The sequence below is a fragment of the Miniopterus natalensis genome, chromosome 12 (genome assembly GCF_054644295.1).
Source record: "Miniopterus natalensis isolate mMinNat1 chromosome 12, mMinNat1.hap1, whole genome shotgun sequence".
Taxonomy (NCBI): domain Eukaryota; kingdom Metazoa; phylum Chordata; class Mammalia; order Chiroptera; family Miniopteridae; genus Miniopterus; species Miniopterus natalensis.
This window is the reverse complement of record NC_142092.1, coordinates 24,844,214-25,420,929: the sequence shown is the minus strand read 5'-3', so window position 1 is coordinate 25,420,929 and position 576,716 is coordinate 24,844,214. Positions and strand designations below refer to the sequence as shown.

The 576,716-nt window shown below is 36.0% G+C and overlaps 1 protein-coding gene, 1 long non-coding RNA gene, 1 other non-coding gene and 1 pseudogene across 5 annotated transcripts; 2 read left to right on the top strand and 2 right to left on the bottom strand.

Annotated features, from left to right (window-relative positions):
• The first annotated feature begins 58,597 nt into the window (after positions 1-58,597).
• Positions 58,598-58,704, top strand: LOC148091801 (U6 spliceosomal RNA). Its single transcript, XR_015715472.1, has one exon. It is a non-coding gene; the product is annotated as a U6 spliceosomal RNA (small nuclear RNA).
• Positions 58,705-96,012: 37,308 nt separating this feature from the next.
• On the bottom strand, positions 96,013-100,958 carry LOC107545523 (spermatogenesis-associated protein 31D1-like). The gene is made up of 5 exons (XM_087823162.1): positions 100,749-100,958; positions 100,479-100,525; positions 99,862-99,942; positions 98,578-99,607; positions 96,013-98,511 (listed from the first exon to the last, which is right to left on the bottom strand). The coding sequence occupies exons 1-5, from the start codon at positions 100,956-100,958 to the stop codon at positions 96,013-96,015; spliced, it is 3,867 nt and encodes a 1,288-aa protein (XP_087679288.1).
• A 97,275-nt stretch (positions 100,959-198,233) lies between these two features.
• On the bottom strand, positions 198,234-482,755 carry LOC107545436 (uncharacterized). 3 transcript variants are annotated; one of them, XR_001604023.2, is made up of 5 exons: positions 482,678-482,755; positions 425,214-425,290; positions 302,084-302,191; positions 251,447-251,519; positions 198,234-198,515 (listed from the first exon to the last, which is right to left on the bottom strand). It is a non-coding gene; the product is annotated as an uncharacterized LOC107545436 (long non-coding RNA). The 3 variants fall into 3 exon arrangements; XR_001604024.2 differs by having other exon boundaries at positions 482,659-482,750; XR_015715437.1 differs by lacking the exon at positions 482,678-482,755 and adding an exon at positions 473,269-473,392.
• On the top strand, positions 311,995-312,240 carry LOC148091800 (cytochrome c oxidase subunit 6C pseudogene; annotated as a pseudogene).
• Positions 482,756-576,716: the final 93,961 nt, after the last annotated feature.

Sequence of the window (576,716 nt, the reverse complement as noted above, 5' to 3'; positions counted from 1 at the left end):
ATTATAAAATAGCCCACATATTTAGTAAAGTACACAGATTAAAATAATGTACTTATTATTAATATGCACAGATGCACTATAATATACTCATGTAACCAGTATGCAAAGTTATAAAATGTTGACATATTTGCCTTGTTTCAGAACCTGCTCTACCCTCACCCTGAGAAGAAAAAAAATATAAGTGGAACATCTTGTATTCCTTGTCCTTCTTAGATTCTTGATTTCTTAGGGATAACTACTGATAGATAGTTTTTACACAGCTGGATTATAAAATATGTGCATTACACCATTTTTATATATTTTAAAACTCTTCTCCGAGACACGTATGTCATTTCTCACTGCTGCCTTCCAGGAATATTGCTGTTGTGGTGGATCCTTGCTTACTCTTGGAACGGTAAATTCGATTATTGGTCTGTTCTGGCTGCTCCCCACACTGTGACAGATTACATTCCATGTCTCTTGTTGTGTAGCTTGACCCGCAGAATATTAGCACGCAGAATGAAAACAGAAGCTCTACCTATGCGTGCCCAGTTTTCTGTGCCTTACCTATGCTTGACTGGCCTGCTGTGGGGAAAGCTTTTCCTACATAGCTGCTGTGTTTTCTGCCCAGTGGTGGCTATGGTGGGAGCTATGCTCCAGCTACTGCCTCTTTTAATATATTCCATGACAGCCACGGGATGTCCTCATCACAGTCACAGTGATTGTCTCAAACAAGTTGTGCTTGAGGGTGGATTATCTCACTATATCACGGGAAACTTTGCAGCAGAACTCCTCAGCTCTAGATATAATCATTGACTCTTTGCATGGGCAATGACCCAATTACTTAACCTGTCAATGTCTTCCGTAACTCTTGCATTTCCTATAAAAGGGAGCCAAATCTTATTATTCCATTGATAATTGACCCAGACATGCTTCTGTCACCCAATTTCTTTAATCTTTTTGTGCCAGAAAGTATTTCTGTTTCTTTCATTTTCCCCCTCCTCGAATATGGACATTAACTACACTTAGCGACCCTAAAATTTATTATAACATTAATGTTGTCCTTTAGAAATCTGTGGAATATGTCTGGTGAGTCTTGACAATGCTGGGGCAGAGCTGTTTGTGTTCACTATCCACCATCCTCTGAGGATGGTATTGGATACATACAGGTCCACTTCAGTAATTATGACCCAAAAAATGATACCTAAGACTTTATGGATCTTTGCTCAAATTCCCATTTTGTTACTGTCGCTGGGATGACGGCTGAGATAGGAGTCACTGAGGTTGAAACCTTACTTAGGCTCTGTTGTAAGATTCCAAGCTTCATTTAGTTTATGAAAGTGGGGCTGGAGCATCAGTGGCTAACAAGAGGATATACTAATGTCCTTGGAAATTTTGCAGTGGTCTGTCCACATTTGTTACTGTGTCTGAAGATGTAAGACATTGTTTATAATTTTGTGGAAGACCTCCCGGCAGCTCCAGGGAGTCTGTCCATAGTCTAAGTATCTTGAATCAAGAATCTATAGTTATATATTTACCCATAATTTATTGAGGCTTCAGAGAAGCCTATACATGTACACACAAGCCAAGAGTGTTATCTGGCCTCAGTTCATTGCTAGTCTTGTCATTCAGTGGGCCAGATTCATAATTACACTTATTTGATCACTTCTTTACACATTTTGGATTAAAAAGGCCTTTACAAATCTGGTCAATGCCTTGTTTCCAGGAACTGAATTTCTCTTGATGGCTCCCTGTAAATTCTCAACCTCCCAAGCATGCCTCCTTAGGAAACTGCATACAACCAAGCTAAATGGAGACCAAATATCAATAATCAACTATAATACACCCTCATTTTGAATTATCCTCTGTCGTACCGGAAGCTACCTTAAATGTAGCAAATTTCCAGAACCAAGAGATTTGGGCTTTTTTTTTTTTTTGTCTTGCGAACACTAACTCTTTAGAGTAATAATTACCTTGTTCCTTTAATCAGATTTTCTACTGTAGTAGAGTCTAAGGCTTAACGAATTTCACATGCTTTACTTTTCCCTAAGCAGACAGTTGTCCTTCATGTTAAGAAATGGGGCTAAAAAATTATATATTTATAATTCGTGCATATTTGCTTTCCAGATGAAGCTATGATTTCATCATCTTGTCATGACTATTTTCTGAAAGTTTTGAAATTTCTATTAAAAGCATGAAATCATTTCTTACATCTTGATTGTTGTGTTTGCACACATCTTTGGGATCTTCCTGGACTATACATTTGTTCAGTCAAAACCTTGGCCATACATATATCTTTAATTTCTCTCTTATTACAAGACTATAAATCTGTAATTCTAACACATTTCTCCAACTTTTATCTAGAGAGATAATCTATATTAGGAGATATGAAATGCATCAGTTCTGGATGTGGCAGACACATCAGTTATGCAACCAGGTCCTCTGCCTTCTTCATCTTTAGTTATATAATTGCATATAGGAGAGTGTTTTTTAAATTTTTAAAAAATATGTTTTTATTGATTTCAGAGAAGAGAACAGAGAGGGAGAGAGACACACACACCAATGATGAGGGAGCCATTGACCGGCTGCTTTCTGCCCGCCCCCTACTGGGGACTGATCCTCAACCTGGGCATGTGCCCTGACTGGAAATCAGAACATCACCTCCTGGTTCATAGATTGACGATTGACGCTCAGCCACTGAGCAACGCTGGCCAGGCTAGGAGAGTGTTTTTTAAGTTTTTTTCATGTCGATGACCTATTTGGCAGTTTGCTGAAGCCAATTCTATGAAAGTTTTCTCAAAATATTGCTAAAGTTACAAAATAAACACATAATATTGAAATAGAAATATTAAAAATATTTGAGATTATGATAATATGTTTCTTTAACCTACTACATATTAATATCTAGCTCTGTGTCTAAAAACTGTCAACATTTTTAAATACTACATCTCAATTAGAGCTTAGTAAAAATTAAAATGTAAAAATTTTCCATTCAAGTTCATGAATCCCTAAACTCTATTCAAGTATAATTTGGAGTTTACATACTCTTGGTTAAGAAAATATGACCCAGGGCTTAACCTTCCTCAGACCCAACTTCTTCTAGCCCAAGCAGTAATTCTACCTGTGATATCTCTGCTTATATTTTCACTTGCTTTGTCTGTCATTCTTGCTGCCACTTCCTTTAGCATCCTCTATTCAGATGGACCTTTTCCTGACCTCTCTGAAAAAAAAAATAGATCTGGGTATTTCTTAGATTTTTTAAACATTTCCCGTAAGTCTAACTAAGTAAGGCAAGTTTCCTTAATCACAGCACTATTGACATTTTAGGACAGAGAATTATCTTTTATGAGGAGCTCTGTTAAGCATTGTAGTATCCCTGGTCTCTACCCACCACGGAATAGTATGTTCCCAATTGTGACAATCAGAAATATCTCTGGATAGTGCTAAATATCCACAGGGGGACAATCTCATGCCCAGTTGGGAACTGGTCGGAGGTGACCTGTGCAAACTTGAGTCTCCATTGAAACATCCCTCTGTAATATAATTGTCAGTATATCTTTAGTTTGTCCTCTGATGTTTTAAGAGAGAAAATAGTATTAAATCACCATTTTCTTTTCATTTAAAGCATTGCAAAATCTATGTGCTTACTGAATTCATTGCATGATTTCTTGGATATTGTAATTCTTAAAATAAAGGCATCTGGTGTGCAAGCTTTCTTTGGCTTTTTGGCTTTGAATTTATTATTATTTAATTTAGCTTTTCCCTTACCTCTATTTCTGAGGTTTGTATCAGTGTGGTAGGGGCCCCAAAAATCCTTTTATTTATTCCAGAATAAATTCTGTGACATTTGTGAGGATAAAGTCATAAACTATATCTCTAAGGTTCACAAGTATAAATATTATTTTGTAGAAAATAATGCTATAGACAGAATACAAAAAGAAAAGAAAAAAGAAAAACCCTACGTAGCCACTTCATTTCCCGATGTTTCCTTTGCTGCGGATAAAGGTCAGGATTTACAACTCCAATGTCAAAAATCCTCTAATGGCCAACAGATCTGCCTGAGAAACACAACAGAAATAGTAGAATTATTTTACTCACCAAAAGTTATAAAGCCTGTAGAGAGAAGCTGTTCTAAAAGGAACTAAAGAAAAATGTCAGTATCAAAGATGCACTTGGTTGACTTGCTGAAGACCACAGCCCAGACAATGGGCCCTGGACCAATAATATATATATATATATTATATATATATATATATATAATATATACACACAGTAATATATATACAGTATATATATTATTTATATATATATAATTTTGGTCTCCAAATTCCACTCAAAAGTTCAAGATTTTCAAAGTTCCCAGCCATTATGCCAGACATTGTGGTTTTAGAATTCCAGTCAATAGCACTTCTATGGTAGGCAACCTCTAAGATGGTCCCCAATGCTTCCCATCTCCTGGTATCGAATGCCCCGTGTGATCCCCTCTTCTTCACTGTGGGCTGGATTTAGTGAATCATTCCTAATGAGTAGAGTAGTTGAAAAGTGATAGGATGTCACTTCTGAGAATAGGTTGCAAAAAGACTGTGGTCTCTCTCCGGGATACTTTCACTCTCTCACCTGCTTTCTCAGAGCCCTTGTTCTGGGGGGAGGAAACTGCCGTTTTGTGAGTAGCCTTATGAAGAAATCCACCTGCTAAGAAACTGCTATCTCCAACCAATTGAGAGTGAGGACCTGAGGCCTATCATGAGCTTGCACATGAATCCTCTCCCCATAGAGCTGTGAGATGATGGCTGCCCTGCTTTGACAGCAGCCTTTTTGAGGCCAGAGTCACCCAGCTAAGTCGCCCAAATTCCTGACCCACAAAGAGTGTTAGATCATTAGTGTTGGTTGTTTGAAACTGCTATTTGGGGGAGCTATTTTTATATGGAAATATAAAGAGGTTGTATTATTCTGCACTTAATTTTTCAGTTTTCACTTAAAAATATATTCCCCACTTAAGTTTTGAAACAATGCAGAAAAAAGAAAACAAAAATTAAAACATAATTTGTATATTTTATACTGATAGAGCTGTGGGGTATAAAGGTTAGTGTGAGAGGTCATTGGGCCTAAAGTTTTCTGTCTAGAAACTGGGACAACCTGCCTCATGGAAACTATGAAGCCGTAGAGCAGATGCAATTATCCAAGTCTCTGCCTCATTTTCTTTTAAATGAAAAGTTACAGAACTCCCACATTTAGCACTTTTGATATATTAAATGCATTTAATAACATTCGGTTATAAAATATAAACCAATAGGTGTCCCATCTATGAAAAAATACATTTCATCTTGGAGAGAAAAGCAGGGGATAGGGCAGTAAGACACAAAATATTTGGAAAATTTATTATTGAGAGAACCACAGCAGTAGAGGAACAGTGAAGAAGAGTAATTCATGAAAAAAATCACCAGGTAGATTTAATTTATTTGCTTTTAGAATGTCTCATAGAATTAAAAAAAATATTTGGCAGGGCATTTCACAAATTCACTCAAGTGATTGCATGACTGTTATATACATGATTGATTGTAGGGAACAATGAACTCATGTTCATATTTGGAAGATATGGATACATATGGAAAAGTTTACTACTCACTGGTTGTATTTCCTAAGTAGGGATATTATTGGGTATCCAGAGTTTGTAGTAATTACTCTGTCTGGTTTCATCCCCATTCTAGCATCACTGTCTGGCTGTTTCAGAGAAAGCTTTGGTATTCTGTTCCTTCCTATGACATCACTTTATTTAAGTCATTTGTAACCAGACTTTCCAGGAAAAAAACCAAAAACTTTATCTTGAGAAAGTTCTATCTAGTTTTCTTTTGCTACCACTTTCATAAACTCTCTCTTCCATTTTTGTCTTCATAATGTCATCTATCAGTTATCTCTCCTTAATGTTTTCATATGATTTAAATATATGCTTTTTCAAAGTTATTTGTGAACAGGGCCTCACAGGGTATATGTTCTTACTCCCAGTTTTCATAATCCATTTGATAGAGTTTGACAAATTTTACCAGGGTCACATATTCATGAACAATAGAGTCCAGAGAGGATTATGGCTCCTATCCCATACTCATTATAAATGATTTCATGCTATTAGCTCAAGGGTTAAATATGGCCATCAGTGTTTTTCTTATTACAGGTATTACATCACTGGTAACGTATCAACTGTATTCCACAGGGACCTACATGATTGAAATTTTCATCTTCATATTTTTATTTAAAATGTCAACCTTACACTGCAATCAAATCAGCTTATTCCTGACAATGTCACATGTTCTCCTATAATGTGATTGCAAATTAAAATGCTTTCAGTTATCAGCCTATGTGAACACTCTTTTCAAATCCCTGCTCATATCCCACCTTACTAAGGGAGATGACCTCACAGTTGCTTTTACCCTTCTTTGGCCCTAATGTAATGTAAAGCATGTCATAGTGTTCACTACTTATTTCAGTTATTTTTCATGTGTTAGCTGAGTTTTTCCATCTATGTCTTACATTCTTTTATATCATCAATAGTCCCTGGAAAAGTTATATTTACTCATTTTTATCCCACAGACATTTCTTGAAAACCTACTATACACTAGGCTAAGGGTTTATAAATGTGAAAGAAAATAAAAAAGGCATGGTCATTGTCTTCACGGAGCTTCAATGCCAGCACTAGATATGCTGACGACACACAACATACATACTTGTGAATAAATGCTTTGCTTTACACTACAGAGCCTCCCAGAGACATCAGATAATTGACATTAGAACCTATATTGCTGTTACAAGATATTAAAGACCCTCAGGTACTTCAGGACATAAATAATGAACAGGGAGATTCAGCATCCCTTTAGATACAGAGCTAGGTCTTTGATGTTTAGTACATCTCCAGACATTTCTCATCCCCCCTGCTCCTTTCAATTCTCCTTACATTTCTCATTCTCATTCATTATTTTTTTGGTCTTTTATTTTACTTTATTTATTCTATGTTTTAACAGATTGTAAGAGTGAGCACAATAACTTTAACAAATTCTGGACTTAAGCTCATAAGGTATCATTTTGATAATGGTTCATCCTTCTTGGAATTGATTCATTTAAACTCTTTTAAATAGTTTTACTTGTTTGAAACAATGATAGGATAGATTCTGCCCTTAAACAGAAAATACTATTGTAAGTCATCTATACAGTAGACTTTCTGTGCTCTGTGTTAAGATATGATTTATAAATTCAGTCTTTCATTTCAATGTGACCTTCTTTATTGACCACTGTGCCTGCTGTTTGACACAAGGAATGTTATTTTCCTACATTGTAACTAAATGGATCCATCATTAAAGATTATGGTGTTTGTGAGGAGCACAGGCCTGATGTCTTTAATACATAAGGTATTTTTATCTTAACAAGAAGCCTCATGTTGAGTGATTACTGGAACTATTTCAACAGCTAAGGAAAGGAGAGCCAAGGTTTTTGAAATTCTGTTTACTTTTTCCCCATGTCCTTGGTGGGATGCTGTAGCTCTACGCATCACGTCTAGACTCTAGTAGGAAGAAGGGTTGGCTAAATTAGAAAGGACATGTTTTAATATTATTTTTTAAATAGGGAAAAATCAATACAATGGTTATATATAACAATGAATCAAATCTGTGTATATTTGTCTGTATACAATCACAGACGTAAACCCATGATTAATTAATTTGTTAATTAATTAATGAAAGGAGATCCACAAAGTCAAAAAATATCTAGGGTCCATAAAAGTCGCGGTGAGGCCCTATAGGTTTGCCTACGATTGAAGGGTTTCCCAGATAGGACATTTTCAGTGTTAAAAATGGGATAGTTTCAGGCAAACTGGAATGTTTGGTCACTCTCATAAGCTTCAGGCACTGTAAGGACATTAGTGAAAGTAACTTTTTAGTTGCTAGCCTCTAAAATTGAGGAATGCCATAGAGTAGAGGATAGGAATCAATGCTGAGTAGGAAAACGTACTTGACATAATTCATGCCTCAGTATTTACACACCCATCTTCTCATATGACATTTTTCTGTTATTTCATCTTCATGCAAGAGAAACAGTACCTAAATTTTATCAATTATTGCCTGCAGGTCTATATTAGTTTCTAATTGCTGTTGTCACAAATCACTACAAACTGAGTTATTTGAAAAACAGATTTATTGTCTGTGTTCTTCAGGTCAGAGTAGAAACTGGGTTTATAGGGCTACATTCCTCCTGGAGGCTCTAGGGAGAATCTGTTTTCGTGTCTTTTCCAGCTTCTAGATGCTGCCTACATTCCTTGGCTTATGCCCCTTGATCCATCTTAAAAGCAAGTAATGTAGCATCTCCCCCTTCTATGACCTCCTCTCTCTCTCTCATAGGGGTCATTGTGATTAGACTGGACCCACCTGAAAATTCTGGGGCCACCCCCATCACAGAATTGTTAACTTAATCATATCTCCCAGGATTAGGATATGGATATCTTTGGGGAGACATTATTCAGCCTACCACAAGGGCCAATCATGTACCGATTAATACTGCCCAACAAAGCCAAAATCAAAGAAGCAACTCTAAGAAAGCAAAGCCAGCCCGGCCGGGCGTGGCTCAGCGGTTGAGCGTTGACCTAGGATCCAGGAGATTGGGGTTCGATTCCCGGTCAGGGCACATGCCTGGGTTGCAGGCTGCAGCCGATCAATGACTCTCATCATTGATGTTTCTATCTCCTTCTCTCCCTCTCCTTTCCTCTCTCTGAAATCAATAAAGATATATTTAAAAAAAAAAAAGAAAAAAAAAAAGAAAGCAAAGCCAGGGGCTATCAGATTGATTAACCAAGGGCCTTACTCCAACGTCAAGGCATGGGGTCCCCACTACTCTCACCTAGCATGATGTTATATTGAGTTATGACTGCTGTATATGTTTCTCATGATCTTGTCTTCATTTTTACTTCGAACATCTCTGTCTTTCAGCCTGTGTATTTTCTTCTATCTTAAAGTTTATGAATTATATTTTAGTCTAATCTGCTGAAGTTATTACTTTCTGATTATTGTTTACAGCTTTCTATACTCTTATAAAAAGCTCTTTATAGTACATTATTTACCATAGTAATTACACTTGTTTATATGCCGTATCCCATAAGACTATTATCTTGCTATCTGGCAACTTTATTTCCATTGTTTCTGTTTTACTTCCTTGTTTGCCAACTTTTTTTCTAACTTGCCTTGTTACTTTTTATTATCAGACATTGTATAAAATATTATAGAGGCTAATTTAGGATCTGATGATAATATTTCTCTAGATCTATTCACTCCCTTTACTGATGAAGGCAGGCGACCTGGACCTAGTCTAATATCCCTGTTGACTAGAATTGTGTAAATAGACTAATTATATACCAATATATTGTTCTGTCCAGAACTCTCCACTCTCCAATGGGAATTTAATTTATATTTGTCAGGGCTCTCAATTTACACATTAAATCCAGTGGTGAGTGTGTGTGACTGTGTATGTGTGTATAAAATTTAATAAAAATAAATGTTTAGCTAAGCAAGATAGAGCCTATTGGCCTATTGTTAATGTTAAGCACTATTATGTAAATTTTAAAAATGTCTATTCCTTCTAGGATTTTTTCTATATATATGTATTTTGCTTATGTAAATACCAGATGTCAAGTTGAATATATTGTTTCAGATATTCTGGGTACAGAAAAGTATTACAGGAAATGAGATACCATTAAAATATTACTTGGACTCTTCCAAAAGGGCAAGAGTGTTACCTATAAATCTTCAAAGGGTATATCAAGTCATAACTTTTAGAAAGTCCTTTTGTGTTACTAAGCTATTTCTTTCAGCCTTTTCTTTTATAAACTTGGCAGGAATCCCATTATCATAGCCTAGGGCAATCAAAATCATCCTCACGTTCTCCACAATTCTTCAGTTTTATCATGTTCTACCTAAATCTGCAGAATTTTTATATAATATCCTATACTTGTTTCTAGGAAACCAAATACTTCAGTCATATATCTCATAATTTGAACACATTTACTGAATACTTTGAAATAATATCTCTCAAAAGGTTAGATTTACCAAAGTATTTTTCCCTCTGCTCAGCTTTCATTAATAAAAAAAATTAACCGGTAAACAAACTTTTATCTACTGGAGGTATTTATTCAAACTTGCTCTTTCCCCCTTCATATATAATACTTGATATCTTTATACTTTTACATTAATTATAGTTTATTTGATATATTTATAAGTATTTCCTATCTAAATTAAATAATGGTTTTGCATTTACCCCCATCCTTCCAGCCAAAGTATTATCAGTTCCTACTAGGGAAAAACAAGCATACAAACAAAGATTTCATAACCAACTACAGCTAATTTGTCTTTCCCAGCAGCTTGAAGTCTCTAAACATGGCCAACAGGCAAGAAGTAAAAGCACTCTTAACAAGCAAAATAAGACATGAGAAAATATGTGAATTAGCATGTATCAACAAGGCACTCAAGATCTCAAAGTGAATTACAATAGGAGAAAGCTGCACAACTTAACTGGACTGCAGCAACTTGGCTGTCTAGTTCATACACATTGGCTGCTATAAACAGCAAATCTTTCAAAAGCATACATGAAAATAAACTAGCATGCAGCTAGATAATTTATTATAGGAAATGTCCATGCTATTTCTCTCAAGTAGTTAAGCTATTTGAATTATGCATGCTTCTTTTCCTGTGTGGAACGTCTGTCCCCTTTTTGTCAATGGGTATAAATTTTAATAATCTCCCAAAACTTAGTATATATATACCACAGGATTACACAAGCCTCCCTGATTTAATTAATCCTACCGAATACAGCGTATTTTCTTCCTACTACTCCTATTGTATTATTAGAAAATTTGGACCATTTTAAAACTACTGATTTATGTATCATTTTTATTCCTCTCTAAACCCTGAGGTTGTTATATTTTGTTTTAAATATCCATTGTTTAGTGAGTTAATCTAAAGTACCACATATATTTTATAAAAATTATAATAGATTTTCAAATATTTTTATTAATGGTTTCTATTGAAAATATATCTTTCTATTTTTTTTTTAAATGTTTTTATTGATTTCAGAGAGAGAGGAAGGGGGAGGGAGAGAGAGAGAAACATCAATGATGAGAGTCATTGATTGGTTGCCTCCTACACGCCCCCCACTGGGGATCGAGCCCACAGCTGGCAACATGGGCATGTGCCCTGACTGGGAATTGAACCCTGACTTCCTGATTCATAGGTCTGCACTCAACCACTGAGCAACACCGGCTGGGCTATCTTTTTTTAAAAAAATTTTTTTAAAAACAGCATTATACATTTTACTGTTAACTCTCACATCAGGAAGAAGTTTAGTTAAAGGAACTTGATGTTGCTGTTCTTTTGATTTCCATCTATAGGTTTTAGCACACAGCAATTACAAAATATATGCCTTCTGAACTTCCCATATTGCTTAGAAAATTAGAAGTAGAAGAAACATTCAATTAATAGAACATTGATAGAATAATAGGTAGACAGAACTTCAAAATTTCTCTGAAATTACTTTGTAGATATTTAGCCTGATATTATAATCTAAGGGGAAAAAATCAGGAACTTAATCTATGTTTTCTCCTCCTGTCCCCCAACCATCAAGATGATAAAATTGATACAGAGAAAACCTATTCTCAGGACTACCTGCTTGCTTGGTAGTTCCTTCATAATACTCTGTAGAGCTACTGAGAATATCGTTGCATAAATGCAGTTACATTTGTTAAACCACAATATACCTTGATGTGAACAATAATAAACTACCTTTCTTGAGCGAAACTTCAGAATGTCATTACCATACCCTCAAAAATTGTTAAAAATACAGGCTTGGGCCCCAATCTCCGATCATAATTCCCCCAAAGGATATTAATTCTATATTTTAACCAAAGTTCCCTAATTTTTTGGAGGTAAAAGCTGATTTGGAAAACACTGGAACTTTGTGAAGGGCATACTTTTTGGTTCTGAAGCAAAGAAAATTCACTTTCTGTGTCTAATCTCTTGAGCCAATATAAATATTCCCTGTATCATTTACTGTTAATGATCTATTAATAACTTCCATTTCACACAGTAATTCCATAGAAAATAAGAAGGAATACCAGATAATCAGATATGGCCTAAAGAAAATATTATATAGGACCCTGTAATGAAAAAGATAATTGTCTCTGGGTTCATGGGAGTAAAAAACTTATAAAGAATCTTAATAGTGAGAAAGCAGCAGTGTTACATTTTTTTGATAATTAAGTTTTCTTGGTTTACGAAATTCAGTCATTCATTTAAAAAATGCTGGTGCTGAATCCCCTTATTTCTTTATAGTATTTTAAAGTATTTTTAAAAGAATTAATATATGTTGAGGTATTATGTTTGTCATGAAGTTTGCATGATTTTCATGTATTTATTGGAAACTAGAGTTTATTTCATTATAAAAATTAAAAAATATATATTTGTGTAGAAAATTATGTAATTCCGTGTCTATGTTTTATGTCCTCCAGGTCTATTTTTATTGCCAATTATTACATTCAATTATACTTAGTTAAACATTCTATTTAACTTGGAATATAAGAGAAACAATGTGGGGGTCATTACAAATACACATACAAAATAAACTTGATTAGGTTTTATTGAAAACATTTATATTTCCTTTTATTTTTAATATATCTGTGTTTAATCTATATAATAACAATGGATAGAGTTATTTCATCACATTCCAGCTCAGTGAACTGTGCTTCAGTTTTCTCATGTATAAAGTGGTAATTAGAGTTTAAAGGATTAAAAAGTAATATTTTAATGATACAACCTTGTATTTATTGATATTTAACTTTTATTTGTATGAATAAAGCCTGTGCTATTTGAAATTAACAAGTTAATAATATATATAATTTCTTTTTATTTATTTTTTATTAATTGATTTGAGGTTGGAGATATCTCTCTCTCCCTCTCTCCTATATATATATATATAGGAGAGAGAGAGAGAGAAACATCCATTTGTTGTTTCACTTATTTATGCATTCATCGGTTGATTCTTATATGTGCCCTGACCAGGGATCAACCTTGCAACCTTGGTGTAACAGGATGACTCTCTAACCAACTGAGCTACCTGACCAGGGCTATGTACTCTTCTTAAAAGAGCAGTCAGATGACTTGACCAGAGTACCAGAGTAACCAGTCACACATTTTACAATAAGCTCAGAAGCAGAAGGCTGAAGAACACTGCTCTAGAAATTATCTGTCCCATCAAATTGTCTTCATGTTTTGAAGTGCACTGAACAAATATTCAAAGCACACAACAACTTTAGTGTCTTATGATTATAAATTGTAACACTAAACCAAAGTTTGTGATAACCATAGTTGTGAGACTCCCTATGGTCTTCATAGGAGTTCTCGAAGAGCTAAGTATTAGTGGTTCTCATTAAAGTTTTTGTTCTGGAACCTAACCATTGAGGTTAAAGGGGCTCAAGAGAACTGAAGTAAATATTCTAAAACATGTGATGCTTTATGGTTGAAAATTGATAATAAACATCATAAATATATTATAATATGTTCTAGCTATTTTTATAAGAGGAAAAAGTATAATAATAAAATTTTCTATAAGCCAAAATTATATTTTTTTTATATATCAGAAATTATGTATTATAGAAACATTAAAATCCTCTTGGATTACATATGATCAAATCACACAATATATAATTTCATTTATTTAAGAATTTAAAATAATTTTTCTAGTGGACTATATTTTTTTGGCTTCCAAAGGAATATTTTTAAAAAGAACCTAAAAAAAAAAAGTAGCCAAGACATCCTTCTTGTATACTAGCCTTTTGTTTCAGACTAATAGGCAAGTTCTTTAGAATGGCAGACAGAACCCTTCAGAATCATATCCTGGCCTATCTCTACAGATTTATCTCTTGATGTTCTCTTTCAAAATATTGTACTTCAGCCCTATCAAATCACTGCTATTCTTAACACCTCATACAGTTGGCTGCCTCCTGTCAAATACTTGTTCCCTGAGAATACCACCAAAGACAACCTGATGGCAAGGTGAAGCTGTATTTATTCTTACCCAGAAAAGGGAGCTAACCAACTTGACAGATTCTTAGCAGATTCTCAGCAGATTCTCAAAGAGAAAGACGAAGTTATGGGGTTTTAGAGTCTGGTTTAAGACAAGTCTTTCAATATGAGGGCTTAATAAGTATTAGTAAATATTATAAGAGTTTAGGACCTAGTGAGTCAAGAAATTTGAGATGAGGGTTTAAAAGACTCTTGGGAATAAACAATTATTTGATTCTATCTATTGAAAAGTTGAACAGTTTGACATTTATTTAGATGAGTTTTATTTTCAACAGGTTCTTGAAAAATAGGAAAAAATTGTTTGAAACTTTTATCATCGTAGGCAAAACTTCCCAGGAATATTATCATGTTTTCATCTTGAAAACACAGGACTAGTAAAGTCAGGTTAGCGAAGGCAGCCAAATAAAAAGGCGGGCGAAGGCAGTCGGTCAGCTGTGGGGGGCTGCAGGTGGGCCCGGCAGTCACTCTGTCTTTGCACGTGCCTGTCCCTCTTCTGAGATGGTTCTCCATTTAGAAGTTTTGGGCAACTTCTTCCAATTTTTCTCCAATAATTTTCCTGCAGTCATTCCTCCTGAGACATCAATGATCTTGTTTTTGTCACTATTGTCTTTACTGCTATTATTGATCTTTTAAAATAATTTTAAGATTATATGGTATTTAAGAAAATGCAGTTTACATTAAAAATGATATATTTACTTACATTTATTATTACAGTGGTACCTCGGTTTTCGAATGCACTCTGTTCCGGAAGCAAGTTCTGAAACGTTGGAAAACCGAGGGATCCGCAGCTGACAGCGAGGCCTCAGGACCTTGCCCTCGGTGGAGGCCGCGGGGCATGTTCGACTTCGGAGGCGGGTTCGAAAACCGAAGCATTGACTCCCTAGTTTACAGCGCTCGTAACCCGAAATGTTCACCAACGGAGACGTTCGAAAACCGAGGTACCACTGTATTTTAATAGTTGTAGTCCTGTTGGGTTTTTTCTTTTTATTGAACTTATTGAGGTGACATTGGTCAATACGATTATATAGGTTTCTAGGTACGTTTATGGTACATGATCAACGTCAAATCATCTTCTTCAAGCCCCGTGAAGGGACACCATAGATAGTGGCAATATTCTAAAAGTCACTTTGTCTTCCTTCCTTAACACAGTACCACTTTTAACAAAAAACATCCAGAGCGTTTCACGTGCTGGTGGTGCGGCCCTGGCATTCTCCTCTGTCCCCTGGCCAGCCCTGCTCCCCACCCGACCTCAGCGTCTCCTCCTCACTCGTGGTTTCAGGGTTGTGAAGGCGACTCCGGCCCGGTAGACTTCTGTGTGCGCGCGCTTGGAGAGCTGTGGGAAGGGGGCTGTTGGGTGATAAGCGTGCGGGAGCGGACTCCCCTTTCGCGGGCAAGGGCGGGGCGAAGCCTGGCCATGTGTCCTCTGCAGCCGCACACGAATCCCCGCGTTGCCAGCCCCGGGTTGCCCGCTGTCTCTGCCTACAGCCAATGCAGTGCTTGAAAGGAAGAGCAGATCTTATTCATACTGGAATTCTGAACAAACGTGTCACAGCTTGTGTATCTTCTGAGGTTTACATAAATGGCAAAAGGTTCTGAAATTTCACTTTTTTACTTCTTGTACTATAATCATCTATTCACCTTCTATATAATGAGTGGATTTATGTATTTGGATCGTAGAAAGTAGTATAACCCAAGATAATACCATACATTTAACAACGATTTTTCTGTTAGGCAAAACATGAGTTTTGTGGGGGTTTTGTGTTTTTTTTTCAAATTTAAAACATGTTGAAATGCTTATCCCTTTGTATGTTTCCCTGAGCGTGTGAGCTTGAGGGCTCTGCTAATGAAATGATAGGTCTTTCAATAGGTGCATTTTTAATTTATAACAAATATTGCCAAATTGATCTCAAAGGTGAGTGTACTAATATAAGAGGTTGCTTCCTATGGTAATATGGCATCTACTGGGATTTGGGACTATCCTTATAAAATATGTTAATATTTGTCACTGCTAAGACCGTAGAGTTTTCCCGGTTCTGAGCTCATTTCAGTGTAATTCTCAATTTATGTTCCTGTGTCCCGCATTAGTGGTATTAATCATGACCTTATACCCAAGCACTGTGAAATATTCCTTTTATAAATACTCATGGGAGTCTGTTGTTCTATTTAAGGCCCTACATGGGCCATAGGCTTTCTTACATTTCCACTTGAAACTCAGCAGCTCTTTTCACTGTGGACCAGTTCTTTGTGACTTTCATCTTTCTAGAGCAGCAATTTTCAACCCGTGTGCCACAAGACTTTTTAAAACATGCAATACCTGACTATTTAGTCAGGGGCACTGACCTCTTTCCCCTTAGATTGTCAAATGAAAAAATGACAACAGTCAAACACAATAGCCATCCAATATGAGTGAATGAAAACTACACCCTTTTTTTTTTTTTTTTTGGTCAAATGGGCAAAAAATATATTTTTTGGTGTGTCGCAGAATTTTAGTAATTAGTTTATGTGTGCCATCAAATGAAAAGGGTTGAACATTGCTGATCTGGAGTTATCTCAGTTGTTACCCTTTTTATAGGCATTAGAATCCAGACTTTACTCATCACCACCTACTTTTTGGGCATACATTCTCAAAGCGTAGTCTGGAATTCCCTGGGATTCTAAGGCCCTTTTACAGGGTCTGTAAGATCAAAAGGCTATTCATTTATTCTCTCATTATTGTCAAATAAGTTACCGTATGATGTGATATAAAAAAAAATTGAATAAAAATGTTGATAAGGGAACATGACTATAATATATTGATCTAGACATGAAAGAAAAGTATAAAACCTATAAAGCAACACAATTATTCTTACAATATTTGTATATTGTTTGGAAAAATATCTCTATTATTAATAAAATTTTTATTTATATTAATTTATGAACTAATTACTGCTGTTGAAATAAATTTATAAACAGCTTATATTCTCATATTTAATTTCTAATAGAGTAAACACCAATCTAATACAATAAATGAACAAACAATAGCTCTTTGAGATATTAATGAATTTTTAAGAATATAAGTGGTTTTTAAGACTAAAGAGTAGGAGAACCACTGATCTGGGTCATCATACCATAGTCGTTAAGGATCATATCTGGTTCTAATTATGGTGTAAGCACCTAGATTTTAGTTCCCTCCCAGTTCTGACTTTGAATTTATTTTTTATGCCTTCCATTAAGTATTTATCTTTCTTGATTTTGAGCTCCAGAATTTATTAATTGTTTTTATTCCAAGCATATTATATGTGAGAAACAGGAGAGAGAAATTAATTTATCAGTTGAATCTGCCAAATTAGCTGAAAGTGGCCACAGTCATTTATCTTAATTTCCCCCATTCAATCCAGTTCCATCATCATTTCATCATTTTCTCCAAAGTTGGCAGTTTTCTGCATAAATGCCATCTGACCGAACACTAAGCAAATCTTAATGTAAACAGAGTGACAGTTGTAAAGATGCTTTTATTAAATAAAGTTTTTTTCAGGATATCAGGAAAATAGTTTTATAACTTTTCCATCATATGAATGTGCTGACTTAGTTACGTTTATGACTGGATTAAGAAGACCAAAATTGAATTCAAAGATGAAAGGAATAATACATACAGGCACTACCAGCATTCTTTTCTCATTCCTTTGGGAAAACAGTAGGCATTGTCACCGTGCTTGATAGTACGTAAGGTTCAAGTGATTGGTATGTGTGAGTTTCACGTACATGGCTCTCAGACATGGTAGAAGATAAAATCCCTTATGCACTTGCACCTTGCACTATTTGGGACATCAAAAGTGAGATATAGATGATAAACATGAGATATAGTTGCTCCCCCAAATCCCTCTTCTGTTTCCAATGGGCCTTAGGTGATGGTGATGGTCAGTACTTCTGTGAAGTAGGGTATCAGGAGTAAGGTGATAAACCATCCTGCTTTGCCCAAGTCAGTCGCATTTTTACCACTGGGAGTTTTAAGTTCTGGGAAATTCCATAGGCCAACCATACCATCCTGGTTGGTTACCCTAATCAGACCATCACAAATGAGGCTTACCATGTAAGGCAACAATTATGCAATGTAACAAGCTATGATGTTCAAGGGTCATGATTTGAGCCCCGTGGGGCAGGCTGACTTCTAAGATGTTCCCTGAGATTTCTGCCCCCAGAGTACACAGCCTAGGTAATCCCCTATGTTTGACAACATAGCACATGATAATAAAAAGCTTTAAACTCAAAAGATAAGGTGTTTAAAATTTAAGAGGAATGAGATGAATTTTATGTATATTTTGGAAGAGAAATTCCATTGGGTTGTTGAGGAATAGGCAAAACTTAAACATATAGATGTGTTGAGTTTTGTTTGTTTGTTTTTGTTTTTAAAGCAGAGGACATTAATTTGGGGTAACAGAGACTCAGGTTCTATGAATTATCATGTAATCCTTTTAGTTACTATTTCATATCTGTTAAAATTTATAATACTATAGATTTTTACATAAAGTCAAAAGAAAAAGAAATATATGTTTTGTTCTGAGTAAATGTTCATTTTTATTATTAAATGTTATTTTAAAGTATCAATGTTAAAATTATTATAATAAGCATAATTCAGATAGGCGTATTAGCTATTGAATTTTTAAAAGATTATTTGAATATCAATGTTGAATGAGAGAGATATTTTAGAGGGAACAATTGTAAATAAATTTAAAATTGTGGGAAATTAAGGGAGAATGCCCTTTGAGGCCACAAGGGCTAAAAACTATTTTAAAAGCTTGTATCTAAAATCTGAAGAACAAATTTATAACTTCAACATTATCTCTGTGACTACCTCGGTGATTGCCTTAGATGTGCATGAGGCTTGTGATCATAGACTACAGTATGCGTAGGAATCAATACTTGGGCACCAGAGATGAAACGGTGTCACACAAGAAAACAAAGGAGAACCAAAGAGATTAGACTACACTTTGAATCGTGCAGCAGAGTAGAACAATAACAATAAAACGACCGCTCTTATCATGGCCTAAAAGCAATGTTCTCAAGCTATGTAAGTCATAAGACGCACATGTGAAAAATAATTTTGAAAAAATAATTGACTTCTCATTCTCCTAAAAATTATTAAATAACCACATGAAATGTTAACCTTCTGCGTGACAATGGAGATGCACCTCGCCTAAGGAAGACCCAGAGCACAGGGACTCACTGATGGAGGCTACATTCGGCACCTGGGAAGACACAGAGTACAGGCTGTGGGCATTAGAGCACAGGGTGCGAATGGCTGGCTGGCACCAGAGGATTTAGGAGAAATAAAGACATGATCATTTTCAGTACAGGATTCTAGTTGTACCTTTTAAAATCTTGATATTTCTTGGTTAGCAAAGTTGAAGGATTTAGGATGGTGTTTTGATGAAGCTACTATTATTTTTGAGCCCTTATAAATAATACAACTGAGGTACATAACTCTTTGTTAACATGATCTAAGTCACACATTTTGTGCATTAAATGGGGTTCAGATCCAGGCAGTCTAGCTAGAAAAATTGTGTTTTTCTCAAGCAATCTATGAAAAGGAGAAAAAACACAAACTTTGAATGACAGGAGTATGACTTCCTCCTACAGTAATCCTAGAAGGAGAGAAAAGAGAGAATAAAGGAGAGGCAGCAATTTAAAAAAAAAGGAAGAATAGAAATTTTTCCAGAATTAGGAGAACACATAATATATCTGATCAAAAGAGTCTACAGACTTATAAGCACATAGACACAAGGTAGTAACATTTAAGTATCTCTAAAAGCAGGAGAAAATTTCAAAACTTCCCTAAAAGAGAAACATGTGTCACAAATAAATAACTGAGAATCAGGTTTCTACTAGATTTCTCAAAAGCAACACTAGTTGCAATAAAAATATGAAGTAGTGTTTTAAAGTTTGGAGAGTAAAACCTTTTGATTTAGAATTTTATATACTGCTGAACTATTATCTTTTAAGATTGACTAGCTTCTGCCAGACTAACTGGTTCTTTGACTTGCAAGATGCTAGAATTACCAGCCCCTCCTACTGTGACCAATAAAATACAAATTATTTCAGTTAGGTATAATCCTTCCATGCTCATTTAGAACAAGCCAAAATTTCACATCAAAACAGTTCTATCAAGATATCTATTAAATTTCCAAATCGGACTATATTATATTTTATTTTGAATATAAAAAAGCTAAAATGACACCCTAATTTTTAGGATAATTATGTAACTATAATTGATTAGAATTTATATAAATTATTTAATTTGTCAATAGTGTCATTACAATTAGAGTTTTGCATCTCTTACCCATATTATGAATTAATAAGAATGTATTTTCTCCTTTAGATTGAATAGAACTGACTTTATAGCTGCCATGCTGAACTTAAGTTCAAAATAATATATTTTGTAACAGATCGACCTTTATGGGCTTAATCAAAGTTAAGCAGAATTAGCATAAGATACAGCTACTCAAATCTTCCAACAATTCTTATCTGGCACTTAAAGATAGCTCTTAAAGCATGTAATTCACTATATTGTTTTATTTTCCATACATAATTCTAAGAATGAAAATACTTAGTTTCATGACATTTTTGTTTTTGAGATTTCTAATTTGTTAAGTACTTTGAAAAATATGTCTAATTTAGATTATATCTTTTGATGTATGATTAAAACAAGTTATAAGAGGTCCTTGTAGATTCTCACTTCAAAACCATAAAATTCTAAGTAACATTGTTTAAATATACAAGTATAATATCATCTAGGCTAATATAATTGTTATCTGGTAATGTAAGTTATATATTTGATTTTTTGAGAATACTTAAATTAAACTTTATGTGCTATGTCTTTATTCCTTACACATTTTCCAAAAAAAAACACCCTTGAAAAAAGAAAAATAATAATTGAAGGGGATGTGGAAAAACTATATATTTTTTTACTAACAGATAATTTGCTTTTCATAATTTATTAAACAAAACCTAATGAAATATTTTCCCTTTTCTCTTTTTTAATTCTTACATATAACTGCAGCAAATGACGGAAAACCAAACCACACAGTGAAATTCTAATGTTCATGTGTAGAATAGGTTTTGAACAAAAATAAATCATTATGTATAATTATCAACGTCCAAAAGAGTTCTCCCTCATAATCTATTATCAAGTCTCATTAATTGTAAACTCTTCCTTCAGACTACAAAGAAGACACGCACAGTATCTTACCTCGTATTCTATCCAAACACTTGGTGTGACGCGTTGAGTCACTCAGTGAGTATTCAATAAACTGAATTATCTTTCTTTCCCTCGCTCCCCTCCAACAAAAGGATACAGAAAGGTCTCCTACAATACTGTTCCCTAATTGGCCAGGTTATCATTAATACTTAGAAAATGAAAGGGAAAAAAAGACAGTGGGGAGTGAGAATTGAAGCTAAATGGAATATATATTTGCAAATCTGAGAGAGAAATAACAGCTTTATTACAATTAGCATGAAGTTATCACAGGCTGCATAACGTATTAGGAAAAGTCTTCACCCCTTTGTTATGTTGAATTAATTATGAAATGTATCTAAAGCTTTTCATTTCTTAGGCATTCAGATTATTTTATGTCTCTAAAGACAGCATAACCAGGAGGTTCCATTTAACCTTCTGATTAAGTAGTCTCATTTATCTACACATATATTTAGTAAATGTACCAAATACTTTATATGGGACACTATGCTGGGCAACAGCATATAAAGATGAAAGTCTTTATGCTCAAAAACCTCTTAATTTAATCTCTCAGAAGTGAAATTTTGAAAAAAATTAATATTGTTTAAAATGGCAGTAATAAGTCATGTGTGATGATAGGAGACTTTTATGGCCACCAATAAATATCCTTGTTTTGGTTTCTTGAATATATTTCCTTCTCACTGTAAAAAAGATATTTAAACAAAGAATAGAGGATATGAAGGGGTTCTTCAGGTAACAGTACTCCGGTATTATCTTTAGGGATTTGCATCCTGAGAAATGCCACTAGTACGAAAGTTCAAAAATGGCTTATTTCTCAAATGTTCAGACTTTGTCTCAGTACATTTATACATATGCACATTTTCTTAGCCTTGGGTCTGAACTTAAAACATGTCTGCAAAATTCCTGTTAAAAATATTGTTGGCCTGGCTGAGCGGCTCAGTTGGTTTGAGCACTGACCCGTACACCAGAAGACTGTGGGTTCGATTCCCGGTTGTGGCACGTGTGGGAGGCAATCAATGGATCTCTCTCTCTCTCTCTCAAAAAAAAAATTAATACAAAAAAGTTATTCTGATAATGCTAAGATAAGAATGACAGGAAATTATTTTGTATAATTTTTAGAAATTAATGTAGGGAATGTTAATGATGGGGTAAATTCGCCCTGTAATTTTCTGTGAATATATTTCAGTAAGTGAATAATTTTCTGTTCCATGAGTGAGAGCTAAATTCTGTGTTCATAAAATTTAAATTATTAATTGAACTGACAAACACAACTACGTAAAAGATTTCTGAACACTATGTTATGTTTAAACTGTGCTACTTAGATACCTTTAATTTTGGAAATTCTTTTGGCTTAACTACATGTCTTTTCATTTACACTTCTCTATGATTACCAAGAGAGGCAGTCATAAGGGAAGAGAAATTTAAAAAATATTAATATACCAAAGAAAGGGCACATTGCTCCTGCTTCTTCCATAGAGATTCACTCTAAATCCTAATTTATTTATTTATTTTTGTTTAAAATATTACAAATGTGCCTTTTTCTCCCCAGTGACCCATTGCTAGATCCTAGTTTAAAACCGAGCTGTTATTAGTATGATTAATATTTCTGAGAGGTTTGTAAGCCTACCTCAAGGAAAATTATCTTACAATCATTTTTAAACTGACTTATACAGTCTTTGATGCATGAATGAGCATGTACATAAATTATAAAATAAATGATAAGGATTTCCATTGCATAAGTGTCTGTCTCGGGTTTCTTTCATTTGACCTAGTTTTCATTATGCTCTCAGAAATGTAACTATTGCTTCCTTTCAGTTCTCAGTAGTCATGGCATTTAACCATTCATAACATCTTCAAGTTCATCCAATGATATTTTATGTTTAAGTTGAAATAAACTATGGTTTCCACATCATTTATTTTTGGAAACCATGAGGCCATTTTCTAATATGGTTATTTCAGCTTATTTAGCTTAATATCCTTTATAATTTTGAGCATTTTACCCAAATTTGTGTGTGTGCTTGTGTGTGTGTGTGCTTGTGTGTAATATACATTCACTATTATGGACATTTCTACTTCAACACAGGACTTTTTATATTGTATATATTTGGGGGTGGGGAACTATTCTTTGTGGTAGCCTTGTTTTACTCCAATAATCTTCTTAGCAATTCTAATCATATTATTCAGAATTTGGGGTATTATTTGGGAAGATAGATGGACATCTTATCAGTCAATATGCACAGCAGGTTTCATTGAGCTCAACTGGTTTCAGTTCAGAGCCTCATGTCTACTCTCAGTTCTACTTTGTTTGTGTAAGTGAAGAACATTTGACATTCATTCTTTGCAGACATTATCTTTCAAGTCTCCTGCAGAAGGAACACTCACCTGAGCTGGTACTGTCATTCTGACCCTGTTGCTATGAACTGACACTCACATCTAGGTCTTGGTGTTCTCTTGCTGAACAGAAACAATTTCCTAAAACATCAGCATCAGATAAGGCCACTCTGTGACCATGATGTTTTAAGACAATAGTAGGAATACTCATAATGATATGGAAATATAGACAAAACTGGAACATCTTCCACACTGTTGTGATATCTCAAATAATACTGACCTGCCTTGCATGAAAGTGACTATATTGCATGTCTCATTCCCTCAGCATTCATGACAACCCTCTACTCATTCTGATGTGTACAAATCTATCTGCATGTCTCTCATTATGTTCCCAAAGCTCTCAGCGCTTTTTTCCTTAGAAAATAAGTTTTCAAGTATGTTGTCTCATTCTAAAGGTATGGGGAATAATGCCATTTATCATTTCTGTAGAGTTTTTATGTAAGCATAGGACAGAAAGTGAATTTACATTCATTGTGTACTGGTGGTCTTACAGCATCATTGCTGCACTCAAATATTTTACACTGTGCTATGGATTTCAAAGTATTTTTACATATACAGGGAACAGTCAGAGAAGGACAAGTACCAAATGATCTCACTTATATATGGAATATAATAAACAAAATAAACTGATGAACAAAGTGGATCCAGTAACATAGAAGCTTGGAACAAATTGAGGGATCTCAGAGGGAAGGCGGAGAGGGGGGTGTGGGTGCAGAGAGATTAATCAGGGAACTTGTATGTTTATGGGCATGGCCTGTGGACAGGGACATTGGTGTAGGGAGGGCCCTGGGGGTGGGATGGATGTGGGTTGGAGGGGATCAGTAGGGTTAAAAGGGGACATCTGTAATGGTCTCAACAATAAAGATAAAGAAACATTAAAAAAAAAGTTATTACTGAAAACATTTTACTTTCTTAGCTTAAAAATTTAATGAAATTTTCACACACCATTATTTATTTTTATTTAAATTTTCTTCTCAATCTAATATGATAATTAAAAATGATTAGGTATGTTCTCTAATCCTTTAAAGTAGGTTTAGCTTAATCTAATCTAAATTTCAAAACCTACAACAATTTTTTGGTTATGTGATTACAGTTTAGGTACTAATGAACTCTTCAGATGACCAAAATTTTCCAAAACCTTTTTTTTTACATTTCAGCTGATGATCACCGCACTAGATTTAACTAGTTATTTCTACTCTCTCACAGTGTTCGTGTTATTTCATTTCTCATAAATATGCTAGAGGAATTGTCCAGGAAGAGTCTTCAGTTTGGGGAATTATGAATCAAAAGGTGCATAGTGTCATTATCTGAATCAAGGAACACTGAGAAAGGACCATATAGCAAAGATTGTGATTTAATTTCTTTAGCCTGAATTTCTTTTGCGAGTTCCATATAGATAGATAAAATAGTTATAAACACTAGACAGGAGTTTGAAGAGAGGGCTAGGTGGGTGATGAATTTTAAAATTGTCATAATGAGCAACAACATAAATGGGATACGCTAGGTATAGAATATACCCTACGTATAGAACATAGAATGAATAGAGAAGAAGGCCTAGGCCCCAGCACTAAGGAATTCTAGCTTCAAAAGGCCAGATAGAGGAAGAATAGTCTTCACAAAGACTAAAGAGGAATTATTAATGTAGAAAGCAAACCAGAAGAAAATGGAGCTCTAGAAAAAGTATGAGAAAAATATTTCATGAGACATGGTTTAGTAAGAGTTCCTTTACATATTATTGAGTAATGTTAATGTGAGTGAATAATATTAGTAGACTAATTTATATTGAATAATTTTTAATTTTGTGCATGAATCACATTTGGTCGTGTATATTCTTTTCAATATTGTGTTTAATTATATTCTAGTAAAGCACAGTTAATTTTGAATCATAATGCATAAATGGATATCAATAAATATTAACATAAAATATATTTATATAAAAGTATAATTTTGATAAGTAAGAAAAAGCATACTTATTTCCTTTCATTTTTCTTAATTATGTCATTATATAATTTTTAAGTAATAAAATATGCATATTCAAATTTCCCAGTAACAATATTTACTCAAGACCAATGATAAAATAATATACAGATGATATGTTGTAGAATTATATACCTGAAACCTGTATAGTTTATCAACCAATGTCAACCCAATAAATTCAATTAAAAATATTAATAATATAAAGTAGGACACTAGATTAAATGAAATCTAGTAACCCTTTTGTGTTTGTGAAGAAATTTAAAAGCACTCTAAAGCCCCTTACTTAGAATTATGGAAACTGAAAAGACAACCATGAAACTAATTTTCAGTAAGCATCAGAACCATTATAATAAAATACGATCTTATATATGCATTAAATGTCTGTATCAAAATATAAAAATTATTTATGTGAATTTAGATATCTCTACAAAAATAAATAAATGTGTTAGTATGATGGTTCTCTTATGTCTTTGAAAGGTTAATTTCACTTCCAACTTTGATATGAATCTTGTATTTTAAGAATGTCACCACTGGAGATATAAAAAGCCAGATTTAGGGTCGTTTGTTTTGTTGTTTGTGTGTTTGGTTGTGGTTTGTAGGATGCTTAGCTTCATAGTCATGAGCCAATTGAATGATAGATAATGGCTTCTCTTCATTAAGCCTGAGCAGAGTGTTGGCTAACAACAGTCATTGAGCTTTTTAAATCTGATCCATATGCTACTTGTCAGCCTTGATATTCATTATAAACTCCAGGTAATGATCTTGAATTTTATGGCAAAGTCCAAAACCAAGGGATCTTCCTAATGGCTACTGGTAAGCCATACCTCCACTGGATGCTCCTCTCTTCTGAGATTCCAGAGCTCCCTGTGTCAAAGCCTCTCAATGGCATTTCCATGGATGATGAGCCTCCCGTGTTTTTCTGTGTCTTTGAGGTGGCACCATTCACCACAGCTTTGTTGTCCTTCCAGTCTTTTGAAGCGGCTTTGATTAGTGGAAGAGTATATGCTTCCTCTTTACTTTTACCTCCATCTGTTTAAAAAGGCAATGTAATAATTTTAGTACCATAAATGGGTAACGGTTATTTATCTTTACAAGTGGTCCTGAATCTGAGGGGTGAGAGAAACCTTTTCACCAGCGAGTCTACTAATAATGGTTGCCTTTAGACCATGTTTTGCTCACCACATTTTCCAAGGTTCATATATTTCACATCAAAGTGCTACAGAAAAGTGAGAATCTCAGTAAGAAACTTATAAAATATAGAGTTTCTAGTAGATAATATTTTATCTTTTTATTAAAATATATATGTAATTTATTTCACAGCTTTATATCTATATATTATGAGGTTAACTTTAAAAAGTTTTTTATGCATTGGGTTTTAAATGTAAATATTATCAATAATCACTTTAAATGTCAAAGGTGTAAATAAAACATTTTAAAAACAGAGATTGTTAGGGTGGATCAAAAAACTAGACCAATTATATGTTATATGTAAGAAACATTTTAAATATAAAGATGCTTATCAATTAAGGGTAAAAGGATGGAGAAAGATAAAGCACACTAATGCAATCAACAGAAAGCTGGAGTAGCCTTATTAATTTCAGCTCCAGCAGAATTCAGTGCAAGGAAAATAATCAGAGGTAAAAAGGAGTATTACATAATACTAATGTGGCCAATTCTCTAAGAAGACATAACAATCTTTAATGTATATACACCCAACAAAATGTGTAAGATAAAAAAATAATTGAAACCACAATAAGATATAGATGAATCCACTGTTATAGTTGCTGATATCAACACTGCTCTACCAGTAATGGACAGATCTTGCAGGCAGAAAATCAGTAAGGAGATAGTTGAGCTCAACAGCACCATCAATCAACTAGATCTAATTAACATTTATAGACTACTTTATACAACAACATCAGAATACACATTCTTCTCAAGCTCACATGGAATCTTTATCAAGATAGATCACTTTCTGGGCCATAAAACACACCTTAATAAATTTAAACAAATAGAAGTCATACACTGTATCCTCACAGACCACAGTGGAGTTAAACTAGAAATTAAGAACAAACAAAAAAATGTGCAAAGTCCCCAAATTAATGGAGATTAAATAACACACTTAAATATAGCACATCCATCAAAGAATACATTTGGATACAGAAAAATTTTAGAATATTTAAACTGCATGATAATGAAAACAAAACATCATTTGTAGGATGCAGCAAGACCATTACTTAGGGGGACATTAATAGAAGTAAATACATAAATGTAAGATCTAAAATCAATAAATCTAAGTTCCACCTCAGAAAACTAGATAACTAGAAAAAGATGACCAAATAAATCTAAAGTAAACATAAAAATATAAAACACTCAACAGAAATCAGTAAAATTACAAACAAAATTATAGAGAGAAAATCAACAAAAACAAAGCTGGTTATTTAAAAAGCTTCTCCCACACAACTAAGGAAAAAAAGAAATATGACACAAATTGCTAATATCAGAAATAAAAAAGGAAACATAACTACAAATTGCAAGGACATTTAGGGCAAAATACTGGGAAATTATGTAAAACTCTAGGTCCACAAATTTGTAAAACTAGATTAAATGGACCAATTCCTTGAAAGACGCAGCCTACAGCAGTTCACAAGAAGAAACAATCTTGATAGGCCTCAATCTAAATTCAGAGAAACTGAATCAATAATTAACCTTTTCAAACAGAAAGCACCAGTTCCAGATGGGTTCACTGGTAAATTTTACCATACATTTGAGAAAGAAACTATACAGATATACTATAACCTTTTCCAGCAGATAAGAGGGACTACGTCCTAACTCATTCTTTGAAGCCAGCATTATTATAATATCAAAATCAGACAAAGATGCAAGAGGAGAAAACTACAGGCCAATACCTCCCATGAACACAGATGTAAAAATCCTCAAGAAAATATTAGGAAATTAGCTCTGGTCAGGTGGCTCAGTTGGTTGGATTGTTGTCCCATACCCCAAAAGACTGAGGGTTTGATTTCCTATCAGGGCACATACCAAGGTTATGGGTTCGATCCCCAGTCAGGGTGCGTGCAGGAGGCAACCCATTGATGTTTTTCTCTCATATTAATGTTTCTCTCTTTCCCTCTCCCCCTTCCTCTCTCTAAAATCAATGAAAACATATCCTCTGGCGATGATTAAAAAATATATATATTAGCAAATTAAATCCAACAATGTATATAAAGAATTAGATATCACAACCAAGTGGGGTTTATTTTAGGTATGCAAGGTTGGTTCACGTTTAAAATCAATCAATGTAATCCATCACATTAACAGACTAAAGAAAAAAAGTACATAATCACATCATGTATATAAAAAAAAAAAGTACATAATCACATCAGTGATTATGATGCTGAAAAAGCATTTTATAAAATTCAAAACCAATTCATAATAAAAACTTTCAGCAAACTAGAAATAGATGGGAACTTTCTCAACTTGATTAGGAATATTTACTAAAAAACCTACTGCTAACATCACACATAATGGTGAAAAACCAAAACCTTTCCCACTAGGTTAAGAAACAAGGCAAGGAAGTTCCCACTCACCCATCCTTTTAAACATAGTACTGGAAGTCCCAGCTATGCAATAAGACAAAAAAAGAAAATAACAGGTATACAGACTAAGAAGAAAGAATTAAACATTTTTGTTCACAGATGATATGATTGTGTAGAAAATCTCAATCAACAAAGAAGAACTTCTGGAACTAATAAGCAATTATAGCAAGGTTGCAGAATAGGAGGTTAATCTACAAAGGTTAATACCTTCCTATATACCACTTTTCCAGTTGAACAGTGGAACTTGAAATTAAAAACACATTACCATTTACATTAGCACCCAAATTAAAAGTGAACATTTAAGTACAAATCTAATAAAATATATACAAGATCTATATTAGGAAAACTACAAAACTCTGATGAAAGAAATGAAAAGCTAACTGAATGGAAGGATATGCTATTTTCATGGATAGGAAGATTCAGTGCTGCCAATATGTCAGTTCTTCCCAACTTGAACTGTGGATTCATTGCAATCTCAGTAGCAGCAAGCTATTCTGTGAATATAGAAAATCTGATTCTAAGTTTATGTGGAAATACAAGACACAGAAGAGCCAAGACAATATTGAGGAAAATCAAAGTTGGAAACTGACACTATTCATCTATCAGACTTACTTTAAAGCTACAATGGCTGGTCATTTTGGTTTTCTTATTTTAGTGTATTGGTACGATGACTAATATCTATTTGTAAATTGCTACTTTGTATTTTATGCATGCTCTGTAACTTGCCTTTTTTTTTTTAGTTACTGAATTGGAATATATTCACATTCTAATAAAGTTATGGGGGACTAAAAAAAAAGCTACAGTAATCAAAACAGTGTGGTATTGGTGAAAGCATAGAAAAATAGTTCAATTAAACAGAAAGAGAGTCTAGAAATAGTTTCACACAAATATAGTCAACTGATCTTTGACGATGGAGGAAAGGCAATACAATAAAGAAAGGATAATTGTTTAATCAATGGTGGTAGAACAACTGGATAGTCACATGCCAAAAAAAAAAAAAGACTTTACATCCTTTAGAAAAAATAACTCAAAATGGATTATAAACTAACTGTAAAATGAAAAATTATGAACTCTCAGAAGGTAACAATGAGAAACCCTAGATAAGTTTGATGATGTCTTTGATGAGCACCAAAGACACAATCCATGAAATAAAAATGTAGATTAGCTCTACTTCATTAAAATTAAACCTACTGCTCTGCAAAAAACAATTTCAAGAGAATAAGTGATTTCATAAATTGGTAGAAAATTTTTGCAAAGATCTATCTGATAAAGGACTGTTATCCAAAATATACAAAGAAATCTTAAAACTCAATGAAGAGAAAATGAACAATCTGATTTAAAAATGGGCAAAGATCTGAATAAACACCTCACAAAGATCATCCAAAGATGGTAAATGAGCATATCTAAAAAAGATCAACATCACATATTATTAGGGAATTTCAAATTGAAAAAACAATTGGATACCACTACACACCTATTAAAATGGTGAAAATACAAAAGACGGATATGGAGCAATAAGAACTCCTGTTCATTGCTGATAGGAATAGAAAATAATTCAGATACTTTGGACAAAGGTTTGGCAGTTACTTACAGAACTAAAAGAACTCTTACCATACCATCCAGCACTCTCTCTCCATGGCTTTTACCCAATAGTTAAAAACTTATGTTACGAAAAACTGCACACAGATGTTTACAGCAGCTTTATTCATTACTGTAGAAACCGGGAAGCAACCAACATGTCTTTCAGTTAGTGAATGGATAATTGTAAACATCCCTACAGTGGATATTATTTATCACTATAAATAAATGAGTTATCAAGCTATGCAAAGAGCTGGAGAAATCTTAAATGCGTATTACTAAAGTGAAATAAGTCAATCTGGAAAGACTCTATACTGTAGGATTGCAACTATATGAAATTCTGGAAAGCCAAACCTATAGTCACAGTAAAGTGATCAATGATTGCCAGTGATGAGCAAAGAGGAAAGAATGAATAGATGGCGCAGACACTCTTTTTAGAGCAGTGAAAATACTCTGAATGATGCTGTGATGGTGGATGCATGTCATTATACAGATGTCACAACCCAGAAAATAAATCGTATCAAGGGTGAATCCCAATGTAAACTAGACTTTGGGTGATAACCATGTGTCAAGGTGGGCTCATCAATTATAGCAAGTGTACACCTGTGATACAGGGTGTTAATGTGAGGGATGTTGTGCCTACATCCCTCACTAGGGCTTATGGACTATAGTGAACACTCTGTACTTTCTACTCATTTGCTGTGGACCTAAAACTGTTCTAAAAATTCAAGTCTATCTAAAAAGCAAAGTATTATGAAAATATAATTAAAATATGTAAATATTTATGTGTATATAATACAATTAATGGCACATTCATTTAATGGTAGTAATGGCAAAAAATTAATAGCAGTAATGCTGAGTGAAACCCAATTATTATACCAAATAAGCATATAGTAAATGCCTTTGATATAGTTTCTCATATTTTATGCTTACATTTCTGAACAAAACGAAAGGTTAAATGGCTCTGATATAGTTTCTTTTTAAAAATTCTACATAATAACTGCTCCTCTCACCTTTTTCAGATAAAGTAAGTCAAACCTGAGAGTTGCCTAATATCCAAGTAAATTAGATATTGATCTGTATGGAAAGTTCCTTTCTGTCCTTACCCTAGAGACCACATTGTTCCCACAGTGGTGATCAAGTTCTCTTTTCAAGGAAGTAATCTCAGAATATTTAATTGCTCCACATTGTAAACATGCCACTTGAAACCAGATGACTTTGTAGATCACCTTTCTTTGAGTAAATGAATATTGTCTAGATTGCAAGTTCAACAAGCTGAAGAGATATAAATGAAATTAAATTACTCTAGGTGTATTTTCACAATTGTATTTTTCCTCTCTCAAAACCAAGCAAAAGGTAAGGTAATGTGTTGAATGGCAATGATTTTTAAAATATTACCCATTTGTTGCTGCTAAATATAGAGTTTTTATTTTCAGAATTAGAACATTGTTCCTTTTAATGTTTTGTGTTTAACAAGTAGAAACTTCACACAGTTGGGGAATGTGTTATGTTAGCACTTATTATAGTATTTTCTGAAATTAATGTAAATTTTTTACCCTTTTAATCAAGATGTTAATACAGTAAAAATCTATAATTGGAGAAAGGCCAAAAGTATATAACTCTTCATCCCTAAATATTTACTGGTATTGCTGCCCATATGCTTGGTCAGAAAATATGATGATCTTTTCACCTACCAACTTGCTATAAAAATCAACCTAAACATGAGTGTGTGGTGATAATGGATGCTTCCCAGAAAGGCATAAAATGCACAAATTATATGAATGCATAAATCAGTTTAGGTACAAATATCGGCCTTTGGTTTACTTATAAAGTAGAGACTATGTGCTTGGCTTGTTGTCTAAACTTATTCCAGAGCTCCATTTAGTCTGAACAGACTACTTTGGTATAGGGCCTCTGATTTATACTGAAAAACACACAACAGCAGCATGAACAATAAAATTAACTAATCAACCTTATACCGTCCATGTGGAATGTAGATAGATTTCCCCAGAATATTTCATAGTAGCTTCTCAGAGACAAACAGAGTGATTTGTGAGATGTATGAGATAAATATTGACTAATCATATGTATACAAGATCCTGGGACAGGTAAAAGCTCTAAGGCGGGCAATTATCTTGAGGCCAATTTGATCTTGGCATTGACAAAGTGCCTGAAATACCTTCATTTTACTTATAAATGTCATGTGTTGTGCTAAATTCTATAGTAGTTAAGAAAACAGGAACCAAGCTAATGTAAAACAAAACAAAAAAAGCATGATTTGAATCCTGGCTCCACCTTTACAAGCCATGGGAAAGTAATTTAATTTGAGTCTCCTAGGAATTGTTTCTGAGTCTAATTTTCTTCATTTATAAAAATGGATATATTACCTAAGAATCTCTTAAGGGCATCTCATAAGCACATTATTCCCTGTGACCTATCTAGCACAGTGACTGACAAGTAGTAAGTGCATAAAAGTATTTATTTATTTGGAATACAATTCCTCACTTAAAATGTATTGCAGCCTGGCCGGGCGTGGCTCAGCAGTTGAGAGTCGACCTGGGATCCAGGCGATCGGTGTTCGATTCCCGGTCAGGGCACATGCCCGGGTTGTGGGCTCTATCAATGACTCTCTCATCATTGATGTTTCTATCTCTCTCTCTTCCTCTCCTTTCCTTTCTCTGAAATCAATAAAGATATATTTTTAAATAAATGTATTGCAATAAGTTGTTTAGAAGAGGTATATATAAAGCAAAATAGGATCAGATGTCTGAGACTTAAGGGATCATGAGGCAACAGAAACCAATTAATTTTACTATTAATTTCCTACTTCCTTGAGGTTCCTAGTGTGAGATAAACACTAGACTCAAAAGGAATTTCAAACAGGGCTTCCAGCAAGACTAGACCTACCAGTCTTATGCCACTTTCAGTCCATTATGTTAGATATAAAAAAATAGAATGTTGTCCTGGCCCATGTGGTTCAGTGGTTAGAATGTCAGCTCACCCACCAAAGACTTGTGAGTTCAATTCCCTGTCAAGGGCAAGTACCTGGGTTGTAGGCTCGCTCCCCATCCCCAGTCAGGGTGAGTTGGGGAAGCAATCAGTCCCATATGTGTCTCTCACATTAATCTCCCCCCCCCCCCCCCACTCTCTTTGAAAAGCAATGGAAAGAAATATCCTCAGGCGAGATTGACAAAAGAAAAAAAAAAAGAATGTTAAGTACTCCAGGTTCTAAACATTACATATTTACTAGACAATTTAATTCTAACTTCCTTTCATCATTTACAATAGAAAATTAATATGCTAAATCATAGATATAGATATTAAATGTTAGCTACCTGTATCAGTGACAAGAATGCTACAAAGATTTTATTTATTTATTCTCAACTCTATTGGACTATGCTGATTCACCTTTTATAGTCTCTTATTTTCTTCAGGTGGCATTTAAAACTACATTTCCCTCTAAATATTTTTCGTATACCACTGTACAGTTTTCCCTAAAGTAGTTTGCCTCATTTGTTATAATAAGTAAAGCCCTTTAACTGGCCCATAACTAAATCAGGAGCTCCTCTCAGCTCTGAAGCTTCATTTTCTAAAGTGATATGGACCAGATCAGCACTTTGGTTGTTAAATTTCAAGGCATCAAGTCTTATTGTAAAGCATCTTCAATCTTTTTACTTTAAGTACTTAATTATCTAACACAATATTTTGCCAAGAAATTACTTGTTGGCTTTCTTTTATGAATTGCCTTTTAATTCAAAAGTTATGAAGCTTTTGGGTTCAGTTCATTTCCACACAGATGCTGCGTATCATGTTGAGAGGTAGTGAGACATTAAAGACCGGATCTTTTAATCTCTTTATTCATCAAAGCTTTTCCAAAAATGACATGGAACATTAAAGGTTGTTTTAAAGGTAAAATCATGACTGTCATGCAAATATAAAGTGAACACAAAGATTTTATTTAACTCATTAAGAGGTGAACCAGCAAAATATTGAGAAGCATTTTATATGAGAATCTTAAGAGTAGACATATATATAAGAAATACAAAATATTGAGATGAATTGATTAGAAAATAGCTTCTTATGTGTGAGATGGTTTGCATCTCCATCTGATAAAATTTATTTGCATCACTATAGACCACCATTTCATTTGTATAACCAGATGTTTTCTACAATGTGAAGAGTTAGAAAATAGCTCAAAGACAAAGTGTAGAGCTCTGAAAATCAGGTAATAAGGAAGTATGCAGTAGGCAACACCTAGAATTCAATTCCAATGTCTTTCATAATTTACCATAACATGATTTGGAAGCAGGGTAATATGGAAAAGTTAAAGGAGATTGAAGTTTTACGATTATTCACATGATACACAGAGGCAAAAAGGGAAAGAGCAATTAACATTGAGTGCCCTCAATGTATAGGTCCTTGCTAATCTGTTTGAGTGTAACATTGTATTGAAATTTCCTAAAATACTTTTTGATTTAGGTATTTTTTGAAAGTTGACTATGCCACTACCCACCTCCCCAAAAAATCCCCCAAAACAAAATTTATGTTGAAGGTCTTAATTCTTATAGCTGTGAATGTGATCTTACTTAGAAATAAGGTCTTTGCTGATATAATTAAGATGTATATTAATATGAGGTCATAAGGGATAGGGTGAACCCTTAACCCAATATGACCAAAAAGAGACAGAGACACACACAATATATGATGACAGAAGTGGAGATAGGAATAATGTTTGTACAAACCAAGGAACTCTGAGGATTACAAATAACATGAGAAGCAAAGAAGAAGGCATGGGTCAAATTATCCTCTAAAGGAGTGATTTTCAAAGTTTTTCATCTCATGGCACGCAAAAACTAATTACTAAAATTCTGCAGCACACCCAAAAATATACTATTTAAGTACTATAGATCTATGCAATTGAAGGCTTTTGGTCGACATGCTGTGTAGCTACAGAGTATATATGTTGTGTATACAAGTGGTTCACAATATCCAACACGTACACTCACAGCTGTGTTCCGCAGGGCATATCTGCAAAGCTAAGATATTAGGGTCAAGTTACTACATGAACCCAGAGCCAGCCATTATCCATTATATCTATGATTGAGCCCTCAAAAGGAAAGAAAGCCATCCACCTCTAAATACCAGTGCCATTTAGAAATAGTAGGATACTGGCCTTTTTTTATAGGATATATCCCTATCTTGTTACACCCAATGTCCCCTTCTTTATTCTAAAATCGTAGAATTGTCAACCTCTTTTTAGTCAAGAAAAAGTATTGGTTAAACGATAACCCTCATGTTAAAACTACAACTCATCAATACTCTGAAAGGACTTGACATCTTTTCTTCAATTAGTGATTATAGACCAGGTTCCCAGACCACATCAGGCCCCTCCCCAAAACAAAACAAAACAAAATCCCGGTACTGCAATAGTAATCTAAGATAGTTTCATTGTAGTGGCTCAGGTCCCCATCTGCCTGTGTGGTAATCTGTAATCTCTTCCCTTTTTTTGGAGTTCTTTCAAAAGCAGATCCAGAAGTTTCTATGCCATCCCTCATCTATTGCAAAGCCATCCTTTCCACTGTAACATGGCATGTTACGTTGTCTGTATCTGGATTCCTATATGATGTCTGCTGTAAGGCTGGGGTACCTCCTCTAGGGCCCTGAATCCTGGGTCCTAGATTCAGTTACCTCTGAAAAGCCTATGTAAAGCTTATTAAAGAGGTAAAATCCTAGGACTGTCCTACCACTTCCAAAGTCATTATTGGTTTACTGCCAATGCACCTCTGTCAATTCCACCTTAATTTTTAAAAAGCTCATTCATTGTTCTTTGGAACAGATGTCAATAGCCTATTTTATTCCTGGTGCTATACTCTGCTTATCTCACATCTGATCTTGTTTACCAATTTGACTTTGTTTGTAGTCACATGTCAATGTCATCTTTTCTCCCTGTATCTCAAAGTATATGTCTACATGTCTGAGTCAGAGGACAATCTGAGAGCAAGGTTATAAAATATAGTCGTAAAAACACTTTTTTCCACAACTGAAGCCTTGTCCTAAGCCAACATTTGAATACCTTAAAGCTTCCATTGGGATAAATCTTTTCCATAAGTTTCCACTGTCCTAATAATAAAAGACATCTGATGGTGGTGTCCTGTCTGCCCTATAGACATGCTCATGTATATTTTATTTCTCAGACAAATATAGCTCATATTGCCAAACCAAGAGCTATACTAATCTATAGCTGTTACATAAATTTTGATTTGTAATCCATACAGAGTTTGAAAATGAGATAGATAATAGAAAGGTCCTGAACTTTCAGGGGATTGTAAGATTGGCTGAAACCACCAATTCATGTCAAAGTCCTGCAATTCCAAAATGCCTTTTCATTCCTGTCAAGCTTATAAGCACACAGTTTCATTTCTTAAACTACTAATTCCTAATATATGACTTTTAAATGTAACACATTACCCAAGTAAAAAACTCAGACTTTTTATTATTTTTCATAAACATAGCAACTCTTGACCCAAGACAAAACAAGTCTTATGAATGCTTAGTTAATGTACATACTTTGACTGAAGAGTGAGTGGTGAGACCTGACAATTAATGCAGTCAAATACATTATGAAAGTGTTCTACAATATATTATAGAAGCATTTTAGTTCCTTCTATTCTTAAATAATTCTCTCAGTATACCTCATTGAAGTGACATCATCTTCTGGCTACAGCTTATGTGCAATCACACGCTCTATCTTTCACTCTCTCACATTTCACTCTCTTCTTATATTTTAAACTTTACCTCCTTTCACCTGAGTGCCTAGGGAGGTCCAATTTCTTAACTATTATGAAAATAAATGTAATTTTTATTTGTGATGATTTGGTGTCAACCATCATCTTGGCCCTCAATGTCCTACATTTTTCTCAAGTGCCATCAAGTTTTTTAATCCAAGCAAAAAGTTTCATCACCCATTCAATTTCTAATAGTAACTCTTTTAGAGATATTTACCTCATTTAGTGTTTGCTAAAATTGTCTAATATTATATATCACAGCTATATAACAAGAGAGCTATAGATACTAGAATGAGAGGATTAGTTGAATTCATTAATCCCTGGATATTAAGAACTCACACAGACAAACACGCACAGACATATACGTGTTCTTCTCACTGAAATTTTACTTTTGTAAATGTTTTAAGGTATAAAACAACATATTATATAATATCCTTTTTCTCTGACTATTAAAAATATTTCAGGGAACTGGTTACAGGGTATCTGGGTATATTGAACAGTGAGAAAGGAGAAATAATCATATGGCCAAAAATATAAGAAACCAGTTAAAGTATCTTTTTATATCCATTAAAAATCCATTGCCATGGTGTCCTTTTCTCCCCAGGGGGAAAAAAAGCCAATAAAACAAAAGATATCAGAGTATTTAAAAGGGCTACTCTTTTGAATTATACACACACACTTTTTCCTTTGTTTATTGCTCAGTGAAATAAGCCAGTCATAGAAAGACAAATACCACACCATCTCACTTATATGTGGAATCTAATAAACAAAATAAACTGAGAAACAAAATAGAAACAGAAGCATGGATACACAGAGCAGACTGACAGCTGACAGAGGGGAGGAGGCTTGGGGGACTGGATGAAAGAAAGTGAAGGGATTAACCCAAAAACATACATACATAACACATAGACACAGACAGCCGTGTGGCGACAGCCAGAGGGAGAGAGGGCTGGGGAAGGAAGAGGGGGGCAAAGGGGAATAAATGGGGACGGAAAGAGACTTTGCTTGGGGCGATGGGTGCACAATGCAGTGTGCAGATGATGTTTTATTGAGTTGTATACTTGAAACCTGTACAGTTTTGCAAACCAGTGTCACCCCAATAAATTCAAATTTTTAAAAAAAGAATATTTTTAAAGGACTTCTAGTACTTGCAAGTAATATTTCTAATTTTTAATGACAAGTAGTTAATACTTGAACTTTTCTTTGTAAGAAGATGGACCCAACATTATTTACATAAGACTCTTTTCAAAGATGTTTTGGCCCAGCCCACTGTGGCTCAGTGGTTGAGCATCCACCTAGGATCCAGGCGATCACGGTTCAATTCCCCATCAAGGTACATGCCCAGGTTGCAGGCTTGATCCCCAGTCAGGGGCTTGCAGGGGGTGGCCAATCAATAATGACTCTCTAATCATTGATGTTCATATCTCTCTCTCCTTCTCCCTTTTCCTCTCTCAAATCAATAAATATATACATATAAAAAAATGTTTTGCCTTTGCCTTGCTGGGCTATTTGGTAATAGGATTTCATACACATTTTTCTAAAGAAAAAATGTTTTATGTCAAACATTCTAAAATAGGTTAGAATATGAATCTTTTGTTGGACTTACCTGTACTGCTAACTGGGGAAATAAAAAAAAAAAAGAAAAGAAAACTTCCTGGTGACAGAACCGTAAGTAAGAGAAGATGAAATAATAGGCCCGTAATTCCATGATTTCATGAGGGTGGATATATCTAAAAATCCAGGCCCATGTGGACAATAGCATTATTAGGGTTTTATACAACACATCTTATAAATCCTATATGCACAGAATTAGAAATTTTTTAAAATCAATAATTATGAGAAAATATCATTTGGATTCAAATGCATTTTTATAGGATAAATCTTCCAGAAAAATTATAAAGCACAAGTGAAATTGATTTTATATAAAGGCCAAAATGGAGCAAAATTTAAAAGCAGTTTCTTCCCTTCTGACTACAATTCCTGAGGTTACACTGGGGCCCATGGTGCATCTCTGACTTCACAGTCCACACTCGTAGTAAAACAAAACTGTAATGAAATAAAGAAACAGAACCTGTGTGATTGGAGAAGGCCTGTTTACACTCTGAATATGCAGAATCCAAAACTTTACTTTTGCTAAGTAGACATTTGTCTCCCCAGGTGTTGTTCAGCTAATATTTGACCGCAAGAAAGAGAACCCATTCGAGCTAAGGTAAGCAAAATAAGATGATATGTTTGAAAACCAAAAGAGGGCCGTCATACAGAAGCCAGGTAAGTACATTAGTTCCTCCAGCATAGAGAATATTGGCAATAATACTGTAATAACTATGAATGTTGTCAAATGGATACTAGAATTATTGGGGTGATCACTATGTTGTACACTGAAACAATATTGTATGTCAACTGTAATTGAAAAATTAAAAACAAAACATATTTACAAGTTTCTTAAGATGAACTGGAGCCAACTGCAGCTCACTTGGCTGGACTGGTAAAAGACCATGGTCATTTTAGCCTCAGATTTACAGTAATTCTCAGATTTTATTAGCTAGAAACAAACTTTTCTAGATCTCAAATCCAAATTTCTGAGAGGTCTCAGGATGCACCAGAGGTCTATTCTTGGTCCAATCAGCTGTGGATTGAGCTGTGATTAAGAGGCAACAAGAAGAGGCATCCAAGAGGGAAGGAGGCAGAGCTGGCTGGGACCAGCACGTCTCAGGGAAGTTCGGATAGAACATCAGAAGCCCCTGCCAGGGTGTCCAAGAAAATCTCTTCTGGTTGCTAAGAGCTGCTGAGGTGGGAGATAGGGGGACTGAGATGGGATAAAAATTCCAACACAGAGGAACTGTCTTTTCATCTATGAGCACAGGGGTCCCTTTAAGAACCGGGCCCCAGGGGATGTGTTGGTGCCTGTTTCCGAGGGGAAGACAGGCACCCCATTCTACCCCAGTTCTCAGAACTTATCATCTTTCACATATTTTCATTTAACAAAACCTCGTGTCTATACTTGCCTGCAAAAATACAGAAAACTAACTTGCTGCTCCCGCAGCTTTTAAAATACCAGCCACTTCCCCTGCAGCACTGCCAGCTCTGGCCGCCCCGGAGAACCGAGCTAGGGATTCAGGCTTCCTTGCATTGCGACGGCACTTGACCTTGATCTCATCACCTGGAGATTGCTTAAAGGAATTCCCCAACCATTTGTCTTACAGGCACAATAGTGTTGCTAGCACGGTATTCATGGGCTTTGAAGATGATAACTAAATCTAGGTTCCATATGCCAAATATAACCTGGCACCAGCTGGTTATAAATCTGTTCTCATCTCTCTGAGGGAGTTCTTTTTAAAATTCATGACTTAAAATAATTTCTTGTACACTCTGCAAGTATGCGTATTCATACATAGTTGTACTTAAAAAACCCCACCACCTACAGTATTTATTTCTCTAATTCGAATTATATTCTTTTAAGAAAAAATTAAAACTAGTATGGCAATATATATGCTACAGAGGATATCTCTATTTTTCATTCCTGAGCTGTCATTGTACTGCTTGAACTCAGACCCAGCTCTAGGAAGGATGAGACAGGTGGTTTATAAAATAAAATGTGTCATGCTTTTTCCAGAATTCTTCATCTGCTCTGAGTCCAAGATAACTGGCCCAAGCTTGTTTGAGCAATATTTTTTTTAGCTGAGTTTTCTCCTAGGAGATTTATGGCGTTATGAACAAAATATGAAAGAAGCATAATACTAAAATAAAATCTCTGTTGGATATTGAGACATAAGCAATGCTGCTTTGAAAACTCCCTCAAAGAATGTAACTCACCAGGAGGTAGACATTCTTGTGTCCCTAGTATCAGGACACCCGGAGGCTGTCTTCCTATTTTTTTTCTAGGAAAAAAAGCAATGACAGTGATTGCAGAGCACAGGTGATGATGAACACATGACCTGAGGATGAGGGAGCGTCCACTTATAGCAGCCACAATGCCTATTGTGGTGGCACATTTATTAAAGGCAACAGAGATGCTAAGAATAAAGAACAATTGTGCCTAGAAAAGGGGTGCCAAACCTGGAAAAGATGAACACAAACCAAAGGCCCCCAATACACTGTAGCTGACATCTTTGTGAGATTGAAGACGCTAACTGGAGAAAGCACCTTGCAGTCCCCTTGGTCCTGATTTAATAGATGCAAGAATAGATAACAACACTTACAGAAGAATAAATGATTTCCAAAAGTTATTAAAAAGCCTACATAATATGAAAGAAAAAGAAAATAATGTGCAATTGATAGAAAGCTTTAATTAAGAATTTGGTCTGGTTTAGAGTAATCTTGTGTAAAAGCAGTAAATATATATGTTCCTACAACATTTTTATTATTTTGAAAGTATTAGAATTAGTAATTTAAATTCTGTAAAATTCTAATAAAATAAGTCTTCTGTTAATTTAGTAAAAGTTCAAAATTTGGCCAATTCTGAAATATAAGATGGCTAACACTTTCTTATTCTAACTATGCCTCTTCTATATTATGTAACCTGGAACAAATTCATATTTGTAGGATTGAATTTCCTTGTCTATGAAATTAGTGGGAGAGGTAGAATATCTCTAAGGTTTCCTCTAGCTCTAGACTTTAAAAACTATCCATAAGATCTTATTCTCAGCCACTGAGTGAATCATTTGAAATTCAATCTATATGATATTCCAGTCAATCATTTGAGTAAATTGGCACTCATAAAGACAGTAGAACTTTTAATAAATTATAATAATATATTTAAAAGTTTGGAGGTGGATTTTCTAGGCCAAGAGACAAACTATTAGATTTAAATATTTTAGTAGGCTTATAAGATGAGATAATAATATATTATGTTATTTTTATTACTTAATATCTGTTTGAAAATACCAGTCAACACAAATTAATAAATTAATTCCAATCATAGTGGCTATATTTATACTGATTTTAAAATGGATTTTAATCTATAACCATTAGGAACATCGCCATCCCCCAGACCCAGGTAAGGGAGGTGGTTTTAGAAATACAGAAGAATAACAGCATCTCAAAAAGTACATAGTACATGAAAGATTTTTAATCAAATAAAAGATGCTTATGCTTAAAAGTAGGCAGATTTCCAAGGATAATTTGGTTCTTTCTCTTCTTCTCCATGCTAAAGATTGCCAGGGACTCTCTCATTTATTCTTCAGAGGATCAATGAGAGAAATATGTGTGTTTTTTTCAAACATGGCTTTTTAATGAGGGGTTATCTTTTTAGGATTGGTCTGCACACAGTCTTTAAGCTTGCAAGATAATGTGTGATTTTCTTAATTTATAGGAGATGGTAATCAAGGGATTCAAATAGTTTAATACAACACATAACTAATATAACTCAGTAAAGAGCAGCAGAATTAAGCTTCAAAACAAGTTATGTTGTCTCTATTTCATGATAAACACAATGTGACAACTCTTCATGAAATTTTTTTTTCTTTCTGGAAAAATAAAACATTGATTTGGTCACAAAAGGTTAATTTAAGTTTAAGCTCTAATATCTACTTGTAAGTACCTTAGGTCTCTAAGCTGTGTGGAACTTTTCTGGTTTTCCAGCTTATTTACCAACAGCTATGAAAATAATGTAACATTGATGTATTTCATACATATTAAAAACTACAGTAATGTTAAGTTGTTAATATAAGTAGTAATGGATGAAATCCAGACACAGGATGTTAAAATAGGAAGGAAGAGTGGACACCGAGATAGTATATGGTGGCCTCTAGTGTGGGGACTTATTAGTCATGCATTTGACTTCCCACTATATGTTCTTTGATTCTGAGGACATTGGACTCACACAGACAATTCAGAGGCTGCATATGATGCTGTGTTGCAGAATTGTAGTCATTAAACATCTCTAATCCAAATATATTTCTTATATCTTCAGGAAAGGAGAAAAGTCATAGTTCAAACCCTAGCTGCACTTCTTAATGACAACATGACTTTTGATCAATTAATTTAATCAGCATAGTTTATGTGTGAATTGGAGATAACTACTGTAACAATTAGATTAGCTCTAATATAATTAATTCAGTTGGCACGGTGCTTGGTTATTGTGTAGCAAAGACTCAATAAGTGGTAGTAAAAGTACCTTCGTCATTACTATTTTTGTTTTGAATTTCCAACAAAAAATAAGATTTAAGTGTATTTATAAGCAAAAGCATTGGTAACTGAAAGAAAATAAATATCCATCAGCCTTTATCAAGGCTTTTTCTAAAGGCATTTACAAACTCAAGACCCAGCTCAAGAAAAGGGGAGAAAAGACAGAAAAAAGGGGTGGGGGCATAGAAAAAGCTGAAAGCATTCTTCTTCAAAGATCTTAAGTTACCAACAACACTACATAAAATGTCTACTTCTCTTTTGGAACAAATGTCATAATAAATGTTAACATCGGGCACATAATCAAATGCCATGGGAAAATGCTTACAGTATCTTCAAAGTATATTGATGAGCACAGTGAGTTCGATTATAAATGGTTATTGTTTTGCTTAGTTCTTAGATTGTCTACTTACTAGCTGAGTTTATTTGCTTTGTGAAGGAAAATGCCTTATATCAAGACAGCTTGTTTGCTTAAAGCGACACACTTTATTTCCTACAATTCTGTGACCTGTACGTATTTCTTATTCCTAAACTTGTGTGATGTTGATGATTCAGGACGGCCTCTCTCACATAAACAGCTGGAGGCAGGCTGCCTGGTCTACAGGGGTTCGTATAGGAGAGCTTATGTCTGTTCTACGAGGCCCCTTAGCTGTCCTAGAGTTTTCTTTACCTGAGCAACCTCAGGACTCCACATGGCACTGAGAAAGAAAGCCCCAAAGTCAATCACTTGTCACATCTCGGCTTAGGTCACATTTGCTAATGCTCCTTTGAATGAAGCCACAGGAATGGCAAAGCCCCGATTGGAAAGGCGGAGAATTAGACTTTACTTCTTGATAAGAGGAGTGGCAATGTGGCATTAGAGTTGTACATACAGGGATGGGAGGATTTTGGGGTAATTTTTGTACTCTGCAACACTAACTGAGCTTGCTCAAATTATTTAACTGAATTGTGCTGCATATAGTATCAATTTTATGGTTTTGATATGAGTTAAGGGGAAATAGACTTATACAATTTGTACACAGACTAAAAGGCATGTCTTAAGCAATGGTAAATTAAGTAGGATCTAGGAACAGAGAAAAATGAATTATATACTGATTATATTGATGGATGGTAAGTATTATGAAAGGCACAAGTTATTAAATATGTGGTTGCTTGCTCACTTTATCTTTATTATTTTATCTTACATGTAACCTAACCCCATATATGCCATCTTGTTTCACATCTTTTGCATAGGTCACATGTTTTTAAATAAAGAATTCTGGATATATCTAGTATATTATGGTAAATATTACACTTATTTTGTAAAAATTAATTATGCATTAAACCATTCTTTTAAATGATCTTTGTGGAGTGTAACCTTGGTACTGTAAATAACAGGTAAAACATGGCTCCTACACTCAAGGAGCTCAGAGTTGTGGGAAAAATAGATATGGAAACAAGTAATTGTAGTAAAGCTAGCCATTCTTATTCATCCAAATGGAGGGAATGCTTGGCCACAGGAGCTCAGTCCATGTTTGTATAATTACTGAGTGTAGTGTGGACAGAGAGGGGCATTCACTTCAAAGAACATGAGTAGACTACTGCACATCCACACCTGAGAAAGTGGAAAGGTTTGGAGATATGGAAGAGCATTCAGGGCCATATCAGGTGAGTTCCTGAGAAAAGTCATTTTTTGAGGTCATGATTTCACTAAAGAATGACCTCACTACCAACAACAATAATTCTTACACCTCCAGGAAAAAGAAAATAAACTGATTGCAAAGGAAAAATTGCAAAAATAAATATGAACCTGGAAAGGAGTGGTATCAAGGAAAACATTTAAAACATATAGATAGATGGATTAACAAACCTGGGGAGAAAACAGCAACATAGAAAAGAATCAGAATTCCATGAATAAAGTTGTAGAAATGGTCATGGATTGAGAAAAAGAAATAGGACAAAAAGGAATTATGAAAAAGCACTCGTTAACATTTTAATATTTTCTGTAGTTATTTAGTTAGAACCTTAATTTTTTAAAATTGCAGTTAAAATGTGTTATCCAACTAAACTTAGTGCATATTCAAAGTACATGAATTAGGGTTCAAGGGCTGTCTTGAAGCAGAAGGAGCAGCCATTGCCCTGAGAATTTATTATAAAAGTGGGTGATGAAAGAGAAAATCCAGAAGGCTGTGTGGTACCTCTTTTGGTACTCCCCCCCCCCCCCCAATTTCCCTTGCCCTTGGAGACATATAGGAAAAAACATTACTCTGAGATTTTACTGCCTATGTTTTCTTCTAAGATTTTTATGGTTTTGTGACTTACATTTAAGTCTTTTATCCATTTTGAGTTTATTCTTGTGTCTTGTGTCAGTTGGTGGCCTAGTTTCATTTTTTTTGCATGTGCCTCCGATTTTCCCAACACTGTCTATTGAAGAATCTCTCTTTACCCCACTGTATGTTCTTGCCACCTTCATCAAATATTAATTGATCATATAGGCATGGGTTGATTTCGGGGTTTTCTGTTCTGTTGCATTAATCTACTTGCCTGTTTTTATGCCAGTACCAGGATGCTTTGATTATAATGGCCTTGTAGCGTAGTTTGATATCAGGTATTATGACACATCCAACTTTTTTCTTTTTTCTCAAGATTGCTGAGGCTATTCGGGGATTTTTTTTGGTTCCTTGAAACAATGTGGAGAGATTTTTTGGTATCATAGGCTAAAATAGATTGTAATACACTGTAAATGGCATGAACTCTTGGTTAAAAGATTAAAATATGTATATCTCCACTTAAACCAAAAAATGTTGTTTCTAATAATTTTGAATATGTTTGGCATTCTTAGATAGCTTCTAATATGACATCTAATACTTTTATTTCCCCCCTACAAAATATTTTACAAGGTAGCGAATCTCTGAGATGCACACTTTGGTTCTTAGATATATTTGCTCCATAACTTAGTAAAGGACCCTGATATTTGTGTTCTGTTTACTGCTTTAGAGCCACTGGCAGAACTGTTTCCTTTGGAACAGTTCTATTGTATTGGAGTATTAAAAATGTGGTGCAGGCTAATGTGGAGAATTTCGCCTGTCACATTAAATCAATAGTGATCTACAGAACTATGTGAGGTCAAGCACTGTTCAGGCTACCTTTACACAATTAATAATGCCACATTAAGTACTTACAGGGTGTTATTAACCAGAGAAAACCTCATGGGTAAAGAGGGTAAAGAGAGATTTGTCGAAGACAGCAGAAGGAAAGCTCTGTGGGCAGGTATTTAAAAATATTGCATCAGAATTCAGACCTAATGCAGCAGGAGGTGGAAAACGGTGATCATAATACCAGGTTGTTTCACAATAACATTCACATTTCTTTAGAAAGGCTTTTAGTTTTACAAAGAAAGAAGGAAAAATCAACTCTTTCACCAGGGACATTTGCTAATCGAAATAAGTAAATGTGTCATATGTTCCTTAGCCAGCTCTCAGAAATACCTGTATCGTTTCAAATTTCTAAAAAGGAAAACCAGAACATGAGGGGGCTGACATGTGTGTGGTGTGTAGGGGGTGTGTGTGGGTGGAGTGGGGGTGTGGGGGTGTGTGGGAGTGGGGGTGGGGGAGGGGTGGGAGGAGTGGATGTGTGTGGGGAGGTGTAGTACAATATGAAATTGGATTAATTTGTAATCTATCAAAACACTTTTGAAGTAAATGTAATTTGCTGTGTCAGTTATATTTTTAGTGTCATTCATTTATTCATTATCATGTATTTCAACAAATATTTAGAGTCTATACCGTGAGCCACATAATGTGACACAAGCTATGTGTACAGTGGGGGGGGGGGGGGGGGGGGAGCCTGGCACAGCCTCGCTCTCTCCGTGAGGGAACATAGTGAAGTTCTGCATTCTGGTGAGGGGCTGCTAAGGGGACATACTAGATGTGAGGGAGCAAAGGAATCCCTTTAGAGGGGAGGGAGAGGCCAGGTGAGTCATGGAACAAGGGGCGACTCCCTGGATAAGAGGACACAGAGCAGCTGTGGTGGGCTACACAGGGTCCAGTTGTCTTGTCAGTACATCAGGAATCGGAATCCTTTACTCTTTTTTCTAGTGGACCTGTTTCTGTTTTGCTCCACCAGTTCTCCAGCTTTGCTTCTGAATCTGATGACTTCTGTCTCTAGATCATATTTTTAATTCTATAAGAGAGAAATTTGGTTTACTTATGTACCAACTGTATCAATCAGGATTTTTATTTATTAGCAACAGTATCCACTCTAAATATTTTAAAAATAAATAATATAATTTTTAAAGTGCTATTTTAATTAAGTTACAATGAACTATATACCGCCATTTTTGAGGTAGGTAGCAAAGTCTTGAAATTTATTTTTTAAAAGTTTTTATGGTATTGAAACCCAGAAGTCCTGTGATTGTTGGGGCAAAATAGTGGAATAATCTAAATTGAAAAAACACATTTTGTAAGAGTTTATTTTTTATAAAAGTATATACGGTTTTTGCATTGTTCAGTAATAAATAGACTTATAATTTAATATATATATATATATTAGGCAGGCCCTGGCTGAGTTGCTCAGTTGGTTGGAGTGTTGTCTGGATACACCAAGTTTGGGGGTTCAGTCACCCATCAGGACACATAGAAGAACCAACCAATGAATGCTCGAATAGTTGGAACATCTCTCTCTCTCTCAATCAATAAAATAAATGATTAGGCAAATCACAGAATATACAGGAGGGAGCAGAAAATCAGACATAGAGTACACAAGACAGAAACAATGTCCAACACACCCATGCAGGACTAATTTAGCAGCAGCATCTCAGGAGTCTGTGCAATCTGAAGACTGGGTGATCCTCTGACACGGCTACCTTTGGAGGCAGGTGAATCTAATAGTCCCTTCAGCAAAATGGATTCTCTGCCACAAATACTTCTGCATGACATTCCCTAAGCATAAAAAGGATTTATATTAAAATATGGCCAGAGACCAAAAATCCACTATAGCATCCACTGAAATTTTCCAAACAAAAGAATGCTAATGGACATAGTTTTGGTGTCAGACAAATTACAGGTTTCTGGACTCCACAAAACCTATTGATTTCTTTGTTGTTGTTTTGGCACTATTACTTCGTCCAATTATTAGAGATATAGGAAGCAGAGTCTAGTGAAACAAAAAAGTATGCAGAAATTTAGCTGATTGTTTATATGGGAAAAAATAGTTGTGGATAGTTAGAGCTTCTTGGATTTAGCTACAATGCAATGGGTTTAATAATGTCTCATCTTGCACAAAATTTGTGAAACAATAAGCATAATGATTTTTAAAAGCATATTATATTGCAAAAAAGCTGTATAGTAAATTATAAAAAATACATGCAATGCAATGATAGAAAGAAGAAAAAAAGATGATAGAAAAACAAGTTGTAAAAATAAAATAAGAACCAAAGTGAAATTAAGTGAGAAAACAATTGCCTTGATATCTTGTATACATGCTATGTATGATCCTAAAATTCTCAAAATTATATTCTGAACATGATAGAATACAATGTAAAGTAAGATGCCTGACAAGTTATAGTATCTATACTATTTGTAAACTAAAACAAAACAGTGTGGATTACTCAATATAATTACAATGCTTTTAAAACACAAAGAAAGAGTGTCAGTGATATTTAAAAGAAATATTTATTGTAAAATAAGCAATACTGGCAATAAAAACTCATATAACTAGGGTAAAGGTTTCCTACAGGCATTTTTATATTATCTCTTACTGTAAATTTTAGAACTTGCCAAAGCACAATTCCATTTAAGAAATATGCCAGGGATTAATGCACACAGTCTCTCCGTGCAGTTAACTGACCTTCTGCCCTAACGTAAGGAGAGATTTTAAATATTATATAGCTATGATATTCCTGAAAAAGGAATGCCCCTCAAGACTATTCATCACAATCTCCAGGAGGCATAGTCTGTTTTGAAAACATATTCAATTCCCATATTATTGTAAAACTAAAAACTACTCAAAGGAAATACCGACAGATCTTATTGTCTTGTAGAGCCGTATAGATCTGAGTTTGCATTTGCATTTGCATTTGCATTAGCATTGTAGAGAGTGCAAAAACACTGCTATGAGGGGCCCCAAACCCTCCAGATCTGAGTCTATAACTATGGACCTTCTCATGGCAGATATTAATCAGATGTGATTTTGAATTATACTCATAGGCAATTATTTGAAACACATGTTTTCTTAGTTGCTAAATGCTCTTTCAACCTGACATTGATATGTTTCCCAGCCTAAGTAAGATAAGAAATCTGAAAGTGATTTTTACCTTTAATATGCCATCATATACAAAGCTATTACTACTCACCCTCTATTTCTAATCCTTACCCCATCTAACTCTATGTTAAGAGGCAGTTTTCCTATTATAGCTAGAAGCTGATTAGTAAAGATAATAGATGTTATATTCCCAAGTTTCACCATGAAGACATTTTCAAAATAGGTGACTAAAAATAAGTTAGTTGATTCTTAAGTCAGCCCTGTGCAAGGTATAAAATGGTCAAGTGAGTGATTATTTTAAAGGATAAATTGCAGATAGCTACCAAGGAAGTCGAGATAGTTACCTGTCCTTACCTCAGCCTTGAGGTGGAACTGGGAATGGAGTTATGGGAGGAAAGAGTGAATTTGTGCACCCACCTAAAAATTCAAATACTGTGATATAGAGAAGCCCACTGCAGGTAGATCCGCCAGGGGCTGTTCTTGGGGCAAAGGATATAGCTGTGGTTATTATGAGGCATAGGTGGTCAAAAATGAGGATAGCTCACTGAATTGGCTGTCTTTTGCCCTACAGAACAGGGCCCCCTAGATGAATAACAGAGGCTTCCTGCATTCAGGAAAGGAGTAAAGTTCAACTGGGAGGAGCAAAATATTACTGACAAAAATCCCTAGTTAACAGGGCTGTCATTCAAAACCAGAGTAAACAGGCAAGAACAGAAGAAACCTCAGAAGTCCTGAGAGAATGAACCCATTTTCAGGTATGTGCCAGGCCAGAGATCATGAAACCAGCGAAGTCAGCATGATTTTGATCAGATTAAAACCTGGCCCACCCCCTCCACGGTGGGGGCGACGGAAGCCCTGTGGGGTCACAGAAGGAAGAGCCAGTGAAGCCCTGTGCTTGCTTCCCGACCACAGGAGATCTTGGAAAGTATAGGGGAGAACAGGTTTGTATTTGAATAAAAAATGAAGCATTCCTTAGTATTTGTATCTGAACATTTCTAAAAATGTTTAATGCTGGACTGCATTCTCTCACTTAAAGAATTATAGGGCTTTTAAATTACCTAACAGTGAGCATAAAAATCATGAGAACTGTGAATTTTCATCTACGGCCGGGGAAGTAATAACCCACTGAAAACACTGTTACGGGTCAGCTAGAATTAAAAATATAGTTTCATTTTTACTGCACCCGACAAGTAATGTTTGTTCACATATCTGGGGTGTGTGTGTGTGTGCAGAGAATTTAAAAAAAAAACAACATCTTGGAATTAAAAACTTATCTACACATCAAGATTATTTAAATGTTGACATTATCTCTCCAGTTTCATTCATTTTAAAAATAAATTAGCAAATTAATAAAGAACCTGAATCCTGGCAGAGGGTTCACATTACGGCCCGACGGACATTTGGCATCCGTGGTACTTAGGGAGAAGGGAGAAACGAGGCTGTGCTTGTCCTTGCTTGGGGCATTATGACACAGCGACAGTTTGTGCCCGGGACACCTGCACATCTGCACCCGTTTCGGATGCCACCCCTTTTTAAAGAGCGTCATGAAACTACCTGCATCACGAGTGAGGCCAGGGAGAGTGCTTGACAGATGAAATTTAGAATGACTGGTAACAGGTAGAAGGCTGAAACCATGCTCTGCCCCTAATTCGTGTCCCCACACAGCTGGCTTCCTAGACAGCACGCCTGACCCCACAAAGCCTTCGGAAATACCTGCCTCCGCCAGGCTGGGCGCAGTCCACCAGCACGCGGAATTCGGGCTTTTCATTCTGTGTCTACATTACGAACTCCCCTTGTTACTTCCAGGGCCCATAGCACCAGTGAAACAACCTCAGGAGCAAAGCTCCTTTTAAAAGTGGACTTTAGGGTGCATTAAAAAATGATTGTGTGTAGACAATAGCACATGAAAATGGGTTTTCTTTAGGAACAGATGCCAGCTGGCAGGGAATAACACACTTTATTGAGTTTTGTAACCAAGACAGTTTATGTGTGTTCTACAAATACAATATTCCATATAGGACACTTTCTTGCCAGCACTGTGATGAAAACAATTGAAAACTGCTTGTGTAAACTCCTTCTCTTTGCATTTCTATTCTGTGCATGGGAAAGAGAGTCTGTTTCAGGGCTTCCATAGCGAAACAGCAATCATTAGTAGAACGGAAATTAGATTGTTTATATTGAAGGCAAAAAACAAAGTCAACACCTTCAGTCAAAAGGGTTGTATAATATACTTAGAGGTGAATGACTCTTATCGGTAAAAGCTGATTTTTAGCGATGTTATCAAATGTAATACACCCTCACCTTCTGTGTGCTTTAGGAGATTTATGTGCAGTCACATGTTATAAAAAATGTTGTATTTTGGAAATCATGATGCCATTAGTGGTCCCAAAGGCAGGGCATTTAGAAATGACGAGAAAACACAGAAGCAGGGCAAAAACCTATTTCTTACATCACTCTAAAACGTTTAAAATTGGCCATCACATCTCCTTTGAGCCTGCCCTCCACATTGCTAACTGTCCCTAATTCCCTGAAGAATGCCTACCTTACATGTAATTGGAGCACCAAACAATTTGGCAAACGCTAGAACAGAGTTTGATCAGTGGGCCCCTCCCGCTCTTTTTGATCTATACAACTACTAAGATAGTATTAGCAGACATTAATTCTCTCAATAGGGTGAACTAAATATCCTGAAAAACTTTTCCAGTTAAAAGAAAGGAAACCAAAAGAAAAGAACATCTGCCACTTGAAAACATTGAATACAATATTTTGAAAGGTCTTTTAAAAAGTATATATAGATTTGCAGGAAAGTTAGGTAACTTATGCCCACAGGGGCCAAATTAAGCAGAAGCTGGACTGCGCAGTGAAAAACTGTTGTTAAATTATCGGTGCCCTGAGGCACCAGCCAGTCTTTGCAACTTTTGATCTTGGGTGGAGGGGGTATGGTGAAAGGGACAAGGTTTTTCCAACTCAGTGTCCTTGGAAAGACATGCCCTGGTATCCCCATGGTTCCCTTTCAGACACCATGCACCCTGTAGCTACCCATGATACTTCAACACTGGCCACTTTCCAGGAATTGGAGTCCTACTTGCCTCAAGGATTAAAAATCATAGATAGGTGCTTAATCTATTATAAATTAATTTCACAAACATGCATTATGTGTCTGTTTTATAAGATTTAAAGGTTCTTTTGATGGGGGGATACAACAACAGCACTCGAATAGATGAAAGGCAGAAACTTCCAATACAGCTCCAAAGGAGAGGTGACTGCCAGGCAGGTCCACACAGGGGACTGCACCTGGGGACAGGGTAACAGCAAGTTGGAGCTGTAGGGGGCAGCTTATATACGACAAGAGACAAGCAGGAGGGGTCTTCCTGCAGATTGACTAATTTGAATCATTTCTGGAGAGAACAGGGCTGCCTCTGGTCTGGTGCCTATCTCAGGGGTGATTAGGGCTGATGCAAACCAGCCTCGACTGTGAGAGCCCCCAAAGGAAAAGTGGTTGGAGTGTGGATTTAATCAAATACTCAAGACGAACAAATCAGCCTTTAGCCAGGGTCTCAATACTGGGTCAAGACGGTATTTTTTAAAAACTTTGTCACAATGCTTACCATATACTAAATACTCACAGATGCAAAGGGAGAAAATTTAGAGCACATTATAATAAAGTATGAAATAAAGAATATAATTATTTGTAATGTTATAAATAAATTTGTAAAAGCAGAATGTCGGTATATTTTTAAATATATCAGAAACTCCGTACTATGATGACACAATGCTTTTGCCTCTACTCCTTTAAGAGCAATGGAAGCTACAGGACTCAAGAATAGACCTTTAAAGTATGTAAAACATTCTGCAATAACACAACTGAACTTGCAGTTTTGTGTACCGGTCACCCTGCCAGCCCCGATCTTAAATTTTCCATTTGACTTTATTATTTTTCATGATCAGTTCCAGCAGCTTGGCCTTAGTTCTGCTCTATGCTGACCAGTCTCACCATTGCCCCCTGGAAATTATTCCAGAACTTAGTTTCAACATTTATATTCTAAAATCTGTGTAGAAGTTTTGAAGAGGTCCCTTTGTGTACCCTGTAAAAGTTTTAGCACATAGTGTTAAATCATGACAGTGGTCATCGCTTGAAATATGACCTCTTGCGCATTATTTTATGGATACCAAAAATTAGTAGCCATTATTTAATTATTGTCTCTATAATAAATAATTTTGCTTTTTTCTGTGTTCAGACAATGTCTTTATTTAGTGCACACTACATGAAAGTAAGATTTTAAAATGAAATGCAATTTTCTTTCTATAACAGTATGATGACAAATATGAAAGAGTATGGGGAGGTAAGTGTATGTATAAGTACTAGTTTTTTCAAGAAAACTAAATGTACTGTAAAGCTTTAAGGAGGCACATAGCAATTTCAAGCAGTGTTGAACCACATGATAATCTATGTTATGCCTGCAATAAACACATAATTGGATGTAGGTATTAAACATTGGTTCAGCGTTATGTTACCAAATGTCATATTAAGGTTTAGAGTGAAATCTGCCTGATTTGCCCAAGGGATTGATGGATATCACACACCACTAGCTTTTCCTGGAACACACCAAATTCAGGTTCAGGGAAAGACAGTGTTACCTGGTGATGCAGATCTTTTAATAACTATATCATTATGCCTGGTTCTGCCTTGCTCCTTGCCTGCACGCATTTATTTAATTCTGTTTAACTCATATAAACGTCTTTCTCTATGGAATATGAAGCTAGCCTCATTTCTTACAACCTTATTAATGTCTTTTGAGCTTTAATAATCCCCTTCAAGGACAATTGAGTTCATCATGTAATTTGGTCCTGAGTTTCACTAGTGTCTACTCCAGTCAAACTTGCTAGCCTCTTCTTTTGTCTTGGTATATATTCTTACTCTCATACTGATACAGGATATTAAAACATACCACACATATAATGTTTGGTTGAAAAGAAGGTCATGGTCAGGAATGACGTGTGGCATAATATAAAGAAAACGAGTAAAGAAGGCTTTTGAAATTTGCATTTGCGATTCCTCTGAGGGTATTCAGTAATCCCATCAGGATATGTTATAGAAATCATTTTCTCCACCTGTGATGTAGAGTGCTCAGTAAGCCCCTTAATTACTGATCCATTTTCAAGGACAAATCTACAATCCCTTCCTAAACTGAATTCAACACTAAAAAGGAATGAGCTATCACACCATGAAAAGACATGGAGGAAGCTTAGAGGAACCTCAAATGCTTATTATTATTATTATTATTATTATTATTTTTAATCCTCACCTGAGGATATTTTTTCCATTGCTTTTCAGAGAGTGGAAGGGGGAGAGAGAGAGAGAGAAATTGATTGGTTGCCCTCCACACGCACCCTGACTGGGGCTGGGTTTCGAGCTTGCAACCGAGCTATGTGCGGTTGACCAGAATCAAACCCGTGACCTTTCAGTCCAAGGGCTGACACTGTAACCACTGAGCCAAACCAGCTAGGGCTTAAATGCTTATTATTTACTGAAAGAAGCTACATCATCTGTAAAGGTTATATACCACACTTTGTGTGATTCTACCTGTATGATAACAGAAAATGGGCAAAATTATGGAGATAGTGAAAGAACAGGTGGAACACAGAATATATCTAGGGCAGTGAAACTATTCTGTATGACACTATAAGGATGGATACCTGTCATTATACATTTGTCCAAACCACCAAGAGTGGACAGTAATGTAAACCACGGGCACTGAGTGATTAAGATGTGTCAATATTTCTGTGGCAAATGTACCAACCTGATGGGGATGTTGGCAATGCGGTAGGCCTTTCATGTACTGGAGCAGGGAGTGCTTTCTTCTCAATTTTATCATGAACATAAAACTGCTCTAGAAAAATTCTTTTAGAAAAAAAAGAATTGATGACATGCATTTTTCTCAGAGAAACTATTGTTCTACTCTCTTTTCACCCTTCCCAATCTTTCTTGTGTGGACTGGTTGCAATTTCTTTGCTAAGAATCCTTTATTTTTTCACTCTGCGTGGCCCTTTTAGATCGGGTATGTCTTCTGAACTATCTCTTGGTCCGTGTGTTTAACCATGCCCTGGAGGCCTCTTACCATTCCTGCTTTCACCCAGTGCCTGCTGAAAACAAGGGTGAACCTAAACCATTTCCAAGCCTAATTCTGGCTCCCAAAATCCAAACCATTGCTTAGACTCCTTCTTCCCATTACCACATTTATATCAAAAAGCAGTTTGTATTATTAAACTCTACTTGGCTTTTAGTGCCGGTTTTCTCCTTAAAGGCCATTGAACAACATACTTTAATGGTTTTCTCTAATCATTTGCACATATATTCCAGCCATTATGTTAGGCAGTGGAGAGGTTGTAGTAGACAAGATAAACAAAGTTCCTGAGCTCACATTTTAGAGAGAAATGCCACCCTAATAATTTTTTTAATTGTGATAAATCAAAGGAAATAAACATGATGGTTTAATAAAGATGAACTGAGGCAGGAAGTAACCCTTGAGAAGATAAAATGTTATATGATTGCTGGAGAATAAGAAGGGGCCATCAGTATCAATGGCCTAGGAATGGGCCCTCTTTGGTGAAAGATATTGGTCTATTTGATTAAATAAGGAGAGTGAAAGTCGTATAAAATGATTTTAGTTATGTGATGTGATTCTGGTAACATGAAATGTTTTAAAGCTAGAGTCTGGCATATTATCATTTATGATTTTTATTATTTGTTGCTGAACAGAGAATGGGTTATAAAGATGAAAGAATGGACAAGAAGAGAATGCAAGGTATTGCAGTTGATGTAAGAAGTGATGCAGATTTTGAACTGGATAGTGGTAAATGAGAATTAAATAAGCAAAGGGATTCACTAAGTATTTTTGGAGAACTTACAGATGAAACAAGGTAGTGCATAAGTAAAGCAATTGTTTTCATAGGTCGTTGAAAACTGAGGGCACCTACTAAGTTGGAAAGACCTGGGAAGAACAGGTTTCTAGACTGCGAGGTGGTGTGTGGTGATTAGGACCAACATTTTCATTTTATATTTATTCAGATTGTAATGTTTATGAATAATTTTTGAAGCAATATCAGAGAAACAGTTTAATATATGTTTGAAATTCATGAGCAAATATTTAATTTGGCGATAAACAATTAAAGGAATAATATGAGGTATTTAAAGTCATCAGATAGTGTTATCATCTCTGGTGATGATATAAATGACACCAGGGAGGCAAACCCACAAACAAGCCCTGAAATAATCTAATGTTAAGTACAAGGGGGAAATTCAACAATGAAGCCTAAGAACATGCAGCTACAGAAGTAGAAAGAACACTGTGATGCCATGGAAGCCACAAAAAGAAGACTGTTTCAAGAAGTGAGGGAACTACTACTACCAACTCTCGTTAAGCCCTTGAAATTTTAGACATTTCGGATCAATAAGGGGCTACTGGATTTGGCAACACTGAAGTTCTTAGTGGCCATGAGAGTGATAACAGAGTTAAGAGGGGATGAAAGTCCAACTGTATATGATTAAGAGAGTATAGAGAGACTCAGGGAAGTAGTGGCCAACTCACCTCCACTTGTAACACCAGCTGCAACTCCATCACTCAGCCACCCATTTCTACCAAGACCTCAGGTGCACTAAAACAAGTGGAAACAGAAGAGGGACTCAGAGCAGTGACAAGAAATCAGTGGATCCTATAAAAGGTTTCATCCTGATACATTGTTTGTGAAAATATAATATTATGGAATAAAAATGGTGTCTTGAAAGAGAATATACATTCTGAAAGCAAAATTGTTAAACTATCAAGAAAACACAGACGTTTGTTCATGGGGGAGAGATTAAAAAAAAAAAATGGAAAGGAAAAAAAACCTCAACTCTTCCCAAAATGTAATAGTTAAGAGCACAAACTCTAACACCAAAGTGTATGGATTTCAATCTAGATTCTACCAATTAATGGTGGTAAAATTAAAATAAATTAGGTAACTTCTCTGTTCTACCATTCTTTCTATTTGTAAAATTGTGAATAGATTTATTAAACAAGCATTTCTGGAACCCTTACTATATGCCAGTCACTGTTTTAGCACTTGGGGTATATTTGTGAACAAAACAGAAATACATTGCTTTCATGGAGTTTTCATTTTAGTGTGGATAATGACAGAGTCCATCTCACAGGGTTATAGAGATGATTAAATGTGTTAATATATGTAAAGTACAGAGAGCAGTGCTTGTCCTACACTAAATGGTCTGTAATGTTAGCTATTATTATTGCCTGGGGCTAGAGTGGAAGGTATTGGAATCATACGACTATTCAAAAGCCTTAATATACTTCGTGATTTCAAACTTTAAGGGTTTAATAGTTGTGTTCTTAGGTAAGGGTAGATAAATCTGTTTTATTTGTTTATATGTTCCAGGAAAATGAACCATTAATGTTAACCACTGATGAAATAAAAAAGTAAAAAAAAAAAAAATCCTATGGAAGGGAAAAAAAAGTAATACATACCAACTTAAGTCAGCACAAATATTATAACAAAAAAGTAAAATAAATAATAAACAAAATAATAGCAGAATAAGTGCTTGCTTCGACAGCACATATACTAAAATCAGAATGATATAGATAAAATTAGCATAACCCCTGCACAAGGATGGCATGCAAATTCATGAAGCATTCCATATTTTTTAGCATCTGGCAGTGAAAATCAGCGGGGACTATCTGCCTGGAAAAAGAGAGATTCTGCTAGAAACCCAGGTGCGCTCCCTCTCTTTTTTTAAATTTTAATTTGTTTTTAATCCTCACTTAAGGATATGTTTTTTTATTGATTTTAGCAAGAGGAGGGGAGAGAGAACTAGAAACCGATATGAGAAACATTGATCGGTTGCCTACCATACATGCCCCTACTGGGGACTGAAACCACAATCTGGATATGTGCCCTGATCGCGAAAAGAACACGCCACCTTTTAGTGTACTGGAAGATGTTCCAACCAACTGAGCCACACCAGCCAGGGCTTAAATTTTTATTTATTGATTTTAAGATAGAGAGAAAGGGAGAGAGGGTGGATGGGCACATTGATTTGTTGTTCCACTCATTTATGCATTCCTTGGTTGAGTCTTGCATGTGCCCTAACCTGGGATCGAACCTGCAGCCTTGGCCTGTCCAGATGACTCTCTAACTTACTGAGCTACCTGGCCAGGGCACCAGGTGCTCTCTAAAAGGGTCAACACACAGGAGCTTGCACTAGGGCACTCATACTGGGCTCTGATAGAGGTAAGGCAATTCAGGGCATATGGGAGTCATAAAGAGAAGATCTGGGTAGCGTGGGGCTGAAGAGAGATCTGGAGGGTCAGCTGCTGAGGTCAATATCCTGAGTCAGTATCCCACACTGCCCTCAGGTGCCATCTTCCCAGGATCGGCCACTCCTGTTCTTACAGCACCAGCCTGGGGAGTGCACCAACACAGTGCTCCGACTACTTGCGACACCACCTGCCAAGCTCAAGTTAGGCAGAAAGGTCTGTTGGGTGTAACCAACAGAGACCTTTGGTGAGCTCTTTTTCTGGAGAGTTTATAGGCCGACACTCAGGAAGCCATTGAGCTGTATGGTTTGGAAATGGGGGCCAGTCCTGGCCCCAATCTGCAGGCTCAGCTGTCACTACTCCCAAAGAGATTGTTTAGTTCTGTCTTCCCAAGTCCGGGAATATACTTAATATGGAAAATACTTAAAAGAAGGAAGAAAAGTTGATAATAATGGGTTAAAGAGTTCAAGACAAATGCAAATATCACATAAATAGAAGAAGCAATATTTGTATGAAACAAAGTGCTATTTAGGGTTAAAAATCCTCAAACAAATGAAAAGATGCTTTGTAAACTAGAAGATACTCTTTAAAGTGTATGCAATTGCCATAAGTATATATACATGGATAACATGCTAATAAAACATATATTTCAAAACTTATCAGAAGTTAATAAAAACTAGGTTGAATGCAATTATATTCTGAATTGTCCACATACATTATTCAAAGTCAAATACATTTCGTAACCACAAAAGTACAAGTATAAAGTAATCCAATCATGTAATCATTATATTTAGTTAAACATATAAATATATAAACTTGTTTTCCTCATTGACAGAATATATACATATCAATATATATTAAAAAGGGGATATCTGTAATACTTTCAACAATAAAGATAAATTAAAAATATGTGTATATACATATATATATATATGCTTATTTCTCTATGTTTAGTTACTACACCCCAAAAATCTGAAAATATATTTTATTTTTAGTATATTTGTATTGATTTCAGACAGAGGAAGGGAGATGGAGAGAGAGAGACAGAAACATCAATAATGAGAGAATCATTGATCGGCTGCCTCCTGCACGCCCCCTACTGGGGATCGGGCCCTCAACCCAGGCATGTGCCCTGATGGAATGGAACCCGGATCTCCTGGAATGTAGGCTGATGCTCAACCACTGAGCCACTCCTCTTAGGCCTGAAAATATATTTTAAATAAAATAAGTTTTGGAAAGCATATTCTCTAAATCTAATGCAGTACTAATAATAGATAGATAGATAGATAGATAGATAGATAGATAGATAGATAGATAGATATAGATATAGATGATATAGATATAGATATAGATATAGATATGTTTTACAACCACAGACAATTCAAAACTATATACCTAGATAAGTGTTATATCAAAAAGGAAACAAGAAATAAAATAATAAGTTAGCTAGGAAAACATATATCACAGCCTAGGAAATGCAGTAAATACTAAAAAGGATTTTTTTTCCCAGTCTGCAAAGCTTTATATTGCTTTCTTATTTAATTTTTGTTGCAGAAGAGAAACTATTAAAAAATTCTCCAGTTCTCATATTTATATAATAGACAACATTAAAATAAATAAAAAGACACGAGGAAATAGAAATTAATGAAAATAAAGATGCAAGTTAATGCTATAAACAAACACATTATCTAATACCTGATTCATTTTAAGGAAAGAATTCAAACAAGAAAGATAAAGCTACATTAATAAGGCTGAGTAACAAAAAGAGCAGAAATAGGTAAAATTGGGAATGAGGAAAGAACTATAAACACTGTTAGGAAAGAGGTAAAATAATCGTAGGAAAACACCACGTGCAATTTCACTGGGAAATACTTGACATCTGAGAGGGAACAGATGATTTCTTGATAAAATATAAAATAATGAAACTAATCCAGGAAGAAGAAAACTTGATAAGACCTATTATCATTAAAAACATTAGAAAAGTTAGGAAAAGTCTATCCAAAGTACATAAAAATCTGTACTTTTAATATTCTTTAACCTATTCATGATCAATGAAGGTAGATAGCTGTACTTTTATGAAGCGCTGATAAGGATAACATGAAAACAGACAAGTTATATAAATATATTTTAAAAATTTAATATAAGTTAAAACATTCTAAATTTTTTTTCTAATGAAATCTAACAAAATGAGAATGTGATATTATAATCTGATCAGTTACAACTCATTCAAGAAATGTATGGATAATTCAGTATTAGGAGCTCTTCATAAAATTAACTAAATCAACAAATTAAATAGAAAAAAAATGTAGTTTATGTGTTCACCAATAAGAGTAAAAAAGTGGGCCCTACTCTTTACTTGGATCATTCATGTTCCAAACTGGAGGCCTCCACCAGCAGAAGTCAAAAGACAGACCTAAATACTGCATGATATGTCCAGATACCTACCCTTCCATTGCCTCACGAACATGATCTGCCTCCAGCCCTTAGGAACAATTTCTATATCTTTTCTGCCCCCTTATAAGGCACCACAGAGAATCCCAGGTCTTCCTGGTTATATCTCATCCACACTCCATTCCTCAAACCCTACTATGTGACCATGAACTCCATATATTAGTCTCCTATTCCACATTTGGCTCTATACACATTTTATTCTGACACCTTTCCCCAACATTTCCATATCAGGAACTCCCTGATATCTTCAAACTTTTTTCTGATTTTTATTTCCCATTCATGTACTAACAGAACTACCACTTTTCTAAGAACACTGCTTTCTCTATAGCTTACCTTTCCCGAGTGGTGGCTTTGTGCTTTATACCCCTTGGACCAGAGGCTTGATGTTGAGCTTGACACCTTTTTTCTCACTGTGACTCTCAGACTAAAGACCCTCCCACCTTGCTCTTAGATATTTTAACTCATGGCTCAGTTTAACCCTGTAGCATTGCTTTGCTGTAGTTATGATCATTTCAATTTCCACATAGATGAACTTTCAACAAGTTGGTGTGGCAAAGAGTGGCTATTTCTCTTTCCCTTGACAGATAACCAAACAACATTTACAAGTCTCTTCCAAGTGGCTGTGTGGCTGAATTATGACTAATAGAATATTTGGTAGGACAAGAGCCTTTAATGTTATGTTTCAAATATATATATAATTTTACAACTTGAAAAACATAAAATACCTTTTTTAAGCGACAAATGTGAGGGAACTTTTGACACAGTGCTGGTAACTTGTTTCAGGAGATATAAAGCAATAGGGTACATGGGAGCAGATGTGAGGTCAAAGTAGAGTTGCTTTGTTAGTGTTTTTTGTTTCCTTTTATGATTTTATTTATTTTACTTTCTTTTTGATTTATACAGTAGGTTTTAGAACAGGTTTTTATATGAATAAAGTGGTCCTGTATAGACGGAGAAATTGAAAGTCAAATGACAGAAAATAGATCAAAGCTGGGGATAGACATACTGATACAAGACTACTGATACAAGTTGGTTTGCAGATTTGGTGATGGGAAAGGAGTAAATTCCCTTAGATGGATTCCACATTATTAGTGAGTTGTAAAGCTTGGCCATCAGTTGAGAATGTGTTAGAAGACAAGTATGGATAAGTTGAGGAGAAAAGAGAATTAATATAATAGACATCTCAGAGAGTGGGAATGTGAACTTATGAGGAAAATGGTACTTAACTACTGGGCAGTGTTCAATATTCATTTGAGGCTTTTGATTATGAAGTTAAAGTGTGACAGTTCAATCAGTTTTTATCACTTTCTTTAGCAACACTTACCTCTTCAGGGGTAAGGCCAATGGAATGAGTAGTTGTGAGTTTTATTCAAGTCAGGAATACAGACAGAGAGAGGGATGACAGGATTGAGGATGCCTTCGAGACCACTGAATTCAAGGTAGGCGATAAAGAAAGGTAAGAGGTGATACAAAAGGAACACCACACAGGAGATATTCCCCATGATTCTAAAAATTATGCCCAGGTGTGTCTAAAGCAAGTGAATTAGAAAGAGAGGTGATAATTGGAGAGAGTGGGCTATTTAAAGCAGATTTTGTAGGTGGTATATTTACAGGTAAGGACAAGGTGCATGATATAAACATGGGAATTGCTAGGGAAGTATAATCAAGGGGAAGTTTCTAAAAGTAGAACTGGAGAGACAGATTTAGCACAGTCTGTTCAAATGAGTTAAAAATGCCCCAGAAGCCCAGCTGGCATAGTTCAGCAGTTGAGCACTGACCTATGATCCAGGAGATCGCAGTTCAACTCCTGGTCAGGGCACATGCCCGGGTTGCAGGGTTGTTCCCTAGTGGGGGGCATGCAGGAGGCAGCCAACCAATATCTCTCTCTCCCTCTCCCTTCCTCTCTGAAATCAATAAAAATGTATTAAAAAAAAAAGTCAAAACTTCATGGAGTAAATAAGTTTAATCTCAGGGGCTATGGAATGTGGTCTAAGTTGTTTCAGAAAAAAAAAAAATCAGATGCCTGAAATTCAAAAGAAATTTAAATCACTTTACTATGCTAAGTGAAATAAGTCACACAGGAAAAGTTAAGAACCATATGACTTCACTCATATGTGGCCTATAAAGTTGAAAGCAACAAATAAACAAACAAGAAAAACAACCAAAAACTCACAGACACAGACAATGGTATTGTGGTTACTAGAGGGAAGGGCCATGGGAGGAGCAGGGGATGGTAAAGGGTAAAGAGGTCAAATATATGGTGATGGAAGAAGATTTGACTTTGGATGGTGGGGCACAATGCAGTATACAGATGATGTATCATTGAATTTTATACTTGAAAAACTATATAATCTTATTAACCAATGTGCCTGCAATAAATGTCATTAAAAATAAATAAAATAAATAAATAAATTACTTTATCAGAGCTAGCTAAATTTTTGTGAGCACTGGCCATATATCAGACAGTTCTAAACATCACATATTTTGTGCTGACTACAATGAAGTAAGGTATTTATTGTTTATATCATTATCATTTTAAAAGTCAGAAAAATAGGACAAAATGGTTAAACAGTTTTTCCAAGGTCCTATATCTAGTCAGAGGCAGAGGTGGGGTTTGATTCTAGACAGTGTCATTGGCAAGTGTACCTCCAATGCCCAGACACAGAGCCTCCCATTTTACATATTATCTCATGTATCACATTTTATCAAGTTATAGGATGTTCTATTTTTGCCAAATAAATTACTATGCAATGCATTTTCCCATATTGATTGTAAAAGACATCTTGAGTTCAGAATGTTAAAATATGAAAGAATTAAACTGTGTGACTTAGAATTAATAAAACATGGTAACTAGAACTAAATATTGCGAGTTAAGTAATGTCAATTTTATGGATTAGGGGACCAAGTACAAGAGAGATGTAATCGCCTTACTTTGGTGATGTAGTTGATGAGATGCAGTTAAATGTATATCTTTTCACCTGGCCGGGCGTGGCTCAGCAGTTGAGCATCAACCTAGGATCCAGGAGATTGCGGTTCGATTCCTGGTCGTGGCACATGCCCTAGTTGCGTGCTTGATTCCAGTTGGGGAGTGCAGGAGGCAGCCGATCAATGACTCTCTCATTGTTGATGTTTCTCTCTCTCTCTCTCCCTCTCCCTTCCTCTCTCTGAAATCAATAAAGATATATTTAAAAGGAAAAAAAAAAGTATATCTTTTCAACACCAGAACTTATTCACTGAAACACTAAGCTATTCCTTAACTCAGCAAGGGTACACTTGAAACTATTATTTCTATATTTGCAATTTTGTTTTCCATTTTGGAATAGTTCCATTTTTAAAAACCTTAATGTGCCCATTGTTTATTGTTGCACTCTGTTTGAAATGGGGAAAGTGGAGTTTTTCAAAGGTCTTAGAACTTACTGAACTGCTTTATTTCCCAGGTATCACAATGAAATAAATGATCCAATCAGTATATTTTATAAAGTAGCTTGCATTGTTCCTGAAATTTTCGTATATTTTTCAAAAAGACATCATTTAAAAATCACATCTCGCTGATTTTTATTGGTTTATATACTAATCTGAAATAGTCACAAGTCCAAGCTTGCACTATTGATAATAATACTTATGAGGGTGATGATCGTGATGCTGATGTGACAGTGATGATGATGACAATAGCTAATATTTATGTCAGGTATTCTCTACCCCACACCTATTGCATAGATGATAGAATTTCCTCACTTCTCAAAAGAAGAATGGAGGCTGAGATAAAGTAAATCAATTGCCCAAAGTTACACTCAAAGTTGTTGACCAGAGCTGGAATGTGTACCTCTGTCTAACAACTCTGAAACCTGTGTGCTTCCTTAAAACCAATTATAATTTTTGAAATATTAGTTATATACTTCTGTTCTCCAGTGATCCATATAAATATTACTTTTCTGGTCTGGTTTTCAATAATTTTACGAGTCTGGATTTAACGCATCTGATAGCATGTGAATGTTACGAAAGCAAGGTAAACACTAAGTTTCATATCAAACAAAAAAGTAATGCTGACCACACATAAAGCTTATAATTTTGTTTTCAAATTAACTGATTATGAACTAGTTGGCTTTTGAATTAAATTTGTTTTGATATAAATATCAGTTAAATGTTTACTTTCTAATCTCACTATTAAATTTTAGCTCATTACTAATTTGACATAAGTGATGCTCTCATTACTACTAATAGCGGTTGTTTACTACTTGTGCGTATGACCTGGCATTGTGTTAGATGGTCTGAAACATTACCACTAAAACTAACCAACATTGTTTTATAGAAGAGGAAATAGAGGTCTGAGGGTTTTTTTATGTTTTGTTTTTAAATGATGACTCAGGATCCTAGAGCTGGAGAATGGCAGAAATAGGATTCAAAGTCACACATTTGACTACAAAACCTATGCTCTTTAACTGGTGCTCTATTGTCTTCCTATAATTACATATTAAAGATCTTGAAAGCCAACATAATGTTTAATATAACACAAAACATATTTTATATCATTGAGATTTAAGTACTACCATAAGGAGAAGAAAACAAAGAAACAGGTGAGGAGCATAAAAGTGCAGAGAGGACACCAAAGCTTGGAATGGGTACTGAGTCCAGCAAAAAACAGAAATAGATTAACCTACTCTTACCCATTGAAATCAGGATTAAGATAAGCATGAAATCAAAGAAATATGAGAGAACAGATTATATTTCTGTGGAGCTACAGAGGACCCTTTAAAGGAGGAATCTCTTAAAATACAATCTGAGTTGTATGACATTAAATTTTGTTGTATGACCTTAGAGTTGCAGACCTTTAAGGGATGGTGTTTTCTCGCCTAAAATGATATGGATGTTGTTTTCTGATGCTCTCTTAATGTGGCACATGATAATGACATAGTTTTTATGATAAATTCATACAGTTGATAAGGGTCACTGAATGTCTTCTTGTTCAATTCCACATGTGTTAGTTGATTCCTTTTGATACCTCCCTGTCATGTGTTAGAGTGAGTCGACTTTAGTACATAAATGCCCAAGTCTCCAACCTCAACACTGTCCTAAATAGTTGTATGATTCTGGGCAAAGTTCTTAATATTTTCAAGTTTTATTTTTTTTCTAATTTAAAAATAGAGAAAGCAGTGACTCTCACCACATTGTATACACTTGAAAACTTAGCACTCTCCTGACCCACAGTGAGCACTCAAAAATTGTGCCAATTTTGATATGATGATGATAATACTGATAATGATTGATGATCATGATTGTGAATTATCTATGCATTATTTATTTGACTTAGCAGTATATTACTGACAGATATCTTTTCACTGTGCTATAAATTTATTTGGTCAGGTTAGGTTAGACAGTGTAACATTTTTTTTTCTTACATCCTACTCTCCTCTAGCTAGTTCCTTTTTTCAAAACATATATAATTGTTTCCCTTGTCCACTCATTCTATTCATGAATTATCATCCTCAAATCACTGATACACTTCATGAATTCTACCACTTACAGGAAGCCTTCCACAACTATTGAAATAAAATGATAATTTCCCAACATTTAATTACAAGGAAGCCTTTCTTCTCTCTTGCTGTGCTCATACCATGTACATAATTTTATTCTTTACTGAATGTACAATGTATAGGGTGTCCCAAAAATGTATACACACACTTTGGATAATTATAAAGGCAGTGTTTATTAAAATGCATTTCATTTTCAAAATTGAGCTATTAGCTGTTAAAGTGTATATTTCCTTTTTGGGGGGACGCCCTGTATATTCTGTCTCTCCTAGGGTATCAGCTTTGATATTCTAATAATGCCGTGCTAAACAAGCATTCACTGAATAATGCCTCATTTAAGTTGCTTTTAATACATGATAATAGAATAAACTAAACACGAAAAAAAGTAGTTGGCTTTCTTAGTGAGAAGTTGAGACAGAGAAAGCATGTAAAAGTTGTAGGAGTTCTGGGAAAATTGCAGGAAAACTTCACTGCAGAAAAGAATCCCTCTTACCTTACTTCAGGAAAAACACAGCGCTTGTTTATACCTCAGAAGATATATGAGAAAATCAGCTTGATATAAATTCTATTCACTTAAGAACAGACATCATAAAAGCATCTTTAATTATATGAAAGTAATTAAAAATAGTTAAAGTACTAAAACTCACAATATTACTGTTTTAAAGTGGTTTTAAAAAAATTATCTTTATTGTTGAAAGTATTACAGATGTCCCTTTTTCCCCCCATTGGCCCCCTCCACCATGCATCCACCCCATACCCAGGCCTTCCTCAGACCAGTGTCTGTGTCCATAGGTTATGTATATAAGCATATAAGTTATTTGATTAGATTCTTCTTCAAAACATAACTTATTTTAGTTTTACCTTTTATTATAACTTTACCTGAACTGATTGGAAGCAAACTCATCAATAGTATTTTCAAAACCATCTTTTTCTTATACTTTCTTGTTCTTGGAAAAAACTTCCACAGAGCCATAACATTAAACATTTATAGGAGTCTGCAGTTTTTCTTTTTTGCCTTAGGCTCTGCATTATGGCTCTGTGTGTCACTGTTGGGTCCAGTCTACTGGAAATTTTTATATTATTCACTGTGGATTTTTTACATTCTGTTTGAATTGTTTTAAATAGTGTATATTTAAACTGTTATTTACCTTGATGACTGAGTTTCAGGGGTCCTTTAAAATTTTATGCTTGAGGCAATAAATCATTTGTCTCAATCAAATTCTAGCCCTGGTTTAGGTCCTTAACTTATGAAAGTCCCAGGCAGAAAGTCAGGTCTTGCTAACTGACAATATGTCAGAGGGATAACTCTCTAGGTACAGGGAAAAGGGTGTTCTATTTGGGGACAGCATTCAATAGTGAGCTCCCAAATCTCATAAAAATCCAGTGTGCAGGTAGCTTGTCTAACAGCCTGTATATTTTTATCTTCATTTTTGCCTCACCAGCACAGTGATTAAAGAATTGTAAGTCATAAATAATCACCTCAGAATGACTGAGTCAATTCAATTATTATAGCAATTATTGAATAAACTGATTGATTTGTAAACTTAGCTCTTCCAAGCAAAGTAAAGTTGGAACAGTCAGAGTGATAATACGGAGTGATAATATTTTCATTTTATATTCAAAGCACTGTCAAAATGAGCAAGAAATAATATCATCTTCAAACTTAAACACTCAATTACTGTCTTTAGTATTTAGTTTAAATGGTGAAAAAAGTAGTCCAACCTGTAGAGATGAAATAATTGCCATCTCAAACAACTCCCGTAACTCTAAGTTTAGTAGTTGATCTCAGTTCTTTTTCTATGATGAAGTGCCTCTATTGTTATTACATAAATTTGGACACAAAATTTTAAATGTTACATATGGCTTAATGCAATAACAAATAAACAATAGTCAATAGAAATTTATAAAATTATAGAATTAAATAAATCATAACTGGTTCCCAAAAAGAAATGATTATCAAAAAACAATGTAATATGGAGTTAAATTATTATTATTATTATTTTAAAATATATCTTTATTGATTTCAGAGAGAGAAAAGGAGAGGGAGAGAGAGAGATAGAAACATCAATGATGAGAGAGTCATTGATCAAGCCTACAACCCAGGCATGTGCCCTGACCGGGAATCGAACCCCTATCGCCTGGATCCCAGGTCGATGCTCAACCACTGAGCCATGCCTGTCCAGGCTGGAGTTAAATTATTAAATAAATGACAAAAAAACTGTATTTTTATTCCAATAACTTGATGAAAAACTATTTCCAAAACTTGTAAATTTCAAACTTCAATATTTCTTAGTATAATATATATATTCTGAGATATATGTGCATAACTATATATCATTATATATAGTGTACATAAATTATATATGTATATATGTAATTATGTCACTTTTGATACATGTGATTTTACTATGAAAGTCCTTAGTCATTTATTAAGTGAGTGTCTAGTTTAAGGACCTCCATTTTCGATAGTTGCATGGAGGAAATGTGATGGGTCAAAAACAGACATGAAATTGTGGGAGGTAGCAGGGTATAAGTAATGTCCTTCCTTAATTATGTTTGCATCTATGTGAAACTGTATTTGAGATGAGATTAAATAGATGAAATTTCTAAGCATCTGTTTTGTGTCCAGTGCTAGTCTAGAATCTTTAAATGTATGAATATATTAAATTCCCACAACAACCCTGTTCAATAGATTTTACTTATTTACTATAATTTAAATTGTGGAAAATAAGAGACAGAAGATTCCATAACTTCCCTAAGGTCACAGATATATTAATTGTCAAGATACACAACTGTTTGGATCTATTGCACAGGATCGCATTTACTAATCTATATGCTTCCCTAGATCTTGGTGCTGGGTGATTAAAAGCCAGACTAGGAACTACATGGTGGTTCTAGAGATAACAATAAATTACTGGCTGAAATTCCCAAAACACTACATAGTCATGGAAATATGATATCCTGATAAATACCGTAGAAATCTAGTTTTAAATTTTTCTAATAAGCATAACCAGAAAAGAAGCAGAAATGTCTATAAATCTTAGGTTTGAAAATGCAAACTCTTGTGTTTATTGGCCAAATTTCTGAATATGATTGACATGCTAGTATGTGTTGATAGTATACAAGAAAATAAAGTGTTTTTCAAACTTGGAATTCTTTTTGTTCACATTCCTTGTGGGAGTAACTTTTAAGAAAGTGTGGTTTTGGGGACTTTTTAATATCCCTATGTAGCTTATGTCATTTGGAGCTTATCTATACACTCGGATGACAGGTATAATTAATGGTCATTAGGACACAGCCAACACAGATCTGTAGAACTGAACTGACTGAAATACATTTATAAGGAAAGAAAAATGATGGAAAGTAAACAGATTAAATTCAAAACATGGAAAAGAACAAAAAGAGCAAGCCAAAAGAAATACAAAGTATGTGGCAGAAAAAATTGAAGCTATCTATTAAATTAAGACAAAATACAAAAGAAAATTTATGATATTAAAATATACTTTTAAAAAATGTGAAAATACAGATCTTTGGCGGTAATAATTAGAGAAGAAGGAAGAGATAGGCTGTGCATAGAAAATGTAGAATAAAAGAGAAATTTTTACATATATAACATTTTGAAACAATAAAGTTTATGAATTTCAGATTATAGGTAGAATGTAGGAAGATCTAGTAGCCGTATGATCCCACTCTAAGAAGTAAGGATAAATTAGATTATATATTTAAAGCCATTAGAGATTTATGGAAACAACGAGAATGAGAGAGAATTCCAGAAAGGAAAAAGATGTTCTGAGATGGGCAAATAATCACTGGCCATTTTCTGCATGGAGGAATTTGTTGATTCGGGGTGCAGACCAAGGATTTGGATTTCTCTTTCAGAGAAACTGTTAGTGGAAATCAGTATCAACAAGAGTATTATGGTTGGACGGCATTTACCTACCAATTTGAAAATTAAAGGGGCCACAGTTACACGTGTTTCCTTCCCCTAATGAATATTCACTGAATTTAAGGGCTATACCTGGGAGTGTGGGGAATTAGGCCAAAGGCTTTCAAAAGTTAAACTAAAAGCTGCGGAAACCCTTTAAGTGCTTTGGAGATAATCTACTGCTGGAAAGAGAGGTCTTCCTTAAACATGCAATTCAAGGCAAGAATTTAAAGAGCTAAGGTTAAATTTTTCCACAGAGAGAACTGACTGTCTCACAGCCCTTCAGGATTAGGGTAAAGACATTCACAAGAATCTCAATTAAGCAACCAGAAAAGACCATACATAAGCCAGAAATAGATACATTAAAACTTCAACCATGCCCAACTCAGGTCAATCCTTAAGAGCATCAGTTCTTCACTATTTCTGCATAATAGACCAAAAATAATAATAATAATAATTTCTGGTAGATTATATCATCTGAAGCTTTTGCAGTTATTTTATAAAAGAAAAATGTCCAGTTTAAAATTAAACATTATGGAACATATGAAAGGAGAGAAAAATATAATAAAAAATTAAGAAAAATATTAGAAAATTATATAAACCATATATTTTATTTGTTGTAAAAGGTCTTTAAATAATCATTAATGTTAAAGAAGATAAAGAAAATATCAATGAAATAACTTAATCATGAAAAATTTCAGCAGAATTCAGAATCTAAAAGAGAACAGATTAGTGGTTGCCAGAGGGGAGTGGGGTGGGAGTAGAAGAAATGGGTGTAGGGGATCAAAAGGTACAAATTTTCAGCTATAAACTTTCAGGGATATAATATACAGCATGGTGACTATAGTTAATAATATATTGCATACTAGAGAGCTAAGAGAATAAATTTTAAAAATCCTTATCACAAGGAAAAAAATTAAAATTAATTATTTACCTAATAAGCTAATTACTGGACATGGATGTATCAACAAATTGATACAAAAATCACTTTTATTTATTTGTATTAGCAAAAATGTAAGTAGATTAACATTAAATATAATAATATATAATAGGATAGGTAACAATCAAATACTATAAATAAATCTACAGAAAAATCTAAAACACTATTGAGGGCAATTCTAAAAGAATTAAATAAATGAATGAACATACCATGTTTATAGACTGTAATACTCATTTACATAGGCACATTATATATATTGGAAAACCTCAAACATGCTTTTATGTGACCTACATAGAGAACCCCGGGTCATTATTCCCAGTTTAACCTGTTTTTTCTAACTACTTCATAGTACTAGGTATTGTTATTCAGACTCAATTTGTAAGTTGTTTCTTTAGAATTCAGAATATACCTTTTTTCTCTGTTCTTTTAATATGACCACAATTTTACAAATGTGGCTAAAATTTTTGGCCAGTTCATATAAACTGAAATATAACAGTCTTCCCTCCACATTTGCCCTCGGACTGTTATTTGTAAGGGCTCTTTGATGAGGTCAAGTGTCAATAGAGAAACTTATTGACATTTATTCACTAGGACTGCTAAGAGGAGGTTCTGTTTCTATACACAGAAGTCACTTGTTGCTTAGAATGAGAACATTTTTCTCAATGCAGTAAAAGGCTTGATAACCTGCCATATCTTTAGCTCATTTGTTAGGCTGCTGTTGATATATTAGGAACTAGTTATAATGTTATTATGGAAAAAAACACACAGATAAGTGTACTTACAATTAAGCATAGTGTGCTTTTCTTTGTGATTATACTCTTTTAATTGTCCTAAATAAGTCTGTTTATATATAGTATGGATTTTGTATATAAATTGTCTGTATATTACCCAGCCGGTGTTGCTCAGTGGTTGTGCATCGATCCATAAACCAAGAGGTCACCAGTTCAATTCCCTATTCCCGGTCAGGGCACATGCCTGGGTAGCAGACTGGATCCCCAGTAGGAGGCAGCCGATCGAAGTTTCTCTCTCATCCATTTTTCTATCTCTCTATCCCTCTCCATTCCTCTCTCTCTCAAATCAATGAAAACATACTTTTAAAAATTGTCTGGATATTGAATGACAATAGTAATTTACTAAAATCTGGGCTACAATAAATCATTAAAGTGCATAATTAAATTTTATACTAGATGCATGGAAACTTAGCTTATATTTTTTAACAGAGAGAATAACCTGACCTGTTATTAAAAAAATCAGGGAGCTCTGTACATGCGTTTGGACTTGGATTCTTAGAGTGTGATTATTATTTATATGTATGTGTAGAGGGGATATTCTTTCATTTATTTACTCATTCAACAAATCGGCTTAAGCTAATTGGTTACATTGATGTCATTAGGAATCAGAGAGAACATAATACAACATTAAGAAAACCATGAATGAGTTGTGATTTATAAAGGAATTATAGGATTCAGAATTGCCCTCCAGACTTTTATGTGTTACTAAAGCTTTATGTAGCATAAATATATTAGTTGGCTCTTTGAAAGATTATAAGAATCTGATTGATATTCCAACTGGAGGGCCTCTGATATAGTAATAGGAAAACAATGCATCATGTATTAAGAGGATGATCTACTCTTTCGGCACTGTTATTCATCAAGAATGCTCTTGAACAAAGGGCAAAGAAAGGATCATCTCTGGATTTGAATTTAGACCCAACACATAAATGGCAACCAAAAAAAAAAAAAAATCCCCAAATGTTTCAGTTAAGTTCCTTAGAGGTTAAATTTTTGTTCTTCCAGACACAATATATTTGGTTAGAGTTCTACTTCAAGAAATTACATGAAATAAAAACGCTAGTGGGAAGCATAATAAATGTATTCTAACTTTAAGGCTCCTTAGGGCCTGTTACGCTTGCCATTGTATTGCTAAAGCATAGCACAGGCCAAGACTGGTAATAATTCAATAAAAGTCAGCTGAATAAATGCATAAATAAGTATATTTTGGTAAATAACCAGATTCCAGGGGCAGAAAGATTTAGAGTTAATCGATAATTTTTCTACTTAGTCTTATTTGACTATTGGAGCCTTATTTAATTTCCCTGAATCTTAATATCTAAGTCTAAAAATGGACATATTAATGGAGAGCTCCCAAGATTGTTCCAAAGATGGACAGAAAAAGTGGTATAGTGTAGTTGGGCTATTAATTAATTGCAATAGTCATTAATGTTATCCATTTTGCACCATTAACAGGAACATTATTATCAACAGGCTGAGTGACTGTGTAACAGAGGAAACCTGTGCGGTAAAGAGACAGGAAGGGATATAACCAAAACAAAACTAGCCTGTTGTTATGAATTCCTAAGTTGTGAAAAACGAGGTAATATTTAGGAATGTCCTCAAATTCAAAAATTGTTTTCCCCTTTTTATTGAATCTATTGAGGTGATGCTGGTTATCAAAATTATACAAGTTTCAGGTGCACCATTCTACAGCACATCATCTGTACACTGTATTTTGTGTTCATCACCCCAAGTCAAGTCTCTGTCCTTCACCATTTACCCCCCATACCCTCCACCTCCCCGCCCCCCACCCCTAGTCACCACACTGTTGCCTGTGTCCGTGAGTTTTTTCTCTTTTTTTTGCTCAGTCCCTCCACCTCTCCAGCCCCCACCACCACGCCCCAGCCTGTCAGCCTGCCCTCTCTCTATAAATCTGTTTCTGTTTTGTTTGCTATTTAATTTTGTTCATTTGATTCCACATATGAGTGAGATCGTATGGCACTTGTCTTTCTCCGACTGGCTTATTTCACTTAGCAAAATACTCTCCAGGCCCATCCAAAGGGTAAGTAAGATTTCTTTCCTTTTTATGACCGAGTAGTATTCCACTGTGTAAATGTCCCACGGCTTTTTTCCCCACTCATCTACTGATGGGCACTTGGACTGTTTCCAGATCTTGGCTATTGTAAATAATGCTGCTATGAACATAGTGTAAATATTCTTTTGAGTTGGTGTTTTGGGTTTCTTAGGATATATTTCCAGAAGTGGGATCACTGGGTCAAAAGGCAGTTCCATTTTTAATTTTTTGAGAACACTCCATACTGCTTTCCACTGTAGCTGTTGATGCAACTTTTATATTACAAGAACAAAAAGAGTTTGTTCAGGGGAAAAAGGCAAAGTTTTCCTGCTAGAGAAAGTTAAGTATTAAATAAGAAACAACAAAGGAGTCTTTTACGTTCTAAATAAGACCTAGAATCTCACAATGCTTTAACTCAGCAGGAAGCTATTAGACTAGAACAATTACTCTAAATATCTTGGCTCTTGTACAGGAACCACTTGTCTCTAGCATCTTCCTGCCCACATGTCACTATTTTTTCTTCACTACCATTATAATTTTAGGATTTTGAGACAATTGTTAAGTTAATCACATCAAGACTTGTTAATATTGAAAATATCCTTCTATTGCAAGAAGTGCACAGAACTTTGAAGTTTGTTTCTGTCAAGGAAAGAAGGCATTTCATAAGAAGAAGATATTTACATCTCAAATAGACATTTGCCATGTTTGTACTTTCTTCAGTCATTTATAATTCAATCAGTTGGGTATGAAGTGCTGACATTAAAATGCAGAAGCAGAAAGCTCCTATTTTCTCAACCTTAAAAGTATCTAAATTAAATCTGGCCCTGGTCAGTAATGGACATGCCAACACTCTGAATGCTGCCCAGACTTAAAAGGAAGTTATTTTAAAATGGCTTGAAGCTTGTAACAAAACCTGTTTCAACCAACACAAGAGGAAACAACCTCACTTCTAATATTTCATGTAGTAGGGATACAACCCACTTTTTATTTTAAAAAGTCATTGAGCGAAATGGAGAGAGTGTAAATGATTTGGCTGCCATAGTATGTGCACTCACATGAGTGTGTGGGAGGAAGAGAAGCAGTCCCTATTTTGTGAGCCAGAATTAAGTATTAAATAATTCATTAACAAGTGAATCCATTTTATATAATGTGTGTATATATTTAATATTATAATAAATAGAAGTGTGGTATCGTATATTATAATGTATCAGGGAGAAAAACAGCTACTGGATTGAATCTCTCTCTTTTGGGCAGTGTAGAAGTATTTTTATTCATTCCCTTCAACTCCCACAATCCATTTGTCTAACACAAGGTAGGGATTCAATAAATATTTATTGAGTGAATGCTTGGTGCCCTTTTAAGCGATTCCTGAGTGGCAGGGCATTTATCCTTGCCCATAGGTGACTTACTGTTCATATTCACTAATGTGAATAAATTGGAATCGATGGCCAAAGAAACAGAAATAAAATGTTGCATATAGTAAAAAAAAAAATAATTTGGCTAAATTAAAATATAAAGGAAAAAATAATACCCCTAAGATGAGCAAGCACTCAAGGACTTATTTCCTTCTGGAAACTATCAGAAAAATTGGTGCTGTAGCTGGAAGAAATGATTTAGTACAGGTTCTGTGTGAAATGTCATCAGGTCTGCAGAATAAAGTGAGCCAATAAAACTAATCTACAAGGGGCTTTTAGATTTTGATTAGATTGTAGATTGCAAGCATTTTGTGAAGTTTTTGTAAAAATAGCAATTGATTTCCCCTCTAACCAAGCAATTTAATCTATGGTACAAGTTGCAAAGCCAGCTGTGGGATAGTGGGTTTCCCTGCAGGATCAGTGAGCTAGAAGCAATACACCTGCCACTAGGCTTCTAAAATAATCATTTGGCAAAGATAATTTTAATAGGCAGGAATAAAGGTTAACAGCCTTTGCTAAGGCTCTTTAGAGCCAGACTCACTCCGCGCCACATTCATCTCCCCGTTTCCTCCCCTTTCGTTCTTATTCCATTCGGAGGCCAGCAGGTTTTAGTTATGCATTTCTTCATGCTGGTTGCAATATGCATGTATTCATGCAGAATATATTAAATGTGTGGCACACCCTGGGCCCTGGGCCAGAAATCGGGAGGCGAATATGAGAAAAGAGAAGGATCTTATACGGGTGGTTATACAAGCATGGGGAAAAAAGAAAAAGAAAAGCTCAATCTGGATTAATTGGCCAGACTGAGTGGAGAAGTATCCACTTACAGATGCTACTTCTTCCCTGGAAAAGTGGAAGTGGCGGGTGCTCAGGAATCATGCTGGCTTAGAGCCTTGAGATGTAACTTCTAATGACCAACTTGTTCCCATCGCCCTGAAGAAGCCCCTGGCCTGGGGACGGGGTCTTTTTATCAGGAAAACATTTAGCCGTAGGTTCCAGAGGCCGTGCAGAGGAAGAAAATAGACTGGAAAAGGGCTCCTGGGTGACGGTGAGGGAGAGGGAGAGGCAGGAGGAGCGTGGCGCGTGGACAGTGAGTGGGCCGCCACAGCCCGTGGGAGCCCAACGCGTGGCCGCGTCCGCTGCTGCCTCTTGGGAAGATAGGACATCCACTCGGGTGGCTTCTTGCTGGGAGCCAGCACCACGTTGTAATAGGAAGGCTCCACGCGAGTTAGCAATCCACGGCTGCGGGATGCTAGGGACAGGCTTGCAGTGACTCTCATATATTTCTGATATTAACCTGAGCGGTGCTTTGAGCAACACGTAACTATATGAGCTCGTCTCTTTATTTGGGAACATGAAAAAAAATGACTGCTGCCTACAATGTTTTCTAGAGATATTGTGAGGATTCACAGATTACTATATAATTCTTTTTAATATCATCATATTAATTTATCACTTATTGAACACCTAAAATGTTTCAGACAGTTTTTCCAATATTTTACTTTTATTATCTTAACATATCATAACAAAATATCTGAGGTAGGAGTTATTAATAAGCCCATCCATGAACAAAATAAGTTATATAAAAATACCATTTTATTCTATTAAACCACCACACATCCTTTTTGGAGGATGATGAGCTGTTTGTTCATGTATATGTGTAAGTATAAATGAACATCTTTATAAATTAATTTGCAAAAAATAAAAAAAAGATTACTTGTCATGCAAGTATTCATTGTCAAAGCTATTCAAATCCAGGTGGTATGACTCTAAATCCCCTGTTCTCAATCATTTTGCTAGATGAATATAAAATATTTTGATATATGCTAAACAAAAACAAGTAATATGTAGAATTATTTCAATTACCAAGAAGAGCAGTACAGAGCCATCTAAGTTTTCATATACTTTTCATCTCCTTCAGAGAGTCATATGTTCTGCTGTTAGGGATCAAGAGTCGGATAATATTACAGAACCGTGTGTGGAGCAAATGCTGGCCTACATGCCCACAGCTCTTGGTGGAACTTCATGTTCTCGGAGGCATAGACTCTCATTACCATCCTATGAGTAGTGACTCAGTTCAGGGATAATTCCCAAGTAGAGTGGAAACCAGAAAGGTAGGCTTCTCTCAAGTTCCTAGTTTATTTTCTGAGGGATATGATAGAGGGCTTTTCTTTCTCTCCCTTGTTTTGACAACAGAGGAACTCAGAGCAAATGCTATTGCTACCTTCCTCTAGAAATTGTACCCAATTAAATGAACTGCTTCCTTGGGAAGTAATTTTACCTTTGGTTTCAAATTAATTTTACATTCTATCTTTCCTTTGCCCATATGTATTAATTTATGTAGTTACTAAATTAAATACATAATTTATTTTTGTGGTTGTTTTTCATTGTTCAATTACAATATTGATTTTTCTCTATGTTCCAAAGATGGAGTAGCTCAGAATTGAATATATATTGCTCATGAATTCTTTCTTAATGCTGGCTTGCCAATTTTAAGTAGAAAGTGTTTCTTATTTGAAATGATGTTTGTTTTGTTTTGCTTTTGGCTATCATTTCTCATAAAGGACATAAATGAGGAAATGTATTTAATTGGCATTCATTCTTATCAACAGGAAATGTGTTTTTCAGCTGTATGTTTTCTAAATGGAGCATCTCAGCATTCTGTCATTCATGCTGCTTTTAGCTCTCTACCAGAATCAATGGCCTGGAAACTGTACAGGACCTTCCTGTGACTTTTTAGATGAAAGGACCTATCATACTCTGGCATAGCACATAAGGATTTTCAGAACCCCTGTCAGATTCAGTGCCTTTTAGCATAATGGTTCTAAGCTCTATTGTGTAGCCCACCTGCACCTTACAGCCCAATGGAGTGTGGAGCAAAAACAGGTTTGCAGTCATGGGTACACAAAACACAGAGTTTATTTTATTTTATTTTTAAAAGATATATCTTTATTGATTTCAGAAAGAGGAAGGGAGAGGGAGAGAGATAGAAACATCAATAATGAGAGAGGCATTGATCGGCTGCCTCCTGCCCTCCCTACTGAGGATCGAGCCCACCACCCAAGCATGTGCCCTGACTGGGAATCAAACCATGATCTCCTGGATCATAGGTCAGTGCTCAGCTGCTGAGCCATGCCAGCCAGGCCACAGAGTTTATTTATTAATTACTATATTATTTCCATACAAACAACTATAACCCTACTTTTGCCCCACCCTGTATACTGATCCTTATACAAAATTATGAAGAGTTTAACCTGGGGTAGACACAGGTAAAGTACAAACATAACAGATTTAGATACTGTCGAGAGATAGGAGAACAGATGTCACAGGGTGCAAAGGGACTTGAAGCACACTGAATTATGTTGTCAAGAAATCTAGTCTATTATTAAATTCCCTCTCTCAACTTCATTTTTTCACCAATAAGCAAAATAAATAGTCATTATAAATGTTGATGAATATAAAAAGAAGAAAAAAGTAGCCCATATTTCCACCATCCAAAGATAATTCTTAATATTTACATACACAAGTATGTCCTACTATCCAACTCTATTGTATATTGAGTTCAAGTAATGCAAATTTGGATGGCAAGTTCAAATACTTGCACAGCATTATATAAATATTAAGTTTCAGATACCAAGTAGTGAGATAGTAAAAGATTCATACAAAATGTTGCCTGAATGTTTCCTAAGTTCAATTATTTAAGTTCAACTGAAGAGTATACTGTATTTTTAAATATCTCAAGTATGTGCATGTAAACATATAAAGAAATAAGAAACCAGAATATAACATATGAATATACATATATAATTTTATTATAAAATACATAGTGCTTTCTTACATTTTAAACTTAGATAATTATATGCCCAGTTGAACCACTGCAGAACATTCCATAGAATGTAACTTTTATAGTTTGCTTAATCATTTCTCTATTCTTGAATTGTTTTCTGCCAAAAATTAATCTATTCTAATTATGCCACAATATATTTATTGTGTGTGTCTTTTGCGTACTTTCCTGAAGAGAGTTCCAAAACTAGACTGACAAGATCAAGAAATACCACCTTTTTATGACTCCCTTTACAAATTGCTTAAAAGGATTTTTGATATTCAGTAATAGTCTTTTATCGGTTTAACCGGGCCTCTCATATTTCAGAGTGTCCTGTATAAGGCATATATGATGGCTTAAGTTTGAGTTCTCTATATTTTGATTACTAGTCAGGTAGGTTTTCACCCTCCCCCATACATAGTTCTGCCATTTTTTTTTTTTTAATAAGAATTGTCTTGTGTGATTTTTTTAATTGATTTCAGAGAGAGGAAAGGAAAGGGAGAGAGAAATATCAGTGATGAGAATCATCAATCGACTGCCTCCTGCACACCCTCCACTGGGGATAGAGGCCAAAACTCGGGCATGTGCCTTGACTGGGAATTGAACCATGACCTCCAGGTTCATGGGTCAATGCTCAACAACTGAGCACACTGGCCAGGCTGTCATTTATCTTTTTAAATGAAAAGTCAGATGATTATTACTATACAAACTTCTATATTCGTTATTGTAATGATTAGTACTCCATAGTATGGAATATTAAAATATAAAGATAGGAGTAATGAGCAATTTTTTTGTTTTGTTATTGGCCTTTAATAAAGCTCAGATATTTGCCATTGGGAAGTGTGGGTGATATATTTCTTATTTATGTATTTCACAAAGTTTAGTTTATCTGCGTTAAGTATAGTAAAGTATATATCAGAATTTGCTTTACATAAATTATGTATAAGACAGACAGACAATTGGTACAGGAAGCAAGTGAGCAAACCTCTCAAAACATGTTTCCTGCTCTAAACACCTCAATTATGCGCTAAATCATTTTAGAGGACATAAGAGTCAGTAGCTCACAACTCTTGGGGGAGAATTCATTTTACAAAACATATACATGAATTTTGAATATTCTGAATTATACAATAACTTTTTAAATTATAAATGAGTGACCAAAAGTAACTCCAGAAAATATACTTATTATGATTGACATAAGATAAATTCACTTGAGTCGTCTTTTTATCACTTAAAAACATTCTTTATGCAGAGAGTTATAATTTTTTGAAATAAATTATTTTATTAACCCTGACACCTCAAAAGTTTGATGATTGACAAAATACTCTAAGCTATCTGATGTCACTTTTGAAAGTAAACCTTCCTCTTCCTGTCCTGGTTAGTCAGACCTGATTTACTTCAATAAAGACAGTGTTAGTATAATTATACCTCAAATTATTGCTTGACCATACATGTTTCAAACCATCTTTCTTCTATGCTGATTGATGAAAAATATTGGATTCATAAGCCATTAACAATTCATTCTATTGCATGCCCTGCAATTAATTAGAAGCCAAGTAATAATAAAATATGATTAACTCAATAACTACATTTTTAAAAAAATCATCTCATGAAAAAGAAAATAAAAACAGCATAAGCTCAGATGGAGAAATAATTTTCACTTCAGTGTGGAATGTAAGAAAAAGCAATCCTCTGCTCCTCAGTCCATCAGTTCTTATCTTCTTCAGCCCTTTTAATTAACATGTTAATATATACCCTGATAGATTTAATAGCAAGTGGCAGTTGCAAAGTGCAAGCTGAAATAAAATCTAACACAGCAAATTTGTTTCTTGTAAAAGATATCATTATTGCCTAGTCAAGCATAACTTGCGCTCTCTCGCTCTCTCTCTGTGTCTCTCCGGAAAGGTTGCTATTTAGAAGAAGATTTAAGGTTTAGACCCCACATATTAAGCAGAATTAATGACCTATTTGCTTAGAAGCCATGTATTAGCTCCAGCCTCTCCGCCCGCCGGGTGAACGGCAGGCAGCCCTTGGTCACCGTGACGGATCTGAGCGCGGGCAGAGCATCGGTCAGCGGCGCGGCGGGTCGTGGTCGGTGCCCCCGACAGGCTCTTGCGTCCCCCTGAATGAGCGCCGCTGGCTGCACCCACCGCCTCGGAGCCCCGGGCTGCCTGGCTGACGCTGGGGGTGGAGGATCCTGCGAGCCACAGGGCGTCTCCCTTGTTTATCATGACATCACTGCCCTCCCGCTTCCAGCTACAGAGCGAGGCTGGCCACAGTGTGTGGAGTGTACGCCTTCATGAAACAAGAGGTGGTAATGGGCGAAAGCAGTTGTGTTTTAATAACAACATCTATTCTCCTTAAGGCAGAAAAATGACGTGAAGTCTACTTCCTTAGATGACATGATAAAAATTAGATGTGTAGAGATGAAAAGGCTTGGTAGCTGAAGAATAAAATACTGTAATGAGAGGAAAACATTACCCTTGAGATGAATTCAGGTTCTGAAAGTACAATAGTAATTAGACAAAAATGATCATTAAATTTATATTCATTTCCTGCTAAAGTCTGCTCAGGCCAGTCTTTTATTACTAGGATATGTATTTAAACTCCATTATGAACACTGTAGCTTATCTGTGAGCCTGAAGAACAGATGGATTGAATTTATTTGCAGAAATAATTGAGCAAGTGGAAAAAATATGAATTTTGACTTTCTTGACACCCAGAATTATTTAGCATATGTTCAAATCTTGTCACTAAACACAAAGTCAGGAGAAATGAATCATCTGTAATCAGTACAAAGAATTAATCAATTTTAACCTTTATTGGTTTACATAAGTCAGGGTGATAGCATCAAGTACTAAAAACCGTTTAGATATAATTCAATTGATGTTACATAGATTTAATAGTAATATAAATTCAAGTTCTTCCTGTTTTCTTCTTTTTTTTACAAAATGTTTTTATTGATATCAGAGACAGGAAGGAAGAGGGAGAGATAGAAACATGAATGATGAGAGAGGGTCATAAAGTAATGAGTAACTAATTTCTATGTTTTAAGTAACCTTGTAAAGAAAAAACAAATATTTATGACTGGCAATCTTATTTAGTACAATTTATTTATTTTAAATACTGTCGTCAGAGGAGAGAGAGAGTAGTTTATTTTAAAATAAAAGTCTACTTCAAAATGAGTGTTAGAAAATGTGTTAGGATGATGCAATTTTAGAAGAATGGGAAAATGTAAACACTTTCTGCACATCACAAACTGTTAGCATAACGCCAATGATCAAAGCTGGGGAGGTTCACAGTGGATCCGGACAGTGCGAAGGAAAACTGGGAAGCCGAAGGAGGAGGCTTATTTCAGCTGCCTGAACGTACATGAGAGACAAGCCGACTATCCCGGTGGCGGTCAACTGGGCGCACATGGTGCACAGACCGCACCCTGGGGACACACTGCACCCCAGAAATTCCCGGGCCAGCCTTACAGGAGCCAGAACAGTGGTGGCTCTCAGCCAGGGAGAGGTGAGCTGACATGACATCTGTTACGACTGTGCTGTATCGTGTTTACATAATTGGGGCCTTGGCTGGGAGAAGGTGGCGAGAAAGCCTAAGTGTTTCACTCTCCCCCCAGTTATCAGAAGGATGGCTAGGTGAGTAATGTCCAAGGTCAAGTAATGTCTGGGATAGGTTTCCCCAGGATTCAGCCAGTTCAATAAAATACTCTCCAATAAAACCCATGTTAATAAAAAAGTCTTACCCCAAAATTTAATCCAGTCGTTTAATGATACATAAGGTGGTTAGTCAGAGTCATAATCGGCAAACACTGGCTAAAGAAAAAGAATTCATCTTAGAAACATTGTTCCAATGAAGAAATTCCTTGGCCCATGGCTTAATGCCCCTAGCTGCCCCTCTGTAGGCAGAGTGCCTGACTACAATAGATTAAAATTTTTGAAACCAGATGTGAACACACTAAGTAAGATCATGTCAACCCTCAATCTCAGGATTTTTTAACCCCAAACCAGTGATTAATTAATGTACTTACCCACGCTTAACTAAGAGCCAAGAACCTGCTTCCTGTTTTAAACTAAAGATATTTTCAAAATAGGGATGAAGGCATTAGCACAATTTGTTTCTTATACTATTGCCTAGAGCAGAAACATTTGGAAATAACCTGAATAGCAAATAGCAGAGGAATTGTTAGTTACACAGTGTCATCTCCACTCACTGCAGTGTCATTCCAGGAGTGATGCCAGACACCCAGACTTGCACCTGCAGGAGAACTCTCCTTAGATGTAATCCTCAACATTACCTTGTCCCGCACTAAACACTCATGTGGGTGTCAGGGTCGTTTAGTTAGAGATATTTGCCGTTTTGGAAAAGCAGTGCTGCACAGTCTCCATGGCAGTCAGGAAGGATTGGGAGCCAAGACACAACCCCCCTTAGAACACCAAAGAGAACATCTCATGCCTGGCAGAATCTTCACTTTAGCATCATACACAGTTTATTACTTCATGGGGTGCCCTGGGTGAACTTGGAAGACATTGTGCTTCCTGGGGATATGCTGTTTCAGCTCCTGCATATATAGCCAAATACTCAAGTTCACTATCTTTTGTTATTATAGAATCTTTTCTATGTCTGTAGTCTGTCAACCTCCTTACAATCCCTTTTGACTTAGCACAATTATGATGTCATTAAGATTTGTACTTATAAAGACAAAGTAACATTATATTAAATACTTATTCCGTAATGCTAAGCTGAAAATGGTAGAATGCAAACATGAATGCTCACTATTTAAAAAGAAACAATTAATCTTTAAAAAAATAAATAAGATGGAAACCCCTGAAAGGTAGCTCAGTTGGTTAGAGCGTCTTCCCAATATGCCAAGGTTGAGGGTTTGAACTCCAATCAGGGTACATACAAGCAGCAACCAATAAATGCATAAGTAAGTGGAACAATAAATCTCTTTCTCTCTTCCTTTCCTCTTTCTCTGAAATCAATTTAAAAAATAAATAAAATAAAATCAATTTAAAAGACAGTGATTGAAAAATACTTCCATATGCTAGCAGCCAGTGTAAAAATAAGGGCATTTTTTTCTTCCTCTGATTTGACATCTTTGGTGAACATAAACAACTTTAAATAGAAACATAAAATTTATTTATTTTTAGTTAACTTGCCTCAATTCTCTCCCCCTTTAAAAAAAGATTCTGTAAAATTTAAAAAATGCATTCTGGTTGATCCCTGCAAATAATTAGGACTCTTTTAAACACTGATGTATTTAAGTCAGAGATTGAGGGTGAAAGTAAGACCATAGCTAGTTCCCCCCTTTTTTATTACCTATAGCCTCTTAAAGATATCTTTGCCCTATCTACAGGCTCAAGATCTTTATTTCTGATTCAGTCATTCCAAGAGCAGAACTTATAGGAGTCTTATGAATGACAATGTCCAATAAGGCTTGAGCTTTAATTGTGGATCATTGCTCATGGATCATGAATCATCAGGTGGGTCAAGAATGAATTCTAGGTTCTGCATGGTCTCAAATAGGTTATCTGCCTGAGCGTGTAAAAGAGAGCTGGGATCTATAAGAATAATATAAAGGATGGATTTTTCCAATGGGGAAAAAAGATACATCCTAAAGATGTATATCAAATAAAAATAAGGGATATGTATTTGTACTTTTGACAAAATCAAATTTGAAAAATTCTTTGTAACTGTAAAATTCAAACAATAGAGAATAAGTATGTAAATAATGATGTAATACAGTATCATTATCCAGAATGTTATAAGAAATCTGAAAAAAGAAAACGGACAAACAACTATATAAATATTATACAGAGACAACGAATAATTTCCTGAAGAAAAATCACATAAATTTACAGAAAAATAGTCATTGGCAATTATTTAAAGGTAAATTAAAAATTAAAACTAAAATTTTTAAATTAAAAGTTAAAAATAAAAGTAAATTTAAAAGTACCTTTATAAATTCCTGGCAATAACACAGGTGTATATTCAAATTTTTACAAGGAGAACTGAGAATGATTTTGTATTTCTGGATTGTTAGAGAGAAAAAGGAGTAATGTTATGCAACTATATAAAAGGATAACACATATGTTTATATACTGATATAAAATAAGTCAAGTACATATAATGTGCTACTACTGCTTTTAAAATATTACATATGCACACACACACTATTTCTAAAACAGAGGAACTCACTTCTGCAGGAAGTGCTGGGACAGAGGTTCCAGCAGCCAGCTGGCTGCAGGACAGTAGCAGCTTCATTTTGTCCTGTCATCTGGCTGGGTGTTGCCTCAACTGCTTTTTCTGGTCATGTTTCACTCAAGCCCACTCTTTGACCCTTCTAGAGATACTGCAAATTAATTAATATTTTAATAAACCATTTTATACCTTAAACTATCAAGAGTTTACCTGCAACTGAGTACCATAAGCAATACAGAGACTAACACATCATGTAATTATAATACTCATTGTTTTTACAAACTAAAATTATTTTCAGTGCACTGTGCTACCCAATCTAGAGAGACCAAGTAAGTCAAAATTGTTGTCCTTCTTCTACTAAAGTTTCCTATCTAAAATAATAGACATACTATAAATTTAAAAGACAAACATTGGGATATATAGCAGAGGACCAGCCAGACATAAACAAGCCAAGAACAAAATCAGTCCTGAATGACCAAGGATGCAACACTATTCAGAAGTCCCCTAAAAGAAATGGGTAGATTTTTTTATTACTACTCATGTGAAATTATTACTTAATGTACAAGTGCATATATACTAAGCTTTATTAAACACTTAATAGGAAAGTAATTATAACTTAAGTAATAATTGGTCATCTTTAGGAAACTGTAAGTTACAAAATTTTTCAAAGTATATGCTACTTTAATATTACTGACTGATGCAGAGTAAACTTGTTGGAATAATGGAGCAGAGGCCAAATTACACTGTGTTGAGATTTAGTAGATCATTAGGTAATTTTATTTTTCTGGAAAGATGGGTGATGTGGAAATGAGATAAGGATAATTAATAGAGAGGATATTTGTTCAAAAGTAAGATTTTATTCATTTAACAAATGTTCTAGAAATATTGGATGCCCATATGTTAAAAAAAGAAACCTAGATAGAGACTTTAGACAATTCACAAAAATTAATTCAATGTGTATCTTAAGTCTAAATATAGTACTAAAATATAAACTCTCTAGAAGAAAACATCAGAAAAAAATTGGGTTTAATGACAAGATTTTAGATGATTCATTGAAAGCATGACCCATGCGGGGAAATTGATATGTTGATCTATATTAAAATAAAAAAAATTATACTCTGCAAAAGTCATTAGAGAGAAGATGAATAGGCAGGTCATAAACTGGAAGAAAGTACTTGCGAAACATATCTAATAAAGAGCTAACATTCAAAATATGTAAAAACACCTAAAACACAATCATTAAAATACACAACCAATATAATAATTGGCAGAAGATCTAAAACAAACACCTCATCAAATGATGTCTGATGTGTAAACTTGTGGAAAGATGTTCAACATCATTTGTCATTTAGAATTTCTAATAAAAATGATATACCCCTACACATCTGTTAAATTGGTTAAAGTCCAGACCTGACAGTACTGATGGCTTACAAGGATGTAAAACAGCAGGAGCTCTCATTAATTACTCGTGGAAATACAAAATGATAGCGAAACAGTGGAAGACAGTTTGCCAGTTTCTTACAAAGGTAAATAAAATCTTACTATGTATTTCAGCAATTGTACTATTAGATATTTACTCAAATAATTTGAAAACTTATGTTCACACAAAATGTTTATAGTAGCTTTTTAATCACCAATAACTGAAAGCAAATAAGATGGTTTTGATAGATGAATGAGACACCCATTCAATGGAATATTATTTTACAGTAAAAAGAAAGCCAGACATAGATAGATACTTCTTAAATATATATTGATAAGTGAAAGAAACCAGTTTGAAAGGCTATATACTATAAGGTTTAATTTGTATGCCCTCTGGAAAAAGCAAAACTATAGATATAATGAACAGATCAGTGATTGCTGGAGATTTGTGAGGCTGTTATTATATAGGGGGTCTTTAGAGGTGGAGAAACTATTCTGTATGATACTGTAATGATCTGCATATGATGCCATGCACTTGTCAAAAATCCATAGACTTTGACGGCGCTAAGAGTGGACTTTAACTTTTGCCAATTAAAAAAAAATTATTTAATTGGTCAAGTTATCCCACGATGGGATGCAGACATGCTAAAAACATCCAACTGTATTACAAATATACTAAACAACTTCAATGAAGGAAGTGAGCAGAAAAGGTGCTATTCTAAGTAAGTTCAGAAATTAGTGAAGACTATAAAACTAAAGGTAAAAATAGCATAGAACCTAAGTTGATAAAATTGTTTCTCAGGGGCATATAGGTTAAGAATTCTGAAACTACTAAATATCTGTATAATAAAATGGAGCAATGAGTAAGTAAGGGCATCTTTAATGTAGGAGCTAGGTTTCTCACTATTGGAGTGGGCAGTTATAGATAAACATGGGGACAAGGTCAGACAGATCCATGTGCTAATGAATTTGACTTGGAGACATCAGTATGAACTCATTTAAACTTAACACAGATACAGACAGTTATGTATAGAGACATGTACATACACAGTGTAGCATACATACATATATTTCCCTGCTCTTTCAGCTAAGAGTATTTAGAAACAAACCAGTAGCAATGAGCAAACCTAATGCCCAAATACTAGTTTTTTGTACCATTTACCAATAAAAGGAACTATGGCTCCTTGGCTGATTTTAGGACTGGGCAGTAAATATATAGGATAAACTTTTAGCATATCATGAGGAAATGCAAGGAAGTGCTTTACAAAAAAAAAAGAAAACACACATACACAAGTATGGAGGTAATGTCAAATGCACAAGAAGTGTCATAAGCACTCTGGCTGTGGGAATCGTCTTTCCTCTAAGCCATTCATGTCCTGACCCCCCAGGTAATATCAGGGGCACCTGACTGAGACCAGGACCCTAGGTGGTCACTTGGCCCCTCTAGGTTCCCGACACCAAGTAATAACAGTGAACCAACACAGATGACTATGCTGTCAACTTAGCTTTTATTACTTGAAGGTTTAATCCAAATCGCAAATACATCAGAACACATACACACAAGTATTGGAGGTTAACAAACCAAAAGTCCAAAGGTCTCAAATGTCGTCCTGTCTGGGCTATTGGCAGAGCAGTGATTACCAGTCACTCGGAGTCGCAGAAGCCTCCGTGTCCAGGGGGTCCACATCTTGTAAGGAAGACTGCTGAATCAGCTGGAGACAGCAAGGCCCCAGAATAACCAATGGCCACCAAGCCAGACACTCGAGCTGTCAGTACGGCTCGTTCACAGGAGAATGAATAGCAAGTGTCACTGCTTTTAGTTTCACTTTTGTCCTTGTGGAGGTGTCTCCCTTCATCTGCACTTCTTACATTGGCTTGTGGTGTCTGAGATTAGCCTTCGAGTCTAAATCAAAATATTTGGCAATGTCCACGAAGATGCTTGGTCACTGTTACCACTTGTATACTTGGGTTGCCTCCCTTTTGCTGGCAACCCAGGACTTGCCTGTTGGCCCAGGCTTATATGTGTTCAGATAAGGTTCAAACACAAGTTGGAGTTGGTTATACTAACTCTGCTTTCCATAAGAAGCCAGTGAAAAAACCCCTTCACCCGTACAGTGTCTAGCACTGCTGCTCCCCCTTTCTTCTGCAAAGTTCCTTCTCTTTAAAAGAATTTTTAATTCTTTATTTTACAGAGCAATTGTGATAGTCCACAACACACAGGACCAAACTCATCTTGATTAGGGAGTGGGCTTCTCTTTAGCATAACTTCTAATGAGCATGATTGTGATTATATTTAGCAATACATTTTGGGGTGTTATCACACCCATGAAATGTTAATGGTTGTTTTCCCCACCTACTTTCAAACTTTTCACCAAAATTCTTATTGGCATCTCTATACCTTTTGAAATAATGCAGTTTTTGTTGACATTGTATATGTGTTTACTTCCTCTCCCCATGCCAGCTAATCCTTTAATAGTTATAACCACTACAGCTTCATTATTTAGATTATAAACTGCTGAGATGAAGCCCTGTGTCATTTCCTTACTTTTCTTGCCTGTGTTCCCTCTGAGGCTGATGAAACAGTCTTGGCCCCAGGCCCCCATCCTCTCCCTCCCATATGAGGATGTTTTACCAGTAATGACAGCTCCGTGCTGTGTGTGTCTTCTCCTGCATGCACAGCTTCCCCATTGTCTCCATCCAAAAGCGAGGTACAGTGTTAGCCTCCCCCTCTTAGCCTCCCTTGACTGCCAGAGGTGTCTCTGTTTAGAAAAACCCCTCCACTTACCTTTGTACTTCTGGTATCGTTTACTTCTAGCAAGACTGGTCCCGTCTGTCCCTAAGGTCCCTAGGACTACAGATGGAAAATCATCCTTTAAGATCTGAATAAGATAACCTACACCAAAAATTTTCCAGGTGAGAAGGCATTATAAAAATGGCACACTGAATACGTTCTTCAAAAAATGGCCTTGTCGCCCTGGCCTGGGTGGCTTGGTTGAGTGTCGTCCCATGCACCAGAGGTTGCTGGTTTGATTCCGGGTCAGGGCATGTGCTCGGGTTTCCGACTTGCTCCCCATTAGGGGGCGTGCAGGGAGCAGCCAATTGATGTTTCTCTCTCCCCTTCTCCCTTCCTCTCTGTCTCTAAAATCAATTAAAAAATATTTTTTAAAAAATGGCATTGTCATAAAAAGGGAAGGCTGAGAACCTGATACAGATCCAAGGAGACTAAAGGCCATGACAACTCAGTGCAGCGTGTGCTCCTAGACTGAACCCCATAACGGATGTTTTTTAAAAAAGCCACAAAGGACATTACTTGATAAATTGACAAAAATTGACTCTCAATGGGAAATTGATTAAAATTTTTATGTCAAATGTTAGATTACTGAAGGGAACAACCGTACTGTATATAAGAGAATCTTTTAAAGAAATATACAATGAAATATTGATGGAGAAAGTACGTGATGCATGAACTAAAGTCTGCAGGAATGCATGCATAGTTTTCATATATGTGTGTGTTCATATGTAGGAGAAAGGGAAGGGAGGTAAGGAGACAGAAACAGAGACAGAAGCAGAGAGGAGAGAAACTGCAAATGAGTCAAAATGTTAGTAGGTAAACCCGGTTAAGGGGGTTCTGGCTTTACCGTGCATGCAACTCTTCTACAAGTTTATTTTCAAATAAATACATTTTTAAATGGACCGTTGGTGGTTTTCCTGAATTGTGCGTGGCCTTTGAGATTTCTAGCTTTGATTTCCGCGGCTGCCACCCCCGCCGTGCCCAGGCCCAGAAGCCGATGCCAGCCTGACGGCACCGGCGGCCCGTCCCGGGCACGAAGCCGGCGCCCCCTGCACGTCGGAAGCGCAGAACTTTTCAGAAGGATTTTACAAATTACTGGAGGTCATGACCCCGCCAAGAATAAAACATGTTTTAAAATTATACATAATATGAAACAAAAGCAATGAAAGAACGAGAAGTTCAAGATGCTTACCGCAGGGAGCCCCTCGGTCCTTGCCCGGCGCCAGTCCCGTGCCCTGGGGTTGGCGCTGCGCGCGGTTGGCCAGCGCCCCCCGCCAGCCGCTCCCCCGGCCCAGCTCCAGAAACGTGCTGACACCGTTCATCTTCCCTCTCCCCTACTGTCCTTCTCAAGTACTTATTCTTTTTACATCCTTTACTTGTTTTACCTTATTTAAATATAGTTCACATACCGTATAATTCACATTCAAACTGTATAACTTTATAATTTTAGTATATTCCCAGATATGTCTATCCCCAGCCAATTTTAAAACATTTTCATGGCTTCAGAAAGAAACCTGGTAGCATTTTGTTAACATCCGTCTCTTCCCCAACCCCACTCCCTGCCCTAAGCAACCACTAATATATTTTCTGTTTCCCTAATTTTCTCTGTTTTGTGCACTTCATATGAATGGGGTCACATGTGATCATTTGTGACTGGCTTCATTCACTTAGCTCAGTGCTTTCGAGGTTCCTCCGTGCTGCGGCAGGTATTAATATTTTATTGCCGAAACATATTACATGGCACGGATATACCATATTTTATTTTCTGTTCATCAGTGGATGGACGTTAGGGTTGTTCCCAACTTTTGACTGTGATGAATACTGGATTCTGCTGCTGTGAACATTTGCTTACGGGTTTTGGTGCGGGCGTTTTCAGTTCTCATGGGTGTTCACTCAGAGGTGGACTTGCTGGGTCACATGGTAACTCTGTGTTTGACATTTTGAGGAAGGGCCAGACTTTTTCAAAGTGGCTGCACCATTTTTCATTCCCACCAGCTATGTATGAAGGTCCCACTTTCCCCACATTCTCAGTGACACTTATCTGACTTTGATTCTAGCCATTTTTGGTGTCTGTTGCTCTCATAGTATTTTGATTTGCATTTTTTTCTAATGACTAATGACATTGAGCATATTTTCATCAATCTTTTACTTTTAGTGGCATTTTGGGAAGAAAAACAAGTGTGTCAGATCTACTGCGTTTAAGTCATTTTCATGGGTAATAGGAAAAAAACATTTCTTCTAAATACTTGAAAACATTTACCAATGCCAGTTCTGTAGTGTTCTACTCCTGTGCATTCAGCATGTTAGCATAGTTACTGTGTGATTAGTAGCAGCGCTGCTGTGCACTGGGTTTACTCTGTAAGATTCCCTCTTCTATGGAGTTGAGAGAAGAAATCATCAAATGACTCCTCGGGGTTGTCTAAAAGGCAGAGCAGAACTGATTGTAAAAACCTTTAAAGCTCAATGCTCTTTACATCTGTGGTGCATGAGTGTGTTCCACAAGTGACGAGTATCAAAGAAAAATGAGAGCTCGGACATGGGCACACAGCGTATGCCTGAGAGATGGATGACAAGATGTTTCGGGGGCTGGTCCACTTCCCTGTGAACCTGGGCTGTATTACACATGCCAAAGGGTAATTGTGAAAGCGGGGTGAGGGTACATGGGAAGATATGTTGTTCTATCTGCTCTTATGCACGTTTAAACATTTCTGTGTTAACACCTTTAAAAAAACAAAAGATGTTGGGTTCCTCATAAGGAGAGGGAGGGGGCGAAGGGATGCCTGGCAAGGGTGCATCAGTCCATCAAGTCGGGAATTTAGCTCTCTCTCAATAAGGTGATTTCAGGGAGTGTCATTCCTTTGAGGTTGGGAAGGAAACCTCTTTCATTTTAACAGAAAGAAAAAAGGAAAGGAAGAATGAAGAATGTGAAAGTGTTTTTTGATTTTTTTAAGTGTTTTGTTGAAAAGTTCCCATATCGTGACTTCCAGTGCCTCTGTGAACAGTGGTCCAGCACATCTGTTGAGCAAGTGGATATGGCCTCACTTTGAGGAAAGTGAGATTTGAAATAGAGTTGAGTAGCTTTGGGGAGAGAACAGACTCAGGAAACAGGGACCTAAGCTCCATTTGTTTTGTTCACCTGTTAGTAAGCAGGGGGTTTTTATTGGTGGGATGAATGAGTGATTTCCAGGTAGTTCCAGGGCACCAGGAGAATTGTTGGATTTAATCCCATAATGATCTGTTACTTATAGGAAGACATTTCTGGAAAAAGACAAAATTGAAATTTTGCCAGAAAGATTAAAGGGGACTGGAAAGGGCCCATTGTAGTGGAGATTTTTAAATGTCAACTTGCCTGATGGACCATCAAGTCTACCTTAGTAAGGGAGGAAGACAAGAGCTTGGTGGATTGACAGGGAGTGAGTGGAAAAATGAATGACCTGGAGCTGGAAAATTAGTGGGCATCTGTGCTGGCAGGATAGGGGACAGGGCCAAAGGGCAGGTGGTCACACTGTATTATTCCCGATGGCAGAGGCGTTCCTGGTAGTAAGCTCTACGCTGTGGCAGTAACTGCACTGGAGTGGAAGTAAGGGACCCTGAGGGAGATGATGTAGGAACTGGCTGGCTGGGTTCTTGGCTGCTTGTCCATGTGGGTGTTAGAGCCCCCCACTGCCTGCTCACCCCTTCAAGTTCCCTGCCTTGGGCCCCATTCCACTTTTTTGTCCCTACTAGGACTTTCACAAAGTCTGCATTTTTCCTCTCATCCCAAGTTTCAGACATTGTAAGGCCAATGGCATAACTCTGGACAAGATGATACAAGTGTGGCAGTGAGAGGGGGCTGTGGTAGACATCTGTGCTTTTTTCTCTTTACACTCAGGATTCATAAGGCTTACTAGAAAAGCTACCTGAAGTGCTCACAAGGACACATTCCATTTTTGTGTTTCAGTCTGTACAAGTGGATTTGCCTTCCCTCCAGAGTACAGTAAGTGTGGGCATGTGTGCAGGTTTGGCCAAAAAGAAAAAAAGAAAAGAAAAAGCATTCCATGGAGGTCCTTGGTGAGCCCTCAAGTGTCTCTAACCCTGGTGCATAGTCTAGAACTCACCTGTGCTTCATGAGCTGCAGGTGTTCTGGGAGATTTGTTACAGCTCCACCAAAACCGTATCAAAGGTGGTTTTGATATCTCCATCCTGGTAGGTGAACTGTACACACTAAGGGCAAGATCCTACGTATTTCCATCAAGCATGGATGGAAGGAAGGCACCAATATCACCTTTCCCAAAGACAGGGATGCCGTGCTTGATGACATTCCTGCCAATATTTAGTGCTCAAGGAACAGCCCCATGCCTTTTTGGTGTAAGGCGTCAGCATGCTGTGCAGTGCCCTGATCCTCAGCAGGTGGAGCTTAGGTCAGTTTGAGAAGCTGGAAGCAAGACAGTGTCCCAGTGTGGGGCTGCTGAGGCATAAACCTCTGTTCCACCAGCACAGTCACTCTCCTCTTTTGTTCTTATTTTTTTTTGCTCACTCTAAGGCATCTTTTCCTTACTTTCAGCTTTATTTTATCTGGGCTGTCTGGTTAACATTCCTACCACTGGTAGCTGAGTGATGCTTTTGCTCACCAAAAAATATATATCATTAGTCTCTCACCCTGAAGAAATACCCAGAGACAGGAACGACTCCCCCAAGGTGACTTTCCAGTAGGCATACTTCAGTGCCAAGGTTAAGGATGCTTCCCCAACACATTAATGTGACCCACAAGAGATATTTTTGAGCAACGTCTATGCCATTCCTAGACCTTATCCCAACCAGCCCAAGATCCACTGCAGCAATATCCCCCCAAACACTCCCACTCAGGGTTCACCCACCTGTGGGGCCCTCTGATCACTGACTTCTAATAATGACTAAGCCACTGTCTTGTCTTCACTGATATTTTCTCAAAAATATACCCACCCTGGTCTTCAGATGTAGAAGGTCTGTCTTCCCTATGCCCTAAAGGGTATGAGGCATCCCTGAGGGGGAAGGTGTGGGCTGCTATCCGTGTTCATCAAGGCTAAGCTATGCAGTAGGAGGCAGAGCCCATCTCCTCAAACTTTGTCAGAGAGGAAGTGGGCTTTGGGGGAGGGCACAGGATATCTATTTCTCAACAAGAGCTCCAGGGGGCTGCTCACTTTTGGAAGCCAAAGGAAGCAATCAGGAGCTGAACAAACCCCTTTCTTTCCCTAAGCACAAGCCCTGAGATTCCCCAGACCCATGCCCCCAACACTGGACACTGAAAAGACATCACTATTATTAGAGAAACATTTATTAGGCAAGTCAATATTCTTCACAAGGAAGACATTTGCGGGGGGGGTTGCCCCTAGAACTTCTGGAGAAGCATCGCATGTCTAAATCGTGCAGACTGACCTCTCAACACAGTGCCTTCAGCAGTGGTGAGAATGGCAGGAGGCCCCTGGGCAGCTTGAGGCCTGCAGATGGGGTTTGGATGAGGCATAGTCCCCTTGCAGGGCACAAATCGGGGATGCTTCTGACATAATTGCTGGCCCTTTAATACCGCAACTTTCTGGGGGTGTCTGCATTCAATTCTGGTAGAGCCCTGGGCAGCAAAGACAGCTGCTTGGTGGCTGAACTTGGTATTTGTCACTTTGCAGGAGGGAGTCCTGGAGCCGAAAGGATGCCCCTGGACAAGCTCTGCTTGGGCCTGCACTGGTGCCTTCTGCAGAGCTTTCCCAAACTTCTCTGCAAAGGGAAGGGGCTCTTTAGGGCAGGTGGAATCTGTTGCAGGCCAGCGTCCCAGTTTCTCTTCTGGGAACTTCCCAGTGTCTGACATGACTGTATGAACGTGCATCCTTGCAGGAAAGACAACTCTGCTTTTAACTGGGCCTCTGCTCTGCACAGAGGATATGGGGCTGCCCTTTTCCTGAGGGTTTTCTTGCTTTTCGCATTTTATTTCAGGATGAAGCCATTGAAAAAAGCTCTTCATTTTACTTAGGAAAAGACTATCAGGAGGAGACTGTCCCTTCTCTGAAGCTGTGTCCTGAGAAGGAAATCTCTTCCTTCTAGGCTGGAAAATTCTCAACCCCGCATCTCCTGCACCATGCTCTTCTGATTTGGAGCCTTTGGGACTCATTTTCTTTTCAGATGATGGGAAAATCTTATACCGGCACGACCTTAACAAGTTCTTAGGAAGCCAAGGTTCCTGCCGCGGGTCCACACTGACTCCTCTGTCCTCCAAGTGGACATGCAGCACCTGGGGAGCTGCCTCGTCCACACTGGAGACACCCTGAGCATGGGTCAGGGAGGCTTTGTAAGTCAAGCTGTCTGAGTCATGGGACATGTCAGCGGGTTGGCCTTGAGCCTGGCTAGGTGTCCTCTCCTCCAACTTCAGCTTTAACTCAGCAATTACTTGCTTTTTAAGGTTTGATAAGTTAGGATCTTGGAGAACTGATATTTCTGATGGTGGTTTTTCAGTGGTCACAGCAGTGTCCCCATCACTCTCATTCACATTTATCCTTTGGGAGATTCCCAGCTTGCTGGTTGTCAATTCATCACCAGTTTCGGGTTGAAGAGCATCGAGCTCCTCAGCCTTGACTATTGCCCCGGACACATTGGACATGGAAGCAGGTTCTGATTTCTCTCTATTTGTGCCCTCTTGTATTTCTGCTCTGCTGCTAGAATTCACACTCTTATCCTCTGGCTCATGTCCAGTCCCTGCTTGCCTTACAGGCAGCTTTGGGAGGTGAATGTTGGCTGTCAGAGAATGTCTCTGACTTGTTTCGCCACTGATGCTGTTTGTGACAGGCAGAAGAGTCGGTTTGGAATTCAAATTTCTCTGAATTGCCTCGGAAAGTCCGTGTTCGATATCAGAGGGTGATTGTCTCAGGGTCCCCTGTCCTTCCTTGCTCACAAGTGAGGCGGCAGGGAGAGGAAGATTCAGGACGGTGGCTGAATTTTCTGTTCCCACCTCATCCCTGTGAAGGGATTTAGAGCTTCCTCTAAGGGGTGTGAATTCCCCAGATTTGGTGTTCTCTTCAGAAGTCAGTTTGGTTGAGGAGGAAGAGTTAGGATTGATCAAGGAATGGGATGAAGCATCTTTCATTTTGAAGACTTCTATGGATTCAAGGACTTTGGTGGGAAGACCCCTCAACATCCTTGTACGAAACTTGGTGATGTGGGCTTCCAGCATCTGCTGTGTACCAGACTCCAGGAAAGGAAGCTCCTCGGATGTGTCCAGACAGTAGTCCCCACCCACTGATGGTGGCAAGCTTCTCTGTTTTATTTCGGTGTTGGATTTTACAGGAAGTGTCTGCTTGATACTATGCCATGAACTATGCACAGTCCCAGGGAGCTGACCCTCATTGATTTCCTCAAACTTCTTGCTCAGATGTGCTTTCAGGCCTTTTTCCAATTGCTTCTGGCTTACACTCTGCACTGACAGAGTCCTCATGTAAGAATCATTTCTCACACACTTATCTGAACACCTCTCTGAGTCACTCAACAGATGAGCTTTTGGATCATTCTCTTGGCTGTGTCCCGCACCCTTCCCCTCATTCTGGTCTAGCTGAAACATTTCTGAGCCCCTCTCGTAGAAGCTTCCTGGTTGGCTCAATCCAACATATAGATTTTTGCTACTCTGGCCCTTATACAAAGAGATCCATGAGAGGCCATAACTGCTCTTTGACTCAGGTATGTCTGAGTAATAGTTCTGAGGCCTCATTAGTGACAGAGACTCATTGATCCTGCGGGGCAGGCCCCACCGGTGTTGGATGAGCCTCTTTCTAAGGTGATGCTCAAATTTCCTTCGAAGTTCACTGCTGAGAGGAAACTCAAAAGGATTGATGGAGATTGAAGCATGGGCCTTAGAGGGCCGACGGTAAGTATAAGTGGGAGCTGAAGGACAGGAGTATTCCTTAGAACTTTGAACCACAGAGGGTAAACCCCACAAACTTTCCTGTTTCTTCTGCAACACATTATATTCCAGGTGTTCAATTTCAGATGAGGTGAGAAGTTCTGATTCATTCTGGGGTGTGTGGAAATATACTCCACAGGCCCTAATCTGGGCAATGGGACTGGATGGAAGGATTGGGTGTGGGGATTGAAGGTGGGCCTGGGGTTGGATCCGAGTGAGAGGTAGGGGCTGGGATTGGGGCAGGGTTTGAGGCAAGGGCTGAGGGTAGACCTCAGGCAAAGATAGAGACAGATGATAAGGAAGTACTGGGGGTTCTTGGCCTGTGAAGGCATTTGACATGCTATTGAAAATAAAGATTGAGGAATAGTCACTTGAGACATGGACAGCAGAGGGCAAGGACTCGCTGTGCAGAGATGGAAGACCCCAGAAAAGCTGGATAAGTTTTTGCTTTAAAAGGTCGTCCCAGGTCTTAGGGTATGAGTACTGCTGTACTGAGTCATGCTCATCAGGGCTGAGAAATAAGAGGTGTCGAGGATCTATAAGTTTGGCTGCAGGGTCTCCTCCAAAAGAGGTCTTTGTAGAATGGAGGGCAGGCAACTCTTGATGGAAATCACATTGTGTCAAGGTTGATGAGAACAAGTCTTTGGGTTGAGGTGAGGAATGGCTCACTGGGAATTTGGATTCCGAGGGAGGAGAAGGCTCTGGAGGCAGAGTTTGACCTGGCTGTGAGGGTGACAGAAAATTACCCAAGGGGGTCATTGGGTTAGGGGAGAGAATGGAGGGGGGAGGTGGGCAAGGCTCAGGCAGAGGAGGTGGTATTAGGTCTCCTGGAGTGACTGCTGCGAAGGCAGAGGACTGAGTGGATGGTGGCTCAGTCACAGGAGCTGTGGAAGCCACAGGGGACACAGAGAGAGCAGAACCTTCGAGGGCCTCTGAGGACAGCAGCTGATTGATCTCAGCAGTTGCATTATTACACACCTCACAGGAGGGGTCTGGACATAAAAGTTGACGAAAGCGGATGGTATCATGATGCTGGCCCAGGGAGCTGCAGGAGACAGGAGGTACACAACTGCAGCAAAGACCAGAACAAGGAAAGGACCTACTGGCCTGCTGCCCCTTCACATTGCTCCCCATCCATGACTTCACAATGCCCTCAGTGGCACTCACCCCAAGGCATTCACTCACATTCTCGTTCCTATGGCAACCCCCGCCCATGACTGTGGAAGGCTCCACGGAATCCCTGGAATTGCATAGAGCATGCTAGAGAGAGATCAGGAAAAAGGGGGGAAGACCAGTCACCTTTTCAGGACAGAAATCAGCCTCCTTTTCTCCTGCTCTTCCCTGTGGTAATATCTCAAACCTGGGAAACCAGGAGAGTGTTACATGTAATGAAGGCAGACACAGGCATTACCCAGGAGTCCCCATGTGGGAGACCCTTGGGGTGATAGACTCTGAAAGCCCCAGGAATTGGTGGATGAGGTCAAGTGATCAATGATAATATTAATAAGGTCCCCATGTGTGTGGCTTCATTAGTAAAGTGCTTTTATACACATTACCCCCTTTGATGCTCAGAACCACTCTGTGCAGCAGAGACATCAGTGTTTACAACAAAGAGGAATCAGGTCACCTACAGCCAGAGAACTTCCCCAAAGTCAAGAGACAGAAGTCTGGACTCTGGACATCTACTGGGCAATGCCCACGGCCCAAGTCCATCATTGCTTCATTCGCAGGGACAGCAGAGCAGAGAATCTGAGAAGTGTCTCAGGTTCTCACTGTCTCCATGAGCCTCTCCTCTGAGGACTCTGTTTCCTGAGAGGGGCTTATCTACCAACTGACAGAGATCATGGACCTGGTTCCTCATGGAAGGAGAGAGAGGGTCACCCTTGGGGAGCTCGGGTGGTACAGGCAGAACCTTACCTTCCTGTGTCCCGCCTTTCCTTCTCCTCTTGTCTCTGTCCGGACGCTGAGAACAAAAAGATTGAGGGATTGGGGCTCATTTCTCTCCTCTCCCTGGGAAACTCACATTCAGTATCTAAGAATGTCTCTCTGAGCCAACCAAACTCATTTCAATTAGTAGAACTTTGTGTTCCTTCCTTTTGCCAAATTTTAAACCTTTGAAATGTTTTTAATTTTTCCTTTTTGAAATGCTCAAGGAGGGTTTTGTCTGGGAGGTCCACAGTTGGCACTCTCAGAGGCCCTCTGCTCGGCGAGGGCGCAGAGTCAGACCTGCAGCCACATCTCGGGTCCCTCTGATGGCCCTGTAACCTGGCGCGGTGCCCAGGCTTCAGCCTCTGCTCAGAGGCGCTCGGAGGCTCCCCGAGGCTCAGCACTGCTCTCCTGACCAGCCCGACACAGAGGCTTGGTCCAGTGATGCCCGACAGGGGAGTATGCCCCATGATGAAGTGCTGGTTAACGCCGATGTCCTACAGAGGCCCCAAAGTCTCTAAATGACTCGATCCAGAACTAGGGAATCACTGTGTGTGGAGCCAGAAGCCTGCCACCACGCCCAGATGGTCTGTGAGCTTCACATGGAAACCGGGTGCTCCCTGAACCCCTAGCCCTGCCGGTCTCTTCCCCCAGGAGAGTGATGTTCCTTTCTCTCCTCAGACGTCCCATCTTCCGTGTCTCTCCGACTCAACCAAACTCATGTAGGAATGCGGGGATGGAAGCGGGAAGGACAGTGAAGAACTCTGGTGGGGCTCGCTCGGGGCTCCTTACCCTGTGCGTGTGCTCATGGCGCCGGAAGGTTGGGGTGGAGGGAATCCCCAGGAGGAAGATGAAGAAGAGAAGCAGCAACCACAGCAGACAGAGGTAAATGAGGCTGAGGTTGCTGTGTAAAGATTCTGAGCCAAAGCTCAGATGAAGCTCTGGGAGGCTATTCACAAGTAGGCCTAGTCCCATTTTCCGAATAGCAAAGCTGCTCAAGGCAACTGGGCTCTGAGGGTGCAGACACTTGTCTTTATTGCCAGGCCTGCATCACAGGGCACTGTGCAGTCACAAAGGGTTCCTGAGGGTGGGGGAGGGTGCCCCTCCAAGAGGGTGTGTCCACAGCCCGTCCCCCCAAACCAGCCCACAGGTTCCCTCCACCCCTCTTGGGCCTCTAGGTCCTTCTGCCCTACTGTGCTATCCTATTTTCCAATCTGCCTTTTAGCATATCATATATTCACCTTAATGAATGCTCTGCTTGTTTCATCTGTAACCCGGATCTTACCTGGGTCCCCTTTTAATGTTTAGAGACCTTGACTTCGGTCTCACCATGCCCACTACCTTGCAAGTCTGAAATACTGCCTGGGGATTTTGCTTGTACCCAGACACTTACACTGAGGATCATGTGTGTCCTCAAATCCAACTTCCACAAACCCAGGTACAGAACTTAAAGTTCTTTTAGACTTCCTTAGTTTTGTGAATGTTAAATAGCAAACTTTAGTTTTTTCAGTAAGTTATAAATGAATAATAAAAGTTTAAAACATCGTCTCTCCCAGGAATAAATCTCACATATTTTACATCTAACCAACCCCTAAGTTTAGTAATAAAGTTCTCCCAGGACATTTCAGGCAGCCCTGGAGGTGGCCGAGGTGGTGTTTGGTAGAGTGAGAGCCCTGTACTTCCCCATGATATCTTCCCAGTTGAGGTATATCACCACACAGAAGTCCGGTCCCAGATTTCAGACTGCACTTGGTTTTATTGTCTCCAAGGAGGAGTGTTTTCCAAAAGCTCTACTGGAATAATGTGCTGCTATTTGAGGAGGCTCATTGGAGATAAGTCATTACTTTAGGACTCTACAGGTTTTCAGTTTTCTAGGGACAGTCCTCAGTGCTCTCTCTCTCACTCCCTTCCTGATCCCTGTCCCTGGGCTGAGCCACATGGGTGCAGCTGTTTTCAGGATCCCCAAAAGGCACCTGGCTGAAATGGGTGGTCGTCAGCACGCCCATTTACTTAGTCGTAGGCATAACATGCTTACCTTGTACTCATGCTGAGTCTCACTGAACGCTCACCACCATGGCCCACTGAAATCCTGTGCCAAATGCTGCATGTGAAGGAAAAGGCAGGTACTCACATTGCGCGCATCCCCCCTGCTCATGAGCATGCTCCTTTGTCTCCTCAGACATCACTTACAAACCCAAGTTCTAAGATAAAATGATTAAGAACCTCAAAATGGTGATGGTGGAGCATTAAACCCAGCTGAGTGCTCCTGAGTGTGTCCCCTGAGTGACAGCACAGGGTGCATTCCTGAGACCTGCTCTGCAGCTTTGTTCCTCGCCTAGGTTCACATCCTGGACTTTCCACATTTGACTGTGAACTTGAGGGTGTTAGTCAACCTCTTGGAACCTCAGTTTTCTCACTGGTAAAATAGGAATGTGCATAGTGCTTCTTTTCAGCATTGGTGCGAAGCATTCATTCAGTGTCTCTCATAGTGCAGGACAATAGAAATATGTGAGTCAAGAATGCCAGGCCCATATGTACTTTTCAGTTTTCTACTAGTCACCTTTATAGAGCTCAGTCTGATTTTTTTTCCAGGCCTTTGCTCAAAAGTAATCAACATGGAAGGTCCTTCCCTGACCATCCTGTCCCTCGTAGGGAAAATCCTAAGTGGCTCCCATAATCTCCCCCCCCCCCAAGTGTACTGTCCTTGTGCAGGTGGAACCTGTGACCCAATGGGATCCAACTCTCATGATTAGGTTACTAATCCTTGACTCTGAGTGGAGATTACCCTGGGTGGGCCTGACCTAATCAGAGTAGCCCTTAGAAGAGGGAGAAGCAGTTACAGTCGTTGTCCTTCTGCCCCCACGAGTTCTATAGCTGCAGGGACTGGGTTCTGCTGACAGACATGAGTTTCAAAGAGGACCCCAAGCCTTGGGTTCCACCCAGCCCTGGCTGACTCTTTTACTACAACCTCGTGAGATAAGCAGAGAACCCAGCGAACCGTAGGCCTTGATTCTGGACCTTGGATAACGTGAGATGATACATTTGTGCTGCTTTAAGCCACTAAGTTTGTGGTGGCTTGTTATGCAGCAATAGCAAACTAATAAATGTCTAAAATACACTCTCTACCAGCATTCTCCGTTCCTCTTTCCTGTATTATTTTCCTTCAGAGCATTTCTGCTACTTGAATTTATATTATGCAATTATTTACTTGTTTAATCTGACTGTCCCATTGGATTATAATCTCCACAAGGGAAGGTACTCTGGCTTATTTACTACTGAATCCCCAGCTCCTTAGAGCAGTGCTTGGCACACCACAGGTACTCAGTAAATATTTGTTGAATGAACTCATAAATACATGTGTGTTCAATGTTTATGTAATTTTGAAAACAATTATTATAGGTGTACTTCAATTCAAGCAAACTTAGCATGAGGAGTCTCAATTTATGTATAAAAAAGAGTTTGGAGTCGGTTTTTATTTTTTACAAGAATATAAAATATGAAACAATTTACCAAAAATGCTACTTTGGCGCAACTTTTTAGGAGTAGATGTATTACATGAAGCAAGGTAAACCTGGAGGGTTAGCAGCCTCATTACAGTTTCTTTTAACAAATGTACTGTATCTTAACATCAAAGGTACAGGAGCAGGACAGAAGAGATAACCTTGACGAGGTGCACTTGTTGAAGGACACCTCCGTCAGGAAAGCGTACTGAGAGGATGGGATGATCAAAGTGCTACCAATGCGATTTAATGACTCTCGCTAATAAAATCACTAAAAAATATTTCAGTGATGGCAGTGCCCAGAATGACTTAATGGATTACTTAAAATTGTTATAATGGTGAATAGCTTTATGAATTAAAAATTCATATCCAAATGAAAATGGACAAAATAAACTTGCTAATACCCAATGCGCTCCCCTATTTGTTCATTTGTGATGCTCGATGATATACTGGGACACTCATTTTCACTTATTTTTTTGAGAAGCAATATAACAGTTAAAACTACAAACAAGACAAAGAAGAGACATTTGCTGCTCTAAGAAGGTTTCCCATTGCGGTGGAGCCTGAGTGCTGTCTGCTGGGGAGGAGTCTCTTGGCACCATGGCCATAGGTCTGGGGTGCAGGGGTTATTGGTGGGCGCCTTCTACTGGCCACCCAGCTATGTCCCCTTTGCCTCCTGCAGCATGCCAGCAGCAATGCTGTGACAGCAAGGATTTGTCTTGAAATCCTGAGACATTTCTCACACCAGAGGTACAGTTTTCAAAAGCATGGATTTTGAGATGTTGGCTTCAGATCTTACCTCCTGGGCGACCTTGTTTATCCTGGAGCCAGGAGGCGTTTGCCGCACCGCCAGTAGGGGGAGCACGGGGTCTGGCGGGGTGAGGCGGCCTGGGGTGGAGAGGAGCATGGGTGGGGGCCTGACAATGAACACTCATTCCTGTTTCCATATGTGAAATGACTTCAACGTTTTTTACTATTTTCTTTTTTAAATTGTATTTTATTTTTATTGTTGCCATTATTACAAATGTCTCTCATAACCCCTATCCAATCGTGAGAAAAACAGGCAAGTCCCAACTGAGGGATATTCTACAAAATACCTCACCAAAAGATATATACACACACATATAAACACATATACACCATATAAAAATAGACATTTTTGTATCTAATTGTATATGTATGTATGGTACGAGTGGATCTCAAGTATGATAAACCATAGGATTTTATTTTTGCTAAAATATAGGTAGTTGAATTAATTTAAGGAATAATAAAAAAGGAACACATTTTAGAGTCAGGATGATTTTGTATTAAAGAATGATTGGTAAATAAGTGATTTTTAAACAATTGGAATTTCTGAAGTTTGTTACCTCCTTGTGACAAGGTGATTATAATCCTCTTGATAATAACTTTCTATAAAGCACCTATAATTTCTTTTCTGGTAAAGTGAGGTGTACATTTTTTACATTACTAATTCTTTGTACTTAAAAATTATGGCTGATTTTCACATCATTAAGGACACATAAGTTGCAAATAGTTATAAGCATGCTCCGTTCTATAATATTTACAGTGAAAAATCTAACAGAATAAAATTCATCTCCCTCAATAAAATAATGAGTGGTATATATCCCCTAGTCAAACTACTTTTGTATTCAATCAGAATCTTGCCAAAACTTGAAAAATACATCACAAACATATTGTCAACCTTATATGTAAAATGCTCACAAGTGTGCATGATTCCCCGACACACACACACACACACACACACACACACACACACACAGAAAGAAAATAAAAGAAAAACTAATTTTTCCTAGTTGTCTCTCCATGTTTCAAAGAGGTAGTAAAATGGCACTATTTGTATTTTTAACTTTCCTTTTCTATTTGGAAACTGGTCGCATAGGCAGGCAATTTCCTATGTGGCATATTCTAAAGATATTAATAGCATTTCCACATTTTGTGCCATAACATAATGCACTATACATAATGCTGAAATTAATGATTTATAAACGTAGACAACACTTGACCTCAATAAAAATAATTCTGTCTGATACCAAATTTTAATTCAGTAAATATGGCTACAATATACATTCTTTTAGAACAATTACTTCATTGTTTGGGGAAGCAAACATATTTGAAATACAAATATTTTAAAGAACACTTATATGTTGCAAAATGAGTCTGCAGAAATTATTAAAGAAGCAAAACAAATGTTTAAAATTACCTAAATTAGCCAACAGTTAATGGAGTCAGATTAATTTTGCGTTTAAAACTTAAATATCAATATAAGTTCATGAACTTTATCAACTTTTGCAAAAGTTTGCTACCATGAGAAATTTATATAATAAAAAATGAAAATAGACTACAGTCTTCTGTTGTAACAGTCATCAGATGATTGCGTGGTAACTTGCAGGCTGGCGGTTTCCTCTGAGCCTGTCTTTTTCCATACAAACAACTGTAAACCATCATTTGCTCACCCCTGTGTCCGTATGTTCTTGGCCATTTCTTTCTTGCTCAGAGGCTTCAGAGAATCAAACAATCCTCTATGTTTAAATAGAGGGGCTCTGAGAAAATAAAAGTGTCTCAATTTCTTTAACGCTAATGAATAAATGCTATAGTCCTTTAAGTGATTCCTCTCATGTCCAACTTGATAAAAAGTGGTTGCATCCTTCGTTTTATGTAAACATGAGGGCACATTTAGGCATTGCTTATCCACGCCTTCACCCACATCCCCAGTTCTTTCACTTAAGAAATAAAAATAGAACATGTCATTATGGAAGTCCTTAATATAGAGAGGTGACATTCTTAATTTATATAGTTAAAACTTGTTTACTTTTTCCCCTGCACAGCAAAGGCAATGGGTTTAAATTCTATTACCCATATTCATGTGTCCCAGGGATCTCTGAGCATGTGTTCATTGGGACTTTCAGACAATATTCTCTGGTACATCTAAAGAATAAACTAATGCTAAATGGCTTATTTAAAGGTTACCTATGGCCTAGCCTCAATGTCATCTTTTTCTAAATATTTGAACTTCATAGTTAAAAAAAATTTTAAAACCACTATAAAGCAAAACCAAACACAGAGCATGTGACAGGTAATACATTTTACAATTGCCAAATAACTATTTCTTAGAACTCCATTTAATCCAATAAATTAGATGTCTTTTGTTTTATACTACAGTTTTGCAGAAAGGTTACTCTAGCCAGGCTTGAAAAAAAATAAAAAGCTTAAAAAATAAGTTCTAGAAAGATCAAGATTATCTGCAAGTAATTTAACTGCCTGCTCGAGACAGTGCCATGGCTCTGTAAAAGAGAGTAACAAAATCAAGATACTAAAAAATACACGATTCTAATGCCCATCATCCAATCAAAGATAACTGGATATGTAAATACTAGTTATGTCCCATGACCAGGAGAAATACTGGTCCACAGAAACAGAAACAGAAGTGGCAGAATTAATAGCACTGCACATAAGAATTTAAAACTGCTATTAAAATTATGTGCGAGGATTTAAAGAAAGCATGGACGTAATGAAAATATATATTTTTAAAGTAAAATAATATCAACAGAACCAAAAATAAAACCCTGTAGGGGGAAAAAAAACCATAAATAGAATTTTTTAGGAAGTTTCAAGGTGGCTAAAATTCAAAAGGAATGACATCACCAAATGTTGATGAGAGTGTGGGACAACTAGAAATCTCACTGTCTATTGTTGAGACTATAAACTGGTTCAAGAACTTTGGAGAGAGTTTAGTCCAGTTCTTGTAAAACCAAGTATAAACTACTCTGTTACCCAGAATTCCTTTCCTTAGCCTTTATTCAAGCAAAATAAACACATAGGTTTACAAAAAGACTCGTATGAGAATGCTCACAGCAGCTTTATGTATATTTTTTAGAAACTGTAAATATACCAGGTACCCATTACAAGAAGAATATATGAATAAGGTGATATATTCAGACACTCATGTACCCAACACCTGGGGTTTCCCTCTAAAATATTATGCTGCATGTAAGAAGACTTATACTAAAGAATAGATATCACACGTTTCCATTTATATTAAGTAGAGAACAAACAAAATTAAACCTTTGTGAAATAAAAATCATACCAGCAATTGCTTCTCTTGGGTGCAGGAGGAAACCGTTGTGAAGGGCTAAAGGGAGATTTCTTGTGGATAATCATGTTTGGGATTTTAGTAGGGATTTGGTTTACCAGCCCCACCCTTATACCGGACAAGCAGGCCCCTGCCTCAGGCTCCGCGCCTCCGCAGGCCCACGCTTCGGAGGCCTTCTTAAAATCCTCTGCGCCCCATTTGTTGCCTAGGTTCCCGGGTCCAGCAGGACCACCTGGGTAAGGTGAACCAAATCCAAATTTGCACCCGTGAGGACCCTGGTCTCTATTTCTTCTTTATTGTATTGGTGTCAGGAGACAGAAATAAAAGAGGTCATGTGGTATATGACCTCTTTTACTGCAAAAAAAGGGAAAATACATCAATAGTGGCAGAACACAGCTTAGGAGCTGCCTGCGCTGGCGGGAGAGGGGGTGAGTGCACTGTGGCACAAAGGAAACTTCTGGGTTCATGGACTTGTTCTATAAAATGATGGTGGCGGCTCCATGAATGTTGTGTACACTTGCCAAACCCCATCAACATGCACAAGAAAACTGGTGTATCTTATTTATGTAATTTATATAATAATAAAATATATAATAGTTAAAAAATAAGTGCTACATAAGATATAGACTATAAATCAAAACAGTCATCAAAGCTTACATATTAAAAATCTGCGGCTCTTGTTTTGTTTTGTCTGTTTCTTGGCAAGTGACTGAAAGGCTGTCTCAAGTTTCACTTTGCCACCGTGAATTCCCTGCTGGAAGCGCAGTATTCATCATCATTCGTAGACCCCATTCTGCGGCTTAATCTTACTCATCAGATGTGATCATCTTTCTGTCACTTGACATTAGTGCAAAGCTACAGAGTAAACCTTTGTGGAAAGTGGAGAGATTTCCCTGTTAATACAATGATGCACCTGACACGCATGGAAAATTTGATAATGAAAGCAGATTACTTTCTTTTTTTTTCATTAGGACTTTGCTGCATTCTCACAATCTGGTCAGGGCTCCTGCTGGTAATGAAAAACTTGGCAACAAAATTTACAGTAGGAGTATTTACATTTCCAGAGAGCTAGCCTAAGAGCATTTAGATGAAATTAATTTCCATCAGTGCGCATGCTGGCACATTTATCCCCCTTCAATGAGAGTGAAAATGTGTCAAGGTCTGCTGAAAATTTGCCTTTTAGGGTTAGAAAAGCCAACAAAGAAAAAATAATGAATAATATTAGAATTAAAAAATGCATAGCAAAAAATTTGCTTGATCTCATGCAGAGAGAGACAAAAAGAGAGAGAGGCAGTGGTATTCATTAGGGCTTTTATTATTTTATACAACATCTCATTCAAAGCCTATAAAATTATGTACAAACGGTAAAATTGATATTATTGCATTTTTGGCATATTTATTTTATTATTGCGTTTTAGTTTAACAACAATCAAGTCAGTTTCAACGTTATGACCAGCTGTGGGTCTCTTTAAAAGTTATTCTATAATAATTCTTTTTTATATAGCAACTGATACTTGTATTATTGTTCTTCTTTCCATGCCCTCAAAGCAATTTCTCTTAATTTCCTACTCCCCCCCCAAAGGATGATTCGGTCCTGGCGGCCGAAAGGGAGAGAGCTACAGGCTGCCCCACAGCCAGCGGTGCCTCCGGCCGCCTGGCCGAGCAGCCGAGACGGGAGCTGTAAGCGGCTGGCTCCTGTTTGCCGCTTTGTAGGCTGCCCGTAGCTGCCACTTACGGGGGGCAGTCACTGCTTTCCGGTCCCCTCACACATCTGCCTTGATCTAGACACTGCAAACCATGTGTCTGACGGCATAACAAAGACAGAAATAGTAAGACTTAGTTCCAAATACCAACCAGATATTGAGATCAGAAGGATGCAAAACACAAGGAGAAAAAAACAGCCAACGGTCACTCCTGTCAATCAGGAAAATGAAGTTTTATTTCCTGTCTCGCAAATTCAGTTCCTAGACAGATGGCGGTCACTCGCCACCTTGAGTGTTGTCTGCCCCTGGGTGGGGAGAAAGATGGTGGAAGAGGGAAAGGAGTCAGAACAAATAACATGGCACAATTACTAAAGGAAAAATAATTTTAAATGCCTGATTTCATGTATTTGGAAGATGTTTTTAATAGCATGGCATTCTGAAAATAATAGATATAGCTGCACAATCACTTTATAGGAGGAAAAACCAATTTGTCTTATAGGCTGCACATCAAAAGGGCCTAGTTTGGAGTAATCATGTATTTAATTTGCAAGAATGTACACGCAATCTGTGTGACACGGATATAAAGTGACCTTGGAGAAAACTCCTGGGAGAACATCTGGATGTCAATACAGGAAGCTTTGCTCTGTGGTTTCTTCCAAGTAGGAAAATCCATTTTAAACTTAGACCTAAAAAATATGGGGAAAACTTTTTTCCCCAAAGCATACCAAGAAGGATGCAAAGTGAGCAAAATGAAGATCATAAAGTGCACAAAACACCTAATTTAGAGACATTAGTTGTGGTATCTGTCAAGCAGAAAGTAATTAAAAGAAACAAGAAAATGTCACCAGGCAACAAATTAATGTAAGAAATTCTACAGCACAAAACAGAGAAGATCAACTTATAAATTTAGCTTAAATCCTTCTACTTAAATACAAACACAGAGGTTATGTTTTGTGTTGCAAACAATCATTATAGAAGAGACCTTGCGAAGGTATAGTAGAACCTCAATAGAACTAAAATTAAAGAAATCCGTACTAAACAGGGACCATGAACACTCTCTTACTCCAAATACCTAGACATTTCTATTGTTTTTTTTATGAATATAAACTGGAAGCCTACTGCAGAAAGTATTATTAAATATATTCCACTCATCTGTCTAATAGTGGGGTTTGTTTTTGTTTGTTTTTGTTGAGCCAAATACTGTGCTATGTATACTGGATGAAATCTTGTACAATACAAATAACATTTTCTTGTTCCAAATTGCTAACCTGTTTTGTTGGAGGTTATACTACTAATAATACAAAACAAGTGACCAAGACAGCCTTAAAGTTTCTCTCAGCTTGATTAAACTTTAGACACGTTACTTACTATATGAAGGCCAAAATATCCATTTCTTTAAAGCATTTATTTAGAAAACTTATAATTGTATATTACTGTCTGCCCTTTTGAGATATAAATCTTTTTAAAGCTTCTTTCCAGTTTAACAACCAGGACTGTCTTTCTAAAGGACCTTGGCCATCGCTTTGAAATGTAATCATCAAGGAAAATAGCACCCCAATTTCCTAGTTTTGGGAATGGTAGGAACTAAATTTCTGTGGACAGCTCTTCTCCCTACTATAAAACTCCCTCCTGTCATTAAGATACTAGTTTACTTTTTCTTTGTGTAAAACAAATTAGCAAACACAGATAGCTTAAGATCTCTTCATTACTCCAGCAAACCATCAGAAGCTAGTGGTGAACATAAGCAGAATATATGAATCCCTAAGTTCACTGCAGTACTGTTCACAATAGCCAAGATTTAGAAACAGCCGAGGTGCCTGTCAATAGATGAGTGGATAAAAAAGCTGTGGGACATTTACACACTGGAATACTATGCAGCTATAAAAAGAAGGAAATCTTATCTTTTGACACATCATGAATGGACCTGGAGATTATTATGCTAAGTGAAATAAGCCAATCAGAGAAGACAAATACCATATGATCTCACTTATATGTGGAATGTAATGAAAAAAATAAACTGATGAACAAAATAGAAACAAAGGCATAGATACATGGAACAGACTGACACTGTCGGAGGGGAGAGGGGAGGGGACCTGGATGAAAGAAGGTGAAGGGATTAGCCAAAAACATAGGTACATAACACAAAGACACAGACAATAATGTGGTGACAGCCAGAGGGAAAGGAGGGTAAAGGAAGGTGGAGTTGGGCAAAGGTAGGGAAAATGGGGATGGAAAGAGATTTTGCTTGGGGTGATGGGCACACAATGCAGTGTGCAGATGATGTTGTATTGAGTTGGACACTTGAAATCTGTATAGTTTTGTGAACCAGTGTCACCCCCAAAATTCAATTAATTAATTAATTAAGACCTAAGTGAGACATGTTACCTTATTACTCAATTATGAATTCCCCACAGATTCTCTATTTTTAGTATAATTTGTTTCTCTGATTTTGATAATTTTAGCTGTGTGTTAAAAAATAATGAGCTCAGCTATCTATTTAAATGTCTTAAACTATTTAGTTTGAAAGAGGACATGTTAACATAGAAGAATGAATTTCTTAGGGTGGAAATGAAAGTGTTCTGACTGTACAGAGCCAAAGATATTTATCACAGTGTTTTCTTATGATCTTCAAGTTGCATTATTACATTCAGGATGTTTTCTATTTCCATGCATATAATAAGACATAAAAAAACAACTGTAGAAGTAAATGAGTTCTTGGTTACTGAGATATGTTATGGATAATTTTTTTTTTAAAGTGTTTTTATTGATTTCAGAGAGAGTAAGGCAGAAGGAGGGAGAGATAGAACATCAATGATGAGAGAGAGTCATTGATCGGCTACCTCTTGCACTTCCCTACTGGGGATTGACCCTGCAACTCAGGCATGTGCCCTGACTGGGAATTGAACTGTGACCTCCTGGTTCATAGGTTGGGCTGGATAATCTTTAAGTAGTATTTAAGAAGAATGTCAAAAAATTAAAAAAGTGATCTTAAAAATGAAAATGCATATATACAAGAAAATATAAGAAAAAAAGAATGAAAATAAGAATAGGGAATGCACAGATTTAGTTATTTTTTGGAATAAAATATGATAGCCTCAGCTAGAAGAAATTTTGAAGAAATATTTTGACCTCTTTGGAAAAATAATTTATTAGTCAAATCTCATCAGTCAATGGCCCTTAGGACTCTTACCTCTTACACTATAGCTCTTAGCTGATGACAATGATCACAAAGTAATTAAAACCAATCTGACCTTTTGGCTTCAGAAAAAAAGGAAACAGTAGATAGAGAAAAGCTTTCATATAATTATGCTAATTTCAATTAAGCAAACTTTCACTGAACAACCCATTAGAATATGTATAGTGGAATAGTGGTTCTCAATACACACCTGATGAAGTTAAATAAAAGCATAATTAAATTTTCTTTTGAAAATGGAGAGAAATTTGCACATTGTTTATTACAAAGGATGCATTACTGTCAAATTTTCTTTGTCACATTTTGTTCTTTGCAAAATCATGTTCAGGAAAAGTATATTAAAGTTGAATAGAGTGCACAAAAACTTACTTGCAATTTAAATGCAAACAATATAGGGATTTATTCTCTATGTCCAGTGAAAACAATGGACATTGCAATGTACAAATTCACAAACCTCATGGATAGAAAAAATAAATTCATGATACTTCAAAAATTTAGGGCCTTGGTACACTCCTGGAAGTAAATTCAAGATCAATATTAAGATGTCCATTCACATTGCAAAATAAACAACAGACTTCTCCATTTCCTCTGTAAAACAATTTAAAGCCTGAATGTCCCATAGTGATGTATCACACATTTTATAGGAATTTATATAACTTGGACAATTTGAAAGATAGATTTTATTTATGTTTACAAGTAAAGATAGCATATAAAAGTAGTTATATGACACCAATGTTCTATAGACTGAATTGGAACATTAAGGTTTGCACACTAATTGATGTAAGGTTTAATGTAATACTTCACAAGTTATCAATCATGTGTATTAATTCTCAGTCAGTGTCAAATTCCAATATGAGAGTACTTTGTTAGGTATTAATTAATCTCTCTTTAAGATGTGAAAACAATAAAAATTAGAGTTCAGCTCCATGCAAAGTAAGATAAAGTGATAAATTACTTTTTACGTGCTATTGAGTGGGTGCCAACTCCTGGCAACCCTATGAATGAGTAATGTCCACAATGTCCTGTCCAAAACAGAACTGGTCAACTGTTCCTATTCAGAACAAAAGGAACTTGGTATGTTTTAAATAATATGCAGTGGTATGATTCCTGTAAATAATATATATTATCTATTTCATTATTATTAGCAAATTATCTTTACCAAAGGCTAAATATCACCCAGGTCAGGGCAAGACATCATTGAAAGGCACATGCCTATTTCTCAAACTGAAGGCAGCTTTTTTAGCACAAGGCAGTTGCCCACTGAATGCTGGAGGAAGGTTAGAGAGATAAAAGAAATATCACCGCCAATAATTACAGGGTGTCCTCTAATTAAAAGGCAACAGCAGCCAAAAGATGGGGTCAGAGCAAGAATGCTGGAAGAAATCCCTCCAAATCTCTACAGGTCCGCAATGAGTGGCTTGTGGCAGCTCCCTGAAGGAAGAGTGTGTGCCAGCAAAGCTGAGTGTGATGGCTTAAATTGTGCCTCCCACCAAGCTCATATGTTGAAGCACTAACCCGCAGAACTTCAGCATGTACATATAGTTTGGAATAGAGTCATTGCAGATGTAATTAGTTAAGATGTATGAGGCCCTATTTCAACATCAACAGCATCTTCATTGAAAGGGTGCAAATTAGATGCAGACATCTGCACACAACCACACACACGGAATGCCATTGGAACACGAGGAAGAGATGGAAGGTTATATAGCATTTACTATCACAAGGCTTTTACTTTTTGTGAAGTAATATACTATCATTTGGGTGTAAATCATGGTAAATACTAGGTCCATAGTGTATTCTCTTCAGCAATTACTAAAAGTCACAGAAAGAACAAAAGGAAGAAAAAGTCATGCATAAAATGAGATCGGAAATTTTAAAAAGAGTTGTTTCATTAGGTACCAAAAATAAATTTGACAACATTTAACCTTTATTTAAGAAAAAAAAAGTCAGCAAATTTAGAATAGAATGGCATTTTATTCATTTTATAAAGGGTATTTATTAAACAAGAACACAGAGAACATCATATACGATAGCAAAGTACTGAGGATTTTCTCTAAGATTGCAGACAGGGCAAGGATGACCACTGTCACCCATTCTATTCAACATTGTACTGAGGCTCTAGACAGTGCATTAGAACAAATAAAATGAAATGACAAGCACATCATTTGAGAAGAAAGAAGTGAAAGTATCACCATTAGATTATATGTCAGGCAGTGTCTTATTGTTGCCTCTCGGGATCAACACCCCACCGAGAATTTTGTTTGGATGTTGAGACTGATGATGCCACTCATGCAGCATATCTCAACTGTAGTATTTATTAATCACATAACGCATCTTCCTAGGGAAAATATAGAAGGCCCCCAACCAGGTCCTCAAATATCTTGAGAGAGCAAGGAGAAGAGACTCACAAAAAGGGTGAAAATTAGATGCGGCCATCCATACACAACCACACTGTGGTTAAGGAGGGGTGTCAGATTAAAAATTCCAGGCTGTGGCAAGGGCTGCAAGCTTCAACTTTCAGTAGCATTGAGGGAGGAGCCCTGAACTTCCTTGTCAGCCTGTCCAGAAGTGGGAAAGGAGGGAAGGGGGGGAGGGTTGAAAGCTGTCAGAACAACCTGCGTTAATTCCAACATCTATTTCTTTCCTAAAGAATATTGTCCATATTGTCCTTTGTCCAAAGGGAACTTTCTACGATAAATTCAAAACAATTTCAAGATTCCCTATTTTATTCCTATTTTTAAGGGAATTCTCTCTGTGATTCTGGCATTTAAAGTGAAGGAATATGACCTTCTAAAAAACACTTAACAAAGAAAACTTAATCTCTAGTGGGCCATCCTCATGGTAAGGCGCTCAACTGCAATGATAACACTTTCTAAAATACATAAGAAGTAAACTTCGATATTGATAGTTGCCATTATTTTTAAAGTGTCTCTTAGAAAGATACATAATATGACATCATTTAAGTCTTAGTCATAACACAATAAATTGATTACAAATTGGGATTAGAGGGCAGTAAAAACTGAATCGTAAAACAAAATAACCTAGACTGGTTCAAGGAAGCATTGACTCCCTCTGCCTTCATTTATTCTCTTCTCCATTGAATTCAGGCTCCAGTGATATAACAGAGGTAATATTTTTAGTTGGGAAATTATATGCATTTCTCATAGTATAAAAATCAACATAGCATATGAAAGTAATATAATACTTATAATTATTTAATAGTCCTGATATGTAATCAGACAAATTTAAATGTTAAGCTTTTGGCTCTCAAAATTCAAAAACAAAAATATGGAATTACATTCAGAAAGCAAAGCATCTCGGAAATCATTCTTTTCTTTTCTTTTTTTAAAAAATCTAAGTCTGAATATTAGTTTTCTTATTGGCCAGTGACCGAAACAGACTATAGTGTGGCAAACTCCACTTGAAGCCGGTGGATAAAATTGATTAGGTAAAAATGTATTGCAAATTCCACACTGGAAACCCTCTTTAAAATTTTCACAGTGATAAAAGCTTAAGCACCTTCAGAATTTTCCTTGGAGCTCAGCAACTTACTAAAAATTCTGAGAATTAGATGAGCGAAACAAATGTTTTTTATCTGTCATAAATTCTACATTCTCTCAGAAATTGTTCCTTGTTAATGGTCTTTTCTTTTTGCTTGTCAGTCTGTCTGTGCATCCAAGCTTTCCTTTAATGTGAACTTAATCTTTCATCTGTCATAATATATGGGCTATTCCTCTTGAACTGTTTCAATTTACTTCCATAAGGAGTTTTCTACTAGATCTTCTGTATCTTCTCACACTCAACAACAGCAACAAAAAACAACAACAAATAAAACAAAACAAACCAAAGCAAAATTTTCACAGTTCTTTCTGTTTATTATATGTCATCAATAGAATATTTATTATCTAATTATTATCTTCACTAAGGAGTGTTATTATCAATATTTAAATACACAGTTTTTAATAGTGTTTTGCAATTTTGATTAGTTTTGTCATATCAATTACATAATTTAAAAGCACTACTACAGAATGTTGTAATGTTTTCTCAGGATTACCGATCAAGCAACCAAGTGCTAAGAATTTGACATGGGCAAATTGCTAGATGGTTTACTTTAAATAATTGCCTTGAGGTACTTTAGCTAAATATAAAAAATATGTAGGCCTTGGGACAAGGTGATCTGTGGACTCAGAATTTTCATGAGATTGGAGTTTCTAACTAAACAGGAAACAATGAAAGGGCAGTAACAACAGGAGCAGGGACACATGTTTCACCCATTTCTTCTCTGGGAAACTATACTATCGACTCATGAAATATAAGGAATGATTAAGAAATAAGTACAATTTCATACGCACTTGGATTTGTCAATGGTATTTTGCCATCTAAAAGTATATAGTATAATAGCCACCCTTTTATAGAATTTTTATCTCAGGGAGGGAAAAAAAAGAGAAAACCTAGGTGCTTCAAAGTCTTTCAAAAACCTTGGTTCAAATAAGTATCTTAAAGTTGTTTGTGGATTTGGGTTCTTAAGAATAGATAACTTCCAGAAAGTTGTGAATGTGCTATTTTACATGGCAAAGAGACTTGGCAGATGTAATTTGGGTGAAGCATCTCAAAATAGGAAGAATGTCCTGGGTTATACAGTGGCCCCAGTCTAATCACATAAGCCCTTTATGGCTACTATCAAAAAAGACAAAATTAGCAAGTGTTAGCAAGGATGTGGAGGAAAGGATGTGGGACACTTGTACACTGTTGGTGGGGATATAAAATGGTGCCGCCACTATGGAAAACACTACGGAGTTTCAAGACATTAAAAATAGAACACTCTTACAATCAAGCGACTCCACTTCAAAGTATTTATCCAAAGAAAATGAAAACAACCCTATTTTGAAGAGATAAGTGCACTTCTATGTGCATTGCAGCATTATTTACAGTAGTCAAGACATGGAAACAGCCTCAATGTCCTTTGACAGATCATTGAATAAATAAGAGGTGATATATATATATATATATATACATATATATATATATGTGTGTGTGTGTGTGTGTGTCTATACACCTGTGTATATGTATATATATGTACACATATACACACATATATATGTCACCTCTTATTTATTCAATTACACACATATATATATATATATATATTTATATATATATATCACCTCTTATTTATTCAATGATCTGTCAAAGGACATTGAGGCTGTTTCCATGTCTTGGCTATATATATATATATATATATATATATATATATATATATACACACATATATACATACACACACAAGGGAATATTACTCATCCATAAAGAAAAAAGAAAATCTGCCATTTGTGACAACATGGATGGGCCTAGCGGGTATTATGTTAAGTGAAATAAGTCAAACAGACACACACAAATACTACGTGATTTCACTTCTATGTGGAATATAAAGGAAAGAAAAAGAAACAGGCTCATAGATACAGGAAACAAAGTAGTGGTTACCAGAGAGGCGAGAGGTTGGGGGGCAGGCAAAATAAGTGAAGGTGACTAAGAGAAACAAACTTCTAGTTGTAAAACAAATTAGTCATGAGGATGCACTGTACAACACAGGGAACAGAGTCAATAATGTTGTAATACTTTGTATGGTGGCAGATGGTAACTAGACTTACCATGGCGATCATTTTGTTATGTATATAAATATCAAATCACTGTGATACACACCTGAAACTAATAGCGTTTTGTATGTCAGTTTTTATACAAGCAGCTGGGAACGGAGGAAATCAGTAAAATGCAGCAGCAGAGGAGTCTGGCGAAGCGCAGCAGGTCGGGGAGGCCCAGGATCCACACATGAGACGGGCTCCAGGCGTCCTTGCTGGTGTGAGGAGAGGGCCCTCTTCAAGGGCTGGGGGTCCTCTAATAGTTAAAGTCGGCCCCTGGCTAAGAGCCAGAAGGAAAACGGGGATCTCTGTCATTCCCCTTCAAGGAGCTGAATTCGGTCAAAAACCTGAGCAATCTTGGCAGCAGGTTTTATCCGCCCAAATAAAGGAAGAAACGCAGCCTCGCCGGCACTTTGAGCTCAGTCTTGTGGGAACTGGAGCAAACAAACAGGCCGAGTCCTGTTGTGCTAAGAATCTTAACCCATGTAAATGATGAGATGATAAATGGCGATTCTTTTAATCCTCTACGTTTGTGGCAACTTTTATGGCAGCAATAGAAAACTAAGATCGGCATAGAGCTATTTTCATGACTTGATGTAATACCATAAACACTCACTATACAAGGAGCCACGCTCTAAATATAGCAAATGAAGCATTGGATGTTCTTATCCGTGCACTGAAAAAAAAGTTGAAAATAACTCCCCAAAGTGAAAAACAAAACAATGCAGTAGAAGTTATTTTAGCTATGTTCCCTGGTGTGTACATAATTTGAAGAATGTGTATAAAATATTTGCTACACATTGTTTTTATAACTATTTGAACCAGGCGGTCACAGAGGGCAAAAGGGATGTGAACAGGAGTAGAAACTTCACTGTAACCTCCGGGGGAGGGAGAAATTTCTCCACCCTGCGAGGTTCTATTGGCTGGTCTGATAAATATACATGAGAGATTAACAAGAGAAATAACCAAATTTAATTACTGATGCTTATTTTATATTGACATGTTTGGATTATTTCTATCATTCTCTTTTTCTGTTGTCCTTGCCCCACTTTTGCTATACTTTTTAAAATCCATCGTATCTTTTGTATTGATTAAAGTGTTTTTTTTTCTTTTCATGCCATATCCTGTTACTGATTGGAAAGTTAACTATGCTCTGAGCTGTTATCCACAATAATTTAACCTGTATACTTAACTTTAATTAAAATGAATTAATATATATTTAAATAACTTCACTACAAAATACACAGATGTTCGAAATAGCTGTGATCATCTGCATTTCATAGGGAAAGAAGATGAGACTGAAAGACAGAGGCTCAGTGACCTGCACAGTTTATGGATGGCAGAGTTAGAGTTTGAGGCCAAATTTGTTCCAATTCCTAAGCATAGTTTTTCCCCAGTGTATGTGTGTGTGCGTGTGTGCGAGCGTGTGTATGTTTTGTTGGTATGTTTTACTTCCCAGGCTTTAGGCTTCAGCAATACTTTCAAAACAACTGCTAAAAATAATAGCTGCCCTATCTACTTCACACTTTGGTATAGAAATAAATCAAGGTATAATAACAAAGCCATGTAAAATTTAAGATGAATCTTCATCATATATTGTTATTCTGATTACCAGCGTTGCGTTTTTCATGAAGATTATTGAAAAAAATTCTAAATTAAGTAATTCTGTACTTGAGTTTCATTGGGAAGATACCTTGAATATACACCCACAGGGATGTCCATGGATGGAGGGTCTAACTGCGATTTAAAGCACTCATTCAGCTATCACAGGATAGTGTTTTCTAATATTGCGTAGAAACCAATGGGGTACTCACTGCAGAGTAGCCACTGAAAGCACAAGCTCAAGACTGACTTTCATGCCTTTATTCTTTGTTAGACAAAGCCACTCCTCATAAGAGACCAGGCTTATTTGTAATTCATTTGCTTGACCCAGATGGTGAAGTCTAAATGTAATTGCAATATCAGCCTAAATTACCCCATGCTGCTGTGGTGACTCACATGTGCTGTACTCTACCCAGTTAACAAGAATAGAGCAATACTTAGTTCAAACATTTCTCAAAGAAGTGAGCACATGGGGCACAATTTGGATCTGGATTCACAGAGGATGCTCATTAAAACCACTGAACATTTTGCACGAGTAAGGATTTTGGTACTGGGCCTGTGGAGTCCATGTTACTATGGCAATGACTATTATCACTAGAGCTAATGTATTTCTGACCTACAGTGTTACAGTGTTTAGTCACACTCACCCATCTCAAAGAGATGTAATTAAATTGATTAATTTTTGGAAAACATTGTCAATTTTAAAATGCAATGTAAAAACTAAATGTAATTTTTTCTTCAACGACCTTAAAAAAAAAATCTGTGACAAAATTCCTTATACCCCACAGCTTCATTCATAGCATCTTTGATACTAGGGCTTTTTTGGTCTCCTTTTTTAACAAGCATCTTCAAAAGAAGAGCTCTGCAATTTCTAGTCCTTTACTTATTTCAACTTTGCAGCAAGGGGACTTTTTTGTCCCCTTCATTTCTTTATTAGAAGAAAAAAATAAGAATACTTTTTTGAGAAATATAGAGGCTTTTTCCACTTTCAAAGAGCAAGATAGAAAATTTAACACACTTGTCATTAAACATTACAGTCTTGATGTAACATATAAGTGCAGTTCTTTATCCCAGATAAAGCAAATTTTCTCTATAAATTACTGGTGGCACTGGCAAGTCATATAATAAAAAACAATGTGTTTGGAACATAAATGAAATGCCACTTTTACTGACTAATGGGAATGAATGTAAAGTAAATTAAACTGGGACAGAATCTAGCATTTGGTTAAGCTCTATGGGGTTTAATATTCTTATATTTATATTTGAAAGCTGGTACAGATGACGTTTGAGCATGGTTTATGGATCAGATACATTAGCAACGATCTTAAAAGTTTTCCTATTGTTTTGCTAGATATCAAAGATATCAATACTAGTTTCCAAATTTATGGCCAGAAAGCCAGAATAAATGTCATGGGCAGTCTATAGCAGTGAGAAATATTAGGGAATCCTAAAAGACTGACAGAATGTGAATAACAATATCCCAATTATTAGCATTAGTTCAATGTCTAACCAACATAATGCCTTTGAGGAAGTCGCTTTGAATCAGTTTCCACAACTATATGATGGCGTTCATCTTAGAGGGTACCCAGTTGTACTATCTACCTCTAAATTCAAGAATTCCTACTCATTGTATCAAGGAGAACAGTGGGAAAACCCAGAGATTGAAAGACAGAGGATTGGAAAAAGAAGTCTAAGTACAGAGTAAGATTCATTCATGCTTGACTGTGTAGCCTAGTCACCAGATATTTGCAAGTGCTGCTGGCAATAAATTTCCTTTTGTGCAAAAGACTAAGACTGCTACTGCTGTAGACCTCAGGGGACATAAGAGCCAGGAGTAAGACTCATTTTAGCAGCATAATAAAAACCAACTGGAAGGTTGGAGGTGATCAACCTCCTTGGAAAAAAGTAAACTGGGTGATCTGACCATTCTCCAACTGTGGCTTTGCAAATTATAATTTTATATTTGGAAATAAATTGTTAACAATTCATAACTTTTTGTTTGTTTTAACAAGTTTGGTCCACTCATCTTAAAAAAAAGAATTTAACTATATGATGAGTTTATGGAATAAAGTACTTTATGCTTTATCATATATATGTATATAAGTGTATCTGTGTATATATGCAGGGGTGGGCAAAAATAAGTTTACAGTTGTAATACAAACACGTAATACAATAGTTAATAAATAACAATACAAGAATAAACTCATGTACTCACAATTGTAAACCTACTTGTGCCGACCCCTGTATATAACTGGCCACAGTATGGTTATGTAACACTCACAAAATCTCTGCAATATACAAGCTGCTAATATTCAATCACGTGCTTGCCGATGAGTGCAGAGTTGGCTCAGTTTACAAACTGGCTGGTCTGTGCTTGGCCTTCTCCCTCTTCTGTGCAAGGCTGGATGTTATCAGACCTGGCTGGGCTCAGCTAAGAGTAAATGGCTGTTCCACTGACTCTCATCCCTGTTCCTTAAACCAGGTGGTTAATCTGAGCACCTGGAACTGAAAGACTATGTGGTAGTTAATAGGTAGAATAGGTCTTCAAAGTTTTTCATTTTTCAAGGTTGGCTTTGCTATTCTTAACCTTGTGTTTTACAGTAAAAACTTAGGACTGAGCTTGTTAATGTCCAAAAAAAAACACACAAAAAAATCCAAAATCTCCTGCTTGGGTTTATTTGGACTACATTAAATCTATGTATCAGTACTGAGATATCCAGTGCATGAACAGAGTATGTGTTTCCTCTTATGTATGTCTTCATTAATTTATCTAATTAACACTTAGTAGTTGTAAAATAGTGTATGATTATATTATGTAATATTTCTAATATTTTGTCAAAAGTATATAAAGTGATTACTATATTTTGGAACTAATTCCTGAGTATATACATTCTTTTTGACCTTTCTGCAAACAACTATATTGCCTTCTAATAATTACCTTTTGATCTATTTCTTCCCATTTATTTCATCTGTTTTCCTTCTTGCAGTTGTACATTGGCTAGGATCTTTGCTGTAATGATGAATAGAAGTAAAAATAGCAGGTTCCATTCTCTGGCTTCAAGACTTTAGTGGAAAATATTCAATTAGTCAAAGTTAAGTATAATGTTTGTGGTATATATTTTAGGAAATGTTTTTTATAGCTGTATGTAAGTATAAAATATATATGGTAGAATATACAAATATTAGGTATACATTATTATAAATATTTAAAAAGCTAACACATGTGTATAATAACCTAATAATTCAAGATATAGAAAATTTCTAGATCCCCAAGAGGCCCCCTTCATTCTCTAACTGAAACAAACTTTCTGAGTTTTATCACAAAATATTTATTTTGACTATTACTGACATGTATTTATATACATAGAATAATCCACTATATATATTCCTTTATTTTTGACTTTTTTTCTCAATATTATGTCTGTCTGAGTCACCCATGTTGTTGCATAATTCATATCTCATTCTTTTCCATTTAATCTAGTTTTCTCTAATATCAATATAAATATATCATACTTTATGTATTCCGCTGTTCATTATAACAGCCATTTAACTTGTTTTCAGTGTGAGATTACAGAAACAAAATTAAATGCTGCTATAGGACTTCCAATTCTGGCAAGATGGAGAAGACATACTTTTTCCTATGCCTCCTATGAAGTACAAATAAAATCCCTAAACATTCTTTACAAAGCAAACAAAAGAAGATTCTGAAGCGGAAAGGAGAAAGACAGATTAATGACCTCAGGATCCAAGGAACAATAATACAGTGGTAAATTCCCTGGGATTTCTTTCGCCTCGTATATCCCAAAGTTGGAGATGAAGAAGCTGGGAACCCAGAAACACTGCAGATAAAAAGCCCCCCAAAAGTGTGTTCCCTCCAGCTAAAGGATGAAGAAGGAGGACCTAACAGGACAAACACTCTTAGTAAAATATTGCTCACCTTCTGCATAACATAAAGCATATAAAACAATGACCCACTTACTGAACAAACAATAAACTCATTAGTGACCATGTTTGCTTTAGTACACAATGATATTGTACATTATCAAATACAAATTGTGATTTCCATTTAGACATCAATGATCATGTATTATATAAAAATAAAAATAAATTAATGATACTAAAAATTCTGTCTTTACTGGGTATAGACGGATGATCCACCCCAGTGCCTAACAGAAGTACACTCTGGGATATGTGAAAGGCTAAGCCTCAGGGAAATGATGGGAAAGATGATAATAACAATGCATAATACATTAAAATGACATAAACAGCAAATAGAAACCTACTGGGAGGAAAGCTGAGGTGTAATTGCTGTCATTCTACGTGTTTCCTTTGGGGACTTAAGCAAAATATGTTTGCCTCATGGCATGCAGGCATGTTGATCAGAGCAGAGTTTTTATTCAGACACTGACTTTTAGAAAAAAAATTTATAGAAACTATTTTGATAGGGATAGTATTTGATACTTTGATAGTCTTTGATAGCAAGAAGTAGATGTATTTTGGGAGATAGATTTTGTGATTATAATTTATTTCATCCTTTTACCCAGAAGTATTAGCCATCCTTACATCCTAATTATGACTAAGTGAAAAATATTTACTTGAACAGTTAATATAATCAAATGCATTTGCATTTATGGCTCCTTAATACTTGCCTTGGATTCCACAAAATAATGTTTGACCAGGTAACTCAAACTATTCATTTATCAGGGGATGCCCTAAAGAGTGCAGTATGCTTACGGTGTAATGAAGAATTCTGAATCTACAGTCAGAAAGAATGGCATCCATTTTGTGACATAAGATTTCCAAATCTGGGAAAGACTTTTAACTTCTTGGAGGTTTTGTTTTCTTTAATGCTGGCAAAGTCAGTTCTGGAACTTTCAGAATTTTCACGATGACACAATGAAATGAATTAGAAGTGTATTTTATACAAGAAAAAATGCTATCATTTTAATTAGAATAAAGATGATGTACTTCCAGTTATACATGAGGTGTGAATTTAATGTTTTTCTATTCAGACACTTTTGTCTTAAGCAGTATTGCACAGTAGAGATGGAGAAGGGATTTTCACTAATCTAGAAAAAAAGTGTATATACCTACCACGTATCTGGTTGGACAACATAAAAAGTATTGCATTTATTTTGCATGTTTTTATAAATTTGAACTCCAAGAGTCTAATACGGTGGTACCTCGGTTTTCGAAGGTCTCCATTGATGAACATTTCGAGTTACAAACACCATAAACCCAAAAGTAAATGCTTCAGTTTTCGAACACGCCTCGGAAGTCGAACATGCCCCACGGCCTCCGCTGAGGGCAAGATCCTGAGGCCTCGCTGTCGGCTGTGGATCCCTCGGTTTTCCAACATTTCAGAACTTGAGCAATCCTCCGGAACAGATCACATTTGAAAACTGAGGTATCAGTGTATTAGAAAGTTAACATGTCTTAGCACTATATTAAGAAGAGTTGCATACCAGAAAGTGTAATTTGGTAAATCAGAAGACTTTCCTATTTTTATTTTTCATATTAACTCAAAATCTTTTCAATATTTTCAATTCATTTCTGACTAAATGAATACTAACATTGTTTAAAATAAAACCTAATCACATAACCACATACATATAAAATTTTTCTTAGATGAAAAAACATTCTACATAGTAATTTAATCATGCTTCAGTTATTCAGATTATTTTTATGTTTTTCTTTAAAAATTGAACTTACACTTGTATTCTCATATACATGCTCAAAAAATGAAAATTCTGGAAATTCCAGTCAGCTACAACAGATATGACTTGCCATAGCCCTGAAATTCCTCATAAAATGTATCCTGAGCTGGCGAGATGGAGATGGTGTGTCAGTACATGCCTCTGATTTTAGAAGCCTGTCCTCCTGGCTTTGAGCATGATGACAGATATATAGAATCACATTTTTCATATATGGCTTTAAGAATGGAAGCAGACTAAAGACTTGTAAAACCATCTTCCTAACAGGCTCATTCTTAATTGGAAATACCTCTACATTGGAATTCAGAAGTTTCTTTATTACTCCTGGTTTAACAGCAGCACTATGGACTGTACTAAAATCTCCTCTATTTCTTTCATCCAAAACAACTCATTATACATTATGGTCCAGCACCATGTCCTGTAGTAATTTAAAGCAGAACAAAAATTTTTACATGGGAAGCTAATACATAAGTATTTCAATGACTACCGTCTATGGCAATGGCTATTTTCTTATATAGATTATAAAAGATCAGGGTATAAGAGCCATAATTTCCATTTCAAGTAATACTGATTTGAGCATTAGTAAAAGTTGCCTAGTTTATTTTTTTAATATTGGGTGAAAATTCTATCTTTATAAAGAAGCATTTATTATATCTTATTCATTTGGGGAGAGGGAGTGGCAAGAGACAAGCCAAAATAAAGTTATGTTGGTAATCACAAATATCGTTTCCCAGGTGTTATTATTATTCCCCCTTCCAGGTATAGTGTAGAATTGCTTTATCAGTCCCCTTTTATTTTGATGTAGTCATAAGGTTTGTTCTGGGCATGGTTTTTGAGTACAGTGGTCCATGTCATCTTCAGGTTGGATACTATGATTTTCAGTGTGAGACAATCCAGAACTCTCTTTCCTTTTGCCACTATACTTGTTCCAGGGAAGAAGATGTGTATATGAGTCCCCAACAAACCCAAATAACCTGTAGTGTAACCAGGAAGGCCAACTCTGTTTAATACAATAAGCTTTTTGATCGTTTGTATCTCAACGCAACCTAGCCTATTATGGAACTGACATAATAAAAACACACTACAATATGTAGCCTTGGCCGGGAGGTTAACAGTGAGCAATAAAGAATATTTTTGTCGGAAAACAGAGGAATAGTTATTTATGTTATGCAGTTATTAAAAATATTTGATCAAAATGCCATCTGCTATAACATGGAGGGCATTTAACAGAGTTAATAAATTTCTACCTCTAAGAGAAGAGAGCGAATTGTATTGAATGTTGTTGACTGAACCTAAAAAGGAATTGCAAATTTTAGATGAGTTCTCCAGAGTTTAATGAAGAAAAAACACCCAATTTAAGAAATGTAAAGATAATAGAAGGATCTGGAAATCATTGCACATTTCTAGTTGGGAAGAGAGAGTAGAATCCAACTTGTAAAATCTTTGAGAAGCATCAAATCAAGGATGTGATAGTCACGTATATTGAAAGCTCAGAATATACTGAGGATTAATTACATGGGGACAAATATGACCAAGACAGCCTTCATGTTCTCTTCAGCTTGATTACACTTTAGACTGGTTTCTTCCTCACTGTAGGCCTTTTAAGAGCATTTACTTTAGAAGGATTGCAATAATAATTTATTTTCTCTGCCTCTTTGAGATGTGTATCTTCTTGCAACATCTTGCCAGTTTTAGAACCCAGGAATTTCTTGCACAAAGACGTGAGAGTTATCCCTCTGAAATGTAACATTCATCTTAAATAAATACAATTTTTGTTTAATATACCTCAAAGGTGAGGAAAAAAGAAATATAGGGCCCCTATATCCCAGTATCTGTGTAGTAATAGAAGCCTGACTCCAGTAAGCACCAATTAGAGCACAGATGACCTAATCACATTGCCAAGCCTCCATCCCAAGCCCTCCGGTACTTTTCCAACAATTCAGCCCAGTGCTTTAAAACTCTCCTGCCTCCTGTTTCAACAGAGTCGGTTGAGTTCAATTTCTCCCCCAGAGCAGTAGTCTTGAATGAAGTCTTGTTTGCCTGTTTAGCGTGTCCAGTGCATTTTTGCTTTGACACCTAGAAAAAAATCACTAAAGCAAGGAATCTGTGAAATTTAAGTGGGAAGGTAAGATTTGAATAATAAAAAGGGGTCAAAGAACACTTCAGAACTTACACTGAAGAATAGGCACTGAATTTTTGTAAATTAACTTGTAGTGTCAATCTTAAGAGAACCATGATGATACAGACATATTTAAAAATAGCCAATCAGTTATTTGGATGGCTCTCATTCAACCAAAATCATGGGTGCTGCATAGTCAAGCATGCCAATAACAATCAAATGCATTTGCACCATGAGGAATATCTTTCTTTTAGAAACAGTCTTCTCTCTTCTATAGTCCCATAAAAAATTTACAAATTTAAACATCAGAAAGGTAAACCCCATTTTGCAAGTTCTTCATCTATTCTAAAACAGAATTTTTCAAGGAGAGTTCTATCGAATACTAAGATTCTAGGAGATGTCCTTAGGTATTATATGTGATCCTGATGTGAAAAAAAAATCATATTTGAACTTCATGTCTTACATGATGTTAGTATTCATGCTAATGAATAACAACTGAGCAGCCCTGCTTGAAATTTTATTAGAGGTTTTTCACCCTCAAATAATAATGCATAGTAAAACCATATTTTTCTATTTGCGTCTCTCTTTTTGTTAGATTTTTTAAAATTTTATTTTTATTGTTGACACTATTACAGATGCCCCCGTTTTACCCCCCTTTACCCACCTCCACTCAGCCCCCTCCAGCCCTCCCTCTGGCCATCACCACACTGTTGTCCGTATCTGTGAGTTATGCATACATGTTCTTTGGCAAATCCTCTCACCTTTTTTCATCTAGTTCTCCCTTCCCCCTCCCCTCTGACAGCTGTCAGTCTGTTCAGGTATTCATGCCTCTGTTTCTATTTTGTTCATCAGTTTACTTTGTTCATTAGATTCCACATATTTGCGAAATCATATGGTATTTGTCTTTCTCTGTCTGGCTTATTTCACTTAGCATAGTAATCTCCAGATCCAAACATGCTGTTGCAAAAAGTAAGTTTTCCTTTTTTATGGCCACATAGTATTCCATGGTGTAAATGTACCACAGCTTTTTTTATCCACTCATCTGCTGATGGGCACTTGGGCTGTTTCCAGATCTTGGCTATTGTAAATAACGCAACTATGAATATAGGGTTGCACACATTCTTTGGGATTTTTGACCTGAAAAAGGGAAGGCCACTAATAATTAATGAGTGCTGAATTACACAGAGGGGAAAATATTAAACTAGTGACAGAGCCTCTTCCTCCTAAACTGACTCCTTCAATAACCCTGCTGTGTGACATTCTGCAGCAAGCAAGCTCTACTAGTATAATACAAGACTGGAGGGACTTTTATTATAAAGAAGGGGTATGGATGCATTATACCTCAATTCCTTTCCTGTAATAGTGCTTTTTGCATATACAGAAAATCATGGATTGAGTAGGTTAGAAATTGTATTATAAGATTTTTATACATTTCGTCATTTATTTTATTTCTATTATATTTTACATGATATTAGAGTTTGTATTTAAAGTATCCAACTATTCATTGTGGAAATTTCTGAAGCAAAGTTGTGAATTGGAAGAAGAGACTTCTAATCCTAGGACACGGACAATTCTGGTAAGGTGAGTGATAGGTAAATAATGTAGAATTAAAACTTACTTGCTGGCATGTAAAATTATGAAGAGTGAAATCCTAGAAAAAGCACAGTATGAGAAATTGAAAGCTTTTTTTTCATACAGTAAAATAAATCAGTTTGTGAATAACATGTCACATGTGAGAGACTGACACAGAATTGCAGAAGCTGACAAAAGGCACCCGGCTTGCGTAGCTCAGGTGGATTTTAATTCTCCGACCGACGGTCTGTCTGCAAGTCCCGCGGTTCCTCTCCGCCCTCGACCTCGGCGCAGCGAGCCCCGGGAAGGAAGCTGAGGGGGGACTCTGACTGCCCTTCATTTCAGCTGGCGCACAAGGAAGATTAGGCAGCTTATTTTCCTCTGGATTCAGGCGAGATTCTCCAATCTAGCTTTAAATGTAACTTATAACTTGGCTGATTCTTGGCAGTATATTCTTCTTTTGGATTGGAAATGGTGAGGAACAATTTATGATTACTTATCCTCAAACTCCCCCCAAATTTTATAAGTACAAACCCAGGGCTTTAAATAATAAATATAAAAGGGGATGGACTTTCTACTTTCATCTAATTCTAAAGCCTTCTGCTATTTCTGAAGGATGTACAGTTAATTGTATAATACATTTCTTGTTGCCTAACACCCTACATTTATGAACTTCAAAATTTGTATGGAGAAAAAGTTTTGTTTTTTTTAATGCTAAGCTGAGAAAATTGGACATGGACTATTAGACTGAGAGAGCAATGTGGCTGAATTATAATTCTGGTTCTTGCAGGCAAAGTTTCTCTCCCTCTCATGGTAATAGAATCTCCAATAAAAACTATTATTTCCAGTATTTTGTTATACTATATCTACTGTGCTAATTCTAATCCCCAACAACTTTGTTTTATCATAGAGCAAAGTTAAATGCATATGGAAGTGAAGAGTAAATATATTTTAAAATAATTAGTATGACAGGCTTTGCTCAGGAAAGAAAATAGATGTTTTTCCCTTTTTGCCTTGGAGACAACCACAGCCCCAAACCCCCAGAAGTTAAAGCATCAAAATTATGTCTTTCATCTCATCTATCACATAGAATGAAAAATTTGGCCAGCTACTCCTCATCTCTGTTCAATTTTTGATTTTTCCATCTAAGAATTGGAACAATATCTAGAGTGTGAATTAAAATAAAATTGAAAAAGAAACAAGTGCTTTCTTTTATATATAGAAGTCCTGGATTTTATATAGAACATAACTTTATGTGATTTGCCCTAAACCCAAAGTCAATATTAAAATTCAAGATTTATTGAGATACCTTACCAGTTATGATGATTAGCTAACAAGTAAGTGAGAGATACAATTTATTGATATTAGCTATTGACTTGTCTGAAGAGCATTCTGAGAAAATTACAACCTTGGGGTGAATCATATTGTCAGAAGTTGATCTGAGAGTATAATGATGAAATTATTTGATGCCATTAGCTAATAAAAAATTTCATATACTCAGTTTTTATTCTAAATAACTTCTTCAACATGAGATGTTTGCAAACATTCCAAAATTGCTTGTATTCCTATACTCTGTAATATGCTAGGACATATATAGTTATATATTATAGTCAATAAAATATTACTTTTGTTAAATATATGTCTGTTAAAAGTTATACTGTGCCTCACTCTAATTGTTCTCACTTATTATAACAATTACCAAAACACATATTGGAATAACTAAAATTTTCTATTGGCTATAGTCTAACATAAATTTTTAAAGAAATTTATCTATCTCTATCCATATCTCTATCTCTATATCTCTATCTCTATCTCTATCTCTATCTATCTATATCATTTATATCTATATCTATATCTATATCTATATAATTATGATATGCCACATCACAAAAAGAATTAGCTAAATGAATCATGATATATTAAATGGCATTTGAAATATATTTGGAGAGAATTTAATACTATTTGTTATCCCACCTAAGTGCAGTCTCATTTTAAAAAATAAACATTAAAAAGTTTTATATCAACATCAAAGAGAAAATAGCACCAGCATAGTGAAATGTTCAATAAAGTACAAAAGTTAATTTAAAAAGAAAAAAATGAAAGTACCCTTTATTATTTAGCTATGATAACACTGCTAATGTAGAAGGAAGCTGCTAGATACAGAGTTGAGCACAATATTTGTTAGAAATGTATAATTTGCAAAATGAAAAAGTTTAAAGCCACTTGGTATTTTAAATATGATCTTTCATATAAAAGAGCTACAACCAGTATTTTAGAGGAAGGTTAAGATTTTGGATTATGTCCAGGATTTGGAATCAGACAAACCTGAGTTTAAATTCTGGCTGTGCCACGTCACTCAGTTCCCATTAATTCAACAAATACATTCCAAGCATCACTATGTATCCCAAACCTGTAATAGATGTCAATGAAATAATTGTGAGGAAACCCAAGCAGCTTTCTTGTTATTTATGCTATCTAAATGTATTTTCCTCATAAATATATTAATTATATAATTGAAATAAAATACTGTAATACGTTAGTGTAAAAAATAATAAAAATAGCTGTAGCTTTTCTGCATACTACTCTATTAACATATACAATGTTTTCAAGTAAGAATGATGCTACAGAAGAGGATTTCACACATCCTGGACATCAAACACAGAGAGTCAAAGTTAGATAAGTAAACTGTGACAGCTTCAGTTAACACTGTTAAAAATGAGCAGTTAAAAGTGAATAGTAAAAAAAATTGACCTGACTCCTCAAGTCTCACAGTAATTTGACAGAGAACAGGAAAAATACTAGCTTGATATGTGTATGAATGTATTCCTGTGTATATGTGTGTATATGTCATATATGTAGAGGTACACAAATATATAACACTTTTACTGCATTTCTGTTGTTTGGCATGTAAACCTTTGCTATGCTTGGAAGATCAGTAGGTAATATCTTCCTAAATCTGAGAAGCTAAGAAGTTTAACAAGACTGCACAATACCTACCTAGTAAACTGCAGAGCCAGTAGTTGAACATAATTCTAATGTGATTTAAAAGTCCTGGAGTTTTTCTACTATGCCATTCAAACACTAATGACAATTTTGGCACTAGCTGCCTCTTAAATACCTGCTATCGCATGGATCCCACATTATGGGATGGTCTCAAGTGGCTATAAATAAAGTAAGCTACTGAAAATACAGGATGATATAGGCAAATATTTTTAAAAAATACAAAAACAGTATTAGAAAGAAGGTGTTCTAAAAAGTTCTGTAAGCCTTTAGTTAACACTTTTCTTCTGAAGCCAAACTTTCCTATCACCGAGGAATTGGCGCCACTAATAGGCTGCCAACATTTTCCCCATCAGCGTAAGCCTCTGAGATACTGGTTACATTGTTTCCCTTCTCAAGATAAGCTTTCAAAATCATGTTAATCAGATATTAAATTCGATTTTTTGGTTTTTTATTTTATTTATTTTTATTGTTGAGAGTGTTACAGATATCTCCCACCCCTGCACCCCCCCGCACACACCTGGCCTCTCTCCACCTGGCTCCTGCCCCACCCGGCCTTCAGGGCACTGATGTCTGTGTCCCTGGGCTATGCATATGCGCATAGAAGGTCTTTGGTTACAATCTCTTCCTTCAGATACACCCCTTCCCTTTGAGATCTGTGTTTGTTCCGAGCTTCCATGCCTCTGGATCTATTTCGTTCGTCAATTTAAAGACATTTTACTTCATTCAACAAATAAGAATCTGGTATGTGTGAAGCACTGCAATACAACAGAGAACCGTAGTCCGGAGTTTATAGTGTGTGGGATGTTAGATACTACAGGTAATTGAAAATAAAGTGCAATGATCATTACAAGAGGAAGAAACGTAATAAAATGAACAGAGAGATTTAACCTAGACTAAGTAAAGGCTTCCCAGAATAAAGACAAAAGGTCATTAACAACGAGGAGGTGCCAGGTAAGGGAAGGAAATCTCCAGACAAAATGATATTCATGTTCAAAGCCCCTGGACAAGGAGGAAGATTGACAGAATTCGGGGTTTGAGCCTCTGAGCCAGACCACTGAGAATAAGTTTGTGTTTGTGCAGAGAACTAAATGAGCCTGATTGTTAGGGACCTTGAAGTCTGCTAAAGATTTTGCTCTTAAAAGCAAAGAAAAGTGATTTAATCGTTCTAGAAGTGTATTAATATATTTTTGTTTTTAAAACACTATGCAGGCAAATAGTTTGGAAGAAATAATGGTTGATATAATGAAACCAGTTCAAAGATTATTGCTTCTTAACTGTTTGGGGAAGAAATGGTTTGCATGGTTTCAATTAAGACAAGTAACCTGGAGAAGGCTATGTGCATTTGAAATGCATTTAGACAGTAAAACTGATAGGACGCACTCATTGTTTATACAGGGAACTTCAACAAGGAGCAACCTTGAGGGTGAGTCGTAGATTTTTGCCAAAAATAATAGGATAAGTGATAAGGCCATGGTCTGAATTTGAAAGTATGTTTAGTTTTTTAAGTATCATGTGTTTGTATTTAGCCATATTTGAGACACCTGAGACAGAATTGCAACTTTAGTTCCAGGGAGCAAACAATACAATAGAGATTAGTATGCAGGTTGATATCTGGAACACTCTCGGAATGATAACCTTTGGAAGGGAAGGGAGCAGGGTTAGGCAGAGGAAAAAGTGGCCTGTGGCAAAGCAACCTCAGCGAAGGCCACAGAGCACACTACAGGGGACAGGCCTTGCGCGTTTTCCTGTGTTGGGGGGAGTGGGAAGGTATTTATTTCATTTCCACAATAGTCCATGGAAATCCTGTCATTTTATCTCACTTAGAGTTGGCATTGCGTCCAGGATTAGTTGGAACTTCAACTTTCTTTGAATGTTTTTGGATTTTTGGTTATGATACAAGCCCCAAACCTTGTATTTAGCTTTCTTTGCCTTCAGCTTCCAGGAGATGATAGCCTCTTCACTCACCGTGCTGGGGCCTTCCAGCTTTCATATTTAGCTTTCTATTGCTGTTTCATCACTCTCACCCTTTAATTATCTTTTTTTCCCAAAGCCTCAGCTGTCAGTCAAGCTTAGTAACTACCACCAGATTCTCTGTCTCTTAAGCATTATTTCCCTGATATTTCTTAAACCCTTTGAACATCACAGCAGGTAGCGGCTTCTCCTCCATCGGAATATCCCAGTTCATCACTAGGTAGTGTTTTAGCAATTGCCCTGCCATCTGTGCTAGAGACTTTCTGAGCTCGTCCTACTGCCAGTGAAGGTTTCTTAACTGCAGCTGGGTAAGGTGGGATCCAGCTCAGAATCGGACCTTAGGATCTGTTTCTTGGACCACACCGGGTTCCAGTTGCCACAGATTGTACTCCACGAGAAGCAAGCTCTGATGTCAAGGAGCACCTGCAGAAGGTAAAAAAAAGTAGGATTGGGCAGAGAGAAAAGTTGTCCTGTGATGCAGGCTCAGCAGAAGGACTCCGCCAACCCCCTGATGCTGGGACAGGATTTTACAGTGGTCCATGCAGGCATACCTTGGAGATATTTCAGGTTTTGATTCCAGACCACCGCAATAATCTTTCTGTTGGTGTCATAATCTTGCCTTATTTGTCAATACGAAACATCTGCGAAGCACATTGGAGCCACGTGCGGTAAAGTGAGGTATGCCTGCATAGGGTTAAAGCACTGGGCCCTACGCTCCCGACAGCAAGTGATTCCATGGGAGCTACACTGGGGGCATGGAATGGTCTTGGGAGTGATGACTTTCTCCTGCTGAATCAATTCTCAAAAAGAGTGGCAGCTGAGAGTTATTTGCTGGAAGGTTCTTAGGAGCTGAAAAATAAACTTCTCATTCCTGAAGGGGAACTGGAAGGACATCTGAGTGCTCGTTTTAACAACTCAGCCAAGTTGGATAAGACAGATGCTCTGTGGATTTGGGCTATCCGGAGGGGAGCCTGTGCTGGAGATCAATGTAAGTTATCTGTGTACATGTGCCCAGTGAAACTATGACCTTGATAAAGCCACCTAGGGAAGGCGTATACTCTTAGGAATAAAGGGCCTCAGACTAGGACTTGGGGAAATCTACAAATCAAGTGTAAATTTGCAAAGGAGAGCAAGAAGGAGCTTCCAAAAGAGAAGATTAAAAGTATTGTATGTGAATTCAGAGATTTTTCTTAATAGTAGATCTCCATTTCCTTGATGCTATTATTGTTCAACTTTTTTGAATTATGTGGGTGAGCACTGAATAATTTGGGACTCACAGAACGTTAGAAATAGAAAAACAAAAGAAAGAAATGTTACATTTACCTGGGTGGGGAGGAAGTAACGCTTTGTTTCAAAAGAACAAAATGCATTTAAAAGGTAGAAGGATCATATGATTAGAGAATTCGTGTAGTGTATGTCAGTGAGCTGTGACCAAAGTTAGTTCAGAAGATCTTTATCGGACTGGGTGAGAAAGACAGAAAAAGTGGGTTCAAAATAGCATGACATAGAGTCTGTTGTTGCTTGCAATAGTCATTAAAATTATATGTGGCCCGGCCGGACGTGGCTCAGCGGTTGAGCGTCGACCTAGGATCCAGGCGATTGGGGTTCGATTCCCAGTCAGGGAACATGCCCGGGTTGCGGGCTCGATCAATGATTCTCTCATCATTGATGTTTCTATCTCTCTCTCTCTTTCTCCCTCTCCTTTCCTCTCTCTGAAATCAATAAAGATATATTTAAAAAAAAAAATTATATGTGAATTCAAGCTCACCAAACTCATTTTGAATCTTCTAGTATCTTTAGAATAAGTGAATTCAGGTCTTAGCTCAGAATGAACTAGAATCATTATTGGTGCTGCTTCAGATAGATTTGAATAAAAATACAAATGAATAATTCCAGTTTAAAGCGTATCAAAGCATTCTTATGTAGCTAGTTTTAGAACTGAGGAAGTGATATGCTTACCAGGTGAATGGAATAAAGGTTTGATGGACAATGTAAAGGGTTGTTTTTGGGTTTGGGTTTTTTTTGTTTTTTTTCCCAATATCTGTTATATATCTTGCATATAGAATCCTTTAACTTTTAGTTTTAATGTATATTATCCTCTGTCATAGATATGGCTTTATATTTTGAGATAATTAGAGACTTGCATGCTTTTCTATGGAATAATACAAAGAGATCTGATTGCTGGTACACATTTCACCCAATAACCTGATATCTATCTTTTACCCAATTTTTCTCAATGTTAAGATCTTGCATAACTTTATAATAATATCAAGATTAGGAAATTGATGTTGATATAATACACTCACCTTATTTGGATTTAACTAGTATCGCCCACACTGATGCACTGATTTGTGTGTGTATGCATTATTTTAGTTCTATGCAGTTTTATAACATTTTATACATTGATGCTATATTTTTAAAGTATATGTAAATGGGATTTCTATAATGACCTTTGATAAAGCATAGTGGAAAATATTTAGTTTTGAAGAAGAGATATAAACAAAAATAAACTCCATGTAAATTTGATATAATCAAATGATTTAAAAAGGTAATTTATGGAGGACATAGGTAGGAAAAAAGGAAAATGCCAATTTATAATATGCAGAGATATTATCCCAGGATGAGTCCCTGGGATAATATCTTTTATCAAAATATTATTTTGATAAAGTACTTTTAAAAGACTATATTTATAATAAATACCCATATTTTAATATTGTTTTAGTTATTATTATTTTAGTAAATGCTAGTAGGTAAATGTACCTTGATATTTTAGCTATCCAAGTTTTATATCACTGTTTAGATGAGAACATATGAATCCATATTCAATGGTCACATACAAGTCTTATTTAGTTTTGGTTTTCTTAGATAGAAAAAATGAAAATAATGTAAACTTTATTTTTTCCTGACACAATTCTCACTAAAAATTTTGAAGGACAGAGATACTTCCACTTATGTGTGTAGATGTATATGTGTATGTATACAGGTATGTGTGTGTGTTTATACATGCACATACATACATATATTCACCCAAATTTTCATAAGTTATTTCTTCTATTTCAAGAAGAAGCCACTCTATACACATAAGTACAATGCATGATTTTCAGCTCAGCGTGCAAAAAAGTTATGTGAGGACATATATCTTACCAAGAATTAACATTCTAATGTAGCAACACTAGGACACATGCCGAGGTTCATCATGTAGAGTCTGATTAACCATCCCTCAGGGAACTAAAATATTTTGCATGTAACTCACAGTATATTATCCTTTCCCTTCTTCATATACAATCAATACTTCTTAATTCCTTGGACAAACATATTTTTGAAGACAAAAATGTTTGTAGATTTTATGTCAACATAACTATAGGATCTTGATTATTGAGAGCTTAGTTTGTACTACAAGATTTATATAAAAATGTTTCACCATCTTTCTGATTTTTAAAAACCAAACACACTTTTTATCTTACCTACCACCTAAAATGATAAGGCCAGAAGTAGAGAGTAACAATACTGTTTCTAGTGAAGTTTTCCAGGACTTAAAAATTAAATGAACTAACGAATGGGCATAGATCAATAACACCAATCTATAGTCTCCTTCATAAGTAAAGTTAAATTTTTTTAAAAAAATATATCTTTATTGATTTCAGAGAGAGGAAAGGAGAGGGAGGGAGAGAGATAGAAACATCAATGTGAGAGAGTCATTGATCGAGCCCGCAACCCGGGCATGTGCCCTGACTGGGAACTGAACTCCGATCGCCTGGATCCTAGGTAGACGCTCAACCGCTGAGCCACACCCGGCCAGGCAAAGTTAAATTTTTAAAAATGAAATTCTTAACTACATTTGACTTAATATTCTCTTTATTTGATACATTTGGACAATATTTATAGTATTTCATGTTCAGTATTTTTAATGGCAAATATTGCGTTCAGTATTTGACATGGTAAAGAGTTTACTGTAACTGTGAGATGACAAGGGAAGGAAAACATCCTGGAGCTAATTACTTCACTGTCTCTTTTGAAAAGGCCTTGATCAGCATTATTGCCATTGAAAATCCAAGAGCATTTCATGTGCTGAGAATTTTCATACAATATCAGGATATCAGCATAAGGAGATGTGAATAACTTCAAATTATCTCCCACCCTATAAAAATTTGCATGTTACTTTAAATATTTGACAGGATATTTGTTAATGTAGTGCATAAAATTTTTTAATATGTAGATTAATAATCAGATTGATGATGCATATTTGGAGAGAATTTTGACTACCACTCTTGCTCACATAACCTCCTTTCACATATTTGAGCTCTGTTAGCTGTTGATGACGTAAAACATTTTGTGGGACTATGACCTTATAGCAACTAACTATATCAAATATGTGTTTTTCTGCATTACTGACCTTATATTTGTTTATACATTGTTAGTAATTATTCGTTATTCACATAGGAGTTTATAGGGATGTAAATATACATTTCTGTTCAAAACAGATGGAAAAAAGCCATATGACTCACAAGGAAAAGCAATATAAACATTACTGAGTCATTGCAGGTTTATAAATAAGATTTAAATAAACACAAAAATATAATGTAAATCAGAAAAAACATTACTCACTCCTACTTAAATTGTTATTTTGCACACTGCTGATAAAATGTTTGCTAAGTTTTAATTATCTTACAGAAAAAAATATTTTCTTTAAGTAAAAGCATTCAATAGGACTGAGTCTGTCATTGTACTGACTTTTGCAAAGAAATAGATTCTTTCTGGTGGGCTGAGGCTAAAAGTAGACCTAAAAATGGTACAAAATGCAACTGTTCATTTGAATGAAATCTGAGTTTTGGTGTTAACTTCAAGTTGAGAAAAAGGCAGAGAGTATTATATAAATCATAATATTTTTAAAATTTATTTTCTCTTACCATTTGTGATCAAGAGTTATAAGCTGCTAGAAAAAAAAAAAAAAAAAGTAGTCCAAATTAAATGTGTGTAACTATTTGAAATCTGGTGAACTTATAGATTTTTTTTTTTTTATCTTGGCAGATAAATAAATGCTTCAATAAATAGTATATCTTTGATTATAATTTAGTTATTATAACTCCTGCATGAACCTAAATTACTGTACCATGAAGATAAAAACCAGACTTAAACTTCATGTAGGTCAAAGAAGAGAGGTAGAGAGAATGTAAATCTGGGCCTGGAATGTAACTTGCATGAGGTACACACAGACTTAACATGTCTTGTGCGCCTCTTTTCTTGTATAGGCCTAGATCAAGGATTCATCTAGTGTCATGGTCTTTATACCTAAAGGAATTCCTTTAATATATCTTATACTGAAGTTTTCTTGGTGATAAATTATTTTAGCCTATGTATGTCTAAAAACATCTTTATTTAGACTTTTTTCCCCTTTTTTGGTGGGTTGTGCTCTTTTATTTAACAAAAATTTTTATTTTGAGAAAACTGTAGATTCACACATAATTGTAAGAAATAATACAAAGAGACCCTTTGTCCATCTTGCAGAAATATAATACTTCATCACCAGGTTAGACCTCTGAGGTTCATGGCGTCAACAACTTTCTGGTCCTAGGCAAGCGCTGCAGGGAGCCTGCAGAGGCTGCAAGGACTAGGAGGGTCCTCAGCAAGGCCTCCAGGTCCAGCAGCGAGGGACCAGGACAGTATGCAGCAGTGATCAGAATGGATGGTGTGTAGACACTTGGCTGCAGGGGCCCGTGTAGTGGCTGGTTGTGAACACACGCACGGTGGGGGCCAAGGCAAGTGGCAAAGGCTGGGACTGACTGTGCACACACGGGCAGCTGGGGGAGCTATGGTTGGCTGCATGTATGATCGTGGCCGCTGGTTCTCACCAGAGGTGCACAGCAGTGGGCCAGTGATGGGTCCGTGCTGGGAGTGCCCAGGCATACCTGGGGTGGCCAGCTGCATGCAGTAGTCAGCCACAGGAGTCTAGGCTGGCATCTTACACAGCTCCAGAGGCCTGGCATGACTGCCTGTGTGGGTTCTGGCCTATACCAGAGGAGAGGAGGAGGGAGCTGGAAGGAATTCAGGTGGCTTGCAAGAGCAAACACAAATACCTGTGGGGCAAAGACTGGTTAAATCTGCAGAATGCCTGGCATGCTTCTGCTACCTGTTGATGTCTTCAGTGACAAAAGCTGCTTGAGTGGTCTGCAGAGCAGGCCCCTGGGAGCTGTGTTATTCCTGCTGCTTGGCTGATACTGGTAGCCTCTGCTTTTCTTCCTTATACCTATCTACAGCTATAAGGTTTTGCTGGTCTCTGATGGGTGAAAGTGAAGCTGGGAGAGGGGGACCCTCTCTAGCTGGGAAGTTCCCTCTTGGCTCTGAGCAATGCCGGCTTGGGTAATGGAATTATGCAAGCAAAATACAGCTGTTCTTCCTTCCCTTTTTATGCTGTTCTCAGGTTTTTTTGTTCCATGGAATTGCTGAGATTTCTTAAGTGGCCTCCAGAGCTCCCTGAGAGCTGTTTTTGTTCATAGAGGCTGGGCGCTCCTATTCCACCATCTTCGTGATTTCATTCCTCCCCTTTCCTTTTTACAATACTCCTGCCTCCTTCCCATCCCCAATCCTTTATTAACCCTGACACCACTAATTGTTTTCAATTTCTATAATGTTGTTATTTCAAGAGTTATATAAATGGAATCATATAGTATGCACTATTTTGAATTTTTTTCATTCAGCACAGTTCCTTTAAGATTTATCCAAATCCTTGAGTACATCCACAGTTTGTTCCTTTCTGTTGTTGAGTGATGTGGATGTACCACAGATTTTTATTTAGCCCTTCACACGTTTAATAATGCCCAGGGAGCTTGCAGTGTTTGACTGTTACGAATAAATTTCTATGAACATTTGTGTACAGATTTTTGTGTGAACATAAGTTTTCATTTCTCTGGGATATACGCCCAAGATTGAAATTGTTGGGCTGTGTATTAATTGTGTGCTTAGTTTTATAAGAAGCTGCCAGACTTGTTTCCAGAGCATCTGTGCCACTTTGCATTCCCATCAGCAGAGTGTATAGATGATCCAGTTTCTCTTTATTCTTGCCAGCATTTGGTATTGTCACGGTAGTTCATTTTAGTCATTCTGATAGGTGTCTCATTGTGCTCTTATTTTGCATGTCTCTAATGACTAATGATGTTAAAGATCTTTTCGTGTGTTTATTTGCCATGTCTATACACTGTTGGGTAAAACTTCAGTTTATGGACTTTGCTCATTTTTTTTCATTATTTTATTATTCACTTTCTATTTGTTTCCTGTGTTTCCAAATTCAGTTTTTTTCTTGCTTTTTTTCTTGCTTTCCTCTGTATTACATGAGTGTGTTTTAGGATTCCATGATGACTGAATTGCAGTATTTTTAAAAAATTACTATACTGCTCTGTATAGTTTTCCTAGTGGATAGATATACATAATGTGCATGTATATTACACCCCCTGCTGGGGATCGAGCCCGCAACCCAGGCATGTGCCCTGACCGGGATCAAACTGTGGCCTCCTGGATCATAGGGCAATGCCGCTGAGCCATGCTGGCTGGGCTGTCGTTCTTTCTTCCTGAACCTCTAAGAGTTTATCTTTTATCGTTTTGCTTTAGTTTGAAGAACTTTTTTAGCCATTCTTTAACAGGAGGTCTGCTGAAGACAATTTTTTTTTACATTTTCTTCATCTGAGAGTATCTCTCCTTTGAGAGACTGGATATCCAAACACACAGCAGTCACACCATATTTTAAAACAGAACTCTAACCCACAACCTGCAGGAACCAGTATGAGAAGCCAAACCACAACCTCTATAGTAGTCAGCCCCAAAGCCAGGACTTGATCCATAACTGACAGTTTAATTGTTTTGTCCCTACTTCCAACGTAGGACCGGGCACTGAAAGCCAAATACATCCGCCTGACTAGCCCCTGTGGATGCCTGCTAATAGTTAGGTCGCTTTCAGCTTTCCCAGTTCAACAGCCTCCAGTCAGGGCACACCTGCAGCTTTTCTTATTTCCATTATGAAGTTTTCCATTTCCTCTGCTTGCCGGGGAGTCTCTGCTAAACGTAAGCGATGGTGTCTGCCTCCCTTGCTATAGCAAGCTCGGAACGAATAGCCTTTGCTTGTTCTCAATTGGGTAATCTTCAATTATTTAAACACCTTCATTCCTGAAGAAGAATCTTGAAAAACAGAATTAGCAGTTAGCAGTTTTTTGCCTTCAGCAATTAAAAAATATTGTGCCCCCTCCTCCATGGCTCCAGATGAGATATTGGATGTAGTTTAAATGCATGTTCTCCTAAGATAATGTTATTTGTCTTTGGATTCTTTCAAGATTATTTTTCTTTAGTTTTCAGATGTTTGATTTTGCCACATCTTAGTATGGATTTTTCTAGATTTATCCTATTTGTGTTTTTCTCAGATTTTTTTCTTTGTAGATTTAAATATTTCACCAAATTTGGAAAGTTCAGCCATTATTTCAGCCACTCTATATTTCCTCTCCTCTAGGTCTCTGATGATATAAATGTTGATATTTGTTATTGTACTACAAGACCTAGAGGCTTTATTTAAAATATGTGTGTATATATATATATGTTTTTATTGATTTATATTTATGTTTTTATTGATTTTAGAGAGAGAGGAAGGGGAAGGGAAAGAGAAAGAAACATAATGTGAGAGAAACATCAATTGGCCGCCTGCTGTACACCCCTCCTTGGAACTGAGCCCTCAACCTGGGCATGTGCCCTGCCCTGGAATTGAACCAGCAACATTTTGGTGCATGAGATGATACTCAACCAACTGAGCCACACTGGCCAGGGCTAGAGGCTCTATTTTTTTTTTTTTTTTTAATTCTATATTTTCCTATCTTCTAGTTGGGTGAATTCTATCAGACACTTGTTTTGGTCTGATTCTCCTTGACAGTGGCCCTCTCCCCCACTACTGGTATTTTAAAGTGAAGGAAGGGATTCTCGGGCCCAGAGGAGAAACCGAGATCTTTCTTTGACCACTTAGGTTAATAGGACTCCCAATGGACTCCCCTGGCCAGTACTGCTGGACTCGCCTGGTATTGTTGCCAGCAATCTTGTTTGATCCTGGGAGGAATAAGCCGACCCGGGCCACCTTCTTTTGTTCAGTGCATGCATTTTCTGAAGAAGCCAACCTGGGCTAGCTGCTGCTATTGGATGGGGTCTTGTAAAACTCTGCTGTTATGTAGTTTATCTAGCCTGGGATCCATAAGCGATGGCTCCCCTTTCCACCTTTCAGAGAATGCCTTGTTCACCTTTGTATTTCCAGGTCTATAGTTGCACTTAGTGGGGAGGAGCAAAGAGAGAGTTTATTCAATCTTCTCCATCATTTTCACTTTAGGAAGCTGTCTTTGGTGAATCATAGGCTAATTTTTTTTTTCTTTCAGATCTTTAATGATTTTGCTCACTCTACTGTCTTTATTTGCTTTATTTCTGATGATAAATCTGCTATTAAAACCTAACCTTTGTGTATGTGTGTGCATAATACATCCTTTATTATCTTGCAGCTCTTAACATTTATCTCTGTTATTTAAGCAAATTGTTCATGGTGTGGTTTTGTTATAGTTTTCTTCATGGTTCTTGTGCTTAAGTTTGTTAATATTCTTGAATTTAATAGTTTTCATCATATTTGAAAAATGCCCACCTATTATTTCTATTATTTCTGTTATTGTTATTTCTATTCCTTCCTCTTCTTCAGATAAGCCATTTATAATAATCATAGGCTCTATGAAGTTGTCTCACAGTTCCCTGATGCATTTTTGTTAATTTTCCCCCTATATGTTTAATTTTCAATACTTTCTTTTGTTATGTCTTTGAATTTATGATTCTTTTCTTCTGGGCTATCTAATCATTTGTTGATCCAATCCCCTGTAATTTTCTCTCAGATAATTTGGGTTTATTTTGTTGATGGTGTTGTTATTGTTTGTTTTCTTCTACACCAGGTCTCTTAACCTCAGCATTATTCACTTTTGGGGTCAGTTAATTTCTTTGTTGTGAGACATATTCCTGTACATTATATTTGGCAACACTCTTGGCCTCTATTCATTAGATACTAAGAGCATTTTTCTAGGTTATAATAACCAAAAATATCCCTGAAATTGCCAAATACTGATGGGGAGTTGGAGCAAAATCATTCCCAGTTGAAACCACTGTTCTAGGCATTAGAGTTGGACGGCTTTAGATCTGCCATATCTCCGCTTAACGTGCCAGTCTCTCCTCTCCTCTGGATTAGTTCCATTCTGGCTTAACAGAACTTCATTCTCTTCCAAGTATCGCATGTCTAAGGAAACTTTACTTCATCTGTCTTTTCCCCAGTGATTTATACTTCCTGGAGTCATGCCCTGTAAGCACACAACTGATAATTCTGGCAGATAAATCCATAAACCCTCAAAATCATAGCTGTTTCAGAAGCAGCAGCCTTGAATGCCAATCACCATTTTCTACGTGCAATTTTGCTACCATTCTATGCTTATGATCCATTTGCCTGTGCCGTAGTTTATAAATCGCCCCCAGGCATGAAGTGAGGTGAATCTGGAGTTTACTTAATGTACTTTTCTTCTCCCAAGGATAAAAGCTCTTCTTTCTTTCACAAATATCTGAAATGAATTACTTCATATATTATTCCACTTCTATATATTTTCTTAATCACAGGAGAGTAGGTTTGATACTAGATACTCTTTTTTTCAATCCTCACCTGAGGCTTTTTTCCCATTGCTTTTCAGAGAAAGTGGAAGGGAGAGAGAGAGAGAAACAACAACACAGATGTGAGAGAGACACATCCATTGGTTGCCTCTCGCACACACCCTGACTAGGACCAGAGATCGAGCCTGCATCCGAGGTATGTGCCTTTGTCCAGAATCAAACCCGTGACCCTTCAGCCAACGTACCGACTCTAACCGCTGAGCCAAACTGGATAGGGGTAGATACTCTTATTATGACTGGAAATGGAAATCACTCCAAAGGGACACATTTAAGTGTATATAAATAATTCAGTTAGTTTAGCTAAATCAAAACATGTTAATTTTAAAAGGTTAATTTTTAAAAAATATCTTAATTACATACAGAACAAAATCAGATGCAAAAATACCCAATTGTTTTTAAACTTAAAATTTTTTTATTGACAATAGCTATATTTTTCTTTCAAATATGTAATTTGATAACAGTCTTTTAAAATCCTATGCAAAACCAAAAGTGAAATTTGGTATTTGAAATCTCTAAATTTACTATATTCTTTAAGTTTTTCTTCTGGTCATTTAGAAAGTATTTTATATGTGTGTGTGTGTTTTTTTTTAATTCTTCCATATTTGGTCAACGTTAATAGATTGTTGGTTTTCACCTAAACTACTGATTTTATGTCATCATGTGCATGTATGAAGTCTATCTACATAGTGTTTCCACACATGCTGAGCCTCCCCCATTATCAACATCACTTAGCAGAATGGTACTTTTTTTTTTTTTTTTTACCAAAGTTGATCCTACCTTGACATATTAAAATCACCCAAAGTCAAAGATTTGTTTTAGGGTTTACTTTGGTGTTGCATATTCTACTAATTTAGACAAATGTATAATAAAATATATCCATAATTATACTATCTTGCAGGGTATTTTCACTGCCCTAAAAATACTCCTTGCTATAGTCATCTCTCTCCACCTCCACCCTGGCAAACACTGATCTTTTCATTGCCTTCACAGTTTTATCTTTTACAGAATGTCATATAGTTGGAATCATGCACTGTGTAGTCTTTTCAGATTGGTTTCTTTTACTGACCAATATGCTTTTAGGGTCCCCCTGTCTTTTCATGGCTTGATAACTCTTCAGCACTAACCGTTCGTTTTATGGATTTACTGCAGAGTACTGATCAATTCACCTCCTGAAGAGCTCCTTGGCTGCTTCACAGTTGGGGCAATTATAAATAAAGTTGTTATAAACATCCCTGTGCAGATGTTTGTGTGGACACAAGTTTTCAACTTCTTTGGGTAAATACCGAGAGGCATGATGGCTGAGTCATATAGTAAGAACATGTTTAGCTTTGTAAGAAACTGCCAGACTATCTTACAAAGGAGCTGTACCTTTTCACATTTCTACCTACAGTGAGTAAGAGTTCCTGTGGTATCACATGCTCACCAGCATTTGGTATTGTCCCTGTTTTGGATTTTAGCTATTCTCATAGTTGTACAGTTGTGTCTTATTCTTGTGTTAATTTGCATAACCTGATAATATATGATGTGGAGCATGTTGTCATATGTGTATTTGCCTTTTTCGATGAGGTGTCTCTTAAAGTCTTTAACCTTTTTTAAAAAAAATTTATCTTTACCGTTGAAAGTATTACAGATGTCCCCTTTTCTCCCCCATTGATCCCCTCTACCCTGCATCCACCCACCCTCAGGCCTTCCCCATACCAGTGTCTGTGTCCATGGGTTATGCTCATAAACATATAAGTTCTTTGATTAATCTCTGCCCGCCCACTCCCCCATCCCCACCTTCCCTCTGAAATTTGTCCAACAGCTCCATTGTTCTATGTCACTGGATCTACTTTGTTCATCAGTTTCTTTTGTTCATTAGATTCCACATATGAGTGAGATCATGTGATATTTATCTTTCTCTGCCTGGCTTATTTCACTTAGCATAATACTCTCCAGGTGCATCCATGTTGTCCCAAAAGGTAAGAGGTCCTTCTTTACAGCTGCATATTCCATGGTGTGAATGTCCCACAGCTTTTTTATCCACTCATCTACTGATGGGCACTTGGGCTACTTCCAGATCTTAGCTATTGTAAATTGTGCTGTTATGAACATAGGGGTGCATAGATTCTTTCTAGTTGGTGTTTAGGTCTCTTAGGATATATTCCTAGAAGAGGGATCACTGGGTCAAAAGGCAGCTCTATTTTTAATTTTTTCAGGAAACTCCACATCGTTTTCCACAGTGGAGAACTACCCTGCACTCCCACCAGCAGTGCACTAGGGTTCCCTGTTTGTTCATTTATTGATGGTAGCTAATCTGACAGGCGTGAGGTGATGTCTCATTGTCATTTTAATTTGCATGTCTCTGATGATTAGTGCCTTGGAGCATTTTCTCATATGTCTCTTGGCCATCTGTATGCCCTCTTTGGAGAAGTGTCTATTTAGGTCCTTTTCCCATTTTTTTAATTGGATTGCTTTCTTTTTCTTAAGTTGTATGAGTGTCTTATATATTTTGAAAATTAACCCTTTATCAGATGTACCATTGGCAAATATGTTCTCCCATACAGTGGACTCCCTTTACGTTTTGTTGATGGTTTCTTTCACTGTTCAGAGCTTTTTATTTTGATGTAGTCCCACTTGTTTATTTTCTCCTTTGTTTCCCCTGCCCTAGGAGGTGTATCAGCAAACATACTGCTACGAGAGATGGCTTTGACCCATTTTTTAAATCAGGTTGTTTCTTTAGTTACTGTTGAGTTTTAAGGAGTCTTTGTATAATTTGGATAAAAATCCTTTATCAGATGTCTTTTGCAAATATTTTCTCCCAGCCTATGGCTTGTCTTCTCATTGTATTGTCTTTTGTAGAGCACAAGCGTTTATTTTTAAGTCCAGTTACCATTATTTCTTTCACAGATTGTGTCTTTAGTGTTTTATGTAAAAAGGCATCATCATACCCAAGAATATCTATATTTTCTCCTATGTTTTTGTCTAGGAGTTTATATTATAGTTTTGCATTTTATGTGTAAGACTTTGATCCATTTTAAGTTTTGTGGAAGGTGTAAGGTCTATGTATAGTTCCATTTTGTTCTTTTCATGTGGATGCCCAGTTGTTTTAGCATCTTTTGTTAAAAGTGCTATTTTGCCTTCATTGTATTGCTTTTTCTCTTTTGTCAAAGAAATCAGTTGACTTTTTTATGTGGGTCTGTTTCTGGAATCTCTGTTCCGTTCCGTTGATCTAGTTGCCTGTTCTTTCACCATCATCACACTGTTGTGATTACTATAATAGCTTTATATTAAGCCTTGAGTCATGTAGTATCAGTCCTCCAGCTTTGTTGTTCTTTAATATTGTGCAGGCTATGCTGGGACTTCTGCTTTGCCAAATAAAGTTTAGAATCAGTTTGTCAATATTCATAAAATAATTTTCTGGGATTTTGATTGGGATTACATTGAATCTATAGACAAAGTGGAGAAGAAGTGACATTTCAGAAAATACTGAGCCTTCCTATCATGAAAGTGAAAAATTATTTAGTTCTTTGTTTTAGTTCATGAGAGTTCTGTAGCTTTCATTAAGTAGATCTTGTATATATTTTGTTAGATTTAAACCTAATAATTTTCTCTTTTTCAATTCTAATGTAAACAGTATTGTTTTTAATTTCAAATTCCACTTGTATATTGCTGGTATATAGAAAAACAATTGAGTTGTATATTAACATTGCATTCTGCAGCCTTGCTATAATCACTTATTGGTTCCAGGTTTTTGTTTTGTTTTGTTGGTAATTGTATTTTCTGCATAAACAGTTATGTCATCTGCAAACAAAGGCAGTTTTCTTTTTCCTTCCTGTCTATATACACGCCCCCTGCCCCTTTTTTGCTTTATTGTATTAGCAAGTAAGTTAGCTGTGGGTCTTTTGTAGATACTCTATAAAGTTGAGAGAATTTCTCTCTATTCCTAGCCTCCTGAAAGTTTTTATCATGAATGGGGTTTGGATATCTATTGATATGATTATGTGGTTTTTCTTTTTTAGTCTGTTAATGTGATGAATTACATTAATTAGTTTTCAAATGTTGCACGAGCCTTCCATACTTGGGACAAGTCTAACTTGGTCACATTGTATAATTCTTATTTTACATTTTGGGATTTGATTTGCTAATATTTTGTTGAGCTGAATTTTATTTTAATAGACAAATACAATTTATTTTTCTTGTTGGGTGGTCTGCATAATTAACAATATTTATAAATAATATTTTAATTTCTATTACATCATTGCTTAACAAAGATGATTAGTATTAATATTGTACTCTCAATGAGGTTAAATTTGCTGATCCTCAGAGAAAGACAGAATAGGTATTCAGAGATTTTACAAAAATCCTTAAGCCCTGTAGAGTTAGGTAAAAAAAAACAAGTTAAATCATATGTTTAAACTTCTCATATTAGCAACATTTTTGAAATAAACTTTGATCATATAAATATGATTCTGAGAAAAAAATTTATTGTAACATGCTCATGGATAAATATTTTCATTTTCCCCTTTAGGATTATTTAGAGAACAACACCCCTGGTGGATACAAAACCATTTAATTTGTGGGCTGTGCAAGCCATAAGTAAACCATAAATAAATTAGTGTAAATTTTGAATTAACACTAATAATACAGCATTGTGGATTTACTCCACTTTTATATAATCTAGGTTCTACTAGTACTGTGGTTTTATGTGCAAACCTTTTGCTTAGGTTCTTACAAATTAGAGCATTAGCAGAGTACCTTAAATGCCTTTCCCAGCTTCATTCATTCAACATCTCTCTGTCTCTGTCTCTCTCTCTCCCTCTCTTGTTCTTCCCTGCCCCAACATAGAATGTAATTAATATTTCCACTTACAATTGGTTATACTTGACCACAGTTCACTTGGGAACCTTGGAATCAGTGAATTACATGTAAAAGACCTATGGTACTTGTTCCCTCCTCCATAGACAACATATATCACTCATATAATAGTATTGTTCCAATCTCAGATCACACTATCCCATTTCCTACTAAATTCAATTCTACCCTGAATATAAAATATTCAGTAGAGTTTTCTGGAACTTTCCAGCCAAAGTTTATCACCCAATAAAATCTCTAAAAGCCAATATTAAAGCCTATACAACTGTATCCGGCAATAACACTGGAGGAAGAAAATACAAACAAATAGCACTCTGGGAAATTAAACCTTGAGCTTGCTATCTGTGCCTTTGTTTCTAATTAAATAAACCCTATTTAAATAACACCATTCCTCTACCCACATATTAATCTTTAAATGATGAATTCCCATTAAGAGCCGTCAGTACCGCATATTTGGGAAGTTGTCACACTCTATTTAAAGCCATGCTTTCAGTAGCCTCAGGGAAACATCATTTCCCAACACTCTAATTGACAAGGTTTGCTGAGAGTTTGTTTATGTGTTGAGCTGAACGGTGCATTACACAATTTAAATGCGCTGTTAAAAGATGCATGTCCTTAATAAATGAATACTATCCACGGAGGGTGTGGTAAAGAAGGAAATATAAAAATTATGATACAAATCGTGCTGCTTCCATGTTTTTAAACATGTTTTTAAACATGTTTTTAGTGGAAATATTACTATAATATACAATTATCCCGCCTTTTAGTTGTGAGAGTGACAAAAAGAAGGGAGAGACAGTGGAAGAAACACTTTCCTAGGACTGATGTAATGATAACAAAAATATAAAGGATGTTTTCATTTAAAGGCTTGCGGATAGGCCCCGCTCATCAAGCTAATGTCAGGGTGTTAGATTTGAGATGTAACTGTCTAAAATGCAAAAGGTAAGTATGATCTATGTTGCTGTTTTTTTTGAAAACTTGGGGGAATTAGAGAAAATATATGATTTTGGGATTTTGGAATTATTTAAAAATATTTACTGATACTTCAATAGAAAGTGTCATATTGTGATGGAGGAAAGTAAAACAAATTAAAAATGTGATCCACTTTAATGCCATTTTCTATAGGAATGTATCGTTCACGCCTAAAAATAAACGGCTGTTTCTGACACACTGCCCGCTGCCATTCGCGCTGCCAGAGCCGGAGTTCCTGTTAGCGAGATGCCGGTGCTGAGGTTCTTCAGTGTTAATGAGATGTAGTCTGTGCTTTACTCCCTTTTAAGTTTTCTTTTTATTATATCTAAATACTTTACAAAACATGAAAGCAGCAAGGTTCATTTCTTAAAGGGGACCACTCAAGAATCTAAAACAAGTGGGGATGGTGGTGTGTAAAGTAAGACATTTCTGCCTCATGAATTCACCAGACCCATCTCCTTCTTGAATCCGCTTACTGATTCTGCCTAAGCTAGTGAATTACAAAGCCTCTGGAGGTTTCGCAGGTTTCCATGTTCCTGTTGCTAAGTTTATAATTCTTTGAAATTTGAAAGAAGATGGAATAGTTTCAAAATCTAGAATAGCAAAATAATGGTTAGTAAATTTAAAAAGAATTTTCTTTGTGTTTCATGTCTGAAGCATTTATGTTAAAATTAATTGGAGTACATGTGGGAACAAATACTTTATGCATCTGTATCTTAGATGATCTTGCATAGTTTATTTCCTGAGGAAACGTATAATCTAATGAACCAGAAACATAACAATGTTGTTTATCCCTCTTTAACCTTTGCTACTGCAATTTTGCATCAAGCCTCTACCAAACCATAAAATGAATTGTCATGTATCTCAATCCTGACAAAAAGTTGGTTTCTGTTTGTCTTGAGTTTCTTCCCCCTTACTTCCCAATAAACTCCTTTTTTTTCTTTTTTCTTTTTAGAGCAAGTTATGTTTATAAATTATTTCTTCTTTATTAGCTTACATTTTGGTAGGTAACAGAAATGAAGTAGTGCAACCATTGATGACAATCAATTGGATAATAAATAAATTTCTTTGAAATGTAGGCTGAATTTGATCACATTTTCAGTAGACATTGTATGAAAAAATTAAAATGTCACTTTCTTCTAGCCCTGTATTGTGACTGCATGCCATTTTCCACACAGGAAGCAAGGAAAAACAATGCACAACCAGTTCAGTTTTATATTAGGTTGAAATATATAAATTTGCTGTTTGTCTGCTTTTGACAAATAGTTTATCCATCTTCAAACAAGGTGAAAAATATATCAATAGGTGAACACTTCATCTCTTATACTGATTTTATGTAAATCCTAAGGAAATAAAAAAGTTGAAAATAGTATTTATTCATAATTAAATGTATATGTACCCAACATCAGATCACCTAAATATAGAAAGCAAATATTAACACATCTGAAGGGAGAAACTGGCAGCAATACAACAATAGTACGAGACTAAATCCCTTCTTTCAATAACGAATAGAACATCCAGACAGAAAATCCATAGAGGAACGACAGACTTGAACAGCACTATAGACCAAATGGACCTAACAAACATGCAGAACTTTTCCCCAACAACAGTAATACGCATTCTTCCCAGTCATGCATGGGACATTCTCCAGGCTAGATCATGTCTTAGGTCTCAAAACAAGTCTTAAGAAATGTATCAGTACATAAACTTTGATTGACATTTACCTACTTTACCACTCCAAGCCTAAAATTTATTTGTCCCAATTATCAACTTATTTTTGGAATTATCTCTTTAAAAATTCCAAAATTCAATGGAAAGGGATAGAGAGAGAAAACATAATTTGAATAATTAAGTGATTTTTAAATAAATATTTCATAGAATTTGATATACATTTTATTTTATATTAATGATTATTAGTGTTATCCATCATCTGAAAATGCTGTACAGTTGTGCAACATTTTTCTGATTTCAGTCATTATTTTCTACTTCTATTTCATTGCAGGAAATAGGTTGTGCTCAATAAATGTCAAATTGATTATTGGATGTTATACCAAAAGATTGAATGCATTCTATCCCTGCACATCTATATTTGGGAGTTCTATTATTTCCTGTCTGTACAACTAAGCACTGCCACTGTTACCATTGCAGATCCCTCTACAGCCATCGAGAAGCTCTATGAGGCTACATAGCTAGAGCCAGGGCTAAGTCTTTCTTCTAGGGCCTTTGTTCCAAATCCACAGGGAGATTGGTGATGTAATTCAGAATGTAATCAACAAAGCTGCAAATATCATACATGAGAATTAAAAGGAGAGCTGGAAAGGGAATGCATGTATTTCAAGTACTGCAGTCTAACCAGTTCAACTGGCAGCTTTTCCTGTAATAAACTGGATGGATCGCTCCTAAGGGAGGAAAAATGCTAGATGAGAGCCAGTGTAGGCGATATTTTACCTATCAGTTTGGTAATAGTAACCAGTTCTTTGAGACTATAATCCTTCAAAAGAAGGAAACATATGGAGTTGTCATAAAACTAGAAAATCAAAATTATTTTATGTAGTTATAAAAAAACAGTGATTTTTATTGTTTTCAATATCTGAAACAGATTCTAAAATTAACTGGGATGCATGTAAAAACAAATACATTATGCATCCGTGCCCTTAGGTGATCTTGTGTCTGTTATTTAGGTTTCCTAAGGAAACTTAGCATGATGTAATGAGCCAGAACGAATTCCATAAGCAAGATAAATTCTCTCATTTGCCCTGTAATACATATAACCACCAAAATTAGCTTAAGAGCTCATGCACTTTACCAATTTTTCTTTAAAAGATTTTTACAATATTTAAGCAGACAGTGCAATATGTCCAATATGTTTTTAAAATATGTGTTTTAATGTGAGCAGTCAATGGATAATAAATATTATATTCTTGTAGATACTTTGCTTAACTTCATTACCTTTCATGTATATATAACAACCTGAATTCCTAATAGAGTCTACAAATGTACACATACTTGAATCATGACAGATTCTTAAGGTGGGCTATTAGCTAGACAGTTGAATTCCAGTGCTGGAACACAGGTTTCTTGATGGATAGACCTGGTCCCTTTTAATTATATAACTCACAAACAGAATTGCATGAAAGATATTTATTGAATAAAGTCCATATTATATGTATTTTAAAGTGGCATTTCTTTATATTTAGTAAGCTTTATTAAATAATACTGGTAGATGGATTATAAGAAAAATCCCTTTTTATTAATGGAGAAATCATGCTTGTTCAAGATTCTAGGTAAAATAAAACCATTGTCTTCTATTCTTGCAAACCAAATTTTCAACTTTTTGATATTTATGGACCATTTATAGTGTTTTGGGGGGCTAATTATTAAACATCTTTGATGAAGTTTCCTATAATGTTATGATAGCTTGAAGATTACATTTTGCTTTGACTAAAGTTTTTAAATTTTCTTTTATAATTTTTATTTACATTTGTTCCTCCTAACCTGTCTACCCTATTAACAGGGAGGTAAATGACAACCTAAATATATTCCAGCATAGACATGAATTTATGCAACTCCAATTTCAGTATATTTTCCCCAAATACTGACATGAAGGCTGTTAAATTAACAGGAATGGTAAAAATAGCTTAAGAGGTTTATTTTACTGAACATTATTTGTTGACAAATTTTAGGCTGGTTAAACTTTTTTTCCTGATAATTCAGTTAGGTTTTTTAATACATTTAAAACATTTTTGAAATATCCCCCTTTTATAATTTTTCCTTGTAAATATGTGGATGTTTAATAATTTTATTTATTGATATCAAATAAATTGAATTTATACTTTAAAATCTTCATATGATTTTATTGGTGAAGTCTTTCATTTCTGAAAGAAAAAATTTTCATAAGAAGTTATTTGCATTTTTAAAAATGTAACACTTAAAATGTCATTGTGCTTTTTTTCTGACTTCTGTATTTTTGTTGAAAATTCAACCGTTTTATTATTGCTCCTGTGAAGGGAGTGTCTTTACACCCCACACTCCCTGGTTAATTATGAGATTCTTTTTAAAACTCTTGCTGGATGTAATCTAATACAATGCCACCATGTTAATATTATGAACACTGGAGCATATCCTAGCTTATTACACCAAACATTAATATGTATTTATATGTATATAATGTTTTACTTTCTATAAATGGTTACTTGAGATATATACTTCATATTACATTAACATTATATATTAATTTCTTTGACACTTCTGCCATTTTCCAGTTAGATCATGGTGGGGGGTCGTGTGTTTAATTTGCTCAGAGTTCACTGAATTACTAAAACTTATGGGTTTCTGTCTTTCATAAATTTTGTAAAATTCTCACTTTTTTCAAACAATTGTTTTGCTTCATTCTGTAAATCCTTTCTTTCCAGAACACACATTACACATATATTACATACTTTGGCAGTATACCACATGCCTTTTAATTGTGGCGGTGGCTTTTATTCTTAACTTCTTTGTGCTTAAATTTCAACATTTTCTATTGACCTGCTTTTCATCCTGTTCTTTGCAATATCTTGGATTTAATTAAACCCACTCAGAAAGATCATAATTTCAGATATTGTTTGCAATTCAAAAATACTGAATCTATTCTTTTTATTCTAATTCTCTATTAAAAGTCTTTATCTTTAATAATTTTATTTTTCTATATTTATAGTAGTGATTTTTAAGTCTCCTTACTATTTCTAACACCTGAACCACTTACCATTCTACTTCTAACAGATGTTGTTTCCCTTAGTGTGCTCAGTTCTAATATTTAGCATGCCTCCTCATTTTAATTGAATTTCTGACCTTATAAATAAATATATTTAGATGCTTTTGAAGATGTTATATTTCCTATCAGTTTTTATTTTTCTCACTGGCAGGCTGATGAAATAACACTAGATCACTTTGGTTTGTTTGTTTGATAGATTTTATCTTTGTTATTAATTATGGATTTCCTGCCTTGTTCTTAGCAAACTATGTAAAAACCTTAGTTTTGATTCTCCTACTTAAGTTTCTGGGACTTAAATTCCAAACTCCATCTCTCTAGGACCAGACAACCCCTTCAGTAGCTCCCCGGCATTTTAGCCCCTTACCACCTTTCCACGGGGGCTCCTTGGAGCCTCCCTCAGAACATATTTAGGAATTCAGGGGTTTTCAGACATAGAAGTGATTTCTATGTATATTTTGAGGCTTCCTAAGGTTTACCAGCCTTCAAAGTCTCTTCCCCTCAATTTACATAAACTCTCTCTCTCTCTTTTTTAATCATTCCGGTGGGTCTGTGCTTTCTATTTGACCTTTATTCTGATGTTCCTATGCAGTGACTGAATCGTGCCTCCAGGCGAAGGCAGCCATTCTTTCAAGAACAGTATATCCTTCAGTTTCTACCTGCTTTATTTGTTCTCTAGTGCTCTCAAATATTACTACTTAAATTTTTTTCAGTTTTTATCTTTGTTTTTTTATTATTATTATTATTATTATTATTATTATTATTATTAATCCTCACCAGGGGATATTTTTTCCATTGCTTTTTCAGAGAGAATGGAAGGGGGAGAGAGAGAGAAACATTGATGTGAGAGAGACACATCAATTGGTTTCCTCCCACATGCACCCCAAACAGGGCCCTGGATGGAGCCTGCGACCAAGGTATGTGCCCTTGGCTGAAATCGAACTGGGGACCCTTCAGTCTGCAGGCTGACACTCTAACCACTGAGCGAAACTGGCTAGGACAGTTTTTATCCTTGTTTTTGTCAGAAAGGTTAATTCAAAAGATAAGCTACACCATGATTGAAAATTGAATTTCCCAATAAACCCCATAATTTATTGCATTAGTGTACCACCCAATTGGACAAAAACAATTTAAACTTCCCATATATGAGGGAATATGAAGTATTTTAGAAAAGACAGTTTTAAAAATTGGAAGGCAGTGGACATATATGTATGACCAAAACATTGTTTCATGACAAGGCAAAAATATAATTTTGAATTAAGCTTGAAAAATAATGGTTACATGATAAACTCCATTCTATGAAGAAAAAATTAAAATTCTTCAGATTAGGTATATCCCAATTCTATCCATTAACCAAGGATATTTTGGGTGTCTTTTGTTTTGTTTTGTTTTTGCCTTCATTAAAAAGAATTTGACCTTGGGGGTTAATTTATTCTATGTTTGTGGCAATTCAACCATAAACATTTTAACCACTAGTTGATAACATCATAGAAAACAGTCAAGCGTTAGATGGCTGGTTTTATAAGATGTTCTTTATGTAGCAGTCAAAAACTTGCCGGGTTTTCTGTCCTAGCTGGCTTGGCTCAGTGGTTAGAGCATTGGCCAGTGGACTGAAGGGTCCTGGGTTCTATTCTGGCCAAGGGCATGTACCTCGGTTTATTGAATTTACTGGGGTGACATTGATTAATAAAATTATCTAAGTCTCAAGTGTACAATTCTATAATACACCATCTCTATATTGTATTGTGGGTTCACCACCCTAAGTCAAGTCTCCTTCCCTCACCATTTATCCCCCCTATTACCCTCTTCTACCTCCCTGCATCCCCTTTCCCTCTAGTAATCACCATCCCATTGTCTGTGTCTATGAGGTTTTTTTGCTTAATACCTTTACCTTTTTCACCCATCCCCCCAACCCCCTTCCCCTTAACAGCTTGGCAGCCTGTTCTCTGTATCTGAGTCTGTTTATATTTTGCTTATTAGTTTGTTTTGTTCATTAGATTCCACATAAAAGTGAAATCATGTGGTACTTGTCTTTCTCTGACTGGCTTATTTCACTTAGCATAATACTTTCCAGGTCCCTCCAAGCTATCTCAAAGGGTAAGATTGCCTTCTTTTTTTAGGGCCAAATAGTATTCCATTGTGTAAATGTGCCATAGCTTTTTTATCCATTCATGTACTGATGAGCACATTGGCTGTTTCCAAATTGTGGCTATTATAAATAATGCTGCAATATATATAAGGGTGTATATGTTCTTTCCAATTAGTATTTTGGGTTTCTTCTGATATATTCCCAGAATTGGAATCACTGGGTCATAAGGCAATTCCACTTTTAATTTTTTGAGGTGACTCCATACTGCTTTCCACAGTGGCTGCCCCAGTCTGCATTCCCACCAGCAGTGCACAAGGGTTCCCTTTTCTCCACACCCTCTCCAATGCTTCTTTGTTGATTTATTGAGAATAGCCATTCTGACAGGTTTGAGGTGATACCTCATTGTGGTTTTAATTTTCATTTCTCTGATGCTTAGTGACATTCAGCATCTTTTCATATGTCCAGTAGCCACCTGTATGTCCTCTTTAGAGAAGTATCTATTCAGCCCCTTTGCCCATTTTTAATTGGATTACCCGTTTTCTTGGTGTTGGCTTGTATAAGTTCTTTATAAATATTGGAAATTAACCCCTTATCAGATGAGTCATTGGAGAATGTTTTCTATTCAGCAGGTTATCTTGTCATTGTGTTGATGATTTCCTTTGCTGGGCGAAGACTTTTTAGTTTGATGTAGCACCATTTGTTTATTTTTTCTTTTGTTTCTCTTGCCTGTAGAGAAATAGCAGAAAAAAATATTGCTATGAGAAATGTCTGAGATTTTACTGCCTATGTTTTCTTCTAGGATATTTAAGGTTTTGAGTCCAACATTTAAGTCTTTAATGCTTTTTGAGTTTATTCTTTTTTTTTTTTTTTTTAAATATATCTTTATTGATTTCAGAGAGAGGAAAGGAGAGGGAGAGAGAGAGATAGAAACATCAATGATGAGAGAGTCATTGATCAGCTGCAGCCCACAACCCGGGCATGTGCCCTGACCAGGAACTGAACCCTGATCACCTGGATCCTAGGTCCACCCTTAACCGCAGAGCCATGCCTGGCTGGGCTTGAGTTTATTCTTGTGTATGGTGTGAGAAGGTGATCTAGCTTTATTTTATTTTATTTTTTTTTGCATGTATTTGTCCAATTTTCCCAACACTGTTTATTGAATAGATTATATTTACCCCACAGTATATTCTTGTCTCCTTTGTCCAATATTAATTGGTCATAAAAGCATGGGTTTATTTCTGGGCTGTCTATTCTGATCCATGGATCTATATGTTTTTATGCCAGCACCATGCTGTGTGATTACTATGGCCTTGTAGTATGGTTTGCCATCAGGTAGTGTGATTCCTCCAACTTTGTTCTTCTTTCTCAAGACTGCTTTGGCTATTCAGGGTCTTTTGTGGTTCCATATAAATTTTTGGAATATTTGTCCTAGTTCTTTGAATACACCATTGGCATCTTAATTGGAACTGCATTGAATATGTAGAATGCTTTGGGTAGTATCAACATTCAACCTACTTGTACCTTCTTCAAATTATTTCTTCAGTGTCTTATAATTTTTCAAGCAAAGGTCTTTTACATCCTTGGTTAAATTTATTCCTCTTATTTTATGCTATTGGGAATGGAGTTGTTGTCTTAATTTTCTTTTCTGAGAGTTCATTATTGGTGGATAAAAGTGCAACTGATTTTTGGATATTTATTTTGTATCCTGCTACTTTACTGAATTCCTTTTTTAGTTCTAGTAGCTTTTTGGTGGACTGTTTAGGCTTTTCTATATACAGTATTATGTCATCTGCAAGTAATGATGGTTTTACTTCTTTACTTTCCAGTTTGGATACCTTTTATTTCTTCTTGTCTGATTGCTGTGGCTAGGACTTCCAGTACTATGTAGAATAAGAGTGGTGAAAGTGGGCATCCCTGACTTGTTTCTGCTCTTAAGTGAAATGCTTGTAGTTTTTACCACTGAGTATGATGTTGTCTGTGTGTTTGTCATATATTGTGTTTATTACATTCTAATTTCCACTTTGCTGAGAGTTTTTATCATAAATGGGTGCTGCATTTTATCAAATGCTTTTATGTGTTCATGGATAGGAAGAATTAGCATTTTTAATGTTACAACCCTTTCAATAATACTAAATTGTCCTCGCCTGTTTTCCCAACTGGGAAAATTTCACCTTGTCATGTAAATTATTACTGTCCCTTTTGTAAAATAAGGGCCTAAAAATAAAAGTGGTTAACTATCTTATCAAAAATTTGCCTTGTGATTGATTTGGTAGGATTTTGATTTAGATTCAAGTCTCTCTGAATACAATATTGGGGTACCTCTTGGACTAATAGCCTAAGACTAAAGAAAAAAATAAGTATTGCACACAAAATAGAGAAAATGTTAGCTTGATGTGTTGAAAATATTTTGCTGTCTTTAGCTAGAAAGCAGTGTGTATCTTTTCATTTTTGAAAGAAAAAAACAACCATATTCTGAGAAGCATTAGCCACCTATGTCAACAGAAATTTTAAAACAGTTCTTATATCCCAAAGAGGACTATATTTTCATTGATGTTTACAGTTGCTTTGCATGATTACCCCAGAGCTCTATACATGTTTCATCTTTCGTTTTCTCCTTTTCCCATATTTAAGCCCAGCATCATCAATTTTTATGGATAAATGTAAAACACTGTCTCATTGAATTTCATATTTCAAAAAATTCCATGTAATTGCATATAATACATTACAACTTGCTAGGAAACTGTAGTGCAATAGTTTTAAAAGTAGTGTTAGTGTGTGCAACTGTGTTATAATATCTAATAAAAAAGAAAAAATTAGTATCAATTTTCCACTGATTTAAAATGCAGTCTTTTGTACTATGAATAATTAGGTTGCCTATTTATCAACTAGCATAACAACTTTTTATTTTCTTCTATTGGAAAATGTAGTTATCATGATAGACTAACTTAAAACTGTATCTCAGTTGGTTTGAAAGTTAGACAAAAATCTATGTGAGCACGTGTTTTGGGGTATATGTATGTATAGTATTTGTGAGGAAATATATATATATATATATATATAAGGTCTTATTAAAAATTTGCAAATATATGAGATAAGTCAGCAAAATATCAGGGAAAAAGCATAGATTTTACAATTAGATTACTTAAATTTAAAAGTCATAATTTCATAATTTACTAATAATATAACTCTAGCAAGTTACCTAATACACTACTGAGCCATATCTTTGTTTTGAGTATTGCTATGAAGACCAAATAAAATATTACATGCAAACTGCATTATGTGTAAAATAAAGTACTTTGATATAAAAGTTACTGACCCTGAAGACTGTTTGTAACATACCGTTATGTTTTCCTGTCATTATACCTGTTACCCGCTTTCTTGATGTTGCAGGTTTCACGCTGAAAGGCGGGCATGGCTACTTACCGTATACACAGCTAAGTTGTTCTCTAGCCAGCGGGCAGAGCGAATTAGCGGCAGCGGGTGTCCAGGCAGTCAGTTATACCAGTGCTTTAGATGAGCAGGATTTAAGCTACAAAGAATTGACATATAAAAAAAAGAGTAAACATTTTCTTACATCCTTGCTGACAGGGCGGCAGAATGTTTCTAAATTCTTATACGTGCTTAACTCATAAATCATAGATGAAATCTGAAGAAATAGCAATTTAAAGCTTTGAGTGAAAGCCATCTATTTAGATAGATTAGGTATACAGAAAGACAGAGTGTTTTGTCAATACTTTTACTCCCATTATCATGAATTGTTCTTGCAGGCTTTCTGTAAGAGTAAGCTATTTGCAAGAACAATTCTCATTTTCCTGATGGAGTAATGAAAGCATTTAGAATTGTAGGTAACATTCCCAGAATTCACTACCAGCTGACAATGATGCTGCAACAACCCCCCCCCCCCTCAGGTAAAGTATTATTTCTGCTCAAAATAAAGCAAAATAAGTATTTGTTTTAGAATCCTGAATGAGGCTTTCCACAACTTCCCAAAAGACAATCTAAAGAAAAAAATACTTTACAGTCAGTTACCAGGCCAATAATCACAGGATAAGAGGCCCACCTTCTCTCACCCATGCTCTGGTCTTTACAGAAAGTACCAAGGTGCCTCTGGTGCAATAAATGGTAACCCTTCTCCATAAGGCAAACCGGACTCTAATTTACAATCTCATCTAAGTCAAACACTGAGCAGAGAAAGTCCAATAAGAAAATGTTTTCATTCTATGGTGCTAACAATACTACTTTATCTGAGTTTTTTGAAAATACCTTCAAAAATATTGGCTAAGCTTAGCTCAGTAATGTCTTAGCTAAGGCAGCACTACCGATGTGATTGTTGATGTCAGAATAGCAACCAAAATATCATTATATTATGTTTTCATTAGGAAAATAAAATCATGCTTCCCTAATCACCTCACTGCTCTGCCCATTCACATGTCCTCCTTTTGAATGGTTGCACCAGTTGTAGAAGTTAATGGGTGCAGAGTGTAGGCTACCTGCTGTTCTGTGTATTCCCCAGCAAGCACAGATAATTTATACTCCTAACTAACATAAGACTCAGGGCCCTGATATTCCATGTTCACATCACAGGAGCAGGAAAATGTAATAATATTAATATTTTTAGAAGTGCTGTAAGCCGCACTATAATTAGTTAACAAAGACAGTTATTGTGTAATGAAGGGGAAAATTACTTCTATTGAATTAGTTGATGATATTTTTTCCTAATTATGGCACTGCAGGTGTTTATATCTACAGATTGCATTGGTAGGGTAATTAGGTCCAGCAAGTATGTGAATTATGTTAGGTTAAATTAGTGTATCTCCAGATAGGAATTTAATGAAGTGGAAATGTTTCTTTCCAGGTTATGCACGAGTCATCAGAGTTTTCGATGACCACTTAATATGATGTTAGGAAATAAGTTCAAATTAGGAAGGAGAATTGCCGTAGGACAAATCTCATTCTTTAAGAGTCTTTTTCTTTTGGGAAATATAAATCAAAATGATGAATGGTACAAGTTTCTAATGTTCTTCTATCATCCAGTCACTTAATCAGATAATCTCTGTCTCAACATCATTGAGTGTATTCAGACACACGTTGACACCCTATGTATTCAGGTAAAACAGTCAACCCATTATCTTTTTGATCTAGTTACTTTAGCTACAAGATAAATTTAGTCAGTTGTCCTAGAAGCCAAAATAAGATAGAAAAAAAAACACCTCAGTGATACTGTGCCTACATATATCCACAAACACAAAAACAACACTATACTGGTTTCTTTAACAAGCAGTCCACTTTGTTTGTATGAAATAAAAAGTTACATTTTCCTTTATGTCATATAAAAACACACACAGTGTTTCTATTTCCCTTGCCTATCTGGACAACCAGATCTAAATTTTATTCTTATTTAAACTTCCCTTAAAATCATTTTTCCAACAAATAAGGATCACAGTCCAAGATCCAGGCAGTAAAGAAAAGCTGAAATTAACATAAAATTGAAAATATAGACACACCATTCAAATTCTAAATTTGCTAGTAGTCATAATATTCTATACCCTACCCTTATCTAACCCCCACTTATACGATTTATATTTTTGCCTTTATTTTTTATTTAACGGCCTTAAGATATAAGTCTATGCATTTTATTATTCACCTCCTTATATTCTAAGTAAGTGGATTAAAGCTTTTTTTTTTTACTTCTGTATAAATGTGTGATTTGTAAAAGATCCAAATTCTAAAGCAATAAGGGAAAAATAGAACATTGGCATAACTGTATTCGTTGTTCCCTGTGAGAACCTTTTACAAATCTTTTGTCTGAAGTGGAATGGCTATACTAACTTGAATGTGCTCATGCAAAGATCAATAACATAGGAAAGCTACCAATTAAATGATGCTAAACAAAGCAGCAGGTCACACATTGTGAGACATCTTTATATCTTTAGAAGAGGGTTAAGTCTCTAGTAAAATCAAAGGGAAACATAAAAGCAAGTTGCTCGTTAGGACTGCATAATGCTCACACTTGAAAAGCCTACATGAGTTGAATTTTCTCATGACACTAGAAGAGATCATTAAGAAAGGAATTTCTCCTAAATAGTAAAATCAATTAGAAATGGCCTAGTGCAAGGTTAAAAGTCATTAGAGCATAACACATTTCTTTTTTTCTGCTAGTATTTACTTGAAACTTTTTTTGTTACCTCATCAACAATATTGAACTTGATCAAAACCAAATTATGGATCGAAGCTACCATAAAAATAACTAATTGACACTATGCATGGGATCATGCATCTGTATATGCTGTATATATTTTTTACTTTAAAAAGTGCTTTCATAATCATTATGTCATTTGATGTACTCAGCAACTCTTGGAGGTAAATGGGTTATATTTTAGAATTAGAAGTAAAGAAAATTGCAACACAGCGATTGAATGATATATCTAAGACTATGAAATAACAGGGGGCAGTTAAAATAAACACTCACTTGTTTTTAATTCTAAATCAGTGGACTTCTTGGGGAAAAAATATATTCTTATGAGACAAAATTAAAAATTCTCTTTTCATAGCTTTCTCAAATTCCTGTTTCTATGCAAATGCTAAAAAAAGAAACTGGAATTCAGAGTCTAAGAAAAATTCTAATACTTATTTTTTCTACTGTTATCAGTCATGGCTTGATAAATTCTTTTACCATTTTTCCGTTGTTTTTTTTTTTACTAGACTCATTTTTATTTGAAAGAGATCAAAGGGAAGCATGTAGCAATATTACCTTACAGTATTAAACAGCTTTGAACATAGCAAAAGTGATCATTTCCCTATACAGATAAAACTTTGGATGTACGACCAACCTAAGCATTTTTTTAGTCTTCTCCTTTATGGTTCCTCACAATTGCAGTACTTTCTTATTATATCTTTGTCCAGTTTTGTTATTAGGGTAATGCTGGCCTCATAGAATGAGTTAGGAACTATTCCTCCAGCTTCTATCTTCTGAAAGAGATTGTCGAGAACTGGAATAATTTATTTCATAGGTGTTTGGTAGAATTCAGCAGTGAACCCATCTGGGCCTGGTGCTTTCTGTTCTGGTATGGTATTAGTCGCTGACTAATATTTCTTTAGTAGATATAGGCCTACTCAGATCGCCTATATCTCCAGACTTGAGTTTTGACGGATTGTGTCTTTGAAGGAATTGGTCCATTTCATCCAGGTTATTAAATTTGTGGGTGGAGAGTTCATAGTATTTCTTGATTTTCCTTTTAATTTCTATGGGACATGTAGTCATATCCCCTTTTTGTTTCCAACCTTAATTTTTGTATTCTGTGTTTTATGTTAATATGGCTATAGGGTTATCAATTTTGTTGATCTTCTTAAAGAACTGGTTTTTGGTTCTTTATTTTGGTTCTTCATTTTCTTCTATTTATTTTGGATTTAATTTGCTCTTTATGTAGTTCTAAGGTATAAGCTTATATGAGTGATTTTAGATCTTTCTTCTTATCTAATATGTGCATTTCGATGCTATTAATGTCCAAGAATTGCTTTCACTGTATCCCACAAATTTGGATAAGTTGTGTTTTCATTTTCATTTAGTTAAAAGTTTTTAATATCTCTTAATATTTCTTCTTTGACCCAGGTGTTACTTAGAAATGTGTCATTTGATGTTCAAGTATTTTGAGATTTTCAAAGTATCTTTTTGTTATTAAGCTAATTTAGCTCCATAGTTGTCTAAGATCAGACATTGTATGATTTCTATTCCTTTAAATTTGTTAAGGTGTGTTTTATGGCCAGAATGTTTTTAATCTTGGTTAATGTTCCAAATGAAATTGAGAACAATGTGTAATCTACAGTTGGATAAAGTAGTCTATATATGTTCATTATATATAGTTGACCAATGGTGTTGTTAAGTTCAACTCTGCCCTTATTGATATTCTACCTGCTGGATCTGTCCATTTCTGATAGGGTGGTGTTAAGTCTCTGCTGTAGTAGTACATTTATCTAGTTTTCCAGTGTTTTTTTCTTTTTAAATATTTTTTATTTTTAATTTTTGGTTGACATACAATATTATATTAGTTTCAGGTGTGTAACCCATGAACTGTGAGATATATCTCCCAGTTTATATCCACCACACATGACTGTGGGACCAACCCAATTTTCCTTTCCTGCCCTCCTACCTAACTCAATTTGGCTTTTTCTTTATATCCTTAGTTATAGGACTTCTGTTCAGCTGCATTTCAGGTGGGTTCTCAATAATGGTTGGTCTGTAGTTTAGTTGTAATTCTGTTGTGTTTGTGGAAGGATGTGAGTATCACAAGTATCTATGCTGCCATCTTGATCTAAAGCCCTCTGTTTGTCCAATATTTTTGTATCACGTGATTTGACACTTTTGTTGGGTGCATATACTTCAAAGGTGATTGTGTCTTTTTGGAGATTTCACCCTTTTATCATTATGTACTACCCCTCTTTGCAAGTCTCACCATGGGTCCCTTGCCTTGAGGCTTTTTATCTTTCTTTGGCCATTGGGAATCCTATGGGAGGTGTCAGGGGAGGGTCTTACAGAATATTCACTAACTTCTCACTTGTGCCTTCAATATGCTGACTCATAAAAGTGTGCATATACAGGATTATTTTCTGGTTAGTTTTATTTTCAAAGAACAGCACTGAAGAGAAAGTGGGACCAAGGTCATTCTGTTCCAGGATGGTCTGGCATATGTAAACCATTTGCTCCTAGGTATCTTTGGTTGGGAAGATAAGACCTTGGGATTCATGAACTGGCAGTAAATTGCTCAAATTGTTTGGCCTTGTTTAATTATTTTGTCTGTTTCCCTTATTCCACTTGCCAAGGAACTTCCCTAGCTTCTTACTATCCTGCCTCAGAATTACCTTGATTTTGTAAAGTTTAAATGGATTAATCCATGCATAACACTTAAAACAGATCTTGAAGTACTTAGTATTAGATAGTAGTAGTATTGAATTTTTAAAAAATATATTTTATATTTTATTTCCTCAACTTATCCTGAACTAGTAGAAAAATTAATGTTAGGTAAAAGCAATTTATAAACATCTAACCTCACAAACCAACAATGCTAATCAACTTGAATACGTATCATAAGGTTTTATAAAAATAAAAATAAAATCTAAATCATCAGTTTTGGGTATATTGTACAAAAAAAAGTGAGTAATGTTATAACAAGTCACCCTTACCCTTAATCTCCTCCACAACAGTTGACACTCACTGCTCAATACTCTGGATCTCTTTTGGGTTGGATGAGATTGGAGATGATGTGTTTCCTCTCTGATTGCTATTTGACTGCTTCGAAGTCCAAGATCTAAATATAGCACTTTAACTAACAGACTGCATGCCATTGCTTCTTAGTCCAATTTTCTTGTCATTGATTTTATAATCAGACATAGACCTGTTCTTCATTGATTCTTCTCAAAGTCTTCATAAGCATGGAAAAAAATTATCAGATTACTTATTTTTAAATCCTACTCAATAGTATCAGCAGCATATTTAATATGGCTGAATTGATTAGTTTGTTTAGAAAATGAAGTTCTTTAATAGATAAAGTCCTTCCTATATTTCTGTTTTCTTACTACTCTATAACTATTAGTATTATTTCAAAGTCCTTGTGCTTCATAAATAAACTAGCCACTTATTTCCTTTCATCATTATCAAAAGCATAATATTTACAAAACTCCTTAAACTCTAGAGGTAAATTTCCAAACACATTTTTCATGGTAGCGTGGTATGTAGAATATAATGTTGCAATTTTGGAATCTATGCCAAGGCAAATTGCATATGTAGGATTTTCCATATGCACTAATCTATAAAGCAGCCATTTGTAGAACACATGCTAAGAGCAAAAATCCATCTATGCCTATTTTGTAGTCTGAGTTTTTCAGACTACAGTTTATTACAGTAAGTATATCTAGTTAGTCATAAATCAGAACATCCATGAAATGTCCATGACCATCCCAAGACAATTGCTAAGGGGGGTAGAATGTTATAGTTGGATGTGTTCTAAAAATTTACTTTCATTTGGATGGATAATCAACAAAGCCTGTTGACTTACAGAAAAACAACATTGGATTGAAATTAGCACACGATGCTCAGGGTCACTGGAAATTTCACTGGAAAGTTGTATCACTGAGCCAAGAACAGTCTCACAAGATCACATCTACTTGCTTTGATATAAGGGATTTTGAGCTTATTACTGCCCCATTACCTAAAAGCCTACAATTACAGTTCTTATTGTACATATTGAAAAGCTTTGTTTTCAATATTCTGTTAAAAATGTGTCCCTAGTAAAATCAATCATCTAATTTTTACATTTGAAAAACTCCTTTTTAATGATAATAGCTTTAATCATTTTCTAATACAATTTTTTATTTAAAAGGTCTTCCATTTTATGTACATAGAAAATAACTATGAAGAGAATTTAAAAAGTCCATTAGGTATTATTGTATTGTTTTGTTTGTTATCTCTAAATTATATTTTACATAAAATGATTCATTGTTACAATTTTTTTTTTCTAGAAGCAGGTTTCCTTAAATATTAAAAAAAAAAAAAGTAAACTGATGTAACATTCCTGGTGGTAATGTTACAGTATAAAATTACTGTTTTCTTGTAGTAAAATAAAAAGAAACAGGCATGAAATTACATTTTTAAATTTATAATTTGCTATATATTATTGGGCATGTACTGATATTTAATTTAGAAAATTTTAAATATAAAAATGAACATTCCTATTATCCCCATTGTCAGATGTAGCCTACTGAGTTTCTTAATAAACAAAGTACTATATACATATCTTTTGAAATCCTAAGCAGAGTAGTCATGCTTAAAATGAAGAGAAAAATAGTCTTCTTTCCCTATTCCCGAGGTCCTCTCCTTAAATCTAAGCATAAGATTCTTATGTTTATCCTTTAAAATATTTAATGCTCATAATAATATTGTCACTTAGCATTATTTTCCATATCAAAATAATTATATTTACCTAATTATTTTAACAAAAACTTTATTATATTGTATAAATGAATCATGATCTTTAACAAGTTCACTATAAAATCAAGCTATTTCCACTGCAAGTTTATATTTAAAATTTTGATGACATATTTTCAGCAAAAATAAATCTTCCATGGTGAGAATCATATTGTATTTTTTTTTCTGATTCTTTACTATAATTTTGAGACTATTTCATAATAAAATAAATATTATTAGAAAATTTAGGGAAGTCACTAGCCAATCACATATCCTAGGTTATACAGAATATCAAACAGTGTTTTACTGAGCCTTTTCTACCCTCAGACTTAAAATTTAGAAATATGATGGATCGTGAACACCAGTGTGTGAACATGTCTCATTCCACATTTCAGTTTCACATCCTAATATGCATGCAAAGCAAAATGGGCATCACTTTCATATCCAAGGTCTTGGTTTTCCACCACTCAGGAGAGCAAGGTCAAAGAGGTCACTACAGTTGTTCACCTTGGATACAAGCATCCCCATCAAATTGCAAACTGTTATATAATGCTGGACATTTGTCACAGGCTGGCAAACATGTGTCCCATATTCATATTTAAATATGCATACAAAACATATAAGGATTGGTGAAATTTAATAAATTGATATTCTGGAGAGCAAAATTATGGTAATTAGTATAGGTGGGAGGTACTCATTTAGCAAAGAAGTGGAGACATCAGTGATCCAGATGATAGAAATGGGATATCAGCACACTCATTTCCAGAATGATAATTTTAATAAAATAAGTTTATAATTGCTTTAGCTTATTATTCTAAAGCAGCATTTTAAGATTGCTTTCTCTTTTGCAACCAAGGATAAAATTACCAAGTGGGGGAAAAAATTAAAGCCTCATCAAGAAATGGTATGATTCACTAATGCCTAGTTTTCTGTGATGAGGAAAACGGTAATGCAGTCACTCTGACTGTTGAAGCAGATGAACTGAGAAGGCAGTGATAAAACTTATATCAGTATAATTGGTATTGACTTAAACATATGGAAGAAGTAAACTCAGAAATTAGCATATGTACAGGCCATTCTGACATTCTGAGGGCCTTTTATTTTCCAGGTATCTCTAAGAATGTAAACAATCTGGTCATTTTCTTAACTTGCAAAAGGTGATTTTAGTTTTTACAATATATATTTTTTGCGAATACAATTGCTAGACTGTCATTAAAACATTAATGAACTAACAAAATTTTTTAAAAGTGGATAAAAGCAATAAATATATGCTGGAATGATTTTAGAGTGAATAATTACAGACAAAGTTTACCTCTACATTTATGTTCATTAAAATAAATATTTTCAAGTGTTTAATGTTGTATTTTGAAACATTATTTCTGTTTTGCAAATATCACCACCATTTTATATTATTATATAGGATATATATTTGGGGAACAACAAACTTCTTAATATTTTTTAAAGGGATCTTCTAGTAGGTAGTCAGCATTGGCAAAGCAGAAACTGCTCTCATTTTTACAAACAACTTCTTAATTGCGATTTAGTTTAAATGGTGAACTAATTTTTACCCTTAGGAAAATTGAAAATTTGGAAGAGAAGTCAAATGTCTGTTTTCCAAAACCTGCAAATCAAATCCCAGAGAACCTATTCAGTGGCCTCTTATATAAGAAATTCTCATTTAAAATTTACTTGAAAAAATAAAATTTATTTGACATGGAGTCTAAAGAGAGCTGAGTTTTCTGTACAATATACTTATACACTAATATTTTGCCACCAAAATTAACATTCTTATTTCTAAATATTCTTAATCCAGAACTATAAGAAAAGCTAAGCGACTGGTTAATTTCGTATGATTACCATACACTTTCCTTCATATTTTAATTGTGTCCTGTACATGTAAGTTTAAATTTTAGGTCAAGTTGCAACCACATTGCATATATAATAGAGAAATGGAAACAGAAGCCTCATTAACTAATTAAGAAAAAACTTACACACTTATGTTTAAGTAAACAGCAATGTTTAAACCAATTATATATAGCCAAATCAAAAGCATTTTATTTATTTTTTAAAAAATTTTAAGTCTAGCATTTTTATTTTACATTACCTGCTTTTTAAAAAAAAATCATTTCTCATTAAAAAAACTAGTTCCATAAAATTGCTCCTTTGAGAAAAATTCAAATCATATAAATAATGCAGAAAGTTCTCTTGACTTCCCACCCAATTCCTGTTCCCACTGTAGGATAATGGCTATTCTACATCGAAAGCATTTTAAATGAAATGTATGCTATTACTTAAAAACACTATGTGACAGAGATAATGCTTAAATTAATATCTGGGATTTTTTCAGTATTAAAACTCAATGGACTGTACAATTGCACGGTGAAAGGAAAATTGTATTTTCAACAATTTTTTTTATGTTAAATTTATCTTCTCGTCTCATACTTCACTTTTGTCAGTAAAAATAGAGCATTTACTGTATACTCATTCTAAATTTCTGCAACTGAAGGAGAGAAATATTTATTTTTCCTGTATTTGGTGCTTTAACTCTAAAATATTCACAGGTTTAATTCTTGCTTCTCTCGCTATAATTGGGTCATCTTTTTCACCCAAATGCACCTGCACTGACTAATAAGTCTGCTCAACATCTGTAATAAACTTTTTCTCTAATCTTAGCTTCAATACACAGAATTAAATCTTGTGAATGTATATTTGCAATGGGCCTTTCTCAGAAACTAAGTAATTTTAATATAAGCACATGTACAGTATTTGAAGCTAGTGTCAAAAAGTTGATTTCTCCAATGCTTAACCTTTTTTTGTTTTTTTCAAAACTTATAAAACCTTTCTCTTGTATCATATCAAAATTCCTCAGTGTCAGTTCCAAGAACCAGTTTCTAATCTTTCTGCATCCTGTGTTTCTCATTATTAACAAAATTCCTTTTTACAGACTATGCTCTTTAGTAACACTTTAGCAACTATTGTTACCTTTACAAATAAGCTCCTTCTCCCTTTCCACTCTGCAACTGTTGAAATATCCTTGTGACTGACTTCTTCCATCCCTTTTATACCCTGCCCAGTTTTCTTCCTCTAGTTCTTTTTCACCTCCCAAGTATTTCCTTACACCCTCAATAATCTATCTTCAATTACAATTTAGCGTCTCTAAAACATAATGTCTTATTTTATGATATGCTTATATTTCCTAACCTCCAAAATTAGCCCCTTTCGTGGGACTCTTTGTCTCCTGTAATTTTTTCATGATTTAAAACTTTGGGGGTACTCCATAGCTGCATTTGTAGAATTGAGTATAAATCAATTTATACAATTTTTTAAAATTTACTGAGGGTATATAGTTTTTGTGATATTTATGTTTAGAAATCAAGGAACAGCAAATCTATCATGTTGTTAGGAGCTCTCAGCTATGAGGTCCAATCTCTTTTTATAGCAGATAAATAGCCAGAACATATTCTTACATGTCGTGTAACATTCATTTAATAGTTGTTCATTTTGCCAACAGTTCTATGTTTGGGGAATATAAAAAATAATATAATACTCCCTGAAAAAAATTAAAGATTAGAGAAATTCACAAAGTGAAGAGACAGATACAAAAAATCATTAAATATTATTATGTATTTAAGCATAGTGTGCTCTCTGGGTATATAGAAATTAAAACCCAAATTGAGTTTGTTTTAGACAAAGAAAGATAGGGGAACATGAGTTTTCCAGGCTATGGGAGCATAGAAAAGACATAATTGAGAGATTTCTGTGTTGCCCTTCAGGAAACTGCATATACAGGGTGTCCTAAAAAAAATATACACACACTGTAAGAGCCAATAACTCAATTTTGAAAATAAAATATTTTAATAAACACTGCCTTTATAATTATAAAAATGTGTATACATTTTTGGGGGCACCCTATATTCAGTGCTAATATAACATATTAGATGTCTATCTCTCTGTGTGTGTATTAGGTAATATAATCAAGTTTCTAATCAAAATATATAAAATGCAATACCACTTATCTTTAAAGGTGTAAAATATCTGTTTGAGACTTTCCAATCATTTTCCAGAAATAACTTGGGGGATCAGAACAGGAGTAGAATAAGCTGTACTTATATTTCATCTTATGTATTCCTATAACTTTAAGTTTGTAAAAGAAATTGTGAAGTAATTATAAACATGTATATATTAATTGCAAAATATTGAGTGTATGTGACAAATAGTTTAAAGACAATGTTATGTTTATGGTTTTAGTTTATTGTGGTGTGCATGTAGACTGTATGCATTTGCCAAAAGTCATTAGTTTATACAATTCAAATTGGTAAATTATATGTAAATTGTACCTTAATAAGAGTAATTTGATAAATTACATTGGATGATTATTTAATGTTGAAATCACCTTTATCTGGGATAATTGCATAATGTTGATAATGACTTTTAATTTCAAGCATAAATAAGGATATGGAGGGTAGAAAGTAGTTTCTTTTGAGTGAGGGGATTTATTACGTATATTTGAGTTACTTTTAATTAGATAGGTTTATATTTAGGAATATTACTATATTCTTGATGGATGGACCCTTTTATAAAATGACCTTCTTTCTATCTGTTAATACTTTTAATACTTCTTGTTTTGAATTTTAATATGTCTGAAATATAGTCATACCAGTTGTCTTGTGCTTAGTATAAATATAGAGAGATGTTACATTCCCCCCAACCCCAGTCTTTTACTTTCAACCTGATAGTTTCTTTAGACTTAAAAATCTATCTCCTCCAAATAGCTTACAGTTTCATCTTACTTTTTTAACACTCTTAGACAATGTATGTTTTTACTGAAAACTTTATTTCACTTATAATTAACATAGTTCTTGGTAAGGTTATGTGGATCTCTCAAGGGTTAGAATTGTAGGCCTGTGAAGTTTTTAATTTATATTCTAATCAATATATAAACTATAAGATGCCTTTGTTTGGGTATTGGTCATTGGTTTATTTTATGCCTAATGTTATTAATCATTATTAAAAACAGTCATCTGCACTTAAAGATTAGTACATTATCCTTGTTGAACATAAATGCAAATACCTAGTGTGATCAGCACTATTTCAACCACCTGAGAAACACTGGATACAGTCATGAGACAACACAGAAAAAAACATAAATAAGCATGTGATTTCTTTAAAATTAATAAACTAATTTGCTAATAAATTTTAACTATTTAATTTAGTAAGTCATAACATATGATATACCATTGTCTCAGCCACTTCTAACTTTGACCTATAGCCATGGTTTAATCCAATCTCCTTGGTTCTGCCATATTACCTAATTTGCTACAGTGGTGACAACTGTTATTTTTCACTTTATTGGGACATAAAACAATCACTTTGAGCCAGGCGGCCCGTCACTTTTCATTATGCTGGGTTAGCGTGATATGGCATACAAAATTAACCAACATGCTAAAGGAACCACTATGATCATGAGTGGTTTCATGGTAATAATCAATATAAATCTGGCATTTGATTCTGGAATCAATTACTGCCAAAGACATCTTACAGCCAGACCGCCAGCAAGGGAATCTACTGAACTACAGTGAGTCAGAGTAAATGAGGAATGATAAGTCTTAAACTCTAGAGATGTCATACAATCCTACGGTTATGTGCCTCAGAGTTTAAATCAACATGACTTTAAAAGAGTAGAAATGTCAGGAATGTTCACACTTAACCATGAGTGATGAAAATGTGTTTGTAGTAACCACTCAGGGAGATCTAGAAGTACTTGTGTAGAAGAAAAATAAATAATGCAATATGCTAAAACAAGGCTTTTGTTGAATAGAAATGTGTGTATGATTTTATGCTTTGCTTTACGTTTGGAAGGGTGACTTGGAAAACATTTAAAAAGAAAATGTCAACAATAGGGCTTATGATTTAAAATAACATAGTTGTGCTATATTATAAATAAATGGAGCCCTACAGTGAGAGAAATGTTAAGTACAGATCTCCAGTCCAGTTAATATTTTGAAATAATTTGACACAAGAAGCTGAAAAATAACACAGAAAGATCCCATATACCCCTTAGCCAACCATCCTGAATGATGACTTACATAATCGTAATACACTTGTCATAACCAGGAAATAAACTTTGGTACATTACTATCCATACATTATTCAAATTTCAACAGTTCTTTAAGAGCCTTCATTTATAAACAAGTTTAGTATATAGTGTTATAAAATTGTATCAAAGGTAACAAGCACCACGATCCAGATCCATTAGTCTTCTGTTATCACAAAGGTGCTTATATTATCCCTCTACAGTCTCTCTCCTCAATCCTATTAACATTCATCTCTTCCTCACTATAATTTTGTCATTTAAAAAAATGTTATATAAATGGAATAATATAGTATATAACCTGCTGATATTAACTATTTTCATATAGCATAATGCTGTTGAGAGCCACCCAAGTTATTACATGTATAATTTTATTTTAGCACTGAAATATACTACTGCATGTGTCCACTTTTTTATTGATTTGAATTTTTGTCACTTTTTCCTTTTAAAATGAAGCTGCTATAAACATTCTTACACAGCGTGGTTTTGTTTGTTTTTTATTTGATCATTTGCTGTCATTTTTTTAGGGGAAATACCAAGAAATGTTGCTAGGTTATATGGTAAGTGTACACCATCTAAGAAAATGCCAAACTGATTTCCAGTGTGGCTGTTCAACTTTACATTCACGGCAGTAATATAAGAGAAACCTAGTAGCCACATAACCTCAGAGAGCAGATCAGTATTGTATTTTTTTCTTTTAGCCATTCTAATATGTAGTGGTATTTAATGTTGGTTCTTAATTTACATTCCTCTACTAGCTAGTGATGCTGCGCATTTTTCCATGCACTTGTTTACTATATGGATATCCTCTTTGTTGTAGTGTGTGCTTAAGGCTTTTGCAAATTCTATTTGTCCGTTTATTTGGGTTGTTTTCCCGTTGAGTTTTATTTTTTATTTATATATTATTGATCTTAGGGAGGGAGGAAGGGAGGAAGAAGGAGAGGGAGAGGAGAGGGGGAGGAAGGAGGAGGGAGAGGAAAACATCAATGTGAGAGAGAAATATCAAGTAGTTGCCTCCCGCGTGCTATGACACCCCCCCCCCCAACCTGTGATGGAACCTGCAACCTAGGTATGTGCCCTGACCAGAACTGAACCCAACATCTTACACCAGCCAGGGCTCTTGTTGAGTTTTTGAGAGAGTTTTTGTTGTTGTTGTTTTAAAATATAATCTAGATTCAAGTCTTTTATCGTATATGTGACTTGCAAATATTTTTTCCCAGTCTGTGCTAGTCCTTTCATTCTCTTAAAACTCATTCTCAAACAAACATTTTTAAAGTTGATAAAGAAATATATCCAATTTTATGTATCATACTTTAATGTTTTATGTAAGAAATCTAATACTTATAATCTATTAGATACTAGATCCATGGTATCTAGATATCAATAAGTAAAGAAATAATTTATCTAACCTACCCAAGGTCTTAAAGGTTTCTTTTTTTTCTTTTCTTCTAGAATATGCATAGTTTAGTTTTTACATTTATACCTGCAATCTATTATGATTTATATTTTGTATTTGGCTTAAGGTATTGATGAAAGCATACTCATTTTTATGGATGAATTCACAATTTTTCTCACTCATCAATTTATTTAAAAAACAATTCTACTGAGATTTTGATTGGAATTGCCTTAACTATGTAGACACGTATTTTACATAAACCTGGGGAGAATTGACAGGTAAAGTGCTGAATTTTTTCATCCATGAAAATTTCTTTTAGCAATATCTTATAGCTCCCTGGATACAAGTCTTGTCTATCTTTTGTTTCATTTATACTTAAGTATTTTATCTTTTGGTGGCATTTTAAATGGTATTATTATACTTTATAATTTTATGTTTACATAAAAATAATCAGTACTTATATATTGATCTTGTGTCCTGTGATCTTACTAAACTCCTTTTTTTTTTTCTAGTAGACATTTTGTAGGAGTCACTGCATTTTCTGCATAGATGGTCTTGTTTTCTGTGAATAACAACAATTTTACTTCTTCCTTTCTATTATGGTTATTTTTATTTCTTTAATTTTCCCCATTTCACTGAGTGTAATCTCCAAGACAATGTTGAAGACAAGTGATAAACACGGACATTCTTGACTTGCTCCTGGTCTCAGGGGGATGCTGTTAGTGATTGTCCATTAGATATGGTGCTAGCTGTAGAGTGTTCGTCAGTGGACTTTATCAGATCGATGAGTTTCCCTTCTACTTTCAGTTTCTGAGACAGTATAATAATAAATGTTGAATATCAACAAATGCCTTTTCTACTTCAGTTGAGATGATCACATACTTTTCTTTATAATTTGTTAATATGATAAAATGCATTAGGCAATGTGGAATGTCAAACCTTACATTTCTGAGATAAACAAAACTTAGTCATGTTGTTGGATTCAGTTTGGTAAAATTTTGTAAAGAATTTTTACCAATGTGCTAATGCTGGTATTATTCTTAAGTGTTCTTCTTTTTCAATGTGTTTCTCTGATACTGGTTTACCAGTCGTGCTAACTTCATAGAATGAACTGGAAAGCATTTCTTTACCTTCAATATTCAGAGAGGGTCTGTATAGATTTGTTAGCATTTCTTCTTTTTTTTGTCCATTCATAGTTTGCATATATTAATCTTTTTTTTTTTTTTTTGCAGCTCTCCATGAATTTTTAAATTCAATTTATTGGGGTAACAATGGTTAACCTATATGAACATATAGGTTTCAGGTGTGGGTTTCTATGTTACAAGATCTGTATATTGCTCTGTATCCCTACCGCCCAAATTCATATTTTCTCCCGTCATCATATATTAAGACCCCCTACACTCTCCTATCCCCTTCCTTCTGGCAGCCACCACACTGCTGTTTGTGTCCATGAGTTTCAGTTTTATATCCCACATATGAGTGAAAGCATATGGTTCTTAGCTTTTTCTGACTGATTCTACTTAGCATAATATTCTCAAGATCCATCCGTGTTGTAGCAAATGGCAGTATTTCCTCCTTTCTTATGGCTGAGTAGTATTCCATCGTGTACATGTACCCATCTTCTTTATCCAGTCCTCTATCAAGGGACACTTTGGTTGTTTCCATGTCTTGGCCACAGTGAATAATGCTGCAGTGAACATAGGGCTGCGTATATCCTTGCAAATACATGTTTTTGAGTTTTTTAGGTATATACCCAGGAGAGGGATTGCAGGGTCATACGGTAGCTCTATTCTTACAGCTAATAGATATGAAAAGATGGTCAACCTCACTAGCTATTAGGGAAATGCAAATCAAAACTACAATGAGATACCACCTCACACCTGTTAGAGTGGCTGTTATCAACAAGACAGACAATAACAAGTGCTGGAGAGGTTGTGGAGAAAAGCGAACCCTCATTTACTGCTGGTGGGAATGTAGACTTGTACAACCACTATGGAAAGCAGTCTGGTGATTCCTCAAAAATTAGTATTTCTTCTTTACATGTTTGGGAGAATTCTCCAGTGAAGCCATCTAGGCCTGTAATTATGTTGTTTTGTTTGTTCTGTTTTTAAGAAATATATTCAGTATGACTGAGAAATTCCTGTATCTTCTTGAATGAGCTTTGATGCTTTGTAGTGTTTTTCAAGTAACTTATTTAAGTTTTCAAATTTAGGCTAAATTATCTAATTCTCTTCCTGCACTGACCAAATATGAACTTCATAATTTTGTAAGCTACACCAGTCCAAATGTCACCTATCCAAAAATGGGTCAGACCCTGAATTATCTCATGTGGCTTTCTTCTGTGTTGTTAAAGAACACTGCAGTTTGGTTTGTGATGGTAAAAATTATTGGATGTGGCCAGATTGAAAAAATACTATACATGCAAATGTATATGCATGTCTGTACATAAATATGTGTATGTACATGCATGCAAATTTATGTAAAAATATCTGGACATCTGTATTAGCTGAGTGTTGTGGTTTGGGAAGACTGTCTTATGGTTTGATCAGATATAAATTATTGTAAGAGCTTCAGCAGGGTTCAGGAAACTTTTTTTCTAAGTGCCAGATAGCAAATATTTCAGGCTTTGAGGGTCATATAATCTTTGCAGTCACTCAACTCTCCCATCAGGAGAGAAAGCGGCCATAGATAATACAAAGAAATGGGTATGGCTGTTTTTTATAAATCAAATTATTTATAAAAGCAAATGATGGACCGTATTTGGCTGTGGGTCAGAGTTTGCTGACACCTGCATTGAAGAATGTCTTGAATATTTACAGTGGACAGAGAAACTTTCATGGTCTCCTTAGTAAATATTTTGGAAGTTTAAACTTATATAGGAACATGTTTTCTTAAAATGTCCTTCAAAATAATTTTATTTCTATAGTGAGGGCAGGAAAGGGTCATATATGGAGCAATATTAAGACCCTATTTGGGACCTTGGGACAACTTTAAGGAAATTGCTGCCTTGAAAGAACAAAGGCCACTTGATAATTTTAAATTAGTCTTTTTGGCAATTTCTTGCCCTTTCAAACAAAATTCTATGTGATGCTACCACTAAAAACTGTCCTGTCTACTTCTTTCCTTGTTTTCCTTCAACTGTATTGTCCTGGACTACAGAGATAAGGTTTGGGTGACTGTGACAAGTAATTTGTTATGGGTAAGCCCACTTATAAAATGTATTGATATCTTTTAGAATATCTCAGATATTTTCTTTAATACCTTTGTCTTGCTAGAGCCAGAATTTTTTAAAAAATGACATATATCAATAAGATAGGATATCAGAATAAGCTTTTTAAAGAACTCAATAAAATGTAATTGGTATTTAAATTTGTGAATATTCTTATTGATTAATTTCCTTAGTTCCCCATGCAGCAGCTATTCCTTTTGGCAACTTTGCTTTGGTTCTGTCCATTGTGGTGCTGTTTGTGGTTGGTAGAATCAGTGATAGTAAGACTAACACTGGAAGGCTTTGTTACACCATTCTTGAGAGAAATGGACTAACCTGAATCCACTTCTTAAGCCTGTGATGTCATCACAGGTCTATTGCATTGTTGCAACCTGTTAGACCTCATTACCATAGAAAAGACAAAGAAATGACAAATGATTTACAAATATCAAAGAAAAGCTGCAAATACTAATAAATTATTGACTTATATGCCATAAAGAATGAAAGGAAGTTGATATAATTCTTGCCCTCGAAATCTCAGATTAAAATCGATACTTGGATTCCACATCACTTTACTCACATTCTGTCATAGCTCTTACCACCTTTTGAAGCTTTGGACACTGGATTGGGTATGACTACAAAGACTCATATTCCTGCACTTATGACAAGCGAACCAATGGTTAACACATAGACTACTGTGATACAACAGAGAAATCCTCAGAATACCATGGATGCATACAAGAGAAGTTTAAAAATCAGTTGGAAGGATCAGAAAAAGATTGAGGGTTTGCTTTATCTGAATTTTGAATGTAAAGAATGTGCTATGCAAACCAAGATAAGCTTGAGGCAGGATAAAAAGCACATCAGTGAAAAGGCCCGAACATGTCAGTGAACATGACCCATGAGGGGCACTGAGGGCGATTGAGTATGATTGTGGCACAGAATGTAAGAGCAGTAATGACAGGTAAACCTGGAGAAGTAGGGAAAAAACAACTTGAATTCATTACTCCATTTAAAAGAATTCAGGAAGGAATTCAAAACCATGAATGTACTTAGAGAAGTTAATGCTATGAGTAATATTTTCATGGAATTTTTGGGCAGTGAACTTGAAAAGTGTAAGGATTTTAGTAGGATATTTCAGTAATAAAGAAGCAATAAATTATAAGGGCTTGAACTAAAGCAGTGTTAGTAAGAATGATAAAATGAGGATAGCTGTCACGACCATCTACAAAAAAATTATATAGAATATAGTGTTTGCTTTAAAATTAACAACTAACTTTATTTTTATTTAACATACTTGTTTTCTGCGGGCCAGGGTCTAAGTGCTTTTTGAATTTTAACTTGTATTGAGTTTGATATGCACAGGAGACAATGATTAAGTATTAATAAGAGTATGTGTGAGTTTGTTTTGAAGGTATAAATTTCACAATGATCAGCCGGTAGTCTTTATATAAATATTTCAGAAACAGTAAGGAAACGTGGCGAAAATATTATTTGTGGCTTCTCTGGATAAACTCGCTGAAGAGTAAGGACTCTGAAAGGACACAAAGAAGGAGAGGTCAAAACGTAATTTCTTGGAAATCATATAAGAAAAACGAGGAATGGGTGAGAGTATAACAGTGTCACCGTTGGCCAATCATAGGTAATATTTGGGAAATATTTTCCACTAGCCTTAGCAATAAAATCATAGAGAGCATTCACAGGGTGGTGGGAGCAGAAGGCCATCTGCAGAGGTTTGAGGTTGGAAGGAGATTGCTGTACTTTCACACAAGCTAATTCTGCAAAGACTGATGATGATGATGAGAGAAAAAGATAGGCTGCCTAGTAGGAGTGGGTTGCAGTGTTTCTTGGAGGAAGAGCGACAAGGGTAGGATAACAGGCAGAGTGCAAAACACTAAAAACTTAGAAGCCAATGTTCAGAGATGAAATATTTCAGATGTTAAGGCTTCAGGATTTCATAGAGTTTAAAATTAAGCATGCTTTTTGCAACAGAATATTGTAAATAATGGGTTACTTAGGGAGGCGGGGTGTGATGAATTCCTCTGGATGTCCTTGAAATGGGACAAATGAGTCTCATGAATCAAGCAGGGTGGGATTTGTTCGCGTCTGAAAACAGGTCACTTTGACTTTTCTAGAATTTTATTACTTTCAAAATTTAAGAAGGAGCTTTCAAAAGAGAGGAATGCCAATATTTAGATGTTTAAATTGTCTATGGGTATTTAGCGAAGAGGGGAGCTGTGATTGATATATGACTATGAAATGTAACTTAATAAATATCTATAAAGTCAGAAAGTACCAAAACTTTTTTCCCCCATCAATCATAGTTCCTCTGTGTCTAAATGTAATTAGCATTGTGTTCCATGCACTTGGGAACAGCTAACTCCATTTCATAATTTCACTCAAGTCCCCAGTGTAGGTTTTTCCTAAACAAAAAGGAAAAATTATATGTTTTCTTTTCCATGTTTTTATATAACAGACATTAGGGAAAGAAAGACCAATAAATAACTGAAATCTGTATATCTTCTATGTATATATAGAAATATTCAGCCAGCTATCAGAGCTCATGCAGCCGAGAACCTCAAATGAGCTGACCTACTTGTAGTTCCGTGCAGTGTTCCCTTTTCTATCTCAGTTAATTATACCTTTAAAGACAGCTCAATTCGTTTATTAAAAAAGGAAAGAAAAAAATATTCTGTTTTTTGAGTAATTTTAATGTTATATTTATTGTGATTCTTTTGTTAAAATATAAAACTATTTCTTGCTTAAAGAAATTTTTTCTCCATTTTTTAATTCCTGCATTTTCTGTGTCAGAAAATCTTTCAAATTCCCCCAAATGGTGGTCAAACCTCTGCCAAGTTTATCAATGCCATTGCTCCCAGGAGAGATGAATTTCTCTCATTTCCCAAATGTCAAATGTATACCAGAAAATGAGCTTATACAAGTCAAAAACGAGAAAGTGTGAGGATCAGAGAAAGAGACCTAGATTCTCTTCCATCATTATAGTAGGGCTAGAGTTTTAGGCTCTATGGTTACTTTATAAGTATGAAATGGGTATTATGGTTACGCCTCACTCACACCTGTACCAGAGGAATTAAGTGATTTCTTCTGAAGTTGAGTTTCTCACAACGAACATCTTAACTAATATATATGTGAAATGATACATAAATATGAAATAATATATGTACGTATATTTCATGGAATGTCATCGTGTCAGAGAAAATTGTTTTTGGATGCTTACAAAATGTATAATTTTGCATAAGGTCAGTTTCCAATGTGGCACATCTGTGATTAGGACACTGCCGAGCACAGAAGGAAAAATTAAAGTAGGAAGCATGTAAAACGACAAGTGTGAGATATATTTACTATTACCAATCAATATCTTCTTGTACTCATTAATACTTTAAAAAATCAGAGTATTTCAATAGTAGTCAAGATAGATAAGCTGCACTGTTGTATCAAGTGGGTCCCCCAAATCTTTATAGGTTAACAATATAAGATTTTGTTTCTTCATTTAAGTCAAATGCTAACCTGCCCCCCTCCCTTTTGAAACTGGCCTATTCTGAACACATGGGTCTGTAACATGTATACAGGTGAAAAAATATATATATATGTATGTGTGTGTGTATATACACACGCATATATATGCATACACATATATACATATACACATATATATGCATATATATATATATGGAGCTTCACTTTCATTTACTAAATGTAATTGGGGGAAAAAGTTCTTATCTATCTTCTAGTCTTGAGAATTGAAGACATGCACATGCATCCAATAAGATGCATGGTGGTTCAGAAAGATAGCTTTGCCCTAGGCCTAAAAAAATGAACTCATTTTGTAAGCTCATGGCATTGTTTATGTTATAATTCTTCTGAAAAGTGTAGTTTTCAAAAATAAAGGTTCACAGAGGTTATTTGAAACAAATTGGCAAACACACACTCAGTCACATAAGTGGGTGCTTTAATAATTTGAGACACATTAACCACTTAACACCTGAAGCATTTTTAATTGCAAAGATAACTGGAAAAAAATCTATGGACTTTAGTATTCTGAGGTGTGACTTACACCTACAGTATTGACCTAAATTTAATTCAACTGTCGAGGGATAGGTTTTCTTTTAATACCAGCATTTATCTCTATATCTTTTGTGTTCTTTTTTCACAAAGTTTGGGAGCTTAGAAACTACATTTCCTAGAGTCATGTTTACCCAGAGTTCTCTACATGAATTCTGTTATGTCCTTGAGAAGCAATAGTTTGAGGTTTGGAAAGGAAAGAGAACCATTTTCATGTCTGTCAGCAGTGATGGCAGATATGTGGGTTTCTCAGGGTCACTCTTTGCAGTGTCATTTGTCCCCTCTCATGAATCCATTTTAGAAGTGAAATATGAAATATATAAATATGCAAAAATGTCCTGTATGTTCCTGATTTATAAGCAGTGAAAACTCTCTTGAAGAAATGTAATTGTAATAGAATAATGACTACCTCTCCACCAAAATCAACCAACCAAACAAAAAGAACAAAAAAACTGTGAAAGTGTTCTGTGGCATGACAGAAGGGACTCTGCAACTGTGATTAGATGGGAGATAATCCTGGATATTCCAGGTGGACACACTCTAACCACACCAGGCCTTAAAAGCTGAGCACCTTTCGTGCTTGTGGTCAGAGAGACGTGTGAATATGGAAGAAAAATCAGAGATGCAATACAGAGGAAGGAGGTCAGAAGCCCAGGTCTGCAGGCAGCCTCATGAAGCTGGAAAAGGCAAAGAAACAGACTCCGCTCTGGAGTCTCCAGAAAGGAAGGCAGCCTTGCCTTTTAGTCTGCTGTGAGTTGCTTTGGACTTCTGACTTCCAGAACTGGAAAACAACAACTTTATATTTTTAAGCCACTGACTTTGTGTTAATTTATTACAGCAGCAATAGAGGTAATTTCCCTTGTCCTGGGTAAAAATAGATAGTATTGATTTTTTTTAATTTTAATTTTTTTTTTTTTTTTTTTTTAGGAATGAGAGAATTGCTTATTTTTGTCTAAATAGTGACTTTAATTATGTATAAATTAGGTCCTGCGTCCATACTTTAGTGGATATTCTGCTATTTGGCAATTTTTCATATTTGTGATCTTCCCACATCTGTCAATGTGCCAAAACATGTGGATGGGTGACAGGGCATGAGTAGGGGAGGTTCATAAAGGAATAATCTACGGGGAAAAAACAAAATGGTGTTTCTTTTCTTTTGGCCTGTTTCATTTGAGTCAAGGGTTCCATCGTTTTGGTGGACATATTTTACTCTCCTTTCTTAAAGTATGTGGATCCTCCTTTACCCAAATATTCAAAGCTAGATCCTCTACTCACCAGTTATAGTAGCTAAATGTAAGGATGCTTCTGCCAATTTAGCAACAGAATATTAAAATTGTATTATCAAGTAAATCACCTCTCCCATGTGACAACTTAATAAATTGTCGGCAGGCCAATTAGCATTTACTCATAGTTGACTTGTTCTTGAATATCCTTTTATTTCCAAGTCACTTGAAAAGACAAGATGTTTTTGTTCGTTAATGCCCAGTGTAATTAGCTTCCATTGAAATATTGATTTTACATTAAGGAAGATAAATGCTAAAGTATTGGCAGTGGAATGTTGTTTTAATAGAGACTGACATTTTACAGATAAAAAGACATTGTGCTTGTCATTGCACTGTCACTTTTGTGCAATTACAATATGTACATGAATTTCTAACAGCAGTATTTAGTCTAGTGCACCTGAAATTTTAATATGTTGGTTAAAGAGGCTGCTTCAAAATCTTTATTTCTGGATTAAATAAACATGTTATCCTACCTATTTTGTATATCAGGGCATATACATTTTTTTTCTAAGAGAATCTCTTAGGAAATGCAAGGTTCCCCCCCCCCCCCCCCCATGGCACAGAACTAACTTTCCTCACACTATTTGAACTCTAGTAGCTATATTTTTGTCTTGGATTCATTAACGACTATAATGATATTGAAAAAGAACAAGAGATAATGTAATCAATTACTTTGACTTCCATGCTGGTCTTTCCCGAGTGTGTGTGTGTGTGTGTGTGTGTGTGTGTGTGCATGCATGTACATATAGATATGTTCATGTGTTTTCCTTTCTGGATAAGTGGTTTTGAATTATTTTTTTGATGTTAGATTTTCTTTTGCGAATAACACCAAAATTAAGTATTTAAAGAAATTCAATTGACAATATTGGTGTTGAAGGTCTATAATCAGTATTTCCTTAAAAATTTGTGACTCGAAGAGTAGATATTTGCACTCTCAGAGCCCTATATTGTGTCATTTTTAAATTAATATTTTATAATAGTATCATAATAAGCATCTTTCTAGATCAAATTTGCCTGTGTATTTGGACATAATGAAAGATGATTCCCCTAATGACATCTTCAGAATCATCTTTCTTTTTTTTTGTTCCATACATCTACATCTTCATTAGACATCTCTTCTTGTCTGAATATCAGTTTGAGCTAAATTATTTAAAATAACATAATAATCTTACTTAAAGTCACCACATTATCTCCACATCCCCAAAACCTTATTTTCTTCTATGCTCCTTATCACAGTTAATAGCACCATCAAAGAATGGCATCAATTTTAATCCGCTCTCTATCTTTGTTCATCCCTACGGCTCTCCTTGGAAGCCTTGCCAGTTTTGTGCCAGGCATGGGTAGGGTAAACTTTGCCCAGTCCTAGAGGCAGAATCCTAATTCTACCTTCCCAAATGCAATGATTGAGGCAGGATACAAAGGAGTTAGGAAAGCTCCCCACAGGTGGGTGAGGAAGTAGGAACAGACATCACAGTCTGATAAGCCATTAGGTCTTCTCACGAGAGCCCCCACCTCCAGGCATGACCGAAGGGAAGCAGTTTATGGCAGCACACCCCTGTGGTGGTCGCAGAAGTCAACAACAAGGAGTGGCTGAAACCAGATCAATCCAAGATGGGGGGAAAACTGACCAGAAATTTTACCCTCATTATAATGAAAACTGACACCACAAATAGAAGGGAGGACCAGGGGCACAAACACCATGACACTTCTAAAACAGATATTAGGAACAAGAAACCCTCCAAACCATAAGGCATAGACAGAATATGGTGCCACAAAGTTCAGAAACAACCCACCTTTGGAGACACACAAAATTTCAGCAACTGACTGACCACAGTGAGCAACTCATTTGTGAGTTTGTCCAGTCCACTTGTGTGGGCACTTTTGCTTCTTTCACAGTGGCCCCTGTGAGACTTCCAACCAGGGGAGCAGTGGGCAGTGGCATCCAGCTGGGGCTTACCCCCAATCCTATCTCCAGGAACCAACATTCTGGCCTCTTTTTTTTCCCTACCTAAAATAAAACTTGATTTCGCTTTCACTCAGACTCACTCTTGAATTCTTTCCTGCATGAAGTCAAGAGCCTGCAGCTTAGGGGTCCTATTTTGGGTCTACCTGGTGACATGATCAATCATTTGTTACGGGGTCTAACCTCCTCACAGTTATGCTTTGATGCAGGGGTTAGATACCAGGCATCTTGAATACCTATAGATCACTGGCCCATTCTAATCTTTGCAAGTCTCTCCAATTTGCTTCCCTGCTCCTCAAATGAAATCCCTTTTGAGAACACCTAACATATCCTCTTCACTCAGTTCACACTTTTTGCAAAAATCTGCTCTTTCAGATTATTTTTGCTTCCCATGCTCCCTTCTTGGAACTTATCCCAGCCCCACCACAATCGTAAAGGCAAACAATCAAAAAGTTTTATTTACAGTGCGATAAGAAAATAACAGAGCGAAATAGAAATTTAATATCTCAAAATGAAATTGGCTGTGTGTGTGACTCTGCTGTTTATTTATTACATGTATTTATTGTTTTGAACATATTGTACTTCATCCAGTTGTAGGTGGATTTGATGTAAGATGGCAGTATCTTTATTTTTCTTAAAACAACTGCCAATAAAAAGTTTTGTACACTCAGAAGCTTATTGCTGATCTGTACACCAGCTATGCACTAACAAAAAATTTATATCACATGAAAGGTACAGGTATAGATATATAGATATAGATTCAACTATCAGTATGAATTTTTGTTTTTAGCCCATGGATACCATAAGGGCTATGATTATGATTTGAGATAGATGAGCATCTTGATAGTATACAGTATGTGTAAAATTGTGTATTTGAATTATTCTAGGTCTAGTGACCATAGTTCCAATCGTATTTTCAAAGGGCCCATGATTCTCATAAAACTCTGACACAAATGATTGACTTTCTCATATTCCCTGGATTATATACGCCAAAGTAACCAAGTAACTATGCCACTTCTTCTAAGAGTGAAATAAGGGAGAAAAAAGTTTTGGATTTTCAAACATGGAATGGGGTAAGTGGCATGCTTTATAAAATCTGAGATTAATTATGTAAGCACATTGATTGTGTTTTCCATGAAACTACGGAGAAAACAAAAAGGATTCGCACAGACCTGAAAGCATCCAGTTTGTCTGTATACCAGAAAGACAGATAAATTGGAGAGAAAAACAAGACCATAACCTTCCCTCCTATCTTAACTTATTTTAGGCTCCCAAACTATTCTCATTTACTTCTTTGTGGACTTAAACTTGCTTGGGTGAGTGAGTCTGAAGTCAAGTACCAATGGTGTCATCCCTTAGAGAATATATATTGGAAATTTATCCATCAGAATTCCTTTACACAGTTCTAATTGCAGTTATTTCACTTTAAATAGTAACTGCATTAAAAATCTTTCACATCAAGCAATATATATTTTAATAGAAACATAATCTGGACATATCCTAGCTTTTGATATTTGTGAATATCTTTATATTATGTCCTATTGTCACATTAACGCTGCACATAATTCCCTACATTACCAAATTTGCCTCAGAGTCCAAAGTATAAGAAATCCAAAAGACATGAGTGCGTATACATGCCCATATTATGAGTTGTAGATAACAAGAAACATACTTTAGTAACAGTCTTACCTGAATTAAGAATAAAGAGTTTGAATCACTGAAAGGGAAGAGAGAACAGTCATCAGGAGAACAAATAGGTTAACAAAGAGTTTCCCATTAATTCTGTGATGCTTGACATAACTAGGGCAGTGAAGGAACAGTTTCAGTCCCCCGTGGATATGCACCACTGCCTGAAGGAGCTATTCACTGCAGAGCGAGCTTCAGTACCCTATACCTTGATCATTGAACATATATTGCCTCCAGTTTACTCCTATGATAACAAGCCTCTCTTTTTAAAGATGGGAGAAAGAATCAAAGATATTATAAAATACCCCAAACCTCTGGAAGGAAAGAAATAATTTCAATAGAGAAAATAGAATATGAAGAGTACATGAAAAGTTAAAGTTAAATTCTGTAACTGATAATTCCATCTGTGCCTAAGCTAAGATGTAAGCTGAAGGACTTTACTTTGTGTCAGGAGGGTTTTTAACCCATGGACTGACCCTAGATGTTTTGTGTGTGTGTGTGAGAGATTTTGTTTTAGACTTTGAATGATGAAATTTACTTGTTAGCAATAACTCTTTTCAATCATAAATTTACAAGAAGTTAATATATGTAAACATATGTATGTATATAAAATATATATATATGTATGTATATGTAACTAATATATAACTGATTTTTTATATATATCACTGGTCTGCAATAACTTTACTTCTATTTGGATCACCTTGCTAGTTTTATTTAGCTCTCTGCTTCATTTGATCTGTACCACTTTTTAAAGAAAACGTTAGCTCCCTGCCCCCAATCACCTGATAAAAATCTCAATATTTTGACACTGGTTGATGGCCCAAAGGGGGGCGGGGATTACTGGAAACATTGTTGTATTTGGAGACTAGTTATTTGCCATAAACTGAATTTCAAATTAATAGCTATTAGTGGGGTTTTATTTCAGTAAGTTGTTTGCGTATGTCATTATCCTCATAGGCATATTCTCTTTCTGAATTTCTTCTCTCTTCTTTCTCTATCAAGTAATCCATTTCTTTTAATTTTTTTTAGCATCATGAGTAAATAGTATCTTATACAGATTTTAAGAACTGGAAGTACCATATTAATTTTAAATGAATAATATCATTGCTGATCCCAAGCAATACTCTAATGTGAGAATACCCACAGTATCAATAAATAGAAGTAGCGTGACTAAGAAACAGTGAGATCAGAGCTACAGATTCTGTTCTCTATGCATGCAAATCTTGTCAGGTGAAATTTAAACTCCTATTTATAGGTATAGCATCCAAAGATGAGCATCTTGGTCAAAGGACTCCCTGTCTTTCTGTCATTTGTTAACCTCTCACCTTTTTCATCTGCAAAACAGACCTTTACAACCTTTTCCAACCTGTACCTTCCCTGTGAACTTCCAAAATGTTTAGTCTCCTAGAGCCAATTGTTGAGGAGCTGACCTGCAACGACTAACACCTCTTATAGACATTTCGTTTTGCAGTGTGACTTTTCTGTTTCTCTCATTAATAAGTGAAGTTAATTTTTCTATCCTTTGTATATAGGATGTTCTTGTGAATTTCTTTGACCATTACAATATGGTAGAAGTAATATTATAGTACTTCAAAGTGAAGGCCTCGAGGGACTTTGCAGATTCTGCTTTGACCCTCTTGGGACCCAGCTGCCATGTAGGCAGCATGTGGAGAGGCCTTGAGATTACTGAGGTGCCCTAGCCAACAGCACCATACAACTGACATACTTGTTTAGTAGGTGATATGTGAGCCTATACCAGTTAACATGCCAAAAGCATGAGTAAGGCCTGCTGATTCCATGGGGAGTAGAGAAACAACCATATCAGTTGAGACCTGCCCAAATTGTGAACCCAGAAAATTGTGAGTAAATAGGCAGAGATTAAATCTTGGGGTAATTTATTTTTAAAAATGAATTGATATTTGATACAATACTTTTCACACACTCAGTGTGACACAGAAGAAAGGATATTCTTTCTTCTAAAATTTGTTATAGCCCGGCCAGCATGGCTTTGCAGGTGAGCACTGACCTATGATCCAGGAGATCATGGTTTGATTCCCTGTCTGGGCACATGCCTGGGTTGCGGGCTCGATCCCCAGTCAGACGGAGTGCAGGAGGCAGCCGATCAATGACTCTCTCATCATTGATGTTTCTCTCTCTCTCCCTCTCCCTTCTTCTCTCTGAAATCAATGAAGATATATAATAAAAATAAATAAATTTTGTTTTATAAATACATAATTATTTAAATATTTAGAATAATTCTTCCTTATGTCATAGAAACAATAGCAAACCATTAGGTAATTAATAGTTAATAACTGCTGAATTTATATTACTAATAACATTGTTAAATATTGAGTTCAAAATGATTACCATGTAAGTAAAATACACCATTTAAAAATCTCTTATATTATGGATATTATAATATTGCCTACAATACATGTTAACTTTTTTCATTATGAATAGTGAGAGGGCCACACATAAGGATTATTCTGAGGGTCATTATAATTTTTTCTGATATGGATTAGCATTTAATTTTATTCTGGTATTTTAACATATAGGATGTTGTTTAGTAGTTATTTCATCAATTTTCAGTTCAATATTCCTATTTTTAAAATACCTTAATTTTTTAGAGCAGTTTTAGTTTCCAGAAAAATTTAGTAGAAGGTACAGAGATTTCATATGTACCCCCTGCCCCCACACATGCATAGCCTTGAGAATATTACCAATATTCTCTCACCAGAGTGGTGCATTTGTTACAATTCATGAAACTACATTCACACATCATTGTCACCAGAGTCCATAGTTTGCATTAGGGTTCATCCTTGGTGTGCATTCTAGGAGTTTGGATAAATTTATTGACATGTGTCCACCACTATGGTTTCAAACAGTGTTTTCAATACCATACAAGTCCTCTGTGTCCTTCCTATTAACCCCTCCCCATTATCCACTGGAAACCACTAATCTTTTTACTGTCTCTCTATTTTTGCCTTTTCCAAAATGTCATGTAGTTGGAATCACAGAGTATAAAGGCTTCTCATACTGCTTCTTTCATTTAGTAATATGCATTCTTTTCTCTATGTCTTTTCATGGCTTGATAGCACATTTATTTTCATTGGTGAAAAAAATTCCTTTGTATAGATGTTCCAAATTTATATAATCCAATCCCTATTAAATATTGTTTTGTTGGCGTCCAAGTTTGGGCAATTATCAATAAAGATGCAATAAACATCCATGAGCAGGGTTTTTTGTGGACATAAGTTTTCAGCTCCTTTGGGTAAATACGAAGCCATGTTATTGCTCAGTAATATGTTAAAAGTATGTTTACTTTTGGGGGAAAAACACAAAACTCTAAACTGTTTCCCAAAGTGGCTAGCTGTACCATTTTGCATTTCCACCAGCAATGAGAGAGAGACTCTGTTGCTCCACACCCTCACCAGCATTTGGTGGTGTCAGTGTTGTAGATTTTGGCTTTTCTAATAGTTGTGTAGTGGTATCTCGCTATTTTAATTTACATTTTCCTGATGGCATAGTATGTGGAGCATTATTTCATATGCTTATTTACCCTCCACATATCTTTTTTGGTGAGGTGGCTGTTAAAAGATTTGGGCCATTTTAAATAGGGTTATTTGCTTTCTTATTGTTGAATTTTAGGTGGTGGTGCTTTTTTTTTTAAAATATATTTTGGATAATGTTCATTTATCAGGTGCCTTTTTAAAATATATCCTCCAAGTCTGGCGTGTGTCTTCTCATTCTCATGACATTGTTTATTGCAGAGCAGAACATTTTAACTTAATGAAGGTCCAGCTTAGCAATTATCTCTCATATGTCATGTTTTTGGTGGTATATTTAAGATGTCATCAAAGTCATCTAGATTTCCGCTGTCTTCTAGCAGTTTTATAGTTTTGTATTTTATACTGTGGTTTGTGATCGATTTTGAATTTTCCTGGTGAGAGTAATTTATGGTCTAGATTCATTTCTTTGCAAGTGGAGATCCAGTTCTAATACATTTGTTGAAAAGACCCTTTTTATTATTATTATTATTATTATTATTATTATTATTATTATTCATTGCATTGTCTTTGCTTTTTTGTTGAATATCAGTTGAGTATATTTATGGGGTATATTTCTGACTATTGTACTCCTTTGATCTATTTTTGTGCCAATAGCTCACTGTCTTGATTATTGTAGCTTTAGAGTAAGTCTTGAAGCCAGGTCGTGACAGTCCTCTAACTTTGTTCTTCTGCTTCAATACTGTGTTGGCTATTCTGGGTCTTTTGTCTCTCCATGTAAACTTTAGAATTAGGTCATATCCACAAAACAACTTGGGATTTAGGTTCAGATTGCATTGAATATATAGAACAAGTTGGGAATAACTGAGATCCTGACAATATTGATCCATCCTTTCACTTAAACATGGAATATCTTTCCATATATTTATTTCTTCTTTGACTTCTTATATCAGATTACCATAATTTTACTCATATAGAGCCTATACATATTTCATTAGATTTATGCTATTTTAATTTTTAGGCTGCTAATGTAAATAGCATTGTTTTTAACTTCAGTTCTATCTGTTTATTGATGGTATATGGAAAAATTAATGAGTTTGGTATCCTATAACTTTACTATGATTGCTTTTGAATTACAGGAGGTTTTTTGTCAGTTTTATAGATTTTTCTGCAATCATGTCATCTGCAAAAACAATTATATACATTCATTTCCAATAAATATACCTTTATTCTTCTTATCTTCTTCCATTAGCTAGGACATCCAGTATAATTTTGAAAAAGGGCATTGAGAGGAGACATGCTTGTTTGCACCCAGTCTTAGTAGAATGTTTCTCGTTTCTCACAATTAAGTATGATGTTAGCTAGAGAGTTCTGTAAAGGTATTCTTTATCAAGTTGAGGAAGGTTCCCTCTATTCTTAGTTTACTGAGAGTTTCTATCATAATTGGGTATAGGATTTTGTCAGAAGCTTTTCTTGCATCTATTGATATAATCAATGATTTTTTGAGTGTGTTGATACAATAGATTATATTGTTTTTAGAATATTGAAACTGCCTTGCATAGCTAGGATAAATCCCCCTTGATTGTGGTATTTAATTCTTTTTATTACATTGTTGAATCCAATTGGCTAATATCCTGAAAATTTTTGCACCTATATTTTTGAGAAATAATTGTCTGCAGTTATTTTCTTGTAATGTCTTTATCTAGTTTTGGTATTAGGATAATGCTGGCCTTATGCAATGATTTAGGAAGTATTGTCTCTGCTTCTATTGTCTAAAAGGGATTGTAAAGTAGTAGTATAATTTCCTTAAATAATTGCAAATATTTGGCTGAGACGGTTGTGTAGAGTCCCATTAGATTTATTTTTGTACGATGTGAAAATATGAGATTGAATGTGAAGATCCCATGGAGAGGGTGATCCTGGAGATGAGGGAGAGAGAAAATAGCATTTGTTGGAGCAGATCAATGAGAAGGCAAGTGGGGCTGGTGTTCAGTCTGATCACTTCTTAGACAAGAACACTTACTAGTTTAAGGAGCAAAAAGGAAAAAGGATATGTAAGTGCCAGTAGGTTTATAATTTTGTTGTTCAGAAGATGAACAGCGATTCTAATGTCTTCTGCTGTTTCCCCCCCCCTAGGAATTATGAGGCAAGGCCACTGGGGACTGATGAGTGAAGAGAATGGAATCAGAATTTTTCACAGCATAAAGCAGAGGTGGAGTGATGAGTGGACAAGTAAGCTATTACTAGATAAGAACATCAGCAGTGGTGAAGGCCCAGTGAAGGTAAGAAAGCATGAATTTATAGGCATATGCAGATGTAGATATACATGCCCAGTTTTGAATTTTCTGTAGTAATAATCAGCAATGTGTATGTCAGAAATATTAACTACTAGTTTGTCTTTGTGACATTTTGGAATTCAGAAGAAAGAAAAGGTACTTATCTTTTTCATCACAGTTTCTGGTTTAGTGAATAAGTAACCTATTCTCCCAATCTGACGCTTACTTTTTAAAAATTATTAAAAAATTGTTTTACGTTGACATCATTGCAGAAGTCCCCCCCCCCCCCCCCACTAACCTTTGCCCACCTACCCCTTCCTTGGCCTTTACCAAATCATTGTCCATGTCCATGGGTATGCACCTGTGTGCTTTAGCTGTTTCCTTCACCTCCACCTCCACCTCCTTTTCCTAGCCACCCCCAGCCCGCCTGTTCCATGTATTCATGGTTCTGGTTCCGTTTTGTTAATTAGATCCCACATATGAGTGAGATCATATGGTATTTTTCTTTCTCTGACTGGCTTATTTTCCTTAGCATCATACTCTCCAGGTCCATCGATGCCGTCACAAAACATAAGACTTCCTTATTTTTTATAGCCATGTGGTATTCCATTAAATCTTGAATTTATATATAGTGTAAAGAGCGAGGTCAGGATAGAAATGTTTTAATAGAGTCCATTATAAGATTCAGCACTCTGTTCTAATGAATTTTTCTGTGTGAGAGATTTAAAACATTAATGGATAATGCTAAGAAAAATTAATAAATAAATACATGCCCCCTTTGAAGCTATTTTGCCTACGAAACTTAATTTCTAGGATGTCTTCCTTTTAATTTATATGTATGAGGAAAATATGTGTTGAGTTTGCCTTTGTGGTAGTAAATGACTGAAATTATTGTAATGTTTATAAACAGTTATAAAATTATAGTATACGCATAAAGTGACAAAATTGTTATTGAAATCAAAGTTCCTTAAGCACCAATATTAAAACACAGCCATGATATGGTATTGAGTGAGTGAATATATAGAATAATATCTACATTATGTGAGTATTTGTATATAAATCTATACATATAGTTAAAGTCTAAATTGTATAAAGTAGTTAGAGCAGTTATCTCCTAGAATAAAACTATGCTACACCAAAATATAACATTTTTGGACTATTTTTCCATTCATGTATGTATGCCTCTGGCCCTCTCTCTTCCTCTTTTCTCTCTCTGTAGACACACAGCACATCATTTAAGCTTAGGTAATATTAAACCCATGAATAGTAATACAAGTTGTACATGGAAAAACCTAAATTGTAACTGAGAAAAATGAAAATAGGCATGAGGAAAAAAACCTATATTAGCCATAAGTGAATTGCATTGCAATGAAGATTTGAATATTTCTAATACTACTCAAAGATTTAAAACCACTATTTTTCCTGTAATCTTTGTTTTATTTAAGATAAATAGTTTAGAGGAAAACAATATAGAAGTTAGATAGCTTCACAAGTGCCCATCTTAAAGATCACACAGTGTCAAGTTCTTCAATCACAATCAGAAGATCACAGGCAATGCCAGAAATAGTAATTGTAAAAGATTAAGGAAATTATGAGAAACATACAAATAATTTCTCTGTTGTAAAACTCTGATCCTGTCAGCTATATTCCAAATATATAGCTCGTATTCATTCTGGCTTTGGATGGATTTCACATGCAAAGTGTCTTCAAAATAACTCACAGACACACGCTGCTTTACAAAGGTAGCTTCCAGTTCTGGAACACATGCACTTGATGTGACACACAGCACATTAGTAGTTAAAAATCTATTTTAATTGTCAATATATGATCTCACCTTTACTTTTTTTAGGTATGGAAATTTAGTTTGTTCAATCTAATTTGCCATAAATACATAGTCACTTTCACTCAAAAATAAGGGAAGTAAATACACTTAATACAATCTCCTTTGTTCGTTCTTAAATTCTGAATCTGAAAAACACTAAAATCACTCCTGGGACTACTAATATATATCTACTCTACTATATAAATGTACATCATATAAAGAAACATTACTTGCAGTTTATAATTTTACATACTGTTAAATTACTCATAGTTCATAACCATATTAGTTCAGTTCAGATGTTAGGATAGAGTTTATTTAATGTCAGAAGGTAAAATATTTTAACACCAGACTTTTAAATTGCCTGCTGTCAACAACATCAGAACTTTCCATGGAAAACTCTATTTGCCTTCAGTAGATTTACACCTATTACTAGGCTGCTAATTATGTGCCGTTTGGGGTAAGTTGGCATTATCTGGGTGACGCGTGGCTACATGCAGCGCACGTCTTGGCAGCACCGTAAAGTACCCATTTGTCAAGCTCCTGCTGTGTAACTAGGTCCCGGTACACCCTGTCTCACAGCACCAGGAGCGTTTGAAAACTAGAAGGCTCGACTTACAGAATTCTGTTGAATGTAGCCATCTAATACAGCACTACTGTTGTATCTTAGAGAACAGAGAAGGCTATATATGAAGCACAGCGCTAAGAGGCAGAGGAGGCCACTATGGACACAGTATTGGCCATGGGGTCAAACTGAGCTTGCATTAGGGGTCAGACAATAGTAGCTATGTAACATGGGAGAATTTACTTCACCCCTTTTTACCTCAGCTTGCTCATATAAGATATAGGAAATACAATATATACCTATCTCTTTTAAGAATTGTGTAACATAATATAAATAAAACATTTAGTAGGTATTCAATAAATAAGCTCAGAAGTATTAGAAATAGTAGAAGACTTTTTTTTATTGGGGTAAAATTCACATAACAAAAAAATCAACCATTTTGAAATGTACAATTTTATGGCATTTAGCTCATTCACAATGTTGTGCAACAATCACCTCTATCTAGTCCCCAAACACTGCAGCACCCCAAAACAAAGCTCTACTAACCACTAATCTTCTTTCAGTCACTAAGGATTTACCTATTTTGGATTTTTCATATAAAGGGAATCATAAAATCATAGGTGATTTTAAAATCTGGCTTCTTTCACTTAGCATAAAGTTGTCAAGGTTATTCCCATTGTAGCTTGTACACGTCTTTTTTTAATGTCTGGAAAAAGATCTCATTATAAAAGTACACAGTGATTTTTCAAACATCAGTTCATAGACATATGGGTATTTTCCTTATTTTGCATAGCGCTGTTAAAAACATTTATGTACAAGGTTTCGTTTGAATATTTTTTCCAATTATTTTAGGTATATTAGGTATATATCTAAGATTGAAATTGGTGGATCTTGTGATAATTTTTTTTTTAAGTTTAAAACATTGGTTTAATATATAATGGAAGAAAAAAGGGTTTAACTATGATAGAAATGAAAAACCTTGGAAAGTTCCCTTACCAAAAAAGTACTGTGAGCCAAAAGTATGACTTGGCTATTTAAAAGTCAATGCAGAGCAAAGTAGTATGTATAAGATATTGTGGATTGCATGCGACAATGTAGTAAGTATATATATACATATATACATAATTTAAAAATAAAATATGTTTTCTAAAGTTTAAATACATGTTTAATTATATTTAACACTCAGTATTATATTAGTTTCAGGTATACAGCATAGTGGTCATTTACACATGTGACTCCCTGAAAAGTCTTGTACCCACCTGACACCATACATAGTTATTACAATATTAATGACTATATTCCCTAAGCCAGTCTTTATATCCCCATGACTATTTTGCAACTGCCACTTTGTACTTCTTAATCCCTTCACCTTTTCCACACAGCCCCCTAACACCCCATCCCCCTGGCAGCCATCGGTTCATTCTGTTTTTTAGATTCCACATATAATATCATAAGGTATTTGTCTTTCTCTGGCTTGTTTCACTTAGCATAATACCCTCTAGATCCATCCATGTTGTCACAAATGGTAAGATTTATTTCTTTTTTATTGTTGAGTAATATTCCATTGCATATATGTATCACACCTTCTTTATCCACTCGTCCTTTGATGCAGCATTTTTGTATGTGGCCACAGAAGTCTGTTTCAATAGCTTAGTGGATTGCTTAGCGGATTGGAGGAGTTCTCTTAAATGTCTAGAACCAGAAAAATATTTTTTAATTAGAAAACCTAAACTCTGCTTATAGACTCTTGAGGCAATATATTCCATTTTGTTCAAAGCAGCTAGAATTAATTACCTTTTGAAACTACAGATTATGCCAAATCTACTTGCAGATTTGTATTAGCCTCTAGTACAGCAATTTTCAACTGGTGTGCTGTGAGAATTTTTAAAACGTGAAATACCTGAATATTTAGGAGAATGGACCCTTTTTCCTTAGATTGTCAAACAAAACAAAATGACAACAGCCAACACAGCAATAGCACTCCGGTATGAATGAGTCAAAATTATACCATTTTTCTGGTGTGCCACAGAATTTTAGTAATTAGTTCATGTGTTCCAGGAGATGAAAAAGGTTGAAAATTGCTGCTTTTACTTTAAATACCACTCCCCCCACCCCACCCCCACCCCCGTCACATCATAGACATTTCACCCTTTGCCTTCTGTTAATCAACAATACTGGCCTACTTCAGTTCCTTGAATAGGCTGAAAGCATCTTTATTGTTGGTTTTAAAAAATTAGAAAACACTAACAAATGATAGAAAAAATCAAATTAGCACGTGCTCTAGGAATTCTAGATGATCAGAATGTGTCTCATGATGGGCATTAATTTTAATTGGTCTCTGTTGGATGCTTAACTTTCAACACCCAACAAAAGTGGTGTGGGGATAAAGTTCTCAGACCCCAAAATTTCAAGTATTCATTTGCAGGAATATGAGTAATGAATGCTACACCTTTCCTATCCCGGGCTCTTATATAGTATCAGCCACTCTCATCATAGCACTCTGGCATCCATGACCAATTAACGGTAGCTGATAGTAACTGGCCATCCTTAATGCATGAAGAATGGTAAGGACTTTGATTAGAACTCATAATAGTGAACTATAGTAGTCGAAATAACTGCAAAACATAGATTTAAGACAGAACATGAAGAATCTGAAAACTCAAAATTTAGTTCAAAATGAAAAAGACCATATAATAAAGCTCATAGTACTCAGCAAAATGAGCCCAATACCTTTAAAAATATTAAGTATGAAATTCCATTTCATTACTTCAAAATATCTAATGTGACTTGATTGCTTTCTGATTTAACCGAATATCAGAAACCTTTTAAAAAATAAATGCAGGATGACATAATTGGAAATTAGAAAATGTTTATGAACAATGACATCTGTGTGATAATTTGGAAAATTTAAATGTCACTATTTAAAAGAAATTTGTGAGTTTATAGTCAAGTGAGCTGCAAAGTAAATTTCTATTAATCAGATTTACCATTCAGAGCCTTAGCATCATAAGAGGAATACTATACTGGGAAAATATTTCTGTAGTCCAAAATATGTAATGAAATATTTTCTTTAAAATTAGCAGATAAAAACCCCAACTGGATAGCTCAATTGGTTAGAGCAGGTTCGATCCCCAGTCAGGACACATGCAAGTATCATGTAGGAATTATCACATGAAGAAAATTAAACTCCTTTTAGCAGGTAGCTAGGAAATACGACCCTGGGTGAAAGGAGATGGCTGGCTGAGACTGAACAGAGGTTCAGGTGAGCTGGGTTCCGGAGCCTGATGCTAAGGGTCACATTCTGTAGGAAGCATACACTGAGTTGTAAATCAATAAATCGATAAATTTTATGAATGGATTGTCACGCTACATAATTCTCTACCACTTACTCTGCTTGTCTCTGCAGCAAAGCTAAACCTGCTACTCTGGAAATATAGCTATCCACTTTTCCTTTGAAATTTACTTCCTTTGTTTTAGGTATTACCCTTGTCAAGTATCATTATCTATATGTGGATCATTTCTATTTTGGCCTTGACAGTTCAAATTGGTTATGTTACTGACTTGCCTTATGTTTAGTAACAGATAATTTTTTATTAGCAGCTTCCTCGTATGAAAATGCGGATATTTGATCCTATAACAGCATGCTAGATATGTATAAGGCCAGAAAGTGTGTGCTGTAATGTGTAAGCTATAGTAACAAACAATTGTTGGGAACTATGTGTATTACTATCATAGATAGAAGTATAATTCCCAGTATTTTTTTTTTTTTGCTATTTATAGTTAACATAGTAGTAAAATGCATATTCCACAGTATTACTACATAGTTATACCAGTACTGAATTGTATATATGCATATACTTTAACAATCACTGCATTATCAACATTGTGATTATAACATAAATCCTATCATAAATATTAAAAATATTATTAAAATGTCAGCAAGTATAATCTTTTCTTTTTTTTTTCTGTCATGGTGAGCTCCAGATCTTTGAAGGAAGAATAGTCGTATTAAAGAAAAGTTTAGAACCACTGTTCTGAAGCATTCCCTGTGGTGGGATGTCTGAAACAACGTTATGTTTGGAACTGGAAAGCCTGAATATAAATCGTGTCTTGGCTATTGCCAGTTTTGTGGCTTTGGAAACCAGGTCAGCCTTTTTAAATCTCTATTGTATCATTTCTAAGTAGGAATGATAATTATTGTGATCATGAACTTAATTAGGAAAATATAGCTTGTGCTTTGATAGAAATGCTATTCTTTTTAAAATATCACCCTGATGTAATTAGGTTAAAAAGAAATTATGATAAGGCTGGCTAAGGTCTAATTAAAGCTCCAGTCACCTACTGGTTACGTCAATGTGAACAACTGAACCTATTGATTTTGTTTGTAAAATGTGGGTAATTACCTTTCCTTGCTGGGTTACTGAGAGGGTTAAATGAGATGGCTTGTTCTTAAGAAAGAAAGGCCTGCCTCTGGATAAACATTGCTACAGTCATAGTTGGAAATCACGGTTGCTATTATTGCCCACCCATAACTACTCTTTACTGTGCCTTAGTTTATGTGCCTGACATCGGCCAAGGAATGCCGCTTGTCATATGTCCCTAGGCAGGCTGAGAAAGTCTAGGCCGTGTCCACCGGCTCACGCTTCACTCCTTGTACTTCTTTGTCAGTCGTGTAAAATGCAAAGCTTCACGCTGCTCCCATGTACTTAAGGGCAAAATAATTTAGTGTTATCAGCTTAAGGACACCCAATTCTCAAAGCTCCATTTCCCTTAGGGAGTTTATCAGATGTGGCCCAGGTTCATTATTTTTACACTTTGAAAATGCAGCTCTTAAAAGCTAATCTGAAATGTTCATTGCTATCTCCAGGAGTGCTGTTTTCTCTTGGATATGCTTTAATTGGAATCCTGTGTAGAGGTAACAATAGCTTTCTGCTTCGGGGTAAAATGAGTCCCTTTTCAGCCTTTTGTGTGAGCTTTTTGCTTCTCAATGCAAACTGCAACAACGCCTCTGAAATGCATATCATCTTTTCAAAAGCTCAACTTGGCGAAAGCATCGCAGGTCTGTCTAGAGACTGTCGCCCTGCCCTGAGTGGCAATGCTGAGGCTTCGAGTAAGCAATTATTGCGCTCTCGTGGAAAGCAAAGGTGCTGGAGTCCTTTACATCACAGCAGGAGTGACTTCGCTTATAATAAAGGAAATTGCAGCCATTATGGATCTCACATGCTTTACTACAATTCCTTTAAAAATATATAGTATGTAGAAAAAGGAACTTGATTCTAAAGGAAAAATTTAAAAACTTGGACAAACAGCAGCAGCAGCCCTGTTATTTTTTCAAGAATCAAAATGAAAATGATGCCTTTAATGCCATGTTGTTTTTTTAGGTACAAAACATTGAATATAGTACATCAGATGCAGGCACTTGAGTTCACTCAGCTCTGCCAAAGTTATCTGCTGGTCATCGTGCAGTTACAACGGTAAGATTTTAGATTTATTAATTCCTTAGTGTCCCAATACAAAAATAATACATGCTCTTTCCCTAGAGTGTCAATCCCCAGTGCCTGTGTAATTAGTCCCTTCCTAAGAGTAGTACATCTATAAGCACAGCGAAGTTACTAAGTTATGAATTTTGTAGAGAGACACCTGAAAGTGTCATAAATTATTTGCTCAAATAATTTGACATTACTTAAATGTTTTTTATTACTTAAAAAAACATTTAAGTAATGAAGATCTATAACAAAATACTATGGGTGATATTACATTAAACTAATGGTCACGTTAGCTAGTCTGGTGAAATTTAAACCGAGTTAAACTGCTAATAGATTTCAGAAGTCACAAGCTTAACTTCACCCTGATTCTTAGAAAAGATGTTCCTGTGGAAATGCTATGCCATTTCTGGGGTTTGTGGCATTTATGGTGCTCATAAAACGGTGCTACTATAAAATATCAAAGAAGTTTTACAAAATCAGCCTCCAGGAACAATTTAAAATCAGCTGGTTAAATGGAACTGCCTTGGCAAATTTTTTAAGACACATCAGAGCCCGAGAGGAGGTTAAATGGAGGTGCACGCGCTCTCCTAACTCTCCGAATGTCATGATTTCATAAGTCATTCCTACCTGTTCGTCCTCAGGTTTCATTTTTCCCTGCATCAGTCTTCCAAGGGAAGGAATTTATTTGAGAAATATATTGCAAAAGCTACATTTTTTGCCTAAATCCTTTAAACTTGGAGGTGAGGCATTAGAGAAAAATTAACACCCTCTCACAGCTTGCAAGGTATTCCCAGTTCACACATTTCAGGGTTGTTTTTAACTTTGGTTGCAGTAACAGTTTTGTACTTACATATACACATATATGTGTGCGTGCATATACATTAATGTTTATATATATTATATATACATATTATATATATACACATGTAATATACTACCTATCTGCAGTTGCATTACTAAAAAATATTACCTGAAAAGATAAATTCCACAATGCAAGTGTACATTTGAACTTGAACACATAGCAGAAAAAATTATAAAAGGGAAAATTAATTTACTACAAAACACTTAATACCTTTAATAATTAGGTATATTTGATATATTGAAATCACTATAGACAAGCATTGCAAACTTTCTATAAACACCATTGTTGGAAAACTTACAAGATAAAAGGGTTTACTTGGTATGATGCCAAACTTGTTTAAATGGGTTTAAGAGTATGTAAATGTGGTATTGATAATTCAAAGCACAAGAAAACTAATAGCATTATCCTTGTTGTTTACTATCAGTGCCTACCAACTATATAATTGGGTTAGGGAAATAAGTGTTATGAGTGCTGCTTTCTGTTAATTTATTGAAATCTTTATTGCCATTATTTCATGTTTCAGTGATTCTGTAAAAATGTTAATTAAATTTAGTTGCAATATTGTCTCTATTAGTCCTTAAAACTAGTGAATACAGTCATGATCCTATGGTACAACTTTTCTGGCTATACACACACATAGAATTGCCTGATTGGAAAACCTGATATATTTTCACATACGTACTGTGGACAGCTAGTGTTGAGGAAATGTTACCAGGAGGTTATGTAACTTCAAATTTAGTGTAAAACTAAAATATGGTTTTACAGAAATGTCTTATTTTATTTGTTGGCAGTGGCTATTTTTCCAGTAGATTGGATTTTGAATTTGTCATAAAAATTGTACTTTGAAAGGAAATTCCAATACCTAGAAAATAACTTGCTCCACATGAGATGTTTATGACTTGTAACCCACTATTGTGTGATTCAGGATTAGACAGTGATTTAAAAAAATAACTTTTTCAGATGGATAGCTATTATGCGTAAGAAAGACAAGGCTTTCCCATCATTTTGTCAAAATATCATTTGAATGGAATTTAAAAAAAAAAACACACTAAAGGAAGGCAATCCATGTTTATGGTAAAATACATCTATAAAAATGTTTCACAACTATTTTGAGAAGATTTATTCTAATCAAGATTTGTTTTCACCCTGGCCAGGTGGCTCAGTTGGTTGGAGCATACTACACCTGGTGCATATTGTATTTAGCTCCCAAAACATCACTTTGGTGCTTCAAGGGAGGCATTATTTTCAACATCTCAACAATAAAGAAACCAATGAGACAGAGGTTGACATGTGGCCACTGCACACATACCATACTCAGAACCTGAACCTGGTCCTGTGGCTTCAAAGGAGGTACCTTTTCTTTCATATATGAATAAAAGTCTTGATGATTTTTGCTGTAATAGAGTCCATCAATTACCCTTCTGGATTTATAAATAATATAAATGGCATGCTTATGTATGTGAGAGGTAGTCCAGTTAATTACCTCATTTCCAGGAAAAACCTCAAATGATATTCCTAACGCAGTAACTGGAAAAAATAATGGAATTTACGTTTGTTGAATGATTGAATTAAATGAAATAAGTGTCATTACGTTAGTTGGAGTAGCAAATGGAACTGTTTTATCAAAATTACTTTTTCCCCATATTCTTGTTCATTCAGCTAGATATGAACCGAACATTAAGAGCACAGACACAGATTCAAATCGTTTACAGAATGTAGACCCAGCCGGACTGCATGACAACTCTGACTCCATAAATCTCTGGAGGTCCTTCAATAATCACCAGTCTACAAGCTGTAGAGTAGGGCTGAGGGATAGCTCTCCAGCTCAGAAAAATTTTCCCTCTTTTGAAGCCCTATTTCTACCTGTGACAAACATATAGCTGTGTCTGTGCTCTTTGTGATTGCTACGATTCTTAAATTCCACTATGTTGCTTATTTTTAAAGGGCAGCACAATATGTCCATTATTTAAGGAGATTGTTTTGTTGATATATTTTGGATATTTACTCCATAACAGACATATGAATTACAGATATTTTCCATTCCATAGTTTGCTTTACTATACAGAAGGTTTGGGGTTGAGGAAGCCTCATTTGTTACTTTTTGCTTTTGCTGCCAAATAAAAAAACCCGCCACTAAGACCAGTGTCAAGGAGCTTACCACCTATGTTTTCTTCTTGGAGTTTTAGTTTCAGGTCTTAGGTTCACGTATTTACTCCATTTTGAGTTAACTTCTGTGAGTGGTGTAAGACAAGAGTCCAGTTTTGTTTTCCTGACTGTGTATATCCACCTTTCCCAGCACCGCTGGCTGAAGAGACTATCCTGTCACCACTGGGTGTTCTTGGCTCCCTTTTAATTCTGCACTCTTTATTCTGTTGTGTTGTTTGATGTGTCAGCACCATACTGTTTTTATCACTACAGTTTTGTAGTATAATTTGGCACCAAGTATTGTGATATCTCCGGGTTTGATCTTTTCCCTGAGGCTTGCTTTGGCTATTTGGGGTCTTTTGTGATTCTAAAAAGTTAGATTTTTTTGTTCTATTTCTTTGAAAAATGCCATTGAAATTTTTTGCTTTCTTTCATCAGTGTCTTTCAGTGCACACATCACTCACCTTTTTATAGATATTTTATTCTTCTGATGCTATTGTCAATGGGTATGTTTTCTTAATGCCTCTTTCTGAGGGTCTGTTATTAGTGTATAGAAAAACAACTGATTTTTGTATGTTGATTTTGTATCCTGTAATATATATAACTGTAGCAAGCAAAGAAGTAGCTTTTAATTGACTACCCCCAACCCCATTAGTGTAGAAGGAATAGGCAAGTACTTCCATCTCCCCGAAAGGTGTGTTTTCTCATACTTTTAGAAGCCTGTCCCTCAGCCAGCAGCTTTTACTTAGCACACATGTACAACTGGCTGGCTGTGACCCTCCCTGGGAAGCTGGAGGACACATCTCCCTCTAGCTAGCTCCCACAGTAAAACCAGGCTGCCAGTACCTCTCTTGAGGAGCTTGTGCATGTGTCTAGCACCGAAGCTACTGTGGCAGCCGCCTGAGGAAGGGACAGCTCCACAATCACTAGCTCGTGAATGCAAATCTCTTTGGCTGTCAGAGTTCCACAGGACCATAGCAGACCACGAAGGCATCATGAGAGCATCACTCCCATACTGTGCACCTGAGCCCAGAACAGAGGGAGTGGGCAGAAGGGCCCACCTCTCGGTTTCTTCCAAGAAGGGCTCAGCTGCATATTTCCCCAGCAGCTGATCTGCCTGCGTCACGTGCTGACCAATTCTCCTGTTTGGGACACTGATGAGTCTGGGCACACCCTCAACTCCTGGGAGCCACTAGAAACAAAGATGATGGCTTGGATTGTTCAAAGGTTTGAGAGGCAACCAGCAGCTTGAACCAGGCTGATTGATGAGGTTCATTTCTAACACAAGACCATTCTATGAAGACTTGTAGTGGTAGATGTTTTATGTGATGCGGAAGCCAAAGCATGTAGTTAAGAAAAATGAAGAAGCAAAGGAATACAGTCCAAATAAAAGAACAAGGGAAAACTCCAGAAAAACATCTTAATGAAACAGAAAATAGCGATATACCTGACAAGAGTTCAAATTAATGGTCCTAAACGATGCTCACGGAGGTCAGGAGAGCAATGTGTGAACAAAATGAGAATACTAGGGGAGAGAGAGAGAATACAAAAGTACCAAACATGGAGCTGAAGAATACAACTTAACTGAAAAATACATTCCTGGGGTTTAAGAGCCGACGAGATCAAATGGAAGACAGGGTCAATAAACTATCAGAGGACAGTGGAATTCATTCAATTAAAGGAACAGAATGAAAATGAGTGAAGATAGCTTAAGGGACTTAGGAGACACCATCAAATGACCATATATATATAATAAAGGAGACCCAGAAGGAGAAGAGAGAAGGGGACAGAAAACTTTTTAAGAAAATAATGTCTGAAAACTCGTTTAAGCTGTAGAAAGAAACATTCATCTAGCAACAGAAAGCCCCAAAAGTACCACCAAAGAAGTAATGAAAAAAATTTGCCACCCAAGAACTCTACCCAGAAATGCTGTCCTATTTCAAACAACAACCTAACTTTATACCTTAGGGAACTAGAAGAAACAAGCATAAAAGCTCAAAGTTAGTAGAAGACAGGCTAGTAGCAGAAATAAATAAAATGAAAACTAAAAAGGCAACAGAAAAGATCAATAAAACAAGGACCTTGTTTTCTGTAAAAAATAAAAAGACAAATCTTTGCTAGACTTACCAATAAAAAAGTGAGAGGATTCTAATAAGTAAAATTATGAATGAAACAGAAGGCATTAAAATTGGTACTACGGAAATATAAAGGGTACTAAGAGTCTAGTATTACTTGAAATATACAATCTACTAAAATTGACTAAGAACTTATTTGCATACCAAAATATTTTTGTACAAGAAGAAGAAAAAAAGAACCCATGTAGAGAGTCTTTAAAGAATCCCTGACGTTTTTTATAGAATTATTAGTACATATAATCTTTGGCTAAGGCAAAACTTAAGTGATTATCTAGATATGAAAACCTTTTCAAATAGATTTTGCAAGATTTCAAATAGACTTTACAAGCAATCTCATCTAGGGCTGGTTATTAATAATACTGGACAGGAGTAATCTTTTAAGCAAATAAGATCAGAAAAGTAGAATAAAATTATGAACATTATTTTTTCATAATGCTGTTTGCTTTAAATGATTTCTTTGGCCATGAATAGGCAATTAATGACAAAATAGAAGGCTGATTTCAGTGGTGGCAAGAAGAATTTCTAACATGTAAAGGGACACATTTTTATGTAACAAAGTATAGGAATGTGATGTAAAATTAAAGTGTGTTTAGACATACAGTGGCATATATTTGTAAATTAAGTAACTTTTCATCTTCTATTTCTACCACCACAACCATTAACGCATACCAATTTTAAACACCTTTTCCTGGGGGTGGGGGGGATACTAATAGCTGTCCTCCCTCTAGTATTTGAGGGCTAGGGCCATGAAATTTTCATCTCTATTCCTAATGTCAGAAAGAATAAAGTGTTGATTTGCAAAAACTTAAGTATAAACATGTAGCTGTTATTATTTCTCACTTATTTTTAAAAAACAAGCTTCTGAAACATAAGAGATAAAATTTATCTGAACTTTGGTGAGCCCCCATTTACTTATCTGTAAATGAAGACGTAGGAGAGGAAGTGAAACGGTCCCTCCCTGTCATCTCCTGGATCTATATGTGAGCGGAGCAGCAATATGCACCCCAGAGTAAAATCACTTCCTGAGAGAACTTTTCACTTTATTGTTAATTTACAATTGTGAAAGCACAATCCTATTCAGTGCTTCATTAAATCCCTACATCAATCTATCAGGTCGATTTTAATACTTGTTCTTAGCTTGTAAACGATGAACTGAAAGATGCTTGACTTGACCAAGGTCACTCACCAAGGTAAGTAGATTTACTGAATGCTCTTTTGTTAAGCCCAAGACTAGGCCTCGTACCACTAGACTAATTGTTTTCTTTTTATTTTCTGGTTTTGAATTACATTTTAAAGTACATACAATTTATTTTTATCAAAATTGTCTTGTAATAGGGACCATTTCTCTTCTTTGTATGTTTCTACATATGTGTGTATTTCCCAGTTTACTTGTTTTACTGCTCTGCACACAGGTACCTAAGAGAGGCTGGCTGGGTCTCTTATTAGATCAGTTTTATGTATAGAAACAGTTTTGATTGGAACTTTTTCACGCATTAAGGAGGTCAAAACACTTAAACATTTAAAAAAAAACAATTCCTTTTAAAAATAGCAGGTATCCCACAGTTCCTTACTAGGTTATGAAATTAATCTTGATTCAGCTCTGATAAGGGCATGCGTCTTTTAACTAGTTGGACAATTTCATTTGCTCTTACTGCCTGGAATTTGATAGAGCCTTTTAGTCTTTTCAGGGCTTTAATGGTATTCATGGAAAAGCCGACTGAATTTTTTAAAGTTAATGAGGTGTCAGCTTCCTTGGTGACTCGTTTTCTCTTTTGTCCTTCACTATTTTCCATTCCCTGCCCCTGAGACAATATAGAGTAACCAAAGCGTAAGAGGCTATTATCAAGAAAGCATTTGGGAAACTCACTAAAACACTTAGTAAAAATCAGAGCCAAGACCAAACATTAATTTTAACAACAACTAAATATTTTCCTCAGTTTCTAATTTGTAGCACGTAATTTCCATCACAGAAAGACTGCATACTTATAGCCACAGGCACCGGATCTCTCTGCTCCTTCAGCCTTTTACCGTGGAGCTCTTCCAGTGCTCTGGTGAACAGATGCTGTGGACAGGCCCACTGAGTCTCTCCCCACTGACACTAATTTGCAGTTACCCAAGTCTGCTTATGTGAAATCGATCTCTTTGGCCAGTGTCATCTGCATTTTTTGTATTTCATATCACTTTGAATGATATGAATGAAATACAAAATGCAAAGATACTGACTTGAAATTAACATAGCTCATATTAACCAATACCAAGGAGCAGGACTCCAGGGAGTAAATGTTGATCCCTTGCGTGACTGGTCTCCCATCAGAGATACATTATGGCACACCACTTAGAAAGCAGTGAGGGGCAGCAATGGAATTAGGGGTACAACAGGTCATAATTAAGTCCCGGCGTCAACACTGTTCACAATTGCCAAGGCTCACGACATGGAGAGATTATTTTTCTGAGGGGCAACTTTAAACAGCGCATGTTATGACTGATGTGGCGAAGTGCAATGCCTGTTTGTCAAAGGGGCCAGCTAGAAGAGTTCACTGTACCGGGAAAGCCCCCAGGCTTTTGGGACACCACATGAAAGTCTTGCTTCAGTTTCATCCCACCCAGACCATCAACGCTGAGGCTTGTAGAGCTGAATGGGAACAAGAGAAAAGAGCAGTGGCCACCAATAGCAGCCACACAGCAGGAGCGACGGTGGATCACAGTGACCTGCTCTGCAGACAGACCCAGCGGATTTCGCACCACAAGTATTTACATTTGCTCATGCCAGCAGCCAGCCCAGGCGTCTGTGGTTATGTGAGTACAAGACACCAGACTAGAACCCTGCTAATGACTCTCACCATTGGAGAGGAGCTTAAGACAAGGCCCTCTACCTGTGCGCTTGTACATTGCCAACCTGATGCCTATCACTGGCCTCCACTGACTGTGCCTGTTCAGAAGGAGGAACATTTCAGCCACTGGGGAGCATGCCAATAGCCAAGGCCCCTGCAATTGCCAGGGAGCCCATAGTTTGCCTCAGTGTTTGCTGCATGACCTAGTCCCCGCCATTATATGGGCACCTTCAGCTATTCTTCACAGCCAAGTATTTGTCCCCCACACCACCAGATTTATCCACCCCCATTGCCTGCCCTGGTCCTGAGCCTGCTGAGTTGGCAGGTATCCTTAAGGACATTAGCCCTTGCAGCCATTGTGGATCCTCCATAGTGCTCACCAAGGAACACACAGTTGTTGATGCTGTGAACCACAGGGGCTTGAGCTGAAGTGACTTCACAGACCACTGTACATAATGTCACCAGACACAACTTGCACTTAGAGCCCTGCACCACTAGAACAGGGGTCACAGCATGTTCAAGGATGCCCCTATCCATGGTCAAAGTTTCTTCTTAGCAAAGATGGTCCATAAAATCTGGAAGGTGATTGCTTCTTCAAATGTGCAGATACCTACGCAAGGCTACAAAGATCATGATGAATCAGAGAAATCTGACTTTACCAAAGAAATATAGTAAACTTCCAGTGACTGAAACCAAAGAACTGGGGATCCAACAGTTACCCAACAAAGCATTCAAATAATTGTTATAATGATGCTCAGAGAGCTACAAGAAAACATAGGTAAACAATAAAGTAAGAAAAACAGTACATAAACAAAACGAAAATTTCAACAAAGAAAACATTTAAAAAGAACCAAGCAGAAGCTTTGGAGCTGAAGAATTTAATAGCTGCAAAGAATGAATCAGTGAGCTAGAAGATTGGATAATTTTATCAGAGAAGCCAAAGGAATAAAAGAAAGCATGCAGGAACTTGTGGGATACCACCAAGAGAAACAATGTAGACATCAGTGGCCTCCCAGAAGGAAAAGAGGGAAAAATGGGTTAAAAAAATTAAGGAAAAGTCTGTAAAGTTCTCAAACCTGGGGAGAGATTTGGGCTTCCAAGTACATGAAGCTAATAGGTCACCCCCAAGTTTCAATCCAAAATGTCTCCTTCAGGACACCTTATAATAAAACTATCTAAAATCAAAGGCAAAGAAAGGATTTTAAAAGAGACAATTTCTATTTTTTTAATACAAGGGAATCCCCAAAAGGTTATCAGAAGCTTTCTCAGCAGCGATCTTGCAGTCCAGGAGAGAGGGATGACATATTCAAAGTAATGAAAGAAACAAACTACAAACCAAGAATGCTTTACTCAGAAAACTTGTCCTTTGCAAATAAAGGAGAAATAAGGACCTTTCCTAACAAACAAAGCTGAAGGAATTCATCAACAATAAACCAAACTAAAAAGGGATGCTGAAAAAGAACAAAAGCTGAAACAAAGGACATTAATTGGTACCATAAAAACATGAAAATATCCAACACCTTCCCTTTACCAGGGGATGCAAAATAACCCTGCACCCCTTGGTAAAGGGAAGTATATAGTCAGATTACTCAAATATTGTAATATGGTAGCATGTTAACTAATAGAAAGGTTAAAGGACAAAGGCAGTAAAAACAGCTTTAGTTGGATGTCAGTATCATGGTGGTAGGCGTCACTTCTTTTTTCTCTCTCCCCTTTGGCACAATTAACTGTACAGTATAACAGGATACCAGGGCGATGGTGAGCGGATAGGACCTTGAAGGAGGCTGTGGCCTCCCCACTTGAGTATCACTACTGGTCCTTGAGCACGCCCAAAGCCCCAGGTGCTAAGCCCAAACTTTCATCTGCGTGATGTCAAAATAGCATCGTCATTGTCTAATTACAAATATCTATTGTAAATATACTGATTGATATGTGTCAAAGGTGTAAATGTGGAATAGTAATCTAAAGATTACCAACAAGTGATTTTCTCATAGATTTATGAGCATAATCAGCCAGCCCAGAACAACTATCACAAACGAGAAAGATTTGGTTAAGCTGTATTTTTTTACTCTAACTAGATCATGTTGTACAGGATTCACATTTTTCCTAGCCAAACTGTTAACCGATGAGTAACTGGCCGCCTAATTTGACATGCTCACAGGAAATGTCTTCGTTTAATTATTATTGATTCCAAAGATTATTTAAATGAATCTCTTCTAGGTTAGACTTCAGGGAAACCCAAAATGACACAAGCACACAACCAGCTGTTGTATAAAGAGAGATGAAATACTTAATAGTGTTAGAAGTGCAATTTTTGAGTTTGTAAGCATAATTGAATTTGCAGGAAAACTAATACCAAAGACAAATAGGTCCATGAACGACCTATAGTAATAAATGAGATAGCTATGATTGAAGCACGGCCATGATTGGATCATGCTGAAGAATGAAAAACCCTGAAGGCAGTATATATTATTACTATAGCTAAAGGTCAGAGATGAAGGGTTCATGAGTAACATACCCAAAGAGTCTGATGTTTCTTGTGTTAATAATGCTATGAATTCTTCATTATGATTACTCCACTTGAGTTAGCACAGAACATTAAAAAATATACTTAAGTTTTAGTTGGTATGTTTATATAAAAATTTCCTTAAGTAGGAGCTCAGTGTTCCAGCATGACTATAGTATTTTATCATCGGAGGTTAGTGCCTCTTCATCTATACAAATCATATTTTGAGTGACTTTCAGCAATAAACTGAAATCCTTTAAGTCTCAGTGTGCATTTGTGAAAGGTGGGTAATGCTTCTCACACTGCATGGTTTCTAGCAGATTAAATGGTGTCTAGTACAGATACTGATTCATATGAATATTTTAATAGCTAAAGCAGACGTTCTAATTTGCCTGACCAGAAAAACATATCCCAAACAACTTTTCCGTTACCTGACTTTAAAAGAAAGCCCAGGGGTTATAAATACTTTTTATTCCAGAATTACTATACGTGGGTGTAAGAATTTGTTGCCCTTCTGGACAATAATATATAGAGAAGACGGGGGGGTGGACAAAGGGAAGGGTTTCTAGGAAGTCTCTGCTGCAAGAGATCAGAACTGGTTGATGCCATTCCCCTCCCACACTTATCTCTGTTCTTCCTGTATCAAATTATACCTTAATTTTCAGAGTTGTAACAATTCGACGGATGAAAAGGGCTAACAGAATCACAGAAATAATCCATTCAGGAGTACCCACTGAATTCCAAGCTTAAGAGCTGAGTTCCATTGCCAGAGCTGCTGCTCTGCCCTGAGCTCCACTCCCTGTGAACCAAGACTTCCTTTGAGCACCATTATCAGGGCCTTGCTGCCACTGCCCTTACCCTAGTCCCCCATCCACTGGGTTCCAGGTTACGGCGCAGAGGAGCCATCGCCAGGGGGCTGCTGGTTCCCTGAGCTCCACCACCGCATCCCAGGTCAAGACTCGGAACTATCATTACTGAGATGAGCTCTTGCAACCACTGAACAGCTCTGACACAGTATTGCCAGGGTGCTGTGCTACTGAGCACAGTTGGGGATCAAGCCCACAACCCGGGCATGTGCCCTGACCGGGAATCGAACCCTGATCGCCTGGATCCTAGGTCGATGCTCAACCGCTGAGCCACGCCGGGCCGGGCTTTTAACTGTTTTTGGTTTTCTTTTCTTTTTTTTTAGAAACCAATAATAAGTCATCACATCCAGCCAGTGCCCATACAGCCATCTCCAGTGAATATCTTTCCCTTTTAAAGTCAGTTTGAAGAAACTAGAAGAGACTGAGCCCTCAAATGCACACAAACCGATTTAAACCCATCAGAAACATGAAGAAGCAAGGAAATATTACACCACCAAAGGAACACAGTAATACTCCAGTATCTGACCCCAAAGATATAGAGATCTGCAAATTCCATGAAAAGCAATTCAAAATAATGAGTTTAAAGACACTCAGCAAGATTCAAGAGAACACAGATAAATCAATGAAATGAGAAAAATGCCACAAAATGAGAAATAAACAGAATTCATTGAAAATACGATAAATGAAAATAATGCAATAGACCATTTCAAAATTAGGCTTAATCAGGTAAAGAATCTGTGATTTTGAAAACAGATCCCTTGATATTATGCAATAAGAGGAGAATCAATAAATTCACATGAAAAAGAGTGAAAAGTCTATGTGATCTGTAGAATGTGTGTGTGTATCCACTTATGGGAGTCTCTAGGGAGAAAGGGACAGAAAACTTAAAATAATGGTGGAAAACTTAATCTTAGGAGAGATATGGCCATCCAGGTACAGGAAGCTTAACAATCCCCAAACACATTTAACCCAAAGAGAAATCACCAAGAAGCATTATACAGTCACGTGCCACATAAAGATAGTTTCCTCAATGATAGACCACAAATATGACAGTGTATAATGAAGCTGAATGATTCCTAACATCATAGCACAACACATTATTCACCTGTTTGTGGTAATGCTGGTGTAAATAAACCTGTTGTAGAGAAGTACAGCACATTCAATTGCAGTTGTAGGCTATGTAATCTAGGTTTGTGTAAGTACACTATAATGTTTGCCAAATGATTAAGTTGCCTAATGATGCATTTCTCAGAATGTATCCCTATTGATAAACCTTTGGTCACTGATAAATGGCACAGGATTGTAAATCAAGCTCTCAAAAATCAAAGAGAGAAAACACCAAGAAAAAAAAGAATCATTACATTCAAAGGAATCCCGATAAAGCTATTAGCAGATTTTTCACAGAGACATTGCAGGCCAGGAAAGAGTGGGATGATACAGTCAAAGGGCTCAAAGAAATAAATCAAACTGTCAACCAAAAGTACTCTATCCAGCAAAGCTATCATTCAGAAATGAAGGAGAGATGCTTTCCCAGATAAACAAAAGTGTGGAAATTTATATCCACTAGACCTGCCCTAAAAAAATGGTTAAGGGAGTTCTTCAAGCTGAAACAAGGATGCTGCAATGTTACATTATTAGACACACAATATAAAAAGATAAATATCGGGACATCAACATACATTTTGAGTGGGTGGGACAAATAAATGCATAAAGCTTTAAAGCTGATAATTTCAGTTGCACATAAAATAGGCAGTTGTAACTACAATATGTATTATGAAAGACTTATGGTAACCACTGGGCAAAAACCTGTAATAGATACACAAGTAATAAAAAGAATCAAAGAAAACCATTTCAAAAAACCAGCTTACAAAGAAAGTTAGCCAGAGAGGAAGAAAGAAACTAAGAAGTATGAAACAATTAGAAAGCAATTTTTAAAATGGCAATGGTAAGTCTTTACCTATTAAAAATTATTTTAAGTATAAATGGTTTAGTTCTCCAATTAATCGACACAGAGTGGCTTAATGGATAAAAAAGAAAAAAAATTACCTATCTATGAGAGACTCACTTAAGTGTTAACTACATTCCCAAGCAGAAAGTAAAAGGAGATGAAAAAAATACATATCAAGCAAAAACAAGCCAAAAGAGAGTAGGGTAGCCAGATATATATATATACACACACACACACACATATATATAAAGTATACTTTAAGGTAAAAATTAACAAGAGACAAAGAAGGTCACTGTTTAATGGATAAAGGAGTCAATGTATAAAAGAGTCAATTCATCAGGAGGGTATAACAATTGTGAACATAGGCACCCATTACTGGCGCACCTGAATATATTTAATCATCAGTAACAGATCTGAAGAGAGAGACAGACAGCAATGCAATAATAGTAGGGGACTTTGATACTCTACTTTTACCAATGGATAGATCATCAGTTAGAACATCAATAAGGAAATAATGGACCTGAATGACATTTTAAATCAATGGACCTAACAGACATATAGAACATTACATCCAACAGCAGGAGGATACACACTCTTCTCAAGCACACACAACAGTGTCCACGATAGATCACACTCATCTCTTAGTAAATTTAAGAACGCTGAAATCATTCCAAGTATGTTTCTGACCACAACAGTATGAAATTAAAAATGAGTAAGAGGAGGAAAGCTGAGAAATTCACAGATATATAAAGATTAAACTACATGATCCTAAATAGCTAATTGGTAAAAGGAGAAGTCAAAGGCGAATCAAGAAATGTCTTGAATCAAACAAAAATGGAAGCACAATATACCAAAATCTATGGGGTGTTGCAAAAGCAGTTCCAAGAACAAAAGTTTATCATGATAAACACCTACATTAACAAAAAAAAAGATCTCAAATAAACTCAATTTAAACCTCAATAAACTAGAAATGAAGCCCAAAATGAGAAAGAAGGAAATAAAAAAGAGCAAAACTACATGAAATAGACCAGAAAAACAATAAAGAAAATTAATGAAACTAAGAGCTGGTTCTCTTAAAAAACAAACAAAACTGATAAACTGTTGATCATATAAACAAAGAAAAGAAGGCAGAGAATCCAAATAAATTCAGCAATCAAAACCCTCTAAAACAGAAAAGCCCAGGGCCAGGTAGTGTCACTAGTTAATTTTACTAAAATTTTATTATTTATTATGAAGGAGGGGGAGAGAGAGAGAAACAGTGATGTGATAGAGACATGCATTACTTGCCTTCCCTACATACCCCAACTGGGGCCGGGGAACAAACCTGCGACCCAGGCACATGCCCTTGACAGCCCAGAAATCAAACATGCAACCATTTGGTGTATGAAATGATGCTCTACCACTGAACCACACCAGCCAGGGCTTACCAAACTTTTAAGGAAGAATTAACACCAATCCTTTTTAAATTGGTTGGAAAAAAAAGTTGGAAGAGGAAGGAACAACCTCATTTTAAGAGGCCAAAATTACTTTGATATCAAAGCCAGACAGAGTCACTACCAGAAAAGAAAATTACAAATATCCCTGATGAATAGAGATTTAAAAATTCTCACCAAATCATCAGCAAACCCAAATCAACAGCATATTAAAAGGATCATTTAGCCTGGCTGGGCGTGGCTCAGCAGCTGAGCGTCGACCTAGGATCCAGGCGATCAGGGTTCGATTCCCGGTCAGGGCACATGCCCGGGTTGTCGGCTGCAGCCGATCAGTGACTATCTCATCATTGATGTTTCTATCTCTCTCTCTCCCCCTCCTTTCCTCTCTCTGAAATCAATAAAGATATTAAAAAAAAAAAAAAAAAAAAAGGATCATTTACCAGGATCAAGTGGGATTTATCTTTGGGATCCAAGGGTTTTTCAACATATGCAAATCAATAAATGTGGTACTCCGTATTATAGAATGAAACATAAAAATCATACGATCAACTCAGTAGATACAGAAAAAGCATTTTACAGAATACAACATTCTTTCATTAGAAAAATGCTCAACAAATTAGGTAAAGAAGAAATGTTCCTCAGCATAATTAGAGCCATAAAGAACAGACCCCTTTATCAATGGTGAAAAGTGAAAATCTTTTCCTCTAAGATAAGGGACGAGAGAGGATGCCCACTCTCAGCATTTCTATTCATTCGACATAGTGCTGGAAGTCCTGGCCAGAACAATTAGGTAAGAAAAAAAAGTCATCTATATTTGAAAGGAAGAAGTAAAATGATTTCATTTACACATGACATAATCTTATATATAGAAAACATTAAAGACTCCACTAAAAACGGTTAGAACAAATGAATTAAGTTGCAGCATGCAAAATCAACATAGAGAAGTCAGTTGTATTTCTGTACACTAACAACAAACTATCTGAAGGAGAACTTACTAAAGCAATCCCATCTTTAATAGCACTGAGAACAATAAAATACTTAGGAATAAATTTAATCAAAGAGGTGAAAGACCTGTACACTGAAAACTATAAGACATTAATGAAAGAGATTTAAGACGACCCATAAAAATGAAAAACTACCATATGCTGGTCTGGACTGAAACAGTAATATTATGAAAATGTCCAAACTACTCAGAATGATCTACCGATTAAATGCAATTCCTAATCAAAATTCCAATAATATTTTTTCACAGAAATAAAAAAAATCCTAAAATTAATTTGGAATCACAATATATCCCAAATAACCAAAACAATCCTGGGAAGGAAGAACAAAGCTGGAGGCATCACAGTATCTGATTTCAAACTATATTACAAAACTATAGTAATCACAACAGTATGATATTGGCGAAAAGCAGATGCATAGATGAACAGAACAGAGTGGAGAGCCCAAAAATAAACCAATGCAGGTATGGTCAGTTAATTTATAAAAAAAGAACCAAGAATATAAAATGGGGAAAGGACAGGCTTTTTAAGAAATGTTGCTGGGAAAACTGGACAACCGCATGCAAAAGGGTGAAACTGAACCTCAATCTTATACCATACACAAAAATTAAATCAAAGTTAATTAAAAACTTGAGCATAAGATCTGAAACTTTAAAACTCCTAGGAGAAAATGTGTGTGGTAAGCTACTTGACATTGGTCTTGGTGATGATTTTTTGAATTTGTCTTCAAAAGCAGAGGCAACAAAAGCAATAATAACCAGTGGGGACTACATCAAACTAAAAAGTTTCCGCACAGCAAAGGAAAAAAGGCAACCTACTGAACGATGGAAAATGTTTATAAATCATACATATGATACAAATAATCCAACATCTCCATCGAACTCATACAATTTAATAGCAAAACCACAAAACAAAAACAGACTGAAAAAGAGGGCAGATGACCTGAGTAGAAACCTTTAAAAAGGTATACAGGTGGCCAGCAGGTACATTAAAATATGCTCAACATCACCATTTATTGGTGAAATACAAATCAAAACCACAATATCACCTCGTATCTATTAGGATGACTTTTATTTAAAAACAAAAACAAAAAAAAACACAAATGTTGTTGCAAATGATAAGATTTCATTCCTTTTTATAGCTGAATAATATTCTACCATATATTTCGTAATTGTTTTCTCCATTATGTGGAGATAGAAACAAAAGAATTTCTAATTTCATATACTAAATTTATTAGTTATAACTTCTTGATTTATTCCAAGGATCATGGACTATCATAGGGAGAAAGAACAATTAAAACCAATGCAGAATCAACACAGAAGTTAGAAGTGAAATACAAGGAGTTATTATAATTATAGTCCATATGCTCCCAAATAGCAACAAAGACTCATTTATTTTCTAGAGGTAAAAATGGCAGTATCTGGAGAGTGAAATAAGCCAGTCAGAGAAAGACAAATATCACATGGTCTCAAACTGACAAAATAGATCCAGAGATATGGAAGCACGCAACAGACTAACAATTCTCAGAGGGAAGGGGGGTGGTGTGGGAAGAGATTAAACAAAGAATTTATATGCCTATATGCATAAACAGGGACACAGACAATACTGCAGTGAAGGCCTGGTGAGGGAGTGGGAGTGGGGAGGAGGGGGTTAATAGGGCAAAAAATGGAGACATCTGTAATACTTTCAACAATAAAGATAAAATTTTAAAAAATGGCAATATCTGAGATGAACAGTATGTTGGATAAGATTAATATCAAATTAGACATGGCAGAAGAAATGATTAGCAAATCTGAAGCTATAGTAATCAAAACTATCAAACCAGAAACACTGGGGGGAAAAGTTAAAAGTGAGAAGTTATAAAAAGAGAATTATACAAGAGCATAAGTGAGGTGTGGGAAAATGTCAAGCATTTTGATATATATGCATTTTGAGATCTTCAAGGAGGGAGCAGAAAAACTACTGATACAATAATAGCCCCAAATTTCCAAGTTTCATGAAACCATTATCCTACCAATCCAAAGCTCAACAAATCCCAAACTTGATATATGTGAGGAATATAACATCAGGACACAGCAAAATCACATTGATCAAACAGGGATAAGATAAAAATCTTAAAATCAGAGAAGACACATGATGTACCAAAGAACAAAGATAAGGATGACAGAGTTACTTTCCCCACAAAGCATGAGAGCAAGACGACAATGGAGCAACATCTTTAAAGTACTACGGGAGGATACTGTCCACCTACAACACCCACTGAATCTATCTTTCAAAATCAAAGCTGAAACAGAGACATTTTAACATATAGAAAAATCTAAAGAACTCATCTCCTGCAGATCCACACTAACATAAGTCTTAAAGGATGTATTTCAGGAAGAAGTAAAATGACAACAGATGGACTCATGAATATACACAAAGGAATACACAAGACTTTATTGCCTTTTATTTATAACTCTTTAAGAGATAAGTGACTGTTTAAGCCACTGTAACAAGGCAGTGTGGGATTTGCAATATAAGTAGAAGTAAAAACTATCAACAAAAACTGATAGAACTATAAGAATAAATAAAAATTACATAATTATAGAGGTCACAATGTCCCTCGCTGTTACTGAGAACAAGGAGACATACCATCAGCAAGGATGCAGCAGACTTGAACAGCACTCTCCAACCAAATAAATTAGCATTTATAGATTACTCTGCCCAACAACAAGATAAACATTCTTCTCAAGTGCACTTGGAACATTTACTAAGACAATATTCTAAGCCAGAAAACAAGTCTCAATAAATTTAAAATAACTCAATTGATATAAAATATTTTCTCAGGCCACATGCATTTATGTCAGAAATTAAGAGAATGATAACTAGACAATTTTCAAAAAATTGAAAATAGTCACACATTTCTAAATAACTCATGGGTCAAAGAATGAATCAAACAGAAGCTAGACAGTAGTTTGAACTGAATGCAAATAAAAACACAACTGTCAGGAGGTCCGCTGAGCTGGGATAAAGAGAGCTGAGTTGTCAGGTGTTAGAGCAGCCGACTAAAGCAACAAACCTCATATGAAAGAATTTAACTTAGCCTTTAACCACTTTCTTTGATGGTATAAGTAAGAGTGTAAAACCAGAGGAAGTTCCTACACCCCCATCTCTTGTCCCCCATGTAACACTGTACTCACTGATTGACAGCCAGCTGAATTAGTACAGAGGTGGGGGTCATCCCCTGTTTTGGGGACCCCTTTACAAAAAAGTCTCTAGCAGTTTTATACACATTGGGGTTAGAAAGAGATGAAGGAAGGGCTAGGTGTAGAAAAGTTCTTGGTATGAGTCAGAGTGAGAGCACAGTGTCTTTTTGGTTTCCTCATTATCTCCCCATAAAGGGACTTTGGGAGGTAACTGAAGACCTCATCCCAATATGCCAGATGAAGAGACTTAGGAATGAAAGTTGCCAGATTAGAAATGCAAATATGGCATGGCTGGCCAGGGCAGCTTGAGACCTGGACTGCAATTCCTTTCTGAGCCTGCAGCACACCAGCCATGCACCAAATCTGGTGTGGGGAGGGCAGCTGTCCCCTGTGACACCTGCTAGGTAAAGTCTTTGTAATTGTCTGTGATTGGGCCTAAAATAATCAAACATAGGTGTGTGTTTTTCAGCTTATTGAGGTATAATTTACAAATAAAAATTGTATATATTTAGGTTGTAAAACATGATTTTTTAAGGTATACAACATGGTCATTTGATATATGTATATACTGTAAAATGATTACCACAATCAAGTTAACTAACACAACCATCTCCTCACATACTTTTCTATGGTAAGAACACTTAAGATCTACTCTCTTAGAGAATTTAAGGTATATAATGCAATATTATTAATTATAGCCACCATGTTGTACATTAGATCCCCAGACTTTTATTCATATAATTGGAAGTCTGTACCCTTCACCAACATCGTATTTCATCAGCCACACCCACCCCAAAAACCTGGCAACTCCTATTCTACTCTCTCATTTTATGAGTATGGCCTTTATTGTTTTCTTACATGTAAGTGACATCAGGTTTTCAGCATAGCTTCTCCCATGAACCTCCAAGGTAGCACAAGTAGCAACCAACTATAGGTCACTTATTTAGCTCTATCAGGTGACCCCAAGCCCAGCAGTTGAAGTTTGTCTCTACCAGATCCCCTCCCAAGAAACTCCAGAACAAGCACACCTGGCGTCCAGCTTGAAACCACATCAGAATACCAACTAACAAGCTCCACAAATGACGAACCGGAAGGGCAGACTTGGCTGGCACCAAACCCCACTGAAGTGATTCCCGCTTCATGGAGTAGCTCCCGCAGAACAGCTTGTCCACTGCAGTCATGGCCAGCCCTCACAGACAGTCTGAGGGTCAATCCCACCCACTGATGTTCCGGAAACAATCAAAGCTCAACTCTAACAGGAGGGCACACACACACACACACACACACAAGAGACACCTCTGGAGCACCCAACTCAGAAAAACAGGAAGACTGCACTACTGGGATTCATAGGATACCTACTACACATGGCCACCCTGCCAAGACTGATTGACGCTGCAGACCTACATAATATAAAAACAAACACAGAGAGTCAGCCAAAATGAGGAGACAAACATGTCCCAAATGAAAAAAAAACCAAAACTCCAGAAGGATAACTAAGCAAAACAAAGGCAAGCAACCCACCAGATCCATAGTTCAAAACAATAGTTATAAGATCGCTCAGTGAAGTTAGGGGAAGAAAAGATGAACTCTGTGAAAACTTCAACAATTAGAGTAACTATAAAAAAGAAACTGTCAGAAATGAATACATTAGAGGGAATCAACATCAGATTAAATGAAGCACAGGATCAAATCAGTGATCTGAAGACCAGGTAGCAGAAAACACTCAATTACAACATAAAAAAAGAAAAATGAATCCCAAAATATGAGGAGAGTTTAAGAGACCTCTGGGACAACATCAAGCATAACAACATTAACATCATAAGGGTAATAGAAGGAAGAGAGAGCAAGCAAAGAATTAAAAACTATTTGAAAAAATAACTTTCCTAACCTGGCAAAGCAAATAGACATACAAGTCCAGGAAGCGCAGTGAATCCCAAACAAGCTGAACCCAAAGAGGTCCACACAAAGAAACATAATAATTAAAATGCCAAATGTTAAAGACAAAGAGAGAATCTTAAATAGAAAAGCAGTTAGTTACCTACAAGGGAGCCCCCCATAAGACTATCAGCTGATTTCTCAAAAGAAACTTTGCATTCCAGAAGGGATTGGCATGAAATATTCAAAGTATTGAAACCCAGAAACTGCAACCAAGATCACTCTATCCAGCAAGGCTATCATTTAGAATGGAAGGAGAGATAACACATTTCTCAGACAGGGAAAAGCTATAGGAGTCCTTTCACCACAGGAGATGATATGACTTTGGGTGGTGGGCACACAGAGCAATATATAGATCTTGTAACATAGAAACTCGCACCTGAAACCTATAAGTTCATATCAGACATTGTCACCCCAATAAATTTAATAAAAAATTAAAATCTATAAAAACAAAAGCCCTGATATATATTAAAAAATAAAGAAATTTAAAAAAAGGAAAAAGAAAAAAGAGAAACGTTAGAGAGACTTCTTTAAATTGAGGGTGGGGGTAGATCAGAAATATGAATAAGAAATGTAGGAAAGAAAAAAATTCTCACTGACACACTAACATTTAGTAAAAGCAATAGATCAACCAAGTATAAAGCTAGTACAAAAATTAAAAGGCAAATGTAGGAAGATCATGTGTAATTTAAATAAAATTAGTGATATGCACACAAAAAACAGAAGTAAAAGATAATGACATAAACCTAAACATAAACATGATGGATTATATGAGTAAAGATTATAGTGATTTTAGAATGTATTTGAACTTAAACAATAAGCCTGCTATAAAAATAGCTGGGAATATATGAAGTACATGGTAACCACAAACACAAAATCTACGCGAGACATGCAAGAAATAAAGATAAAGGAATCCAAACATGATACTGTAGAAAGTCATGGGCATACAAGACAGTGAGAAAATAAAAAGAAACAAAGAACTACAAAAACATTCAGAAAATAGTTAATTCAATGGCAATAATTATTACTTTACATGTAAATGAACTAAATACTCCAATCAAAAGACACAGGATTACTGAATGGATAAAAAATACACCTACATATGCTGCCTACAAGAGACCCACTTCAGATCAAAAGACACACATAGACTGAAAGTAAAGGAATGAAAAAAATATTTCATGAAAATAAAGCTGGGGCAGTGAAACTTGTCTCAGACAAAATGGACTTCAAAACAAGGGCTGTCACAAGAGATAAAGAGGGGCATTTCATAACGATAAAGGGATCAATCCAACAAGGGGATAGAACTTTCATAAATATCCACACATCCAAAGTAGTAGCACCGAAATACATAAAGGAATATTGATGAGCATAAAGGAAAAGATGGACAGTAATGCAGTCATAGTAGTGGAATTTAATACCCCATTGAAATTAAAGGAGAGGTCATACAGGCAGAAACAAGGAAACAGCAACCTAAAATGACACAAGTCTACTTAGACTTAATTGATATTTTCTGAATGTTTCACCCAAAAGCAGCAGAATATACAGTCTTTTCAAGTGCCCATGGAACATTTTCCAGGATAGATCACATGTTAGGCTACAGCACAAGGAAGATTGAAATCACATCAAGCATTTTATCTGATCACAACAATATGAAACTAGCCCAGCCAGGCGTGGCTCAGCGGTTGAGCGTCAACCTAGGATCCAGGCAATCGGGGTTCGATTCCCAGTCAGGGCACATGCCCGGGTTGCGGGCTCGATCAATGACTCTCTCATCATTGATGTTTCTGTCTCTCTCTCTCTCCTCTCTCTGAAAGCAATAAAGATATATTAAAAAAAAAAAAAAGATAAAAAAAGAAAAAAACAACAAAAACAATATGAAACTAGAAATCAATTACAAGAAAAAAACTGAAAAACATAAAGTCTACATAAAATGCTACTAAATAATGATTGGGTTAACAATAAGATCAAGGAAAAAATCAAAAGGTATCTTGAGACAAGTTAAATAAAACACAACAATCCCAAATCTATTGAACAAAGTCAAAGCAGTCCCAAAAGCTAAACTTGTAGCAATGCAGGCCTACCTCAGGAAAGAGAAAAATCTCAAGTAAACAATCTTACCTCATACCTAAAGGAAAAAGAAAAAGAAAAGCAAGCCCAAAGTGAGAAGAAAAAAGGAAAAAATAAAGAACTGAGGGTAAATAAATAAGAGAATAAAAAATATATATATCAAAGAAACTAAGAGCTTACTCTTTAAAGAGAGAGGACACAAATAAATAAAATCAGAAATGAAAGAGAAGTGACAAGCAACACTACAGAAATAAAACAGATTATAAGGTAATATGACAAACAATTATATGCCAACAAACTGAAGAACCTGGAAGGAATGGAAAAATATCTAGAAACATACAATCTTCCATGGCTGAATTAGGAAAAAAAAAATCTGAAGAGACTGATAACCACTAATTGAAAAAGTAATAAAAAGAACTCCCAATAAACAAAAGTCCTGGACCAGATGGCCTCACAGGTAAGTTTTACCAAACATTCAAAGAAGAATTAATACCTATTTTTCTCAAACTATTACAAAAAATTTGAAGAGGAGGTAAACCTCCCAAACTTATTTTACAAGGCCTACATTACCCTGATACCAAAACCAAAACCAAAAAGAAAGTTATGGGCCAATAACCCTGATTAACATAGATGCAAAAATTCCTCAACAAAATATTACCAAATCAAATTCAACAATACACTGAAAAGATCATGGACCATGATCAATTGGGATTTATTCTCAAGATGCAAGCCTGGTTCATATCTGCATACCAATTAATGTGATAGATGAGGTAAACAAAATGAAGGCGAAAATCATACCATACCAACAGATGCAGAAAAAGCATTTGACAAAATTAAACATCCAAAGGAAGAAGTAAAATTGCCATTATTCATAGATGACAAGATACTGTATATAGAGAACCATACAGATTCCATGAATAAACTACTCTAATCCATAAATTAATTCAGTAAAGTAGCAGGATGCAAAATTAATAGTCAGGAATCAGTTGCATTTTTATACACAAATAATGAACTATCCAGAAAGGGAAGCTAATAAAAGAATGCCATTTACAATTGCATAAAAAAAATTACCTAGGAATAAACAACCTAGGAAGTAAAAGACCTGTACTCAGAAAATTATAAGACATTGAAGAAAGAAATTATAGAAGATACAAATAGAAGTATATACCATGCTCATAGATAGGACAAATTAATATCATTACAGTGTCCATACTACCCAAAGCAATCTATAGATTTGATGGAATTCCTATCTAAATACCAATGGCATTTTTCACAGGACTAGAACAAATAATCCAAAAATTTATATGGAACAAAAGACCTGGAATAGCTACAGCATCTTGAGAAAGAAGAACAAAGTTAGAGTTATCATGCTACCTGATATCAAACTACACTACAAGGCTAGAGTAATCAAAACAGCATGGCACAGGCATAAAAACAGACACATAGATCAATGGAACCAAATAGAAAGCTCAGAAATAAAGTCACACCTTAAAGTCATTTAATCTAAGACAAAGGAAGCAAGAACAAAACAATGGGGCAAAGATAGTTTATTGAATAAATGGTGCTGGAAAAATTAGACAGATGTGTGCAAAAAAATTAGACTAGACCACCTTCTTACGCCATGTACAAGAATAAACTCAAAATGGATTAAAGACCTAAATGTAAGACCCCAAACCATAAAACTCCTAGAAGAAAACGCAGGCAGTAAATTTTTCAACATCACTCATAGTAATATTTTTGGGGAGTATGTATCCTCAGGCAAGGGACACAAAAGAAAAAATAAACAAACTGGTCTATATAAAACTAAAAGTTTTTGCACAGCAAAGAAAGCCATCAATAAAACAAGACAACCTACTGAATGGGAGAAAATATTTGGCAATGAAATATCTGATAAGGGGTTAATATCCAACACATTCAAGTAACTCATATAAGTTAATACCAAAAATATAAAGGATCCCCTTTAAAAATGGGCACAGGACTAAATAAACATTTCTCCAAAAATGACATACACATGGCCAATAGATAACGTTAAAAGATGCTCAGTATCACTAACCGTCATGGAAATGCAAATTAAAACCAAAATACTGCCTCACACCTAGTCAGAATGGTTCCATCAACAAATCAACAAACAAGTGGAGGGTGTGGAGAAAGAGGAACCCTCATGCACTGCTGGTGGGAGTGCAGACCGGAACAGCCACTGTGCAAAACAGTATGGAGGTTCCTCAAAAAATTAAAAATCAAACTATCATATGACCCAGCGATTCACTTCTGGGTATTTATCTGAAGAAATTTAAAACATGAATTAAGAAGATACATGTACCCCTATGTTCACTGCAGCATTATATAAAATAGCAAAGATATGGAAGCAACCTAAGTGTCATTTGACAACTTTAGGTATGGTATCATAGAACAAAATCCAACATTATCTAAAAAAGCCAATAAAATATTTCCCCCCTTTCTAATTACCTATCTGTGTGAGGGCAGATTGACTTCAATACCTCAACCAAAATGATATAATTCAAAAGATTGCATTTGGAAGCAGATACGCCAGACATCAGAGATTTGAAAAAAAAAGTAATACAACTCTTTTCACCTATTTTTATAAAAATTAATTCTTATTCTCAAGATATATTATTTGTCTTAACATGCAATAGGATTATTTTGTCATTTTCAACATCATGAATAACTTCCAAATCAGCTTTTATGTTATAATGCTTTAAATATTATAATCAATATGAAATGCTTTGGTGTCCTCAGTTTTAAAGCAAAGGAGCAAAGGACTCTTGAAACCAAAACATTTAAGAATCCCTGAGAGTGTTTATTAGGTGTAGCATAATGTCATCATCCATGAATGATGAGAGTTACTCAGAGTAACTCAGAGAAAGTGAATCAAATGTGGACAAAGAGCATATCTTTTAAAGAACAAAACAAATCTCTTTCCTCAGAGGAGAAGCATGATGCCTGACAAGTCAGAGGCTGTGGACAAAGCTGAATTCTGATCTGAGATGGCATTAATACTGAAGCTGCAGAATGGGATGGAGTTGGTTGGAATATGGTTCACAAGTTCTGTTTTACATTATTTAGAGACTGGTTTGTCTACAGTGGATTTAACTAGATTCAAGACAGGGAGACCGATAAGAGTAACCATCTTGAAAATACCAATATGGTAGGAACGTGAAAGAAGTTGCCAGCCTTTCATCAGAAGTCCAGAGGTTGCCTGTAGATACGAGGAAGTATAGGAATATGGTTTAGCTTTAAGAGCCTGAAATCTGAGTGTGGTTCCCTATACTATCACCTGTAGTTCATAGTTAGGGCTCTAGGACTCCAAAGAGGGCCCCATGAAACAGAACACCCCAATATTATTTACTAGGTTAACAAGTCATAGTGTATCTTTACGAATTTTAGGAAAAAACACTGCCTTAAAAATTTTGAGAAACCCAGGGTTTGTTCTCAGTCTTTTTCACCTTTTTTAAAAAATTCTTTTGCATTTGCGTTCAGGGTATTGCTAGGCCTCCAATCTGCGTCTCCTGTGGCTTGGTCCCATTGATCTAGATAGTGGGCAGAGACCTGAAAATGGTCAGCATGGCTAGACCCCATGAATTAGAGAATAACTGTAGCCTGTCTTAGTGAAGCTACTTACTTTTCAAGGTGGCGCTGTGAAATAATGACTGTGTCCAATGGAGTTTTCTATTCCCTGAGGAATGTTTTTATATATGCTATATATATAGTATATATAATTTTCTAAAACATATATACACAGTTACATTTGTTATTATAAATATGTACATATATAGTATATATTAGGAAATACTTGAATGCAGTAAGTATACTGCTTCTCTTGCCCAAGATACGTAGAAAGATTAGTGTGTAGACCCACAGCTTTCTTAAAATAGGAACTGATTGAACTGGAAGGAAATTAAAGATCTATTCTTATTTTCAAAACAAACTGAGTACAAATAGTGTTTTCTCTCTTAAAAAATTAGTTCTCTCTCCATAGGCTTGTCCTATAGAGTGGTTTCTTTTCATTTCTTTGTATTAATGACAAAAAAGTTAATTCTGTAACACATCTGACATTTAATTTCAAAGTCATATTTAAATGGGTTCTCAGTCCAATCACTGAATACATCTTTAAAAGAATAGCAAGTGAAATTTATTTTTCCTAGATTTCTTTTTATGGCTAGAGAACAGAAAACTACCACCCCATAAATGATGTGAGGAGAAATAATTCAATAAATCTAAATCAGATTATTCTCTACTCATAGTGTGTTTATTTGATGATATAAAAACACTATGCCTTTGATGATGCCTAAAATACAAATTTTAATATATTTGACTTTAACAGTAAAAGAAAACCAAATTTTCCTTTGCTGGGAAGCATCTGCCTAAGGACCCATCCAATTTTAAACTATCAAGCTCATAATGGCAGAGTTTTAGTGTTCTCTATGGGTTATAAAATGTGGGTTTAAATGTCTCCTTATTATAACTTCCATTTTTTTCCTAATACAACCAATGTGGTAAAATAATAGCTAATATTTTACTGGAAAACATTTCCCACATTCTGTTCTCACTAGCAGTATGGTCAGCATAAGAATTATCGCCATGTGGAACCTTCAGGCTGTAGGAAGACCCAAGCAGGAAAATACAGATCCAGCATACTGTTTTTTCCAACTTTTATTAACACACTGGCCTTTTCCCGTTGTAGTCATCCATGGCTGACTATTAATTGGCTCATCCATTTTACTTAGTGCTTCCTTTGGGGCTTGTGCTGATGGCTCTTGGTTATATACTCTCTGAGTCCACACTGTTTTTGATCTGAATTTTTCTTCCCATTTCTCCAAAACTGACTTCAGTTTCCCCTTGGCATGTGGCCTATGAAACTTTGACTTATAGCTGCAAACAAGAGCAGCAGGACAAATGGGAAGAAATTATCATATAATGGACATCAGCTCACAACACAATTCAATGAGAGTATGTCTAATTCATGCAGTTGTAGAACTCATGCCAGTCAATAAACAGGCAGGCCCACTACTTGAATATCTAGATGCATTATTTTACTGACTATTCCATACTGTGGCCTTAATGAATGTTAATGTAATTTTGAAAACATTAGATAAAATGTTTCCTTAGTGCCTAAATTGTCTTGAATATTTGATAAACTATGAAATATATATGTATATATAGTTTTAAATATGTTTTTATTGATTTTAAAGAGAGAGGAAAGGGGGGGAGAGAGAGAGACATGTCAGTTGCCTCCAATACACACCCCAACCAGGGATCAAACCTGTAACCTGGGCATGCTCCCTGACTGGGAAGGGAACCAACAACCTTTTTGGTGCAAGCGATGATGCTCAACCAACTGAGCCACCTGGCCAGGGTTGAAATATATTTTTATATTGAATTTGGCAATAATACTTTCTTACATTCCAGCTTATCACTGGCAATTTGTGGGTCTTTCCAAGGAGCCAACATTTGACACTGTTAATTTTCTTTATTATTTGTGTTTAAAATCATTAAGTACTTTTCTAACACTTATTTTGGAGCTTTCTTTCTCATACAAATATTTAAAGTTCTCAAATTCCCTCCAAGCACTGTTTTACCTGAATCCTCAAAACAATATGTATTTTATTTCATATTATTTTCTAAATAACCTTGTTATTACCGTTTTGATCCACATGATTTATATTATGTGGCTTAATTTTAAAATATTTTTTTGTAATTATCTTACTGTTTCAATCTAGGTGCATTTCACTGTGTTCAGAGAATATACTCAACATGACTTCAGTCATTTTAAATGCATTAGATGTATTTTATATATTGACACTCTTTACATTATGTTTTTAGAGTTTGTTCAAATTAAAATCTTCAGCTTTAAGTTTTCATACATAAATGAGAATTTCATATTGCTTCATGTACTCTGCAATACTGTATGTATGTGCTATTACCGCTGACTTTATGCAGTAGTTAAGGCATTGACAAAATATAGTCCACAGGCCAATTCTGGCCTGTGATGTTTTTTATAGCCTGAAGTTAAGAATCATTTTTTACCTTTTAAAAGAGTATGTATTTTTAAAATGGGAAAAGAAAGGGGAAGAAAGGAAAATGAAAATCAGACAGGCTATAACTGTTCTATCCTAAATCTGACCATATGACCCTTTATTTAAAAAAATGTGCTTACCCTGTTGTATACACATGTGTGTTAATTGTCAATACAGTAATTATAATTTCTAAGTATATATACTTTAAAATATTCAGAGAAATATCATCTACTTTATCATTTCTTGAAAGAAAGAAAAAGATATATCATATAGAGAGAAACATGAAAATAAACATCAATCAGATTTATTCTGGCCTATCATATGTGATGACCATTTAATAAAATCTAACCAAATCCTCAAACACAATAAACCAGAGCTTACATTTTGGTATAATCAGTCAGTAATTAATATTGTGATAGCTATCTGATTATAAACTTGGATAAATACTATGAAGGAATTATACATTGCATCATAACACTTCATAATAGGGACTTGACTTTGAGAAATTGAAGTCTGCAATAAGAAAATAGGTTTACTGTAAGAGCTAAAAGATGAATCAAGTAAATTGTGCATACAGAATTTGGAAGATTATCCTGACAGGGATGTGCATGACATTTTGAGGACTAGAAAGGATGCTGTGTAGCTGGTTCAGAGAGATTTGTGATTGCTGGGAATGAGGCTGGAAAAGCAAAGATCTGGATCATAAGGACATGAGAGACCATCTTAAGTCTCATAGTATTTATCTTTAGAAGCAGTGAGAAGCTATTGAAGTGTTTTTGCTCATGGGATTATGTAAAGAGTTTTCTGTTTTGTGAAAATCACTCTTGCTGGAGTGTGGAGAACAGTCTGCGGGTAGAACAGTGAATGAATGTAGACAATGCAGGAGGTCACCGGAGTCAGCCAGTAAGAGGAGAGAGCTACAGCACCAGCATGATGTTGATGTTAAAGATGGAAAGGAACAGATGAGAGGTACTTCAGAAGTAAAATAGGAGTCTTAGTGACTGGTCCTCAAAGTGAAATTCACCCAAAACAATGAAAAAAAAAGAACTGGTTGCTGTGTAAAGCAATAGTTTAAGTTTGGCTTGTTGATTATTATGTATTGTATGACTGTCTAATTCACATTTTTGATTATTCAATTTAGTAAAAAAAATCATTCAATGTTATGACAAAAAATTTGACTTCCGTAATAAAGGCATCCTTCACCTATTATTTTATTCCCACACTTTATTCTGGAATTTGAATATATTAATGTTAGCACAATTAGGCTTCATTATAGAGCAAAAGCACAAAGGCATATTTGAGTTACTGTAATCATGTGACAGCACATTAAGGACTATAACCAAAAGAAAAACGCATAGCTTATGTTTGAATAACAGTTTGAGAAATGCTGCCTTGTAGTGCTTTCTTACTCTTAATCCTAGTCTGCCTTCTGAATGAGAGATTTCTGTCATTCTAACTGTAAAGTGAGTTAGAAATTTTGGTCTAGCATTTCTTTCTACTAAACACTGCAGAACTTACAAAAGCAGCAAATATGTATATGAAGCTTAATACTATGGAAATGATCTGTTTTCTAGTCTCAGGATCCTTCGGATGTGGCAAATTAAGACCTATTAGGCTTCTACTCCAGTTTTATGCCTAAGAATCAGGCTTCCATAATATCTTCCCTTCTTTAAACTTCTCTCTTCAATGAAAGATCAAGGGGCCTCACTTCCCAAAAGCTCTTCTGCCTAACCTAATGATGTTACTGCAAAGAACAGGGGAAATACAATTTTAAATTGATTATATGTTAGGATAAAATATAAAGAAAATTAAATTATGTATGAGTGTATAATACATACATATTTATTTCATAGAATAATGTATCCATGTATACTGTGTTTTCTTAACTATGGGTTATAAAATAAAATGAGTGATTTCAGTATTTTAAATGATGCCTTTAAGCCATATTTTTTTTCAATTGTTATTCTAAGCAATAAATGAATAGGTATTGTTTTTATTAACAGATAAGGAAAATATATAGGAAGTAGAAGTAAAATTGCTTCCTATATATTTTTCATAGAATAATCTATAAATGCCTATCTTACTCTTAAACTCTGGTTTATGAAATAAAATCAGTAAAAAAATTTTATTTTGAAAAAACTCTACCTTTAAGCTGTACTTTCTTTTTTCATTTCTTAATCTACAAAATATCATATTCAGCTCCCAGCCTCTTTGAATGGCTATATATTTTAGGAAGCTCTTTTAGCTATTTATACTATTCAATAAATAGCAAAAACAAAGCTTCATCAAATTACATACTTTCAAAAGTGTATGCATGGGCTTAAGGTCATGAGGACATCCATTTGAGGGCAAGGTTTCATTTCTGAAAGAGGCTGAACCTAATATCTCCTTGAAGTATATCTGTCTCTTTTAAGGATGAAAATCTTAAAAGATCTCAGACCCATTAGAGAAGAAAGGTCATATCTTTTATTAAAAATCAATATTACTTACTTCACAAAATACACGTAGGCCGAGTCCATTTAGGGGCCTGAAAGGATCCTTCAAAATCTCATTACAGAATTTTAAATCTCCCTGGAGGGCGGGGCAGGAAGTGGGAGAAGGAGCATTGCGTGCTAAATTCCCACTCAATTCTCAGACAATATACTGACTGTGTGCCTGGCAGTATACTCGAACATGGAAATAAATAGCATGGGCTTCTGACCTTGAATTAACTGAACAGTTTTGACAAGTTAATGTGGTTTATTCATGGTATAATTTCGAAAGGAAGTCTGTCCAAAATGTGTTAAGCATTGACTGCGAAAGCAATTGCACGTTGTGGGAGCTGTGCCAGATTGCAGAAAAGGTAAGAAACTGGCACTTGCTGCATTCTCAGACTTGTAATTTCTAAAGTTAAAAAAAAACAACCACCACAAATGTTTTTTAACTTTGAAACTGTTTCAGAAAGCCTATAGGAAAAAAGGAACTATCAAAAAAGCTGACTTAACAGAAAGATTTCTTTTATGGCATGCTTGGTGCTAAATATGGAAATAGCAGCTTTGCAGAAATTAAGGACTTAGAGCAGAATCTTGGAGATTTCTGTATATTCTAATAATACAATTAATAAAAAATTAGGTATTATTTTTGCTCAAGAATTTCTACAGGAGAAATATCAGGGTTCGGATCTCTGCAGCACAATGACAATTATAAATAATACCTGCACCCAAGACAAGTGCCTGACAGGAATTGTCCTTTTGTATTTTACTATTAATGTTTAGGATAAATTGGCCATTTCCTTATTAAACAGCCTATATGCTGGAGCCTGATACAACTAGGCTCTCAACATTATAAAACCTTTGAGAAATAAAATGGTTGTGAGGCATCATGTTTTTCTCTTTTCAAGTATTGCTTAGATGCAGTAAAAAACAATTTCCTTTTAGTTAGTTTCTTCATAATCCAATTATAATTTCAAAATTTATGTGTGCTAGCAAAAAATTCATAGAGAGCATATGTTCAAGTTAATAACTCTTAATATAGAAAATATTTTTAAATTGACTTTAATTTCCTACAGAATTATTAATATTTTGATACATGAAAAGGTACAAAATATGGAATTGCTATTTGGTGACAGCCATTTTATATGTGCTACTCATTGAAGATACCTCAATGTCTTCAAGGGGTAAAACACCCCTTATTTTTACAAGTGATGTACATAAACCAGAAATCATGATGTGGACTAAAACTAGATCATGGATCAACTGAATCACCATGTGGCCCTACTCTGTTTAATCATTAAGATTTTCCCATTCCCCAACATTTTGTTGCTATGATCTATGATGATTAATTAAGGAGAGTTATTTCTGGAAAAGCCAAACCCTGGCAGTTCCTCCTGCTGATTCCAATACTTTTGGAAACCTCAGTCCTAGAACTAATTAGAATGTCAAAATGTGCTGATGACCTTTGCAATGAAGAGAACTACACAGAAGTTAATAACAATGGGCTACTTAGACTGTAATCATCTTCTCATTAACTCAAGCATGTGCTATACAAGCAATAATGTATTGCTAGTATTTTATTATCACAGGAGTGGGACAGGATTCACATAGTTAAGCAGTAAGAGTACAAATATTTGCACAAACCTTTCTGCAATAGTCTAAAAGTAAAATTGAAATATACCGTTACTATGGATTCAAAGTGCAGAAGGAGAGAGGCCAACACACACACCCCAGATGTGGATGATTCTCTCTACATTTCTCCCTTCCCCTTTTTCTTACTTTCATCACTTGATTGGACTCTACCAACTCCATATTTTTTAAAAGTTGACTACATACATTTATTGTTGTTACCAAATTAATCTTGTTAATAAAATATCTGATACAACTAGATTTTAATTTCACAATAAAGCATCTAATTTTATTCCATAAAAACAACTGATTGTTTTTAAAGTACATAATGGTGCTAAAGAAAGGAGGGTTAGGGAGGTGGGGAAGGGAAAGAACTGAGGACACAACAGGTAAAAGAGAGAAAGGGGAGATGTCACAAGAAAGGAACTGTTGGGATCTGTGTGGGCAATCATGTGCTCTGGCAAGGGAAAGGGGCACAGGGCACATGTGTGGGCAGCAGGCACAGTGACAGGAATGCCAAGTAGAAAAGGTGTGTGTGCGAGAGAACTGACTCCAAGTGGAGCATGTACAGTATCTCCCTGGGAAGGCCCCAAACTGTCCCCTCCCTCCCAAACCTGCTGCTTATCTGCTTTCACGATTAATTTCATCTTATCAAGCACAATGTGAATTTGCTTCCTGCTCCTGGTTGTTTTCCCTGGATTCAAGTTTATGCAGAAACTCACAAATTGCCTCTGGTATTCTGATCATCTTAGTACAAGCATTCTCTTTTACTCTCACCAGTGGTCAAAAATGGACAATACATTTTATGGTCACTTAAATATAATGTGCCTGAAGGTGAAGAGATTAGTCAAAGAACATGTATGCAAAGTCCATGGGCACAGACAACCGTGTGGCGATGGGTGCAGGGGGCTGGGTGCAGGGGGCTGGGGGCTGGGTAGAGGTGAGTGGAGGTGGGGAAAGGTGAGGAAATCTGTAACAGTGCCAACTAAAAAATAATGATGGTGATGGTGATGATGATGATGTGGCAATAAACTAAGGCCACCCAAATGAGAGCAGGCAGATGCTATTCATTCAGAGCTTGCTATGGCAAGGGAGTGTTGCACTGGGAGAGACTCAAAAGCAGGCAGGGGAGAATAAAAGCTTTATAGTGGAAGAAGGGAAGACTTCAGCTGTGCTCCGACTGGAGACTGTTAGCTTGGGCAACCTGGCGGTACACTAACTAGAAGCAGACACCTATGTGTTTGGGGTGGGGAACATGTTTGGCTCTCTGATGGGTCCTAAATTGGAAGGAGGATGACATATCAGGGAAGCTAGTAGTTACCGGCTGAGCTCTGGCTCTTTTCAGGCACAATTGCTGCAGATTGTGCGTCACATCCTATTGATCTGTATGGTTTGGCCACTGCCAGTCTGTATTTTTGGTCTCTCAAAAACTGCTCAGATTAGTGCTTGTTTTCTCTAGCACGATCCTTTCAGTAGGACGCTGAACTAGAACTGAGCCGTAAATGAGTAACTGTTGCAGTAAGGCCTGCGTCTCAGTTGTGTGAAGTAACAGGATTACTTGGGGCCAACAGTGACCATGTCCCTAAACTGCTTATCTAGCTTTATAGTTCAACTTAAAAGTTAAGTGGGAAATAAAACTTTGTTTTTCTTCAGAATGCTAATGCTCAAGAATGCAGGTTGCTTTATTTTCTTGAACTTGGTTTCCATACCTATAAGACAAGGTATTTGAAACAGAGGATGCCTGGGCTCCCACATGTTATGAGTTTATAAAGTGTCTTGGTCTGTTTATAAAGCGTCTAACTCTCATATGTTTATAAAGTGTCTTGGTCTGTACAAAATGACAGAGTTGCCCTAGTCAGTTTGCTGAGTGGTTAGAGCGCTGGCCCGTGGACGGAAGGGTTTCGGGTTCGATTCCTGTCGAGGGCAAGTACCTCGGTTGCAGGCTCGATCCCTGGCCCCTGCTGATGCACATGCAGGAGGCAACCAATCGATGTGTCTCTCTCACATCAGTGTCTGTCTGTCTGTCTGCCTGCCTGTCTGCATTGGAGTAATAGACTCTAATGAGGCCTGCTTCATTCAACAATATCTAAGTATTTTTAAAAAAGAATTATTTGTTTCTGATTAATCTTTGTTCTATCTCTTCTCTCCCTATACACAGAAGTGCCTAAAATACTTTTTTCTTAAACTGGTCCTAAATTTGAATATGGTATGAGGTAAGATAATTAATTATAAAAAATAAAACCTTTAAAATGCTATTTAGGGAAAAGAAGAAAGCTTACTTCAGTTTGCAGTTAATCAGCTCTGCTCGTTAAATATTCAAAAGTTCCACTCTGTATGGATGATACAGAAACCTTGACTTAAAAATAACTGAATCCTAAGACCTCTGTTAAAGGCCTTCAGGGAAATCCTAACACCCTCTCCACACAGAAAAAGCATAACTGGTAAATTATTAACTATCAACAACATTAGTCCATATGAAAAATAAACATTGTAATGCGTGCTTAGCTCAATTATATATTTAAGGAAAAACAATAAAAACAGGAATAGCCAATGCAGAAAATTAACCCTAAAGAAAAATATTAAGTTAAAAACAATTAGGGGCAAAGAGGATTAAAATGTGCTTTTTGTGTGTTTTACATTGTCATAAAATACATGTATCCTTAGTTTTAAAACACACATTTTATGAATTTAGGGTGAACCTATATAAAGTGACTATACTACATAATATTGAAAAGATTTTCTGTGATAACGTTAATTTGAAAGATTTACTTTTAAATATAGATTCACATCTAAAATACATAAATTTACAATTTTTACATAGTCATGTAAGATGTGATTGTTTTGACAAATTGCTAAAATGAAGAAAATTAAAAATTACCATGAACTGTAATCCTAATATGTAAAGAAATCAGCATTTATATTTCTTTCAAGTCAGTTCCCTTCCATGTATGTGCACATATATGTGTGTTCATAGTATGTGGTATGTTTGCATTAGCTATTTTAATGAAATAAAATCTACTTATATAACATTTTATGCTGATTTTTAAAAATTGAAGTTGTATTTTTAGCATTAAACCCTGTAAAATTTTTAGCATCACTGTTTTTAATAATTGCATAATAGTCTATTTCAAACTGAGTTTCCATTTCATGCTGTTATAAAAAATTCAATGCATTTCCTTCAATGGAAAATTTATGAAATTACTTATCCCATTTATTTTTTAAAAAAATGTATAACTATAAAATCACATTGTCAATAGTCACTAATAGTTTCTGGAAGATCTTAAAGATTTTACTTCTGAAATGTTACAGTAAACTGTATATTATAAATTTGAGTATTGAGATAAATAAAATTAATAATATTGTTGCAAATTTGCAGTAGCATTATTTGTATTACAACAATAATTTAAAAAAATCAAATCTCAAACCAGAAATGCAATACCTGATTGTGCCATTCAGAAAACATTAGCGTTTTTTTCAATAGAAACATAATTGTTTCATCTCTAGAAATCTTGGGCTCAGCTTTTAAATGCCATTTCCATTTCCAGATGCTACATCAGACTTTCAAATGAACTACAGCAACATTACTGTACACAGAATGAATCTAATGAGCTGCCATATTTACGCTGCTTTCACAATATACAGAATCAGCTTTGTTAGGTCATTTATCCCATTTGAGCTCTGATTACACAATTGACTAGGCAAGATAATTATTAGAATTCTGTCAAAGTTTTTTGTAGCATAATGACAGGATTTTGGAACACTTTACAAAATTAGTGTCCTTCTGATTGTAAATGACTAATATTTCGACTACTAATTTCTTGTGTGTGAAATTAAAAATACTGCAGGCTCTAGGGTTCAAGTGTAACAGAGAATGAAGTGGACTTAGAAACAGAGGATCTCAAGTACATGTCCAGTTTTGCGGCTTACTCCATACTTTAGTATGACAAAACTTCCATATGCTGAAAAATCTATCCTCAAAGTGAATAAAATACCCTTCCTAATTTTGTTTACAATAGCATCAAAAAATAAAATAAAATACTTAGGAATTCACCAGAGTGGGGAAAGACTTGTAAAATAAAAACTACAGAACAATAATGAAAGAAATGAGAGACATAAACAGAAGCCATCTCACGGTCATTGACTAAAGACTCAATATTGTTACATCAAAACCACTCTAAGCTATCTACATATTCAATGCAATCACTATCAAAACCCCAGGACATTTTTTTGCAGAAATAGAAAAATATATACTAAAATCCGTATGGAATCTCAAGGGACCCCCAAGTAACCAAAACAATCTTGAACAAGAGGGCAGTATTTTCAACATATGGTTCTGGGGAAACTGGGTATACACATGCAAAAAGGTGAGGTTGGACCCTTACCAAACACCATATAAAAATGAATTCAAATGGATCAAAGACCTAAACTTAAGAGCTAACAGTATAAAGTTCTCAGCAGAAAACATCTTCATGCCATTGGTCTTGGCCATGATATCTTGGATATGACACCAAAAGCACAGGGCTCAATAGAAAAGGGAAAAGACACATTGAATTTCATAAAAATTAAAAACTTCTCTCCATCAAAGGATATTATCAAAAATAAAAAATAAAAAAAGCAACCCACAGAATGGGAGAAGAAAATTTTAAGTTATATATGTTATAGATTGATATCCAAAAATATACAAAGAATTCCTAAAATTCAACAAAAACAAAGAAACAACTCAAAGAATAATCAAAGGAGAATAAACATTTCTCCAAAGAACATACACAAATAGTGAAACACACATGAAACGATACTCAACATCACTAATGAGGGAAACGCAAATCAGAACCATGAGATACCACTTCAAATTCATTAGAATGCAATTATTTTACAAAGTAATAATAGCAAGCGTTATACAGGATGCTGAAAAACTGGAATCCTTGTGCATTGGAAGTGGGAGTGTAAAACATGTTGCAGTTGCTATTAAAAACAGTAAGGTGATTTCTCAAAAAATTAAAAATAGAATTGCCATATGATCTAGCAATCCCACTTCTGGATATATACCCAACAGAAGTAAAACCAGGGCACAAACAGCTGGCCTTGCACTCATGTTCATAGCAGCATTCACACTAACAAAAGGTGGAAGCAACCCAAGTGTCCACATAGAAAGGAGTATTATTCAACTTGGAAAAAAAAGAATGAACTTCTGATACATGCTCAGTAAAATAAGCCAGTCAAATCGAACAAATGCTGTCTGATTCCACTTACACAAGGCACCTAGAGTAACGTAATACATGGAGAAATGGTAGAATGGTAGTGACGAGGCTGGGTGGAAGTGGGGAACAGGACGCGACTGTTTAAGGGATACAGAGCTTCAATTTTGCAAGGTGAAAAAACAAAACGAAAGAAAAAAACAGCCATGTGTCATGCCAGTGGACTGTATACCTATAAATGGTTAAAATAGTGAATTTTGTTACGTGCATTTTACTGAAATTTTAAAAAGTAAAAAAACCCACAAAACCTCAAACAGCAATAATCAAATGCTGCAAAGAGAAGCATTTTTTGATGGCCAAATTCAAGCTAGTGCAATATAGATGGATCAATGCTTGAAAGCCTCTCAGATACTTAGGTAATTAAAATAAATTAAGTAAAAGGTACATTTCTCTTCAACAGTTTCTCCACTGGTTTTTTAGGAAACCAAGTAACTGCTCAATGGCTCAGTCACCAGGAGGATTACTCATATCCACAACTCTGAAGCCTGCTTGCAAGGATTTTACTCGAAGCATTCAGCCGCCAAAAGTCAAGAGTGTTAACACTTTCCCATTCCAATAAGAAACTCATATGTTCTCTGTATTTTGAAAATATGGCCACAAATTAAAGAAATTTATTGACCAGTAAATACAAACTATTTAAACTGTCACACTGACATTTTCTTATTTTCTTAGTAAATATATCTGTAAGAGTTAACTGTAAGAACATTATAAAAAAAACTGCATTCTGGAGGAGTAAACCACAAAACTAAATGTGTTAAATAAAATAGGAAATTATTTTAAAATGCATGTGTGGATTTACCTCCCTTAAGGTAGGATATATAAGGGAGAGTATATACATCTCGTTTTCTTGAGAAGAGTAAAGCCTTTATCTTCCTATTGTCCTGGAAGCAGCTGTTACATAGAATGTGTTGGCCTCTTACTTGCAAGTATTGGAAACATACTCTACCTAACTTAAGCAGGTAAGGGAGTTATTAAAAGAGTAAGTGATTCAATTATTCAGAAGAGACAAAGAAACAATGTTGGGGGCCACATATCTATGAGAAATGCTAAAATAATGCTAAATAAGCCTTCAGTTCACTCCTGACAGCGTGTACCATCCTACTGGACACTGACTGTCACAGCTGACTTTCGCTTCTTTACCCACTTGCAGCTAAGTGTGGCTCCTGCTGCTATGCTTCTCAAGATGGGTTATATTAATCCCTTGTTTGTTCTCTAAATTGTGATTTAGGTCATGGAATGGGCGTAACTGACTTGACCCTCCAGAATGTAGTAGGTCTTACAAACATGGAAGGCTAGGAGAGTGAAGTCTGGTGTTATCTGCTTTGATGATGGGAGATACAGAATTGTCAACACAGAAATGGAGCTTAGGTGCTGAGCAGTAGAAAATGACAAATGTCAAAAACAAGGTGAGCACTGAAAAACGTTCCAGAGGGCTCCATCAGAATTAAAGTTCTGTTATTAGATTGCTGTATGATACTTAACAAATGACCAAGATTGCCTTAATGTTCTCCTCAGCTGGACTAATTTTTAGACAGGCTTCTTGTGACTGTAGGTCCCAGATGCTCTCTCCCCCGCCCCCCACGCTCCCCTTTTTAAAAAAAAACTTGCAAATATATATATTCTTTCCCTGTCCCTTTGAGATGTAAATTTTCTGGCAGCCTCTTGCCAGTTTCACGTCTAAGAAATGTCCTTCTCAAGAACCTGGGAGCCATTCCTATAAAATGTAATCATGATGTAACGGTCTCTATGGCTCCGAATAGCCTCAGCAATCTTAAGAAGATCCAAGCTGTAGATGCCATGCTACCTGATATCGAACTATACTACAAGGCCATAGTAATCAAAACAGCAATGGTACTGACATAAAAACAGACATACAGATCAATGGAACAGAACAGAGGGTCCAGAAATGAACCTACACCTACATGATCAATTACTGTTTGACAAAGGTGGCAAGATCATACATTGGGGTAATGATAGTTTATTCAATAAATGATGCTGGGAAAATTAGATACATGCAAAAAAATGAAACTAGACCACCTTCTTACACCATATACAAGAATAAACTCAAAATAGATTAAAGATTTAAATTTTTTTCTTAATCTCTTCATTTTATTTTATCAGGCCCACAACCCCCCTCCCCTATGACAGATATCAGTCTGGTGATAGCGAGTGTTTGAGAAGGGGGGTGGTGGCAGGTACATGTGGGCAAAAAGGGGGAAACGGGATGGACAGAGACTTTGCTTGGGGTGATGGGTGCAGGATGCAGTGCGCAGGTGATGTTTTGTTGAGTTGTACACTTGAAACATTTATGATTTTGTGAACCAATATCATCCCAATAAATTCAATTAAAATTTAATTAAACATAAGGCCTAAACCATAAAACTCTTAGGAAAAAAATAGGCAGTAAATTATTTGGCATCAATTTATAAAGAACTAATAGTACTCAACACCAAGAAAACAAACAACCTAATTAAAAAATATAGGCAGAGGACTCAAATAGGAACTTCTCCAAAGAGGACATATAAATGGCAAACAGACATATTAAAAAATAGTGAATATCACTAATCATCAGAAAAATGCAAATTAAAACAACAATGAGCTATCACCTCACACCTGTGAAAATGGCTATCATTACACCAGAAAAGGGGTTAAATCCAAAATTTATAAAGAACTAATAGTACTCAACACCAAGAAAACAAACAACCTAATTAAAAAATATAGGCAGAGGACTTGAATAGGAACTTCCCCAAAGAGGATATATAAATGGCAAACAGACATATTAAAAAATAGTGAATATCACTAATCATCAGAAAAATGCAAATTAAAACAACAATGAGATATCACCTCACACCTGTGAAAATGGCTATCATTAATAAATCCACAAATAAGTGTTGGCAAAGATGTGGAGAAAAGGGAACACATACTGTTAAAACATAATTTTCCTAAGAAGGTGAAATCACGACTCACATGAAGATATAAAAATCAATCATCTTAAAGAATTTGTTTTACTCAATGATACGACAGAACTAGGCAGATGCTATAATTGGTTCAAAGAAAAATATCAAAAACAAAATAGAATAAAAGAATATTGAGATAAATTCCTATAAAGACAAGGTAACTTTTGGGAGTACCAAGTCAATGAAATTAATAGACAAGACAGATTTTACAAATCTGTCAGTTATCCACAATTTACAAAATATTGGAAGTTATACAAGAGCTCAAAACTAATGACAAGGACTGGAATCTGATAACCTGGAAGGGTATACTTTAGACAATACATGGTTTTCCATTAGAACACAAATCTGTTTTTATGCAATGCATAGTAGTGGGTGTGCATATGTGTGTGTGTGTACTATCAATGATGTGCTAAAAATTTTCTCCTAAGATAGTGACAAAAATCAAATGGATAATAGTAGGCATTAGGGACAAAAGTGTAGGATATAGTAACTCAATTATTGCAAAATACCTAAATTGTCGCAAAATCATTGGTGGCGAATTTGGAGATATTTTACAAATTTTTATAATTACATAGCTTTTGAAATAGCAAGTCTACTTCTGGAAATTTGTCTTACACAAATACAGGCACATGGGAGCAAATATGTGTGTATATATATACACACACAAACACAACATTTATTTTTGGTTTTAAAGCAATAGTAAAAGGCTGAAACAATGTACATATTCATCCATATGTGTGAGCCTAAATAAATTGTGGTGGAGCTATACAATAAGTTATTTTATGAGTGATTTTAAAATGTGGCAGATCTACATGTACTCTATATAATGATCATCAAAATATAATCTTGTGAGAAAAATGAGGTTCATATAATGTAAGTAGCTAAAGATAAATAAATCTATCATTTCCCTCACGCTTGCACAGAAAATCTCTTGTTCTGTTTAGCATCTGTGGCATCATGCCTTGCAAATGTCTTTTTTACAGAACATTTTCTAAGATTGTGCTTTGATCAATGTCCCAGCAGAGCTGGGGACTGGCTCATTTTTGCTTCCAGCATATATTTTCCTCAAATTTTGTTATTATTACTTTGTGGAATTGTGTAGAACAGTAGATTACCCATATTCCCTTGGGGAAATGAGCTTCTCAGTTAACCCACAAAATAGCATCAAGTTCTTTGGGGTTTGGTTTCCTAACCTTTCAGTTAAGACTGAAGAACAATCTGAAAGGAATCTCAAAATCTATTTTTAAATGTATAAGATATTAAGATAAATTGTATTGTCAATACGGGTTTAGAGAATGTGCTTCTTTCTGAGTGCATGAGCTTAGTTCTCAATGTGGTGCTGTAATATTCATGGCCAACTCTGACCCAAGAGAACAAATACAGTACATTTCTAATTAGACTTTCTTACAAGGGAGATGAATCATAGTTTTAATCTCTGATATATAGCATTTTAGTACTCTGACCTTTCAGTAAAGGTACATACTTGATTAGAAAACATTTGAAATGCCCTTGCCATTGGTGGACAGAGTTGTAAATGGCAAAAGCAATGAAATGAGCCCCCAACTCAATATAGACTCTCCAAAGGTCAAGATGAAGTGGCCCATCTATTTAACTGTCCAGAGATATGAGGCATTCATCCTAGTACAGGGCAGTTTCATAATAAAGACCATAAAACAAAAGCTATGGCACAACATTAAGTGAGTTTATAGTCTGTATTAACAAGATAAAATTCCATATATTTATATATACATATACATAATATTCTAGAAACTGTACTCCTATAGGTGATTCTTCGTTCCCATCACATAACAGTTTTTATTCTAAAAAGGTTGACAGATACCCTATCAGGATAATTTTAAAAGGTTGTCAGTAAATTAAAAAGATTCATCAGCAACAGAGGGATTTCTAAAAGCTCCCTAAAAGAAAACCTTTCCTTGCTAGAGTCTGTTGTTGGTTTGCCTTTTCTGTGTGAATTAATGGATTGTTTTCTGCTCTGCTGAATTATTAAGCTTCTGATATCATACTTTTTCTATGCCACCGTCTACAAAGGCTGCCTTCAGAATTGTCACCTCAGCACAAATGAGTAAGTTTGAAAAACAAAAACAAAACTATTGGCTTGAAAAAAAGATTTGAAAGAAAGTAAAAAGAGAAATAATTTCATCATTAGGCTTTCAGGGTTTTATATAGTATGTTGTTAAATTATATTGGGACCCACTAAGATATCTCCAGCTCCCTGAGGGAACTGTAAATTTCTGAAATATTTTTATTAAATGTAATTTTTTTAAATCCTCAACAGAGGATATGTTTTCATGGATTTGAGAGAGAGGAAGGGAGAGAGAATCAAACCCACAACCTTTTGGTGTATGTACAATACTCCAACCAACTGACCCACCAGGCCAGGGCTTCACTTCAATTTTTAAGAGAAAATTTTTTGTTTTTTAAAAAATATTATCTATTGCAGTAAAACAGTGATGAAATGCAAGTACCTAAAATCCTGGAAATTGCTGTTTGAACTATTTAAATAAGCATTTGTTGGATTTTAAGAATAGTTTTCCTTATATTAATTCAATATAAACAAACAGATTGTTTCAATTCTTCATTTAATCATCCTACTGAACAAAAATTGAAAAAGCCTTTTCCATCATTCAGCGTACTTTTATATGTGAGCACTAATTACATAAATATTCCTCTGTATATGCTGTGTGCTTCTTAGGTAGAGCTAACTTTCCTCCTAATTTAATTGTCCTCCTTTGGCTTTCATGGAATCCATTTTTCCGATCTTATTTCTGCCTTTGAGCTACGGGTAGGGAAATGGGATTTATGGGAGATGTTCTCTGGTATTCTTCAGCGGGTTGCTCATTTTCTAACATGAATAAGACATATTCAGAACCTTTTTCAGGTCTCTTTGCTGAGAACTAAGTATCATAGTCTAATATACACAATAATGGGAAAGCTAGCAGTAATTTAAGTTATAATACCGTGAGCTATGTATTGCCTGTGGATTAAAAAAACCCAAAAACCACACCAATTGTGTACATTTGTGGAACATAAAATAAAAAAACCAACACCAACCCTGTAGCATCTTTAAAGGCTTCAAAATATTGTAACAATATTGATTAGTGAAACTAAACAAGAGTCTGCTGAGGTTGATAAAATAAGGCTATTGTTCCCATGTTAAAAATGAAAACATAGAAAAATGAAGAAAAAGAGGAAATGACTTCCATTGGTCTTAAAAGCAATTTCGTACTGAAGCGGTCCTTTCCCAGTGGTGCAGGCTCCAAGGTGTTCAAGGCATCTTTTCCCCTCCAACTTTCAGGCGGCTGGAGCGTAAACTACGCAGCAATACTAGTCAGCAGGACAAACATAAATGGCGCTGGGATGGCAGGGACAGGGCTCAGTGTTGGAAGTAGATGGCCCAGGACTGCTCCCACTTAGAGCAAGAAAAATATTGTGATTAACTCTGTAGCTGTCAAATTGCTGGGTCATTTTAGTTTAAGAGAGAGGTCTACACATTAAAATCCTAACCCTTCCCTTGATTCTTTACCCATGTTTCAGCATATCACTTAGGAATCAAGGTTGGCTTTTATAATGAGCCTGACCTTATCATAAAACAAGTGAGCAATTAGCAGAGCTTGGGCGTCTTTAGCATAGAAGTTTGAATTATTAAGCACTCCACTGAAAATAAGATTAAAAAGCACACACCAAAACAGTATTTCTGACACTGTATCAGAACAGGGAAGGGCTGGGGAGCAACTGGGATAGGATAGCCTGGTGTAAGGGCGAGCTCTCAGCTTTGGCTGCTCATTAAACACTTGATATTTGGAAGCATGGAATTATAATTTCAATTCCCAGTGCAATGGATGAATGTTTCTCCCCCCCCCAAAAAAAAAATCAATAAAAACATATCCTTGGGTGAGTATTTAAAAAAAGTTTGAAGTGAATAAAAATATTTCAGAAATTTATGAAGTTCCTTCAGGTAACTGGAGATATCTTAGTGGGTCCCAATACAATTTAACATACTATATAAACATTGCTCTCTCTCTCTCTCCCTCCCCCCCTTCCCCTTGCTCTAAAAATCAGTAAGCATGTCCTCGGGTAAGAATTAAAAATATATATATATTATTCTCCAACTTTCTACCCCACAGAAACACACTGGACGCTCTTGCTCTCTGGCTCCTGAGTGGTTTTGGCCAGTGGGGGACACTGGCAGATACAGAAGGCATGAGAGAGGAAGGCCACCTCTGGGGAAGGTGGCAAGTCTGCTCAAGGCAGCCTCTCTATTAAGTTTCTTCTCAGGTTCCTAATAAATGCTTCTTCCTTTTGTTTCTGAAGGAAACATACAGAGCACTGTACTGTCCTTTATGATTCTCTTTATTTTTGTCAGTGTCCTATTATTAAACACTGTTTGAAAAATAGTAAGTGTGCCATTTATTTGCTGCTGGGAGCTTGATTCATACGTCTTCGAAAACTGAGAAGTATTACACGCATCTAGGCAGGAACTACAAAGGGACAGAACAGATGGAACGGGAACCTTCATCTTTGTCACCATCAAACTGTTGAAGAGGAAATCAGAAACCCAGAGAGAGAGTCACTGATGAATGTCACAAGGCTACTGCGACTTTTCTCCTCTACTCCCCAAACTGTACCTCTGTAGATTGTTTTCAAGAAGGAAAGCCAGGCACCTCGGTCTCGAATTATAAAATGGCTGGATTGCAAAATTATAGAACCAACTTCACATAGCTTCTTGAATACAGCATGGCGTTTCTGCTGACTGTTATTGCTGTAACAAATTACTACAAATGTGTGGTTTACAGCAACACAAATTTATTATCTTATATAGTCCTGGAGATCGAAAATATGATAAGGGCTAAAATCGTAGTATTGCTAGAGCCTCATTCCTTCTGCAGGCCCTGGGGGGAAATCATTCTTTGCCTTTTTCAGCTTCTAGAGGCTGCTTGCCCACATCGCTCTGATCTGACCTCTGCTTCCATTGTCTCACCCCCTCTTTCTCTGCCCTTCTGCTTCCCTCTTATCTAGACCTTGGCAGTTATGGGCCTACCTTGCTAATGCAGGATAACCTACCCATTCAGGGTCTTATGCACACATGCAAAGTTCTTCCTGCGACATAAGTAACACATTCATAAGGACTGAGAATCAGAACATAGTTAACAGTAGGGGGGCATAATTTAGCCCACCATACGAAGTGAGGGACTTTTGGGGACAGAAGGATACGTGTACTCTGGAAATTGGGACATATTCTGGGTCTCACCAAGTAATAAATTCAAAGGCTAAATACAAGCTATACCAGCTTGCAAACACAGGATAAAGAGATTGGTTGTCATATGAATAAATTACTCTTTTATCATCTGGCAGAACTAGGATGCGTGACATTCTATGGAACAAATGAGCTCCATGGCAATAGATGGCCTGAGTCAATTTGCCAAGGGCCCCAAACTAGGAGTCCTGACCAGTGTGGAAGAACGTTAGCGGTAAGCTGTGTGTGGCAGACAACCACAGAATGGAATGTGAGGGCGGGGGGAGGTCACAAGATCATCGGGAGAGGTCAGGCCTCGTGTCAGGGAACGGTGCACTGTGCCACTGTGGAGGGTCAAAAGCAAATACGATAAATGCAATAAAGCAGCCACGTGCATATGGGCAACAGCAGCAGGCAGGATGGCCAGCGGCTATCACCCGAAGAGATAACGACAACTGCACCAGGCAAATAAGGCAGCCCTAGCGCCTTTCTCCCATCCTCCGGGCCATGGCTCTAAAATAACGAGAGGAGAGGAGAGGAAAAGGAGGTGTTGAAGACTGACCCAGGCTTCTCTTTGCCACTGGTGATTCCTGAACTAAACGAAAGAATGGATTTGAAGAGAGGGTAAATTATTGGCATTGTATATGAGGTTGAGTTTTTATATTATATTGGAATGGATGTTTTATAAACACAAAATATTTCCTAATTATAGAAACCCTCATAAGATATGTTCAGGAGTCCAGACAGAAAATCAGAGAGAGCACATTTTAAAATAATGAAATATAGCTATATTTTATTTTAAGCCTATCAAGTCCTGCCCATACAAAAATATTTATCAAGCTATGTGGATTAATATAACGTTAATCCCCTTTTCTCTACATTTTGATTCTGATAAAAAGAGAGTAAGGTTTCCTTCTAATCATGTAAGTATGATAGGGCTGTGTCTCTATAGCTCTCTTTTTGTTTATTTAATTCTAATCCTGAGGGGAAGGGAGACTTTTAAATAAATAATGTATCAATTTATACTTTGATAAATGGTGACTATTACAAATAAAAAAATTACTGAATGTGAAAAACTGATGAGTGTGAAAAGCTAAAACCTATGAAGGACAGCAAGGATGTTCCTTGAAGTTCCGGGATGCAGCCTAGAAAATTAGTTTGGGCTTGGTAGCACACCTCGGTAGAATCAAGTTAAGAATAATAAAAACAGTAACACAAACATACCTACAAACAAACAAAGTAGAAAACAACAACAACAAAAACCCTTTGGGATTGGTGTGAAAGTAAAGGAATAAAACTATGGGAAGGAAAATCAGAAAAATGCCCTTTATACATTAACTCCATGAACTCTGAAGTAGAAAATACATTTTACATCATTTTCTAGAAACCCAAGGTGTTCATAATCAAGTATGATATAGTAGGTACCAAATAAAAGCTTTCAGTAAATATGGAAGTTTCCATCATAGAAATATTTCTTGGATACATTTCTTAGTTTTATATCCAAAGTTATCCACCAATTAACTTTCTAAGAAATGATTGGTTTACCAGCATGTTTACCTTGCAAACATTTTTCTTTTACTTTATTCACAATTTCTCAAGTCAGCCTGCCTTTCCTATATACAGTCCTCTACACACCAACACAATGATACTAGGATGTAGGCATTTACTTCTAACCAACAGCAATGATTTATTTATACTTACCCTCAAAAAAATCAAAATAATAAATGTAAAAGAAATAGGGCAGAGAAATTAAATAGCATACAATTACCATTGAATCTGTTTCCTGGTTTTTCTTACAACTGGGTTGATACGTTTTTTTGTTGTGTTTTTTATGGAAAACCATGTCTATCACAGGCCACAAACTCAGTGATGTAATATCCTATGGTGTCCATGGAGAGATACCTGGACATTATTTTATATACTTTGGAATTAATTATATCAAATGAATTATATAAACTATAGAAAATCTCAACTTTCATACTTTACCATTAATGTAGGAATCATAAAATATGAAATGTGCAATCTGTGTGAGCATCAATTCATAAATATAGTCCACTTCTTGGAGTCTTCATATTATTGGGATGGGCTTTAGAAAAGTTCCTGGCAATTAAGTCTTCATTAAATGTCAACAATTATTAAATTGTTACTGTAGGTGTTCTAATTATTGGTTTGATTTGGAACACTGACAAATGGTCTATAAACTCTTAAAAGGACAAGAGCAATAAACCTCATTAGTACTAAAATCACTTGTTTTTAGAGATTTTACTGGCCTTGTTATTATTCAGTCTGGATTTCAATCTCTGATAGGGTTCGCAGACAGATTAATATTTGAAAATGAAAAATATTTGTCATTAAACCACTTGACACATCTTCAATTTGTTCTCCTTTCCCCCCCAAAATATCCATATAATTTTACAGATTTGAAATTAAAAACTAGAGAGTCCATAGGCCATTCCTTGGGATTTCCCAAGGATATGGGGAAAAACCAAAGCCCCATCTGTAATCATGTTTCAGTGGTGAGACAAAGCAGAAAATAAACATTTCTTACTTGAACTGATCAGGTTTGGACATGAAGTACCTAATTTGGACAAGCCTTTTAATGATATGGAAGAGAGAGCTTACCTTGTAAAAGGCCTTGCTCGATTTCCAAAGGGAAGAGCACTTGATTCTTCTACCCATAATGCGATGCTCATAGCTGACAATGAAGAGAAATGGCACCATTAGCCTCTTGAACTGCAGCAACCACAAGAGAGCAAAGAATTGGAGAACGGAATGTTAAATGGTTGAGTTCAAACGAACCATTGTATGGAGCAATTCAAATAAAGTTTTCAGGTCCAGAAATAATGTTTTCAGGGAACAGTATTTTGACAACTAATTAGGTAACCGGTAAATTTACAGTGCCCGTGACCCTGACTTTTAAGATTTTGTGAGTAATTTTAATTTACGAGTATATTGCTGGCAAATCACAAAGTTTTCAGAAAGTCAATTAGAAGCAAGTAGTTAATTCCCATAATAGAATCACAAATTACAGTGTCTTTTCCAAGTACTTCTGATTTAAATAACATCTATTATAGACCAAGCAAGCAATATCATTGTTTAAATTTTTCTCAGCCCCTTTTTTTTAAACTTGAGAAAACTAATACTGCCAAAGATTTCTCAGAACATGTGTCTGTAATTCCCTTACGTGACTCCTGGGTCACTGGGAAACTGTTAGCATTTACTGAACTTTATACAATTAGCTCTGTCCTTTGGGTGTTCAAACACATTTTCTTTACCCTTACACTGTGTATGGGAAGGAAAATTTACAGTGGAAATGTAGTCTCTCAATCTTCTCCATTCAAGTCTCCCAGGGCACTTTACAATCATTAAAAGTTATAATTAGCACTGAAGTACATTCAACTCCTAAAAGGATCATTTTTTAAACTAATAACTTTTTTTAACATCTGTATTTTAAAGTCTCAAAACAATTTAAGTGCTCCTGACTTCAACAGATAATGACTTCCTAAGCATACGAGGAAAGAACCCAGAGTATTTAAATGCTCCGAAACATATTTCCTGATCCCCTCTAGAGTCTGTTTATTGAAAATAGTCAACTATTTACATAATTTAAATAGTGTTTCTTTATTTTAAAGAGGTGTCAGGTAAGGAAATTAAGTAAAGCTATAGTAGTGTGTTACCTAAGAAACTATGATGAGAGTTGTGAATTTTACTTTATGTCTTAAGTATGTTATTAGTTAAACATAGGGCTTTATATTAATCTCTTATGCTTACAGGAGTTTAGTTTTATATGGTAGACATTGTTGGTTGGGGACTCAACCTGTATAACAGTCTTTTCTCCCAGCCATGTTCTAGCTGGACTTACTATACATGTGACACAGTTCTAGCCAATGTCATTGTCAAGAGCTCTGAAAGCTCTGACCTTTTACACTATTTGCAACCTAACAAAAGTGCCTGTCACAGTTTCATGGATGCTGGTGGGAGACACTGCTCTCTGGATCAAAGACAATGTACAGTTATTATTTACAACAACAGCAGTAATCACAGTTTTATCATCATTTTTTCCTGCTGATGGTTGAAAAATTTAGCCAGTAAAGAAAGGGTTAGCCCTTTGAAAATTAAGACTATTTATTACATAGACAGCAAAAATCAAGAAAAGCAAAGGTGCCTGCTTCTGTGTCATTTGTGCCTTAGGATAAGACGGAAACAGAAAGACGACAATACACCGAGCGTGGGAGGCCCCGCCGCTGAGGGTCGGTGTCACGCTGCGGCCAAGCAGTTCAGAGCCTACAGCTGAACCCTAGGAAGCCAAGGCAGACAGCCTCGCGGCTCATCCGAAGCGGGAAGGCAGGCGATGAAAAACAGTCTCACGCCAGCCTCCCAGGGGAGCAGGGAGGCAAGTGGAAAATGGCCCCGGAACAGCTCTTCACAAACTTCTCATGATCTCATCTTCCAGGAGGTCACGGGGCATTCAGCCACCACGTCGATCAGCGGCAGCGAAGCCCGGCCTGAGCGGCCTCTGCGGGCACGGGCAAGGCTGTCAGGGGGCCGGGATGGAGTCCCTCTCACAGACCCCCCAAACCTCAGTTCCCGCAGGCAATACAGTGAGAGGCAGTGGAACCCTACACGCCCAGTGAGTTGCATTATAAAAGGGGACTCTGAGCTTAGGGAACCTCAGCCTTTTACAAGGGACCAAGCAAAGATGCCTGCCCTTTGTCCCTGAAGGAGACGCTATCTTGACGTTACTGGACCACACAGCAGCTTGCCTCTGCTCTGGGACAGCCTGACAAGGCCACTTGTCCTGTGAAGGCCTAGAAAGGCTGCGAAGAACAAAACACTGTCAGCGCCTCTGCAGAGACACAAAGGCATAAAGACTCATGGAGAGCTGTCTCCAAATAATCACGTACTACGAAGGAGCAGATGGCGTCGCTTGTGAAGTTTCTCAGAAAGATTTTGCTTTCCTGACTAAAACAAGACAAAACAAAAATAGATTCAGCAGGTTCAAACTTTGCTTCATTACCCTTGTACGCCCTTCCTTAAACAGAAATATAATGTCTAATTATTACTAGGGGCCAAGGGGCCAAGACAAGATTCCAGGCAATAAGGATGGTAGAACAGGAAAACAGGACCCTATTTCCACAAGATGTTGTTAGAGTTTCAGTTGCCCCAGACTGCCTTCCTACTGTTTTTGTATGAATGTGTGTGTTCAACTATAGCAATAGATAAACTCATTCATGAGGATGCAGAAAAAGTTATAAATAAACAAATAAGTATAGCCTAAAGCAGCTGAGCTATAAAAAGGTTAACAGTGATTATAACATTAAAATAATTTTAATGTGTGTGAGCATATGAAAGAGAGGGAAGATGTTATTTGCTTAAGCAACTGTGAGCCAAATATTCTGCTTACACCTGAAAACATTCCGTAACAAAACAGCTTCAATACAGAAGAAAGTGTATGTTAGGGTTCTTTAATATCGAATGCTTTCTCCAAATCTCCATTAATGAATGGAGCCAGGCTCTCATTGGATGCTATTACTCCTAAATTAATACCACTGTCCTACACTTAGTTGTGTTACTATAGGAAATATATTTAATCCACACTGGGCTAGTTCCTCTTCTGTCACATTTAGGACAGCATTATCGAATTGGCTTGGTGGGAAGATTAAATTATAATGATTATAAATATATCTCCTGAAGCTCATATGCTTAATAAATATCAGTTTCCTTAGAGCAAAATGCCCCTGCTCACCTTCTGTGAAGATAATGGTGATTACAATTTTCTTTATTCAGTCTCTGCTCTAAAAATCTTTTTAATAATCATTAAGCATATCATTTACATCAAGTTTAACAGAATTTTTCAGATGTTTTTTGTCCCAAAGTCATGTTTGGTAACAGTTCATATTCACGAGCATTTTTAACTGAGTTATTATAGAACAAAATAGAACAGCAGTTAATTTAGTTGACCTATATTTCACTGGCAAATAGGTTTACTTAATTTCTTTAAAAAGTCTGGGCAAAAAATTAGGTAATTGAATTTTACCCACAAGTGAGGCAATATTTCTTACTTTGTCATCTTCATTGTTTTTCCCACCCCACAGCATTATTTTAGGCAATCATATTTTCAGTATGGGGGAAAAGAAGGATTCTTTGAGAACACGTGATAATTTGGTGTTTGGATGGAATAACAAGTTTTTGAAAAAAATTGTGCACTTTTGGAATACATTTGCTAATACTTTGTTGAGGATTTTAAGATCTATGTTCATAAGACACATTGGTAAGAAATTTTCCTTTCTTGTATCTGATTCTGTTTGGATGATCTCACAGAATAAATTAGCAAGTGTTTTCTCTGCTTCCAGGATCTGGAAGAGATTGTGTAATTTCTTAAATGGTTGCTAAAGATAGCTCAATAAACATTTACAGCTATAAGAATAGATAAAGTCATTCATGATGAGTATACAGAAAAAGTTTTAAAAAGTTAAATAATTACAGCCCACAGCAGCTGAGCTATAAAAAGGTTAGCAGTGATTATGCCATTAAAATAATATTAATTATTACAACATTATTATGAGATAATGAGTGATATTATTCTAGAATACCAATCAAAATGAGCTGAGCTATGAAATTTTTCATGAATGACTGCCTGGAAATAAAATAAGAATGTAAATGCGAGGGAGAGAGTCAGGCATGTGGCCTGAACCTGAGTCACAGATGGAATGGTGACATGGCACGCTAAAGGAATTTGCACCCAGCGATTAAACATTTGTCAAGTGCATCCCTAATTATCACAATTTCATGAAGTGGTGGGAATCAAAGTCACCATATTTTACAAATGAATAATGTGCCCAAAGAGGGGAAGAACTACCAAGTTTGAGTTCCTTTCTCTCCAGCACCCTGCTACTTCCACAGGACGCCATGCTGGTTTCCTGGATCAGAAGACAGCTGCCTGGAAAGGTGTAGGTGAGAGGATTTAGAAATATTCTGCTAATTTGTCATAAGGTTATCCCAGTGACTTAGCATTAATACTAAGTCACTGAATTATTCCTAGTATTAGTGATTAGAAGGCTGGATGACTGGATAGATGAATGAACAGAATGGAATCACAAACAGATCTTAAATTTGAATCCTAGGAAAAAGGCAATCCAATTAAAACAAAAGGGCAGTTTCCTAAATTGTTGTAAACTGAGGATCTATGGTTTGGGGTCTCCTCATATTAATGAGGTTTGAATTCAGTTTGGGTAGAGTTTTTCTCACTTCATCGGAGTTAGGACCCTTCAGTTCTGCAGTATGTGAATGTGAGCCAATTCAAATAGGTGTCAATGGTAGGTGGTAGTAATAGTTCTGGAAGGTGACAACATGGAGAGTTGCAAAAAGAATATATTACTTCTGAAATACACAAAGAAAATATAACTTTATATTCTATAACTAATTTGAGTTTCTATAAGAGCTCCTACCCATTCATTGGTAGCAGATGTCAGGAAAACTTATGAAGCCAATGAAACAGACAAAAATGATTACTGTCCCATTGAGTGTATCCTTCCAGGTTATCTCGGCCTTTCACCGACTTTGATTTTAAAACTTGGAAAGCTGTAGAATTCTAATAAAAAATGAAACATATTGACAAATGTTTTTGTAAATTCATTTCAGTCTTTCTAATGGCTGTTAATATTTGTTTTTGAAATTCTCCCTTAAACCAGTTTTAACATCTACTATTTATTTCATTAATTAATAAAATATTTGAAATATGAGAAAAATATTTCCACCAGTAACATCATTTAGGTCTTATGTTTTCTTTATAAAATGTTATTAATTAATGATTCAATTTCTTTAATAGATATAGGTCTGTCCAGATGACCTATTTCTTCTCACATGAATTTTGTTAGTGTGCATCCTTCAAAAAATTGGCCTACATCATATTAGTTATCAAACTGATGGGCAGAGATTTGCTCATAGTATTCCTCTGTTATCGATGAATGTCCCCAAGTCAGTAATGATAATCCATCCTTTATTTCTGATATTGACAGTGTTTTCTATTTTTTCTTAATAAGAATAGCTATAGATTTATCAATTTCATTGATCATTTCAAAGAACAAGCTTATTTTTTTACTTCTCTATTTTTTCCTGTTTTCAATTTTATTGATTTCTGTTCTTTTATTTATTTTCCTTCTGCTTTCTTTGAGTTTAAATTGCTCTTCTTTTTCTAGTTCCTTAAGTGAAAGTTATTGAATGTTTCTTCTTTTCTTACACATACATTCTATGTTGTAAGTTTCCCTTTACGCACTATTTTCACTATGTCTCACAAGTTTTAATCAGTTTCATTTTAATTAGTTCAAAATATTTTTAATTTCTCTTGAGACTTCTTTAACCAAGTTTTATTTAGAAGTGAGACTTTATTTCCCTAACTACCACCATATTACTCTCATCCCTTTTAAAACAAAAATCCTTGAAAGAATCATCTCTATTTCCTACTCCCAAGTGTTCAATTTCCATTCGCTCCCCAAGTCAGTCAAACAGACCAATTCTGGTTACATTATAATCTTTGTTTTTAATTTTATTATTTTTTATTGTTGACTATTATTTTAATTGTCCCTGTTTGCAGATGATATGATCTTATATACAGAAAACCCTGAAGATACCACAAAAAATTAAAATGTTAAAACTAATAACTAATTCAGTACAATGTAAGATACAAAATGAACAGAAAAATAACTTATGTTTACCCATACTAACATCAAACTATTTGAAAAGGCAATTAGGAAAATAATCCCAAAGAATAAAACACTTAGAAACAAACTTAACTAATGAGATAAAAGACTTGTACACTGAAAACTGCAAAACATTGATGAAAAAAGTTAAAGAAGACAAACAATAAAAAGATATCATGCTCATGGACTGTAAGATTTAATATTGTTAAAATGTCCATACTACGTGAAGCAATCTACAGATGCAAAGAAATCCCTTTCAAAATACCAATGTCATATTTTTTACATAAATAGAAAAAAATCAACTCTAAAATTTATATGAAATCATAAAAGATCCCTCCCAGTAAATCAACCTTGAAAGAGAAAAACAAAAGTTGGAGGCATCACACTTTTTGATATTTAAGTATACAGTGTTACAAAGCTATAACACTTAAAACAGTGTGCTACTGTCATAAAGACAGATATATAGACCAGTGGAACAGAACAGAGAGCCCAGAAATAAGTACTCAGATATACAGTCAATGATCATGGACAAGGGTGCGAAGAATACACAAGGTGCAAGTAACATTTGCTTTAGTAAATGGTGTTGGGGAAACTGAATATGCACATGCATAAGAACGAAATTGAACTCATTTTACATAAAATACACACACACAAAAACCTCAAAATGGATTAAAGATTTAAATGTGAAATCTGAAACCATAAAATTCCTAGAAGAAAATAAAGAGAGAGAAAACCCTCCTTGACACTGATCTTGGCAATGGGCGAACAGATACAACATAATTAACACAGGCAACAAATGCAAAAATAGAAAAAAGTACTATATCCAACAGCAAAAGGTTGTGCACAGCAAAGGAAACAATCAAGAGTGAAAGACAGTCTACAGAATGGGAGAAAATATCTGCAAACTATATATCTGATAAGCGATCTATATGCAAAATATATAAAGAAATGCCACAATTCAGTAGCAAAACATCAAAACCAAACAAACAAAATACAATTATAAAATGGGCTATGAATTTGAATAGGAACTTCTCAAGAGACATACAAATGGCCACCAGGAATACAAAAAGATGCTCAACATCACTAATCATCAGGGAAATGAAAATCTAAATCACAATGAGAAACCTTACACCTGTCAGGATGTCAATTATTTTTTTAAAAAGTGTTGGCAAGACTGGCAGAATGTGAGGAAATTGGAACCTTTACACACCATTGATGGAAATGTAAAATGGTTCTCTGCTATAGAAAACAGGAAGAAAGATCCTCAAAAATTAAAAACAAAACTTCCATATGACCTAGCAATCATATATAATTTAGGTACATATCCAAATATGTAAAATTAGGACTTTGAAGAGATTAGAACTCCCATGTTAATTGCAGCACTTTTCACAATATCCAAGCACTATTCACAATAGGCATAAAACCTAAATGTCCACTGATGGATGAATGGAAAAAGAAAATGTGATATATACATATAACGGATTATTATTCAGCCTTAAAAAATGAAATCCTGCAGTATGCAACACGGTGGTTGAAAAAGGTATTGTAAGAAAACTACATACCATTTCTCTTGTCAACATATATTCAAAAAACCCCCCCCAAAATATTAGTAAACTGAATCCAATAATGTATAAAAATAATTATACAGCATGACTAACTAATTTTCCCCAGGTATGCCAAGCTGGTCTAACACTCAAAAATGAATTTAATATAATCTATCACATCAACACACTAAAGAAGAGAAAACACATGATCATATCAATAGAGGCAGAAAAAGCATTTGAGAAAATTCAACAACTATTCTTTACAAAAATTCTCAGGGAACTAAACTAGAACAGCGAGAAACTTCCTCTACTTAATAAGGAATATTTTAAAAATCGTATGGCTAACATCATAGTTGACGATGACAAGCTTGAATATTTCCTAGTAAGTGTAGATTCTTTCTATATAGGGAAGGGAAAAAATAGGCTTGCAGTTGTTTGTATTAGAAAATGATACAATAATTAATAAAGACTAATACAAGAATAAACTCCGTTTTGTATACTCACAACTGTAAGCCTACTTTTGCCCCACCTGTATGTGTGTAGTATATTTATTCAGAGTATATTCAACTTGGGCTAATTTGAAACTCTCCTTTTTTCTATTTTATGGCTTTGAATCTCTCTTAGAGATGCAATTAACACTCCGGAAGCAAAGATTTCAAACATTTTTGAAACTAGGAGGGAGTTTCCTCACTAATCTTTATGGGACCATCAATATTTTACAATCATTTCTTTTTCTCACTTGGCTATCAGTATTGAGTTACCATCATCATTTTAACACAAATTTCACATATTTCAACACAAGACATAATATTAGAAGAAGAAAAACATAACTTCTCATGCCAGGCTTTATTTCAATGGCTTTACTCTGTGCCAGTTTAATCTTGGCCATGTACTTTCTCTTTTATTATGAATATTTCTGAATGATATTTTAAGTGATATCAAGCAAAGCTAAAAATTGTCAGCTCGGGCATTGAGTCTCAGTGAAAATTATGTTCATTAATTTGAGGAGTAAAAAAACCATAGGAACAGTTTCGTCACACTTTTGATGTGGCACCTGGCACCTATTTAATTAAATTAACTCTAATAGACATGATATACTCATTTACTACCTCCTTCTCACATTTTTGTTCTGTCCTGTAACACAAAAAACTTAGAAAACATCTTGGGTATCACAAGACTGTGGACTATTTTTGAATTTTCCCATCTGAAGTTATTTTAGGCTAATAAATTCTATTTTGTTCATCATTCATAATTGCAACGTTCATCAGGGACAAAGAAACATGTGAATAATCATTTTCATGTCAATGATCTACCATCATGAATATTTGGAATGAAAATAATTTATATGATTTTTTGTGTGTAGGGCTGTGAGGGCTACGTTAAGACTTGAAAGCATCTCGTCCTTGACCTGTGCTCTTTGAGACCATCTGAAATGTGACATAGGTAATCTCGCTTAGGAAATTTAAAAGAATCCAAAATTTTTGTAGATTTATCTTAAGACACATAGTGGGCTTTAAGGGCGTCCCGCTTAAAGGCAGTCCCACTGAAGGGGAGACAGGGCGGCTCAAGCAGACCACGCTGATGAACAGGTGCGCGCAATTAAAGCGCCAACAGAAATTCCGAGGAACCCGCGGGCACCGAGGAGGAAGAAAGAACTCAATAATCTAATTGTAATTTTAAATTAAATCACTAAAATTGTTCTATTCATGCCATAGCTAAGTCAACTTTACTTTGAAAAACAAACATGACATTCAGTTGGATGAGGCAGATTATACATTTTACTGTGCCTAAAACCTCGCCATAAGCCTGTCCTATGAATTATCAGGAGTCTCCGAGCCTTTGGAATGTTGTGATTAATGTGGACAGAACAATATTTTACCTAGTCTAGGAGGAGAGAGAGAGAGAGAGAGGGAATATGGTATTTGAATAAACAAAGGGATTTATAAAAAGATGTTCTGGATCCTTCTTTGAAACAAATTAGTAAAAGGTGATCACAATCCAAACAATCAGCTTAAACAAGCTTCTCCTTTGGGGTGGATGAATTGCCACCGTAAGAGTCTTAACAGAAATTTCCTCTCTTGTTCTGTAAATTTAGAATATGATGAGAGATTACCAATAGTCCTTCCAACTGAACACATTGCTGTGGCTTTTCTGTTGTATTACACTATGTGCATAAAAATCTTAGCAGTTATTAGGAGAGCAAAGCATTTACTCAGAGTTTCTGACTCAGTGGTTCAATTCTCCGCTGCTACTTTAGGAGCCTTCATTAGGAACATCAGGGAGACGGTAAGAGAGCCACAGAAGAGCAAGAGCTTGAGAGCCAGGGCCTGGAGTAAGTCTTAGAAAGTGTGCAGAGCATCTGCGTTCCTCTACAGTAACAAAAAAGCAACGGCTGTTACAGGAGCAGCTGCGCACAGAACAGAGACACCACTTCACCTGCCAACAGGGTCCTGGCCAGCCATGCAGACAAGGCGGAGGGGTGCGGAGGGCTGCAGGCAGAGAAAGAGGGTGAAGTGGGGAGAGGGGTCTTCTCCCCGCATAAATCTGCGGGCAGGAGATGGAGTCGCACACACAGGGGAGGTACAGGCTTGTGTGCCAAGCAGGGGATGAAGAGCACCCAACTGCCCGGGCCCCTGGCACCTCACTCTTCAGGCTTCAGCCAGAGGCCCATTAGGCCAACTGGCCAGAGACATGCAAAACTCAGACATACAAAAAAAAGGCTTTTCTACTCTTTAAATAAGATTTTGACAACGTATACAGTTCCACCAAATTTGCTTTTTCTTATGTCTGTGCACGTGTGAGATTCTTTTAACGCATAAACACTTCCCAGAAATCCCAAACCTCCAAACTTTTGATACTAATGTGTTAGATCTGCAACATAAAAGGAAACAAAATGTTATGCCCACCATCTTCCATTTCTTTCAAATAATCTCCCACCTCACAAATTATATGTAGCTGTGAAATAAATTCAAAACTCTGAAGAAGGAGGAAATGAAAGATTGAGCCCCGCTGGTCTTGGGCCCTCATTGCTACCTATATCCCCATGTTTATAAAATTCAGTAATTTAAAAAGTTTGTGAACCCAAACCAGCCTGTAGGGGTCTTAGAAGTTGACAAGCTGTCCTAACAAGAAAATTAACTGAAAATTAACAAGTGTCCTTACATCCTTAAAAGAAGTGAGGACACAGAGCCAACCACTGCCTAAAAACATGCACAGACAAGCAGAGTCACAGCTTACCCGAGAAGGAAACATCCTCATGCCCATGCCAGGCAGGGAGTCCACGGCTGCAACTGACAAACTGCTGGAGGCTCAGACCCGTCTACTCTAAGTGTTAAAAAATTCAGGGAGACCCACTACCGGTCGGGGGCCCTCCACACTGTTCTCACAGTGAACATCCGGGGAAAATCCCCTCCTGCTTCCAGCCTGAGGAGGGAACTCGGAACTACTTTGAAACACACCAGGCCACTTTAATACTTCTTAAGGAGGTCAGCCTTCAGGAGAAGCTAATTAACCAGATATTAATCAGCTGGGACATACGCCAGCTAATTGATCTAGGGAAAGCGAACTATGCTACCCCTGGAGGCTACCCAATTCCCGCCCATGTTAGCCATCCCCCCAGCCTAAGGAGGGAAACACCGACAAGCACATGTGAGGCTCACAGCTCAGGGGCACAGATTCACTGAAAGGCGGAGGCCTTACCATAGAATGACAGAGCTCTTCCCAGGCCCAACACATCATCACCACATTACTAAAGTCTTATTTATGGCATTTTCTTTTCCTCAGTACATGATGTCCGGCTCTCAAGAAAAAAAAAAATCACAAGGCATATCAAAAGGCAAAAAACAAAACAAAACAAAACACACACACACCAATATCGTTTGAGGAGACAAGGGAAGCATAAGACCAGGTATGGTAGGAATGTTAGAAGTATCAGACCAGGAATTGAAAACAACTATAGTTAATAAGCTAAATGCTCTAATGGATAAAGTAAACAGTATGTAAGCAGAAACACAGAAATCCTAAGAAAGAAACAAACAGAAATGCTAGAGATCAAAAACACTGTAACGCTGTAACAAAAGTAAAGTGCATTTTCTGGGCTTATTAGTAGGGGGAACATGACTGAGGAAAGAATCCTTGCCTTGAGCATTTCACAATAGAAACCTCTAAACCTGGAAAGCAAACATAACAAATGACTGAAAAATATAGTAGAATATCCAAGAACAAGGGAATAACTACGAGATTGTAATACACACGTGATGGGAATACTAGGAGAAGAAAGAGAGAAAGGGACAAAAGAGATATTTAAAATAATAATGACTGAGGCTTTCCTCAAATTAATGTCAGTTCCAAAAATCTCAGAGAACACCAAACAGGATAAGTGTCAAAATACTACACCTAGGCACCTACGCATACCTTTCTCAAACTATTGAAACGAGATTAAAAAAAAATACTGAAAGAAGAGAGAGCTGGAAAAAAAAACACCGTATCTAAACAAAAGTAAGAATTACAGCCCACTTTTGCACAGGAAAAAAAACATACAAGTAAGAGTAAAGATAAATATTTAACATGTTAAGAGGGTTAGAAATTAATTCATTAGTGGAGAATTCTGTACCTTGTGAAATTATCCTTCAAAACTGAAGAAGAAATAAATACTCATCAGACAAACAAAAATTGAGGAAATTTGTTGCAAATAGACTTGCCTTGCAGAGAATGTTTTTAAAAATTTCTTTAAAACAAAGGAAAATGATAAAGGTTAGACATTGATATACATAAAGAAGAGCATTAGAGAATAAGTGAAGATGAAATAAAACCTTGTTTTTTTATTCCTACTAATCTAACAGATAACAGTTTGTTCAAAATAATAGCAACAATGTATTAAATTATGTATGTGTTTATAATTACATATGATTAAATATGTGTATACATAAGTGAAATAAATGACATTAATGATACAATGAATGAAAAGAAAAAATTAAGATTATTTTGTTATTACAAGGTACTCAGTAAGGTAGTTTAGTGCTATTCAAAACTAGACTTGGATTAGTTGTGAATGTATATCGCACACTCTAGGGCAACCACTAAAAAATGTAGAAATATAACTATAACATATATGCTAAGAAAGGAAGAAAATGGAATCATATTAAATGCTCAATTAAAATCACAAAAAACAGAAACAGATTGGAAGACAAATATAAGAAAAAAAGAGCAAGGGCAACAAATAGAAGACTAACAAATATTATGGATATGAATCCAACTATCTTAATAATTTCTGAACATCAATGGTCTAAATGGACCAATTAGAAAACAGAGATTGTAAGACTGGGTCCAAAAAGAAACCTAAGTATATGTTGTCTATAAGAAAACCACTAATAAATATAAAGACATATATAGAGAGATTAAAACTAAATAGATGGAGAAAGATGTACCATGCTAACACTAATTGCAAGAAAGTGGGAACAGCTATATTAGTTTCAGGTAGACTAGATTTCAAAGAAAGGAAAGTTATCATGGAAAGAAAAGGGCATTACATAATGATGAAGAAGCTGAATTTCCAAAAACACATAAAAACCTTTGAAGTATGTGTACCTAACTAGTAAGTGTTAAAATAAGTGAAGCAAAAACGGTATGTATGGAATTATAGGAAGGAATAGATACATCCACTTTACAGGGGAAACTTTAACTCCTCTCTATCACAAATGGACAGATGCAGTATGGAGAATATCAGTAAGGACATCGTTGAACTCTAAAACACTTAATCAACTGGATATAATGGACTTGTATAGACGAAGTCATACAACAGCAGAAGAACGCATATTATTCTCAAGTTCATATGGAACATTTACCAAGATAGACACATTCTGGTCCACAAAACCATAAAACATACCCTTACAAATTTATTTATTTATTATTTATTTATTTACTTTTAAAGATAATGTTTTGTTTTTTTTTTAAATATATCTTTATTGATTTCAGAGAGAGGAAAGGAGAGGCAGACAGAGAGATAGAAACATCAATGATGAGAGGCATTGATTGAGCCCGCAACCTGGGCATGTGCCCTGACCAGGAATCAAACCCTGATCGTCTGGATCCCAGGTAGATGCTCAACCGCTGAGCCACGCCCGGCCGGGCACCCTTACAAATTTAAAAGAATAGAAATCATAAAATGTCTGCTCTCAGACAACAATGGCATGAACTGGAAGTCAATAATAAAGATACATGGAAAATATAAACATACTTGAAAATTAAACAATACACTTTTGACATAGGTCAAAGAAGAAAATATCAAGATATTAAAATTTTAACTTAAAAATTTTTACATAAAAATTCTATATTTTTAAACAAAACAAAAATTGTGGGATGAAGTGGAAGCAGTGCTTAGAGAAAATCTATAGCATTGAATATATAAATTAGTTAAGAAGTAGAAAAAGAAGAGCAAGTTAAATACAAGGTAAGCACAAGAAAATATATAATAAAAATTAGAACAGAAGTCAATGAAATTGAAATTATCAACAAAGACATAAGCTGGTTTCCAGAAAAAAATCAATACAATAGATAAGACTCTAATCAGGCAAATGCAAAAAAGGAAAAGAAAAAAAAGAAGACACAAATAACCAATAACAGAAATAAAGAAGGGGACACTACTGATCCCATGGAAATTAAAATATAATAAAGAAATACTATCAACAACTCTATCCTGAAAACTTTGAGAACCAAGAAAAAATAGACCAATTCCTTAAAAGACACAATTTGCCAAAACTCACACATGAACAAATATACCATCTGAGTAGGCATATATCTATTAAAGAAATTAAATCAACAATTAATAGCCTTTCAAAACAGAAAGTACCAGGCCCAATTGGGCTCACTGGTGAATTTTAAAATGCATATATTGCACTGTGTGCCCACTACCCAAAGTCAAATCATCTTCTGTCACCATATATTAAGGTCCCTCCACTAAATGTATATTTTAAAAACACAGATATAAGGAAGAAATTACACCAATTCTCTATAATCTCTTTTAGAAAATAGAGGCAGAGGGAATACTTCCTCTCTCACTCAATGAGGCCAGCATTACTGTAATATTAAAAGCAAAAAAAGAAATTACAAGAGAACTATGTATAGACCAATTCCTCCCATGAACATGAAGCAAAAATCCTCAACAAAATATTAGCAAATCATATCCATCCATGTATAAAATAAATTACTAAGTTGGATTTATCCCAGATATGCAAGGCTGGTTCAACTCTTGAAAATCAATTAATGTAATCCATAACATCAGCAAGCTAAAGAAGAAAAAACACATGATCATATCAATAGATACAAAAAAAGCATTTACAAAATCTAACAACCATTCACAATAAAAATTTTCAGTGAACATGGAACAGAGGGAAACTTTCTCAACTTGTTGAAATATATTCACAAAAGTCCTACAGCTAAGATCACACTTAATGGTGAGAAATTAAAAGTTTTCCCACTAATATCAGATAGAAGGCAAGGATGTCTGCTCTCACCACTCCTTTCAACACCATACTGAAAGTCCTCGCTAATACTATAAGGAAAGAAAAGGAAATAAAAAGTATATAGATTTGGAAAGAAGTCATAAAACTATCCTTATTCACAGATGACATGATTGTGAACAAAATACCTGGAACTGAATAGTTATTATAGCATTTTTTAGGAAACAAGTTTAATACACATTTATAAATTTATTTCCTGTATACTAACAATGAATGAGTAGAATTTGAAATTTAAAACACAATAGCATTTACTTAATATCCCCTCAGCCCCCAAAATAAAAATGCTATTAGCTTTATAGATAAATCTAACAAAGATGTACAGATCTATATGAGGAAACTCCAAAACTGATAAATGAAATCAAATAACTAAATAAAGGAGAGCTAGTCCATGCTCCATGGAAAGGAAGACTGTCATCAAAATGTCCTTACTTCCCAGCTTGATCTATCAAAATCTCAGCAAGTTATTTTATAGATATTGACAAACTTATTCTAAGGTTTATATGGAGAGACAAGATCCAGAATAGTCACATAACAATGCAGAAAAAAGTTAGAGGACTGACACTACCTGACTTGAAGACTTACTCTAAAGCTATTACAGTAATCAAGATAGTGAGGTACTGGTGAAAGAATAGACAATTAGATCAAGAAACTGAATAGAGAGCCCAGAAATGGACCCCCATAAATATAGTCAACTGATCTTTGACCAAAGAGCAAAGCTAATACCATGGAGCAAAGCTAGCTCCTCAACAAATGGTGCTGGAACATGACAATGACATAAACACAGACACATACACAAAATGTATCTAGACACAGGCCTTGCACCTTACTCAAAACTTCTCATAGACCTAAATGTAAAATGCAAAAGTATAAAAACCCTCGAAAATAACAGGTGAAAACCTAGATGACCTTGGGTATGGCCGTGCCTTTTTGGATACAACACCAAGAACTTGATTCATAAAAGAAATAACAGATAAGTTTGAGTTCATTAAAATTAAAAAGTTCTGTTTTGGGGAAGACAGTATCATAAGAATTACAAGGCAAACCACAAACTGGGAGAAAATACTTTCAAAGATATTTGATAAAGGTATATTATCCAAAATATACAAAGGGCTCTTGAAATTCAACAGTAAGAAAACAAACACCCTGATTAAAAACTGGTCTGAGATCTTAACCAATACTTCATCAAAGATATCTGATGGCAAGTAAGCATATGAAAAGATGCTCCACATCATATGTCATCAGGGAAATGTAAATTAAAACAGTAATGACCACAATTCACAATGAAGATACTGCAGTTTCTGGAGGCCATGCACTAAAAAACCACTTGCCACCTTCAAAGAGCAGAGACCAGAGGACATACAAGGAGAAAGATACAGAAACTGCCCAGAAACTCGCTTAAGGATTGAAAGACATTTTGCTAAGCTGCTTGGAGTACCACCAGCTGCCATCTCCCAGTTGTTAGCCCTCTCGGAAAATTGTTTTGCTTGAAGGGAGGTGGTTGTGCCAATAACAAACTCCCTTTCTGGTGAGAATAATATCCAGGGACCAATCAATATAAAGGTATACAGAAGTATAAATACCCATTAACGTAACATGGGATGTCTCTGAGTGGCCATACTAGCTTCAGTGCTCCCCTTGGGTTTGCTGGCTGAAGCCTCTGTGGAGACTGCATGAGAGCCCAATTATTTCCTTTGGCCCACCCTGGCTCTTCTGATTTCGATCAATAAATATGGATTCCAAGTGCAATCCTTAATAAACTTCCAGCACACTATACTGTCTCAGCTCAAATGGACACAATATTGAGTAAAGATGAAAAACACCTAAATAGCAATCAATAAGGAGACTCATAGGATATGCCTAATTTTGCACTTTGATTCTAGAAAATATAGCTACAGAACGCTCATAGAACACTGTGTTATTTAAAATTCAGAATAAATTAAAAACTCACAAATACTACACTCTAAAATTAAAATTAATAATAATAACTGAATTTCAGAAAAGGCAATAGCTAAAAGAAGAACTGGAGCAAAATATTTGTCATTGCCATTATAGACAAAGCCTGAAAAATGTCTATTACATAAAACAGTCTGAAAAATAGAGAGGAAAAGGGGACAAATTGACAGAAAAAAATTGCAAAAGGAAATGAATAGTGAAAAAAGGAAAAATGACCCTTATGAACATAAAATTATGTATAACATAATAATAACAATAACTCATAAAACTATACAATAATGCCATTTCTCTTTTATCAGGATGAAAAAATCAGAAAGACTGACAGTATACTCTGTTGGCTAAGATACAGAAAATGGGAATTTTTCTATATTGTGCAAGCTTTCAAATGTTACAACCTTCATTGAGTGGAGCTTTACTCACTTTTACAAATATAAAACAATATAATGTGCAAGTATATTATTTATTTTAGCAAAGATTAGAAAATATCCACAGCTTCAATACCACAATAGGTAACTAGTTGGATAGACTATGATACATGCATACCAGCAAGTACTAATTAGTTAGTTGTCTATAACTGTGTATGATATAAGAGGCAAAAAGATAAATAGGTATTCTTGAAAAAAGAATATAGCCTAAAATATTGAAAATTATTTCTTCTGGGGAGGGCTGGAAGAAAGAATAGAAGTGATATAAATGAAAGTAATATTTCTCTAAATAAACCATTTTAGAAAGTTTTCATTTTTAAACCACTTTAGTGTTTTACATAGTAAAAATATAAAATTCAATTTTTAAGAAAACTGTATGCCAGTAATTTAACAAAATATGAGAAAAAGTAAACAGAACTATATCTCAGATATTTAACATAACTACAAAGAGACAATAATCTTAGGGATAACTGTTTCTTTAAGTACAAATAGTAACAATGTATTAGGTGATTACGGAATATGAATAAGTGAAAGGAATGACAGAAATGCCGTAAGGAACAGGGCAGGGAGAAATTGGGAATATTCTGTTATAAGGTATACCCATTACAGATGGAGTAGTATAGTGTCATTTGAAGGTGGACTTAGGTTAGTTAAAATGTATATTGTTAATCACCTGAGAACCAAAAAAAGAAAGAGAGGAAGAATTATAATCAATATGCTAAAAGATTAAATCAGAATAAGGCAGAAAATGATGGGAAAAGAAACACAGAACTAATACATGATACAGGAAACTGTTAAAAACATAGCAGATATTAGTCTAAATCATTAATCATTTTAAATACAAATTATCTATATACTACAATTATAAAACAGATTGTCAGAATGAATTTTTAAAAAGATACAGCTATATATTGCCTCCAGAAAATCCAATTTTAAATATTAAGTTTTATAGAGGTTGAAAGAAAAGAAGTAGAGAAAGATATAGCATGCTAATGCTAATCAAAAGAAAGCAGAAACAGGCATATTAATTTAAGATGAATTAAACTCTGGAAAAGGAAACTAATCAGGGATAAAGACAGACGCTAAATACTGATAAATGGGTCAATTCTCCCAGAGGACATTACAATCCTTAATGTGTATGCATCGAACAAAACAGAGAAACAAAATACACGGAAAAATACACATCTTCAAGGAGACCTTATAGACAAATCCTCGAACATAATAGGAAATTTCGACAATTCCCTATGCACACAAATTTGATAATTCACATGAAAGTAACAGGTCTCTGAAAGACACAAATTACCGAAACCTACATAGTGAAAATAGATAACCCGTATAGGCCAATATCTATTAAAGAAATTAAATCAATATTTAATTTCTAAGAGGCAAACACCGTACTCAAAAGGTTTCACTGGTAAATTCTTGCGAACATTTAAGGAAGTAATGATACCAGTTCTGTACAGTATCTTCCAGAATCCAGAAGTATAAGGAATACTTCCTAACTCATTCTAGTAAGTCATCAGTAACTTAATACCAAATGAGAGACATCAGAAAGAAAAACTACAAGACTAATACCTCTATAGCTGCAAAAAATCCTCAACAAAATACCAGTAGATAAAATTCAGTAATATTTCAAAGCAATTATATACCACACCCAAGCGGAATTTATTCCAGGTGTTCAGGGCTGTTTCAATATTTTAAAATTAATGTATCCACCACATTAACAACTGAAACAGAAAGATAATTAGACAAAATCCAATATCCATTAAGGACAAAAACTCTGAGCATACTTGGAATAGAAGTTTCTCAGCTTGATAAAGAACACCTATAAAAATATAGTGAACACCATATTTAATGGTGAGACACTCAATGATTTCCCCACAAGGATGAGAACAAGTCGGAGGTGTCCTTTCTCATTACTCCAGTTCAACATTGTACTGGAGTTCTACCTAGCTCAGTAAGACAATAAAACAAAATAAAATGTATACAGATTGGGAAGGAAAAAATAAAACTGTATTTATTCTCAAATGTTGGGAAAATCTTTGCAGATATTCTCAAAGAATCACACTTTTATGTGGAATCTAATGAACAAAATAAACTGACAAATAAAACAGATCCAGAGACATTGACCCATGGAACATACAAAGAACCTGTATTTGTATATGCATAACCCATGGACACAGACAATAGTGTGGTGAAGGCCTGGGGGGAAGGGGGTCAATGGGGGGAAAGGGCAGTATTTGTAATACTTTCAACAATAAAGATACATTTTTTTAAAACAGAAGAATCAACAAAGAAATTCTTGGAACTAATAACCCATTACAGCAAGGCAACAGGACACAAATTTGTTATACAAAAGTTACTTACATTTTATACACTAGAATAAACAATTTAAATTTGAAATTAAAATCAACATTATTTCAATTGCGTACCCCAAAATAAACAGGTATAAATCTGACAAATTATGCATAGAATCATTATGTGAAAACTGTAAAATTCTAATGAAAGAAACCAAACAAGATCTAAGTAAATGGGGAGATATTTCATGTTCATGAGTTTAAAGACAATGTTGTTAAAATGTCAATCCTTCCCAACTTGATTTACGGATTCAATACGATAGCAACCCAAGTCCCAGGAACCTATTTTGTAGGTACCATGTAGCTAATCTGCCTTCCAGGAGGTGGAGTTTAATTCCATACTCCTCAAGTGTTGTCTTCATAGTGTGACTTCCCTCCAGAGATTATGTTATGAAAATGGGGAAGAAGTTACCTTGTAAGTGGAGAAATTTGACAAACCACTACCACAGCCAGGAGATCGAGATTAATAGCAACAATAAGACAGGATCCTATGTACCCTTGACGTAGTGTGCTAAAAATGACACTTCACCTTTGGTCTTCCTTCCAAAATCCCATGACCACAGTCTAATCAGGAGGAAAACATCAGATTTTATAAGTCTAATTGAGACCATTCTAATTGAGAAATTTTCTACAAAATACCTGAACAGCACTCCCCATGGATTTCAAGGTCACTGAAAACAAGGAATGTCTGGGAAACTCTTTCAGCCAAGAGGAGCCTAAGGAGCCATGATGACTAAATACAACAATGGTAACTTGGATGAGATTCTAGAACAGAAAAAGGGACTCTAAATGAAAGTTAATAAAATCTGAATAAAATGTGGACTTCAGTTAACAATGTTTCAATACTGGTTAATTAATTATGATAAATACATCGAACAAACATTAGATGTTAATTATAGGAAACTGAGTGCAGAGTTTATGGAAAATTTACTCTTTGCGATAGTTCTATAAATCTAAAAGTGTTCTAAAATATAAAATTTCCTTTAAAAAAATATCCTCTATCTGTTCACTGAAAAGGTCTAAAAGCAATGATACTTCAAAAGCAATTAGCACACCTAGCACCCAGGTACAAGTTTGTAACTACCATTTGCCACTAAAAAGAGCTAGGACACCTTGAAGCTGAATATAGTTCTATGGCAGGAAAAATGCAAGTAAGACTGATACTGTTTGTTATGCACGAAGCATTCAAAGACTAATGGAATCATGTAATAAAATGAAATGCTGCTTGAAAGAGCTCCTATTGGTCACATTTGGTGCATTTTGAGCATGAAAATAAATAGTTATAGTAATCATTAAGTAATAAAAGCACGTGAATTCATAATGATGTGTAAGGAGGCCTACTGAGATAGAAAGGAAGAGAAAGAACATTCTATGCACACTTAGTTTACGTTAATTCCTAAACCATCCAACACATTTAAGAAATTCATAGCAGTGACTGGCCCATTTAAACTTCACTAGCACAAATTCAATCTTTTTATGTATACACACATATACACAACAGACACAAATATAAATGCAAATTCAGATTTTAGAAAACGTAAAAAAAAAATCTAGTCAACCCAGCAGGTAAGCAGACATATATTAGAAGTATTGATTCAAAGTGAGGCATTTGATAATAATAATAATAAGCATCATTGAATCATAAGAGTATTTCACTGTTTTAAGTAAGGATAAATTGAACTAAAACGTAAAATACTTAGAAATGTGCCAAGTGCTCAATATACTGTCATATAATTATTATTTAATAGTAATCATAAAATCCAAATGGTTTGAAAGGACAGATATATACATATAGCAATTTTTTTATCCATACCTATTCTCTAGCTCAGTTTTTTTTAAATCATTTTTTTCCATAAAATTTCCTGTACACATTTCCATCTATAGAACATGCTATAGGTTGTTTAAAGGACATACAGATGCAATTTTTTATCCCAGTAATTTTCACCTTAATTTTGAACCTGGCTTTCAAGAAATATGAGATTCTACAGTCTATAGTATTTTTAAAGAACAGTTCACTATTTTCATTTCATTACATGATATCGCACAGGTATTATTTCTCATCCTGTAGACTTGTTTCAGCAAGACAGAATTTAGAAAATGTGATTCACTTTTCCCTGCTATATAACATCACCAGCTACATAGAATTATATGTTCAATGAAACATTTGCAGGCTCATTTTTATTTAAGAAAACACACACACACATTTGTTCAAGATTCTTTTCAGCAAAGACAATGTGAAAAGAATTATTAGTGTTTTTGTAAATCACACACCAATGAACATAACCAACTAAATATTGAATCTCTAAGATGTAATGGCAATTATTTGCGTTTTAATAAACTTTTCAGATGACAAGCAAAGTTTTTCAATAAATTTAAAAAATAATATACATGCAACATAAGATAGTATCATAGCATATTAATATTAATCTTGTTCTATACATTGTTATTAGTAACATAGTTTTTATTATTGAAATTTTTTGGAAATTCAACTTTCCACTACTTTTCTATCATTCATTCTATAGGAACAGATTGTAAATACCAGATGTTTGACCTTCTGTGCTTGGAAATTTCCATGCATTTGCCTTAAAATTCCCAAATAGTGAAAGTGGACATGGTGATTAATCAACTGAAATATTACTTCCATAGTGGTGAAATTAGTTAGCTGAAATTGAGTATTTCAGACAAAAAAGAAGGTTTAAAATATATCCCTTTCTTTGTGCTTTTTTTCCTCACATACAAAATGATACTCCTTGGTGCTTCAGACCTATGGAAAGAAAAGTAATCAGAATTTACAAGATTTGGAAAGGTCTTCGTGAGGGGTTTGGAAATGAAGGATGATGAACACTAAGACCTTGCCAGTGTGGTGACACAGGAAAACATCGGTTCAACAGTTTCATGTAGTCTTCCTATTTCCAACTCCCTGCCTAGAAAGTGGAAATAATTCTTGATCCACAAATAGGAGAAAGGGTGAAGAGGAGCAGAACTGCTACACTTATTGAGTAGCAGCTTTTGTGTTAAGATCTTTTATATTCTTGACTATATTTAATCCTCATAACTATCCAGAGATAATAATACCCCATTCCAAAGGTTAAAAATTTGTCTAAGAAAAAGTTTATTATATCAAAAGTTCTCACAGTAATTTGCAGAACTCAAATGCGGATATATCTGCTTTTGGGCAAAGTGAATTTTAAATCCACCTAGACATATGCAGAAGAGAACAGGGTACCTTATTAACAATCCTGAGCACTGGAAGGATTCAAAGAAAAATATTTAATAAATACAATTCTGAAATGCACTATCATGAGGTGGGTACAGTTTAATTTTAAAAATATAATACAAGAGTTAACACTGTAATAAGAGGCACAGATTTTACAAATATATAAACATGCTTATTACAAAAACAATATGATTTAGATGAGAAAATATTTTACAGTGATAACCTCTCTGTCTTCACTGTATGCCAAATGAGGAAACACATTTGCAAGTTACAGAATCAACAATTATCAAAGTCATTTTCATTTGGTAAAATTTTTAAATACTATAGAAAATGCTGCTACCATCAACATGAATTTATTTCCTTTTACCTTTCAGTAAAGAACCCTGCAAGTTTAATCTATGCATATGACTACCTAGTTATCAATCATTTCCTAGGTTCTCTTGCATATAAGTATGTCATTGACTTAAACCCATGTTGTGGGATGTACTAAAAGAGATATACATGACTTCTGATGATACTTAACCTGAGTTTCCCCCATAATCATTCCTGGGGGATGGAAGGCAGATAAATCAATGGGTCTTCCTCATCCAGGTAGATGAGAATTCTACTCTGGGGAATGACAGTGCAACAAGAAGAATGTAACCAACTTATGATAAACTGGGCCCCTGAAAGATGTTGCTGAGGACCACTGTCCTAACAGCCTGTACTGCTCAACAACCAAGTGCTATGTGCAAGAGAAATAAACAATTTGTGTAGCCTGCCATTCAAGCACTTCACCTGGCACCTCACTAACAAAATATTAATTATCTTTTCTTTTTCTACTCCTTCTATTGCCCACTTGGTCCTTTCTTCCCATTACTTTTCTGACAGCATATAAGTCATTCTATGCTCACACCTAAAAGAAAAGATGTGTAAATACAAGTCAGAGGAAAGTAAATTTCTTCATATTAATTACTTACAAACACACCCTAATAAGTTTATAGGAATGATATTAATAGCTAATACTTGGGTAGTTGTTACTACCCAAATCTTGTGCCAGACAAGATTTTGGATTTTTACACATATCAAATACATGTTGTAAATACTATTATCATTCCCATCTATCAAATGAAGAAAATAAACTGCAGAGTGGTTAACAAGGGTGCAAATCTAGTGGGTGGATGTATAGGTATTCAACCCTAGTCCGACTTCAGACTTTAAATATTTCCTAATAAGTAAATCCAGGTTATAGGCAATAGACATGGAAAAATATAGGTAAGGAACTATAAAAATCCCTACCAATGGGACTAGAAAAGGGAGGTTAATGGTTAGCAGATTAGATTTGACTAGGTAAATATTAACATTTGAAAAATATCAGTAGATTATAGATAATTACAGTCAGATTTAGATTAGTTAGATTAGAAAAGTCTACATGTAGGAGTAGAAATGTTTGGTGAAAAGATGGAAGCATTGAATATAAGTTATGATTTACAGAATTTCAAACTAAAAGTAGTGAGAAGCTGGATGATAACTTTAAAAGGAAGCTTAATGTAGGACGTAAGACTTGATCAGTGTTTTTAGTTTAAAAAGGATCCTCTTGACTTGTTGGCCTGGCTCAGTGGTTGAGCATCGACCTATGATCCAGGAAATCGAGGTTCGATTCCTGGTCAGGGCACGTGCCTAGGTTGTGGGCTCAGTCCCCAGCAGTAGGTGTGCAGGAGGCAGCCGATCAATGACTCTCTCATTATTGATGTTTCTATCTCTCTCTACTCTCTGAAATCAATAAATACATATTTAAAAAAAAAAAAGAAATAAAAAGGATCCTCTCACTTTTTTTTTTTAAGTAAAGATGTAATATATTGTCAAAACTTGTCTAGATAGAGAACAAAGACGACCATGGAACATGACTTTTTTTCTATTTTGATTTGCATCCATGACTTCTACCAAAACTGAGTAGCAGCTCTTGAAAAAAACATCTAAATCTATGCACATATATATCAATATCTACTTCTCTATAGACAGCCATACATATAGGAAAAGACAAAGAGTGTGTGTGGGTGTGTAAATGTATGTGGCTAACCTTTCCCTATATAATTATTAACCAATTGACAAATTTCCTCTTAAAAATGTTTCAGAGTGATGTGTTCCCATATCTTTGCTCAGTTTTACTTACCTATTTTGCTAAAATCAGTAATGACTTAAAATAGAAGAAAATCATTTCAACAAAATCAATGCAAACTATTCCAAATAATATAGATTTATCTGATTACTACATGCTTAAGGGATCCCTGGAAGCACACAATGTTGTGGATATATTATTATAATCTTTATCACTCACTTATGTCTTAATATTATAATTTCATTTTAAAAAATCATTCCTCAGTGAAGAATTAAAGTTATGGTCTAGGTTTCATGGAATAAATTAATGATTATAAATTTACCATAGGAAGGATAGACTTTATTATTTCACATTTGTTTTGCTCAAATTACTGACTGTATCTCATGTCCTCACTCTTTGAGCCTATACTCAGAGATTGCATCAAATATTTTCATGTAAGGGCTGCTTTTCATATTTAAATTTTTAGCACCACATGATAATCAAAATCTCATTCACTTTCTACCCTCTAGCATCTATCATAAAATCATAATTCTTCTCTAATTGGCCTAAAAAATACCCTTCATATGATGCTATGTACAGAATATATGAAAGCTGCAGGAAAACAAAACAAAATATGATTCTTGTTATTCAGTTACCAAGAAAGCTCAAAAATTTTGATATAAAAACTATTTTTACATTAAAAAATCGATGTATCATGGAGTACAATGAAAAATTTACATGAATTTATCGGAAACTTATTAAACCTCAAAGAAAATTATGGGTTGAGTCATTGCTTTTAGATATGCTCCCTGGACCCTGTAGGTCCATCTGTGATCACTTTCTCTAACTCGGTGATTTTTCTCAGGAAGGAAGAAAAGAAAGAAGAGAAACAAGATGTGAATAAAGATATTTGCAATATGGCTATACTTGTAGAATTATTGTCCTTTAAATTATTCCTCAGATTTACATATTCAGGGTTTTGGTAACTAAATTTACTATTTGAGGAAATACCACCCCCTTGCTTAAAACAGCGTTTCACTGTAACCAAAGAGATTTCCAATTTGTCTATGTGATTTCTTGCTTATTTTGAAAAATTAGTGATAACAGCAGATGTGCTTAAGGGATAAAGAAAAAAGAGAAGGTAAAGGGAAAAGATGAAGGAAAAAGAGTAGAAAGGGGGAAATCTGTCTTGTTCTGTCCTTGTTTTGCAAGCCTATCACATGCTATATGAGACACTAAAGAATCTAATAACCTAGAATTCAGCTCACTCTCAAGTGTTCTAATCATCTTGTTTCTGTGATTACAGGCATCGTTTTACCTGAAAATTGCTGAACAGTTTTCAACCTACTATACTCTTTCTATCAAAGTTTTTAACGTGTGAATTTTTCAACCAACCATCCATCCAGTAAATATATGGTGAAGCAAACATATGCTTACAGTTGTGAGTATGTGAAACACAGAATTTATTCTGTATAATTATTTATTATCATTGCATTATTTTCCATATGACAACTGTGAAGCTACGTTTGCACCACCCTGTATTCACTGATAATTACTATGTGTAAACTCAAGTATTTCCCTAAGGTAATGATCTCAACACAGATGCAATTTTTGCCTAAACTTTTATGACTTTCTTTTTAAGGATATTGTTGTGACTATTCTGAATGATTTTTAAAATATAGTTAATATACTTCATAATGATTCAAATGTAACCAAAATCTTGACATTTTGAGGTTGTAAGTTGTGCATCTGGAGAACTTGAATCTAGTATGTTTCTCAAGAAATTCGTAATCATTAGTCTACATACACTCTTATTTTTAAATAACACTAAACATATTAATTCATAACAACTTTAACATAAAGATTCAGACATGGCAACATATGAACTGGTAAATGAGGAGCTTCTTTCAATATCTGATTATAAAAACTAAAATAATTCACTAAACAGATATTTATTCACTGCTTGCCTGAAACTGGGCTAGGCAATATAGCCAATTAAGAGAATAATATACCCTCCATGACTTAGAGAGGTTCACAGAGTGGTAGAGTGCACCAGGATAAATGATTTTCGGAAGCTGTCATCCCACAGGTATACACGGATGCTTGTATTATTTATTTTTTGTGCTAGTGTCTTGGAATTAATCATAGAAATGTCATGTATGGGACAATGTTGGTGAAACTATTGTGTAATCATTCATGCCTTAGAATCTCCTGGGTTGAGCAAATATGTGTGGGAGGTTGACAAGGAAATTACAAAGGTCAGATTGGAGAAAGATGAGAAGGGCCAGGAAGTTTTCCAGTAATGGATTGGAGGTAAACTCACCCATGAAGAATTGATTCCCTCTCTTTGCAGATGACCAGGCAGTGTTTAAATCACAAGAAAATATTCCATCTATGACTTTCAGAAGCTAAATATTGAAGACTGAAGATGCAGTAGCAGTTTATTTAGGAGAGTTTGGTAGCTTGACTCCACCAACAAGTGACTGAGAAGGTTCATTCCAACTTATTGGCAGTTTCTCTACCATTCTGTTTCCTGGAGGGGTCAAAATCCCAGAGACTTCTGTCTAGAGTGGTTTCCCAATCTTAGGGCTCAGGAGTGGGGGTAGATTTTGAGAGGTTTTACCATATGATCAATTTTACCACTGCACCCTCATAAAATTTTTTTGGCTTTAAGAAACAATGTCCCAGATGCTATCACTGATTAGGAATTATTGAGGGAATAAAACATCAGAAGAAATGACAAGATTGGTAAGATTTTCTTTGAGATATCAGAGGTATACAAATATTAAGAAATACTATTATTTAAAGTGAATAGTAATATATTACAGGAAATTTCAAGAACTGTGACAGGTAAGAGAAAGAAGAGTCAATGATGCTATCTAATTCAATAAAAGTTCAGCTGTTAAAAATAGTTTGAAAACCATCGGTGTAGTGATTGTACCAAAGGTAGCATCTGATCAATTTCAGTTTTAATCCTGGGTCTGCCACTTAGCAACTTAGTGGCCTGGAAATAGTTTTCTCTTGTCTGAGGATCTGATGATTTATCCCGTCTTCCTTCAGACACATCTCAGGGACAATTCCCCAGTCTTCCCAATAAAAATATTGGCCCTAAGGTTGAACAACTGAGGACTGAAAATATCTTTTTGCATTTCTCTATCACTGTGCATGCTGGTTTTATGGGCAGGAGTAGAATCAGTTAAAACAAATTCTAAATTTCCATGATTTCCTATGGAGCATACTAATGCTACAGCTCTTTTTATGTCCTCCAGGATTCATATCCTCTATCATTTCTTAATTAAAAGATTGTTTCCTGAAGACAAAACTATCAAACCAGGTTCTCAGTATCACCTTCCCAAGGAATGTTTTATTATTTATTTGACCACCTGAAGTTTTGAAAAGGCTCCATAAGGTCTCTCTATTTAGGGAGCAGGAGCAAAAGACAATATCCTAAGCAGATCAGATGCTTGATTTTATATAGAAAGTGACAAATCATGAAAAACTCATAATTTTGACATCTAGCCTGAAACTTCCATTTTATGTAAATTGGTTTCAATTTGTAAGCCTAATGGCATGGACATTCTTTATGACATTCTTTGAACATTTTAGATCTAAGCCTAAATTCATGGCCTTCAACTTCAAGTACAGACAAATAAAATAAAATAAATAAAAATGTTTCAATTTAACTAGTGGGAAAAATCTTACCTTAAAGAAATATATAAATATCTACAGTTTGTGTTAAAGTCAGAATGAATGAAATGTTTACTATTTCATGTATTGAATATTTTGGTATTAAATGCTACACTTAACAGAAGCCTTAGTAGTTCTTATGAATGCTGTTGATGGAGATGAAATGGTCATGCTGTGAAACTGATGCTATTATGACAAGATGCTATAGTAAATCTAATAAATGAAAATTCACTTATACATCATGATAGAAATAAAAATACAATAAAATAGTATTATTATAAATAGAAATATGATAGGCCCATTAAAACCAGTTTTTTAACATTTTCAAACATAACATGTTACATATGTTATATACTTCCAATAACATAGCTAAACTATATTTACTTCTAGAAGAAGCAAGTCATACATCAGGTAGAGACCCAAATTCCTGCTCCTTCCTCAAACATCATTTCATCATCATCTTACAGTTATCCAAGCTCCTTTTCATAATAATCTTGAGCTGAATTACCTAAATTGTTAACATAGTGTGAACTCCATAATTTCTTTTGGCAGGCCTCATTGATTTCAAAGTTACATGGTCATTAATTGCCAATAATATCTTCTACCAGGTAAAACTGATTATAGTTCAAGCAATTTTTCTGTATTGTTTAAGAAACCACTGATCCCAGTCTAGAGGCTGTGACATTACTAATTTCATTCCACTACTCTCAGGGCAATTAGTGATTAATTTTCCTCCTGCTCTTTCTAATTTATGCCACAATAAGGACAAAACTGTCTGCTTGGTGTGTCGCAGAAGTACACTGCAAATTAGAATCTTTAGTGCTAACAATATCTTTTGTTTATGGCTTTGGGTGTTCAAAATATTAAAGAATCACACAGGTTTAAATCAGTTTTAAAATCAATTATGTAGGATGTGCCCAATGCCCTTTTATCTGGGCACACGTTCATAACAACTTTATTGATTGCACCTGTTAGAACTGTCTATAAACCAAAGATGCAACATTGACATACCTTCACATTTGACCCAGCAGGTCTCATTTATACAAGGGTAATTTTCTTCAAGACAGAGAAGACAAAGGCTATTTTCCCCCCGTTTCCTGATTCAACTGCATGGAGAGTAAACTTAAGTCTCAATACGCTTAACTACATTGTGCTTCTTAAGACTATAAAGGCCTCATGAAGACAAATGGCATATTGTCTTCGTTTCACTTTGGAAATGTACCACTGGCATTGCTGTTCAAAGCCATGATATTATTGATAATATTTATAAATTGTTAAATGATGAAAAGGAAATTGTACTTTACTCTTAATTGTATTGTCTCATTTCACTTTAATGTCATAAAACCATATGGAAATCTGTAATAATGGAAGAATTTCAAAGTTCATATACTGGCAATTGGGGGGGATGAATATTGTGCTGCCCCCTGATGCAAAAAGATAAGTTCAAAACATGCTATTCCTCTGACACCTAAGGGATTTCATTTCTACTATAATTCTCTTCAACAAATATTTTTAATTTTATTTTTGATTTCTCAGTTACAGTTGAAATTTAATATTATTTTATATTAGTTGGGGGTGTACAGCATAGTGGTTAAATATTTATATAATTTACAAAGTGATTACCCATATAGGTCCAGTTCCACCTAGCACCATACACAGTTATTACAATATTATTGACTGTTTTCCCTATGCTATAATTTACATCCCCATAACTATTGTAAAACTACCAATTTGTGTTTCTTAATCCCTTCACCTTTTCACCCAGGCCCTACCTGCCTCCTACCTAGCAACCATGACTTTGTTCTCTGTATCTGTGAGTCTGTTTCTATTTTGTTTGTCCATTTATTTTGTTTTTTATATTCCATATACAAGTGAAATCATATGGTATTTGTCTTTCTCTGTCTGACTTAGTTCTCTTAGCATAATACCCCTTACGTCCATCCATGTTGTTGCAAATGGTAAGATATCATTCTTTTTTATGGACGAGTAATATTCCATTGTATATTATATACCACCACTTTTATATTCACTCATCTCATTTTTTTTATCCTAACCTGATAATATTTTTTCCATTGCTTTTCAGAGAAGGTGGGAGAGAGAAAAAGAGATATTTGAGAAAGACACATTGATTGGTTGCCTCCCCTATGTGCCACAACCAGAGCTGGGAATTGAGCCTGCAACCTAGGTATGTGCCCTTGTCCAGAATTGAACTCAGGGCCCTGCAGTCCAAGGGTTGACACTCTAACCACTGAGCTAACTGACTAGGGCTCCACTCATTTATTAATGGGCACTTGGGTTGCTTCCATATCTTGGCTATTGTAAATAATGATGCAATGAACATAGGAGTACATATATCTTTTTGAATTCATGTTTTGAATTTCATATAAATACCCAGAAGCAGAATTTCTGGGTCATAAGGTAGCTCTGTTTTTAATTTTTTAAGGACCCCCCACACTGTTTTCCATAGCAATTGCACAAATTTGCAATCCCACTAACAATGCACAAGGGTTCTCTTTTCTCCACATTCTTGCCAACACTTCTTGTTGTTGATTTATTGATGAAAGCCATTCTGACAGATGTGAGGTGCTATCTCATTATGGTTTTAATTTGCATTTCTATGATGCATAGTGACACTGAGCTTCTTATCATATGTCTATTGGCCATCTGCATGTCCTCTTTGGAGAAATGTCTATTTAAGTCCTCTGCCCTTTTTTTTTTTTACCTGAATTGCTTGTTTTTCAGCGTTAAGTTGCATACATTCTTTATAAATTTTGGATATTAACCCCTCATCAGATGTACCATTGCTGAATATCTTCTCCTATTCAGTGGACATCTTTGTGCTTCATCTTCAACAAATACTTTTAAATGATTTCTGAAATTTAATCAACTGATGCAGTACACAGAGTCTGTGTTTGTATCTTCACCCACCCAACTACATTACAGAGAGGTATTACTCAACTGGATTCATAACTTTAACAGCAGAAGAAGTGTATAATGAAAGAGAGCTCTGCGCTATACAGTGTATCTGTAAACATTCAGTCAATTGGAAAAGAAGTTTTAAGAAACTTGTGTGCTAAATAATTTGGATACATAAACAACTGCAACAGCTAATGGTAAGAACAGTTATAAATAAGAACAAAGCACTATGAAGGGCAGGTGTAAAGCAAAAATTGATGATTTGAACAGAGTAGAAATTGGGTGGATGTGTGTGTAAGACATTATTAAACTTCCTCACCAAATATCACTTTGATCCTATTTTCTCTCTTCTCTCTTACTGAAACTCCAGTTCTTGGTATATCAGAGCTTTTCACTGTGTCTCAATGTTTGTGATACTTTTTTCTTTTTCCCCCCATCTGTTTTGTTCTTCATGATTCAAACTAAAAGTTTCTATTGGCCTCTCTTTTAGTTTGCCAATCCTCTTTTCTGATGGCTCCATATACTATTATATACTGAATTCTTAATTGCATTTGTCAGTTATAAATTTCTCTTTTGATTTTTTAAAAATATGTAATCCAATTCTCTGGTGAGGTTCTTATTATGTCCTTTTGTAAATATATTTATCGCAAGTGCTTCAGATCTGTGACCTGTAAGTTTAGTTAGCTGAGGTGTCTGTTAGTGGCACGGTCTCTCGGTTCTGATTCCTGTTCTGTAGGGTAATTTTTGACAGAATGTCAGTCATTTTATCATCTCCTTTCAAGAAGGGCTGAATCCTACCCCCTGGTAAACACACAGGACAGGAATGGAACTGTTCATCTAATTGGGGGCTGACCTGAGCGAGGCTGGGCTGGAGTTTTGTTTTGTTTGAGCTCTGTTTATGCCTGGGTAGTACCCCAGGAGAACTACCCGAGAGCCCAGGAAGTCTGCCAGGGCTTCTCTTCCTTGGAGGTTTCTGAAATCCAACATTTTCTCTTCATCACTGTAAAACTGCTATGAACTCTGCTCAGTTTTGCAGAGTTACTAATCTGTAAAAGCCTTGTGGGGAGACGGCTGAGGGTAGGGCTCCCTTCCCCTCATCTCCCCTCTCACTGGAATATTGACCTTCTCCCGGGCCTCGGATCCTGCCTGCGTTAGTCATGCCAAAGCCCCTTCTTTGCGTCTCCAGCTCTGTGAGGCTTCTCGAACTTCTAGTTTGTCAGCTACCTGGTTGTGGCTACCTCATATTCTCAGCATCTCCCCTACTCTAACAATAGAGAAGTGACCAGGAGGAAAAGCTGCTTGCAAATTTCAGTTTACACTCTGCTATTCTTTCTTTCTGTAATCTCACCCTCAGAACCTTTATGCCTTTTCTCCTTTTTCTTGATAGAAGCTTTAACCAAAGAAGAGATTAGCCAAAGAATACATGTGAATAGCACACGAACACAGACTACAGTGTGGTGAAGGCCAAGGGGGCGGGTGGAGGTGGGCAAAGCAGGAGAAAATGGGGGACATCTGTAATAATGCCACCAGTAAAAAATAAATAAATTTTTAAAAATTGTTACTTGTAAGAATCCTTAACATTTAATATCAAAAAAGAAAAAAAATCATTATTATTTTCAAATGATCAATACACAAAGTTGCTAATAGTGCTAGCATATTCCATTAACCCCCCTTTCATGAAAGACAATAATTTATAAGTAAATCCTTTGTATATAGTAGCACTGCTGAAATATTTAAGAATACTTAATGGTAACAAGTCATTTTGCTCCCAGAAAGATACTGCATAATTGGCAAAAAACTATAGAAATAAAAAAGGTTGAAGGTTCTCCTAGAAATAACAGTTAATTTACCTCTACTACTTTGGGATTGCCCAAGAAAATGTTGCTGCACAATAAGCATCACTGCGCCGTTTTTTGTTGTAGTTTAGTTGTGATAACATTTGTTTTGCCATAAATTCAGCTGCCATCTTGTTTATGTTATTCAATTTCTCAGAAAATGTTTCCTTCATAAATTTACAAAAATGGAAATAAAGAAAAGGGAAAAAATGCCAGCACATATGGCATTTCAGGAAGTCAAAAATGGAAGAATAGCATAATATCATAGTAAAATTTCACATTATTACATATTGCCGCTTTGTTTTAAAATCTTGCAAAATCAAGCGGTTGGGAAATATTCTGATACAATCATTGTTATTAAAACAACAACAAAACTGTTATCAATCCTAGGGTTACCTCCTAAAGTTTAAAATGTAAAATAATATTTAACTATTATTTGCTACTATTTGGTGGAAATAATCAGATTAACAATTTTTGTAGACAGGAACATAATACAATGAAACTAAACTTTAGAATGTACATATAGGATTGGTTATATTTATGGTTCAGAATGCACACAGTAATCTTTCAGTGCTCTACTATCGTCACTGTGACACTAGCTAGTTCTAGGTAGAACATGAAATATGAATTATTAATTCATTTAATTTAACTTAGTAAAGAAGTAAATTTGCAGATTCATTCAAACTCTACATTTTTATAGTTTTAAAAACTTCACACAAATTTATACCAATAACTTAGGTTCCTAGAAATTTTTCATCAACTTTGGAGATTGTAGGATCAATTTATTTACCAAAATTAAATGTCGGCAACAATGTGAACATTAATGTATAAATCAGCCTTAAAAATTTTTTTGATTTTATTTTTTAATCAATCACATGAGAAAATATGACTCAGGCCTAATTCATTTCTAAATTAATGCTTTCCCAGAACGACATCATTGTGACCTTTAGATACTAATTTCATTATTGCAATTCTGAGAAGTATGTGAGAGTTTAAAAATTACTTTCCTTAAGTTATATTAATTATGCTGCACACTACACCAGACAGTTTACTAATTACCTGAACTCAGGCAAACATAGGCAAGCAAATCTAGCATTGAGAAACTTTAATAACTTGGATATAAAATACCTGTGACACTATAAAGAATGTGAATTTAATTTTTAAAACAGCAAAACAAATTTTAAGAGACAAAATGAATTGATTTTGAGGGTGGGAGTGGGAGTAGTTCTTTGAACAAAAAACATTATAAAATATATGGTGCTAAATACCATATATTTTTATTATTTAACACCAATTATTTTTATTATTATATTTGTGGCCATATTGTATTAACAGAAATATTCAAATGAAAAATAGATTATAAAGACATATGTATTGGAATATTTTTGTTTGTAGCAACAAACTCTAGTTTCAGAGTGATAAAAACTGGGCTTGATCCAAAATTCTTTCACTTTCTACTGGTGTAAAATTGGGTAAGTTCAATATGTCTTTAAGAGTAAATACTCAGCAATAGAATGGGTATAAGACCCACCTATTGTAATTGAGCAAAGCTTGAAAAACACTGAAACATTGTATGCGACATAAAAAAATAATTACAGTTGTTTAGGTAATTTAGGTAAACAGAAGATAAGTTGAATGTAGAGAAATGTTTTGTTTTATTTACAAATTTCAACCAGTAAACTTTGCTTCAAATTTACTTAATCTGTGACTCAAATTGTGCAAAATATAAGTAAAGAAAAGAAAATTTTGCATAAAGTCATTAAGGTCAGAACCCAGTGATATAGCATGGTGAATGTGTAGCCTCAGAACAGAAAAATGTGTCTTTAGAATTTTTAATTGAATTATTATATATACAATATGTGAAATTGAGATGACTAGAGTCATATAGCAGATACTCATATTTTGGAGGTGACTTTCCCCAAATATTTTTTCTGTGCGATGTATTTAGTTTTCCATGGTGTGATCATACCATGATTATGCACTATACCGCTGATGGGTAGTTAGGCCATTTCCATTTTAAAGAACACGTGCCCCTAGTTTTGTGGAGTATTTAACAAGAAATGTAACTGCTGGGTCTTAGGGTAGATGTGGGTTTAGACTTAGAGATACTGCCAAACATTTTATACAGATTATTTGTACAAACTTTCTTTGCTGTGGCAGTTATGATAATCAAATTTTCCCACATGATATCAATAAATGACACTGTTTGCCTTTTTCAAATTCAGTCATTCTGTTGGGTATATAGTAATTTGCATTTTGGTTTTAATTTACATTTCCCTGATAACTAATAAAGTTGAGTCCCATTTCAAAGGCTTATTTATCTTTTTTTTTTTCCTGTTATGTGAAGTGCCTGTTGAGATTTCATGTTCATTATTTTATTAGGTTGTTGAGATTTCTTGTTCATTGTTTTACTGGTTGTCTGCTCACCTTATTGATGTGAAGCATTTTTAAATATATTATGGATTTGAGTCTTTTGATATGCATGTATCAATATGTATATATTCATAATGGATATAAAAGTTTTGGGTATGAGTCTTTTCAGTCTCATTTTGACTTTGTTTAATGAACAGAATTACTTAATTTTAATATAATCTAACCTATCAGTTTCCCCTTCATTATTTTCTGTCCTGTTTAAGAATCTTTACCTGCATCAAGGTTACAAAGATAATCTGTCTTCTTACAGAAGCTTTCTTTTTCATGCCTTTCATATTCAGGTTACGGCATATCTGAAGTTAATATCTGTCTATGATGTTCACTAGGATATAAAATTAATGTTTTCTAGAAGGACATCCAATAATAACAGAACTTCTATTATAAAATGGTCATCTTTGCCCAGCTGATGTGGCTCAGTGAATTGAGCGTTGTCCCAGGCACCAGGAGGTCACAGGTTCCATTCTGGGTCAGGACACATGCCCAGGTTGCAGGTACAATCCCCAGTAGGGGGAGTGCAGGGGGTAGCTAATGGATGTTTCTCTGTCATTGATGTTTCTCTCTCTCTCTAAAATAATAATAATAAATAATAATAATAAATAAAAGTAATTTTAAAAATAAATCAAAAAATAAAACGGTCATCTCTATTCCAACACACTGTGATGTCACCTTAGATAAAAATAGGTGACTGTTGTTTATTTCTTAATGCTCTACTATGTTGCATTTATCTATTTTTCCATTACTGCATGGATAATCAATACTAAACCTTCTTAATCTCTTATAGCTTTATGTATAAATACTGATACCTAGTCACCTAAATTCTAGGGCTTTGTTCTTTCCTATAAAGACGCCTTTATACAACAGATATATTTTTAAAATCTAGAATCAGCTTGATAATTTCTACAGAACTGGGTGTACTGATAAAAATTACAATGGATCTATAGACTAATTTGGAGGGAATTTTAATAATTTGGAATTAACTCAACATTTTGCCTCATTTACTAGACATTAATATTCATATGTTGTCTAAAAAGCTTTTTAAAATGTTCCATGTTTTTGTTGCTGATTATTTCTATTATCTATTTCTATATCATACAACTACACCTAAACATAATGGCTTAAAACAAGACATTTACTTTGTTCACAAATCTAACTTATGTACAGAGGCATGGGGGAAAAATAGCCTCAGCTCTTCTAGATGTTACCTGGGCTGGTTCAAAGGCACTTCATTTTGGCTGTCAAATTATCACAGGAAAAGATGCACACTTTATAGGGAGAAAGAACATCATTTGGGGTCTTTATGTTTTTAAAAAGATTTTTAAAACAGAATTAAAAAAAAAAAAAAACTTGAAACACTAAAATACTAGAACCAAAATTGAGACATTAAAACAGACAATAGATATAAGCTTAGATCTGATACAGGTGTGGACTTAGCTGCCAAGGTAACAAGACTATCTTCTAGAACATAAAAAGATGAAACATCTCACCAGATATTTAGAATCCATTTTGTTAAAAGTGAAATGTAATTATAACTATAAAATACACAGAGTGCTATTTAAAAAGCATATCTTTTTCATAAAAAGTAATAACCATATTCTTAAGATATACTTGATTTTGTATAGAAATATGGCATTTGAAATATGTTGGTATCTTTTATCTCAAAATTATTCTTGCAAAAATCAGATTTAAATTTCTAATACAATCTAATTGAGGCAAAATTATTGAAGACAACTGTAATATTGCTTTGATATGGTACAGAATTGAGCTACTAAATCAGGGCATGAAGTTTGCTCATGAACTATAATACATTTTATTTTATTTGTTATTATTATTTTAAATATATCTTTATTGATTTCAGGGAGAGGGAGAGAGACAGAAACATCAATGATGAGAGAGTCATTGATCAGCTGCCTCCTGCACGCCCCCTACTGGGGATGGAGCCCGCAACCCGGGCATGTGCCCTGACTGGGAATCAAACCCTGATCGCCTGGATCCTAGGTTGACGCTCAACCACTGAGCCATGCCCAGCCGGGCTATTTTATTTATTTTTTAAAATATGTTTTTATTGATTTCAGAATGAGGAAGGGAGAGAGAAAGAAAGACAGAAACATCAATGATGAGAGAGAGTCATTGATCAGCTGCCCCCAGTATGCCCCACAGTGAGGATAGAGCTTGCAACCCCAGGCATGTGCCCTGATCAGGAATCCAGTCATGACCTCCTGGTTCACAGGTCGATGCTCAACCACTGAGCCATGATGGCTGGGCTATAATAATACATTTTAAACATTTGTACATAATGTCTTTCTTTAAGTTGGTCACCTCTGTTCATAGCAAGATTTACTAGAATCACACAGCACTATTTTGGTAATAGGGAGTTCTCTGTGTCATAATATCACTTGTAATTTTAATGTCATTGCTATGAAGAAATTACAATACACATTATGAGACAAATGAACATCTTTTCCCCAAACAGAGGAATGAAATGAAGTGGAAATTAGGCTGAACCATTACTGTCATTTTTGCACTTTTATTAACAATCTTTTAGAGTAAATTTCTTCTTAGTACTCAAATAAAATAATGACAGCAATTATCAATCCTGTACTTTATCACTGTTTATAAGTTTATGAAGTAGCTTTATATAACTAAAATATATTGAATCCTTATAATTATGCTATTTCATAAAACTATGATCTTTAATGACATAGTTATGATTATTCCCACTTGTGCAACAAGAAATGAGGTTTTGAGGACTCAGTAATGTCATGCCTGTAGTAAGGGCCAGAACGGGGATTTGGTTTCAGTCCTTCTTAAGCATCATGATACACTACCATACACACTATCCCTTTGATCCTAACAACACCAGGGATAATTTAGGATTTTTTTCTGCTTATTTCATAGGGATGAAACTGAATCATGAAAACAATAAGATGATAATTAGGTTATGTTGTAGAGAAAATGTTTGTTCAAGTCAACTTCCTGCATATCTAATTTTCTCTTTATCCTTAAAAGAATTACAGCCTTTTAAAAAATGACTACTAGTCTTATTGGCCTATAGCTGTATTAGGTGTAAATTTCACACAGTATAGTTGGTTTGGTTTGTTTGTGGTCAGAATCATAAACAAACTTAAAAATTACATTTAATATCAGAGTTGTGAAGGAGAACTTATTTAAACTGGATCCCTGCAATTGATTTGTGTGAAGCACATCTTCAAGAAAAAAGAACCCCGGCTGGGTAGTTTAGCTGGTTGGAGCATTATCTTCTACACTACAAGGTTGCAGGTTCAATTCCCAATCATGGCACATACCTAAGTTGTGGGTTTGATTCCCCAGTCAGGGCGTGTGCTGGAAGCAACCAATCAATGTTTCTCACAAAAAGAGAGGCAATTTGCTTTGCTTAAAAACTCGAGCACTACAAATAATAAAATCCAAAAATAAATTTATTTTCTATTATCAATGGCTAAAAAAAACTTCAGAATTTTTTAAGATGAAAATAGACATAAATGAGCAATAGTAAGCAAATTAAATTTAGGAATCAAGAGGAACTTTCTGAATTGACAGAAGAAAAAATATTGCTCTTTATATAAGGAAATTAATTCTTTTTACTATTGTAAGAACATAGTTATGTTTCTGGGGTAATATAATTATAGTTTTGTTTAAAGTCCAATTATTGATGAGATGATTGTTGAATGTCATATTCCGACTTAGTTGTCTAGAAATTATTCTTAAAAAATGAAGATGAATATTTTTAGATATTAGCACTTCAATAAGACTAAATCTGAATTATGTTCATAGTCAAGGTTGTAAGAAATTGTCACCAACCAAACATAAGAGCAAATAGGTAGTTTCACAGAAATAAATTCATGAGAAATTTCCTAAAAATACTCTGCCATTAGAATAAAATGTAGTATGCAAGTGGACTAAATTCTCTAATCAAAAGACATAGGATGGCAGAATAGAAAAAACAAGCAAGAAACATGACCCATAACCCAAAATGTTGCTTACAAGAGACTCACTTTAGATTGAAAGACACACATATACTGAAAGTGACAGGATGGGAAAAATATTCCATGCAAACAGAAATTAAAAGAAAGCTGGGGTAGCAATACTCATATCACATAAAATAGACTTCAAAACTAAAAAAAGACACAGAAGGACATTACATAATTTTAAAGGGGTCAGTCCAAGAAAGAGGCTATAACAACAGTAAATATCTACGCACCCAGCATAGGAGCACCCAAGTATATAAAGCAAATGTTAATGGGCATAAAGGTAGAAATTAACAGTAATATTATAATAGTTGGGCTTTAATGCTCCACTTATTTCAAAGGCTATATCATCCAGACAGAAGATTAATAAGGAAATAATGGCCTTAAGTGGCACATTAGACCAATCTGACTTATTAGATATTTCTAGAGCATTTAATCCAAAAACTACAGGTTACAATTTTTTCTCAAATGCACATGGAACATTTTCCAGGATAGATCATGTGCTAGGCCAGAAAACAAGCCTTAAAAAATTCAAAAATATTTAAATTATATCAAGCACATTTTCTGACAACAATGGCAAGAAACTAGAAACCAATTACAGGAAAAAAACAATTGGAAAAAACATAAACACATGGACATTAGCCAACATGCTTCTAAACAATCAGTGAATCAAAGAGGAAATCAAACAGGAAATCAAAAAGTACCTTGAGACAAATGAACATGAAAATATAGCCTTACAAAATTTATGGGATGCAAAAAAGCAGTTAAAAGTTTATAGCTGTAGAGGCCTACTTCAAGAAGTAGAAAAGTTCCCAAATAAATAATCTAAATTTATACCTAACAAAACTAGAAAATGAACAAAATTCAAAGTAAGTATGAGGAAGGAAATAATAAAGATCAGAGCAGAAATAAATAAAATAGAAAACAGAAAAACAATAGAAAAGATTATGAAACTAAAGTGGTTCATTGGAAGGACAATTAAATTAACAAGCCTATAGCAAGATCCATCAAGCAGAAAAAAAGGGAGAACACAAATGAATAAAATAAAATATGAAAAAGAAGGAATTACATCTGACACCACGAATTACAAAGGATCATTAAAGAATACTACAAATTTGACAATCTAGAAGAAACACATAATGTTTTAGAAACATAAAACCTTCCACATTAAACCAGGAAGAAACAAATAACCTGAACAGACCAATTACTAACAATGAAATTGAAGCAGTAACCAAAACACTCCCAACAAACAAAAGCCTAGGACCAGACAGCTTCACAAATAAATTCTACCATTTTAAAAAGAAGTAATAACTATCCTTCTCAAACTATTTCAAAAAATTGAAGAGGAAGAAATGCTCCCAAACTCACTCTATAAGGTCACCATTATCCTGATACCAAAACCAAACCAAGACACTACAAAAAAAAGAGAATTACAATACAATGTCCCTGATAAATAGAGATGCCAAATTCTCAACAAAATTCTAGCAAAATGAATCCCACAGTATATTAAAAGGGTTATACACCATGAACAAGTGGGATTTATATAAAGGATTCAAGGGTGGTTCAACACCCACAAAACAACTGATTCATTACTTCAACAAACCAAGGATAAAAAACCTATGATGATCTCAAGAGATGCAGAAAAATCATTTGACAAAATTCAAAATTCCTTTCTGATAAAAACTCTCAAATAAGTAGATATAGAAGGAACATACCTCAACTTCATGAAGCTATATATGACAAGCCCACAGCTAACATCATACTCAATGGTTAAAAGTGGAAAGCTTTTTTTCTAAGGTCAGGAGCAAGAAAAGAATGCCCACTCTTTTAGTGACTGTTCTATTTATTATATAAATTTAATATAATGGGTAATATTACATGTTTATTAATATTTTAAAATACAGGACTTACCTAATCCTAAAAACATTTTTGATAAAGTGGACTACAATGAAATTCATTGAAATTAAATTAGTTGAAATTTAATTAGAATTTTAAAATTACAATATATAAGTATTTAAAAACAACTACAAATCTATTTTTTAAAGTAGACAATCAACAGAAAGTTAGATAAAAGGCTTAAGCAGAAATTTTACAAATGATAATATGAAAGTATTCAATAAAATATAAAAAGGTATACTCAACTTTGACATCAGTGAAATGCAACTAGCACCACGATATATCACTATTTACTCACCAAAATTGTTACTGTTAAAACAAAAGGCAGAATATTGACTAGGGAGTGGATCAAACAAAACTCATTTATTGCTAATGAGAGTATCAATTGATAAAAAAAAAAAAACACTGAAAAAAATCCTCTAAAGCTAAGTAAACATATGTTCTATGGCCTTCATATTCCTACACGCAAAAACTGAATGATTGTCACAAATCTGTCAATGAGTACAAGATGCCAGGCACAAAAGAGTACATATTTTTTAGTCTAAGTACTTAGGTTTTAGAACAGGAAAGCAAATGATGGTATGAGGAGTTAGGTAGGATACTATCTATTCTAGAGGTGTGAGATAATATGTGGAAAAAAGAGGGGACTGCTGAGATGTTAGTAATAGCAGTTTTGATCTGGGTGCCAGTATTCACTTTGTGAAAATTAATTAACAAAAACACATTTGTACCCTTTTTTGCATATATATGTGTGTGTGTGTGTGTGTGTGTGTATTGTGATCTAGCATATGACATATACTATGCCAGAATGTCTAGAAGAATAATTATCAAATCTTATTATATATAAAAAAAAAAATCTCAGTAACATGTTTTTTGATTTTTAAAATCTGGAAGGTACTTGGGTGCCTAATAATTAGTCTAAACACAGCAATGACCATTTATTCTCAGATTAAATTTGATTTGTAAGTGCATGTTCAAATACTTTACTAACACATTTACTTGGAAAAAACAAATCATTATTCTTTGTATGAAAGGAGTATTTTGGATGCTTATGGGATAGTGAAATATTTTAGCAATGACGAAGAATTCATCCATCTTAGTTTCTTGGTTATGAATGTTATAAACCCAGGACTGTCATCACCTCTAGCTCTATCCAGCTTCACCTTCCATGAAGTTCACACTTGTAGCTTGTTAGATGTAAATAGCATGAAAGACACTCAGTCACAGTGTGACTAAAACCTTATCACCTCAATCATGAGGGAACTTTTTCCATCTTTATTATTTAGATGGATTTTTCCTGCACCTATAATTTCTTTTCTTTTTTTCATTTTGAATGCATACTCCTTTATCAGGCACTTAGTTCTTTCATGCAAGCTGCAAATAAATACAACATAAATCTAGTTCACATGCCAATAAGCAATAAAATACTTTTCAAATTATATTTTTGATAAAGTTTCATTTAACACAAAGAAAATGAAAGAAGAGGCTATAAGACATACCATAATATTAGAATATTAATATTCATACACAACCTTTGGTAGGTATTTCCTTTTATCTACAGTGTATAAAGAATTAGAGCTTATGCCATCCTTTGCACAGGGAAATATATTTTTGAACTTTCAAACTATTTTTTTCTTTAATATAGGCCACAAATCTTTTTTTCTAAAAACTAGGCAATAAAAAAAAAACAGAAAAGGTTCTTATCAGCAAAAGTAACACTTGTGCTAAATTATTCATGGAGATTCAAATACAATAAAGCATGTTATAAATCACCTTGCAATCAGGAACTCTAAAAGGTAAAGTCTCAAACATAGGTTTTACTATAACAATGACAACATTAGACAGAGATGGTTTTCTTTATTCAGTTTTACTTGTATTTCTCCATATTCTAAGAAAGGTCTAAAGAAGGGCAATTAACAAACAGAGAACCTCTCAGCTGTCATGTCCTTACAGATATAGTACAAAATCATAGCTAAAAGCCACAAGTTATATTTTTGAGATAGAAAACAATACAATACAAGGAAACAAACTGTGTAATGGAGTAAGCAACTCTGCCATGCTGAGTAGGTACTTCAATTGCTAGTCCCCATTTTACTCATCTGTAAAGACAGGTAGATGATGATAACTCTCACATGTTAGGGGCAGGATACAATTATATATACAATAAAATCCTTTAACCACAGTTCCTGACACAAACTATTTCCTAAATATTAGTATTAATATAGTATTAGGATATGATGCTGTAATAATTTTGCTATTAATTTTAGAATTTGTAGTCCCTCTTCCATTCATCAAAACACATAGACAGTTTTTCCCATTTTCAACGCTCTAACATGTTATCTGCCATTATCACTCTGACCTAGCTCTCACTTAAACTTCAGTGATTCTTGACTGTATTTTTACGTGTTGATTTATAGATTGCTATTTTATTACACGTTAAAATCATCACTAAAAGTCTACTTTGATGCTCAAATTGTCCAAGAGTTGGCCAGTAAGAGCACGTTCAAGCCTATTCCCGTGTCCTTTGGACATGTTCCTGTTATTATTTGAGCACTTTGTGGCTTTCAAGTTCAAAAAGATGCCCCATGTTCATCTAGTACTTCAACCTGTCAGCCATGGAATCCATCATTTTTCGGAGAGGATTTTGTCCCTTTTAAATGATCTTTAGAAGCCAAGCTGTAGATGCTAGATATAGTCATCACTATGGTGGTGACACTACTTCTAAATTCTATTAGTGGACAGAACTGTACATACACATGCAGATATTTGCATCTATAGATTTTTCTGTATGTATCCACATATTTTAAAAAACATGAGTTCACACCTACCCTCCCAATTACAGTCCAGTATCATAGGTTTTCATCTTGTTTTCTCTATTTTCACACTTGTAATATCTTTCTTTGAGAGCGATATACTTAGATATCAATAATGTTTTTATTTACTTTTTAAATATGTTTTTATTGATTTCCGAGAGAGGAAGGGAGAGGGAGAGACAGAAACATCCATGATGAGAGATTCACTGATTGGCTGCCTCCTGCAAGGCCCCCACTGGAGATCCAGCCCTCAATCAGGGCATGTGCCCTGACTGGGAACTGAACCACGATCTCCTGGATCATACGTCAATGCTCGACATCTGAGCCATGCTGGCCGGGCTCAATAACCTTTTTATATACATTTATATACATACATACATTTACACATTTGACCAATCTCCCTGTGAATCTACATTCTCCATCACCAACACAACCACCCTGATTAGGCTACAACTCACCCCACCGAGTGGATTTCCTCTTCAGTCTGCTTGGGCAATGACCCCTTTTCTGGACCATCCCCAGATGCTCTGATAAGTCCTCTGGGTGGATTCCCCCCTCACCCTGCTTAAGTTCTAACGCCCTGTTCCCAGCCATAAGCCCCCTCATCCTGCACTTCTGGCTCATGATGTTCATTTTCTTCTGCCCATCTAATGTCTTTATGTCTGAATTGGTCAGGAAGAGATGAGATGGGAAGAGAAGAGAGAAATGAGTAAAAGGAAATGGGAACCGGAGAAAAGAAGTGATAGCGACTATAGTTTTGATAACAAATAGAGGATGGAAAACATTTCCAATGTGATATATACACAGAGACACTATTTATATTAACTCATCTCAAGACTGTTATTTAAATATATGTCATCGGCTACCACACATATTATACAAAATGTCAGTTTTGTGTTCTCAGTTTGATACTTCTAAAACCTTATGTCTCATTAACTTGCTTTGTAGAGTTTTGAATCTCTTGTTGAATCAGTAATTAATAAGTATAATATTACATTAATGATCCTTTTTGAAAATGTCTGGTCTGTCACCTTATTAAGAAAGGTATTGAACTAACTCTTCATAAAGGACAGGAAGGGTGTGGTTCAGAAGATGAGAAGTTAGGCTGTCTCCTGGCTAACGCAAAGCTCAGAGATCATGACTCAAAATCAACTTTAATATGACTTCCTCTTAGACTCAGTTTTAGGAACCAATTACCACCCACCTAAAAGATAAAGACTTTACTTTTTACCCCAAAGCTACATGGATTGAATTCTAGTATTTTAATATATAAAGGTTTCTTATTTCTTTTTAAATGGACATTTATTATGAAAACAGGATATACTTGTAAAGGGGTCTCTGATACGATATCACATCTTTCTAGCTGACAGGTCTGTACTACTTACATACTACAAAAAAAAAATTGTTTCTTCATCTAACCTAACCCAAGACATATAACTCTCTGAAGTTCTTTAAATATTTTTTGTGTGCTTAGCAATATCAACTAAAAGCTGGAAAAACTCTAATTACCTGGTTTAAATTACTTAAAGTAATTTCTTGATGATATTCTGAACCTTAATTTCATAGTACATCTTGCAAGAAAGTAATTGTGCAATTAATAATTCATTTATTACTCCTAATATAAAATAAAATTTCCTTTTATTAATAAAATAATGTGTTTCTTCTAGCAGCTTAAAGTACATAATGATAATATATGGGTATATTGTTGGATAAAACAGCAAAATTGTCTCCTTAGTTAAAAAATTGTTAGAATAATGAAATCTATTTGCTACTTTCTTTGCATAGATATAAAAATAAAATATATAGATTGACTACTATAACCACTGACCTTGATTTTGGGGAAAAAATCATTTTATTTTATTTTTTGATATAATAAATTTTGTTCATTCAAGTACTCATTAAGAGAATAAAAAAGAAAGCCACAGCGGGACCACTTGTTTATAACACATACATCTAACAATTAACTAGTATTAATAAGGAATGTCTAACTATCAATAGTTTTAAAAAAACTACCTTAAAGATTTATATACACATCTTACAAAAGAGGAAAATAAAATTTCTAATAAACTTTAATAACTGTTTCATCACCAAACTTAGCAGTGAAGTGCAAATCGAAACCATACTGAAATACCACCATATACTTACAAGAAGGATTACAATTTTTTAACATCTTTATTATTATTTCTTGACAATCATGTGGAACAACTATAACTATCAAATAATTCTGATGGCAATGTGCATTGATATCATTTGGGGGGAAACTAGTAGTATCTACAAAAGCTTTAATTATCCTATGATTAAAAAATCAGTCCTAGCAAAGTAGATATGAGTATTCTAAGCAACACTCTTCAAACACCCAGAACTAGAAACAACCCATATCTTCATCAACACTGCACTGAATCAATAAATTTATATAATTATATTTATATAATTATATAGTATGTATATAATTATATATTTATATATATGACACACATATATAGATATATGTATAAATGGATAAATGACATATATTAATATATATAAACATATATACCAGCTATTATATATGAACTGATAGAGATATAAATACAGATATATGATCAATGAATGCCATACAGCAATGGGAATGAAAAAGATAATGCTACACACAAAAAAAATTGATGAATATCAAAAAACTTCATGTTAAGGGAAAAAAATCAGACATTAAAATTTTAAAAAGCAAATCTATGACGACAAAAGTCATAGTATTTTGCTTTAGGGAATAGTGACTGTATGGGACAAGAGGAAAACTTTGAGGGTATTGGAAATATTCTATATACTGAACTGGCTGCTGGTTAGAGAGATTTGTTTATTTGATTTGTGAAAATTTGAGCTGTAAGCATGATATATTCAACAAAACATTACATCTAAATTTTCCCATCACAGTTTTCTAAATTATATGATTCTAGGCTTAGTGTCTTTCACTAGTGTAGTCCCGACCATGAGTAGTACTATAAAAAGTGTCCTACAGATAATTGAACCAAACTCCACTGCAAAAAACTATAGATAAGGTCTTGAAATATTAGATAACTGGTACATATCGAGGCAAGGAACAAGTCTAAGAACCTAAACTCAAATTTAAGCCTCCTACTTCCTGAGCTCATTCTACTTAATTAGGGAATTTATTCATTCAACAATGTTCTGGGGTTTTTTAATTTAATACCTTTACTTCTATTATTTACTAAAGTTCTTGTACTTCCCACCACACATTGCCCACTGTCTAATGATGATTTATTCCTCTATTTTAAGAAATAAATTATATGAATTATATATGTCAAGCTGCCTTATTTCATTTTTTCCTTATTTACTGCATAAATATAAGATTATTGCAGCAAAACCTCATGGTCATCTACTATAAACATTGAGCTTTATGAACCTTGACATATGCTAAGCACCTTCCAGATAGCACTTGCTATGTTACCCACTCTCTCCCGACAGGTACTTGAAGTGTTTAATTCAAGGAGAATTTGTCATAGTTCATGTTCTCACTTGATACAGCCCTTTATATAAAAAGTCATATTGTTACAAAATAGTATGGAGCCAAGAGTAAAGCACAAATTGTCAAAGACTTCCACTCTGATTATTTAACGGTCCTCCTCAGACATTTAGGCTACCTAACAAACTGAAGTTTCCTTTGCCTTTTCCAGCATGAGATCACAAATTAAGTGTTCTGTGGTTTTGCATACTTATGCTGCTACACACATACAGGAAACTTGATATTGCTGCTGTGCATAAGCTCTGTAGAAAACTTAAAGAATGGAATATGAATATGTTTGACAACTGAACTCAATGTTTATGTCTCTGCAAGCTTCTGGGTACAGTGACAAGAGCAAGCCAGCAAGAGGGGAGCAGAGACCAAAATGATAATTCCAAATAAATCGTGTTATGTTATAGACTGTTTGTATTCCCTCAAAACTCATATATTGAAACCCTACCCCCCAGTGTGGTGGTCTTAGGGGTGAGACATTTGGAAGGGAATTTGGATTAGATGAGATCATGGGGGTGGGGCCATCATGATGGAATTAGTTCCCTTGTAAGATAAGACAAAAAAAGAGTTTGCTTCCTTCCTCTGCTCTTTGCCATGTAAGGATTGTGTGAGAAAAAAGGCCATGTACAAACTAAGAAGACGCTCTCCCAGACACCAGATCTGCTGACACCTTGATCTTGAACATTCCAGCCCCCATAACTGTGAGAAATATGTTTATTGTTTAAACCACCCTGTCGATGGGAATTTGTTATAGCAGCTTGACAAAGAAACTGAAAAGAAACATCTCATCTGAAATGAATTCTATCAGCTGTTATTTCATAAATTGAACATAGCCTGAACTTGTTCTCAACCTAAAAACATATACCCTATTCAGGGCTTGTTGGACTTAATTTCTTCTTTTAAAATTGTTTCCCAATGCTCTTATCCAATTAACACCTTGGACATATAAGAACCCTTAAACAGTTTATTGACATTTACCGCTGGCCCTCCAGGCATCTGAAACCTTCTATAGTTAGAGAAATGGCTACTTGCATCCAAGGTGTGACAGGCAAAAGAATAAATTCTGGGGTGTTGCTGAAACTGTACAAAGGATTGAAAACATATTACTCTATATCCAGAGGAAGAGAATTATCTCCAAAGAAATGCTCTTGTCAGCAGTGAATCAAATAAATGCTTTGCCTTACTGAACTCAGACGAAAAGAGATTTTTAAAAGTATCAACATGAACCTACCATTTAGCTGAATAAATAATAAAAGTGCTTGTCCCCTCTCCTTTAATTCTATTTTCAACAATGAGAATATCACCCAATTTACAGCTCTTTGGACTTGATGAGTTTGTGAAATGCAGATGAATCCATGAAGTTAGAAAATAGCATTATAAAACTTGCTTCAGCTTATAAATTGATTCTGTCTGACACCAAAAACTTAACTGAAGATGATGCTGGGAATAGCCTGTTATTTAAAACTTCCTAATAAAATAATGTTGGTCATTTCTATACCCTTCTAGAATATTTTACTTTATCTGATTTTATTTTATTTTATTAGTATATAATCCCATTTAATACTTTCCTAGTTTTAGATTATATATTTACTTTGTCCAATCTAATGTTGATCTTGTGTTCCCTGTATTTTTAATGAAATTTGCCATAAATTTGTCAATTTTTTAAAAGACAGAGTTATGTGTGTATTATTTAAACTAATATTTTTTCTACTTAATACATTTTTATTTACTTTTAAAAGTTTATCATTCTTCTATATGATTAATTTCTACACATAGAAGCATGGAAAACTCAACTCATAGGAACTGAATACAATGATGGTTGCCAGAGGCAGGAGGTAGAAAAAACATGAGCAGATTTTGGTCAAATGACCAAATTTTAGTTATAAGATGAGTAATTTCTGCAGATCTACTGTACAGCATGCTGAGTATAGTTAATAATACTGAATTGCACCTTTAAAATTTGCTAAAGGAGTGAATCTTAAGATATTTTTTATCAAAAAAAAGTTCATGATGTGATGTGATGTGATGGGTATGTTCATCAGCTTGATTGTGCTAATCATTTCATAATGTATACATGCATCAAATCCCACGTGGTGCACTTTAAATATAGTACATACATTTTATGTGTCAATTATACCTCAATAAAGCTGCAGGGGGGGAAAGGAACTAAAATTCAAAGTGTTTAAATTCAGTTGATTTCCCTCAACATTTTCATTGTTTCAGACCCAGAATGCAAGATTCTCAAAAAGATTTCCCTTAATATTTTTCTTCTCACCTACATGATTTAGAAAAAACGATCATTACTGAGGGATTATTTTTATACTGACATTTTAGAGACACATTTCTTGCATAATTTGGATAACAGCCTTTTCTCCTTATTAAAGAGGGAATTCACTTACTGTGCTATGCAAATGCTCCGTGCAGTTAGCATCAAAAGTCTTAGATGGCAATGGCACTGTGGTTCACAACCAACGACAGGATGGAGATATTCTGTTCAGAGTCAAAGTCTGTAAAACATGCAGAGGGGACAAAAATGATGGGAAGTGTCATCGTATCTTTCCTCCTTAAATACATTCTCCAGTGTTTCTGCTTATTTTTTATTTTGTTTTTAACATATCCACAACTGCCTTCTTCGTACACGGCACTACATTACACAGCATTTAATTTTTCTTTTGTAAAAAATATAACTTGAGCCCTAGCCAGTTTTGTTCAGTGGTTAGAGCGTTGGCCAGCAGCCTGAAGCATCCCGGGTTCGATTCCAGCCAAGGGCACATGTTGGTTGCGGCCTTGATCCCCAGCCCTGACTGGGGCTAGTGCAGGAGGCAACCAATTGATGTGTCTGTCTCACACAGATGTTTCTCTTTCTCTCTCTCCCTCTTCCACTCTCTCTAAAAAGCAATGGAAAAAATATCCTCTGGTGAGGATTTAAATAAATAGATAAATAAATAAATAAATAAATAAATAAATAATAAATAAATAAAATAAAACAAAACTCAAGTGTCAAAGAGTTAAATGTTGGACTCAAGGCAGTCACTAGCTTGAAGTAAGATGGACAAAATTTATCACCAGGGTTTTATGATTCCCCAAGCTGTACTATCCACATGAAAATGTTACTTTTTAATTTAAAAATTACTCATTATATGTTTTACTTTAATTTTTTTTTTTCATGCTAGGCTAAAATTCTCAAGGATAGGGCTATAGAGATTTTTTTCAATTACCAAAACACATTAAAGTGTCTTAATTTGAATTAAATTGCTCTTACAAAATAACTATCAGTCTATTAACTGTTCAGGATTATGCAGAGATGGAAGAGTTAATTTCAACAAATATTTCCTGAGGGCATCTTTATGGGCCAGACCCTTAGCTTGGTATCATGCAGTCTCCAAATTGAACAGGAACCTTGCTTTCAAGATGTTTACAGTCTTGTGGAAGAGATTTGTAACAATGAACTCCAATAAAAGGTAGAATTTAAAAGTGCTAAACAATTAAAAAAGTGCTAAATGACTCAAAGATTGCCAAATGACAGTAATAATGATCATTTTGACTTTTCACTCCTTGCCAAATAATCTGTAAATACATTATGAGGTAATGAGATGTCGAGAGAACAAGTAGTAGAAAAAGAAAGCACACACAATAACTTATAATATGGCTAATATAACCTCCATTTGTGTGAACAGGTCCCTAGAAAGCAAAGGGACGTGTCAACTTGAAATTGCCTCCCATGACTCTAAACTGTGATAAACAGAAACTCGGGTCCAATCTTCCAAAAGATGCCACTTAATCTTTTTTAGATTCTTACTTAAAATGAGCAGATTGATCTATTCTCTAAATTACCTTTTATAAGTTTTATTATTTTTTTCTTTTACAAATAAGGATCAACAAACTGAAGATAAATGAAGAACATGATTGTCTATATACTCATTTTGAAAGCTAATAATAATTACTAAGTGCTTTGATGCATATTTCCCAAGGACCACTTACAAAGTATTTTTATGTATGTTATCTCACTAAATTTTTACACATAGAAGCAAAACAGGTCATGAGGCTCATTGTACAGATGAAGAATTTAATTGCATATGTTAAATGAAATGATAAACATCACGCAGCTAATAAGCAGCCACAAGTCAGCTATACAAGAACCTGAGTCCAGCCTTCAAGGTTAGTTTAAAACAAAAAGACTCAAATTATTGTTCTGATTTCTAATTATTCTTTGAACTTTGATGGCATTATTCTCCAATTATCATCACGCAGTGCTATAGAATGAACAAAAAAGCCACATTCTGATAATTATCTTTTTCCCTAAAAGGAATATTCCTAACGATTTTTAATTTTTAAGGAAGTGCACTTTTCCACTTTCTTAGTAAGTGTCAGTGGAACTGTTAAAGCAGTCAAATTTGTCTCCTAAAATAGCCAACCTATGAAATGATACAAAGTCCTTTAATTGGTACCCAGAATGCAGAATAAAATTAAATCAAAAGATAAGAATTCATCTGTTGTGTGAGATTGGTGATATATAAATGTAGTCTCAGAGGATCTTCCTTTCTTATTAATTGGTCTAAATGTTACATATTAGAAATATAAAAACAAGACATTTTTCCAGTTGATGTGAAGAAATTATGCTTCTAACCTGCTCTATTCGTTAACTATCAACACATCATTGGGTCAGTTTTTAAATATGTTTTCTTGGGATAGTAAAAGTTTCTACATAGGTATTATAATTATCACACATTTTTGTGGTTGGGATACATAAGCTATTAATAATAGCACTCAGTTCAGCGAAATGTGATATTTGTTTCTCGCCTATTAATATATCTACATTATTTTATTATTGTAAATAGAAAAGATTTTTTAAATTTTTTTAAATCTTCACCCAAGGATAGGTTTATTGATTTTTAAGAGAAAGAGAAACATCGATGTGAGAGAAACATATTACTCAGTTGCTTTCCGTACACGCCCCGAGGATTATACCTGAAACCTAGGTATGTGCCTTGACAGGGAATCAAACAATCAAACCTGCAACATTTTTGTGTACAGGAGGATGTTACAACCAACTGAGCCACCAGGCCAGGGCAATTGTTTTGTATTTTTCACTTGCATTTGACATACAATATTATATTAGCTTCAGGTATACAACATAGTGATTAGATATTTATAACTTATAGAATGATCACCCCAATAGTCTAGTAAGGATAACTGAAATTCAACTTCATAGAAAATACAGGTTAAGAATTTAAACTATCCAGCTCTCTAACATGAAGATTTTACTAAGATAAAAGTAACAGGACAACTTGCATAATTTACATTTCTAATAAGTAAAAAGGAATGTCACTCTGTCTAGATGATTAAGTGGACATCAGAAAGTGCAACAGAACATGTCTCCCAATGCCCCCAATGGCCTTCTGTCTATTCAGTGATCTTAAACTACTGCAGGAGGTTTCGATCTAGTTTGTGAGCTCAGGCAATGTGATTCTGTTCAGAAAAAAACTAAAGAATGAAAGGCAACATTCTTCATGACACCTCATATTTGTGGCCCAGTTGATTTTAGGAAACATAATTCACCAAATAGTTCACAAGGCAGAGAGCCTTTGATACAGCAAAAGCTTCAATGGATCCTCTGCCATCGTACTTGACCTTGCAATTGGTTGACAGATGCATTTGAGTCTGAGTGGCACAAATCAATGAAAAGCTGTACTTAAAAAACAGTTACATCACAAAATGGAAGAGTCAAATTTCCAACCACTCCACTAGTTTGACTGTAAATGAGATTTATATTTATGAAGCATTAGCACTGTTGTTTTTTTAATGACTATCTAAATGTTTTGAACGGAGATTAAATGGCAATAAAGCATATTAAACTACAGCAAACATCTGGAAAACTCTCATCAGCAGTTTAATTGCAGTATTTCCAAGTCTGCTCACACCAGTTACAGTTATTTCAGACATATTTCAGAATAAGCACATTGTGGACTTTGCCCAATAGAATGAATATCTGCACTAAGTGAAGCATACTCATAAACTCGTAGACACAGACAACAGGGCAGTGATTACCAAAGGGAAAGTGGGGTGGGGGAAATAAAAGAGGTTAAAGGGGAGTATGGTGTTAAAAAGAGACTTGACTTGGGGTGGTGAACACACAATACAACATACAGATGATGTATTATAGAAGTGTACATCTGAGACCTATATGACTTTATTAACCAATGTCACTCCAATAAATTCAATAATTTTTTTTTTAAATGAAGCTTACTTATTTTTCAAGGTGACTCCATGTTTCCTGCCAGCAAACGTGAAAATCTTATTTCCAAAAGTAAAAATACTGGGGATAAATAGATTATCTAAACATATCTGCCTAGAAGTCAAATTATAATTCATTTTATACACTGTCATCTTACTTCCCGTTAAGCATAACTATAATAACTTATTGTCCTGTTTATAAAACTCAGTATCTTTTCATTCCCCACTCGTCTCCCAATTTAAAATGTCCTTACTCAATAATACCTCATCCTAACATTCACAGTTCTCTACGTTCTGGATCAAACTTCTCTTTTCTTGTTATCTTTCACTCTCCTCTACATACACCATCCACTGTCCCAAACACCTTTGTACTCACTATTCCTTCATGGCCCTTCTGTGCATTCAGTTGCCTTTGGTAGGAATGTCCACATCAGTGTTCAGCTACTATAGATTCAATTAACCAAACCAAATAGCATTTTCTTCACAAAGCACTCATTCCTGCTATTCCCAGCTGAATGCAATCTCTCCTTCTCTAAATTTCCATAGCATTTTACAAATCACAGATCTCAAATTGATAAGGCAGGAAAACATGGTGAATATTTTTCCTTCTTTCCTGTATTCTTCCTATATTAATTCTAGAGGCAATGTAATATGTTGATATCATGCATCTTATTTCCAGAATTTTAAACTATTTTTTAAAATAAAACAAATTTTAACATTACTAAACTCATGCCAATTTGTCATTGAATTAATATTAACTAAATATTAGCAGCTGCTAAGATATATTTACTATAAAAAATAGTTTAATCTTTGCAACCTTATGAGGTACAGGTGTATATTCACAAGCTGAGAGGGAAACTGAGACCTGAAAAAATTAAGAAACTCAATCAAGCTCATGAAAGTAGCAAGAGCTAAAGAGGCTTTCTTGTCCTTACTCAATTCTGTGATTTTAACCCCTTTACAAAACTGCCTAACCTTGTTACAAGGTTTTGGTGGTACAGTGTTGATAAAATGTTATGAGATTTGACCTGAGAGTCAGAAAAAAAAAAGGTAAATAACCAGAAATAATTCCATAGCCTAATAAACTCTACCATTGAGGATACACTTGGTGTTATCAGAGTATAATTCAGGGACAACTAGTCTCATCATAGGGAGTGATAAATATTTCACCTATTTTGAAAGTGGGGGTATGTGGGTAGGGAAGGCAGCTTGGCATTTTTTTTACAGTAGAAAATTCCTAAACTCACAAAAAAATGTTAAACATTATTTTAAATCATACTATCTTTAAGGGCAATGCCATGTTTCTATTTTAGAATCTAAGCCTTTTTTGATTCATCATAAAACATAGCATGATAAAATACTTTGTTGATTGGGTTGTTAGAAGAAGTGATGAGTAAATAAATGAGACAATAAACTAATAAATGAATCGCTGAACAAGTGAGAAAGATACTGCCTAAAAACAACATCTTTGCAAAGAATATCCAAGAACATCAAAGAATGGAGGTAGAACCATTGTTTCTCTAGGTATGTCTCACATGTTTAACTTGGCCGTCTCCATGTTGAGAAAATGAAAGCATTCTTGTATTTTGCAAGACAGCCATTTTTCCATTACTTTTTCCGATTCAATTAACTACTTAATCCAGAAAAGGGTGAAAAATTGGAAATAAAAGAGAAAAATTAAAAAGTCATTAAATTCAAGGAATATTGCCCACCTATCTCTTCCTATTTAGTTTGTAATCACACAAAATGAAGGTACAGCACTGTCATTTATACTTTGCAATCAAGTGCCAAATACAGGGTTATAATTCCATTTTAGTGGAATATGTTTCATTATTCACCTTATTTAATAAACTGTCACTTGAAAGGGGATCAGATAGGCTTTTTACAATGAATCAAAGAACTGCTCTGAATTTCTCCTTTATTATGCATGCTACATTCGAAGCTAATGAAGCATAACCTCTGAGCCGATACTTTTATAGATGAAAGAGACATCATGTCACATCTTCTAGTTATTTCATCAGCTACTCCTTGCCAATACAAAACACACTGATTGCTCTGCACTTTATTTTTGACATTTGATGGGCATTCTTGTTGCAACTCGTCTAATGGTTTCCTACCATATGCATAGTTTAGGTATGAACCAGGAAGGAAACTACTAGGAAACATAATCTCTGATATCAGGGGTACATTTAATTTAAGAAGTGTAGTGGAGATGCTCATGATTATTCTGTTTTACAGAATTTGATATGCCTGGCCCCTAGAGCAAATATTGCCTTGAAATAGTATTTTTAAGAAGTATAATATCACCTAATATTATTTTCACGAGGTTTTGTTACTTATGAAAAAATCTAGAAAATTGGTTCAGGTAAAGCCATATAATCTTCCCTGTGAATGGGACTGCTTCATTAATAAAGGGCATCAAAAGGAATAATTCATCACTGGAGAAATGGTTTCATTACAATACTACTACTCAATGCCACTAACTAACAGTCAATTCAATGAGTATTGAAATATAAGTATAAGCTATATTTGATCAATAGCACAATATAGGGAGAAATACTTTATGAATGAAGTGTGTGAATATACGTAACACAAAATAGGTTTTTATATAATGTTTAGTGGCTTTTTAAACCTTTAAAAAATGGTAATGTGAAATATAACTTTTAAAAAATTGGCTCCCCAAATAAAATTTCAAGAGTGTAGTTATTTTCAAAATAATAGAGTCTTACTATTATGAGCAGAAATACAGCTTTCCCTCATTAGAACAGGAAATCAGTTGTGTACACAGGCAGAGATTCACACAGATAACTTAAAAAACCCAGGGCTTTTATTTTATCATATAACTTGCATCTTTATAAGGGATGGCTAGTTTCTTACTAAATAAATCTTACTTGTTTCAAACACAGTCTTATATCTGGAAGTGAAGAAAAGTATTTGAAGCAGGACATTATGTACACATTACCATAGGGGGCAGTGTCATGAGTTAGCACAATTAAAACCGAGGTGATAAAGCTATGGTAAAACTAGAGCAACTAATTGGAAAATTGCCCTGCAGATGCATGATAACAAAATTATTGGAAATATGCATAACAACAAGTTATTTTAAGTCAGTGACAGCAAAATAAATAGAGAACAAACACCCTCAATGTACAAAACCTACGTAAAGCCTCTCTTACTAGAGGCAACACCTGCCAAATATATTTACAGTTAAAATGACTACACAAGAAGAAATGAAATGAATATGTATAATTTACTCAACAACTAAAAATTAGACTCCAAATTTGACATTTTTACATATATGGGACGTTGCGGAGTTTTACAATTTGTTTTAAGGAAGGTAAAATATGAAAAGTAAAAATTATTTTTCAACAAGATAAATATTACCTATTACAATTAAAAATTAACTGTCTATTCTTTCAACTATAGCTATGCTGATCAATATACACTGTGTAAGTCACTGGTCACTACTGTGTTTAATACAGTCTTATTGATGCTGTAGTATACAACTAAATTAATTTTCATCTTTAAGTCCCAAGAAACAATCTGGCCCAGTCTCTGCATGAAACTGGCCTGTTCCTAAATATGTCATTGTCAAGTGTACAACATTCGAACCAGAAGAAGCTCATTCTATTCTTAGGTCACCCATTTTGGGTCAGTTTCCTCATTTGTAAAATAAAGTATCTAACCAACACCAGAACTCTAAACTTTAGTAATCCAAAATAATCTAATGCTACTAACGCTATTACTCATTTTTAAAGATTATTCGATCAGAAATCCAAATAGTCAAAATGTGAATGTATGTATGTTTTTAGTATCCAACACAATCATACCAATTACAGCTCTCCTTAGGTATAAAAAAAATTATTTATTGCTGAAATAAGCCTAGTTATTCCTCTTCTGGTATCATATAATTGAAAATATACCTACGTTTATGCTTTATGTTTTCCAAATTATATAAAGCTATGTCATGGTCATCCTTTGACCTTCACTAGGATAAACAATTATAATGTAGTAAAATTTTATATCAAGCTTCAATTTCAATTTCTCTGTAAGAATCCCTTTGTTAACCCTTTCTGACTCATAAAATTTCTGGGAACTTGATCTCAACAGGAGTATTATTTTCAAAATTGTTCATAATCATATTACCTTAGTATATTCAACATGATATCAATCAGATATTTAAAAAGATCATAACACTGATTATGTGCCTATGAATTTTTTAATACCCAAGTTCAGGCTTTCATAATCATTTCACAACATCCTTGACTGTGTAGGTATGACCCTTTACAAAAATTATTTATCCATGTCTTCCTAGAATATATATTACAACAGGTAGATTAATATGATGAGAATTACGTGGTTAAGCGTGTAGTTTCAAAAACAAAACCAAAATTTAGTTAAACTGCTTATTGCTTTACATATATATATGTGTGTGTGTGTGCATATATACATATATATGCACACACACACAAATACTTTCTCTCCCTTTAATATTAAATATATTGCAGTAGAATCTGCTGCATTTGGTTTTCATGAGAATCACATGTATTAAAAATATGAAGTACCTAAAATAGTGTCTGGGAACATGATTATTGTTCTTTAAATTAATATTATATTTTCATTATACAAATATTCCTTTATATCAAATATTTATAACATAATATTAATTATATATGGTCATCATTGTATACCAAATTTATCTTACTTGATATTTCTTTATGATATAGTATATAACATATATTATAGGTGTAATAATATACATTAAATTATTTTATAGAAATCATATAAAGAAATAATATAAACCTGAGAAAAAAATTATTTATATTTAAAAGATTCCATTTGATATGTGTAAATGTATCCAAATCTTTATTTCACGTTACAGGTATTTACAAAATGAAGTTAAGCTTTTTTCAAGTTTTTATTATATTCATATTAAAAATTTCATCAAGTGGAAATACGTGTTCTCCACAGGTACTAGAAGAACTTGGAGGCCCTGTCCATAATAAGAGATTATCAAAGATTACTTCTTTTGACCTATCTATAGGGCAAACTTCTGTTTCCTAAATGTCTGCACTTCTTATCACCCTGCAATGAGCCTCTGAAGCCCCCCAGGTGCGTTCCCTCATCCCTGGCTCAGGATCTTATATACCTCAATCCCCCTTTCTGTCTCTGAACCTCTCCTGCATGTGGTGTCTCTGACTCTCTCATGTATGCACGGTTCCCATACATAAAGTGCGTATTAAATTTGGTTATTTTCTCTTGCTAATCTTCTTCATGTCTAGTTTATTATTAGATCAGCCAAAAGAACCTTGAGAGTAGAGGAAAGTTTGCTACTCCCCCGCACTACTATAAACTTTTATTGTTCAATAAGTTTGAATCTGAAACAAGATTGTAGATAGATTCATCATCATACCTCTGGTTTATCAATAAGTTACATTTCTGTTACATTATTTTAAGACATGCTTCATTGCTTCTAAGTTTTTGTGCAATTACAAAACAGCATACACAGAATTTGACATAAAGAAACATGTTCCAATCCTATATCTATAACAAATCAATGCAATATGCAATTCAACAAACAGGTTTTAAATATCTGCTCTAAACCAGATACTTCCCTAAGTGCTAGGGACAGATATTTGGCAAATAAACCTTGAAGATTTCAAAGTCTTTTAAAAGAGACAAAAGAGTGGGACATTACATTTTCTATAAGATACAGAGATAGCAGATCTTACTGATGAAATCTATCAGAGGGTATGTTTTGGATCTATATGCAATCTTGTGTTGCTGGACTATAAACATAACTAATGGTTCCTATAATGTCCTACAAGGCCTTATCCAATTTGGCTTTTGGAAGATCCAGTAGAAGTCATCTTCTGGCCAAAAGAAGAAAAGCAATTGAAGTAATTTAAGATAAGCAATATGGGAATAGCCTGAGACAGAGATTATACTGGTTTGGGAGACAATGCTTTCATCCATTAAAGAGTATAAAAGGAAGGAAAGAAGTACATATAAAAGGTGGCCTCAGGTTCATTTCTCCATCAGGAAGGACGCTGGTGTTGAGGAGAATATAACTACCATGTCTTCCGATGCTCTGACAAAACCTCAGATGCATCACCTTCTGGCCAAGCACCTGTGATTTCATATTGTTGGAATCATCATTGTATCCCTGGGGGTTGTGGCTTTTTTTAAGTCTGCTGTGGCTTTCTATAAGTTTGCTGTGGCTGAACCAAGAAAGAAAGCATATGCAGATTTCTACAGAAATTATGATTCCATGAAAGATTTTGAGATGAGGAAGGCTAGTATCTTTCAGAGTGCAAAGTGACCTTGGAATGTAAAAAATTTCTTTGGATTGAATTCCATGGAAGTTTGTCACTGATATGTGTTCCTGAACTACGAAACATGAATATTTGAGGTAATGAATAGTATCTCTTGATAAAAATAAACAATTAAGAAATACCAAAATTGAAAATGAAAATAAAATAAGCAGCTTTCTACAAGTTTGGAAGAGATAAATCAGAAACTATAATAAGATTTGATAATGATTACATGTGAAAAGCCAGATTATATTATATGGGAAGCAAAATCAAGATTCTAACATATCTCAACATATCAAATATCATCCTAAGAAAAGTATTATTGATTATGTGCTGATTTTTTTTTTTTTTACAAAGTAGAATTCCCAGGAATTTTCATTATTTAAACATAACAAGTATGTGAACTAATTATTGTCACATGACATTGAAAGGTAAATGACCCTTTTTGAGCATATCTGTTCCCATTCCCTGATAACCTCTAGGTAACCCCTTTCTGAGACTACCCTTAGAATCAATCATACTTTCTACTGTGGACTATCCTGCTCAGGAAATGGACATCACACAGGCACAACACACTTTTATCCAACCCCCATTTCTTTGTTTGCTGATACATCATTCAACAATGGATTTTTCAAATAATACCAAGAAGTGTCAGCTTTAAGCCTTTTGTTTCCTATGGATATCTGCCATGTAAATATGCAGATTCTGATCATATTTATGAGTGAAGTTGAAGAAGGCAGCTACCAACCTACTTCCTGTGATTCTATCTTTTGAATTTGGGCATTGCAGTTAGCTCTGTTTGATAAAGCTGCTTAGTTTGAAAAAAATAACATGTCATCTTTTATGGTTTTAAAATGGTACAGAGTAAAAACGGAATAACTGAACCATGAAGGTCAGTGTAGTATTTTATACGAGTAAAACATAGCTTCTGATAGTTTTTCTAATCTGATTGTAACACATGTAATTTCTTGCTAAAGCTTAAAGGGTCTGAATGGAGATCTATTATATGTGTAAATCAATAGCCTGAACATATTTTTTTCCTATTATCTGGTTCAAAACTGTTACAAAAAGATAACTGTGTATTCGTAATATGTATTATCTCAAAGAGAGGCTTCCTAGCCCATTGGCAGTAGTGGTCAGAATAATAAGTGTTTCAGCCAAGAATGAAAAGAGGAATGCTTGCTTATTTGTTGATGTGCACAGTATTGAAAACACAATATAGTGGAAAGAAATTTCCTCAGTGCAAATGAAAAGGTAGTAAGTGGGAAAGGAAAACTAAATATAATTTATATAAATATCTTTATTTTGAAGATTTTCAAAGTTCTCTAAATTGGTACCTAATTTTATTTTTTCCATCCTTTATCTCCAACCTTTCTTTAAAAGGAGATAAAGTGTGGTGAAGTGTTGGGAGTTCTTTACTCTCTCTGCCTTTGTGTTTACATTCATTCATAAATAAAATAATTAAAAAGAAAATATAGCTGACACTTGTTTCTCATTCCATTATAATAAATCTCTCACATATAACTCACAATGAAATCATTCCTAAAACTCACTGCTGACCAATTCTTTCTCATTTCCTCTGGAAAATTAGCAGTTGCTGCATAGCTGCTGCTTATTGACTTCTGTGATATATATATTTTTATTTATATATATATTTATTATTTTTTATTTTTTTTTAAATATATCTTTATTGATTTCAGAGAGAGGAAAGGAGAGGGAGAGAGAGATATAGAAACATCAATGATGAGAGAGTCATTGATGGAGCCCGCAACCCAGGCATGTGCCCTGACCGGGAATCGAACCCCGATCACCTGGATCCTAGGTTGACGCTCAACCACTGAGCCACGCCTGGCCGGGCCTGTGATATATTTTTTAAAAAGAATCTTGTTTCTCCATTTATCTCTGATCTCTTCTACCCAGTTTCCTTGCTGAACCTCTCTTCTATTACAAGATAGGTCAATGTAATTATTATTCAGATTATTACCCTGTGATCAAAATATCTGAGAAATTCCATCTAGCTCATGCTTTCCGGTATCATTTTTATGTCAGTGATTTCCAATCCTGCATTTCTAACTCTGTCCTATGTCCTGAGTACCAGGGCCAAATATTCAAACAGATGGACTACAGCACATACATGTCCATCACCACCACAAACTAACCATCTTCAAAGCTACACTCCTCCTCTTCTCCAGTTATCCCTCCTTTTATTTTTCTTCTACTTATTTCCTTGATTGTACATCCTAGTTGTCCCTTCTTCATCCAGTTCCCCTACTCTTGATCAACCACTGGTTACTAAGTGTTGCCAATTTTCTTCTTAATTCTCTTACATCTCACATCTCTAGACTCCTTCCCATCCCACTGTCACAGCTCTATTTCTGATCCCACATCTCTCACCTAAATTGTTGCATCTGTCTAATTGCTCTCTCTCTGCTCTTACTTCTACTCACTCCATGTGTGCTGTCAGAGTGATCCTTCTAAAATAGTTACGAGAATACCTTATAATTATATCTTATGATTTCCAAGGACCAACTAAGATAAGGCCCAAAGTCAGGTCTGGTCTACAAAGTTCTGGAAAACGTGACTCCTGTTCACCCATTCTGTTTACTCACTCAATCTTTCTCCTTCTATCCACTCTCTCTAAATCGTCCCCTCCAATCACTGAAGTATTCAATATTATTTTTTCATAATAATGGTATTATTTGACTCATGTTAGAGGTGATGAAACTAAAAATTTATAGAGTTTACATAGATATCCCAAAGTTACATAATTAGACTGTAAAGTCAACCATCAATTCAAGGTCTTTTGATGCAAAGTCGAAATACCTCATGACTTAAAGCAACCAAAATACTACCAATATTTTTCCTACTCAAAATAAAAACGTGGAAATTATTTTCTGAAGATATTTAATTTCACAAGTATGATATCTATATCCATTAGTTTTGAAGTCAAGGTTTATGATTTTTATCTTTACTCAACTAGTTCTGAAACATTAATAATGTTCTTTAACCACTTTAAACACCAGTTGTCTCATAGTGAAAAAGGGGTAAAATAGATTTAACTTAGAACATTACTAACTACAATCAATGAATAAATAATAAATATTAATTTCTGAGATAATTTAGTTAAATTTTAGTTTGAAGGATGTGGAAAATCTAAAGGAATTTTCAAATGTTTCCAAAATCCTTAAAAATAAATTGTTAAATATGACTAAGGTTAAGTTAAAAGAGTTTTTAATATTTTATATGTTTATCTGGAACATAGAAGAACATGTGCATGGCATTTATAATAACACATTTTTTGTAGTAATAAGAGGTACCATTGTTCATCATCTGTGGAATTTTTAAAGTTTACATTTAACCTTTACATGAAGTAGGGATTATTCCCCATTTTCATTAAAAGGACACATGCTAAGGGACACGCAAGAAGTATAAGGAGAGAAAGAGAGATGAAATTCAGATATGCTGGCTTAAAGTCCAATATCTGTTTTTTTGGTTTTTTTCTAATATGTTTTTATTGATTTTAGAGAGGAAGGGAGAGAACTAGAGAGACAGAAGCATCAGTGAGAGAGAAGCATTGATCGGCTGCCTCCTGCAGGCCCCCTACTGGGGATTAAGCCCACAACCTGGGCATGTGCCTTGAATGGGAAATGAACTGGGGACCTCTCAGTTCATGGGTCAATACTCAACCACTGCGCCACATTGGCTGAGCAATTCCAAAGTTTTTAAATCAATGTTATTCTATTTAATACTTTCAAGAGAATTACTGAAAAAAAAAAAAAAAAATCCTGCCTCTTCCATCTCTTACAATGGAGTATCTCTTCATTGTAAGGAATTTTTAATTTAGAAATATTAAAAACATATATTTTAAATATATTTTAAAATAATTTTATTTTAAATAATTTGGTCAAATTAATATAATTTTAAGCAGTACTTGAAACACTTGACCAATTACCATGTCTCAAATATTTCTAAAATAAGAGAATTAAATACAGAAGGAAATCTTTTGAGCAGCCACAGGCTGCTTACTCCAAGTGCTAAGAAATGTAAATAAGTACATCAAGCCAAAACACGATTCTCACTAAACATTACTTGGTGTGAATAGTGCCCCACAGAGTTGTTTCAGGATAATTCATCCCATCTCTAATGAGAACCAATGGGGTAAATTTGCAAACACTAAAGACACATAAATGGTACTGCCAATTACCAGTGCCACCACAACATACTTCTTCCTTCTAACAAAATAGTGAGTGAAATTAAAATAAGCACAGTCTTGAGACATACAGAAACTACCAAAGAAGTAGTTTGCCTAATCCTGGTAATTATGTCCTAAGTGCATTCCTTTTACCACTTCTATATGGATTTAGATGTTTTCTCCTGTCTTTGAGAACTGTGAAAAGAAAATGTTCTGTTTTAGCTCACAGGTATGTTTTTCATTGGTGAAAGTCTTTTCTTCAAAAACTTATAGAAACCTTGGAAATATATCCATGGTGTGTTCTGGGCAGGAATCACATGGCCTTTTCTGAGATCACGGACCTGCATTGGTGAGTTGTTGAAGCTTGACTGAGAGGTCAATTAATTGGTGGCTTATAAAGAGGAATTCCTGAATCTAAAAATAAAAATAAAATTTATTTCCACAGACTTAACCACAAAGGTATTGTGTCCCACTGAGATGCTTTACTGTTCCTAGCAATAGGTCTGAGGAAAATTCCAAGACTTGTGACTCAATAACAGTTTTGACTTCTGATAAACAATCACATGTATTAGTTTTCTAGTGTAAATAGGTGTGGCTTTTAAGAGACTTGTTATGTAGTCCTAACAATCACAAAGATCAGGTGTGTGACTTAAACAAGGTTATGTCACATCTCTGATCCCACTGTTTTTCATCTGTAAAATGTCTGAGTCCAAGACTAGCACAAAGAAGACATGATTATCTTCCATCATTTGGGAAGACACTGAGCTGCATTCATTTTCCGACCACCTCCTTTCATTATACTCTATGGTGAGAGATTTTGGGGAAAGACTTTCCAACTGACTTACGATGACTATATTGCCTTATACCCTAAGTAGTTCTCTGTCCATACTAAAATTGATAGTGTGTGTCACAAAACTTTCATTGAACATTTACTAAATGCCACTAGTGCTAATCACTATGTTGAGTGTTCAGGGTAGAAGAAAAAATATAATATAATATAATATAGACTTTGCCCTAAAGATGCTACAGTGAAAATGAAACATGAAAATAAAATATTCATTATTTCCTGTGTGCTTACTATGCATCCATCAGATTGTATACTTTCACAGTTACCAGATAAGCAGAATAATTTGTATTCAAACCTGGACTGAATGGCTCCAAATTCTGTGTGTAGTCAATGATACTACACTACCTCATGGGGAAAATAATTTGGCAAATATTTATGTAGGTTCTTTGCACTCTAAGCCCTGTTTCCTGATGCCTTTAATCTACAGGCTTATCTCACCAAATTTGGTGGACCAAACCTGATCAACACAGACAGCCTATTCTAGATCCTTGGTCCTTCCAATGGGTGATTCAGAAGTTAGTCTTGTGGCCACAAGCTGGACCTCATGCCACAGGAAATCCTCATTAGTGTCCTTTCAACTCACTTGCCTAATAAGAACCTGACCACATAATTTAGCTATGCCAATTACCTCCTACAAGAGAGCCATCATCTGGAGTCTAGACATCTTGGAACAAGTATTTATATGAAAAGAAACACTACAACTAAAAAGTTTCTGCACTGCAAAAGAAACCAACCTCAAAACGAAAAGGGAACCCACTGTATGGGAGAACATATTCACCAATGCTACATCTGATAAGGGGTTAATTTAAAAAATATATGAAGAAATCGTACAACTTAACAAAAGGCAAGCCATCCAATTAAAAAAATGGGAAAAGGACCTAAATAGACACTTCACCAAAGTGGACATACAGATGGCCAAGAGACATATGAAAAAATTATCAACACCACTAATCATTACAGAGATGCAAATTAAAACCACAATGGGATATCACCTCACACCTGTCAGAATGTCTACCGCAAAAAAATCGACAAACAGTAAGTGCTGGCGAGGGTGTGGAGAAAAGGGAACTGTAGTAGGCTGCTGGTGGGAATGCAGACTGGTGCAGCCATGACAGAAAAGAGTGTGGAATTTCCTTAAAAAATTAAAAATGGAACTGCCTTTTGACCCAGTGATCTCACTTCTGGGAATATATCCTAAGAATCCTGGAACACCAATCAGAAAGAATATATTCTGCTATGTTGATAACAGCGTTATAGATAAGTGGATAAAAAAACTTGTGGTACATTTACACAATAGAATACTAAGTGGCTGTAAAAAAGATGGATTTCTTATGCTTTGAAACAGCACGGATGGACTTGGAGATTATTTTGCTAAGCAAAATGTGCCAGAGAAAGACAAGTATAACATGATCTCACTTATATGTGGAATATAAGAAACAAAAACAAACAAACACTGACCAGCAAAATAGGTCCAGAGACATGTATGCACAGAACACACTGACAGATCTTACAGGGAATGGGGTGGGATGGAGGGAAAGATTAACCAAAGAATTTATACATACATATACACACTGTGCATGAACACAGACAATAATGCAGTGAAGGCCTGGGGGGCAGGAAAGTGTGAAAAATGGGGAACATCTGTAATACTACAAACAATAAAAATGAATTTTAAAACACAATACTGTCCATAATCAGCAAGAAATATTACCTTCTTCTAACTTGATGCTTGACCTTAAAATGGCAAAAATTGTTCCAGCTTTTGGTCTAATGACTATTTCTCTTGGGGCCAGTCATACAGCTGGGCTTTTTCTTGGCCTCAGGTCCCCATGATCCTGAATTTCAGCCATTACCCTCTATCCAGCTGAGGTCCTGAAGGTTCTCAACACTGTTTTCCTCTTTAAACATTCTGACACTCTTCAATAATTATATTATAATTGTAATACAATAATTACATTAACCTGATAAGCAGACCATCAACCCAATATGTTTTGCCTTAATTAAATAAATGTATATTGCTTAAGTTAAATAACTATAATAAACCTTACAATGTTTATATGTTTGTCTTTAAGGATTGAAATACAAATGACAACTCTTGTTGAACAGATTTTCTGGCTTTCTTCTACTATGATTCAACACAGTAACTGTGGTGACCATGTCTCATGCATGCCTAACTCTTCTGGGGCAAGTGTCTTTTTCTGTGTCATCTATCTGTTTTGTGATCTCTAAGGATAGTGTTGTTCATTGCTCTGGAATGAACCTGAAAATGTCTGTGTCACTAGGCAGTAAAAAAGACCCCTGTGCTCTGCAGGGTGCCATGTTCTAAAAGCTTAATTAGTCTTGATCTCTGGGAGCATGTACATTTTTAATTGATGTGCAGATTTAATTGTTGTACAGATGCTACATTTGTGGGATCAATATCTTAAACATACAGTGGGTGTTCTATATGCCACTATACAAAAAAAGGAACTGGTTTCTTTTAAATAGAATTATATTCAATACATATAAAATGCAGTTATTCTTTGAAAAGTTTCCTTATTGTAGGAGAGAGAATGTTTTGTATAAAAAAATACATATTTAGTATAATTTTGATGGAAATTGTTAGAATCAATACAAAATGTATTTTCACCTCATAGCTTTTTTAAATTTTCCATTCAATTACAGTTTACATTCAATATTTTTTTGTATTAGTTTCAGGTGTACAGCATAGTGGTTAGACAACCTTATACTTTACAAAGTGTTCCCTCTGATATCTCCAGTACCCACCTGGCTTCATACATAGTTATTATTGACTACCTTCCCTATGCTGCAATTTACATTCTGTGACTACTTTGCAACTACTAATCTTTACTTCTTAATCCCTTCACCCTTTTCACCCAGCCCTGCAACATCCCTTCCCACTGGTAACCATTAGTTCTCTGTATCTATGAGTCTGTTTCTATTTTATTTGTTCATTTATTTTCTTCTTTAGATTCTATTTTTTCCTTCAAAAATCCCAGAGCTAAAATTAATTGATTAATTTATTACACTACCTTTAACTTTTTTGTGCAGAATACCAAAGTTGATATTTGGCAAAATCAAATCAGCAACCCTTTTCTGGCATACATCTCTACTTTAAAACTCAGTGCCCACCTCTACAAACATCTGGGACCACTCTGTTCCTCACTTTTAGCCAAGGACAAGACCACAGAGTGTCATCACATGAAGCCCTTGCTCTGACACCACTTTATCTCCACTCATCTCTTTCTTTTCCGGCTAGCAAATAAAAAGGTCCACAGTTTCTCCCCATTACATATACAGCAGTTATCAGGGCTGGCCACACAACAGAATTACCTGGGGAGATTTTAACAGATACTGGTATTTAGGCTATATCCCCAATATTGTTACTCAAGTTTTAAGAAGTAAGACTTGAGCATCTGAATTGTGATAAACTCCCTGGATAATTCTAAGGCACATTCAGACTTTTTAATCACCGAATTACAAGCTAGCATCTGGATTACTTTGTTTAATTACAAACTCTGTCTAAATGCAGCTTCCTTCCCTCTCCAGACTCACCTTGCCCATGTACTTCACTTCAGCAATACTGCACTACACTCATCACTCCTTGAACATACCATGTGATCTATGCCACAGTACTAAGGTGTTTCTCATGACCCTGTCACATTTTTCTACTTCCAATTATCCTTCACATCTCAGCTCATACACGGCCTCTCCCTGAAATATTTCCTGGAACTAACATCCCTTCACCTCTGCCTGTCCCTCACCTCTGTCATTAGTAATGGATTTAAGAATACAGAGTGACATCTGACTTACTAAATTTTAGAAAGTCAACTCACGCAGCTATGTAAATCTTATCACTGGTCACTGATGAAGAAGATGGGCTACTGACCTGAAGATACAGTGCAAAGTCAGCTAAGTTTGACCACAGGAGCTCAGAGTAATCATTGCTACTTTAGTCCACTGGCCCTGACATGGTAAATGCGTCCCACTGTCTTCCCAGTTCTAGAGGTGGGAAGTGACAAGGAGATGGAGAGAAAAAATAAATAAATCCTGCATTAAAATAGAGCAGGATAAAGTGGAGCATCCCTTTGTGGAAAGGTGAATTGAAGAAATAAGAACTAGCCTGCCAGAATCAAGACTTCCTTAAAAGCTGTGTCACCTGAGATTAAATTACTTAACTTCTTACTACTATATTTTGAAAAATTCCTTCCTCCTTATGCTTTTGGACTCTAAGGCTTTCTGAAACACTGTTTTATTTTTCATTATTTATTCACCCATTTCTCAAATTATTGACTGTATTTATGAAGTGCCTACTACCCATTTAGATAGCAATCAACATAAATTCATTAACTTTACAAGATAGATATTATTCCCATTTTACATCTATAGAAACTCACACTCAGAGAAGTGAGAAGTGAGGAATAGTTATTATGATCACACTGCTAGTAAATAATTTGATTTTAACATAAGTGTATCTTTATTATTTCTTCTAAGTAATACAACCTCCAAATGTTCTCAAACTACTTAGAGTAAGCATGTAACAGTAAGTATTTATTAAAAACTTCTACCCATAAGGCATATAAAAGAAACTGGGTGAGATTTAAACACACACAAGAACAAAACAATAACAGCAAAAGAAAGAAAAATTCAGAAATTAACTTACCCCAAAAGTAGGCATAGAGTAAGGGGACTGGCTATGAACTGAGGAGAAAATCATAAATAGAAAATTATCAATAAGGCAATACCTACTTATTGAACACCTACAAAGCCTGTGTGTATGTATATATATGTGTGTGTGTGTATGTATATGCTCCCACATACATAAACATGTTTATAAATATGATATATGAGTATATGTATACAAATATATATCACATATTATACATTAGTATACACACACTAAGATGCATGTATATGTATACATATGTATATACATTTATATATATGTGTGTGTATATATATACACCTACACACATATAGATATAAATTAGAACAGTGAATGGCAAATAATAAGAGTTATACAAATATTAGTCATTGTTGTCATTGTTGGTATTATTGGTTCTCTTAAGTACCAGCCACTCTCTAGGACCTGAGGAGTTCATGAACTGACATGTTAAAGAATAGTTATGATTGTTTAGTAGAGAAAGACTTCCGGGACACAAAGATGGACATGGGAAAGCCAATGAGGAGATAACTGCAAGAGAACAATTTGGATATGACAGTAATTTGTGTAGGTGGAGGAGAGGGTCAAAAGAAATTGTTGATTTTTAGATATATTTTAAAGAAAAAGCCAATAGGATTTGCCTATGGCCTGAATATAGAGTATTAAGGAAGGAGAAATGTCAAGAATCACTTCAAGGATGAGAGTGATTAGAGAAGTACAGATAAACACTGTGCTAATTCAGATGAAAAAAAAATTGCATCCGGCTAGAAAGATACAAAAGGCTGCATTAATGAGATCAAATTTTGGTTGGGCCTTCTAAATCGTCATGTGAGTTTTCAGATGAGGGTGAAAATATTTCATTTTTTCTCTTAAATAATTTTACCTTCTTCTAGCCTCCCCTGTTGGTGACTGATGATAAATACAACTTCAGCTGCTTGTAAGGCTTCCAATGTATGTCCACGGGATCATGTAACGATCCAAAGTTTACAAAGTGCTGGAAAATTGGGTGGGGACAGATCCTTTACCAATGCCTGTCACTATTATTGTCATTCCTGTTACTCATTCTAGTACTCTAAGTTCTCTCTGGGTGATAACCCACTGACACCTTTCAAGAACTATGGGATCGATCCCTTATAGAGACCAACTCTATGCACCACAGAGTCACAGAACTTGTGAGGATATGCTTCTGGGAATGTTCAATAGCTTCTGTCACATGAAGAAACCCCCTAAACCACCAAACATCTTAGTCTTTAAGAATATAAAACCACTTGATGTGACTCTGTTTACTTGACATTTTCCTCAGCAACAACAACAAAAGCCTGTTGGATAAGGATTGTTGTCTACACACTTGGAAATTCCTGGTTTTGACCTTAAAATTCACAGGCCAATAAATACTATCCATATTTCCTCTGATTCCATGCAATAAACTAAAACTTAGAACCAACCGTAGCCACTCCCTTAAAAAGGGAATTAAAAAATACCAACAGCAGAAAAAAATAAATCTCAAAATTACTATTCCCACAAATCATCCTAATGTAGAATTTAATTTTTGGTATCTACAGGAATTGGGAGAAGATATTCAAGGTAACATGCCAAAACATTGCTTAAATACAGAGGAGAAAAAGTATTAGTTATCCAGCAATTAAGATCGGCTTGTCCTAAGAGTGAAAATCCTGCGACTCTGAGCAGATCCTTGGTTTTTATCCATCTTTGCATGTGATATTAAACCTAATTCCCAACTGGGAATGGAAGACAGGATATAATTTTTTTTCTTCTACTCAGTCATTTTCAGTAGAGGATTGTCACATATGAAAGAAGAATGAACATTGTGCGAATAGTTAATAGGATGAAGATAGTCATAGTCAAATACAATTGAAATCATAGGGAACGTTACTATTCACTTTGGACATCTGGGCTGCTATGTCTGATAAAAATAATTTCATCATTATCAAATTCAGAAAGATACTACAGGTTCACAATAAGAGAATTATGCAAACTATATTTCACTCTTCAAATGTCTTACAATTTCTAATATTGAAAGATGTTAACATGTAATTTTATCATTTATTAAACATTTTAAAACCTCAGCAATTTTTAAACTTGATATTAACCTACATGTACTATATAATCTAAGCTCCTTACGTAGATAAGGAAATAATAAAATGTTACTTAATTTTTCAACACATACTTTAAGTTACAGTATTATAGGATGCAATATGAAATAGTTAACCTTGAAAATAAAGACAACGCCCTGGTGTGGTTGTTTCCCCCCTGTCTTAGTTCCAGAAGCTACCTGACAAGTTTGCCAACATGTTAACCTTTACTCTCTCTCCCTAGAGTTTCTAGTAATAGAACAAATGTAATGCTTCCTATCAAAGACGAGCCATGTGTCTGTGGACTAGGGAGTTTACACTTCACCTTCATCTTGATTACTCTTGACTGCTTGGGTCCACATATGAGTTTCGAAAACATGTACAATCCTAAGTCACCTTACTTTCTGAAAGGCAGTAACATAAGGGAGATGGGTGCAACATTAGTATATGTGTACAACGAGTCAAGAACTGTTTGAAATGATTCATCTCATGTAATCACTACAAAAACATCACAAGGGGAACTTCCAGGAGACCTTTAGGAAGCCTTTGTTATTTGCAAGTAACAATAATTTTTATTTCACCTCTGAGAAATTGGATTGTAGTAATTTATTCTCCATCTGACTCTTCGATTCATGTTCCGCCTTTCTTGACCCTGCAATGCCGTTTATGCGCCACATCACTCAGGCTCCACTGTCATCTGACTTCCTCTTGGATTTGGCCAATCGGAGGTGTGGCAGGAGATCAGAGTGGGAAGAGAACAAGCCAAGAGAATATGGTTTTCTTGTCTTTCTTTTCCTGAAGTGGTTCTGGCAGAGGTTGTGCCTCCCCTTCAGAACTGATTCTGCGTGGGAACTCCACTTGCCTCACACTTCACCACCACCCTTACAAACACAGGACTTCAGGCCCAGATATGCTTTCGTCAGCATCAGGGTGACTCAATCTCCTTAGTTGATTCTTATAAACTAGCTCATACGTCTATCGTTAGTCCCTTTATTACAAAAAACTCTTTATAATCACAACTCAATCTCTTGACTGATTCTCCTGGGAACTGTACTGAAACAATGTAATTATTACAAGGCTCTGAAGGTTTCACCCCAAGAGAAAATTTATTCAAGTTACAACATAGGAAGAAATATGAATTTTTCTAAACAAATGTACAGACAAACAAAACAAACCACTTCTACATTTCTGGTTCTTTTGTCCATAGAAATAATATGTGTTGAGTTTTTTGTAACGTTTGCATTAGAAAATAGAGCAAGTCACCTTTCAATTACCCAAGTTTAAAAAAAAAAGTAACCAGATATTATCACTGTCTACCATCTAGAAGAGTGACTTTCAAATTGTAGGTTGTAATCCTTAGCGTGTCATTAAATCAAAGTAATCAGTCAAGACCAGCAATTTTTTAAAAGGTACAATAGATTAGTTGTCAGGGATTTACTTAAAATAGAATGTAAATGATCACAATGATCTGCACATACAAAGGATCTTTTTTCAGAAATCTTGATTAAAAACACTCATGTTAATGAATTTGTCACAATATATAAAACTATATAAAATATAGTTCTTAGCATGAGTCATATTTTTTTAAATTTTGAAAATTTCTATTATAAAATAGGGATCTGATCCTTTCTTCCATTGAAAGCATTTACAAGGTTGTGTCTACAGAAGTTAAAACTCTGTCTGGTCTACAATATATCTATGCCTTCTAAGATTGAAGGAGTCATCATTCTTTAGGATTTTGACACAAAATAGAAAACAGCTGAGGGCTGAGAACAGTATGAGAAAGAGCTCATTTTTACTTAATGTATCTTGTGTAGAATATAAATTAAGTTTTTCAAGGTTCTGGATTTCTTGCTCACTGCTTAATGGAAAAATATATATGTAAATATATATTTGTACATATATACATTCCCCTCATAAATAGTGATCAGGAGATTTCAGACCTGGAGAATAGACTCTTCCTCAGATCACAGGCAAGGTTTACCTTTTTAAAAAGTAGGAAGTATTTGCCCGGCCAGCATGGTTCAGCGGTTGAGCATCGACCTATGATCCAGGAGATTGCACATCAATTCCCAGTCAGGGCACATGCCCCTGTTGCTGGCTGGATCCCCTGTGGGGGGCATTCAGGAGGCATCTGATCAATGATTCTCTTATTGATGTTTCTATCTCTCTCCTTCTCACTTCCTCTCTCTAAAATCAATAATGATATATTTAAAAAAATAAAGTAGAAAATATTCTTGTCTGAGAGAAAAGTGGATTTTGGCATTATTTTGGATAATGCAATCTCTACACCAAAACAGATCCAACTTGAATATTATTGACCATTAAGTGGAGGTATAATGATTTATAGAATAGGCCCCTGGGATAGACTTCTTGGATTTACAGCCTTGCTTTATCACGGTTTAGCTCTGTGATTTTGTGCATGTTTTTAATCTTAACTCCTCAGTTTTTCTTCTTAAAATGGAGACAATAAATGTATCTACTACTTAAGATTGTCTTGAGAATTATAGAACTTAAGTAAGTGCTTGGACAGTGCCTGTCATATTATAAGCATCCAATAAAAGTTAGGTACTGTTCCTTTCATTTTCTCTTTCTTTTTACTCAAAATCTCTATTTCCTGGTACTTTCCTTATGATTATTAAAATCTACATACATTTATACAGGACCAGGATAAGCTAATATAAATTCTTATTAAATATATATTATCTTTTATTTCTTATATATTTAAAGTAGACTACAAAGATCATCTTACCAATAAGACTGCATAATATTACATATCCTAACACACAGCATATTGTGCATTTTTTCTAATTTGAAGATCCTTGCTGCGAGTGAATTCTAATACACAATTTGTATAATATCAGGGAATATGGTATTTACTATAAGTTATTCAAATACTTTTAAATTGTTCAATTAATTTTGAAGGAAATCTTTAGGAAAAAACATATATAGTTTGTTAACGAGACAGCACAGCATTGGAAATTGGGCCTGATTTCAGTTCTAATGTATCAACTTACTATGTCCCTCTGGTAAGTTACTAATCCACACTGGACCTCAATTTATGCATCTGTAGAATGGAATCTTAGACCTACATATCATCTAAGGTCCTTTCCTATGATCCTATGATTTAGTATAATCATTATGAATATAATTTACTAGCACTACTCCAATGCATTAATTCTCTCAGGGACTGTTCAGAATAGCAGTGCTACTTCCCTCACAATAAAAATCCCCAGTCCTTGACTGTCTCTGACTCTATGGAGTAAAATGTTTCCCTCTTCCTTAATGATACAAATACACTCTACTGCTTTTCACTGCCTCAGCGAGATTACATTTACTTTTATCAAACTAAAATGTACTGCAGTGATTAAGAGTAAGAGTGCTGGTATCATTAGTTTTACTTATTCACATAACTGTGGGTACTGTACTTGAGGCTCCTAAGTCTTGGTTTGCTTATTAGTACAAAAGATATCCATGGTTGGGCAAAAGAAGGTTTACAGATGTGAGTATGCAAAACACAGTTTATTCTTGTATTGCTTATTAATTATAGTATTATTTTCCATTCAGACAACTGTAAACCTACCTTGCTACACCCTGTATTAATAACAATAGTTATTTCACTTTGTGAGAAATAAAATTATCTCTTTCCTCAACAAATCCTTGACTGAGCTCTCGATAGAGACAAGCATTGTTCTATGTGCTCCTGAGCTGCAGCAGAATGCAAGACAAGCTTAAAGCCCTCGTGGACCCTGCTTCTAGGAAGACACAAACAACAAACAAATATAATGTCAGAGGACAGTAACTAAGGTTGAAAAATAAAGTAGGGTGAATGTTGAGGAAGTGATGAAGGGACAAAGTAAGGGTGTTATGGGAGCTACTGCAGATTGGGTAATCAACACCAACTGGTATTAGAAATACCCCGAAGTCTCAATGACTTGGCATTGTCTAAGTTTACATCCTGCTCAGTGTGGGTCAGTCTGTTCTCACAGACATCTCTGTATTGTGTGACTGGACATTCAAGTTTTCCTCATGTTGAGGCACCATCCTGCCACTGTTTTTTCAGCTGGGGAAGGGAAGGTGGGAAAAATCATGAACAGTGTTGTTCAGCCAGTCTGGTGTGGCATGCATCAACTCTGTCCCTATCATATTTGTCCTAACTCAGTCACATGGTCCAAACTTAATTATAAAAGAGACTATAAAATGTAGCTTTCTTTTGCACCCATGACAAAGGAAACGAACCCAGATTTGATGGATACTCTAAGAGGAACTCTTAGTCTCTCCTACTGAAGTACATTGTACAGACTTCTGCAGTCATTACAATAGAAACATCCTGTTTCCAGCTTTGTTAATTAAGGGGAGCAAAATTTACTGACCCAAAATATGCCTCTTTGGCATAAAGATTACCTTGAGCTGGTTATTTTTAGGAAACTGCAGACACAGGAAAAGCTCTGAAAACCAATTAAAAATTACTCTTTTCTAGGAGAAAGTTACACTTATAAGGGAAATCGCCATTTGTAAGGGTGTGTCCCTCTCTGTATTAGGAAGATGACTAAATTTCTAGAGACTTATCAATTGAAAAGGCAAAGACTTAAATCTCATCTCAGTTTCCTATAACCTATCTTTCTACAATAAAAACAGGCTCCTCTATAGGAGTTTCCCAGCAAACCCTATTTAGTAATTCTGTTGTGTTGCTCCCAGAAACCAGTATGTATGTTAATTGGATAAGGTCAGAATAGCTAAGATTACATGTTCTAAAAGTTCGATTGAATTCCTCTGTGAACCCATCAGGGTTCTGGAGAAAGTAGGGGAAATCTAGGTAGATTCCTCAATTCTATTCTAGTCCAAGGAACATATACAATTACTGGCTCCCCTCTGGCTGAGACAGCCTTTTCTGGATTTCCAATTCTGAGTGTCCCCCCAGGGCAGTAAGGAGCTACAGAGGAGGAGGTGAGAAGAGCAACAGAGGAGGGAGGAGGAAAGGAGAGTAAGTGTGGAAAACAAAGTAAAGAACACAGCAGGGCAGTTGGAGAAAAGAGAAAAGTGAGGTGTTATTAAGAAGTTCAGAAGCCTTCCTTAGTACAGAGACAGGCTCTAAAAGTTCTTATTAACATCTTGTAGAAAAGAGAATTTATCAGTGCTCCCACTAGAAGCTTCTAATTTCCAATCAAGATAAGCTTCCCATTTCTTTTAGTACTTACAAGTTAATGCTTCCTCTTTATTGTATACCTGCAGGAGCATTAATGGGGGCCTGAGGCCTGGGAGTTTTCAGCCTTGGAGACATGATTTCCACGTTAATTTTAGTTTTAATTCAAGACCTGTAGTCTGAACAAACTTTCTAGGGATATTGTGTGGTGGGTTGAAGTGTGCTGCTTATGGGTTGAACTCTAAGGGGTTGCCACCTCCCAAATCATCTCAACTCTCTTACGTGTCTTGGTTTCTCCCCCTGGCTGTCAAAGACAACCATGAGGACTCAGAGTGCTAAGTAACCAACCTTTATGTGTGCTTCCCTGGAGAAATCAATTATTTAATTACCATTAAGGTGAAATTCAACACCTCCATCGAGATTATTAGTCATCTAAGAATACTGGATAGTCTGAGCTGAAGGGAGGAGATGCCCCTTATCTTCAGAGCTGATGAGTTCAGGGCCTCATTTATCCAGCAAAAATTTTGCTTAGACTCTCAGATAGTATTTCTAATTGAAAAGTTCAAGTTAAAAAAAAACAGCCACCTTTAGCTCCACCTCCAAGAGTTTGTAAGAAAAAAACAAACATCTCAAACAAAGTTAGTCTCTTATCTTAAAACAGGGAGGTCTGGAATTCCAAGGAAAACTCACCCAAGTTCACCCTGTGCAAAGCGAGGAGCCAGTGAAGCACAATGGGCCCCTGCTGGTATCTAACACTGGTCCATTTCTGCAAGGTGGTCCTGGGTGGGCTTCTCTGGAATCTTCCTGAACTATGCCACTTAAGACAGTCCTAGTCATGATCTGAATAATGGTTCCAAATTAGTCAGTTTTGCAATAATTCTTACTGCTTGGCCCCCAAACAATGCATCCTGTTTTCCCATATTCCAGAATCCACATATACATCATTCCATGCTTCCTGTGATCCATCACCCATTCTTTGATTTTATTGGTTACATGTATTTTAATCATACATGCATTTTTGAAACAATTTTAAAAATTAGTAAATTTGATATTCAGTAATTACAGCAAATAAAATAGACAATTCATAGAGTTATATTCAAATTTCACCTTTTGGAAAAAATTTTAATTTTCCAGACATTAAGAATGCATATATATTTGAGGACATCACACACACAAATACATGCACAAACACATATTGAAAGTTTAAGTACACTTAAATTCAAGACTATTTCTATCATTTTCTTCTCAATGAAATTACTCAACCAGAAAAGATCCATTCGTTTCCAAGAGAAAAATTTTGTAAGTAGACGCCTGTCACTTGAAGTAATTCCCTACTGGGACTACTACCATCTGGCAAAGAAATATGTACATCAAAGTAGAGGGAAAACAGCACCTCTTGAAAGTAATTTTCTCTAAGGGTTTTCTTTCTGGTATTCTGCCAACAACAATCTTTAAACACTTAGCTTGCTACACAGTGAGAGGCTACTAGCAACATCCCCAGATTAGGGGAGCCCTGTTTTGTGCTTCTAATTCTAAAGAAAATAAATAGTAATATTTAAGGAACCAAAATAGAAACAAAGACTCTTAATTTTATAGCAGGCATGTCACTGGGTTATTTCTTTTCCTACATCATTCTCAGGTTTCTTTTGAAGACAAAACTTCTTTTGCGGACCATTTTAGGATATGGAAGCAATTCTAATTATCAAAATAAAGAATTCATGCTAATGGCTCTGAGATGATGTGGAATGTAAATTTATCTACGTAGAAAAGTGAAGACAATATGGGAATACAAAGACAATAAATATACTAGTAACTCTCATTCTGTATTGACCAGATTGATGTAAGTACATCCAAACCTGTAGAGAATTTTTAGAAAAATTTATTTGAGCTTGTTGGGGTCAAGAGTGAGTGTCCCTGAAATGTGCCACCCTGACATGAAAATTATTTTGAAATGAAATCAATTAAAGCACAACATACGCAGAGTTTTTCATTTCCTCTTTTTCTTTTTGTTTATATATATATTTTTTTAATTTACCTTTACTGTTGGAAGTATTACAGATGTCCCCTTTCTCCCCCATTGATCCCCTCCACTGGCATCTGCCCCCCTCCCCACAAGGCCTTCACACCATTGTCTGTGTCCATGCGTTATGCCTATTTGCATATAAGTTCTTTGATTAATCTCTCCCCACCCACTCCTCCACCCTGCCTTCCCTCTGAGATTCATCAGCCTGTTCCATGCTTCTGTGTCTCTGGATCTATTTTGTTCATTAGATTCCACATATAAGTGAGATTGTGTGATACTTGTTCTTCTCTGACTGGCTTATTTCACTTAGCATAATACTCTCCAGTTCAGATAGAAAACCCTTCGTTAGGAAGAGAGCTTTGATTTAACTACCTTAAGAAATTGCACCGTAGCTTTAGTCAGGAAGAGTCCAGGCATGTTAGACTAGACATCTCCCCCCCCCCCCCCCCCCCCCCTGCTTGGTGTCCCATCATTTCTCAGTCACCTAGCAAGGATTTTCCTGCCAAGTTTGTTCTGCTCTTCCTCAACCACCTGCAAATCAGACATTGTCGGCTCTGAAACTTAGTACCCATTCCCATCCTGTTCTCCTTTGTCCAAAAATGTCATATAAATCCAATATCGCCTCACTGTCTTCGGAATTTTCATGCTCCTGTGAATTCCCCATTAAAATGTTTATTTTCTTCATTTACCTGCTGTATGTTGTTTTAATTACTCAACCAGGGGACCACTTCCCAGGCCCCACAAGCCAAACAGGATATGCCTGGAAGCAAGACCTCAACAAACAAGGTAAGTGCTCTAGATATAACAGTTTACAGTTTCTTTCTATGCATTTTAATTAAATTAATTAATTAATTAATTAATTCTTTTAATTAGATGAAGGAGGGAACGTAAGGTTTAAAAAGGTGGGAGCTAGCAGTGCTGGCATCAGACTACGACTATGATTAGTTAAGATTATGAGCTCTCTTGGGGGTGGTCACGTGGAGATTGGATTACAGGGTAATTAAGATTATGAGCTCTCTTAAGGGGTCTGAAAAGGTGGTCAGGAACGTAATGGGAAGGAGGGTTTGAAAGGGGTATTTCAAAGGTGTGTAAACCTAGATGAACAGAAACAATGGACAGGGCTTGCTTAAAGCAAAGATAAACCTTTTACTAAAGAAGTTATACGCCTGGGCGTAACTATCTTCCATGACCTGCCCAGTTGGAAATTTACGATCAGATCACCCCGTGAGGTTCCTTTCATAGAAGTATTTTTTTGTTGTATTTTGGGGGGGTTTTTAATCTTTACTCAAGGATATTTTTTCCATTGCTTTTCAGAGAGTGGAAAGGAGGGAGAAGAAGAGAGAGAGAGAGAAACATTGATGTGTGACATTGATTGGTTGCCTCCCGAAAGTGTCCCAACCAGGTCTGGGGATCTAGCCGGCAACGGAGGTACATGCGCTTGGTCGGAATTGAACCCGGGATCCTTCAGTCCGAGGGCCGATGCTCTAACCAATGGGCAAAACCAGCGAGAGTCATGGAACTCTTTTTTTATATCCACAACCATATGTTAGAAACCATGCCCAGTGCTCTCATGAGGTATTTACTTAAATGAGATGACAATTCTGAGATAGGCCTCTTAACTAATTCTATTTTGCAGACACGAAAATTGAGGTTCAAGACTTTAAATCATTTTTTTCAAAATTGTCAAATAGGAGAGATGTATGGTGTCACATTTGTTCTTCACCTCTTAGCCAACCCCCTTATGTTTACATAGATGTATGATGCAGTCAAAGATCTTTCACCTCAGTCCATTTTGTTTTTTCTCACTGTGCCTTTATTCTTTCCTTCATTTTGCCATATGTATTTTTACCCAATCAATCTACTCAAACCTCTCTTATTGTTAATGAGCTTTCTTTGCCTAAAATCAAGGTGACTTTTTTTTTTAGCCTTAAGATTCTTTTCCCCAGTTACAGTTTACATTCACTGTTATTTGTATTAGTTTCGGGTGTACTGCATAGTGGTCAGACAATCATATATATGACAAAGTGCCCCCCCCCGAAATAAAATAAAGTTTTATTGCTCCCCAGGGACTATGAAAAGTAATTCAATAACCCTACACACACCAGTTCAGTCTTCCATAAACTACTTAAAATGTTATATTTAAAACTCAGGCAAATAGTGTACTTTGTTGAAAGAGCAAGGTTTTGGGATAAGATTCTCTTGAGTGTAACGTATCTTTAATATACACTACAAGTTGTTTAAGTTTTCTAAGTATCTGTTTTCTCACCTTTGAACTTTTGTATTAGATTTTACCTTGTGACTTATCAGGAACAAATGTGATGCACATAAAATGCAAGGCATAGAGTAATTATTTAATAAAAATTTTCTTTCTAGGTATAGTTCCTATTTTGATCTCACCCTCCAACTAAATTGTTGTGCTTTGGCCACTGCCATTTCACATTGTTGTCTTTCCTGCCTGAACATTTTGCTGCATCCATTAGTGTTAAATATACTTTCCCCCCAATTTTGTTTTAGGAAAAAAAATCTATTTGAAGACCAACTAAATATCACCTCTTCCAAGGAGTCTTCCCTGATCTTCCCAAGGGAAGTCCTCTCTCTCCAACCTCCAAATCATGTAACTTTATTATTTCTAGTAAATTCTGCTTTGTAAGGTAATTACTGGTTACTTTTTATTAGTCTATATGAAAGAATTGGGCTCTTCTTGCCTACCTCATTGAAAACTTCAGAGCAGGAACCACATCTGAGACGTACCAATCCCTCTCCTGCCTATCATGGTGCCATCTGTGTCGTAGGAACTCAGTCATCACTGCTTGAAGGTAATTACACACACGTCATCATTTGGCACTGTTCTGAGTTGCAGTGCATGTGCACTGAAGTAAATATATAGTATCTATAGTTTTACCTACTGAGGGAACACATAGTATAGTGTGGGGGCTAAGAAAATATTAATACTTTTCCTCCCACCTTCTAAATTCTTCTGGCTGAGCTAATAACCAAATTAACAAACACAGATAAATAGGAGAAAAATCAACATTTAATACATGTGCATGGAGAATTCACATGGACATGATAGATTCATGAAAATTCCAAAAACAGTGAGGCAACACTGGGTGTGTAAGACATTTTTGAGCAAAGGAAAAAGGAGGGAGTAGAGAATTAAATTTCAGAAGTGAGAATGTGTGATTTACAGGTAGTTGAGGAAGAGTGGAACACACATGGCAGGAAAATATTTGCTAGGTGACTCCAAAACAAAGGGATACAAGGAGTATCTAGCTAACAGGCCTGCCTGAAGCCCTCTTGTTTATCATAGTTAATTCATATTAGGCTAAGGCAGCATCTTAAGATTTTCTTTCTGAAGCAGGTTTCTTTGCATCTCTTGGGCAAGAAAATGGGGAGGGTCAAAGATTCCGAGTCCTTCATTTCTTAATAAACAGCTTAAAATCAATATCCCCAAAAGCAGCTTCGGGGTGGCAGAATTTTGGTCACTTCAATAGTAATTCAATCCCTAATGCACTTAATGCGTTTGTCTATATATTGACATCAACCCCCTTGGATGATCTCTTCTTCTGATCCTAATACACCAACTGAAAGAAATTGCTTAACCTCTGTCCCCCATTTTCTGCACTCTACTTCTTGAGTTTTGTGCCTTTCTCCCCATTGTTTCCTCCTGATAATGATCACTATTGTCTACTCTTCTCTGGTATTTCCACTTTTGTAGACAATTTAAGAAAACATGCATCCTTAAACTCTGATTTCTCACCTAGTGCACAATTTCTACCAAGCTGTAAAAACAAAACCTCTTATCAGCTCTGGAACAATGCCTGCAGTTATTTCCCTGGTGTTTAGTAGGACAGCTTAGTCAAAATGTGTTTATAACTATTAGGAATCACTGTGCAATTAGTTGGGTTGTATTTTGTTTTGTGTCTGTCTGAGTATTCCCTCCCCACTGTTTAGGGTTCAGAAGAACAATGGAGAAAATGACAGCACTGATACATGATTCTTAATTGTATTGCAGTAATACTGGCATTATATAGCAGATATCAATGACTGTACAACTCTTGGGGTTAACTATATTTAGTTAAATGGAGAACTAATTTAAATGAAGCTTTGCTAATTTTAAGTGTTAAGCATTTTGCATTAAAGTATTCATATAACAAAAAAATAACTTTATCTTTCTACTTTCAACATGATATGACTTCTACACTATGCACTCATGGTTTCTGCACCCCCTTGACTGGGCTGAACTCTGGCTTAGTGCATCATCTTTTAAAAATGTGATTTTACTACATTCTAAAACTATGACCTTAAAATACAATATTATTTAATCCCTCTAGCTCTTAGTTTCCTCGCCTTTAAAACAAGGAGTAACATTTATTTTTTCTGCTTTGTAGTTTGGCTGTGAGGACTAAATATGATAAACATAAAAGTTGTTTAATAAATTACAAGTGTTTTGTAATTATTATTATTCTACATGGGAACTTATTGTTACCACGAATTTTCAACTTGACACAATCTTGTCTTAGCACAAATGTCTTTTGCTCACTTCTCTTACCTCACTTCTTATACACACTGTGACCCTGCTCTTCATCTCTATCTGATAATTCATACCCACTCATAACAACAAGTGTTTTCAACTATCCCAGTGTTAACAGATGCTTTACTGCCCACTGTATTACTTGAATTATCTTTATTTCCAAACATCGTTATGGTAATACTTTAAATACTTCCCCAAATCTCTGTGGCTTCACACAATAGAGTTTACAAATTGATTATAAAAATACATTTATCAGCCCTGGCTGGTGTGGCTCAGTTGGTTAAAGCATCCTCCTGCCACTACACCAAAAGGTGTCACAGGTTCAATTCCCGGTCAGGGCAACCTAGGTTGCGGTTCAGTCCCCAGATGGGGTGCCTACAAGAGGCAACCAATCGGTGTTTCTCTCTCTCTCTTCCTCTCTTTAAAATCAGTAAACATATCCTTGGGTGAGCATTAAAATAAATCATCAGAGGTCAGGAATTAGAAGGGATGGGGTATGGTTGTCTATTCAAAGTCATTCAGGGACTCCGGCTAATGGATTTAACATCAACTTGTATGTCAATGATCAGCTAGCATAGGGAGAAAAATGAAGAAGGCTCACTGGCTTGTTATTTGCCTCAGCCTAGAAGTAACTCGTGTCACTTCCACTTACCATTCATTAGTCAGAGCTACTCACATAGCTTAACCTAGAAACAAATGGCTATGAAAACTAGCCTTTAGACAGACAGACAATTCCCAGAATCAGCTCAACACTATGCAAGAACACAAAATGTTGTTGCAGAGCTAGCTATCTCTGTTATAATTCCTCCCTGGTGTGAGGTTAACTAAGGTTCGCAGACTATTCCCTTTATTTCTGGTCACAGTCTGTATACAAGAGCAGTTGATAGAAAACTCTCAGATAAATATATACTATCTAAAGTCACTACATCTTTTTGATCTTGACACCTTTCTAGTATCATCGCATGTTAAGTACTCAATGGACTTTGCAAAGCAGTTCGTCAAGAGCTTATTTCCATTCCAATATTAATTTATAAATTTCAGAGTTAACTGAGATCATTGCAAACATCTGGCCTAACTGACACACATATATCAGGGCCCCACATCATTAGACATTTATTCCATTTCTCCTAATGCAGCATTTCTTAAGCTATGTTATAAAAATGACTAGTCCTACAAGAATCCCCAAGAGGAAAAAAATCACAGATAAATTTTCTTATTTGATTATTTGGCAATATTTAACACTGTTTCTCATCTATTTTTTATGACAATTATTTCTACTTTTTAGCATCGGTCTCATCATTCTCTAGCTCCTCACCTATTCTTTTAGCCCATTCATCTAAAACTCATTGCAAAATTTCTTACTTGATTTGTCTCCTTACATAGATCTATCATCCGTTACTCTAGTCTCCCCTTTTCACCTTCTACAACCTATTCCTTTTATTTTTGCCTGTGTCTTCATCACAAAGGTATCACAAACTACACCCATATTCATTCATAAAGACTCAACATCTCTACTCCAAAACCCTACTCTACGCAAAAAAAAAAAAAAAAAAAAAAAGAATTCACTGAACACTCAACTCTACTCCAAGGTCCAAATCTACTCCATCTTTTGCAGTATTTTTGTCTCTTCCCTGAGTTATTCAAGGAAACTAGCATAGTTCTAAGTATAAGCTTTGCATGTAGTTAATATTCAACTTTGATGATATTTGTATCTATCTGGGGTTAATGTATGCTCCCAAAGCTATGTTAAGGCATATAAAAAGATCAGAGTTAGGAAACACTATGTAGTTCTTCTAAAGCCTAGTTCAACTAACATGATGTCTCACAAGCACTTCCTTCACAAGTTTAACTGTAGACTATTTTGATGAATGAGGACTGTGGAAATCAGTTTAACTGGAAAGAACTTTGCCCTCTCTTATTTCCACTGCACTAAGCAAAAGCATCAGAAATCTTTAGAAAGTAGTCCTGCAAATATGCCACTTCTTTAAAAAACAATATAGTTGCTATACACAAGAGCACAGTCTTGACGTAGATTTGCTTACTTTGATGCATTATTTTTTAACCTCAACCAGCATTTCTCAGCATCCAGACACTGGCTAGGGAACAGCCTGATCTCACACATCAGCAGCAAAATATTTAGCTATACTTTATTAGTGATGAGGTGTAAGGAGTGAAAAGAACATAGCGTGAGTCACACATTCTGGATGGAGTTTGTCACACTAAACAGCAAATATATAAATTTGCAAACTGCACAATTTTTTACGGGTGATACTGATGGAGAACAAATATAAAATGCACAGTATTTGGACACTCTTTTCTGGCCAAATTTAAAGCAAACTTGTAAAGTTTGCTTTAAAACTAATTTAAAGCAAAAATGTAGTTTGAAATGAATAGAGAAGTAATAAAAAGCAAAGACCTACCATTTAGTGTAGACCTAAGGCACATCTTGATGCACTCATTCCTCTTTGTAGTTTAGCTGAGGGTTCTCAGAATTGTCTGTTTGCCCTGAAACTGCTCTCCATAAAACTGAATATTTCCCCAATCACTCCTTTCCATAAAATAAAAATCCAAGTAAAGTTATACAGAACTTGGTGTCCACTTTTTGAGTATTTCTCAAAGCAAATTTAAAAATCTACTTTCAGAGCTCATCTTTCTACAGCCTTAAATTTTTCTGGTTCTATGAGTTTTAAATTAGAATTTGGTTTTATTGCTTTGGGCTTTCAAATATAGTCTCAATTATGATTTCTTCCCCCATGGTTTTAAACTATTGATCTCTTAGTGAATTCTCTTAAAGTTATTTTTGGCTAAATTTTGTGTAATTTAAACTCATATTATCTGAACTTAAACACATATTCTCTAGGTACAGAAATTCCTTCTGGAATAAATTCTTTATCATGCATGTCTGTACTTATATGTCTTTTAGAAATGGGTATTATTCATTATAGCATATATAAAATAAGTGATTAAAAACTATTATATCTGAAATATATTGCTAAAGCAGTATAATTTAGTGGAAGGGTTATCACATTTGGAGCCAAAAAAACTAATTTCCAATTAGAGCCACAATAGATATTAATTTAGTAATTTTGGCCAATCTATTTAGCTTCTTAGTTATACTTCACTTATGTGTGAAAAGCGCATTATGAGAAATGTACTTTTCTCTGAGGAGTGAGGTTCTAATGAACGGATGAGTGTTAAGACAATATTTTGAAACCACATTATTATATTTACTAGTTATTGGAGGTAATGTTTTCTTGCTTTAGTGCCTAACAAATTGACATGTTTAGGTCTTTCAACCTCTTTCTGTAGGTCAAAGAGGGGGTTTAGTGTTAAGTTTATGTATATAAGACTGATAAAAGCTGAGTTATATTAAAATGTTTTCTTCTTTCTTATTTTCTTATGAAGCCTCCCACCCCCTTCTACTCACTGCCTACTGTCACATGCATTGCTCATTGTAGACAATGGAGTGTCCCTGTCCTTAGGATGACATTTGGATAAAATATCTCATCACAAAAACACTGCAAATTCACAAGTATTTTGGGGGGAGTTATATTATTTTCAAACTGTAGAAGAATGCAATTGTTTTTAAATTAAAAAAAAAACCACACAACTTTAACAGACTATGAACATGACGGCAATCATGAAATGCAAACATCTTCTGGCTCTCCATGTAACAATATTGAAGCCTCTTACCTAAATATAATTTAAAATTAATTTTACTTCTTTATTTTTGTTAATCCTCACCTGAGGATATTTTTTTCCATTTTTTTTTTTTCTTTTAGAGAGAGTGAGAAACATCATGTCAGAGAGACTTATTGATTGGTCATCTCCTGCATGTGCCCTGATCAGATCAAGACTGCAACCCAGGTACATGCCCTTGACCAGGAATCAAACCCAAGACCCTTCAGTATGCAGGCTGATGTTTTAACCACTGATCCATGTCTATAATTTTAGGTATGGAATTTTTGTTTTGCAGTTTTGTGACCACTCTCATTTATTTCTGCATGGTCTCAATATTTGCATTGTCCTTGAATTTTCTCTTAAAAAAACTCTTAATGATTTCTGAGAGATAAATCTAAATTAAATGTAATAGAATGAATTCCATGAACCAACCCCTGTAAATAGTTATCATATCTAATTATGGGCCATAAAAAGATTCAGATAAAGTAAGGTAGCTATTGTAACATATCTAATTAATGTCTTGCTTTCATATACTCCAATTTTATGTACTGAATATAAAAAGTCTGATAATGGCAAAAATTATATTTCATTGGATTAATTTAACGTAGAGAGAAAATGCATGTGGAGTCAAGGCTTAACACTTAAAATGTGATTTAGACTTCTTTTCCTCATTAAGAATCTATAATTGGAGTTTTACAAGATATTATACTCTATTATGAGCGATGCTTTCTGTCAAATGTAAGAAGAGTTTCTAAAGAGCTCGACCTTATTTTATAACTAGATGGGCACCTTGGAAAGAAAGCAAAGTTGCGGGGGGGGGGGGGCGAAGAGTGTAAAGGAGCACAATGAAACAGAGTAAAATATAATGTTGGAAAGTGAAACAATAGGTAAAGGCATAGCAGGAAAATATGCAAAGGACAGAGAATAGGTAAATTTAGTAATAACATATAAAGTATAAAGTTGAATAGAGAGAAAGCAGCACTCGATGACATTACAAACAAGTTATCAAGAATAAGAATAGCTGACACATAATGATGGAAGAAAATGTATAATACCTGCATATTTTTCTTATCCAAATAACATATAATATATAAAAATAGTGAAAACACCAATACAAATTGGGAAACATAAAAGAGTAAATTAAAATATTAGCATTTTGGTGCTAAGCTCTTAAGGCTGATTTTAAAATTAAAGAAGAATTTAAAACTATAGAAGAATATCATCTACCCATCTATCTACTCACCAAAATCCATTTTCATTGGCAAAAATTTGTTAGAGGATATTAACAACATTTCTTGCAGCTTGGAGTATCAGTGGAAAGCCTAAGATTGAGAAACAGTTGTATTCTTCTACTGTTTAATATGAAAATCATATAACTTCCCTAAAACATACGTGAAGAAGTTAGTGACTAGTTAAACTATGCTATGGTATTATACCAACGGGTTTTAGACACTTTTAATTAGGAGAGACTAGAGGTCTGACCTAGGGAAAATGAAGAGACTAAGGAGGCTGCAGAATCAGACTGTCTTTATAGAGAGGTATCAGGCATAATGGTAGATGGATCCTTGAAGAGAGCTTAAGTCTTCTTCCTACTTTACTTCCAGTGACATCGACACCAAGGGAGCACATAAAGAATTTGGCATAAGTCTTTTGGAATTTAGGAATTACACAGATTGCTATTCAATTGATAAGTAAAAGCCTAACAAGAAGATGCTGCCTGTCAAAAAGGGAACTACTTTGATAACTGCCTCCACATCTTAAGTTTGGCCAAGCAGAAACCTTTGCATGCCATCTGTGAACCTGATACAGACATTGAAGAAGAGATAGTAATGGGAGTTATTTTATAAAATACCACCCTCAAAACAACTTCACTGAGGGGAGTAGACCGCTGGAAGATGGGTACTGTAGGAGGAAGTCATAATAAGCTGAGATGAGAAGGCATTGCCCATGTTGGGGAGCTTTGTCCAAAGTACCCAGAAAAGGGATTTATGAGAAACCCAAAAATGTGCCCTCTAAGTGAAAGCATCATCTTTGGTGCCTGTGATATACCAGGTTGCACCTCCCCTAATTGTATAAGTTCCCATTAGGCCTCACCACAAAAGGACCACAGGCAACAGCTTTAGAAAGGGGAAGGAAGGAAACAGAGCAGGGAAGCCCAGTCACTCGCCCTCCATCCTCTACCAGCTTCCAGCCTAAAGCCGCACCAGCCTGGGTGAAGGATGAGAGTAAGAAGTTTTGAGAATAAACTGGATTTGTATATTACCTGAGACTTAACAAAAAAGCCCAGATTTCATCCAGATGTTTTAAAAAAAAAAGTCAAGGCACCAATTTAAAGAATCAACTATGAAACTATATAGATTTGCATTAGCTTGTATCTTATTGAAACCATTTCATTCGATGCACTAGAAAAAAAGTAAAGTAAATATTTGGCAAGCCAGCAAGTAAACAAACAAAAACCTTTCAATATTTTTTCAGGAATAAATAAAACTCAGGAAAAAATTAAAATTAAGGTTTATTTTTACTTGTTTTACAGTGGTTAGGGATGGGAGATATATAACTGCAATTAGCTTTAAGACTTTTGTAACAGGGCAGAGAGACCAAAACTTAGATTGAGTTCAACTCCACTGAAACAAATGAGTTTTTAATAGCTGGAGTGGGAGCATCGTAGGCCACTTGTGTTTGTCATTGGCCTCATCCAAAGAAAAAGTAAACTTTCTCATATCTTCATAACAGGAGATTTTTCACAACTTGGAGAAAGTCACCCACCCCACTTAGGATCCTCCCCTCCCACAGAAACCCTGATCCAGGGGTATTATCTTCCTTTATAATTATACTTCAAAAAGATCAGTCCCAAGTACTTGAGAAAGGCAATCCTGGGTTTTATAACTGGCAGGAAACTATTAATGAACTTGATTACCACAAAGGTGGTAAAAATATGAAATGCATAAAGAGCCAAAAACATAAATAAAGCTAAAAAATCTTTAATAAAAGACAATTTGAACAGATAAATATTATAGTTCACTCTGGATTTTATAATTTCATTTAATTGTAATTTTCTTCTTAATGTTGACCTATAGTTTATGTTTCTACATTAATTAGTTTCCAAGGCAGTATATTTCTTTCCAGTGGTTTCTGTAACAACGTTATACAAATTAGGTGGTATGACACTGACAGTTCTGCAGACTAGGAGTTTGAAACCAGCATGTGGGCTCTATGGGAGAATCTGTTCCATGCCCTTCTCCCAGCTTCTGGTAGTTGCCAGTAATATTTGGCATTCCTTGGCGTGAAGATACATCACTCCAATCTCTGCATGTCTTCACATGAATTTCTCCCTGTGTGTCACTTATATGGACACCAGTGATTGTATTTAAGTCCAACCCTAATCCATTATGACAACCTGATTATATGTGCAAATGTCCTATTTTCAAGTAAAATCATTTTCACGGGTATCAGGTGTTGAGACTTCAACATACCATTTTAAGGGACACAATTCAACATACAATATATTGTAAATTTATACTGTACAATTTATACTGTAAAAATGTATTTTTCCCAAAAAGTAATGCTAGCCTTCTGTTCTATGCCAGCATCACACTCAGAGCTTATGGAACATTCCCCATATTTAATTAATAAGGATAAATTGATGCATTAACCTACTAAGCCACCTTTTAAAATCATTCACCTTTACTTTTGTCTCCTGATTTATTGCTAGTTGCAGTTGTAGATATATTAGGTGCATTAGCAAGGTAAATTATCTTATAGTCCAGGTAATGACTATATTGTATGTATACATGTTCATATGCAAGAAAAGAGTATATATAAGATACCTGCCATGTGGTTAAGAATTGCTTCGAGAGTGGGAGGAAACTTTCAGAGCTGATGGATATGTTCATGGCATAAGTGGTGGTGAAGGTTTCACAGATATATACTTATCTCCAAACTCATCAAGGGGTGCCTATTAAATAGGTACAGATTTTGTGTGTTAATCAAACCTCAATAAAGTGGTTTTTAAAAATTGCTTTGGGTTAGTCATTCTTGCATGTGGTATTTTTCTTTCAAAAGTAATCTAGAGCCCGGCTGGTATGGCTCAGTTGTTGAGCTTCGACCTATGATCCAGTAGATCATGGTTTGATTCCTGGTCAGAGCACATGCCCAGGTTGTGGGCTCAATCCCCAGAGGGGAGCCTGCAGGAGGCAGCCAATCAATGACTCTCTCATCATTGATATTTCTATCATTCTCCCTCTCCCTTCCTCTCTCTGAAATCAATAAAGACATATTTTAAAATAAATTATCTAGAGTTTCCTTAGAAAAATGTATGACATTGTTTAGCCTTGTTTGTTAATGCAACGATGGCCCCCATCTCATGCAGCACAATTATTCCCATGCATTCTCAGTTTCTACATGAAATGCGGTTGATTTATTCTGGGTGCAACTTAAGGTGTTTTCTGTGATATATAATAAATAAATGTCAGTATGCTTTGTAAAAGATTACATAAACACATAACCTTTTCAAACATTACCTGAGTTACTGATCTCATATTCTAGAAATTTCTCTCACTGACATTTGCCAGAACAGGACTATGAGTATTAGAATAAATTGTTCACAGATATGTTATTTTTAAATGTTTTCTCACATACAAATGTGTGGAAATTCTTAATAAGAGGCAGTAAAAATGAAGCCTAATCAGAATAATAGGAAGAAACTCTGAGATGATGCCTATTTTTGGTTAACTTTTCATAAAGTGATATTCTAGAATAATGAAGTTAAAATAGTTATTAGCAGTATGATTTTTTAGTACAACTTTTAACATTAGAGGCCAAACTGTGGACCCAAAGATGTGTCCTAAAAGTCGTTGCTAAAAGGCTGCTGCTCAGACAGCCTACAAGAGACAGAGGAATGCGCATCTGGGTAGCTGGATGCTGGGGAACAGAGAAGAGGTGGAAACCCCTGTCAATCACCCAGAGATCTGTGTTTACTCTGAATAGAGAGCACTACTTACTCACTGAAAGCCTGAGTCCCTTTGTCCCTCCGAGGCATTCTTTTACAGCCAAACCCTGTGACAGAGAGAAGAATGTGTAGGAAAGCCTCATTTTAGAATTCATTTTATAGTGCAGCTGTGTACAGATTTAAAAGCCAGTCTTTGATTTTTCAATTAACTCTTCTCTAAGGCTGATAATGCTTGAGGGTTGTGCTGAAGAGAGATTAGAGACAGGAAATAGAAACTACAGAAGAAGCAACACTTGTTTTCTTCTATGGTCAATATGAAAAATGATCCCGTTTGGTGAATGGAAACCTGATGTGTTGAGAAACACAGACATATGACAAAATGTAAATTAAATGGCTCTTTTATACTCAAAGGAAAATTCAAGTTTGTGTTTACAATTGGGTCCTCTCCAAATGCAACTGAAAGACAAGCCCTGTGTGTCCCCAAAGATACAGCTCCCATAGACAGATAAAAGGAATGAGGCTATTTCTTTATTTCTCTTTTTATGCAAAACGTTTGAAAGCTAATCCTTCCCTGAACCCCTGTGAAGTGGACCTCTCCTAATGACTTCTGGTTTGCAGCTGCCCAATTCCAGTTGATTTTTGCTCAAATAAACTCTTAAAATTTTTAATATGCATCAGTTTTGTCTTTTAACATAGGTGATATAACTATCACCATTTTACTAAAAGGTGAAGCAATACACCCCTTGGTGAAAAAACTGAAATTTAGATAAATGGATCAGAATAGAGAGGCCCAAAACATGCCCATACAACATAGTAATCTAATTTTTAAAAAAATATGTGTTTATTTATTTTTGAAAGAGAGGGAGAGAGAGAAACATCAACGAGAGACAAGAGAGGAACACTGATCAGCTGCCTCCTGCACACCCCTACTGGGGATCGAACCCGTAACCTGGCCATGTACCCAGACCGGGAATTGAATAAGTGACTGCTTGGTGCATGGGAACATGCTCAACCAACTGAGCCATATTGGCCAGGGTGATAGTCGTTTGAATTTTAATGAAGATGCAAAGTTTGCCCAATTTAATGGAGAATATTCTTTTCAATAAAAGGTATAGAAGCAATTGAACCTCCAAATGCAAAACTTGGACCTTCATGTACAAATTAATAACACTTCTAGAATGGAGCATAGGTGAAAGTATTTGTTACTTTAGACTCAGCAAATAGTTTTTAAGTATGTCCTCAAAATCACAAGCCATGGGGGGAAAATGATTTAAACCTTATCAAAATTAAAGACTTTTGCTTTGCCACATTGTTGAGAAAATGAAAAGACAAACTGAAGATTGGGAGAAAATATATGCAAATCACATTTATGACTAAGCATATGAATCCAGAGTATATAAATAACTTAAAATCAAGAATAAATATAAACAGATAAATTACAAAAATATGAAGAGACATTTTGACAAAGAAGATATACTTTATGGGTGGCAAATAAACACATGAAAAGATGTTCAATATCATTCATCATTGTAGAAATGCAAATTTAAATCAAAATGAGATACCAATACACACTCATTAGAATAGTTAAAAATAAATTGAATTAAATTAAACTGACAATAACAATTGCTAACAAAGAGGTTGAGCAACTGAAACTTGAAGACAAAAACAAGAAGAAGAAGAAGAAATATAATCTGAGTTATGGGCAAGAGAAAGTGGCTAATAAGTATAGAATGAACAAATGCAATAACAGCAATGATGTCTATAATGCGTCGCCTTAGATTTATGCTAATGTAACTGAGGGACATATATGTTCAGAAAACTTCTGCCCTATATTATTTTCCCCACTCACCAACTAGGATTCCTTGCATTTCTCAAATGTTTCTGGGAGTATCTAAACTAACAATCTGAGTTGAAGTTACCTTTGTTACAACCACACAACTATTTTTTCAACTATTTATCCAGGCTAAAATTCTGACATGTTAGTGTACCTACAGTTCTTTAATATATATTGGTTACAGAAAAAATAGTTTTAAAAAAATCATTAAGTCAATTTGTAGATGGAGAATGTTAATAAAATTTAAATATGGTGTCTATGATGTGTCTACTTTGTAGGTAATTATGGTAAATAAATAAGGAAATGTGTTTCTGTTAGGAAAATGTCAGCATTTGAAATTTCAGAACAGAGATCCTTTCTAATAAGATGCTTTAAAGCATCCTGCTTTATTTATTCGTTCATGTTTTGATTCGTGCTGATGATACCATGTTAATAAATAAGCTGGTTATTAATTAACAGAGAAGGAGCAAAGGGAAGGCCAACTTCTATAGGCTTGCCATTTGCACAGCTTTGCCAGGAAGCTGCAATTTAGACGCATGCCTAGGAAAGTCTAGGTCACATAGGGAAGGAGCTTGACTGTCAGTCACACCTGGGAACAGATCATTGAGCAGAGTAGGTGTGGCCCCTGCAAGCTCAAGAATATTTGAGATAATTAAACAAGGAGGTCTCTCTTTTGCTCCCTTGCTCTCTTAGTTTGTGCCCCTGGCTTTTGGGGCTCTCTCTCCCCCCTGCCTGCGCATGCATGGCCCACAGCCATGTGGGCCCCACACACAATGGACTGATGGACTGCAACTAGCCTGATGCTAAACCCAACCCACCCCCACCATGGGACAGAAACTTTGGAGGCTGGCTTTGCTTCTAGCCCTGCTGAATCCCCAGCTGCACCTCTTCCAGAACTGGACTAAGGGAAAGGGGAGTTTCCAAACCCAGGGATATAATTCCACACAAATACAAATTTCTCATCCTCCCATGCAAGTCTCAGAAAATTCTTTTTCTCGAGGTATCAGAAGGACTCAACCCCAAGCACCCAGTGGGGAAGGGGATCACCCACTTCTACCAGTGGATACTCTACTTCCACTAATAACACTTTCTATTGGGAATGCAGAAAACAATTTAAAGTGTTGATTTTCTTTTCATAAAGCTAGAGGGTGCCATTTATAACTCCCCAGTAAACACAATTTATGCAAAACAGCTAATGTGAGAGACAAGACAGCAAATAAGTGATTCAAAAATCCTCACAAAATCCTCAGTTCTATTGTAAAAAAGGCACAAACCAAGAAGGAAACTCTCTGGGGTGTAACATAGGATCAGTTATTCATTTGATTAGTGTAAACTGGCAGAAATGACATTATTTGACAGGAAGCTTTTGTTTATGTGATTTAAAGAAAATGAAAAAAGAAATCAAATAACTTGTATAGAAAGGCTTTATTTACACAAGAGGCTTATGAAAAACCACGCTATACTTTCAGTGAAAGCAAAGCTTCCATTAATGTATATTTATGGTTATTTAAATTTTCTTTCTTGATGTACATTTCCTAGAGAGAAGACTCCTTAGCTTGATGATTCTAAGTGAGTACGAATGCTTGAGATAAAAGGCTTTTGATTCTGTTTTGTTCACAAAATATTTCCGGCTTTAGAGTGGATATATAGAGAGATAAAACAAAAGCCATAATTATAAAATAATCCAGAAATCAAACAAAATAAAAAAGGGAGAAATCTTCTGCTAGATCTCATATTTTTTTAAATAGGTACTGCTATTCTATATCATTTTATTTTATTATATTTTTTTAATGTTTCTTTGGAGAATTTATTTATTTATTTATGTATCTTATTTAATTTATTGGGGTGACATTGGTTAAGAAAATTACATAGGTTTCAGGTGTAAAATCTATAATATATCATGGGTATACTGTATTGTGTGTTCAGCACCCAATTCAAGGCTCCTTCCATCACCATTTATCCCCCTTTTACCTTCTTCTATCTCCCTCCACCCCTCTTTCCCTCTGGTAATCACCACACCGTTGTCTGTGTCTATGATGAGTTGTTTGTTTGTTTGGTTTTTGCTTAATCCCTTCAACTTTTTCAGTCTGCATCTCAGTTTTTAAAATACTTATTCATTTTAGAAAATCATAAAAATGCACAATAAAATTAAATTTACTCATGATATTCCAAGTAATTAAACATTTAGATTTGTAGGTCTCCAGTCCCTTTTACTCCAGTCACATTAAATTGGATGTTTTTTTCCCTTTCCCCTTCTGTCTTCATTTCTTTCCGTTTTTATTTAAAAACCACTTCCTTGTATCATCAAAAATTCTATAAAACATTACTATAATTGACCACATATAATTGCTTCCTATAGTATTATAATTAACCTATTAAACTTGTCTATTTCCAAATTTTCCGCTTTTAAAATAGTATAAAATATTTTACACATCGCTTTTAAATGCTTGTAGAATTCCTAAAATTAAATTGATAAAAACGTGAATATTATTATCACTTATTTCATATTGGCAGAATAAACTCAAAAATGTATGCAAACTTATAATGGCAGCTTTACTAATTGCTGATTTTGTGACAAATGATTATAAATTACATAGAAAGATAATCTGTTTCATCAGTATAAAAACAGAATATTATAATGACTTTAATTTTCAAAAAATGCCTATTTTGAATTTTAACTAGTTTTTTATTTGTATTTGGAAAACTGTATCTTCTTCTAAAGAGTTTGTTGATGTATTTTTTAAAATTAGTATTCGCCTTTCTTTTTTATAATCTACAAGCACTTAATTTATAGACTGTCACCAATTTGGGTTGTAAATTTCACAAATATGTTGTTTGGTTGTGTTTTTTTTTAAAGCCATTATTTTGTGTTTTAATTGTTATGAGGTACAGAAACATTTATGTATATTTTTTGTTTTTTAAATATCAATAAAATTAAGAGCTGGTTTTTTTTTTTGTTTTGTTTTTTTTTAATTGATTTTAGACAGAGAGAAAGGGAGAGGGAGAGAGACAAAGAGAGAGATCAATGATGAGAGTCATTGGTCAGCTGCCTCTTGCACGCCCCCTGCTGGGGATCAAGCCCGAAAGCTGGGCATGTGCCCTGACCGGGAATCAAACTATGATCTCCTGGATCCTAGGTCAATGCTCAACCGCTGAGCCAAGCCAGCCAGGCACGATTATGTATTTACTGAAATTTCCTTTCCTTTTCTTTTTGTATTTTTGTTTCTTTACTGTTTTAAGTAACTTTCTGCACTAGAAATCATATAATAGTAAATAATGGTTTGTTTGTGTCCTTTGTATTTTTTCCCTTTTATACCACTGTAATTACTTGAAATAGCTAGTATTCTCCTTGTCCTTAATTTTTAAATAAAATATCACTTTAGTTTTACTTTTTTTTTCTTTTTTTTTTTGGTAGAAGATTTATTTATGTAATAAAATGAAAAGACAACCCATTGAGTGGGAGAGCATATTTACCAATGATACATCAGATAAGAGATTAATACCCAAAATTTATAAAGAACTTATAAAACTCAACACCCAAAAACAAATAATCCAATAAAATAAGTGGGCATACAATCTGAATAGACACTTCTCCAAAGAGGACATACCGATGGCCAGTAGACATAGGAAAAGATGCTCAACATTTCTAATCATCAGAGAGATGCAAATTAAAACCACAGTCAGATAACACCTCGCACCTGCCAAAACGGCTATCATCAACAAATCAGCAAACAATGAGTGCTGGAGATGATGTGGATAGAAGGGGTTAGGATTTCAGCATAAGGTTTGGGTAGGGGAAGGGGGAATGAAATTCAAACCATAACAGCTGTGAAATATATTTTGGAAAAATATATAGATACTTAGTGGGGCATCAAAATTGAAAATGAGTTGCACTATATTTCTGCAGAAACCAAGAGTCCCTTTGTAGTCTCCTCATCAGCCTGAATTCTAAATGGTACAGTGCCTGAGGACTCCATCTGTAGCCTGAATTTCATTCCTGTCTTTCCTCTCTGCCTAGTTAATCTCATCACTGCTGATGAACATTGGCCTGAGTTCATTCTGTTTTCAGGATTAAATGACTGAACATCTGCGGGGATGTTGCTAGTACATTGTGAGTGCTGGATGAGGCTGGGTGAATATTTTTACTGAAAGAACATTAACTTAAGTGGCATTTTTAAAATAAAATTTAAAGGATCTGTTCTATGAATTCTAAATTGAGATTTCTCACTTCCTAATATCTTCTTCAAATAAACTTGGTGTAAAAAACAAAGTATTCTGTGAAGTAGATAGGTGTCACCTGATGTGATAAAATAAACAACACGAACAGAAGTGAGAGTCACCAAAAAAGCAGAGCATGAGTCATACATGTAAAGAGATAGAAAATTAGGGCATGTAAGCTTATGTAACAGTGCTTTCTTTATACAAACAGAAATAATTAAGAAGGGAGAAAACAGACAAAATTTTCTCCAGAAAACTCTTGAAGACTTTACAACACGTGAACTTCCTAAGTCAGTAAGACTATTAGTAAGGAAAGAGCTTTTGTCTCCCCTTGTGATTAGATTTTTTAAGTTGATTAACAGTTGAAATAATATAAAATTTGAGTTTTAGGCTCTCAGTGATCCCACTCTCTGCACTGTCCACACACACACACACACACACACACACACACACACTTTGAGTTTGAAACTAATTAAAAATCAGAAAAATTGCTATTTATATGAGTTTTATTATTTAAAATTATGGAATGAAAAATATTGAATCACATGGGGCAATCACTAGACAGGATAGAGCCCCTTAGAAAATGTTTTATTTGCATAGTAATATAGCTAACTGAGGGTTTCTGCCTCATACTATATGGGCAAAAGGGGAATGAAAGAGAAAGAAAGTGAGATGAATGAGAAGAGATGAGAGATAAAATAAGAGAGGAGAGAGACAGACAGAGAATGAGAAATGAAAAGATATAAAAATGATGATTATGGGCCTGATGATGAGAAGTAGGAGAATATAGTTAAAACATAATGTAAATAAAATAAAGTGTCTATGCCCAGACTTGCTGTGCAGTTTATTTTCAGGTAAGAATCTGATAATGATGCTGCTCATCTTAACCAAGTGGAGGAAAATATCTCCTATGTAAATCAAGGTCATTCAGACAATATGCAGAAGAAGAAGAACTTTGACCTTCAGAATTCAATGTGCATGTATTTAAGAATAAAGATATATAATTGAGGGGAGAGAGAGAGAAACCATGCCTGGTGTGCTATTAAAGTAAGCAGCCATTATCTTGCAGAGAAAATAAAAGCAAGCCATATGACAACAGGTATACTACTCCTGGATGTGCAAACAAGGCCATATTGGACTCTCCAGCCCAACAAATACTCCAACTTAATACACCCATATAAATGAACCCAGGTAAAATGAGCAAATAAACCATTCAATCAACATACACAATAAAAAGGAGGGAAAAATGTGACATCTGTAATACTTCCAACAATGCAGATAAATTTAATAATAATAATAATAGCCCGGCTGACATGGCTCAGCGGTTGAGCATCAACCTATGATCCAGGAGACTGCAGTTTGGTTCCTGGGCAGGGCACGTACCCAGGTTTCGGGCTCCATCCCCACCAGGGGGCGTTCAGGAGGCAGCCAATCAATGATTCTCTCATCATTGATGTTTTTCTCTCTCTCCCTCTCCCTTCCTCTCTCTGAAATCAATAAAGATATATTAAAATAATAATAATAATAAAAACCTTTGCTGTTTATATCCATAATGTGTTAGGCTCTTTTGTTATGTAGCTGTTGACAACCAATGCACTAAGCCAGGCATAGAGTGAAAAGAATGTAATTTATAGAGTTATTCTTTAATAAATCTATGTTGGCCACTTATTTTCACTATGATTATCACTTATTATACAACAATATAGAATAGAGAGTGTTACTACCTTCATAGAACTGCAATATGATCCAGGAATTTCACTTCTGGGTATATATCCCAAAGAAACAAAAACTGTGTCAAAGATAGATCTGCACCCCAATGTTCACTGCATCATTATTTACAATAGCCAAGACATGGAAACAGCCTCAGTGTCCACTGAGAGATGAATGGATAAAGAAGTTGTGATACACACATACACATGTGCTCATACACACACACAATGGAGTATCTTTCAGCCAGAAAAAGAAAATCCTGCCATTTGTAACAACATGGACGGATACTGAGAGCTTGATGCTAAGGAAAATAAGTCAGATAGAGAAAGACAAATACTGTATGATCTCCTTATATGTAGAATCTAAAAACAAAACAAATCTAAGCAAACAAACAAGAAGATCAGATTTCAGATATGTGGTTATCAGAGGCAGGGGGTGGGGTGGGTGGGAAAATTAGATGAAGGTGGTCAAAAGATACAAACTTCCAGTTATAAGATAAATAAGTCCATGGGATACAATGATTACTATAGTTAACACTGCTATATAGTATATTCAAAAGCTATTTAAAGAGTAGATCCTAGGAGTTTTCAATATAAGAAAAAAACAGTATCCATCCTCTTAATTGTATCTATATGAGATGATGAATGTTCACTAAAGTTATTGTGGTAATTATTTTACAATATTTGTTTTGTTTTGTTTTTTATTGATTTCAGAGAGAGGAAGGGAGAAGGAGAGAGAGAGATAGAAACATCAATGATGGGAGAGTCATTGATGGAGCCCGCAACCCGGGCATGTGCCCTGACCGGGAATCGAACCCCGATCGCCTGGATCCTAGGCCGACGCTCAACCGCTGAGCCACACCCGGCTGGGCAATTATTTCACAACATTTGTAAGTCATTATGCTATACACCTTGAACTTAGACAATGCTATATGCCAATTATATCTCAACAAAACGGGGTGCTAAATAAAAATCTAATTGCGAATAAAGACTAGGTTTTTCTGGAGATTGTTCCCTTCCTTGTACCAGATTTACAGCTTTACCATGGTTATATTTCTACAGATGGTGCAAGAAAATAACTCTTGTTTCAGAGTGAAATTTCCCAAATGATGGTAGAAGACTGGACTTAGTTCACCTTTCCCCGTCTAGTGATGCTGTAGAAGCCAGAAAGTAAATTTTGAGTGAGGGAACAAACGGCCATCTGGGTGTCTCCAAAGTACATCTGAGTGGTTAAAACACCCAACTTGTTTCCAGTTGATATTTCCATATTCAGGGGCTTTAATCTGGGAGATTTGAAGTCCCTCAGTTAGGGGTCACTTAGTAGGTAGAGCAGATTTAAGATTTTGCCTGATTGTGATGAGACTAGAAAAGATTTATGAGCTCCCAGGATTAGCGTATTTATCAGATGGTGAACTTCCTTTTGCTCGGGAATTCCCACCTTAAGTAGAGTTATCTCCTTTGACAATAACAACGTTTCTAAGAGCGCACACACCTGTGGGGAGGAGGGAACCCTGACCAAAGTTTAGTCAAGAGAAAGTAAGGGTAAGAAATGGGTAATTGTGAAACTTGGTCAGGGGTTTTAGAATAAAGGAGAGCAAGGGTGTAGTGACTGGTTATTCCTTCATATTAGAGGAAAAAAGGCTCAGGAAAAGGAGACAAAGAGTGTGATGGTCCCACCCAAATATGATTTGCTCAAAACAGCTATAACTGATTCAAGAAAGGGAGAGAGGTGGGAGGGGACATGAAGAGTGAAGAACCATAGCAATCTGAAACATGGTGTGGAAAGGAGCTGTGATTGTCTACTATTACTTTACATATCATGTCCAACCTGGCTTCTTTTTTCCTATCAAAATTCCCACTTAGAATTCAAAACTCAGTGCATATTTCACCTGTAAACCATTCCCTGCATCTAAGATTCAGTGGTTTTTCCTTTTCTGAAGCATTTGTAACTCTGTGGATACTTCCAACAAAGCACTTAAAATATATATTGGATTAATGGGTTTAGATTTTTTTCTCTCTCTCAGCAAACTAGGTTCCTTGGAATCACAAACAATAATTTTGTTAACTTTAAACCTAATGGCTGATGCAATGACGTTCATTATATGTCAGGGGATTTTTTTGTGGTTACTATTGACATGCCTTACATTGTTGTCTTTATAATAAAGTTCTACTTTTATTGAAAAATATCTGTACAGGGGAGCACCACCTACATTGCAGTTTCATATGTGTATATATATTACTAAGTAATAAACACACCTTTTAGAATGTCCCTTTAACAAGGAAGACTTGTGTCTGGGTTTTTCACATATAAAAAATATATTTAGGCAATTACATTTTACTTCAACCATTACCAAACTGAATTCAGGAATATAATTAAGGAATGGCTTTTGTCATCCCAAATCAAAGTCTTTCTTTCGCAGAAATAATGTATTCCCTGCTCTAGTCCATCCTGGTGACCCCCGTGGGTGCTTGGTTTTTTGCAGATGCAGGGTTCTCTAGAAGAGTGTAAGAACATGCTGCTTTTAGCAGTTCCATGGTCATTCTTTATCTAAGACTGTCTCCCTTTACAGGGAGTTTCAAGGATTCTGAATCCCATACCTGTGGATGAGCACAAGGCTGGGCACCAAACAGAACTCCAATGTCTAGGTTTTAAACTGTAGAAATGATTGAAACTTTTTACTTATGCCTAAGACGGTTAAATCTATTCCCAAGTATTTATATTCCACAAAGGGCATATGAATTACCGTAAAAGGTGTTTTGGTAAATTAAAGCCTAGTGATCCCTCAAGAAGTTTAAACATTTTTCCTTTTATCCTCATATTATACCTAAATTACAGGGATACTGGTAATGATTAACAAATATTAATTTTAGATAACAATAAGATGAAACCCCTTATTCTATGTTGCATGAATGTAGAACGCGGGGCCATGTTTTTAAATGTTATTTTCCTTCTAGTCCATTGCTATATGTTTTGCTTCCCTAAGCATTTTTTTCTACCTGTTTTTCCTCCACGAAGGAGCACTTTGAAAATTAGCCGTACTTCTGTAAATATGATTTAGATTCCTCAGGGAGAAAGCGCTTGGAAAATGGGATATGTAATACTTTCATTCGGTAAATTGTTACATCAAATCATAATCTAGGGAGATGTTTACTGAGTTTGTAAAGTGTGGAAACCATAAATATACCATCTGAAAGTGAAATCTTATAAAAACAATTTAGGAGGAAATTGGTCACCATTAATATTACCTTTTTTAAGCCTCTACTTTACACTACTTTTTTAAAATATGTGTTTTTATTGATTTTAGAGAGAGAGAGGAAGGGGCAGGGAGGGAGAGAAAAACATTGATGGAGAGAGAGAAAAACACTGATGATGAGAAACATTGATCGGCTGCCTCCTGGACGCCCCCAACTGGGGATCAAGCTGGCAACCATGTGCCCTGACGGGTAATCTAACAGGAGACCTCTGGGGCCATCTGAGCCACACCAGCCAGGGCTACACTACTTTAGCAGCTAGTGTCTACACTTGCAATTCCTATCCTATAATTGAGATTAAATTCATTGTATCTTAATTTTGTTATATTAGGGATTTTCCTTAGGAACATTATAGTGATATTCCTTTCCTTTCACAAACACAATTATTACAACTTCCTCTAGCTTTATAAACATTTCCAATTTACGAAGCCTGACTAAATAAAGAGCTCTCTTCTTCCTCAAATTAAAATTATACAATAAATATTATTCACTGTAGTATTTAAAAAGTGTGAAGCTTATCACATGCAAGCCATATGCTTGAAAATTTCTCCATACATAAAACTCATGAAATCAGATTAAATGTAAAACTCAATAAAACTGATTAAGAGCTTCATGCCAGCCAAAGAAAAGACCTGAGAAAAAAGTAGCTTGTAGCCTGAGCAGTGGCCAGAGTAGCCAGGGGTCTGAGAAATGGGCACTGGAGTAGTTGTGCAATTACTTGGTTAATTAATTAAAAGGCTCTGGAGTAAATGATTCAGTTCCTCCTTTAAGAACAGCTAGTACCCAATGTTTTCTAAGGGGCTAAAGCTACAAGCCAGTTCCTAAAGGGTCAACTTTGACATGGGAGAAGTGCAATGCCTCAGGTCATCTAAACCAGGGTCAAAGCAAAGTAACTCTGCACCCAGAATATCATCTCACTAACAGAAAACCTGCTTAGCCACACATGTAGCGATGGATATCAGCCTCTCATAGAAATCTGTATTTTTCCTCAGCAAATAGAGAGCATTATCTGTGAAGGTACAAACACAACTAAATTATCAATAATAGTCAAAATAGCCCTGGCCGGTGTGGCTCAGTGGTTAGAGGGCTGGCCTGGGCATTGAAGTTTCTCGGTTCGATTCCCAGTCTAGGTCATATCCCTGGGTTCCAGGTCTAATCCCCAGCCCTGGTGGGGTTCATGTGGGAGGCAACCAATCCATGTGTCTCACATTGATCTCTCTCTCCCTCCCTCCCCTCCTCTCCCTCCCTTCTACTCTCTAAAAATCAGTGAAAAAAATATCCTCGGGTAAGCATTAACAAAAAAATAATAATAGCAACAGCCAAAATAGGTGGCTACTGGTAAACATGAAAAACCAATGTAGCTGGAAAATATATAAATATATAAAATGAAGATATACATTTTATATCTGATTCATTTAAATGAGATTAGACTATCATCTGTTTAAATACCAAAAGAATAATTTTATTGTTTTTGCCCCCTTCCATGAGGAAGAAAAAAAAAAGTATCAATGATGTATTTCTGATTTAAAAAATAAATCTCATAACTGCTTAATTTTTTATATTTATATTATTTTAAACTTATATTTCTCATAGTATTCAAATTTTTCTCATAGTATTCATATTTCAGAAAATAAAGATTTTAATTTAATTTTTAATAGGGCTACATATTACGCAAACTAATATAAATTATAGACTTAATGTTAAAACTTAAAAGTTACCCATAAAACAAAGATAGAAGCTTTATAATTTGGGTGTTTCATCAGATTGCTGTTAGAAATGATTTCTGCAGGAATAGCTTTATAATGTTGAAGAGCATATGCATTTCCACAGCATATGAAGAGAAGGAACATTTGCTCGTTTTTATCTTATGATTTTTCACAGGGAGGTAAAATGCCTGTGGCTTTCCAAACCTCAAAGTGCTGGGATTCCATTAACTAGCAATGAGACTCAAACACAATATGGTTAAGAACCTCACGACCTAAAATGTGGAAGAAAAAGGAGCAGCATCAGTCTGTGAGCAAACGGATCCTAAAAAAGAGAATGTTTTACATATAAAGCCTTTGAAAGTCTTGCTAAAAACTTAAATAGGTGGGTGGGATTCTTACGAGGATCAATTTTAAGCTTCAACCTAGTCCCTCAATATCCAGAGACTTTTAAACAAAGTTTGATAGTAGAAACTGGAGGAAGCGCATTTCATAATACTGGGAAGAGCTTTTCTAAGGCATGTTTTGGCTTTTATTCCTACAAGGAAAGACTTAGAAATCAGGAATAGAAAAAACAAAGAGAAGGAGAGAGGGAACTTTGGAATGCTGAGAAATATTACAGGAAGCTTGAAACCTTGTGGTAGAAATTGCCAGAAGAATTTCTAAGGGGTGGGATACTTAATCCCAGTACAATTCTGTTCTTTCTTGCCCACAGGTCTTTCTGATGGTGAAGGTTATGGCAATTATGGCCACCCGGTTTCAGATCCCAGCTCTGCGACCTAACTCCGTGACCCTGGGAGAACCACTTAATGTCTCCGGTCAGCTTTCTCATCTACAATATTGTGATAATACGAGGACCTCCTTCGGAGAGTTGCTGTGAGGACTAATTGGCCCAATGCATTTAAAGAACTTAGACTGCTGCCTCTAAACATGTGGGAGACAGGCATAATTCCCTAAATTCTCTGTGCTGAGCTCGCAGAGCAAGCACGCTCTGACTCGGGTGCCTGCCTGGGGGATACTTTGTCGAAGGTTTGGAGCAAGCAGACTGCCACCTAATCCTCCCCTTGGCATCAGTGCTAGAGAGAGAGGGTCTTCAGCCTCTGGCTACCTTTGAAGCCTTATTTGTTTAGTGGCTCTTGTTCTTAGATCCAAAGACAACCCTCCTATCTCTACACTGAACCTTCCTCCAGCTGGCTTGTGTGACCTGTGTTCCCTGCACTCCCAGCTACTGCTGTGACTACAATAGTTACGTAACAGAAGGAGGAGAGCCGTGCACTCTAGGCCCGAATACTAGCTCACCACGTGTGAATTTGAGCAATCTGTTACGCAGATATAGACAATTCATAACTCTGGTATTTTTGTACATTAAAGGATAGTTCAATAGTAAGATGAGAAAATGTAAAATTGTGCCATGCAGACATTTCCAAGTGTTGCTCTCCTGTTGATCTCTGTTTATGTCTTATAGATGCATGGCCCATCAGTTCTGCACTCACTGCTCAGTTTTCTGGTGATAATTCTGTGACTGAGCCCAAATAACTAAACTAATACATGAAGTAGAGAAAGATGATACACACCCACAAATCTATTTTATAAAAAAAAAAAGCAAAACAAAACAAAAAACATGTTGTTTTTTTAAGATGTAGCTTAAGTTCTGTCTGTTCTCTAACTAATTTGAAAAGGGGAGGGGAGCTGAGCATTGAGTTGACAGCAACAATGATCACCACAACACTGATTTTGGTTTTGGCATCCAAATAGTAAGATTCCTGATGCCTAATGTCTAAGAAAACCAATAAGTATCACTATCTCCTACCTAACTTGAAGGTTATTGTTATGTGCTGGTTAATATCCCAAATACTATTTAAAAAATGAGATCAAAAGTTACTCGATATAGTGTTGACTTTCGTGTCCTGGAGAATTAATAGTGAAGGAGCACAAATCAGTGGTTGCCAGGGATTAAGGCTGGAGGAAGGTTTTGACTATAAAACAGTAACATGAAGGAGTTACTTTGTGACAGCATCTGTATACTGATTATGGCGATGGTTACATGAACAAATACATGCAACAAAATTTCATATGACTATACACCTCTCCTCCAAAAAATCACTGCATGTAAAAACTGGTGAAATCCAAAAAGGTTTGTAGTTAATAGCAATGGATTGATATAAATTCCCTGATTTTGATAATATACTATGGTAATGTAAGGTGTTATCATTGGGGGTAGCTGAATAAATGATACAAATTAACTCTGTATAGTTTTTTAACCTCTTGTGAGAATACACTATTTCAAAATAAAAAGAAAGGATAAACATTGAGAACATATGTACCCAAAATAATTTTATTTTAGAATAACTGGTCTGATCTCTGGCTTCCGGCTCGAGTTAAGTCTTAATATCTGTTTTTTATTAACACAATTTCTAGTTTACGGCAATAAAACCAAATTATAAGCATATGAGCACTGAGTGTGTGTTGTTGTTTCTTCTGTGACAAAAGTTAGATGGAAGGTCCTAAATAATGTATAATGGATGATATACTACCAAGTAGTTCAGTTAATGAAATCATTCCTAGGTATGTAAAAAAGGAATTTGTGGAGCCCAGCCAGCGTCGCTCAGCCACTGGACATCGACATAGGGTCCAGGAGATCATGGTTCGATTCCTGGTCAGGGCACATGCCCGGCTTGCGGGCTCCATCCCCAGCAGGGGGCAGCCGATCAATGACTCTCATCATCGACGTTTCTCTCTCTCTCCCTTCCTCTGTCTCTGAAATCAATAAAGACATATTTAAAACAAACAAAAAAAGGAATTTGTGGATAATATCTGGAGATCATTATGCTGTATCTCAAATTTTGCACTTGACTGTTGCTTTCATTTAAAATGGACTCTGATATTATTTCAAGACTTGAAAGACCATACCCAGGGCCATTATGTGTGTGTGTGTGTGTGTGTGTCCATGTCTGTCCAACCAACTAGAAAGAGGAAATGTCACTCTGCATTAAAAGTAGCCCTGTGGGAATGAATTCACAATTTTCTCACAGCATCTACAAATGAGGAGACAGTTACACCATTTATCCATTCTGTGCGAAGAAGAAAAATACTGGAATGTGTTTCAGAAAAAATATTTACAAGCATTTCCTGCTCTTTCTCCTCCACTAAATAGTATCAACTTTCTGGACAAATAATTCACATTCTCATTTCTTTAGCTGAATAATGAAGATTATGGACAACTTCTATTAGCATTTCCAGCTCTAACATTATATAATTCTGTAACTTTAATAAGAGAAAGTACTATGCTGAAAAGAATATGCTTTCTTTACAACGAAGTTAAGTCCTAGCACTATAAACTATGGAATTGTAGGAAAGTTATTTAATCTCTTTAAATTCTATTTCCTCATTTCTAACACAGGTAAAATAATGCCTATTTCACTGATTTATTGTGAACATTAAATAAGATTGTATATTTTAAGTCTTTTGCATATAGTAGTCATTTTGCATTATTGTTAATGAAATAGGTATCTACTATGCAAACTGTATAATAAACCAAGTTTTATCCCTTGAAATAGTTCACCTCTGGAAAATAGCAAGCTGATACTAGAGAAAACCACATTATGTTCACTAAGAGAACAGTCCCTTTTAATTAAAGACTTTTTTCATTTCCTTCATTTTCTGAAAAACCTTTAAGCAACTCTCTGGCTCAATGAATTTCCGAGGAATTAAGTAGAAAAATAAAAGCAACTGCCAACAAAAGAAAATACGTTCTTCATTGGGGAAAAGACATGCCAGGAGTTGTAAGCTGTCCCTTCACTCATTCAATCTATATTATTGAGCTCCTAATACTTGCTTGCAACTGATGTAAAACCCTGGAGTTACAGCAGTAAGCAGAACAGGAGCTACGCCCTGCTCTCGTGAGGCTTACAGTCTTGTAGGCCATACAAACAAAACACAGAATCAATAAGGAAAATCCATGGTATAGTCAATAATGACGGGCGCTAAGGAGAAGAGCAATCGATACAAGGGAAGGGAAGAGGAACGTAGTAAGGGAAAGGATTTTAAATAGGTGGTCAGGGAAGTCCCCCCTAACAAGGTAACATCTGAGTGCGAATCGGAAAGCACTGAGGGGAAAGAGCGGGTGCAGAGCCCCAGGCCGGGGAAGTTGCTTTCCAGGCTTGCGAACAGGAGCTCTCGGGAGACCAGGATGACTGCAGCGGAGGGGTAAGCGCGGGGAGGGACGAGGAGAGCACAGAGGGACCAGCGAACCAGGCCCCAGGCAGCCTCACACTTGCTGGTTGGAAAGAAGAGGTAACATCTACTTGAACGGATGCCAGGACAGTCCCGAAATGTCAACACAGACAGTCTCACGGCAGCTGAGCACCTTGTCCACGAGCCGTGTCTGTTTGAATAATAAAAGTCACTTGAGAATGGCTCCTACATGGTCATTGTTTTGCTGCAGATTAGCACTTGGGGAAAGCAAATGAGGAGCTACCAAAACACAGCAATTATTGCCTGGAAATTTAATATGACGTTAAGGAGCATAAATAAGAATTCCTTAGCTTTGTCTCCAAGGACGAGTTGTTATCAAATCTACTGGCATTTTATTTTTATTTTTATTTTAGTTGACATTCCATTACAGAATGACTGAAAACAAATTAGGGGGCCTTTTTAAAGAGAAAAGATATGATTTTTCCTCCCATGGGCGCTGTTCACGATGGATACAAGAATAAATATGTCAAGATTCATGGCCCAAAAGAATTTTCAATCTAACTGATGTTTTTTTGGCCAAATAGGTACTAAACATGGAAACCCTTTGGGGAGAATTTTAGTTGTCATAGTTTAGAAACCAGGAATACTTTTTTAAAAATCGTTGTTTTTTTTTTAATTTTTCAATTACCGTTGACATACAACTTTTAATCTGGCCATTTAATTCATGGGGTAGAGAATTACTCTGCTTAGTGCCTCACCCAGCCAGTAAGGCCCGCGGCCCACATGCGGCAAAGTCTCTTCAGGCTACAGAGGAGAAAAGGTCTGGGCTTCGACCACCCTCATTCCCATTAAGAACCAAACCAAGTCACAGAAACGGAGATCACACTGACGGCTGCCCGAGGCAAGAAGAGCCGGGGCAGCGAGTGAAGGGAAATACAGTCAACAAGAGCATGATACGTTTGCACGGTGACAGACTGTCACTAGACCTGGGGAGGTGACCACTGTAAGGCGTATGAATGTTGAGTCGCTATATTTTATACCTGAAACTAATATAAAATTGCATACCAACTATACTGAAATTAGAAAAAAACAAACCAGATTTGACTCCGCTGACTTGCTGCATGGCCGATGTCCCCCTTTTACCTAATGACTGTAGAGTGTTTCTACTAAAATGATAAAAAAGAGGTTGATCGTTCAAGTTGGTGGCGTAGGAACCGTGTAGTCAATGGCATAGGAGTAGCTCCAATGCAGAGAGAGACATAACGGGAAGAATGTGTGTGTTATTTCTCCGATATTAGCTACGTATTCTCATCAGGCCTCTGAACCAAAAAGCTGGGGCACATTTTAATGAACAGGGGTCTATTTTTAGTGTAGCACATTGACTATTATAAGTGAGAACTGCAGGATTCTGCAGTAAGATACACAGCCATGCCATATGTTACTGGGGAAATGAACAAAAGAATAAAAAAAAATGTACGTTGGGACACCTGACAGGCTAAAAAGAGAAAAACCAAACTGATAATCTAATAATGGCTTTCCTCATCGCAGGGTCACAAGGGTGAGATAAGGCATCTGCCCTTTGGTAGCTAGAGAGTTAATACATGCACAGGCAGGTCTACAGGATGAAATACTGTCAGGTTGGTAGCTATGATAATTTACGATTTTATAAGCTAAGAATATTTTGATGTATATTGGATTGTTATATCCATGAACTGCAGAGTGATATAATTTAACTCCAAAAGTCACCAGTACCACAGCTTATAACTTATTTTATACATCGTGTGTCATCTCGAAGACTTAGTTCTGTTAATATATCAGATTTTAAGATATATCTTCTTTTGACAGCTAAAATGGAATGAACTTTTTTCTCCATAAATAAAATCTGTCACATCAGATTGTTTAATTCCAAATTTCATCAAATCAAGTTCTTTCACCTGTTGTGGGTCAGAAATTCATAAATATATCTTGTTCTAAACATTTATGGCTAAATGGTTAATATAGAAGTTTAACTGTATACCAAATGTACTCGCTTGCCAAGTGAAAAACCTTCAAATGACAGCGAATACAGGTCCTTATAGAGTTTAACTTTTTTATCTGCATTTGAGGACACACTGAAAATTTTCTTGTTTGTAAAATAATAAGAAAAATTTAAACTAGCAAGGGAAATAGTTTGCTGCTAAAAGACTATACTAATTAGTTATGGTATAATCAGGTTTATAGTTATCAATGTTTGCTTTTAGTGTGCTTTTTTTGAATTATTCCAACAGGTATCCTAATCCACACCCTTTCAAAAACAAATTAAACAATAATGTTTTATAACATTTTTAGTACATTTTAAATTTACTCCTCGTAACAGAACGTGAAATAAGTAATCCATCCTCAGGAATATGTAAATTCAACTTTGTGTTGATAGTAATGGTTGATATTGGCTGATATTTTTCCTACGGCTTCAAGTTTATGAAAACATACATTTGGTCTTTAGGTGGGCAAATGTATTTTAGGTGATCCAAAGAAAAAGTAGAATGTTCTAAAACGAGTGCTTTGAAATTATTTCTATCAGATTAAAAGTTAAAAGTAAATATTTTGCATAATTTTCTTAAAAGAGCCAAAGAAAAGTGATCCACCTCTAAAACTGTGCACACAATAAAAAAGCCTACTATTTTCCATACACCCTTAAATCATTCTCTAGTGTTCTGTGTATATACAGTATACTTAGTTCTTCATTAGATTCTGGGGTTTTAAGACATACATTGTCTTCTCTACTACTGCATCTTTGCTATTCCTTAGCAAAGTTGATGCACTTTGGTCCATAAGAAGAATTGCTTTTTAGATTATAGAAACTAGTGCTATATTGAATACTGTTTCTCCAAAACAAACATTTCAAATTATATTAAATCATTTCATTCCAAATGCATCGCTTTCTCAGGCTTTTGTCAGCAAAATAACAAATTAGCAACTCTACGAGTATAACCTATTATTAAGAACAGCTAAAATTTCTCCTACTTTATATCATTTGTTTATAAAGCAATTTAATTTTCATATAATCTTTTACGCACAAGTGTTCTAGTAACTTCACTTTATAGAGTAGCCAACAAATTAAAATGTTACATTATTGTCCAAACAAAGATGTATCTCTCCTTTAACCATTAATACCACTATACACATACTAAAAAGACTGAAATAAGTATTATATATGTAAGTATGTATGTAATAATATATATAAATATATTATTCACACACACATATACACAAACTATATGTGCACACACAAACAATAAAATATGTTGGCAAAGATATAGAGAAACTAAAACTTCAGTACGTTGCTGGGAGAATACAAAATAGTACACCCCTCTGTAAATGAGTTTGGCAGTTCCTAGAAAGTTAAACTAACACTTAACAATCTGACTCAGAAACCCCACTCCTAGGTTTTTACCCCAGAGAAAGAAAAGGTCATGGTCACACAAATACCTATATATCAATATTTACAGCATATTTATTCATTTGGAAAATTTGAATTTTATTTATTTGGGAAATAACCCAGATGTCTGTAACTGAGTATACAGATTTTTAAAACTGTGTTACATCACCCTACTCAGCAATGAAAAGAAACAAGTTATTGGTACACACAGCTTGAATGACCTCAAGGCGTTACGCTGAATGAAGGAGGCCAGTCCCAAAGGGTGACCCACTGCACGGTCCCAGCACACGGCGCTCTCCAAGGGAGTAACTACAGCTGCAGAGCACAGCTCAGCGACAGCAAGTGGAGCGGTTAGGTGTCGGAGGAGGGCGTGACCATAAAAGGTATCATAGGGGATGTTTGGAGTGATGACATCGTTCTGTGTGCCGAACTGTTCTATATATTGTGGTAGTTACACAAATCTAAATGTGTGTTAAAAGCAATAGAACTATACAACTAGAGAAAAACTAGTCAATGTTACTATGTGAAAATATAAAATAAAATAAAATATATATTCACATATTATATACCCATGTAAATCCATGTGTGTATACATATAGACAATTACACAAAGATTATATAATGCTAGTAAGTGGTAAATCCAAGATTAAATATTGTTCTCTGATTCTGTGTATAGCCCAAACTTGATGTGGGAAATTATCTGTGAATAAATTCGACCTGTATGTAATGTGTCTATATATTATATGTGATAGACCTGTAAAATGAAGACAAATTCACCAAGGGTATGCAATATATTGGGCTAGTACACAGGGATATGAAATTTGTAAGCTAACGTGAAAAGAGTACAGAGACCTAAGATAATAAAAATAAAATGAAATCCTAAACCAATAAATAAAGCATTCTATTATTTTTTCATTAGTTCCCCTCTCTAGAGAAGCTAGACAAGATAAAGAGAACACATGCAGTGCATCAGTCACTTCCATGACAATTATATGAGTTACGATACTGTTTCATCTGAGCAAAGAACAACTCATATAGTGCAGGGATCAGAGAAAGAATAGGTCAGAAGAATTATAGTAAAATTAATATTTCAAAAGTATGTTATAAAGACATTTGGTTGTGTGTTTTTTTTTTTTAATTTCTGTCTTCTTCCCACCCTTATGAGTATGTAAGCAAACAAATCCTGAGAAATTCTCCAATCATTTCTAAACCTTAATGATTTCTAAAGAAGCAGTCTAAATGCTGCCAAATAAATTTCCCAAGGCTCTGTTATTTTGTTGTATATTGCTGTGGATTTAAGTGTGGCTGCCCTAGCCAGTTTTGCTCAGTGGTTAGAGCTTTGACCCATGGACTGAAGGGTCCTGGGTTCGATTCCAGCCAAGGGCACGTCCCTTGGTTACAGGCTCAATCCCGGCCCTGGTCGTGCCTGCGAGCGGAAGGTGACCAATCAATGAGCCTCTCCCCTCACCCCACTCTCTGAAAAGCAGTAAGAAAAAATATTCTAGGGGAAGGATTAAAAAGAAAACAACAACAATATCTAAGTGTGGCTAAGAATTTTATCTATGGGCAACTTTAGGGAAACTATCTACGTAAGAGAGTTAATTAGATAAAAATACTTGTTAAGAAACCTGATTTTTTAGGCTTCCTGCAGTTAATACAGAATTAAACTTGGCTATCAGAATTGACTTAAATGTTCGGAAAAAAATTTGTTTCTGATCTGCTGCCTTTTCCACTGCATTCTATTTTTATTCAAAGGCACAGGACGTTGGAGAATGAGAAACAAATGACAAGGATGCGGGTCCAGCCTGGGACGATTACTACAGTATGTCCACAACTGGACCTGCGCCACAGCAGGGACACCCGGCAACTAGGGAGGGCACGGGGAGGAGTGACGGCAATCTGCAGCTCAGTCTGCTCAGGTGCACCGGGACACAGAGAGCGCCAGTTACCCCGTGTGCCCGGGGCCTGCTGAGCGGCTCTAGGCTTTCAGACATAGCAGGAAAGGGTGGGATCCGAGCATACGAGGGATCCCAGTGACAGTCAAGGAGAGCTGGATGCAGGATTCATGGATATTCATGGGCATAATCTGTCTGCCACTTAATGACTTTCTCATTTTAGACAAACCACAGAATCTCTCTAAAGGTCACCTCCTCCCTTAACGTGGGGGAATAACAGTAATCCTTACCTCATGATGGTATTAAGAGGATCGGAGATAATTAATGGAAAAACATTGTCAATTATAAGTGAATACCTGTGCTTAAGTTGCCTTTTTAAAAGGTAATCCTATTGTTTAAAAAGACAAGAATATTGTATACATTTAATAGGATTTCGGATTATAATACAATAGTAGAGAATACAAAAGAACATAGTAACAGAGAATAAGAAACTTCCACTGTTTTTATATGTGAGGGCATGTAATATATATTAAGTAAAAGGTTGCAATTCGGTAACACTGTAGTAAAAAGTATTCATGAAAATTGTGATCTATCTCCCCTACATTTCATTAAATACCAAGTAAACAAATTGAAGTGCGAAAAACATTTTAGAAATAGCTAACCTGGGCACATCTTCTGATATTATTCAGAAAAAGAATTTATTCTGTATTTTTCCCCTTAAATCCTATGTGATAGTGATTAAGATTTAGTTTCTTATCTTAGCTCACTTAATGATTCCAAATTCCCAACCAGACATACTTTTCCAATTAAGATGTTAATCAAATTAGATACTATCTTTCATTAGTAGCAAAGTGAAATCAACTAATATAGACTGAGGACTTATTTATAAGGTGAACTAGGTTTCCAGGGGGGATAAATAAAAGGAATTAATTATGAATTCTTGCTTCAAAAGGTGATATATGCATGTGGGCTGCAATCTGAAAATAAGCTAAGAAAGTTTCATGAAGGAAAATTACTAAACACAGTATTTCGAGAACAGATAAGCAGAGACCATCATGCACACATCAGTTTGAGTGAACGATACAAACATCTCAAGAGCAGGAAAAACAGAGGATTTACTGAGACAGGCTGGTTTAACAACTCTGGGGAAGGCAAAAATGGGACATGGACCACCATAGGGTGTTTGGGACAAGATTCTTTAGATTTTGGAATCCTAGGTTTAGGTGGTTTAACTTAATGCTATTCTCAAAATAGAAATTCAGTTAAAATTTCTGAGAAGGACGAAAGTTTCATCAGAGGGCAATGAAAAACTAGAGGTAGAAATATCAGTTAAATTGTTTTTCTCTTTCCTTTCATTTTTTTTTGCTTTATTTTTTTAATGAGGGCAAGAGATACCTACTGTTGTAACTATAGTAGTATTAGAAGAAAGGAAAGAGAATGTTTGTGTGAAAAATCCTGAGGAAATGGAGTCATTAGGACTTGGGAACCCTGGAGTTAAAAGAGAAGACAGAACTAACCCCAAAGAAAGAAAAGCTTTCAAGTCCAGGCAGCTTTAAGTATTGGGATATTAAGATGAACTTGTCAGAGTGTGTGATGGGAAGTATTTTGAAAGCCTGTTGAACTTGAAGAAGCAGAACATTTAAGTAGAAATATCTGGGGAATCACTGCAAATCGGAAAATGCAGACTAACGCTCCAAAAAAAAAAAAAAAAGTCAGACTGTAAAGAATAATTTCAGAGTCCAGGGCACAGAAGTGAGAGTTGAGGCTGTGGACCTGTGTGAGATCTCTGATGGGAAACTAACAGAGAATGTTCCCCAAGAGAAACTTGAGAATTTCCATACATTATGCATGAGAATTTCAAGAAAAAGCATCAAAGAGATTTATATATATATATTTAGGGGAAGCAATATTTTTAACAAGAATGAAATGACCAGTTGTGTTGCCCTCTACAATGAGGTCGAAGAAAGTAGGGGAAAAAGAAGAAAAGTGGATTGACAATTAGAAAGACTCAGTTAAGAGATTAAACTCAGAAAAGTAGGGAAGAAAACCGGATTAAAAGGAGTTAAAAAGAAATAGTATTTCATGAGCAACTGGAGGCAGCAAATAATATATTATGCTTTCTCGAATGTTTGCAATTCAGGCTTTTAATTAATCAGATAATTTCTGAATGAGTTATACCTAGCTAGAAACTGGAACTGTCACTGAAGCCTAGATCACACAGAGCCAACATCAAGGACTACATGCTCTGGATGCTGAAGTGGGGTTAACTTGGGGGCATGGAGAGCAATGCATGTTGTGAGAGCCACAAAGAGCCCACCTAGCGTGTGAAGGGAAGGTTAGGCCTCTCAGAGGAGGCAGCCTGGGGACAGAAATGAAATGTTGCTTTTGAAACAATAAGCAAGCATCTACTTGCTAATCGAAGGTGAATACGGGAAAGGCTGAGTGCTTGATGTAGGTAGTCATCTCAGGAGAGAACAAGACAGAGAGGGAAAGGAGGGAGCCATCACACAAGGGACTTTATTTGGGTCTGAGGCCCAAACTAGCCTGACCTTGAACAAGTCGATGGGAACAAAAAGAAGGGCCGCTTAACAGAAAGGTTCTCACCCAATGATAGCATCCAACCACATCGATGTTCCAGTGAACTCCTCTCTGAATTTGAAGGTATGTAATAACCTCTGCACAGCAGTAGAAAAAAAATCCTCTTGCTGGAATATATCGCAAATAAAAACTGGCTGATTATGGTGCAAAGTAACTAGTCACTTGAGAGTCACTTGCCTAAGCAGCTAGCTTACAAAATGAAAGAAATAAAATATAAGTTTCCACCCAATTATGTAATTTGTTAGTGCTTCAGAGTTCTGAAAAAAACAAATTTAAATCTTGATGTGTAACAAGAATACATAGATCAATGTAGCCGTGCCATACATTTTCTTGGATCCTGGGTGATTTATCAACACCCTTAATTTTTAAGAATTACTGCCCAGAGGAAAAAAATCACCAATTATAAAAAACACACAAGCAAACTATTTTAAAAATTGCCAAGAGCTGGCTATAACAGAAATGACTTCTTCAAATAAACCATCACATTTAAAATTCGTGACCCAAAACTGTTGCTCTTCTCATCTGTGAGATTGGTGCCCACTAGCATGGTGTGTGTTGGGGGAGAGATGCTTTTTATAAGATCTGTTAATTTAACTCACAGAAATTAATTGGCTGAACCATGAAGTAAGTGTATAATTTTAACATTTGTGTAGCTTTATTAACTAAAAAGTCAGGTGCTAAAATACATTTAAAGCTCTGTGATTCTGTTCTCTGCTGGTGTAATGTGGGCAGATTCTCGCTTGTTAATTGCATTGTGTATAAAAAATTAAAAAAGTAGAAAAACTAAATTGAAAGAAATAAAATAACCTATGTCAGTACTTTTGTGCATGGAAGCTTATGCCCACAAAAAATATGGCACTAGCTATTACAAAACTAGCTTTGATCTCATCACAACCCCATGGCCACACATTATTATGACAGGATTATCCCCTTTTCCAAGCCACTGCTTTCTTCTGTAAATAAAATCTCCTATTACTCTATCACCAGCATTAACCATTACATGATAGCTACTTAAAGATGCCTGCCCAGAAACTCTCTAGAAAACCTCAATAAACCTCAACTCTTGTCATATCAGAAAGCAACTTTCCAAAATAGAATACTGAAGCCACTTAATGAGTAATTCAGAATTTCTGGTTTTTCAGACTATACATGATCGCAAATTCTGGCCTTAGAACAATCCCTTCCTCCTCTCCTTACTCCATTGCCAGATGGTTAAATTAAAAGACTGGATTTCAATTCACCACTTACTTCTAAAATTTATAATGATGTTTACTTGTGAGAAACAGTGTTATCACAACTAGTATCTCATAAGCCTGATCCCTCAAACATATTAGACATATAGCAGTTTGTACCCCTTTTAAATATGCTATAAATCCATATATTTGCTATGAATTTTAGACACCAAAAAATATTTCTAAAATTCCTGTTCTTGCCCTGGCCAGTGTGGCTCAGTTGGTTGGCTCATCATCCTACACCAACAGGTGGCGGGTTCCATTCCTGGTGAGGGCACGTACCCAGTTTGCAGGTTTGGTCCCCACTCAGGCATGTGCAGGAGGCAATGGGCCAATGTTCCTCTCTCACACTAATGTTTCTCTCTCTCCCCCCCTTCCTCTCTCTAAAATCAACTAAAAATAATTTTTAAAAATCCTTTCCAAAATTACTGTTCTGATTTAGATTTAATAAACTAAATGTTTAATATATATATGTGTGTGTGTGTGTATCAAATTAGATGTATCTTTTTACTTTATTTCCAGACGCTAATGTTCTTGAGACTCTTTCAGATATATGTAAAAGAAGATATAAAGTTCGCTTGGAAATGCAGTTACTGAAAGGTGAAATGAGAACAGTAATTCTTAAATCACACGGCAGCAACTAGAAAAATATGTGATGATGTTGAAGGAATAAATAATCATGATCCAGTTAGTGTTTGAAATAAAAATATGTGAATGAGGGTGAGAAAACAAACACAGCATTACTATAAGGTAGAGAACATACTCTGATTTAAATTGATAGGAAAGGTCTTGAGGGCATACGTAAGAATTAAAAGAAATAAATTCAATACAAATATTTTTACAAAGACACTTATTAGTTAAGTGAAGGAAGAATGGCAAAGGAGTGAAAGCTGGTGAGCAATCCACAGCTGAGCTATTGCTGCTGAGTGTTAGTGACTCGAGTCACAGTCATCAAGGCAGGCTACTTGGTGCCTGGCCGAAACAGAGGCCAGGTACGATCAAGACAGGCGAGACATCCACCATGTCTTTAATACCCAGAGACTCTGCGCTGCAAATTACCTCTGTCTCAACCTGCAAAGATAAAAGGCTTAACTGCCCTAGAAGAAAATATTGCCACATGTGGAAATGGTTCAGGAAGAAGACTTCACTTGCTTGACATACTGGGAAAATGCCTGCAACTCATGCAAATGAGGAATGACTGGAAGGCAGAGAGGAGTCTTAGGAATGGAAACAGTAGAACAGAACTCAGGAGAATATATTGGAAAATCAAGAGGGGTTTGTCTCTTCATTAATAGCATGAGCTCTGCTCACAAAAAGAGCCTTGAGGGGCCTTGCAGATGAGCTAAGAGACCCTGTGCCTGGCAACCCTGACTTGCTAACACTGTCTGTCCACCAAACTCAGCTTTATGAATAAGTGGACTAATTAGTAACCAATGAAGTAAAACATGAGTGGCGATGTCCCTAAAATTCCTTTGTATGCCATGTTGACATATCAGAAAGCTTCACAGATGGGGTAGCCTTGTGAGTTAAGGGTTAGTGCTTGAATTAGACTGTAACTTTTGTTGGCTTTTTCCTTGTAGGAGATGGCTTTACATCCTAGGCTACTGAATCCCCTTCCCATTTAGACATCAAGATATTCTGTACAAAAGATTGTTTAACAAAACCCACAATGAGGTATCACTTCACACGCATCAGAATGGCTCCATCAACAAATCAACAAATGACTCCTGCTGGCGAGGGTGTGGAGAAAGGGGAACCCTAGTGCACTGCTGGTGGGAATGCAGACTGGTGCAGTCACTATGGAAAACAGTATGGAGGTTCCTCAAAAAATTAAAAATGGAGCTGCCTTTTGACCCAGTGATCACTTAGAGGAATGTATCCTAAGAATCCTGAAACACTAATCAGAAAGAATATATGCACCCTATGTTCATAGCAGCGTAATTTACAATAGCTAAGATCTGGAAACAGCCCAAGTGCCCATCAGGAGATGAGTGGATAAAAAAGCTGTGGAACATTTACACCATTGAGTACTGTGCAGCTGTGTAGTAAGGAGAGGGATATGTGCAGATGAGACAGGAACATGTTACAGGAGCTAATGATTCAAGAAGGCTAAGATCTTTGAGCTTTACCCTGATGACTGACAAATGGCTTTAACTGAGAATGTCACATGACTACAGCTGACCCTTGAACAACACAGTAGGTTAGGAATGCTAACACTGTGCAGTCAAACATCAAACATCAAACATCCATGTATAACGTTTGACTCCTCCAAAACTTAACTACTATTAGCCTACTGTTGACCAGAAGCCTTACCAAAATTATAAACAGCTGATTAACATATTTTTGTGTGTTTTATTACATACTGTATTCTTACAACAAAGTAAGAGAAAAGAAAATCATAAGGAAAAAATCATAAGGAAAAAAATCCACGTATAAGTGGAACCGTGTACTTCAAACCCATGTTGTTCAAGGGTCAACTGTAGCTACCTCTATGAAAATCATTCTGACTACAGGAATAAAGAAATTGGATAAGGAGGACTGGGGTGGGGGAGGGACATCTATAATATTTTCAGTAAGAATACAGTACTTAGGAAATTGTTACAATAGAGTGACAATCTTGGCTACCAACACACTTTTCTTCATTTCCCCAAGCTCTGAACACTGAGTGACCCAGACCTTGCTGGTCTCATATCTTAGTTGTATATGCTTACTGTCCATGTTATGTCTGGGTGCAATCCTCTTAAGTTTCATGGTTTCAAAATCATCTAGATCCTGATTTCTCCCAAAATCATATCTCCATCTTGGACCCAACACTTGAATTCCCCAAACTTAACCTTCACTTTAATTTCTAATAAGCAGTTCAAGCTTTCACTTGATTATAATCAGACTCCACAGATAAAGGGTTCAATCCCACAAAACCACCCTCTACTTCAGATGCCAATCACAATCCCAGGTGGTTACCTATACTTTTCACTGATTGGCTATAAATCAGAGGTTCCCATGACATCCACTTTGGGTTCAATTAATTTGCTAGAGTGGCTGGCAGAATTCAAGAAACCCATTTATTTTTTACTGGTCCAAAGTCTGTGTGCCCAACACTTTCAAAGTGCGGAGCACAACTCAAAACTTCAGAGTTTGGGGTAAAGAAATGTCTATTGATCATGAAGGCACCAACTGAGAAAATGGGAGACTTAGTCTTCAAATCCATCCTCAGAAAGTTCAGGCTTCTTTTATGTCAGGGAAGGGGAAATGAGAGGGGCAAAAGTTGATTGATGACTGCAGACATCTGGGCGCCACCAGGGGTCTCAGGGAGATTGTCTGTTGACTCTACTTGATATGAGTCCAGTCACGTGATTCTGCAAAACTTTGATAAAGAAGGGGACGCTTTTGTAAAACTCAAGCCACAAGCAGAATTCCTCTAATGATTAGCATGTCTATATGCAACACTAAGTAGAAGCTGTTAACCTGAAGGTCATGGGAACAAAGCAGGCTTCAACAGGATGGAGCCAGAGAGACTGAGCACTTAACTCTGTTACACATTCACTATATTACTGGTTTAGTACAAAGGATATTAGAGAATATGAATCAACAGACAGATGAAGAGAAACATAGGGTAAGGTACTGAACAAAAAAGGTTCTATCCCACGGAACTGGGGTGTGGTACAGAGGCGTGTGGAAACTTTCCAGTTCCCCAAAGTCTCCTAACATTACATGTAACAAGGGAACAGCCAGATAGATGGGATGAAAGGGCAAGTTATGGGGAAAGGGCAGGGAGCTTCCATGCCCTCTCTAGGTGTACCACTCTCCCCAAATCTCCAAGCATTCACTAATCCAGAAGCTCTCCAAACCTTACCCTTTCCGGTTTTTACGGAGTTTTTATTATACTGGCATATAATTAGTCCTTGGGGACTGATTCAACCTCTAGGTCCCTTCTCTTCCCCAGAAATCACTGGGATAAAACAAAGTTTTCATCTTCTTCTATAACTTGGCTGATTTTCTTAGGTGGGGTCAAAAAGTCACCTTATTAACATAACAAAAGACACCCTTAGCACTCCCTCACTTATGAAATTCTAAGCTGGGAGCCAGGAACTGTGAACAAGAACTAAATATACATTTCTTATAAGTCACAGATGCCAAATGATTTGTATTGTTTGTGTAGTAATTAAGGTCTAGGCAACAAAGTATAGTGGAGATAACATAGATTTGGGAATTAGGCAGACTGGAGTTAGCAGCCCATATCCACCACTTACTGGCTATATTCCTTTGGGACTGTTATTTAACTTCTAGTTTTCTCATTTGTAAAATGGAGATAATATTATATATCCTATTATCCTTACGATTAACAATAATATGTAAAATGCTTAGCACAGTACATGCCACATAGCACGTTATTATTCTAAAAATCAACTGTGTTCCTCTACACTATTCACATTTATGACACCAGATAAATAAGCATTCCTACTTAAGTTTCAATGCAATGTTTGTTTCTTAAAGCCTTCAAAGTATTGCTTTTATATGCAAGGACATGAAAATCTGCATCTAAATGAGAATCAGTGAGGCATAAAGTTTTTCCTGAGAGATGAAGGTCATGGATTTTTCTTTTAACACAGGTTCAGGGGAAACAGCTCTAAGCCAGAAAAGACTCCACTGGTTTCCCCTCTGCTTTGAGTTTGGGAAAGCAGGCCTGTAATACAAAAGTATGTGCACCACAGGATTGGTTTGGCAGGCTAGATGCTTGCTATTTCTGAAGCATATATGTTGCTTTCTGTTTCTAACATGCCAGAGGCTCTCTCATTGCCAAAATCTCCCCTTTGTAAAGCTCCATAGGAAACTGATATAGTCCATGCTCAAAAGACACAATACAAAGCTATAAAGCTGCCATTGACTTCACGTCTCCACTGTAGGGAAAAAAAAAAAAAAAACAGTTATGAGATGTCAGGCCAGTCTTAAAAAGTTATGCTTACGTTATTACAAAGGGCTAAGAATTCAGCTTTTAAAAGATCTCTCCAGGGATGTTAGCTCTGTGAGAGAATGGAAGATGCCACTGAAGAAAGGCAACTAGCTCTTTCTTGTTATTCTAATCCCTTTATACTTTCCCTAAAATGTAGTATCATGCTGTTTTTGTTACTGTCATAATTAGCTAGCTAATATTAAAATACAAGAAGAGCAATGGGGAGGCCAGACATTATAAGCATAGTCATCTGGGCAGCTTCACCAGGAAGCTGCAATTTCACACTCCCCAGGGAACCAGCAGTCCATTCCCTGCAGGTCACTGGGGGAAGGGATAAAACAAAAGGGAAGATGGGCACATGCACAGTGAAGTTGGGGTGACATAGGGAAGGTGTCTGCCTGTCACCTTGCTCAGTAGACTGAGCAACCAAAAAGGTAACTGGCTAGGGGGTGGAGCCACTGCGAGTGTACAAAATCTTGGAAGGTTAAAATCCCCCAGACAAAGAGTTCTCTCTCTCTTGAGCTCCTGTTTCTCGTTTGCTCTATGACCTGCACTCACCCATGCACTAGCCTGCCATGTGGCCTTAGCAGCTATGCAGACCCCACATGCAGTGAACTGCAACTGGGAATACAAACTAAGCTAGCCTGATGCTGGACTGTACTGTGCAAATATGGAGTGGGAACTCTGGGCAATGGCTTTAATCCTAGCTCTGCTGAAGACAAAATGGAACATTTTTCTTGGCAGGATGGAAGGAGGTGGGACCATGGAAACTCAGGGATTTAATTCCACAGAAACAAAACTTGCCACACAAATAAATATCACTCAGTCTCCCATGCAAATCTCAGAAAAGTTTCTCTCCATGCCATTGCAAGAAGCCCTCTTCCACCAGCAACCAGTGGGGACAGAGAAGACACCGCACCAATAACAACAGGAGGTAGGAATTTTTCAGCTCCATTATAAACTTAGGGGGCCACTGTCAGATATGTGGTCTGTCATTAACTGAAATACAGCTATAGGGTGTTTGACTATAATGCTCTGGAAGAATGTTTAAAGAAAATATCCAGAATAGAGGCAGGAAATAAAAATAGTAAATATGAAAGAGAGGATACTATAGGGTCACAGTAAGGTAGTCTAATCTGGATAACTGGAGATGCAGGAAGATAGGAGAGATAAAATAATCCTGAAGCAGTATTTGAAGAAACAATGTCTGATAATTTTTCAAAATTGATGAAAGATATTTAGCTCCACATTTAAGAATTCAAATAAGAATGGGGGGGGGGGGAACAGGAAAGATTATCATAGTTAAGCTACTAAAAAAAAGGCAAAGAAGAACATACAGGGCAGTCAGAAATTAAAAGGGCCAAGATAGCAGAGAGAATAAGAAATGTCTGAAATATGCTCAACCTTCTGTGAAGTGTTCTCCTCCCAAGTCCGCATCAATTCTTAAGAGTAGACTGAGCAACCAAATAGAATTTGTACGCCTAGTGTCTTTGGTATAGTCATGGGAAGAGGGAGACAAAGCTGAAGTTCAGGGCTGCTAAGGCAGAGAAATTTGAAAGAACAAGATATATAGAATAAAGAACTATAGAGAAGGGACACCATATCTGTATTAGCTTTTTTCCCTCCAGAAAGAATTTTTCTGTTTTTTTTTTTTAGATTGTACATGAGGCTCTTAGGACATAAGAAAAATGTACCAGTTAATTGCAACAATTCTGTTGTGCTGCGGATGCAAAGATTATATATAGTTAAAGAGACCACTGGTTATTATGTCAGACCTCATATGGGACACATCCTAGGAATACAGGAAAATCATAAATTATATGCCTTAAGAAAATTAAATATAACCTCTACTGCTATCCCAGATTGGGATAATGTAATTTAACTATACATAAACCCTCCTTGTAGAAAGATAATATCCACCAAAGAATAGGTCTTTCCAATAAAACTTCCTGTTACTGTGGAAGCTGCACAGTCCAAAAGTTCAGTCACTAGCCACATGAGGCTGTTGAAACACTTGAAAGGTGGCTCCTGTGACTTAATTTTTAATTCTATTTCATTTTAATTATTTTAAATTTAAATGGCCATATATAATGGATACTTTACTGGAGAATTAATTTGTTTTTCTTTTTGTCAAACAATGTCCAGCATTCAATCAAAAGTTAGCAGATATAATGATAGGAACCAACAATGATAACTAAGAGGTGAAAGAGCAGGTAACAGAGTCCACCAGATGCTGCAGTTTCTGGAGTTTTCAGGTATATATACATGTGATTTATTAAGGGAGTTAGCCAAAGAGAAACAGGAGAGCGTATGGAGACAGGATAGGAAAGGGACAGGAACTGAGCAAGGGATATAATTTTAAGTGGAATCCCCATCTCAGCCTGATGTCGCAGGAAGTTCTGTCATATAAATTGCAGCGACAGTTTGTCCTACCTCAAAGAAAGGGCTGTGCTTTCATATTCCTTTGCCAATAAGCCCCTGGATACAGGCTGGTCTAGAGGGACAAACATTACCAAGTACTCCTGGCTCTCTCCATGTCTCAGCAAAATCAAGTTATCTGCAGAAGTTGCAATATGAATTATTAGGCCTGCAGTACAGAGGAGCTGGGGAATGGGCACACAGAACTAAATTAAACTTGTATCTGTGTGCTGACTACATTCTCTGCAAAAAATCCACACGCTGACAGCAACCACGAGAGTAGCATTTCTCAAATGTGATACCTAATAGCGTCAGCAACATCCAGGAACTTGCTAGAAATACAAATTCTCAGATAGGCATTCTCAGTCTTGTCTTTTCTCTCTCTTATATATTATTATTTTAAGTACTGTTTAAAAATCTATAATAGAGAACCTGATTATCCAAAGCTCACTCAAACCACTCTCTATGGTCTTCGTTTTCCTTGCTTATTGTTTGCGTCAATGTTTCCTTACGGGCCAGGTTACTTTTAATTCAATACTGGATTTTTTAGATCATATTACTTTGATTTTCCTCTGTCTAGCTTTTCATTTATATGTGAGCCACTGTATATATTTCAAGTAAGAATTTGAAGCCTAAACTATAATGAGAAAAACTGAGAAAACAAAGGTTAGGGAAGATGTCTCTGTTTTTGCGAAAATTGGAAAGTTCAAGGATCTTAAGGGAGGCGCCACAGGTGATGGCAGCTTCTGAAGCGACAGAGGATTTGATTCTTGGGGAGAAGCTTGAACAGCCCTGGCAAAACCCCACATCTATCATAGACATATGCCACACGCCTGCTTTAGGCTTCCACGGAGAATAATGGCTTAGTTACTGTATTCTGCTTTCCATCTCATGCAAGTTCTTCTCATCAACGAGCAGTAACTGAAACCCTGCTGGCAGATAAGCTTGGAAATGTAATTTCCAGTCTCTCAAGCCTTTTGACACAGGGGGAATTTTAGAATGTTGGAATGAAGCTGTGTATGAAATAAAGTATCTGGACACATATGATGATTCTTTTGCTACTGGTTCCTGAAATACTTTCCTTTTCATCATCTATAACCTAAGTGTGAATTTAAAAGTAAATAGTATATTTCGAAACTTCCCCTAACAAATATAGACTTGGTTAAGGAGGATTATGAAGGGAGAGGGTACTGATGAAGTATAATATTATGTTTAGAAATAAAGGTGTTGCAAAAAATACCAGCTCTGATTGGATTACTAGTTGTTAGTCAAGTTGCATAGGACATATTTCCTCTTCTCGTTAGCACGCTGTCTTACACACAGATTTATCTTTAAAAATGTTACAGTGTGTCCATCATCATACTATCAAATGCCCAGGTTTGCCTATTCTGAGAAATAGAATCTTAATTGTAATAGGGTGCCCATTTAGTTACAGCACATTAATTCTTTTTTAAGTCACAACTTCATAAAGATAACATACATTTGTTGAGAATAACTGAGCTTATACTCTTCAAAAAGAGCTATAAATATTTTATTGTATATGCTATTGGGCTTTAGATAAAAGGAAGTACTGTTTCTTTCTACACACATATATTTCTCCCTCACTCTTCTTTCAGTGACAAATCACTAAAAATTTATTTCTCTTCAGTTCCAAGAAAGGGTCTTGGTATGGTTCATCAAGTCAAAGACATTTCACAAAGCAGGCAGAGTTTGCATCTCCCCTGCTATTCCAAATAATTTATTCCAGAGGAATAAATGAAATTGCAAATCTCCGATACGCTCCCCCACCAAAATGTCTCTTTTCTACAAAGCATGCGAGATGTCCTGGAATTGTCTGGACCAAGTTCTATTTGCCATCCTTTGTAAAATATGGCAATCGTTTATGAGCTCAGTGAAAAAGGCAAGTGCATTTATCTACTTTGTTGTGTGTGTGTGTGTGTGTGTGGTGTGTGTGTGTATGTGTGTGTGTTTTAGCTAGGGCTAAAGTAGTTGTCCTTACAGTCCATTTTGTTTTACTGGATCTTACTGAGCTTTGAGGCCAAAATTTATTAATAAAAACATGTACTTTTGCAAATTATGGTTCTTTCTTCACATATTCTTCTTAGACACATGTACAAAAGAAGTAACACTTTAAGAGGATTCAGGTACATGTGATGTCCTTTGGCCAAAAACATCTGTATTCGTTTCCTGGGACTGACTTAACAAAGTACCACAGACTAAGTACTTCTTAAAATAACAGACATTTATTGTCTCACAGTTCTGGAGGCCAGAAATCCAGAATCAAGGTGCCAACAAAGTCGATTCCTTCTTTGAGCTGTGAGGGAGACTCTGTTCCCTGCTTCTCTCGTAGCTTCTGGTGGTTTGCTAGTTATCTTTGAGGTTCCTCAACTTGTAAATGTATCACCTCAATACCTCCCTTCATCAACCCATGGCACTGTCCCTGTGTGTGCTTTCTTTGTGTCCAAATGTCCCCTTTTCATAAAGGCACAGCCATGTTGGATTAGAGCTAATAAATGTGGCCATAATTGAGCACAAGACGGGGAACTAGAGATGAACTCCCTCTGGAAAGTGAGGCACAGAAAGGGCTGCCCCTATATTAAAGAAGACTGGAACATCTCTATGCTCCACTCCCATGCCAAGTGTGGGAAATCACGTTTTCTTCCTGAGGATCTAGGTGTGAAAAACAATTGATGTTTCCCAGTACAAAAAACAAAAATACACAACAACACCTGGCTACAAATAAGCAGAGAAAAATGCCTAAAAATATCAAAGAAGAAATCAAAACTATATTAAAACAACACACACTAAGAGATAATGCTAGAGAAAGACTGCCAGGGTTTAATTCCCAATTCCACCATTCGTTTGACATTAGATACTTTTCTTACCTGCTACATTCTCCCATTTTCCCATGTGAACAGTGAGAATAATAATTATAGTATCTACCTCACTAGGTTGTTGTCAACAGACACTAAAGATCTCATAATGTGCAGTCCATTATTTCTGTCTATCAAGGAATAAACTTAGAAATAAATAAAATGAACAAAAATAAAGCCCAAAATACTCCACATACATTTAAACAAAAATCAAACTATTATATAATCTATAGGTAAAGAGCAATTACAGTATCTGTCTCCCCACCCTTATCTATGGTTTCACTTTCTGTGGTTTGTTACCCACATTCAACTGAGGTCTGAAAATATTAAATGGAAAAGTGAAGAAATAAACAATTCATAAATTTTAATTGCACGCTGTTCTGAGTGGGGGGATGGAATCTCACGCTATCCTGCTCTCCCTTGCCCACGACATAAATCACCCCCTTGTCCAGCTTATCCAGGTGTATATGCTCCCTGTCCATTCGTCACTCATATGCCACTAGCTCTTAGTCACTCGGTAGCTGTTTTGGTTATCAGATGTACTATCAAGGGTGCTTGTGTTCAAGTCACGCTTATTTCAATTAATAATGACACCAAAGCACAAGAGTAGTGATGCTGGCCATTTGCAAAGAAAAGCCGTAAAGTGTATGTTATGTAGTATAGGAAAAACATAGTATATATAGGGTTCAGTGATGTCTACAGTTTCAGGCATTCCCTAGGGGTCTGGAACATAACCCCCCCTGGATAAGGTGGGATTAATGTATTATGGAAATTAAAAAATATGTTTAGGACTAAGAAAGAAGATAGAATATATCATGCAAAACGGAAAACAAAGAAATGGTAGGAAAAATCAAGAACAAAGCTGGATCTTTGAAAAAAAAAAGAAAGAAGGCATAAATTACCAATATTAGATAGTAATAAGAGCACAAAATTAGGTAAAAGTGAAGAAAAGAAAGCGTGCAAATATCCTGACAGTATTCATTCCACTGGTCCAGGAACAGCATGGGAGCCAATGTGCTATGAGCCGAGTGAGGGAGACGGAGGGCGAAAGAAAACGGGGTCAAAGGTAGAGTCCAGCAAAGCAGTGGCCCATGACGCAGGACACGGTTGATTCCTGGTCAGGGCACATGCCCGGGATTAGAGCCTGGCCCCCAGCAGGGGGCGTGCAGGAGGCAGCTGATCAGTGACTTGACTCTTTCATCTTTGATGTTTCTATATCTCTCTCCTTCTCTCTGTTTCTCTGAAACCAAGAAATATACATATATATATATATATATATATATATATATTTTTTTTTTTTTTTTTTTTAAATGAAAGCAGCCAAAAAAGAGATGACCAACTGTCCCATTTTACCCAGAATGCTCCTGGTTTTACCACTGACATCCCATATCCAGGGAAACCCTCAGTCCCACAGAAACCACTTGTTCACTCACTGATGAAGACTGAAAACTGACTTGAGAAACCTTTCTTGACCTTGATTAGAGTATAAGTAAAGTAGTTGGGGGAGGAGGGGAACCTGATGTTCTTAGGCATTTAAGAGAAAATAGGAGCAAGTACCAGAATTGGGTTTATGAAGAATACACAAACCTTTCAGTTTTTTTTCTGTAAAAGGAAACATAATGGGGAAGTAGATCAAAGGTGTTCAGTTTACTTGTTTTCTTTGTTTTTGTTAAAAATATAGATCTCTACTCCACTCTCCCAACCGATGACTTTCTTAATTCATCAGGTACAGTGTATATACTACCTTTTAACATTTCTTCTGCTAAAACTTAATGTGTTTCTCCAAAATTCACATGTTAAATCCTAATAGCCTTTGGGAGCTGATTAGGCCATGAGGACAGAGCTTATAAAAGAGACTCTTTCTTGTGAGAACATAGCGATAAAGGGGCCCTCTATGAACAAGAAATCAGGTTCTCGCCAGACACCAAATCCCCTGGCACCTTGATCTTGAACTGCCCACCTGCAGAACTGTAAGAAATAAATTTCAGTTTAATAAGCTACCCAGTAGGCGGTATTCTGTCATAGCAGCCTGAACAAACTAAGATACTCCCCAAGTAATTTTTAGGATTAAGGAATTTTGGAAATGCCACTAATATTTAATAACCTCATTTCAAAGTCCTCTCTGCTCTCTTTCAATTTGAATCCTACATTTTCCTCAAAGACCATTTAAAAGTTTGTGCCTTTCCACAATACAGATTCTATCACCCTCTAATTCTTTTGTTTTTGTGGCACCTTTAATTGGCCTTGACACACATCACATTCCCGAACCTCAGTAAACTGTAAACTTGTCCTTGGTATTGACACATTTCTATCTCTTCTGTCTCCTACTTTGTGCTCAGTATACTATATCTCTATATATAACACACTTGCTAAATGTTTGCTAGCTTGATCCAACTTGAGGATGCAGTGGTTTACCCTGAGGTTTTGGAACCAATGACATTTCAGAGTTAAGAGTAATTCATGCAGATATACTGTGTTCTGGTGACTTCATAAATTTACAACATAAAATCTTCTAATGGGCGTGCCCAGATTCCCCCTGCGGAGTCCTCTGACCAGGTCCTGCCTGCAGGTTCACTGCACTGCTTTAGCTGAAGGATGCTTTGCTGCCAAGAGCCACTCCATTATTATTTATCTCAGAGGAACAAAAATGCATTCCTCCCTCCTTTCTGCAGTCATGTCCAAATAGTCAACGCACACTCACAGTGCTCTCTCCTAAAGGTGTAATTTAAATTCTGAGACGCTCACAATGAGAAATTAGAATGCCTTTTGCTTCTTTTATAAAACCTGACAGCTTAATTCCAAACACTTTGGAGATTTAATTAATGAGAAGGGAATCAACCCTTCAACCATTAAAAAGAAAAATCTGTAATTTGGCCTATTCTTGTGAGCAGAGTGAAATGTCAAATTATTTTAGGCCAACGGACAGAATTTTTCGTAACTTTTATGATGTAAATGTGTCATGATAATGTCAAAATGTCCGCTCTATGAAGCCAGCATGTAACTGACCCAATACAAATTGCTGTGTACTAAACTGTATTGATGTCTTACCACAGAGATAAGCATGGCTGTGGAAAGTGGGCCATGGTCCATCAGCAGCAAAATGAAGATATTTGGGAAATCCAGTGACCAAGCTACTTACCACTCGTGGAATTGCCTGCCTATAGCAGCAGCTCTGAGGTGTCCCTGTTTAATTCTGAGTAACCGGAGTAGAAGGATCTAAATTGGGTCAGGTTTTGTATCGTAATTCTTTATTTGCTCCAGCTTTTTTTAAACTCAGCTTTTAGGTATATACAAAGTATTCACTAAATGCATTCTAAGCCACAAATTCTGTAGAATCAAATGCCTGACCCAGAGAGCAAGTGAAACTGTTGACAAATGTGATTTCCACAAGATGCTGCATTCACACTACTTTCCAGAGAATATATATTTCTCCTTCAACCACCTGGACTGATTAGTAGCTACAAATAATTTAATAATTGCTCATATTGTAATACTATGTGCATGTATCTTCAATGATAGACAATTTTGATAGATATCACAAAGCCTTTAGTTTTTAAATTGCGGTAACTTTTTCTACAATTACGTATTTATTGAATATAGAAAAGCAAGACTAGTTAGGATTATGAGAGACAGAAATATTTTGTTCTTATAAATCGTCAAATGAAATACAAACATGTAGCCAAGGTGACACAATGTTGAAAGTAACTTTTCAAATCAATTAAAAATCTAAAATGGAGTAGAAAGATTAGGCATATCGTGTAATGCTCAAAAGGGCAGTATAAAAAAAAAAAGAAATGATAGGAAGGTATATTTCAGATCAACAAAAAGAGAATGCTCTTATGTTTATTTACAATTAGCTCAACATTGAGTCGGATGTTGGAGAGGTAGTGAATTTTCCATCTCCAGAGGTATTTAAGCAAAGAAATGGGGTTAAAGCAGTGATTTTCAATCTTGTTTCAACTATGCCTGTTAATGAAACACCTTTAACATTGTCCTTAATAAACACATGTAGGCTTCATAAAACAATATGCATCATTAATACCTATGATGTATTCTGATATTTTTGTATACTAATTATATATAAAAAACTAGTGTGATGACCCTTAAAATTGATTTTTGCATGTTACTAATGTTCCATAACATATTCTTTGAAAGATACTAAAATATTCTCTTCAACCTCTGTTAATCTTATGATTTTATAAAAAAAAAAATGTTAATACATAATAATATGATACAGAAAAAACCCTTCACATCTCTATTTAATAAGCTAAATCTGACTTGTGACTGACTCACAGAGCTGGCAAAAGATCCTTTCTCAGTCATACGGTGGGAGACTTAATCCTTTCTAGAATCTTTAGAGGGTTGGTGTCTTAGTCTTTTCAGGCTGCTGTTACAAAATGCTACAGACTAGGTAGCTTATCAGCCACAGAAAACTATTACTCCCTGGGCTAGCGGCTGGGGAGTCAAGGTCCAGGCACCGGCATGGTTGCGCTCCAGTGAGCGCGCTCTTGGTTCACAGCAGCACCTTCTCCTCGCGCTCTCCAGTGGGAGAAGCAGGGATTGCCCTGGGTTCCCTTTTATAAACCTCTAATCCCCTCTAAGCCCCAAGAGGGGCTTATCCCTCATGGTTTTAGCACCTCCTAAGGACCCCACCTCCTGCTACCTTCATATTTGGGAGACAGAATTTCAATATATGCATTGTGGGGACACACATTCAGAGCATGACATCCAGAAATTCAGGAGAAGGCAAGGAAAGAACCCAAGTGACCAGTCTCAGGGTCACCATTACAGTGCTCAAGACCCTGTGGGTCCTCTTCAGCCCCATTAGCTCAAGGCCAGGAAGAGATGGGCCTTCAGATTCAGCGCTCGTGGCCATAGCTCTGGGTGTCTACTTCCCCTGACAAGAGAGGGTAGAAGATCTCAGGACTTTGTGGAATCACCCCTACTGACCACCCACAATCTTTGATGAATATGTATATTATGTTAAATATACAATCAAAAATTTTGAGAAATTACAAAAAACGTAGTAATCTACTGCTCTGTTTTTGCAAATATCTTTACACTGTGTTGTTTTGAAAGGTTAGATGTAGTTTAATATTCTTTCATTGTACTAACTCTTAGCCAGTTTTGGTAAAATTATTTATTTATTTTGGTAAAATAAATAAAAGTGGTTGAGGTATAGTATCAAAAGAATTGATATCAAAATCAGATGGGCTGACGTTAAACACCCATGGCTTCTTACTTAATATGCCTGAAAGTCATGACTTTCTCATCTGTAAAATAGGCCTCAAACCTATAGGGTTGTTGTGAAGGTTAAGCCACAGAAAATTGCTAGAGACTGTCAAAGCCAAGAGGAGCTTACGGAGACATAAAAGCAAAATGTAATGTAATATATTGCACGGAATCCTGAAACAGAGAAAGGACATTAGGTAGAAAGTTAAGGAAATCTTAATAAAGGTTGCACTTTAGTTAATACTGATGTGTATTAATATTGGTTCAGAAATTGTGGTTAATGTACCATATAATTTAAGATGTTAAAAAAAAAGAAGAAATTGGGTGTAGGGTATTTGAAAACTCTCTAAACTATCTTTGTGACGTTCTTGCAAATCTAAAAATGTTCTATAATTAAAAGTTTATTGAAAAAAATGCCTAGAACAAACCACATAATTATTTAATACATATATGTTTGTGTATGTATTTATATATGTGTCTATATATATGTATTCTGATGAGTATTTGATTAAACACATATGTGTATACACATATATATTCAATATACACACACATCCATTCAAATACTCATAAAAGTGTACATATATATGCACATATGGGAACATAAGAGACATGAATTTCTAAAAAGTTTCTCTCCTCAACTTTTAAAAGTTCTGAAAATTCTTAGAAGTCACATGAAATAGAATAGAATAAAAAAATGGTTTTTCTTCAGTTTAAATTATAAATGTTCATAACAGATTTACTTAGCTTTTCTTGAACTTTCTGAGTCTTTACTACTTAAACAGACATGGTTTACATAAACCTATTAAAACAGTGACTAAATCATCTTGTAAAGATGATAATCAGTTGGTCTTCAAATGAGGGTACAGTTTTAGTAATAGAGCACCACAGGATCAATTGAAGGCTAGTATTCATAACTTAGCTTAATTGGCTATTAGCAGGTTCATAGTTCAGATTCCTCTACTCTTATGTAACAGTTACTATTTGACATTAAAGCTAATTTTATCTCACATTTTCTTCCTTAGGACTCAAATTATTACTTTAAATTATTAGGTTTGTAATTACTGACAGTTAATGTAGATAAATCCACAATATTGGAATAATTTTAAAATATCCATTTAATAATATAGCCTTACATCTCTTTTCTTAGATCAAAATTCCAAAAGTGCAAAATAGTTTCCTCTCAGTTACCCTGTCTCTCCCAACACATGCAGCCAACAGATGCCAAATTTTCAGGAAAATATTATACTTTGGAATTAGAAGTAAGGTGAGATATTGGCCCTGCCATATTATTTGCATGGACTTTGATTTCCTCATCTGAAAATTAGCAATGCTATGAAATCTCAGATATCTTAAAAAGATTAAATAACTATCTGAGATCATATGGCCATCAGCCCAGATGCTTCCCTAACCTTCGCCAGTGCCTTCCTATAATCATTCCATGACTGCATTTTATTCTGTTCATTACTTTTCTCCAATCTCCCAGGTTCATGTACAATTCCATCCAGAACTCAAAGACAACCTTATCTAATTTCTAGGTTTTCGTAATCACCTCCATAGTCATTCATCTTGCCTGAAATTCAGAGTTATTTTTGGTAACATGAAAACTAAGCTACCCTTTCCCCCAATCGACTTTTAATTGCTGATTAAATGTTAAGATTGCGAGGTAATTGCTTAATATATTTGGCAAAGGTTTACACATTAATCATGGAATATGAGAACCCGTCTGATTTTAGAAGATGATACATTTACTTGAATTCATCTCTGGTTCATCTTGGCGCAGTGCCCTTCATTTTATCTTGTGGTAGGTTAAGGGAATGAACTGCACTGATTGACAGGCATTAGGATAGGCACGTGTATTTACATTTATTTCCAACCAAAATTAGCCTCATGACTATTTTATTTTCACTTCTTTGTGAATTTTGAAGAACACTAGGTTTAACACTTTACTACCTTGAAGTCAGATAATTGCTACCTGAAGTAGTACTATGGCTTTCTCTATGAGTTTTTATGATGTCTATAGTTATGTAAATTTTTTTAATTAAAGAATTTTTTTGATTGATTGATTTTAGAGAGAGAGGAAAGGGGAGGGAGGGAGGGAGGGAGGGGAGAGAAAGAGAGAATCACTGATTTGTTGTTCCACTTATCCATGCACCCACTGGTTGATTCTTGTATGTACCCTGACTGGGGATGGAACCCACAACCTTGGCATATTGGGACGATGCTCTAAGCAACTGAGCTACCTGGCCAGGGCAATATAGTTATGTAATATTGTGTTCTCATTTAAAATATCGCCTACATAACAAGAAATTTATCCTTTGTTACAGAAATAATTATATAAAGAAGAGCAATATATTTTAAGAGTCAATGCAGCAGAATTGTCATCCCATTAACTATTTCCATGTCAGATACTCCCTGAAAAGGGGAGACAGGGTCATTTTTTCTGAAGATAGAGGATTCGTTTACTTCTAGAAGAGTTATTAATAGGGCTTTATTTCCCAAAACTTAAGCCCTTGGAGTAATTAAGTGGACTTTGTGAGAGGAAGGAATAAAGGTGCAGATTTGAAAAATAAAGGGACAGGATCTTACATTCTAGGTAGTTCTCTGAGAATGGGAAAGGGAATAGAGAGAGCAGCAGGGTTCTGGGTGGTGGAGAATGGAGCTGAGCTTAAAGGCAACGCTCTGGAAACGCTGAACCCCTTGGATGAAGCAGGTCCTTCTTGTTCTTGCCCTTCCTATGGTGGAATGGGACACACCTGACTGGAGAGCAATAACCATCACTAATTTTCTACCTTTGCAGTCCTTAATCACTTTTTAATTTTGTTTCTAGGTCAATCACTTGATGTGGTTGCTTACTGGTTGCCAGGGCCAGGGGAGGCTGCCTCAAAACATCCCGTAAAGGCATACTGATTATTTAGAATTTAAAACAACCAAGAAGCAAGCCTCAGGACTGGGAGGAGCTCTCTCTGGCTCTCCTCTGTCTCTCTAAATGCAGGTAGTAAATGTCCATGTGACAGGTACGGTCCTCCTGCTCCTGAAAACGGAGAGACAACGTTGTAACAAGAGTTTAAAAATTCCAGAGTCTAAAACGTCTGTGTAAACAAACCTTGTAATGCCTTTACTAATTTGCCACCTAAGACTAAACCTTGCACAGATTACTTTCTAAAGAGGACTCATTTTCTGTGTCTTGTCAACTTCCCATACATTGTTTCTTTGTCTAAAAAGTATAAAAGGGTGCCTAGTTCAATAACTTTTTGAGCTTTATTTTATGATATGAGCATCACACTGTGATTCTTCTGTGTGCGCATATTAAATCTTTTTTTCTCCAATTCACATAGTTTTATGTTTATTATTAGTCCAGACATAAGAACTTAAAGCAGGGTAAAGGTGAGTAGTTCTCCCCTTCTCCAAAACTGTGTAGAGTATATGGATTAATGGGATATGGCTTAATAACTGTTTTCTTCATGAGCTCTCCAAAAGATTTTTTCCTAAATGGTTAATACTTAGAGAAGCTTGATATATGTCAATCCAAATATTATAGAAGTATAGATTGCTTTCATTATTTCAATTATTATAAAATAGGCTTATCCCTGTAAGTCCTCATAATGTACCAAAACATATACCACCAATCAATTATTTCTACATTAACATAGTATCTGGAAACATTACCTTTGTCTTATTTTGGATTTGCTGATAAGTAAATAAAGAGGAAAAAAATGAAAGCACAATTGAATCCATAGCTCCAAAGTTGTATTTCTATGGCATTTTTAGACCAATCAAAAAGCTCTATTTTATTATTTTAATGGAACTCTTGTGTTTCACTTCTTTTAATGTGATCTATTATCCATCTCATCTGTCTGAATGACACTGTCAGGCTTCCAAAGGATGATAACCATCATTATTAATCTTTGCTAAGCCACCTACTTATTGATTGCAAGACCAAAGGAACATGTCACTGTCTCATGCTCTCTGTCTCATCCTCTACGGGATTAGAGGTCAGATCAGGAGGAGCGAGTGATATACTTGTGAGAAACAAGAGATCTAGAAAATAAACTGTCAATCATGGATTCTAATGTAGCAGCTTCTGTATTTGTAGAACAGAGACACAAAATAGGGGAGGTAACAGGAAGAAAGATGCATGATTCTGCCTTCAAAAAACATAAAAGTAAGGTTGATATTATAGTTAGGATATACATTACTTCCATTCCCAGTTGCTCATCTCCTGCTTCTAATAACTTCTTCACTGGTCTTCCTGCTACCCCCTTTTTTTTAATCTCCTCATATTGATCATATATAATATATCAAGGACAAAGTAATCTTCTGAAAGTTATTTCTTCATTAATGTCACCATGATGAAAATCTCCGGCATGTTACCACTGAGCTATTAATTAAAATGCAAATTGTTTGTGATAACAAGGAAGGCCCCTGATTATAGGGGTCCTAACCAGTTCATCAAAATTCTTCTGCACCACTTTTCAACTAAAGCCGTTTGCTCTAGCCAAACTTCACACGGTTTACTTGGAATAATAGGTCTTTCTATCATCAGTACTTAAAATGCAATTTAAAGCAATATCTTCTCTAATGCTTTCTCAGGTCACACAATCCGGGAAAAACTTGTCCCTTGGATGATTTCCTAAACCACTTCGTTGTACCACTGATATAGGACTTGTAACATAGTGTCTTCTATTGTAGCTCTTTGTGTGAATGCTCTGATACAGTCCCGTGGTATGTTTGAAAATAATCTGACAGTTAATCTTGTTCACAAAGGGTAATTAATCATTTAACATATTAAACTTTAAAAGTGTTCAAATGAAATAAACATTGATTCCATAAAATAAAGCATTTTGCATTAAGTGATAAAATACGGCTTGCTTGGGATAACATTTTGTAGATAGTGGTTTATTTTTTTCATGTATTTGTAGTATAATTATTAAGCATTACTTTCAATTCCTACATAACAATAACAACAACAACAAAAACCCCTCTTAAATCCATTTGCATGAAGGAGAATTTAGAACTTCTTATCTCATTAATTCTAAGAGACATGTTTTTAAACTCAATTTAGCATTTCTGAATTGATGTTCAGTTGGCAGTTACGATATAGTTGTCTCTATCCCGCCCCCCCATGTGAAAACTTGACTAGCACTCCTGATTGCATAATGGGCAACTAAAACTCTTTGAATTTTCAGTAAACAAATATTTTAAGAATCATTTGAAGAAAGACTATAATTCCAGGGTACTATTTCAAAATCTTCCACGGTATTTTCTGTCCTTGGGTTTAGCTGGCACAAATGGTATTAATTGGGTCTTTGTTCTCTATTTTCCCCGGTCAGCGTGGTTTAAGCTATGTATTCTCTGGTTAGGGAGGAGAGGTAAACCATTTGCTCTCAAGTGTCCCTGGTTGGTGAAGATAAGGTCTTGCAATTCACAGGCTGGCTACAAGCTGCCCAAACTGTTTGACCTTGCTTAATTTTCTTGTCTCAGTTTCCCCATTCTACTTGCCCAAGAATTTTCCTAGCTTCTTACTATCCTTGCCACAGTGAGTTCTGACACCATAGTTATTTCTCCTCCCTGTGTATAGAAAGATGAAGTACAAAGAGTGTGGTCAAGAGTATATTTCTGCTTTGGCCTAAACTTTTTTTCCAGAATGTCCTCAAAACCTAGCAGTATACTCCATATTGCTTTTTCCCTTCACTGTTTGTGCTCTATACACATATTTAGTAATCAAAAAATGTTAATATTTATATAAAAAAATCTTGCCTAAAGTAGTCTTTTGGATGATATTGTTACCTAATGAAAGATGGGAAAGACTTGTTTCCTTCCAAATTGTTATGTAAAGTATTCATTCCCAGCATTACTTGTTAGAATGATAGTAGGATTTATATTCACTTTTTTATATTTCCATTCTCTCTCTTCCTCCCTCTCTCTCTCATATGCTCTCTCAACTGTAGGCTATGTCTTACATTTCTATATGGTTTTACATATAGCTTTATTTCCTCTCCCACAATCCCTTTTCACTCATTAACAATGTATTTTTCTCTCTATGGTGGTAATGGGAAGGGCATTTTAACCTCTTTGGGATCCTCCTTTGCATCCAGATAAAAACTGATCCCCCAATCTGCCGTGTTATGAAGCTTCCACTGAAAATCCATTAAACATTTCCTTAGAAGCTGGGAAAGAGATAGGTTTACAATTTAAAATATTTCATATCCATATTCTCCTGGGCTGTCATATACTTGAACTTCTACTATTTCCTTTTTTCTTCAAATCTAAGTGAAAATAGAGATCTTAAACTAAGAAATTATTCAAAAAGCATAGGAAGATATTCCAAACAGTTCTTTCATGCTTATGCTTATTCCTCTAATACTTTCTTGATATTCTTTAAAACATAAAAGATATTATCAGTTCAAGATGATTCCTCTTTAATTGGGGGGCTAAATTACATGTCTGGCAACTATTTCTAATTTCCTAAATAAAAAATTTAATGATTCCAAGGACATCATGAGCTATGAAAAATTAGTGTGATGAGAAGAAATAGGGTTTGTATAAAAATATATGAGAATAAGAAATTAACCATTAATACATCATAAATTATAAGTTATATAATTTAATATGTTATATAATTAAATCATAAAATATTGGTTTTTTAGATGGCCCTAACCCATGTATGATTGCTTCTGTAGTTTCAAAATCTTATATTAATACACTCAAGTCAAATAAAACTCATTTTAAATTATTTTTACATAAGAATTGTTATAGACAATTAAAAGATAAATAGAACATTCTACTTTGACATGCATTTTTTGAATCAATGGATAACAAATACATAGTTGTACAACTGCAAACTTTTAAAATATGCATTGTAAATTATTTATTTTTTTAAAAAGTCTACTGGTTCCATATAAATTTTTGAAGTATTTGTTCTAGATCTGTGAAAAATGCTGTTGGCCTTTTAATAGGGATTACACTGAATCTATAGATTGCTTTGGGAAGTATGGGCATTTTAATAATGTTAATTCAAATAATCCATGAACATGGTATATTCTTCCACTTGTTTATATCTTCCTCTATCTTTTTTTTCAACATTCTGTAGTTTTCCGAGTACAGGTCTTTTACCTCCTTGGTTAAGTTTATTCCTAAGTATGTTAATTTTCTTGTTGCAATGGTAAATGGGATAGTTTTTTTAGTTTCGCTTTCTGAGAATTCATTATTGGTGTATAAAAATGCCACCAATTTCTGGGTGTTAATTTTGTATCCTGCTACATTGCCAAATTCATTTATTAAATCTAGTAGTTTTCTGGTGGTATCTTTAGGGTTTTCTATGTACAATATCATGTCATCTGTGAATAATGACAATTTTACTTCCTCCTTTCCAATGTGGATGCCTTTTATGTTTTCTTCTTGTCTGATCCCTGTGACCAGGACTTCTAGTACTATCCTGAATAAGAGTGGTAAAAGCAGACATCCTTGTCTTGTTCCTGTTCTTAGGGGAAATGGTGTTAGTTTTTGTCCATTGAGTATGATGTTGGCTGTAGGTTTGTCATTTATGGCATTTATTATGTTGAAGTATGATCCTTTTCTTCCCACTTTGCTGAGAGTTTTTATCAAAAATGGGTGTTGGATTTTGTCAAATTCTTTTTCTGCATCTATTGATATGATCATGTGATTTTTGTCTTTCAATTTGTTTATGTGATGTATCACATTTATTGACTTGCGAATATTGTACCAGCCTTGCATCCCTGGAATAAATCCCATTTGGTCATGGGGTATGATCTTTTTAATATATTGCTGAGTGTGATTTGCTAGTATTTTGTTGAGAATTTTAGAATCTATGTTCATCAGGTATACTGGCCTGTAATTTTCTTTCTTTGTAGTATCTTTATCTGCTTTTGGGATTAAGATAATGCTGGCCTCATAAAAAAAAAAGAAAAGAAAAAAGAAAAAGGAAAAGACCCTGAATACTTACAGGAATCTTGAGAAAGAAGAACAAAGTTGGAATGATCACAATACCAGATGTCAAGTTATACTACAAAGCCACTGTAATAAAAAACAGTCTGGTACTAGCACAAGAACAGACATATAGATTAATAGAACAGAACAGAGAACCCAGAAATCAACCCAAGCCATTATGCTCAATTAATATTTGACAAAGGAGGCAAGAGCATACAATGGAGGAAAGACAGTCTCAACAAATGGTGTTGGTGGGAATGCAGACTGTTATAGCCACTATGGAAAACAGTATGGAGTTTCCTCAAAAAATTAAATATGGAACTGCCATTTGACCCAGTGGTCCCACTTCTAGGAATATATCCTAAGAAATCTGAAACACCAATCAGAAATGATTTACGTATCCCTATGTTCATAGCAGGGCAATTTACAATAGCTAAGATCTGGAAACAGCCCAAGTGCCCATCAGTAGATGAGTGGATAAAAAAGCTGTGGGACATTTACACCATGGGATGCCATGCAGCCATAAAAAAAAAGTATCTCTTACCCTCTGGGACAGCATGGAGGGACCTGGAGAGTATTATGCTAAGCAAAATAAGCCAATCAGAGAAAGACAAGTATCACATCATCTCACTCCCATGTACTGCAATTCTAGCTAGTGCAATAAATAAGAAAAAGAAACAAAATATAGTTTGTAAATGGATAAATAAAACTATGTGCAAATGACATGCTTGTATATGTAGAAAATCCTAAAGAATCTTTTAAAATAAAAACCTAATGGAACTACTAAGTTTAGCTGGGTCCCAAACCCTCACTATATATGGCCAATAAACAAAAGTCACTTGTTTTCCTCTACACCAGTAGCCAGCTCAGGCTGCCATAACAAAATACAACAGACTTGGGTGGATTAAATAACAGAATTTTTTTCTGACAGTCTGGAGATTGGAAGTCAGAGATTTAGGATAGTCAGGTCCTGGTGAGAGCTCTCTTTCTGACTAGCTAAAGTCCCCTCCTTGTTGGGTCTTCACATGGCAGAGATATATGGAAGGGGCGGAGAGAGAGAAGAAAAGGGAAAGAGAGAGAAAGGGAGAGAGAAGAGCGCACAAGCGAGCAAGCATGCAAGTGAGTGTGAGTTCTCAGGTGTCTCTTATAAGGATACTAATCTTATCAGGTAAGACTCCATCCTTATGAGCTCATGTAACCTTAATTTTCTCCACAAAGGCCTTATCTCCAAATGAAGTCACATTGGGGTTGGAGATGTCAATATATGAATTTTGGGGGACACAAACATTCTGTCCATAAAAATCAGCAATGAAAAAATGAGATCTGAAATAATAAAATGCCATTTATAATAGAACCAAAATAATGAAACAGGTATAAATCTAACAAAATATGTAGAGAAGAAGCATAAAACGCTACTGAAAGAAATCAAATAATATCTAACTGATAAATGGAAACATATTCTGTGTTCATGGATTGGAAGGCTCACTTTTGTTAAGAAAATAATGCTTCCCAATTTCATCTACAGATGCAATGCCATCCCAATCAAGCTGAGTTATTCCCAGTTTGAAAGGCAAATTTCACATCTTAAAATCGTTTAGTGTAAACCACATCAACAAGCTAAAGAATAAAATTATGTATTTCAATCAATACTAGAAAAGCATTTGGTGAAACTCAATACTAATTTGTGGTTGAAGAAAAACAAAATTTCAGCACAATATTTTGTAGATATTAAAATACTGGTTATAAAGTTTATATGGAATGGTGAACAACCTAGAAAAAAGAAATATGAAGAACTTATACTAACCAATTTTCAGACATATAACAGTACAAACTAGAGTAACAAAGATAGTGTGGTACTGGTACAAAATCAGATACATATGTAAGTGGGAGAGAATAGGGAGTTTTGAAATAGTTCCACTCAAATATTGCCAGCTGGGCTTTGACAAGGGCAGAAAGGCAGTTCAGGAGAGTTTTTCAACTAATGGTGGTAAAACAACTGAACATCTGCATACAAAACCATCAGCCCAGACACAGACCTCAAGCTTTCAATAAAAATAAAATAAAAATGGATCACATGCTAAATGTAAAAATTAAAACTATATAATTTCTAAAAGGAAAGAAAAAAGATTATCTAAATAACCCTGGGTTTGTTGACAAGTTTTTAGCTATAACATCAAAAGCATGACTCAGGAAAACAAAATTGGTAAGATGGACTTCAGTAACATTAAAAACTTCTGTTCTGTGAAACACACTGTTAACAAAATGAAAGATGAGCCAAGACTGGGAGAAAATATTTGCAAAACACATATTTCATAAAAGACATATATTTAAAATTTACAAGTAACTCTTAAAACTCAATAAGAAAACAACTCAATTAAAAATGAGGAAAAGATCTTAATAAACATTTCATCAAAGAAGACATGCAAACCTCAAATAAATATATGAACAGATGCTAACCATCATTTGTCATTAGTGAAATACAAATTAATACAACAATGAGTTACCACTGTGTCCTTGCTAGGTGGTTAAAAAAAAAGCACAGTGCTATTTGTTTTCAAGGATACTGATCAATAGCAACTCTCATTTACTACTGCTGGAATTGCAAAAAAGTACAGCTACTTCTGCCTGGCCAGTGTGGCTCAGTGGTTGAGCATCGACCTAGGATCCAGGAGGTCATGGTTTGATTCCCGATCAGGGCACATGCCCAGGTTTCTGGCTCCATTCCCAGTGGGGGGAGTTCAGGAGGCAACTGATCAATGACTCTCTCATCATTGATGTTTCTTTCTCTCTCTCTCTCTCCTTCTCCCTTCCTCTCTCTGAAATCAAGATATATTTTACAAAAAATTAAAAAAATACAGCTATCTTGGAAGACAGGAATTTCTTGCAAAGCTAAACAGAGTCCTAACCATACAATCTGGCAGTCATATTCCTAGATGTTTTCTCAAATGATACGAATACTTAAGTCATGACAAAACATGCACACAAATATTTATAGTAGTTTTATTCAACTTTGCCAAAAAGTGGAATCAATATTTCCTTAAATAGGTGAATGGATAAACAAGTGGAATATTATTCAGCAGTAAAAAGGGAATGACCTACTAAGCCATGAAAAATGATGCATTTTAAATGTATATTGCTCATTGAAAGAAGACATTCAGAAAAAGCTACTTACTATATTAGTCCATTTATATGACATTCTGGAAAAGTCAAAACTATAAAGATGGCAAACATATCAATGGTTGTCACAGAATTGGGATGGAATGTGTTGAACAGGTAAAGCATATTGTAACTTTGTGGCAGTGGAACGATTCTGTATACAGGAATACTGTAATGGTGGTGTACACGAACAACATGCACTTGTCAAAAGTTATAGAACTTTATAGCACGCACAAAGACTGAACCTTAATGTATGCAAATTTCAAAAAATCATTTTGGAGGTCAGTGGGTTACAGGATGGAACATAGGATATGGCAAAAAGTTTAACTGTATTACAAACGTATGAAAGGATCTCACTGAAGGAGGCAGGGGGAAAGAAGCTGGCCTAAGTAACTTTGGAAATGAGTGGCATTTATAAGATTAAATGTAAACGGAACAGTATGCAATCACAGTACTCTAGTTGAGCTGATACAGTTATGGCTAAGAGTTAAAAATTCTGAAATTACTATACGTGCACAATGGAACTGAACAATTGAGTAAATGGATGGCAGGTAGTTGGAGCCAGGTTTCTCGCTGCTGGAGTGGAAGCTTACAGCAAGAGGAGGGGAGAACTATCCATGTGACAATGGATTAGAATCAGAGACATCGGTATGACCCCACAGTTAGCTTAATATACATATAGATGGGTACATATATAAATAATTATAGATATGTGTATAGACATGGGTTAGTATACATACATATATTTCCTTGTTCTAGCAACTGGTTGTGAGAAGCAACAACACCCCAGTAATAAAGAGCACCCAAATGGTTTTAATATTATTCTTCAATAAAAAGAATCAAGGCTTCTTTGAGAAAGTATACTGACTCTAGGACTGGGGCAGCAAACATGTAAGATAAGCCTGGAGCACCTTGGGGTGCCAGAAACAAAGGAAGTATTCATAAAAACCACAAGGGGTGTCAATGAGCTTGTGGTTGTTAATGTTTCAGTTAAACATCTGAGTTAAATCTAAATAGGTGTTAATATGGTTAAAATTTGAATATAAAATAAAAATGGAATATTCTAGTAAAGTAAATGCTATACAATAATTTATTAGTAGTAATAATAAATAATAGTAATGTGACCATCTATCAATAGACATTATTGAATTGCCAGAAGAAATAACGGATAAAAATAAAGAGCTTAGGTATGTTGATAAAATTTAAAGAATCCATGAATATAATTTAAAATATCAAATATAATTTTGAAATATGGGATTTCTCCCAAACACCACTTAACAAAGCAAGCAGAGATTGACACACAGACAGATGATAATAGGTAATTAGATAGTTAGGTAAACAGGTAGGTAGATAGGTAGGTAGATGGATGATGGACAGATACATGGACAGACAGCATATTTCCTGAAGTTTTTAAATCGTAGGGTGAATACTATTCCTACAACAATGAAGTGTTGCTAACATTTTTAACATGCCACTTCCCAGCCCAAACCTTCCCTCTACCTTCCCAAAGTGATGGTCCTTAGCTTAGTATTTTGGAATAACATACAATAAGGCAGAAATTGTTTGACTGATACTATTGGAAAAAAGATCCTACCCACCAAATAGTAAGAGAATTCTGATATAAAATCTTTTTTTGGAACATAGGGGAACAAGTGAGAGAGAAATTCAGGTTTTGAGTCCAAAAATGAAATTATTATTTAATAATTATGTGATTTGAACAAGTTATTTTTAAATTGGCTAGATTAAGTTATTAGCTATTTCTCAGAAATAATTGCTTAAGGAAAAAAGTTGTTCCAGGACATAAGTGTGTATTATTTTCTACCAAATTTGTGGATTCAGTTATACAAAAATGATAAACCATAGTTTTATATTTTATTTAGGTAACATAACAGAAACCAAAGTTAAATTCCTGGGGTCTCTGAGATTATTTTTTCTCTTTAATATGGATAAATATATATATGTTAGCAAATATTTGACAAGCACTGCATTAATCCATTTTTCAGAACTATGGCTTTGAGATTTTATTTTATTTCATTTTATTTTTTTCCATTCTGGTTGTTCTCTCTAGATGTTTTCTTTTGCTCTATACACAGCAAGCTGTTTTTCCTCCTAAGAAATGCCAGGCACAGGAGTGTGGTTATGATCCTAAATCTTTACACTGGTATTTTTCTTTGTTTAGTTCTGTTTTGTTTTCGTAAACCTCTGAAATTTTCATAGCTCACACAAAAAAAGTCTTTACCTTTAATCTTTTCTACCCTTTATTTGGGTTATTTAAAAAATAGCACGTTTGCAATTAATTATCTTATGTTTTTTTATAGCTGAACAGGTGAAAATTAATATTTTATCAAGTTTGAGGCTATGATAGATAAAAGCCCATTAAGAAAACTTTGCAAACCTCTATTCCATGAACAGCGATAAGGCAGACATTTGATTCCTTCCTCCAGTCTCTCTCAGAGTCTGTAATTTACTCTCGCTGATCTATTTAGCACCATAAACGTGTACATTTGTTGTTGAAATGTCTTCTGTCAGAAGTTGCTTAGAGGGTCCTTCTTCCCTTTAGGCATAAAGCGTTCATTCATTATATGCGTTTCCATTTCTGAACATTCAACATTTGGTTAAAACACTTCTGGGACTCACGCTACTAAATTACTTGAATTAGGAAGAGGAGTTTTTAAAAAGTGCACAGTTCTTTATGTTTTCCTTTCCTATAAACATAGAATCCTATTTGTAAATATGTGTGTTTTTTTCCATTTAAGGGAAAAACAAATGTAATAGACAGTGAAGTAAAGGAAATAATTAACAAATTCAAAATTGTAAGTTATTTTTTAAATGTCATAAAATTTGCAATTACTTTTTTTTTATGGAAAAGCTTTATTTCACTTTGTGATGCCCCTTTTATTAGTATGTATTCAGAAAAATCATCTGACAAGTGTACATGAAAATAGGTTATATGACAAGACAAATTACAGACACTCCCTAGAAAATGTAAAGAAAGAAAAGCACAGGGCAAAACATCAAAGTTAACTCTAAATTCAGTTCCAGAAATCCTGACAAAACTTTGTGTGTCAAGTTGTTATTTTAAAAGTTTACTTTAATATAAAGTAAAGCTAGAATTTTAGTCAAACTATACTTGTGTATCCATATATTTTGAAAAAAACAAACAAAATCTGCCACTCTATGAACACAGTGGAAAGAAAAACAATTCCTTGAGGAAATCCAAACAAATTCAGCGTTTTGATGTGAAAAGCTAGGTACGTGCTGCTGAAAAAATGTGATGACTGTCCTATTGCAACAGGATTACATTTGTTTCTAAAATCAGTAACTTTATAATCACAGTTTTATAAGTTAATAGATCATAACTTTGATTTAATTAAGATTTTAGCATCTTTCATACTATCTGCATGATAGAAAAATAAGGGAAAAGTACCCAAGTAGCTGCCTGAAGCAAATTTTATATGTGGTTATAGTGTCCAACTCAAAACAAATGTGTGAATACTGTGATTTAAATAAGCAGTAGATGTACCACAGCTTTTGTATCCACTCATCTACTGATGGGCACTTGAGTTGCTTCCATATCTTGGCTATTTTAAATAATGCTGCAATGAACACAGGGGTGGATAAATTCCATAGAAAAACAACGAAATATTACCACTTGCAACAATATGGATGGATCTAAAGGGTATTATGTTAAGTGAAATATGTCAGTCAGATAAAGGCATATACCATATGATTTCACTTATATGTGGAATCTAAAGAACAATATAAATGAACAAAACAGAAACAGACTCACAGATACAGAGAACATACTGATGGTTGCCAGAGGGGAGGGAGCTTGGGGGATTGGGCCTAAAAGGTGAAGAGACTGAAAAGTACAGATTGGCAGTTACAGAATAGTCATGGGGTGTGAGGTACAGCATAAGAAATATAATCGATAGTATTCTAATAACTATGTATGGTGCCAGGTGGTGCTGGGAATAGTAGGGGGAACACTTTGTAAAGTACCATTATGCAGTGCACTTGAAACTAATACGCAATAATACTGAATGAAAACTGTAATTGAAAAATAAAATAAAAAAATAAAGGAGCAATAGACTCATGGAAAAAATCCCAAAATTTCTAGATTAGACAACTAGACTTATGGTTATTTCAGTTATTCAGCAAAATAGGCAATGAGGGTGACAGAGGTCTAATCTTTGGCAGGGGTGAAAAGATAATGTGTGAACTTTATAATGTTTGGGTGCTTCTGATACAACCAGATGAAAACATTCAGTAGGGAACTCAAGAAAGCTGTCTGCACTAGGGCGGGCACTACTGTATTCACGGGTAAGAATGACTGTGCCAGAACACGGCTGCTGCTTTGGGATCCTAAGTCTGGTTGGGGATCGGTGCTTCATTTCTTCCTTCAGTCTTTACTGTGGACAGAACTTCAGTTTACATTATCAACCATTTAGAAGAATTCAGACTTCCACACAGAGACATTTTTCTCAGAGCCGCATCCAAGTGAGTCTGAGAGCCCAGAACTGGTACTGAAGGAAAGCTTCAGAGAAAAGAGAAGCCTAAAATTTCTACCTGAGGTCCTAACTAACCCAGCCCAGAGCCCAGAAATCGTCATGTTTGTTTACTAATGAAGTCAAAATTAATATATTTAATCCATTCATATACTGATGGGCACTTGGGCTGTTTCCAGATCTTAGCTATTGTAAATAATGCTGCTATGAACATAGGGGTGCATATATTCATTCTAATCAGTGTTTTAGGCTTCTTAGGATATATTCCTAGAAGTGGGATCACTGGGTCAAATGACAGGTCCATTTCTAATTTTTATTTTTTAAAAATTTATCTTTATTGTTGAAAGTATTGAAGATCCCCCCCCAATTGATCCCCTCCATTCTGTATCTACCCTACCCCCAGGCCTTCCCCACACTATTGTCTGTGTCCATGGGTTATGCATATATGCATATAAATTCTTTGGTTAATGTCTCCCCACACACCCACCCACTCCTGCCTTCCCTCTGAGATTCCTCAGTCTGTTCCATACTTCTATGTGTCTGGATCTGTTTTGTTCATCAGTTTCTTTTGTTCATTAGATTCCACATACGAGTGAGATCATGTGATGTTTGTCTTTCTCTGATTGGCTTATTTCACTTAGCATAAAACTCTCCAGTTCCATTCACGCTGTCCCAAAGGGTAAGATACACTTCTTCTTTATAGCTGCATAGTATTCCATGGTGTAAATGTCCCACAGCTTTTTTATTCACTCATCTACTGATGGGCACTTGGGCAGTTTCCAGATCTTAACTATTATAAATTGTGCTGCTATGAACACAGGGGTGCATAAGTTCTTTCTGATTAGTGTTTTGGGTTTCTTAGGATACAATTCTAGAAGTGGGATCACTGGGTCAAATGGCAGTTCCATGTTTATTTTTTGAGGAAATCCCATGCTCTTTTCCACAGTGGCTGTGCCAGTCTGCATTCCTACCAGTGGTATACTAGGGTTCCCTTTTCTCCACATCCTAGCCAGCACTTGTCATTTCTTGATTTGTTGATGATAGCCATTCTGACAGGCATGAGGTGATATCTCATCAACAAAACGAAAAGGCAGCCCGCTGAATGGGAGAAGATATTTGCCAATGACACATCTGATAAAGGGTTAATATCTAAAATATATAAGGAACTCATACAACTTAACAAAAGGAAGACAAACAATCCAATTAAAAAATGGGCAAAGGACCTAAATAAACACTTCTCCAAAGAGGACATTCAGCTGGCCAAGAGACATATGAAAAAATGCTCAAAGTGGCCTGGCCGCATGGCTCAATGGTTGAGCATAGACCTATGATCCAGGAGATCACAGTTCCATTCCCAGTCAGGGCACATGCCCAGGTTGAAGGCACAATCCCCAGTAGGAGGCCTATAGGAGGCAGCCAATCAATGATTCATTTTCTATATCTCTCCCTCTCCTCCCTTCCTCTCTCTGAAATCAACAAAGATACAAAATAAATCAATAAATAAATAAAAATAATTTTTTTTAAATGCTGGAAGTCATTAATCATCAGAGAGATGCAAATTAAAACTGCAATGACATATCACCTCACAGTTTAAATTTTTTGGAGAAGCTCCACACTGTTTTCCCTAGTGGTTGTACCAGTCTACATTCCCACCAGTAGTGTAATACTTTCAACAATAAAGATTTTTAAAAATTTAATATCTTTAATATTTTAAAAACAGAAGTGTTTCCTATACTCCACAGCACAAGGATCACTGTTGACGGCTACATGATGAGAATGAAGTCCAGCTGAATAAGACTGAGGAAGGAATGGGAAGCATAAAGTGGTTCCAGTGAAACGAGGTTGGCGCCCTCCTGCCAGCCTCTGGGGAGGGGGGCTCAGAAGGGGAGCAGTGGCCCCTGTCAGCACTCCTGGCTGGCAGAAAGCTGCACCCCACCCACCCAGCTCTCACTCTGACGCCAGACAGTTCAGTTCCTCCCCATATGTCCCTGGTTCCTGTCAAGGTGCTGCCCCAGCACCAGAGCTCTGAGGGAGGGAGGGAGGGAGAAAGTCCATGCTGGGGCCACTTACGAGGAGCTGCCTGGGACTCCAGCAGCCCCGTCTCACTCAGCCGCAATCCCCACTGGTTTTTACAGCCAGAAGGTATGGGGACTTCTCTTCCTGGCTCTGAAATGCTGGGCTGGAAGGCCTGGTGTGGGGCTGGGACCCTCACTCCTCAGGGGGGACCTCCTGGTACTGATCCACTACACATGGGTGTGGGAGCAGCCCATTAGGCATCTCCACCCCTCCTACCAGCCTCAGTGTGGCTTCTTTAAATCCCTAGTTGTATGACTTCCTTCCGATTAGATTTCAGGAGGTTCTGCATAATGGCTGTTTTGTAGTTTGGTTGTAATTTTGATGTGGTTGTGGGAGGATTAAAGTAGCACATTTACCTACACCACCATCTTGACTGGAAGTTGATAATTATTCTTATTGCACAATGCACTTCTATGAGACAACTTTGCCCCACCACTGGAATATACAACTATAGAAAGTCAAAAGGAAAGCAAGTCATGAGGTTAATGTTTCTCAATGTGTGGTCAACGACCACCAACATCAAAGTCATTTGGCCACTTGTTACAAATATATGTCCCCAGGTCTCCACTAAAAGCATTTACAAAAATCTTATTTTTAAAAGGGACCAAAGTAATACTGATGGTATTACTGATGAGGAAAATAAAAAAGAAGTTTTGGGCCATTGGACAAGGAATATTAATTGAATTAGCAAGATAGAAGAAGTTGGGGAACCCCTGTTACTTAATATCAATTTTCTTCTCACAATAGTGATGGGTGCAGGGGACGTGGTAAAGTACTTCTTTTAGGTCCATTCCAGCTCTAAGATTCTATTATGATGCAAAATGCAGGCAAAACAGGCATTGCTTAAGTTGACAAATAATTATTATAGGAGTAATTATTTAAGATGAGATATGAAAATGTCCTGTTTCTGCTTCTATTTATGTTCCCTGTTTCCTGTTATTATCATGATTGTTATTTTAAAAACAGCAACTTTAAAAAACAGATTTGATTTTCTAGTCTTATATGTCAAAATATTGTATCTTTCCCAGACAAAAATATTGATTATTTTACCTAGACCCTCTCTGGAAATTTCAGAAGTTTTAAAGTTACTACAAATGTTTCTCAAATTTTGTTGGCATTCCTACTGCACATGAAATAACAGCATGTTAAAATAAAAGGAACTTTGACGATTTTTTATCCCAAATGCTCATTTTAGACCTCTCCTTGGGGTAAAAATGAAGCAACAGACTTATCATACCACCTAAAAAAATTAATAACTAGACAAAATATCAGAAAATATGTTGTTATAAGATGTTGAACATCAGCCAACAATGAAGAGTGACCTCAAGATATGGGAAATAAACAGAGCAACCTCTATTATTGCCTCAGCTTACTGCCTAGAGAGCATTTCCAGGCAACAAGATCCGGGGTGGTGTTGAGAGTGGGGTATCTAGACTGAGTCCAATAGTTCCCTGAGTCAAAGAGATGGGGCTAGATTTCCCAAGGAAGCCAAGCAAGCTAGAATTTACAGGACAGTGTACCAGAGAGGAGGGAGCCCTGCCCCCCAAAAAAGTTGCAAAGGTTTGTGGAGGACATCCCTCATGGTTAGCCGCGTTCCAATCAAATCACGGAGAGGAGGAAACTACCTAGAGCCAGGCAAAGAAGTGCCTAAAGGAAACTCTCCCAAAAGAAAAATCTTCAGAATTCACACAGTCCCAATAATAATCTCTGTTCCCACCAGTTATAATGGAAAACAATTCATAGTTCTCAGGGCATTGTATAGAATATTAAAGGTTTTGCCTCAGCAGTTGGGCAAATTAGACTTAGGTTAAACGGTGTTCTAGGACCATCTAACAAAGCTTATAAACAAGACCAGAGAAGTGAAACTGTTTCCAGGTAACCTAACTGCAACCCCGAAGAAAGATCAAAGTAATTATAAGAATACAGGCATATTTTCCATACAAATCACAATGTCAGGCATCCAATCAAATTTACCAGGCATTCAAAAAAAGCAGGAAAATACAACCCATCCTAAAGAGAAAAATCAACAAACAAAACTGACCCAGAACTGACTCAAGTTTTGTCATTAACAAAATGTGTATTAGAACAATTATTACACCTGAATTCAATATGTATTCCAGATGTTCAAAAAGCTAGAATAAACACTGAATATATTCAATAGGAATAGGGATAGAATATAATTTAAAAAATGAACTTTTAGAGCTGGAAATTACAATTTCAGAGATTGGTGAATAGGAAGAAATAGCAACAGAAAATAGCCAGAGTAAACACAAAGGGGAAGAAGACTGAAAAAAAAATGAACAGCATCAGCGTCCTGTGGGAGAATATCAAGTAGCCTCATATAAGTATAATTGGATTGTGAAAGAAGCTGGAAAAAGGTGAAGGGGGTCAGAATAAAATTTGAAAAAGGAATGGCCAATATTTTTCCAAATCTGATAAAAAACATAAACCCACATGTCCATCCCCTTACTTTGGAGGTTTGGAGACATTGCGATGCTCATCTATTAATATCTCTTAGGTTGCCAGTGGTAGATTCAAGATAATATCCAGAAACATGCTACTAATCCAGGCAATTTTCATTGCATCATAGCATCTGTTCTTTCATATTGATACTGTGTCACATGAAATTATATTTCAAATGATCTGGCTTTAATCTGTTTACTTTTCACTCAATCTTCTTAATTGAATAACAGCAAAGGGTGGGAGAAAGATAGCTTTTATGTGAAACATGGTAACGAGTTGGAGAAATCTGTGGGATTGTTTCCTATAAAAGAGTTTAAGTGAGAAATAAGTGCTATAAGAGCAATATATATTTTTATATTGATAGCTGCCACTATTCAAAAAACAAAACAAAAACCAAATAAAATCAACAACCTTGCAAGCCACCAGGAATAGTTTAAGTTCATAGACTGTGAAGCCAGACTGGTCTGAATTCAGTTCTTTCACTTACTAGCTGAGTTATGCTAACTAAGTTAGTTCCTCTTTCTGTTGAATCCATTCCCTCGTATTTAACTAGATAATTGTACTGTCTACCTTACTGAGTTGATATAAGGACTAAAAGAATATTTTTATAACAATTAGGACAGTGTCTGACTCGTGTTAACCACTACATAGATACGCTAAATGACACGAGGATGACTTGACGTCTTATTTAATGATCCCAAATTTTCCCCTCTTGAATGTTACATTTTTTTATATGTTTTCATCTAATTTCCCTTTTTTGCCTGTCATATACCCTGGTGCTTCAAAAATTACTTTAGTATAGAAATTATTTTAGAAAACATATTACTTTTACAAGACTGTATCCATTTTAGAGTGTGATGCAGCACACGTTCTCACTTAATCTTTTTAGTATGAGCATTGCATATATTATTATTTTAAGTTTATTTTGTTATGATTATTTAATATTACCTAGCTTATTTTGAGAGATTTCTATGATAAGTAGTGCTGTAATAAATGCCTGCATGATAGATGCTTCCACCCACCTTTTTTGCTCAAAGGCCTTTTTCTGCTTTGGCTCGGACTCCAGCAAGGCCTCCACCTCCACACACACCCCCCCTCCCCCCGGTGCCCTCCTCCCTGGACGCCTTCTCTCGGTCACACTAGCTCTCTGGCCACTGTTTCCCCTCCCAGTCTTCACCTAATGCCTCAAAAGAATTGCCTGCATATGCAGCTTATTCTCCTCTACTTCAGACTCTTAATTAGGCTCTTTTTTAAAAATTTAATTTATTGGGGTGACATTGGTTAATAAAATTATACAGGTTTCAGGTGTATGATTCTATAACACATCATCTGTACACTGTAGAGTGTGCTCAGCACCCCAAGTCAAGTCTCCTTCCATCACTATTTATTCCCCTTACACACCCTTCCTCTGGTGTGAGTTTTAGTTTTTTGTTTTTTCGTTAATTCTTTACACAGACTCTTAAGACTCTGTGATCACTGTTGTTCTACTGAAACTGTGCTGTAAAATATCACAAGTATCAAATTGACAAATTTGTCAATTTGGTATTTGTGATATCAACATAACAACAAATACCAATGGCATTTTTACCTCTGTAGCACATAAAATTGCTGATTAAAACCCCACCACCTCTTTCTCGATATTCTGTTTCCTTGGATTTTATGATTTTCTTAAAAATGATTTTTTTCACTTGTTAGTGACTAAAAACTCCACTGAAAATGCTTCTGTTAGATAGGACAAGGGTATCAAAGTCTGGACAGTTTAGTAAAATTCTATTCTTGCCAAATGTTAAAATGTAGCAAAGTATTTTGCAGACCCAGCTATAACCTGAGGGGCTTGACCTGAACCCAGCTAGATAAATTTAGCCAACTGCAAAGAAGAAATCAACATGCTATTAACCAAAGAGTGGCACCCCCTTGAGCAGACAGAGCTTTGGATGTGAATCCCGTCTCCTTCACTTGCAGCAAGTAAATAAAACTAACTAAGGACAACATCTCGCTCTTGAATAGAACACGTAAAATGGTAAGCCCCTTGAGTTCGGTAACATTTTCACTAAAAGTGGTGTGTTTGTGTTTACATAACCTAAATGTCTAGATTATACAGCTTCAGGTACTGCCAAACACGGGGCTAAAGTTCTAGCAGGAATCTTCCTCTCACTTTTTATGCTGGCTCCTTGAAGTGGGATCTCCCCTTGCGAGTGTATTTAGCTAGCAGCACGTTATCCTCGCAGCAATTCCTGAAAAAAGAGCCTCTCTCCCTCTCCTCCACTGCATTTCCTAACAGAGTCTCACTGGCCTGTTTCTATTCACAGGCATCTCTCTAAAGCAACCACAACACCTGGGTGCTATCGATTCACACGTTTTGATGATACACATATTCATCAAAATGGATACAATATATAAATATTATATTAAATATATAATAATTATTTATATATTTATGTATTTACTAATATTTTGTCTTTATTCCAGTCCCATTACCCTACTCCAGATTCCATAACTCTCACAGGGAATATTACACTATTCTGTACATTGGTCTTCCTGGTGCCTGGTCCTACTGTACATTTCTGCTCTTATATCCTTTCTAACGCACTATTTTAAACATGTCACTTTCGCTGCTAATAAAATTTCAAAGGTTTCTAATTAACTATTAAAGTCTATGCAACTTAGATTTCCATTTAGATCCTTCATAATATGGCCGTAATTGTCTGGTATTTGATCACAACCTCCAGCTTCAGACTCATTACTTTCCTGTGAAGTTGCCATTCTTTTAATCCAAATTAAAACGAAGATCCTCCAAGTGACCTTTAACAAGCCCTTTGACCTTTCAGTGCTTTTGTGGTGAGGACAAATGACAAATGTAGCTCTGCATGTTGTTTGATATGTTGCATTGTTGAATTTCTCAGCACAAAGAACTTCGGGCTCCTTGGATTAACACATTTTATGAGTGCGGAATATTGTGTCCACTGAGCGAAAAGTAACTGTAGGTTAATAACTATCCTAGCTTCCTAATTGAAAAACCCGGGTGCCATCTAGCAGACAACATTCATCGTTGTGTTTTCATTTCCTAGGTAGAATTAGACCTTTACTCTTCACCTTTAAAGTATCTTTGCAAGTTTAATGCCACCATATTGTTATCCTTTTAGGTTTCCATTAAAAAACAAGCACAGTTTCATCAGTCGTCCTCAGCAAGTTCTGAATTATCTTATGGTATTGATTACAATGTATCTAAACAGATCCCTTGGGAAGAGAAACTTGTGTGTTCTTCCAATTCTAAAGAAGCTCTATTTTTCCAGGTTTGCATTTTGAATGTGTCTGGCAATGCGCTCCTCGCTCACATCCTGAAATAAATTACCGCATGAACCCCAAAACAACATCTTTGATTTTTACACAGAGAACCGTCTTTACTTCATTATGCTTAGTTTTAAAGAATCTCTCTCTTGGACCTGAGAAATGGTTGTGGCTTCCCAAGGACACTCTTGCTCTATACAGATAACGATGTCTGTCTATAAGACCAACACTATTGTCAGTAAACTTTATTACCTCCCTAGTGCCAGGGAAACTCACATTACTCTAAACCTCTCCTTCCACAGCTTAGTCTGATCTTCTTGGGTACTATATACTGAAAAAAGAACTCTGTAAACTTTTGACATTTTCTGAGATACCTATGACTCATGTACCAGGAGCTGTTCTTTGTACTTGGATTTCTCATACTTCTAGAATACTTTTATCTGGCTAAGCCAGACTGGTCTTACTTCTCAAAACGTCCCCCCACTGCTTTATTTAGATAATTAAAAATTAATATTTTTTAAAGGTTTTTAAAGTGATTTTTAGAGAGAGAGGAAGGGACAGGAAGAGAGAGAGAAAAAAACATTGATTTGAGAGCAAATTATCATCGGCTGCCTCCTTTGCGCCCCCTACTGGGGATGGAGCCCTAAACTAGGACACGTGCCCTGGCTGAGAATAGAACTGGCAACCTTTTGGGGCATGAACCGACGCCCAACCAACTAAGTCACACTGGCCAGAGCTAAAATTAATATTTTTAAATAATTACCATAATAACAGTAAAATCTGTTACTGTTATTTTATCATCAATGTTATCATCATTGTTGTCAGGTCACACAGTGTAAAATGTTACCAACACAGTCTATGAAAACAAACTGCCTAGCAATGAAGGCAAGCTCCACCAAGTATCTGCAATATAATATGGATAAGGCTACTTAAACTCTCTAAACCTCAGTTTTTTCATCTATAAAACAAGACAATTTACAAAATAGAATTACAATAATCAAATGAAAGCACATACGTTGAGCAGTCTCCAGAGGATCTTGTTCATTTAAACAACAAAGTGCCTGTTACTTACTCACTGCATTTAACATAAAGCCTGCTAGGACCTTCAGTTAACATAAAAGAAACTGTAGCTTCCTAATCTTAGTAGCTAAACCAGGAGTAGCATGTCACAGCCCAGATTTAATCCTAGGCATTATGATTGTAATCCTATATTCTTCCCATGTTGATTATATCCCCTCACAATTTATGATTATTTGCCAAAGGAAAGATCTAGATAGATAGAGATTATAAGCTTTAACACAACTTCTTTACTTCTGTTTTCTAAGTGAAAAGCTAAGGCAAGAAAAATATTTGAGCTTTTTAGAAAATAATAAAAGGTTCTAGAAATATCTGATAATGTATGTCTTCCGGTTTGCTTTAATCTTGTACATACATAAATCTAAGAGTGCAGATAAAGTGAACTAGAAAACTCTATAAACTATATATATGTGTGCATTTACATGCTCTATACTTAGCTTAAATTGAGGTTTATCTCTGAAACAGTAGTTTTTTAAAATTGTAGTGATATTATCTGATAAGTAGTATTATGCTATCAACATTAATATGATACATTGTATTATTCTACTTGGACTGCTATAACAAAATACCATAAACTGGGTAATTTAAACAACAGAAATTTATTTTCTTAGAGTTCTAGAGGCTTGAAGTCCAAGATCAAGGTGCTAGCAGGGTTGATTATGCCCGAGGCCTCTCTCTGTGGCTGACAGGTGGCCACCTTCTAACTGTGTCCTCACATGGCCTCTCCTCTATGAGCATGCACTCTTGATTCTTAACATCTCTTCTTAAAAGGATATGGGTCATTTTGTATTAGGACCCTACCATTATGACTCTTTTTACCATTAATTATCTCCTCAGAGAGATAATTAATACAAACTCACTTTACATTGGGGGTTAAGGCTTCGACATACAAATTTGAGGGGCACACAATTTAGTCTATAACATTGTCATGTCCTATTAATACAAATTAATTATTCCTTTTTAAAAATAGAAGGTTCATTGTAGGAAAAACACCCATTCTTAGATTTTCAAGAAAAGGTAGTATTTTAATAATATTTTGCCCAATTTTCCCTAAAGTGTGTATTTCCCATAGACATTAATTAACAGACTGAAAATTAAGATGAATATTTGCTTTCAGTTGTCACCCATCTTCAAAAATGGCCCTTGACTTGAGAAAGCTGTCTAGCCCTATGTCATACCCTATGTCCCAAGGAAAGCTTGTACCCGCTGACTACTGATCTACTCCAATGTATAAACACCCATTCTTCTCAACACAACACAAGGCAACGTTGAAGTACCAGTCCAGCTTCATAGCTCCTGCATCGCAGCCCAAATTCTCACTCCGCCCACTCCAATTCCCTTTCTTCACCTTCCCAAGAGCACACTAGAGGAACCCAGTCTGCCAGAGTAAAAAATGCTCTTTGTATCACTGTTTAAGGCATTAAGTAATCATGCAAAATAAGTAAGAATATATTTCTTCCCTTCAAAGAGTACAGAAATATGTTTTCAAAATTGTAGGTAATAAAACTGTTTTAGCTGGGCATGATTACAGTTCTTAAATAGCAACAAAATTAAGAATGTCAATGGTCTTCCAAAGTAGTAAGAACAAAATTCCATTTGTGAAATTTTGTTATAGTTTCTTAGAATGATTTCTCTAAGAAATTAAGAAATATATAAAATCAGCTGGGCTGGGCATGGCTCAGTGGTTGAGCATCAGCCTATGATCCAGGAGATCAAGGTTCAATTCCCAGTCAGGGCACATGCCCCAGTTGAGGGCTTGAGCCCCAGTTGGGGGCCTGTAGGAGGCAGCCGATCAATGACTCTCTCATCATTGATGTTTCTATCTCTCTCTCTCCCTCTCCCTTCCTCTCTCTGAAATCAATAAAGATATGTTTATATATATACATATATATATATGATCAACGGTTAGCTTTATTCATGAAAAAAATGAGTTAAGCAATTATAGAATAGTAATTCTATCAATAAGCCTTATACTTTATAACATTTTTATAAATTGCAAAAGCTATTTGACTCCCACTGCCAGAAGTGTAAACCAAAATTATTCTGAGGTTTTTTAAAGGGGTCGTGTCATTTGTCCCTCCTGTTATAGAGGTTTACTTATGGTCTGCATGTGCTGGACACCATGCTTGGCACTGTTTTGGTTCACTCTTATAATCCCAGGTGTTATCCTAGTGCCTGGAAGATCACAGGCCACTGAAAACTACTTCATGCATAAATAAGGAACAACCGAATATGGGTTAATGACACCTGAACTTAATTGCCAGTTCTGTCGTGAGTATGAACTGTGAAAATTTCCCACAATTAACTTTTCTTTTTTTAAGGATGCATAACTCTAAATTATGGCTGAAGATAATAATAGATATATCACGACGTGTAATGAGACATCAATAAGATACTTTATGCAACAAATGAATATAAACGATAAATAACAATACAATTTTGGATTCCTTTTATCTCATTCATAAGATGTAGAATACAACACTATACTGAATATTATCAAATGCTGATCAAAAAAGCCTTAACATTCTCCTCGGCTAGACTAAATTTTAGACAGGTTTCTCCCTGAATCTAGCCCCAACCCCTTCCCTTTCTTAGAATATTTACTTTAGAAAAACTTATAAATTCTTTCTCTGCCCCTTTGAGATGTATATCTTTTAAAACCCCTCTTTCCCGCCCTGGCCGGTGTGGCTCAGTGGTTGGGGCATCGGCGTGTGCACCGAGAGGTCCCAGGTTCAATTCCTGGTCAAGGCCATGTGCCTGGGTTGCGGGTTTGATCCCTGGCCCCAAGGCGCAGAATGCAGAAGACTGCCAATCGATGTGTCTCTCTGCTCATTGACGTCCCCCCCCCCCTTCCATTCTCTCTAAAAAGCAGTGGGAAAAACACCCTTGTGTGAGGATAAACAAAAGACGGAAAATCCTATTTCCAGTCCTATGACTCAGGGCTGTCCTTCTCAAGGACCTGGGAGTCATTCCTTTAAAATGTGGCCATTAAGGAAGACAGGGCACCTGCCCCCCAATCTCTGCGAAAGGCTGGGAGCCTAACTGAGAGCGATGCCTTGTTCCAAGTTGTGAAGCTACCTCCTCTCGTGCACATGTGAGAGAGTGTGCTTTTCCTTTTTTGTGTGTAAAGCTAATCAGCAAACACAGACGGCCCTCGATGTCTCGTTCAGCCCGGTGCTGAAAAAGCCTCCCCCATTTGTTTCAGTGGAATTGAGTGCAGGCCCGGTCCTGGCCCCTCTCTCCTACTGCAGTAGACTTGAACAAAGTTTCCCTTATCTGTCTAACTTTGGCCGCTGCAATATTTGCTTTGACAATGTCAACTACCATTTATTACCAAAAGCTATCATTTCTGAAATGTTTTAATGTACTTAAGGGAAAGAAGCAGGAGGATACACTATGCAGCAGAGAAATCAAGTGAGAGCTGGAAAAGCAGGTAGGAGGTAGTTGAAAAATATTTTCATTAAGCACTGGCTCTTACCCATGAAGCTGCAGAGACAGGCGAAAGCTCTCTCAGAAATTACGGCACCTCGGGATACGACAACTTTTAGCTAAGAGGCTGGGCCGAGGAAGATACACATGCTCAATGTCCCAATGGTCATATTTTTCCCCAGGCATATTAGAAAAATAAACAATGAAAAGGAGGCAGTATCCCCCCAAATTGTACAAATGTCAAAAAATATAGCCGCCCTCCTGAAGGTTATTGTGCCTTGCTGTCTAACCCAAGCAAAATCATCATTCCTTCTGCCACAACACGCTGGGAAGAATGTGTGAAGAAGAGGCAATCTTTCATATTTCCAGTGATGAAATAACACCATGGTGGTCGCTGTACTCAGCCACCGATTCTCAGCAAGGTCAAACAGATTGAAAGATTGTACAGAGGACGCCAAGGCTTAATAACCTCTGGAAAGGATAGTTACTTTTAAGTCATGCTAAAAACTTGCCGCAGTTTACAAAGAGGCTGAAAGGAATCTGCTCACTATAAATATCCATGTGTGTAATTATTTCTTGCTTCCTAAACATTGGCACTCAGTGTTTGAGAAACTGACATTAAGATGCTTATTAAAAATGTTTTGTTCTATTTACTGCAAAAGTAATACCTAAATTTAAAAGGAAATTTAGAACATACTGTGGGGAAAGTGAAAATACTTAGGCTTTCTTGCCACCCTCTTGTGGCCGAAGGCCGCAGTTATGTAAACATGATATAGCATAGTCGTAACGTGCCATGTTAGCTGACTAATATCTGACCCACCGTTGGCTGAGAGGCACTGTTGTCTTGGGTCCTATAAGACTGGCCCAGGACTTTCAGAGGTGCAGTTTGTCTCCCCGGGTGCAGTTTGTCTCCCGGGGTGCAGTGTGTCCCCCGTGAATGCCTGGCTGGCCGCCACCGGGAAGAGGCGGGTTTGTCTGTCCTGAACATTCAGCCTGGCCTTCAACTGAATAAAGGGAATGTCTCCTTTGGCTCCACAGTTTTCATTTGCACTGTTCTGGTCTAGTGTTAACCTCCCCGGCCTTGCTCGTTGGCACTACAATATGAATAAAAGGAAAGTAGAAAACTAAAATCATTTATAAACCCACAATTTATAATAGCCACTATTAACATTTCCACAAAATTTACTTATATGAATGTATAGGATATTCAGCATAGCTCAAGGTTTTAGCTTATACTATAAAGCAGGCATTATTGTAACCACTCTATCAATATTAGTGCAATAAATTCTCACACTTCTTACTCATATTTTACCAAGGAAAGAGGCACAGAAAGGTTAAGTGGCTTGCCCAAATTCACAGAGTTAGTAAATGATCAAGTAAAATTTCAGTTAGGCAGTCTGGCTTCATGCCCCATGCTCTTATACAACAAAATCTCCATCACCAAACCCTTATTCTAAGAAATTTGGTTTGTCAAAGTTTTTCATTTTATATACAATTTAATGGAAAAATTGTTATAGCTACATTTTTGGATATTTTTCCACTTATCTCCCTAGAATAAATCTCTAGAACAGGGCTGCTCAAAGAGCATGCCTATTTAAAAACTTTGATATATATTGTCAAATTGCCCTCAATACTGTTTTACCAATTTTATCCCATTTATACTATGAGAAAGAGCCACTTGAATTTCCCTTCTCACATAGATGGGTTTCTACTCTACCTCTACCCACACTGTATCTGAAAATTTAGACCTAGATGAAACATATTGGAAATATAAACTATACTATACTAGTTCCTTATTCCTTAGTCAAAAGACACTATAAACACTTGCATGAACTTCATTTTCTAGTTATTTTTCATAGAACTTTGCAAATAACTCTTAATCTCAGTTTAATTTATTATTTCAGAACATAGCAGGTGCTGGCTACTCTCTAGGGACAGTCAATAATTTAAAGACAAATAATGCTGTTTCTTCCCTTAATTATTTTGCTATGTAAGGGGGAAGTTATCTGTGTGAACAGCTAATGTATATGGCAGAATAAAGGCCATGTTAATTATTACACAAGCAAAGTATTATATTACAGAGGGGTGAATAGAAAGATACTATTAATTCTGATTGAAGTGACCCAGAAGCCTTCACTCTGCAGTTTCCTCTTTCAAATTAAATTTATTGGTGTGACATTGACTAATAAGATTATATAGGTTTCAAGTGTACATTTCTATGACACATGATCTGTATGTTGTATTGTGTGCCCACTACCCAGTGCTAATTCATCTCCCATCACCATATATTTGGCCCCCTTTATCCTTAAATACTCTCCCATCCCTTCTCTCTGGCAACCACCATTCTGTTTTCTGTGTCTATGAGCTTCAGTTTCATATCCCACATATGAGTAAAATCATATGGTTCTTATCTTTTTCTGACCGAATTCACTTAGTCTGATAGTCTCAAGATCCATCAATGTTGTCACCACGGCAGCATTCCATCCTTTCTTAGGACCCAGTACTATTCCACTGTATGTATGTACCACATCTTCTTTATCCAATCATCTATCAAAGGACATTCTGATTGTTTCCATGTATTGGCCACTGTGAATAATGCTGCCATGAACACAGGGGTGCATGTATCTTTGCAAACAAATGTTTTCAAATTTTCAGGTAGATACCCAGAAGAGGGGTTGCTGGTCATTTAGTAATTCTATTAATTTTTTGAGGAATCTCCATACTGTTTTCCATAGTGGCTGTACCGGTTTACATGCCTACCAGCAGGTAGTTACCTTTTCAGTTGAGACATAACTGAGCCAGAACATTTGGTAGGTGTAAAGAAAGTTGTAGGACATACGTGGGCCAAGGAACATGATAAAACAAGTCACAAACACATAAACGTACATAATGTTGGCTGTTGTTGTTTTTTATTATGGATTGAAGGCAGTTAGCAGTAAGCAGACTTGATTTTTCCAGCTATAAATATGAATTTTATCATCTATTTATGTAAACAACTTGTTCTATCAGCTTTCTAATCAACACTGCCCCCAAGAGGATCAGGTGTTCCCAGTGATAAAATGTACTCCTCATAAAAAATCTTATTCTGGTCATTAAAAACAAAGTGTATTAATCACTTCCTTTGTACGCAACACTGTTCTAGACACTACTGAGAGTGAAGTGCTCAGATCCTTCTAGGGAAGGAGCAGAAAAAAATATACAAATTGGAAGGGGAGGGAGGGAGGAGAGAGGGGGGGAAGGAGGGAAGGAAGGAAGGAAGGAAGGAAGGAAGGAAGGAAGGAAGGAAGGAAGGAAGGAAGGAAGGAAGGAAGGAAGGAAGGAAGGAAGGAAGGAAGGAAGGATTAATTGTAAGATAAATTCTGAAAATAAAACCAGACTTTGTGATAGACAAGATGCAACTATCCAGGCAAAAATCTAGGGAGCATATTGCAAGCAGAATGGAAACAATCTATAGAGAGGAGGCAACTGTCATAAAAGAAGGCTAAGTGATAGTTACAATGATGACTGATACATTCAGTCCATATCAAAATTGGCATCACATTTAGCCTCTTTTGAAAGATTTGATACATCTTTATTAACATATTTTTTGTCTGCTCAGGGAGTATGCACTAGAATTTTTATAAGTATCATTTCATTTTTTATTCACATGTGCTGAGGAGTTTCTGAAATTCTTCCCCAGTCATTAAATACCCTCTTTTTTTTTTATCCCTGGAAGCAGAGTAACCAATACCAATTTCCCTCTTGGTCCCTCCTTTCCCATCGGGCCTCACAGGTCAGCTTCCGCCTCACTCAGTCACGTCATATAAGGGTTCAAGAACTCTTTAAATATTACACTCACAGCAGTCTGATACAGCAATGCCAGATGATGTTTCTTCCAAGGATTTTTCCCCTTGAGAAATCATTATAAAATGATGTTTCTCATCGAAATCCACCTTTCATTCTGTGTCCAAAATTGGGCTTCTCTCATCCACACAACTTTGTCTCAGTTGGATTACTACTGACACTTATCAGTAGCTTAATGCATTCTTTTTATTTCTTTTCCTTTGTTCCTAGGGTATCATGCATTTTTTTAGAATACACGTTGTGGAATAATACTATTAGTACAAAACTCTGTATTTTTATTTCCTTTAATGCAATTTAGTCATCTAACTATAATAATAATACTGTATAAAATTTACATATATTGTTATTACTAATTATGCTGACAAAAATTTGGGGGTTTTCCTTACCCTGATGGGCCCTAAAGCTACACAGTACAATCATCACCATCTATGATCATGGAATTATTCTAGTAATGAAAATTTTAGTGGGGACTTGCACCCAATATATGTGAATATCACCCTTAAGGAAAGGAGACAAATTAGCTATTTCTCAAATAGATCATTGTATGTTGGCCATTTGAAATCTGCTTCCCTTTTTTTTAAAATACTCTTGCCAACACTATAAAATGAATATTAAATGTTTGTACTTGACTAGCTTGAGGAAGAAAGTTCTTTGAGGTTTTCAAGTTGTTTGGAGATTGTCACTTGATGTATTGCTTTAATCATTTTGTTGTTTTAATCAATGTGCACATTTGCTCAGAGAGATTTGATGAGCATAACATAATGAATGCCAAAAATAACAAGCAGGAAAACCTCTGGGTCCTCTCCAATTCCAAAATATAATGTAATCTCTGAACCAAATGAAGGTGTCCCTGGTCCAATTTGTTCAAGGCAACGTAGTCAATTTATCTCCTCCCAAAGAGAAATAAAGGGAAGGAAAATGTAAAGGCAGTTGGAGCCTCAACCATATTCACAGATGCTCTGAATACATCAAGTAAATGTCACTTTCACCTGCGGAGAAGTATGTCGGAAATAAGTGTTTCCGAGATACACGGCAGCGTCCTTTTAGTTAATGTCCCAAAGGAAAATAAAATACGTCCAAACATCTGGAGGCGAATAAACCATAGTGGGGTCTACTTTTAAAATTCTTATTCAAATGACAGATATAATTACCCTAACAGTTATGACACCAGTTACCATTTATGATATGTTCACTAAATGGCAGGCAGCCCCTTAAAACTCACTCCATGGGGATGTAACGTACAGCACAGTGAGGATAGTTAACGACACTACATTGCATATTTGAAAGTTGCTGAGAGAGGAGATCTTAAAAGCTCTCATCACAAGACAAATGTTTTAAATATTTTGTAACTATGTATAATGATGGACAATAACAGCTTACTGTGGTCACCATTTCAGAACACACACAAATACTGAATCATTATGTTGTACACCTAAAACTAATACAATGTTATATCTCGGTGATACTTCAATTGAAAAAAAAAAAGGTTAGGCCCAGGCCGTGGCAGGTGTGGCTCAGCTGGCTGGGTGTCGTCCTGGGCACGGACAGGTTGAAGGTTCTCTTCCCGCTCGGGGCACATGACGGGATAGTGGGCTTGATCCCCGGCAGGGGGTGTGCAGGAGGCAGCCGATCGGTGTTTTACTCTCACATAGATGTTTCTGTCGCTCTCTCTGTTCCTCTCTCTCTCTAAAAATCAATAATTTTTTTTTTTTTTTTTTAAGGTTAGGAATTTTTTAAAAATGTTACCCCATTTTCATCCACATAAGAATCTAAGGGGAAACGTAGTTCTTATCTCCATTTTTTACAATGAGCAAACTGAGGCTTAGAGATTTTCAGTAACAGAGACAGAATTAAAACAAACAAAAATAATTCAACTTAGCTTTTAGATGCTTTGCCATTTTCAGAAAGCCTTTCATAGTTCTAATGTGTGTGTGCGCGTGCGTGCACGCGTGTAACTATGCTTGAGGGAGACACACTATTTCGTCTGTAAGCCTTCCACTGTCACCTTCTTTCTTCTCTCCAGCTTACCTGCACAGCTCGCTCCTGCCATGCCCAGTTCGGCAGGCTCTTACACTTCCCCGAATGCTGGTACTTTCATTTTATTTGTTTGTTTGTTTTTTGTTTCTAACATAATGATATTCTTTTGTTCCTCCTCTCTACCTTTATGCATATTCCTGTCTTTAATAATTGGCTCAAAGATCTTCTTTTCGCTAAATCTTTCTGTGACCCTCCTAGCCTGTCACAGGATTCACTGGGTATTTATGACATGTTATAACTGGGATTCTCTTTTCTATGCCCTCCCAAGATCTTTAATGGTAGTGACTGTTTTCTTTCATCTCCATAACCTCATTATTTAGTTAATGTCAATTGCATAAATAAAAATAAATGAATTATTTTCTTTCTTATTGCTTTACTGCATCTTGCAATAGAAAATCCATTAGGACAGAGCAAAGGATTAAAAAGGAAATAAATTTATAACTATTACTAAGAATGCATTACGCTTGCGTTTCTCTTCTAAAATGATGAATACAGGGGCAGGTTTACAGCTGTTCACATGGAAAATACAATAACTAATAAATAATAATACAAGAATAAACTGTGTTTTGAGTATTCACAGCTGTAAACCTGCTTTTGCCCCACCCTATATTCTAAGGTGTTTAGAATATCTAAATTAATTGAAATATTATTTTACATTTACTTCAAAATTGCATGACTAGAGTGTTGAGTTATTTATGATGGTTTGAAGACCCTCTATTTTTCTTCTTATCTTCACTACTCATGCTCCTAATTTCAGTACATTGATAAGGTATTTTTCTGAAATTATTGTAAAATGAAAGATTATTTTCCATTTTTAAGGAAAGTAGAGATGGGTTCAAAAATAATAATTCTAAAAAAGAGGTAGACTCAACAATAAGAAAATTACCTACCCAATAAGAAAAATGGGCAAAAGTACTGAACAGATACCTCACCCAAAAAGATATAAAAATGGCAAATAAGCATGTGAAAAAATGTTCAATATCATATGCCATTAAGGGATTTCAAGTTAGAATAATGATATTCCATTACACAACTATTAGAACGGCCAAAAGCCAAAGCACTGACACCACGAAACGCTGGTGAGGGTGTAGAGCAACAGGAACTCTCACTCATTGCTGGTGGGACTGCAAAATGGTACAGCCGTTTTGGAAGATAGTTTGGTGGTTTCTTACAAAAGCAGACATATTCTTAACCATAAAATCACACTCCTTGGTATTTATCCAAATGAGTTTAAACTTATACCCACACAAAAAACTATTCACAGATGTTCACAGCAGCTTAATTCATCCTTGAACTACACACTGGTGGAACAAATCCAAGTCAGCATAGCAAAAGCACTGATAGCTGAACTGCAACATAAAGCAATGCTCAGACTTCAAACTAACCTGCCAACTGTGCATGCTCAGAAAGAGTGGTTTGGTACATTTAAGTCAATACAGCAAAGATTTTAAGAAAGTGTGATTTGAATTGCTGCCTACAAGAGGTAAAACAAAACTTACAGTATGAAAGGAATAGACTGATAGGCTACTAAAACTAAAACAAAATTCTACAGAATATTATAGTTGAACTCAGAGTCTATACAGTATAATATTCAAAATATCCAAGATATAACTAAAAGTTATTCAACATAAAATAATCCAGGAATGCATGACCCATTCTCAAGCAAAAAAACCCAAAAAACCCAAAAATGATTAAGAGATGTTGCTTTTGACTGAGTATGTCCCTCCAAAACTCGTAGGTTGAAACTATCCAGCCAATGTGATGGTATTAGAAGGTGGGGCCTCTCGGGGCAATTAGAATTAGATGAGGTCATGAGGGTAAAACCCTCATTAATGGGATTAGTACCCTTATAAGAGGCACAAGGGAGTTTGCTTTTTTTTCTCTCCACCACATGAGGACACAGGAGAAGATGGTTTTCTACAAACCAGGAGGTGGGCTCTCACCAGACACCAAATATGCTGGCACCTTGATTGTGGAATTCTAAGCTTCCAGAACTGTGAGAAATAAAATACTCATTGTTTAAACAACCCAATTTACAGTACTTTGATAGAGCTACCCAAACTAAGACCGATGTCATTTCCAAGATAATCCAGATATTAAAATTGTCAAATAAATATTTTAAATCAGTTATCAGAATTCCCTTACATGTAGCAAAAAAGGCACACTTGAAATTATTAGAGTACTTAGAAGAAAAACAGAAACTACAAAAAAGAATCAAATGGAAATTTCAGAACTAAAAATTACAATTTCTGAAATTAAAAACATATATAATGTGATGTCATAATAAAATATAAGTATCAGAACAAATATAATGCAAACTTGAAGATAGTTAATAGAAAAACAATTGCAATAACATGAGCATAGCTGCAGTGCCTGGGAGTAAAATATTACCAAAATATCTAGCAAATATTTTATTGAAGTCCTAGAATAGAAGGAGAAACAACTGGGACAGGAAAAATGACCAGTAAAAATGTCCTTCAAGAATGAAAGCATTTTCAGGTGAAGGAAAACTAGGAGAATTCAGCAACACCATAACTTGTGATAAAGAAAGTCCTTCAAATGGAAGGGAAATGACACCAATAGCAATATGGATCTTTGAGGGTGAAGAGATAATAGAAGTGGCAAATACCTGAGGAAATATTTTTTAAAAAATTGTTTCCTCTTATGTGACTCATTATAGCAAATATAACATTGTCTGGTATGATACAGAATATATGGGGATGTGATATATATTACTCCTCTGACATAAAGGTCATTGGGGAAGATGTTAAAGATATCTATAAGGTTGCAAAGTTGCTACCTTTTATGTCAAGTGGTACAATATTAGTTCTATGTGAACTGCTGTGCTTCAAATATCCTCTTATAAGGATTAATGCAATCTCATTATTATTAATTTTTCAGATGAAGACCCTGTAGAGCACAAAATGAAATAATTTGCCCAAAGTTATATACCTAATGTTTGTAGAAAAATATATTCAATCCAAGTTTGGCTCACTGTAAATCTTAAGCTATATCCTATGCAAGACCACCTGAAACAAACTGCTATAGTGAATGAATTTTTACTTGTCTATAGTCTGTAACAGTGACCATTATACTTTTTTGTTGTTAATCTTCACCTGAGTATTTTTTTCCCCGCTGACTTTTTAGAGATAGTAAAAGGGACAGAGGAGGGGGAGGGAGAGAGAGAGAAACATCAAGTGAGAGAGAGAAACATCAATGTGAGAGAGACACATGGTTCGGCTGCCTCCTGCATTTGCCCCCACCAGAGCTGGGGGATCAAACCACAACCCAGGTACATGCTCTTGACTGGGAATAGAACCCACAGCCCTTTGGTCCTTGGGACGATGCTCTGACCACTGAGCAAAACTGGCCAGGGCATGATCATTATACTTTATAAAATATAAGAACAAGCTCAATTAAGTTATTGACTAATGAGTTATTTTTACGTAACAGGAAAGGACACTGCAATGAATACTACAATGATACTATAATATTCAATATTAAGATATTATTATTTGATTTACAACAATCACTTATTTTTTCCATCACCATTTATCCCCCCATACGCTCTTCCACCTCCAACACTGCCTGCCCCGGCCCCCCGCAATCACCACACTGTTGTGTGTCCATGAATAATCAGTTTTAACAGCTTTCTAAAGCTAAAAAGAAATATTGCATTGTAGTACAACACTGTTTCAGAAGGACCATGTGCAAAGAAAAGCAGCTCTTTTTTTTCCTTTTGGTATACAAGCAAAGAAACTGTAAAGCAGAGCTGACTGCTTTACAGCCTGCTCACTTCCACACCCCCACCAGGCAGAGCCAACCACAGCACTTCACCTGCGCACCTCCCACCGCACACAGATCAGCACCACCGCAGCCAAGACCAAACCCAGTTAGTCCCTCAAGTTCTCTAACAGAGTGCTCAAGTCAGCAAAAAGTCTAAGCTGCTTGGGCTTTGTATTAAAGAATTCTGAGAATAAAATTTGCGGAGAGTTTCCAAACATAAGTCCCCAGCTTCAATAAGGCCAGCATGGGTCATTTCTGAGGAAAGTGGAAATTTTTAGGTTTGCATAAATAAATTGTTTCTTCACTCAATTCACTAAGCGCTCATCTAGCTGGACTCAACCAAGAAGATGAAAATTAAGACCGTGTCTTTAAATATATCAATAAGGAATCAGTGCAGGGAATGAAAACAACCAAGTCATGAGGTCAGACTCTGAACGGGGCCTGTGTACAATCTGAGCATGTGCGGGGTCAGCTGTAGCATGAAGGTGAGAGAGACAATGTGATCCGGTAAAAATTTCAACCCCGTGCAGGCCCTTGGCCTGTATACTTTGGTTTTAGTGACACTTATGCATCTTATTTATAGTTATAATATTTTAGATAAAGCGTCTGTCAAATACCATTTTCTAGAAAATATTTGATTCTATTTATACATCTATATAATGTTTTAATCTTCCTGGGAAATTAGGTTTAAAATATTCTGGGCTTACAGGAGCCCATTCTGTATCCTCTAAGTTTATAATGTAATGGTCACTGTTATAGACAGCATTTAGTCATTAAAAGGATTAGAGTTTTTAGTGTGAATAAATCTGAATAAAATGATTTTTCCCCCCTGCTGCCACAAGGTGAGGTACATGGAAGCCAAGGTGTCATTTTCCCAAGGAGGCTGCTTCTTCAGAGCAGGTTGATCTTTGAACTATTTCTGTATTGACAAATTGTTTTTCCAAGAGTTCTATTTATGTTCAAATTTATTGCACCTTATTACATGATTTTTAGCTCTGAAGTTCAGGGGCAAACAGAGCTTTAGTAAGATTCAACAACAGTAGCAGCAGCAACAAGATCAAGACCCTTCTTTACTGGGCATCGATTACTTATTAGCCAACAAATATTATTTGGTGAAATAGGTATTTTTGTGAATAAAGTGAGTAGCTAAATCTCAAAAGAGAAAGTGTGGTTTTCATCCTGACAATTCGGTTTATTTGCCGCCACCTGTATAAATGACCTGGGCTTGTGACTTCAGATATTCTCAGTGAGAGAAGCTAATTTGTCCAAAATATTAGTCATTTGCAGTCAGGAGCAAGAGTTAGATTCCAGTATAGCTTGTCAAATAAATATTAACCACATGACTATTCTATAATCATATGGATTAAACTTCTAATATAAATAGTGAACTACCTAACTTATCTGTTATATTCTATATAAACTTCTAAGAGATTTTTTTATTACTGGGTTTTCATTACATATTTCAAATGTTAGTAGCACATACATTCTCTCTCAACCTCTCACTTTCTCTGTTGTGATAATAACAATAATGCAGGTGAATGTTTTAATTTGCTCCAATATAAAGTAAGTGTGTGCTTTTTTTTTTCCCCCCCAAAAATTGACCTGGAAAATATTACTATTTCATGCAGCATAAAAATGACAAAATGTAAGAAAGGCTTCCATGACTAGAGGTCCCGGAAGGGTGAAAACTACCTGGAACATCCTGTAGTGGACTTACCCTCCTCCAAGCACACAGGGACCAATTATCCAGATTGAGGATGGCTTGACAGAATCAAGAATGAATTCAAGCAGCCCCTGAGAGAGAATCGAAGATTAGATCAATACACTTCTGGCATAAATGAAAAAAGAGATAATTAATACAGGAGGCGAACCAATAAATTAGGCAATTGTGTTAAGGAAATGATGTGGGACTTCTGGTGCCCTAAAATGATCTCTGTAATCTCATGGAGAGGTTTAGATTAGTCTGGATTCTTTTCCATTAATAAAGTGTCCTCACTTAATTTATAAGATCTACTAGCTAGATACAGGGAAAAGAATAAAAATTAAAATTATGATATTCAATATATTAACATCTATTTAGCACAGACAGAAAAAAGAAAAAGTTACAATGCCAAGCCATGGCTATCTGTGTCAATGTTGTGTATATTTATTTCATTCATAGATTATATTCCTAATATTTGAAAATGTATACCTATAATTCTACATAAATAATTTGTCATTGAATCACACACTTAAACACATAACTAAATCCTCTTTATAATGAAAAATTACCAAGGATTCAAAAAGACTTTCAAAACTGATATGAAGGCATTGTAACAAAACTGATATGAAGGCATTGTAACACATGGGAACTGTTTTTAAACTGTATAATTAATTATAAACCTTGTTACATGTACATCAATAAGTAGAGATGTGAAGATCATATATAAAATTTTGATAGTATCTAAATAACATTCCATAAAGCTTTGGGAAGGTTTTAGGAAATCTCATGTCTATACTCTGAGGTAGTTCTTGTCACATGACAATGCTATAGTTTATATAACGGTCAACTAAAACATACATCTTTTTCTAGGCACAGATTGCTGAAATGCCTAGAGCTGACTGTGAAATGGAATATTTTACTCTTCTTTCCCCAAACCATTACTGCTTTATTACATCAGGTTAAAATAAGTAAAATACCAATACAAACTAATAAGTATTCATGTATAAATTATCTAAAAGTTTGGAAAACTTTGAATTTAGCTGATGTTCTTCACATAAAACAAGTGATTTATGTTAGTGAAAAGTTGCTTGTATTTGGTTTCCATTGCTGTATAAAAGATTGCCACAGTTTTAGTTGCTGGACACAACACTGATTTATAATTTTACAGCTTTTATAGGTCAGAGATCTGGGCAGGCTTAGCTGGATTCTCCATTCAGGGTCCCACAGGGGTGAAATCAAAGTGTGTTGGCCAATTTGCAATGTAATCTGGATGCTTGACTAGACAAGATCTGAATCCAAGCTCCCTCAGGTTCTTGGCAGGTTGCTTCCTAGTGGCTATAGATTCATGACAACTGTCTTCTTGAAAAACAACAGAGAGAGAGTTTTTGCTTCTTTGTATTTCTAACTCCAGGGAAAGCCTGGACCGTCTTTTAGAGAGATCACGTGATTAATCAGATCCACCAGCATAATCTCTCCCTTTTGGTTAATTTAGATGCAACTGAGAGGGACCTTCATTACATTTTGCAAAATTCCTTCACTTTTGTCCGCTAATGTAAACACGCTCACAATCCCACCCACACTCCAGGGGAAGGAATTATACAGGGTAGGCAACAGGAGATGGGAATGCCGAAGGACGCCTAGAATCCTGCAGACCACATGTCTAACGTATCCTTGCACACTATATGCTGCTCTCTGAGCAGCTCACCTAGCAGGACGGTCTTTTCATTGTTAGTAACTGCTTTTGTCTTACTGATTTGATATTTGAAACAACAGGATTATGTGCAAAGACAGTCTTATTATTCTTAAATACTTTAAGTAAATCATTGCTTTATCATCTCTGTTCAAATTATTTTTTATCTCCTCACGTACAGCAAAATGTACACATCTTAATTGTAGAGTCTGATGATTTTCACCAATTGCTAAGACTCCTGTGACTCACCCAAATGAAGATAGAGAAAAACATTTTCATCAACTCAGAAAGATCCCTGCTGCTCCTTCCCAGGAAATGATCACCTGTGCTCACAGAGGCAGTAACTGTTGATTTCTTTCTTCATAGATTTGATTTACTTATACTAAAATGTTTGAAATCATTCAGTAAATCTTATCAAATATATCTTGAAGGTTTCTGTTTTTAAAATTTCAATTATCATTGCTTGTTGGTAGAATCTCAGTTTGTTTACTGATAGTTTTACAATGGCCTAACTGATTAGACGGGAAACGAGCAAAATGACCTACGAGGCACAAAAGCCACCACTGAGACCATCTGCCTTGACTTCTTCTGAAGCCAAGGTTTATTAAACAGCTCTTGATGGTTCAATCTGGAGACAAAACTCATCTGAGTGTGAATGAAGGCCCCTGGGTGTCTCTCACTTCCAGTTTACACACTTTCTCTCTCTTGCTGCCCTGAGGCATTTGCATTTTAGTAAAAGCTGAACATGAATATGCTCTGTGGAGTTTTGGGAGTACTTGCAAATATCTGAACTTTTGAAATCACAGGCTTTTTTTTCATTTTTTTTGTTTTTGTTTGTTTTAGTAGCGTTCTTCAGATTTTCTAGATAGATCTGTTGGTGAATAAAGTGAGTTTTACTTTTTCCTATCCAATTTGGGTATATTTAATTTTTTTTCTTGGCTTGTTGCTCCCCCCCCCTTTCAATTTTATTTTTATTGTTTTCAGGTGTAGAACAGTTTTAGACAATCATACACTTTACATAGTGTTCCTCGATATTTCCATTACCCCAACAGGCACCATACATAGTTATCACAATATTATTGACTATATTTCCTATGCTTTACTTACACCCCCGTGACTATTTTGTAACTACCAATTTGTGCTTCTTAATCCCTTCACTTCTTTTACCCAGTCTGTTCCCCAACCCTCCTCCCCTCGCAACCACCAGTTTGCTTTCTGTGTCTGAGTTGTTTTCAATTTTGTTTGTTCGTTTATTTTGCTCTTTAGAGTCCACAATAAGTGAAATCATGTGATATTTGTCCTGACTTATTTCACTGATTATAATACCCTCTAGGTCCATCCATGCCATTGCAAATGGTAAGATTCCATTATTTTTAATGGTTAAGTAATATTCCGTTGTATATATGTACCACTGCTTTTTATCCACTAGTTTATTGATGGGCACTTGGGTTGCTTCCAAAGCTTAGCTGTTGTAACTAGTGCTGCAATGAACATAGGGGTGCGTATATTCTTCCATGCAGTTCCATTTTTAATTTTTTGAAGAAACTCCATACTATTTTCCCTAGTGGCCACACCAATCTGCATTCCCACCAACACTGCATGAAGGTCCCCTTTTCTCTACACCCTTACCAACATTTGTCACTTGTGAATTTATTGATTATAGTCATTCTGACAAGTGTCAGGTGGTATCTCATTTGGTTTTAATTAGCATCACTCTGATGATTAGTGACATTGAACATCTTTTCATATGTCTATTGGCCATCTGTATGTCTTCTTTGGAGAAGTGTCTATTTAGATCTTCTGCTTGTTTTTTAATTGCATTATTGGTTTTTTTTGGGGGGGAGGGGGTTTGTTGATGTTTAGTATGAGTTCTTTATAAATTTTGGATATTAAGCTCTTATCAGATGTATCATTGACGAATATGTTCTCCCATTTAGTGGGTTGTCTTTTCATTTTGTTGATGGTTTCTTTTGCTGTGCAAAAGCTTTTTAGTTTGATGTAGTCCCATTTGTTTATTTTTTCTTGTGTTTCCCTTTGACTTGTTGCTTTTGAAAGAACCTCTAGCACAATATTAAATGTAAGTGTTAAGAGTTTATATTCTTGTCTTTTTCCTGATCTTGGAAAGAATTCAGACTTTCACCATTAAGTAATAATTTACCTTAATAATGATTTTAGATATAGAGAAGAGTTGCAAAGATAGTACAGAGTATTACCATATGACTTTCATCCAGTCTTCCCTATATATAACCATGCCACATTCATAAACACTAAGAAATGAACATGACTACAATACTATTAACGAAACTAAAGACTTCTTTTAGGTTTTACCAACTTTCCCACAAATGGTCTTTCTAGAATGCAATGCTAGGTATCACATTGCATATAGTTATCATGTTTCTATAGTCTCGTTCAATCTGTGACAGGTTCCCAGACTTTGTTTTTCATATCTTTGACACTTTTGAAGAATTGGTCAGGTATTTTATAGACTACCTCTCAATATTTATTTGTCTGGTGTTTTATCATATTTAGAAATAAGAAAAGTATGTCTATTTTATATTCCCAGAAGCAATATCCTTTACAAAGAGTTAATCCAATGATTTTGCTAGACTATGTCTTAGTTTCGATACTTCTGGGTCCATTTCTCAAGCACATGACATTTATTTCAATTGGTAGTCTCAAGTGTGTGTGAGTGTGTGAGTGTGTGTGAGTGTGTGTGCCTGTTTGTAGGAACATTTTCTTGAACTGCACATTTTTAAACATATTTTTTGTTTCCTTATTTGGTTCTTCTTCACAGAATGCTATAATTTGTATGTTCACAATTCTTTGCTTAAATTTAATAATTATTACTTTTTCTCAAATATTTCAACTATCTATTTCTGATTAAGATTTTCCCCTCATTTTTAATCTGCTATTTATCTTGAGGTATCATCTGTTATTTTTATTTACTCTTGTGTTCTTTATAATTTAATTTTCTGGGTCAGTTTTCTCAGACATTTTCTGACATGCTTTCATTGTCAGTAGGAATGTTATTCTGCAAATTATTCTCTTTTTTCTTATAATAATTTTGTACAGTTCTGGAGGCTAGAAGTACAAGATCAAAGTTTCAAGAGGTTCATTTTCTTCCAAGTCCGCTCTCACATAGTCATCCCTTAGGCTTTTATTGTCTGTGTTCTAATCTCCTTTCTTTTAAGGAAAAAAGTCAGATTGTATTAGGGCCCTCACATAAAGCTTCATTTACTTTAATTACCTCTTTAAAGGCCCTATATCTAGATATAGTCGCATTGCGAGATACTGGAAATCAGGACTTCAACATATGGGATTTGGAGGGGGATGGAGCACAGTTCAGGTCCCTTCCCCAACTTCTGTTTAGATTTCTCTTTTCTTTTCTCATGGGTCCCTATTTTGCTCAATTTTGATGCTAATCCCAGAAATATATCCCTTCCTGGAAGGAAACCCTGAGAGATCAGTTTGAAGACTCTAGAAAGTGTCCTACTTTAACTTACTCAATCCTTCTAACCCAAGGCTCCTTGAGATCACTCGATGTTAGAGAGGGCGGAACCCCTCCAGGTTTGAGCTACTGTCTCACATTAGCAAAACCTTCTCTCCAGGAAATACCTATGGACTATTTTGAGGTCCATTTGTTTTCAGATCCTCAGATACTCTCCCAGTTGATACCTTATCTTTCCTCACAGAGTCAAAACCAGGGAGGACTTTGGCTATCAGTGGTTTGTCCCCATCTGCTCCTAAGTTGGAGCTCGTAAGCTTCTAACAACCAGGAACCGGCTAGGCGCTAAGAGGTTTGCCTTGGTGTTCCTAAGAACTGCTCCAGTCTAACAAATAGACTATAGTGTTCTCCTCCCGAACATTACAACTTTCACAGACCACCAGCAAGGGCATTCTGGACCATGATGAAGCAAGACAAAAACAAGCTGTTATTAACAGTGTCTGAGCACAGTAAAAAAAAAAAAGGTGACTCCACAAACCGGAAAAATTACCAACACTCCCTCTCCTGGGTAACGAGAGTGAACACTGCTTCCTTGCCAATGAAGTTATGGCCTCGCTCTATTCTGTTCACTTCCTAAAAAGATTCATAATACGCCTAGTCATAAAATTATTCCAATTTACTACTATCTGTCAATCCAAATAAAATCCTACTTCTCTGGAGCCTCCCCAAATTCATCCCACAGAAGCCCAAATTCTATAATAAATCCCTCTAACACCCCCTTACTGAAACACCCCAAGATTCTTCATGGTGGACTATCTCATTTGTTTCAGGGAGTCAATAAAACCAACTTTATTTGACCACAGATTTGTTCCTGATGCCATCTAATTGATGGGAGTCACCATATATTTCCATTCTTAAACTTGTAGTGCATCCTTATATTTAACGTCTTTCTATTGTAAACGATATATTATTGGGTCTTGCTATTGATGTATTCTGATAATTTTTGGCTTTAAATTTGAGAGTTAGTTTACATTAACGTGAAATATTACATTAACTGACACAGATGGGTTTTGGTATACCATAATGCCAACTGTTTTCTCTTTGCCCTTATCTTTGTTGCCCCTTTTCCCTCTTTTCCTAACCTCTTTTGTACTAAATGAATATATTTGAATAATTTCAATTTACTACTATTGCCTGTATTTCTTTATCTATATTTGCTTATTTTTCCTATTTTTTTGGTGCTTGCTCTAGAGTTTTCAATATGCATCTATAACTTATCACTATCACACTATAAATACCTTTATACAATGTCACATATAATTGCCTTGCAGCAGTTTTTCTTCCCCTTTCCCATTCTTTGTGCTATTGTTATGTATTTCTGCATGTTATAGACTTCATATATCTTGCATTAAACAATTAATTCTTTTTAAGAAACAAAAAAAAACCTATCTGCACACATATTTACCATTTTTCATGTTTTTATTTCTTTGTATAGATCTGAATTTGTTAGCATGTCTTTAGCTTGAAGAATTTCCTTTAACATTTTTATAATCTGGATCTGCTGGCAATAAGTTATTTCAGCTTTAATTTGCCCAAAAAGTCTTTATTATGACTTTGTTTGTTAAGAAATTTTTTGCTGGATATAGAATTCTGATTGACTTCCCTTTAGCAATTTGATTCGTTTCTTTGTCTCCTGGTTTGCACTGTTCCTGATAAGAAGTGACCAGAATTTCTTACTCTTGTTCCCTATGTATAATGTATAATCCTCCCCCTCTTTGGCTACTTTTCAAATTTTCTCATTATGATTACTTTTCAATAATATGATTATGATATGCCTTGGTATGGTGTGTGTGTGTGTGTGTGTGTGTGTGTGTGTGTGTGTGTGCGCGCGCGCGCACGAGTACATGCACGTGTACATGTCCTACTTGGCTAGTTTTAGTGAACTCCTTCAGCAAGTGGATAGGTTTTTCAGGAGATCCAAATATTGTCATCATTACTTTTCAAACATTTCCCCCAACTCTCTTCTGCACTTCCAACAACAATTGTTACATTGCTTGTACCTCAGGTCACTGAGCAGCTTTCATTTTATTTTCTATTTATGTTTCCTCTGATGCACTTTAAATAGCTTCTATTGTCCTGTCATTGAGTTTAATGATCTTCTACAAGGTTTAATTTGCTATTAGGCCATCCAAAGAATTTTTATTTCTGATATTGACTTTTATTACAATTTTACTTGGTTCTTTTACATATTTTCATATGCCTCCTGATCTTAATTTTATAATTCTTTAGTTATGTTCATAGGTTTTTAAAAATATACTTAATTCTAATAGCTGTGTTAAAGTTCTCACCTGCTGATTCCACTGTCTGTCATTTCGCAACCTGTTTCTGTTTACTAATTTTGTTCCTAGTTATTGGTGATGTATGCTGACCTTACGTATTTAGTAATTTGTTACTGTATTCTTGTCATTATGGATATTAAGTTCTTGAGTGTCTGGTTTTTTTAAAAGATCATTTTTTCTGCAACAGTTAACTAACTTGCAGTTAAGCCTGATCTTTGATCTTGCTTTTAAACTCTGCAAGGGTTTATCAGAGGTTTTACTCTAGAGCTAAATTAGTCATCTTCCTATGGCATCACCTTTCTCTGAGTATACCTGAGAAGTCAGTGAGGTAGGTGTCTTTACTCTGGAATGTCAGAACTCAAACCTCTCTTGTTCCTGTATGATCTTTTGTACTTTTCCAGCATATAAATTCTTGGTAATTATTCTTTCCCAGTAGATGTTCCTTGCTTGACTTTGTAGAGTTTTTCGCTATGTGTTTTCAGCTAAGTATTCAACCAAGAAGTTAAGGGTAGCACTATGCAGATTTCTGGAGCCCTTTCTCTCCACAGCTCTCTTCTTACTTGGTATGTTCCTTCTCAAATTCCAGCTACCCCAGTCTTGGATCTGTTTCTCAGCAATTTGATATGTATTCTGGGGCTACTCTGTACAGAGGTCCATAAAGACTCTAGAGTTAGAAAGCTGATACAATTATGGAGCTCATCTCATTTGTTTCTCTGCTCTCTGCCATCATGTTTATGTACTATGTTCTGTGAAGTCCACTAATTATTTAGAAATGTAACACTGATATCCACCTAGCTTTTATAATTTTAATTACTTCAAACATATTCCATTTTGTATTTCACTAGGAAGACTCTGATGTCAAAATGGTATGAGCTGAAGCCAAGGCCAGGGCTTTGTATGCTTCACATTAGACTGGTAGGCCCCCCCTTCTCCTGGATGACTTACTTTACATCTAATTTTAATATTCTAAAGTTTCAGATTCCTTTCTTTCCCTAGTAGCATGACTTGTATGTAACTCCTGCCATGATACTCTTATAGAAGCACTTTCAAATGCATGAAACTATAATGCAAATATAATGCAAATAAGGTATTAATTCAGAACATTTAAGTTAAACTGAATTATAAATAGATAAAATTCAATTAAAACTTTTCTTGACAAGATAAGCCTTACAAGAAAGAAACTGATATTACACAAGACCAAAAATAAAAAAGAAACTATAAATCATGGCAGTATTTGTGTGAATGGGTTGTGACTTGTTTGATGAGATATCACGGAGGCCTGCAGGCATTAGCCCCCAAATAAGAGTTGGACCCTTCCTTTGAATGATGCAGTAAATCTTGCTTTTGTAAAACTAGAGCATAGAAGTAACATATTATTTTGTATCATCTGCAAAACCTGAAGCAATGTCAGGGCAAGGAGTTTGAATAAAGCTTTTGGCAAAAGCAAAACATTACTAAGTTCTCATTAAGATATCACAATCCAAGCTTTCTTTTCAAACTAGATTTAAAAAACATTAAAAATTCCTAATAACTTTTTAGAGGCTTAGGTTATTATCAAATGCTTAAAGAAAACTTTTGAGAACACAAGTATTAAGAAGAATAAAAAGTTTCATAGAAATTTCAAAAGAAAAAAAAATTGGAAAAACAATTCATTGGCTATGATCTCTATTGTACCAGTACCCAAAACAATTTTCAAAAGGCATTCTTTAGTTGTATATGAGCAAAGATAGGATAACCTTAAGTACAAGAACTGAAAAACACAAAACAAATGTCTACCTTTCAATAGCAACAGAAGTCCAGTTTGTTGTTGAATCTAAAGGGAATTAATTAGCAAACTTCCTCTATCACTATCAGTTTAAAGTCATCGGAAAAGGAGACAAGAGTATATATGTAGGAAAAAGAAAGTTGTTAGAGTCATAAAATGAGAGAAATAAAGAATAATTTTCAGTGAAACAAACCTATCTTATATTTTAAAAGGGATACTAGCAAGTTAAAAACAGGGTCATTCATTTTAGATGTTCTTTAGCGTGGATCGAAGTGTGCAAAAGAAATATTCACCTTCGAAGTTAGGTTTTCTGCTTGAATTCCCATACCCATAGTGCTTTTCGCTTTCGATTTGCCTTAATGAATTTACCATTTCTATATTAAGCAATACTGTAGGCAAGCACTCTGCTAATTGCTGCAAGCATACAACAGATCAGTGTAAGTTCCCTTTTTCCAAGAACTCATAGTACAGCAAGAAGGGTGGGATGAGCGATTCACATGACAACTACAAGTAGTGTTTTAAGTTGTACACTGTACATTGATGTCACATATAAGCAGGTACTGTTCTTGTAGGCATCATAAGTGTGTATATTTATTAAACCAATTTTTGGCCAATAACAACAAGTTATCTTACACTCTTGAGTATAGTGCTGTTTTTTCATTATTAATATAGGTATTTGGTAGGCAGCAAACAGCAAGGCTATGGGATCACCAGTAGAAGACTTTTCTGACATTCAAAGATGATTTGCCTTGATAAATTAAGTACAGCCCAAACACTAGCCTCATCTTTTCATGCTCATAAAGATGACTTGGTGAACACAGTATCAATTATTCCTTTGAGGGTCAACTAAGAAGTTTCCAACACTGATTAACTAAAAGTAGTATGAAAATGCATAGATTTATGTGGGCAATAGAATACAATTCACATAGTAATGTGAATCAAAATATTTGCATTATAGAACCAGCAATTATCTTTCTGCCTGCACACTGACAAGGAAGCCAAGTACATAATTAGCAGATGATTTGATGAGAATCAGAATAAAAGTAGTAGCATAGATACACATTTACTAGCAACAGGACAAAGATACCTAATGTGCGTGTGTGAGTGTGTGTGTGTATTCTGCCATAAATGGGTTGTTCCTGACACTGAGTTCATAATGCTCAAATGTTATTGAAAAATGCCTAAATCCCCCTTTTACAATTAGGGTGTCATTGTTAAAGGAGTAGTAATACATGAAGTCTATAGATGCAGCCTTTTTGTTACATATTTTATATACATAGTGGATGGCCATTAACAATGTTAGCCTCTCTGGTTCTCTTTTTCTTGATTTTCATTCAACTCTTCTGAGTGACACATATCTCATTTATATGTGTTAATACTTTTCCATTGGTCTCTGGTCCAACTCCTGGCTTTCTGACTCATAAGATGCATGACTATCATTTAAAACATTACATGTTGCCCGGCTGGGCGTGGCTCAGCAGTTGAGCGTCAACCTAAGATCCAGGCGATCGGAGTTGGATTCTGGGTCAGGGCACATGCCCAGGTTGCGGGCTCGATCAATGACTCTCTCATCATTGATGTTTCTCTCTCTCTTCCTGTCTCTAAAATCAATAAAGACATTTTTTTTTAATTAACAAATAAATAAAACATTACATGTTGACTTTTAAATTTCTGTCAGAGTATATACACAGTTGTTGAGTTGTGGGTGAGAAGATGTTTATCCAAAACTGCAGAATAATCACAAGGTATATTCCTTGAGGATCAGTCTTAATAATGATTAATAACGTGAGCTATTGTTATGACTACAAGCAACCTCTCCCTAATTGTAGAAGTAACACAACCTTGAGTTTCTTGTTTATTTAAAATGGAGATTATTAAGCTAGAAAAATAATGAAATCTTATGAAATGTATGCTTTCACCACATATAGGAGTCAAACAATGTTTCCTGACTCAGGACACATAGAAAAAAAGAATGACCAAGAAGTTATCATAGAGATATTGTAAGCCAAAAAGATTACATGGTCCTCCTAGGAGCCCACCTCACCCACCAGTCTATACAACAGAGAGTGCACGAAGAAAGGTGGCTAATGCCATCTTGCCAGAAGGTGTCCCTTCTATAAGGTTCCATGACTTATTATTGAAAATACTGAAATGTTGACCTTTAAAGACCCCCACAAATATTATATGCCAAAATGGACTGATGCCTGTAACATGGGTGGGGAAACAGTAAGAGTGGTATCCCAAAGCAATTAATTAAGCAAAATATTATTTTTAAAAAGCTATTACAAAAAACACACAAAAAAATTCAAAACCATACATTCTTTAGATCATAATAAAATTAATGGGGAAATTGGCATATTTAAACCTTTTCTTTCAATATAGTGTTATTTCAATTTCTATTTGATTATGTAGCCCCTGTAAGATTATTCATATTAATTATCAAAGGAATAAATATACCCAACAGCCATATCGAGTGAAATGCAAAATGTGTATGCTATATTCAAGTAAACCATAAAACTTCAAAGAAATCTGCACTTATATTTGTTTGCTTTGACCAGCATTTCCATGACCCTAAAGGGGGTGTGCATGTGCATGTGTGTGTGTGTGTGTGTGTGTGTGTGTGTGTATTTATCTTATAGTCCAATGGGTGCCTGTTAATAGAGAAAAAATAAGGAAGTTTAGATTACCTCTAAGGTCATGTCTAGCTTCAAACTTTTTAAAATCAAGATGTTTTGGTTCCAGGTGACAGAAGTGCAACTAATGCTCATTTAAGGGGGGGGAGGGGAGTATCCTAGCCAATGTGGCTCAGATGCCTGGAATGTCATCCCTCTGCACTGAGGGTCACAGGTTTGATTTCCAACCAGGGACCATACCCAGGTTGCGGGTTCAGTTCCAGGTTTGGGTGCATATTGGAGGCAGCCGATTGATGGTTCTCTCTCTCATTGATATTTCTCTCTTTCTCTCAAAAATCAATTAAAAATAATAACATTTAAAAAAATACCTTATGAAAACTGCAGAGTAATGATGGTTTAGAGGATTGCTGGCACTGGCTAGATGCGAGACTCGCTGCCATTCCTTTCCTTTACTCCTAGGCCGCATCTCTGTGACCTCTGGCAACTCTAATTCTACATCTTCCTTGGCCCTGCTTTCTGTTTCCCAGCAGTTCCAACAAAATTCCTAGAATTAAATTTCATTCTCCCCATGGCCATTCCTGAATGTATCACTGCAGCCAGTAAAAGAACTCCATGATCTGGCAAGGTCTGGGTTATCTGCCAATACCTCAGGTGACAGTGGCAAGAGGTATCTCCACAAAGGAGAATCAAGCTGCTAATCCATCTTCATAATACTGCTTCTCAACACCTAGCTCATAGTTGGCCCTACATTAATTTAAAAATGAGTGATCAATCTGCATTAATGGTTTTCAGCATTCTTAATTCCATCATATGTTGGATTATAGTTTATTTTCTTTCAAACATGTTGGCTACACACGGAAAAATATTGCTATTTTTGCTTGTCCAATGTGCCATAATCTAATGGACAAAAATCCTTGCTTTCAATTATACCAAACCAATGGGTAAAGCATTATATAGACCTGGTAGGTAATTTCTATCGCTACCAATGGGCTCCTAGAGTAATTCCTTTTAATACAAATATTTCCTTCAAAGTTTTATATTATGAAAATGGTGCCTCAAGCCTGGTCCCACAATGAATCTTGATCTTAGGGTGTTGCATTCAGGGAAACCAAGGAAATGTGCTGCTTCCATAGCTTGGCTATTGTTAATAATGCTGCAGTGAACACAGAGGTGCATATATTCTTTTGAATTAGTGTTTCAGTTTTCTTAGGATATATTCCCAGAAGCGGAATATTTTAAATAAAAAAATTTAAAATAAAACACCATTAATTGCATTTTATTTTTTACTCTAATGGCTTGTTTATGTTACATATCTGCTGCCTAAAACCATATGTTATTACTATTGAAACTCAAATGCTTATGTGCTTTGCTTCCATATCAACTATTATTTTCTCTTTGGGAATAATTAATTTTCATCTTTCATACATATATAGTTTCCTCACAGTTTCTTCTTCAATCTCAAATTCTTTAACTGGGGATTTTACTTAAAAGGGGATAATGACAATAGGCACAAAGAGATTTGATGTCAAAACAAAGTACCTAATTGAAAAATATTCAAGTGAATTCTATGTTATCTTAAAATAAAACTTCAAAGGAAATGGTGGAAGATTTCAGGTTCCTAACTGTATAAAAAATATTTTTAATGAGGAAAAACCCATGGACACTAAGAGATCTTTATAACTGCATGTGTGATTGCCAACTGGACTCCTTCTAGCTTTTCATTTATTTTATTTCTGTATTTTTTGAGGGGAAGAGTATCATTCCCTAATAGAGGGACATTATGAATAATTTTAGCACAACACTTAAATATACTATATAAAAAGGTTTACTGAATCAAGGGCTATGATTTTGTGATACCATTCTGACCCACAATACAGGACCTGGCTCTTAATGCATAAAGATATCTGGTTACCATGACTATAATTACCATAATTTTACACCCATTAATTTTGTCTGTAGAATTAATTTCCATAACTTATGACTTGAAACAAAAACATCAGCCTTATTCCATAGTTTCCAAGAGCAGCATTATTATAAACCTCATAAATGCCAAATGTTTTTATTTTTCTTTTTTTCTTTTTTGCTCTCTCTGAATCCTCCAAACTGGTTCCCTCTTATTAAAATCCAAGCAGCTGTGAAATGGCCGGGTAATTTGAAGATGAAAGTAAATGTGAAGTGACCTTCATCCATGCTGAACAAATACAATATAAAAAACATACTTTCCAGTTTAAGTTACACAAAGCAAATTAAGCAGTACCTAGGGCTATAATTTACTACAAAAATGTTTCTTAAATTTCTGACAGTTTCATTTAACTGACTAATTAAACTTGCTTGTAGGCATTTTAGAGATGGAGTCTAATAACTGTACTATCATTTGGGAAGAAAATGAAAATTACATTTTTTTTTGGTGAGAATTATGTTTGTAATGGCCCAGGTCTCCCACTAAACATTTGACAAATATCTCTAAGTATTTAAGCCTAGTTGTATTAGATGATAATGCCAATTCTATTAAAAGGTGATTACAAGAAAATTTCACATGTAATAGCTTGCAACTACAAATGTTCATTTTCTAAAGGACCTGCCAAAAGGAGACATTAAAATATAGTATTTACACCACATGAACAATATGCATTTATTGTATATTTTGTTTACTCATTTCACACTGGCACTTGAAAATGACCCATTTTATAATTCTCCATCTTTGATTGTGTGCTGCTGCTTCCCATGAACGACTGAGACAAACCCCACCTCTGGGAGGTAGCATTTCCTAGATGCCAACAAGAGATCGCTGTGTAGGGCTTGGAATTCAGTTTCCCAGTACACAAGTTTTTATGTTGAGAGGGCTAAAAGATTGTTTTATTTCCCTCTAAAGAAACCAAAAATACACCTCTTTTTTGAGGAATGTTTTAAGGCTGCAAGGAAAAACATTCAAATAGAGTTTTGCAAACAGTGTATCCAGGTGAATCTTAGAGTAAAATACCCTACAATCTTCTGTAATTATACCCCTGAATAATGGTCAAAACACTGATTTTCTCTTTCATTCTCTTTAGAAACAATCTAGGATCCTGCCATGTAAAATATAAAACACATGACAACATTTCATAATTACCTCCTTTCATTATGTGTAATTGTGTTATTCATTTCATGAAAATGACATTTAAGAGAAAGATGTGAAAGCTACAATTATATAATTATTTTCCCAAGTACCAATGCTCGTATGCTCTGTAAAAACCAGACTAGTTCACGGTTTAAAATTTCACTGAATCTCTGTGCGAAATTATCCACATTTATCCAGTTCCTCTCTTACCTCCCATTAACCTGTGAACTCTCTGAAACCATAAAGTAGTATTTTCATCATGCAATGCCCTTCTGCCCCTAGTGTAATGCCTGACATATAGTAGTCATTTGATACGCATTTGCTGGCTTGAGTTGAATGAAATTGTTAAAACAAAACTAAATTAACAGGGTGTGGCTTTCAGGCAAGGGGGGAGTTAAAAAGATCAGTCCTCTGTGGTCTTCATTATTCCTGCTGCTCTAGTGATTTCATGTTTTCTCCCTCATTATATATATATTTAAAAAATCAACGTTGAAATTTGTAGGAAAAGTGAGGAAATATTTCCATTATAGCAAAATTTTCACTATTATTGGTGTTAATTAGAAAAAACTGGGAAAATTTCTACAGTTCTGATTTCTCTTGTGAGAAAATTTAAATCAACACCACTGAAGACCCTCCTACCATCCCAACTTCATTTTGAACAAGCAACTTGGAATCAAATCATAATCTTGATTTGATTTGGCTGAATCAAATATAACTTCAGTCTATACTCTTAGCCATACTTTTCATTTTAGATGGTCCATTTTTACCACACAAGGTGGGCAAAAGTAGGTTTTTATGAAAAATAATACAATAATTAATAAATACTAATACAAGAATTAACTGTGTTTTGCATACTCTCAACTGTAAACCTACTATTGCCCACCACTGTCTTTCCAGTGTTGAAGTCACCCAGCCAGCGACTGCTAGAAACATATTTGTAGTCACATAGAGTTAGGGTTATTTAGTGAGAGCATGTGCCAGGGGAACAATGAGAGTCTCAGTATGAGGAAGTTTGAGGGGTTATATTACTGTATTTGTGCTTGTTCTGGGTAATTTTAAGGCAAGTTTAGGGAAGTGGGTATCAATTTTGGGTTGGGGGGCATTGGGAAGTAAAGGTGGTTTAGTCATTGGGTATCTTGGTAATTTTTTATCTAGGAGACCTGAATAGTTGTCAAGGGTAGGGAAACAGTAACCACTGAAGTTAGCTAGAAGAAGGGGATGGCTAGTTGTTATTATTGTTAGATATTTTGCTTGCATAGTGTACTTGTCTCTGTCTTGTTCCACCATGGTTGTAGAATGACCTTTTGTGAGTTTTATTTATAGTCTGCAAATATTTAATATGTTTAGCTGAAAATATAACAGCCTAATTGGGAGCTTCTGACTGTCAGTCTCTAAGATTATTAATTTTCCCTTTCTTACCAAACATTATAATTATTCGTAACTATTAATTTTTTTAAATTTTAAATTGTGGATTAATACTAGACAGGTGATGAGGATTTTATCCTTTTGTGACTGCTTTATCTAACACAAACCCATTTATTATTCAGGTAAGTCGGATGACCCTTTTAGTACAATTGGTCAGGAAAACCCCTATAGATGAAAACAATGATCTTGCCTCCCATTCCTATGGGATAAGCAAAAGCAGAATGGTTGGTAGCAGAAATATAGGCTGCAAATTTAAAATCTATTCATCTTGGGAGTCTCTTTCAGGTAGGATTTCATAAAGTCTCATTAGACTGCAGTTCAATCTAGCCTTGAGAGTTACTTGTTTGATACTCTATTGTATAATCTTGGTGCAATAAACCCTTTATTTTATATAAAAGCAGGCTGAGGTTGTTGTTTTTATTCTCCAGAACTCAAAATATAGGAAATTAACCGGTACAGATCAGGAGAAAAGAAACAAGTGCTCATACCAAATCGAACTCATTGAGAACAAAAGCTTGGATTCAGAGCAGATGCTAAATAATGGTGAATGAATGCCTGATTTAAATAACTGGGGATGTGAACGTGAACCATGTGCCTTTGATCAAATGATCTCCTGATTCACACTTGTTGGCTCTTAGGCAGTGTGCCTATGTAAAAAACAAAGATCACAAATGTGATGGAGAATTGTGTGGGTCTAATATATTTGGAAGCTACTAACCATAAATGACATTTTCCCATGGATATCAATTACTCTAGCTCAAAACATACACATACACTGGCTTTAATCCCAGGACTAATTAAAAACTTTCCAAGAGAAATCAAGGATTTTTAAAATATCTAGTAGCAAAATAACTATTTAGGACATTTTTCTAGTTTAGAGAAACTTGGCATTTTGCTTTACATTTATCATTATTGCATACACAACTAGAATAAAAATCACAGGCTAACAGTCTTTGATCCCTCTGACCAAAAATTCTATTTTATTTCTCAAGATTGCTGTGGTTAGTCAGGGTCTTTTTGTGGTTCCCTATATATTTTTGGAATATTTATTTTAGTTCTGTGAAATGTGCCATTGGTATCTTGATAGGAATTGCATTTAATCTATAGATTGCTTTGGTTAGTGTGGACATTTTAATGATGTCCATTCTTCCTATCCATGAACATGGTATATATTTCCACTTATTTGTATCTTCTTCAATTTCTTTCTTCAGTGTCTTATAATTTTCCATATACAGGTGGTTTATATCCTTGGTTAAATTTATTCCTAGGTATTTCATTCTTTTTGAAGCAACTGTAAATGAGATTGTTTTCTTAGTTTCCCTGTCTAATAGCTCATTATTGGTGTATAAAAATGCAATTGATTTCTGAGTATTTATCTTATAGTCAGTTAATATTTGACAAAGGAGGCAAAAATACAATGGGGTAAAGATAGTCTATTCAATGAATAGTGTTGGGAAAACTGGACAGATACCTGCATAAAAATGAAACTAGAATAAAGTCAAAACGTATTGAAGACTTAAATGTTAAACTTGAAATCATAAAACTCCTAGAAGAAAAAATAAGGAGTATAATGTTGAAAATTTCTCATATCAATATTTTCTCCGATATAGTACCTCAGGCAAGGGAAAGAAAAGAAAAAATAAATAAATAAATGGAACTAAAGTAAACTTAAAAGGTTTTGCACAGCAAAAAAAACCATCAACAAAGTGAAAAGACAGCCCACTGAGTGGGAGAACATATTGGCCAATCATAGATCTGATAAGGGGTTAATATCCAAAATTTATAAAGAATATATACAACTCAACACCAAATAAAACAAACAATCCAATTAAAAAATGGGCAAAGGACCTGAATAGACACTTCTCCAAAGAGGGTTAACAGGTGGCCAATAGACATATGAAAAGATGCTCAACGTCACTAATCATCAGAGAAATGCAAATTAAAACCACAATAAGATATCATCTCACACCTGTCAGAATGGCTGTCATCAATAAATCAACAAACCACCAGTGTAGGCCAGGATGTGGAGAAAAAGGAACGCTTGTGCACTGTTGGTGAGAATGCACATTGGTGCAGCCACTCTGGAAAGCAGTATGGAGTTGCCTCAAAAAATTAAAAATAGAACTTCTTTATGACCCAGAGATTCCAGTTCTGGGAATATATCCGAAACAAACGCAAAACACTAATTCAAAGGAATATATGCACCCCTATGTTCATTACAGGGTTACTTACAATAGCTAAGATTTGGAAGTAGCCCAAGTGCCAATTAGTAAATGAGTGGATAAAAAACGATGGTACATTTACACAACAGACTACTACTGAGCCAAAAAAAGAAGAAAAACTTATCCTTTTCGACAATATAGATAGACCTGGAGAGCATTATGCTAAATGAAATAAGCCAGGCAGAGAAAGACAAGTACCATATGATTTCATTCATATATGGAATCTAATGAACAAGATGATCTAACAAGCAACATAGAGACAGACTTAGATAGAGGGCAGGCTGACAGCTGTCATGGGGGGTGGTTTGGAGGTATGGGGGGCAGGGGGGTAGAGGGATTGAGTAAAAAAGAAAAAGAGAAAGAACTCATGGACACAAACAACAATAAGGTAATTGCTGGGGGTGAGGGGTGGGGAGTGTTGGAGGAGGGTATGGGGGAATAAATGGTGGTAAATACACAATACAGTGTAAAGATGATGTGTTCTGGAATTGTGCACCTGAAACCTATATAGTTTTGTTAACCAGTGTCACCCCAATAAATTCAATAAAAAGGAAAAAAAATCTGTTTTACCAGAAGTCCAAGAATGGGCTATGGAAACTTAGATTAAAGTGCAAGCTTCATATATCATATCATTCCCAGATGATCAGTTCTACAGAATAGTGAATTGGAGTGTTAAAGATCCAGATGAAGCAGGCTTATTTCATTGTGAAGGCATCTTGCAAGAAGTAGTTTCCTTCTTTAGAGAAAAATCTTTATATGACTCAGTTTTCCTTTGAAGAGGGTTATGGGTCTACTAATTAAAAGGATATAAAGTAAAGGCATATCTAGCTTGAATATTACTATAATTATAAAAACTTTAATCTCAAAATACCTCTTTTCTAAAAACTATATTTTACATTCAGTATTTTCAAGGGCTTCTGGCTATACATTTCCACATTATGAAAGACTGACAACTGAAGTAATTTCCTTAAACTTTCTGCCTGTCTTAGATGGCCTGGCATAGTATCCCTTAAGCTCTCACTCACTCAAGCAGCAAATAAAGGGGTAAATGTTGGCCACAGTCATAGAATCAAAATCTAGAGACAGAAATAAGATTCATAAAATAAAATAAAAATAAAGAGGCAGGAGGGTTTGCTTAGCAGCAGAAGGCTCTTCCTGCAATATGTGGTTCTATGAACATACAATTAAGATTTTAGGAGGCCCTGGGCCTAACAGTAGGTATATAAATCAAAACTTTTTGGGCTGTGAATTATAGAAACTTATACTAAGAAGATAAGAAAAATAAAGAATATATTGGCTCATGTGACTAGGATGTCTGGAGAATGACCTTCAGGTACAGCTGCATCTAATGACACAATATTCAACTTGAATTTCTCTCTATATCTTCCTTTCTGCTTTTCTCTGGTTCTGCTTTTCTGTGCATTGGCTGTAACCTCAGATGGGTTCATTACTCACAAAAACCTAGAGTCACCAGTAGCCCAGGAGTCTATTCCTCCAATAGATGCTCTTGATGTCCTGCCTATATCCCCCGTAGCACTCATAGTTCCCACACATTAGTGGCTTCTTATCCTAAACATCTATAATCTCTCTGCCTCAGAGATTTCTGTGGTGGCTGGAGCAAGAGCAAGCTTGAAATGTGAGGACTTACTGTTCCCTGGAGCAGCCCTCAATTTTGAGATATGTTCTACACCGTCACCCAGAAGTTCTCAATGGGACTGAGTTCCCCAAAGGGTAATCTGCTCAATAGCACATCCTTAACTGATTCTTTTTCTTTCCCTGATCACTTCCCTCTTCCCATATCAGTGCGTCTTTGGATCACCTCTCAAAAAACTACTTGTCCTCTAGATACTAGAGGAAGCTGCTAAGTCTGGGCTACTCTGAGGGCCAGGTCCAAGTCATATGCCCTCCCTTTTGCAAAGAAAAAAACCTAATGTTCATTTCTTATATAAATGAATTGTCTATTATCCAAGGAGTAACACATGGAACAGGCAAAATGTGTTATTTCCGTGAGAGTTTGGGATATATCATAAGTGAAAAACAACTGTATAAGGCAGAGACTAAGGCAGATCTACTTGTGCCTTTCAAATGACATCAACCAAATTATCATTTAATTACTCCACCCTCCACAACTGTTTAGAGTAACATTCTGAGTATAAACAATTCAATATTAATTTTTAGGATATTAATTTGATGCATGTATCCTGATATTTAATTAAATCCCTTTTAGAACATCAACTTAAAAAACCAATATATGTAATATGAGTTTATAGGCTGTGGGACGTAAAGTTTTCTATTATTATTGATTTTAAAAAAGAAATATGTAAGACTGATGAAAATCAGAAACTGGTAACTTGGGAGTACAGATTCTAGAAGATTTGTGGACAAGCTATACTTAACAACATTTTTCATATCAACTCCAGTGGAAAGCATTATAAGTATTCTACATATATTACAGCTTTCAATGGAAAAATTGAAGGTTACTAATATTTGTTTTTTTGTTTGTTTGTTTTATTTTGTTTTGTTTTTGAAGTCCGAGTCAAATCTCTATACTCTGAGGTTTATCTCTATTGAAAACTATTAGTCCTAGTGTGAGACCTATCCATGGGGTTCATTCTGGAGTCTGACACCAGAATAGAAGGCCACAACTACACTGAAGGTTTTACTTGTTGACTAGAGGGGATAGAGAGTAAGGTAACTTTCCTAAGACATATATGTACCTGCAATAAGTTGCACAGTGTAGAATTCAAACCTGGAGGCAGAAAAGGGCCAGAAGTGAATAATAAGCATAATGATCCAAAGCAGAAAATTCATCCTTAATAATATCAATACATTTACTAGCTAATAGAGCCAGGAGATGCCACCGGACATTAAAAACCACTGGGAGAAGCTGAATAAATTCAAGTTTACCACTGAAAAGCTGGAAATGATTTTGTTAAAGAATTCACTGGAAGACATAGGCAGTGCAATTCATACTCAGCATTCAAATAAAGAACCAACTCTCCTGACACTAACTGTACTAACTGGAATGAATTCTTCCAGCTTACCAAAGGGTAGACAAGTGAGAAAAAAGTTTTGAATCAAAATAATACGTCAAGTATGTAACATCTTCAATGCCATGACTTCTTACGCACAGTCTACTGAACAGAGTAGCATTCAGCAGAGCTAAAGAGATATCAGTACTCTACTTATAATACAAAGCAAACAACATAAGTAAAAACCCCTCTGTTTTACGAGGAAAAGTGAAATCTATCTGAATACCACTGGGTGCCTAGCAGCCTTTTGAATGAATATTATTACAAGGGAAGTGCATGATAATCTTATAATAATGAAAGAAAATGGAAATTAGGCAAAAGTTAGTACATTAGATTTACTTTTCCTACTTCCATTTTATCTCTTGGTTCATAGGTAACATTTTCATGGCCATAATCATACACTTGCTATTTCAATTTCCAAGACATTTCATGGTTTAACGCCATTAAGGGGTGAGAGACTATTTATTCTCAGCTTGACAGCTTTTGGCAGTGAAGACATCAACAGTTAGGAATATTTTATATCTAAGGAAGGATTAGCAACACTGTATTTGCTGAATTAAAACAACAAAAATTTTTAAAAAACAGAGATAAACAATTATGGTCCCACAGACTTACAGGAAGAGAGTCAGATAGGATTCCAGGACAGAGGTGATCAAAAAGTGGTTCTGAGGAATTTCAAATTTTTTGGTGACTTACCTAATGTTCCCTAGGCCATTGCTTGAGTGGACATAAAGACTACTAAAGAAAATGAGAAAAACTAGACAAAGGATGAGAAAAGGAATGATGGAGAAAGTTAGCTGTATAGAGGAGCACACTCATCCCCACTCCCCTCAAAAGGCAGAGAAAAGCACAGCCATAAAGCTCTGTGCCTAGGATGAAAGTCCCCTGGGGGAAAATGCCCAGGGTGTGGCCCTGGGCAAGTGATATCATCTAGCTGAGCCTCATCTGTAAAACTGGAGTTGGATAAGTTCCTTTTAACTTTAATGTTCTCTAAGTGATCTTTCATGGATGAAATTCTTATTCTTTTATAGGCTAAAAAGAATTTAAAATAAAATGAACATACTTCATGAAGCTACTTAGTCAAATGAACAATTTGCTGTAAGCCATTTTGGGGAAATATGCCTTCAGGAGAAATTAACGGCACCTTGGCTTTGCCTTAGGGTAGTTTCAAAAGGGAGTAGATAAGGTCATGAGGATGTGACCAAACAGGACACCACTGTGCTGTGTGACGTCTCCTAGGCTCCCCTCCAACAATGCTGACCTTCCGAAATAGCTAGAAAGGAAAAGGGTCTTCCTAGTGTTTGAGGTATTAAAGAAAACCATGACTCGGAATGCCAGAATTTTGTCTGAGTGCCGGCACTGATTTGAAATGTAGCCTAAAATAAGTTAATAATCTCTTTATGTGAGTGATTTTTACATGCAAAACTTGATATTTTATTCTAAGTCAGCTTCTGTCTTTCACAAACATATTAAGGTGAGTGGAGAGACCATCTGTGAAGGGCCTTGAGCTGCAGCAGGCAGAGGTGCACAAACATAATGCTGATTGTAACCAACATTAGGCTGCTATTTATGTTTGCTGAGTGACTCCAGTTGACTCAGAAACTCAACATTCCAGCAGTAAAAACAAATGAACTTTCCCTTTGGAAATGCATTTCTTCTATTCTTAGAAAAGTCAAGATTGCCCGTTGGACAACATTTCAGAAGGTGTGATTTCATGTGATTTCTCATGTTTTTAAGCTAAAGAAGCTATTTAAAGTTCTGTTATCTAATAGTCTTTATTTCTGACAGTCAATTAAATCTTACTAAACAGAACCAAGCATACTTTTATCTGCAGGTTTTAGACAAGAGCAATAAAAGGGGAAATGAATGATGATGATCAGTAAAAGATTGTATATCATGTTTAAATATCAACTCAACAAATGGTCAGCTAATAAATATACAATGCTGCTAAGGTCATTTCTCCTTCAGAATTATATCATGCAACTAAATTTTTTGTCTCACAGAAAGTTTTCAAAACAAAACTTATTTTCTGTCCATAACATTTGGTTGAAACTTAAATTTTGTGGCTGTGTATGTGAAATCAGTTGTCAATATTAACAACAGCAGCTTCTTATTTGCCAGATGCCATTTTAATAGAGGGCTTCCTGTTAAGTATCTGCCAGGCACTTGCATTAACTAATTTAATCTTCACAAAAAAACTCTCGATCAATACTATTGTTATTCCACTTTAAATTTTAGGAAACTAAATCACACAAAGGTTGAGGAGTAACTTACTCAAATCTTACAGTGACTGAAGGCACAATTGGGACTTGAATTTCTGCAGTCTGGCTCCACAGTCCAAACACTTATCTCAATTGTATGAACAGTGCCTACCCCAAGGGAGTCTACTAGTGTGGTGCTCTGTTATGGCATATAAATAATGATTTTATCACCACTGTCTACCATGATATGTTCACAAACTGTCAAACAGCTCTGAATTGGGCTGAGGAATTGGAACACAACACTCAGATGAGAGCTAGAAGCCACAATTTTAGTTCTGTCATTTCTATTGACTTACTGTTTGACCTAAAACAAGTCAACTTCCTTCCACTACAATTCTACATGAGCTACATAAATAAATAGTTGGGATATGGGACTGATAAAGCTTTTTCCAAATGATTAAACACAGATTCTGTAATTATGAAGTGCTTAATTTGTCTAAAAATAATTGATATGGCATTATCCAATTTAGTAGGGAAGTAAATTCTATTGATATAAAAATATAGAAGAAAATGTACATTGTATATTCCATTGACTTAATTTGGATTTTTGAAAAGGACCAGGTTGGTTCTTAAGGAAAAAAAAACAAAACCACATCAGGATATCCATCACAAGAGGACCTATGTTAACCTAACAAACTAGCAATGGGTCACATGTTTACACTTTGAGTTCAATACTTTTAATTGAAAAAAATCAAAAATACATTTATAGGAAGAATGGAAAATGTTACAGCAATGATATAAGTAGTAAAGAAAGTGATGAAGTTATAACTAAAAACAAGAAAAGAGGCTTTTTTCTCTGACTTGCTAAAGCTCCAATCACTGGTAAAAGACACATTATGTTGATTTAATCAGTAGGCTTGAATATATCTCATGCATCAATAGAAAAGTGACAGGCATGGCCATAGCAGAAGGCGAAAATTTCAAAAGGTTCTGAGACTTTGGTCCATCACTATTGGGAGAGGAAGCACCAACTCACAAGTAGCAACACAATGTAGGAACTACTGGATATTAGGTGCATTATGAATATTCAGGTTTTATATTTTTTTTGTACTATTTTTTGTGTTCAGAAATGAGAAAGTGGGAGTGTATCGGTGAACTAGATGGCTACAGAAAACATGCTTGCTGTACTAAAATCTGGGGAGAAAGAGGTTAAAACTATCGGCAGTTGTGTAATCCCTGTGAAAGTGATCAGCAGGAATAAGGGAGCATTGTCCTGGGATCCATCATGCTCTGCCACATCTTCTGTGATCAATTAAACCAATATTACCTCATATGTCAGTAAAGGAAAGAGGCTACTGGAGTCTTCAGGCATGCCTGGGACATAAGTCTTTACTTGGATAAATTACATAAGTAAAGTTTATCAAAGCATCCAGCTTTTCCAGTGACACCATAATAGCTAAAGCCCTGGGATATATAGTATTAAAAAAGGGAGCCTGAATAGCATCACGTTCTTTGAGACATAGTTGGCAAATAACACATTTAGAAACAAATTTTGCCTTCCCATAAATCCCACATGTCTCAAAGCACTTCCATGGGATTTATGGGCTAGGAGACAACCAAGTGAAACAGATAACAGTATCCCAATTTTCCAGAGGGGGAAACTAGGGTCAAATAAACTTCAAGTTTTACAACATCATATACCTCTAAAGGAGAGCTAAGATTTTAACCAACATCTTCTGTTTTGAAATTTAAATCCTTTCTAATCCTATAATAATAGTAAAAATTAATGGATCTTATAAAACTCCCTGATGATATAAAAATATCTTGAGGAATAGGCTCAGTAAATTCTTTTTTCCCCCAAGTAGAAGACTTTACTTCATGAAAAACAACAGTAATACCAGAGGGTATTAAATTGGATCAGTTGAAGTCTGTGTTTGTATGTCAATTTTGTTTGTTCCTGGTTTTACTGAAAAATAATTGACATACATCACTGTATAATTTTAAGTTATGCAGCATGATGGTGTGATTTACATATATCGTGAAATGATTACCACAATAAGTTCAGCTGACATCCAGAAAATTCATTTTAAGCTGTAACTCATTAGGAAAAAAAGAGCTGCAGATGTGGTAATAAAACAATTTTCTAGAATATAAATTCTTCCTTCAAAATATAAAAATATCTGGCTCACAAATTTAATGTGCGATAGACATCTTAGAGACCAAATGTCTGAGCCTATCACCAAAGTTCTTTTACTTTTGGCCAGACGTGTTGTGAGCTGTGTTGTTAGCTCTACAGCTGTACATTACAACTATACTATGGCTTTGGTTGAAAGAGAAAGTTGTCATTGCTAGGAAAATCTTCCAGACTTGTTAAAGAATGGTTCATTTTAATTGATGATATCTTTATTTCTTCTTTGCTGTAGGCCATATGTTACATAAGAAAGAATTTTTATTTGAGACAAAAAGACCTGAAATTGAATTTCTATTCACCCATCTACCATCTGTATGATAATAAACTACCACAATGGACCTCGGTGATGGTCAACCAACAATTTCATAGTCGTCTTTCATCCCTGCCTATTGCTGGTTTTCTCTGAGCTCTGCCTGCCTGCCAAGATCTCCTCTCATTTTCTCTGCCTGATCCAACACCCGTTTTTTCCTCTGGACCTGTGGTGTATATACTCCTGAGTTATGTCCATTCCCAGCCAGACGGATGCCAATTAAGCCTCAAGTGACAACGCTGTGGGGTTAGAGATTCTGGACCCTGATCATCAGTCTGGGTACCTTGACCGTTATTCTGCCAACGTTTTCTGCCAACCTTGGACACCGTACCCCTGCTAGCTCCCTGTCTGACTCTTCTTCCCTCTTCCTCTCAGTGAACATGGAGTAAAGACAGACAGACTCATATTTCATCAGAGTTCTTGGCTGTCAGTCTTGGCATTTCTTGTGCTGCTCTATTTTATCATGATCATGCAATGGCTCAGAAAAACACACTTCAAAAACTCTTATCTATTTTTGATAAGGAGATCTTATGCAGATTCAATTATTTCTCTCTGAAGAAAACATATATTCATACTCTTTACAATGAACAAAATGTAGAATTCCATGAATATATATATATCTGCATTGCTTTATTATATACACTATTAATATCTCTCTCACAAATGTCCTTGCATCTGTTCTGAATATTCTCTGTTTGTCCTATCAGGTATATTTTCCACACAATTCTCCAATTTGTGCCTCACCCCCATGAGGCTGAATTCTGTGGATTTCATCATCAGGCTACCCAGCTGTCTAGCTTTTAGTTTGTTTTGGCCAATGAAAGGCTGCACTGGCAGGACTCGGGTGTGGAAGAGCAGGGAGAGGTTGAGATACTTGTGCCCCAACCCTCACAAGGCAGAGGCAGACAGAAGCTGCATTCCTCTAGTTGGGAAGTCCTTTCTTACACAGCAGCTCCGGCTAGATCACGAAAACCACGCTGTCTCCTTTCCCTTCCTGGCCTGTGCTAGTCCTTTCTTGGCTTCCTTAGTCCTACATGCACTTTAGTAAATAGTACCATCATCAAGTCCTCTTTATTCTTTTTGTATACTACCTATTTTTCATAGGACCCTGACAGATATTCCATGAACCAAGTTTAACTGAGCAGGGTCTACAGCAAGTGCTCAGACAACATTTTAGATATAATTGGTCCCTGAACAGGAAGGAAAGAAGTAACTGGTAGAAACAGTTTACAATCTTTCTGTCAAGATTTTAAAATGCAATTTCTCACTTAAGATAGCCATATATAAAGTAGTCAAATTTGAGAGAACATTTTATGTACTTTAATGTTTAAGATAATTCTATAAAAGAACATTTGAGGTAAAAAGAAAAGAAATGAGTGATAATTTTCCTTTCTTACTCCGTTTCTTTCATACTCAGATTTTTAAAAATCTTTTTCAAGTCTGGGAAGTTCCTTGCTCAAAAATCAGTTCTAGCCCAGCTGGGCATGGCTCAGCAGTTGAGCATGGACCTAGGATCCAGGAGATGGTGTTTCGATTCTCAGTCAGGGCACATGCCCAGGTTGCAGGCTCAATCCCTGGTTGGGGGTGTGCAGGAAGCAGCTGATCAGTGACAACTCTCTCACTGATGTTTCTATCTCTCTCTCTCCCTCTCCCTCTCTGAAATCAATAAAGATATATTTTTTTAAAAATCAGTTTTATAATTATGATCTTGGGAGTCTAATAATCTTAAGTTTTCCCTTTCCTATAGCCCCCTTGGAAGCTGCATCATTAAATCATATGTACAACTTTTATATATATATAATATTTATATGACGAACAGCACATGGAACTTCTGAATAATCAGGCAGGCAATTATGTGAGGCTTTCAGAGAAGACATTCTGGCCTTTTTTTGGATAATCTGCCAGAGATTTTCCCCCCAAATATTGCAAAATCAACTAGTGCATTTTTTCCTACAATCCAACCCAAAATTTCAGCTTTAGAGATATTTATATTTTTGCTTTATCATACAACTTATAAGACCAATCAATAACATTTGCTGTAGTAAGTATGCATTATCCAACTTTGTCAGCTTTCTTGAAAGATATTCTGTTAGACTTTCTAAGCCATAATATCCCATGATGGTGTTGGTTAACTGTCACAGCAAAGCCTATACTGACTCTTTTCCAAGACTGATTTTCCCTTCTTCCTGAGCACACCATTAGCCCACACGCTTGCTCTTGTGATCAGTTAGGGTTATTTGACGCGATCTGAGCTCACTGGAATAATGGGTGTCATTCTTAAACCCAGCCTAGGAAAACCTCAAACCATGCAATCACTCCCCTTTTTCTTTTTTCTAGCTGATCACATGGACCACAGAAAGCATGTGTGCAAGGCAGTGCAGACAGCAGCAGCAAGGGCTGCTGGGTAGCTTCCTGGAGCGAAGCCCCTTCCTGCCCTCCTGAGACTGCCTTTCATTGTAACCGAGCAGGAAATGGAATTCTGTTCTGTTTGCACCAATATACATTTTGGGTCTATTTGTTACAAAGGCTAGCCTACACTAACACAAACCATATGACCAAATTAATTCTTTCTCATTGATGGTTTTAAAGCGGTTTTATCATTTGTGTAGTCAATTTCCTTGAAGCTATATTTTCCTCTACATCCTATATGTTTCTTTCATGTAGAGATTTTTAAAAAATAAGTCTCTTTTATAAACACATTTAATAAATACTTAAAGAGAGCCCAATAAGATCCATGCATTCTGCTAGACTTTTGGGATGAGCAAAAACAGATATATTTCTTGTTTCACAGATCTTGCTGACTGGTGAAGAGGACAGACATTAATTAAATAATGACAGAACATAAACGAATGCAAATGGAGATAACTGTTTTGAAAGAAAGGGTAACATGAAACGTCTGCCTTGTTATGGAGGAGGGACAATTTTTTGATAACATGAATGAGTGAAGTCAGTAGAAGGAATAGGATTAAATCAGGTTTATGTTTTTTAAAAAGTAGTTATTGCATTTTGAGCACTAGAAACACCAGGTGCAAAGATCCTATAGATGGAGAACTTGGAGGAAAAACACTGTGACTGTAGCCAGCTTTGGCATATGAGATACAGCCAAGAAACTGATGGGAGCCAGAGTAAGCGAGATGCCACTGGCCATAGCCTCCTGTCCCATTGGCTTTGTAAGTCACTGCCTGGCTTCCACAAATTCAGAAAACTGGCTTTGTCAATATCACCTATTTGGCTATACCACCGATTTTCATTACTATTGAACACTCCCTCCTTATAGTTATTCCCTTTTCTGTTGGAAAGTTTAGTGCCTCACACTCTTCATTCCTGTGTAACATTATGGAAGACTGTACTTTCCAAACACTGTCACAGCCATAATTCTAATCTATGTTCTTCCAGAACCTTGCCACTACCCTCATCAAGAAGTTAAATCTATTACTTCTTTCCTTGAAATGAGGTGAGCTGGGTGGCTATCTCAACAAGCAGAATGTAGCAAAAGTAATGCTCCATCACTTCCACGGCTAGTTCATAAAAGGTAATACAATTTCCACTGGGCTCTCTCTTGAGACCGTCACCCTGGCATCCAGATACTACGCTGCAATGAAGTCAAGGCCACATGGAGAGGCCACATGCAGGTGTTCCAGACAAAAGCCCAAGCTAAAGTCTCAGCCAGCTGGCACCACCAACCCCCAGATATGGGAGTTAGCAAGCCTACAGATGATTCCAGCTTCCAGATTTCAAGTTGCTCTAGTTGATGATGAGTGAAGCAAAGACCAGCTATCCCTGCCAAGCCCTGTCCAAAATGCACACTTAGGAACAAAAGAAATGCTGCCATTGTTTTATTACTCTAAATTTTGGAGTAGTAGTTTGTTATTTGGCAATAAGTGATCAAATAAATATTCTGATTAGTTCTCAGTTTTCTTTATTAAGTAATTTTCTTTAGGATAATAGGGTAGCAAACTATGTTTTTTCCAAGTTAACATTCCTCAGTTTAAAACATCACTTATCACTTAACAGCTAAGTAAAAGAGTACAAGTCACTGTACCTCCTTTTATTCATCTGCAAAACTAGGAAAATAATGGTAAATAACCCATGGTGTTACTATAAGGATTAAATGGCATAATTCATGTAAAGCATTTATTATAGCACCTGATACATAATAAATGCTAAATAAATGTTATAGTTTTATTTTAACTCTGAAACTTTGGGGTTTCCCAGCATTCTATCCCTGATTCGTTATCCTCTTATCTGGCGTATTCTTCCCAGCATTCTATTTCCACTGCCTCAAACTATCACTTTTTTTCAAGTGACATCTTATTTCCTTTGCATTAACTAGGGTTTTAGGCTATAGTTAAAACCAATTGCATATTATAATTTTTCAGAATTTTCTGATATGCAGAAAATTTACTTTTTCCTTTTTTAGCATATCTTATTAATATAGAATTAGAAAAATTAGGATTCTATGGGCATTTTAAACAAAAAGTATGAGCATCACTTTACAGTTAGATGAGTTACTGTTGAAATAAGAACCGAAGAAAACCTGAAGCTGTGGGAGAATGCAATGTAATTTGAGGAAAATTCAATTTTGGGGGGAAAAAACTGTTTAGAAAAAGAAAATATCCTTTTTTTTTAAAAAGTAAGTGATATGTGGACATGTATAAAGGCAAAAATATATCCTCTATTTAGAATAGCTGCACAGTCATTAAAATGTTTGTTTTTAAACTCAATGATTGTACTATTTGCTTCTTGCTTTATTTACTAACCTACTTGAAATATTTGTCTAAAAAGAAATGTATACTTCTTATTAAGAATTAAAAATCGTAAATTTTAAAATCACATAACTGAGTCTTTAAATCAGAATGCTCAGTAGGAGTAATCCATGCTAGTGACCATGAGTGACCCATCAGAGCTGACATGTTGAAAGCGGTTATTAATAGCACAATGAATCCTTCAAAGGGAAATCCAGTAAGAATTACACCTGTGAAATTTCCCACACTTCACACTGTCAGATGTACTCAGTGCACCACTTCCAGTTCAAGGCTAATAACGTCTAACACTATGGAGCACTCACCATGTGCCAGGCACAGTTCTGCACTATTTAGCTGATTTAATTGCATTGCATTGATTCTCAAAAGAACACAATGGTACTATTATCATCTCAATCTAAAAAAAAAGTCTTCAGTGATTTCAGAGAGAGGAAGAGAGAGGGAGAGAGAGAAACATTAGTAATGAGAGAGTCATTGATCAGCTGCCTCCTGCACACCCCCGACTGGGGATCAAGCCCACAACCTGGGCATGTGCCCTGGCCGGGAACCAAACCACAATCTCCTGGATCATAGGTCAATGCTCAGCCACTGAGCCACGACAGGTGGGCTCATTTCAATTTTTTAGATGGATAAATAGGCAGAGAAAGATTAAACAATTTGTTTAAACCAACCTAGATACCTGGTACCTACCTAAGCACATACTCGTTGGGGGTTGGGTTCGAATGTCCACTGTCTGCCTCCAAAACCCTGCTTGTAGTCATTTTGCCATTTAATGGACCTTTCGGAGGTGCAGTTTAAATTCCCCTCTTAAGCACTGGCAGTCACGATATTCCGTGGTCTGGCCCCAGTTCTTGTTGCCTACCTATCCTTTCCCTCCTTCTTTCTCTACACTGTCTAGGCTCCAACTAACCTAGAAAAGAAGCCATTTCCCAAGAACACTCTGCCTTTTTCTATCCTATTGTCTTTTTTTAAAACTCTTACATTTGGTATCCTTTTGGGGCTGGGTGAAAAAGGTGAAGGGATTGAGCAAAAAAACAACACACACACACACACACACACACACACACACACACACAAATCAGACAGGAATAACTGTGTGGTGATTACCAGAGGGAAAGGGGGGTAGCGGAGGCAGGAGAGGGTAAAGGGGGGTAAATGGTGACAGAAGGAGACTTGACTTTGGGTGGTGAACACACAATACAATATACAATGTATGATGTATGATAGAATTGTAACCTGAAGCATATAATTTTATTAACCAACGGCACCCCAATAAATTCAATAAAAACAAAAAATAAAACTCTTACATTTGGTATTCTTCTCTTCTTCCTTTTAGTTTGTCAAAATTCTAACAATTATTGTCAGTTCAGTTAAGCAGTGTCTTCTCCAGGGAGACTTAAGTGAACTAGCCCTATTTATGAGGCAGAAAGAGCCCTTTCTTTCTCTTTCCTCGGGAAACATCTTTATTACCTCTCATGTATGCATTTAATAGGTTATAGCCTGAGTTTCCTGAGAGTAGAAATTGTTGTGTCTTCTTTTTTCATTTCCGAAAAATGACTGATATAAAGCCTTGAATAAAATCAGTATTGGAAAACCACTGGTTTGATTGGAATTAGGGTGATCCTTCTATGGCTCTCTACAGCACAGCAAACATTCTGGGCAATTGTGAAGAACTACTGTTCATAGAAACCCGATGAAGAATCTTTTGCATTAACATATTTTGATGTTCTAGGTATGCAGTATTTAAGATACATAAAGTAGCTGACCTCTAAAATTTTATGTTATAAAATGTGAATGACAGAAATGTTTCCAATTATCCAGTTATCAAAGATGACTCAAAGACTAAGTAGAGGTAGTCAGAAAGCTCAAGGTTATAATGTTATTTGCTTGATCTTGACATTCAGATAATCCAGCCATAGAAATAAGACTGCATGTTTTGTGCCTTCAGATTATTCAGTTATTTTTCTTGATTATTCATAATTAACTACATGCAAACAAATACATTTTGTCAAAATAAAGATATCACAGCATATCCTCTAAAAATAACATAATAAATGTTCATCTCCCTAATAACACATTTGCATTTTGTGTACTCTACACAGCAGACTAATTCACCTCTGGTAGATGTGTCAAGACAATAATGACATTTTCCTCACTTGGTATTTGATTTCTCCTAACAACATTTAATTCCATAGAAGTACAGACTTGTCCTTAATTTTCTTTGTGGTCATTAGCCTTGTACTTCATTTTTGTTTCTTTTTTGTTGTATGAGGAATTTATCAGATCATCCTGTTCAATCTGTCCGATATGCCCAATTATGTCTATCTCAAAACTGATGGAATTTTACATTTAAAATGTTCATCTATAACTCCAATAAAAAAAATTAGTGTGCCCAGCAAGGCGTGGCTCAGCGGTTGAGTGTCGGCCTAGGATCCAGGAGATCACAGTTCAATTCCCAGTCAGGGCACATGCCCGGGTTGCGGGCTCGATCCCCAGTCGGGGGTGTGCAGGAGGCAGCCGATAAATGACTCTCTCATCATTGATGTTTCTATCTCTCTCTTTTCCTTTCCCTTCCTCTCTCTGAAATCAATAAAGATATACATATATAAAAATTAGTGTGTCTGATTTAATATGCAGTGGGCAACAAAGTGCCTAATTCAACAGGTACCGAAAATGTCTCCTGCTGCACTGATAGAAAGCCACTATGGTAACACTTACAGGCACCAACTGCTTTAGCATCAAGAGAAACATTCCAAAGGCAAGAAAATATTGTGGCTCAACCCCCTATCGGAACAGGAGTGGGAGTGTTTGATTATGTGCATTCTCAGGGAGTTGTATAAACCAGGTAGAACCACCAGGGAGTGCTTAAGTTTAAGCACCAGGACAAGAGAGATATTGACTACATGAATTTTCTCTGCTACAGAACCACCCTGCTGTGTATAAGCACACATTTCAATCACTCTGAGGTATTAGCTAATCAGATCAAGCAAGTTTAGTTTCCTTCATGGAGCTTAATCAGGCTCTTACAGAAAATATTTTTATGCAAAATAATTCACCAAATAATAGCTCTACAATTTATTTTTCAGTTATGAGAAAAATACCAGATATTTTTGTGTTGGAGATCTGACCTCCTGAAGCAAGCTTCTATGCAGTGCAAGGCTAAGATGTAATATCCGTGGCTTTAAGATGCATGAAGGGAAGCCCATGAGAACATAATTGCAGAGCTACCAAAAGAGGGCCAGTGCATACACTCCATAGAGGAGAAGACCCCCATCTCCCTTATTTTCAGACTTTTCCTAAACCCATTTTTTCTTTTTAAGCTTCTTCCCCCTTTGATCCTGATCTAAGTCATCCATTGTGGCTCTCTGTCCACTGTTTGTCATCACTTTGTTCTTACCTGGATAACTACAACTGATTATGATCAGTCTCCCAAAGACTCCCTGGCCATTCTAAGGGCCTTTATAATACTACTCAGTTCTTTTGTATTTTGACTGCAGACCCAGTTGCTGGTGGTTAGGCATCAAAACACCTTGGAAAAAAAATTGTAAATAATGACAAGGCTTATGATCAATATATATGTTTAAAGATACAATGTTTTGATTTATTTTCTGGGAAGATGTTTAGGCAATTTTAACAGGTGATGGAAATATGTCATTTCTGCCCAGCAGTTAAAAGATTGACTCAGGCTTGCCTCACCAACCAAGGAAAAGCTTGTTCTGCTTTGGTTTGGATGTGTAACACCTATGTTGTGCACATGTGGGCATGCACACACACACACACACTCACACATAGAAGTTAATAGTGGAGATTGTACATTCATAAATTAACTAGATATTTTTCTCTACATGTAGCCAACAAAATGATTTTAATGTATTCCTTGGACTGAACTGGGGAATCAATTTAGTCCAAACATTAAAATAAATAGTACTTTGTAAACGTATTCTAAGTGAGGTTTAAGGGCATCTATGAGAGTTCTTGATTTACTTAGGCACTGCTCTCACTCAATATAAATATGGCCCATGGCTGTGTGCATTTCATAGATCATTTGCACTACTCAATAACATCTGAAGCATATTAATCAGGCTAAAATAAGAGACAGGCTAAAGAAATTCAATATAAACATGTAGCAGAGTGAACTTTCCGACCTCTCTTTATTGAACAGTTAAATCTATTACTTAGAATTGGGCAACAACAACACAGGAAGGATTTGCTATGGGGTTATCAGATTTCATAACAATCAGTGACAAGGATGGGACCATGTTGTGAATTTGAGAGCTGTGTTTAAATTAAAATGAAATGCCCTAGATTAGGCATTGGATAAAGCAGCCCATTATATTATTAATTTTAATTAGATTTTTTGCTGCCTTATAGTCTTTGATCTGAGCTAAGTAATTAAGCCCATTTTACTTTCTAATTGGATTATAGTGCGTGTCTTGCTAAATCCAAATGCAAGAGACTATCTAGGTCCTAAATATACACTACGTTGTTGAGGTTATTCTGACTATACAGTGGTGCTCTGCTTGCAAGAATACATTTTAAAATTAGTTTGACTACAGAAAGTGTCGGTCCTTCCAGGGAGACTGTAAAATGTGATTTATTATGTTTACATCATGTTTCCTACTGAGTCCTTAGTTGCTAAAGCAGAGGCTTTTGGAATCTGTAAGGAAGAAGTTTTGCAGGCAAAAAATATCGGATGGTGCCAGCAAGTATATAAAGAGGGATTTAGGGGTCCAGAAGACAACATGTAGCCCACTTAAAGAGGGAGATGTTCCTATGTCCAGACAAGGCTAGGTTCTGAAGGGTTATGGTTATGAGTCAGTCATATGATTTGATGGTGCAGTTTGAACCAACTGACTGTTGAAAACTTTGAATTTTATGTTGAAGATGACTTTTGAAGTATAATAGCTAAATTCCATTGAGCACTTACTATAATGCAGGCATGGTGATGAACATTTTATAGAAATCATCGTTTAACCTGACCACCACTCACTGGAGTAAATATTTTACTAAAGTCCACTTTACAGAAAACTGTAAAGGAAACTGAAGTTTAGAAACTTAATGTGTTTTGACCCTGCTGCTATGTGTCAGACATGAGCCTTGAACCTGTATGACTCCAAAGCATATGCATGTTTTAACCACTATCTCTTTCTGCAGCAATTCTAATGTAATCATGACTTTTATTTTATTTATTTTTTTATTGATTTCAAAGAGAGGAAGGGAGAGAGAGAGAGAGAAAACCATCAATGATGAGAGAGTCCTTGATCAGCTGCCTCCTGCACGCCCCCTGCTGGGAACTGAGCCGGAAACCTGGGCATGTGCCCTGACCAGGAATCAAACCTCCATCTCCTGGATCATGGGTCAATGCTCAACCATTGAACCACACCAACCGGGCTAATCATGAGTTTTAAAAACCTCTCTCACTCCATTTTCCCAGGTGTAAAATGGAGCCTGAAGGGCCCACAACTCTTAATGAATTTTATTCATTCATATCTTTAAACATGGTTAGTATGACATCATCAGGGAACACAACAGGCTAGTTAATATATTTCTTCTTTAGCCTGAAGCCACAGCTAACTGGAGGAATTACTTGGCCCCTGAATAACAATAGCATTTCTTCAACACATTGATAGCTTCTCAGCTGGTCTTCTTGCCTCCCTCTTACTCTCCTATGGTTTATTTCCATCTATCAGCCAAAACGATCCAAATAAAACGTAAGTCAAGTTGTGCCAGTACTTTGCCTAAAACCTAAATGGTTTCCTACTCCACACAAAATATAATTCAAAGTTTCCTCTGCAGTTTACAAGGGTCTCCGTGATCGGACTGCACAAACTAATGTGACTTCGTGTCATATCACGCACCGCTCCCCACACTGATCAGCCGGCCGGACCCTGGTGCTTCCTCAAATACTGGGCCCAGGGCCCTTCATCTCACCCCTCCTTCTCCCCATGCACATGCATGTCCTGCTCCGCTCGTAATTCAAGTCTCAGCTCAAATGTGGTCTCCGACACTCACTCGCTGACCATCGGGCGGAGCCGCCTGAAACAGCACCGACCCTCCACCGCCCTCCTCACCAGCCCGCCTCGGTCCCCTTGACTTCTATATGCAGGGTGGCCGAAAGCAGATTTACAGTTGTGAGTACACGAAACATTTTATCTTGTATTACTACTTACTTATTAATTATTGTATTACCTATCTGTATTTGTCTTCTTGTTATTATTTTGTATCCTTACTTATGATTTATCTTTTAGGTAATGATGGCTGGTCATAATCATAACCTGCTTGTCTTTTTCCATACGATCAACTGTAAACCTATTTTTGCTCATCCCTGTATTTATTTACTTATGTATCTGTAATTCGTATGATTGCCTTACCCTCACTGAAACAGATTCCATGAGAGAGAGAAAAAATACTTAATTTGCTTTTGTTCACTGACATATCTCCAGCATAAAAACAAGTGTCTGGGAGACTGTATAAATTAAATTTTTAAAATAATGAACAATGAATGAATGAATGAATTGGCATATACTAATGACCATTTCATTAAAGGTACTATTTTCGGCATTACGAAATAAGTCTGGTTTTATACACATATTTTCCAAGGATTTTTTCAAACACCTTATTCTATGACACACAACATTCTATAAACTCTGAGCCATCGCACTGCTAATACAGTTGAGAAGGAGGAAATATCTCGGTTGGGGGGCCCCAGAAGCAGGGCTGCTTGAATAAATTATCTGATTATTTTTAATATCTGCATTTCTCTAACACTCAGAGCCAGGCACATTTAGCAATCGACTCTAGGTTATCCCATATTTTATTCTGAGGGTAATGCTTTCAGTATATAATGTGACTTAAACTAGTAAATTAGCAATATCAGCTTTAATGCTGGCTCCTGTCTGTCCTGATTTCCCAGTATCGGAATCACCAGTAGGAATGGGTTCAAACTTCTTTTACCCTACACTTCCTGTTGGTATTTCTGTTCCTATCACTTTGCCAACTGCTCTTAATGTCTGCTCCACTCGTGGACCTCTGGGCCTGCCCCTGCTCCTTGCTACGGGAACCTCTGCTTACTTGCCTAGCCCTGTGGTTCTGGGTGATATCCAATCTCCACTCTGTGCCGCCATCCCACGGCTTTAGTTCATGACGTTCATCTGACTTCAACATTTTGAAGGATGTTTTAATTTAACAAACACAAATCACCCTGAACAATGCTACTGACTAAAGGAAGAAATCACTCAATATATTTAAATCAATAGCCACATACATTTAACATCTACTGATATTTATTTTCTCTGCTGGTTAGGTGTACATATCCTACCAAGAAGTACATGAAATATTTTAGCATTCCTAAAGTGTTACAGTATGCTGCGGTAAGTTCACTGAAACCCCATTTCTCACATCCAGGCAAACTATAAACAGCAGAGTAACAACCTTTCTGAATATCAAGAAATTCTACCATGGCTCGCTGCAACAGTTTTCTATTAATCTTTAATGAGACAACAATGTAAAGTATACATGATTTTTCAAGTGAAGTAGTGAACTGTGGAATTATTTATTTAAAATATTGCCATTTCTTTACCACATGGCTTTATAACTATGTGTTATGAATAAAAATAGCATTTTTAATCTTATATATGATAAAGATTTCCAAAGATGATCATAAAAATAACAGGCATGACATACTGGAAAATCTGGATAAGATGGAACTATCATTTAAAATAATAGATCCTAATTAAATTGGAAAACTGGAAGTTTGTTATATCATAACATGAAGGAAAATAATTTGTGGTTTATAGAACACATGCCTGTGTGTTTACTTTATGATTGTGTTCTTTTATGTCAAATATGAACAGTATTTCTTTTGAGCCAGGCAGAAGAATTCAAAATAAATTAAAATGATATCTCCAGGAAAAGACATTTAACATGTTTAACATTCAACACATGATTATATGTTTTAAGGTATCCCATCATACATAATATTAGTGCCATGGCATGCCTATCACACATGACTACCTGAGAGGGCCAAGTCAGGATGTCTATGCCTTCAGACCAACAATCAACAGAGCGTCTGGAGTTTAGTTAGCTATTCAAAATTCTCTTCTGTCTATTCAGCACTCTCCTTTTCTATCACTAACAATCATTGCCTCGGGTTGGCTGAAATGTGCTTTATGTGTTCTATGAAAATTCCATCTTTTATTGACAAATACTCTATAAAGTTCCCAAATTTTAATTACCAAGTATAAGGAATGTTTCTTTTCTCCAGAGAAATTTTAGATGCTTGTTTGTGATTTAAATAAATTTAGGCAATTTATTTTTTGTCTGATATTTAATACCATCCACTGTGTCATCATGTCCTGGTCTTCATAGAGAACATCTAGCAAGAAGTTTCAGATGGTCAAGAATGCATCAGGGTCTCAGCATGTATATTCAGTATTATCAAATGAAATTTCTCTCTTTAAAAAGATGCAAGTTCATACATCAACATAATATAGGCCATATATGAAAAACCCACAGCTAATATCATCCTCAACAATGAAAGGTTGAAAAATTTCCCTCTAAGATCAGGAAGAGGACGGCAAGCGTGCCCACTATTGCCACTACTTTTCAACACAGTACTAGAAGTCCTGGCTAGAACAATTAGGGAAGAAAAAATAAAAGACATCCAAATCTGAAAGGAAGGAAGAAGTAAAATCATTTGTTTGTTGATGATATGATGTTATATACAGGAAATCCAAAATGGTTCACCAAAAAAACTGCTTGAACTAATAAACACAGTAAAGTCACAGGATACAAAAATCAACCTACACTACTCATCTCAATGCACTAATAATAAATTATCTGAAAACAGAAAACAATCTCATTTAAAATAGCATAAAAACAAACAATAAAAATACTTATGAATAAATTTAACTAAGGATGTAAAAGATCTGTATCCTAAAAACTGCAAGACACTGATGAAAGGAAATTGAAGGAGACACAAATAAATAGGGACATATTACATCTTCATAAACAGAAAAAGTTAATATTGTTTAAATGTCCATATTACGCAAAGGCATCTATAGATTCAAGGTAATTCCTATCATTTTTCACAGAAATAGAAAAAAGAAAGAGAAAGAAAGAAAGAGAGAGGGAGGGAAGGAGGGAGGGAAGGGAGGGAGGGAGGGAGGGAGGGAGGGAGGGAGGGAGGGAGGGAGGGAGGGAGGGAGGGAAGGAGGGAGGGGACTTGAATATATTTTTCCAAACAAACATAGCGCATGATCTCACTTGCATGTGGAATCAAAAAGCATCAAACTCAGAAACAGAGGTAGAGCGATGGCTGCCAGAGGCTGAGCGTTGGGAGAAACAGGAAGATGTTGGTCAAAAGATACAAACTTTCAGTTATAAGAGAAATAAGTTTCGCCCGGCCGGGCGTGGCTCAGCGGTTGAGCGTCCACCTAGGATCCAGGCAATCGGGGTTCGATTCCCGGTCGGGGCACATGCCCGGTTGCAGGCTCGATCAGTGACCCTCTCATCATTGATGTTTCTCTCTCTCTCCCTCTCCTTTCCTCTCTCTGAAATCAATAAAGATATATTTTAAAAGAAGAAAGAAAGAAGTTTCAGGGATCTACGGTACCACATGGTGACTACATTATACTGTACAGTACTTGAAAACTGCTGTGAGAGTAAAGTTTTAATATTTTCAAAATGTATTTGTGTGAGGTGGCGGCTGTGTTAACCTTGCTATGGTAAACACGCCACAATCCATACGTGTGTGAAATCATCACATGGTACACCATGGCCTTACCCAATGTTATATGTCAGTTATATATCAATAGGGCTGGAGGAGAGATGGAAGTTCATGACTATGAAGCAATTCGCTGCATTTTAAGCGAGCGATGCAGCAGTGCAAGCACCGCTGGTCTATGTTAACTAAGCCGACATCCCACCCAAAGTTAACGAGGACCTGGAACTTGCATGCTCATTTTCGCATTATCACTAAGAATATATGTACAATATCTATTTTGAGTGAAAGTGAAATTTTAAGTGAACTAAATGTTTCCTTTAGGATAAATGTTTCAATACAGTTCATGGAGACATAAACCTTTTAAAACCATAGTTTATATTGTATTCAATTTATGATTGTTGTTCTTTGGATAGTGAGCATGATCTTTACAGCAGGCAGGTTATAAAAATAACTAAGCGGCAGCTGTTTCTTGGGAAATGCTAAACCCTCAACAAATTTATTTTCTACTCACAAGAAAACTGGTGGAAAAAAGAAAACCGGAAAATACCCCTTTTAAATAGGTCAGGTGTTAGCTCCTTTTCAGGATGAAGAAATCCACCTTCACCATTATATGGTCTGGTCATTTTAACTCTTCCTTCTCACACCCAGAGAAAGGGAGGGTGTGACTGAAAGAAGCTCACACCACTGGAAAGGGGCTCTGCCCAAGACTGAGAGGAAAATTAGTCATAAAATGAAATACCCAGAGCTAGTAAGTAGGTGGGTGATAAAATAAGAACATTGGCAGTAAGATTTTATTTAGCAACCCTTTTAACTAAACATATGGTGTAGGTATAAAGAGATATGTTTAAAAAAAAAACAAAAAAACACGACCGAAGAATCCAAGTAGATATTCGCCCCTTTTGTAGGGTCACTTTGAATACTACACACGAAATGCAATCATATTTCCACGGCTCTAAAACATTTAGCTCCACTCCCAGAGGAAGTCAAGAATGTTAGGGTATAACCCAATGGACAGAGCTTTCCATTCGAAGTTAGTCCCGAGCAGCGCTGATGCCATTCCGCTCCTTCCAAAGTATGTACATCGGGCAACTCACCTGAGCCTTACTTTCAATAAGCCCACTTTACAGTTGTTGTAACAATGATATAATAAAAATTAAAAAAAAATTTAAAACACATAAAGCATCTTCTGCCTATTCAATCATTAATTGTCAATTTCATTTTTTATTTCCCTATCATAAAAAAATCTAACTGCTAAGTCCTTAACTAGTAGTACACACCTTTTCACATTTGTTTCTCATGAATTCACATCCCACTTTTATACATAATCTATCCTTTAAGCAAACTTAATTTCTTAAATATGCTTCTACTAATACAGCATCTTCTTTCGTCTTTTTAAACATAGCGACTTCTAATAAAAATCTCCCCTAAGTCTCAATTTAACCTGCCCCAATCTTCCCCACCCTCCGCTGTTTCATCAACATGTACCCCTGAAACAACCCCCTACTTCCATGTGGATGCCGGTCCTCCCTCCAGGCTTTAATAGAACTGGATTTCCGTTTCTTTGGACACTTTTCTACTTCATAGATCACATTTATACTATTTATTTTTTCTTTGAGGGCAGGAGATTTAGTTTATCTTGAAGTCTTCCCCAGTAGACATCCCCAGTTGTTATTTTAAAAAGGTGTTTGGGGTAACTGTCTGTGAAATAAGGACTACAAAACTGTGGTGCGTTCCATCTAAATGTGTAATGCAAACATATTCTCAAAAGGCTCCACGGTGTGAAGAATTTGAAAGTCAATGCTCTTTTCCACTTTAATAAGAAAATAAAGTGTTCTGTGCTACTGTGCCATTTGTTTAACAAGAAGTCCAATATAAAAATACTAAGAACAGGTTGTGATATTTTATTCCTTTTCAAATTTAAAGAATTTATCTTTTTCACCTTCCCTGTCCCGCTTTTACAAATAACAACAAAAAATGCACTTCATGTTCTTGATGCTATTCTTAACTTGACTGACAAAAGACTTGCAGTTGTCATTTCTGACATTTGGATATAATTAAAATTATCATACTGCATCATTATCATCTTATTTCACTGCTGTTCACATTTTAGATGACACATGGAGGATAACTGTAAGACATGATTTTTTTCAGTGGGGTCATTTTTTCAAGCCATTTTCCATAAATGTATGTCAGGTGGTTCTCTTTTCATAATTAAGATGATTTCATATCTGGATTTATCTTTACACCTATTGTTAACAAGTTTGCTCTGACTTTGCTAGCAGAACTGATCTTGTTGATTTTCTATTACACTAAGTAGAGAAACAGCCCTGTATTATCTGCATAATATTTGGCCTTCCTAAGTCACTTATCAATTCCTATTACCATGAATGTGGGAGTAATTGAAATTCTGTGTTATCATCACCCACCACTGGTGTGACTTGAATACTTCCTTGTGATACTTTTCTCTCTCTTCTCATTATACAATTACTTGTGGTAATTTATGCACATTTTGAATATTCCAATTGAGTTTTTGTGTGATATGAGGCACATGGGTGTTCTGCAATGCTGCCACAAAATATTTCATAGAGGGCAAGGAAATTCAACACAGATGCTACTTGATTTACGATGGGGTTACATCCTAATAAACCCATCATAAATTTAAAATATCATAAACTGAAAATGCATTCAATACACCAAGCCTACCAAACATTATAGCCTAGCCTAGCCTACCTTAAATGTGCTTAGAACACAATATAAAACACACACAAAACAACAAAAACCAAAAACACTGGCAACACAATATACCGGCAATTTTCACCCTGTTCGTCATGGCACAGCGGGGGCGCAAGAATTGTTACGGCATGCAGTACCTGGCTGCTTAGTCAGGGGCACTGACCTCTTTTCTCTTAGATTATCAAATGAAAAAAATGACAACAGCCAACACCACAGCGGCCATCGGGTATGAATGCCCTGCCCTGAACCATAACTATATAGGTCATATAATAGAGTTATATCTCATTGGTCACGTCGCATAATGAGGTTGCATCTGACTTGTTAATTCTTGGTGCCAGAAATCCTTATGTACAAGTATAGGCACCTGATGTTTAAAAAGTCACTTTGGAGCAAAAATGACATGTGATTACTAATCAAAATTATAGCTTTTTGGGGGCCAGATTGGCCAAAACATAATATCTTTTTTGGTGGGCTGCAGAATTTTAGTACTTGATTTGCGTGTGCCAGGAGAGGAAAGAGGCTGGCACCACCGCAGGACACTGTGCAGGACCAGCTGTCTGCCCGGGGCTCGCCTGTCCGAGGCCTCTGCAGCTCGAGGGGGTGGCATCCCGGAACACACTGGTGGCCCAGGGAAAGATCTGAGTTTGAAGCAGTTTCTACAGAATGTGGATCACTTTTACACCATCAAAAATTTTAAAAATCTTCAGGTGGACCGTCGGAAGCAGGGGACTGTCTGTATATGACAGCCACACTATTACCGGTGTGCTCCAACGTGGAACATGTGAGTTTACAGAGAAACTGAACAGAGCAGCTTTGTGTTTCTCCTTCCCTTAGACTAATAACGGAGAAAAATGCCTCTGGCTAAACTTACTAAAATATGTCCTACATGGTATTGTATTTTCCTCCACAGAGTAGGCAGGTTAGGCCTGCCATAGGCTTGATGACTGAGAAATCAAATATTTCTTTAAAATATATCTTTATTGATTTCAGAGAGAGGAAGGGAGGGGGAGAGAGAGAGAGAAACATCAATGATGAGAGAGTCATTGATCAGCTGCCTCCTGCACGCCCCCTGCTGGGGATCGAGCCCGCAACCCGGGCACGTGCCCTGACTGGGAATCGATCAGCGATCTCCTGGATCCTGGGTTTATGCTCAACCCATGGGCCATGCTGGCTGGTCCCTGAACAAGTCTTAATTCACCCTGATTTGTATGTAAGCTGTATGCATAAACTATCTGAGTTCACTCCACAAGTATAGTTTTTAAAAAAAATAAGTCTTGAATTCATTTCACTAAATCCTATAACTAAGTATTTCTGGAATCCCTTCTTTCTTTTACAAACATTACCAGGGTCTTAGTCCAAACACTCAAACTTTTTCCTAGGTAATGACCAGCGCATACTGACTCTTTTTCCCTAGCCACACTGTTTCAGGTTGATCTTTGTTAAATAAAATTTCAGTAATGTAGCTTCATGTTTAGTGTTTTCCAGTGATTCCCCATTAACAACAAGAGTTTATGCATCTGAACATACAAGACGTTTCTTGATGAGACTCACCTTTCCAGTTCCTTTTCTTACCCTCTTTGAAACTTACTTATAGTTCCCAATACGCTGGATGCTCCACTGTATTTCAGCTTCTGTGTATCCCTCCTCTTCCTAAGCCTCCCTCCCCACCTCATTGGAGTCTTACTTAAAAATGAGATTCTGTGATTCTCCAGTGTCTTAGATAAATTAACTCTCATCTACACCAAAATTATTCATTGCTATTATTTCAATTAGCCTGTACTACATATCTTAATGCGTTTTAAATGAGCTTCTTAAAAGCATAGATGGTCTAAATCATCTTTGCATTCCACGTCTTGCAAAATATTCTACACATAGCCTATGTGCAATGCAGTTTGAATAGAACTGAATTCTATTTAACAGATTTATATTAATGACCTATGGGGTAAGTGTTTTATGAATATATTACATGTGTCATATAGTGGTATAGTACTTTTATGCAACATGGTTTAGAAATTCAACTGTGTATACAATGGTAACATCTAATTTGTGTAAATCAGCTAATCTGGCCTTTTTTTCTTGAAAAACCCAGAACTCCAAGAGGTGTTCCTGCTCAGAAAATGTTGCGTATGCTCTAGAGTCTTTATCAATGGAATTTCTCCAAACCTTGTCTCATTTTTACCTTTCAGAGTTAAATTTCTTCTCCAGAACTTATCCCTTGCAAAACCCTCTTTACCAGAGACTGTTTTCAATTTTTTACTCTTGAACCCCTGCTTTTATTCTCTATGTCTCCATTATAAATGCAAAAAAAAAGAGAATGGGGGCAAAAGTAGGTTTACAGTTGTTGGTATGGAAAATAATACATTAATATGTAATAACACAAAAATAAACTGTGTTTTGCATACTCACAATTGTAAACCTAATTTTGCCCCACCCTGTAGATAATATTAAATAATATTTTTTATAGTAGCTTCTAAATTATAGTTCTGCTCATTATAAAACTGATTAGTGATTATTATTTAACTTGGGTAAATAACGTCTAAATGTGCTATTACAAACCTATGGAAAAAGATCATTCTGAGTTCTAAAAAAGTGACTTACATGAAGACTTGTCATAAAGAATGTGTTTTTAATTAAAATATTGAGTTTTGAAAGTGTTAGTAAAAATAGAAATATATTCATAAAACATGAGAAGCTTAAAATGTCTTAGAGACCATATGTTTCTACCTATTATGTTTAAAAATAAAATTAGAAAGAACTAAGAGATTAGTTTAAATGCTTGGTTCAGATCACATATGCAGTTAGCAAAGTATCCAGAATGAGAGCCCTAATTTCCCAGAATCCAAACTTGGGGCTTCATTCAGTATCATATAGCTGTTTCTGAAAAATAAAATCAGCTACCTAGATGCCTGGTCAGGGGTCTAATCTGCTGTAGCTGTAGCTACAAGAGGCCTGTGAACCACATCCTTTTGCTCACACCTGAAATTTGGAAAAAGTCTCTTTGCCCCAATTTCTTACATCTGGACTACACTGGGAATTGGGATTAAGTTTGCTTTGTTCTGAGAAAACAAGAGGCCATTCACACTGATGTTTATACAGCCCTTGAATATAGTAGGCCCCCCTTATTTGTGGCTTTGCTTTCTGCAATTTCAGTTACCCAGAGTCAACTATGGTTTGAAAATAGTTAAAAAAAATGTTTAGAAATAATAATTCATAAGATTTGAAACCCATGCTGTTCTGAGTAGTGTTGTGAAATCTCCAGTCATCCTGATCCATCCTGCCCAGGAGGTGACATCCCTTTGTCCAGCATCTCCACACTGTATATGCTCCCTTTCTTTTAGACACTTAAGCAGCCACCACAGTTATCAAACTGTCACAATATGGCAGCTTGTACAACCCTTATTTTACTTAACAATGGTTCCAAAGTGCAAGAGTAGTGATGCTGGCAATTCGGATACGGCCAAGAGAAGCACTAAAGGGCTTCCTATAAGTAAATAAATAAAGAAAAAAAACATACACTGAGGTTGCTAAGATCTACAGTAAGAACAAATTTTCAGTCCATGAAAATGTAAAGAAGGAAAAATAAATTCATGCTAATTTTGCTATTACATCTCAAACTGCAAAAGTTACAGCCACAGGTCTCTGATAAGGGCTTAGTTAAGACGGGAAAGGCATTAAATTTGTGGGTGAAAGACATGAACAGAAAACCTGTCCTGATTGACGGCAACATGTTGCACCAGAAAGCATTGAGACTATGTGAAGACTTCAGCAAGGGATCCCCTGAAAAGAGTGACACTGAAACCATTTAATGAAAGTAAGGGATGGTTACACAGATTCAGAAATAGGTTTGGACTGAAAAATACAAAAATTCCTGGAGAAGCCACGTCGGATGAAGAAGCTGCTGCCATATATCCTGCAAAGTTAAAGTTGATTAAGCAGAAAGCTGTGTATGCGTAGGAAAAACAATATCGGATTCGGAACTCTCTGCAGTTTCAGGCATCCACTGGGTGTCTTGGAACGTACCCCCTGTAGATAAGGGGGGACCACTGCACTGAAGAAACTAGACATTGCCTCTTTGAGAATAAGTATAGCTTGACACAAGCAGTGAATGCTATTGACTTCCTTTGATACGAACTTGCTTCATGTGGATTATGCAACTGCTCCTGGCAACTATCTGTAGCTGAATTTATATGATCTGTTAAATATCCAGTCATCAAGACAGCTCCTGCTGCCCTTGCCATCAGAAAACTATATTTCCCCCTCCTTATATTTAGTATGTGCGTTAAAATCTCACATTTATTCAAGCTTGCTCAAGCCAAGTTTTATATTTCCTCTTAGTGCTGCTGAGCTGATTGTTCACCCATGTAACTACACTGAGAATTAACATCAAAATGGAGATATGAGGACCAACCGTAATAAAGATGTTATGAATACTCAAATCTTCAGTTCGGAAAGTTTCTGCTTTACAAGTCTAGCACATAAATGTCAGAGAAAAGCACTAACCTTTGGATTTTTAAAGAGAACTATGATGCCATCCTGTGGGCAGCTACATTTCATTGCATGTGGAACAAAAAGAAGCTGGAATATAAAAATTTCATAAGTGTATTTTCTCTAGCAAATCGTGTAGTCTAAACAATATATACTTCGTATGTCATTACATCGTTGGATAGGTATGTATCTCACACACACACAGGAGAGTAACTAAAGAATAAAACCAAAATGGTAACCATGGTTATGGCTTAATGGTGTTCTTTTTAAAACATAAATATGAGTTACATTTTCATAATTAAGAAAACAACATCTTCATTTCGCACAAAAGGTTATATAACACAGAAGGCAATTCCTCACCATAAATTTTTAGTTTTCGTATTTTGAGATAGGTAGATAAATTTGGTATATAATATTTCACAGACTTTTTAAAAAAAATCCTCACCCGAGGGCATGTTTTTATTGATTTTAGAGAGAGAAAGAGAGAGGGAGAGGAAGGGAGAGAAACACTGATGTGAGAGAGAAACATCAATCTACTGCCTCCTGTACACCCCCAACTGGGGATCAAACCTCCAACCTATGTACTGTGACGAGAAACTGAACCCATAACCTTTTGGTGTACAGGATGCAGCTCCACCAACTGAGCCACCCAGCCAGAGCTCACAGGCTCTTCTAGTAAAGTCAGACATCCAGGAAGAAAAAAGATTTTCTAGTAAACAGGAACACAGAGGTTGAAGAGACACTATGCACTATGAATTCTCATCTTACTTTATCCAGCAAACAGTTACGGAAGCCAACTATGTGCTAGATAACTAGAAGCATGGAGATGAAAGATCTGAGTAAGTGTCATGAAGGAGGTCTCTGCTGCATGCAGCACAGGCAGGGATCTAACTCAGACAGAACGCGGGGGCACAGGGAGCTACACGAGTGGTCCCAAAGGTGTAATTCCTGACCTGAGCTGAATTTTCAAGATCTAACAGAAGTTATAGATTTACCTATTAAAACAGACAGAGGAAAAGTCACAGCTTCTTTAGGCAGAGAAAATAGATACAGTCTCTGAAAGACTCAGACTTAGAAAGTATATGTTCAGTCCCCCTAACAAGATAATCTTCTAGAAGGACCTTCTACCACAGCCAAGGCCCCCTTTCCAAAAGGACTTTTTGAATTCCTGGGATAATTTGAAATATGACAAACCAGTTTGAATTACAGAATCTGAAAAGCTTTTTTTTTAAAAAAAATTGATTTGAGAGAGAGAGAGAAGGGAGGGAAGGAACAGGAGAGAAAGAGAGAGAGAAAGACTTGTTCCACTCATTTATGCATTCATTGGTTGTTTCCTGTATGTGTCCTGACTGGGGATCAAACTCACAGCCTCAGTACATAGGGGCGATGCTCTAACCAACTGAACTACCTGGCCAGGGTGAATCTTAAAAGCTTTTTAAAATTAGTGTCATGATTTGGGGACTCAGGGGAAATGTTCATACCTATTCCTAGATAAACAAGATAGGCTTATGATAAAAAGAAATTCTATTGCCTTTCTATTACAGGCTTATGAAAAGAAATAAATTCCACTTCTTTTGTATTACATGCCTTTTTTTTATTTTTTTTATTTTTATTTTTTAGAGTTTAAATGAAAGAGAGTTTGTTAGTGAAGCAATGAAACAGTGGCTACTCCACAGGCCTAACAGCCTCCTATTCCATTTTCAACAGCCTCTATGTGTTGGAGTTTGGATGAATCACTTTCTGAGTTGTGGATGAAAAGGGGATTCTATGGAAAGTGACTTCAAAGGGTGGTCATATCATAAATTCCTAACTGAACAGGTAGGTCATTGTGGGGAGTCATGCCCCAGGCATGTAACTTCTTTAGTAAAAGTTTTATCTTTGCCTCAAGCAAGCCCTGTCCACTGTTCATGTGCCTCTAGATTAACAGGTCTTTGGAAGGTCCCCTGTCAGATCCCTCCTTCTAAAGTGTGACAACCCTCCAGAGAGCACTTATTCTTAGCTAGCCTGTAATCCATTCCCCACCTTCATAGAATGTTCCCTCCTTAATCTCAAATACATAGAAAAAACTGCAAACTGTCATTCTCGGGAGCATTTGAGATCTTGCTCCCTGGCCCATATCATCAGTTTTGGCTCAAATAAACTCTTATAAAAATTCTCTACAGGTTTGAATGTTTCTTAGGCCAGCAAAGTGAAATCAGCCTCCCAAGTGATCTAGCTCTGAATTCAAAGTTCTTCACTTGGGAAAATGTCGTCTCTTATCTTGTGATAAGTGCTGCTTGTTGAAATAGCAGCCTTACACGGTGTGGAAGTTGAAACTTGGGTACTTGAACTGCTCTGTGAAGAGGAGCATCGATAGATAAAGACTGCCAGAAAATGAGGAAATGCACCCTTTGAGTAATTCCGGGGTAGAGCTGAACTAACCACTAAGTCATCTAGGTGAGAAAAAAAAAAAAATAAGGAATATATTTTCTATTTTCAGTAAAGAGAACATAGATTCTTGATTTGAACAACATAAGAGAATGGCTGCGAAATTCTTGAATTTTCAGGCCAGCTATATGAATTAGTCACGACACTGTGCCACAAGGGACAGAAACCCATCTCATGGGAAAGGAAAAATTTCCTGGCTCTTATAATATGTGGAAGGTTAACAGGTAAAGTGCAAACATGCAGCTCAATTTCAGAAACACATGAAACAAGCATTTTCAGTGCTGCCAGGGCCCTCTACATCTGTCTACTCTTTGCATTGTGGACAAAAAAAAAAAAAAAAAGAATTCTATGGAGAGTAACCTCGCAGGATGGTCTGATCGCAAATCCCTAAGTAGGAAGTCATGCCCCAAGCACAAAACTTCCTGAGTAAGAGGCTTATGTTTGCCCTAAGCAAGCCCTCTCCATTGTTTCTGTGAATCTATGTTAACACACCCTTAAAATGTGTCTTTTCAGACACGCCCCCCCTTCTAAAGCATGACCACCCTCAAGACAACACATAATCCTGTTAACTATTACCATTTTGTAATCCAATCCCTACCTTTCTTTCTCCCCCATCCTTCTAATCTTCAGGTTCCCTCCTTAATTCAAAATACATAAAACCAGCTGCGAAGGGCCATTCTAAGAAGCCTTAGTCTCAGTCTGTTGAGATTTTGCCTCCAGGCATATCCTCTGCTTGACTTAAATGAACTTTTATAAAACTTCTCCACAGGTTTGGACATTCTCCTTCCATGGCTTATTATTTCATCGCAAACCTAATGTTTTCTACAAAGTGAGGAGCAATCGCCACCAACTGCTCCTGCTCCTCATACTGACAGCAATCAACACCTGAAAATAACTGACTTTCTCACTTCCAATTTAGAAAATCACAGGCATAGGTGATGTGCCCAGCCTTGGTCCGTTGGATGTTTTCAAATCCTGGTGGCAACTGGAGAGTGATTTTAGCTGAGTTGCTTAATTGTACTTGTCTCAGATTCCTATCTGTAAATGTTAGAGATTGGGATTGTTAATGTTTTATACATTATCCATTGCCCTTACTTTCCATGGAGCTCTTCTAAAGAATATATCTTGGCCCAAAGTTGTGAATATTTCACACAGTTTGAAAAGAAATCTTGACCTTTCAGTACTTTCATATTGTATCTAAAGAAAATTTCTTATAACACTGTCTAAAAGCCTGTCTTGGGTATTGTTTGTGAGGCAAAAATGTATATACTTACTAGTATGAAAGCCCAATTATTTAGAACGTTGAACTTTTAACTGAAAAAAAATGTCAAAAAGCCAAATGAAGACATGCAATGGACCTCCCAGATAACATATTCAAATATTATTTAACTGATTCTTATGCACTTTTTAATAACATCAATTCAGTACTTCTTTCAAAGCACTTATGGAAAATTTAAAAGAATAGAGTCAAAAAGATGTGTCCAGAATGTCATTTGGATTTCATTATATTTGCAAGTATGGGTGTGTATAATGTAGACACTAAATTCGATACAAAATTCACTGAATTGGATACAAAAATCACTGAAAATTGAATAATGACTCTGTAAAGGAAACCTAGGGGTCCGCTGGATGTTTAGTCATACGTGAGGCATCGATGACATACAGACAGAAGAGCAGAAGATCTGCAAGGTCACTGACCAGAGCCCAACATGGAATGAAGGGGCCAGCACTCAACAACCGTCCAGGGTTGCAGCAAGGACAGGTTCCACCCACCATCATGAACTCAATGGCCAGCGATAGGATAACATACACATCATGATAAGAGGAAGGACAAATCAAACTTTTTCAATATATTTCAAGCTGTAGTCCACCCAACTTTGGAGACCTGAGTGAATTCATTAGGTACTTCTGGAAATTACTTACCTATTTATATTTTAATAGGTCACTATGCATATGATTAATTTTATCTTGAACTTTTTTTTCATTTTGGAGAATATCTATTAATATATCAAGGGATATTAATATTCTGTGGAACGCATTTTGTAATCCTTTCCTCATGTCTGAATTTTTCTGAGATATGTGGGATAAGAAGTGAGATAAGTTGGACAAGCATAGGGCAAATGGTAGGTCCAACAGCAAGAAACTTAGGTCAAGTATGAGACAGGGAAGCATTGAGACAAGCAAATTATTGGGAATATTTTGAAGGGAACCATAAGTAACTGAGCATAACAAAGAATTGGGATCTTTAATGGATGTATATAATAGTGGAGCAGAAGGGAACTAAAAAGATGTAAATTGTTATTTTTGATTCATTTAAAATTTTGTTTAGCAATATTCCTGAGTGGTGACAAACCCTAGTTTAGCCTTGGAAAAAAATCACCTGCTTATTTTGGCTCGCTTGCTCTGACTGTCATTGGGTAACACCAGTTATGCTTTGGGGATGTATAGGTGAAGCACTGTTTATTCTCTGTAAAACTTTTACACATGAGGTGGTACCTGCAAACCATGAATAATTATAGCTCTAAATTATACAAATCAGGATCCTCCACATTGGAAATCAATTAAGTTTTAGCCACTCACAGGTTTTACTAGCATCAAGATTGCTGGTCTTTCCTTTTCCAGTGGGTTTCCGATAAATAAAAATGATATATAACCTAATTATATATATGTGTTTATGTGCATGCATGTTAGACACAGGCAATAGTTGAATGAAGCACAGCCACTAGAATATCAATACTGTACTTCTAAATGTAAGCTGGCAGACTGAGTCTCAGGTCACAAGGCCAAAATGTGAGGATAAACTGATTTTAGAAAGAACCTCTCTCTCTCTGTGTCACTATTATTCCTCAGTACATTCTAATTATCTGTAAAATTCTAAATCTAACCACTGCTTCAAAGGTTCAAGTCTTATCTAGCCAGCTTCTCAGTAAGCAACTAAATCAATGGATTTACATAAGTCCACCCATTATATGTTGTACACCATAAACTTCTACAATATTGTATGTTAATTATATCCCAATAAAACTGGAAAAAACAAACTCAAAAAAAAATTTTAAAAATTAGTTAATGGTTTCAAATAGACACTTGAAACATAGGAGTCATGCACCCTTAAGCATCTAGCTGAGTATACTCCCTCTTCTAGCCCCCAAACCCTATAGCTCTGTATAAGTGAAGCCATAGCGGTGCCTCTATATAGCTAGTTATTATCTAAGTTAAATGGGCTTCATTTACTGACTTTTAATTTTAAAACTGAATTTTTAAAATCATTAGTTTAAGTGACAATTCTAAATTGATATGATTACTAAATTTCCTAATATAAAGTCACAAACAAAGAAAAATGCATAAAGCATAAGTGTATATTTTAATTAGTTATTAAGTAACAAATGTCCATGTAACCAACATGCAGGTCAATAAATCAAAGACTGACAGCATCCTTGGAGCCCTTTCTGATCCAGTCCCTCCCTCCCAACTCTAGGTAACAATGTCTTTAGTAACAGCTTTCCTTGTAGTTTTACAACTTAGGTATCCATTGCTAAGTATTAAATTTAGTTTTTTAACTATTCAAACTTAAAAAATATCCATTTAATCTCATTGTGATTTTTTTATCTTGTTTTTCTCCACCACATGATGTTTTTGTGATTCACCCATCTTGTTACATGCATAAAAATTAGGAAGACTAATTAGTTAATACATGTTATTTCTTCAAAGAATAACTCCGTAAATTAAAGCTCAGTATAGAAAAATGACTGTGGTTGCCCTTAGCAACTAGATGAGAAAATGATGCTCTTTTTTTCATTCTACATTAATCTCCCAATCAGAGTGTAGTTTACGTCTACATACGAGCTGCCTTGCACAACCCAACACCCCTCTCCCCTTTCTGTTTTCCTCTGAGGATAAGGGCCATATTCTAGGGCTCGTTCTGCCAGCTGGCTTTCGGTACAGCTCACTGGCAAGAATGAACACCATGAAACATAAGCCTAGAAACAGGCTTTGAAGTAGGTCTCCTTGCTCTGGAGGGCAAATATCAAAGCTGGTTTGGTTGGCAACCCAAATATGTAAGATTTCACTAAGTTTCCCATACAAGGGTGAGTCTCTATTCTATTTGATGTTTAAATATCTCCTGGTTTGGTCTGAAGAAAAAGGAGAAATATTGCAATAAATGTTATCAGTATAAAAATATTTTAATATCTTTGAAAACTGAGATAAAAAGAAAAAATAGATTTCAAAATGTCCATCTCATAATATGTCCCCAGGTGTTTTGATTACAGTTTTGATAAAATAAGCAAACAGCCCATGATATTCGGCCAAATAAAAAGGGTTTCACCATGAAAAAACCTATACTGTTAATACTTTTGGACCAATGTAGACATAAGATATACTGTGAGACAATCAGCTTGTTTTACTTCTCTGATGAGTACACACATTAGGTATGTGTATTTAGGCATCTGAATCAGAGAGATAAGCCAATTCTAAATTTGCCCTAAATTGTATCTTTTTTGATTTTGCTTTGTGTTTCTGTATTTCCCATTTCAAAAGGAGTCATCCATTAAAAGTAATCCTGGTCTCACCAGGTATGCAGTAAGAGGTGTTTTTTTTGTTCACTTTAGCTAAGTGTGTCATGACTAAGTAAAAAAGAAAAAAAAAGCAGCCAAATAAAATATATCAAGGGATGAGGGAAAAACATGTGGATAATTTAAATAACATCCCTTAGCAATATGCGTTTTGAACTTGTTCTCTTAAGGAGAAAAGTGCTGTTAAACTTGAAATCATAATATACTTCTAAATCTTGAAATATATATTTGCTTAAACTAGGGTTTTGCATATATTTTTCATAACATTTTCTTAAAGCATTAGCATTAGTTCAATTTATTCTTTTGTCCCCATTCATATATATACAATGCAAATAAAATTTTCAAATTATATTCATTTATTGTTTACAAAGGACTTTCCTATACATATCTCTTTTATCTCCCAAGTAACTCAATCAGTCAGACAGAGGTTTAGTCAGCAGATATTTACTGGATATCCTCCAGCTGCACAGGGATGGGATGCTGTGTAAGCAAATACAGTTCATGTTCTCATGAAGTTTGACCTTTGGTGGGGAAGCCAAAGGACAAACTGCTTCAAATAATTATAAGTGACTGGATAATTCTAAGTGTCAAATGTGAAGTAGAAGTACTATGGTGAAGAAACTGAGAAGGACTTTTACCAGGTTTTGGACGTAACATGTCTATCTGTTTTCTCAGGTGTGTCTTTCAATGACTACATGACAATGCCACCTTGTGGGGTTTTGTCACTGATGTCATCATTGTTATTCCTGTTGTCTTATTTCCCCTCTGCCAGTAGGGGCAGGAATATTAGATTCATAATGATTCTAATCTTTTGAGCCTTCAGGGAATTTGTTTTATCTCTGTGTATTCTTTTCTTATCTACCATGGCATTTATCCCCAGGTTTAGTTATCATTAAAAACAAAAAACTGGGAGGAGCACGTAAGACACCCCCGTCACACACACAGGGTCAGTCCGGCTCCCATGAACTCATAACAGTTCTCCACAGAGGCGGGTGCCGGGAATGACGGAGCACCAAGGAGCAGGAATGAACTCCATGTGCAGGCGTCAGGGCAAGCTTCCCGGAGCAGAATAAAATACCACAATGGCCCGCTGTGATCAGAAACTGAAGCCTTGAAAAGCAGGGGAAGACTTCCAGCAAATGCAAAGGCTGGGAACAGCCCTGTGTCCTTCAGTAAATGAATGGCTACCTAGACTGTGGCACATCCATGCCATGGAATGCTGCTAATCAGCAACAAAAAGGAATCAACCATTGAAACATGCAACAACTTGGGTAAGTCCCTAGGAAGTTACACTAGTGGAAAAAGCCAGTCAGTCCCAAAAAGGCTGGGGGGCGGGGCAGTGGTGGTGAAAAGAGGACTCTGCCCTGGGCCAAAGTGAGGGGAGCTCGTGGGCCCACTGCTGCACTAACGACTCTCCCAAGTGCGCCCGTCGGTGAGGACTTCCACGTCCTGGGCGAACCTTGTAAAGAAAGCTGAGATCGACGAGTGGAAAGGTGACCAAACCAAAAGAGGAGAGAGATGCTTCTTAGGATCCAGGGAGTCTGTATCATCAACAGAAAACCCACAGAAACAATGCACGCCGGGAACCGGTCCTCCCTATCAGAGCTGATCACGATGGATCAGTGAATTCTGCACCTCACACGTGTCCTAAACAACAAATTAGCTCTGCTTGACTTCAGCTACCATATTTTGCCTGCTGTGAGCTTGCTCTAGCCTTCTATGCAATGTATTTTGTAACAGTGTGGAAGAAACACCCAAGATTGATTAGGGTTGGCATAATTCATGCATGCTTCTGCAGTTATTATTGTAGTAGCTGCTTTTGAAAGCTTCATTAGAATTTTAGTGGATATATTTATGTGTAAATCGGATCAACTTTAAAAAAGTGGAATAAAGCTGTAAATAGAGGCTTCTCCAATTTTTGAAGAAAAAGAGGAACAAATTTCAGCCTAAAAACCAGCTATTGCTAATCAAATTTAATTGAGCTCTATCTAGAGGAACTACCCTCAACAGAGAAAATTGAAAGTTTGAGCATATCTGATAAGGCTAATAAAATGTTGCATTAAGTGTTATAGCTCATCATAACTTTCACATAAAGTATCATCATCTGGTCATCATCTTCTTTTCATATGAAACAAACACTATTATCACCCTGTACTGAATGAATATCTGAAGCTTTCTGTTTCTGTGGCTTAGGAAATGGTGAAAATGATATTCCAAAGAGCCATGTAAGCAAAGCAAAAGACACTAAGAGTGAGTATTCTAGATTTAAAGTTGTCTTCCTATCAGCAGAATCACATATTAAGAGAGCAAGAAATCTCATACTGAAATACACAGAAAGCACAGGTGTTTTAACTCAATCAAGAAAATTTCCTTTATGTATTTGGCAATGAAATATAAGGAAATTTACCTTTATATGCACAACTTACTTCCTTGAGGTAGCGATGCTTATTGGTTGAAGCAGGCGATGGGAAAGCTTGCCAGATTTTTCAGGAGTCTTCAAAGCTGAACTCTAAAAAGAAAAATGCACAAAAGTGTACAGAGAAGATAGTGGCCTGGTGGCATCAAGTCACAGCAACACTGTCATCCATCCCATAGTTACTAATCCCAGGAAAGGGAGGTCTTCTTAGGACTAAATCTATGGCCGTGGCTTCGAACAATAAATGAAAGATCTGAGAGGTCAGAGTCACAAGAGAAAATATCTCTATATTATAGGAGTAAAGAATTCCATTTTTATCCACAATAGCTAATGCTGTCTAGAAACCTTTCAGGTGAGCAAAAAGGAAAAAAAAAAAATCAAGCTGGCCACAGATGTCCAGAATATGCGCCTTCATTTATTGTGCAGTCACAGAGAGAAATGACCTCTCCAAAGGGTGCAACGTGAATGATTACAGTTCCCTTTAATGCTACGAACTACTTCAAAAGCTCAGTGGGAACTCTATGTTGTATTTCTGAAAAAAAGAAGAAAAAAAAGTAAATATAAACACACCACTTTCCTTCTCGGGTCTTATCCTTGACTTTCCCCTATATATTTTCTCCAGTATAGGAACTGCTATTTCCTTTCTGTCCCAGGTTTTATAGATGTTATAGAAATATAATTTAAAAAAATGAGTGCTGTTTTTTTTTTCCTTTTTATTGAATTTATTGGGGTGACGGTGGTTAACAAAACTATACAGGTTTCAGGTGCACAATTCCACAACACATCATGTGAACACTGTATAGTGTGCTCGCCACCCCAAGTCAGGTCTCCTTCCATCACCGTTTATTCCCCCAAACGCTCCTGCAGCACCCCTCCCCCAGTCACTACACTGTTATCTGTGTCCATGAGTTTTCTGGGGTTTTTGGCTCAATCCCTCTATCACCGCCACCCCCAGCCCAACCCCACCCCAGCATGACAGCTGTCAGCCTGTTATGTATGAGTCTCTCTGTTTTGCTTGTTAGTTCATTAATTCCACATGTAAGTGAGATCACATGGTACTTGTCTTTCTCTGCCTGGCTTATCTCACTTAGCGTAATACTCTCCAGCTCCATCCATGTTGTCGCAAAGGGTAAGATTTCCTTCTTTTTTTACGCTCAAGTAGTATTCCAAGGTGTAAAGGTACCACAGATTTTTTATCCACTTATCCACTGATGGACACCTGGCCTGCTTCAAAATTGTGGCTATTGTAAATAATGCTGCAATGAACATAGGGGTGCACATATTCTTTCAAATTAGTGTTTCGGGTTTCTTTGGATAAATTCCGACAAGGCCAGAGTAATCAAAACAGCATAAGTGTCTTAATCACAAGAACAATTCACTTATTCTAAATATATGATGTGTTGGTTTTCTCCTTTTTAGTGGAAGATAAAAGCGTATTTGTTAAAAGAAATATATCTTTGGCTACATGAATTCTACTTTTTTTTCAGTATTGGCATCAATAATAAGTATAGGAACTGCTCAGGATGGATGGATTTTAAAGAACATCTTTGAGAGCTGAGGGAGTTAGTCTCTTTTTTTAGGAGATTAATATCAGAAAATATTTGGGATTACAGACATCATGAAATAAAATAATGATATCTGGGTATAAAGAAAAGGAATGAAAAAAATTGAGCAGCTATGAATACAATGATATACTATCTCAAACATGGAGTCTTCTCAATTAAAGCAAGTTATTTTATTTGCCTAGCCATCCCCTAACTCAAAGTAGACACTCAATGAATAATGGTGGAAAGAAAGGAAGAGAGTGGAGGAGACAGAAATGAAATAAAACAAAAGCCACTGATGAGCAGCCTGGAATCATCCCTAACACTTTTCTATCATTTCCCCCACTCTGTCCTGCCTTAGGTAATATAAAAACATTTTCATTCTATCCCCAGATTCTTCTACTTATATCTTTCTGTCTTACTGTGAAGCACTCCAGGTTGGAAAAGTCAGTAAAAAAAATAAATTATTGCCCTGGCCAGGTGGCTCAATTGGTTGTAGAGTCATCCCATACACAAAAAAGTTGCAGGTTCGATACCTGGTAAGATCACATACCTAGGTTGTGCTTCAATCCCCAGTCATTATTGTACCTGAGGCAGCTGATAGATGATTCTCTCTCACATCAATCTTTCTTTCTCTTTCTCCCTTTCTCTTTCTCTCTCTCTCTCTCTCTCTCTCTCATCTCTCCTTTCATCTCTCTAAAACATATCCTAGAGGATTAAAAATACATACATACATACATACATATATAGACGTAAATAAGTTGCCTGCCTCTGACCAGGTCCAGGCTTAAGGCAGAAGGCACTGATAGACTTCACAACCCTCCCACTCTGCAGTTGGAAATGTAAGAGCTATAATACTACTATTACCAGATCACACAGTGGGTGGAGGAAGTGTCCTTTTTGAATGGAAGCACTGAACTAAGGCCACAAAAACTGATTCATATAGAGATCTTTTCTGAGTCATCAAATTATAATGACTAATCAACAGAGAGCCAAACTGTTTTACATGAATAAAATTCCAAAAACAAATCTAAGGACAAATATGACATGTTGTTGTTTTTTTCCTTTTAATTTTACTAATAAAACTCCAATGGAATGGTAGGCTGTTAGCAATCAAGATTTTAGGAGGTTTTTCCTTTGGATCCTATATCATTTTATTGCTTTTTCAATAAAAGAGGAAAAATTATGTTTTAACATTTTTTACTCTAAGTTGTAAATAATTTTCAAGATAAATTGATCAAAATTTCAATCAACTTACCTTGAAAGTGAATAAGTATTACAGAAAATAAAATGCCTTATCTTCATATATATTCACACACCCAAATGAAATGGATACTAATGAATGAAATACAATAGGCCATATTATTGTCTATAGCTTTGGGGAGTGACGTATTTTCTTCTTTAACCTTTGCCATTACTGTTCGTTGCCGAAAGGACATAGGTTTATCCATAATGTATCATTGGAAGAGATGTGAAATAAAAAAGATTATACAACAGGAAAGAAACACTAAAGTCTATGCTATTTGAAGGGTTACTGCACATGAAACACCTTTAGGGGCTCTTTTATCAGCTCTGCAATACTGTAATATTCTTCCAAGTTGTTAGTCTGTGGATGGGTATCTGGCTGACAGAGGAGGTTTTAAAATGGGGCTCTCTCAGAGGAGCTTGTTAAGAAAAAATATCCCATGAGCATTCCTTCACATCTCGCACTACCACACTGCTCATGCTCACTCTAGGACTAAAAACATGTCTCAGAATCCACTATAGAAAAGAAGGACCAGGTCACTTTCAAATTGCAGTATCTTCCTATAAATACATGGGTCATATACCTTATAAAGGGAAATAGCTCCAAATTTGATATGACTTCTTAATTTTTCTTACTAATTTTTGGTGTACCAATTATAAGAATATGAATAATGTCTTTTACTCTTGAAGATGTAGGAAAAGTAAAGATGAACATTTTTGTTGTAAATATTAAGTACCTTACATAAAAAATTGTCTAATATAGTACTAAATATATAAATTACTAATAAATGTTAGTTTAATTTTTGGTTTAATTAAATCAAAAGTGTATTTGTATTCAAATTTTAAAAACAGAGCATCTTGTTTACCATTTTGCCAACATGACTTATTTTTTAAAAACATTTTATTTGATAAACATATGACTTTTCTTCTCAGATATATTAATATGATAAACTATGTCAAGACATTTCCTAATTTTGTTTTATCCTTGCAGTTTTGAAATAATACCCATTTGTTTAAAACTATATTACTCTTAATCTGCTTTGGGAGACTAATATTTTTTTATTTAATATTTTTGTTTTAATATTTATAAGTAAACTGTAATTTTAACTTTTGTACAAATGTGGTTTGTATTGATTTTATACCCATGTAAGGAAGATAATTAGAAATTTTCCTTTGTTTCTGATACTCTGGGAAAGCTTTAAAATCATTAGAATTATCTGTTCCTTAAATGTTGGTAAAATTTCCCTATAACATTCTTCACATATTCTGCTTTGGTTGAAGTAAAGGAATTCTCCTGAAACCTTTCTTTGAAGTTATTCAGCTTGGGTGTTCTATTTTATCTAGTCAGGTTTTTTTAAAACTATATGTTCCTACTAAACTTTTAATAAAATTTTCAAATTTATTTACATAGAGGTAATTAAGAAAGGTAATTAAAAAATTAAAGATAATTTAAGAATTTATTAGCTTCTGTCATAGTTTTTAATATTCTGGGTCACCGTTCCTATTTTTTGCCCTTTAAAAATGTAGCTTCAAGTCTTCCAGCTCAGAAAAGTTGCACTGAATCATATTAATTTTTGCTTTATGTGATTATTATGGTATCCGTCTTTGAGGAGATACTGTGCCTGTGTTAAATGTTGCATTCACTGCACATGCTGTCTCTCAGGAAGTTTGGTGGTTGATAGCTTTCAGCAGTTAGCCTCTGGTATTCTGCTGAGCAGAAGACCTCTTTTAGCCAAGATTCACACGCCCTTCCCAATGCAGCCTACCGCCTGAAAGCAGGTGCACAAAGGCCTGACCCCTGCTCAAACTGCTGATAGCTCTAGTTTCAGAGAGCCCTACTGATTCATCTCATGCTTCCCTATGATTGCACCACAGGACACATTTTTCCTTTGTTCAACTCTGTTTCTTTGTTTTTCTCTCCACAAGTAGAAATCCTGGTAGCATTATCCAATAAAGTTCCTGCATTCTAATTTTCATGAAAAGGTCAGTTTAGGAGTGGCCCAAACAAGCAGACATTAAAATTGTATTATGGTAATGGATCACTCTATTAGTTATCAATTGCTGCATGACAAATTACTCCAAAACTTGGCAGCCTGTAACAACAAACATTCAATATCTCACACAAATTCTGAGCATTAGGAATCCAGAAGCATCTCAGCTATGCGGCAATGGATTAGGGTCTCTTGTGAGGTTACAGTCAAGCTGTATTGAACCTAATCTCAGAAGTGACACACTCAAAATTTCTGCCACATACAGTGGTTCTCAGAAAGCAATCCTGGCGCCCGGCCAGGAGTGCCTTAGCGATTGAGCTTCTACCTAGGATCCAGGCGATTAGGGTTCAATTCCCGGTCAGGGCACATGCCTGGTTGCCGGCTTGATCAATGACTCTCTCATCATTGATGTTTCTCTCTCTCTCTTCCCCTCCCCTTTCCTCTCTCTGAAATCAATAAAGATATATAAAAGAAAGAAAGAGAGAGAGAGAAAGAGAGAGAGAGAGAGAAGGAAGGAAGGAAGGAAGGAAGGAAGGAAGGAAGGAAGGAAGGAAGGAAGGAAGGAAGGAAGGAAGGAAGGAAGGAAGGAAGGAAGGAAGAAAGAGAAAGAAAGAAAGAAAGAAAGAAAGAAAGAAAGAAAGAAAGAAAGAAAGAAAGAAAGAAAGAAAGAAAGAAAGAAAGAAAGAAAGAAAGGAAGAAAGAAAGGAAGATAGATAGATAGATAGCGGTCCTGGCACAATAGAAGACTACAGCCCAGCCGGTGTGGCTCAGTGGCTTAGCATCGATCCATGAACCAAGAGGTCACTGGTTCAATTCCTGGTCAGGGCATGTGCCTGGGTTTCAGTTTCGATCCCCAGTAGGGGACATGCAGGAGGCAGCCAACCGGTGTTAATTCTCTCCCATCAATGTTTCTCTCTCTCTTTCTCTCCCTCTCTTTCCTTTCTCTCTAAAGTCAACACACACACACACACACACACACACACACATATATGTATATATATTATGATTATTTTAAAGACTACACAAGGGTGTAAATGATAGGAGTCAGGGATCGTTTGGGGCCATGCATGTTGGAGGCTAGCTACAACAATCACTCATCACAGGGCTGATATATTAGCTATATGTTGCTGCACAACAAATTACCCCGAAACTTAGTGACATTTATTATCTCACTGTTTGTGTGAGTCAAGAATTTGAGCATGGCTTAGGTGGGTCCTCAGCCTCTGAGTCTTTTACAAGCCTGCAATCATCAAAAGGCTCGACTGGAAAGGATTTGGTCTAGCTCACTCCTGTTGGTCACTGGCAGGGTTTAGTTCCTTGTGGCCTGCTGGACTAAGGCCTCAGTTCCTCATAAATTGTTGGCTGAAATTGTTCCTCATTTGTCTGCCCTGGCAATCCCTTCGTAGAATACCTAACAAATGCAGCTGGCATCAGAGCAAGCAAGCAAGAAGTCAGGAGAGCATGCCAGCAAGTCAAAAGTCAGTCTTCTGTAACTGAATTGTGGAAGTAGCAACCCATTATCTTGCCATAAGCTGTTTGTTAGAAGCAATCAGTAAGATTATTCCAACTCAAGGGGAGGGAATTATACATGTGTGAACTCTGAAGATGGGGATCTTTGGGAGCCACAGTACAGCTGGCAAGGTGTACTCTATCGGGGCTTGTACGTAAAGTTAGCTGCAGGCACAAGAAGGCTAAAAACTTGCTGCTGGTGAACTAGGAGGTGTACTTGTAGAAGGAAATACACTAGACATCGATAAATCAGTCATTTGAAAAAATAAAGATAATGGAAATGAGTAATTGTTGCAGGAGATAACTAATGCTTTGGAAAGAGAGAATATAAAGTTGAAAATGATTAACTATCAATTAAAGGCTAAATATGTGCCTTCTTGGCAGCATATAAATCATATCTCTTGCAGCTAGAGGGCAAAGAAAACTGAGGATTAAGCCCACAACTTAATCATAGCAATAACAAAGCTCAAAGGATAGTTGGATTCCCAATCTAGACAGGTTTATCAAGCTAAGTTCAGGACCCTGATGGGAAATAAATGAACTCTTAAACATGGGCTGGGCATCTGGGGTGATTAATATTTGAAGATGACTTTTTAAGCAAGTAATGTTGAAAGTCTGTTAGAGGGACTTTTGAGTTGTGTGTCCTACAGAGTAGCAGTCCCATTGCCTGCCATTCCAATAGTAGGTCTTTAATACCATCAGTATCAAGTTGTCTTTTCCAATGCAATGTCTCTGGGTGGTGTGCCATCTTCAGTAAGTTCTAGTCAGCAAGCACCAAATGTAATAGCAAAACCCTAGGACTGATTGGCACATCACCAACCGAGAACAAGATAATACTCTCAAGAAGGAAAATGGAGCAGAAATTCAAGGAGGAAAATGGTGTTTTTTAAAGACAAACTACGTCAATCTTTTTCCCAATTTTGCCAGCCATTACTGACAATTCAGGGCTGAGCAGTGTCTAACAGTAAGTTCAGAAACGGGTCCAAATGTCACCACTGCCAAATAACTCTATTTTTCTGGGTCTCAGTGACCTTGTCTGTAAATCAAGATAATATTATTTTTCACCATGAACATTCTACAGGGGTTGAGAAAACCATATGTTTAGTATAAAAGTTATAGTCTCAGTACAAGAACAAAGAAAACTATTGCTCAAATGTTCACTCACAGAAAATGGGGGCATGTGTCAGAGAAAAAGCTCAGTATTTGAGGCAAGTTTTAGAAACTGTAAAAACAAAAGTGAGCAAAGGTTACTGAAAACTCAAAACAGGAATACTCTGAAGACCACCAGTTTTAACCTTTGCCACCTGCCCACTTGGAGGATACATTCTCCATTTTAGAAACTTATTTGCACTGCCTTCATATTTCACTACAATAGAAAAAAATAACCACAATGTGTAGAAATGTAAGGTCCAAATAATCACTAGCTGACAACCCCTAGAAGCAGGCCCTGAAGCAAATCTCCAGCTCTATTCGTTGAACAGGGCAATGAGTCCCCTTGACACTCATCTATTTGCTCTTACCAGGTCAGAAAGTCTCAACCTCACCGGAGAGCCTTGCCCCCAGGCCTCTCCTCAAGTTTTCTGGCCCAGGCATCCACAAAGTTACACCTCACATCGCCCTGCTCCTGCTCTTCCCGTCGCACAGTTATTCTCTCACTTTGCTTTCCACTCTCGGCTATATGTTGCTAATTGTTTCCTTTACAGTAAATCTAGTTGTAAAAAGGCATTTCAACTTTCTTGTACAGTGGTGTTTTTTTAAAAAAGAAAAACTTGGAGCCGGGGGAATGACACTTAATTCCTGTAGTAGAGCAGTCTGAATCACCCAGAACGGTATCAACTATTCCAACCAAAATCATTAACTGTGATAGGCTGTAATTGTATTCATCTGGCCTTGCTCCTCTAAGGAGCTCAAAACATTTTACAAGTATTCACTCATTATCTGTATATTGAAAAAGAACCCCTGTGCCACTGGGGATTGAAGAAACAAATGTTTCTGAAATAAACATCATTTGCATCATTTCCCTTGGATTCCGTCTCGGCAGTACATGATGCAAACCAGCATCCTAATGTCAGCGTTCTTCCAGGGAGAGGGGACAATTCCTGCTTGGCTCCTTCCTTGAAGGCTTCCCTTTTGGTGGCTGTATTAGTTTGCCAACGCTGCCATAACAAAGTACCCCATATTGGGCATCTTCAACAACAGAACTTCACTGTCTCACAGTTCTGGAGGGTAGAAGCTCAAAAATCAAGGTGTGAGCAGAGCTGATATCTTCTGAGTTCTGTGAGGGATTCTCCTTGGCTTACAGATGGTTGTCTTCTTCCTGTACATGTATTTCAACATCTCTCCACATGTGTCTGTCTCTGTTCAAGTTTCCTCATGTTACGAGGATACCAGTCATATCGGATTGGGAGCCCAACCTACTCCTATCTTTACAAATTACATTTGCAATGATCCCGTTTTCAAGTAAGGTCACATTCTGAGGTATTAGTGGTTAGCATTTCAACATAAAGATTTTAGAGAGACAACTGAGCTATGAACAGTTATGCTAAAGCTTAATACAGCTTTTTAAATACTCTTTAATGGAAAGGAAAAATGGCAGTAAATTAAAACATGAGATCTAGAAGAATAAAGTTCTAACTATACTATTTTTAGTGTCTAGCTTTACAATCATAGAAAATTCCTAAAAGCTTGAATAGTTTTATACATACAATTGTAGGTTCCTTTACGGGAACTCTGTGTTCTAAATCAGATCAATCACAGGGCAGTTCAACAACTTACAGGACTTACTAAGCATTCCTGAACTTCTCTTTAATCCTAGTGCTTGTATCAGGTGATTTCATTTTTGAAAACTATTTTTCTACACAATAGGCAAAATAATATTCATTTACTGTGGTGAGATGGGCCTATAATTTTGGTATAAAGACATTCAATAGGGCAAATGGAACTTCTGACTCTAATAGCTAAAAACCTAATGAAAATTCACAGATCCTTTCTATACAAAACATGAAAAATTATAATTTTTTTCCATCAGTTATTTTTTACTTTCATCAACCACTTGTTTGGACCAACTAATGAAGAGCCAATAGTTCATCCATCCTTTCTCACTGACTTAAAGAAACTAATTGCTTGAGTATCATGAAATCATGCAAACCTAATGCTTAGAAATTTTTAAATGTAAAGCCTACTTAGAAATTCGGTTTAATAAAGAAGCCATCACTTTACATTTACACCTGCTTCATAGAAATTATATAAATAATAGAGTAAGAGATTGACTGATAGACACCTGAGTGATGGGTATGTAACACATGAGGTAAATTTTTGATTTTCAATTTAGGTGATAACCTGAGAATGCTGATTACACGTTTTTTGTGTTTAAAGTACAAGTAAACTGAGCATTATTTTGATAGGAAAGTGTTAAGGAATTCAATGCTGGCTCCTGTCAATCCTAATTAATAACAGGGCCATTTTCCCCTATCCATTCTATTTGTTAAAATTTATCCTGATATTTAAATGTATAAAGCAAAAACAATTACTTACTGTCCTCATTTCACAGTTACACAAGCTTGTTTTTTTTTAAATATTTCATTCAATGTATTTTTTTTTAATATATCTTTATTGATTTCAGAGAGAGGAAAGGAGAGGGAGAGAGAGACAAATATCAATGATGAGAGAGTCATTGATTGGCTGCCTCCTGCACGCCCCCAACTGGGGATCGAGCCCACAACCCAGGCATGTGCCCTGACCAGGAATTGAACCCCGATTGCCGGGATCCTAGATCGACACTCAGCCACTGAGCCACACCCAGCCAGGCATCATTCAATGTATTTTCTAGACGCTAACTTAATGGCAACATGAGGTGAAACCTCCCAGCTCATTTCATGTGTGTTCAAATAAACTGCTGTTTAAAGTATGTGCTCCTTGCCCTGGCTGGTGTGGCTCAGTTGGCTGAGCATAGTACCATGCCCCAAGAGGTCGCTGGTTCGATTCCCGGTTGGGGTTGCCTGGGTTGCGGGCTCGATCCCCATTACAGGGTGCGCAGGAGGCAGCCAATCGATGATTCTCTCTCATCAATGTTTCTATCTCGAAAGAAATATGACAGCATCAGAATGGGTAAAAGGCTACTGCGAATGCAAACAATAAACAGCTACTCACAGGAGGTATTACTATCTCCATTTAATAAATGAAGAAACTAAGATGCGGACAGATCAAGCTATGCTTGTATTAAGATACTATAACTTGTAAGTGACATTATACTAGAAAAACAGTTGTCAGTACCGGAGGAGATCTTCAGCTACAAAACCATATTCTTACAGAGATGTTTAGAAAGACCAAAGCTTACTTTGTCAGCTGGTAAAAATCTTCGTTTAACCTCAACACATCTAATTTCTATTTAAAAAGTCACTTATAAGACAACATATTTTCTTACATATATTTACAGCTACTGCAAAATTATTAACTATTATAGAATAGTAATAGTTGCCAAAATGAAGTACTTAGTCCCAGACTATACAAAACCACTGCAATAGTCACCCTCAGATACCATAAATCAGATGCCAATTTCTGACTGGATTCAATGTGCACAGAATGTGCCATTTGTTTTCAAGAACTTACATTTGATAATAGTACAGTAATGGAGTTTTACATAGCACCTGGCCTCTCTTGAATGCTGGTTCTGCTATAAACTTAGAAAAAGTCCTTTATCCAGACATGACTGCAGTTTCTTTATTGGTAAAGGTTGAGCTGGGTAATCTTGTATGACCCTTTATCACTGAAAAATCCTCTGTGGAAAACAGTATGGAAGGTCCTCAAAAAATTAAAAATGGAACTGCCTTTATGACCCAGTGATTCCACTTCTGGGTATATATCTGAAGAAACTCAAAACACTAAATGGAAAGAATATATGCACCCCTATGTTCATTGCAGCATTATTTAAAACAGCTAAGATATGGAAGAAACCCAAGTGCTTGGCAACAGACAAGTAGATAAAAAAGCAAATGGTACCTTATACAATGGAATATTACTTGGCCCTAAAAAATGAAATCTTACCATTTGCAACAGCATGGATGGACCTAGAGGGTATCATGCTAAGTGAAATAAGTCAGAGAAAGACAAACACCATATTATTTTACTTATATGTGGAACCTAAAGAACAAAATAAATGAATAAACAAAACAGAAATAGACTCATAGATACAGAGAACAGGCATGGTTGCCAGTGGGGGGTGAGGGGGTATTGGAGAACTGGGTCAAGAGGTTGAGAAGTACAGTTTGGGAGTTACAAACTAGTCATGGGTATGTAAAGTACAGCATAAGAAACATAGTCAATAATATTGTAATAACTATGTATGGGGCCAGATGGGTAAACGGAAAGATTGACCACTGTGCTATATACCTCAAACTAATACAAAATAATGTTGAATATAAACTGCAATAGAAAATTTTAAAATAATGAAAAAACGAAACAAGCCAAACAAAAAAAATACTCTGCTATCTGGAAAATTTATGTTGAGTTGGAGGAGAACCAATTCCTCAAATAAGTGGCAGATTGACTAATGTGAAGGCCTAATGTTATGACAGTTGAAAAAAAATGGTTCAATGCCTTCTCTGATATGTTTCCCTAATCCTGCTAAATTTCCAACAAGCTTTTAAATGGTTTTTTTTTTAAAGCTTGATTCTGATGAAAGTTTCTATGCATCAGGAAAGAGCTGCCAAGAGAGAAACTGTCTGTTCCAAAACGCTTTTTGGTGGCTTATGTGGGAATATTACCAAAAGGTAATACATACCCTCCTGGAAAAGACGGGATCAAAATTCTCCAGGAGCATAGGGCGCTAAGCCCATTATCTCATTCTATGTGTTACTATTAGCATAACAAACTCAATCAATGCATTTTGGTCAATAACTCTCTCAACTATTAACAGGGAAAAAAATGAGAGCTTCTAAATGAAATATCTTGAGCTAGATAAGATGCTCAATATAATGAGAGGAGCAATTTGCATTTTAACAAGGGAAATGCAGTAGGGTTTTTAAAATCACAGCTATCTCTTCACTCTCACGTTCAACCTAATTGTAAAGGATGTGATTATTGCCTCTTTTCTGTAAATTTATTTAATAATTTTTGCATTTCCCCCACCACGTTCCACTAAAAGGCAGAGATAAAAAATCAAAACTGCGAAAAAGGAAGCAAAAGTTTTCTTCAGAATTAAGTGCTGTCAGTTTTCTACAATACACAGTGCAGGCGCAGGGGGTTTTCTCTTATTACGGGTGTTCAGGACCCCTGTTTAAGCCCAGTGAAGTCTCAGAGGTGGCTGATAAACTAATTCTCGGCAAAGGAAAAAGACCATGATAAGGGCTTAAGACCCACAAGCAAAGGTAATATTAAAATAAAGCCACAGTATATAAAACAGATTCTTTATAACAGACCACCTGTCTCCCAAATAAGAGAGAAATTCTCATCAATTTTAAGATGGAGGGAGAAAAAGAAAAGCAGCAACGGCTGCTGCTCCTATAATAAGGAGCCTAATTTTATGCTATTATCTGTTTGATGATTTAAGCAGAATAAAGTGACACTGATCTGAAAATGTGAGAATGAGGCAGAACAAGAAGAGTATTTGTAAGAGGAATCATTTCAGGCACCCATGGGGCTTCACATAGAACTCATTTGCACAAAGACAGGGCTCTCTTATGAATGATGGATACATGTAATTCCTAGCTGCCAGTGTATTTCTTTTTATACTAACAAGACAGAGAATGAAATCCAGGCTAAAATTGCTTTTAAAATTAGAGCAGTTCCTAAATGAATTGCAGTTCTAAATGATTAGACAGTGTCTGTATGGACAGTTCATTCAGGTCACTGAAGCAGACACTCATCTGTCATTCCTGCTGATATTCAATGTTATTAAACAATAGTGCCCCGTGAAACCACGAAAAAAATGGGCTGCGAGTTTTAATCAATATATGAAAGCCTTCAATTAAATTTTACATGAGAGAAAACATACATGGACTTTAATCTTTTCAGCAAAATCTCCCTGGAAAGGAGAGACAAGGGAAACATTTAAACCAAGAAAGATCAAAGCTGATTAAAAATATACGAGCGCCATCTGGTGTCAGAAATAAAAATAATTGCAGGCTAGCAGTGAAATGAATGCCCCCATTGTGGAATCATCCCTGTGCAATGAGGTTATGGTCTACTCAAACAGTCATTCTTGAAATGGAATTCACTTTATGTGTAATACCCAGATGTGATTATTTACCATTTGGTTTAGAACTCAATAAACCTAGGGAAGTAAGGTTGGCTGAAGCGGTAACTTTGCCATTACTCATACATTCAAATATTTCAGGCAAAATTCGTTTTAACTCAAGAATGCATAGAATTGCTACAGTTTTCTACTCTAATGTACTTAAGTAAACCTTCCCTGAGATAGAAAAATTATATCTATACTTTCAGAAGCAATTCCTCTTTAGAAGCATAGAAGCAGATGGGGAGCATATTTTTAAGGAAGAAACTTTGAGGCTTAGGATGATAATGTGCTAAAATAAATTTAGCAATATACTTTTTAAAAAGAAATCTACGTAGTGGTATTTGACTGTCTTGGAAATGTATGCACATATCTCTATTAATAGAACTTGAAAAATACACCACACTCCATCTCATTCTGTAACTAATTTTTACTACATCTATATATTAAATGTAATAACACACCCTGTTCCCTTATTTTCTGGTATACTTTTTAGCTAGAGGTTTTTGACAGTTTCAAAGACCAACAAAATATTTCACAAATGAGAATACTTGCTACTCAAAAGTTGTCAGCCCTCTGACATCAAGCAATTTTTGGGCATGCTCCCAGTGGTTTAGTTGTATTACTGAATCCTAAATAATGAGTTTCTTTCATTGAATAATGCATTCTGCAAGATTTTAGCTGTGCTCTTTTCATACAGATCACTAAGTAACATGCAGTGCAGTTCACAGCCATAAAAAACATGGATGTATAAATTATATATCTCATCATATAGAATAAGAGATTTGAATAGGATAATATGCCTCTTTAGTTATTCAAAAACTGTAACTTTATTAAAAGACAAAACTATTTAAGTAATTAAAAATAGGGTCCTTAAAATAGCATATCTTTTAATATCTGATAGCACATAACTGAGATTATTGCTTCAAAACTATTTGACAAGATTATAACTACATGTTGGCACCTAATTTTCAAGCAATGGTGAGAAGTTTTATGTGCCTTCCACCTGCAGCCCCAAGCAATTATCCCTTCCAGAAAAGAACCAGCCAAGAGACCCTAGGGGAGCTGACCACACATGTCTTCCTTATGCCCCACCAGAGAACTGATAGATGTGGCAAAGGAAGGAACTGACTGTTGGGACTGGGATGTTTTAGCACCAGGCAACAGGGCTCTGGCTGGCTTGGAGCAGTAAGGAGCAGGAGGGGGCTTAAAAATGATACAAGCTTCCAAAACGTTTCCAGAGAAATGGCACTATTCATACCAACTTATGAAGTTCACAAGTTTCTCAGAGGGAACTTAAGATTTGGCTTAAAGCAAGATCAGTAATTCAGTACCATATTTTCCCCTGGAATCTAAGAATAATTATATTAGAAGAATTTCACTAAATGTCTACTGCATTGTAGGAACTGCTCAGGAATGAAAGAGTTATGTTGCTTGCATAAAATTAAAACTCACTTCATTCAACACTAATTCCCTCATAGTAATAAATATAAAAGAAGGGAAAATAACTTCTTGGAGCACATAAATTTTCAAAAAGTGAGGTATATTTTTTGTTTTTAAATATATATTTACTACTTAATAAGAATCTGTTGTGCAAATGTTTTCTTTTCATTTTTTTCAAACATCAAGAACTATTTGCGACCTAAAAGGCAAAAAATAAGATGGCTTAGAGGCACATTAGGGCAGCATCAATTTAGCAGATTTTTTCCCCCCAAATTTCTCCATAATTTTCTCTTGATATAGGCTGATTTTTGCAAATTTAAAGGTACATATCTTAAGTATTTTCTAAAAAGAAATTTTGTAGCATTACCTCTAACATTTAGGAGTACTATCCCCTAAATTAACATTTTGACTTTGTGGCAGCCTGGCATGTTCTTCCTGTTTTTTTTTCCTTTAATTTCTGATTAAATTTATATTAATTCCAAAGTTACTGATTTTAGATACTTTTGTCAGCCTTAATATCTCATTAATTATGAACATCTAGGTGAAATTAAAATAAGTAAGGCTTTAACTGTAAGGATAACACTTTTTAAAATATCTTGAAGAAATACTATTATACATAACCAATAGTAAGGTATGTGAGACACTAACAAAGAACAGTAGGTATTTCTATTTACCAGTTAACGTTATATTATCATATAACAATAACAATCAACTATACACTGGCCATAAGAAAGATTTGCAGCGCTTCAAGTTTTATTCACAAAGTGGGAATATTAACGTATCTATATCCCACAATTTGAAGCTCACATAATCCAAATTAGATAAACGTGACCTACAGAGCACTCAAAGTTTTATAAACATTAACTCAGTGAAACTGACAATTGCTCTGTGAAGCAAACAGCATTATGCCTAGTGATGGATGAAGAAACTGAAACCGGAGTTTAAATGAGATCTGCAAGCTGGAACAGTCAGTAACTGACAGATCTGTGATGTGAACCTGCTTCTCTGCTCATCCCACGACGCACGCTGAGCTTTCAAACCTGGCCCCCACTACTGGTCCAGTTCATCTGTTCCAACTGAGCTACGCCTCACCAAAAAGACAGGACACACAGATATCAGGGAAGTTCTTTAAATATATAGTGCTCAAGAGATACACACAGACAAACACATACATGATAATATGTGCTTCAGAATGTTGGTGTGTGGTGGTGGATGATAATATTAACATAGATGAATGGGAGTTAATCAGATGAGGGATCCCTGATGTCAGTCTAATGGGGAGAAATATAAGCTAACATTAAATTACAATGCACAGTAATGAGGACATTGATAAAGTTTCAAGTAGGGTCTTTTAAAAGCACAAAAGAGGCAGCTAATACAGCCGTGGATTTGGAAACATCCTTCAGAATGAAATACCTGAAAAAAAATCTGAAGCTCAAATAGGAATTATTCAGGTGAAGAGAATGGAAACGTTAAAGGCATTGCAGACAGAAAATAGCATGTGAAAAGTTTCAGCAGTGAGAGTGCTGAGGATAGTTGGTAAAAATGCAATTTAGTTCATGACAACTGATCTATACAATGTGTGTTAGGGTGGCAAGAGAGGTGGCAAGAGAGGAGGCAAGAGAGGAAACAAGAGATGAAAGCAGGGACAAGTCAGGAAGGGCCTTTTATATTTAAGATGATTTGGAGGCATGGAATATTTAAGCCAGGGACTGATAGATCAATTTGACAATATCAGAATAGATTGGGTTCTTGACTGAGAAGCAGAAAAAAGAGATATTGATTTTTTTTAATTAGCCAGTGGAAAAAAACAATGAGCCTTGAATGATGGATTAAGATAAGTAAATATCCAATATATATAAGTATCTAATGTATCGTGATATAAAATGATCCATTAATGATAATGGTTGAGTGTAACTACCATATAGTTACCTGTTTTGTTTTGTTTATGTTCAAAATTTTCCATAGTAAATATAAAACAAATATCTAAATGCCACTTAAAATAAGCAATATGAATCGGTAATATAGTATTCATTATATTGTGATCAAGTTATTACAGATAAATGCAAAAATATGAAAAGGTGTGTTAGATGAGATACATTAGATGATTTCTAAAATCCATTACAACTATAAATTTCTATATTATGAACCTCTTTTTAGTTCTATGAGAAAGAGTCACAGACTCTCTAGTTTTTTTAATGATATAATTAACACAAAACGTGGAAAGACAAGTGAAATATTCATGTCTCAAAGAACTTCTATGTATATATGCATAGCCCATGGACACAGACAATAGACAGGTGAAGACCTGGGTGGGATGGAAGCCGGGGGTGAGGGGGTCAAAGAGGAGAAAATGGGGGACATCTGTAATACGCTCAACAATAAAATAAATTTAAATAAAAAATAGACACACAAGATTTTATTTAGAAACAAACCATATCAGAATTTTCTCCACCTAATGAACAAAAGAAGATAAAGGACACAAAACCATTTTCGTGCTTAACAAGTCCACAATGTCCTAAATTTTATTTTAATATACCATGTTTCTTATAATTCGATGTGTTTTATACTCATTCTAATGAAAACATTTATTTAGTATATCAACTCTCCCATTTTCCTGCAGTTTTATTTTAGAAGTTATCCAAAACATCACCTGATCTATAGATAAAAATCTGACTCATTTCTTGCATAAACAAAAAAGTTGTTAATATTTAAAATCTGGGAAATAATATATTTTTTACTACTAAAATATGATTAAACTCTGATAGTACCCTAAGGAACTAAAATTAAAAAGCTCATAGCAAGAATTCAAAAGTTCTTTACTTAATATTTCATATGTGACTGTTGGCTGCTGAAGACACAGAGACGCATGAGGATGGTAAGTGCACAGGCTTCGGGAAGGAACTCACAAAAACATAAATTTTCTACACTGTGCAGAGGAAAGGTAAACTTCGAGCTCATTGGATTCACATTAATAACAGAGCTTACAACTATGTTTGTTTCAACAAGCACTTTTTGCTTTAAGAAAAAGGTATAAATGTATATAGGATAATGGCAATGGAAGAAAACAAAGAAGCTACAGAACGTTCAAGAACCCTGAGTCTTACAAGTCGTCTTAGGTTTACACAACACAACTTACACCACTCTAATTCTGAGAGGCAATAAGCAGTAATTTAATATGAAAAGTTACATACATATGGACACATGGCTCCCCAAAGATTTGCAACTACTGTGGTACTATAATAACAATTATATACAAAATGATTCTCCAGGAGCACAGCAGAATGAAACTGGTCCCTCTACAGGAGTGTTAAAGAGGCTTCTTTGTAATAAATCTTGAAGGAAGAGTTTGAGTTTAATGCCCTACATCTTTTATCATCAAAGAGTTAAGAATTGTGTTATGATTGGTAAAATTTATTTGCTAATAATATTTAATGAAATAATATCCAAGCTATATGAAAAGTTTGAACTAATCAATAATAAAAAATGTAATCCTAAGAGATTCTAATAGAAACTCATCCTAGTATTGTAAAACGGTTGAGTTTTCAGATTGTGGTTACTATATTCTATAATGTCTTTTGTTTAATAGTCAAATATAAGAGAAAAAGAGGAAATGAAAGGTAAAACAAGTTATTTTATGCCCTAGATCAGTGCTGCTCAGTATGTGAGCCACATACATGATATTAAAAATTCTAGCCCTCCTTCCCTTTGAGACAGCACAGAGCGACTTGGGGAGTATTATGCTAAGTGAAATAAGCTAGTCAGAGAAAGACAAGTACCACATGATCTCATTCATATGTGTAATCTAAAGAACAAAATAAACTGATGAACAAAATAGATCCAGAAACACAGAAGCATGGAACAGAAGAACTTCAGAGGAGAGGTGGGGGTGGGAGGGAAGAGATTAAGCAAAGAACTTATAAGCTTATATACATAACCCATGGACACAGACAATAGTGTGGTGAAGGCCTGAGGTAGGGGATGGGTGCAGAGTAGAAGGGGTCAAAGAGAGGGAAAAAGAGAACATCTGTAATAGTTTCAACAATAAAGATAAATTTAAATACACACACACACACACACATATACACATACATATATACATATAAATACATATGCACACATATATGCATATATATACACGCACATATATATACATATACATATATACACACACATATATATATATATATTCCAGGAAGAAGAAAAGAGGGAGGGAAACAATTCTAGCCCTGGCCGGTGTTGCCCAGTGGTTAGTGTTGGCCCATACTCTGCAGGTCTCAGATTCTGTTCCCGGCCAAGGGCAGGTACCTGCGTTGATCCCCGAAATGGTTGGGGCTTGTGCAGGAGGCAACTAATCCACATGTCTCTCTCACATCAATGTTTCTCTCTCTTTCTCTCTCTCTTACCCCCTTCCCCTCCCTTCCACTCTCTAAAAAATGCAATGGAAAAAATATCCTCGGGTGAAAATTTTAAAAAATTTTCTAGTAAGTACATTTTAAAAGGTAAAAATAAACAGGTGAGTGTAATTTTAATTGTTATTAATTTATAATTAAATTAAATAATATATTTAACCAAAATATTATTTCAATATATTTTTTAAAATATATATATTGATTTCAGAGAGAGAAAAGGAGAGGGAGAGAGAGAGAGAGAAACATCAATGATGAGAGAGTCATTGATCGGCTGCCTCCTGCACGCACCCAACTGGGGATGGAGTGTGTGCCCTGGCTGGGAATAGAACCTCGATCTCCTGGATCCTAGGATGATGCTCAACCGCTGAGCCACACCCGCCTGGGCTCATTTCAACTTTTAATCAACATAAAAGTATGACATATTTACATTCTTTATTCTTCCTACGTCTTCAAAACCCAGCATGTAATTTACAGATACGGTGCATCTCAATTAGGACTAGCCACATTTGAAGTCCTCAACAGCCACAGTGGACAATAAATCTCCATTGCACTGGGTCAGAAGTGATTTTCACCAGTGCTTCCTTGAGATCAGTGCTCTGCACACAGGTTGGTGAAGCGTGCCCATGACAAAGAGCCTCATTGCTGCCACCACAGCTAATATCAGAGATTGGCATCAACTGTCTGCTTTGCTCTCATTAAAGCGCATTTAGTACAAAGACCTGAGCGACACCAACATTACAGACTTGCTCTAGTTAATAAAGAGCAGCATGGAATAGTGAAAAAGAATTAAACTTCTTGATCAATAAATATCTATGAAATGAATGTTGAATGAAAGGACATGGGTTTACAAATCAGAGCCTGTGATAACATAACTAAAAGCTGTGTAATTTTGATCAAATCATTTCTTGTCTTTCATGGCTCACAGCTTTAAAATACCCACCTGATAAGGCAGGAAAGCTGCTGTGAGAGATCAATATAGTCATCTTCTACATTTCTTTATTTATGCTAACTTCTTCCAAAAATTAATTAATATCAACTTGAAGACATATACAGAATTCAAACAATATAAGCAGATTATTTTTAAAACCTGAAAAAATGTGGCAAAGGGAAGTTAAGATAGGAAAATAAAATGAAGGCAAGGCTAGAATCAGAGCTCAATATGCTGCCATAAGATTTTTTATAATTACACAAATTTTGTCCAAAAGATTCAACCTAGAGAGGGTTTTGTTTTGCAGATAGAGCAATGAAAAAGATTATTTTTTATGAACGAAGCTGTGTATCTGTAAGGGTTGGCTCAGGTCACACTGAGAACAAATCCTGGACACACCGCTTTCTTGGTTTGTGTCATTCCACCTATCTGCATCTGTTTCTTCACAGAAAACAAAGATGGTAATAGTGCGTACCTTGCAGAGTTCTGAGAAGATTAAATGAGACATAATACATAAAGTTCTTGGGTGAATGCCTATCACATGGTTAGCATGACATGTTAGCTGCAATTATTTTTTTATATATGATGTTAAAAATACAGAGATAATGCATGTGTAGCACCGAGCAACAAGGCTGGCATATAAGATATTTAAACACGTTACTTAATAGATGTATATATTTTAAAAACCTTAATCAAAGCTGTGCTCAACACGTTTTAATAAACCCTGGAAATGCACTGGCAGAGGAGAGGACATTGAAGAAGACTCTAAGAGAGATGAGCTCGTGTGTCCGTGCAGAGGTCGCGTTGCCATCGTGGTGATTCCGCTGGTGGCGCGGCCGTTATCCCTTGCAAAGGAGCGCATAAAGGAGCATCCCAAAGGGCGGCACCCGCTGGGGCTCGAAGCGCAACGCAGAACGGTGTCATCACCTTCCCACGTTTCCTCCTTTCAGTAAGCGACCGCTGTAAAGTAGTGCCACACTGCCAAGGGCAGTCACGTAGTCGTCATCCTTCCAGTCCTTTCCCTTTGTTATGCTACATAAAATTCTATCCCACAACATTCCCCCTACTCCACAGTTTAACTATCAAATTAGTTGTGTTATCAACTTGAGACACACTCAATAAAGAACCGCTCACTGAATTGAATTTGCATACAGGCTGTCAAGTCCATTGTGACTTAGCCCCTAAAGGAAAACATTTCCAATAATTGGCATATCTTTACATAAAACTATTGGCAAAATCAACTTTTCTGTCCCTTCCCAATGATAAACTACTCCTGTATGAAAATTTAATGAATATATATTTAAGTACAATTCAGGCAGTAGTGATACTGGACTCCAGAGTTTATATATAACAGGCTTGCTTGCCACCCATAAATGCTTGCGCATAAAAAGTGTGAAGTTCTCCTCCTTACACCAATTCCCATTTATAAATAGAACCTGGAGGAAAAAGCCTATGAAGAAATTACGTGCTCTTTTCATTTTCCCAGCTCATTAAAAATCTCCATCTTTAATATAAACCCCCTGAAGGCTTTGCGGAGCTCTCACTGTAATGTGCAGGCGCGTATGTGCTGTGCTTGAACCCTTTATAGTCTCATAAAGTGAGGAGGAACTGCCCTTCTAATAGGAAGGGAGAATGGAGCTGACGGGTGTGTCTTCTCCAGGGTACTGGGGCGGTCCCAAGCCAGAGAAATAGCTCTGTGTTCTCCCCAAGTCCCTTTCCTTTGGTGGAAAACACAAATACCCTCTATTAATTTCTACCCTTTCCTCAAATTCAAGCTTGAAGTTTACATTCCCAAAATTTAGGAAATGTTTTTCATTTAAAAGATCTTTTAAAATCAATTCTTGTCTTACATCTGGAATTCATTGAGGGAGGACTGCACAAATTTTCTGGATGGAAACTTAAAAATATGTATTAAAGTCTTTAAACCATCCATATACCTCTCAGTGATTCATTCCATTTTGGGTGCCCCCGAATCATTTTTATACGTGGAGATTGATGTACTAATGCAACAAAATGTACCCCTAATTATTTATGTTTGTGGAAATTAATCAAAGCATTATTTGTAATTGCCCCCCAAGTGAGAAATCAATATATACATGCACAAGTGAAGACTAAGTAAACACCAATATGTATCTATGTTGAAAACTCTATAGCTCTTTAAAAATACTATAGAATAGCCCGGCTGGTGTGGCTCAGTGGTTGAGCATCGACCTAGGATCCAGGAGATCACGGTTCGATTCCCAATCAGGGCATGTGCTCAGGTTGCAGGCTCGATCCCCAGTCCAGGGCGTGCAGGAGGCAGCCGATCAATGGCTCTCCCATCACTGATATTTCTATCTCCCTCTCCCTCTCCCTTCCTCTCTCTGAAATCAATAAAGATATGTTTTAAAAAAATACTATAGAATAACACATACACATATATAATTTCATAAACTTTCATGAACACATATAAAAATATAACCCTGAAATATATAAAAAGAGAAAAAGATGACTGCACAAGCTAAATTTTATTAGTGGTTATCTCTGACTGGTTGGTTATATATAATTTTTATTTCATTTCTGATTGTTGGTATTTTCTGAATTTCCTGTCATTAAGGGGATTTTCTCAGAGGTCATAAAAAAAAAAAAAAAAAAAAAAATTTAACACTACCCAGAGGGTAGACATGCAGTGAAGGAATCTGTTTCGTATATTGTGGTAAGCACATTATAAAGCTTCTTGCACAGAGAAAAAAAAGTAAGTATGTTCACAAAACCTAGGGATTTTATTTCACTTATTCTGTGATCCTTTAACCTAATTCAAACCAAGTAACTTTAGGCAAAGCCAGAAGGCAAAATTGTCCTCTATAATCTCAATGTCACCGGGTGCTGATGAGGATCCCCGACTCTCCTACCTGTCCTTGTTGTATATTCTCAGCGTTTCTGTTTGTCCTAGTTTCACTTTTATAGCTTCGAAATGATAAAACGTAGCAATCAGGGATCTCCACCTGTCCTGGATTTTAACCCACTAGCATAAAATAAATCACAACAGTTTTGCACTTGGTTGAGAATTAATATTCATTGTCTAAGAAATGAAATAAAGGTGTGATAATACCATGTAAGGCATTAGGTCTGTGGATGTCACTTCTGTATCACCTAAATTTTAATATTTATCATTTCTCTGTCCTTAGTGGCTCTCATAAGAGGGACTACAAACAATATTTAAGAGCTTCCCAGAAGCTTGGTGGATGCTGAGAACCCTGTTAAAGGACTCAAAAAGTTCTTAATGCTTAATATCATCAGGGGCAAGGGAGTATTTGGGAGATTTAATGCAGCAGAATAAAGACAGGTTGGCAGGTGTTCTACCATCTAAAAGTTATAAGGCAGAAGAAAACCTAATTTCTTCACTCCCATAAGAGACTGAATGAGCAAAGCAAAGCAAACTATAATTGTTTCTTCCTAAAAATACTATCTTACTGTTCACTCTTCTCCAAATGCCAAGTCCAAACATGTCATTAACCTGTAGAGTTTTCTTCCAGTACATGTGATTTAATTGCCACACACATTTAAGGTAAGTCTTGCCTTCAGCTGGTTTCTTTATTTGAGACTGAAATGCTCAACTTGCATCTACATTTGAAATGATGAAGAATGTAACATAAAATGTAACTTCCTACCATCTTGCTAAAAATTGGGATTCAATATCATTATTATGCTAGACAACAACAAAAAGAGATTGCAAATATTCTAAGCCAATTTTCAATTTTACCCTCTGTGAAAAGGAGTTTCATAAAGAAAAGAAACTCAACCCCTTTTTCTAGACCTATCCTCCTTCTCTATTAGAGTGAATACCCTTTCTCACTAAATGTTTTTAGAAGCTGTTAATAATTATCAACACCGGCTGACTCGGCTTGCCTACTCTCCCTGTGTCATCTCATCTCACCTTCTCACATGAGGGCTAATAAGCAATGAAAAGGCCAAAGGTAGGTGACAGGAAGTCAGAAAAGGAAGTCATACATTTTAAAAAGGGCATATGAAGAAGGGAAGTGACAACCAACATGGGTTAAAGGTTTTAATATAACACCTGGATACTATGACAGGCAATTTTACATGAATTACTTCATGTAATAACAATAGTTATGAAAATAATGATAGTACCTACATACTAAATGTTTCTTATGCTAGAAACTGGATTGAGTGTTTATATTCATAGATAGTGACATGATAATTATATTAAATAGTGTATATATAAATATGTGTGTGCACTCAAAGTGCTTTACCTACATAACTGGGTATTAATTATACATAAACTACCTTAAACCACATATCTATATTATATCATGAAATCCTAAAACATCCTAAGATGATTTTTATTATAATGAATTTACCAATGAACCTCAAAGATGTGAAATTTTAGAGGTGTAAACAGCTATTTCATGACAGAGAAATAAAAAATGACAATAGGACATCCAAGCATTTCTCCTAATGAGTTCTTTCATGATTATTTGTCTACCTAGTGTTTGTTTTAAATATTTTTGGTGTGTGTGTGGGGGGGGGGGGTGCATGCTTAAATTTTCAAGTCTTAGTCCCTAGATGTTTCACATAACTGTTCCTATAGTTTTCTGTGGGAAAATCACTTGTGAAGTCCCACTCTTTGTTATACTACATAATTATTTAATCAGTTTCCTCATTTAACTCTCCACTGTGGGCCTTGTACTACGCTAAGAGTTTTAGAGATAGATATATAGACAGATATGTATATGCATATGTGTACATAAAATATATAAGTACACACACATATATGCAGTTGATCCTTGAACACGGGTTTGAACTGCTTGTGTCCACTTCTATGCAGATTTACTTCAAAAAATACGTACAGTAGTGAAAATGCATTTTCTCTTCCTTTTAATTTTCTTAACACTTTCTTTTCTCTAGCTTAATCTATTGTAAGAATAGAGTAAAATACACATACAAAATATGTGTTGGTTATGTTATTAGTAAGGTTTCCGGTCAACAGAAAGTTATTAGTTGTTAAGTTTTTTGAGAGCCAAAATTATACCCATTGTTTTTCTGTTGTTGAGTTATATGAGTTCTTTATATATTTTGTGTATTAACCCCTTGTTGGAGAAGTTTGCAAATATCTTCTCCCATTTGGTTGTCTGCCTATTTGTTTTGTTGACATTTTCTTTTGCTGTGCAGAAGCTTTTTAGTTTGATAGTCACTTTCATTTATTTTTGCTTTTACTTCCCTTGCCTTTGGGGTCAAATTAATAAAATACTCTCGTCCAGCTGGTGTGGCTCAGTGTTTGAGCGTCAACCTAGGATCCAAGAGATAGCAGTTCGATTCCCAGTCAGGGCACATGCCCAGGTTAGGGGCTTGCACCCCAGTGGGGGTGTGCACAGGAGGCAGCCGATCAAAGACTCTCATCGTTGATTTTTCTCCCTCCCCCGTCCCTTCCTCTCTCTGAAATCAATAAAAAGATATTAAAAAAATAATAAAATAAAATACTCTCTAACACCAAGGTCCGTAAGTTTAGTACCTCTGTTCTCTTCTACGTAATTTACTGTTTCAGGTCTTAAATTTAGGTCTTTGATCCAGTTTGAGTTAACTTTGTACATGGGGACAAACAGCAATCTAGTTTCATTCTTTTGCATGTGGCTTTCCAGTTTTCCCCATACCACTTATTGAAGGGGCTTTCTTTTTCTCCATGATATGTTTTTGGCTCATTTGTCAAAAGTTATTTGCCCAAATACAAGAGGGTTTATTTCACTCATATGTGGGATATAAAGCTGAAAGCAACAAATAAGCAAACAGGACAAACAGAAACTCACAGACACAGACGGTATGTCGGTAACCGGGGGCTGGGCAGTGGGGGCAGCGGAGGGTAGAGGGGGCCGAGTGTATGGCGATGGAGGAGATTTAACTTTGGGTGTTGGGCGCACAACGCCGCATGCAGATGATGTAGCACAGAACTGTGCCGCTGAAACCTATATCATTTTATTAACCAATTTCATAAAAATAAAAATGTGTAAATGTTAGACACAGATTTTCAGCTGCAAGGACGTTCAGCGCCCATAACCTCCATGTTGTTCAAGGGTTAACTGTACACACACCATATATACGTAGATCAATTAAGCGACAGAAAGTAAACATATCACTCTCCCCTTCACAAGCAAACGCTTCACATTTTTTTTAAACTGCAGCTTCAATAATAGGTTTGCTTATCTTGCTTCTCATATTAGATAAGAGCTGTTTCATCAGCAGCCTGTCAACTAGGAATCTCTATTTATGGCTACTCTCGCTCCTTTGCAGTGCTCAGTCACTCTCAGTTAGGGCACGTGAATACCCTACATATACAAATGACCATCTGTACACTTCTTGCTTCTCCCACTCACCCGAGACTGTCCCACCACGGCCGCAACTCAAGCTGCCCCAGCATGGAAACAACGCCCAGGAAACTCACTGCCTTGAATTGCCCCATCAGTTGGAAAAACGTCAATACTCACTGAGCCACAGGTTTATGCGTCAAGCTCTGTGTTTGGTATACCGCGTACATTACTGCTTTCGAAACACATAGGAGCACCGAAGGTAGAGCTTTTCCCCTCCATTTGTCAGGGCACAGAAACAGGGGTCAGAGAGGTAATGCAGACTGTACAAGGTCACATATCTCTACGCGTGAACCTGGAATGTGAATGAGATTATGCCTGGTGATTGTTGCATTCCTGAAGGGGTTTGGATTTATCAGGCTCTGCAAATTGAAAAGCCCTAATGCAGGACTTGAAAACAATATACCAGGACCTCTGATTAATGTTATGTTTCTAAAATGCAAATGGATTATTTTACTGAATTGGATCATTCTAATAAGATACCTGGAAATATAAATGTTCTATTTACTTGAAAAGAATTCAAAATCATTTTCACTAAATAGAGCTTTCTATAATGATTCCACCCTTTTTTCTTTCCCTTCTTTCCAAGAATATATAAAAGGTCACCTGGCACTCCTATAATTTGTCTGCTTTATAAATGTTTATTTCAAGAGCACATGCACTTTGTTGCTTATAATTTCAATGTCTCAATGTAAATGGAGTTCTATTTTTTTAAAAAAAGAGAAAACAAAAAGCCTTCTGCAGTGATCCTGGTTTAGTTCTACTCTGTTCTCACTGAAATCACAATATCCTGCTCTGTTCATTGGTCTTATTTACATTTGTCATAAGTCTATAAGAAAAATATTTAAATAGGTTTCCAAATGAAGGTGAAGCATGATTCTTTATTAAACATGTTGAAAAGCTTATTTTTTGCCAAAGAGATAGGAATAAAATAAACAAATAAACATTTTTTATAGAGCTTTGAGGTATTTTCTATCAAGCAGATGAATGTCATAATTTAATCATAAGAGATTTTCGTTAGCAAAAAACATTTACAAGTAGCACCCAGCAATTCTAAAGGTTCAAATGTAGAATTAGAGAAAAGTCTATAGAAGTGGGCAGTGAATCATATTTTTAAAAACAAAAAACAAAAGATGAGGGCTGCTTTCATAGCAAATAGAGTTTTGCTTATTTCTTCAAAGCATTGTCAAATTTGAGTTTGGATTTTGGGGAAGGTTGATGGAGTAAAAGAATCTCCTCCCTGTTTCAGCGACTCACTTTAACTAGTAGATCTTTCCTATTTGGAGATTATTTTAAGATAAAGATGGTGGGAGCTCCCTTTAGGACCTTTGAATGCTATGATGAAACCAGCATAGTGCCTGGCTTGGAGAGGCTTACCATCCAGTGAGGGACACAGACAAACACTTAGTATCAACTATGACGAGTAATTTAAAAAAAAAAAGACAGTTAACATAATCTTGGAAACTCAATCAAGTCTTCCAGAAAAATATGGCTTCTGGACAGATAGCTAAAAAATCAGTGAGAATTACTTAGGTAACTAGCTGATGGAAGAGTATAGTATAGGACTCATCCAGAATGAGACTATCAGAAAGTAAAAGAAACTGCATAAAGAAAATGCATATGTCCAAGAAACTCTGGAGGGATCTGTAGTGGTCTTTAAGGTAGCTTTTGTTTCACTTAGTTTTTTTTGGTTTTTTTTAATATGTTTTTATTGATTTTAGAGAAAGAGAAAAGGAGAGGGGGAGAGAGAGAGAGAAACGTCAATCGGCTGCATCTGCATCGCCCCTATGGGATCGAGCCCAAAACCAGGGCATGTGACCTGACCTAGAATGGAGCCAGTGACCCTGTGGTACACAGGACGATGCTCAACCAACTAAGCCACACTGGCCAGGGCTGTTTCACTTAATTTTGTTTGGTTAGTTTTTAAGCTGTAGTACTCTTTCTTTAAAGGAATGCTCATGGAAACCCAGTAACTTCTCTCATCTCTTCCTTCCCCACATACATAGCTACAGTGGAACCATCATTCTCGAACTTAATTTGTTCCAAATGGCTGTTTCAAGAAGTGATTTCTTTGAAAACCAAATCATTTTTTCCCATTAGAAATAATGTATATTGAATTAATCCTGTCCAGACCCCCAAATGATTCCGTTTTGACATTTCTTATATATAATACATGTCTAATGTACTGTTTAATCTATAAACACTCCTATTCTTAAATTTATCAAACCACCCCCTATGAGCTTGAAACAAATCACCCTCAGCACTCATTCCAGGGGTGTCTTTCAGGAGGTCAGCATGCAGCATCTCTGCTTTTACACATAGCATTGCCTCCTATCACTGGCTAAGTGCTTTTCCTTTATCCAAATCATCAACAATTTTTCTACCTCTTCAGTTGCCTGTGATCATTGTTTTGTGAGCACTTTCACACTCTTAGCAACATCAGCACTCTGACGGCCTCTTTATGTTTTAAAATTGTGTGAATCATCCATTTCACCAGCAATAAAAGAAAGAAAAAAGACTCACGAAAATATTCACAGCACAATTTCCAGAGACGTTAATAGGAGGTTTAGCAGCAGTAAACTGACTCATGCTCACCCATTCTCTCTTTTGTTTTGGCCTGAGAGACACTTTTTGTCATGCTTATGTATCAGCATGGAATGGGTTGTCAGGTTGAGTGCCAGAGTTTTGCTCCACAACCAAGACATTTTTTCTATGAACAACTTGTTAGAGAACCGAATTGTTTGACATGGAAGAAGTTCAAGAATAGAGGTTTGACTATACTCTCATTGGACCTCAGAGTATGAAGCAGTCCTCACAACACACACAGACAAACACACACACATTCAACAGTCTCTGAAAGAGCTTTGTAGAAACCTAGCATCCCTTGGGATATGGTTTTTGGACTGCTGAGCTAGGGACTAAAGTGTGATGGAAAGGACTAAAAGAAAAGAAGATAAATTAGTAAACAGACCATGAAAGACTTGGTAAATTATCTTTGAAGTTCATATGTGAGCTCATCTTTGAAGTGACATATGAGTTTAAAACTCATATTGAAGGTAATAGAGATAATGATGACCTGGGGGAGGGGAGTGAGTGATCACATTATGCTTTAAAAAGATTACTCTCACCCTAGTGGCAGGAAGCCAATTATGAGGCCCTTGAGACAACCAGGTGAGAAATGACTGTCCTGAGCTAAGGTAATGGCAACGGCGATGGATGAAAAGAAGTATAAAGACTTGAGAGATGTTTAGGAGGAAAACTGCCAGATATAGTGACTGCTGGTAGGGAGTGACTGCTTTGAACTGAATGTTAGTTTCCCACCCCCAAATTCGAGTGCTGAAACCCTGATCAAATGTGATGGTATAAGAAAGGTGGGGTCTTTGAAAGATGATTAAGTCATGAGGGTGGAGCCTTCTTTAATGGGAATACTGCTCTATGCTCTCTGCCATGTGAGAATACAAGCAGGAGACAGCCACCTGCAAACCAGAAAGCTGGTCCTCAACAGCACCTTACCACACCGGCGCACTGATCTCAGACTTTCAACTACCAGAACTATGAGAAATGTCTACTATTCAAAAGCCACTCAATCTATGGTACTTTGGTCCAGCAGCTCAAACTAACTAAGGTATCAAAGAGGAAAAGGTTTCTTCCTTAATCAACCACATGGAGAGAGCCACAATTTACTGAAATAAGAAACATAGGAAAACTCAATGAAAGTCAGTGAATTAATTGAAGAAATGTTAAATCTATGCTATTTGTGTGAAATTCATTTTGTTGGGTTTATTAATAATTTCAATTTAATGAAGTTCATTGAGATACAGATTTTGTAAATATAAATAATGACTTTAGCCTGGCATGGCATGGCTCAGCGGTTGAGCATCAACCTAGGATCCAGGGGATGGCAGTCCGATCCCCTGGATCAGGGCATATGCCCAGGTTGTGGGCTCGATCCCCAGTCGGGGGGCGTGCAGGAGGCAGCCGATCAATGACTCTCTCTCATCACTGGTGCTTCTATCTCTCTCTCTCTCCCTCTCTCTTTCCCTCTCTGAAATCAATAAAGATATATTTTTTTAAATAAATAAATAAATAATAACTTTACTTTCCAAGCACTACAACACACTGCCCACCACTTTAATTTTCTTTACACTAAGGGGAAGTGAGCAAGGATGGTAGACAACCTGAACTTCCCAATTAATGATTTCTCAGTTATGCCTGATGTTATTTTCTGGTCATCTTCAATATTTTCAATATTTATTTCCTGGTTCAAGTCTTAGTCCTCTCTGAATAATCAAAGCCTTTCTGCCTCAGCAAAAGCTATACTTGTAAGGTTATTAGAAAAAAGAAAGGCATTCCCTTCTTTCTACTCTCTTACTGTCACAGAGGCTGCAGGTCTGGGGAGATCTGCCTAAGTGCACAGAGGTCCATGTGTGGGTGTGGAAAGCTGTATTACTGTTTGTGGTATGACTGCTCACTCCAAATGCTCGGGATATGAGTCTGACCTGCTACTTTAATGGGGGCTATCCCTTTGTTCTATTTTAGGTCCCATGTTCTGGTCATTGGGGACCAAGCAGGCCCTTATCACAGGCTTAGTATCTGAGTTAACTTAGGAGAAATAGGGCTGCTTCCTTTACCCGGTGCCAGGCTGACTGTACAGCCTCACGATTTGATCTGTCTTTGCTGCACTGGACGATCTCTAGTGGGGATGGGGAGGTAAATAGCCAGGCTCTGGCCTCAGCTCCTTTTACCTTACTGATCCCACAGAACATCTATATTTGAGGCTTTGGAAAACTGTGGTGAACAATATTTGCCCTTTCCCAAATTGCTATCCTGCTCTACCATCTTTCTAAGTTCCTTCTCCATGTTCTGACAGCACATGAGGTGAGTCAGCAAACAACCAGGCAGGACATACGATGTAGACAAAGTCCAGTTTCACAAGGTCGTACCTTGAGGTGCTCCCAAATTTTAAGTGAACAGATTAAATGTACTCTCTTTCCAGACCTACAAGTTGAAGGATGAAGGGAGGGAAAGAAATGGTTTCCACCTTTATGAACTAATCTCTCCTTAAGATATCTACCCCCACCCTTCGGCCTTCATTCTATTAGTGGAAAGGTAGAAGGCAAGGACTTCGCTAAAGCTATTCTGCAGGAATGCCACCTCTTCCCAAAGCTGAGGTGCTATCTAGAAGCAAGGATATTCCTTTGACCTTAGAATAGGAGCCAGATAGACACTTTTATTTTCAGTTATGAACTTTCTCCAAGATAAACCTTACACTGGTCAGGAAGCCTGGAGATTCTAAAAGGATATCAGTTCTTATTTAAAATTCTAGGAATAAACAGACTGCTATAGATGTGAAGATCAAAAGCTCTATCAACTCCAACTCTGGCAGGAAACTTTATTCTGCTGCTTTTGACGGGACATGCATCTGATCGTGACTGTGGCCCCACCTCTGTCTAGTTGTTTTAGATTACCTTGTTTCCAATATTCTTCTGATACTTAGATCCATTGACATTAGTGTGTAAATGTTTGTGTAAATGAGTGTGTTTGTGTATGGGTGTCTGTTTTTAAGGTTCAAAGAAATAGTTTTACCTTACAGAAGCTAAAAAGCAAAGTTCCTAAAGGAATTAAACTAACATTTTTTTCTTCCAGCCGGTACTGGAACTCTATTCCAAATAGAGGCAAAAATACTTATTGTATGTAGACCATAGTAAAAGCTGGAAACTATGTTAGTTCATTTATCTTGCAACCATCTTTCCAAGTTCCCATAAAGTAAACACTGATCTTTGAGTCCTTGCACAATACCAATTTGCGAATTTGGAGCTGCTCCTCCCTTACATGGAAGCTGAAGGAAACTCTGAAGCCATAGAAATAACAAAACTGGTCAAAAATCAAGTTCTTGGGCACTGTGATGCTGTGCCGGGTGGCCATGATCTCCCATTCAGGCTGCCACCCTTTTAAACATTTATTACCTGCTTGCCAATCCAGTTATGCTTCTCTCATCTTATCCCATGTACCGAAGAAAATACAAACTGCTGGGTTCCCCCCACACTTTAAATACCTTTTTGCATTTCCTACTAAAGCAAAGCGCTTTTGAAGAAGAATCAGAACCTTCTGTGCAGTACAGCCAGGAGCTGCTTCCAGTAGACTGAAAAGAACTAGGCAGGGAGCAGGAAGCACCGAGTTTACAAAAAATGCGAAGAGCAAGAACTGGAAAATAAGAGTTAAAGGAATCCCAACCTCTACTCCCCCCACACACACAAAATGTAAATGAGCCCATCATGAATTGTATTATGCAAATCTAACCAAACCCTCTGTAATAACTATGGTTTCATAGCACTGTACATTTTCAGCACATTTTTATCTGTTATGCCATTTGATTCTCAACAACCTACAGAGGCAAGTACGTCCACTGCTTTTCTCTTATTTAAAGATGGAGAAAGAAACGCCAATGAATAATCAAGACCAGCTTACGTGTAGAAATCCGTTTCTTCCTAATGAGCCTAAATTTTTTTCTTTCTCTTTTTCAGGAGTTTCATTGAAGTAAAATTGGCAAAAATTAAAATCACATATATTTAAAATGTACAATTTGGTAAGTTTTGTCATATGTATAGTCACACAAAACCATCATGAAAATCAAAATAATGGCCTTACACATTACCCACCAGAGTTCCTTCATGCCCCTCTGTAATCCCTTCCCAGCTCCCAGTCTATCCCTTTACTCCTGGCAATTACTGATCAGTCTTCTATCACTACTGTACTTTAATTTGCGTTTTCTAGAGTTTTATACAAATGTAATTACAAAGTGTGTACATTTTAGTCTGGATTTGTTCACTGGAAATATTTTGAGATTCATCCATGTCAAACTGTCAGTTATCCATTACTTTTCATTGCTGAATAGTATTTCATTGTATGGGTAATATAGATATACCACAGCTTGTTTATCCATTCATTTGATGACAGACATTTGAATTGTTTCCAACTTATTGATATTACATATAAATTGCAATGAATATTCATGTACAACTCTGTATGCATATATATTTCCTTTTATATTGAATAAATACCAAGTAGTAGAATAGCTGTGTCATATAGTAGATACATATGTTTAACTGCAGAATTAATGGGAAATGTGGGAGGGAGAGCAGGGTAAAGAGCCCACCAAAACTGTTGTACTTGAAAAAAATGTAATCTTTGAAGTGTCTTTCCTTATGTAGCACAGCAGACATTCTAAGTCAGTCCCGGAATTAAAACTATAGATATAAATATAGTGTATATGCTCTATACTATACATACCATAGTACTCCTTGGACTGCTATCAATAGGTGTTACCTCACCCTGTGGTTATTTGATGGAATGACGTAGTGTCAAGTGAAAAGGGAAAAATCACTAGCTTTTGGGTGGGTTGTAATATAGATTATTTTCTAATGATTTATTACATATCTAGAGAATCAGCATTAAAGACATTAAGAATAAATTCTTTTATTGCCTGAATGGTTATAAAAGACACTTGCTGAGCCCTGGCCCATGTGGCTCAGCTGTTAAGAGTGTTGGCCGGAGCACCAAAGGGTCACAGGTTCGATTCCAGGTCAAGGTCACATACCTGGGTTGCAGGATCCCTGGCCCTGGTCGGGGCTTGTGCAGGAGGCAACCAATCAATGTTTCTCTCTTTCTCTCTCTGTTTCTCCCTTCCACTCTCTCTAAAAAGCAATGGAAAAAATATCCTCCAGTGAGTATTTAAAAAAATTTAAAAATTGATACTTGCTAAGAAATGCAATGTGACCTACCAATATAGGGTTAGGTATGTGTTTATAAGCACATTGTATGTGTGTATGTATGCATGTATGTATATTATTCCAAAAGTTACTTTGGCATAACTAAGCATCTACAATTAACATCACTTCACTAGGAGTTGAGATAAGATATTTATCCTCACAATGCCTCTCTTTAAGTTTCAAATACACTTAAGTTCTTCCATTCCCATTCTATTTGGCAGTAGGTCCTAATATTTACTTTTAAAGGCTGGCATTTCAACCCACAGAATTTCATTATAGTTTGAAAAAAATCTTTACTATTTCCCTGTCTTCCTAGGTAGGGGTGGGAGGGTGGGGGGCAGCCTCGGGCTGAGGAGCATTTAAGATAAATGTGGTTTATCTGAAAAACAGAACATTTGTCTGAAGATATAAGCAAAGCAGAATTGCTCAACAGCATAAGTAGCCAACCAGCCCAACCCATTCCCTGACAGTCAAGGGTAAAGCACAGAGATTACTTCCAGTTCTGGGATTCTAAGTAGCCAAGGGTATGACAGATAAATCCTATGGATTATTATCTTAAGAGATTGCTGCTAACATGGACATTTCTTTAAATCCCTGGGGTTCTGTCACGGGCATGAGCCCTCTCCTAGAAAACACTTTGTCAGCTAGTACAGTACTTCCCAAAACCTGCCTTTTATGAGTGGGTGCATTCTTTAGAAACAAAACAGCACATATGTGGGGGGTTTTTTCCTAGGAAAACTCTGTGCAAGCAATTTATCTTTGAGGGGAGTTTTCTAATGAGAAGGGGGAGGCAAGGTGGAGATTGAAAGATGCCTGTTTCAGCATTTGCTAGAGAAAGTAAGGAATTTCACAAGCGATATTTTAGAATGCCTCTTGAATTAATTTGCATTAATTATTCACTTGATAGTTCAAATTACACATTTTCTTTGCATAAAAACCAGGTGTGCTCCAAACACTCAAAGCATCTGCTATCTTTTGCACACAAGTCAGGAGGGATAGCACTGCAAAACAAGAACATTGCAACAAGATGGTTCTAGTCTTTACTTTCAGTGGCATAAAAAACACACCGAAGTAAAAAAATCCTGTTCCCTCTTGTTTTTTGAAATGGAGTATGTACTTTGGGTGTTGAAATAAATCACATAAATTTTAACAAGGATACATATGTTTTTATGTATCTTAATGTTTCTTAAAACATTAAGAAAATCTTATTTTCATTTAGTCATCAGCAAATCCAAGCAATGTCAGGTTTAACATCCTTTTTGTCTTTTGGGGTTTTTAACCAGGGGCTAATAAAAATGGCATATTCATAATCATGTTATCCTAAGGAGGATTACTGTCCTTTTAGGAAAAAATTACAGGTTTATAGTTGTTTCAAGACACAAGCCGCTGAGATGAGCTAAGCTTGAACGATTAATCAGTGAAGCTGTTGGAAATGTCAGTTTTGCAGCAGAAAGCTTTATGTTTTAAAAGCCCAAGTCTAGGACAAGGGTTAGACAGTAAGAACTGCTGGAGGGGCACCGATGGAGCCATGGAGAGCTTGGCCGGCCTGTTTGCAGTGAAGATTGCATACATTTGTCTTGCTTTGGCCACTTAAACCAGCGACTTGCAATCTTTTTCATCTCACAGCACACATAAACCAGCCACTAAAATTCTGCGGCACAACAAAAAATATATTTTTTGCCAATACGACAAAAAGGTATAATTTTGATTCATTCACACTGAATGCCTATTGTTGGCTGTTGTCATTTTTTTATCTGACCATCGAAGGGAAAAGAGGGCAGTGCTCCTAACGAACTAGTCAAGGGTTGCATGTATTCCAATCTTGCGGCACCCGGGTTGACAGTCACTCACTAACCTACAGAGGACAACACCCTGGGTGCGGGGTGGCCGCCGCGGTAACGCTGCAAAGTGAGCGGCCTCAGCGCTCTCCCCTGTGGGCTCTCCCCGGCCAGGGCTCTGCGTGCTCTGCAAGATCAGAGTCTAGCAAAGAAAAGAGAAGGGACAGTCCTCCATCCACGGGTCAGAGGATTTCAGTTCCGGGAAAGAATAAGCAGAATGACGGATTCTACTTCTTAACTGTTAAGGGCATATTTTCCTGAGCAAAATGACCCCAACAGCTTATACTTGCCGGCCAAGGACGTGCTGCAACTAAATGGTAGATGACGCATTTCTTGGATTGCCAGGGTGGGTTAGGTTTCAACGCAGATACTATTTTTCGGTGATGATAGCATGTTGTACTTTTTTTCTCATTTGTTTCCCATTTTCAGCCTTTCTGGAGCATAAGTAATGTTGATAAAGATTGAACGTGTCAGAAGAAGATTTGACTTTGGGTGGTAAACACACAGTGCAATATACTGATGATGTATCATAGGATTGTACACTTGAAACCTAATTTTTTACCCAATGTCACCCCAATAAATTTAATAACAAAATTTTTTTTAAAGATTGACTGTGTCTAAGCACTTTTGGGAGAAAAAAGAATGTTAGTTCACAATGCTGCTTGTTACTTAGATTAGTTAACATAAGAAAAAATTACAGATTTCAAATATAGGGAGCAGTCATTTTTAAGTGGACTTTACAGAAACATTAAGAATCCCTAATTCTCTCAACATCCTCCTCTCAGTCAACTCTAAAGATAATTCTGTTTAAGGAACACATTTTTAAATTTCACCCTTGTCAGAAGTTTGACAGTGATAGGAAAAATAAAGTCATTATCAACATTTTAGTGAAGTGATTGACCAAGTAATAGTTCACACCCTGTTCATAACTTATCTCATTATTAACTTTTTTAAAAAGGCATCAGCTAATTTGTTGACTAAAATTAAATGTCTCTATTACCAATGAGAATAAACTGAAAACTAAGAAATTTAGCAAAATAAATATTTCGGGTTTTAAAGTGTACAAAACAGAAATAAGAGAGAATATAACTATTTTTCTTAGTTCCTTTTTTTACTTTTTTATTGACTTATTTATTGAATTTATTTTTGGGTGACATTCGATAATAAAATTATTTGGGTTTCAGGTGTATAGTGCCATAATACGTCATCTGTATATTGCATTTTATGTTCACCACCCCAATCAAGTCTCCTTCTATCACCATTTATCCCCGAGGGTATAACAATTTTTCCACTCAACACAATACTCTGAGTTGACAAAGCTACTCATACTTGATCTAACTTTAACATAATTCCTCAATTAACACAGTAATTTATTTATTCAAGCAACTACAACATGCTAGACATGGCTATCCTCACTAAATGTAATGGTGAAGTAAAAAAACATTGTCCAGACATGCAAGCATTTTAGTAAAACATTAAAAATGAGTGTAAAATTGTTCAAGTACTATAAATTAGAGTTCAATAACAAGTGGATATCAACACTGACCACTTGAGTAGAGTTCTTAAAAAAAAACATATTCTGTTATAATATTCCACCATAGTTTTGTGTAACATCTCGTTTTTAAGTATTTAGCTCTTAAATTCAGAATTTTTATATAAAGACCTACTGCCTCAGTTTACACTAACAAGATATGCTCTAAAGTGAAACAAATTGGAGAAGCTCTCATATCATTGATGCTTCCCCTAGTTTGTAGATATAAAAACAGATATAAACTTCATAGGCATTTTATGGACCAATTTGAAACATCAGAACTAAGGAATAATCAAAAGACTACATTAATTTTTTTAATACAATGTATGTTTAAACATACAACTATAGACTTTATCTATTCAAAATGTGCAACATCCCAAATCACCAAATCCATGAGTAAGTTACAATAAAATGTAGTTTTCCTTTATTTTGTATTTCTACTATTAGATTCAAAGTATTAAAGATAATATGGATCTTAAAGGATGAATTGAAAAGTAAGATGAAGTGTTAAGTTTTATAATGTATTTTGGAATATGACTGCTTTAGTTCACTATTATGTTTTTATTGGATATAACTGTGGTCCTCTGCAATCTAAATCATGAGCTAAGAGAAAATACAGGAGGCATTTAAAAGCAATATATCAATACAAATAATTGTAGAAAAGTATTTTATCTCAGATAAATATAACTGACACATGATTTTGCTTTTTAGCTATTAGAAGCATGTCAAAATTGTCTTTGTAGTTTTTCAAGATATACCATTTATTAATAACATCCATTATCAATGTATTTTTTTCTTTTAGCTTTTTCTCTCATGCAAATTTTTTCTGTTTCAACTTTTTCAATTTGATCTGGAAATTCACCATAAAATAGAAAGGTTACTGTTATATTTTTAAGTGAGACAATCAAGGTTCAAAGAGACAACTGGTGCACTCTAAGTGTCACACATGTGGAGGTAGAACGTGTATGTCTTAGCTCCCATTTCTAGCCTCTTCCCACTATTTCCTCTGTCTTTTGAATTCCTTCTCATGTCTCTCACAATGAAATGTGAGTCCACTTCTGGGAGACTTCTGGCTCTCCTTCATTTTCCTGTTCAGTCTTGGCTTCTGATCTCCAAGCGCTTACAATAAACTATAGTAGCATTTACTCAATTGTGCCATATTATCCCCTGAAGGGTCGGGTATGAATTACTTGGGAGGAGGTGTCATGTCTCATTTTACACACATCCCCCAACTCCCCAGAAGCCTTAAGTACACATGCTCAAAAGGCATTCAACAAATATTAAAGCAATTAAGTCAACAGCATTTTAATGTTTTCAATCACAGCTTAATAGTTAAAACAGGAACCACAGTGTAAAGAGGGATGGATGTAATGCCTGCACATTTCTCCTTATGTGTAAAACAAGCAAAGTATTGATCCTCACCACTTTTAATATCTTGCTTATGAGGAGAAACAATCCCAGGAATTGCTTCCTCAGAACCATGGGATGCCTAAGGATGATTTTTCAATGTCAGAAATGTTAATTTACCAGGGCTAAATCATCAATTGTTGAAGTACTTCTCTTAGGAGTGATGCCACTGCCTGGCAAGTTGGCAATTATTCGAGGAGTTATTTCAATAACTGCACAGCTCTTTGTCTGATTAATGAAACTGCCAATGGATTTATAACTCCTGTTACAGAAATGTATCATTGGAGATTTGCTGAATGGTGTGTCATAAATTCCAAACACCTGAGAAATTACGACAGCATTTGATTGGAACAGCTACTTTCATCTCCCCTATTTTCACTAAATTCACTTCTCATTAACTACTGCTGCCACCGTCTGCTCTCAGAGAGGGGAAGAGGGAATTTTGTGACAAAATATCCTGTTTGCTAAAGCCATTTTTTTTTCACTGTCTACACTGTCTAAATTTCCTTGTGGACAATATTTAAACATGCCAAAGCAGATTTAAATAGGAATAATGTCAGGGAAGAAAGTTTTCTTAGAGTCTCTAATGTTTCTGGTGACTAGAGGCAGATCCAAAAAATATGGAGAGACACAGCCATAAGACTCAGCAGAATATAAATTATGGGCCAAATACTTTAGGAGGGAGGCCTCAAGTTGAGTGTCATTAGATGCACAGGGCATGAATTATTGTTCCATAACTCAAACCTCAAGATACCCAGATACGATTACAAAAGTACAAATATTGTTGGTGTTTCTCTTAAAGAAGAATACGGTAGTTTTAAGATGACTGTAGAAAAAGCACTACTTAAAATTCCAAAATAATTTATTTTTATTAATATGATGAAATAAACTGTGTTGAAAATAAGCACTCAGAAATTAGAAAACTTGTCTTAAATCTTATATATATCATATTTAATCTTATATATATCATATATATCATATGATATTATATATATCATAGATTAGATTATTCTCATAATCTAATAGTTATCTCACAAGTTATCTATATTAAATATGCTTTTTCTTGTAACATGAAAATTCATTTTGAACTAAATAGGTTATTAAGATTATTAATTACCAATAAATGTTTCATAAAAACAAAATAATACAATTTTATGAATCCAAAGATGACCAGGCTTTATGATATGGTTTCCTTGATACAAATCAAATAGAAACACCTCTTAAAAGCTGAACCAGTACAAATTAAAAAACAAACTTACATACATAGAATGAATCCTAGTTCACATCAGTGGAGGCAGATTATCCAAAGACTATAATCTGTTTCTTCATATTTCGAAATACACAAAAAATTGAAGCACATCCCAAAGATGAACTGACTTCCTTTCTTTCAACTCGCACCATACAGTAGGCCTCTAAGAATTACGATGCAAGCTAGAATGTACGTTTTAGTGAGAAAAGATAGCCCTAAAATACACACGGGAGAAATGTAGCATGGGAGTGATGGCATGTGCAACCAAGGATATCAGCCCAAGAATTCCGCCAAACCCACTGCGCCAACAGCCAGAGCAGTATTTATCCTGTGCCAGGCACCCCCGTCAACCTGACATGTGTCAGTGAACCTGACTCACCGAATAATGCTCCCAGCAGTTCTACGAGTCAAGTACTAAGTGTACCTTCATTTTATCGCTGAGGAAACCAAGACACAAAGGCTGCACAGTCGGTACTTCATGAGGAAGGACTGAAGGTCCAGCGCCCTGCTTCAGAGCCCGTGCCCTGGCCCACTCTGACGTACACATTCAACAGCCTCATTCTTCAGAGGCTACGCCGAAGCCCCTCAGTGCCGCTTAGGGAAATGTCCTCCAACGTGCACCTCATCTATCAGGGTTACAGGAACCGACATCTCGGCGATGTCCCAGACCACTTTTCTTTGCTTTCCATTTCTCTACCTCCCAGTCTCTTCCTTCCTCCACATTCTCAGATTCACATTTTGTAAAAGTGTTAATTTTCTAAGTGGCAATAAGGGATCCCTAAGAGTTTCAGAATTATTCCAAGTAAGAAGAAACGATCCCAGCATTGATGTTTGTGTGGCTCAATTAAGACAAGTTGAACAGTATACTTCAGCGATAATCCTCAGCTGGAACAGGCATTGGTTACTTACCAAAGCAGCTGGGAATCTTGAATTTTAATATTTTGTGAACTAAAGAAGGAAAAATTGGAATTCAAAAAGTGTTGGTGATATTTATGGAGTTATACAGTGTCCACTGAACACATATTAACATTCTAGGCAGCAACTATCTTTGCTTATTCTATGAATAACCCTTTTAAGTGTTGCATTCAGAAATCACCACCAGTCAAAATACAGGAAAATCAAATCAATTAAACTGATTTACTATTAATTTTATGTAAAGTATAATTAATAGTCCCCTTGCATGGCTAATAAAGCTAATCGTGGAAGAAATAAAAATTAGTATGCAATACATATAGTCATATTACGTTATCTGTATGTGAGAGCCTCCTTCCAAAGAAAATAAATTAGGAGGCTAATTAAGAGAATATATTCCCCTTCTTCAATTTCTGAAGCCAAAGGGAAAGCTTAAGACAGAGAGGGAAATGATAAATGTCCTTGTGTTGTAAATGTGACAGAGACTCTCTAATAAGACACTAGGTGTAAACAAAGAAGCCTGAACCCTTTAACTACAGACCTGGGATTGGAGAAAACATACAGATCCTCTAAACAGCCTTAGCACCTCAGAAGCAAACCTCATGGAGATTCAAAACACTATGAGCATGAGCGTGGGATTCCTCTCAGCAGGCACACTGGTACAGAATCAGAAAATGGAGATAAAATAGCTAAAGAATAAAGAAAGCAAACCAGCCAAACTTGCCCAGTAGGCCTACCAGTCATTGAATAAAACAAAGTTTTATTACCAACCGAAGGTAGTAAATTCCTCATATAATTGTCACTGGAGCCCCAATGCCTTGTAAACAAAAGAGCTCATTTTGCATAGTTCATAGCGCACGGTGTTAGAAATTTATATGCCCTTTTCTTAAGGACTAGAGCGTCCTTGAAGACAACCATAGTAAATAAAGAACTACTCACCCACACTGGGAGGGCCCAGAAAGTGTCCCTTTCACCAAAACTGTGATAAATTTGTGACAGGCGCCCCAGTATTCCTGAAGAACTCTGGGATTACTCCTCTCCGCCCAGGCCTTACAGTAGAAACTGGAGCCACCTGTTTGGGAAACAAATACAATGAGAGTAATTGGATCCTGGTGTAGAAGGGGTCACATGGTGGCACTCCACTGCCAAAGGCAAGGTGGGTGTAGTTACCATAAAGGAGAGCTGAGGCCAAGCGGCAGTCAAAGCCATCTGACTCAAACAGCTGACGGCCTTGGTTAATAGATCACGGTATTCCTAGAAGTGAAATATATGTGAAGACTACTAAATTATTACTTGACCTGTATGAGTAGAAAAGTTCTGAGTTAAGTGAACAATAGTCTTACCTGAATCATAGAAACAGTCACAGTCCCTCCTTCCATTCCCAGAATTGAGCCAGTTTATGAGCCAGTTACCCATAACCCCTTGAATGAAGGAGAGGTTGTGCCCGCTTAAGAAAAGACTTTGATACACCATCAAAAAGAACACTGTTAATCTTTCTCCCAGCCTTTCCCAAAGGCACCAACAGCCTTTTACCAGGGTAACTGTGCACTGGGGAAAGGCCATATTTATACCTTTCAGGAAACTGGATCTGAAATGACCCTGATTCCAAGGACCTCAAATGTTATTGTGGCCCATCGGTCAGTAGGGGCTAATGAAGATCAGGTGATCAATGCAGTTTTCAAGCACAGTGATCAGGTGGGTCCCTGAACCCATCCTGTGGTTATTTCCCCACTTTTATAATGTATACAGGTATACCTCAGAAATTTTTCAGATTCAGTTCCAGACCACTGCAATAAGGCGAGTATTGCAATAAAGGGAGTAGTAATCTTTTTGCTGGTGGAGGGCCTTGCCCTCAATTTGTAAAAAACGCAACATCTGTGAAGTGCAATAAAATGAAGGATGGCTGTAATGGTAATAGATACATACTGCAGCTGTCAGAATCCCCACATTGGTTCTTTGATCTGTGGAGCGAGGGCTGTTAGGGTGAGAAAGGCCAAACTGAAGCCACTACAACTCTACCTAGGAAAACAGCAAATCAAAAGCAATACCACATTTCGGAAGGAATTGCAGACATGCATGCCATCATTGAAGACTTGAAGGATGCAGGACTGGTGATTCCCACCACACCCCTATTCAACTCGCCTATTTGGCTTGTACAGAAGACAAATGGATCTTAGAGAATGATGATGGATAATCGTAGGCTTAACCAGGTGGTGACTCCAATGTCAGTGGCTGTATCAGATGTGGTTTTATTACTTGAACAAAGTAACAGGTCCTCTGTACCTGGTATGCCGCTATTGATCTGGCCAATTACTTGTCCTCCATCCCTGCCAATAAGGTCCACCAGAATCAATTTGTATTCAGCTGGTAAGGCCAGCAATACACCTTCACCGTCTTACTTCAGGGGTATATCAACTCTTCAGCTCTATGTCATAATTTAGTTTGCAGAGATCTTGGTTTGCCTTTCCCTTCCACAGACATCAGGCTGGTCCATTACATTGATGACATCTTGCTGATTGTACCTAGTGAGCAAGAAATAGCAACTACTCTAGATTATTGGTAAGATATTCTTTTGCCAGAGGTTGGGAAATAAATCCAAGAAAAATTGGGGGCCTTGTACCTCCGTGAAATTCCTAAGGCTGAGATATCCCTTCTAAGGTGGAGAGTAAGCTGTTGCATTCAACCCCCCCCCCCCATGGCCTAAACAGAGGCGCTTGCCTAGTGGGTCACTTTGAATTTTGTAGGCAACATATTCCTCATTTGGATGTGTTACTCTGGCCCATTTACCAAGTGACCCAAAAAGTTGCTAGTTTTGAGTGGGACCCAGAACAAGAGAAAGCTCTGCAACAAGTCCAGGCTGCTGTACAAGCTACTCTGCCACTTGAGCCATATGATCCAGTCGATCCAATGGTGCTTGAAGTACCTGTGGCAGATGCAGATACTGTTTGGGGCATTTGACAGGGTCCTATAAGTGAATTGCAGCCCAGATCTTTAGAATTTTGGAGCAAAGCCCTACCATCCTTTACAGATAACTATTCTTGTTTTGAGAAACAGCTCTTCCCTACTACTGAACTTTAGTAGGGACTGGATGCTTGACCATGGGTCACTAAGTTACCATGTGACCTGGGCTGCCTATTATGAACTGCATGTTATTTGAGCCTTATGTGGAGTTTCCTACCCACAGTTAACAGAAAAAGAAGAGTCGGGTCTGGTTTACAGATGATTCTGCATGATATACAGCTACCACCCAAAAGTGATCTGCTACCGCATTATAGCCCCTCTCTGGGACATCCTTGGAGGAAAGTGGTGTGGAGAAGTCTCCTGGTGGGAAGAACTTTGAGTAGTTCCCCTGGTTGTTCAATTTTCTTGGATGGAGAAATGACCAGATATGCAATTATATACTAATTCATGGGCTATGGCCAATGATTTGGCTGGATGATCAGAGATATGGAGGGAACATAATGGGGAAATTGGTGACAAAGACATTTTGGGGAGAGGTATATAGACAAACCTCTCTGAATAGGCAAAAAAACTTGAAGATATTTGTGTCCCATGTGAATGCTCACCAAAGGGTGACATCAGCAGAGGGACATTTTAATAATTGGGTGGATAGCGTGACCCGTTTTGTGGATATCAATTAGTCTCTTTCCCTAGATACCCTTGTCATGAACAAAGTGGCTACAGTGGCAGGGAGGAAGGTTATGCATGGATTCAGCAACACAGACCTCCACTAACCACGGGTGGCCTGGCTACAGCCACTGCCGAGTGACCAATCTTCCACCAACAGAGAATAGCACTGAGTCCCTGATATGGCACCATTCCCAGCGATGATCAGCCAGCTACCTGGTGGCATGTTGATTACATTAAACTGCTTCTATTATGGAAGGCATAGCGTTTTGCTCTTACTGAAACAGATACATACTCTGCATACGGGTTTGCCTTCCCCGCATGCGATGCTTCTGCCAAGACTGCCATCCATGCACTTACAGAATGCCTAATCCACTATCATGTATTTCACACAGCATTTCTTCTAACCAAGAAAATCATTTCTCAGCAAAAGCACCACAATGGGTCATGCTCATGAAATTTACAGGTCTTACTACGCCCCCCCACCATCCTGAAGATGCTGGTTTGATAGAATAGTGGAATGGCCTTTTGAAGACTCAGTTACAAAACTAGCTAGGTGGCAATACCTTGCAGGGGGTGGGGTGAAGTTCTTCAGAAGGCTGTATATGCTCTGAATCAGCTCTTAATATACAGTGCTATTTCTCCCATAGCCAGATCCTCAGGTCCACTATATCCCTAAGAACATATTAGCAAAATGGTTGCTTCCTGTTCCTGTGACTTTATGATCCTCTGGCCTGGAAATCTCAGTTCCAGAGGGAGGAATGTTTCCACCAGGAGCCACAATGATTCCATTGAACTGAACGTTAATATTGCCACGCAGCCACTTCGGTGTCCTCATGCATCCAAATCAACACTCAGAGAGTTACTATGCTGACCAGCAAGGGGAAATTTACAACTCCTTTACTTAGGTTAGGAAGAGCATGTCTGGAATATAGGGGATCTAGTAAGGCATCTCTTCCTATTACTATGTCCTCTGATTAAGGTCAATGGAAAACTGTAACAACCCAATTCAGGCGGGAAAACTAATAAGCCAGCTCCATCAGGAATGAAGGTTTGGGTCATTCTACCAGGGAAGGAACTGCATCCAGCTGAGGTGCTTGCAGGAGGCAAAGGGAATACAGAATAGGTGGTGGAAGAAAGTTACAAACACCAGCTACAACCTCATGACTAGTTACAGAGACAGGACCAGTAGCTGTCATGAGCATTCCTCCTTATTTTGTTATAAACATGTTTGTGTGTGATGTGGCTGTGTTTATATACTAACAGCTACACACAAATATACAGGCATGCAGTGTTCTGTTGCACTGAGCTTTATTGTGCTCTACAGATGTTATGTTTTTTACAAATAGCAGTAGGTCTTGAAGTCAAGACCCCCCACCAGATAAAAAGTTACCACTATTTATTGCAAAACTGACTTTATTGTGGCAAAATAGAACCACACAATCTCTGAGGCATGACTATATATAAATACAAATATGTATATGTACATATACATATTTGTAAATATATACAAATATAAACACATATATAAATATTTATATCAGATATTTACATTGTCTTCCCTCTCTTATTCCCTTATCGTATAAGATGGAGGTTCCTCAAAAAATTAAAAGTAGAACTACCTTTTGACCCAACAATCCCACTCATAGGCATTTGTCCAAAGAAATTCAAAACACTAATTTGAAAAGATTTAAGTACCCCTATGTTCATTGCAGCATTATTTACAATAGACAAGATATGGAAGCAACCTAAGTGTCCATCCATAGATGAATGGATAAAGAAAAAGTGGTACTTATATACAATGTAATATTACTCAGCCATAAAAATGTATGAAGTTTTGCCATTTGTGACAATATTGATGTACCTAGAGGGTATCATGCAAAGTGAAATAAGTCAGACAAAGGCAAATACCATATGATTTCACTCAGGTGAAATCTAAAAACAAAATAAATAAACAAAACAGAAACAAACTCATAGATGCAGAAAACAAACTGATGGTCGCCAGATGGAAGGGTCTTGAAGGGATGAGTGAAAAAGGTGAAAGGAATTAATTACAACTTGCCAGTTATAAAAAGTAGTCATGGGGATGTAAAGTACAGCATAGGGAATATAGTCAACAATACTGTAATAACTACGGATGGTGTCAGATGGGATCTAATTGGTGTGATCACTTCGTAAGGTATATAAATGTCTACTCACTCTGATATACAGCTGAAACTAACATAACACTGTATGTCAACTGTAATTTAAAAATAAAAAATTGTCCGGCCGGGTGTGGCTCAGCAGTTGAGCATTGACCTAGGATCCAGGCGATTGGGGTTCGATTCCCGGTCAGGGCACATGCCCAGGTTGTGGGCTCGATCAATGACTCTCTCATCATTGATGTTTCTCTGTCTCTCTCTCTCTCTCCTTTCCTCTCTCTGAAATCAATAAAGACATATTTTAAAAAATAATAAAAAAATAAAAACAAAAAATTATTCAAAAGAAAGAAAATTCAATAATTCAAAAAAGTCCCTACAACCCGAAATCCAAAAAGTCTAATGTTTGTTCTGACATGTACTTAAATGGAGCCATTTAAAAACTTCTTTTTAATATTATAGCACTCTTTTTAAAGTCTCTGAATGCTAAAAAGCACATACAAGGTTTATGACTATAACATGTAGCATAGTTCTAGAAGGTCCTGTCACATCAATAAATCATATCTAAAAGTTTTATAAGACTAGAAGTTATTTACATCAGACTTCAACAAATCTTCTCAGGAAAGGACAAGATGTGACCTAATATACTATCTGCAACGTGAGATATAGGCACTGTCTCATATATGAATTTCAAACACCACTTTAAAAAATGAACCCATGCAGAAGAGATTCCTGGGATCTCTATTAGACAGGTCTTAGATTCTTAAGTGGTTTCTTGCTTCATATTTCATTCCCTTTGACTCAACAGGGAACTGACACATGCTGGGAATTGTCCTCACTGCAGACGACCGAGATAGCAGCCAAGTATCCCTTCTCTGGACTACAGATACTTATGCTCCAAGTATGGAGACATGATAGAGCCCAATTTTTATATTTATTTATTTATTTTTAATATTTCTTTATTGATTTCAGAGAGAGGAAAAGAGAGGGAAAGAGAGAGAAACATCAATGATGAGAGAGTCATTGATCAGCTGCAGCCCGCAACGTGGGCATGTGCCCTGACCAGGAATCGAACCCTGATCACCTGGATCCTAGGTCGACGCTCAACCGCTGAGCCACGCCCGGCTGGGCAAGCCCAATTTTTAGAAAGTCAACTTGGTGTATCAGTCTATGGCCCATCTCAAAACATGCAAAACATTTTAAATTGGAAATGGCCTCCAAATATGCTCCTGTTCTTCCCTATTTTCTCAAACTCTCTTTATGGTCTCTACCTGAACGGAGCTCAGTTTTATTGCCAATTCTCAGACTAAGTACTATATCCTCAGAGAGGCCTCACATCGACCCCAAACTACTGCTTATTCCTCCTATCGTCCCCTAGCCCAACTCATTATGTTTTTACAGTATTTACATCTGCATGAATACAGTCAGATGACCGAAAGGATTCACAAAATGCTGTAAGATACGCTAATATGAGGCTTCCAAAAGGTGAAGGCAAAGAAAGCACAGGCAAACGGGAGGGTGGTGCGACATCCAGGCGCGGCTTCCTCAGTGCTGTGCACGCCTGGGGCCCCTGCGCTGATCCCTATGCTCGTCACCTTCAGATTACCAACCGCCACGGCCCCTGCCAGATGCTTCTTGGTAGGCCTGGGGCCAGAAAACAAATAAAGGCCCCAAGCCAATGATCTGCCTCATTCTTTTTAGATACCTGCAAGCATTCCAGTACCGTAGGGACCTCCAGGGCAGATCCGTGACCGGTGAACATCCTCAGGCCTAGAAGTGTGGACAGCACTGGGGGCTTGGCGAACCCTTAGAGTCCCGATCCAGGGAAGAGGCCTCAACACGCGCCGAAGCAGGGTTTCAGGCCATCTGAGCAGGGAACACTGGGGCCCCAGGTATCCAAAGCATGACCTTCTATGCATTAGGCATGTGGCTTCATACACTCAGCCCTATATTCTCCTCACTGTTCTAGGAGGAACAAATCCAAAGGGAGCCCTGAGCGTGGCCCTCTAAAAAACAGGCATTAAACGTAAGGTCTCTTACGTTCCCAGGTCTCTTAAAGTACTGCCTGTCTGTTGTAGTCTAGCATAGCACCCTACATAGCAACAGGGACTATGATGGTTTTCTGTACAATCATGAGCCCAGTGTCCAGGAGGACATATAGTGGGTACCCAATAAATGTTGGATGAATGGGTGGATGAATGGATAAATGAATGACAGAAGCAAAATAACATCTGAGAATATAAATTTAAATCAGTTCTGACATTTTTGAATGTGATACTGGAATAAGGAGACTATAGATTAGCATGTAAACTCAGTTCATACAAGCAAACTGCTATTATTAAGAGATATTTATGTTCAAAGATTAAAATATGGATTCAAATGAGCTGAATGACTTGAGAAGTTAGTCGTATAAGTCATGTCAGTGACAAACATAATGAATTAATGATATAACTTGAATATTAGAGATACAACTGAGAATTCAACTGCATGTTTTATTTAAAATTCTATGCACCGTGCAAATAAATCTTTAAAATATACTCTTAAATCAAACTGTAAATAAAAATGTAACAAATAGCGGTCTGTAGGAGTGAGGAGGGAAGATGATTAAATCGCCGTAGATATTCAACTTGCCTGGAAAAGAGAGGAAGCTTGAAATGAGAAGGACAGACAAAGACTAACAAGAGAGGAAGTAGAAAGAAATTTATCATAGTCTCGCGTCACCACCATCGATATTTATTGCGCTTGGCCACTCTGCACTTAGCATTATGCTAGGTACTGAGGCACCGTCCTATCAACACTGGTGTTGCTGAGTCATCTGGAACTGGGAGTAGGCCGGCGAGCAGAGAACTGGGTTGTCTAAAACAGTTACTTTGACTATTTATAATCAACTGAAAACAGCAAACCCTTCTAGACTAGATGCTATTGCCAAGCAAAAAGCTGATTGAAGCAATGATTCAGACATTTTGGGGTTTTTTTTTTTAATCTAGCAAATATTGTTTCTTTGTATTTTGTCCATGCACATCTCCTTCCCATATTTCATTCTCTTTGGGATATAGTCACTACCTCTAAAACTACCTTTCAGAGAATGAAGTTTCACCATTATAAAATTAAGATCAATGCTTCTCTACTTACATCTTCGTCTGTGTCTGCTTTTCCTCATCAATCACAGTTTCATTCTGTGTCCAGTCCAACCTCCATTCTGCTATTCCTTAGATATCTTACATCCACCTGCAGAAGAGGGGAGAGGAGAATCCCTGAAGGTATTCAAGAGATATTTATTCTTTTCTCAGGAACTCAGTACACATATTTCATTCTATTTTTAAGTTGCTTGCAAATGCCACAAGTCTGATACAATGCCTCAGTGAAATGTAATGGAGGATTTCGTTGTTGTTCCTTCACTTTTCATTTTCTCACTTAGTTTTTTTCCACTTGGCTTCCTTGATTACCTCCAAGATTAAAGAAATGTAAGTAAAATTTATCTTCATGAAACATGTTCCCTCATTATTTTTTTGGTAATTTAAACTCATCTGTTAATAAATAATCTTTTGAAAATACAGACTGAGATTTTAAAATCATTAAGAAGATGGGTTTCTAATTTATAACTACATAATTTTTCTTATAAAACCTATATTACCACTCCTAAACCTCGGTAAAATTGAAAAGTCCAATCAACATACTTTATTTGGAGCTGCTACCATGCTATTGCTTAAAGCTTTCCTTTGCATGCAATGTCTCAAACCACATAATCTTGGCCCACCCAATTCAACAAGGACCAGCAGGCTCCTCTCACCCCGAAGCCCATTTTCCCCTTCTACTATCTTTTCCCACACTTCCTGCCCATATCACCATTTGTCTACTGAACACTGATTACCGAATGACTTCCCTCTACTCTTGCATTACGCTTTGTTCTCAGTTGTGTATTATTTCTTACTGTATCATTAGCATTGTTTCATTAAACAGATCACAAGCTACCATTTGTTAGGGACCTTCCCTCCCACCTCTTAATCCTGCATAACACAGCAAAGAGATGTAAACCCAAGCAGCAAATCAGAAATTTAAAATGTTGACGTTCTAGTTGCCAACACATTTGTATTAATGCTTTATATTTTGAAAACTAACTTTAGATAGACTAGTTTATTCAGTGTGTATAACAACCCTTTAAATTGTCAGTCGCATACTGGAAAAAAAAAAAAAAACGAAAAAGAATCCTAGAAGGGCTGTTACACAGTAAGTGAAAGGACAGAAAGCAAACCAAAGCCAACGGAGTCCAAGAACAGAGGCCTTCCTACCCTACTTTAGAAAACACGAGAACCGCAGGGTTCTAATATCGGGGTGAAGTGTGGCAGTCAGGCCACCGCTGTAGGGCGCGCAGCGGGCAGCGGGCAGGTGCGCCCCGAGCAGACGGAAACAGCATCGCCAGAGGGGCTCCCGCTCTGCAGCTCCCCCTGCGTCTGCGCTTCCTCTAAGGTGCTTTCATGAACATGTTTGCGGATGCACACGTAATGCATAAAATTCATAAAATACAGAAGTGCAAACCAGAGAAAAGTCACATCAGTGGGGGGAAAATGGAACGGAGTCATTATGGTGCATATACCCACACAAATGTTTATTTATATCTTGTGTGCATCTCTTCTAATAGCTATGAGGATGGATATACTTATTATAAAAAACGCCACAAGGTATAGCTGTAGATGGAGAAGTCCAGCAGCCACATAATAATTGCATGATGTATAAAGATGAAAAGCTAATTTTTTACTGATGTGCGTTTGAGGAGCGAATGGTCATCAGCGCTTTCTGTGTGGCAGAGGCCGGTGCTACTCTCATCATTCAACAGATAATAAAATTGTTATGCCTCAGGTGGGTCAACAAAACTAATGGCACAAGTAGAAGGGAGTCTGGACCATTTGACGGCCAGTTGTTCATTTCTGCTATAAAATAAAATTCCATTTTTGAGAGTAGCCTCCTGACTCAAAGGCATCCTGTTTTTGTGTACGTGTTGATGGCTTTCCTTCATGTGCAAGTGATTGGAGTCAAGTCAAGCAAATAAACACTAAAAGCAACCTGCTGCTTCTTCTGCCTTGATTGATAAAAGCTATTTCACTAAGGCTAAAGTTATTTTTCCCTAATCCAACCTTGTATGTCTGAATAAAAGAAATGCATTAATTTGATGGGCATTAAAATATTGGGGATTTAACTCTCTCTTGGAAAACACTTCCCATATGAATCCACAGAATGTTCTCTTTAAAAAAATGCCTTTGATTAATGATAATACATAAAGATGAATGGATGTTACGTTTTTGCTAAATGTCTCATTAACTTTGTATTGCTATTAAGCTAATGCCAGCAATCATGTTAAGGTTCTGCCTGATTATCCATCAAAACGGTACATACCACTTCTACACCGTCAAGCCCCCGAATCACTCTTTATTAGGTTCATTCTCTATTATATCATTCTGTATTCCGTGTTTGGCTTTTATCTGATAAGTAATTTGTCTAATTTCTAGACCCATTTATTGTATTTACCACCTAGTACATTCATTTGCTTTCTTTATTATGTAATTTTCAGTCATCCAACTGATTTTAGCTTTATATCTCTATACTGTTTCTAATTCTGTCTTTGATATCTTGTAAAGGCACTTATAAAAATCAGAGGCTAAATAAATTAGCAGAACAAAGCTCTCAAGGTTCAGGTGTGTTAACTAGCTCAATTTTAGGCTTAGACTTTAAAAGTAATGTATGCATCATGCACAAAATTAAATAATACAGAAAAGCAAAGACGAAAAATGCCCCATACGCCAGTGGTAACTGGCAACATTTTGGCATATAGTATGTCTGCTATATGTATTTACAGTCTTTAACTTATATCTATATATCTTTACATCTATACATCACACACGTATTATAGTGTTACTTTCTTTTATACTTAGAAATTCATTATATATAACATTATGATGCTGCATTTTTGTTTTTTACTGGTATTTATTTCTAACATTTCCTCATTGTGGAAGTGTTCTTCCACAATGGCATATATGCCATCATCTTATTGGCCTCTTTGTTATTCCTCCAAAATATCAAGCATACTCTGGTTTCACACTTTTGAATTTGCCATTTCTTTAGCCTGGCATATATTTCCCACAAATGTTATCATCCCACAGCCTCTGGCCTCATTGAGGTCCCTCTCCAATATTACCCTTAAAAAACAGCCTCCCTGGAGAATGCCATCTAAATGGTAAATGCTACCCATTCTCACTGCATTGACCCCAAACACCATGGTGACCCCAAACACCACCTGACATCATATATTGTTTCTGTTATATCATATATCACATAATTAGTTTTATTGGTTTGTTTCCTACCTTCCCCATCAGAGTGTAAGATACATGAAGGCATAGGCTATGTATGTTTTCTGTACTACTCTTTTCACACAGCCACACCACATACAAACACGTTTATAACAAAATAAGGAGGAATGCTCATGACAGCTACTGGTCCTGTCTCTGTAACTAGTCATAAGGTTGTAGCTGGTGTTTGTAACTTTCTTCCACCACCTATTCTGTATTCCCTTTGCCTCCTGCAAGCACCTCAGCTGGACACAGTTCCTTCCCTGGTAGAATGACCCAAACCTTCGTTCCTCATGAAGCTGGTTATTATTTTTCCCGCCTGAATCGGGTTGTTACAGTTTTCCATTGACCTTAATCACAGGGCATAGTAATACGAAGAGAAGTCCTACTAGATCTTGTATATTCCAGACATGCTCTTCCTTACATAAAATTTTCGTATTTGCCTCACTCAAAGCTCATCCTATCTCTCTTCCCCGGTTTTCTACTGAAAAACCGACATATCAATATGTAAGCCACATACCTGAATAAGTCTCCATCAATTCTCTCTATGCAGCTTTCAGTTTTTAAGTTCATGATGAAAAACAAATAATGAGTTAAATTAAGAAACTGATTTATTTTTTCTACTTTTATGCCTCCATTGTGCTAAAATGCCCATTTTTGTGTATTGGGCTGATTTTAGGCACCAAGAACAAGAACTAATGCTTATTTTTCATGGATCTGAAGGCATGGCTGTGACAAATCTCCATGAGTAGCCCCTTGGTTATTGTAGGAAACAGTCTCTTCAGACAGGCAGTCAAGTGATGTGAAAACAAGAATACACTCAAGCATCTTAATTCTGTCAGTGCTTTTTTTCTTTTTCTTCTGCAAATGTGCTTGAAGATCTCAATTCATCAAAGGAGATGGGAAGCTGTGCTACAAACTAGACTCCTCCCTGGGGAAATGAAAGTAGATTCAGTGATGAAGACAGAGAATAAATCTAGGGATGCTGTCTATTAAACGTGAGCATCTTTCTGAAAAGAAATTTCCCAAACAAAGGAAATAAGACTAATGAACTTAAGGAAGAAAAGTGATATAAAAATGTTTATTTTTGCCCTGGCTGGGTAGGTCAGTGGTTGAGTGCTGTCCCACTACGCCAAGGGTGCAAGCTCAATCCCCGGTCAGGGCACACACAAGAATCAAAAAAAACAACCAATGAATGCATAAATAAGTGGAACAAATCAATACACCCCTTCTACCCTCTAAAAATCAATAAATAAAAAAATTTTTTAAGTATTTATTTTTACCTAAAACATCATTTTCTAAAAATATTATTATAAAATAGTGATAATAATAAGGCTATTGTTGATTAAAAACATTAGAGGCTAAGGCTCCAGTGAGAATAAAAGGGGGAGTTTTAAAAAGTTGTGGTTTTTTGTGTAAAATATCCAATAAATGGCATCATATATAAATGCTAATTAATTCACCTAAAAAATGTGTGTGTGTGTGTTTTAACCTCAAAGAGCAGGATTACTTGGTTGGTTAGTTGTAGGTATGGAGGTTTTTATCAAGCATTTTCATTTCTTAATTTACTTTTTTTATAGTTGGTTGTGCTTAAAAGAGAATTTTAGTTTATTTCCAGCTTGGAAAATTAAGATTCAGAAACATCTGAATATGTTTGTTACACTCATGGGATAGGTCTCTATTAGTCACATTTGTTTTCAGGCCAAACCAGTATTTGTCTCTCCTTTCAGTCCTCAAATCACAGGACTTATAAATCCAGCAAGCATGCAAATAAAAATAACCCTGAAAGAACCTAGACACCTAAAACTATATAAAACAAATAGTATTGCTTTGGAACACATCTAACAGATCCTAATACAAAGAGAGAAATATGTCCTTCCCCACTTTCCAACAGGCCACTACAGCTATGACGCGCTGAAGAACTCAGGGCAAAGGGTTGGTGACTAGATGAACACCAACAGGCCCTGGTAGGAGGCAAACTGCTTTCCAAGACAAGACCAAATTACTGGTGAGTGCATGTGGAGATTATATACATACACAGATATATGCTAACTAGAGCACTGGAGGCCAACTCAGCTAAAGGCCAAGCTCTTAAAGCATATACAGTCTCTTCTCTAGTAACTGTTCATGTTAGCATTTTGTTTCCACATCACTTGGTTTGCTAAGACATTTGTTAGTCTCTGGGATCCACAGAAAACAGGAAGTCCAGCACCACTGGCCTGCATTTGAGCCCATTTTGTTTGAGAGTGAGAATTAGAAATCAATGGAACTATTTTTATTTAATACTTTGTGATACTCCAGTATTGCCAGAGATCTTTAAGAAATGAGAGAAAGCATGGCAGAGGATAGATCCTGGCAAGCCCCTGGTCACCTAAGACATCAAGAACTCTCATCAGGGTCCCACCAACTCCATGCTTCTAACTTCAGAAGCTGGCAACCCCGTCATGGAGTTAAACCAGGGATTAGCAAACTCTGTCTGTAAAAGGTCATATAATAACTATTTTAGGTTGTGTGGGCTGAATGGTCTCTATCACAACTCCTCTGCAATTGTAGTATAAAAGCAGCCATAGCTAACATACCGCTTTGTTATGATAAAACTTTATTTTAAAAACTGGCCGTCCATAAGCTGCTAACTCTTGAGCTAGCCCCTCATCTGGCACAGGACCTGGGAGAAGCTGATGACGGATCCAGCAGGTGCTGCAGCTGCGGAGAGCCCGGCCGCGCTCCTTGTCAGCGAGGTAGGACAGGAGATAAGCGGCCATGTGCACAGCCATGTGCATGCCTCGCTCCCGTCCCTGAGCTTCAGGAAAGCAAGGGGGCTGTCGCTCCCGTTTCCCAGAAATGGCAATGGTAAGTATGCAGGCAAACATAGAACACATTTTCCTTTTTTTATAACATACATTGGGATGATTTATAGTTTGGTAATATAGAGAATGATATAAAGTTTTAAATGTTTCTCCTTTATTCTTTTAAAGTGATGAACTACGTTTACTGATATTCAAATTTTAAACCAACTTTCTTGTCCAGCCCTTTATTGGTCATGCTGTATTACCCTTTTTAATATTGCTGTATTCAGTACTCTAATAGTTTGTGAGACATTTTTATATTTTTTTTCATCGATGATATTAGGCTGTGATTACTTTTTCTTGTAATGTATTTGTAATGTCTTTTTTTCTTGTTCTGATATCAGAGTAATGCTGGCCTAAGAATAATTTGGGACCTACTCCCTCTTTTTCTACTTCTTGGAAGTTTTTGTGTAATTATTTATTTCTTAAATGTTTGATAAATTCATACTGAAGTCTCTGGACATGGAATTCTCTTTATAGGGACACTTTTTAATGACTAAGTCAATTACTTTAAAAGGTACAGGAAAATTAATAATTTTTAATTTCTTCTTAAGTGAGCCTTGGTAGTTTTTGTCATTCAAGACATTTACCCATTTCAATTAGCTGTCAAATTTATTTCTATAAAGTTGTTCATAACCCCATGCACGTGTGTGAGACAAAGGTGCAGAGGGGCAGAGAGAGAGAGACAGGGAGAGAGAGACAGAGAGGACAGAGACAGAGAAACCGAGACTGCAAAAAAATTGTGTTCAGCTTAGATACAAAAATAAATAAATACACAAATCATGGTAGGTTTTGGGGTGCTGTTCAGTAGTACTACATGCAAGGGGTCGGAAAGAACATATTTTATCTTGACCCAGGCATCTCTGACATATTGCAGACAGAAAGCAAGAGTGAAGAACAGAGCTCTGTTGGGCTGGCTCAGAGCTGAGACCGGGTTCTCCCAGAAATAACCCGGTGTGGTGTTACGGGGCTCTTGCATGCACCACTCTGGATCCCCTCTGCTCCCCTTCGCGCTCTGGCCGCTGCTGAAGGACCAGCTTTGCAGAGGTGCGGCCTGTGGGCGCCTCCGCCTGGCTTCAGGCCTGCCCCCCCACGTCTTGCTCCAGGGCTCAGCTCCTCTTGGGCTGAGCAGCACCCTGCCTGGCGCTCGGGGTCCCCGCAGAGCCTGGACACCAGCCCAGGGGAGCCGGGAGCCAGCGGGGAAACGCCGGTCCCCTGCTCCCTCCAGGGAAGCGGCTCCAGGTCCGTTTCCTAAGTTTCTCCAGAAACGTCCACTGGGCAGCGGGCTAGCCCAGGCGTGGCCAGCTTGATGATGTATCTCTGCGCTGTTCTCCTTCCCTCTGCCTCTTCGCCCTGGGCCTCACCACTGACCTCTGGAAACACGCTCTCACATAAAATAACAACAGACTCCTTTGCTCAGGCTCCCCTTTGAAGGGAATCTAGGCAAGTAAACAGATGACGGAAACGCCACTGCACGTCACTCTGTTTTGTTGAATTCTCACCCGAGGATACTTTTTCCCTTGCTTTTCATGGGGGGGGGGCATCGGTGTGAGACAGACACATGGATTGGTTGCCTCCCTCATGGGCCCTGATGGGGCTGGGGATTGAGCCTGCAACCAAGGTACATGCCCTTGGCTGAAATCGAACCCGTGACCCTTCAGTCCGCGAGCCCATGCTCTAACCACTGAGCCAAACTGGTCACATTACTCATTAATTTACTGTCGTCACATATAACCTATATCATGTTGTAGAATATGACCCCATTAGATTCGCACCTCTCACCCCTATCTCCTCCATCAGCCATGGACAATGCGTGCTCTATTCTCAAACTTTGCTCCCAAATAACAAGTTCAACTCCTTCTTTTACAGAGTGGCTTCCTAGGGTTTAACAGACAAAAAGGTTCCTAGAGAGATGCTTGAGGCAGGAATAGGACTGAAGAGGAAGATTCAAGACCTATTTCTAAGGAAGAACTAACAGTAAGCAAGTAGGGGTGGGTGGTGAGGCAAACTGAAAATGTCATGATTCCTGGGTTTTTAATGTGGGCAAATATTTATCTTCTAAAAGGGAAAGTAGGAGGATTACTCATTAAGCTTCATACTCTAACTTCTAGCACACAGCTGTTTCGTAACACTTTTTGGAGATCTTCTGTGCCATTTGTGATCTCTGAGTCTACTCACTCTGGACCCTGAGTGGTTTGTAATTATAGTAGATACCTAGGCACAGATTCTGGAGTCAGCCTAGGTGAAAATCCTGATGTGAACACAGTTTTTGTTGTTTGACCTTGACCAAGGTCAAGGTGCTTAATTTCTTTGTGGCTGGCTCAGTTTTCTCATCTGTAAAACAGTTATAGTAATTATACCCAACCCATAAGTTTGCTGTGAGGAATAAAAACTTCCTCACATGGAAAATACTTGAACCAGTGCCTGGCCCACCATAAACACCCAGTAAGTGGTAATTATTAGCACCTAGATTTTAAAAACAAACAATAACAAAAGTATTCCTTTGCCAGCCCCAATCCTACAAAACCCAGCCTAGTTAGATTAGTACCAGTCACCCTTTTGGACTAGAGGATTAAAACAGGTGAATTAAAGAAATCATAATTATTTATATTCTGATTATCCTGAATATAGTTAACAATTTATGTTTAACATACAAAGTCTATAGCTTTGGGCATGTTAAAGGTCGCTTTCCAGCATTAAGTTTTGGCAGCAGAATGCACTGATTGCCATCCAGGCAAGAGCATAGCAGTAGGGCTGCCCCACTGCCCACATAGGGAGCAACACTGAAAAGGACCACAGAGTGAGTCATGCTGTGTGTGCTCAGTGTGTGCGGCTAACAGGGAGGCCTGGCGCTGGATTCATAAGATGACACATCGCCGTCTTACTTACACATGCATGGCGCTTTCTATCTAATGTCACAGTGAACAGAACTCCTTGTTTTTCCTGCTTAGCATGATCTACATGCATAACAAACTAAGTAGCTCCCATTTTCTTCAAAAACCATCAGTTCATTGGAATTGGACCCATTGTTATTCTAAGTTGAAAAAAAATTGATCTGAACATATTTTTCCTGTATTGAAAGCTTGAATTACTTGTTTTCTGTTTGGATACCTCAGAATCTTTTCTTAGTATAACTTTCAGAGTATGAATTCCTAAATATATATGGAGATATGAAGCCACGAAATTGAAAATATGAACAAATCAGTGTGAGCAAGAAGTGCCAATTGACAAAACAAGAAAGCTATAAATGAATGTGAGGTTATTGCTGCCTTTCATCTTCTTTTTAAATTGCTTCATAAATAACATGTAAATGTGCTACAAATACTTTAAAAATGTTTTGTAGGGAGAAGATAGTCCAATGAGGAGGACATAGCTAGAATTTATCCCTGGACAGAATGAATGTCATACAGCTCGGGGACCAGCCTGTCACGGTTTGCACCAATTTTGCTCCCTTAGACAGGCTTACTTCTGTCTGAATTTGCTGGAAGGTATGTCAGCAAAACAGGAAAAAAATAAATAAATACAATAAGAAGGAGGAAGCAGATGTTTATAATACACATTGCCTTCTCAGGAGAATAGACACCAATGATGGAAGTTCCATTCTTTCCTGAGAGTGCAATGGGTGAAATGATGCAAGATATGAGGAGCAGAGGTGAGGCAGTCTACAGATAATTTATATACACTATAGATTTACATAAAAAGACAGACATGGGAATATGAAACTAGACCCAGGAAAATTTAGAGAAGCAAGGCTTTGGTGAAAGCAATGTCTAATGGGGATATTTTAAAGTATTTTGCTATGTGATGTAAAATCTAAACTATCATCTTCACCTCCCTCCCAAAACCATGTAAAATATGAAACAATCACTTATGCTTGTAGATTGGATCTGCAACAATGCACCTGTCCTTTCTGAAGATCAATGTGAAGGGGAAAAAGTTGGAAAACAAAAACAGAGGCTGTCAGAAAAGCCAGCCACATAGAGGTTACAGAAACAAAAGATAGACAAAGAATCTACTTCGGGGAGAGAGGGGTATTAAACAGAGCTTCTTCCAATACTACATATCAGAAAACTCTAATATTTTCTAAAATGGGCTTTCCTTCTACAACATGAGATTTTATCTTTTAAAAGTGGATATTAGCAATTGCTTAAGCCGAGAACACAATTTGCAAGAAACAGAATATTCCACACCGTAATTCAATGGATGGGGAATGCCACTAAACACACAGGGAACAGAAAATGTTGGGTGAAGAGTGAGTGACCACGCAGCTGGTGTATTTGAATGACTGGCTGTTTCCCTGTGATCACTGTGGGCAGCTAAAGACAGGGGGATGCAGGGACACTGGAAAAGTGCTAAGACGGCAGTTCCTCTTTTAGTCACAAGCCAAAATTGTTTGTTTGTTTGGCTTCCTTTCGCTGGGTACAAATAAAGGCCAACTTGTCAAAGCAACTTATTCAAACACTTAAAAGATTTTAAGTAGGCTGGCCACTAGGCCCAGCAGAGTCATTCTAATTGCTGCTTAAATACTCCTTGGGAAGGTCAAAAGGAGAGCCTGCAGATGGACACGCACTGGCGGGATAACCTGCGCCCGCCGGCTGCAGCTCCAGGCCGGGGCGGGGGCAGCGCTGGGGCGGCCGCAATCTGCTGCCAGCTGGTCCGGCGCAGCCCCCGGGGAGGATCGGGGAAGGACAGCAGAGCCCGGCTGCAGGCCAGATGGCTCTCAGCCTGCCTCCGCTGGTCAGAGAGACTCTGCCAAAACCAGGTGTTTCCCTTCTTTTCTAATCACTGGCATTTCTCTGCGCTGGGCCTTGGCAACGGCTCTGACACGAGGACAGCTGTCTAGGAATTACCTAAGGAAATGAGATTTTTCTTTTAAGTGTAAGAGATTTTGGAAACAGCTTGTGGGGACCACCCCTAAGTACTGTGCACACTCAGAGTCCTTTGATCAGGTCATTTCCAGGCACAGCATGAGCCTGAGAGGAAGTTTCAACCATTCTCCTGATCGGTTCTAATAGGACAAGAGGTTGAACTAATTAGATTCTTTCACTGGTGAAAGCTCTGTTAGCAGCCTGAGAATAGCCAGATGATCAGTATCAATAATCTTGTACACATGTTCAGCAAATCTCTGCTCTCTTTAGAATGGCGTGGGGCTTCGTCTAATGGAAAAAAGGACCCAGATCTGCACCCTTCTGTTCACGAAGCACCAGTAAAAGGCGCCACGGGAAAAAGAGGATTAGTGAAGACTACTTCATACAGCGACAAGGAGGGGAAACCAGGTGATTTCTCATCTGTTTTAAAGCCCCTTGGCCTGGCCCACAGGAAAAGAAAGGACAGACCTTATGATTCAAAACCCAGGACACCTACATGAGTCGCATTTTACTGGGGACAGCAGGGGAAACACTTTCCCCAATATTTCATACTCCCTCATCTCAGAGAAGGCTAACCTTTCCACCTCCCCTCCATTCCATACCTCTGGATGGGTGATCTCATGCCCAGTCACGTCTCCTAAGCAGACAGAAGCATGAAAATCCTAAATGCAGACTGGGAACTAGATGTGGCAAGTAGGACAGTCCTTTTTACTGGCAAATCCTGCATTCGGAGGGTTATGAGACATTGACAATGTAATGAAGTTCATTCACTACTTATTAGGCTCTAGTGTTTTAATAGTTTGTAGCCTAATTAGCCTATGATTTCACGGACGTTCGGCTGCTTCAGGAATGCTGTGGAGAGACACAAGTGATGCCAGGACCTCAGCATCACAGAAAATACGTTCTTATTGGGAAGTGCATGGTTTACATTATGCACAACATCTGGCAATTAATAGGCATATGGCCATCGTTAGTTTCCATTCCCTGCATTTTGAGAGGCGGTAATGCACTTGTACAGTGAGTTTCAACCCATTCCAGGATGACAGCAAACTGGGCTCTGTGGAGGCGCCTCAGGCCGAAGCACAGAGGGCCGAGGAGGGTGAGGGAGGATAGCTACGCCCAGTCTTCCAAACAACCCTGACCTCTGATTTTTAACTGCTTTCTATGTTATGGTTTAGTATGAGATTGTATTTGGAGAAAAAATGTTGGAAGAAGGTGGAAAGAGGGGGAACTGTTTAAGGCCATTAAGAGAGGAGGAACAATACTGGCTTGAATTAAGAGAAACCTAATTTTAATCCTAATTTTACTACTTACTAATTTCATGAAATGAGTATGTCATTTAACTTCTAGGGCATGAATGTCCTGAAGACACTGAGGGCATATGTCACCACTATGATTCAAACTGCATTGCTATAATGGATCCAAGCATTTAGATTTTCTATTTTTAATCAGAATATGTGTCTGTATAATTAAGGCGATTTTGTCACCATTTTGTGTTTCTTATGTTCCAACAACTCAAAACACATTTGAAGCAGGCGGATACGGAGTATACTAACTACTAAAGTACATATAATCGGCATGCAATCTTTTGTTATTGCCTTTATTTTCATATCCAAAGACCCTTATATAACTTACCAGATTTATCATTACAAATGTGTTGCCAATATAGATAAGAATCTCATCATTTCTGTCCTTAATAATATTAAGAGTTGATATCCTTTTGCTATTGGTGGAAGTGGGGTTCTTGGGGTACCACTGGAATAAGCATTTCCACATGCCCCTACGGGAGGATGGGATATGACAGAAAGCTTTATTTCTGTGGAATTACATCCCTGGGTTCCCAAAGCCCCATTTCCCTTAGTCCAGTCATAGAAGCGTAGCTGGGGTTTCAGTAAGCTAGAAGCGAAGCCATTGTCCAGTGTTTCCTTTCCAGGTTGGAGCCAGGTCCGGGACAGCATCACCATGGGCCACGTGAGCAAACACAGGGAAGCAAGAGCAAAAGACCCCCACAAGCCCAGTCACACAAGTCCCAAGAGAGCCAAGAGCACAAGGGAGTGAGCTTTTTAAAATCTGTTGTTGTTGTTAATCCCTACCTGAGGATATTTTTTCCACTGATTTTTAGAGAGAATGGAAGGGAGGGAAGGAGAGAGAGAGAGAGAGAGAGAGAGAGAGAGAGAGAGAGAGAGAAACATCCATGTGAAAGAGACACATTGATTGGTTGCTTCCCACACCTGCCCCGACGGGCCCAGGGAATCAAACCTGCAACCCAGGTACATGCCCTTGACCGGGAATCGAACCCACAACTCTTGGGTGTGCAGGCCAATGTTCTAACCACTGAGCCACACAGGCCAGGGTGGGAGTGAGCTTTTTTGTTCAGGAAATTAAGTATCCCAAATCTTGGGGGACTTGCAGTGGCCACGCCCATTCTGGCCAAGGACCTCTGTTCAAAGGTGAGACTGACAGCAAGCACCTTCTCTAGTCATCCCAACTTTACTAGGCATTCTTCTGTCTTCACTTGGTCCAGTTCCCTTCCCCCAGTGTTTTGCAGGGAGCATGCCTATAATGTCTGGCCTTCCCTTTGCTCCTTTCCTATTATTAATAATCAGCTAATTTTAATGGTATCCATTTTATATTAAAATAAAAGGTTTTTAAAATTGTTAATTCTAGGGAATGAGAAGCCATGCAACTCTAATTTTTTACAGTATTCATTGTCACCAGGGGATTAGCATGCTTGGCGCCTTTGTTCAATAAAATTTAATCAAGCTACTGGATCAAAATTTGAACACTAAAATATGGTATTAGATATTTCCTTAAAGTGTTATTACTCTTGGTACTGAAAAGCCTCAGACCTCTCCAAGCACTCAGGTACCTCCACCTAACACTCATCCCCCAACCCTCACACCACACACACACTTTTCAGCAGCTCATTGTTCTCTCTGGGGAATGCTCACTACCCTCAGTTAGTTAAAAAGCCAATAAGATGCCCACATCGACAGATTCTAACTTGATCAATGGCATTGAATTGGGTCTAGGGTAATATTTCTTGTGCTCCATGTACTATACAGGGGTGGGCAAAAGTAGGCTAATAATAATAATAACTACAATAATTAATGAATAAATAATAATACAAGAATAAACTGTTTGGAGAACTTTTGTCCAACCCTGTAATAAAAATAAAGTTTAAAAAAAAGATATGTCCCCTCCATGCAGAGTCTGCCTTCCACAGGTGAATGAAGGTGTCAACAAGGCCTTTGGGAGAGGCAAAGTCATAAGAAGAAAAAAAGCATGGACCTCTGAATCATTGTAGGGAGGACGACCACCTTCTGACTAGAAATACCTACCTTGGTAAGTTAAGTGAATGAAAACTAATATCTAATGTGATCAAACCATTATATACTTTTAGTCTGTTTTTTAACAGTAGTTTAGCCTATCATGACTAATACAGTTGTTTGAATGGAAAATAATACAATAATTAATAAATAATACAAAAATAAATTCTGTGTTTCATGTACTCACAACTGTAAATCTACTTTTGCCCACCCCTGTATTTACAAGCCTTGATCTATAAAAGGCATATATCACATCTGTTCACCGTCTATTAAAAATTCAGTCATGTGGGTACATATAAATGCAAAGAAAGTTGGAAAATCCAGTCTGGGATGTGCTCAAGAAAAGGAAATGAGTGTTGGTGAACATATTAAGTCTGACAGTAGTGACATTTTTCTCAGTTTTTGGTACTCTCTGGTCACCAAATATAATTTTAATTTCCTTGTCAAATAGGAACAAATTTATCACATCCTAAAGAGTGACAACCCGAAGTTGCATTGAGTGAGTGCAGAATGCCCGTATCTGCCTCCAAGTTCAAGATGTCGAGGCTGCAGCGTGGTTCTGTCCATCTACGAAGGCTGTACTTTGTCACAGACTGGTGACCTGTGGCGAATCCAACACAACTTATCTGTCTCTGCCTCCACAACCCAAACTACCAGTTTATAACGACAGAGCAAGGACAGGTTATTGCAAATGAAACACATATACACACGTACACAACAATATGAAACATACAAAAGTCACTGGTCTGTAGCAGCGATGGAAAGCTCTTGGGCAGGCAACGTGAACGCCTCCGAGGCATTTTCCTCACCAGCTGTAGGATGCTCTCTGTGGGAGGCTCCAGCTTCTGGGGGGTCCACCTGTGCGTTTTCCCCACGAACACAGAGGCTGACAGCTGGAGAGTGCACTCACTTTGGGGCCTATAGAGCCTAGGCATCCTACCTCTTGCTCATGAGCTGCTTAAGTTTTAGGATAGTTTACAGCTCAGTCAAAGGACGTTCCAGACTTTATTTTTCCCCCAGAGAAGTTTCTCAAAAACATTTTAGACATCTGATCTATTTGACTCCGTTCATCTTCAGAACTCTTAAGGTTCTTTCCTAGATTAGTTTTAACCCTCCTTTAGTTCTTTGCTTCCTTCTCTCCCTAACCCTCGCTCTTCTTTCTCGCTATTTGATGACTACCTTGAGGCTATCACAAGCAACAGGCATGGCTACAGCCTTTTTCTACATTTGCCACAGAGCTGAGTTCCTTTGTAAAACTGAGAGGTTTAAATGGGTCTTCATTGTTCCAACTTCTAGCCTTCTTTGCTACTCTTCAAAATTGTCAGAAGCAGTGAAACCTTGAGAGAATCCAAATTTCTGACCACATTCTATTTTTGTTTGCAAAGCAGAGATGTCTTGCCTGATCTTATATCTTTCTTTAAACACCTTGTTACAAGCAACAAGAAGCCAAGAGCAAGCACTAAACTTTAATTCCTTCCAGTAGCTGCCCTTAAAATTAGAGGCTCTATAGGTACGCAACCTGCCTTTCTAATTATTGTTAGGCAACATTTTAACAGTATATTTTGCCACTGCATAACATGGGTCTCTAGCTTTCTGGCAAACTATATCACTGATTTCTACTCAATGTCATTACGTAAATTTAGTGATGATAATAACTCACTTTCAGGTGCACATTTCTGTATTAGTTATATTAGGCTAAATTTCAGTAACAGATAAACACCAAAATGTATAATGTGTCAGACATAGTAGAAGCATATTTCTCACCATAGTTCAAAGTGAGCACTTGGTTGCTGAGCCTTTCCTCCCTATTCATCAATTTAGACAACCAGGCCCCTGTTCTCTCAAAGATCTACCGGTCCCAAAGCCTTATCAGCATCTCCAACCAACCAGGAGAAAGAGATAGAGAATTCAAAGGGATACAATCTCTTCTTAAAATCTTTGACCTTAAGATAGCACAGATTCTATACACTCATGTCCCATTGCCTAGTTTTGGCCACATTACCAAAGCTAGCCCAAAGAATGACTGAACCGTATGATCTAGCTTGTGAGCAGAAAGAAAGGAAAGTGAATCTTGGAGAGCATCTAGCACTCTTGTCACCTTCTCCCACATTCTCTGTGATCCTGTTACACTGGCTTCCCTGTGGTTCCTTGACAATGACACATTCCTCCTGTAATGAAGATTCTTTTTTTCTTTTTCTTCCCTCTCCCCAGAATGCCCTTCCTACCATCTCTATGCTTATATTATCTCTCAGCTCTGATTTTTTTTTTCTCTCAAGGAAGTCTTCTCGGTCAGGTCAGTTCCTGTTATCTGTGTACACAGCAGCAGGTACTCTCACTTCTGTGATACTTATCACAACTGTCACCGAGAGCCCTGTTCTAGTGTCATCGTTGTAACACTCCACCTAGCACAATGTCTGGAACATCATTAGTTGTGGAATAAATGAATGAATCAATGAATCCATGTTCTAAAAGCTTATTGCTTAAATCAATTTGCAGAAGTTATATCATGCCCTAATTTGTGCCCCATTACTGAGTGACATGTGGAACAATGTTAGGTAAATGTAGAAATGGGAACAGATGTTTCTGAGATTAGCTGTTCTGTACACAGAGTTAAAAAGATGATGTTAAAAACATGTACCTAAATATAGAGTGGGAAACAAACACAGCTGATGCTTTGCTACCTGATAATTAAAGATAGAAAAAATAAAGCAAAACTAGAAATACATTATTGTAGAAGGCATTAATTTAATCATTGTTTTCAATACTTTTGTCCACTAAAGCCTTTCTTAGACTAACTGAATGCAAACATTATTGTTTTGAATCCATACCTTTGAGAATTCCTTTCCTAACATAAAAATGGTCAATGCTATGCAAAGGGTCTGGGAAATGCTTTCATTACAATACAGAGTTTATATGTAGTGATGAGAAAATAGAAACATCATTTATAGTTCAGTGCTAGAGTGACTTGAAGTCTAGAAAAACCTTATCTGAAGTCAAGGTTCTGTTTTAATACAGTTAAATGTTGCAACTTACATTACTAACGATGGGTTATAGATTTGACTTTATTAGACTAATTGCATACCATTTCTGTCTGGCAGCTGGCAGTTTCGAGAATCATTTATTTAACACTTTTGAATCCTATATTCTCACCACTTTCTCACCCATGAACATGGATGGGGATTTATATGTATTTTCCTCACCACTAATAGAAGATATTGAGAATTTATGTAATTTGGGGTCTTTAAATTGACCTGATCTTTCTCTAGTAAATTATATTTCTTTGAAAATTCCAACTGCTAATTTTGATCATAGGGATACTGAAAAAAATTATGAGCCCAAAGTGCTTAGAATTTAGAACTTTAGAATATACATTAATACAAATTCATTCATTCATTAGAAAATATTTATTTTGCCAGGCTCTGTTCTGCATAAATAACACAGAAGTAGATTCCCTATTGCCATGGACCTGGCATTAAGCATGTATTTTTCCAGCCTTGAATGTGATATGTTTATTGAATACTACTAGACACCAGGCACTGTGCTAAGTGTTGGGATGGGAGCATCAAGAGGACATACTCCTTGACATCAAAGAGCACACAGGCTAGAGTGTGGAATTCTTCTTTAGTATTTTCTGGGGCAATATGTGTTAAAATAAGCTGGAAATTTTTCTAAATAATTGCAGATTTGGCATTTTTTTGGCCTGAAGACTTGGTCGAAACTTTTTTCTGGTGAACAGTATTTCTCTTTGTAGTTACTTAAAAATAGTCACATCCCAAGTAAACTACCTGCATGAATAGGATATGTAGAAAACAAAAAACATATATTTAAGAAAAAAATTAGAAAAAAAATTCAGCACTTGAACATTCCTGGTAGCAGAGCAACGGCAGCTGAAAAGAATATCTATACAACCTTACATCCATCCATATTATTTAATGCCAAGCAATGCTGTCACCTACAAGCCATGCTTTACTTTCTGGTTCATATTGCATTGCACATTTATATTCTTGCCATAGTAAGGCTTCTATTTTGGCCTGATATAAGATAGGAGGTCAAGACAGCAATAGAACTTCTCTTAAAAGTGTAGAAAAGTGAGAGTGTAATCTTTTCTTCTCAAGAGATTATCAGAAATAGATCTGTATCTATCACTCAGGAAAACTGTTTCTTCCTTACTCATTATTTCTAAAAATTTCTGGTCCCTGTTAGTCTCCAAGGTAGTACAAGGCTTCACATCTCCAGATGAAGGAAATAGGCTATAATTTAAATCCTATAGAGATAAAATCTTTCCAAAATAGTGCATTTAAATTCAGAATCAGCAAATAGATTGTTTCAGAATAAACACAGTATTATCCTTAAAGGAAGAAAACTTTTTAAAAATAATTATATAACTGTGTACTTAAGATGGGTGACTGTATTACCAGAATGATCTATGAAGGTCAGAGAAAAGATAATTTGTAAATCTCAAAGTAAATTGAAAGAAGTATTTTTCAAAAAGCAGATCAGGGCATTATTATCAATCTTGAAATATATGCAAGCTTCCTATGTCCTTTTGTTCCATATAATGTAGGCTTCATATTGTAAGCCCACAAATCGTATCTTTATCAAACTGTTTTGCTCTTTCTTACTTCTTGGTGGTCAGCTTTAGCATTCATCTAATGGTTTCAAAAATGTGGGTTATCTACAAACCTTTGGCATATAGATCAACTACCTTTGAAATTCATCCTTACATTTTATATTTATCAGATGCAATTGTTTGGCACCGTGAACAGGATACAGAGTTTTACATTCGGGGCCATCTATCTTTCCTGAGCATTCTCCCGTAAAGAGAGAGGGACTGCAGCCTGCTACTAAGGCTGTCCTTTTCACATGTGCTCCGTCCGAGACACTATAAAAATGGAAAGTGGGGTGGGGGGAAATCCTTTTGCTAGAGTATAAAGCACAAACTCTTCCCAATCCTGTCTTCATGGTAGATTCAGATGGCATCCAACCTGCCAGCCCTTCTGCCTCTGGGTTCCAGCCTGAAATAGGTGGTGCACCAAGGGATTGTGTAAGCTCCCAACGCATCGTCATTCTCCCATTTCCACCTAAAGCTCCAGTGTACATGAATAGATGCTGGAGACCTCTCCTCCACTTGGACACTCAGAGACTTTAGTCTAGTAACTGCTCCCCAGGGGCAAGGGCAGTTAGCAGTAGACGCATTTTCTGTTGTGATATTGAAAAGTGATTCGCCCCTAGGTTCTTTCCTCACTTCAGGCTGAGACCTGTTAACTCAAAAGTCCACTGATGCCAAAATATTTATACGTACAATTGTTTTTAAAATAGCCCAGATAAGCACATTTTTTAGTCAAGACTGCTTGTTGTCCTGGCAAGGTAGTGCATTCAAACATCATCCAGATACTCCAAGGTTTGGGGTTCTATCCCCAGTCAGGGCACATACAAGAATCAACCAGTGAATGCACAGATAGATGAAATGATGGGTCGATGTTTCTCTCCCTCCCTCCTTCTCTCTCTCTCTCTCTCTCTCTCTCCCTTTTTCTCTCTCTCCCCCCTCACTAATAAAATGGAAAAAAAAAAAGCCTGCTTATTTTGCATTCCCTATGAACCCTCACCTTGACAACTATCACCTAGTGAAAAGACCTATTGAAGTTATAAGGCCCCAAGTCCCTGCTGCACTCCAGTTCTCTCACCCAGACTCCCTGGCATCCTACTGGAAATCAGATTGAATTAATAAAATTATATTTAATAAACTTGAGAAAATATATGTAAAGTGCCTAGATACCTTCATGGTACAATATTTATTCTATAAATATCAACTATTATTATTGTTGCTAATTGCCATAAAATGCCATATTTTGTATTTAGAGGTACAACTTCTAGTTATATCTCTAGTGGTAGATATCTAGATAAAATATTACATTCCAAGTTCTAGAAATACTGAGCTATAAAAATAAGTAGGTTAGTCATATAAAAATTATTGTTAGCTAAGAGAAACACATTTAAAAAACTTATAGGTGTATGCACAAAACCTCTCAATGATTGATGGAATCCATCTGGTAACTTTTCTTGTTTAAAATTTGAATAGTAACTTATAGAAAATACATATACATGAAGAGTAGAAAATCAACCATACTGTTTCATCCAGTAATAACCACTGCTAGTCATTTCATATACATGTAATGCACAAATGTATATTATCAAACTGGATATGCAATTATTTCATAAGCAATATTACTACTGATGTTATGCCTTTCCCACTAAATGATATACTATGAACATCTTTTGTTACTCTTTAACAGCATTATTTTAAAAGACTACAACTCTGCGTCCATGTTATGATTCCATTAACCACTTGACTTTGTCACTTAGATTACTTGCCATTTTCTGCTCTCGTACACAATGCTGTAACTTCTTGCATTAAACTTTTGTGCAGGCTTTGGTTTCTTTAGCATGAATCCTAAAGGCCTGGGGCACATGCATGTGTATGAGACATGCTGTGTGCATGGCAAGGTTTTCCGCTGGCCATCCTGCGTCAACGCCGGTGGCCCGCAGCACTGTGGGAGAGCATTTTCAACACCCTGGCGAACGAGGGCAGGAGTTTCCTTTGTCTCTTCTTTCTTTCCATTTCAATTCTTCCCTCCTCCTCTCCCTCTCACTCTTTCTCACTTTCTCCCCACTCTTCCTTTTCTACTCTCGTTTAATTTTCTAATTTGCATGTTAGTGTTTTTAATTTCAACTTAAATTACTAGAGTTTGAACACTTTCATTTACGTTCATTATTTACATTTTTTCTCCTGTGAACTGTTTGATCAGGTACTGATAAATGTATTTTCATAAATGTCTTTAAAATGAAAGGTGTTAGCCCTTTGCCTGACAAGAATTTTAAAATTTTAGCCATTTTTAATCATTTGGAATTTATTAATGTCTACTTATCCATTAAAAGCTTTTGGAGGTGTTTATCTGCATTTCCTCTCGGTATTTTTTGTGTGTGTCACTTTCAGTTGCCTATATCTTCCCCAGTGGTTTGAAATGCTTCCCTGTCTCATATTTTTCAGTACCCCATTACCAGGACCTGTTTTCAAGTTCTCCGGCCCTAGCTTTCTCTCTTGCCCTCTCTCCCTTAGGTTTATCCGCCTGCCTTTCCGGTACTTGTATCACACTTTTTTTTTTTTACTTCAGGGAGAGGAAGGGAGAGGGAGCTAGAGATGGAAACATCAATGATGAGAGAGAGTCACCCATGGGCTGCCTCTTGCACGCCCCATCCTGGGGACCGAGCCTGAAACCCTGGCATGTGCCCTGACCGGGAACTCAACTGTGACCTCCTGGTTCACAGGTCAGTGCTCAGCCACTGGGCCACACCAGCTGGGCCACACTTTTTAAAGTATAATGTCTTTATCTTTTAAGTTTCTAGAGTTAACTATACATTATTATATTATCTTCGTTATTCATACTTATTTATAAAATACATATTTTTTAAAAAATTATAAGTCAATATCAAGAATACAAAGGTCAAATATTTAGATAAGCTCAAACTGTCACATAACTGGAATTTTAATACTCCATGTTTATAGACAAATAAGAAAATGGACCTAAAGATCTTTTATGTTTAGAAACAATTAAACTGTTAAATATTTTGTGTATTATAGAGGGAACTAGAATCTCAAGTATATTCTAAGCCTGCATAGGTATTATGACAATGAAAGCAGAAAACTTATACTGGACATTGAAATTTGTCTATTACTAGAATACAGTTAATATGCCAGAGATGATTTGTTACTTATTTTTAGGTGGATTTTAATGATAATTTATGATGTGGTTACTAGAGCAGAAAAAATAAATGAATTGTTACACTCAGTATATGTCACAAAATGTTGTCGGCTATAATGCAACCATTTAAATAAATGGCACTAAATTAAAGTTAGCAGCCAACCTTTTGGTGAATTAAATCATTTATTGCTCTAACTTTCAAAAAGAGGCACCATTTTTCTTAGCACAGTATCTGACACCAAATACATGGGAAAAAGCTCTCTACAAATATAAAACAAAAACAAAAACCTTCTTATAATAGCAAACAGATTTTCTCTCTAGCACTTGACATATTTAAATCAGGAAGTTCCTGCCCGGCTGCGCGTGGCTCAGCGGCTGAGCATCAACCTAGGATCCAGGCGATCGGGGTTCGATTCCCGGTCAGGGCACATGCCCAGGTTGTGGGCTCGATCAATGACTCTCTCATCATTGATGTTTCTATCTCTCTCTCTCTCTCTCCCTCTCCTCTCTCTGAAGTCAATACAGATATATTTTTTTAAAAAAAATCAGAAAGTTCCTTAGTAGAGTTGTTTATTTTAGTATTTTTCAGTGTTTAAAATAATCATACTATTTAAATGAATGATTAAAATCCTTTCAAAAGTGACGGTTTAAGTGAAATATTAAGGCTACCACAAGAAGTAAATTTTTTTTCTGAATTTAAAAATAAATGCTAAAGTTAATCTATTCCAGTTTGATGGCTGTAAATAATAATCACTGATTACAATTTATATGTAATAAATTGATGGTTTTGTATAGACCATAATACTTTTGTTCATTTTGAGGAAATTATAATCACAATTATTTACAACAAGAAAGAGGAAATAAGAAAGAATAGTGACAGGTAGAAGAAATAAAAGAAAAAAATGAAAAAATAACAGTGATGAAGATTAGTATCAAAAGATAAAAATATAAGTGAAAATAAATCTATAACAAAAATATGATGTCATATTATAGACATTCACTCTGGTTCCTAGGGTTGACTGATACCACATTTCTCCCTGCACAGAAAATATATATGATTCATCCCTTTTGAGTTGTATTAGTTAGAAAAAGATGCTGAGAGTTTCAGTTTCTGGTCTTCACTCTGGCACTGTTCATTTACTATTTGTTTACTCTCAGTTGAATTGGTTTGAAAGGAGCTGGATTAATAGGTCTACACACATAACCCCATGCCATTATGCAGTTATATTAGTTTAGTTTTCTTTCTATGGAAGACTTGAATATATGTTACATATAACAAAACTGTGACCCAATATGGGAATCTCACAATTTTCTAACCCAAGAGTTCATTAGATAAGAGGGAATGAGTTTTCTTTTTCTTAATGTTTACTATTAGATATAAGCAGACACTCTGCAGCAAGCACAATGACCTTTCTCTAGCCCTCCAGAAAACAATTTTCCATATGTCTGCATTGATGTATTTCGTGCTTTACTAGCTCCTTTCTTCTTACCACAGTCTGCCCTTTCTTCTCTTACTCTATTCCAGTCTTTTTATTCTCAAACCACTTCTGGTTGTTTTACTTTTTAATTTCCAGAAAGTAATACTTAACTAAGTCAGAGTCTTCCCAGGTCTGAATAATTTTTATTATCAGAACCATTCATCCCACATATTAAACACACTAAAATGTATCCATATTCCACATAAATTGTAACTTATATGTAACTATATAAGAGTTTAGTAATTATATATTATAGACATTTAATCAATCTCTCATTAAGTTTAATTTCACAGTTTTATTTTTGCACTTGGAGCTAAGGCCCTTTTCAAATATCAAACATTTTGTAGGCATTGAAAAAGTTTACAGAACTTAAGCACTGTATCTAATAGATAACATGGACTGAAATTTCATAACTAGTGGTCCATCTCTCCTAAATTATACTGCCTGTCCTGAAATAGTTATCATTTCAGTCTACGTCACTCCATTCTGATGACCTTATTGGTGAAGGAGGGGTCCTCTGCTCTAAATAGTACAAAAGCTCTGAACATTTGATACCTGACACTGGACAGATGATGTCATCAGCAGCTTATTAGTCACATGTCCTCACAGCCCAGGGAAAGACAACACTGCAGACCCATGCAGGACCACATAGGGGTGTACTCAGGAGTAGAGTGACCCAAGAGACACTTGGGAGGCAGGCATCATAGTGACAAGAGGGTGAGGTGACCTTTGATTCCCTCAGGAGCTTGTGATTCGCTTTTTTGAACAATTTTGTGGTCAGAGACTTTTAACCCATTAGACTGAGGACCAGGTGGGGGTGCAGCTGGTCGAGTTTACAGGGGGAAACCAGGCGGTTGGGAAACCTTTTCTGCTGTGGGGGCAATCTGGTGAGAGCAGGGGGACTTGTGGCTAGGCCTGAGATGTCAAGACAACATATGGAATTTTAGAACTTACAAAACACATTCACTTCCTCTCTCCCACCAATTCCTAGTATCCAGAGAACTCTGGCCATAGGTTAGCCCACATTTGGATGGTCTATTCTGAAACTACTGTTTACTATAGTATGACATTATTTTTCTTCTTAAATGATGAAAAATGTGCTGTCTAAGGGAGAAAACTGTGGTTAAGCAAGGATTATCAAAATAAATTTGATGTTCTATGTTTTTAATTGGTATGCATTACAAATGGTAGGCCCACCCCCTTGTCATCTCTAAGTCTTATTTTCCCTGACTTATGTATTTATGTAACTTTATACCTCAGGTAGAAGGCTGTGGATAGGTATCCAATATTCAGCTTAATTACTGTAGTTTTAAAATAAACATATTTGCCCAGCCAGGCATGGTTCAGCGGTTGAGCATCGACCTAGGATGCAGGCGATCGGAGTTCGATTCCCGGTCAGGGCACATGCCCGGGTTGCGGGCTGCAGCCGATCAATGACTCTCTCATCATTGATGTTTCTAGCTCTCTCTCTCCCTCTCCTTTCCTCTCTCTGAAATCAATAAAGATATATTTTTTAAAAAATAAAATAAACATATTCATTGGCTGTTACTGATACTTCAAACACTATATCATTTTTTTAAAATTAGCAATACTTTAATTTTTTTACAATAAAATATTTCCTGCTTATTTGAGGTAAGGGGGGGCATTATTAGAGACCATTCAGGGGCATAGTCATGATCATTTTTGTTATTAGCTCTGGTTTTTGAAAGTACTACTTTTTATTTTTCTCACAAGGATTGAATATTTAGAGAAAGTGAGCTGGATAAGATCAAGAAGAGTAAAGCTGGTTTTTAGTGTTTATCATGAGTAATGGAATTTAGCCTCTTCTCAGAGTAGATCATAAACTGAAAATGTCTGCTCTTGATCAAACTGGGGGGCGATATTCAAAATACTCCATTTCCAGCGTGGCATAAGCACTGATGGCGGGCACTGTCTGATCAGGCTGAGTGCGTGAGGGTCCGAGCTGGGTCCTGCGGCCCGCGGGGCTGCCCGGGAGGCTGCGGAGACGGGTGCGGCAAGGGGCCTCGGGGCCGGTCCAGCGTGTGCTCAGGGTTTGAGGCTCAGGGTGGCAGCTCTTATCACTGGGATGGAAACATTGCAATATTTTAATAACTAGCGCATAGTGGTTGGACGTCTGTCAGCCTGGCAACTGGAGAATGATGGTCAGAACCTCCTCTGAATCTTAAGATTTACATAGGAAGATATTTCCCTTTTACTTTGTAATCAGCATGAAATGAACAGCGGTTTATGCTCCTAAATTTGGGCCCCTAAATTATGTCATTTTAAGTTTTCATAGCATCCATTCTTTACCCAACATTCTAAAATTATTAAAGAAACACTTTTTGACTAGTTTGATCATTCATTCCTTAGGAATTCAGTTCTACAAATGAATAAAACAGGTATTATGCTATTTCTAAAATCTTATTTATTGCAACAGCTCAAATTTGGTAATTTTAAATCAATGTGGGTGAACATAAACTACCACATATCAAGACTGGAAGACTATGTATTTGTTTGAAATGCTCTGCCCTTTTTTACCATGTGACTTTAGCATTGGAGTGTATTTCTCCACCCTTTTAATTTTGGATTTGACCATGTGATCTTCTTTGGCTAATAGAATGTGGATGAGAGTGAGAGTGTGCCAGTTCTTTTTATTTTTTTAATATATCCTTATTGATTTCAGAGAGAGGAAGGGAGAGGGACAGGGAGAGGGAGATAGAAACATCAATGATGAGAGAGTCACTGATCAGCTGCCTCCTGCATGGCCCCTACCAAGGATGGAGCCCCGCAACCCAGGTGTGTGCCCCGACTGGGAATTGAACCGGGATCTCCAGGATCATAGGTCGATGCTCAAGCACTGAGCCACACCAGTCGGATGAGATTATGCCAGTTCTGTTCATCTTTCTTGTACTCTGACCACTGGCATGAAAAGAATATGACCCAGCCCAGCTGCCCATTTGCTCCAAGGAAGTTGAGAGACACAACGAACAAAACTAGAACCAACTTCCAGCTTGCAGCCCATCCCAGCAAACCCACAGATATATGAGAAAAAAATAAATGATTGTAGTTTTAAACGATAGAGTTTGGGGGCATTTTTAAAAGCAGTATTATTGTGACATTATTTTCCTGATGCAAAATCCTATTAAAACCATACAGTAATTGAGATGGCCTCAGGAATATGTGGAATTATAAACTTCAGCATTTTAAACGCACCAAAAATAAGCCATACCCAAATGCTCCAGAAACCAAGAGATCAGCTACTAAAAATATTCATCTTGTCAATAATATACTAGCAGAGAAATAGTTTCAACTGAATATGCAGAATTCAGAAGTAGCCTCCCAGAAACCATGCAGAACATTTTGAACCCTTCCACAAATCACCAAAGTTATAATAAACCGAACTGAATTCTTGTAAGAAGGCAGGATCTCCTTGGGCATTTATACTATCTAAAATCATTAGAATGAAATCTAGGATCTGTCACAGTAATTGGCATTGCCTGGGATTGTGTGGTTTTCACTATTCATGTAACCAGCATAGCAGGAATTGACTCATCAAGAGGAACCGGGAAAACATTATTCTGGATTTTGCAGTATTTACATCTTGTTAACTTGCCCAAGATTAGTGTTAACTCAGTGATGAAGTGACCGTATTTAGTAATAAGCGCTCACTCTGAAAACTGCTTCCATAGTTATTGAGAGAAATAAGTATTTCGAGAAGTGACAATGGCAAAATGATTTCTCTTCCCAGATGTTATTTTATGAAAGCATATCATGTGTGCTATCTTAAGAAAGAATGCAGGTTTTGGAAAACAGTTTCCAATGCCTTCATGATCGTGAGAAGCAGGATATAAGTAAGCTAAGTGGAGATGCATAAGAATCATTTCAAATTCTGGAAAACTAAAATGAATCACTTGGAGCAGATTTTTTTTTTGAAAAAGCATATATTCTTATCAATGAACCTTGAATCTTTTAGTGATCAAAATTCATGAAGAGGAGAAAAGTCTGAATGATATAAAGATGTTTCTCTACCAAAGTAGATTCTGTTTTATTACACATTTTAAGTGTATACAATACTCTTCTACTGAAACCATATTGGTTACAATTCATGGTCTCCCACCTCCAGAATAAAAGATTATTTAAACCATAATGTATTAAATTAATTGAGATGCCTGCCTGGATCCTTTTAAATATAGCAGCAATCAGTATAAAAATGCTGCTTATTTTGACCATCTGGAGACAGGTGGGTGAATCCTCACTCTATTCTGAAGGCTGTTTCCTGTTTCACTAAACTTCTCACTGACCCAGAAGAAAACAGCTTCATAACAACCCATAATTTCTTCCCAAGTAAGAAACACGCATTTAAAATTTGCACTAAGAAAATCATTATGGGGTAAGTCTGAACAAGCTATTTTCCAGGCACTGCAGGTCTGAGTTATGGAGGTGTGACACAACAAATCTCATTTTCACAGAAAGCACATGGTTAAGGTTTTACAGGATCTCTGCTTTGAAAGATTTTCTTTCTAATCCTTTTTTTTAAAAAAGTCTTTCCAGTGAGATAAATTATTTACTTTCTTTTGCTTCTTTCCTCCTTTTAGTTTATTCTTCTGTCTCGCCTTCCATATTCGTGTCTCAAAAGTTCTCTAGAGTTCAATAGCACAAAAAGGCGTGTTTTTGTTGTTGGATTTTTGTTTGTGTTTTTTCTTGTATTTTTTTTTTTGGCCAATAAAATAGTTTTCTCATTATTTCCTATAAAATGTGGATGTAGGTCAAGGCTAAATCTGCACACCCTGCTGTAATATTAATATTGTAGAATTTATTTTAGAGCTCAGATGACTAATAACATCTTGGACATTATGAATGACAGGCTGTGAATAGCAAAATCAGTCCCTTTTTTGCCTTGGGGGAACAGATTTGCAGGAAGAAAGGTTATAGTGCAGCTGCTGTTGTTTTCCTTCAGGCTGAAAGTGAAGGCTAAAATTAGCTTTCACTGTAACAATTCAGTGTCTAAACAAGTTGGAAAAGAACTGTGTTCTCCTAATTGTGATCTCTGTGATGTAAATATAATTTCAGAGTTCTCTGAAAAATGCCTGAAGTCCCACTGAACGTGTAGGTGGGTATGTGTGTGTGCACATTTGTGTATATGCACAAACTAGCCTAGGGATCAATGCGGGGGGGGGGGGGGGGGGAAGGAGACATCTGTAATACTTTCAACAATAAAGATAAATTTTAAAAAATTAGCCTAGGGGGATGTTATAATGTTCTATATTAATATCATGTATATTAGCTGATGTTCGGTGGATTGATAATATTATATAGGATACTTTAAATGTCCATTGTTTTATTGGGTATTAAATGAATATGGTAGTGTCTTTTGTGACTTACTTGAACTTGTAATTGACTTATAAAGAGAGGGGGCAGAAAAAAATAAGGTTCAAAATTTAAGTGAAAAGTAGACAGAAAGAGTTTCTGTGTAATACTCATGATTTATAGAGAGTAGGCTCTTCAAGTTTCTTAGTGATACTCCCTTTATTTCTAGTCTGATCAGTTACTCCCTTTAATCCTAATCTCATGTATGTAGTAATGTTATTTTCTTGTCAGGAATAATCTCTTTTCTGCACACCTATTCAAATAATATACATCAAAATTAAGGTCTTAGATCAGACTACAGAAGCCACCAAAGCATGATTTTTAACATTTCACATATTTGGTGTCAAAATCACATACAGTTAAAATGTTATGCAGATATGAAACCAACAACACTTAGTGCCTTTCTTCTTACAATTCTATAGTGTCACTTGCTATTCTATCATTGAACAATAAACATATTCATATCTGGCCCCATAGAGTATAATGCATATATATAGAGAATTAAAACCTTCCTTAGAGATATCTCTGGAATCATAAGCATATGATAATGATTGTCCATTGCCCATAATGTGTAATGAGGTTTTTAATTATGTATACTCTGTGCTTTGTTATATTTCTTTAATTTGAGCTGATGAGTAAATTATGGATGTTGACTTCAAAATAGAAATGGAAATATTTAATTAAGAAGCAAGTTCCAGCTTGAATTTTTTAAATGAGAGAAAGGAGAATAGAAACACTAGAAATAAGCAGGATAGAAGCACCTCTGGGTAGCCTTATGAAAATACTAGAGATCTGCAGTGTGACCTTGTCCAGACCATTTATAATTAGCTTCAACTTTTCATGTCTAAGCTGGGAGTTGTTCTTGTTTGCTCGCTCTGTTTTTGTGGAGTGTTGAACAATAGCTTATTGTCACTTTTCTTTGAATCTGTGGCTCAGAAATGAATAAAAAAAAATTAATGCTGAATGTATTTTATTTTCTGCAGATGTTTCGTGGATATTGTGTTTTTAGATAGGGATCGATGGAAATTTTAAAATACAATAAAAAATAAAAACTTATCAAGCCTCAAACTGACATGAGCCTTACTGAACATAAATTTTAAGGTCAATAGTAAGTTGTGGGATACTGTCTACCTTTCCATCTTTATAACCTTAATTTTTTTTTTGCCTATGTATGGGAGTGTACTGGATCTGAGTAGCTCTTTTCCTTACAATTTAAATTATCACATATTTGGCTTGCTTATAAGATTAGCTTGCTCTGACGCTTTCTGTTCTCTTTAGCTTCTTCCTATGACTTATACTATTAAAAACAAATCCTAAAATATTTATGAGAGGATAGACATATAACACCTCTTCCCTTTCTACTGAAAAAAATAGCAAGTGTGTCCCTAATATCTTTTTTTCTCCCTTGCAGGTGCATAAGTCTTAAAGTAGCATTTCTTTAAAAAGGTAAGCAAACTGAGTGACTAAGAAATGACATCATTTTACTGTTAATAATTCTATTCTTAGCCATTTTTAGTAACTTGAAAAGGAAGGTGTTATATTTTTTTTGTTCATCAAGTAGTTTTAAAAATAGATCAGATGCTGTTAAAAAAGAAAAGAAAAAAACGATTATATACTTCAGGAAAAATGTATAGCCAAGAAAGTTTTTCTTTCTTTTTAAAAACATGTTCAATTCTGAAAACCAGAGATTTTCTTCTATACACTTTCATGAAAGTTGATTACTGGCTTCTAACATTCATGGTCTATAACCTTGGAACTGACCAGTCAACGATGATAAATTTGACACATATTGTCAACTTCCTATAATTGCAAACACAGAATTAGAAAGCGATTAGAGGAGAATGGATGTGACATTATGAATTCAGGGTGAAATGTGAAAAGCAAATGTTCATGTAAGAAAAAACCAGTATCATTTCATGAAACGCAGGTGGTCCAGTAAAACCAAGAGTCATCTGAGTGGTCAGAAGGCCAACTTATGTATGTCTTTCTTCATCTGTTCATTGAGCAAGTAATCATTAAGTGTTTACTATGTGCAAAGCACCTTACCAAGCCCTATGATAACTGTATAAATGAAAAAGACACAGTTATAAAAAATTAGTATCAAAGAGCCCTATCTAATCTCTGTAGGTTGGGAATATTTTCCCAAGGAAGAGACATTTAAACTGGGACATAAACAATATGAAAAAATTAATGATATATCCTGATGGGGTGGAGACGAGGTCTTTCAGACAGTGGGAACAGCTGTGAGACAGAGGCATTGTGAAGCATTACAAAAATGAAAGAAGCCCACTGTAGACTGTAGACTGGGTGATGTGAGGTGGTGACAATTTATACAGATGTCACAAAAGGAAATTAATGACTCATAAAGCAAAAATTTGAAAATTTTTGGCAAACTTCAATTTCCATACTAATTCTGATTCTAGAGGTCTATTCTTCACTGGTTGATATTTGAAAAACCCTGCATACAATGCATAGCTTAAATTGGAAACACTAAACCTACTTTTATAAAATTAAAGTATCTTTCAAAATTATTTCCCACAGCTTTTTCTCTCCCCAGCAAGCATGTAGGTGAACATACACACACACACGCGCACACACACACAATTGAATTTTATTGACTCATATTTCCTGGCACTCCAAGTCATTTTTGCTTCCTTCCTTTTCCCATTGCACTAGATTTAAAGAAAACATTCATTTGATGAAAGCAAAGACATTCCAAATTCTCCAATAACCACAAAACTCCTTGAAAGCTATGAGTAAATGAATGTACACAAGATGGAGTTGATTTCATTTTTTCAGGCCGGTGAATTTTATCCCGGCCCAGAGTTTGATTATAGCTTCCATGTTCATGTTTTAAATTATAGGTCTTGACTGTGGAAATATTACAGCTTCATAAGGAGGAATGGAAATGAAAATGTTTGTTTATCAGACAACATACAGTTACATTTTATATAACAGCTATGCAAGTAGGACTGTTTTAGTGGTAATTTTTGAAATATCAGTCAGATCTATTTCTATCATATCCAAGTATAAATGGCCTGATAAGCGTGGGTGTTAAGGTGATATAACAAATGCATAAGATAACAGAAAGCATTTGAAAATTGCTCTTTGAGCCCGGCCGGGCGTGGCTCAGCAGCTGAGCATCAACCTAGGATCCAGGCGATTGGGGTTCGATTCCCGGTCAGGGCACATGCCCGGGTTGTGGGCTCGATCAATGACTCTCTCATCGTTGATGTTTCTATCTCTCTCTCCTTCTCCTTTCCTGTCTCTGAAATCAATAAATATATATATATTAAAAAAAGAAAATTGCTCTTTGAGCCCTGGCCAGTGTGGCTTAGTTAGTTACACCAAAGGATCATGATTTCGATTCCCAGTCAGGGCACATACCCAAGTTGCAGGTTCAATCCCAGGTCAGAGGCAAAGGATTGATGTTTCTCTCTCACGTCGATGTTTCTCTCTCTCTCTCTCCCTCTCCCTTCCTCTCTCTCTAAAATATCAATGAAAACATTTTTTTAAAAAAGAAAATTGCTCTTTAAAGTTATTCTGTTCTTTCATTTAATCATTTAAAGTTACTCTATTCTTTAAAAAATATCAAAGCATATTATGTGTCAGTATACTGGATGCTTTTCATGTGTGATTTTATATAAATCTGAAAACAACTCTAGGAAATGGGTTTTAGTATTCTCATTTTGATAGATGAGGAAAAATGAGGCTTACAAAATTTTAGCAACTAGTCCTAGTTCGTAAGTGATGAAATGAAACCAGGATTCAATTCTAGGACTTTCTAGTTACAAACCCCACACCCTTCGGCACATCATTACATTTCCTAGAACATTCCTATTTCTTTTGTTCATACTCTTAGATAGCAAAGTGCTTGGGTAATTGTATATCAGTTATTCTATGCGAAAGCTAATGCCCCTATAAATGATATGTTCTGTGAGTATAAAATTGGGTACCTTGTTGATTCTATTTCTGCCACATTCATTATTTTCTCTTTCTTCCTTCTAAATATAAAAATCATCTTGTCTTCACTAACTGAATATTTCCTCTTACTAATCTTATTTAATGTATTGTTTTAAATGTAACTATAATAAAAGTCAGTCCCAAAACTCGTCCACTATTTTCAGTCACCTGAATATGAACCAGGGTTAGCAGGTTTGTAACTTTCCTCTCACTGGATTCCTTCTCTCCTGCCCCTACTGATAACAATGATAGCGATGCTACAACACTGCTTGCTTTGTTCTTACTTTCAAATAAATCCTGGATTCAGTTCAAGGAAAACGTAATACATGATCACTTCTGTGAGCTAACCTGCTACTTTTTCAATAAATTCCTTTTTTCTTATGTTAGAATCCTAATAGATGCCCCTCTCTATGATATTCTCTACCATCCATTTTTTACACAGCTGCCTATTTTATCTTCTTACTTTAAATGTAGTCATGTGTTCAATAGTCTATGAGACTTCAAATGAAAGAGCAGAATAATATTCAGAAATATATGTTAAACACAAAGACAGAATGATACACGTGAACCTAATAACCTCATAAAAAAATAGTTTCCCATCTTTATTATTAAAACTGGACCAATAATTGCAGCAACACTATGTTTACCAACAACACTAATGAATACAACTTGCTCTCAGATTTCCCTCCCTAATAACATTCTTCACTTGAAAAGAAGGGGATGGTTTATTTGGTGAGGCAGGAAAATTCAGGTTAGGTCTAAAACCACCAGTTCTTATTACATGAAGATTGTTTCAAAGAAGGACAGGGACAGTGCTGAAAATAGAAAGCAGCCCTTTTAAAGGGTGTGCCCCTGACCAGATTAAACAATTTAAAGACAAAGGAATTACAGATTGATAGAAGTAGGTGAATCTATGAAAGGGCCATAAATTCATAATGCTACTGAAACAAAAATCAACAGAAATTATTCAAAATAATAATTTAATATCTAGGAATGATGACTATAATAGGCTATACTTATGCTGTCATTCATTTTTAATAAATGAGAGAGTGTTGATACATGAATATTTTTAAATTATTTTAAAGGTACTTGGTATGTGAATATATATGTATCTTTAAATACATATATAATGTCATCATATATATAATGTAAATATATATAATTTATGAGACATATTTACCTTTATAATGGGAATTAACCAAAAATTATTCTGAGTAAACAAGTGTGAAATATAGGCACCAGCCCCAAAACAAGAAAACATGTTCAACGCTGATCACAGCGTATTTCAATGACATTGTAATCATTTGGTAGGGCTGAAGTACCACGGACTAGATGGCTTTGACAATAGAAATTTAGTCTCACAGTTCTGGAGGTGAGAAGTACAAAATCAAAGGTTCTGCCAGGTGTGTTCTTTCTAAGGCCTTTCAGGAAGAATCCGATCCATGTTTCTCTAGCTTCTGGGTGGTTTCCTGGCGACCTCTGGCAGTTCTTGGCTTGTAGAAGCCTCACCCGGATTTCTGCCTTCATCTTCACATGTTCCTCCCGTGTGTGTGTGTGTGTGTGTGTGTGTGTGTGTGTGCACGAGCACACTCACATGTCTAAATTTCCTTTTTTTTATAAGAATATCAGTCATATAGAATTAGGTCCCACCCTGACCTCATCTTAACTAACTACATCTGCCACAGCCTTATTTCCAAATAAGGTCCCATTATCAGTTACTGGGGGTTAGTACTGCATCACATAGATTTTGGGAGGGACACAGTTTAACTCATAATAGGCACTCAATGCATAATACATATAAAAGGAACAATGTGTGAATAAACTGAGTGCTGAACATAATTAAATATTGATATCTGGAATAAATAAAGTAGCCTGCAGCAGTTAAAATTGTAAAGATGATAACCTCACAAAATGAAATTATTTTTTTTAAAAATAACACTTCTTTTGCATTACTGTTAAAACTATGAAAGTTGCCTATATATGATGAATGACTGAAAGGAAATGTGAAAAAAATATATAATGAGAGGGTGGTGAATTGTTAAAATTCCCTTTATAATGCTTCTTTTAAAGTAACATAAATATTGAAAAGGGAGTGATTGTGGTAAGCCATGGAACATGTTTTTCCTGAAAGAGAACCTAGTTTAGAAGGAGAAACCTCAGCAAGCCACTCCTGGTGATACCTAAATCAAAAGCAGTCACTGAGGAGCAAGGGGAATAGACTTCTAACAGCAGGAACACAATTTGAGTATATTCGATATCTGAGGAGGTGTTATTTTCTTAAAAACCACGTACACACATGAAAACTCAACGCAAGCAGCAGTAGCGGCGTGCATGGGGGAGCAACTCTGCCCGCCACAGAGCAGCCGTGTGAACGCTTCAGTTTGGAAGTGATGTCGAAAGTAAAGGTTGTTCTTGCCAGCTTAAAGACGGGTAAGGGTGGGACGGCTGCAATGGGTCGATGGGGAGAAAAAGGGACATCTGCAATATTTTAAACAAAAAGAAAAAAGAAATGAGAAATTATAACAATAAATACAGACAGACAGATAAGGAGCCTGCCTAAGTCTTGCTATTCCAACACCTAACCGCAAGGAGGTAGCTCATGGTGCCAACAGGTACCGCAGCTGTGGTTTAGCAGCAAAGATCACATGAATGCCCAAGGCTTCTGCCCTTAAAATGGATGCAACTATTTTAAAACATTGCTTGTACAGTAGTCCCCCTTATGCATGGTTTCACTTTTCTAGTTTTCAGTTACCAGCAGTCAACCACGTTCTGAAAATGTTCAATTGAAAATTCCAGAAATAAACAATTCATTAGTTTTAAGCTGTGTACTGTTCTGAGTACGTGATGAAATCTCACACCGTTCTGCTCTGTCCCACCTAGGGCATGAATCAGCCCTTTGTCCAGCATATCCACACTGTATAAGTTCCCTGCCCTCTAGTCACTAAAAGCCATCTCAGTTGTCAGATCAGCTATTGTGGTATGGAGTGCTTATGTTCAAGAAACTTACTTTACTTAATAACGGCCTTAAAGCACAAGAGCAGTGATGCTGGAAACTTAGACATACCAAAGAGAAGCCGTAAAGTGAATGCATACATAGGGAAAAACATTGTATATGCAGGATTCTGTACTATCCACAGTTTTAGGCATCCACTGAGGGTCTTGGGACATATCTTCCATGGACAAGAGGGGCCACTGTATAACCTTGTGTGTGAAATGCACATGTTCTTTGGGCTAGGAATGATCCTTTCACTAATGTAACAAATCAAGGCCACCATCCTTGAGACAATAGTCCTAATGGGTTTTTGTAAGTAACTAGCACCTTTGCATTATCCACAGGAAGAAAATGTATACATTTTTACATGTGTACATAATTTTAATATATTTTTTAAACAATTTTATACTTACAGAAAGTTTACAAGGATTTACCACATGTCCTTCACCCAATTTCCCTTAATGCTAACTTCCTATATAACCAGGATACAACTGTCAGAATAAGAAATTAGTATCACTACATTACCATTAACTACACTGAAGACTATTAGGATTTCACTAGTTTTTCGGGGGGGGGGGGATTTTTACTGCTTCAGTGTCTAGTGCTGGATACCACATTGCAATGAGCATACATAATTTTTCAAAGAAATACAGTGTGCCACTTTAAGACATAACTTACAGCATAATCAAAATGCGGACTTACATGCATTATTAAAAATATCTTAACATATATGCTATTCCTGCTGCTGTTATTGTTATTGGTATCTCCAATTTCTGCAACAACAACAAAATACAAAATTACCCAAAATATCTAATCTTTTCCTATGGCATTATCTTTTCCTATCCTGGATAAATATTTCTTCACAATTTATGTAAATTTGAATGTAAAAAAAGTTTCACAAGCCTATGAAATATCAAAGTTTTAGAAGGAAAATCTACAGTGATGTCCAAATAGATCTTCTACCTGCAAGTAAGGTAGAAGTCACTTGTCATACATTTGGCTAAGAGTAACAGAATATCCAAGTATAGTGACCTATACAAATAGGGTTCAATTTTTCTCCTCCTTTCCCTTCCCTTCCTCAAAAAGACAAGTCTGTAGTTATAGAACTCGTGGCGTTACTTCACTAATAATATTAAGGCTAATATCTCTCTTGGTCTTATATTCTCTTGTACTTCCTTCATACAAGGTAGCTGCTTAAGGTCCCACCATGATAATTAAACTCAAGCAAAAATAAAAGAGTGTAACATACTATGCTTATATCAGGAAGTAGAAACTATCTTAGAAGCTCCCAACAGACTTCCACTTACATCTTATTAGCCAGAATATATCACATTGCCATCCTACCTTGCAAAGGAGACTGAAAGAGAAAGTGTTTTGTTGTTCTATCTCCTGAAGTGTAGCAAAGAAAACCCTGTAGGAAATGACTATTAGATTAGCTAGCCAACTTTGTCAGCCATAATAAAGAAATTCATTAATTTTTAAAATGTAAGAGATTTTTAAATCACTCACATTTGGATAAGTACAGTTGTCATCATATTACAGAAACAGCCCAGGTTAAAGAGCTCCAATATAGCTCTTTAGCAAGAATTTCTAAAGGATTTTTTTTCAGGGCTTCCTTTCCTCAGACATTTTCATGAACATCCATCTGTTCATTTATTAGACCAAATACTCCCTAAAAATAACCAGACCGTGTTAAATAAATTTTCTTTCCCTTTAGGAAACCTTGAAAGTCAGGATGAGATAGATGGGACTTCACATACAATCATATACAAATTTGGCACTGATTTCAAATACAGCCAGTAATTGCAGAATTAGTGAAATTATAGAATTGTTTAAAATGTATTTTTCTAAGTGACTATTTTTAATGATTACCCTGTTTTTCTGATAGTGGAAAATATTATCTAGATACTCTGAAGTAAATTCAGAATATTTTTACAATCAAATTGATTATATGTATTCAATCCAGCGCACTCAAAGCTAGCCTGTAGGTCTTACTCCACGGGCTTTCCCCCACACTTCACACACCCTCATGCAAGGTGCCGTGTGCGCATCCAATGGCAGCGGAAAGGTAGATGAACCTGCCCAGCTCTCATCACGCACACTGATGCCTGGAGAGCAGGCTGTCTCTACCTCATGGTGGCTCGCCCATTCCTGGAAAAGCAGTTTCTGTGCCACTTAGTTAAATGTATCTCTGAATGGGAAAGAAAGCACCCATTTTGTTGATTTACCATATTTGGTCATCTTTGAATCCGTATCTGCTCCTGATGCCCCAATTTCTGCCATGAGAATTCTCCTGAACTTCTCCTCCATACAGGGTAGCTGCTGAAGATCCCACCACGATAACTAAACTCAAGCCAGAATAAAAGAGGGTAACATACTATGCTTATATTGGAGAGTAGGACCTGAGAATTCTCTTACGTTTTTAGGGTTTGATGGTAACTGAATTGTGTACAAAAAACCTCCACAATATTTGGAAAATTTAGAAATAGAAGAAAACTTAAAGATTGTTTGGTTTGGTTCCTACATTTCATAAATTTATTTACTATTCAACTTATATTCATTCAACACATCTTTTAAGCATTTAATATGGGTTCCAAATATGTTTAGAAGAAATGATAAACAAGTTACCAGAAGACTCTGTGGTAAGCATGACAATGAATCTATCTACAAGACACGGTGATGACACAGGAAGGTTTTTTTAAAAAATATCTTTATTGATTTCAGAGGGAGGAAAGGAGGGGGAGAGAGAGAGACAGAAACATCAATGATGAGAGAGTCACTGATCGAGCCCACTACCTGGGCATGGGCCCTGACCAGGAATCGAACCCCGATCGCCTGTATCCTAGGTCGACATTCAACCGCTGAGCCACGCCTGGCCGGGCGACACAGGAAGGTTTTTAAATCCTAATGTCACTCTCTTATGAACCAAACATAACAGCAAAGGAGCATATAGGAAAAACAGCTGACTTCATTACTTTGTTCTACAAACGACAGAAAATAACTTCATTTATTCTCGCATGGATACTGAGAGCCTTAATAGGGAATAAGTGACCGTCTGGAATTACAGGAGCTCAGTGGGTTCTCCGTACAAGGTTTAAAGAGTCTGGAACAAGGACTCACAGAACAGCATGTGTGATTCCCACGTTCAGGCACTGTGAAGGCACTGTCAACCTCGCCTATTAAACCAAACCTCTTAAGAGAAAAATGAGCATTCCCCTCAATCTTCAGATTTTGCCAAGCTGATATATGTGAGATGTCTATAATTTGTCTGTCATTTCATTAATTAATTCAGTATATGGAGTGAGATCCAAATGAGTCCCACGATGCCAAGAAATATAGGGAGCCCAGGAACTAGTGGAAAGCTTTCAGTGTCCTTTGGTAGTTTAAAAAAATTCTGCAGGTTCAAAGATATTAAGAAAATATTTCTGAAGAAAACTATTTTTATGTTGGGAACAAAGATTTCATTTTTATTTCCTTTCCATTTCTCCAAATAAAATCCCATCTGTTCCCATCTCCCTTAACATCTCATGGAGTGTAATTTTTTTATGGTAAAGGGAAAAACAACAAAGAAAATAGGACTGAGTTAGACTATTGAAGGGGCCTACCTAACACATAAATTTTTGCAAAATTATTGAACTAGAATTGAGACATTGCATTGCCTATTTTTCTTTTTCATGTCAGAGGATACTGTCTAAAATTCTGTGATCTTGCCCGGCCGGGCATAGCTCAGCGGTTGAGCATCAACCTAGGATCCAGGCAATCAGGGTTCGATTCCCGGTCAGGGCACATGCCCAGGTTGCAGGCTCGATCAATGACTCTCTCATCACTGATGTTTCTATCTCTCTCTCTCCCCCTCCTTTCCTCTCTCTGAAATCAATAAAGATATGTTTAAAAAAAATAAAAATAAAAATAAATAAAATTCTGTGATCTTGTCTTGTGTTCTCTGCATTGACCTCTAGAACACAAAGGACTAGTCAGTAAAAGAGTTACAGGAGATTTCTGGTAGCCAATATCATGGAAAATTACTTGATTGATTTAATATAAAAGAAAAACATCTCTCTCAGGATTCTAAAATTATATTTAGAATCAGATTTAGAATCTGATGTAATAAGCATTTATTGAGCGGCCATCTGTCTGACACCAAATTGGGAAATGTAGAAAATGAATAGATATATCAAACATGACTCTTTAGAAGGGTGGGTTCAAATTACACTGTGCACCAGATTTACCTGGGATTCAAGCTAATGAGGTAGACTCTGGCCTCTGCTAAGATTTTATAATTCAGTAGATCTAGGACAGCAAACAAGGATCAGCACTCAAACACCCGGCCAGGGTAAATCTTATGCTAATAATCCACGAGCCATGCTTTAGAATCACTGATCTAAAAGAGAGAAATAATATGCATATAAATAATGAACCACAAGGTAAGCTAGAATGTAAAACTATGAAAGAAAAAGTATCTGATCACTTGGAAGATGAAGGCTGTGCAGTTGGGAGACCTATATTTAAATCCTCTTATTGGCTGTAAGACCTTGGGGCTGATATTTAACTTCTCCAATTTTTCATTAACTCACCTAGACAGTGGAAAGAGTGCTAACATCTTTTTAGGATTCTTAGAAGAATTTTATGAGGAAATGTACATCAAGTGCCCACCAGATGCAGAAGTCTAAATCTTTCTTGAGAAGTTCTCGCCCTTCCCCTGGCCTGTGTGGCTCAGTTGGTTGAGCACATCTCCCAGGCACTGAAAGGTTGCCAGTTCGATTCCAGTCAGGGCACATACCCAGGTTGTAGGTTCTATCCACGGTCGGTGTATACAGGAGGCAACCAATCAATGTTTCTCTTTCACATCGATGTTTCTTTCTCTTTCTCTGTTTAAAAAAAAAATCAATAAGAACATATATATTTTTTTAAAGTTCTCATCTTCCCTCTTCCCTATACAAATATAGTAAGTGAAGTGCTAAAGTCAGAGACTGCGGTCATCAGTTTTTTTTAAGGTTTCTTCTATCAATCACTATAGACCAAAAGATACTGAATATATGGAGAATCCAATAATCATGTATTTACAGTGGAAACCAACCAATCTGGACTAGTTGTTACTGCATTTGATTTGCTAAAGTATTTTAAGACTCTAAAACAGAAATTGACAGGTAAATAGACAAAAAGATGCCTTATAAGGATATACTGAAACACAAAAGCATATCCTTATACTAATGTGGCAAATCACAATTTTATAGGAACTATATAGTAGGAAATTAGATGATTAGCAACAGGGAGTGCAATATATTTACTCAAAGGCAAAGTAAGATTTCAGAAAGCAAAATGGCACCTCTGGAAATACAGATAAATGCATTAAAAACATCAAAGTGGATATAAACTTCTTTCAACAAATTTAGCACAAGACATAAACTTCACAAGAACAGCATTAAAACCAATGCAAAAATGTAAAAGCAAAAGACCCAGTTCCGTTTTAGTGGCTGAGCAGATATCCTGTGCAAGCCTACCACAACCAGCCGTCTCAATAACAAATGTGGAGAAAATAAAGGTATAATTATTAAAAAGTTTGAAACAGGGCTTGCTACGGCAGGGAGTGGATCCTTCCAACAGGCCCGGATCCTGGGAAAAGTGAAGGCTGATTGAATGGGATCTCAGTCGCCACTGATAGACTTCAATGCAAATGGAAAACACATAGCTATTAGATTTTATAAGAAATACTTGAGTACAAAAACATCCAGAGTTGATTGTACTGTCTAGGTTGCTGCTATTTTTGTTGTGAATCTGAAGATATTTTAGCAAATTAGCAGATCTGTGAGCATTCCCTTTGGACTTACTAACTGGGTTGCAAGCAACTGACACAATGAATTCAACTGAATATCCTCAAAAAAAGAAAAGCCATGAAGAAATTATCAAAGAAACTAGCACCCATTCTAAACTACGATGTTTGTAACTGTATTTGAATGGTTCCAATATGGTAGAGCCACTCTACATGCCTTGGTGCAAAGGATGAAAACCCATCCCTGAATCTGAAAGTGCCAGGAGTTGCACTACTTGTGGCTTCTCTTTCATGAGAAGCCTCTACAACTTCCTACGGCTCTACATACTGCTGGAAATATTGCATGTCTGTAACTCACACAGAGACTTACGTTCTACGGCCAGACGTAATGAACCATTTTGAGCTACCCGATAAAAAACGAAAGTTTGTTGAAATTCATCTTGGTGCTTTAAATGAGTCACCCCCCCACCCCCATCCCCTGGCATACCGCTTCAGTGAATCATGTGGAACTCAAAAGCAAGATTATTTTTGTTAAATATGTCCACCCAGTGGACATTAGAAATAATGCCCTGGCTACCTTAGAAATAATCTACTAATGAAATTATTACACAGATTGTCATCCTGAACTATTTATAACTGGATACGCCCTTTATGCTGGATAATTACATAGGTGTATTGCTGAGATAAAGAAGACGGCCCTGCTGGCAGAGTGTGAGAAGATAAATTCATCTTACTTTCAACCAGTTTTTTCTTTGTTAAATGAGACAGTGTTGAAGATGATGTCATGATGGATGACTAAAAATTTTTGAACCCTGAAAGATCTCAAGTCTACACCAAAACTGGCAAAATGAATATCCTGTACGACCTCAAACAACAGTTAAGTCTTTAATGACTGGGGACGAAGGGCTTTTGGAAGAGTAGTGAAGATAGATTTATGACCACAACATATGGCAAAGGATTCTGGCAGGAAAAAGATCATTTGTATACCATTTGTTTCACGGCAGTTATATACCATCTGCTTTTAAAAATCAGAGCTTTTAAATGGGAGCAACTTGACAAGTACTCATCATGGAATTTTTAGACAATTAAAACAAAATATAATAAAAAACAAGAAAAGAACACATTAACTGCTCTTCACATAATTCATGGGGGAAGGCAACTCTTAAAGATCATCTTTGTACAACATGGTTCTCTTATTTAGAACTGGGTTATTGGGACAATTGTTAATGCTGTTTAGAAAAAACTCCACAGTTGAGAACAAAACTCCATTGGAGATAAAGCGATTAAGACCTTGGCTATAGGATATTATTATCTTACACATTATTTGAAAATGGGAAATAAAAATAAAACTGAAAAAAAAAAAAAAAAAAAAAACTACTTTCATCCATAGTTTTGATTTTTTGGCAGAATATATTCTTTGAAGAATTTTATACGGGGTGCTTAGAGATCTTCATGAACATTATCCCATTTAAATCATTTACAGTAATGTTTAGAAAAATAAAAAGTTGCATCATATAATCTAAACTTTGAAATCTAAGACCAAATGTGCATTTCCTGACGCCACCCACACTGCCCTATCTATTGGTCTGCGTACTGCACTTGCATTATGGCTGATTGTCTCTGAATGACAGATATCAAATATCAATATTTAACCTTGAAGCTAAATGCTTTTTTCCAGATTATTTATTTGCATAAAACCTTTGCATTAAAAAAACTTGAAAATGTAAGAATGAATGTTACATTATAAAATATTTTTCTTTGTATTTTACTTAATTTTCCAAATTTTCTCCAGTGAATATGTATTGCTTTTGTAATCCAGTAAAGAACATTTTAAAAATACCATGCATATTGCCTGGAATGTCATAGGTATGCAATAATTGGCTGCATTTGTTAGTGATAAGTTAGAGTATCTATTAACACTGTCATGTAATATGAAGATAAAAGCAATCCATGCACCTATTCCTAATACCCCTCTTTAGCATGTTTGCCCGAGGCTGGCTTCTGTTTAGAATATTTTATAATTGCACATCACCCAGATATTTTGAAGCGAGGCATTATAAGGCAATGTGCTACAAAGGCTCTTTTCTAGAGAAATACCTCCCAGACTGTGCACCACATAAGACCAATCTTATGACATCCTCTGAGAAGAAAATCTAAATAAATAAAATTTGTTGGGCCCAGCTAGAAGTGGCTCAGCGGTTG

Coding starts and splice junctions, on each gene's coding strand:
- LOC107545523 (XM_087823162.1), bottom strand. CDS start 100,958: ATGGGGCATACTCCCCTGTCGGGCATCACTGGACCAAGCCTCTGTGTC. Junction 99,943..100,478: donor AAAGGCGGGACACAGGAAGG/TAAGGTTCTGCC, acceptor TCATTACATGTA/ACACTCTCCTGGTTTCCCAG. Junction 98,512..98,577: donor TGTGGGGTTTACCCTCTGTG/GTTCAAAGTTCT, acceptor CGGCCCTCTAAG/GCCCATGCTTCAATCTCCAT.